Raw genomic sequence first — 576,716 nt, 5'->3', positions numbered from 1 at the left:
GAATTTCTTTATCTGTCATCTCTAAACTGCTATTTTTTCAGTTTTGTCTCCTTGCCCCTTATACAGGTTGTCCTAAAATAGACACTCCCCATCCTTTCAGCATTGTCATTAGAGAGATTTTCAAACACCTAATCACGCTATGACCTTTTCCTGATTGCCCTTTAATTTAACAATATCCTTCCTAAGATAGGATAACAGGCCCCTGTGCAGTAGTTCATGTGGAAATGCTAGTATATATTAATTTCTATTTTCTTCTTTATCCACTTTACTTTCTTGTTTGCTTTTATCACCAGAGCACTGCAAGCACCAGTCCTCATTAGGCTGCCCACAAAGTTATGCAGATACCCCTCTGAGCTCACAAGAACAGTGGTCAGGTACAGTGAGAGGGAGTTTAAGGTGCCTGACTACGATTTCAGAAGCGCTCCTCTGCAGCTGGGCCAAAGACAGCACGGACCTGTCCACTAAAAGGAAGGGGTCAGCGTGGCTGGTCAGATCAGATCTGTACCATCCCTGACCCTTACTGCAGGCCATTACGCTGTTGTCCTTTTTCCCTTCAGTGTATATTATTTAGCATTCGTTGACACGCACTCACGTCACTATATGTTTCATAACTCTGAATTTAACTATTCTAGGTAACTGCCTGCCATCTGCAGATTTGACTAATGACCAGATCTCTTCCCCTTTCTATATATTCCTTATACATAGAACTTAAACAAATGGAGAACTTTGGGGCAGCCAGCTGCTAACCTTGTGTCATGAAAGAAGTGGACAAAAGGCGAGAGGCTAAGATAAATCAGAGTGTCAGATCACACTGAAGAATCTAACCATGCACAGTTTTAGGTATTCTGATGGTAACAGTTAATGACTATTAGGTTCTTTGCCTTTGAAAGATTAACAGCAGAAGGCATGAAATGAGATAAAAAGAGACAGTGGCTGATCAGGGTGGCCTAATTTAGCTGGGGATTTTCCACTGGGCTTTAATGGGTCCTGAATTACATTCAGTCTTAATTAGGGTTTTATCCCAAAAAGCACCCATCCATAGCCATGATATCACAAGCCATACCCAGTCTTGACAATTAGATGTCCTTGGTTAAAATACACATATTCAAATGCAGGATAAGGTTATTAGAAGGAGATTTTTAGTATATGGTTTGCAGGATTAACCCTGAATAATGTCCTTGACTAAGATTGATAATATTCCTTTTGGGGTGAGGAGAGAGAATGCCAGACCGCCCTCACCAAAGAAAGGGATGTCACTGAGACTGATGCAGGAGGAAACCTCCACATAAATGATTTAGCAGGGCCACAACTAAAAGGAATCCAAGAAAAGGTTCTGTAACAATGGGGGAAAAGAAGCCACCACCAAGGGAGAGAGACTATGCCATCTTCTTATCAGGAAAGGAAAAAAAAAAGCAGGCAAATAGGTAACAGGGTTTAAATACATCAGCTGGTGCAAGAGAGCACAAAAAATGACCAGCTGTTTAGGCTATAGAAGTTTGCTGCTGCCAAGGCAAAGGTGAACGCCCCTGCCCTGTCCCTTCTCCCAGAGAGGCATGCAAGGAAAAATTCCTGTGAAAAGGTTAGACAGAGCCATGGTGATGTCTTTCTGCCGTTATATTTAGCTTATTTGAAGTACCACAGATACAGAAACTATTTAGTACAATAAAATGAGTCATGACTGACCGCAACTAAGAGATTGAAGCCTGAGCACAAAAGAGGGAAAATCAGCTTCCTGTTTGTGTGATCTATTTGCCTGTGGGATAAACTCCCAAGAGCAATCGTACCTGCCCAGAGGTACATGGATAACCAGCCTGATTTATGGAAGAGTATGCAGTCAGTCAGTACTGTCACTGTATTGACACAGAGAAGTGCAAAGTGATCTGAAACCCCTCCTCCTGCTCCAAACTCCAAGCTTATACTCCGAGCGCTCCTCTGTGAAACAGGGTGTGAGCAATCATCTCATCCATTCCAAACCTCTGACTATAGGCACAAATTACTAAAAATAGATGAGCTCTGCACTTTTTTTACATGTTCTTTACATGTTCTACAGTTCAGAAGCCATTTCTTACAGATGTTTAATGTCACTATATTCTGGCTAATTCTCAGGAGTAATTAAGATCTAGTTCTCCCTCAACACTGGGCTTCTTGAAGGTAGCGGAATCTTTGGACACAGATGAGTTAAGAAATTAAAGATGGAAAACTAGGTCCATTAAAGAAGTGTTGGGTATTGATTTATAGTCTCAAGCTCCAACTGTATTAGTCCAGCTAAAGTTGTACTATAGGGGGGGTATTATTTATGACTGGCAAAGAGGTATTAAAACAAATATAAACAAGAAACCAACTTCTAAATCCTTCCTTTTCCAAAACCCTTACTAATTTTCAAATAATCCAATTTGATGAGAATAAAATAGCTTACTGAAATTAATACTCAGCATTTTGTTTTGCCTTGCATGTATGAATTGCTTTCATTTACAGTTTAATTTGTTAGGAAAAGAGTCCTGATAGAGCCTTACTACAAGAAAATCCAGTCTGCCACTCACTCATTGCATTATTATAGACCAATGTGAACACAAAATATCTCGAGAATGCTTTAGGGGGATACAAGCTTCATTAGAAAGATAATCCACTGCAATATGATAAAACATAAGGTAGCTATGCACTCTACCATGGCACAGATGAGGACTTTATTTTAAACCCATAGCAGATTGAATTTTTGCATGGTGTTTTCTTTAAACTGCCTTGCTTAATCTAGAAATACATTAAAATACTCATCTGCCAGCTGTGCTGGTTTCAGCTGTAGCAAATTGATGATTAGTATCCTCCTGACATTATTTTCTTCACATGGAATAAAAAATGACTGTCACAGGATTACAGAAGAGAAAAAAACCTTAAAGTTCATTAGTACTTGTCTTTTGGTTTTTTATCTTACCCTTGAATTATTTTTGTAATTAACAGGTCTGCTACAATTTAAGCAGATTTGCAAATATCTCTAATGCAGAAATGTAAAAAGCTATATTTGCCAAGTTAAAAAAAAAAAAGCCACTAACATTTCAATCTCACTAATTTGTAGAAATGCCTTCCACAGCCACCTAAAACGACTGTATTCAGGGTGAAAGCTTGTGATGTTCTGTGATACATTGATGGTCAAATCCAGCCTACTGACTTCAGAAAGTGATGAGCATTTTTGACTATATCTGTTCTTCATTCTCAGCCTCCAAGGTCATTTCAAGAACTCCCTATATCAGCTCAAGAACTAGGCTGGCTATACTTCATATTTAAAGAGACATTTTATCCTGATATACTGTTGACAAGCGCAAAGTATTCAATCCACTAGGATTCTTTCTTTTCCTTTGATATAGATGACAGAGGCACCAAAACCACTGACCTAAGTACAAGTAAAAATGTTATTTTTCCATATCATTTTTAAGCATATACTGCATATAAATTTTGAGCCTAGGTGCAAAATATAAATCCCATATTTATAGGATACCAAAATCCCTTAGTCCAGTTAAGCTACATCTATGTTAGCAAGCAATGCAGACCAGTAGAAGTGGCTCTGTGAAGTGAAATAGCTGGTGAGGACCTGACATCCTCCCTGCTCATATTGCATGGTTTCTTCTACATCAAACTAGCTGTGCTCTGCTCTCACAAACCGACTGCCGACTTGCCACTGGTGAACTCCTGGAGTGAATCTTCCAGTTAAGTTCCACACAAAGAGTTCATGTGCTCTGAGACTGCTCCACCGTGCACACCAAAGCACAGTATGGGAGTACAGTTGAGAAGTTCACTGAATTCAGTGGATGATCCATAGATATCCTGTAAGTCTTGATCCCTCCCTCAAAGCTAGAACCTCCTGAAGTGCTACTCTATACGTATTTCTGAGGCCTGGTCCTCAGCCATAATACATTATATTACATCCCATTTTTCTTCTTATCACATCCAGTGCCATTACAAGAAAACAAGTTATTGTGGCACAGCCCATCAGGATTAGGTGTCTACCAAAACAGACTACAGAACCACTTTTAGCCTGTCAGACACTTTAACCTTTCTTATTGTGGCACAGCCCATCAGGATTAGGTGTCTACCAAAACAGACTACAGAACCACTTTTAGCCTGTCAGACACTTTAACCTTTCACTTCAGAATGGGTGAGTGGGCTTCAGATACGATAAAAATTACTAATCCCAGGTGAGAACTTGAGCACACATGGCCTCCTGATATGACTTCTTTTGTCTGAGAGAAGTTACAGGTTGAAGTCCTTCACTTCCTGCCACCGCTTCCTCCAAAAGCTCAGTACAGGGATAGGGCACATATATGTCCATCATCACTAACTTTTGGCATCTGCCAGCAAGTGAAGTCTCCATGCCTATCTTGTCCTTGGCCATTTTGCTGAGGCATCAGTGACTCTGACAGTAGTTTTGCAATGCGGGCACTTCTCTGTTTGATCATAGTCGATCGGCTCTCTTCACATATACCACCAAAAAGCCATCAGGTAGGGGTTTGGGGATGGTTTTTTTGCTCTTTCACCTAGGGGCAGATTTGAGTCAGTGACCTTGAGATGCAGGGCTGTATATTTCAGTACCATGCTTCCCAAGAGATGCTGTAACTCAGGCTGCTGAAATAGCTAAAGACACAATTTCTCTACAGTCATTGAACAAACTCCATTTTAACAACAACATGGCACTACTCTGGCTTACCCACACAGACCGTCTCTATTTTTAAAGACAGAAATGAGAACTTGACCCAGATCACTGAAAATACTTCTCTTGATGTTAGCCTTTTCCTTCATATGAGAAAAGGTCCACCCCAAAGGTTTCTTAAAAGCAGGTATGTGGATAAAATGGATTTTTCTCCTGTGATTTTAAATAAAAAATGAATAAATAAAAAAGCACAGCTTAGAGTAGGCTGTTATTTTTAATTTTAGATGTGATCACTCCAGCTCTGTGACTAGGGCTAGTTGGTAACTCTCCTTGCTTTACTCCAAAAGAGCAATATCAAACGTAACAGATAGATGCTTTTGAGTTTCATCAGACTGCAAGCTGGCAAATAGATTTAAATCCATTGGCACAGTCCCTACTCTTCTACCACTAATGGGGGGGCAATGTCACTGTCACCTGGAGCAATCAACCACAGATAATCTGCACCAGGCAGTCTGTTTGTGGCACTAAGGACAGGAGTGGGAATGGAGATGCAGTCTGCAGTGCAAGTAAGACAGCATCTCAGTGAATATACATGCTTAGCTTCCAACATCCGTGGAGTGAAAGAGAAAAGCTGTCTTTAGCCATTTTTCCCTCTTAGAGGAGCAATAGAAAATCACCCTTGGTCTGCAAAGTGAGATGAAAAAATGAGAAACTATGAGGCAAGTGAGAGAATGACATCACAACCAACTGAATATCTAAAATACCTGCTAGATATATGGCTGGGACATGAGGAATAAGCAGGAATAACTCAAAGGCTTAACTAATTGGTACAATCGGTATCACAGACTGCTAGTGCAATATAGTTAAGTATACAAGGAAGCACCTTGGAAGAAGTACCTGAGACGCAGTGGTAGAGGGGTTATTTTTCAAGAGTGCTTTCCGAACTTCAGAAAAAATACATCTGATGAAAGATAGTTTTAATAGTTCTGGTTGAGATTAAAAGAACGAAAAGACAGTGTTGTGGCAATGTCTCCCCTGCTAAATCAATGAGAAGCTGTTGGATATGGTTGTTTAGAGACAAATCTGAGGACAACCCAAGAGAGGTAACCTGTTGGTGACTGGTGTCATGACTTTCCTTCCCATATTTTGGAAAAATTACACTGTGGGGCACAAAATGTTTGCTGCATGTGCTGGAGCCAATCTTTTCTTTGGAAGGGGGATTATTAGGACAATAGATATTTTAAATTTGATTCTGACTAAAATGGAAAATAATTTGGGTTGAACAGACGTTGTTGGAAAGAGAAAAAAATGAAGGTAACAAAATAAGGGCAGCACTTTGAGAAAGCAGACATCAATGGAAAGAGTTTATTGACAGTATTTTGCACGGATAACTGTGGCTTTTGAAAAAAACTAGAGATCTGGTGATTACTGGAAACATTATGCCAACTATACAAAAGAAACTATGTCTAAGACAAGAAGTGTAGTAGCAGACATTTTGACTGTATTACTAGCAATTTAGTATCTGAAAATGGAAAAAGGAACTGCACAAAGAATGAAAAACAATGGCACATTCTTAAGGATATAAAAGAATTGCTCAGATATGTAAGTTAAACTCAGCAAGGCTAAGGCTAAAATGAGTTCTAATTAACAAGGGACATAAGCAACAAGAAAAGATTCTACAAATACACTACACATTAGAGAAGTAAAAGGAAGTATTAAGGAGATGAAATAACTCAAGGAAGGCTGAGGTATCTAATGCCTTCTTTCAGTCTTCAAATAAATGTTAACTATGATCCAAAACTTAATTAAATTACATTTTTAAAGAAGATAGGCATGTCTTCCTGAATATGGGAAAGCACCATGAAAAAAAGATAGAGATTTTCAATTTAGCTTAGTCTGATGAAATTCAATTAAGTATACTTAAAAAAGCGACCACAGTAATCTCTGGATCATAGCACTTACCTTGGAGAGTTGATGAAGGATAGTAGAATTCCCTGAAGATAAAAAGAGGGCAATCACAATGTCACACTTCAAAAAGGGGAAAATATCTCTACTTGGGAGGTACAGACCAGTCCCTGGACTGTTCTTCCTTGAAAAATTCTGGGACATTTACTAAAAATCCATTTATAAGGCACAAGAGAATAAGATGGTGATAAAAAAACAGAAAACATGGATTTATCAGGAACAAATCATGTCAAGTCAAACTAATTTTTTTTCTTTGATTACTGGCCTAGCTGGATAAGGGGAAAGTCACAACTGTGATATAATTGGACTTTAGTAAGCCTCTTCTAATACCTGGAATAAATTATAATGTTCTAGTATACAAACCAGAGAATTAACATCTAGATTAAATCACCTTCAGGTGGGCTGAAAAAAAATGTAGAGAACATAAACTATGAGGGAAGATGAAGTAAAACCAAATCAGATTTTTCTAAGAAAGAACTGGGAGAATAACCACAACAGTTAGTCAAAACTAGTACATCAAAAATTGTTATTTTATATATATGGGCATATATATATATATATATATATGAGGGCAGATATGAAAGGTGAAACAAAAAAGCTTGAATTGCAACATAGGAGATTGGGGCTTGATATTGAAACAAATATTTTTCATTTTAAGAGTAGCTGAACCACCATAATGGACTGCCTGCTTCCTTTGGGCATGTAATACTTCTGTCCAGAGAAAAAGTTTTCCTTCATTTATTTTGAATAAGTGATGATAGCAATATTTCAAAATGTCCTGTTGCCTTCAGGCAATGTTTGCTTCTTGGGTCGACCAAAAGCCTGCCGAAAATTGAGAATTATACACCTAACATAGGACTTACAGAGACAACTAATCTTTAAGACCAAAATTTATGAGAAAGAAGCTCCTTGTTCAGCAGCTACCTACCCTTGAGCTCATTTGGAGCTCCCTGTTTAGTCTGAAGATTACATATATACAGACAGTTCTGCTTTTGCGATTGCTTAGATCTGCCCAGCCAGTCTTGCAAGGCATGTAAGTCCCTTTTAAGCACCTATGGGATACAGAATAATGCCCTAAATAACCGGAAGGTACAAACTTCACCACGTACCAAAAACACGATGAAGACATTTCATGCAAAACGAAAGCAAACAAACAAACAAAAAACACCACCACCACAGCCAGACATCCTATGCTCTGTAGCAAAGTACAATGCTTTTGATACTCATCAAGTGTGTCCTTGATGGAGCTCCTGTTACCCACTTCCAGAAGCTGCTTTAACCATCAGATTTGAGACTGACCCTAAGCCAGGTTTGGTGCTCATGAAAGGTGAATATCCATTCACCCTGATAGATCTTACTTCCAGAATAAAGCTGGCGCCTGACTTATTTTGTAGAAAGTCTGTATTGTCCCCTATCTTTCCTAGGAGGCAGAGGTTTACAGTAAGGCTGTAGTATATTTCACTGTGATCTTTTCCTTTAGGTGACAGAGAGTAAAGGTTTGCATGGAGAGCCACTCCCGAGTTCCCAGCAAACTGAATTTTCCCTGTACTCCATCACGCAGCACAACCAGTCCCCAGTGTGTAGGGCATCCTAAGTGTTTTGTTAGACCTTACAAGCATTTCTCAAACTGATGACATTCTTAATGACCAAAAGCAAGGTCTAGCGAGTGGAACTAACAGCATGTCAATACAGCGATTTAGCATATTCACTAAACTGCTCTGCATGCACAGTGTCTCTGGTTTTCTGTTGTGGAAAGAGAAATATCGAATGAAAGAGGATCAAGAAGGTAGTCAGCCAAACAGAAGAGCACATGACCCAAAAATATGATCTATTTCAGTATCAGCAGCTGTTTGCAGTATATAATACAGTCAAAGATAAATATTCTGTTATTTACTATTTCTGAGACTTACTTTAAAATGTTAGGAATTAAATTACTCTAAAACTAAAATTGAATGCATTTATTATCTAACTCCAGAAATAATAATGATAACCTACCATTGAAGCAACCTTGTTCCCTTTATAAACCTCTGCTTTGAAGTGGGTCAATCTCCATTGCTCATTCATTTCAAATAGCAGCCACTTGAACTTTTCTTTCCAGTTTTTGGGGGTTGGGGTGGGGTATTTTCATGCTTTATTTTATGTTTTCCTTAAAATAGAGCTGGGAAGCAGCATTTGCAATTAATATTTTAACATCTTTGTTTCTTCTATTTATAAACACTCCCCACATTTTCCCAAATGCTTTCATTATTCAGAATTTTTTGTTGAATTATTTCTTCAGATAACTCTTTCCTGTAGTTTTCCACTAGGATCTTGATGTTACTGTAAAAAAACTGGAGTTGCTACAACTGGAGACATGAAATATATATCTATTTGTCTGCATACCATCCAGACTGTTATATAAGGTTTCATTTTTGTAGAAACTTTACAAAAATTGCAGATAAACAGTAGAAAAAATACATCTGATCACAACACGCTGGATACTTTTTTCTGATGACAGGTATTTGCCACTCACTTGAATGGTTTGCAAGAGCTTTCTGATTTCTGCATCATTTTCTAAAAGATATCTGAGTTTTTGACTACACTGTCTCATCATTTAAAAAGAGGAAAGAAGGAAAGGAATGAAAATGAGGATAGAAAATATATCCTTTTAACCAGAGTTTTAGTGCCTTTGCAAAATGTTATTATCCAAAAGTGTGTGAAAGGACAAATATATATGTGAAAGCCTGAAGCTATCACAAACAGGAATTGTATTCCTGCAACCAGCTGTGTTAAAGACCTGTTGATGTGTTCTTCTTCACTCCTCTGCTCATCTCCTGGTAAGGAACCAAGACTTATTCTCCTTCTGCTTGTTTTTCTCCCTGCTTCTCCCTGTTTTCAACTTGCCATCTCCTTCCCTCATGCTCCTTCTCTGGCATAGGGCTCCACTGTCTGCGGCAGTAGTGGAAGATGGCAGAGTGTTGGCCATGACCACCGACCTATGGACTGCCCTATGTCAGCAAGACCTTGTGCTCCAGCTTTGAGGTAACGCACATCAGTCTTCCAAAGGTTAAATAAACTAAAGGCACCCCTGTGATACAACTAAATGATTCTTCTCCTAGTGTGGGTTCATTTTCCTTTAAAACACTAAGTAAAAGAGCCTAGTAGCGTCAATTCAGTAGAGTTAAAAGGTTCTGAAGGACTTTTCTTTTGCTACACAATTCCCTTTCTTAAGGACTAACCCAGCTTATTTTATTGAATATATGTGATACATCAACAGTGGAAAAAAGAAAAAAAGCCATCCAACATACTGATACTGAAATGTTCAAATATGTCCCTGCTAGCTATATTTACCAGTTTATCCACTCATTACCACCTCAAGGCAGCATACATTACATGTATAGATGCAAAAGTTCCACTAATACTTTCTCCACTCCAGGAAGTTTCTATTGTAGGTATCTCACATTGGCTTTAGATAATAATAGTATTGTCAACACTAGTGACTTCACTAGCTTGTGACAGGTTATGCCTTTGAAGAGCTTCTATCCAGACTAGCACACAGAATCTTTACGATTTGTCAATGACATAAAACACATGGAATAACAGATGCCATAGCCTGGATGCCAGAGTAATGCTTGTCTTCCTATTTTTCTGTATTTGTGGTGAATCAGTGAAAACATAATGAGGAAGAATGAAAAGCATTTTTTCATTTACTTAAAAGATAATTGAGGTAATTTTATGAAAGTAAAGGAAATAACTTATTTAACAAAACATATCTCACTGTAAAAAAGAAATATAAAAGCAATATTTTCAGTGATACAAGCAATAAAAGCTTAAAAATAACTTAGCCTGAACATGCATTTACATTTTCATTGCTGACATTCTTTCTTTTTATTACTATCTTATTCAAAAGTCCAGCTGTACTCTCATATTCAAAAAAATGTGCTTTTACCCAGCCAGGCTCAGTGTTGAGCCTAAGATGTCTTTACTGAAGTTAATTTTACATTCTTTATAACCTTCCTTCTTTCCTTGTGCTCTGAAACTTGCACTGAAAGTGGTAGAACCAAAGCACTTGTGACTTTTACTCAATGAGTCAACAAGCAAGTACTCAGAACATGTTTAACATGCAATGAATGTTCACCGACCACTGAAAACCACAGTATCAGGTTTGCAGTTTCAGCTCAACTTGGGATCTTGTCCATGAAATAAGTTAATAATGACCTATCTTTTTCACATATCTGACAATGCCTCTTTTTTACAACACCATCTACAGATAAAATGTGGTCAGACAACATGTTCCTAAATTTATAGAGCACTGTCCTGTATTGAACGTTGCAATCTAACCGTCACCACCTATCCACATTAAACATAAAAAGTCTGGAAAAGGAAAACAAGCATGAGTTTGAGGCAACTCAGGTTGTTAATAACCTCCACTTTATTGTACATCACGCAGTATTTCTATTCAAGGACCTCTTTCCGATTTTTAACATTTTAGGGCATCTACCTCACTATAGTAATCTGTATCACTAGATTATATCAGAAAAAAAAAAAAAAAAAAAAAAAAAAAAAAATTAATGTTTTGGCTTAATCATTTTTATTTTCCACTGGTTGGAATGTAATTTTTATGACCCATGGCATCTTCTCCCTTTTATCTCTTTTGGGATGCTTGACACTGCTGATATCCAACATTATAAAATGTGCTGGTGTTACTTGGATCTACAGCCCTTTGATTGAGTCACAGTATTGGCAGAGTACATGCTTAACCATACACACCTACTGTTACTGCCTTACTAAATTAGGCCCTTAAAAATTAACTCACTCCTGGAATTTTTGTTGTCTGCACAAAGAGCTTGGGGTGTTTTGTAGCTGCTGACTGTGGATGCCACACCAAAACCAGGAATGCAAGCCCAGGTTCAGCACACAGTAAAAACTTTCAGTGGGGCAAATTTCGATATTTTTAATCACATTGAGTGGAATCTTAGTCCTCAGATACCACCAGGAATAAAATCAGTGAGCATGGGCATGCATAACATAATATAGATTTCAGAGGTTAGGAATAACCATAGCTATGCGTGGCTGTTGGTATAATTCCAATAACCCATATGCTTGAAAAATGCTGAATGATGGAATTCTTTCTCAGTTTGGAATATAATTTCATTTGGCAGGTATTAAATATACTCTGTGTTTTACTGAGCTTATGAACACTAACATTCCCAAATTTTTCATAGCAAACAAATATGTTTATAAGTTTTATTTATTAGCACAAGTCTTGGGAATGAATTTAACCCAAAATGTCACTTAAAAGAGTGAAATAATATTTGAGGTGATTGTGCCCCAACTGTGGCTACTTCAGTGGTACAAGAAGTATTTGCTTCTTTCAGATTGATTTCCAATATCTTGCAAAATACAGCTTCTAAGTACAAATATGAATTAAGGTGGTAGATGTTGAATATTATGAAAGGTAAGTTTTATTAGACAAAATAATAGAAATAATTTCTGACACTGAAAATTAAGGAGTCCATAGAAGTTTCAGTTTGTGGACAACCAAATTTTTTGGTCCAGAGAACTACTTAAAATATCTGAAATCTACTTCTACGTCTCTTTCAAGAACTGAAAATGTAATAACTCTCTAAGAGCACCCATGTTCAAGCACCACAAGCTTGAAGTAGGATACCAGGACCTATTAAATGAAAGGTACAATTTGGAGAGGTGGAACAGCTCCATAGTAAAAACCTGATCATTTCCTTGTGATTTTGTACATATACGTATAAAAGGGACATAGTTTGCTCCCCACACTGTATCTGAGGACCAATGGCCAGGCTATAATGAACATGTTTATATTTTGAAACAAAACAGGTAGAAAGCTGGGAAAGAACTGTTTGAAATAAAAGATTGGTACTCTTAGCCAGTTGACTCAGGTTTTCTGAACCTAAAGCCATAGAAATGTGTGGGAATATTTCTATTCATTTCAATGGAATTTGATTCTGTCTTGCTTGATGCAAATATTGGAAAATACTAAAAATTTAATCAAAAAAAAAATCCAAATGTGACTGCTCACATAGTTTAGCAGGAGATAATGTGCTTTACAGGTAGCGTGTAACAAGGAAACAGAACATATGGCCACCACTGCCTGTATACAATTCTATCATATCTTATTATATGTTCTTCTGCTTTGCTGAGTTCCAAAATGTCATTATCTCATCATGCTTTGAAGTGGAAAATCCCTGTTCTGCTGATACAACCAGGATATAAATGACTATGTTATGAAACAGAGTGACAACCACTAAGTCAGTGTATACCTTCAGTTATTTATTGTTATATTTGGCCCTGCCTCCCTTTTTTTGCAGGGAGAGAATTATTTAAATCCTTTTTTTAAAAAAAACACAACACTTTCTAGTCTTGCAGAACTCTAATCTTTTTGTTAATGGACTCTGCACGGTGATGTCAGTTTTTGCAATATTAGAAAAGTCATTATGGGTATTTTTTTACAGTAGACTGCAAAGCTTTGGAAATGGCAGATATGTACACAAATAAATCAGTACTAATTGTCATCAGATAGGACATATAATTCCACTGGAGAATTACCCTCCAGACTATTTTGTAGCATCCTTACCTCTTATTGCTGATCCTCCCCAGTTCTAGACATGGGCCGACTGGGAAGTGGGCAATGAGAGAATATCCAAGGATTCTTTTCCCGTATTAAATTAGGCAGGATTGGGGCAGGAGACATTGAAATAATTGAATTCTAGTTTGAAATTCTTCTTAGGAGCTGTTGGAACAAGGCACATATTGATGCCTACATTTAGACCAGATTCAGCCAGTTATTTTAGCACGTGTTCCATTCTAAGCACACAAAGATTCATACTAAAAGAACCTTTCAAACTGAGTATTTTGCAAATGACTCTGCTAAGATTAATAGTCACCAGTATAGTCATATTTTGAATCATGATACTCCCATGCTAACTTTACATCCAAGAAAAGCCATAATGGATCTATGCTGTATTTAAGTCCTGAAGTTACGCAGTAGTAAATCTCACTCTCTGTGAGTTTCAGCATTTCTTGCAAGCCTACACATACATATATACGCGCGCGCGCGCACGTGTGTGTGTGTGTGTGGTCTTAAAGAAGTTTAATAAGAAATAAGATTATATTTCTTACACTATCCCTCACATATTATTGAACAGTCAGGAGAGAAGACCTATGGCTCTGTTGGGAAAGCCTTTAATATTAACATTTTCTCAGAGGAGAGGAGGGTCTTTATACATTGAACACGTTAAAAGTAATATGATACGACTGCATTGTAACCAAACCATATAGCAGCAAGCTTAATTCTGACTGTATTCATGAGCCAGCACTAGGTCCTGTGCTAACCAATGTACAAGATGAAAAAAGTAATTGCTTCAAAAAACTAACAAAAAAAAAATCAAGAAGTATACTTTTAGTAGACTCTAAGATGGAGAAAATGTGATATAATGTGATAAAATGTGATAGAGTATGATCATATACTATAAAAGTGAGATATTATATATGTGTATGGTAGGCTCTATTAAGAAACAGCCTTTGAATGGCTAAAAAGAAAGATTAAAACAAAGCTGTCTGCACTAAAATAGAGAGAGAGGCAGTTTTATGATGTTAATTTCCCAGTGCAACAACACACTTGCAGACTCTTCTTCAAGCTGAATATGTTTTAATGTTGATAATATTTACCCATCAAATGATACAGGGAACACTGACAAAAAAATCAACTGATAATAGTGTGGAAAATTCCAAGAATGGCCTGGACTTGGTCCAGCTGCCTCCCATTATTTTGCTAGCACTTTTCAAATTTCATGTAATAAACTTAATTTTGCAACAGTATTATACAAGTTTATTTGATTTCCTGCACTTGCCTCTTGGCAAAGAAAAAGAAAAATGAACCAATATTGACAAAGATGGCATTTATAGATAGATGATTACAAAGCAGCACATCAATCTCATTCCATCATGACGAAGTAATATGCATGGTGGGCACAACTGCAACCAATGAATAAAATATTTAATTTGAACACCATGAAAAATGAGGCAAAAGTGAAGAAGGCAGCAATTTTGCATAAATGAGTGTACTTCCATAAACATTCTTAAGGGATTTTATTATATAGTGGAAAAAAAAATTATAAGATTTATTATTAAAAGAATCAAATTTTTTTTTATTTGCAGAAGAGAAAGCAAATAGAATGCAGAAGTTATTCAGACCCTGTTCCTGATAGAAAACAAGAAATCCAATCAGTATCTAGGGTGAGATGTTCAGTAGCTGTAAATCAACACAGTTTCCATTGGCATAATAGAAAGACATTGATTTACTCTACCTGAGGATTTGGCCCCTAGCATTTTGCTGTAAGTAGGAATTTCTTAAAAGTTAAGAAATGTTTAAGAGAAAGGTTCATCTTGTAATGTAGCACATATCTACAAACCAGAGATGTCAAGTAGGTAGCAGGTAATTATCCAGTCATGAGGAGTCTTCACTGTGATAGCAATTTACTCCAGGCAAGGTAGTTCGAAAACAAAAGATGAGAATTATCTGATTGGAGAGCTCAAGCAGTCACATAAAAGCATGTGGCCAAAATTAGACAAAAGACCTTTCATGCAGCCAGCACAAAGATACAAACTCAAGTTGATTGATGCCCTCCACTAATAAAAGGTGAGAAAGCTCAGACACTAGTAGGAGAAAAGCAGTTTTACATCTGCATTCCCACTGAACTTTTAACCTAAACTCCCTGCCCTTCCCATTGTCCCAATCTTTTGACTTCATTGCTTCTTCTGACAGCATTCAACATGTATAAGACTGACTATGCAAGTCAGACATAAGGTACATCTAGCACACATCTTCCACAGAAAAAGCACAAGGACTTGGGTTGTGCTGGGAGGCACAAAAAGAAACCTCTCAAAAGGAGACACAGTGTCTGCCCATGTTGATACTTAGGGTCAAGCTTAAGGGAAATCCTTGACTGTTCTGACCACAAAAGCCATCCTGCTACAACACAGCCCACTTAAAGCCTTCAACATTGGCATCTTTGATACCCAAAGTAGAGTTTCTGTCCCATTTAACGTGTAGACTACTTTTTAGGCTAGTCCTTGACAAAGAGAGATAGAGAGATCTGGAAGGATTGTGAAGCAGAAGCAGAGCACTGAGGGGTCACTGCAGGCAGAACTGCTACACTTAAGACCATCAAAACAAAGTGAATTTGAAACATTGCAGAAAGTGTCAAGCTTGTAGAAAAGTAGCAGTAAGATCAGTCTAACCAAGATGGACAGGTAGTGAGAGTTTAACTATGAGATGGACAGCAGCTGGAGTTTGGCTTCAGAATAATATTCAAGCCTACCTTGACTATCAGATTTGAGACATTATCACTGCCACACTAACCAACCAGAATTGTACATTCTAATCTAAATAACTTGTCGCATATCTATCATCCATCTTGTTCGAAGCTTACCTGTAGAAAGTATTTGGAAAATACCACATTTCTGTTTTGTCTGTTTTCCCATCGCCTCAAGGATCGTTGAGCAGCTGGTGGCCATGCAACATGCCTCAAGTATAGCTCACATTGTCCTGTCTATGAGAATGCCAGAGACAGAGGAGGAATAGGAGCTCTAGTGATAAACAGGCAACAGTTAATCCTGATGACTAAGAATAAACAATGAAAAACTGAGATTCTCTTTTTCTCCCCTTCATTTCACCTCCAAAGATAAATTTTATCTTCAATTTTCTCACAAGAGCATCCTCCATGCGAGATGAACTATAAAAATGCAGTTATTTCTGATCACTACTCTGAACTCAAGAATATTTTTCTTCCTTTGCTTTAAAGCATGTTAGTGATGTTGCATTGTCAAAATAAGGTCTTATATCAGTCAATATATAAATATAAAAATATTATTGTTCCTCTGACTTCCAGATAAACCATTAATTATACCATGTAGCAGATCAAATTGGGATTAGGTGCTTAGAAGAAATGCGTTAACAGTGTAAAATATGTATGGAAAAGTTTCAACAAAAAGGACATTAGGCTAACAAGTTGTAAGCTGCTCAGAGATGCAGGTCAGCATTATTTCTGTCTGATTTAAGGGAAGCATTTATTTGGGCAGCTGCTGGTCGTAATCTTAAGTTCTTTTTTAATTGGAGCATTTGTGTTTAATTTCATACTAGCTTTATACGCTGCTTTTTTCACATTCTCTTAGCTGCCTGGCATTCATTGAGTTCATCCAAGGTGCCAGTTAACTTGCCATCTGCACTAGTCACTGCACCATTGAAATGTGCCTTTGCTTTGCTTCAGAAATCAAAGAAAAAATTATAAACAATTGGTAACTCAATCATCAAGCTGCTTTCAGATCAGGATGTGGGTTAAGGAAAGCTAAATAGGGCTTTTAGACCCATTTGCAGTTCCATAATCATGTGCTGTGTCCCACATCTCATCATCTCCAGCTCCTTGGAGTTATTTCCAGCAGTTTCAGGACTGTTCTAAACAATATTCAGAACCCACAGATACTCAAGATGTTTTGAGCATGCACCTTTTTCAGTAACCACACGTGCCTGTCCTAAAAGATCTAATATCAGACATTAACACTGCCATATCATTGAGAAATGCATGTGGGTATCTGTAGCTAGCCTGTTCATCCGTGGTTTATTGTTGTTTAATGCTCTGAGACCGGTGCAAAGCAAAGTTAACATATTAAGAAGCCAGGAGCTATAACATTAGTAGAAAAAAGTCATCATAAAAGTAAACAGTTGTATTCAACTTCCTTCTATGAAACATAGACCATTTTATTTATTCCGTGTGATTATCATCCATTTGTTATTTATCATATGGTTGTAAAAAAGTGAGAAATTATTTTACAGTTGGGTTTCAAACAAAGCTGGATTTCAGGATTCAATGGGCTTTCCAAAACTATGATCTGGTTTCAAATGAGCAGTTTGTAAAGAGGAAAAGGGAAAGCTAAGTTTGAAGCAGGACGCTTGTGGAAGTAGCAGTATTGTTTGTCACCAATGCTAAAGGCAACAAGTACTTCAGATGAAAGAATCTGATTCATTAATGCTTTTAATTAATGCTGTTGCATCTTTAGACATTGTAGTTCCACATCAACCCTTTCTGTACCTTAACAGTGAAACACACATTAGAAAAGAGCCTTGTCCCACTTACTTGCAGCTGCAAAAGCCAACTTTATCCTTAGTAACTTTTCTGCAAGTACTAGGTAAGCATATTTTGACTGATTTTTGGTTTGATCACCGTTCTCTGGCAGGCAGAGCAAGCCTGAAGTCCTATTGCCTCAGAGCGAGTCTCAAGAGGCAGCTTCTCCTAGGGTCATGCAACGATATGAGAATCTTGGGATTAATTTGAAAATCACTCCTATCCAGCTCACCCAGTGGCAAAAAAAAGCTTGAGACCTCCAAAGACTCAAAACCAGGAGGTAAATCAAGAACAGCTTTAAAGCCAACCTTATGATTAATTGTTATTTTTAAAAACCAACACCCTTTCTTTTTGCTATTCACTCAATATAATAAGCAGTACTGTTCAGGTGTGCCCCCCCACAGAGAAACAAGAAAGCAGTCATATGGAGTGTGATGGGGCAGAGGGTCTACCAGCCAAGGCCAGAAGCAAACAGAGCAGAGCTTCACTTCCCTCTTCAGCAGGCTCTCCAACTCAAAGGAGTCAGCGCACAGAGGGCAAGGTCCCGTGCTAGAGGTCTGAAGGAACCTAATTAATTTCCTCCTAGTGAGAAATGTCAGAAGCAAGAGCTACATGGTCACTCACTGAGACATTATCTGATTCCTGATCAGCTTTTGTGCTACTTAGCATGAGGTGCATTACACCCCTTACCTAAGTGTGAGCATTCAGCTGAGGTGCTGTATTTTGGAAGCCGGTTCCCCTTGGCAATCATTTTAGAGAGGCAGGTTCTTGCCAAATATTCCTCAAACCACCTAATGCCCCTTGGGCTGCAATTCTCTTTCCACAGACTACACAGGGAGACTAAGAAGTTCTGTCTCCTTGTTTAGCTACCTGTTTTGCATGCCCACCAGTGTGAATGGCTTTACAGTCACTTACAGTTCATAGGAAAAAATGCATGATTTCCAGCAGGAGGAGGAAAATTCTTCCCAAGACCATGTATTTGGCATCCTGTCACTTATATCACACACTTCTGACAGAGATAGCCTATCATCTGCCTGCTGATAGGCAGACAGAAAGTTGAAGTCAATGAATCTTTCGTACAGGGAACTGTAATTCATCACTCACTAACATAATGGGGAACAGCCTCAACACACTGAAAGTGGAATTTTCTCTCAGGTGAAAGGATGCCTATTTCATCATTGTGTCATGATATTTATTTTTTTAGAGATGGCAATGATATTTTAAAATAAGGAAAGGATTGATTTCAGACTCTAATAAAAATTAATAAGGAAGATCACACTCAATTAACAATCTCTTTCTGTTACTTATTTCTTTATATGTAATGCAACAGGATTCCTTCCAGACCAAAGTCACAAGAGTCACAGAGTCTGCATACAGATGCATTGCCCCAATCCATCCCACCTCACTAAGACACCTCAAAACATTTCACCCAATATCTGATTCTCTCCATGGAGGAACCTGTTTCCCTCCATAAACTATACAGGAGATCAATGAGATATGACATAACGTCAGTAAATATAGTAAGTTAGTTTTTTGACTGGTTAATGGCAGAAGGACCAGATACCTTTATAGATCTAGATCTATTTTACAATTTGAAAGTATTTTTAGATTTTAAAGAAGTTCCACAGTGATTTCAGAAGCTTTCATAAGGAATAACATCTTCGCTTGGCCAGTTGGATATGCTGACATATGGTACATAAATCCCAAATAATCATGTGAACTCTCTTGACTGTAGAGACCGCAAAAGCATAGTAAACCAGTAATAGTAATAACTGAGATCAAAATATGGAAATATTTATGGGGTAGACATACAGGGAAATGTCAAATTACCTTAAGAGTGATAGTGCCAAACAGCTAGCTGTTCCCACTAAACTTAGTAGAAATATTTACAAGAGTAAGGCCCCTAAAAATCAGGCCATTTAGTAATGTATCAAGAATGAATTTAGAAGTCAAGCAGGACTGGTTTTCAAAAGCACAACTTATTCAGGCTTTCTCTCCAAACTTCAAAGCAACTGCTAGAGAGTTTCTGTTGAAAACAAGGCATTTAACTAGAAACCTCAATACGTATTTAAGGCACCAAGTCTCAGACAATCAATTTAGAAAATCTTTGTCCATTTATTTTCTTGTATAAAGCAAATAAAACTAACCTGTTTCAGCTGCCAAATGCACTGAGGGAAAGCGAGCCCCTCTTGAAACCCGAAGTTATCATCAGTAAAAGATGGTTGTATACTTTATGTGCTCTCAAAACAAACCTAATCATTCTATACAAAACCTAGAGAAAACAAGCAAAGCAGTGTGGAATGGTACAGAACATGGGCAAACACAACAATTTTTGAAATGAGACTTGAAGCGCAGACCCAGAGCAGCAGCCTTTGGGCCTCACTGAATTTTTATTTGAGCACAGTAGTGACTTTTATTACTGCTCTAATCCACAGGAATGTGTCCTAGAGAGTGCACTGACTGCTATTATCCTCCTGGGTGTACCAGAATGAGACAACCAAATGGCTTTGCAGGGGGACTTGTTCGAGTGCAGCCAGTGTGTCACAACAGACAACTTGTATGCAGTAAACACCATGACCTGTATATACTGTCCTGATTCTCTCACATACATAAAGGTAGAAAAACGTAGCCCTTATTTTTGCTTTCTACATGTTGGGTTTTTTTATCTGAAAAGACCCTCGTTACAGACTAGTCGTAGCACCGAGTCTGGGGATGTTCATTCCCTCTGAAGTGATAAATGGGCAATTCATAACAGGGCTGGTTTGAGAACCAGCAATCAATACAGGCACTAAAGTGTGGTTTAGACGGCCATTCTGGTTCTTATCGGTGTGCACAGACAACGATAACACAAAAACACTGATATCAGAGTATTATGTGGTTACCTCATCTCTCTTTACTAGGGGACACTGCCCTTCATCAGTGTCACCAACAAATCAATTGGTCACTTAAGAAGATGTCTGTAAGTGCTCATCTTGTCTCTTGCTTGAAATGTATTGCAACCGTTCTTCCGTTAAGTTTCACATAAAAAGGATTTGCTGAAGCTGTGCAACTGGGATAAACCAAAGAACCGATTTACTGAAATAGCTTAAAAATGGTTTAATATTGCAGTGGTGTCAACAAAGCAGATTTTTAAAAATTTCCTCCTGACAACAAAGGAAAAATATCCACTCCAAAGCCACGCATAAAGGGAATTTTTTTTTTTAAGTTTTCCCACCTGTCTAAAGGGGAAAACAACATTCACCTGAAGGGCTTTGAGATCTACAAACGAAGACAGCACTATTAACTGTATTTTTAAAAGTGAAGTGACAACCGATGCTATAAAATAAAAATATCTTCACCTTAGCAAACCTGACAGAAGAGAAAGATGAAAATAAATAGAAAAACAATGAAGCAATGCTTAGTGCTTCCACACAGTCTCAGTTTTCCTGGATTCATAGTCCTTTTGACTCCGTAAGCAAAATTTCCATTCCTACCTTTGCCAATTTATGACCCACCAAAGGTAGCTGAAAGGCCTCGATTATTCGTTTCACAGCTGTAATTACAGAGTGTCATGGGTAAGGCTCACTGCATGTGTGATGGAGAGCGATATTCATGAGAGTGGCTTTCTGAATATCTACCAGCTATACATCAAAGGACTAGAGCAATGGATCACAAAGTCTGAAGGTCCTCAGCAGGAACCACTGAAGCATCCAGCTAAAGTGTCAGGCTACCATGCTGCTACTCAACTGATAGCTTCCCAACTCACCTGGACAGCGAGACTCCAAGAGACTGTCTTTCTTGCACTTCCAGCACTGGCTTACAGACTTGAAGAAGTAAGCTAACATCCTCTGCCTTCCACATGCACAAGGCTGCACCATACCCCAGATGCACACTTCCCAGTCTACAGTTAATAACTAGATAATTTCATAGCAGGCTGTCTTTAAATCTATGTCTTCTCACACATTGTTTGTCAAAGGCACTTTTCTAAACGGAAAAGGGCAGCTTTTGGGCTCTGTACCATTTTACTTGCTGTAAGTGATGTTGTTGAGTAAGAATGTTAGAAAATAAGTTTGGAAACATGTTACTAAAAGAAGCATAGTCAAATAGTAAACCACCTAATTGTCATATATCTATGCAGGATTGCCCACAGAAACCTTTTCAGCACTGCATAACAGTTTTGGTCCAGTACTGGAGACCATGAAGCACAAGCCATAACATGGTAGGTCTATTTGAAGACAACAAAACCAGGCATTGTCAGAGGATGAAATGTCACATCTTGCAAAGGCACAACTGGAGTGCTCAGATTAAACTCAGGCATAGCCAAAAGCTTGAACTATGATACCAGAACCATAAAAATAATGGCTACCAAAGAAATTTTCAGAACTCACCATGTATTTAGCCCATTATATAAGGGATATGTGCTCTTTTAACAGTGCTGTCATTGCATAAGATTTTGCACATGCACATTATGTGAGAGACCCCAAACAACATTTAGCTCTGCAATGCAATATAATCACAGTAATGATAATCCATTCATCTTGATAATTTTTCACAGATGTCTGCTGCATGATGGGCAATGTGAACCTGGGCGTGGGGGATCTGTCTGCTCCATAAGAATGTCTATACCTGCTTCTTCAGTCCCGATCTCATGAGCTCACCAATTATCTGGACTGACACAGAACAACTCTTACTAGGATTCCATGTCTTCGACTGCCAAACCATCTGTGACCGCACTGTCAGAAAAGGTTGTAAAATATTTCAGTACAAGACATGAATTCTATTTTCATAAATGACAAAAAGTGATCTGTATTGGGGCAGCTGAAAAGGTGTGGGTTATATTACATGAACTCTATTGGGTTCAATATAAACTATGAAACTGGTATGGTAGCAGCTGGAAAAATATTTTTAACATCTCAGGAGAGGAATGTAGATTCCTTTGCTGATGGGCAGTCTTTCACACCTGCCCGTATCGACCACTCATTTTTAGAAATATGGTCCCATTTAAGACACTACAATAGGCAGTGAGTATTAAGCAATAATCTCTAAGGGGAAAGCTGTCCAAACTGTAGCTAAAGATCTAGCACTGTTTCTATTTTGACTTGGAGAGATTCTTTGTTTTCAACAACTTTTCTTTTACTTTATTCCACAGATGTTAGCTGAAATTATCTGTGCCCTTGGAGCACTATTTTCCATGGCAGATAACAAGTACTATGCCTTAGCAATGGCCATCAGAATTCCTTGGTTGAGGTGCCATTCAGAGCCCACACATACAATGCAAGGACTGTAAAACAACCCAGGCTAAATCTATCCTGCAAATAGGAAAGGAGAGTCAGTGCTTATATTTCTCTGGACTTCAGAAGTAGATATTTCTTTGGACTTCAGAAGTAATTTCTCCACTTAGTGGTTATCAAATCAACTTGAATAGCAGTGGAAGTAGAATTAAATACACGAGATTCTAACACTCACAATAGTTTATATCATTTTCATATTCGCTCCTAACATAATTTCTCCACAGTTTCCTCACTACCTGATTGGCAACAACAAAACAAATGAATTAAGAAAGTAATTCAATAAAAACTGAATTTACTTTAGAAAAAAGAGAAAGGTTTTAATTTCTTAAATTGGTCCTGTGATATGGATAATTTTCAAGACTGGGACCAATGGTAGACTGAAGGATCATATGAAGTTTTGTCCTTAGAGTAATCAAGCTCCAGTGACTCTTCTAAAGAAAACGAAGTGTTAATAATAGCAGAGAGTGCAAACCTATTATATATCGAGAGCCAAAGTCTCTAGCGTAATGAAATAAGCAGAGCATGTCTGCAAATTCAGGCAAGGTAAAGGCAAACATTTCTATTGCACATTTCTTTAAGAGAAGATAAAGAGCACTGAATCAATAAATCACTGAAAAGATTATTATTTTGTACAAGCTGAAGGTCAGTGCAGGTCATTCCCACTAAAGCAGACAGAGCTTGTTAATTTAACCCAGCAGATTTGGCAGGGAAACCAAACAGGAATTTAATCAGCAGCAGAAGGTGGTGAACATCTCTGAAAATTGAATAATCATTGTGCCAGACAGTAAACATCATTATGGAAGGAAAAAAAGGAAAGAACAAAAGTGTCCCCTTTTCACGCTGTTCATTAACTTCTTCAAACAGGTAATAAATGATTTAAAACAACTGTCACTGGAAAACAAAAACACCACATATAAGAGCAGCCGGTCAATAGTTTAGCACATTTATGATGACATTAAACTTCTCTTAACTATAGCTCTTCCTTCTGTATTGTAACTCTTTCTTTAAAAGCTGCCTTATGAAGTAATATTGCTATTACTCTAATAAAAGAAGTGATTCATTTATTCTTTCAGCTTTTTCCAGTTCACAGAAAGACAATAAATCCAATGCTTTCAAATACCTTTTCCTGTATTTTGCAAGAATTGCCCAAGATGGGATACTGGCATCTGAAGCTCTTCAGCACAGTATATGCTAGTATGTGGTTTGTTTGGGGTTTAGATTATTTTTTTCATTTTCACAATACTGTATTTGCAACAATGCCATCAGCATTTTATTTCAGAGTTGAAGCTATTTCTACCACAAAACACTTCTCTAAATCAGTCTTACTCTTTCTATCTACCTCTAACCAAATGTTTTTCTTCCTCGCGTATTTATTATATACTTATATTGTAAGAGGATAAATTCTGCCCTTAATAAATTCAGGTAGGCTGATGTGGTAAAATAGTTCATGTCTTTCACTGATATGAGACTTAATCCTTGTGGTTTACAAAGGAAATTCATAAAAAGGAAATTTATATTATAAATTAAAATAAATCCTTTGCTGAAGTCACTCAGATGATGCTGTACCCAGTAAAGTTATGTTAATCTGTAGAGACCTCATACTCACAGCACTTAAATTTCAGACTTCTGTAAATATAAAGAGAAAAAAATCTGTGTCTGAAAGTTTTTTGAGACAATCTTCTGTTTATACTGGAAAACTCAATGGTTCAGAATTCCAAACTCATTTATTGATACATTAACATCTATGGAGGAGAGTTAATTATTTCTCATTTTTGCCATGAAATGACATTTCATATTTGCATATTATTCATTACATCCAAATTTCCAGCAATCTTTGATCAAAATCTTAGCCTTCCATTTTTAGGAAAGAGAACATTTTTTTGATGCTAAAAGCAGAAAGGCTGCTTTCCATTCTAATGTGAGATTGACAGACCTTTCCGACCTTGCTACTTATCTTGAAAAAACCTAACATACTCACCAAATAATGTTTTCTGAATCAAGGAGACTCCCAGCCACAAACTAAAATATGCAGGTTTTTCAGCTCACTTAAAATGAATGTGAGACTAGTAAAATAAATAAGAGATTTGTATCAAACATTTTACATTTACATTGGTAGGGTAAGAAAACTTATAAATTGTGAATGCTGCTGGCCTGATCCAACATTTCTTCCATCGGATAAAAGGAAGCCAGGGAAAGCCAATTTGGAGGTTAAAAAATTCCAGCACTTCCTTAATTTAGTGCTTATTTTCATTTGAATAACAAAAATAGTTATGCTGCTAGTGACAAGAAATAAAACATGCTGAAATCATCTTTGATTATGCTCAAGGTCCATCTGAAACCTCTTTCATCTGAAACAATTTAAAATACTGCAAACACCTTGCTACTTCACCCCAGAAATAAGATTTCTGCTCAACCCATTGGCAGTATCCAAACAGCACATAGCACACATGAAATACTATCGACATAGCCCAGGATGTGGAGACAAATTTCAAGGCATTATTAATTCCTGCAAGCACAACCTCCATTTCTTTAATCAACTCACTTGTGGGAACCACACTTAGCATATTGCTGTCATGCGATGTAACTTTATCCAAGGGTGCTGAGACAAACTAGGGGAACTGCAGCGTTTCACAGAGATCAGGAATGTTTCTGAGGTATTGCACTGATAATGCAATGTTTGCTTACATTTTTTCATGCTGTATTCTACAGAGAACCTGAAGCAGATCTGCTGCTGGTGATGCGTGGCGAGAATCATATCAGAGGCAGAACGCATTCCAAAGATGCCATCTGTCAGAGCGGCTATCCCACAAATGATTTGTAGGATATACCTAAACTACTGTTTCAGTTCAGAAACCTACTTTTGAAGTTAATATTCTGGTCATTCCCAGTTACTGCTCTCCCTGTCATATCTGAGTGTGGTTTTGGATCACATCAACTAACGCGCTTGGGCTGTTAATGAGGTCCGGTGCACAGGACCAAGCAAGGCAGCAGCAAAACGCTTAATCTCTGCCCAGTGCAGACGTCAGGTCCTCAGCACCAACTGTTTTGCCCTGCAGATCCACTCCTAACATGTTACAACACTTGCAAACAGAGATACAGCCAGAGTGCCTTAGTCTATCTGGGATGGGATGGACTGGGACAGTAATCAGTGATTTCCTTCACAAATTCTGAAACTAACTTGCAATGATTGTTTTGGGCAGAGAGCATTTCATTCAGTAGGATGGATGTACTTTATTTACCGTAGTAATTTTCCCAGTATAAACATGGTGTTAGAAAACTGTGATTTTCTAAAGAAATGAGATGTCAAAAACGTCATTGGAAACTGGGCATCTAATTCCTGTGGAGAAAATCTTAAGTTTATCATGCAGCAAGTTCACTAAAATGCCTTTTATTACCATCTTTGCTGTAAAAGAGTAATGTATGCAGGCAAAAAAAAATGTTTTACTAGCAAACCAACTGCTTGCTAGAAATTCCTGGTGATTTGATACACCACGCTATTCACAGCTTCCCCTTAATAGTGGTAACTGAGTTGGGCCTTTCTATTGCAAAATGCAAAGGCAGCTGCAAACTTAGCTCCAAGAGTCTCTCCTATTAGTATGAACCGTTTAAGATGTATGGCATTGCAAAAACGGTATCTGTCGGGGCAGACAGCACCCACCAGGCATTTTCAGTTCTATCTCTACATAAAGATTTGTCAATTCAGTGTTGTACTTCACTCTATTAGCTGATAAAACCTTCCAGGTAAAAATAGATACTTCAAATTCTCAATAAAGGTTTTGACTTAGAAAGTCTTAAAAGATGGTGTATAAGATTATTACCTAATCACTCAGAGGTAAAACAGAACAGCAAGACTCAAATTTTGCAGAATTTATAAACGTTTGGTCCTTCAATTACAAATTTTTTTAGATCTGATGGTGCCCTCTTACCTTTGTCATAAGAAGCTCTTTTATAAAGTTCAGTTCATTAGCTGAGTTTCACAAAACTCCAAAGCTACATTTTGTTCCTGAAGTAAAATATTGCAAAAATAAAGCTAACTTTTAAAACTATTTTAGAGATAAATGATTCATATCTGATGAGCTGTGAAAAACTGGAAAGTTACAAAGGAAAGAAGGGGAATGTAATGAATTTAACAGAAATGCCACATGGTTCTTTTTTAATGATGCTGATATTTTAATCCTAGAACACGTGTTTGCAAGGTTGCAAATGTTGGCTTAGAAATAAAAACCTGTGAATTATTTTGCTTTTAAAATAACACCTTTCATCCTTCAATAGATCTTTTTAAAAGAAATCATCTGAATATCAATACATCATAGATTTTTAAAAATACTGTGATCACACAAACATTTCTGAGATGTGGATCGTAGCCAATAAAGTGATCTCTTCATTTTGTTTTGTGGGTTACAGTTCTTTTACAGCATTCTGAACCTTTATGTATTTTCTCCCAGTATGTTTTGCTGAACATTTCTACGGTTTTGCTCATGTAAACGAATTTGAGCACTGGGTCAGCTCTTCATCTAAGAGCGCGCAGCATAGCAAAAGGCTAACATGGTCCATGGGGATTAAAATCTCAATGGACAAAGATCACCTAAGTGGGTTTTAAAATCATATCCCTTAGAAAACAGGTACAATATAAGCAGTGGCTGTGCAAACTCTTACTTGCTTCACCTCTTGGAAAGAATGCCTTCAGAGATACTCTGAATCCATCAGTTCTGAGCCTTTCCTATTTGTTTTTTGGAGAGATAATGATATACTGAATTTTGTACATACTACTTCCAGCTGAGCGAAAAGAAAAATCTATGGAATTGGTTATGTTTCTGTTCTGTGAAACCCAGAAAAAACATAGTGTAAAAATGACTTGATTGCCCTTCCTCCTTCTCTGAAGAAATGATAAGAGGATGCTATCCTGCTTCAACTTCCAGAAATAGAACAAGAGAAATATCCTTCCTCAGACCCAGGATCTTAGGGAAAAATCCAGACAGATTATCTGTAGCTATATTATTTTAAAGCATTGACACATTTGCCACGACATTGTACAGTGCAGACAAATACAGAGATGATGCCCCAGATTTCAGACAAAGGGGAAGAAGGATTTCAAGATGACTTTTCAGTTATCTTTTTGAAGATTATGCATATTCTGTGGAAGAACCTGTTTAAATACATGAAAAGAATTATTTTATATAGGTGACATGGTAGATACGGATTTTGAGAAAGGGTTAACCCTAGGAGAGGACCCTGTAGCACAGGTCCTCCTGCCATTTTAAATCATCTCAGCATAAACAGGGGACGAGTCAAGGAATACCTTCTCTATACACTTTAACTTTTCTCCTAAACTCTTAACTCTGTTCATGGCAGGTGGGCTTTTCCTAAAGGTCTATATAAAAAGGCAGTGAAAGGTGCTCTATATAGCATCTTGCTCCATAGGTGGGAACTTAAAGGAGTTTTCCATGTGGCCAGTAGCTTGTGTCTTTGGAATGGTGCTTCCCTCTTGCTGTCTTCAAGGTCCTTCTGTCCTTCTTGAATAATGTGTAATGAAATTTGCTAATAAAAAGAAAGCAAGAACTTTGAAAAAGCACAGTTAAGCTTACATGTGAAAGCAAATAACGAGAAAGACTCTGCTTCAAATGCACCTGAGAGAACAGAGCACAACAAATGTCTTGTTAATCTCTGGTTATACAACTAAACCTACTGAAAACAGGCAAACGCTTGCAAGGTACTTTTCTCAAGTTGTTATAATGAGCGGTACCACTTCCCACTATTTAGTTGTTTCCAAAAGTTTAGAGACTATCTTCCTAGTAAGGTAAGATAACACAGCCTATGTTGCATAAATGAACTACTGAGTGAGAGCAGTGTCTACCCGCCCTGATCTCATAAGAGTTCCCTACTGATTAATAAAATCAAATCTTTTCTCCATTTCTGTCTAAAGGAAACTATGAAGCACTGAGATCAGTTGGCCTTTCATGGTAGATTGTTCACTCTATAATTTAGTCTATCGGCTTAATCACATCAATGAAAATGCAACCTTAAAAGGTTTTGAAAAAGATTTTACCTTCTCACAGAATGTAATGTTAAAGTACAGATAAGTGTTCTGTGTGGAAGCCCCTTTAAGACAACACATGATTTTGATTTTGCATATATCCTTAGGTGTTCTACAGAACACCGAATTTAATTTAGTCCCAAATGTGAAAAAGCATGAATTAAGTGATATATTATATTAAAACAGATATTTCTGATCCTTTTTCTTAGCTTTTTATGGTGGAATGAGCATTTCCCTGAATTAATGTACATTGTTAATAACAGTATTCAGAAGAAACCTATTTGAAGATGTAACAATTTATTTGAAGCAGCCAGGTAAAATGAACAGCTATTCTAATAATGTCATCTAAAGGTCTGTACTAGTCATATGGATTGTGTCCCCCTGTGGAAGTTTAAGCAAAATACAAGATTGGTTCAGGAACTGGGCAAAATAATTTCCAAGTTGTCAAATACCCTGGTTGATCTCACTTATTTTATCATTTTGAATGAAACATTGACTGAGAACCTGTTCAGGCAAATCCATGTCTGTAAAATAGAGACCTCCCCACAATTACCTTCCGACACTACCAGCAGATTTCACAAATGGTGTAAAGGATTTGTCATTATTATCAGTGTGTGCCTCTAAATGAATTTCTGCTTTCAGTACACAAGAAAGAAGTCTGAATTCAGAAGGTATTACTTTACTCCTAAACATGCCAAGTCCAGTGAAGCTGCAGTTTCAATCTTTTATACAATTTAGCCATGCAGAAACAACTGCTAAAACGGCAGTACTCTGTGATAGAAATTTTACGCTGCACAACTTCTCAAATTTTGGCTCTTTTTACTGGAAGCAAAATGGCTGTAAACTGGATAAAAGGGAAGTGGGATCATAATATATGTTGCAAAAAAATATTCACTCATCATGTTAAATCCAGCTGGGACATATAGCATTCCTTCGGAGAGGTAGGACATACAGCTTTTACCTTCAACACCTCTGCTTTATTAGAAATATTTTCAGTGTTATAGTAAAATGGAAGGAAAGAAAAACTGAATACGTGAACAAAAAGAAATGGAGCCACCAAAGAGATGGAAATTATGAAGGTAGTATGGAAACAAACTGAAGGAGGTCACAAAAGCTCTGGTTATTGCACTTTGTAAGTGAGTACAGTTATGAAAACAGTCTTCACTATGAAAGGCATTTACCTCCCAATCATTCTTCTGAGCTGTGCCTCCATGAAACCAAATCTCTACTGAATGCAATCTTTGGAGCTCAATGTGCACCCACTTCTGCCTGCTTTGCCATTGGGTCCTAGATCCTAAAGGGTCCTTTACTCCAATGTCCTTTATAACACTGTGCCACTGAAAAACTTACCTTTCTTCTCATAACCTTTCTTTGATTTCTGATTGCTTTCCTATGTTATTGCTTTGATTAATCATTTTCAAGGACCAGTCAGCATTTGCTAGTGCAGACAACCAGCTCATTTAACCAACTATTAATGTGCTGATTCCACCTTTCATTTTCTACCCAGTTTACTGTCATATACAATATTTCATGAAGCTCAGCATTCCTTGATAGATAGCTTTTCAATTGCCTTTCAACTTAACAAGCAGCACTTCAAAGCCTTCCTTTGAACCTGGAGAGGTGGCTACACCCAAACCTTTTTGCATACCTTAGGAGAGATCTATAAAATACATTTTCACTGCAGAAGGCTTTCTTCTTTGTTTGTGCTGTGAACAACACTCCTCTACATTTATCACCTGTTTTATTAATTGTGCTCCCTACCTTTGCCTGAAGCGTTGTTTATTTCAGGCTTAATTTATCTACTTACTTAATTTACACCTGTTGTATATGCAATCATGACTATATTCTTGATTTTAGATGCTTTGGTGGCTATTATTATACTTTGTTCAGTTACACTGTGGACATCTGGAAATGCTTGTACGTGGCTTATCTCTTTCTGAAGATTTATTTGCTTCAATCTTCTTGTCTAAAATAAAAGTTATCCCAATAGCAGGAAACTGGGATACAATATGAATATGGCTATGTCTTACAGAGATACTTTGAAATGTTCTGAACAAATCTAGAACATTTTATGGAAGAGGTCAATATGGAAGCACATCCAGTGTCTATTTTAAAGAAAAGAGTGATGCAGTTTTCTGTACCCACCTGCACAGCTCAGGTGTGTCAGCACTGGAAACGATTTCTGGTTTTGAAGAGCAGTTTCACAGAGATACCTAAGAGGGGAGAAAAATCTCAGATGTGGCGTGCTCTCTAGTGTTTTCTACCAGCTGTCTTCAACAACTCCGACAATTGTTGTATTATAAACCCACGGGACATGACAGCCCTCATTCCCTATGGAAGCAACTTAAGGATCTCAAGAGGCTCTTGAATTCCATTCCAGCATCTCACTTTGCAGCCTGGGACCACTGGGTGTCACAACCCACATGTCCCTTCCTGAGGATTTACTTGAATACTAATGGTAGCAGGCTTGAAACTGAAAACCAAAGAGCGGTAGGCATCCCACAGAATTGACATTAGAATTATCTCCACTTACCTAGATGTATCTATCTCAATCCACTTGAATTGTAAGAGGATTTCATTTTAAAAGATAAGATAAAAAACCCACTAATTTTGATCTTTCAAGAGCATACTTCAATCCAATGCCATTTCTTTTAAACTATTTAATGAGTGAATGGAACCTGGTGATTTTCTGAACCTAGCACAAAATTCATGTGTTCAACTTAGCTTTTCCCCTCAAGCTTTTCACACATATGAGTGCTGCCGTGCACCACACCCAAAACCTCATAAGCAAAGACACAGTATGCCTATACAGGAATCAAGCTATTTGTCAGGCAGACCAAAAAGGATTATTTGAAATAATGCAGATTCTGAAAAGTGTTTGTGTGTGTGTGTATGTGTTATTCATGTGCTTATACAGGTATCACCTTGCTCAGTATTCTAAGGGTGCTCACTGGTGTCCATTCTAGGTCTCATAGACTTTGAAAAAGGTTGATTTCCTATGAAAGTAGTGGTTTTATGATATACCCATGATAAGATCACAGTGCACTGTAAATTATCACTCACCAGGTTTCATAACGTCTGTTTCTGCCATAACTGATCACATTTGTGAATATTCTTTTTCATTTCAATTTAAATTTTCTCACCCAATCCCAATATAATCATCCTTTTTCTTTTTTAAAACTCTATTACTTGTTTTCTAGCATAAACTTCATGAATGACAATTGAAGGATATAAATTCCTATAATAATTTTATGCTATTATTTGCTGTGATTTCATTTGGCCTACAGCTTCTCTACAACTTTCTTCTTACTTACAGTCCATACTTCCTGCACACTGCTTAGTACAAGATAATGGAAAATTTTCCTTGGATAATGCCAAATTTTCCTGATGTAAAGGAACTGTTTTACACTCTTCTCTGACCAGCTAGACTCAAATCTACATATATCTCTGGGACCTGATCACATCCTTCATTCTGGACTGACACATTCCCTCTATGACCTCTATTTTCTTTGCTGTATCTTTTAGGAACAGTCCACTTTTATGCAACCATAATTTAACTCTCATCCTCTTTTCAGATATCCTTTGGCAACCTACTTATAATTAGCTACTTTCTCTTCATTAGTTTTTCTCTTTTCTAACTCTCTTTCCGTAGTACTTCCCCTATTCCATTTTCCCTGTTCATCATTTGTTGATGTCTGTCTAATCACTTATTCTCATTAGAAGTATATTCAGTATATTTAGTTTTGGAATGTTGTCCAAGATTCAGTCTCATCTGTCAGTTCCCATCTCTCAAATGAAAATTGAAAGCCTTGTTAAAGGCATGAAGTTTATTATTTGATATAGCATATCTTTTATTTATCCATGAATTAGATTAAAAGTTTGATTCCTGTTTAACTAGAAGTTTTTAAAAGTCATGCTACCAAAGAGTTACAAGGTATATGACAATACTAAGAAGTTGAGGTGAAACTTATAAGGGCATTAAGGCTGAGATATTGAACGGTTTTGCTCTTGATTTCTAAAGGCTACAGACCTTGGATGGTCACCACACAGTCCTGCTCAACAATTCCTTTTCTTGCTGTGGCAGACAGATTTCTTTATTTTCCCAGCAAAATTGGGACCTTCAACATGCAGTGTTGAACACAGAAACTAGCTAAGGACTTGGAAGCCAAATGAGGCAGAGGACACCCCAGATGCAGTGCACAGAGATGACTACCCTGGTATAAATGGGTTCAGTGAGTGTTGAAACAGTACATGAGCAAATCATGTCTCCAATCAGAAAAGAAAATATCTTTGATCTACGAACATGTCAAAGGCTGTCAGGTGGAGCTATATTGCAGGAGGAAAAATAAAACAAAAAGTACATTTTTAACTGTGGGAGAAAGAAGTCCACTGCATCAGAGTTTCCATACTGATGTCAGTTGTTCCACTACACTAATTATCTGTTAGTGTCCTACTGTTGTTAAGTCCTCAGAGAGAAACATGGCACGCAGGAGAGCTGAATGCCATGGGCCTAATTCTGTTCTGTTAAGGGTCTATAATATTACTGTGCCCACCGGGCTCCACATACCTGAGTAAGAGAAGGCCTCATTGGCCTTAAAAGCAAGGTTTTCTTCCAGTTCCATTCCCAGTACTGTACAAAGATAGCAAAAAAGATATGCAGTAGATGGTTGTGGATACGCATAGCTGAAGTATACACACACGAGCCACGTTATCTGATTTTCAGGCTTAAAATGCAGTGTCTGTTGTAACACCCATCTACAAGAACAGATTATATGTAATGGCACAAACTCCACATGATTCTAGAGAGGATGAATTTCTGTTTGTCTAGCAATTCAGTGAGACAAAAACAGTGAGTAATGGTATGCATAGAAGCTTGAGAGCATGTGAAAGAGCACGTAGCAGTTACTATAACACAGTGAATTAGGGCTGCTGGAGCAGTACTTGGTCTTGAAATGAGGAAGGAAGCTGGAAAGACAGTATATTGGAAAGAGCAACCTGAAACGGCCTGGGAACTAAAGATCTCAGAAGACAGCAGATGGCATGAGAGAGACTGAAAGTTACTAACTGACAAATGAGGAGGATATGTTTTCATAACAATATTTAATTGAAAGTCTGTTCAAGCAGAATCCAGAAAGCTTTCAGAGTCATTATCATAGTTTCTCTAGCATTTCTATATCCATTAAGTAAATCTGAACACCTAAATGTTTGGACAGTAGCACTCAAAAAACTAGTAGCTAGCTAGTAAAGAGGGCCTCAGAATCCTTTCTTATCTGGTCCTGCTTACCTCCTTGGGAGAAAAGAACTTTAAAACCAACAACAATAAAACATCAGTAATAAATTTAATGTGAAAAATAAACTAGTTTTGTAGTTAAGCCTCGGGCAGGCTAGCATGACCTTGATTTTGAACAAAATCCTGAGAGCAAGTTGCACTGGCACAGGATCCAAGCTGTATGGTCTCCACGGACCACACTGGGATGAAGACCAGATAGTCCTCTAGATGAGTAGTAATGCCAACCATACTGAAGTTAAGGTGTTTTATGGTTCCGAATCAGAGTGATCCCATCCATATTTACTATATTCCTTCTCAAACATAAAAAAAATGGAATGGGAAGAAACCACAAAAACCTCTCCATTTGAAATAGTGGAGCTATGGTGGCGATAACCAGTGGATGGACTCAAAGAGGAAAAAATAGGAATATAGGAATGCAGCAGACAGAACAATCTGTAGCCTGAGGATAAGATCTGAAAGGAGGAATCTAACTCACTTTGACTTTAACTACAGAAAAAAAAAGCATTCCTGGATTCCCAGTAGGATGGGACAATGATAATTGCACAGTGTGTATATTTAAAAGGAAATTGTGAAATCCAAGGCAAATGTCAAAGAGGTCATTTAATAAATTAAAATGGGGCTGTTCCATACAGCTGCACAATAGCAAACAAAACTTCTAGCTACAGACCATAAAAATGATTGTGTGACAACTGAATATTAGTGACCTTGTAACCTTAAAAAAATAAGACTTGAAGCTAAATGAAAAGTGATGTAAAAATTCTGCATGAATTCACTAAAGATAAATCATGCCAGATCCCTTCTGCAATAAGATAACTGATTTTTAAGACTAAGAACACATGACCAAAGTTGACTCCAACAAATTTTCATGTGCTCACTCTATGAGAAATCACCAGTTAAAATGAAGACAGGGAATTAACTACAAGACTTGAAGGTAGGTAAGAAACTGACTGAAAATAAAATAATGAATTGTTCTGAAAAGAACAGTTGTCAGTGTAGTGCAGTTCTTCAATAAACAGTCACCATTAATGACCACAACATGGTGACATTTTCTGATGGTACAATAATTGAAAACATCATATTGTTGGATGACTGGAAACTTACTCCAGAAGAAATTATGTACTAGGAAATTAATAGAATTTATACAGAACAAGGTGCAAGGACCCACAGTCAGGACATAACAGGTATTTCTGCTATAACCTGGTAGCTCATTGGAAGGGAAATACCTAACAAGGAAGGAAAAGAACAAGGGTGTCTTAAACTGTTGGCCAGTTTTAGACTGAGGATTTGCATCCAGGTGCAATGCCTCCGTGGAAAGCACAGATATGATCCTAGGTTAAATCAGATGGAGTCAGCATTCCTGTGGCAATATGGAAAATTACTGTTATCTTACAGTGTCACTGAGAACTTATCTAGGTGGCCAACTTTCTTTGCAAAAAATATTAAATCAAGCTGGAATGATGCTGAGATGATTAGGATGATTAGGAGGCTAGAGAAACCAGTACTACTAGAGAACACATAGGCAACAAATGCACTGGAATAAAAAGTGGTTATAAATAATTTTAATTAGGATACAATGACCTATCTTTGGACTGCTGCTGCCTACTTCATGTAATCTTGGGGAACATACTGCACCCATCTTATCTAATGGTCACTACATCCACAAATAGGAATTTTGTCTCCATAAGGACAACAGCTTAAGCCCTTAAGATACAGGAAGGAAGTATTTACATTTGAAACATAGTAAGTCTTACACACATGGGGTTTCAAGAAACTCATGTTTCAAAAATTCTGACACTTACTTCAGGCTCCCCTTATTCTTAGACCTAGTTAGAACTCAAGCAAGCCCTCTGCTTTCTTAGTATTTCCACCTCAAAGCTACTACTGCGCTGTGCCAGGAGAATTACTTGCAAACTTTGTGAGACTAAGATTCAATTTCTATTCCATTTACAGAACAGTTTGTAGACCTGCTAGCAAAAAAATACCTTTACCAGCCCTTGGGTGTTAACCAAAGCATTTTTTACCCTAATGGATTAAGTATCTGTCATATATTTCAAAAATATTGTGTTCATGTCCTGCTGGGACTGTATTTTTATCAAAAATTCTTTATGTATTCCTTTCTCTCAGTGTCAAAGGGTTGTCAACTTACCCATTTATTATTTATTAAACATTTTTAGCCTTCCTCTGTTTTTATCTTTTTTTTTAATCAAACCAAAAAAATTGTGTCAACACAAGAAAAAAGTATTAAACATGAGAACAGATGAAAATATTCTCTCAGTGATTGGATGCCCATATATTAAACACAGTAGTCCCTCTGCACTGATTAATATGACACACACTAGAAAAAAACAAAAACATACAGCAATTAAAGTCAGAGAGGAAAATATGCAGAGTGAAGAAGAGGGGAAGAAAATAAAGAAAAGGGAAGGAGACACGTCGATTTAACTCCAGCTGCTTGTCTAAGTCTCCGACAATGAAATCCATTTAACTGATTCAAAGGGACTAAGACTCCTTAGCGATTGCTGTAAATTCAGCATTCTTCTTTGTCAGATCCCACAAGCACCAAAAAGGTAGTAGCTGACTGCTCCACACCGTATGGAGATACTATTCATTAAGGTCAACGAGGTGCATTATAATTACACCAGTATCGCACCAGAACTTTGGAAGACAGGGCATGTACAAAAACCTGCACAAGATTTCTCCCCCTACACCTTCACCATCAGTCAGATGGTTCAGCTTTTATTTCATAAGGCTCCTGAAGTGGCCAATGCATGAAAAGATTATTTCTATTAAAACTGAATGAGATATATATGATGGTCAAAGTTTGCTCCTTTCATCTCATACGTTGCTCTTTTTCATTCTAAGTGAGCAAGATGTTTCTTCCCATTTCTTTCTACATTTTTTAACTTTATGTGTGTCTGTACACACATGTGTGTGTACATGTGTGTGTATAGATAATCCATGTATAAATATATAATTTTATAATACAGAAAATTATTTAGTTATAAATATATTTATATAATTTTATAATACTTGTCTGTGTGAACTTTAGTGTGTCAGTGGAAACTAACACTGTGTAGTTGGCAGTCTCTGTGTATATAGTATCACTTTCAGTAAGGAGAGGATTTGAGTATTTCAATGGCATCAATATTTTGGGGCTTTATTCTGATGTAAGTGATATATCTAAATATATCGCCTTATTTCAGTACATGCTAGACTTCTTGGCAGCTTAAGATAGGTGGAATCCAGGCCTCAGCTACTGAGAGATATTTCTGGAGGTGTATATATACATGTGTGGCAGCCAGTCTTTTCTCAACCTTTCCCTTCAATTTTTAACTTGAAATTTCTCCACATGGGATGAAGCCTGAACTATTGATACACTAATCTGGCCTTTATTTGACAGGCCCAATGAATATTGCAGATTAACTAACATTCAAAGTCCAGAACCACAGGACAAATAATACAACATATAGGCATTGCATTTGTGATAGAAAGTATAAATTGTATGGCCTGGTTTATTATAAATATGATACTGCTACAGCTTTAGAAGCCAAATGCTGTCAGACAAGAAGATGATGGTAAGAAGGCAGCTCCCATTTTTAAGGATGTCCCTGACTTTCTGAAATTACTGTTGAGGTAGGAATCTCCCTGAGCTCTTACTTAATCTTGGCAGAAATTATAATTTACATCTTCCTTTTTTCAGAGTCTGAGAGGAAAGACTTTCATTTAACCAATTCTCAGTTAGGGCTTTGTCTAATAATGGCATTGATTCAGCTATTTACATTTCTTAGTACTGATACCCTAGATATTTCAATGTCATTTGCTAAACCTCAAATTTGTATTTAATCTATCGTATAACAAAGAATTCTATGCAACATTTGTACAAATATTATGTACACAGTTCTCAATGTATTCTCATAATTTGGAAACAAGTCTTCATGGGTTTTAGAACCAGCACATCCTCTGCATAAAACTTTTTGTTCATTTGTTGCATGCGTGATATAACTTATAGAACACAACATCTGCATTGCCCTGGGTTGTCCTCACTAGCACTGCTGGCAGGATCTGGAAGAGTAGCAAGGGTTGTCCCTCTGTAATGGGAAAGATTCTGAAATCTAATTATTATTTGCCTTGATGAGGGGTTAGTATAGAACAATTTAATTGATTCTTAAAGGGGTATTGAATCCCTTTCCTTCAAGGGTTAGGAAAAAAAAATCCCAAGCTACCCGATCTATTTTTCAGTGTCCAGCAGCAACACTACCAAGCATTCCTTCAAGCACAATTACAATTATATTTATGAGTTGTCTGCCTCTTGCCAAGACTGAATAAATTTGACCTGATTTACGTGTCTAATTAGAGTAATAAGAGGTTTGAGGTTTTTTGAGCTCACAAGCCAAGGGCTCTGGCAAGAACCTTTGTGTCACAATAGATCAAGTAAATTGAGCAATAATTTGTGCCATTCACAGCTACCTTCCAAACTTCTGTAATGAAGGTCCTTCAACTTTCTTAATTGTTCCAACTCTGTAGTAAATTCTAGTTTTGCTTACCAAAATGTCTTTGGCTGTGGAGGACTGGCATGTGTAATGACTAATTCTAGCCAATGGATTGATTGTTTGTATTAGCACTCACTCAACATCAGTGTTTTCACCAATACCATCCTTCCTTAATTTAATTTTAACTTTTTTTCTTTTTAAAAAATTCCAGGTTCACAAGAGGAGATTCACAGAATCTGTGCCTATCTACAAAGTAATGCTAAATGTTCTGAATCCATGGGGACCTCCACAAATAATCCAATGCTGCAAAAGTTTGTGTTCTGTGGTTGCAAAGAGACTGAATTAAAGTCTATTGGGTTTGGAGGGGGGACTTACTTACAAAATGACAGTTGAAAGCTACTGTCAAACTGAACTCTCTGACTTAGGCATGGTGACAGGCCAAATCCCCAAATAGTCTTATTTGAGGATAAGAGACAAGTTAGCTAACTGTAGCTTGACTCCACTCCAATCCAATTGATTCTAACTTCAAATAGACCAGATGAAATAGTCTTGAAGGAACTTGTTCCATTCCACACGTTCAGTAGTGAGATATCTCCATGTCCTGCTGCCTTTAGGACGGTTGTTCACTGGACCAACTTCTGTATTTAATAGCCTGCATACTAGCTCTTGCAGCTTACGAGGAAAGCACCCATGCTTCTTAAAAGCATGACTTTGTGTGCAGATTGTCCTGAGGAAGCTGCTTCACATAGATTCTTTTTGTTTTCAAAGAGATTATAAATCCCCAAGTTCTCAGCTTCACCCAGACTCCCCCTATAATACTATGTGAGTATTAAAGGTTATAGCACAATAAAAGCTAGTTTATGAAGATGAAGTTCACACAATTAATTACAAACTTGTAAACTGGATTGCAAATAGAAAATACATTTAAAAATACATACCTAAATTTTAACAGCAAAATGGTTTCTCCTTAGGTGCTCAAGAAATAATATTCACCCAAAACCTCTTGTTGCAAAAGCTAAGAGTGCAGAATTCATCAAATTACTCCATCTGCTGGGTGATTCCCTCCAATCCTGGATGATTTCTCTTAGACTGTGTACTCCTGTCCCTTTTTAATGCAAATGAAACATTCAAAGCTTGATCAGTGTCCTTTCAAAGCAAATGAAATATTCAGGGTTCGTCTTTGATATTCAAATCACTTCCTGGAATCATGACTCCCTCTTTTCTCTCTCCATTTCCAGTTTAAGACGACCTTTACATTGCAATTTTAACATATTCTTTCTTCCACAGGAGGCACAAGACAAATGTTTTAACGCTTTCTTGACTTCACTAGCCTTCCTATGTTGCACCTCATAAACAGTATAAATTATACAACAATTTGGCTAAGCTTATGATTTCTGTTGCTGTTGTTCTATGGAGACCATTCATGACACATTAGAAATATAGATGTTCTACTCTGTAATAGAGTACTCCAACATTGTGGCTGCCTCCCATCGTTCACACATCCTAACCGTCCTACTGAATAGTCTTCCCTGGACCCTAAACTCATCTGTTCTAAACAAGATACTGCAGCAGCTCTACTTCTTCATAAGTCAGTGTCTTACTGTATCTTGTATTCAGTCATGCTCAGCCAGTATTCTTTTAGGGCTGCCTCATACATCCCCTTTTCAGGATTTGTCCACACGTACAAAATTTTCTGTACAGCCTTCTCTCTCTCTCTCTATATATATATATATATGCTTTTCATATCCTTTTCTGAATATCAGCACTGCCACCCATCTGCATCCCTGTTCCTCAGGTTTTGATGTTAGCTCTCAGAGGTGACATTTCATACCCAAATGTCTCCTTCAAGGCCTCCCTTTAGGGATAATTTTGATACTGTGGAATCTTCATCCACTTATCTTCATTGTCTCTCCCCTTCAGTAAGTTGCCTTCAGTTCTTGCCTCTGAAGCATCGTCATCATTCTTTCTGGCCCATGTATTCAAAGAAGGGAGAAATCCTTCCTCCAAAGTCCCCTCCAGCTGGGCCACATTCTGGTTGCTGGGAGCTCATCTATTAAGCCTTTTGCACAGGCTAATTCTGTGCCCCCTTTATCTTTCATAATCATCCGTGTACCGGTAGAAACTGAAAGTAGGAAGCCTGCCTCACATCCTCGGCTACCAAATCACTTTCTCAATCATGACACACAGTACCAAAACACAGAGAGCAAACCAAGCATACAGACACAGATTCATTCTCTTCTTAGGAAGAAAACTCACTGCTTGCATTCCGAGTACATTCCAGGCAAGCAAGCTCTTGATCTTTTTCCTACTCTCTTTTCTGGCTTCTGTGCACAATAAACCATGAGTAGACTTCCAGACAGGTGAACACTGGCCTACTAATAAGCACATGTTTGGAGATATACTTACCTTGTTTAACAGAAGTTACCCTTCAGCAGAGACTCAGCAAACACATTGTGAACTATTTGCATTGGGACCATCTATTATGGCACATCAATATGTCTGTATTTAACCTGATTGCACTTCTGGTTTATTCAGAGTTAGTTGATGATGATGAGCTAGTGTATGAGTACATAAAAATATATCTCTAAATAATCAACTGTGAAAACTGGAAAGTACAATTTCCTGTATTAAATAATCAAAATCTACATATATCCTAGTTTATGTGAAAACTTTGAGGGGATGTAGCTCTAAGCTTTTGTGGTCTCCAGTATGTTTCTCTGGAATTGCAATCCTCGCAGGTCAGTGCATATTCTACTGTAAAAGTAAAATGCGATGAGCAAAAGTATTTGCAGTCTCAGATCAGGATTAGGCAAGCTAACAACCAGAATCTCCATTCTGGAAGTTCTAATTGATCAAGAAAGACAACAACTGCTAAGTGCAGACAGGCTGCTGAAAGTTATCTGCTTCACTAATAAAATAACACAGCATTAAATTAGATGCACTTGGGCTTGACACTGTCTTAGTGAATGCCTAAGTTTCTTTGACATCAAATGAATTACACAAACTACTTTAGTGTTTCCTCCTAACCCCTCCCAGACTTACCAGCCAGCAATGGTGGAATGAGGCATCCTATCATGCTTGGTCTCAGTTCAACTAAGCAAGGTATCAAGCACCTCCTGATCATTCTGAGCTGCTTTCGCTTGCACATATTGAAAAGACCCCCATTTCAGGCCATGCTTGCTATGGCTGTACTAAAGATGGCCCTAGATAAGAGTCACCATATCTTTCTACGGGTTTCATCAGAGGGACCAGGTTCACACCACCACAAAGACAAGTGATCCAGCACACAAATAAAGCCTAGCCCTGAACTTCATAAACATTTTTAATCAGTTTATGTCATTATGAGGCTGAGATCAACATTTACATATGGAAGATCTCGGTCAATGTTTCTCTACAAAAAGAGACCTGTGCAACCCAGGCTGTGGATCACATTAATTCAGGGAGGAAAGAAATGCAGAGCATGGATAAGAAACTGAATCAATATTCCTCCCTACCAACCCACCCAGAGCAAGTTAAAACTGCCCTTCCATTTTGCAAGCCACAGAGAAGAGTGAGACAGAATCATATATGTTGCCTTGAAATTAATCCCCTTAGCACACAACTAGAGCAGCACAACAAAAATGTAATTTATGTCTGTCAGCACAAGCTTGTGTTAGCACAGCTCAAGGATTCAAGCAGATAAAAGGTCCTGACATGACCAATGGGCAGGAGAGGGTCCTTGTTCAGGTAAAGATGTTCCTAAATTTCCATGCACCAAAGGGATAGAAGAAACCTAGTGTGGGAAAAGGAATGTGGGGAAATTAAGACAGAAAAGACACAGGGCAGCTCCAGTGATGGCATTTTTATAGGAATTTGGTACATTGCCTTCTACACTCTAATAAGGATAGCACCTATTCAGTAGTGGTATTTCCTTTATTTACTATAAGCAGTGTATTACTGGAATCATGACTACATTTCAGGCATATATCAACAACTTGCCAAATTCTTACTCTAAGACTCAACATTCTGTGTAGTTCCCCAAGCAAAACTGTGCAGAAATAATCTGTCTGCAAAAAAAGCATCTACCAGACTGAAGAGAGCATACCAAGTTCACTCAATAATACCTTCAGCATTCCTTTGCAAGACTTCTTATGAGACGTAGTAGGTGCAATTACATTCAAAACAAGCTTAGATTTAAAAGCATGTTAAATATGAAGATAATATCATATGGATTCTTCATTGAAATCAATATTATAATAATGTCTAATAAAAGATCCTTGGCAGATCAGTTAAAGAAGATACTGAACTGAGATACTAAAGTGTCTTTACAGTGTCTTTATTTTCATTTTGTCTCAGGAAATTTGCATAATTGATTGAAAATATCATCAATGTGTCAAATTAAAATAATGGCTCTTCTTTGCCTAGGAGCTGTTTTCTCTGTTTAGTTTAGGTGTAGCAAAAAGCTTTCATTTATACTTACTGGCTGCCATGCTTGGGAACTTTAAAGGGCACATGAAACTTAAATGCTTCATGCTTGCATGTGCACAGATATGCCTGTATTTATGGAGTACTCAACTTTCTTACGTTTACATAACTATTTCTGACCCAAACCCGCTGTCATTATTTTGCCCCAGCTGGCAACTGAGCACTGTGGAGCTGCTCGCTCACTCCCCCTATGGCGGGATGGGGGAGAGAATTGGAAGGATAAAAGTGAAAAAACTTGTGGGTTCAGATAAAGACAGTTGAATAGGTAAAGCACAAGCCACACGTGCGATCAAAGCAGAACAAGGAATTCATTCCCCACTTCCCATGGGCAGGCAGGTGTTCAGCCATCCCCAGGAAAGCAGGGCTCCATCACACATAACGGTTACTCAGGAAGACAAATGCCATTGCTCCGAATGTCCCCCTCTTCCATCTTCTTCCCCCAGCTTTATGTGCTGAGCATGACGACATATGGCATGGAATATCCCTGTGGCCAGTTGGGGTCAGCTGTCCCAGCTGTGTCCCCTCCCAACTCCGTGTGCACCCCCAGCCCACTGGCTGGTGGGGTGGTGTGAGAAGCAGCAACGGCCTTGGCTCTGTGTAAGCACTGCTCAGCAATAGCTAAAACATCCCTGTGTTATCAGCACTGTTTCCAGCACGAATCCAAAACATAGCTTCATACCAGCTACTGTGAAGAAAATTAACTCTATCCCAGCCAAAACCAGCACATATACCAATGTTTTGAAAAATATGTCCTGAAAGGATGCATTCCAAACTTTTCCCATCATCAGTATATTTTCTTTACACAGAAGATCAAGTAGATTACATGTGAATGAGACATTTTCTATTTCTGGAAAAGTCTGTATCTCTGGTGTCGTGGGGGGATTGTCTTATGAGTATCGGGCACTGATACATCCATGCATCACCAGTCCATCTGCCGACGGCTGCAGGGAGGATTCAAGCAGTTCTGCCTAAATATAAGAGTCTTATTGTGTCCGTGTGAACTCATTAGTTAACATAATCAAACAAAGTCAGATTAAGTAATGATAGTATCTGAAAAAAAGATCATTGGACATCTTCAGACAGAAGGTAGTTATGGAGGATTGACTAACAAGCTTACAAACTAAAAAATTAACCCACTTTCACACCTTCACCAGACACAGAAGCAGAGGCATCTCACATCCACCTGGAAGCAGGGTAACACTGAATCTGGGCAAAAAGGAGACTCGATGTTGGGTAGAAGATGTGTAGAAGACTGTAAGTTCAGGTTGTTCTAGTCTGTACAATGTGGAGTAGCCCAGTGGCAGCTCTATCTTGTCTGAGTCAGTTTGCCTGCTTAGGCAGCATAAGAAAAAAGAGGGAAATAAAAGAAGCAAAGGGTCACCGTGACCTCAGGATGTCATAAAGGGTGCTCTTTGTACCAATTGCATTTACTCTCCTGGCAAAAAATACCCTTGTCCTTCACTAGAAAAAAAACATTCCTGCAATTAAATAATATGTGAGTGCGTCAAATAAGATTCCTCAAGTATCACTGCTCAGACGTCCTGTGTCTGCTTTTTGCTGTCATTCATGCACACTGACATCCAAATGCTGTCTTATCGCAGACACATCAATCATCTTGCAAATTCCAAAATAATGTAACTTAACTTCTGAAAGTGAATTACCATGTTCTGCAAAAAGCTCTTCCTCAGGTATCGAAGTTCATTGCAGAAATAAAAGCTCTTCACAACTGCCGCATGATAAAGCACTACAATACTCGTATAGTTTTCCATTTCCCTTTTAGGTAGAACCTTTTAACTGCACCTTTCTCTAGCGCAGTCATTTAATTTAAAACTGATTTCCTCATCAAAAAAATGTGGCCTAATTGCATAAAAGGGTCCTTAGTGCAATGAACAATTAGTGGTATTCAGTGTAAGTGTTTCAGTCTCAAAACAGCAGATGTCAACAGTCTCGCAGATTTCAGATATACGAATCAATGACACCATCTGAAAACTAAACAGAGCTTGGTTTATATTAGTCTGACAACTAACAAAAGCTTCGTTTATATTTTGAGCAATATGCATTTGAAAAGAACGCATTACTTCCACTTAGAAGTTGTATGTTCTTTTCATTTTGTCTTCATCTCCCATGATGTAAGAAGCAAAAAGTTTTCAAAAGGAAGGTGAAGCATGCTTTAGGCTCTCAACATGAAGTCTTATATGAAGGGTATAAGAAGGGACATAAGAAATTGTAAAAAAGTGCCTAGTAACTATTTAAAGCAGCATTAAATATTAATAAAATTGGAACAATTGGAAAAAAATGTAGACTATCCTGTTGGCAAGGAGGGATCCAGCTAAGATAAGCTCTGCATAAAAATACTTTCTTATCATTAAATGTTAGTAATTGACAGCTCTAAATTGTTCTTTCTTCACCCCCCTATAACGCTCTTTTCTTGGTTCCAACATTATTGGCTGTTCATTTTTCTTTTGTCCTGCGATAACGTAGAAAAGTTAGTGTGAAACTAATGTGAACATACTGTGAGCTTAATGTGCATCTCTTGCTGTTATTAGCTAGGGCTGCAGGGCAGGACTGCTTGGGTTTACTGCATGGGTATGTTTTATTATGTAACAAACACAGCTGAAGCTGATAACAGCTTTAGATAAATATCTAATTGAAGATATTTTTCTATCTGCAGGGGAAAGTAGAAAACATTCACTATATACCTTGAGAGGGAAATAAACAGCATGAACTAAGGAGGATGACCTCAAAAGAGATGTTTTGTACACTACAGGACAAGCTAAGTCATCAGTCCTTTGCATAACAGGAGTTCTAGACAGAAACAAAATTTATTATTCAAAGACTTGTTCAAATCAAGCACTACCCAAAGATTCTCTGTATCCCAGTTTGAAGCTTTAACAGACACTGATGGCATTACCATCCCCTGACTGGGCTCCAGCTATTTCCTAAAAGCTACGTTTAGTTTGCAGATCCTCTGTTCTTTCAAGTCCCCAGCCCTAGGCACAATTTACAGCACAGTCAAGCTCCTTGTCGTGGCTAGATCCAGGCATGCATCTAGTCGACCCTCAGCACTGCAGTTTCCATGGAGGGTAAATCCAGGCATGCTGGCCAAATAGGCTTTATCAGCTAAGCGTAATGGCAGCCAGTGCTGATTCTTGACATTACTGATGCTGAAAATTTTGTCCTCAGCACAAGTTTTGAGGTATTCTAAGGAAAGCTGTACCTGAAATGATAACCAACTCTTAGTATAAAAGTACAGTATTACTCTAACGTTAATGGGACTTTCCATATTCCATAGCATTTTGAAAATCAGAACATTCACATAGGAGTTAAAGAACTATGCTTTAGATTAATAACTTTGAAATCTTTGTACTGAGATAAATGGAACTAAAAGGCGTGTGCCTCATGAGTAAGATTAAGGGCAATACGTAGTTGAGTGCCCAGTTCCCAAAGGAATTCACTACAGTTTGGGCACCAATGTCTTTTTGACATTTCAACTTATATATATAAATTGTCTTTGAAGTAGCTCTAAAAATATCACAGATTGCTTTCATTTTCCTGAAACAGTCCATATGAATTTTTGTGTTTGATTTATTTTTTTTCACTACAAGGAAGTCCTTCCCTCTCCATTCAAATGTGAAAAATGTATCTGTTTTCATCCACATAAATTTCTTTCCAATTGGTTGAACTTCTTTATCCACTATATATGCCACAAGAAGAATTTCAGATCACCAGTGACCTCATCCAAAAACTTTAAATGAAGGAATTACTTCAAGTTTATGTGAAATAATAGCAATGCAACCAAATGCTGCTTGCCTTTTTTTTTTTTTTTTTTTTTTAATTGAAGGACCATTTAAGATTTCTGGGAAAAAAAACCCAGATACTGCATCTCACTGTTCTTTGGCAGCTGGGAAATGTGGTTGCTTTATTGTTTCCAAATCATCATTTTCCTGTTATAACTATAAAGGATATTTTTTAGAAATACTGCTTATCATCTGCAGCCTACCTTCCAGCAGGCAGCAGGTCCCTGCACCACTAATTGTGACACACAAAAGGAAAGACTTTTTTAAAACACTTCTTGAACTTAGGATAAATGACAGAATATGATATTTTGTCTATTATCCAAAACACAGTATTTTGTCTTTCTTTTTTGTCAGTTCCCAGCACCCAGCTATATTTTCCAATGTTTATCAAAGCCTTCTACATACGCTTTAATTAGATTATAATTTTAGAAGGCAGAAAGGGAATCAGGAGCCAAAATAGGTCCCACTATCTTGATCAGGTAACACAGGAAGATTGTACCCAATCAGCAAACAAACAAAAAGGGACTTACTCTCCTCTAGGCAGGAGTCCCATTTGCTGCAAGGATGCTGTCAGAAACATGGTGGCATTTCCTTAATTCCACGGAGGAATTTGAGCTCATTTCAGCACCGAGTTTCCTCATGACAGGGAGAACCAACCACTTTGTTTCTTTCCAGCCTCAACTCAACATGCTCCCAGCACATCCTTCCTCCATCTCAAGAGCTTTATACATCCAGCAGCGATGACAGCAGTACATGGAAAAGAGTGAAATTAATGCCGTTGAGAGGGGCATAGATTTTCTTAGAGCCACATCTGGCTAGAGAAATCTGCAGTTGCAGGACATCCACACTAAAAAATTCCGTCTCCGGGAACCAACTCGACAGTGCTGCAATTTTCCCCTGCCACACAGCACAGAGGGAGCACCGCACCGATACAAGCAGAGCCCATGGAAGAGCCTGCAGCCAGGGGTAAGTCCACCTCCAGGCACCTCCAGTGCCCATTCCAACGGGGAAGCAGCTCTCCTGACTACGAACCAGCTGGGAGTTTCTCCCATAGCCAGCCCAACACTACCAGGTCAAAGGTAAAAAGTTAGAGCTTTTATCCGGCACCTTTACTCTGACCGATTAACACAAAAGAAAAGACTTACAAGTATATGGCTCAAAAGGTGCCTCACTCAACATGAACTTAACAAAAATAGCAATCTTCATGTGTCAGTCTCTGCAGATATTTAACTATATATTTCTGATTTCTTCATCTCCTTGATTTCATTTCATCTGTTCAGGGTTCATCAATAGTTTGCAAAGAATTTAATTAGGAGAAGTTAACTAGTATTTGCAATTACTATCAAAACTGTACAGACATTCCAAACTGAGCTAATCTAAGAAATCTATAGCTGCATATCCTTAGAAGAATAAGAAACCCAAACCACAGAAGCTCTACAGCATCTTAATTTAATAAAATTAGAAATTTTATACATTCGGAAGGAGATGTGGTTCAAGTAAACACATTTAGTATATCTCCTGTCAGTGGCTTCCCCTGGCTGACTCAATCTGAAGTGAGAAAAAAAAAAATCTTACATAAATGTACTGAAAGCTGGGAAAACAGGAAAAGCATTCTCCAGTTCCCAGTGTGAAATTAAAGGATTGCTCTTAGTAGAGTAAGGATTGATTTTCCCATCCTCAATGTCAAGCTAATTTGTTCCTAATTTTAATGGGATTAACCTACACAAATTATCCAGGCTTCTAAGGATACAGGCTTCTAAGAATACAGCATCTTACAATGTTACAGCGTTTGTTCGTTTAACTTCCAACTTGTTACAGGCTTACAAAATAGTGATTAGTATAAACTATATTAAATATCTTTAGAGGATTTTGCATTTTTGTTTTTGTATCGGGACCTGATGAACATCATGTGATGCCCAGGAAATCTGGGCTGCATGGCATGAAAGTTTCCTTGCAAAGAAATCTATCGCACAGTGGAGCAACTTCCCAGAGGACAGGCTGTCAGTTTTTTAAACTGGATGGATCAAACAGTCAGTAGGATACTGGCTAACAGTGTTGTTTAACCTCTTTTCACATGGAGGGCCATTTACAGCTTTTTTTAAAAAACAAACAAACAAACCAAACCAAAACAAAACCCCAAAACCCACAAAAACTTAAAGACTGTCTTGTCCAGGGTTCTCAAAATATCTTGTTATTTCCAACCAAATAAAAACCAGGTTAAATCTTGAATAGTCATTTTTTTACTCTTATTGCCCATTATTTTATTTGCTACTTTCTTGTTTATATTCCGAGGACATTGTAGCCATTTTTTTACTATTTTTTTCCAAGTTTTTGATGTCTCATAGATCAACAGTGACCCACAGATTACAAGTTGTGAAAAGCAGCCATAAAGCAGCCATACAGATAAATGAAGCTAACTTTCACGATATATATTGCCCCTAGTTTCCATAATATATTTTGCTAACACTCAGGAGGAAATGCATTGAAAAATATGAGGAGTCTCAAAAGACATTTACAGGAATTTGACCTTATCAATGGGCTAGACCCAGAAACAAAATCTGAGTGCTTCAGCATCAATGTTAAAGATGTATGTGTGTGTGTGTGCGCGCACGTGCACGTGTACTTCAAATTGTATGTTTCTGCGCAAACGAGGAACAATTTAAGAACAGAAAAAGAAACTAAGCCCTAGGATGTAACTACTTGAGGGAGAAGCTATCTTTTTAATTAGTCATTTCTACGGAGCACAACTAGACTATTTAGCTACATTCATAACTAATAAGGATAATAAAGGAAAGCACATTTTTAAGACCAAACCAGTTGCTGGGGTAGAAGAGCGCAATGCCGTATGTGTTACCGAACTGGATCGGCGTTTGGCAGTCCCCGCTGAGGACAGGCCACAGGTCTGTACCCACGCACACAGCAGCGACCCAGACGTCCCTACAGACTGCAGCCGGCAGAGCTCGGCAGGCAAAGATCTCACCACGGTCCGGAGAGCTCAAGTGTTGGCTTTACCCTTTGCTTCATCTGTGACGCTCAGATCGAGCTAGAAAAGGAAGAGCAAGGGAAAGGCTGCTCGGACACGTCGCGTGTGCACTGGGAATGATGGATGAGCAGTGCCGTGGGTGTCCCCATCTCCCTAGGAAGAGCCAGCCGAACCCTCCGTGACCTGTTCTCTGAGCAGCTGGAGACTAGATCAAGGCAAAGCCATCTTCTCCTGGCGTACACACAGCTCGTGCACGAGCCAGTAGCAGGCTTTTATCAAGCAATAAGTTACTTCAGTAAGTCAAACTCGTTTTGGAGATTTTACATTAACATGCAGCCTAACTGGTAACTTTTTTAACAAAAATGCTCCTAAAGCTTAGGTGAACTAGATTTTTCTTTTAAACTCTTTACTATTCAAATGTAGGATGGTGTATTTTACGTGCCTTTGCTGCCACCTTTTGGCCAAACCTGTTTCTTATCGCTTTTTTTTTTTTATTTATTTTTTATTTTATTTCTTTTTTAAAGCAATACACAAAGAGCAATGTAACAAAACAGACACAAAAACAAAACCATAAAAGTATATCCAGAGCAAAAGAACGTACAAGATGATACAAATAGAGCTTTTCCCCATCAACACTTTCAAAGCCTAAACCAAGGGGAAAAAAGAAAACAAAAAGAAAAGGGTCAGATGAGAAAAAAACCCAAACCTATTTTACCCTTAATTCAGCTACAGAAAGGCTCGCTGCTGTTGATTCACAGCCCTCCTGAGGTACTGTGATTGAACATAGATTTATAAAGCTGTCTCTGGATATGCTGACTTCAGAGTCAGAGTTTACTTGTTTTCTCTCCATAGCTCAATGCCCAAGTAAATACTTGTTCTCTTTTGATAGTTAGCTGCTCTTTCAGCATTATTAGAATTCACATTTGTTCTGTTAATGCATGTTAATGCACAGCAGAATCCTATTTCACGAGGAAGGCTGCTTTGTGTCACTGAAATACACATGTAACATTTTAATAAGTTATTATTACCACTATATTAATGTAAAGTTTACAGCAACAGGACTTAAAATGCAACTGGCAAAGACTTCACTGTATACAGGCATAAGCAAAGTGATTATTCTTGATCAAAGTATTTACTATTCCAAAGAAAATAAGAATATTATTGCATTTTGTTGATTCTTCAAGTAACCTGCAACGGTCTTCAATGTTGAGGAGCCTCCAAAAGGCACAGAGCAGCCAGCAGCTCCCTCCCCTTGCTTCCTGTAGTTTTAGCAGAGGAAGGCAGGGAAAGGCCGCGAGGAGGAATGGGTATCACTGTCCACTCTGTTATTTCCACCTAATGAATAGTTCTTAAGAGAGCAGCTCTGACGGGTATTAGTTAAAATAATTTTCAGGCTGTTCTATCATGTGCTGCATAGTGGCAGAGCATCAGAAACTACTAATCCCTAACAGTCTTTTCTCACAGCCACCACCCAAGTCATCCGCTATCCTCAGGAGATGTAACACAAAATCTGCTTCCAAGTGAAGCTATTTTGCATTCTAATAAATCAGAAAAAAAGTATGTGCAAGAGAGCTGAACATTATTTTCATTTGTACCTCCACAAAAGAAAGTCATTTACAAGTATCTATCACATGCTGAGACCAACTGGGATCAGGACCTAGAATGTGCCTGCTCATTTATTAAGGGCTTAACTCTTCATTCATTAAAGAAAATGTTACACAGACAGGAAGCAGCATCACTACTTTCTGGCTGCCACAAAGTGTTTGAATGAGTTGAAATTAGTATGAGCCCAGAATACCCTGGGCAGGGATACGCCTTCCCTATGAGTCTGGGTAAGATGAAGGAATACGTGGTAGAGAAGTGTGTCAATCTGTAGAGAAAGTAAATAAGAATAAAACAGATGCATTTGTACACACTTAATATAAGTCTCAGGCTTACAATTTAGCACACCCCAAGCCTAGCAAGTATAAGTATAGCAATTGCTACTACCTTCACTCTGCTCTACTATTTGTCCTTTATGATCTCAAAATATTTTCATAGGCATCAAGACGATGCTGCTTACTTTAAAGAGGGGGAAACAGACACAGGGCAGTGATGAAACTTTTCCAAAGTCACCCAAGAAGCTGTAAGAGCAGCAAAGAAGGAAGTCATCGGAGTCCTACTGTGGGATGTTTTCCTCCAGTCCATCTTGCCTCTCACACCAACCATGCAGCAGCTCCTCTGAGAATGCTCCCTCAGGACACTACTCACCGCAGGTGGTGTGGTGGCTCAGGGGACGGACATTTAGTTGAGAAAAACTGATATTCTGAAGCAGATGGGAAGCACTGTTGTGTTAGGGCTTATGCTGCTGTACATCTTGTCTGGATAAACAAAGGGAGCATCATGGAAGATACCATTCTGAACTCTCCCTCCAGCATTAATAATCACTTTAATACTCAGGGATTTGTCAAAAGTTCTGATGGGCAGAACATGCTGACTCATAGACTGGCACCCTTCTTTTCAGCCCCAGTGATAACTTGATGGACTTCTGTTTATAGTGGATTTATGAAATAAACAGCTATTGTAGAAACAATCAAGGAATAAAAAATAAAATTAAATAACCTCAGTGAAAATATTAGTTTGCTTTACTGCTTATTTCACCTTGTTGCTTTCTTCATGGTAAGTTTAGGCTTCCATTATGAAGTATTTAATTACAGAGATTTCATTGCTTAATTTTAAGTGTTTATTACTTCAGGCAGACATTTCAAATAAGTGTTTAATACTGTTTCACGTCACCCTGTTAATTTATAAGGAAATAGATGTTTTCACTGTGTTTTTATTCCTGTCGGACATGACTTAACCCATTTCTGTAACTAAAACAGATTTACTCCTGCTATAAAAACCATAATTGATACAACACTTTAATTCCTATTTGTTGCTAAGAGTGGTAGTTGTATTAATGCTCAGACTTAGAGTCTCATTACAATTTGACAGCAGCTTAACAAGTTATCGAACATCAACTGAGTTATGGTAACTTTACATGGGCCAGTTCTTAGTGCGCAGCAGATGTGAGATATTGCAGCTTAACAGAAACCACAAACCACACAGGGAGCCAAAAAACCCCAGCATTATATCTCAGGTGCCTTCGTGGAGTGTCAGCACCGTGCACATTTGCCATGGAAATCACAGCTACATTCTTCTCTAGTGTTCAGCTTCAGAGGAAAGCAAGCATCAAGTCTGACACTGACCTCCACTTTGGAGCTTTTGGTGTAAGAACTTCTTACAAAGGAGCACATACAAAGTCTGGGAAGTCAGCGGAAAAACCTACATTTCACCCCTACAAAAAGTATGTGCTATTTCAGTGTAAAACGGATTGGTGAAAGAGTGACACAGCCCCTCCGTTCTATCAGAAGGTGACCCTCTCAAGAAAAGGAGCATGTTCCATCACAGCCAGCCTCTGGGAAGTGGGGACCATTGACTTTTTAAATCACTTTAACTGAAACTTTGGCTGCTGCAAGCTGAAGGGCCTTAGGGCGGTATCGAGATGTGGCGTGTTCTGGCATAGTAGCTAGTTTAGTAATAGCACTGAGGGTGGAGAAAAAGCAACTTGCCAGAGAACTCAAACTAGATGATAGACACAACATTGTGTATTTGTTTGGTTTTTTTCTCACCCAGAGCTTTCCTTTATCTTATTAGATTTGGACTTTATGCAGGGGTTGGGTTTTTTTCAAAATTAAGTCACCCACATCCAACTTTCAGTTTCTCCCAGATAAAACAAAACAGATGAATTGAGACAACGGAAATGAAAAAATGTTCTACTGAAGTTTTACTCTTCAGGCCACAGCAGATGGCCAAGAAGGGGGCAAGAAGAGTAGAAACTGTTTTCCAGAAATAAAGTAAGTCACAGTTTCCAAAGTATGTTCTTCGAAAGAGAGAAGGTTTTCACAGGCAAACAGCTGGCCACATGTGGAAAAGGCAGTAGATAGATAGGATGAGGAGAGAAAATATACAGAAAGCAGTTGGTTTTTTTCACTGAGTCGAAATATAACTGTATGTGTTTCAGACAGATAACTAGATAGACTGGGGGGAGGAGGAAGAGGGCACATGTGTGGCTGCATATGTAAACGTACATACGAGCACACATGCACTGTTTCAACACTGTTATGGCAGCAACAGCCACTAAAATGTTGAGGATTTGTGAATGAAAGTAGAGGTGGCCAGCATTACATTAAGGGGAGAGGCTATTTCGTGGGCGAGTTTTGCCATTTGCCCATGCCATCCAACCTCAAAAGCCTTTCTAGCAGAAAAAGGGGCTTGACAGCATATGGATTAACATTCCTCCTATGAATTACACTATAAAGTGTTACTATTCAAGGGAAAAGTAAAACTAAGAGTATTTTTCTACAAAATTTAAAGGACCACAGCAGCAAAGCTCTTTCAGTATGGAATATTCCATTATCTTACACACGAATGAAATCGTCCCCTAATTTACTGAAGAATTTCCACAGAGGATACTCTATAGGGCTAAGCCATGTTCTGTTGTGATGCTAAATAAGGAACAATTCCAGCAAAAGTAACATAACACTAGAGTCAAGTAGGTATGATGCTGAATCAGTCCACAACAGTAGAATTAGGCATTCCTACCAATCATTTCAAATTACTGATTTGATTTTAAATACAAGCCAACTTCTTCCTCTGATCCAGTGCAGTCCCATTTATTCTAAATCACATGCATTGCTCTTTACTGAACAGCTTCAGAGTTTCATTTAATATTCCTGACTCTACAATATAACCATATTTTAGAGCAGGAAGAAAGACTTGTATGAGGAAACAGTATTTCTTTTTCTCTTATATAATTGCCATCCTTTTTCTTCATTATAATTGTATGTATATATCTATAGTACTGCTACAGTATTTGACTCACTTATGAAAATCCTTGCAATATCTGAATGTTCTGTGTAAACTTGTATTTGAAATTAATATATTACCAAGAGAATTTATTTCATTGCCATTTTACTTTGCTCTACTGATCTGTGAAATGTGTTGCAGTTCTCTTCTTTTCAAAGGCATAAAAAAAGACTGACCTGTCATTTTTTCTAGAATTACAAATAGTTATGTATGTTTTACACAAATTAACTGTGCAAAACACACAAAGGCAGCATTTGGGTTTTTTTCTTCAGCACCAAAGCAGTATAGTAGGGCAGAGCTCAGTATGAATAAAATCAAAATTGGACAAAATTCTACAATTCATTTGTATGACTTTGCCAGAACCTTTATTGAAATTTAAGCAATATCTTCAACTATTTTTATACCAGTGACTTCTGGATAACATAGAAATACATATTTTGAGTTGTTTTTAAACAAGATAGGATAAGTGAAGAAAATAAAGATTTCCAATTTCTGTCAACATAAAATAGTTCTTGTGAGTCCAAAAAGTTAAGTAACACTCTAGACCATAAAACTCTAAGAACACTAAATTGCAGCTTTTGAAATCACTTTGTTCTAACTTTCCCTTCTATGTTGTGTTTTGGGAGTGTACATTAGGATAGATTGTCAGGATTTCTGTTTTGCTGAAAGCTCTAAATTTAGAAGAGGTGACAGTCAGTAGAACTGGGAACCATAGTCATGAGTCAATCAACAGGAGTATCTTTTTAAGGACAAATATAAGAGGTTTATGGTATACCAAACCAGTTTATTAAATAATATTAATTAAATACTTCTATAGCAGTCATTCAGGCAAGTTCCTTAAAGATGCTAAGGCATCCTTAAGCATATCAGCATACTTAGGTTTCTTAGGCGTGCGAAGCACCAAAACACCACAAAGTTAGATAAATACTCTGCAGAATGGAATCCACAAAGCTCCAGACAGTTGTTTCAGGCAATAAGAAGAAAGTGCTTGTAAACATAAGGGGTCTCCTAAGTGAGAGTAAGGGATGAATAACAACACTCAGCCCCTTGTAGATCACCTAATAACATTCAGAAGCATACATCCTGTCTTTGAAGTCTCTATTTTTTTCATGAACTGTTGATTGAGCAAGTCAGGGCAATGTTGTCAGATTAGGAAGGAAAAAAAAAAAAAAAAACCAAAAAAAAATCATGTTACAGTTTATGCCAAAGCCAGGATTGTTACAAATCCATATTGACAACCAGGGAACTATAATAATAAATCAGAAAAACAAGAAAAGCTTGTTTCCTTAGCTTTGCTGCTTTTTATGAATGCTCGAAATGAGTTTCTCTACACTACTTCATCTTCTGATACTGTTTCTGAAAATAGATAGTAGATGAGACACGTGCAATGTTTCTACTAAGTAGTTTAAAGATCTTCTGGCTTGACTCATCTAGTTCTGAAGGTATTGCCAAGCTTTCATTTGGTAGCCTGCAATGATTATGTCCATGTCAATGTCTGTCACTATGCTCTCCCTGCCTCCATTTTCACTGAGATCTCAAGTAGAATTGGCAGAGGCAGAGTTCTCAGAGGGCCATTAATGTTAAGTCATCTTAGGTCAACAGCTCTAGTAAAACAAGTGAGCCAAAGAGAGTAGCAAAACAGCAGAAAACCAGACTTCTACTCTAGACTTCAAGTAAGGGCAATAACCAAACAAAAAATGACCTGAAAGGAGATTTCTGAGTATACTTCCTATGATATGGATTTGAGTTCTCATCGAACTCTTGTGCTCATCATTCAACCTCCACATTCAAGCTAGTGCACCCCCGAGTCCAGTTCCTGAAACCTTCCATAATCATTAGAGTCAAATATTGCTGTGGAGTTTGATTGCAGTCTTTTCACAATCAATGCACCTTCTCAATCACAGCCAATCAGGATTATTTTTGTTATGTATAAATGGCATTTCCTTTATTTCAGTTTGTTATCATTACCTCTTGTGCTGTCACTGAGAAAAGTCTGGCTGTTCTTTACTCCACCTGGTCAGGTATTTATACACATAGATAAGATGTTCCCATGCCTTCACTTCTCCAAGCTAAGCAGTCCATCTTCTCTTAAGTCAGATGCTCCAATCCTTTAATTATGTTTGTCATCCTTTGCTGGACTCATTCAAGTATGCCCACATCTCACTCATACTGGGGACCCCAGAACTGTACACAGCACTCTCGATGTGGAGTGTCTAGTAGAGGAGAAGGGTAACCTCCCTTGACCCACTGGCAATGCTCTGCTGACTGCAGCCCAGGAGACCGTTGGCCTTTTTTGTTGCAGGGGTGCTCATGTTCATTTGGTGTCCACCAGGACCTCCAAGGCCTTTGCTGCCAAGCTTCTTTCCAGCTGGTTGGCCATCAGCCTGTACTGGTGTATGGGTTTATTTCTTCCCAGGTGCGGGATTTTGTTTGAACTTCATGAGGTTCCTGTTGGCCTCTTCCTCCAGCCTGCTGAAGTGGCTCTGAATGGTAGCACAACCATCTGCTGTATCAACCACTCACCCCAGTTTTTGTGTTGCTTGCAAAGTTCATTTCTGACTGGATGGCTCTTAGATGGAAGCTTAGTCTTTCCCTGGAGCCTGCAGCATGGTAGAGCCTGCTGTTCCTGCTCTGCCTGAGCTCCCTGTCTCTGTTCCAGTCCTGACTCATTTCCTGCTCCGGTTCATCCTTCAGTCCCTGCTCTGCTTCTGGAGTAGACCAGTGTCCCAGGCAGCAGCAAAAAGTCCGAACAAAGATTTCAACTCTTGGATTATTTCTGACAATTAACTTCAGCCATCTATTGTTGTTTGTTGTGTGTAGTTAGTCACGTAGTATAACTTGCACTTCTGGATGATGGGAACATTTTAATTTTGACCATGGATAGTATTTTTGAACAGTTGGAATCTTAAGATAGAATTCCAGTATGTAGTTTTGGACAAAAGATCTTTTTTCTTTGTAAGTAATAAAACTATCCGGATTTAAACATGTTACTGCTCTAAGAACTTATAATTGGTATAAAATATCAATATTAGCACTCAAATTGTTGAAAAATAATTCCAAATCTGGCCAAATATCCAACTTAACAAGCTCCAATTAGCACAATTATTTCCATATTGAAGACGTATTTGTAATTGTGTTGTCAGTCTTTGTATGTGAGCAACAATTCCCTTACTAGTCAACCATAATAAATGTATTACTGCAGTAGTTTCAAGTAAAAAAAAATGCCCAAAATATGATGGCAGACAACTTTGAAGCATTTATTGCTTTATTTAAGTTAATTATGGTATTATTTGAATTTTTAATAATGATCAAATTATTTAAGTAATGCCAAATGTATAAGCAGGTTCTGTTCTCCATTTGTTTAGATTGCATCAAATTTATAACAGCTGTCCGATCAACTTGGGGTTTGTTTAAGTATTTCAGTACACTTACCATAGCGTTTTAAGAATTTCTGACATCTGCTCACTTCTCAAAGACATCTTGGTAACCAAGAAATGACTTATAAGTTCTGACAATCTAATTCCTTGCCTTCCTTCAAATCCCTCTTTAAAATTAAGATGCTGTTGTTCTTATTACAGTGGCATCCAGCAGCTGGAACTGCTATTGTCACACTGGAGAGTTTTAACCACAGCCTGACATCCTAACCATCATCGTCTCCTTACCTTCCTAAATCTGTGTTCGGCTCTGCTTCTTGCCTATCTGCTTGTATCACCCCTCTCCTATTGTTTGGAACGTTAAACCTACATTGTAGCCTACAGAGAAAGTGTCAGTATTTGTGGTTTGCATAGCATCTAACACTATGGACTAGGGTTTGTAGGTGCTATGGTAATAGGCAAAAAGCTGATGACATAAATGCAAGGTATAGTGTATTGGAAGCAGAAAGGTTTTCTGAGAAATTCCTGAAGTAGAAGACATGGTTATGGGAGGGATCTTGCGATGTTTTGACAATTTTGTGGTCTCACCACATGCCTTTATAAGTCCTCAGTGGAAAATATAATGACATTAGAATGCCATTCCTAAACCACAAAATCTATCAAAGAGCCATAGCTACAGGCAATAAAACACATTAAATGTTTTTCACGAGATATGTTCCAAAGCAACATTTCAAATTACTCTTGTAGAAATACTGTTAAAAACTATCTTTTTTTAACAATTAGACGTAATGAATACCCATATACACCACAGCAGAAAATATATCACTGCTATTCATTGCTATTATTACATAATCAGACTTAAACAAAATGGTTTCCTGTAGAAAAAAAAGCAGAGGCAGAAATGTAAAAGAACTCTTGAACTGGAGTGGTTCAAATGCCTACCTGCATGCTCAATATTCTGTCTTTGCTTAGTAACCCTTCCCCTGCGGGTCCATTCCTTCCCCTGCATCCTTTACATTTTAGAGTCTTGAAGTGCTGCATCTTTTTTGTTAATCTATATATAAATTACTGTTATTTTTATTATCACTGGTTTCATTATTATTTTAAGGCAGTCACCTCTATACTCCCGTGACACATGTGCAGTAAAATCATGAAATCATCAAAACACCACAATCAGAGAAGTATCATAACTGCTTCAAGGGATAACGGTACAATTTTAGATGTTATATAAGTAAAAGAGACAAACACAATGAAAAAGGCAAGCATTACTTTAAGAGTATGTGATTATACACAAAGAATATCACTATGCCAGATTCAATCAAATTTTGTTCTTAAATATCAAACAAACTCTTCTGTGTTGCTTCCAAGGAACGACATGCAGTATCAGAAAGGAATTCTGTGAAAGGTGTTAGTTCAACAAACTGGGAGTGGAAGTGCTTTCTGTACTTGTTTATAAATTATATACTTGAAATCCAGAATGTAATTTCTTTTACAAGGAATGAGAAAATAAAATACTGCTATTCTCCTCTACTTTGAGCTGTTTTTCAACTCATTTAATTGGACTTTAACCGATGCAGTCATGCGGTCTTTACTTGTACTTTCAACAGTGTCTAAAAGTATCACTGTTAAAAAAATATTTGGGTGTCACGTGGCTCTATTGATTTCTCATAATTCAGAGAAGTAGTACATAATTTTGTTTCTTACACGTGTTGGACTGGATTGAACAGCCCTCTCAATCTTGAGCCTCTGGGTTTTTTCACTGCATTTCTTTTCCTCAGCTTCCTGTTACTTGGCACTGATGACTTAAATCCTCCAGAGGAATTCAAGTATTTCAAGTAGTTTGAGAGCCACTTCTTTGAATCAGAATTTGTGTGATAAATCCAGGCCAAGTAAGAAATCTGTTTGACTTTAACGATGTTACTCACTAAGAACAGCTGGTCCTTTACTTTATGTTCATTCAGCAGGGGATACAGCAGTTGTCTGCTTATCTGATCTCTTTCTGTCATATTCCCTTGGATAAAGGAGCTTATTAAATGACAGTAAACCAAATACGTTGTCTGATGTCCCTGTTCTCAGATGGCCTTAGCCCACAAGGAACAAGCATTCCCTGCCAGGTGCATCTGCAACTCCCATTCACAATATGAACGGAGGGCACTGATCGCTTCCATTCCCAACTCAGCTCCATCCTATTTAAGAGCCGACACTGCAGTTTCTTACGCTGCAGTTTCAAAATCAGGTTAGATTTGATTGCATTTCAAAATTAATTTTCAAATTACTGCATAATTTTCCAAGTTCATGCAAGGTTCTTTGTAGTGTGCAGTTTTTAATATTCCTTTTCACAGACTGCTGGGTTTTGGAATTTTGAGCAAGAGTCTTCTTGTTGGCAGGTCACACATCTTCATGGCCAAAAAAGTTAATGCAGTTAAATTTTGTGTCCACTTTCCCACCCAAAGCAAGAACCCTGCCAATATCAGATCAAGTCCTAGGCTGTATTAGGAAGAACATTGCCAGCTGGTGGAGGCAGGTGAGCCTTCCCCTTTTCTCAGCCCCTTTGAGACCCATCTGCAGTGCTGTGTTTAGTGCTGGGCTTCCCAGCACAAGCAAGACATAGATGTACTGAAGTTACTTCACTGCAGGTCACCACAAGGATGATTAAGGGACCAGAGCATTTCTCCGATAAGGACAGGGTGAGAGAGGTGGGACTATTCAGCCTGGAGATGAGAAGGCTCAGGGAGACTCTTAACAATACATATAAATACCTGAGGGGGGAGGGGAGTAAAGAAGACGGAGCCAGACTCTTCTCAGTGGAACCCAAAGAAAGGACAAGAAGCAATGGGCACAAACTGAAATACAGGAAATTCCATTTAAAAATAAGAAATTTCATTTAAACATAAGAAAAAAGAAAAAGAAATGTTTACTGTGACAGTGATCAAATACTGGAATAAGTTGCCCAGACAGGTTGTTGAGTCTCAGTCCTTGGAGATATTGAAAACCCAACAGGACAATGCCCTGACCATCCTGCTCTGTTAATACTGCTTTGGACCAGGGGAGTAGAGGGGGTGGACTAGACAGTCTCCAGAGTTCCCTTCCAACCTCAACAATTCAGCAAGTCTGTGAAGTCAGCCATAACTCTGTATAGCAAAATTTTGAAAATTTTCATGATTCCACTATCCTTCTGGACTTTCACTATTCTCACAGTGAAGAATTTTTTCCTAATATCCAGAATGAACCTTCGAGCTGCAATTTGTGATCTCTGACTGTTCTTACACCCTCTGGCACTGCCAACAAGAGTTGGGCTTCATCACTTTCGTACCTTCCCTTCCAGTGTTTGAGGGTTCCTACTACGTCACCCCTCAGTTTGCTCTTCACCAGACTAAACAAGCCCAGCTCCTCCACATCTCTCCTCAGGGATCATGTGCTGTAAGCCCTTCCTCACCTTGGTAACCCTCTGCTGAACCTCCTCCAGCGCCTTCCTGGAAACCCAGCGATCATTTCAACAGCTGATCCAAGCCCATTTGCACTTGTTTAAATTACAGGGAATGGTTTCTACCCTTCCCCAGCCCTTCCCCTTATGCAGCATCATTTCTGAGTCACCCAAAGGCATGCTAGAGTCATCTTGCTGACAGTAATAGTTACATTTAGCTTACTCAACAATTTCAGAGTGAGACTAGGTGTCAGTATATGTAGGCCTGTGTCTTACCGGAACACTGCACCACTTTTCTAACCATTTGGCAAGTTGTTCTCAGAGCTCCTAAAGAGCAGTTGCAGAAGCAGATTAATTGCCCTGACCAAAGACTTCTCCCTGTATAAACTGTGGGGAAAATGTTCTCAAGATTAAAGCACTGTCAGACAACCTAGTCAATGATGCGATAATTTTTATTTTCCACCAGAAAATGCAATCTACCATTCCCTCATGTCCTTTGTCAACATCACCCACAAACTCTGTCCAGAATGAAGAAGCACTAAAACACAGACAGGCTGAGACAGAGTCACCAGAGTGTTTTTCATCTCTAGAAAATACCCTGTCACACTTCAGCAACCACAGAAATATTACTCTTTCCCACCCAACTCATGCAATAGTTAAAGAATACTGACACTCTTCTAAATGTTTGGAGCTAGCCAAATCTGCACAGCTTTAAATTTTTTTTCAGTGAGATCATCCCCATTCTGCATGTGCCAAGAGAAATTATCTCATTTTGACTCAACTCCTGATTCCTGTCGTGTTTCCTACCTTAAGTCTCACACTTCTTGCATAACACTTTGCATAAATATCAGTTCAAAGCTGTCAGTACGCAGCGGTATCATCTAGATGTAACAGTCTGCAGGAGGACTTCCATGCGGGTTGCTTTCCAGTAACCACTCTAATACGAGTGGTACTTTGAATGATGTGGAAGTCATGCCTTAGGGTAGCCGTGAAAGGAAAGTTTTCCCTGGCTTTTGAATCTACTTCCACTTTGTCAGCACCCACATCAAATGAGCTTTCCATTTTTATTCCCAGAGTGGCACCTAATAGTACTCAGGATGTAGAGATGAGAGAGAGGATTGCTTGGCCAGAGATACCCAGGAGCATCTGGGCAGAGCAGCTTACCAGGTACTTATTTAATAGCCAGGTTCACTTCGGCTGGCTTTTCGCCTCATCTTCTGAGAACACTTTTATGCAGGAGCTTCGCTCTTGTGTGTTTTGTGAAAAGGCTAAGGATATCTTAAGGACCCTTAAGATCGGATATCCAGATGCTGAAATCTCTCAGCATCTGGAGGTATCTTTTGGTCTATAAATGTAGTTCCCATAACACTAGCTTACACCAGCAACCCCTGAGGAGAGGTTTACCACGGAGTTCACTTGGGGAAAGGCAATGTTTCGGCCCTTTGGACTACAAATTCTCATTGAAAGCCCGGGACGCCTTGTCGCAGGCAGCCTCGTCCCCAGCGCTCCCACTGCCAGGCGTCACCGTTAGTACCGGGAAGGAAGGGGAGAAACCCAAACCGACGGTGCCAAAAAGGGGTGGAAAAGCAAATCAAATGGCACCCTCACGAAGTGAGAGCATCCCTTGCAAAAAAGTAACTAATGGAAAGCACGTGGAAAACAGCCTTCATGCAAAGCACAGACGAATACTCTAATGAAAGCACCTATAAAGAAAAATTGGAAGTTAAAGTTTTATCACAGGAGAATCAATTACTCTTTTATCCCTTTTAAGGCAATCTCTTTTCTGCCAGATGTGGCATTCAGCTGGAGTCTAGGTCCACTTAACATCTGCCAAAAAGGAGAAAAAATACATTCCCAAGACAATAGAAAAAAGGAGATGGAACTTGGCATCATTTCTGTGAAGACATCCTGAGGTAGACGCAATGAGCTCTGCATGAAGTAATGAAAACATTTCTGAGACAGATTGGCCATATTTTCTGCAATGTCAGTAAGCCACTAAATGTTGAAATATCCGCTAAACCAGAGCTTTCAGAAGATAATGATGGTTCACAGTACTGTGTGACTAAACTTTCAGGAGACAACTGCCTTTACAGAATTGCCAGCACAGAAAAAAAAGCACGAGATCATTGGTACTTGGAAAAAAAAAAAATTATAATTTTTGAAGTGAGGATTGCTCCTATTAGAAGCAGGATTTAATACAGCATTTTGTCACGCTGGGAGTGACCGGTTTGGAAGAAGCGGTAGGGAAGGGAGAACAGACTGAAAGGCGAGGAGAAGGTTTCCCGGGTAAGGACTCGAAGGGGTGCAGCTGGTGGGTACGGGGGCAACTCCCCCGGTCCCCCGAAGTGCTGCAGCACCCTCCGGCAAAAGCACGCTGCGGAACTGCTGGCAGGAGCAGGTTCGCGGAGGCGAGGGGCGCCCGGGGAGACCGCGCACCTCGGCGCCTCTTCCTCCTCCTCCCTCCTGCGGGGCGGGGAGGGCGCAGGTGAATGCGCCCTTTGTCCAGCCGAAGCCCCAGCAGACCCACGGCCGGGCGCTTCTTGGGGCGGCCGGGCCGGGCACGGCGGCCGCGGGCGGCGCCGCAGGGGAGACCCCGAGGCCACGCCGCTCCGCCGCTCCCGGTGCCCGCCGCGGCTCGGGACGAGGGACGGGACTCCGGCTTGCCGGCGCGGAGGGGAGCGGGACGGGCGCGGAAGGCGGGGCCGGGAGGGGAGGTGGAGGCTGCGGCCGGGTCCCCCTCCCCGCCGCTCCCCTCCTCAGAGCCCGGCAGGCGCTCCGCGGCTGACCCGAACTCGCCTTCCCCTACAGAGCAGAGCCGCGGCCGCGCACCGGCACCCACATCGGCGGCGCCGGCGAGGGCTGCCCCTCGGCTGACGGAGCCGAGCTGGGGCCCGCCGCTGCCTCCGGCCTGCGGCGGGCAGAAGAGGCTGCGCTGGCGGCGGGCTGAGGTGGGTGAGCCCCGGGGCGGCGGCCGGTGGCGGAGCCGCCGGGGAAGCGTCCACGCGCGCGCCCGCGTGGCCGGGCTGCGGCCGGGTTCCGGCGCGGGGCCCCGCCCACTCCGCGGCCGCTGCCGGGCCGGGCCGGGCCGGGTCGGGTTCCCCGCGGGGTGCGGGCTCGGGCTCCCTGCGAGGCCCGGCCTCCCCCGGGCAGCGGCGCGAAGCGGCCGGGCGTCGGGCTGGCAGCCCACCCGGCCCTGCCCTGTGACCGGCGGGGTCCGGCCCGGGCGCACGCTGACCGAGGAGAGGCGCCGAGCGACGGTCTCTTGTTCCAATCCCCGGGTTTTTGTTAGGTTTTCCACAGAGCTCAGCAGAATTTTTGAAGAGCAGGGAAAGTTACTCACTCGTGCCCCGAGTGCTTACAGCGCCCTGCGCGATGCAGCAGGCGCTTTCAAAGTGAGGCGGTTATCCCTCACACTTCCACGCCGTCGTTTTCCGATGGTGCCAAAGGAGAGAGATGTAGTCACTGTTCCGTGCCTCCTCCATCACCTCATCGTTATTATCATAGCCTGTTTATTTTACCCATTGATCTGTTTTCGTGGAGTCAGCCCTGAAACCCCTTACTCGGGAAAACCTCTCACTGGCTCTGGATGATGTTTTCTCGGGGTAATGTCTGCACAGTGTAGATCCCTGTTGGTTCAGCGTTACAATGAGCCTGTTTTCTCAGTCCGAAATGCAGTAGCGTACTCACGGCATTGGAAACTTGGCTTTCTGCAGCTGAACATCCTCCATCCTCATTCACAGCTGCCTCCCAGAGAAGAAGGGGTGTGCACTGAGGGTGGACATTACTACAACTGTTTTCTTTCATACCAGATGTGACTTGCATAGGGCTATAACTGATTACTGTCTGTCTCTGATGGGACTCCTACATTTTTTTCTTCAGATTTACTCCGAAAAGACGCATGCTGTAGATGACTCCTTTCTGGCAATTCATAAGGCACTGAATAGTTTTTAAGGTTGTATGTCTTGTATTTAAGGTTTTCCAAGAATGTTACTGTAATTTGTTGTTGGGTGTACCCAAGAAATAATTTTGTGTTAACTCTGGTATCAGAAGCCAAATAGGCTATTATGGCTCGGCACCTCTGTTTCCTTGCATGCAGCCGCATGGTGGTAACCCATGTTTCCATGGATAAACACATGCATTCATTCACACACACTTTCTTCTTTCCGTTTTGTCTTCTGCTGCATAAACCATTAACACTGTATTTAACATTTTATTAAACATTGTTTCCCAAAAGAACAAGTAAGTTAGCTTTTAGGATCAGCAGCTGGCATGCTAGCTCATGATTAGGGTGTTTTTTTCACATCATGATATCATTTACTACATCCTCATCAATACAAATGTTTAGCTAGAAGCTATTACTGGAGCCTTCATTTCTAAATTTTCTAAATGAAGAGTGACAGCAGCGCGAGAATCTGGTGAGTCGAGCTCTTCCACACAGAGCTTCCCAATCTCAAACATGCTTTTGGACCTCCAAGGTAGTGTGGTAGTCAGAAGAGGAGAGTTATGAAGTGGCTGGGATCACTGTGTAAGCTCATGTAGAGTGGTGATATTAACAGTTGAAAGCTCAACGGAGATCAGTACAGAAAAAAAAAATTAAAAAGCAGCAAAGATCTGAGCCACAAACTGCTTTAATAATTTGAAGAAGTCAGTCTCATTACCTAAAAGAGTAAAAAGTCAGTCTATAAGTTTATGTCCTCCTTTTTTCTACATCAGACTTTAAAAATCAGAGGGTAGGCCTCAAAACCGGTGTGACTGCCCTCCATATTCTGAGTTCTTTTAAAAATAGATCTGGAGCTCACTGTATTTGTTATTGTTTTTTTCCAGTAAGTACACTATACTGAGTTCTGTTTGTAAACTACTATTTGCCATTGTAACAGCTAGAAATAAAGCATATTAAAACATATAGAAGTAGAAATTCTTAACTAATCATGGGACTGCAAGAGCTGTCCAGATATGAAGACATCTGATACCCCGAAATCTGCGATAAAATCACTGCGACTAGCCCTAGGAATAGGGGAAAAAAATAGAAATGTGCCTTCATCAGCCCATGCTTTCTTGTGTACAGGATATACAAACCACCCATTAGCTGGTGTAGGAAAGGGTTAACAGCCTGACCTTCAGACAGAAGCTCTTGTTGACCCTACTCTGCAACACTTGGCTGAAAGGTTATGCCCAAAGAGAGAGCTTGCTAGCAGGAGGGAAAAATCCAGAGAGAAATACTCAGAAAAAGAATACTTTGGCTTCAGGAGTCTGGTGGCCTGGCAGAAAGCAAACCCTCATAGCAGACAGCGCAAGACTGTAGGACTCATCCACTGACAGAGCCACACACAGTGAAAAAAGGACAGCTGTTAAAGTCTGATTTGTCCATACAATTTTCCAAAAGGTTTATGGATATAAGAGAATCAGTAGTTAGCAAAACAGTTTCATATATAGTAATTCACCTGTTCAGTAGTTAGCAAAACAGTTTCATATATAGTAATTCACCTGTTCAGTAGGAAGGTACATGGAAGAGCTACCTAGTCACTGTCTTAAAGGCAGCCAGAGAAAGTCACACTATGGTATGGCACCCTGAGCTTCCAGTGGTGCGGTGCTAGTGCCTCTCCTCCTGCAGTGTGCGACAGTGTGGCTGATGCACACACGGGAAGTCCTTGTTGCAGGGTCCTTGCAGTCCTGGTAGTTATTTTACAGCCTTCAGGATGCTGTCTTTCCTGCCAGCCTAGGATTTACAGAACCATCTCTTTCAGTTTATCCATTCTCTTCCCCCTTTTTTTTTTTCCCCCCAGCTTCTGATTTCTTGTAGCCCTTAGTAGCTTAGAACCATTTCTGCTGGTACTGGTAGGTGATGAGTATTGCCAGTATACCTTGGAATATGTGAGTGAAGCTCCAGCTGGACTTTCCTGACAATCTTGAAGGGAGAACATGCCTCTAAAGCCATAGAGTGACTGTCAGGTAAACCAATCCTAAAACCTAAACAATATTAGGAACAACATATTTGCATGGGTTTCTTGCATCAGCAAGTCTCATGAACTTAAAAAAATCCATCTTCATATTTTATATGTTACTACTGTAAGCTGTCTCAAACTTATTTGTTGTAATTTAAAAACATTCAGCCTGAATTAATGCATTCATTCCACTGGTGACATGGGCATTTAGCTTAAATACTGTTTGTCATCAGTGATTTTATTCTGTTGATTCATATCCTCTCTTAGTCTCTGCTTTACTTAAAAAACAAGCTGAGCTTTTCTGTTCTCAGAGGAGAGACTTTCCTTTCCCTAGATTATCGTACCTTCTCCAGCAAATGGGTGGAGGAGAGGGAAGAAAACATTTTGAGAGAAAATAGGCCTCAAAGTTCCAGTAGGGCATTTCAAAACCTGTTTTATATCCTGTGTTTGTTTTGCAGGGAGTTTCCGCAATGGAGAAGAGGGAAGGTGATAATCGTGTCATTGATCAGAATGCAGGTCAGAGCATCATGCCGAGAAGAAATACAGGAAACCTTAGCAACTTGGTAAAGTTTCTGTTGAAAAGCAGCTCATTTGTCACACAGAATATTGCAACCTTTCATTCAATTTTGTCCCGAAACAGTGTTCCCATCACACTGGCATATCATCAATATTCTAAAGTCTTGTCACAATATTGACATGAAGAGATAAAAAGGTAAAGAGCATCTCATTCAATTTAATCACAATCCATGACAAAAAATACATAAAGTTTGGGCGAGCTAAAAACTACATGAGGTTGGTTACTAGTTGCATTTTACCAGATGAGCAAAGCTCTGTAGAAAGAATGTGGGATTTTTATACAGGAATATAAAATTTATCTTTGGAGGAGTCTTCATAATTGCATCGTACTCAGTCATTTTTCCACCCCACACAAAAAAAAAATCCAGAAAAAAAAAATCCACTTGAAGAGCATTTGCCTCTGCAACTGCTGATGCAACGGAAGTAGTTCAAGCTACAACTTTCTATTCTAATGTGAACTGTCTCACAGGCTGTGAAATACTGAATTAGGCTTTGCAAACTATATCTTCAAGAAACAAGTATGTCTAGGTAAAACTTGGTTCAGATGTGAACCTTACTTTGTATAATTTATACCAGCTTCCAATTCTGCAATGCATAGACTACACTCTACTTTTCTTCAGACTAGAGAATAAAAGTTACTTAGGCTGCGCCTTCACTGTTACAAAGATATGCTTTTATCATCAGATAAACATGTAGTAGCTCTTCAGCTAAAAACCCTAATGAAGACCATGCCCTTTAATTTTACCGTGAGGCACTACAGGCAAGTCAGACACGTGGTGCGAAACAGGCTACCTTGTCTCCAATTGGGATTTTACAGCAAGATACATTCTTTATCTTTCTATTAAAAAACCCCACCTGTTTCACTGAAGATGAACACAAGACTTGCACCTACTTGCCTTTGCATTATTTACAAGTAGTACCTTGTTTGAATTGAGCCCTTAATCAGCTTCAAGGTAATGTTTGATTCTTAAGAATAAAGCCAGATGATATTGCTGAGATAGGAAGATCTCCTGTATCCTAGCAGAATGCTAACTTACAACTTTCAAACTACTAATATTTGCCTTCCTCAAAAGGGACAGTGCTATTTTGCTTTCTGGAGGTCTGGACATCTGCCACATCAGCCATTCTAAAGCTGAGCCATTGCAGCATTAGTTCAGTTGTACTTTATATTCCACTGGAATATTAAAGGACTTACTTACATGTTTATTACCTAATGTTATCAGTTCTCAGTTCTCCACCCCGGTCAGCTGTCTGCTGCATCGAATACAACGTCCTGCTGTTGGTACACATAGTTTCATTTTGTATGTATACGGATCATATGCTTCTTCCATGAACAATCTTTAAATTCTTTCTATGGGACAATCTTTAAATATATGATCTCAGTGTAAAACAGTTTATAATATTACACTAAATTTTTGTACTAGCTTAGCTTTTTCTAAAGTCTGATATAATTCTGCCAAGATCATCTGGGAGACTAGAATCAAGTCATGCCTACTTGGCACCAGAAAATTCAGTTTTTTAAACTGAAGTGACTCAATTTCTCAACATTTCATAAAAATTAAGAGGACACTATTACAATTGTGAAGGAGAGGAAGATGACCACGGGACTTGATGCTGGAGTTGGCATATGTGCAGCTGGTCTGATATGTCAGATCCCAAACATTTCTACTTACGTCCTTATTCCCCCCAATTAAATGTCATTAAAATAGCAGTGACTGAATGGAATACTTTTTTGGCTTGACTCTGGATTCTGTCATTATGAATATTATTTGGGCTGCATCATCAAGTCTGTAGCTGAAATTTGACATTTGAAATCTGTAGCTCATATCATAAGAAGCTGTAATGATGCTTCACATAACGTAATCCGTCTTCCTGTGCAATGTAGTTAACTTTCTGGAATTAAAATCTATTTTGAAATCATAATGTTAACGAAGAATGAGAAACCTATGCTAAAAATGCCTTGCTCAACTACTGACTATGCTGTTTGAAACGTTATGTTTTCAAGCTATCTTGTCTTTAATAGTGTGTATGTTTTGTATATGGTTTCAGAGCAGTACGGAGTAAAAGCCATGATGGCAAATACTATCATTACTGAAGTTTTTAATCTTCTCTTTAACTCACTTGGTATTTCCTTTCTGTCCTTTCCAGAATGTGGATACACCAGTCACCAATCCACCAGAAGCAGCTGCACTTTTTAATTTACATCAAGCACACCATTTTGGTGAGTTTGAACACTCTTCAGAACAAGACTGCAAGCAGGATCTGTTCCCCAAGTGGCACTTGCCAGTGAAGATAGCATCTGTGATCTCATTATTAACATTTATTTACACTTCTCTGAGAGATGTCATATATCCTTTTATAACCAGAAAGGAAAATGTTTTCTATAAAATTCCAATCCTTGTCATAAACAAAGTTTTACCAGTGGTTTCAATTACTCTTTTAGCACTGGTATATTTACCAGGAATATTAGCTGCTGGTTTCCAGCTGTACTTTGGCACCAAGTATAAACGGTTTCCCCAGTGGCTGGACAGATGGATGTTATCAAGAAAGCAATTTGGACTTCTCAGTTTCTTCTTCGCTGCAATGCACGCCTGCTATAGCCTATGCTATCCAATGAGAAGATCATACAGATACAAGCTGCTGAACTGGGCATTCCAGCAGGTATGATGGGCGCACAAATACCAACCCTTCTGTATTCAGAAAATCCTTCTTTTCATCATTCAAGCAAATCTGGATGGGGGGAAAGCCATTTTCATTGTCTTCGTTGGATTTTGAAGCAGATCCCCACAGAGCACTGTTGAGGGATGGAGCAGGACTTAGTTGTTAAAGCATGTAATAGAGAGTTAAAAGTCATCACAGCTGTGCCAGTGTGTATTAAATAAGCAATTTGCTTCATTTGAGATTTTTTATCTCTCTGTAAAATGCACATAATTATACCTGCCTCACAGGAACATTTAAGTCTTTGGCACACTATCTGTTTAGTGTGGATTAATCTTGTCTGCACCAGTGGAATCTAACTATCTACAAAAACTGAGCACACACTATTTTTAGACATCTTCTTTGTAAAATGAATTAGCCAGCAATGAAGGAGGGCTGAGCGAAATCACAACAACATGTATTTGCCAGAAACTAAATTTTTGAGCACTGATGGCTCCACAATTGGGCTGATGCACACTGACTTGCTGAAAGATAGAATTTCAGTCATGCTTCTGAGTCATGGGCAATAATTGGCTGGCGAAAGCTCTCTAAGATCCTCTGTGACTAGACAGTTCTTAATACTTGCCTATTGCCTTGAGTGCCATGAGTATTGCAGTATAAGGTATAGACTGCACGTGTCCTTTTTTATTACCCTCAAAGTCTAATCTAGAGTTTTATGAAAAGCACAGTATGATGTTAGCAGCTTCTTAAGAATTCTGTAAACAGTCTAACTACCTGTTGAAAACTCTGACATTAGCCTTACTGGTAATCTAACTTCAATGGATTACTAGAAATTTCCTTGAGATTCCAGTCCTCAAGAAGAGGCTGTCAGCTCTGGGGGCCCCAGTACAAGAAAGACATGGAGTTGTTGGAGCGAGTCCAGAGGAGGGCCACAAAGCTGATCAGAGGAGCTGGAGCACCTCTCCTATGAGGACAGGCTGAGAGAGTTGGGATTGTTCAGCCTGGAGAAAAGGCAGCTCCGGGGAGATCTAATTGCGGCTTACCAGTACCTGAAGGGGCCTACAGGAAAGCTGGTGAGGGACTGTTTATCAGGGAGTGTAGTGACAGGACAAGGGGTAATGGGTTTAAGCTGAAGCAGGGTCGATTTAGGTTAGATGTTAGAAAGAAATTCTTTACTGTTAGAGTGGTGAGGGACTGGAACAGGTTGCCCAGAGAGGTTGTGGATGCCCCATCCCTGGAATTGTTCAAGGCCAGGTTGGATGAAGCTTTGGGCAACGTGGTCTAGTGGAAGGTGTCCCTGCCTGCAGCAGGGGGTTTGGAACTAGATGATCTTTAAGGTCCCTTCCAACCCAAACCATTCTATGATTCTATATGATTCTATGAAGAAATTATCATATTTGGGGCATATGACACCATGGTGATCACTAGCAGCATCAAAGGGCTGTTGCAATTACTCATAAATAGGAGAAGCTTTGACATCAGTTTATTAAAACAACCTTTTCATCCATACCAATGATCATATTCAGTGCAGTTGAATGTACCAACTTGTTTTTAAAAAAATAGAGCTAAACAACTCTCCTGGCAGGATACCATCATTAAGAATATCTGCTGAATTAGCTCCCTAAAATAGTGCTGTTAATATATTTCCTGTTGTTATAATCTCCCAGATATGGTATTTAGCCATAGGTGGAATTTTCTTGGCAAAGAATAAGATTTCTCCTGCTGTGAAGGCATGCTAACGTGCCTCAGAACCAGTCTCTCCTGGCCCAAGATGCTGATGAAGTCTAAATTCTTCTCACTTAAAGCCCACCTTTGTTCCACACATACTAGTGGAGACTTTGTTATCAGAACTGAACAGCAGTTACATTCAGAGACATTCAAACAAACAAAAATACTGTGTTTCTTGGCTTATTTCCTGAACATTATGGTGAAAATAGCTGTATTTCAAACAAATGGCTAAGTGTGCCAGTCTGTCATTTTAAATAAGGTGTTCTTTTGGCAGGTCAAACAAAAAAAAGAAAATGCCTGGATCGAACACGATGTTTGGAGAATGGAGATTTATGTCTCTCTAGGAATTCTGGGACTTGCTTTGCTAGCCTTGTTGGCAATAACATCAATCCCATCCGTCAGTCACTCTTTGACCTGGAGAGAGTTCCACTACATTCAGGTACACGTAAATGTCATTATTGCACGTCATTAGTCCGCATTTATAGGACTGTATGTTATCAACTAAGACCATTAGGAGTTAGAAATATCAAACACAGAGCGCTTAGTGAAACCAATCTAAAAGTTTGTTCCGTACTCCTTGTTAATTGCTTTGCAAGAAATGTTAATTTCATTTGTAGTATTTTGTCAGAGGAAAAGGCTGTCAGGTTCAGGGTATGAAGTGGGAAGACAGACAACTCCAAACCACTTTTTTGCTCCTCTGACCTGGTGACCAGCAGCAGTTTTCCCTTCAGGACCTATTTTTAGGTCAAAGACCTCTGGGCTGAAAGCATTTCAGTCATCTGGGCATCTTATGTTTCAGGAACGCCCGGTGTCCTGCTGAATTGGGAGTAGGTGGTATTGAACCAGCCAACCCTGTTCCCATACAACATGGGATTCCACTACACAAGGAGAATTGCTTGTTGCTCTCTTGGAGCTGTTTTGGCAATTCTTTACTGCCTGAGCAGTACCAGGTGGCTGGAAGGTCCAGGAGAAGACTTCTGCCCAATCATACAGGCAAAGGTTTTCCGTCTGCAGCATTATTAGTTTCATAACCCCCTCCAAAAAGGTGTATTCTGAAAAGGAGACATCTTAGAACACATGCATAATCAAATCCAGCCAGGCCTGAGTTTGCTACAGATGTGCTGGTTTCATTCACCTAAGTATCTGTTTGCTCTTAGTTATACAAATTATATGCGGTAATAATCAGAGGTGGTTCTGCTGGCATCAATATGATAACGCTAGAGTTAAGCAAGTGTTGAATTAGATCCCTGAACACCAAAATCTGAAAATTCAATGACCTACTAAGTACCTGGCATTTGAAAATTTGATCTGTATTTGAAAAGTAGATCTGAAATGTATATCTTCCTACAATTAGTGATTTGAGATTCTGCCCACTCTGTGAAATGCATAAGTTGTAAGAAAAGTTTTCAGCTCTGCAGAGAATCTATATGGACACGTCTAGTGTATGATTGTTTTCAGTATTAAATTGGCATGGTGAAGAAACCCAGAAGAGTAATACTAATACAGTAGATAGATAAGTTTTATAAACAAATAACCTTTATATTTGAAAATCAGATTCTGTAGATTTAGCACCTGGAAAGGCAGACTTCACTGATGACAAATTCCTTTTTTTCTAACAATAACAAGATTGTTATGCAACAGGAAACTCAAAATTACTAGTAACTCTAGCATAAAATTTCCTTTACTTCTGTGTTTTGTAGACATCCTAAGCCAAATTTATCACTGTAAGTGGAATGAAAGACTTCAGTTTCCTATAGTTGTGCAATTGCTTTTGTCATAGTACTGGACTTACTAGAGTTTCTGATTTTAATTTGCCTTAAAATTTTTACTTGCAAGCAATCAGGCTATTTATAAATCTGCTTTTGAACTCATAATAATTTATCACAGAAGTAAAGTAATTTAGGATACAGATGACATCTAGAGAATTGACTCTTTTTCAAGAATAGCCTGTGATCTGTGATCTCTTCTGTATGTTAGCTAAGTATCATAGCAGTAGTTAAAAAATGTGCCTCATCTGTTTTCTCTTACGGTGGCATAGAGGTGTACAGTTGGATTCTTGAATTATAGTTCTTAAATTTTAGTTCCAAGCCAATGGTCTCTTTTCTTTGATTTAAGTGTGTTGGTTGAGGCCCTTCCTGATTTCCATATTTGCTTAACAAATGCTTTTTTGCCAAGTTGGAAAAAATAAACAGCTTACTATTTTATTTCTCTTTTCAGAGCAAGATGGGATATTTAGCTCTGCTGCTATGCACTGTTCACGCACTGGTGTTTGCTTGGAATAAGTGGGTTGATGTTAACCAATTTGTCTGGTATACACCACCTTCATTTATGGTAGCAGTTTTTCTTCCTATTGTAGTTCTGATTGGTAAATGCATACTGTTCCTCCCGTGTTTTAGGAAGAGGATAAAAAAGATCAGATGTGGTTGGGAAGCCAACACACAAACCAATCAAATCAGCATGACTTCCAGACTGTAGATCCAGTATGGACATTTCCTGTCTATGTATGTAAATACGCTCAAGGCCATGAAATGTTCACTTGTGAGCTCTGTTTTCATATTTTCCATAGGTGTTTCTTTTTCACTTTTCATTTCGACTTCAGGAGTATGGGATACTTGATACAATTTAGACCTTCTCTAAGACAGAAAGTGGAAACATTCATTTTACACTTTGATCTATTCGGTGTCTATTTGATCATTTCTTTTTTCTGACTCACTGCTTTTAAAATCCAAGGGCTTCATTGCCTCAATAGTAATTCTTTCATAGGCAAAAGCAATCATAAATCATTGCTCCAGATGGCCACAGAAAGTAAATAAATTATTACACCACAGAACCCAGGAATGCTTTCTGCTTCCCACTGCCATGTTTGTTCCTTTGTTAAAACTCAGTATTATAATGGGACAACAACTTGCGTATTTATCATCCCACTCCCCCTTATCGCCTGCATCCTATGTTTCACTCTGCAGAATGGGGACCTTGGCACATGAGCCAGACAGAAACTGTGTATTCCCACCAGGTCGTGAACTTAGACAATTGGACAAGCAGAATTGCAGGGAACTTTACAAGGTAAATCTCTCCTGAGGCTTGGTCACAGTCTAAAAAAAGAGTTTTTAGACTTAGATCTCCATCTTTTAAAGGACTAGGTGTGTCTCTGTTTACTTAAAACGATAAAACATTTCTTATTTTTTATTCCATGAACACGTTCTTTTGTTTCTGATGCTGGAAATTTTCCATGCTTTTGACCTAAGCCTGCTGCCCTTGACATGCGCTAAACTTTATTCACACAAATTATTCCAGTGGGATAGCTCGCATCAGGTAAATGTGTTATACTGTTTACTCTAGGGCCAGCACAATTGTGTGACTGGAAGAAAAACATTAAAAATAGACATTTGAATCTTAATATTGATTTGGTGAGATTTTCATGTAAAATGGCTTCTGAATGCATTTGCTTTTACAAAAATTTTCGTATAAGCTAATTAAGCCTTACTTTCCTTATGTTGCACAGGTCTGGCTGAATGTTTTAAATGAATAATTCATTCGTTAGTATCTATTTTTAAATATGCTATGCAGTAGTTAATATTTTCACCCAGCATCAGGAGCAATTCTGCCAGTCTCCCTGCATGAGTTGACTAGGACGTCATGATGCCACCTATTGCTGGGCTCATCTGAATGAGAATTGTAACTGGTAATGGCTCTGGTATTAAAACAAACAATGTGTGCATAAAAAATATCTAATAGATGGTGCTAATGATTCTGCAGCTAATGATTCTGTTTTACATTTGTGGACTTGGTACACTGAGCATAAATAACAGACAAATTAAATATCTACAGGGATACTACATTTTGTATTTTCCTGGTTATAACTCCATTCAATTATTGCAACTTGAAAGTTGGCCTTGTTATTTGCACTTAATGTAGTACTGTGAAAATAACTGGGGACATGGTGGCCTGTATAATATAGACTGAAGAGAAATGAGTGGCATTGTGTATCAAAGCAGTAACGCATGACAGAGGCAAACACTCTCTAAACCACAGGAAGCTAGTCTACAATGTGAATCTGAGAAATTTTCAACAGAACAGGAAACGTGTGGTTGTCAGTGTATTAGCATTTACATTTCTATAAATGAAATAAAATCTTTTAGAAGTCATATTAGGGATAAAGAATAATATTTGCCAAAGGCTTATGCAGAATATTACCTGCACTTTGTTGTCAGGAGTCATAAAAAATAATAAAATAATTCTACTAATGGAACAGGTTGAGGCAAGTGCAATGATAAAGAAATCCCTTCGTCTTCTGTATTGTCCGCTAGCTACTCGTACTTACTACTCAGGGCAAAGCTGAGACTGTAAGTACTCCAAGCAACTCCTGTATGCATCCACTGAAAAGAATGACATTTGGTTTTATCGAAATATGTTCTAAATTGTGTTAAATTGTGCTCTCCAGAATCAGCCCTGCTACTTAGAAAGTCTGGAGAATTTAATTCAATCTCCAGCTTTGTTAAATTCTGGTCAAATAGTTGGACTAATTGTTTACAGCTGGTCAGAGAAGCCAATGCTTTGGCACAGAGGAATATAAACAGCTTCAGGGGTAACAAAGCATGTGGTGCAGAGAGCAGAACCTCACCCTTGATCACTGAAAACTGAAAAGAGGCGAATAAAGACACTCCCTGAAAGAAGCAGTTCAAAGCTATTCATATGGCATGTATAAAACAAAATCGAGGCAAATTAATATCTGTATGCATTTAGAGAACAAAATAGTTCAGGGGAATGCTAGTGGGCTTCAAGGCTTTTCACCATCACCACCATTACCAACTGAAAGCTTTTTCATAACAGGGCTTTGTTATGGATCAGTTAGATCAGTGAACATTGAGTAGAGGAGTATGGTCAACATGGTTATGAAGTTAATGGAAACTGGAAGTTAAGGTTCTGTGCCTTTGGAGTCTGCATCTTACAGCACAGCAGTAGGATTTAGGTCAATAAGTCACTTTTGAAAATGGGACTTTAATGCCAAAGTTGGTTTGGCCTTTCTGAAATTTTTGTCCAAATTTTTAAAACATTGTCTCTCTGAATCTGTAAGATATTATCTAATTTGGAGACTAACAGACAGATCATTATTGCAGAAAACACTATAGGTACCACTGCTAGAAAACAGACCAAGAACTCCATGAAGATGTAAATATATTAGCTATATTCAACACTTCATAAAGAGTTTTTGAGACGTCTGTTCTAATACATCTTTATCCAAGCAGCAGGAAGGAACTGTTGTTTGTACCATTGTATTTAGTGCATAAAATCAGAACAAGACACACAACAAGCACAGAACTCCTTTAAGGAAGTACTAAAGAACATGTATGTACATGTGTATCTTTACTTATCTTCTATTCATGTTGCAGCAGTGATAAATTTAGATTCATCCCACTTCGAGTGGCTGAGAAATCATGTCCTTATGAAACATTCTATTGTAATACCCTGCTCTATGCACTTTTTTACACAAGGTAGTGCAAACTAGCATAACTTCATTAATTTCGATCTGTTAATATGGGTTGAAATCCTAACATAAATTACAGATGAAAACCAATTTCAAGATCATCATATATTATCCAAACTGACCTTTTACGCTCATCATTCAGCTGAGGACATTAAGCACACTTCAGATTTTTCTCTCCAGCATTGTGCAGGGGCAAACCCAGAAGTGACTTCTGCCAGCTGAAATTTGCATACCATCTATGAAAGCTGTTCCTAAAATCACACATAACATCCAAACAGTCAAGCAGTTTTTCCCTACTGATTGTCTCAAGTAGGACCCAGGTTTTCTGTATCATAGTGTGATGGGTTGACCCTGGCTGAGGGCCAGGTGCCCACCAGAACTGCTCTATCACTCCCCTGTTTCATTAGACAGGGGAGAAAAGGTATAACAAAAAGCTTATGGGGCAAGATAAGGACAGGGAGAAATCACTCACTAATTATCGTCACGAGCAAAACAGACTGAACTTAGGGAATTCATCTAGTTTATTACTAAGCAAAACAGAGTAGAGGAATGAGACATAAAATCAACCCTTAAAACACTTCCCCCCACCCCTCCCATCTTCCCGGGCTCAACTTCACTCCCGGCTTCAACCTCCGCCCCCCCTCAGCGGCACAGGGGGACGGGGAATGGGGGTTACGGTCAGTTCATCACGCGGTGTTTCTGCCGCTTCTTCATCCTCAGGAGGAGGACTCCTCTCATCGTTCCCCTGCTCCAGCGTGAGTCTCCTCCACGGGGTGCAGACCTTCAGGAGCAAACTGCTCCAGCGTGGGTCCCCCACGGGGTCACAAGTCCTGCCAGCAAACCTGCCCTGGCGTGGGCTCCTCTCTCCATGGGTCCACAGGTCCTGCCAGGAGTTTGCTCCAGCGTGGGCTTCCCATGGGCCACAGCCTCCTTCAGGTGTCTCCACCTGCTCCAGAGTGGGGTCCTCCATGGGCTGCAGGTGGAATCTCTACACCCCCTCATCCTTCCTCCATGGGCTGCAGGGGGACAGCCTGCTTCACCATGGTCTTCACCACAGGCTGCAGGGGGATCTCTGCTCCAGCCCCTGGAGCATCTCCTCCCCCTCCTTCTGCACTGACCTTGGTGTCTGCAGATGTTCTTACATCTTCTCACTCCTCTCTCTGGCTGCAAAAGCTCTCTAACTGTTTTTCTCTCTCTTAAATATGTTATCACAGAGGTGCTGATTGGCGTGGCCTTGGCCAGCGGTGGGTCCGTCTTGGAGCCGGCTGGCATTGGCTCTATCAGACACTGGGGAAGCTTCTAGCACCTTCTCACAGAAGGCACCCCTGTAGCCCCCCCGCTACCAAAACCTTGCCACACAAACCCAACACACATAGCTAGCCATTTCTTTAGAAACCACCATTGAATGCTTATAGCCAGAATCTGAGACCTCATATCAAGTCTCTTCCCTGCTTTGCAAGTCTTTAGTAAACTACTTTTGTAAGTAACGCACTTCCCAATCTGCAGAATTGGAGCAGTAACGCCTTACAGGACATTGCAACAGTATTTTCAAGCTTTCAAGGCATTCAGATACCATAGTGAGAGAGGAGGGTCAAGTAAGGGCTATAAAGGGCTACAGAAGAAAATGCTATTGACAGTATTTTGTTTCTCCCTTTATCATAGAAATTATTTAGTTCAACACTAATTAAAATAACTGGATATGTACCTTTTAATTTATGTTTATGTACCTATTTCAAAATGCAGTGTATTAATATGCCTATATACTACTATAATACATAAAATCAATGTATGTGCAAATTTTGGGCACTTATTTGTATAACACTGATGGCTTTTATAAAACTGTGCATCATTAAATGCTTCAATGTATGCTGTATCTGCCATTGTGTCATATACATCCAGGGTATAAAGGTAAAAAGGCACAGTAGACTCCAGAAGAGCTGTTGTCATGATCAATAAAAGTGGCTTCAGTCAAGGGGAACCATTCTGCCTGTGCTGGTGCAGAGCCTGGAGTCTCCAAAGGAGAGAAGACAAAGATGTGAAAAGCAAAATGGACATTTTCATAGGGGGATGTAATGAAAGCACATTTTTCCTGACAGATCTTTTAACTGACAGACTGCATATTCTAGCATTCAGAGGAGGTTTTGTGAGAAGGAAGAAAAAGCTGAGCTAGTTGTGGAGTGCTTTGGCAGGGGACCTATGATCTCTGAAAATACTGATCAAAGACCAGGAAAAACACAAGGATGGTGAGGGCATTGAGGAGAGGAAAGGAATACAGGCATATTTTTGCATAAGAATCGCTGTAGTGTAAGTGGGTTTGCAATGCCTCTAGAAAGGCTACAAAGTATTTGCTTCAGTTGTTGTATGTCCGTGATGTATTTAAGTCAGAGACAGAATTGAAACCCTGGAGATATAAAGTGTTGAAGGGACTTGAGGAATTTTGTGCCAAGTTTACCTGAGGCAGCCAGATCCCAGAACGCTGTTCCCAAGAAGTGGTTCCAACAGTCAGCGCTCGGGAAGCTAGAGCTAGTGCTGTGCTGGCTATAGTTTAATGTAAATTCCTGTTGACAGCAGCATTTACTGTAAGCAGTTCCTCCCTTTGGCCACTCTTCTCTGTTCTCTCAGTTCTGCAAGTGTTTAAAGCTGTGAAGTTAATCAGACCTGGGAAGTGGATCCAGTTGAAAAGTAATGCAGGGAAAATAATGTTTCAGCCAGATCCGTACACTGGTCTGATTCACCTGACAGCCACGCACATATGCCAGCAGCAAGGACAGGAAGAGGAATGGCGTAAAGGGGCAGCTAACTTAAACCAGCTTGAACTGTGTGGTTGCAAGTGCTCCTAAAATTCAAAACTTAAATTGTTTCATCCTACTTCAGTAATAAGAATGTTTCAGTGATTCACTTATTTGTCCTGTTCTTAGTTTTCCATGAATCAGTAGGCAAAAATGTGTTCTCGAAATTCTCACCAAAAAGCATACAAAACTGACTGACCTCTACATGACTATGAACAGCGTGGCTTCATTTGTAAGATGATGATCTCATGTCTTCTTTTCTGCTACATCCACAGTTAGTACCATCCCTTGATAACATGAAATGTTACGTTAACCATTTTTGAAATTCAGACTAATTTCTTTTAAGTTGATTTTCTTAAAATGGCATTAAAAAAATCATTTAAAAGAACACAACAAAACAAAAAGGCAGAGTTTTGAAAACATGCCGAATCCACCCCTGGAGAACGTAGTCTGCTGTAGTCACTGTTAAGTGTCTGGCAATGGCTGATCATTGCCACTGAATTATTTCAGTAGTGCCAGGATTTCTTGATCCCATCAGCGTGCTGTGTTGCTGATGGCAAAATAATCTCTTTTGGTGAGACCTTGGACTCCTTAAAGAAATCTCATTGAATTCAGTTGCATCAGAGTTCAATTTTTACACCATTGTTTGAACTTTTCTGTAGATTGAATGTAACATTTGAATGGGTGTGGTGAGGCTAATTTATTAAGTATGCATAACAAGTTTTCAGAGATTTTCAAATGAAAATATATACAACCAGTCAGTGAACCAAGCTTTATAAACTTACAAAAAAGAAGACCACAGCTACTTCCAATAAAAATGATGCAACAGAAGATACAGTTGTTTTGGGGTTTTTTGTTTATTTCTATTTATGTATATTTCATCTTTGTAGCACCAAAGTATATTACAGACATAAATATGCTATGTCCTTGACTTGGTTAAAGATGTGTAATCCCTGTGGGACTGGGAGAATACTACCACTGCTACTGATGGAAGTATTTGGTCCTTAAATTTCATCTTTTGGGCTCACTATTAAAAAAGAAGGAACGTAAGTGTGGGGTTTTTTGAACTGGACAGTCAATTTTGTAGTTTGCAGTCATGTGCGGTCTTTACAGACATGCTTACACTGTTTTGTTGGATGTGCTCTACTTAAAAAGAATTTTGCATGTCAATGTCTCCATTACTTGAAATGCTGAGAAGTATCTTATTGCTGGACTTGAGGAATGGCCACGTAACTCATCTCTATTTTTTCTCTGCCTTTTTTTCCAGTCCTGTGACTCATAAATACAACTAAATGGCACTTCTGTCTTGCCTGTCCACCTGTACCTGTGCATATACCAGAATAACTGTTGAACAGTGCATCTCATTCATTCAAAAATATTTTAAGTGTCCTACTAGGAAATCCTTAAAAAGGAAAAAAAAAAAAAAAAGCAGCAGCCAGAATGGGAAAAAAATGAGCCACTCGCAGGGCACCTGCAACATCTCTGCAACAGTTTAGCAGTCTAACAATTGTCAATGGCACCCATAATTAAAATAATGATAGCTTTCTCTTGTGCCTTCTAATTTGCAATAGACTTAGTACATTCACAAGGATATGAACATCCTAAATTATTTATTCACAGATAATTAATGACAGACAAAAGGGTATTCTGGGGCAGAGGAAGGCTGGGACTATGAAGCTATGCAAAAAGACATTAACATGGAATGGGAAGGGACAGGACAAATCTGGGAGATCTGGGACAAAGAGGAAAGGTGACATTGCAAGCACACAGGTTTTCTTATGAGAGGAAAGAGTAAAGGAGTCCAAGGGAACTAAAGGGGAAAAATAAGTAGGTGGAGGATACTGAAAGATTAATGCAGCATCATCAAGATAGTAGGGAACAAAAATCCTTAGTCAGGGAGATGGGAAAAATGGAGGACAAGTGAATGACAAATGGGAGACAGTCTAAAAAAACTGAAGTGAATCCTTGAAACAGAGGGGATGGGAGGGTTGGTTATCCACATGGAGCTGGGGAATGGAATGAACAAATACAAAGAGCCCAGGTATGTGCAGAGTTTGGCCTGCAGAACCTATTAAGTTGTAACCACTTCTCCATCCCTGAAATACCATTTGAGGCATTTCTGGGGAAATCTGTTCAAATTCCACTGATATGTATGAACACCAGCAAGGGTACAAGTGGTTCTGTGATGTGGAGGAATTATTCTCTGAGATGTAGCCCTATGATTTTATTATGGATGAAGGACACACTGTTTCTGAAGCTAGGGAGACATGAGTCATAGATATTGCTCCACTTTTCGTAACAATCTAAATAGAAACTGAGTTATCTTTGAATAGATTGTGCTTATAGTGGAGCAGACATGGCTGCTTTACTTCCTGGTAAAGTGTACAGTATGTTGTGCTAAACGAAGGAAAACATTTATATAAGACATAATGAAGCTAAGCTACTCTTAAACATTACTTAAGCAAAATAGCTGAAACCAGAGAATTAGATGGTGCTTTAGACTATATTCAGAAAAGTAATTCCTAATAACTCCAGTTTCATCCCTGTTCTGATATCACTGTTCTATTGCAAATATTTAACCCTCACCATTTAGTTCTTGCAGAGGCAAATATCCCAGTGAAATCAATGGGACTTTTACTTAGCTATTTCGAGTCACAGGTTTGTCCCCTGCAGGCACATAAATACTTCAGGTCTGCCTTCTCCTTGACACAATTACCAACAAATTGTTCACCTTCTCCAGTGTTTGGGATGAACTCTATTCTGCTGTGTACCCTCCATCAAGACAGCTTTATCAAGGGAACAGCACTAAAATTTATTACCATTTCTCCATTACCAGAGCCTGGCCTGGAGCACTCCATATCACAACACAGCAGCTAAGCCACAAAATCTCCTCCTCACCTACTGCCCAGCTTCATTCAGCCCTGTTTTAACATCCATGCTTGCCTAGTTATTTCTAAGTTCCTCCCTGAAAACTATTCCATCTAATTGGGCTCTTACACTTTTTGTACACAAAGGTGCTAAAGGAATAGGGGAAAATTGGTGGTGGGGAAGAGGAAAATGAAGTACATGGGGTAAGTGGGAAGGGGATACACTTAGCTACTAGAATGAGGTGAGGGTGGGTGAATGAAACAGGGGGAAACTTAGACCCCACAAAAAGTTTGGGAGATGGAAGGGAGGGGTATCATGTACTGAACTGGCCCTTTTAATGGCATTTTTCATGTTTTCTCATTCTTTTTCCTCCCTGATCCACCTTGATCCCTTTCTTTCCCCACTTTTGGTCCTTTCCCTAGACATCCCACAGTAAGTCTTGCATATTCTCACAATCCCCTTAAAATAGCCCATAATCATTTTCATACAACTCTCTTCCCCTTGCATACCATAACAAGTCCCACATTCCTTTAGGAAAACACCTCTTTAGTTTGTATTACATTTCAAGGGAAACAGTTTCTTCCCTTGATCACTTTGGTGGGTTTCACCCCCAGGACAATGATCTGGTCATTCCCCTTGGATAGGCTTGGCAGTAGGCAGTTTGGCTTCATTTTCATTGATTCGCTTGCTGAGGTTCCTTTGCCTGTTATTGTTCCTCTGACCCTCATTGGGTCTTTGTGTTCACCATGATCATTCAACCTAACAGTACAGAGAAGACAATCTCAGATGATCAAGGTGTGGAGCAGCTGCTTTACAGGAAGAGACTAACAAGGTGGAGGCTCTTCAAATGAGAGGGGAGAAGGTGGAAGGGGATAAAATCAAGGTTTACAAAATATTTAAGATAGTGGATAAGATAAACACAGAACAGTTTTTCACCAAATCCACATTACCAGGACTAGAGAGGATTCAATGAATCTAGTAGGAGATCAGTTTACAACTGATTAAGAAAGTACATCTTTATGCAGTGGGCAGAGAACCTCTGGAGCTTGCTGCCATGGAGGGCTGTGGAGGCAAACAGCATCAGCAGGTTCAAAAGGGGGTTAGACAAATTCAGAAACAACAGCCCCTAAAGCAACACTAGAAGAACTTTGCAGGCATGTACCCTATTACAGCACTAAGAAAAATACAGTTTTGGGAGGAGAGTACAAAATACAGCGGCCAGGCTTGCCCATTCTCATTAAACAGCATTTTGTTTTGCTGCTCTTGAAGATGTACTAATGGGTTAGATAGGTCTAACCAAGTAGGGTGTTTCTTATGTTCCTATACTTTGAGAGGAAATCTCTCAGACTGATACACTCCTCTACATTTTATGTCTGGAAAACAAACGTGTTGGGAATGACAACTTAAATCCTGAAGAAAAAGCTATTGCCTTGATCTTGAAAAGAACTGCTTAACTCTCAGGCTCTGTAGCAACTCACTGGCCTCAGTTCATTTCTGTGGAATTAACTACATAAATCTTCACAGGAATGGGAACAGAATTAGTATTTCATTCTTCTGTAAATATACAGATTTTCCTCTCGCAGTGCTAAGTTGCTACTGAATTATCATGATTTCATTTTTATTTGTCAGGGAATATTTTACACAGCTGCCATGGTCTCCTTCAGTGAAACAAAATGTTCAGAATAAACTAACTGAAGACCTAACCTATGACAACATACATGTAATAATATAATGAGAAGGTTACAAATATTTTACATGTTGAATGACATATTTCTACATTTTCACAACCATGATGCTACGTACGACACAGTGTAATCTTGATTAATTTTCATTTTGCTTCTGCTCTCAAGAAAAAACTGTGGTCCACAGCTTTGTGAAGGATATTTGAACTTAAAGAGCTAAACTCCTGTTAGTAAAACAAACACACTCGTATTAGGCTGTCAAATGGTGGTCAAGCCACAATCTAGCCTATGCTTCCTCAGCTACTTTAGTATTCAGGCAAGTATTATTGTCTTTTAAATTAGTTTTTCAGTTTTGCAATATCCATGCTTCACTAGGATGTACATCTGTTCTTGGTTAACAAGTCCACTGACTGAAAGTTTTGCTCTAGATTTAATTGTTTGCATTCTAAAAATAATCTTTTTTTCCCCAGGCTTTGGGTCCAACAACTGCTGCAGGCACAAGATCACACCTGCAGAACCTACTGTCTCACTTTGTAGATGCCTTCTAACATGAGCAGCAAGAAGAAAAAATCTGACTTTCTATAACTTACATCACAAAGCAAATGTTGTTTCAGAGTTATAGGGAGAATTGGAAAGGTCATACATGACCTTGTACTCCATACAAAGCTGAAGAACAAAGGTCCTGAAACCCCTTAATTGGGCTTCAACAATAGCTATGGAAAACCAGAGTCAGAGAAAGCCAGGAGAGGTTTCCTTCCTTCAGCTTCTTTCTGATGAATAAAATTAATCTGCTAGATCATAAAAGCAGAAACAATCCTCACTGGTTTTGTACTTGGATTGCCTTAGAAATAGAATTGTAAGCCTGGATTGCTGTACCTTTGGTCGCTTTGGGTTTTGGTGTGGGATTTTTTGTGGGGGTCCTGTTTTGGATGAATCACCCTTAATTTGTAATTCCTCTTGGGAAGAAGGAGATACCTTGTCTTGTTTCACATGACTTGCTAGGATTTCTCAACTATGACTCATTAAATGTGCTCTATGAAGACTTTCCTTCTCTTTCCTTCATTCTGTCTTTCTCTTCCTTCTCTCTTTTTACCTTTCCTTTTTCTTTTTTTCTACTTTCTCTTCTCCTCTTCTCTTCTCTTCTCTTCTCTTCTCTTCTCTTCTCTTCTCTTCTCTTCTCTTCTCTTCTCTTCTCTTCTCTTCTCTTCTCTTCTCTTCTCTTCTCTTCTCTTCTCTTCTCTTCTCTTCTCTTCTCTTTTTTCTTCTCTTCTTTCTCTTCTCTTCTCTTCTCTTCTCTTCTCTTCTCTTCTCTTCTCTTCTCTTCTCTTCTCTTCTCTTCTCTTCTCTTCTCTTCTCTTCTCTTCTCTTCTCTTCTCTTCTCTTCTCTTCTCTTCTCTTCTCTTCTCTTCTCTTCTCTCTTCTCTCTTTTCTCCTCTCCTCTCCTCTCCTCTCCTCTCCTCTCCTTTTCTCTCCTCCTAAAGAATATCTACATGTTTTTATTTATCTGTTTCAGTTTGTCCTTCTTTCCTTGTTTTTCACTACTGAAATTCAGATCTTACAGGGTCTGAAAGAAGTAGTGATACCTGGACAGTTACTGAAAAGGGGGCATCACAACTTGATGAAATCCAAATAGTGAAGGAAGGGAAGAGATTTTAGTTGAGGTATTTACTATTCATTTTTGTTATTTGTTTAGTTAGTGGTTAGGTTTTTTAAAGAGTATCTTTATTAAAAAACAACATATTTTCAAGTAAACAAAGATATCAGATTAATTAAAAAAAAATCAACAAAAAACAACCAAACAGAAAGAAGCAAAGAACAAAACTACAATTTGTTTCTACCAAAAAAAAGTAAAAATAGGTTTCAATTTTCTAAATCTCTCAGATCCATTTTGTCCACATAAAGATTGGGTAAGAGGTATAAGTTTTATTTTTAGAGTAATTACAGACTGCCATAAGAAAAAAGTAGTTGGCCTGAATGTTCCTGGCTGGGAAATACTGTATTTTTCTGTTAAGTTATGAAATTAGCTGTGCTGAGGGTAGTATGCCAGAAACGATTGTATTTGGGTTTGTTGCCCTGATAGGAAGCAAATTTTTGTGTGTTTGTTTTCACTCTCTTTCCACAGGGAAATCCCCAGGGCTTTGCTTTTCCCTTGCCAAGAGGAAGAACCAGAATATCTGTTTCCATTTGCCAGTTGGAAACTCCTTTGTTATGTTCCATCCCTTAAAGGAAGAAATAATAATGTTGCCCTGGACTTCTCTAAAGAAAGAAAAACACCTGCTAGGAGAAAATAATCTCTTTTTTTTTTAACAGATTGTTTAAGACAGCCCGTTAACAGGATATCTGGGAATTATGTTGCCCATAGATCTTTGCGTATAATTTGAGAGAACTGTAACTATCCAATTTCATCATCTCACTAAAGAGACATGGTCCAATTTTGCAGACAGCTTAAGTATATAAAAGGTATGTATACACCTTTGCTCTCATGCTAAACTCCGTGCCAAACAAGGACCTCTTTATGCTCTTCCTGCTTGAATGGATCAGTTCCACAGCAATCGAAGGGAGACTGTAGTTGTTGTAGTCCCGATTTCAAATGAGGCTATTCAAACTGCAAAACCTCAGAAAGGTGCAAGGAAAACATAGGATCAAGTGAAATCCTCCAAACTGCCTGGATTTTAATTCTTTAATGTACTGGATACCAAGTTAGTGGTGTCTGTTCAACAGGCTGGTAAATGACCACGACTCAAAAGTTTCCTCACCTACCCCTGTGTGCAAAGGCTAAAGCTAGGTAGCTTTGCACGTAGTGAGAGGAGAAACAACTGGAGAAGAAATGAACAATGTAGGTGAGAAATGACACTGAATGATATCCATGGGAACCCAGGTGGGTTAGGCATGAAGGACCGGGATCAGAGCTGGCACACCCTACATCACGCAGGCTGGGAAACAGAACCTGTGACACTTTCACATGGAAAACGTAGCCAGTGAGCACTTGCAGGCCAAATGGCTGCACAAGGAACAGGTAACAGAATTCAAGGATCATTAACCATACTATCTGTGTAAGAAAAAAGCCCTCTCCTTGTTACAAATTCAACACAAACCTTCTAATGCACAATCTCCTAAAGGTCTGAGTCTTCTGTTCAAGATTTTATGCTGCAGTAATAATATAAAAAAAATCCCACAGGAAAACAATCACAAACATTCAGATTTACAGCCTTCTTATTAAGGGTATAATTCAAATAAATTAAGAATTATAGGATTGTGACTACTTTTATTATGCATGATGCACTATCATTTTAAGGTGCATGAATTAGTCTCATGACTAAATATGTCTATTTTAATGTAAGTATTTTTTTGGCTACAAAAGTCACATAAAGTAACATATAAGGAGAATCAGCCACAAATAATGCAGAGAAGAATATTCTGCCTTTTTCTTTTGATACATTTGTTGGTTGGACTAAAATTTTTGAACTCATACTACTGTAGTTGTACTGGCTACAGAAAAACAAGCCTAGGATGACAACTTTTGAATCAATAGCAAAGAAAAGAAGAATATTAGAACAAGAAACTGAAGGGCTGAAATGCTAGTTCTTGCCATGGAAAGGGTGTTTCTTAGTAGTCTGTCAATGCACTCACCTTTCCATCGACATTTGTGGAGTATCAACCCAGGCCTCACCATCTGGCAGCTGAAAATGCAGTTTGGAAAATCAGACAATAGGTTTTCTGTGCACTTGTTTACCAAATTAAAAAATACTTTAAAAATACATGTTTTCAACAATAGAAAAATTACTTATTTAATAATTGGGGGGGGGAATGGCTTCTGAACTACAGCAGAAAAGTTTTTCAGCCCTCTTTTCAAATTCTACAGCATGGTTGTTCGTTATTATATATTGAAACAAATGTTTGAATTAATTATATGGTTTGTTCTGCTTAGTCTTCAGTTAATGCACTACAGAAATAAGTCAGCGTGCCCATACAAAGAATGAAAACAGGTATGTTGAGTGTTTCACTGTGATCATATGGCTCCTTTTCAATCATCTGTGCATGTGCTGTTAGTCTTTTGCTGGAACATGAATGACACGTCATTATATGTGTTGGTCAATTTTAAATGTGTTAACATAAAGGTTTGAGGGTTACCTGTTGTTATATATACAGCATTGCTTAATGAAAGATGGAATTTGTTTGGTATATCAGAAAATGTTAAAATCAGAAGCTACACTGTTTCAGGAAAAAGCTCCATTTGTCTTCAACTGGAAATTTCCTTGGCCAAGCAATGTAGAATTCAGATCTTGGGGTTTAGCTTTGATTTTACATGGTTGAAACCTGTATGCCATCTCGTTTTGTGTAACACTGAAATCAGAGCACCACTCCCACCTGCGCAGAGTACACCAGGTACACAGCAAACACAAGGAGCCATCTCCCCACTACCCACGCCTGGGGAAGCCGGCCTGGCCCACAGGGACATCCAACACCCCCATGGAATTAATTTTTTACGATGAGGGTGGTGAAACACTAGAACAGGCTGCCCTGAGATGCTGTAGATGCCCCATCCCTGGAAACATTCACAGGTTGAACGGGACTCTGAGCAACCTGACCTAGTTGAAGATGTCCCTGCTCATTGCAGGAGGGTTACATTGGATGACTTTCAAAGGTCCCTTCGAACCCAAAACCATTCTATGATTCTATGACTCTCATGATTCCTCACCCACGGCCCCGCAGCCGGCACCGGTTGAGGGCCAGCAGCACCCTTCTGCCAGGAGGGTTCCCGCTGAAGAAGGAAGCAGGGCCCGGGAGGAGAGCTGCGTCTTGCCCTCAGGGCCGTGAGCTCGCCTGGGGACCGGGGAGGTCCCCGCGCTGTGTCGGCGGCACCGTGGCTCTGGGCCTGTGTGTGCTGGGGTGTTGCGCGGGCCCGAGGGGTTTGCGACCGGAGCGCAGTGACCGGGGGCCGGCCGGCCGCGCCCCTCTGCTTCCCCACATGCTGTGAACGCCCGGTGCTCTCACCCCCAGCTGAAGCGCGGCGCTGCCAGCCCGGCCGCGGTGCGGGAGCGGCCGCAGGGGGCGGGTCGCAGCGGCGGGAGAGGCACCGCCTTCCCCCCCGCCCGCCCGCCACTGCGGGGCCGGAGGAGGAGAGGAGGAGAGGCGGCGACGCTGGTCCTCCTGGCGGGCGGGAAGAGGTGAGCGGCGCCGGGGCCGGGACGGGAGAACGCTCCATCCCCGCCGGGCGTCTCCTCAGGCCAGCCGTGCCCACCGTCACCCCGCGGGGTTTTCCCCGCTGCCCCTTGCCGTGGCGGCGGGACTCCCGCCACGGTTTCCCCTGTCTTCGAGCAGGCTGTGGCGGGCCTTGCGGTGTCGGGGCTCCCCCTGAGCGGGTCGGGCAGCGGGGCTGGCTGCGGCCCGGCCCCCGGCAGCGCGAAGGGCGACCCGGTGCCTGGAGGTGGCGCGGAGCCGGGGGGACCTCCGCCCTGCGGCGGCCGGGCCTGGCAGCGCTGCCCCAGCTCTACCCGGGGGGACGGAGGCGGCCGAGGCGGCGACAGGCCCGGCAGTGGGGTGGCAGCTCTTGTCAGGGGCGATGTTGTCGTTGCAGTTGGAGATGCCGGGCAGGACCAGGGCCCCGCCGAGCTCTGCTGGGGTAGATACCCGCATCGCGCTGCCGCCCGCTAGCCTGCCGAGGGGGCACCGGCCTGCACCCGGCGTCTGGCCAGCCCCTCGCCTCGGCCCTCACCCCGTAAGTTCCCACCCGAGTGAGTGGTCACAAATTCAGTGACTGCCCGGCTTTCTGGGCTTTCTGTTTGTTCGTGTTTCTCCTCCAGTAGTTATTTTTCCAAGAGCAGTTTTTCACATCTGTGTCACCTTCTGGCTGACATAGCTCTGTAGTGTTTTCTTAGCTTATCTGAGGGCAAATGTCAAATTTATATCGCTCCTACTATTTTTTATGTCAGTGAAGCCAGATATTTTGTAAAAGAAGGTTGGTTTAGTTGCAGTCTGTTCCTGAACAACCCGCCTTATCTACTTCTTATCATCTGCTTCCCATCTATTTACAAATTGATTGCTCAATAACTTGATGTAAAATCTGCCCAGAGGCTGAAGTTAGGCTAACAAGTCTTTGTTTTCCTCAGTCTTCCTCCTCCCCTCTTTTAGAGGTATGTGCTAGTCTGCCCCACTTGTCCTCTCTTGAGTTCTCAAGATGTCACTTCAATCAGCATTTTAAGCATCAAGGGTGGATTTCCTAAGTGTCTGCTGACTTGAAAATCTTTATCGTAACTTCATCCTTTACTCTTAACTTACCTTTTTCCACTTTGACCTTACCTTCTATCTCTCTCTAAAAGGAATTTCATTAAATATCTATTCACAATTAACCTTTCTGCTGAGGGCCGAAATAAAGAAGACATTTAGCACTTTGTCCTAATTTATGTCACCTATAATTTATTCTTTTTCCTCTTAAGTTATAAATCTTACGTCCTGTCTTTTATTGTATTTATGGAACCTTTACTTGTTACCCTTTATGTCCTTCACTACTAAATAATTTCTCTACCATTGCTGTTCTGATTTTATCCCTACATGATAGCACTGTCTCTTCGTACTGTTACTTAGCCATGCACAACCCCCTTTTTTTTTCTACTTTTTGTGTGATTTTTCAGGTCATTAAAGCTCTCCAGTTAAAACAGTCATATACACTCTCTTTCCTCTGAATTGCTGTTGTGCATTTAATATAGTCCCTTTCAGTAACTGACAGCTCTCTGATCTCTTCCACCTCTTAGATTATTTACCCAAGAGTCATGTCTGCCTGTTCCCTGAGGCTTTTTTTATGAAGCCTGTTAGTTTTATTCTGTTCCTTACACTCTACGTTCCTTAGGACAGGCAGTGAGAAACTTTGACCAGTGGGCCAAAGTCAGCTCAACAGAGAAATTCAGTGTGTCCAAATCCTTGATACCCACTCTCCTAAGGAACCTTTAGAAAAAAACTGGAAGTAGGCTGCAGTATGGTTAAATGGTATTGGTAGCTCATTTCCTCATGGTGGTTCCTTTTCTATCCCAAAGTTTGGAACACTTTCATGTCACATAGCATGAACTGAGATGGGCCTCTGTAATCACATGGTGGATGCATACGTGTTCTGTCATATCCAGTTGGTGTATATCTCTTATCTGATCAAAATAGAGCTATTCTCATCATGTTCCTGGATGAGAACCCATCATGGTACAGGAAATACAGGTATTTTGGTCATGTGTTAGATACATTTCAGGTCATGTGGTAAGAAAGAAGTCAATGTTTTTACAGTGCATGCATAAAAATCTAAATGATCTGCCTCTGCCAGAAAGATTCACTGTTAGAATCTTTTCTTAGAATACTGATTTTGCAGTCACTTTGACATATTGCTTTCTGTCTTTAGAGTCTCACTCCAGTTTCAGTGAGTTCTTCCCTTCTAGTCAAAGTCGAAATGAAAAGTGCCCATTCTTCTAGTAGCTTCCTCCTATTTCTGAAACAAAGCTACTTTTAATTGTGGGAGGTTGTTCACCACACCTACTATATTCCTAGCCGATGGCTGGGTGAAGTCCCCACTTGTGATTAGTTACCATCATACCAGCTCTTGGATGGTGGCTCAGATGAGGTTCATTCAGCTCCTCCTTTCTATGGGATCTGTTGTTGATTCTCCCAAGACAGCAGTGGTTTCTTTTTGCTCCTTCTTAGCCTGCCTTTCCTCATTGCTTCCTTCATTTTCAGAACTCATTCCAGTTCTCCAGTGCAGAACCACTTATGTCATAATTGTGGTTGCATGTGAAGACTTCCCTCATGGGGGTTGTTTTGTTCTTTTGTTATGTCTTTTTGTCTTTGTTAGAGCTTTACTGCAGTTCTGTGACCTCTTCTCTCCAAAGCTATAGCAGTATTTCTTTTAATTTTCTTCTTCTTCAAAGCCTCCCTTACGGCACTGAATTTGAGTCCTAAAACTCTCTTCCCTTTTATTATTGCATGAAATCTATGTCTTCCTGCCATTTGCTTTTTGTGGAATGCTGTCACACGTTTGTCTCCAGGAGTTATCTTCTCTGCCTGGTGAGAAAAAAATCTGTTAGGCATATTTGTGCCCCGTGGCCTTGCATCCTTTACCCTTGTACCCACAGTTAATCCTTATACATCCATGGCCAGACCTAGCAGTCTGACAATATGGGACTAATGCAGGACAATAATAACCTGCATAAGCTTTTAATGGAATTCAGCTTCCATGAACTCACTGTTCTTATTCCAGCCACGGGCCAGCTATCTCTGCATTCTAATTTTCCATAATTACCCAGTTTTTCTTACATTTCTTCTCATTATTCTATTGACCATTAGTTTCAGGAGTACAACGTTATCTTCTGGTCCGATATTCCAGGCAGTGGAAGATAGGGAACAGGAGAAGATGGGAAAAATATCATTTACTTCTGTAATTGTATTATTAAAGAGTTTGAATTATTTTATGTTTCTCCTTGTATTAGTGACACATGGCAAGACAAAATGGATTAGCACATACTTTATTAAGGAGAAAATATAACATAAAACTTAGAACCACTATTTTGCTCCCAGAGATGTTTGTGGATTATGATGTCTTGAGAAATGGTATGATGCTGCATTTTCCCTTCTGTTGCTTTCTCTTTTTTCTTTTTTTCCCAGAAGAAATCATTATAGGTTTGGTGTCTTGGAAGTATGGAATCAATCTCTATGATGGGAAGTCCTAAGAACCTCAATGAAACTTTTCTACCAAATGTTGCCAATGGCATCAAGGATGCCAGTAAGATCACAATAGGCATCATTGGAAGTGGAGACTTTGCTAAGTCATTGACAATTAGGCTTATCAGATGTGGGTACCACGTGGTTGTAGGAAGCAGAAACCCTAAACTTGCTGCTGAGGTCTTTCCCCATGTGGTTGATGTCACTCACCATGAAGATGCAGTAGCAAAAACAAACATCATTTTTGTAGCCATACACAGAGAACATTATGCCTCTTTGTGGGACCTCAAGCATTTACTCGCTGGTAAAATTCTGATTGATGTTAGCAATAATACAAGAGTAGACCAATATCCGGACTCCAATGCAGAGTATTTGGCATCACTTTTCCCAGATTCCCTGATTGTCAAAGGATTCAATGTCGTTTCAGCGTGGTCACTGCAGTTAGGACCAAAGGATGCCAGCAGACAGGTAAATGTTATATTTGTATTAATTTAACTTGTTTGTGAGATGAAAATGACAGGAACTGAATGTAAGCAGCCAGAACTCATGGGATTCATTCTGCCTTACTTAACGTATCTAAAATGTTGGGCCTTCAGCAGCCAATAAAACATTCAGAGTCTAGTTCATCCACTGTAAGACATACAGAGTAAGTGGTCCAAATCGTCCCCTGGGATACCTGTTTATCTTTAAGATTGCAGAGAAAATGTGGATTCTGGCTTCAACTAGTATCAGCTGATAGCTGACAGCTTTGACAGCTGACCTTTAGATGACTACAGACAGAGGAGAGGAGTTGGGTCTTAATGTCTTTTGTAGGAAATATGTTAATTTTTATCCTTATGTTCTATACAAGGATAGAGGCAGTCTTTCCCAGTGTATTTGAGTTTTGGTATTGGTTTACATGTGGTGAACTATTGAAAAAGATGCACAGAAATCTGAAGTCCTGATCCCAGGGCTCAGGACTCAGCTGTTCTAAAAGTGCTTGCATTCAACATAACAGCAAAGTGAATGAAAGAAATTATCTAGCTTTTAGAATGCCCCAAGATCATAAATCTGAGGAAACAGTAGGAAGCACATATGTTTTTAAGGGATCGTTCATTTGATCCAGGACTGCTTGGCAACATCATGTTCAAATTTTTTCCCAATACGTTCCCCAAATCCATCCTGCTTATAGAAGAGGCAGCTTTATGTTTTTCATGCTTTGCTGAACTGATACAAAGGATTTAAGCCTATGCAAGAACCCAGTCCTTCACAGCTTTATGGACTCAGAGAAACGCATGAGAAATGACTGGTGTAATGTGACTGCTGGAGACTAAAATGAGTTTTCTGGCAGCACTTCAGGTAGATTTTAAATGAAATGCGATTGATACAGAATTAGCACAATTTTAAAAATAACCTCACCATACTATTTTTATCCCTTTTTAGAATAGCACTGCACTATATGTAATTAAGTTCTGTCAAAACGGATCATGTTTGCTCTAATGCAGATGATCAGCAATGTTGGGCAAACTGTAGCCCACTGTAAATTTTAATGGAACATTAAAGTACTTTGTAGCAGTGTATTTCTTTCACTATGTAATAAACTGGTCTTCAGAAGGAGTTCTTGTTTGGCTGCTAGATTTGTCTTTTCTGTTAAACATTCAATTTTTGTGGAAATCTGGATTGGGAAATTAAGATAAAATTGTTATACATGGAGAGATTGCACAGTTCTCTGCTTTGCATTTTCTTTATGCTACAGCTGGTTTAGGGTCATTATTCAAGATTCCTGTATTTTTGAGAGACCTGTGATTTTCTGAAATTACTTTAGCCATTGTTTCAAGTTCAATTCAGTCCTGTAGACATTTCAGTGGGGGGGGTTTCAGTGTGCAGATTACTAGGGCATCATATTAACTCCAAGAAAAAGTCAATTTTGTTTTGGTTACTCTGTTGCTAAATCAGTGTGGATATTTTTACTTTGTGGATTTGTATATGGTTTCATTCTCATTTTGTTGATACACGCTGGGATAACAGTGTACAGTTTTAGCAATAGTGCTGTGATTTTGTCCTGGAGACCCTTAAGGGTTTTTTGTGGTGGGTTGTTTGGTTTTTTTAACCTTTGAGTCTCTTTCTCTGACTACAAGCAATTCACTTGACTTTCCCAACAGGTCTATATATGCAGTAACAATGTTCAGGCTCGCCATCAAGTTATTGAGCTTGCCCGTCAGCTCAGTTTTATTCCTATTGATTTGGGGGCATTGTCATCTTCAAGGGAGATTGAAAACTTACCTCTGCGACTGTTCACACTGTGGAAGGGGCCTGTAGTGATTGCCATTAGCCTGGCAACGTTTTTCTTCATCTATTCTTTCATCAGAGATGTAATCCATCCATATGTGAGAAATCAGCAGAGTGACTTTTATAAGATCCCCATTGAGATCGTGAACAAGACTCTACCAATTGTCGCTATCACTTTGCTTTCTCTAGTGTATTTGTCAGGACTTATTGCAGCTGCTTATCAGCTTTACTATGGTACCAAGTATAGGCGATTTCCACCTTGGCTGGACAACTGGCTCCAGTGTCGAAAGCAGCTTGGACTGCTCAGTTTTTTCTTTGCAACAGTGCATGTGGCATACAGCCTCTGCTTACCCATGAGGAGATCGGAGCGATACTTGTTCCTCAATATGGCATATCAACAGGTAAGGCAATCTTTAGTTCAGTAAACCAAAAATGCCCTGGCTGTATGCATATGGCTCATGAATAAAATATATACATTTTCTTAATCTGTTCCACTGTTTTCAGTGGAGAATGTTCTGGGTTATCTTATGTATAGCTAGTGCTGAGTAGGAAGGGAGACTAAAAGAAACATCTGGGCATTGTGCTCACGTCATGGGTCAAGCTGCAGTCAAGTTTGTGTGGTAGGGGGAATCCAGGATGTGTCCTCCTTAAATCCCTGACAGTAATATACACAAGGAGAAAGTAGGATAGACAGGATAAGAGCAACAGCAGGAAACTTCTGAGTTTCTGAGATATGTTTCTCTCTACGTATACTTAATATATGGGGGAGGTTTATCATAAGTGCATTTACAAGTGAAAAAAAAAGTATAAGGGTAGATACGGTAATAATGCTTACAGAGTTATCTATGTTTACAAAATGAAAATGCTGTTACTTTGTAACATTTTGGACCAGTGCTGAAAAGATTTTATTCATTAAAAATTCTGTGAACATCATCTATTACAGGCAATAGAAATTGACTCATACTTCCCAGAAGCAGTTGGTCTTGCATAACCCTGAAACAATCTCCGAAAAATCTGTCATCCTTTAGAAGAGGGTCTGATGCCTCTGTCAGTGAGGCAGCTTATTGTCACCTTTAAAGTGGCAGGAAAGCAGCATTGCCGTTAAGCATATAAAATCTGCATGAAAGATGTGATGGAACAGAAAGAAAAGCAAACTAAGGAAATCAAATCAAATGGAACAAATTAACGGGGATTTAGTCCACAAATTCTAAAAGGGCTAGCATGAAAAATTGAACTTCAGAGAAAGGCAGGAAGAGCAAAACTATAAAAGGCAGCAAGAAACTGTAATTGTTCACACTTAGTAAAGGACTAAGAAATTATCTTTGTTTTAGTAATATTGTAAAAACTCTAACTTGCTAATATCCCTAGTGAACCACTTTCAAGACATGCCATATCACAACAGTTCACCTGAAAGTGGAAAAATAATTAAATATCCAGGCCTCTTAATTGTTGAGGACCTGAGTTGTTTCTTTTTTGTGGTAAAGCTCTCCAACGAGAACAATCCTGAATGTATCAGATACCAACAGTGAAAGAGGCAAAATAACTTGGACTCAGCATAGGGAGCTGAAGCAAAACCAGGAAATAATGCTGAACTATTTCTAAATGTAACAAACTAAAAGCAAATTACAATTTTACCCAATTTATGTTATAGAATTTAACTTTCAAGGGTCTGAAGAACACAGCTACTTTTCTACAGTATATAGGAACACTCAGAATTATCTGGTTTTGTAACATAATTGTTATAAATAGTATATAATGTTACATTTTCTTTTAACAACTCCTCTAAGTTTCCATGTTTAACATATTTTAATCTAACAAGAGCCAATACCAGCAGTAAGGAAATAGTTGTTTTTCTCCAAGACATGAGGAAACCTCTGAAATATTTGACCCCATTTTATAGTTGTCCTGTGACTGTAGACTTTTACTCAGCAAAATAACTTCTGTTGATATTTTTGATATTCTGTAGAATAAAGTGCTTCCTTTCTGCTCTTTCATCAGGTTCATGCAAATGTTGAAAATTCTTGGAATGAGGAAGAAGTGTGGCGAATTGAAATGTATATCTCTTTTGGAATAATGAGTCTTGGATTGCTTTCTTTGCTGGCAGTAACTTCCATCCCTTCAGTAAACACTGCCTTAAACTGGAGGGAGTTCAGTTTCATTCAGGTGTGTTACTTTTTAAATAAGGGGGGGTTGTTGTTAATAAGAATTCCTTGATGATGATTATGATGATAATGATCATGACGAAGAAAAGCACTTTGCAACATGATGAGAGCTTTTTTTTTCTTTTTCCCCTGTCTCTAGTAAGTTAATAAAAAGAACATATCCTTACTCAGCAGACATATTACCATGGAGACACATTAAGCATTTCGTGAGCATTAGAATAGTAATTTGCATTTTATACTTCTTGGTCTTAAATAACCAACATAGCTAAGACCAAATAAGCACTAATATATTCCTTTCCATTGTTAGATTTTCTTGCTAAATTGAAATTAGATAAATTTGGACAAACTTGCTAAAGGCAATGATACTGATGAGATATTACTATATGTAGATGCACACAACTGTTAAAATTGAAAACTTAATTTGTTCTGCAGGATTTTTATTGCACAGCCCTCTGACAGCCATGGTGTCATTGATTCAGTTTTGCTTCCCCTCCACTGTGTGAGAATTAATACAGCTCTCAACTGCGTTATTCCCATCAGCTGAAAATACCTATTAGTAAAATATGAAGCTTTGTTTATTAAAAGCAGAGGCTTTTCCAGGTCCTGGCATGCCCTCCTTCCTCAGATAAATATATACTGCAGGCAGACCTAACTAGAATAAAATACTGAGAAATATATGCTTTAATAAACAGCTTAATGTTTGCTTCCAAACAAAATTGCCATCTGTTTTAGGTAGCAGTCAGTGATAAGAAATTTTATTAGGATTTGGTCTTGTGATAAATTTCCTAAGTGTGTACTTGCAGTTTTGGGTTTTGTTGTGTTTTGTTTTGTTCTCTGACTTTGGATTCAGTACTCTAGTCTTAACTCAGTCTTTTCTGATTAACATTTTTTCAACATAGCCACTGTAATAATATTGCCTAATTCTTAGTCCTGTCACTGTTTATAGATTCCTACCTTCAGAACACAGGCACTGACTTTACTGTTCAGGGCTTCAGTTGCACTTCATAATTTACAGACATTTTAAAGGGAGTGATGGGGAACACTTCTTGACTGTAGTTACCAGAGATCTTCTGTCTGTAAAGTAATGTCTTCCCTGCCCCTAGGTTTTCCGTTGGTGGAACACTCCAGGTAGGCCTACAAAAAGTTTGCTGAAGTTTTTTTTAAATTAGAGTTCCCATGACAGAACTGTTTATTCTTGCTCATGGTTTTGAGCCTTCAGAGGGAGTAAATACCCATTTTGTATTGTTACAACATCCTTGCCATCTGTGCGGGGACAATAGCACTGCTGTTGGGTGATGTGAAACATTAGTGCAAAGGGGAATAATATGTATTAACTTGTGAGGGAGGTGATGCCTTTATCCAGTAATGACTTCCAGCTACAAACCCAGCATTTGTGTCTTATTTTTCAAAGTTCCAAATTTCAGGCTTGTGTGACTGAGTCAAAACCCACACAATAATCACATAATGATGTGTCTACAAGGGCATTTTTTATTGTGTCATTTTTACTGCAGTTATTTTCACTGTAAATAAAGTCAAAATAGTTCCAAATTTAAAGAATTATGAACTTTAATGTATCATCTGTTGGTATTTTGAGGAATTTGGGAACAAGTTGATACTGTATTATGTGCTGAAGAGAACTGGTATTGGTAATTAATTATGATCATTTGCAATTTTTAATTACAAAAAATGCTGAACTACTAAAAATTTCCTTAAAGTTTATGATCATTAAGGGTACTTTACTTTTTGTCATTAATTACTTCTCAGGATGTAAGTTGTGCTTCATTTAGTTACTTGTCCTTCAAAAAAGTCCTCTTGCTTTATTCAATCAGAAAACAGACTTTTAGCGATCCCTCACTAAAGTAAAAGGATTCTGCATTTTTGCACAAGCTTCACTGTACCCAGTATGCAAGTAGAACAGATAAAACATCATAATACTTACTGTCTTTTATATTTTTCTTCTACTGAAGTGCAATGTAATGAAGTGAATTTGAACTTAATTTTCTCAATCTCCTCTAAGTCAGGGGGACAAACATTGGAACTATTAGCCCATCATCTCAGTGCTGCTTTTTTTTAACTGGGAAAAGTAGTATGTCTCTAGCTTTAGTCCTGAATCTCAGATAATTTGAGACAATAATTGCTGAACTTGTTTTCCATCTGATAGATGAAGAGTCAATCAGTCAGCACACTCAGCCAGTTTCTTACCTCAGCACTTTCCACTGAGAACAACATACTATTGCTTGCTCATCTTAGTAAATACAGTTTCATCAAAACAAGGGTCTGGCCTCCTTTAAAGAGTTTTACCACTAAAATGTACTCAGTCTTGAGTCCTACTAGGAAAATCTGAGTTTAGGATTAACAAATTATTAACATATACAATATAGACTATTTTCTAGCCTTGCTCCAGTAGTACAAGCCTTTTGCAAGATCTCCCCTACCTACAGTGGTTCAGAGAGACCTCTACCACAGTCTTCCTAATACTGTAAAGAAACCCCAGTTGTGAATGTTTTTTCCCAGAAATCATCCCCAGTTATTTTGAAGATGCCTCCATCTCACTTAGCTTGGTTTCACAACACAGGCATCAGCAGCCCCAAAAATTCCAGCCTGCTTGATCAAGGGAAAAGGACTTTGAGAGAAGCAGTGCAGGCTCCACTCATTCCCTCAGAGTATGACTATGAACAAAGTGAGATCAGAGATGGTTGAATACTGATGTAAAATGAAGTTACTGTGTCAGCTAAGAAACCAGCAGAAAACTTGGGAGTTGCTGCAGTACAGAGTGGACCACTGTACAAAACAAATATCTGATTACTTCATCATGATTCAGAGAGAAACATCCAGATGGAGGAGCCACAGAACCAGACAGTGATGAAGAGTTTCCTCAGTAGGAGATCCTAGATGACAGAAACTTAGCATGAAACTTTGCAGGCGTCTTAACATGAGTTGGAGCTTACTGAAGAAAGAAGCAGCGAAGAAGCTGGGGCTGTTAAATCAATGCATCAGTTTTCTTAAACACCGCTTCAGTACTCTTCTTTTTCTCTTCTAAACATATTTGGATAAGGAATAAAGATAGACATATGCAAGAAATAAAAAAGAATTCATATTTTGTCAGAGCAGGCAGAATAACTAGCCTAAAGCAACACACTGCAAACAGAAAAAGACATTTATTGCAACCAGTCCTTGAGTGTTCACATAAAATACATGGAAATGGAGAATGTTGTCTGCAAGCAGTGCTGCACTGGGTCCTTCAGTCTTCTGAAGGAAGAAGTTAAACTGTAAATACATAATGTAAGCATAAATGACTACTGCTTTTGTTTTCCAGTCTAAGAGTTAAGTCCAAAGCACATCACTCAAATTGGCAATGAATAGAGCAGACTGGCTTTGAAAGCTGAGCTTTATGTTTCTTAGGAAAAATCAGCACAAATCTGCCATTTGCATAGCAGGAAGGTGATCTTTTTGTAAACATTCCTTTTGTCTGCTAGCACAATCCTAATGCTTTTTGGAGACAGCATTACTAAAACTTTTCTTGCACACTCATTTTGAGGAAAGGCTGCCCTGCCTTTGTACTCTGACAAGAATAGGACACTTTTTCCCCAGAGTAAAAAAGAATGAGGCCTGAGTATTTAGCAAGTTTATGGGTAATATTCCAGTCAGAATTGCTACAGCTTGTTTGTAAGTTTAGCAATATCCTGTTACTGGGGAATCTGAAGTATACCTTGCATAAATGTAGGCTTTGGAAAATACCTTTTGTATATATAAATTGCTTGGAACTACTTGACCACTGTGAAGTAAGAAATTCCTGAAGGAGATTTGTCCCACAGCAGATTTGTGTCTCTATACACATCTTCCTGGTAACATTTTAGGGACTTTTCTCCTACATCTTTTCCACTCCTCTAATACTTTTTTTTTTTCACCCCAAACAATGCCAGTTTGTCCAGTTTATCAGTGACCTTGGCTGGGAATCTCCCACATTGGCTAAAAAACTGTCTTTGATCAGGAAGGAAAAGAAACAAAACAGAGAAGACTTAGAGAAAAGCTAAAAGACTGGGGAGTCCATAGGAAATGCGCTATCTATTACTCTGCTTCCGGGAAACACAGTATTATGGAAGATAAGGAAGCAAAGCAACCAAAGATGTTCTTCCCCTTTTCCCAGCAGCCATCCTAGCACCTAGGCAGAGGGTTCCCAAGACTTACCACTGATATTTCTACTCATTCACCAACGTGAATTTACCAGTCAAGGGAAAGTATCCCTTCTTGCTGCTTTCCAAAGTCCTCTGCTCTTAAAGAAGTTACCGTCCTATGCTTCTCCTGACCTCCCTGTAGTAACATCGGTGTAAGTGATCTTCCAGCTCTCATAGACATATTCATCCCTTTCTTTTGGTGTCTTAAGAAGCCAGGAGAAGATGACAGAAATGCAATGTGTATATTCCATCTGAACCACAACTGTATTTCAGGAAATCCATTGCCTTTAATCCCTCTATTCTCTCCTCCATATTGTCCAGTCATAAACTTGTGCAGAAGAAAATAACCTTTCATACCTGAATGATATCAGCTCTCTCACCTTTCTGGTATTAAACAGATTGCTTTCTAGCAATTAATAACTCCCACAGCACAATCATCATTTATTTCTCAATAATTGAAACATCTTTCATGTTAGCATCCATAGGGATGGTCAGCTTTGGAATATAGATTTTGACATTACCACTGGCCAAGATTTGTAGCATGATCCATTACTACCAACTGATGTTATTTTGACTGTTCAGCTGCCCAACAGTGCCTTTTCCTGCACTAGCTGATGTCTTTTTGTCCAAGCCTGCTTTAGTCAGTTCTGAGTTTCCTCATTTTACTACTGTACAGCCATTGCTGTAGTCTTTGAACATTTGGAGATACAGAAAAATTCCAGAATTTTGTAAGAAACACAGAAGTTTTGTAATGACACGGCCTCCTGCAGTGGAGTTTTACTTAAGTAGCAAAGGCAGCCAGTCTTGCTTGTACTTCTGGAAAAGTCATTGTCAGTAGCTGCAAGCTGGGATAAATGCTCTTAATGGAACTTTCTAGTGCAGATCTGCCCTGACTAAACAAACCAAAGACTGCAGAATGCTAAGTTGTGTGGAGGACGTCCTCTTTCTAGCTAAGCGGTGTTATTACTGTCAAAAATACAGCACGGAAATAGGGCAGTTAAGGGCCTGGTAGAAGAAAATACCATCAGTAGCTGACAGAAGCTCCTATAGGAGTGTCTTTGTTGTCAGGTTTTTAGATGAGTGGTTGAAATGGTCCAGTCCATACTAGCATATGCCCTACCAACACTTCAAAGAAGCATATGGCAACTTTCCATAGGGCAACTCCCCCCCAATAGAGGTGCATCAGACATTTTTCTTGTCCTTGTGCTGTTCAAAATGTACTGATAAAGGTACTGATGTAGTTCTTAGCTTCCATTTTGACCATTAGATAGAAAGGCATACATAGATGTGTCAAAACTGTAGTTTGCAGATAGAATTTAAAGAAGCAGTAACTTTTTTTTTTTTTTAAATTTGGGAAGAGTCTGTATAACATTTTCCTCCTGTTTCTTTTTCAAGAATAGTTATAGTTCTCATCAGTAAGCCTGATGAAGAAATGAGGGATATGATTCACTTATGCCCTTTTCCCTGCTGGCAGTGATATAACAGCAATGAATTCAGGACAGTCATACCAGCAAAAATCTGCAATAACATATTCAAACATCAGGTTTGATAGTATTGTTTGCTGTCTAAATTTCTTACCAGAACTTCCATTTAGATACTGCATATGCCATTTTGATATCCACAAGTGGTTGTCTGATTGTTCTGTTTCTTATGGAATATTTTGAGAGCAAATTGTTCTTTTTTAAAAAAGGATAGAGCATATCTAAAATGCACCAACATGGCTCTGAAACCATTGGCAAAAAAATGCATGAATATTGGCAAGTTAAAAAACATGGTACCAATCTGTAGAAATTAACAAAAGTGTTTTCGTTTTTATACCATTGTATCTGTGAATTCTTGCAAATGGTATTAGCTCAGACATTCTCCTTTCCCTAGAAACTGGTTCATCTTGACGTAGAAAGAATTAATTCTTTCACTAACTGTTATAGACCCTTAGGCCACATTTTTCTTTGCCTCTCTTTTTACTGGAATTAAACCAGGCCTTGATAGCCAGTTACCTTTCTTAATATTCATTCTCTGTTTCGATGATTTGCTACAAATGTTTCCCAACCAAGTTAGTCATTACATCAGTTTTGGCCACAAAGACTTTCTTCACTTGATCACCATCAGAATTCAAAGCATAGTAGTCTTTTTCTACCATGGTTTGGGAAAGTCAGGGTTAATATTTTTAACTCAAGTCTGCAGAGCAATACAACTACAGGGTTCCTAAAAGGGCAGATTCATTCAGATGGTGAATGACCCCTATTAGCACTACCTTCTGTGGCATGCTCTACAGTACATGGTAAGAGGTTCTCTGCAGGGTGCTGTGGGAACCTTCTACTTCACGTTTCATCCAGCACTACCTGTTTATGATAAATTGCATCGTTGCTTTGTGCCATTATGCCCAAGTCCTGCAGACCAGATATTCCCTTTAACCAGTAGGCAACAGCTGATGGAGAAAGGTTATGGATGGTTTATGCTAACTTCAGACAAGTGGATGTAGGTTATTGTGAGGAAGAAGCAAACCACACCTCTGAGAGTGATAAACATCTGGAGAGTTAGGCCCAAATCCCTTCCAGCAGAATTGCATTGTTCCATGATCGTGAATCTTGGAAGTGATCTACCTTCATAGTTAGGAACTTGATTTCCAATCACAACTGATGTTGTTCCAGTAACTTCACTGGGATTGTTCCTTATTTGCATGCATGTCTTAAAGTTGACTTCCATTACTTAGAATCTAGGCAAACATCATCTTCATTTCAGCTTTGACTAAGACCTATAGATGCTAGCAGAGATATGTTATAAATCAGTGTGCAGTTCAGTCCGTAGTTTTCAGAACATGTGAACCTAAAACCATATATTGCTAATTTAAAATAGTGTATAGGTAAGAGATTTTAACATGATGTCTAATAAAAATGTTAAAATAATGCGTTAGAGCTGTTGGATGAAGGACCAAGTATTATTATCTCTTCTTTTTTTTGCTGTTTTCTCTTTTTTCACAGTCTACACTTGGATACGTTGCTCTGCTCATAAGTACTTTCCATGTACTGATCTATGGATGGAAAAGAGCTTTTGAAGAAGAGTATTACAGATTTTATACACCACCAAATTTTGTTCTTGCCCTTGTTTTGCCTTCCATTGTAATTCTAGGTAAAATCATTTTACTTTTGCCATGTGTAAGTAGGAAACTGAGGAGAATTCGAAGAGGATGGGAGAAAAGCCATGTTATAGAAGAAGCAAGTGGGTCTGTTCCACACCTCTCCCCAGAAAGGATAACTGTGATGTGATCATAGACTAGTATTTGTTAGCACTGTTGTAGATGTTTGTTTGGGGTTTTTTGTCATAAACTCGTATTTTTAGGAGTTTAGTTAAAGTTTGAGTTAAGTCACTGTGGACTTGCTTGGCATATAGTACAAGCTCTCGACCAAACTATGAGAAATTTATAACTAGTAGACAACTACTTCAGATAACTACAAATATATTTTTGTTTTGAGTTACAGAGGGCAGGTGATTATGAAATAAAAAAATTTTAATGCTCCTTTGCACAACAGTATTTTATTATAACCATGCTCGACCAGCAGGTCGAGGGAGGTGATCCTGCCCCTCTACTCCGCTCTTGTGAGACCCCCACCCGGAGTGCTGTGTCCACCTCTGGGGGCCCCAGTACAGGAGAGACATTGAGCTGTTGGAGAGAGTCCAGAGGAGGGCCACAAAGCTGATCAGAGGAGCTGGAGCACCTCTCCTATGAGGACAGGCTGAGAGAGTTGCGATTGTTCAGCCTGGAGAAAAGGCGGCTCTGGGGAGATCTCATTGCAGCTTACCAGTACCTGAAGGGGCCTACAGGAAAGCTGGTGAGGGACTGTTTATCAGGGAGTGTAGTGACAGGACAAGGGGTAATGGGTTTAAGCTGAAGGAGGGTCGATTTAGATGAGATGTTAGAAATAAATTCTTTACTGTTAGAGTGGTGAGGGACTGGAACAGGTTGCCCAGAGAGGTTGTGGATGCCCCATCCCTGGAAGTGTTCAAGGCCAGGTTGGATGAGGCTTTGGGCAATGTGGTCTAGTGGAGGGTGTCCCTGTCCGTGGCAGGGGGGTTGGAACTAGATGATCTTTAAGGTCCCTTCCAACCCAAACTATTCAATGATTCTATGCTTTCCAGATATTTCTTTGACTTAAAGCATATTTGTCAGAGTGCTATTTATTAATACAACATTTTCTGGGCAGTGTTTCTTTTATTAAAACCACACTTCTGGGTTAGTGAGTTCAGAATATAGACTAACAGAGTTAATAACTTAGGAAATAATCAGGTTTTGAAAAAAATTAATTTGTAATGATGTATTGCACATGTACAGTATATTTATTTGTGGTTATACACTACTCCATGATTTGAATATGCAAAACCAGTTTCAATTATGGTGTTATTGTCCATCTTGTAAGCAAATGGTGTTGTACTAACAGGGTCCTTTTTTTCAAAGTCTCACATAGGATTTTAGACCTTTGGCATCTTTTTATTTCCATATGTCATATAATGAAAATTCAACAGTGTTATACATATGTAGAAAGATTTGCAGATATGTGTGCAAGCAACTATTTTTTGATTTTAGAATGATTTCAAAATATCAGAAAACACTTTAAAAAAAAAAGCTGAGAAATCTACAACAATAAAAATCCATTTTCACTGTGAAACTTCCAATATGTTGGTACAACAGGGAAGCATCACAATACTCATGTTCTGTATGTTTCTACACTGGAGTTTCAGTTATTATATATGAATTTCCCAGAGTCTTTCTCAAATTCTTAGTATCTTCTTGTGCAAATTCAATCTTCTATTTTTATATAAAAGTCTTACTTTTACAAGTGTCTCTGGGATATGGCTGAATTTTTGAGAAATAAAATTATTATTCTTATACTTAAAAATGAATTTATCTCTAAAACTTGACATTTGCATTTCCTTTGGGATTCAAAAGAACTGTCACAGTTACTTATTATTACTGCTTTGTCAGGTTCTACGCTTCTCTAACAAAATAGCCAAACTCACCTCATACCTTCAGGCTACTCCTGCTTAATTAGCAAAACCTGTATTTCAGTTAATCAGAATGTGTATTTGGTCCTAATTTTCTTTACTTGTATGAAATTATATTTTTCTTACCTATATTTTCACTGTTTAGGATCTCTGAACCTTCACTTGTTATTTATTACTTTGCAAGAATTTGTCATCAGTATGATACATCAGAAATATACAGTACTTTAAGCTTGAATTTATCCTTAAATATCACTAGTCCTGTAAATCTCATTATCTCTGTAATGAAACTAAAACAGCTCCACAGAACAAGAAGAATCGAGAAGCAAACTCTGCCCCCAGTTATACCAGCCTAAATCTAAAGAGTTCACGTTAGTTGTTCTTAATTTAATTTCAAATTTAAAAAATCTACAACAATTTTATTTTCATTGTAGTATCCATATTCCCCAGACTTACACATCAAGCCTGGGTTTGTTGCAAATCAAGAGACAGTTGAACTTTCTTTCATTTTAAGCATGTTCAAATCTAGAGATGCAAAATAAAATATTTGCTTTTTTTTTCCAGATTAAAGCCTTTTTATATGTCTTTAAACATGTTTTGTATCGAATGAGAGGTCAGTGAATTATTTTTGAAAATGGAGATTTGTGAAAACATTTTTTGGGAAAAAAATTGAACTATATTTCATGTGTGTTAACAGAAATTTAAAAAGTTTTTTTCAGTTCACAAATTTTAAATTTCAATTAGTTGGAAAACTCAGTTATATTCTCCTTTTAAGCTATGGGGGGGAGCAATTGGAAAGAGAAAATTCATTTCATTTCACCATTTTTTTGAAAAGCAATAACAGCTATAATTGGTCAGACTAAGGTCTTTGAGACTTATCTCCAACATCTGACAAGTGGCAGATGCTTCCAAAAAGAGTGCATACGTCCAATGATTCTTCTCCTGACATAACCTCTCAGCCTCTTGGAAATCAATAATGTAGGTCTTATTTGAGACAGGTGCTGCCTCTGAACTATTGTATTTAATAGCGACTTCCTACAAAAATTTATCTAACTTTTTTAAAAATTTGAAACTTTCCCAGCATTTTACAGGAAAAGAAAAAGAAAAGAAACCAAACCAAACCAAAATTAATAAATCTATCAAATTAATTTTAAAAGTGTGCATTCTTTCTTTTTTCCAAAAACAAATCAGTTTTAGTTTCAAGGTACTAATTTTATTGTCCCTCCTCCAATATGTGTCTATTTCAGGGATACTTGTGGTGATGCACAAGCAAAATACTATTTTATCAAACATTGTACACATTAAGTGAAAAACCTGTCGGAGATTAGACAGGAGCCTAAATTAGTACGAATGAGATTTTTGCATAAAAATGAAGAACAAGTGACAATTACAACTTCTAACTAACTTTGCCTGTCTGTAAAGACATTCCAATACAGAAAGCTGTGTATTTCTTGAAAGGCTTGCAGAATTATATGTAACTGAGTTTCCTATTCCATATTGCAGAGGGAAACCACACAAAGCTTAGGCATTTGTGCTTCAATCCTTTAAATAAAATTAATTTTAAAATCTTAGCATACACAAAGTCTTGGAGAATTTTAATGGGATAAATACCATGATACGTTCTACCCCAGTTCTGTGCATGAAACCCGACTGAAATCACCAGAATGGGATGGTATAACTGGTGGTATAACTGAGAGCAGAATTTCATACCTCTGAACAAATTTAGGGCAGAAACCATTACCATTGACAATCTGATTACATTTCAAAATTAAATATACTGCTATGATTTTATAGTAATCCTACACTTCTGTAGAATAAGTAATTAACATTCATGTTCCCTATGATTATCTAATTTGATGCAATAGCAATAATGTTGCAGAACTAAGATACTGTACTAATCGAAAATTACTGTCAAAGTCTATATATATAGAGTGCTGTAATGCAATCACTGACAGTATATACAGAAATGTATTGGCCCTTTTTCTATGCAAAAAGTTATTTCATCATTAAATTTCTTCAAGAATGTTTAAACTGTTAAATTTTGAACTGCCAAAGGTTTCTGGAGAGAACAATGATGTGTCGTTCCTTTTTTCAGACTGTGCATGTAGGAAATTAAAAATGTGTTTTGATTTTATGAGTTACTTGAAAGGTTGAAATATTGACATATTAATAAATAGATGATATTTTTAGATCAAATATATGAAGACATTTTGTGAAATATTTGTGCTACAGAATGACATATGGTTTCTCGTTAGGCCATGTATTTACTTCTAATTGGAATAACAAGTTGACTTGTGACTTAATAGTTTGTAGTGTTCTTTAAGGACCAATTCACTCTAACAAGACACTGTTAAGTCTGAAATAAAATGACACTCATGCATTTACTACACATTATGTATCATACCATGCATATGTTTAGTCACATAAGGAATGTTTATTCATGTGATCAAACACATTGATTTCTATAGACCAGCTCACATTAGAACTTCTCATTGGAAAAAGACCTGAGGCTAAAAGTTTAGTTTGGATTGCCTAAATATAAACAACTAAATTCATTTAGACATCTTAGTTACTTAGGAGAATAAATACATATTTTGAGGAATAGCCTGCTATAAAAATACTTTTGTGTAGATTTTTTTAAATTGCTTACTGCCTAGTGAAAAACAAATAATGAAATAAACTTCATTTCTTTTCATTACTGTTCAGTAAAATAAAAAAGTGCTTAATACGTAATACAAAACTGCACATCATATTAGAAAATTGAGACCTCTATGTATTTAGCAACAAGTTACTTGTTTTCTATGGATATTAAGGTATTTTTTCTTAACATTGTCTAGAATACAGTTCTATTACAGGTTCCATATGTGTCTTTAATTTTATCTCACAATTCTATTAACTGTGGCAACTATGTGCAAGTTAATTAAGTACTCATGTTCTTGAACTATTTAGAGATTAATTATTTTGTAATTGTTTTGCAAGTTCTTTGCATATCTAGCTTGTGGTAATGGTTACTGTGAATTGGTGCCACGTTTAACTTTTTGTTCCAACATTGTGCATTACATGATGTGCCAACATGAGCAAGTACATGTGTATTTTTATTTGGCATTAATTGCCTATAAAATAGTGTGTCTGTGTGTGTGTGTCTATATGTTATTAGCTATACATGCTGCCCAACTAGCACTAAGGGAAATTATTCATTAATGTAAGGCAATGAGTTCCCAAGTGGCTATGAATTTCACAGGTATTAATATTAGTTAGGAAACAGCTTTCCTCTGAATGTGAAGATTTCCTCTGAAAGTTAGATATATCAGGTGCATAAAAATTAGATAGATTGAGTTTTTCAGTATAATATTCTCATGTATGCAGTGGTAATGGATGCATATGCATAGTTCCTTTTAGACAGTGTGTCTCCTAATACACGAGTTTTTGATTCCTTGGCTGTTCATCCTGTAGTATTTTCTATCAATATAAGGAGTAATGTTGCAGTACTGATATTGTATCATTATATGATACTGCTTGATTGAATTAATTAGATTACAGCCTTTAAAATAAGTGACACATTGAACTGACTTGAACAAAGATCTCTATCGTTATATATTGTTTCTCATGCCTTGCTGGCAATGTCTTGCAGTGAGCATAGTACGTCTCCCATGTGCAATATTCTCTTTGTAGTTGTGTTTGTCAATTTGTTTGTGCTGTCTCTCTGAACAGGGCTATTACAAATTATTAGTAATGCTTTTATCTATTTTTCCATAGACTGTGTTTTACACAAAAATCAATAAAAAATCAATATGTCAGGTATTCGGCTTTTTCTTCTGTGCTTACGCATAATAAATTTTAGCGTGCTTTTCTTTATAATACATTTGTGCTCTGATCAACATTTTCTCTGAGAGGTAGAACTTGAAAGTGAGTTCATTAAAAAAAAAATTCTAAAGGGCAACTTGTTTCTTTTGCAATGGCTGGATAACAGATATTTCACACGCAATGGAAAGCTATATCCCATATCCAACTGTAAGGTATTCTCCAAGTTTTCAGAACACAGAGTGAACACTGCAGTACTATCAGCATATATTCAGTCCACTTTTCATTCAACAAACAAAAAGTTTGGCAAAAGTGAGACTGCTAGGCACAACTAAGTTTGCCAGGTGGAGACACTCTTCCTGTTTGGTTGTGTGTGTGAGAAAGCATTACTGTTTGAATGAGAAAAACAGGTGAAACACTTTGCAATCCTTCTTTTGGAAATACAGAACTTTTTTCCAAAGAGGCTTATGCCAACATAAGAGGAAAAAGGAAAAGAATATATGAAAAGTAAAATCCTACTTAACTAGAGGTCAGCAGCATAAACTGTTCAGAGAAGTGAGGACGCATGAGTCAGTGAAGCTGGCAGCATTCACGTTGCTTTCACATTAAGTTACATAGCCTTCCTAGAGGTATTTTTAAAATTAAAAATATTTAATATCTATTCATGCCATGCCTGACTTAACAGTAACGTTACAGTCCTTGAAGTCTGTCTTGTCTTAGCTTTTTTAAAAAATCTCACCCTGTTTCTCTATATCAGAGTGCTTGTTTTACTGAGTGTTGATACTATGTTGACAGCTGGGGCCCCAAACTTACACCTTTGTCCAGCTGTACCTTGTACAGTAAAGAAGTGGAAGTTCTGTCTTACTGCATTCCATTACAGTAATAAAGATCATTGTGAAAGTCCCCCTCAAATCCATACCACCCAATGACCCCAGCACTGTATCTTAATAGTATTGGCAGGGAAGTCCAGATGCTGGAAGCTCTGTTGACTTTACGGGTTTAAGGTTGAGTCTACTGCCAGGCACTTTACGGGTCTTTTCTTTTTTCTGTGATTATCAAACACAGGAGGTCTGGCAGGACAGTTCTACACTTTCCTGTTCCTGTGCCCCCCCCTCCCTTCTTTTTCCCCTTTGTACTCACCAAAAAAAGAAACAAGAATGAAAAGGAAGACAAGGAGTCCACAGACTGATTCTTATAAAGACTGATTTCTGTATGATAAAAAGCTCAGTGTCATATTTGACAAACAGTGCAGATGGCTTTGGAATAAGTCTACAGTTTCCACGCAGCCAAGGAAAGGGCATCATTTGGCTGGGGCTGAAGCCCCTCATTGCAGCACATGAAAGGTGTGTCCTGTACTGAATAATAGTCCTTCAAAGGCTTGCAGCCTCATCTGTAAGACAGCAAATACAGAGTGGTAGAGGAAATAATTCAGTCAGCAAAGTCATCAGGAGATTAATGGCAGACCTAGATACGGAACCCTGATCTCCTAATGCACCACTATGTCCTACATGTTCGACTACGCAGTCCTGCAGTTTTATGAAATTTAACTTTACCTCAAGAACAGAGTTTGCTGAAATGTCTCTTCACACCAAAAGAGTTTGTCCTCAGTCAAAATAGAAATTGTCTACATCAAGTCTACTTTTTAAACATATTTCTTAGCATTTGCAAGACTTAACATTTAATACTTGTGAATTAATACTCTCAGCCTTGATGTCTCAAATGTTATTTGTTACCAACAGAAGAGGTAGATGTGATAAAAAAACCAATATAAGGCTATTTGGGGCAGAAAACTGGTAAGTAAATATTTTCACAGTTGATTGCAGGTTTTTGAGGATGGCCATTTGCCATTTGCCAAGGGCAGCAGAATCCCTGTAGTCAAACTTGCACAGTGTAGCTTTCATCCCAATTTTTTAAAAGCTTCATTTATGAAGAAGGTGCACAGTGAGCAAATGGAGCTTTGCAATATGATCTTTGGAACAGTCAGCCAACAAATGGCACGTGACCTGAGCTTATAATTTACAGACTAAGTTGCCCACTTTAGCCTGTATGGTATAGTTCTCCATACATTTGTCATTTGAAACACAAGCGATAGAACTTAAAACCACTTAAGCCACAATAAAAGAAAATCTGAGTGGTTTTTTTTTTCATAAGCTTAAAAACTTTGAATACATACAACTTCAGTAAGTATCTGGGCACCAAGCAAAAACCTATATGATGCAGTTTGTTCAGCGCTAACTGCTTGCAGACCTGTAAGCATTGTCATTACAATTCACCTCAAATAGTTCATAAAAAGTCAGTGTAGACCCAGATACAAGACTACTGCTGATAATATGTTCACAGAAACAAATGTTTAAGGGAGAGATGTGTGTAGATGGATGGATGAAAAGCGTTAAACACCAGCTGCAAGACCAGCAGCTGCATCATCACATTAGGTGAATGCACTATAATGTCTTACAGCTCCTGCCGTTGTACAGCCTGTGTTCCTGTGAATGCAAGTCAGGAGGCTAAGGATGTCAAAAGTGGTCATTGCATTTGCCAAACTGGCATCCCATTCTATGCTAGGCTGTATTTTTGCTATCATTGTGGAATTGTATACGGGATGAACTTTTACAAAATGCAGAGCATGGATGGGTATATGCGGTATTGTGTATTTCCCCTTTGATGGAGAACTGTGTGGCATATGAGTACTAAACATGATATACATCTTCCATATTTCTGAAGAAGGCAGGTATGAAATAGGAGGAGTGTAGCATGCAAGCTGGGAAGAGTGTTGGTTATAGTTGGAGCCATAAAGTTTTCTTTCTTGTTTCTGTTATCAATCACTTATTTTCCTATACAAGCTGTCTGGAGATTCAAACAGCTCTCTCAGCATTTAATAAATTTATTCATGTATTAAAATTTTATTTGGAGCCACAGGAGTTAAAAATTACTTGTTAATGAAAACTGAGGTTGGTATCAGCAGTGCCCGCAGTCAAAGACTTGGGATGTGTGCGTGTCCAAAGTTGCATAGGTGCAACTTGTCCAAAGTGTATCCAAATCCTGTGAAGGGCAGGTGGAGTGAGCAGCCATCAGGTGTCACGTCTTGCTGCAGCCACTGCTGGATACCCAGCTCTCTTCCTCCAGGTGTGACCACCTAGCACAGTAAACCCAGCAAAGGGCCTGGTGCTCCTGGACAGTTTGGCGTTGGCAGGCTCAGCCATGCTCCCAGCCTGGAGACAGCGTTTCAGAACACGACTGCACGGCCTTTAGGTGTTCGTGTATCCACACAGGAACAGCTGTGCTCACAGGTGAGAGATGCCGTAGCAAACCTAGGGATGAAAAATGTGAGCAAGTAGAAAATACCCAAATCCTCTTATGCTTCTGTCCCTGCCTTTATTACGTTCTAGGCATTAGTCATCTGTTTTGAATCGGTTTACACAGAGAAAAGGCTCCTTTCCCCTCCTCTCCACAGCCAGGCTACCCCAGACAGGGCAGTCACGTCTGCGCTAGGGTTTATCACGGTGGTCAATCATGGTGGATTTTTTCCATGATCAAAAGTTATGGATCGACCAGCCTCTTTACCTGCTCTAGGTGATCCTGCTTTAGCAGGGGCGTTGGACTAGATGATTTCCAGAGGTCCCTTCCAACCTCTGCCATTCTGTGAATCTGATTCCCTCCAGCTCCCCGGCAAGTGGGAAAAGCCCAGCCTCTGTGCTGCACAGGGGTGGGGAAATGGGTTTCTCACTGAGGAAGCCTTTTGTACCGGGGCATGAAATGGCATTACTGCTAGGGTGGAGGAGGGTATAAAACACGGTTGTCCCGGCAGAGCTGTAGAGACTTAGCACCGGGATGATGCGCGAGGGGCAGGATGGGGCCTGCAGGCCGTGGCGGGTAGGGGAGGGCCCCGGGCGCACTGCGACACCCCGGCGGTCCCGCAGGCCGGTGAAAGCCGAGCTGCCCGCCGCCCCGGGGTGGGTGTGGAGGTGCCGGCAGGCGGGGCCGGCCCAGCTCGGCGGCCAGGGCCTCGGCGCCGGGAGGTGGCGCCTGCCCGCTCCCATGGCAACGGCGCGAGGCCGCACTGGTGCCGCGGGCGGCCGGGCGGGCGGCGGTGGCGGGCCGGCCGGCACCATGTCCTCCCTGGCCGAGCCCCCCGCCTCACGGGCGCCCTCTCGCTCCCCGGCCCGCTCCCCCGCGCTGTCGCCGGCACCCGGCCCCTCTCGCTGCGGCGGGGAGCGGCGCAGGAACGCCTCGGGCGCCGGCGCGGACCTCGGCGCCGTCCAGGTGAGCTCCCCCGCGGGCAGGAGTCACCCGCCAGCCCCGCTGCCTGCAGCTGCTGCCGGCTGGGAGGCCCTGCCCTGGCCTGCCCTGGCCTCCCTGGCCTGGCCTGCCCTGCCCTGGCTTGGCCTGGGTTTGGCATGGTTTGGCTTGGCTTGGCCGCTTCGTCGGGCTGAGAACAAGCCCTGGGTTGTACTCCACACACAGCCTGGATTTACCCATCCGTGGGTAGATTCAGTGTGGTTCAACACGGCACTTTTACATTTTAAGGTTTAAGCACTTTTTAAGGACAGTCTAAAAAAAAAAAAAAAAGTTAAACATGTGACTTTTCCAGGATACACAGTTAAGATCAGTGGATCTGAATCACGTCATCAAACTACTTCAAGATTCAGACTCAGTAAGTAAGCATGATACCTCACTATTTCAGTTACACAGGTAGTAATGGGGCTTAGAAAAATGTTCTATACAGTTACTTTAGTACCCAGATGGCACTGTTAGCTGGGGCTACAGAGCTCAAAGCTGAAGTATTTGTTCTGGTATTTGAATACTTCTTCTAAAGGTGGTCATTGTAATAGAGAACAGTCTCAATGATGTTTTTATATTAAAAAATATATATGACCCAGTATGTCCACACACAGGCACTTTTCAAAAAAAAGACAACAGCGTGTGCATTTATAAACTAGATGTGCAAAATTTCTAGCTCATCTGGGAGTTTTTGAGTGCTGAAACCTACAGCTGAGAAACAAATATGTACAGAGTTACTAGAAGTATGTCAGGAATTTATGTAATTGCCCAAGTTAACTGCTAACATTTCTCCAAGGATGTGATTTTTAAAGGAAGGAGAAATATACAAAGTTCAGTGTTGAGGGACAGATATGACTACCTAGGCACACAGGACAGCATAATCTCATGGACTTCCACAGATTGTTTTTGGTCTCCACAAGAAGATTTGGCAAACTAAATTCACTAAGCCATCAGTTATGTTTGATCTGAAAATCTAATAATTTATATTCTTAAAACAAGTACTTGATTAAACATACCACGTTTTAAATTAATGCCCCACAGAGATGTAGTTCACGTCCTTTTCCCTTTTTGATACAGAGCTGATAGAATTAACTTAATGACTGAAGAAAAATGTGCTGGATTATGTTGTTTGCTGCTTCTCTAGAGAGTATAAAATATACGATAAAATGCCCTTAGGATTCTGGGCTTGTATATTCCTGAAACAACTTTCTGGTCTGCCTCAAGTTGCAGTGCTCTGGCCCAGTGTGGAGGTGCTCAGAAGAGCTGGAATGAACGCTGCGTGTCACCCTGACATAGCCTCACTTCAGTTGTTTGCAACTTTGAATTTGCAGACTGTTTCCTAGTGGTGGCAGAGCTTCACTCTATAAGCCACTTAGATCAACGTTTTTATACGTTTATGTCGCAGGTGATACAGGTTTGGCTTTCTTAGTTGTCTTTCACAGAATCCCAAAGAATTTAAGAAAAAGAACCCAAATGTTTGAACAAAAGATAGAGTTTTTAAAAGCCTCTTCAGTTACAAGAGCACAGACTCCATACTTAGAAATGAGGCTTGATTAAGGAGCTAATCCTGCTGCAAAGCACTTTCAGAAGTTCATTGTGTCTTGTGATTTTTTAGTCTGGTTTCCACTTTCATTTAAACTTAAAAGGAGATAAATATAATCATTTAATGTTCTAAGGCAAACTACAATTAAAACCTGCTTTTCATTCTTTTACTTAAGAAAGATTTGGAAAAAGAGCAGCTGAAAATTCTCAAGAAGGTAATCAAGCGTTTTGAAAATGGGCTTGTATCCTTTTTACTACTGTAGAATTCTAAAATCATGGTGTTTTATGTATGATAATACTCTGACTTTTCAGCAAAGCGTTTTACAATGTGCTGTGCTTCCACATGGAGAGCAGTGATGGTCCACATACATTCTCATCATTGGCCTTGTGCACACATAGCCAAGGTTGGTAGGTTAGCAAGATTCTTGGATGCTAGATTCATTTGCTACAAAATTCAGTAGAGGAATCTTACCTATACAGTGGTTGAAAGTGTTCAAAAGGTAATTGGTATACTTTCAACTCAGAATAGACAAGCATAATAATTGTCACTGCTTAAGAAGCAGCAGATAAAATAGCAGTGACTTCCAGTGAGGAGACATTTTAAAGAATAAAGTCAGACTATCTGAAACTTTTTTTCATATTTACAGTACAAATTTAAAGGCTTCCAATAGTCAGAAGTACTACGGAGGGGATAGGCATATGGAAAAATGTGATTACTTTTGTACAGTTCAGCTAATTGCCACAGTGATTTAAGCTATCACATTACTTCATAACTGAGTTGTGGCTAAGCACTTACAGGCAGTTACCATGAGTCAGTGGATTGGTAGTGACTGCTCAGTCTCAGTAGTCTGTTCAGTTTTGATCTTGTGCCTCTACCCTAAATTAAATAATCTCAATATGTGTTTGGGTCCAGATTTTCAAACTTAGTCACTTGGGAGTAGAGTAGCAAAAAATTTAAATACCTCAAGATTGTCTCAGAATTTAGATGGGTAAATCTGACACTGTGATGTAAAAACTTTTCATCCTGTATTTTTAGATATTCAGTGCTGAACTTCCAGTTAGTTCAGCTGATAAGGAAGCTAAATCAGATTTGCAAGACTTCTGTAAAAGTAAGGCTGCTTCAAAAAGCCTAAGTATTGATACGTGCTTCATTTTAGACGTTTAACTTTGAAAGCATTGGCCTTGTTTTTTCTTAGTCAAGTCTCTGAAGTATGATAAATACAGTTTTCAACTTTTTCTTCAGATTCATAGCAGTACAAACAATCTGATTTCCTTAACTTTAAATTTAAAGCCCCTTAAGGATTTAGCACAAATAATTGAAATTCTTAACCTGTGTGCAGAAAAAATGAATGAACAAGAAGCTTTCACTGAGCCTTTATGTGAACTTATTAAATTATGTGGGTAAGTACTTCAGCCCTTCTTTTAGAGATTTAAACACTGCTTATTAACATGTTCATACATTTTCTAAGGCAACTGACATACCCATAGAGCATCTATCCACAAAGCATCTATATCTGCAAGGCATCTATTATATCACCCTTCCTTTTCATTAACTGTGTTTTCTTTGAGTCCAATTTTTGCTGGCATGAAGGAGGGACCCATTTTAGCAGTGCAGTATCTGTGGAGTTACCTGTTACGTCTTTCAAAACTGTGTTGTAATTGGCCCCAGCTTGCTTGGAAGCAGGATTCCCCAAGGTGTCTTATTGCCCAAGTAAGTTGTTCTGGGACTGCTGGCCTCAGAAGATTCGCCAGCTAAATCCTGCTGAGCTATGTTTTGCTGTTTCAAACAAGTTCTCTAAGTGAGTTTGTAAAACCTGAAGTGACACAAAGAGACTTTAATATCTGAAGGTAAGCTTTACGAAATGACAAGCCATATTGCAGAAGAGAAAGAACCACAACAACTGGAGGATTTGGGATTTATAATTACTTTAAAAACATATTGCATTAACTTTTGGGCATCTTCGTTGCTATACTGTACCTTAAATTATTTTTAGAATAGAATTTAGGTGTTATCCACACTTGTCAGTAGTTTTTCTCCTCAATAATTTAAGTTACTTACGGAATGCTTGTAGCTACAGTTACTCTTGTATTTAATTATAATTGGATACAATAAGGAAGAGAAAAATTATGCCAGACAAAATGAGTCACATAGTAAACCAGATATTCAAATAGGTTTTTACATAGCTTCCTCTCAGTTGTTAGGTTTAATAAACACAGAATTTATCAGCTGAAATCTCTTCGTTTCCTGAGCGCCATCAGTTCTACTGCTTTCCTTTGCTGCCACACAGTGGACAATGAGAAAGTACATCACGAAGTTTCATTTTCTTCAGTGTTTGGCAGAAGGGTTACAAAACTGAGAATGAGTGTATAAAGTTGAGAAAATGTAGTTGTGAGTAAGACTTTTTGTCTCTTACACCGGATCAGCAATAATTGTGGTTTCTACAATGAGTATATTTTGGAAGATTGCACCCTTGGGTTTTGCTTTAATTTCTGTATTATGGAAATTCCCCCACAATTCACTACTACTTCATATGACAAAGAGAAGCCTATACCTAGAGGGAGAGGGTGTTATTTCCTTCTGGATATTAGAACTCTGGTGGTAAAATTTTCCACTGTTTCATAACTGCTTCTGTTTACCTGTCTTCTTCACACTTTTTTTTTTTCAATATCTGTTTCTTTTTCCCCATTTATTCCATTATTTGCTCTCTTGTTTCTTTTTCTCCAGCTATGTTTACAGAGGTAAATCTACCTGGAAGCTGCTTCTACACTATGAACTGCAGAGACCTCAGCATAATATTTTAATGTTTACTGTTAGAGAATTTTTAGCACTTACATGTTTATGTCATACCTGAGTATTTTGCTAATGTTATTGAATATTTCTTAATATCCTGTTTTAAAAATAAATTTGTTGTTGGGCTATTTGGAGTCAGTTTATTGGGTTTATATTTTATCCATTTCAAGAATCTTCCCCAGGGATATGATCCTTTTTTTTCCACCCCTGCACATGTCTATGCATAGTCTAGCTCTGCAATAGCCTGATGGTGCCTAGGTTCTAGGATTTAATCTTCCATGTTTAAATGACATTTGTTTATTCAGTGTTTTGTATTGCACCAAATATGAATTATGAAAATGTTATCTATGAATATGTACCACTAATTGCCAAAATGCAATTGCTAGATTATGGAACTGGAACTTTCAGTGTAGAATCAGCATTGCAAAGAATGTATTTGTCCTGGGAAAAGTGTCCTTATTTGCAAAAAATGCCAAGGAAGGAGAGAAAAGCTAATGAGCTTTTCTGGTGATTTGATTAAATTGTTCTTCTGCAGCATTTTAAGCATAGCTGTAATATTTCATTTTGCAGATTACCATTTCAAAAAAAGAAATTATCTGATGAAGTAAGCTATTCCGTGGCAGTTTCAAAATGTATTGCACAACTGGGTGAGTGTAAACTGATATGCCACAATAAAATTATTATTATGCCATAATAAAATTAACTGTATTATTAGCGCAATTTTAATTGCTTGTTACCTCCTTAGTAAATGAAAGCAATTTCTTTCAATTATTCAGCCAGTCCTCTGTGCTTTTTAGTATTAGAAACTATTCCTGTTTTGCTGTGCAGCTAACCTGCAGATTAGCTAGCAGAATTACCCATTTGCCAATGTCAGAAGCTATGTGAGGTAACCTTATCAGTACAGCTGAAGAACTAAATGTGTCTATAGCCTGTTTCATTTCATTTTGCTCTGAGAAACTGGTGTATTACTATAGATGTTGAAGCGTGGAATAAAAGGAACATGTATCCTTCCTGCTTTTTTGAAATTAAATGGAAGAAACAAGTGAGAAGGAGGAACTCCTGAATCCTAGCTCAAACCTTCAGAACCCAAAAGCCTGAGACCTGTCACCTACAAAGGCAAGATACAAGTCAGTTGAGTGCCGTGCCTTACTAGGAGTAGCACTTTCTGACTTCAGCCTCCTGCTGCATCTGAGGCATGAGCTTCTATCTTTCAGAAATCTGTTTTAACAGAGCTGTTGAGGAAGAGGTGTCAAAGGCATGTCTTAATGTCACTGGACCTCTTAGTACCAAAATATCTTTTTATAACCTTGCATGTCACATTTGTGATTTTCAAAGAAAATACTGCAAGCACTGTAGGTCAAAAAGGTTTCAGAATAAAGCGGGAGTGATATATCAGCTCACTTAATGGTAAAATTTAAATGGTAAAGAGGTAGCACAATCAGCCTGTCACACATGAAAAGATTATCCTTGAAATGGGTGAGAAAAAAATATTTTTAGAAGTCTTTATTTTCACAGATCCAAGTAGATAGCAGAATGGCCTCCTGGTTTCAGATAGTTCCAGACTAGCTTTAGAGTAGCATGTCCAAAAAGACACTAAAATTTAAAAGATTGTTTATATTACCCATGTTAGGCACTGGTAGCTCTCAATGGAATTCTCTTTATCTTGCGGAAAAGGATCTCTTTTTGTGTTCCCTTTATGTCATATCGTGTCTGCTAGAAGAAGAGTTTCTGACATGGTAATCATGATGACAGCCTAGTTTAGTAGCTTTCTTCCAAATCCCACAACTTCTGGAATAACATCCAGTCTCTTACAAGGGTCTGTAGCCATAAAGCAGAGGAGGTCACTTTCTGATAACATTATGCTACTCCTCCAAGACCCCTTTGTCCTTTTCAGTATTTTATAATCAAACTTTGCATGAAATAACAGTTTTGTAGGGGGTATGACCAAAGGAAACACTAAATACTGTAAGTAGAAGTGTTAAGATTACTTTCTAAAAAAAAATATAAACTTTGTAAATTACATTTTTATTCTGTTTCTGACAGGTTATTTGATGAGGGTGCCAAGTTCTCAAGTTAGAATTCAAATCTGTAAGTGTGTTGTTAGCTTTTATAATATGGAACTACCAAGGAAACTACCTTCAGGTAAAGGACAGTATTTTCAAATGTCACAAGAAATCAAGTGTTTATAATCCCAGCTACTTTGAAATGGCTTTTATAATTAGCTCTGGATTAATTTTTCTTTATAGTTACTGTATCTCATATATTAAATATATAACATTGGCAAATGTCCAGTTAACATGTTTTTATGGCAAATGTCCAGTTAACATGTTTTTATAGAAATGCATACTCAAAATCTGAAATTAGTTCATCAATGTACAATGAATTAATTATTACACTTACAGGATTAGGATTAAATACTGTCCAGAAAATGTGAAGTGGTCACGAGTTCTCTGAAACGTGGATAATGGAGGAAGAGTAGTTAGGTTCAGAATTATAAGAAGGAAAATGTAATTTTCAACTTTGTATATGTAGCCTGGAGAGAAGCAGCTCTGGTCTCACTTGTGGTGCTTGTGAGGGATAGATCTGAGCCTATCTAAGTTTGATTGAGTTCATATTATATGGACACGTTTGAGTGTAGGCATAGGCTTTGAATAAATTGTGTGACTTGTCTCTGCAGAAAGAGGCTGATGATGCCTGCATATGAGCTCAGGCATGATACTCTGGTGTTATACATAGGTATGCAAACTGTCATCGGAATCCAAAGTTTGATCCTGCAGAGTTCTCTTCCCTATGAAGTTACACCAATTTAGACCCTATCAGAGTTTATGCTGAACAAGCTAAAACTCTCTTCACTATGTGCAATATCTGCATTTATCAATCCTGCATTTCATGTCATTTGATATATATATATAAGCTATTTAAGATAAACTTTACTTTCATGAGTTAGCATATATAAATATAAATTTCTTTTCTCAGTGCTTTCCCTTCCCCCGTAATTCAGTCATGAAATACAAATTTGCATATGCATGGATGAAAGTAGAAACAGGGACACATTAGGAAGTCAAGTTTATAAATCAAAGGTTGGATTGACATATTTTAAGTAATATAATAATAGAAGGCATTAATTCTGCAGTGAATAGGCTATAGAAGAGAACTGGGTCCTGCACCAACAACTTATTGCATGACCTGAAGGTGGTTTTTCTGCTTGTTCTTTCATTCTGTAAATTCTAGGAAGCAATTAATTTGTTTATATAGCATTTTAGTCTTCTTGAGGGTAAGTCTGTTGGATATGCTTTAGGGACTATTAATACTCAGATATAAGAAAAGCAGCTGTTGTTGTTTATTAGATTTTTTTCTTCACTTGGTTTTAGGACTAAGGAAATATGATACTCAGTTCTCAGTCCTTTAATGAGAAAGGATGAATATTTTATGAAGTAACCAAAATTCTGAATATTTACTGCATTATAACTAAAGCTGTTTATGTGCAGGTTGCCAGCCAACAAGTGCAAACTATAAAATTCAGATGGCTGAATTAGGAGGATTAGCAGAAACTCTTGTTTTGTCACTGGCATTAGTTGAGAATCAACTTACTGAGAAGTTGTGGGTACTTAAAGCTCTCCAGTATCTCTCCAGCTCTGGTTAGTACAAACTGTTCTTTCAACAATCTCATTACCTCTGTTCTTAGATCATTTGTTCTCTGAACATGCCTAAAACAATTATTGACCTACAGGGAATTAATTATTCAGATTTTCATCATTTCAGGAGTAAATTGCAGACTTATGATGAAGGCCCAAGCAGCCAGCAGACTCTGTTTGTATCTAAATGGTGTTGATCCCTCAGGACAGCTGGTGTTCCGCTCCTCAGAAATCCTATGGAACCTGTTAGAAAACACTTCAAAAGAAGAAGTTGTTAATCAGCTCAGTAGCTTGGAATGTGTACAGTAAGTACAGGGGAGCATTTTATGAATTAGTATTGTAATTTTGGAGACATCTAAAGCATTGCTATTGTGTAGCATTTTGTTTGAAATGAATCGAGAGAAAATACGAAAAGGGAATAGAGGTCTCTCATTAAGTCTTCATTAAGTTTTCAGTATTAACACACCTGATTCTCCAGAACGGAAGCACTACCACATCAGACCTCAGAGCCAAGCAGCCCGTGATTTAGACCCCTCAGGCATCTGTTTCTGTTTCAGCAGGTTAGATAGCACTGTGGGCTGTGAGATGCCAGAAAATTATATAGGATACGAGAGGTGCCTGCCAGGTAGCTTACAAACTTGGTGGCCAGGGTTCAGCTAAAAGCACATCCATTCAACTCCAGAACTGTTTCATTGTCAAGCCTCTCTATTTCATGAGCACAGCAGTCCACCACCGGTTGTTTCTGTTACAGGGCAAGATGGAGATCAAGGTGCTCTGCTGCATAGTGCAGGAGGTATAGCTCTAGCTACTGCTTTGTATGATGAAAAAGTTAACGGCACCATTTTCAAGCTCACATGTTAGGCTTGGTAGGGCAGTATTTCTGCACTGTTGAAATGCTTATGCTATAAACTTAGTAGGAAATTCTATGCTATGATATACGAGGCTTAGTTCTAGATCCCCTGCTGGAGTAAATAAGAGGTTCTCCCTTAGTTAGTTAATTGTTTTAACTATTTAGAATTAGATCATTTCTTCTCAATAATCACTCAACAACATCCAATTACATGCTTGAGTAAATACTATATCTTTCTATAAATTAATTATAACACAGTGGAAGATGCAGTTTGTAATAATACCTTGCGTATATGCTTAAATTGGATATGTCTAGTGGTACACATAAGAATCCATTTCATAATGAACTTTTAAGTGATTTCTCTTGCAGTTAAACCCTAAGGCTTTGAAAAGTATGATGCTGAATGAGGAGGATTCGTATACCTAGAGCTATCTAAAATGACAATATGAAAGGAAAAGGTTAAATCCATTTCACTTTCTTTTAAGTGCTTTGAAAGAAGTATTTGTAGACCTTCTCATGCATGGTTTCCGGCATTATGATCGTCAGCTACGGAATGACCTCTTGGTGATTGCCACATTACTAGCTGAAAACCCTGCAGCACCTATGATTGTAAGTATTTATAGTTATATTCCAGAGACTAATAACTTCTCCTTTGCTATTATATACTCAGTATTTTCCCCATTAGGGTTCTAAAATTTGTTCTACTCTGTCTCCAGTGCTTTCCTCTTTCTTAGATTTGCTGAGCAAGAAACCATTTTTCTTTCTGCAATTCCCTTTACATCAAAGAGACTTCAAATCTGTAGGTTGTCAGCCCGGAGTCCTAGCATCAACCTTCTTTGATACTTAGAAAATTGAGCTAATGCTATTCATGTGCAAAAGTTAACATTAACTCCTATGCTCTTGTACAGATTCTCAGATGTGCCATTCTGTTACAGCGAGTTTTGCACTAAATCTCATTGGTTGTTTGAAGATGTAGGAGTACAGGCTATATTCAGGCAGCCCAAATTCAACTGAAGTATCTGTGCCTTATAAGCAGGAACAAGAAGGTTCCTCCAAAAATCAGCTCAGAAGCTCTAAATAAGATGCTGAGAAAATAATTACTTAGATCCAGTTAATAAGAGGCACATACATTGTTTCTAAGACTAGGTCGCCTAAATGTAGACAGCATTATCATGACTTGCCTAAAAATGTAGATGAGTCATTCTTCTGTAATATTCCAGAATTTTTATGAGGAAACTGCATGGAAGTTAACTTTTTGTAGTTGTTAATATTCTTTTACTCTCTTGTTTTACAGTTGAGATTTAGAACTTTAAATTAAGTTGTGACATACATAATGAATAATTAGGCAATCAAATTCCTGCTTATGTAGTCTATCAGCTGTTCAGGAATGAATTACTTTCAGGGAATTAATTTCTCAACTTGAGTAGAAGTTTCCCAATTGACTGTATTACTAAATAGATTTTATAGTCTGTAATGAAGATTACAGATTTTTCATTCAATCTTTCCATTGTGTCACTAACCATTATGAAATGTCTGTTACACTATTGCAGCAACATATTTGATGTCTAAAACATTCAAATTTTTTATCTGGCTGTAGAAACAGGGCAGTTTTTCCTACAAGATAGATAACCAGGACATATTTTAATTCCTTATATTACAAGGAAGAAAAATTGTTTCAATACAAGGAAAAAATGAAAATGGTTTAATTTAGGTTCTCTGATCTCAGCCTCCCTATAGATTTTACTTCACTTGTGGAGATAAGGTACAAAGCTTAAATATCAGGTAGACAAAAACATCAACATTACCATTGAATCCTGTCTTGTAGATAATACCAGAGAAATTTTCATCAGAGTGTTCTCAGTTTTTCTTAATATACTATCCAAGCAACTTCAGAAAACTCAGTCTTGTATTTAATGTAATTCAGAAATCAGCACGGGAATCTGAGCCTTTGAAAAGGAAAATAATTTCTCACCACAAGTAAACTGGAAAATATATGTAAAGTAAAGCTTATAATGATATTAATTATGATTATCTCTGTGTTAGAACAAAACTATCTGTTTGGTAATTGCTTACTGGTTCCCATCAGAATTTAGTACTGCATTCATCAGCAAGGAGAAAACATTAAGAAGTTTGAATGTTGTTTTTTTATTTAACCAGTTTGCCATGGCTTTGTGCAGAGAATATAGATACCATAGAGACAAAAGCTAATAGGCAATACAGTGTGTACTTCAATATTTTCTTTAAAATTACTTTTGCAATATTTTTCTGATTGTTAAAATCATGTGTGTATATGCTAACTTCCAGAACTAGGCTGAACAAATCTGAGCACAGATTTTTGGAGATGCATCTAAAAAGCTGCTGCAAAACTAATAGAACCACTTGATTCTGTGGGGATGTCTGTGTAGTGTTCTGTGAGCTCTGCCCCTCTTGGGAGCTGGTGGAAAGTTCTGTGGTGGCTTTGCTGAGGCTAAGCTAATGTATTTTATTGCTTAAGAAGAGCAATGTCCTGGTAACCATGGCTTCTAATCATCTCAGAAACAAAGCTCTTTTGCCTCTAATACACACCTCCTGCTGCATACACACCTCCTGGCCTTGGTCCTATCCGTAGTTATGTTAGACATAATTGTCCATTAGCTCTCTAGGAGCTGTGAATTAAAAGATTTTATTTTCTGAGGTTTTAATATGTAATATTTGTACATGCATGTTGCCTATGCATGCAGTTTTCATGTGCTTACTTGTAAATGCACTGAAGTTGAATATATTCAAGTGTATCAGTAGGCACAACTGAAAGCACAAAATTGTATGTACTGATGACCCTGATGTATAAACTTACACGTGTAAAAATGCATTTTAAAAACCCCAACTTTAACAGTACTGAGAATATAGTTTTCTTGTGTGGTCGATTACAGCAGTGAATACATGTGTTTGGGACTTCCCCATACAAATTCAGTCTTGTACTGAATGAGACATGGGTTTAACTAATTGTACCCTTAGGACTGTAGTTAGTTATTATTGTACAATGTCCAAATGGTTGATCTCTTCTTTGATAAAATTCTGTTTATTCTGCCGTAGCATACATAAAACTCTGTGTTCTGAAGAAAAAAGCAAAACTAAAATTAAATCGTAAGTCTTAATTTCACTGCAATTTAATTTATGTATGTTTTTTGAACTCCTATTAGGAAAGTGGATTTACAAAGCTGTTAATAGTACTTGCAACATTATATGAAGGTAAGAGATTTCATACTGCATAATTATACTATTTTTACTTTTAATGATGATTTTTTGGTAACTTATCTACAATTTCCTTCATAGTTAAAATTCCCAATCCCTTGGTAAAAGGTCTTAAACTTACCTACTCTTATGAGGACTTCGAGATGAAGAAGTTACTATTTAATTTAATAGGAGTCTTATCTAAAGACCCATGTGCTGTACAGGTACGTTGTAACAGAACAGAAGATACAGTAAGCCAAAAAAAAAAAAATCACAGAAATATTATTTAGCTGTCCATCTGGCATAGTCCAGTAGACTGAAATCAGCTGTTCTCCAAATCAAGAATTCATACATAACTTCAGACCAAGTCCTGCTGTTTGAAAGCAACATATAGTTTCTATTTTAGGAGAGTTACAAACTTAGACCATGCTAGGAAAATTAGCTGACAAGTGACTGCAAAGCATTATTGAAATACATGTGAAGAACATAATAAAGTTTAACAAACCACAGTCTGTGGGAATGCTACAGAATATAAACCGAGTTTGTACTTGTAGCGTTCATGACATACTTTCTCAATAAAAAATAATTTTGTTAGTGTAGGACAGATAAAGTTGACTCATTGCTTTAGATTTTTCTTATTTGCATGTGAAACCTGTAAGCTCTCTCTCTCCCTCTTTGTCTTGTCTCTGCAGCTTCTCAGTGAAAATGATGTGATGCCAGCTTTGCTTTGTTATGTAAAACCCAGTCAAAAGCCTGGATTTCATGACTGGTCTGCTGCCCAATATGAAGAATTACAGCTTCATGCAATTGCTATTTTAGCTTCAGTGGCTCCCTTGTTAGTAGATAAATATTTGTCCTGCCAAGCAAATACTCTTCTCCTTGTGTTTCTAGAATGGTGTATAGGCCAAGGTCAGTAGATGCTCATGGCTTTCAGAGAGAGTAACCTCAAAACACAACTCAGATGGGCTTACTTTCCTTGACAGGAAGCAAAAATGTAAAACACTTGAAGTCAGAATGATTCTTTTTCAATAGGTCACTTAGGAAACTAATCTTTCTAAAAAAACAGCCTTTTTTTTTTTTTTTTTTTTTCTACAAGATAAGCTGGTGCCCCATTCCCTGTTTACCACTATCTTGGTATTCCTTCAGTTGTGTGGGCAGCCGCACATCTCTTCTGCCTGTGTTTTAAGCTAGTCAGATACACTTATTGTGGCAACAAGTCCAACCAGTAATTCCCGCCATGAGGCAGAACATGTTAACTCTGTCATAGAGCTGAACACAGTAAGACAGCTTCCAGACTACAGCTAGCTTGTGGCCATCAGCTAAGAGTATGGGCTAAGCAAAAAGATAACTAACTCTACCCAATTTCATGGACTGGTTTTCTGGGGATGGATAGTTTTCATCATAAAATTGGTAAGTTTTCCTAGGAAGAATTTTTCGTTTTGGTCTAATGGACATCTAAAGGTTGATATTACATGTCATGTTAGAGAATATACTTTGAGTTTTGCAGACTGCTTATTAACCTAGTAAGGTTAAAAAAAAATCGTTGTAGTAATTTTAAATGTTCACCAAAATCACACCTTTCTTATGAATGTAAAAAGTATAGCCCTACACAGAAAGGCTTATTACTAGACGGTTTTAAACATGAAGCCTTTCTAGCAGTAAGGGGGGGGGTTGTTTGTTTTTAGCTTACACTGACAAGCCTATACTTTTTTCCTGAGCACATTATTATTGTGAACATACACTGTCTGCCAAAAAAAAGTATTCACTGTGATTGCTCCACAGATCCTTTCTTTGGTCAAGGTAACAGTTTCCATGGAACAGGTGGTCGTGGCAACAAACTTGCACAAATGCGCTACAGCCTGAGAGTGCTGAGATCTGTTGTGTCCCTTTATGATGATGCTGTGAACCTTAATTTGTGTGACCAAGGAGCAATTAGCCAGCTATTGGGTAAAGCACAATTTGTATTCCTGTACTTAAATTAGTACATTTTTGCTGACACTAAGAATGTTCGTGCTTTTTTTGTCCGCTCTGGTTTTAGTGTGTTAGTCCTTTGCTGAAAACCTAAAAAACCTCAAACAATCCAAGGTGTAATTGATTTGATTTTGATTTTTGTTACACTTTAACACACAGACTTGAACAAATAAGCAAAACAGCTGTAAAAGCCTAGGTGTTTAGTTTCAGAGTGAAAGCTGCCCTTTCTCCCTTTTTTATACTGCATTTGTTACATCGTATTTTCATTGTGGTAGCCCCTAGGAACTCTAGCCTTGTGTCTTGTTCTACCTAAGTCTATAATGGTATTGCTTTCCACAACTACTCTTTAGAGTAGAAGAAAATTAATAACAATGTACTTTTAGATGAATAACATAATGAAGAATAAAAGCACAATAACTGTTTAACCATTGCTCCTGCAATTTTAGAGCATTTTCTTGTTCAGTAACACATACCTACTGTTACATTTGGGTTTAAATTCCAATACACACTGGTTTAAGTTCTTTTCTTACAGTAATAAAAAGTTTCCAGTATTCTGAAAGAGTCATACTGGCAAAAATAAAATAGGTAAGATCCTTTGGAATTCAAAGAGTATGTTCTAATAGAAAGCCTAGAAGGTTGAACTCCAGTGGAAACTTACAGATTTTAGTGAAAGCAAAATTAACACTCTACCTTACATAACAGATTCAAGTAAATTTTCTTTGGGGGAGTTCTGTGTCTGAATGTCCCCTTTCACCTAGTGGTTCCAAGGCTGATTTTTGCAGCAGTGGTGGTATTTTTCTGTCTCTCCCACATTTCCACTGTCAGTACAAATGTTTGTGAGGCTGTACAGTAGAGCAAATCAGTAAGTACTTTTTTTCTAAGAGTTCCTTAATTCAGATCAGTTCCCTGAATTCATTATACCGGCACAATACAAGGAGCAGCACAGAGCCTGAACAAGGAAGAAGTCAGTGCAAGCTGCTCTCATTAACTCTGTCACCAAGAGTAAAGTCCATGAAACTACAGCATCAGAGTGCTGCATTTCTGTAAACTATTATAAAACACAGGAGATAGATAAAACTGAACAGCATAAGTAGATTCCTTTAAAAATTCCTTGATGTAGATTTGATTTTTTTTTTAAATCAGCAGCTGTAATAGAATTCTGATTTGTGTATAGGACATTAACATGTATAAACTATATTCATTTATAGACATCCTAAAGTATGCAGCAAACAAATCTAAAGAGAAAGAAGATGCCATTCTACTGGAAATCCAAGCTGATATATTATTTCTTTTGTCTGCTCTCTGTGAAAATGATGTCCACAGAAAGGTATGTATCTTTCTACCTCGTACTGTGAAGAAAATGTCAAAACATGGTATATTTCCACTTAAAGGATGCCACTTTTTTTTTTAAATGCAAAAGCAGATGTCAGCTCTAGTTCATCACTAACAAGACAGGTCTGATAACTGGTTTCTGTGACAGTGACAGTTAAAATGAAAAATCAATCAGAAATCCACTAGGAAGTGTCTCACCTATTTAACTGCTAATTTACATGATTTTTACTTGAATATATGAAAGTGTGTTAATGAATGAGCAGTTTGGAAAAACTGAAAATCTTTTTTTCTTACGTATATCTTAAGGAATATATTCTGCTTCAACAAGTAGGCCAAATTTATTACAATATAAGAAGTAGTTAGTTTTTTCAATTTCCTTTGTATTTTCTGATATGTAGCTATTTAGTAAGTATTATTTAAGAAACATATTGCTTTAATTAACGTTTCAACAGGAACTCTTCAGCTATGAAGGAGTGGATATACTTATCCCATTCATTCAGATGGATCCAAAGAAGTTATATAGTGGATTAGGCCACAACTGTCTCCTCTTCAGTGCACTCGACTGCTTGTGGTTAGTAAAGTATTTTAACAGCAGTAACTCTTAAAACTTGTCAAGTCTTGTATTTTTTAGGTCTGCAATACTATCTGCCTTTCTCTGCACATAGAGGCCTTCTATTTAAAATGTATAAAAATCTTTCATACAATCTGACTAATTAAAAATCATACAAAATAAATGGAATATTCTTCATGTATTCTCTTCTAAATAGGGGTTCAGTATAACAGCCTAACTCCCCACACAGAGTGACCTCCTGACATGCAGAGTTACTTAAGACTTTCTGAGATGTGTATGGTTAGAATCTGTAAATAACTTCAGAGAAGTAAGCAGAAGGCAAGAATAGACCAATCTTAGCTAAAAACTGTGTAAGCATAAGAAGAAATATTTGTAAACTGGCTATATTGGGCTAGAAATATTTTAAAGATTGCCATCAGAGAATGCTGTTACATGGGAGGATAACCAAAAGTTAATTTGTTTGAAGGCAGGGGTTGATAAATACATTGAAAGCCAAATGATATGTTTCTCTTGGAGAAAAGACTAATGTGGGAGATGCCTTCAGTTTCTATGTTAATGACCGTAAGTGAGGAAATAAGGAAGCAATAGCAACATGAATGCTGGTTTTATGATCATTTTAAGCTGGGAGAAGCAAACACTGTTGCCAAAAACCCAGTCTTGCTTGTCTCACCCCTTTGATTCTGCTGGCAGTAATAGTCACACAGCCCTGCAATAAACCAGATCAGGGACATGGTCTAGCTAAATTTTAGCCTCTTTTACTGAGCTAGTTTTAGTTCAAATCCATATTCTAATCCAATTCATTGTGAACCTGCCAAATTTCTTGGGCTGCTACAAGGAAGGTGTGCCATCTGCAAGAGAAGAAAGAGCAGTCAGGTACGGTGTGTTTAGTTATACAGTGTCAATGAAAAGGCATGTGAAACATGATTTTTCTAGTCCCTGAAGGTATGAAGCGTATTGCATACCAAATATATTTATGCAATTCAGTAAAATAAATAAAATGCTTGTAGAATGTTCTAAAGCATAAAAATGTTTCTACACAGTGAAATTATTTCTGTTTAAGGTCCTGTGTCATTGGATGTTACACTGCAGAGGATTATTTTCTTGAAAAACAGGGCATTTTTCTCCTTCTGGATTTGTTGGCAGTAGGTATTTTTATTATTGTTACAGAATGAGAGAGTAGTAAAACAACGTGGAAAATTGCATTATTTTTGTTACAGTATCTCCTAAGACTATTATAATACTAACAAAAAGGCCAATCTATGTAATTCCCTGAGTTAGGGAGGTAGTCACACACCAGGATATCTGCTCAGAACTGATTGTATCTTTTTTAAAAATCAGTATTTAACAGAGGGAGTTTTAAATTTACCAAAACCACTCTTCTTAAAAAGAAAACTCAGATTCTGCTCTTATTTTCAATGACATCTCTGTTTAGAAAAGCACCTCAATTCTTACTTCATATTGAAGTTAGTAAGAGCAGAGTTAGTATATGCTTTAAGGCCTTAAAAGTTTTGATGTTTAAAGTTACTTTGTATATGTATGTACAGCTGCTTTTATGGGTCTTGGACATAGAGCTGGCACAGGCATTTCACCTCTCACAAAATAAGGATGCACCTTCGTTGTTTCATTCCCTCTCATTCTCGCCAGTCTTATTGCCAGCCTTTGATGCCCTTGCTGTGCAAGGCTGCAGACCCTTCCCTACTCTCAGCTGCTGCTAAAAGATCTGGCCACAAAATAGAACGGGTGCTGTATGGTACCGCTCAGCCGCTGCCTTCAGAGCCTGTTTCTTACAAAAATAAATCTTAGTTGTAGTACATTCTCCCACATGGGAGCATGGAGGCATGTATACAAAACCTAATAGGTAATTGTACACACAGGTATGCGCATCTTACATGATCCTACACTCATTCCCCTCATGTTCCTTGATTTATGGAACTTTGCATGGCAGGATTCCAGAAACTTGAAAGATTTACAAGTTTATACAACAGTTTTGTGCAAATAGTTGTGATGTGCAGTTACTTGATAGCATATTATACAATTTCTCTGTTTTTTTGAAGGTAGACATCACTGTGTTTTGAACAGTTTAAAATTTTTTTTCCTTTTCCTTTCACCAAGTTAAAGCAAAAGAACCTGTACAATATAATTCTTGGAATCTTGGTTGAATTTTGTGACAACCCTAAAACCACTTCACACATCAGTACCTGGCGAGGGGAGAAAGATCAAACAGCAGCTAACCTTCTAATACAGCTATGGAGACAGGAGGAGTTGGAGCTAGGAGTCAAACGTGATCGATATGGAAGGATTGTTGGTAAGTTTGATGATGCATGTGAAACTGTGAGCAGTTCCACTGAATAAAGTAAACCAAAGACAGTGTTTGCTTTTGCAGTCTGAATCCTGATGAAAGTAAATAACAATATTTATAGCTTTATGCTGTAGTTCTTACCAAACCCCAAATACCTTTTATCTATTTCGTTTCGAGTCTGGCCACTAGATGGCATTTTCTACATCAGCTGGGAATGACCCAGGTAATGAACAGAGCCATGACTAGTATCCTGAACAGCTTTTCTAATGCTGAACAGTTAAACTACTTAATTTCTTCCACAAAGGGCATTGTGTTTTGTTATATGTTGTAAAAAAAAGTAAGGAGAGTGGTATGTTCTCACAAATATTTAGTCGTGCTAATTAATGTTTCCTGGCCCACATTATATTCACATTCCTGGCCAAACTATCCAAATTATGTACGTAGTGTCTGCAAAGTAAGATGGAACTGTTGTCTTTTGGAGGAGGCATCACAGAAACGAATATGTTTGTCTGCTAAAGATCCTCATACTTCATTACATAGATAGAATTTCCTCTCAGTTTAGTAGCTTTGGGAACATACTACCTCTTCATTCTTTTACCCTGGTTTTGTGTTTTGAAATTATTAGACATGAAGAGACCTATTGCTAGCAGCTTCCAGAAACAGCAGGAGGTCATCCCCATGCCTGCCAACTGTCCCAGCTTTGCCATCGTGGAAATTTCAGAAAACATACGGGCAAAACTTTATTCATTATTGTGCAAGCTAGGTAAGACAAGTCAATTGCCTTGTCAGTGTCATATTCGTCATAAAACTGAACTTCTTCACTGGCAATCAATAAAGTCACTATAAAAAAAAAAGTCAAAGGAAACTTTGTGATGCATCATCAACACTTAATAGATGCTTGCTCATCCTGTTCTTAAAAGTCCCTGTTGATAGGGGATCTCAGAACTTCCCCAGTACTTTGCTGCCCCTACCATTAGGAAGAGTTTTCCTAGAATTAAACCTAAGATTTGCTTGAAATTTTCTGTAATTTGTTTTGCCACGCACAGTATCTCTTTCACATATTTTAACACTTTTATATTTAATTTTATTTCCCTAGATTAAGAAGTACTACTTTCTGCAGATGTTTCTCATTTTCTAGCATAACCTCTAATTATTCTCATTGTTTTTTTTCCTTGGGTCTTTCCAATTGGTTCACATTCTTCTTGATCTGTAGCATCCCAAAACTGAACACAGTACTGAACTGAACTAGTATTCTCTGGCTTGTCCTTTTCCCCTTTTAAAAATAGGCATTATGTTTGGTTTTTCACATCCATCCTCCACAGGTTCAAAGAGGATCAGTAATTGTTCTGAGATTGCTTCCACCACTTCCCTGGGTAACCTAGAGAATCAACGTCTTTGAAAACATCCTTAGTTTCTCCAGTAAACTGTAGCTGGTTCTTCCTCTGTTGTAACCCAGGTTCTTACTAATTTTTGTTAGTGTTAATTATGTTAAACGTTGGATCACAGCGAAATTCTTTATTAAAGCAAAAAGGCATGAGATTTTGTTTCAGCTTTCTCCTATATTCAGACATACCTCTTATGTTAGTTATGTACATTGTGATGTCTTTTGTGAAGTACTGAAATGACATGAAAGATAATAAAAAAAGGGAAGAATTTTACAGTCTTTTCTCAGCATCTTCCTCTTACTGTAGTCATGCTTCATAACAGCCTGTAACACAGTGATCTAGAAAACCAGTGTTAATTGATCTTTATGGTATTTCTTAACTTCAAAGCATGATGCAATTATACTCTAATAGATAGATGCTACATTCCCAGTTACCACACAGATGGTATCATGAAGTCAAGAATGAGATTTGATAGACTATATAGATACAGGATGGTTTTTTTGAAAAATCAAGTATAATTAACATTCAGCATGCAAAAAGTGAGGCATAATCTCGGCAACCATACTTCTCTACCTTATTGTTTTACACATAGTGTAAACATATTTTTGAAAATATGGAATCATTATGCTCAAGGTGTTATGCTCAAGGCTCAAGTCTATGAGAGAGAGGACACCCTCATTACACGTCTTTGAAACAAAGTACTGGACACCCTGTTATATGATTCTTCTGTTGGCTACTTCACAGCTATTTGTGCTGAATTGCTTCTTTAGAAACTGTGACCTGTGGACTCAACTGTTTGTCTGCTCTAAGGGAAGATCAAACCCTTACCACAAAAGTGTAGCTAATGCAGTACTATCCTGGCTTTCCAAGTGATTGGAAGGTCACTGGAGCCACTTATAAGTAAAGAGTTAGTATAGAGTGAATTTATTATGGCGAAAACAGGTTTTTTATCACCAAAAGCCTGCTCAGGATTAGAAGAGTGACTGAAGATTTTGCATGTGATTATATGACAAATAAGATGGTGTCTTTTTTTAGAATGTTATTTTAAAGATAAATTCATCATGCTGTTTATACTGACATGATTCATATTCTTTTAGGTTTTGAAACCTTACCTGGCTTATCTGCTAAGGATTTTGTCACACTTGCTATCATACAGCATTATATTGACTTTAAAGTGAGTATTGGGGAAGAAAATATTATTATTCTGTCTGTGCTTGCAAAAATAGCAAGTATATCTCAGGATACAACAAATAACCCTTCAAAAGCTATCACCTATGTTACAAGTCACCTATAGTTTCACAGAGAGTGTAAGCCAGTATTTACCATCAAAAGAAACAATCCCACCTCCATCATTGCAGCACAGCCCAGACTCTTCCTTTGTACTGTTACAAACGTTTGTGACTGCATAGAAAATAAGACTAGAAACCAATGCTAGTTAAAAATAACTCAGAAAAAAGTAGTTTTAACTGTTTGCCAGCTCAAGAAACAGGAATGCACCAGGATAGGAGTAAGAAATTGGGGAACATCTGGAGAGTAGGACTGCTTCTTTATGCAGTAAGGTCCGTATAGGGGCAGGGAGCGGTTTGCTATTAAAAATTACATTAAATACACCTTCTGATAAAGGTTTTTCTGTGCTTTCCCATCTTTGTCCCCACATGCAGTATACATCCATACTGTCAAAAGTTAAGAATGATGTGCCTATAGGAAAAAAGAACAGGATAACAAGCTTTGTGGGAGCCATCCTGCTCAAAAGATGCTTCAGTTTATGCCAATTTTCTGCTTAGGAAAAAAGTCTGTGAGAGCTTGAAGTGTTCAGGAACTAGCAAGACTTGATCTTTAGTTGATAATTCCAGCTTTGTTTATGTCTCATTTCATAATTTGCTCTGATAATGTGCGCAATTTGAGATTTTAAGAAGCAGCCAATAGGACACAAAACTTCAGTCTTCTAATTTGGTATCCTGTAGTTGTCTGTATTTCTTCTGAGTTTCTGTTGTTACCAGCATTCCTGTTACTGCTCTGTGGAGTCAAGCTTGGGCTTGGGAGGGCTTAGGGAGGATTATCATGAATGAATTTGGCATGTCATTACTGAAGTCTAACCTTGCATTAAAATTCTGGGAAGTGAAACAACAACAAGGAGAGAGATTGTGGCTCTGATATATTTTGAATAATTGGAACTGAAAAAAAAAAGATACAAATATCAAATAGTATGGCGTGTGTTCTACATGCAGGTTGGAGAAGTTTGGAGTGAACTGTGTGCAGAACTAAAAGAAGAATTCAAGCCCGTTGGGTCGGATGAGGAAGCCTTGAAAGTTATTTCAGAGATATCAGAAGATACTGGAAGAATGGTTGCTGCTCTGCAGACTGAAGTGCTTGAAAGTCAACATCACAAAGAAATCCAAGAGGAGGAAAAAACATACACAAAGGTAAGACAAGGAGTATTTAAACAAGTATAGCCCATGTAAAGCTTTTTTGTCAACTTACGTGAAGATTTTCCTATTTTATAATGTTGAGAATTCTGTAAGCATACAGTGCTTGAAGATATTTTAATCTCAGTAGAAAAATTTTAACTTTAAATTAAATCAGGTTAACCTCAGTTCTTCCAATTTGTATAATTTTGCCAGTAATATGAAAAAATGAAGTATTGTCAGTGATGCATCAGCAACGATGTAATGAGAAATGATCATTATGTTACTATAAGAGTTGCACCTGTGTTAATCTGTAGCAAATAACAATTTAAAGTACCTATTACAACTACATCTGCTTCTTAAAATGAAACATAAGCCTCTGTTATAAGCTCCCTTGGCTGAATATTCACAAAGCTTCATTACTTCACAAAGTAGGGCTTGTGCTTCCCAGCATGCTGAGAATGAGCAAGTGTAGACATTTTCCAGCTTTGGTTATAAGGCAAGCATTTGGCATTTTTGCTCACCTACTGTCTTATTCTCTCCTGCTTTCTGAGAAGTAAAATCAATTGGTCCAGTCTAAAATCTCATGCTAGTGTTACTGAGGGATTGTAATGCATTATGGTGTCTGCACTTTTGTCACCAGAACTGATTCCATCTCTGTTATTCAGCATTTGAGAGTGAGAATATACGGAAGGTATTCCTGAAAGAGTTGGGGCTCTTCTAAAATCTCTGTTGGAAGAGGGAAAAATGTGTTTGCAACAGAGAAGATAAGCCTATTTTTTTAAAGGCAGTGCATAAGTGAAATCTTTAAAGGACAAGTACATTGCTACAACATTATCATCCACTCTCAAGTGAGAGGGATGAGCTAAGGTAACAAAAGATGGGCATAGGTGAACATACTATCCAAAACCACAAGCAAAGAATTCAGGAAAGCTCATGAGAATAGGATTCTGTTGCATCTTGTAAATCTCATTTATATTACAGATTCAAGCTATCCATAAGCAGAGAGAAATGGTAAATAAATCTTGGGAAAATTTCTTGACTCGAACATCAAACTACGAGGCATTGAAGGTAACAAATCTGAGTGATGCAGCAAAACTTACGTTCACAGTGTAGTTATAATAATTGGGAAGTTCCCAAAATACATTTCTTAATGAATTATGAGGATATTCAAGTAGAAGTTACAGTAAATTTTATATTTGCACAGACATCGAAGAATGAACCAGAAGATGTATTGACAAAGCTACGCAATTTTTGATTCTTCTGCTCTTCTGTGATGCTATGATTTGCTGTTCTGATTACAGTCACAAATTAGGGATCCACATTGTTTATGCACTTGTAATTGGGGGGGGGGGGGGGGGGGATATGGATATGTGTATTTGTCCTGAAATTGTTGAAACTAAAAGTCTGGTCATTCTTTTCTTTATTTTTTCAATACTAAATTCCCTATTTTTAATACAGCAGACATCTTTCAAGATGGGAAATACTTTATGATTAAAGGAGTTTTTTTTAGCAGTATTTGTGCTTTTCCAAAAGAACATAAAAAAGAGTCCTGGTTAGGTTGCTATTCAGCAGGACCTTGACAAGCTGGAGGGACAGGCTGCCCAAAAGCTCATGCAGTTCAGGAAAAGAAAATGTGAAGTCTGGGATGTATTAAGGTCATTCATCAGTACAGCCTGGGGACTGACTGGTTGTGTAGATGTGTGCTATATATGAAGCAACGAGCTGAACATGAGGCAGCAGTGTGCTCTTGTGGTGATGAAGGCTAACAGCACATATGGTTTCTACATTAGGAAGAATATAGCCTGCAGGTCATAGCAAGGGATTATTCCCTCCTCGGCTATGTGAAGCTATGTCCATTTATTCTGTTCTCAGGCCCCCAATATAAAAGAGAGTCACAAACCAGAGGGAGTGTACTTACCATTAAAGGCCAACAGAATTATCACCTCATTTATTTTGTCATTTTGTTTTATATTTTATAACAAGTGCAAATGATACCATTCATTCTGATGAAAACAATTTTGCCTTTTTTTCTAACGATCTTTAGAAAGCGAAAAGGCTTCAGGAAAAGTCAATAGAGGCTTCCAGATCTAAATCAAAGACTCAAAATGGAGCAGTCCATTCTACTGATATTAAAGGCCTCGGTACAACAGTAAGTAATTCCCAATGACACTGGTTTATTGTCATTAATGTGTAAGTGGTTTGCCATTTATTCTGGCTCTATATGTACTGCTGCTTACTCTTTCTTTAATAATGTTTATGTTGGCAAGATCCAAGTATGTAAGAAAGAATCTGTTACTCCTGCAAAGTACCACTTCCCCTTCTGACATATCCTCAGACAACACATAGGTGGTCAGAATGAGATTCAGATCTGAAAATTACTCGTAAAAAGTGTGGGCAAGATGGTCCCTATGCTACTTGACATGTACCTCTTGTGGGACAGCCTTTCATGAACACCTTGCTGAGGTCAAGACCTTCTTTATTTATTGTTGAGTAAATCTGTGCAATCTCTAACACATCACTAGAGATGTCCTTTGTCAGTAAATGTGTTCCTGACTATCTGCAGATAAGCCACTCATTGCATCTGCAGAAAAGATTTATTTTTTTTCTCATTTCTGTCAGTTAATTGCAGTGTGAGAAAATAAAAGCCATTGCTAAGATCTTATTTGGGTGAAACAGCATATTTAAGTGTTGAATGTTGACAAACAAGTAAGATGTGGGAGAATCTCCACTCCAGCCAGTAACTGCTTTTGAGCTAGCTGGATGATTTCTGTGTAAGTATCACAGCTCAGGAGTATTTTAGGGGAGGGATAGCTTCTTGGTTGCTTATAAGTTACTCCTAATGTAAGGAGAAACAAGGATGAAAAAACATGAGGTGCTGTTTTCAAACTTGCACAAAGACAAAAGATATTGTATTATCATGGGCTGTCTGATGTGAATGAGTAATGACAACTAAGGTGGCTGCATCCTGAAAAAGAAAAGAGGCAGTTCACGTTTGATGTGAGGAAGAAAGGAAGAGCTTAACAGGAAGCAAGGGGATGGTCTCAGAGTGCTGGACTAGGATTTTTATCAAATTATCTTTGCCCTAAACTTCTGAAAGATATGGAGGGACACATCTGTGAAGGCAGGATGAAGTGTGCTGGAAAAATTATTTAGTTACCTGCATATATCAGTGAGACTGTTAATCAGCAATACTTTGCAGAAAGTATCTGAAAAATTTAGATATGAATATGAGTATTCTGGAAATTGTTAGTAGAGAGAAATACATTGTTAGATTTTATTTTAAAGACTTGGACCTCAAGCCAAGATTATTAATTTCTTTGGAGGGAGAGGATTTAAGAAGAAAATACCTTCATGGTTCTGTAATCAATATTTCAACAACTGTAGACAAAACCAAGGAAAATGTTAGTCCATTTTACAGAATAAGTGTATTAAGAAAACAAACACATCAACAACATTGGATAAAATTCCTTGGGTACATTGGTTAGAAGAATTACAAATTACAGATATGGCTGGCAATTTTTTTCACAGAAAAATCTTCCCTCCTGACTGCCAAACACCCTTAGTAGAGAGAGATGAAAATTAAGCTAAGATGGTTGTTGCAGACCAGTCAAGGTCAAGTAATCAAACATGTGAGCCATGTGCACTCAAAGAGTCACATATTGTTTGTTTTAGTAGGTCATGGTTGGAAGATAGAGGTGTCACTCAGGGATTTTTATTCAAAGACGTTAACTTATTCAGTGTAAAGAGTAGTGATGAGACCAGAAAGTGTATGTTTCTCTCAGTCTTGGAGTTTTCCTGGAGCAGTAGTTATAGACAATTGCATTCTGAGAGAAACAGGGTCTGTTCCCTTTTTTTTCTTTGAAGCGTTAATGTATAGTGAAATTCTGAAGACAAAAACTGTGGCTGATATTATATACAAATCCAAATAACATTGCACAAACTTGTATGGTAATAAAGGCTTGATTTTCTTTTCCTCTATTCATAAGATCAGACATGAAGGCAGAAAAGCAGAGTACATAAAGGTACCTGCTGAAAAAACACTCTGTCTTTTCCTGTGTATTGATGGGAACAATTTGTGAATTCAGTATAAAGGATAGTTTGAGTGGACTGCGGAAACCTCAGCATGCATCTCGACCAGTGAATAATATTTTTGAAAGACAGTTCATGATTTAACTCTCATTTCAAATGCTAACATGAATGTCAAGCAATGCATTTATTTTGTTTTCCAGATTGGATCTGGTCGCTTAGTAACTGTTGAAAGTACACCTCCTCAGTTAATTGGAGGGCCACTGGCTGTTACAGACCTTGCTGTTAGAAAGCCCTCTGTTTGTGAAGGAGCCTTAAAAAAGATCAAAAGAGTTAAAACGTTGGACTCAGTCAAGAAAGATTTGGTGCAAGTAGAATAGATAGTGTTCTGAACAGTGCTTCTAATATTTTAGTTAACTGTATGTATATTTTAGATACAAGATAAAATCTGTTTGTAATGCTTTGATGAATTGCATAGAATATGTTGAGAGTAAAGTTATATTTTGTCTTAACTAATATAAACATGGGGATGATTTATTAATAAAGTACCCTGTACCATATGGTACAAAGGTATGTTGAGTTTAATAATTTTGTGTGCTAGTGTCAGGTTACCCTGATCTACTATCAGTAGGTCCACTATTTAGGTTTTTATCTCTTGTTGACACATTCCGCACGTTGCAGTTAAAGTATCTCCTTTTTTTGAGCAGGGTGATGAACCTTCACATAAACAAATTCAGTTCTTCGTTTTCCTGGATACTGTACCAACGTGGGTTTTGTCTAAGTCCATTTTGTTTCTTGAATTGTCACCATTAGCATCAAGACTTCTGACTTCTCTCAGTTTTCCTCTAAAGACTCACTGAGAAGTTTGTGCCAACAGTTTCTCTGAGCCTGTTGGAAAGACATGCTGGAATGTCTGCTCTTCGTGGGTTTCTCACGGCTCTTTAACTGATCTTACTATTCTAAATATTTCTTGGGTTATTGCCCATATTGTTTCTAATAAGAACTCATGCTCTTCCACCCTAGCGCCTCAATACTGACACAAACTTAATGAGCAGCAGACCTTTTTGTAGATGACTGAGTTTCTAAGCTATTGTCTCCTTTCCTAACTTGGGCAAAGCCAGAATTTGCTATATTACAATAGAGTAAGATTCCCTGAGGCTGTTACTTCATTTTAAAACTAGTTGCTACCCATTGCGATGCACAAATTGCTGTGACATTGCAAGGGGTCCTGTGACATACAAGCTCTGGCACGTAGTCTGTCATTTTTGCCTCTAAGTAACGTTTTGAGAAAAGTACAAGCTTTCACTTTGTTAAATGCCAACTTGAAAAATGGAAATAAATTTGAGCTAAACAGGTAGAACTTAGTTTCCAACTCCCTTTTTTACTTCCTGAAAGAGGGATGGGGGAGGGGGGGTGTATAAGTGTTTCTTCAAAATGTGTTTGTCCCTGTAACAAGACATAGCAGTGCTGGCATTAAAAATTAAGGCAGAGATTTTTGTTTAAAAATTGTCTACTTAAATTCTATAAAAAGGAGAACCTGAAGAAAATAATGAAATAAAACAAACCAGCTATATGAAACGGTACTAAACTTTAGAGAAATCTCCACATGTTTAGTTTCCAAAGATCAGAAGCATTTTCTTATGGGCAGGTCTGTTAAACATTACATTGTGGAGTAAGACAGTCATCTAGTACTTCAAGCTAGAGAAATCGAGCTGTGCTAACTTCATTTAATTTTTATGCTAGCCCTTTGCTAATTGATAATTTTTAAGTATAATCTCATTTCATTATCACATTTTTTTTCCCAAAATTATCTGCATAAAATTTGTTTTCTCAAACAAGCCTGCATGTGTATTCCTTGCCGGCCAGCAAAAAAGGTAAGCTAGGGTATATAGAGATTATCTAACCAAAGTCCTCTGTGTCAAGTAAAGTCTTGCTCAGTTGTTTATGTTTATATTTCTCTGACAACTCTTCAGCAGCTGTACTGCTTTACTACTCTTTTAGAGAATGTGAAAATATATATACAGACTGGAGCCACACAAAGTACTCTCCATTGTCTTTTCACAATTAAAACCAAACAATAAATATTTGACTAGGAGAACCAAGACTGTGACAATTAGAGGGTTTTTTTATGTGCTTGCATATATGTGAATGTGTGGGTGACTCATTACTACTGGCAGCAAGGCACTGGCCCATTTTTTCCAAAAAAACATACAGCACTCCAATGTAGCAAAAGCTACAGCCGTACAGCGTAGCCAAGGTATGGATATAAAAGATCTTTTAACTGGAAATCAGTTTATGCTTATGTAAAAACTTTACATCAGGCACAAAGTGCCCCACAGCATTCCTCCCCCAACTGCATTGTGCTGCTGCTACAGGCACCCTGACCTTGCGGGCAAGTAGCTGCAAATGCTCTTGTTAGTTGTAATAAAGACTGGAGAAGAAAGGGGACAGAATTTCTCGAAATGCTTACATTTATACTTCATAAATGAATATGAACACAAGGCTTCACTGCAGCACAGACAGAATTTGATTTTGCCAGCCAGCCATGGACCACGGTCTGGCTGTCAGGGGGAACCCAAGAAAACTGGGCTTCCTCTTCCTGCTGTCCCCCGGGGATGGAGAGAGGGAGTGCTGCATACTGCTGGAGGAAAAAGTAATCCCATTCACTGCTAATCCCTCCTGGAGACACCCCAGGAGAAGCCAGTTGGCTTTCCTGGCTCTGTCAATGTCCACCTGGAATTTGTTTTGCTGCTGCTGCTTATGGTGCTGTGTTCATGTTGGTCACAATCACCTGCTCCTTGGCAGACACTGCAGGGTGACCGTAGCAGAAACTTCAAGCATTCGGGAGCCAATTATGGTAGATGCTAAGCACCTTTGTCTCCTATAAATTAAAACAAAGACTTACAGTCTGAGGAAAGAGGGAACTTTTAAAACTGCATAAAATCATAGAATCATGGAATGGTTTGGATTGGAAGGGACCTTAAAGATCATCTAGTTCCAAACTGCCATGGGCAGGGACACCCTCCACTAGACCACGTTGCCCAAAGCCTCATCCAACCTGGCCTTGAACGCTTCCAGGGAGGGGGCATCTACAACCTCTCTGGGCAACTTGTTCCAGAGCCTCAACACTCTAACAGTAAAGAATTTCTTCCTAACATCTCATCTAAATCGACCCTCCTTCAGCTTAAACCCATTACCCCTTGTCCTGTCACTACACTTCCACTACACTGGAAGGCTGCTATAAGGTCTCCCGGAGCCTTTTCTCCAGGCGAAAACAACCCCAACTCTCTCAGCCTGTCTTCATAGGAGAGGTGCTCCAGCCCTCTGATCAGCTTCATGGTCCTCCTCTGAACTTGCTCCAACAGCTCCACGTCTCTCCTGTACTGGGGCCCCCTGAGCTGGACGCAGTACTCCAGGTGGGGTCTCACCAGAGCGGAGTAGAGGGGCAGGATCACCTCCCTCGACCTGCTGGTCACGCCTCTTTTGATGCAGCCCAGGACACAGTTGGCTTTCTGGGCTGCAAGCACACACTGCCGGCTCATGTTGAGCTTCTCATCAATCAATACCCCCAAGTCCTTCTCCTCAGGGCTGCTTTCAATCCATTCCTCGCCCAGCCTGTAGCTGTGCTTGGGATTGTGCCGACCCATGTGCAGGACCTTGCACTTGGCCTTGTTGAACTTCATGCAGTTTGCACAGGCCGACCTCTCCAGCCTGTCAAGGTCCATCTGGATGGCATCCCTTCCCTCCAGTGTGTCGACCACACCACACAGCTTGCTGTCGTCTGCAAACTTGCTGAGGGTGCACTCGATCCCACTGTCCATGTCACCAACAAAGACATAAAACAGTGCCAGTCCCAGTACCAGCCCCTGAGGAACACCACTCATCACTGTTCGCCACTTGGACATTGAGCTGTTGACCACAACTCTTTGAGTGTGACCATGCAGCAAATTCCTTATCCATCAACTGGTCCATCCATCAAATCCATGTCTCTCCAATTTAGAGACAAGGATGTCATGCGGGACAGTGTCAAATGCTTTGCACAAGTCCAGGTAGATGACGTCTGTCGCTCTTCCCTTGTCCACCAATGCTGTAACCCCATCATAGAAGGCCACCAGATTTGTCAGGCACGATTTGCCCTTAGTGAAGCCATGTTGGCTGTCACTGGTGAGACTGACCAGCCTGTAGTTCCCTGGGTCTTCCTTTTTACCCTTCTTAAAAATGGGGGTTATGTTTCCCCTTTTCCAGTCAGTGGGAACTTCACCAGACTGCCAGGACTTCTCAAATATGATGGAGAGTGGCCTGGCCACTTCATCTGCCAGTTCCCTCAGGACCCGCAGATGCATCTCACCAGGTCCCATGGACTTGTGCACCTTCAGGTTCCTTAGATATTCTCGAACCTGATCTTCTCTTACAGTGGGTGGTTCTGCATTCTCCCAGTCCCTGCCTTCTGTGACCTGGGCAGTGCGGCTCAAGGATTTGCCAGTGAAGACTGAGGCAAAGAAGTCGTTGAGTACCTCAGCCTTCTCCGTATCCTGGGTAACCAGATTGCCTGTTTCATTCCAGAGGGGACCCACATTTTGCCTTGTCTTCCTTTTATCACTAACATACCTATAGATGCTTTTCTTGTTGTCCTTAACATCAAAATACCTTGCTCTGGCATTCAATTAAAAGATCACTAATACAGGAAACATTACCTTTAACATGTTATTACAGTTTTACACTTCTGTAGGTGATGAATAAATTTATTTGTAGGTGTGAACAAGGGGAATTTATTTATGACAGTTTATGACAGTTAAAACACTTTATTTGTTGCAAATCATAGAATCTTTAAGGTTGGAAAAGACCTCTAGGATCATCAAGTCCAACTGTCAACCCAACACCACCATGTCTACACGCTTTTTGAGTACCTCCAGGGACGGTGACTCCACCACCTCTCTGGGGAGCCTGTTCCAATGCAATACAATACACAGCTTTACAAACTGGCTATTGCTGGAACAGATTAGATGATGGCTCTCAAATAGCTGCTCACCATGACATACCAATTCCTGAAACTGCTGGCTTTGGGTGTGTCATGACTCCCTCTATTTGCTCAAAAGAAAAGGTGCATTTAAAATATTTTTTGTATCGGGAGCTTACAGTGATGTTCACAGGTAAGAGACATTTCCCACTGCTTTTGTACTCTCTCCAGAATACTGCAGGAGAAATATTTTACAAGATGCAGTTCAGTATTATTTATCTAAATGAACATTTGCAAACCTATGAAAATTGTTGGATATTTTACGAACTATATATGAGGTAGGCATTATGTGGGATGGATTTCTTGTTGCCGATGAAGGTTTATATCCTGTTAGTGTGTAAGTACTGTTTCCTACCATAATTAAACCCAGTTGGGGTCCCATAAAAGGCTAGAACACAACAGGGACTGAACAAGTTGTGTCACCCAAGGAGTAAAGCAGAGAACTAGTCAGCATCTCTGAGTGTTCCCATTTGTTTTGAGGGGCCCTGTGCCCAGAAGAAATGGATTAACTAGACAGGTAATCTCCCTGAACTAGCTTACCCATGCTGGATGGTTTCTTATAATGCTTGAGCAGTACTCAAGCCAGTCTCTCACTCTTTCAAACCACTTGATGCACGGGTCTCTTCTCAACTGTGATGTTGCCTGCTATGACAGGGATGATTGTATCACCTTATTTACCTGTATGATTGTGTAAATAAAGAGCAGTCTTGTGTAAAGTACTGTTCTTAATGTAATGTGGTAGTGGTTTTGCAAATAACATGTCAATAGGCAAGAAAATTACTACTAGACAGACCTTGCTGCATAGAAAAATACTTTAATTAATCCATAGCCTAGACTAAGCAGTGATAAAATACAAAGTTTAGACTGCACAGGACATTACAATGAGCATAATCCTTCCCTTTAGCTTGATGTCACGCTTTTTTGCAATTCTTAAAAGTAAAGTTGATTGTATGTGCAAGACACTGTATAAAATGTTTGTTGGCATTTTCTCCATTGCTTAACGTATAAAAATATATTGGGTTTCCATCAAAATTAACTTTTAAAAAAGATAATTGTTGGAAAAGATGAGCCTCTACAAAAATACGACACTGGTTCAGACTTACAAGCTTACCTGAGAGAACAAAAGTGCTGACTGAAAACACAAAAGCATTCACACATGCAATGGGAAAAAGGCGACCTTGGTAGATTGCAAGACAGGAAAGCAAAAGTGACAATGTGGGAGCTCGCATATTTCTGAGTTTAGCAGTGATTAAGTACTTCATACAGAGGGGAAAAACCCCCATTGAACCATGCCAATGGATTTGTCTAAACATCTCCAGTATATATCTGCTGTGCTTTTGTGCTCCTTCATTTTGATGTCGCCTTGCTGAGGTATCTTCATTTTCTCCCCTTGTGGCCTAAAATGGGTTGGTGAAAGCGGACCCTGCAAGATTATGAAAGAAAGATAGTTATTTTCCAAGCAATGTGGTCAGGAATGCTAGGATGAAAAGATCTCCGTGTTCAGTCTGGAAACCTAAAACATCTGACTGGGTAGGTCAGAAAAAAGTCTATTGCTGAGGAGGAAGGAAGCACGCAGATCCAGGATTTGTTGGTAAGATATAAAGCCAATCACCTATATGATCTCAGTTCAGACTCATCCCAGACCACTATGACCAGAGTTTGTCACTGTTCAATGATTCACAGTGGCCATGAGATCGCGTTATGTGTCAGTAGTTTTAATGGGAAGAACAGGGTTCAAGCCGTCAGGGATTTGAGCTTCCCTTCGCACAGAGGGTCAATTCCCCAAAGTTGAGACTGAAGTCTAAATACCGGTTTGAAGTACAAACTTTTAGTATCATAAAACGTGCATTTATATGCACACAGTGATAAACAGAGAATGCAGCATCCTTTTCCACACACGCCCACATGCATACTTGACTTTTTTTTACACTTTGTTATGTATAGAAATGTAGTACTCTTACTACTGTTGACTCGTGTTGTGAAAGCAGCTACCATTCAAGGATGCAAATACTTTTGACAAGTGGAGACAGAAAACTGGAAATGACTATACTGAGTTGTCTAAACAATCAGGGATGAGAATGGAACAGTGGTTCAGTTTAATGTTAGTACATAACAGACTAACACTGTATCCTATAGTTACCTTCTAAAGTTCTGTGTGAGTATGTGGAAGAGTATTTGGGAGACATTAATTGTCTTCTGCCCATTCCATGGGATCTTGAGAGCACACAGTCTACATACATATCCCAGAAGTTCTGGGCTAAATCATTGAAGAGTTCGTTGTGCTTGGGCTTAGGGGATTCCTTTAGGAACATCATGAAATCCCAGAGAGCAATAACCGTATCTGCTACCTTGAGTTTCTTCATTTCCACCAGCCCATGGGATGACACCTCCCAGCACTGATGGTCAATCTGACCCAGGCTTGGAGGAGTTTCTTTTGGATAGTCTAGATTGGCATAAACCACATTCAGTGTCAAAATACAGCCCAGCTGAAGATACCACCTTCTTTTCCATACAAATTCCATATTCCAAGAAGATACCTGAAAGAAAGTGTATAAAAATCACAGTGATTCTGCCATTATGTAGTTCATTCTCACATAACTTTCAAGGATACCTCAAGAGATGATTTATGCTTTGTGGTTCTGCATAATACTTTATTCTTACAGAACAATATTTCTTATCAAACCATGGAATGAATACCAGTCAATAAATCCTAACGCTGGAGCTAGGTTTGCACCTAGAAATTATTAATGTTGTTTAGAACATGAAAACCTGAAGCAGAAAGTCTGATGTGATCGTAGCCTATGTCAGAACTGCTCCTTGAGCTCCTTTAAATTCCTGCGCTTAGATTATCAGTAAAATCAGATTAATAGCAGATGCTGAAAGAATCCTAGTGGTATTCCATTTTAAATGATTGCAAACAAGTAACAGAGTTATAAATAGCCAGTCTTTCATGCACCAGTCCAACTCAGAGAGGTGGTAAGGAAGGAACAGTAAACCAGACCCCTACACTGTATTGGGTGAGCATAGGCAGGTTATGAACTCATTCAGTAGCTGTTGCAAGACCAGAAAAAGGTATATTGCTTTCTCGCTTATGTTAGAAAAATAACAAAACTTTTGGCACAATTATTTCTAGCATATATGGAAAACACAGAAACTATCTGGAGAACAGGAGATGGAAAGAGTAATAACACTGGAGGCATAACAAGGACTTCAAATACTACAGAATATAAAGTCATTATTATGCATGTATTACTTCTGGGAAAGCTGCAGGTTTCCTGTGATGCATATTCCGTATACTTGAAGCAGGTTTAGACAGAACATGACTAAAACACCTGATTTTTTTTTTTTCTCAGTCCTTTCAACCGAGATAAAGTGCAGAGGAAGAGAAAACATTAAGGGAAAACTAACCAAAAAAACTCAGACAAGTTAACACAGGATGAAGTCTGAAGATGACAGTCAAGACTCTCAGATAGTACCCCTTATTTTGGTGCCCTAAATCAATTCTGTGTCAAATTGCTGGTGCCATGCTCATTCCCACTGCTTCCAATCCCCTTGCCAATTCAGAATGTAAAATAAAATTACAAAATTATGTGAGGTTTTGTGCAGATACAAGGCAAGGTTTTGGGCAAATTTTACTGGGAACTTGGCCAGAATTGCAAGTGCGCTCTCCCACTCAAAATATCTTTGGGTACTGGCAATATGAAAAGTTAGTCTATGATGTCTTCAAAGTGTTAACTTTGAAGTGTTAACTTCTAGTGATGCAATTAAAGAGAGGATAATCCACAGATAATACAACATATATATATATGAACTGTCTATAAGAAGACAGAGTTGAGGTGACCCCGTGGAGTTCACACCAAGCTGGGTCAGTACACAGGACAGCTTGAAATAGGCCCTTTAGCTGTGGCTTCAGGGTTCTGGGATGATTTCTAGTTTGAATGTGCCATTACGTTGCTGCAGCCACCTGAGGTTCCTAAACTCATGTATTCCTTACCTCACCTTCAGGACTGAAGGGTTGAGACAGACAGATACCCCCCAACCTAAATCCTTTCCGAAGTTCCCCTTGCTAGCTATATTTCAGCAGGCAGCAGAATTACCTGCCTCAGGATCCTGAGAGCTTATGAATATGCATTACAGTTTCTCTGCCTTGGGCTGTTAGAAAACTGGCTCCAGCAAACAAGCAGGGATAGAAATGCTTCTCTTCTCACTTCCACTGCACTATGCACCAGCATTTAGAGGAAGGACACGCTAGCAATTCAGCTACAAAGCAGGAAAACAGCAGCCAGGAAGCCACCAACATTTTGAGTTGTTTTGATTTCATGTTTTAATCCAGCTAAAACCTAAAATGCTAAGAGTCCACTTAAGCACCTCAAACAGGAGCAGAGACCACGACAAGCCTCACAGAGACTTTGAACTAGTAATCCCTACTAGTCAGTACAAGACAGACGAGTTTCACAAAGGCAGTAACTAAAGAGCCACAGTAGAAGTTATACTTACAGTGTTTCTGCGAGGAGATGGAAAACAGTAGCCTTGAAACAACAGTAATCAGCCACTTGGAGAAAAAGAAAGAAATTCCTGAGAGGGCTGCAAGTGCCTGGCAGCTGCGGGATGCTCCGGGGATGGGGGGATCACACTGCACAGGGACGACTCTGCCACTGGCACGGCAGCAGCAGCAGCAGCAGCATGAACTCAGGTGGGTGGGCAGGGCGGGAGGGAGCTGTGGCTGTGGCAGCACCACCTCTTTCTGCAGCAGGCACGGTCAGCCCAGCCCAGGCTGGGGTCTCACCTGGAGAGACTGCGTTTGTACGTGTGGGCGGGTGTGTTTGGCAGAGGGCTCTCAGAGGGACAAAAGTACAACGGATAGCAAATCTTCCTCCAAATCAGTAACGTGAATGTTCTCCCCTTTTTATAAATCCAGGTTTCCATCCGCAATCCTGTCTGCCCACCAGAACATGCACCCATCAAAGACAACATTTCAAAATAATGGAAACTGGACATACAGCCTAGAATTTATAGGCACAATGTGCATCCAATATTCCAGTCGCCTTCTTGACTCCCTGACTTGAGCTTGATGTTACACTACTTTTTAAAATCTCCCATAACTTAGTTGCTGGGGAGGTTTGTGATGCCATTTTATTTGTACTTGACCACATCCCCTCCAGAGGCTGGCACCAGCGCCCATGCTGCTCGCTGGAGTTCACGTCCCACCTCCACCAGCCAGCGGCAGCCCAGCTGCGCCAGTGGCTAAAGACTTCTTTTCTGGTGTTTTGTTTCTGGCCAGTTATTTTCTGTGCTAAGGAACTAGGCTCGTGTTTAGAAGAGCTCTGACTCTTACTTAGATTTCTAGTTATTTCTTCCATACATGTTCTTATGATACATCAGTTGTGATGTCTCAACAGATACGGAAGTGTAAGACCAAAAATAAAGAGATATTCTTGTTCCAGCTGCAGTGGATTTTCCATGCATCTATATGTTGTGGGTTAACGAAGCCAGACCCAGTACACTATACAAAATAACTTCTATATCCTGCTAGTAAAATGAAGTTAAGAACAGTTTTAATTGACAAGGATGTCAGGGAGCCCAGAAAATTAAAATTTGTGAAAAGCCTTGAAATCCTTTGACGGAAGATGATCTATGAGTGCAAAGTCTGCTCCTAAGTGCAAGCTTCTTTCCATAAATGTGCAATTCCGTTTCTCCCTCAGCCCTCGCAACTCCACACTCATCGAGCTGGATTTCTGGACCCCGTTGTAGGTATCTGTTGTGCCTAATTCTGGACAGGCTGCCCAAATTGAATTCTACAAGGCTGAGGGTTATTACAGCTATCTTGTCTCACATAATTAAAAAATAAAGCTTAGATTTCTCAACATGTACACTCAAATCACCTCTTAGATCACCAAGAAAAATGGATTGGGTCATACTCTGAAATGCAGAGTATTTTTGAGAGAACTCCTCATATGTTGCATACATACTTTTTAAACTCTCCAAGCAGACTTTTGCTTTCAAGGAAGGTCATCGGTCTCTCACCTTCAAAGGCACAAGAGTGTATTCAAAGTCTGTCAAAGTAAAACCATCAGCAGCCAACATCATTAAACTCAAAGCATTTTTGCAAATACACTGAATTTCTGTGCTGCTTTCTAACCTGCTGCGGTTCGATGTCATTCTAACTCCAGCTGCTTCTCTTTATATCACAAATTCCTACAGCTGGGGATATGCAACAAAATCAGTTATGAACAATGGCAATGCTATCGATCATGCCTCAGAAAATGTTTCGGGATTCCTGTGCCCACTTGTGCGCTAAAGGTGTGGATTTGCAACACTGAAGCCCCCCACTTCACGGGTGTCTCAGTGCAGCTCATCACTGTGCAAGGGAAGAGGAGTTTGTAACCTAAGAACTACTGCTTAAGGGATGTCCCAGCCCTTTTCCTATTGCTTATAATGGAAAGAGGTTGTTTTACTTTCCCCTTACCCACTGAAGGCTGGAAATGGCTCTCACCAAGAGAAAAAGGCTGGAGGTTCCTGTGGTCCAATGCCAGCGGTACCACAGTGGTAATTAAAACTTAGGTGCTGTCATTGGTCTGGTGACTGCCTCACAGAAATTACAACTTTGTAAAGGCTGCTTGAAGGTTCAGAGCACATGTTGGGTACCTGAGGCACTGGCACAGCTTAGCTCCCCCACAGCTTCCCTCCTCTTTAAAGACATAAAGGCCACTGATCAAAGTGTAATTAAAATGCTGCAGCTGGCACGCAGCAGAAAATCAGTTCACTCTGCAACTCTGGGTCCACGTAGGAATCGAACCCCGCTGAACCTATGCACAAAACCAACAGCTCTCTTCAAGGTTATGTGTGTAGTTCGACATCGGTAACTCTTCTGTGCGAGACGTTGCCTGAAGGAACAGTCTGCTTTGCAGCAGGAGAGGGCTGATGGAACTAAATTGCAGCTGCTCCTTTCTTGAATTCGAGTGTCACCCAACAGCTCAGGACTGTAATTTAAACTTTGTTTTTCTGTGCAGTACATTACCACGTATGAAAAGTAACGTACTCAGAATCGTGACGTCTGAGGCGCTTAAGTGTATAAAACTGGTAACAGTCCCCGTTCCAGAGGGCTTCCCCTCTCTAAAGGAAGGCACAGCTGATGAGAACGTTGGACAAATACATAGCAAAATTGGGTGTGCTGGGGTTTCACAACATGCTTTGGTGGAGTACAACATGACAGGAACAGCCTGTTCTTTCAAGTAGAAATGTAATAATTTCTGTCATAAAAAAATATATACAGTACTTGGCAAATACAAACCCGCTCTGTAATGACAACATTCAGAATAACCAAGCTATCTTCTGGAAGCCTTTCCAGCTAAGCAATGTAAACACTGGTTCAAAATCTTGTTTCAAAAAAATAAGCCGTGTTTGAACCTACACAGCTATATAAAAGAAAACATCTGGAAGACTGGATAGTTAGTTTATCCCTGAACTCCTTGTATCACTGAAAGGAGCTAAAGCTGTATTAGATGTAATTACCCCTTGAAATTCTAAAGCAGCATTCATGACCAATGAGATAAAAGCATTAGGAAGGCTGGACAAGGAGCCTACCTTTAAGAAAGCTCCTTCATATCATTAACTGAAACAGCTTTTAGGAAGTTTTCAAGTTAAGAAAAGCTTTTCCTCTTTTTGTTTGCTTTATGCACTATCAAATTTATTAGCGTGATTAATTTCACAGTGGAACAGCCAAAATTTCAAAGGCATTTGCAGGCACGTAACCAAGTGGGCAGTCGCACAGCTGCCTGGCCGCTGCATCAACTCCTTCTTGTCATTTCATTCCCGCTTAAAACATCTTGGTGCAGTAGCACAGGACACTGGTGCAAACACAGCGATGTCCTTCTATTCCAACAGCCACTGACGGCAGCCCTCAATCCCTGTTCTTCATCCTACAGATGTTTTTTATCACGCTCCTCTTGCTTTTCCTAATCTAGTTAATAAATTCACCATGTTTAACCTTAAAATGAGGTATTCCCAGAACACAACTATAGCAATCAAAATGCTAAGGAATAGATTTTTTCTCAGAAAATCCTTTCAAATAAAAAATTCTCTTTTTAAAGTGCCACCTCATCAACAACATTCTCCTAAAAATCTATTTATGTGAAAATTCTTCAATAACATCTAAAAATTCACCTCCCCAAGCTAAAAAGGTTCTGAAGGCTAACTTTCATATTTCATTTTCCTTTATGGTGTTATGCATCTTTGTCAGTCAAGCACCAAGGGATCATCACCAATGGGAGAATGCCACCTGCAACAAGGATGAACCCATGAATTTAAATTGTCAGAAATCAAAATTATTGACAAGTAATAATCCTGCAGGATCTTACATGAAGTTTGTAGGATGGAAGCACCAAGAACAAAGACACTGAGCATGTTTGTTTATTCAGTAAGTATTATTACAATTTCTATTTCACAACAGGTAAGGTCAAAGAAAGTCAATCTGTTACCATCTTCATAAAATCTAATTTGCCTGAAAGCTACGTGCTTCACTGTGAGGGTGGTGAGGCACTGGAACAGGTTGCCCAGAGAAGCTGTGGATGCCCCATCCCTGGAAGTGTTCAAGGCCAGGCTGGATGGGCCTTTGGGCAACGTGGTCTAGTGGAGGGTGTCCCTGCCCATGGCAAGGAGGCTGGAACTAGATGATCTTTGAGGTCCCTTCCAACCCAAACCATTCTATGATTCTGTGATTCTACATGAAAGCTTGGCTTGTAGGTGAAAGCCCTTAAAACCAGAGACCCTGTCCATGTACTCGGGAAAGCAGATTTTTTTCAGCTAGTGACTAAATATAAATGGGATTTGGAGAAAACTTGTGTTGTGTTCTCCACTTTGCAGGCATTCAGGAAGAGTTCCAAAGATGCAGCATATGCCATGTGTACACCCACGGACTCCAGCACATCCATTTCACAGTAAGCTTTATGAGATGGGATTAAAGACAAAAGTGGCTATTTCTGTGATTTTGTGGTTTTTAATTGATAACCAAACCTAGGCAAAAGAAAGTGTTTCCCTCAAAATTCTTCCAACATCGATAGTTCTTCTATAGCATGAGTTTTGAACTGTTGGTACTTCGGCTTATTCATTATTGCAATTGAGGTGCCTCCATCTAGTGGCACTTCATTACACTGAAGAGCATGTCCTTGGCATTGGTTAAATCTCTTTTTTTTTTTTTTTAAATAAAATTGTAAAAGTAATACATAAATTTTTTAGAACATCTGGACCTCGGATATGTTGGTATAGTTTTTCTTTCAACTAGAAAGACTTTTATGCCAGCTTCACAGCATTGCAATGAACCGTTGTGTGCGTGTTCAGAAAGACAAGGAAAGAAAATTGACTTGCATTTTTTAATTATTTCAACTGTACTTTAAAATAAAGCTATGTTGCTGAAATAGTTCAGCTTAATTTTTAAATATTTCTATCGAAGTTACTTCAAAGTACAAATTTCAAAAAACTGCTGCCAGAAGCTTTAAAATTGTTGTGGAAAGAGATTTTATGGCTGCTTCTTGTTAGAGCTGATGACAGCAACACTACCTAGTGATTTATATCATGAGAGAAAAGAAACAGAGTGGTAAACCCGTGATTTGGTGTAGCAGCACCCTTGTGATTTTCAGGTGATCACATACAAGTATGTGAGGTATGAAATAAGAACAGGAAGAGTAGGAACTGAAGCATTATTTAGCATGAAACTCAGAATATACATTGACTACGTATAAATCAGTTTGGAGAGCTTTAAAACACTATCAGCCTTTTGTATGACTGAATTATAGCTATCTCTGTGACTACACATCTGCACGCTCTTACGTAAACAGGATTCACTGAAGATAAAGAATTGAATCACCCTCTGCATCACTGATTAGCAGTGTCTGAAGTAAAGAAATAACAGAGTGCTGTTCTACGACCAGGCTTGACAGCGAAGTGCTCACAGCCCTGCTACTGAAGTTCAAGTATGGCACACCCACTAGTGATTAAACAGCCAACGCAAAGCAAAAGATGACAGAATAAGTGCTGCCTGGCAAAATGGCATGTCTCTTCAAGTGACCAGATATATTTTTGAAGCAAAGCATTTAGAAAATAAACCATCTAAACATCCTCGGAGTTTTAAATGGTTCCGTTTCAGTATTTTTTAGCATCGTGTATGGGTGATCATGTACTCACAGGGACAAAAGGTTCTAGAAAATGCACAATGGCACATTTCATATGAAATGTTACTTAATTCCCTGCTGGTATGAGCTTGGTGGCATGAACTTGCTCAGTGCTGAAATAAATCTGGTGTTATATCAACGGACTTAATACCTTCAACTCACAACATACACAGGAGACCAGTTTTTCTTTATTTCTCCTTTTTGAGGTTGAGTTGTGGATTGATTGCATGAGTTGAATTAACATCACTTAGTAGCTCTGCTGGCATCTCTGGACCAGTCTATACATTAACCTGTTGTTGGATTCGACCTCCTGCTGTGTGTTAAGGAAGTTCAGCACACTGAACATAAGGCTCTGCTAAGCCGGCAAGCTACAGACCCTGTTGCTCTCAACAGTACTAAATTCAAACAGCATGCACCACAAAAGCAGAGCAAAGCATGAAAACACATGGTAATTTGATATATACTTGTACTGGTATCCAGGGAGAGCTCAGGGCCCATGATTGATCCTTGAAGACCTTCATTGATAACCTTCTTGCCATCTGCAACTTCCCCGTGCTTTCTTCACCTCACTTAAAAGCTCTTTAGCTTATCTCCTTTTCTCTATTATTTTCTATACAATGCCAGCATTGCTTTACTGAAGCAACAGTAGCACAATCTAACTTTTGCATCAGTAAGGACCTCTGAACCTCGTCTGCTACTCAGATCGGACTGACAAGTCTTTCTCATACTATGAACCATGAATCTAGACATAATGTTCTGCTATTTGTACCACAAATTGGCATGGTAACACAGAACAGAAAGGTCCTCCTGAATGATAGGGCCTAGTTCCCTGCCACTACAGAAAGCTCTGTTGTACAATCGCCTCATAAATTTATCAAGCGCCATATTAAAAACAGATATATTTTTGTTCCCACTAATTCCACAGAAGAGCTGTTTCAGAATTTGATTGCTGTAATGACTAGAAACATTCTTCTAATTTCCTGATATAATTATTAATGAATAGTACATATCTGTCTGGTCTTGTGTCAACACTGCCCTGCAAATTAAATGGTTTTCATCCTTCATGTGTACTTTCCTGATATATTTATAGACAGCACTCATATCTCCTCTTTGGTTTTGTTTTATTGAAGTAAACAAGCTAAGCCATCCTAAAATCTGTTTGTACAAAAGGATCTCAAGCTCTCTGGTGATGGACCTAACCTCCTTCTACCCCTCTTTCAGTTCAACCTTAGCTTATAGAACAATTGATTAGAAGTTTTCACAGTACCCCAAACGAGATTTCACCAGGGCCTTCAGCAATGACATTAATACCTCCCTACTTTAAAAGGAAATACATCTCCTGAGATACTCTCTGTACTTATGATGATTTTTAAGTATCTATCATTACCAGATTTCATTGGTATGCTCTTAATGATTTTATCAGGGCTACTACAAAAAATATCAAATCAGACCACCCTAAAACCAACCCTTCAAGCCTGACATCTTCCTTTTCAACCTTACTTGTGGCTACCTCCCATCACAATTTCTCTCCTAATGCCCATATTCTCCTTCCTTCCCAACTGATACCATATCAAATGTTTTATCAATAGGGCATTATTATGGCAAATTTGGATTTTTCCAAAGCTTTGCATGAGACTGAGACCAGGCTTTGGGGTTTGTAGCTGGCCAGGTCACTTTTCTTATTTTCAAAGATAAGTAATTACAGACTGGGTTGGCACTGAGGAAATGCATACTTTGAATTTGGAGAATTTAACTTAAGCTCACTAGATGATGGTCACATTTATATCACTGAAAAATCTTCTACTCTAAAAATTCCATCAGAGTATGATACAAGCATGTCCAGTTGGTAGAAATTTTACATATTTTTAGCTGAAAGAGAATACGTAGTTGATTGATTGGTAAAAATAACACGGAACAGCAGAAAAAGCAGGTCAGTAATAGTCAACAGAGTGAGCTTTTTAATGTTTTGTTTCCATGCATGTAGGTGGAAAGAAAAGGCTCACAAAAGGGACTAAGGCCTTCTAAAAATACTACTAAAAACTCCCATGGAATACGTCACTTCAAGACAAAAAAAACATTTTGTACTGTAGTATCTTGCAAAATTGCATTCAATTGAACTATGTTGTTATTTTATTCATTCATCATCAAAAGCCATCAGGAATAATCATTCTGAATGACAGCCACGCTTCTTCTGTACCCGCTTCTGAATAACCCAACTGCAAAATAAACAGTTTGCTTTTTTAAGTAAGCAAGAGAAGTGTGGGTCAGCTGAAAAGCACAGGATTAGGAATCTGGATTTATTCTTACCTGATTTTAAAAAAAATAATTCCTCATTTATGTCTAAAATTTTAGCAAATTGAAGGTTCCTTTACTCTAATTAACCAATGACTATTTAGAACTATATATAGGTAGGGTTTTTTAAACATAGGTATTGGCCTAACTTTTATAGTGTACAAAACAAAGCAAAATTACAGCAAACATAAAGACCAAACAATAATACGCAGAAGAATCTAACTACGTAACTACTATTTTGCATATATTTTGTAAATACAGTTTCCAAATCTGGTGTCTGAGGCCACGAAGCAACTAAGAAACAAAACTAACCAACAACTAACAAAAGCAAATTTACATTCTTAAAATGGCACTGGACAACACATGTTGTGATAAATCCTGGATACTGCTTAAACATTCTGTTGGGCCATTTAGCACAACACTCTTTTCTAAATTGGTTTATTATTATTTAAAAGATAAAATCCATTGTTGAACTTATTTTTAGTATTAAATTACTCTAAATGGTAATGATTCTCCTCAGGTAGTTAACAATAGCAACTGAGAATGTATGATTGTGTGGAAAGGCTGTAAGAAGGCACAGAACAGTATTTAATTTTTCATGAAGATTTGTGCTTTAAAAAAAAACCACTGAAAATACGCTCATACTATCTGAAAAATACTTCTCTACAAAATAAAGACTTATGAAAGAACTAACTTGGGGGCATTTTTTCACCAATTTTACCCTTCTGACCTTACCGATGTCATGATTTATACAAAAAATTCTCATTTGTGACCATTTAAGAAACAGAAAGCACTGTAAACCTTATTAAAGCCATATACTTTCAAGATGGTCATCCTTATCCTGAAAATCAGCCTCGTAGAAAGGTCAGGTCCCAATTTCTTGAGGGAGAGCACATTAGCAATATGATCAAGAGGCTTTAAAGGGTCCAACTCCATGGGCAAAGCCAACAGTCGATGCTGTATCTAATCAGCATACAACTTCCAGGGAGAACACGCTGCTGGAGATTGCAGATCTTGCCCGACACCTCGCAGCTCCGACAGCCTGGGCTTTGCTCTCCCCTCAGGCTTCCCTGCCCGCACCTCGGCGCGAAACGCCCCTGCGCCTCTCGGTGCTTTGCGGGTTTGGGAGGACTGGAGCGAGGGGCTGACACAGTGCGGCAAACCAGTCCTGTCCCTTGCCGTGCCGGTGGCTCCGGGAGAACCGCCCCTGCCGGCACGGCCTCGCCAGGCCGCAGCGGGACGACGGCGAAGGGCCAGCACAGCCCCGCGCTGCCGAGGGCGGGAAGGGGCGCGCATGCGTACCTGCGCGGGGCACCGTCCCGCCTCCACTGTCATGGCGGCCGCCAGCAGGACGCGAGTTGGGGTGGTGGTTTGTTTCCCTCTGTGTTTCCCCGCCAGGCAAGCAGGCGGACCGACCGACCGACCCTTGAGCCCTGGGCGCTGAGCCCGACCGTCCTCTTGCCCTGTTCTCCCCTGGGGGCTGGGCCCGTCCACCCCGCGCCTCAGGGGCCACTGCTGCCGCCGTCCCGCTCCGCCCCTCCCCTCTCGCCGCCGCCGCAGGCCGGGCCCGGGCGGAGGCGGCTGCCAGCATGGTGCGGTGCGGCAGGGCCGTGCTGCGGAAGGTCAGTGCGCCCGGCCAGGGAGCGGTGGGGACGGGCCCTGCGTCCGTGCAGGCCCGCGCAGGCAAGGCTCGGGCGGCGGGAAGGGACGGGCTGGCGGGTCGCTCTGCGGGCACGTCCCAGGCGGACGGCCGCTTCCCCTTCTCCGGGCTCACCCGCGGCCCCCAGCGCTTTGCAGGCACGTCCCCCTCCGCTGCCCAGGCGCCGTCTCTGCGAAGCGGCCTCCTGGCAGGAGGCCTGTACGTGCCGGGCGGGGGCACGGTGCCGGGCAGGGTGCGCGGTGAGGCGCCGCGGCCGTGGCATGCGTGTCTCCGTGGGCGGCGGGGCCCGGCGCAGAGGCAGGGCCGCGCTCCGTCCCTCTGCTCGGGGCTCTGCAGGCCGGGCGTGCGTACCGTGAGGTATCGCTGCCGGGGAAGATACGTCAAACATCTCTCTTACTAAAAAATATTTTGGAGGGTTACAGGTCTGTTTTCTGATCTTTCATTATTGCGATCAGAGGAAAGTTCTATCCACGCAGTTTTACTCACATTTGTGCAAAACGAAATATAAACAGAACATAATGCTGACATGAAACTCTTGTTTTGTTAGTATGGCAACTTCATAGACGATTTGCGGCTCTATGTCAGAGGAGGAACTGGTGGAATGGGTTATCCTCGTCTAGGTGGGGAAGGAGGAAGAGGTGGTGATGTCTGGTTCGTCGCCCGAGAAAGAACTACCTTAAAGAGCATTAAGGACAGATATCCCCAGAAGCGATTTGTAGCTGGAGCAGGAGCCAACAGCAGGTGAGAGTCTGTTTGATGAAAGTTGTTATATACATTTTTTCCAGAAAGCAAACTGTCAGCATAAGTTACTAAGCCTGATTTACTTTCTCCCAGTGTTAAAGCACTAAAAGGTAAAAAAGGAAAAGATTGTGAAGTTCATGTGCCTCCAGGAATTTCAGTTCTTTGTGATGATGGCAAGCAGATTGGTAAGAACTTTTGCTTTGTTTTAATGTATCTAGTAGATATTCTGATATTGTATGGATAGCCTCTAGCAGACTTCTAACACTAGGATGTTTACATGTACACATCTCCCAAAATATGTGTGTGTGTTTTCCTTTGGACAAAGAGTTGACAAAAAATACACTGTAGAAATTGTGGGGAAAGCAAGGACCCCCTCCAGAAATTAGCAGTAGTTAGTTTGTATCACTATATGCAACAGAAAGAAAATTGCCCTTGCAAACAAGTGTTAAAGGCTGGAAGCCTTACTGATCCTCCACAGAATCGTTAATGACCTTACATAAATGATGTCTCCATAAACTCAGGTAACTGTCCCTATAACTTTACTGAATTATGACATTGCTTAAAAGATCAAGATCCTTGCTGAGTGTCAACATTTAAAAAGTGGTACTTGGTAGTAACCAGGAAGATCTCTTTTAATACAGTGCTCTTAGAATAGCTTTCAGTTGTTTCTTTGCAGTTTTTCAGAGTTTTACTTCTCATACTGTTCAGAGTTCAAACTAAATTCACAAATGACTCTGAACTGGATGTTTAACAAAACTGGATGTATGGCAAGAACTGTGTATGATGTAGGCATGTCAGTCCCTAAAGGTATCCTTGAATTATATACTGAGATGTTGCATTGTTGGGTTTTTTAACTATTCTAACCCTAAGGGGGATATTATAGCCTGCATCTTAATGAAAAAATATGGAACATCTGAAGAGTTTGCTGTAGCCATGTCTCTTATGAGTGCAGATTTTTCCTTGCATTCTTGAATTCAAGTATTGGAGGCTTTAGAACTGCCATCTTGGCCATACTTTGCCTGCCTGTACTTAGCGCTTTTCTTGAACTGACTATGTGACAGAGGGGAATATTGGGGTGTGATTCTTTCATTTGTTTCCAAAGAAGAAAAAATACCATGACCCTGAGTGCATAGCTCTTGCGAGGAAACATACAGAAAATGGTCTCCTCATTGAAGATAGATTTAAGTGGAAAAACACAACTGAACTACTGCAGGGGATTGTGCTTTTTCACTAGAGAATTTATTTTCAGGAGAGCTTAATGCAGCAGGAGAGAGATTCCTAGCAGCTCGCGGAGGTCTTGGAGGCTCTTTGGCCACAAACTTCGTGCCTTGCAAAGGTCAGAGGCGAATTGTTCATCTTGATTTGAAGCTTATAGCAGATGTTGGTTTAGTTGGGTAAGTACTTTAGTTTGAGAACTGATACTAGAAAACAAAGTAGTAAATTCCATATGGGATTTCAAAGAAATTTGAGAGTTTGGAGGATGAGCGTTACTGTACATTTGCATTGCCACTTAAATTACTTGCAGTTTGCAAAAATCAGATAGCGTTTAAACCTATTAAAATTCATTTTAAAATTTGGAAAATATGGATTCTGCTTTTGTGGGTGAAGGGCTTCATGGATCGGGGTAATATATAATTATTAATATAATTTAATTTAGCTATTCCAGTGATTATAAAAATTCTATTACCTAATATTTATCAGGTAAGTAGGAAGTGCAAAACAGAGCCAAGAATGCTATCCATATTGCATCTTCAACTTTATGGTACTGGCACAGGTAGATCCTTTCATAGTTTTAAACAGAGTTTCAAAGGGTATGTAGACTACTCTCCCAAAAAAACCCAACTTGGAACACCGGAAGGAAGTAATTACAAACTAGAACAGTAGGACTTGCATTTCAATGTTGCTGCTTTATAACAATGCAGATAAATATATGTTTATTTGGAAGAAGCTTTCAACAAATACAGTTGTAAAAGTATTGGTCTAATCAGCATCTACTACCCTCTTTCCCTGTGGTCCTTATTAATAAAAACCATAGGAAATGTAAAATGGCAAGGAGTTCGAGGTGGAAATAGTCTAATTGGTATTTACCATTAAAGAATGGAAACTTGAAGACAACATGGTTTTCTACCTACATTTTTCTTTTTTTGCTTATTAGAAATAATAGTAATAGATTTATCTAAACTTATGTAATTTTCAAGTGGTCTTCAGTACCTTTTTTCTTGTTTTACAGTGCGTGAAAATATAGGAGTTTTATGACACCGGTACTTCTTTAATCTTGCATTTTGGCTTGTATTTTAGCTGGCAGTTTGCCTTTAAAACGGATAAAAAGAATCATTATCAATTAATTAGAGGGACATGGTATTTTCTTGTTGAGAGTATGAATCAGCCTCTGATTGTTCGTGGTTGTACTTTGATCTCTTTGTTATTTTTACTTCAGTAGATGCACAAGTGGTTTGCTATTAGATCAGGTAAAAAACATAGACTTGAGAAAGGCCCATCAGATTTGGGTACAGGTTGTGATGTGTAGTGTAAGTTGCAATTTAAACTTCAAAGAGCATATTGTACCTCAGTGGAAACAAAATACTCACTCGAGGAGATGACCAGAGTAACCTTCCGGAACGTCTTTAAGGCACCCTTCAACATCAGAGTGCATTAAAACTACCCTCAATAGTTTTTCTCTTACAACAAGAGTCATTATATCTCTTTCTGTTTTAAGAAAGCCCTGTATACACCCCCTTTATAAAGCCTCTTAATGTAATGCTTGTTTTCCATTAGCTCATGTTCTTACTCGTTGTCCCTGTTAAGAGGTCATGATTCTGCATGTATTCAAGAGGATAGTATATGGTTTTCTGTGTGACATGTGCCTTTGTATCTTGTGACCAGTGTTCAGTTGCCTGTAGACACAGTTTTCTTGATCACTGTTGCACCAAAATGTTGAGCTGAATAACTTTGAATTTAACTGGAACACAAGTCTTGTGTGGTCTCCTGTATGGAGCAGGTGCTATGAATAAGGACTATAGTCTATCTTCTGATGTCTGCATTAGCTTCAAGTTTGACATGGATCAAGGCTATTGTGTCTCTTGCAGCTCAGATTAATCTTTAAAATAACTATGTGTTATAGTTTCAGTTTTAACTTATGTTTCCATTTCAATGGGTAGTGTGAAGAAGCTTTTATAAAAGCTACCATATCCCTTAAGGAATGTTTTTGTTGTAGTATGCAGGTATAGCTATCCCTTGTAAAGGGAAAAGATTACAACAGTAACCTGGTCTGCGCAGACCAGCTCCGAGGGCTTCACTGGTATTCTTCTTGGTTTACTTGGTAACTGCTGTGATTTAACCCCAGCCGGCAACTGAGCACCGTGCAGCCGCTTGCTCGCTCTCCCCCATGGCGGGATGGAAGAGAGAATTAGAAGGGTAAAAGTGAGAAAACTGTGGATTGAGATAAAGACAGTTTAATAGGTAAAGGAAAAGCTGCGCGTGCAAGCAAAGTGAAACAAGGAATTCATTCCCCACTTCCCCTCGGCAGGCAGGTGTTCAGCCATCTCCAGGAAAGCAGGGCTCCATCACACATAATGGTTACTCAGGAAGACAAACGCCATTGCTCCGAACATCTTCCCCTTCAGCTTTATATGCTGAGCATGATGTCGTGTGGTATGGAATATCCCTGTGGTCAGTTGAGGGTCAGCTGTCCCAGCTGTGTCCCCTCCCAACTCCGTGTGTAGCCCCAGCCCACTGGCTGGTGGGGTGGTGTGAGAAGCAGCAAAGGCCTTGGCTCTGTGTAAGCACTGCTCAGCAATAGCTAAAACATCCCTGTGTTATCAACAGTTTTCAGCATAAATCCAAAACATAGCCTTATACCAGCTACTATGAAGAAGATTAACTTTACCCCAGCCAAAACCAGCACAGCAGCAAAGGAGGTTAGTCCTAATTTCAGGATCCCTCATAGAACGTACACTATGTGCCTTAAGAACATACACAAACTGTATATGTTTGTGCCTATATACACAAAGTCTCTCTCTGACTCTTCCTTCCTCCCCCCCATATTCTTGCTTTGCTACGTTAGCTAAACTGTAGCATAAATAATATTGGTACTTAAATTGTAGAATGTTTCATTACCCATGATTTGTATGCCAAAAGACTGTAAATCCAACTGATAAGATGCATTTGCATGACAGGTGTTCAGAATGTAAGCATAATTTACAAAAATACCTATAGCATGTGAAGACTGAATTCAAGTAGACCTGGATGCTTATGCTGTATTTCCATCCAAGTGACTTTGAAAGATTTCCTTTAAATCTATTACGCATGTATTTATATATCTCCCCTGCCCACATTCTTGGGAAGCATTGTTGGATTTAGAAAAATTACTCAGATTTTATTAAAAAAAAATCATAATGATCTGGGTTTTGTTGTTTTCGTTTTCGTTTTTTTTTTTTTTAAAAAAAGTCTGAGCAAATGAATCTGCAAAAATTGGTTGATAGCATTGAGTTTGACTAAGGTAATGTAGTGTATTTGGTAATAAAATACATAGGAATCACATATGTGTTTATTCAGTGTATAAACCCTGATTTTCCTTCTAGGTTTCCAAATGCAGGAAAATCATCGTTGTTAAGCAAGATTTCTCATGCCAAACCTGAGATTGCAAATTATGCATGTAAGTTCATACTCTTATTTTTAGAGCAGTAATATGTCATGAGAACAAGAAGTCTTTCTCTGACTTGGTTTGCAGGTTTATAATAAAGAATAGAGGATAACCATATTGCCGGCTAAATATGCTACACAGATTTTTAATTATAAGAAATACTTCAGAGAGCGGCTTGTTTCAGTGTCCAGTTCCTTTAACCACCTCAGATTTTCATGTGTACATCCTCATAGTTCTTCAGCCTGTTGGTTCAGGGTCTATTTAACATTTATTTTAGTCTCAACCCATTTTATTGCATCTAAGACTCTCTGTAGTGTGTAATATCTTCAGCCTACTGAATATGCACCATCAAGTTCCTTTGCATAAACATCTTGTATACTTTGGAAATAGCTACCACCTGTTCTTGCAACAGAGTAAGATTTTGGGTTTTAATCTGTCCACTGAAAAATGGACAGAAAATTTTTATAATTTTTCTATCAGTAAGTTAGGATTAGTTATATGATCATTCTTTAAAAAGCGAGAGTACAAGTAGTGATAATTCTTACTGACCTTCTTGTACCACTCCTGATTCTCTACAGTATTTTTATATTTTTCCTCAGTTTGAAGAGTCCTATCTCACTTTACCTTTCATTATTTTTCCCTGTTTGGAAGCTATTCCATAGTTTGCATAATTATTTTTATTTCTGAGACTTCTCTAGCTCTTCTAGTCCCTTTTTGGGTTGACAAGAACAGAATTTCAGACAGTGCCAAGATTTGGTGAAACACAGGGTTTTTTGGGTGGTCTAATTTTGTTCTCTCTTGTTTTGCTTTTTCTTTATTCCTTTTCCAGTAATTATGAACATCCCATTTGCCTTATTTTTTTCTGCTACTGAACATTTGTTTCATTTAAATATGAAGAAAGTCCTACAACATTTAAATGTTTTGTAACATTAACATTCTTTTAAATGTTAAAACCAGTTTTGTTTTCTTCCCCTCCTCTTTTTTTCCCTTGTCATAGTTACAACAATACAGCCTGAACTAGGAAAGATCATGTATGCAGATTATAAGCAGGTTGGTATGAAAGTTCATTCTGATTATTAAAGTTGTATATAATGATTAGTTATGTTGCTTAACGTAATTTCAGAAAGAAAAAGGAAACTTGTAGGCTTTCTCATATGTGTATGTATAATGTATATATATAAAATGCAATTACATAGACTTAATGAGAGTTGTAGAGAAAGTGTTATTTTTATGAAGTAGTAAGAAGAGATCTCTATAGCCAAATGCAGTAATATGACATTGAGCTGATTTCAAGTCACTTTAATAAATGGCTTCTCATTTTCCTTTGTCTCCTTTCTGTGGTTCTAATCCTGCTTTATAATCTGAGAGTTGAGAGTTTTTGTACTGAATTGAGATTGCTGTGTTATAGTACACTCTTGTTAAGTTTAGGACTTTAAAGAATCATTGTTTCAGAGACTAACCTGTTATTTTTATTTAGAAGAGGCAAATTTTCTGCAAGTTGCCTATACAGAGAGCTCTGGAATGAACGAGTCATTTTCAGAATGGATTTTAAACAGTGCCAAATTTGTTTCATAGCTGCAGATCTGCAGTAGGGAATGACAGGGAATTTAGTGAATATGACCCATTTACTATAACTTACTGTTCTGGCTTTCTGTCTTGGCTGCTCTAACTGCCTTTTGTGGTTTGTTTTTTGTGGTTTTATTTTGGTTTTTTTTCATAAAAAACTAAAATAATATGAAGTGATAGTGTTTGCCTAAACAACCCAGCTAGTGCACTACCCGGAGGTGAGGTACCTGGCTCCAGTGCTTTTTGTGGTAGGCTGTAGCTCTGGAGGACTGACAGAGCTATTGCCCTACCACCTTAATTTTTGTGAACACAATTCCACCCAGCTTCTTCAGGTAGAGTTGTCAGGTAATTGTGTAGTGCCTGGGATCCTTTCTACGGTAGCCACTGGGGGGGAAGCCAACACTAAATGAGACTCTTACTAATAGATTTTGGACCCCAAGTTCATGTAAAGTTACAGCAAACATTTGGATTCCTCAAGCTTGAATCTTCTTTGATGTGCTTTTATTTTGTTTTTTAAGTGTACGATACATGCAGTACTGGACTCATCACTTCCAAGATAAAAGGCAAATGCATAAAAGGGTTTCAGATGAGTTAACCAGAAAAGCATACCTCTCATGTGAAAAGACAGAAAACTCCTCTTTTCACTTTCAGAAGGAATAATCTTATGAGGGTTCAGTAGCTGATGCTTGAAACCTTCATTTAACAACCTTTAACAAAACTGTGTATTAAAGGAAGTAAGTCTAGTTTGTCAGGTTCCCTCTAGAGGAGCACACATCTAAGGGGAATTTTTTGTATATTCATTTCATCTGTTAGTTTAGGGTAGCTTATCCTAGAAAACTGTGCTGCAAATAACAGGATTGTTTATAACCTTTTAAAAAAACTAAGGACCTGCCATGAATCAGGACCTCCTGCTCTTCCTGATGCATCTTTCTCCAGCAGGAGAACTACTTGCACTCCTGGCTCTCTTTTCTGCAGTCTGTTTCACATCACAGCCAATGACCCTTCTTGTTGGCTGTTCCTGCAGTTCATGGTTTTTATACTACAGTGTTGGATGCTATATAGGAACTATATGGACAAAATACCTCTTTTCTAAAATCAAGGCAACTCATGATTGTGATCAAAGGGAGCATGTGTGAGCAAGAGGAAGTACTTCAGCTCTCAGTATTGCAACTGCTGAAAACAAAACAACATAAGCAATTAAGAGCAATAATTGAGATGGCTGTCCTGTATCATTCAAGATAGTCTGGCTCATTATATCTTTTTTTCTACAGAACACTGACATTTTTAAGGAAATACATAGCAATTTGCTTATTTTATCTTAGTACATTTTAAAGAAGAAAAAACATGCAAGTTACCTGGTGCTGTCTGTCAGTACTACTTGGAAAAGAAAACACACAAAAGTAGAGGATCTGAATATGAGTCTGGGTTCAGATCTTAGTACCAAATCATGGAAACTAGCAGAAGCATTTACATTTTCTACCAGAATATTTGAACCAAGGACTGTTTGGAGGGAATATGAGTTTCTTTATGAACTCCATAAAAAATACTCTTTGAAAGAGAACTAAAGTTGCTGAAAAAGGTGGGGAGGATGGTACTACAGCACCCAAACACATCACACCAGGAAGTGGATGTTTCTATTCTAACTAGTTATTCTCTCCCTGTTTCTAGTTGCAAGTCTGTGGCTTATCCAGCTGTATCTCATGTCTCTGTAGATGGAAAATTCTGAAGCAAGGCTTCAAATATTTAGGAAATGCATAATGGTTAAAAGTTAGTGTGACACGAGTGGGAGTGTAACTCACTTGGAGCAGAAGGCCCCCTTCAGCATTAGGTAGCACACTGGAAATTTTATTGTGTACTGGCTTTGGGCATTGTTCAATTGAATCCACTTGCTGTCTGAAGGGGTATTAGATAGATTTGAAGACCCTGCTTTTGTTCTTTGCTTCACTGTCTGTCTTCGCATTCTGTGAATTAATGAGTAGACATTTGGGGGTTTTAGTATTCTGCTCTTTTTTGGTCTGTCTCAGTGCTCCTTTACAACTGTGTACAACCCTCTCAACCAGCAGAGAAAATGACAAGATCCCTGTCCGTTGTGGCAGCCTTTGCTGGGCTCTTGTTGGAAGCTGATATACTAATCAAAATCTCATTTCAGTTGAAGAGCAGAAGACAAATTCTTGGACCTTTTCATGCTCAGGGGAATGATGTTAAGTGGGTTTGCATTTGGAATAATGATCCTCTGTAGCGACAAGGAACAGACTTTATTTTCTTTTCCAGTGGCAGTTTGAATTCTATACAACTGTGATAGCTTAATCTTCTTGCCTTTTAGAGTCTGTTTTATTCTCAGGTAATAGGTAAATTTTGCAAGATCTCTGCCAAGGTATTATTACTCTCTATTTTCTACTTTGCAGACAGCTATAAATAAATAGACAGGGAAACATGGGGAGCGGACTGTCTGTGTAACAGTAGCATTTTGTTTAAATCTACTTCTGACAATAAATTCTAAATGTATTGAAACAGCCAGTGCATACTGCTGGAGAGCTGATCCCCAGCACAATTCCAAGGAATACACATAGTTGTAAAAGGAATCTCTCAAAGTAGATATATCTGAGATTTCTTTGTCTGGGTTCTTTTGTTTATATAAAATGATAATAGGTGTTGATAGTTTAAAAATCACTATTTTTGCTTGTTGGAAATGTTTTGTTTGGAACTTTTGTTTTCCTAGATTTTAGTAGCTGATCTCCCAGGACTGATTGAAGGTGCACATGCAAACAAAGGGATGGGCCACAAATTTCTCAAACATGTAGAAAGAACCAAACAGCTTCTCTTAGTTGTAAGTTAAATAAAATTTACAACTTATTGAAATCAAAGGCAAGGCAGTAAATAAAATGTGTCTTAATTGCAGTGTAGTTGGAATTTAGGAAATAATTTGTAATTTGCATGTTTTATGATAAATAGAGCTGTAACACTGTTTTCAGAATGGAATGCTCAAATGACTGATGATAAATCCCTAAATAGAATTTATCATTAAAATTTGCCAATTAATTTAGAGCAGTGAAGTGTTCCAAGCATAATTAAAGCAGGGGGTGATTATTTTTGTTTTCTTTCATTTTTCTGTAAGATCTCTTTAAAAGAGAGGTTTAAAACCCGACTTTGGAGAAACGCTGTATCAGAATCAACAGTTTGTGCTTCCAGTGTCTATGGTATTACTTTGGTGTATAGTTGCCCCCTGTTACTTGCCTAGGAATGAGGGCATGTATGCGGACGTTTTACTGCAAAGTAGTTAATAGAGAGTACCTAGATACTGTAACATAATTTAGTAACACAAAGCTTGGTTATGTGTAACTTTTTCAGGTTGATATTTCTGGGTTTCAGCTGTCTGTTAAGACTCAGTTCAGAACAGCCTTTGAAACAATATTACTTCTAACAAAGGTAAGTTCTCATCTTCCTAATTGACACTTGTATTTATGTGTTGAGCCAAGAAAGAGGCTCAGTTTTGATCAAGAACTTTCAAATGTTAGTGTGTCTTCTGGATTTATAATATAAGCCCAGCTAACAAGCTTAGGATTCTCTGAAATGATGAAATCTCTATTTTTAACTGTCCAGGTGAGACTGCTCTATTTTATGTTGGGCACAGCTGTTTCTTCTTTAATCTGTGTAGCATATTTCTAACAGTCAAAGGTGAAAAGACATGGTTTTTGGTTCCCCAGACTGGTAGCATTTTAGGAAGTAAAAATACATGAGTATAGTTAAATCCCTGCCTTGATGCCCTTGCTGCGTAGCCTAATGGAGATGAGACATCAGGCCCCAGCTTTGCAGACATGCAGTGTTTCCATCTCTTATCGTTGTTTCTGATTAAAATAATATATTGTATGTAATTTCAAGTTTAGCAGCTGCTCTCTCTCTAGCTATACAACTTAAGATGATGAATCTTCTGAATTTCAGCTATTGCTGTTTATTTGTGATTTTAATTCTGATATTAACTATAGTCCATTAAAATGCTTAAGAATCAGAAAACTCTCCAAAGAATTTTCTTACGTGTTTTATAGATCTTGAACTTTTTCTGAAATTGCTTTTGTGTTTGTGGATATCAGAAAACCAAACCCAAACCTGTCATTCTTTTTATAGGAGGCTGTTTCAGAATCGGCCAGCCTGTTTACCTGAAATATCTATGTTTGAGCAAAATATCACTGAACATTATTTCCTTCTGTCACACTTCTTTAATACATCAACCTTGAGCACCTGAGTAAATCTCACAGCTGCGTAGACATGAAAGACCATTTATTTAGCCAATTAAGCAAATGAGAGAGATGTAAAATTGAAGTAATGCTTGTTAAACTACAAATACTTACTAAGGCAAATTTACTTGTGTTTTAAGGAACTGGAGCTGTACAAAGAGGAACTTCTAACAAAGCCTGCAGTTCTTGCCATTAATAAAATGGATCTGCCTTGTGCAAAGGACAATTTGAATGAACTTATGAAACAACTGCAAAATCCTCAAGGTAAATGAACTTCCAACAATTACCTTTGATAAAAATAGTAGTAAGATTTCATCAGGGGTAACTCTGCATTGGCAAGGAGTTGTTTGAAACTGAAATCAGCTATTAAACGTATTATTTGAACATAGGTTTTAAAATCACTTCCTGCATTTAGAGATCTGTTTATATGCATTTGTAGTGCTGGCTTCACTTTTGGGGAGGTAGGTTAATAAAATAAAGATATCCGAGAAGATCTTTCCCAACTATGATATGGGAGAGTAAATTTCCAGTCTAGGTATCTCAGAGAACAGTAAGCTCTGAGGTGGTTTAGCCCCAGCCGCTCGCTCACCCCTCCCCCGGCGGGATGGGGAGGAGAACGGAAAAACAACGGCAAAGCCTGGAGGGTTGGGATAAGGGCAGTTTACTGGGACAGCAAGGGAGAGGGAGAACAATCAACAACAGTGCTGATAACAGATAGTAACAATGGTGATAACAGAGAACGATTTTACCGATCCGACGACCGACCGACCGGACGCTCGACCCGTCCCGGAGCCACGCCGACACGCCGAACCCGCCCCTCCCCGCCTGGCCCCCTTTTATGGGGAGCATGATGTCACATGGTATGGAATAGCCCCCGGCCAGCTTGGCTCACCTGTCCTGGCTCCTTGGGAAATTAACTCTATCCTTGCCAGAACCAGGACATTATCCACCCCTTATTCCATACCATCTACGTCATGCCCAGATTATTTTACAGAACTCATTGCCTTACTCTATGGGCTATTGCTCTAAAATGTCTGTCGAGTTCATTTAGTCCAGGGTTCTGGGTTCCATCTGCCATTACAGTCTCTCAGGGCAGGAGCAATGGTGCGTGCAGCTGGATTGTTGCACGCTGCATCCGGAGTCTTCACAGCCGGTGTACAGTTGTAGTAGCAATCGGCACCTGTTGCTCTTCAACCTTCAGCAACCCTACAACAGAAGGGTCCTCCGAGAGACCAGGCAAACTAGACAATGGTTCAATTTCCTCTGCTTCTAAGGCAGCTATTCCAAAAGCCCACCTGTAACCTTTTGGGTCTTTGAAATACCCTTTCCGGAGGTAGTCTATGCCCAGGATGCATGGAGCCTCTGGCCCAGTCACAATGGGGTGCTTTTGCCACTCATTCCCAGTTAGACTTACTTCAGCCTCCAACAGAGTCAACTGTTGGGATCCCCCCGTCACACCAGAAATAGATATTGGTTCCACCCCTTCATAGTTCGATGGCATTAGGGTACACTGTGCACCCGTGTCCACTAGGGCCTTGTACTCTTGTGGGTTCGATGTGCCAGGCCATCGGATCCACACAGTCCAATAAACCCTATTGTCCCTTTCCTCCACCTGGCTGGAGGCAGGGCCCCTCTAGTCCTGCTCGTCATAGTCACTACTCACGTCTTGCAAAAAGGACTTAGAGGTCCCTTCAAGAGGATCAGAAGTGCGATCTGGCCTTTCACTTGGTCTGGGGGGCTGCCCGGTGGAAACTGGAGCAGCATTCTTTCTGGAAGAGTCCCTTCTTACAGCTGTCTTGCCTTGTAGCTCATGTACGCGTGCCCGCAGGGTTGAGGTGGGCTTCCCATCCCATTTCCTCATGTCTTCTCCGTGGTCACGCAGGAAAAACCACAGGATACCTCGTGGTGTGTATGCTCTATATCCCCTCTCTGGAGCAGAAAAACGCTTACTCCTAACAGCTGAAATGCAGGTCTGTACAGGTGGGGAGTAAGATATATCCTCTTTGAGTTGCCGGACATCCTGAGACAGTTTCTCCACAGCCGAGACTAGGGAGGAGGAAAGGCTCTCTTCATACTGCCGGAGCCGGCCAGCCACTTCGTCCACCGTGGGTGCCTCTTCACTTTTCCAGTCGATTACTGCCAGTGAGTTGGCATACGAAGATGGTGCACTTCGCACAAATTTTCGCCACATGGGTCGGGTACAGTGGACTTCATCAGGGTCTGTGGGCAACTGTGCATTGTCCGGATCATAATAAACCATCTCCCGCACAGCTAATTCCCTCAGATATTGAATACCTCTCTCCATAGTGGTCCACTTGCCTGGCCGACATACGACATCTTCACTGAAAGGATACCTTTCCCTCACACTTGACAGGAGGCGCCTCCAGAGGCTAAGGGCCTGTGCCTTCTTCCCAATTGCTTTGTCAATGCCCCCTTCCCTAGACAAGGATCCTAGCTGCTTGGCCTCCCTGCCCTCCAGTTCCAGGCTACTGGCCCCATTATCCCAGCAGCGGAGCAGCCAGGTAATAATATGCTCCCCTGGAAGGCGGCTGAAATCTTTCCGCATATCTCGCAGCTCACTCAGGGACAGGGATCGAGTAATCACTTCTGGTTCTGGCTCTTCTTCTTGTTCTCGTGATGGCCCTGGTTCATCATCATCTTTCACTAAGCGAACTGATTTCCTTGTGTATTTCTTTTTGTGTATAGGGGCAACTGATACTGGTGTGGGTTGATCTTTTGGCTCGACTACAGTGCCTGTTGCGGGGGTTTGGGTAGCTGCAGTGCCTGTCGCAGGGGCCTGGGCAGCTGCAGTGCCTGTCGCAGGGGCCTGGGCAGCTGCAGTGCCTGTCGCAGGGGCCTGGGCAGCTGCAGTGCCTGTGGGTCCGCTCTCTCCCTCTGGATGGTGCTGTCTACTATCCAGCAGTGTTTGATAGATTGTGGCCAGGGCCCAGCACAGCGCAGTAAGTTGTGTCTCCTTAGAATCCCCACAGCATTTTCCTTTCAAATATTCTACCATTTTATCAGGGTCTTGCAATTGTTCAGGAGTGAAGCTCCAAACCATTGGGGGTGAAAAGGTCTCTAGATACCCACCCATACTCTCCCACATGCCATGCCAGCCCTGACCATTCAGCCTTGGGGAAGATCCCTGGGTGGTACTCTTGAAAAGATTTTTGCTAACCCTGAACAGGAGTGGGAAAGCATTCAGGAGACCTAGCAATAGGAATATAATGGCCTGAACATTCCAAGGGTATTCAAAATACTCAAAAATTGTTGTAACCAACCAAAAGGGAAAAGAGGAGGTGAAAGAGTGGGAGAAGGTATCCCCCCCTGTCTTCCCCATAGATTGGGTCCAATTATTAATCAATTCTGAAAGATACTGACCAAGGTACGGGCCTGACCTAAATGCTACATACACATACCAGCTCAGACCCATGACTGTCAATGATATCTTATCATAAGTCATTATCACACAATATAACAACATGAGAACACGAACCCCTCTTCCAGAGGTGATAAACAGCACCGCAGGGATTGCATAGAGTAAACACGGGTTTACAAAACAAAGCCATGTGAGCAAACAGAACATCATTATGACCAGTGACTGTTTCAATAACATCATAAATGCTTTTAACAACTTTGTTTTAACACACTTGGGTCAGACTTGCCGTTATCACAACCCCTCGAGCCCCACGTTGGGCGCCAAAAAGGACTGAGGTGGTTTAGCCCCAGCCGCTCGCTCACCCCTCCCCCGGCGGGATGGGGAGGAGAACGGAAAAACAACGGCAAAGCCTGGAGGGTTGGGATAAGGGCAGTTTACTGGGACAGCAAGGGAGAGGGAGAACAATCAACAACAGTGCTGATAACAGATAGTAACAATGGTGATAACAGAGAACGATTTTACCGATCCGACGACCGACCGACCGGACGCTCGACCGGTCCCGGAGCCACGCCGACACGCCGAACCCGCCCCTCCCCGCCTGGCCCCCTTTTATGGGGAGCATGATGTCACATGGTATGGAATAGCCCCCGGCCAGCTTGGCTCACCTGTCCTGGCTCCTTGGGAAATTAACTCTATCCTTGCCAGAACCAGGACAGCTCCTTTGAATGTCCCCTTACAGACACTGATGTATATACAATTTATTGTGTGACTTTGGCCAAAACACATGAAAATTCTGGACAGGCCTATGTAGGGGTTTGCTTTAGTTTGTGATGACATTGGGGTGAATTTCTTCCTGTTTCCTGGCGTGTGTAAGAACCAGGAAGGCTTAAAACCATCCATGTCATGTTCTACAACTTGGGCTTTCTTTGTACTCAAAGGAAGGGTATAGAATCTTCTCGGGAGGGTGTAAGTATGGTATAACAGCTGTGTTAGTGCTTGTCTTCTGAGACGTTTTATTTTAAAGATTAATAAAGCAAATAACTGCAATTAATATAGAACTATTATGTTTATTACTGTAATTTATTAAAGTTTATTTTCTAAATGTGATGGGATTTTGTGGGCTTTGTAGTGATACACTATTTGAGGGTTGTACTAACTCTTTCAATATGATTTTTCAGACTTCTTACACTTACTACAGGAAGAAATTATTCCTGAAAATACACTTGAATTCAAAGATTTAATTCCTATATCTACATACACTGGAGAAGGAATTGAGGAACTGAAGGCATGTATAAGAAAATCCATAGATGAGGAAGCAGAGCGGGAGAATGAAGAATATCGGAAAAAGAAACTACTACTTTTACAAACTTCAGAAGAACAAATGACTAGAAGCTAGCATTCTTGGCTGGATCCAACACATTTCAACAGTCTTAGTACGTGCATAAACCCATTGCTATGCAGACCTTCTATTTAATTTTTGTTCCCTCTACCACCACTGCCCAGTTTTCTGCTCCCCCCATTACCTCAATTTCTTTTTGGCACAGTGGGGAAAAGAAGAGTTTTTTCTGATTTACGTTGGCTGCTGACTCAACAGAGTAAAGACCAAAGTATGTGCAGCTCAGAGCACTGCTTAACAGTTGATGATCCCTGGAGTATTTTTTGCCAGAGAGGATGAATAGAAGGAATGTAACCTGCAGAGGTAGCAAAGGAGCAAATTCAACCACTCTACATCTTTTGCCATAGACATCAGAAGTACCCTGGGACATTTCTGGTGGAGCAGTTTTCCAGGGTCTAGTGCTTCCAAGGTGAACCAGTTCTGCCATTTTGACAGGCACCAAATTGGGGGTGGGGGCTTATTTTTAAAGATCTAAGGGAAAACAAATAAATGGCTGCAAGGAAGTGACTTGTAGGAGCATGAAAAAGCAAGGCTGATATGTACTGTTGTGTGGTTTTTTCACACCTGCTGGTGCCTACTGTAGCATTCTTGGTCATATAAATCCTGATTCCAAATTCCCAGACTTAATTTGGGAGTCCCTCCTTTTACGGAGTGGGAGATATATGTTGCTTTTTGGTGAAGAAAAAGATGACTGCTTTTCAATGGAGCTATACATTTTAGGGAATAGTTAATGTTCCATTTTTTTGTATTACAACCAGGCACGCTTACATTTTACTTAAAAAAATAACTAGAAATCCTTTGTTGTACAGAGTGTTTTCTACTTCAAAGCTATTAAATTGATTGCAAAATAAAATAAGACTGAATACATCAAAGGCTTCTCAACTTGATTTTTTTTTTTTAAGTATACTTATCAAACCCTGCTTCTCTAAACTTTGTTAAAGCAGTCACTGGGAAGAAAGGTATGATTTCTCATAATGCAATTTTTTTATCATTAATATTGGTTCTGATTTTCTTCTAATTTTATTGTGTTTGTGGCTAACATGTTTTCACCAAAGCCCTGGAAGTGTTCAAGGCCAGGTTGGATGGGGCTTTGGGCAGCCTGGTCTAGTGGAGGGTGTCCCTGCCCATGGCAGGGGGGTTGGAACTAGATGATCTTTGAGGTCCCTTCCAACCCAAACCATTCTGTGATTCTATGATAAGTATGGGCTGTCAACAATTTTTTTATACTCCATGTATTTCATAGTTGAAAATAACTTCTTTTGTCAGACTTGTTGAACACTGGTCTTAATCTCACACACACATGAAGGGAAAAATAGTTTGAAAGAAGAGCCAGCTTGGCTTGCTTTCAGCTGTGTATGAGGAGTTACACGAGCTTCAGCAATGAATGAATAACGAGTAAGTGTAACACTGAGCCAGTCTTAAGAGCTGTAGCTTGCAGGACTAGCGCAGGCCTTTGCACTTTTGCACTTCTTACAGGGCTGGCCCAGGCCAGCAGCAAAGCACCCACACAGCCAGTCGCTCACCGCAACAGGAGAATCTAATGAGAAAATGCAAGGTGACTTGCAGGTTAAACAAAAGTTGTAAGTAAGTGAATGAATGAGTGCAAAAGCAATCAGATTGCTAACCGAGTCAGCAGCCAGGCTGAGTGCTGAGTTTAGGCGAGAGCAGCGAGGCAAAGCGTGGGGGAAGCAGGTCCTCCTGAGGTGAGTTAAACACAGCAAGTGGCTGTGTGGTGCTTTAGGGCCTGTAACTAAACTGCTCCCGAGGCCCATCACAAGCTCACGCAGAATTACAAAGAGTATCTTTCGTTCCATGCCTCATGATGTGCTGAGTAGCGGTGCCGGTTCCTCTAACTTTACGGACGTATGCGAGGAATGTATTTTAAAGCACCGTTGCCTCCAGCCGCGGGGCTGGTGCGACTCGCAGTCCTCCAAACAAACAAACACACGGAGCCGCCGGTTTCTCCCCGCGGGAGGGCGGCCCGGGATGAGCCGGCTCGGCCCGGCCCCGCCTTGCGATCGCCCTGCGGGGAACGCCGGGAGTTGTAGTGCGGGCGGGGCGCTCGGGGCTGGCACTGCTGCGGCGCCGGACTACAACCCCACAACCCTCCGGGCGTCCCGCGACCTCCCAAGAGCCTGAGAGGAGAGAAGCCGGATAGGCAGGCGGAGGTCGGGGAGTGCAGCGGCGATGGTGCGTTTTCCCCGCGCCCTGACAGGAAGGTGAGCGCCGAGAGCGGGCGTGGGGGTAGATGCGGTCCCGGCGGGAGCTGCCCGCGGCCCTGGTGAGGGGGCTGTGTGTGCGGGGGCTGCCCGCCCGCGCTCCGCCCGCAGCCGTCAGACCGGGGAGGGGGGATGGATGGTTCCTGCGGCCCTTCTCGGCTTCTGCCGGCTTCCCCCTGTTCCCCGCAAGCCTCGCTTGGCAGTGCGGCAGCTTTCGTGCGCTTCGCTTGGGAGTACGCGCCCTGTGAGCGGGTTCCGGCGGTGCTTGGCGGCTGCCCGGGCCCGCACGGCGGCTGCCGAGCACCTCAGGGCGGAGCGTGTGTCTTCTGCCTCGGCCTCCGCCGTGCGTCATCTGGTTTTTCCAAATCGGTTGGTAAAATAATTACCCGTGGTGCAAGTTTTTATTGGAACTCCTAATGTATTAGCTACGAATAATAATGCTAATCGTTTACATCTGGATTTAATTTTTAATGGAAGTTTTGTAGAACTTGGAACTGTGATTTATAGAAAAAAAAATTGACTGGTGGCACTGGTTTTGTATCAGTTACTTCCAGTTATCTTGAGACGGGACAGGTGTTGGTCTCCTCTTTCTGGTGGTCAGTTCTCCAAAACTCATATTATTTGTTTAAGCTGATTATGCTGGTGTAGATAGTGTCAGAGTGCATTTGTTCATCACTTGTGTTTACCGTGACCTCCCTCCTGCAGAGCTTTAAAGAACAGCAGTGTTTCCCAGACAATGGTCTTCTCAAGGCCATGCAAGAGACCAGAGCTGGCTTTGCTCATCCTTGAATTGTGTTTCTAGTAAAAGCCTTTGTTGTGGTTTAACCCCACTGTAGCTAAAATAACCACACAGCTTTTTGCTCACTTTCCCCTTCCACCAGTGGGATGAGGGAGATAGTCGAAAAAGGTAAAACTCATGGGTTGAGAATTTAAGAGGACCAAAAAGTAAGAGAATAATAATAATGATAAAAGAATATACAAAGCAAGTGATGCACGGCACAGTTCATCACCACCTGGAACCAATGTGCAGCTAGTTCCTGAGTTGCACCATCTCCCAGCCAACTCCCCCAGTTATATATGGAGCATGATGTCATATGGTATGAAATGTCCCTTTGGCCAGTTGGAGTCAGCTGTCCTGGCCCTGTCCCCTCCCAGCTTCTTGGGCACCCCCTGCCTTCTTGTTGGCAGGCCAGTATGAGAAGCTGAAAAGTCCTGAACTGCTTGGCAATGACTAAAATGTTAGTGTTCTCAACATTATTCTCATCCTAAATCCAAAGCACAGCACTATACCCACTACTGGGAAGAAAATTAACTCTATCCTAGCTGAAACTAGGACAGCCTTTTTTTAATTTGCTGCTTTTTTTTTTTTAGCTTGTGGGCAGTTAATGATCTACCGGTTTGTAACCAGCTTCAGCCAGCATCTCTTGCTAGAGCAATGCAGATCTTTAGAATAGGAGCTGTGATAAAATCTGTCCTTGAAGTGCTATTAGGACTGGTAACTTTCATGGATCAGATATAAGAGCCTTGAGTATTGCAGCTGTAAAATGCTTGGGGTGTGAGAAGTTAGTCTAGAATCTAAGGCAAGAAAGGGTTTCAGCTATGCTGGCCAAAGTGCGCTTTCTTCCCTTGGACAGCTAGTGCAGAAGTGGCTGGGGTCCTTAGTTATTCAACACCACCAGTGATAGAGTGTAAAATCAGATGGACTAAACAGCTAGAGGAAGAGAAAAGAAACTCCATGTCTGCAGAAATGGAGGTCTTTCTGAGTTGGATATTGTGGAATATTTCATACTTGCTCTGTATCTGTGTATTACAACAGCTGGTGGCCACAGGTTTTCATCATTTAATGGGAGTGACTATTGGGCTGGACACAGCTCTGTTTCTGACAGGTTTGTTTGCCAGTACTAATTTTCTACTTAATTATGGTTGTTACTGAGCACTGGCTGGTATTTTGGGGTGTGAACCTGCAGAGGGAGATCTGTGTGTTTATCTTGGCTTCAGTTGCTGCTAAATGCACAGAAAGCTTGAAAATTGCTCTGAAATATTAGCGAATAAAACCAGCTGCTCCAAGCTGTGCAGTAATTATTTTTTTTTTTTGAGATCCAAACTCAAAAAAAAAACCCCAAAACCAAAAACCTGCTGCGACTTCTCCAAATGCAATTGAAGGTGTTGATGCTGACCTCTGTAGCCCTGTACTAAGTTTGCCCAAATCGGTGCATTCACTCATAGCAGTCTTGGTCGATTAACTTGGCAGTGAAAATCCAGTGGGATGCTTGATTCAATTGTGTTTGCATTTCTGTGTCTTATATGCAATAGCATTCATATTGGAGGACTCCAGACTTGGAAATTCACTTACTCATGAGTGAAAAACTTGGGTTGCGTGAGTGTGTGCTGTAAGGTGTCTCTCTTGCCTAGATGGTTTGATAGAAAAATTTTCTTTGATGTTGTACCCCAGGAGACTACAGGTAGATGTTACCATGTTTCAAGTGTTGATATAGGTCACTTAGAATAAACTCTTTGTCCTTGTACATGTTAGTACAGCAAACTCACCTTTAGGCTGTAGCTCTTGCAGTCACATAGTGACGTGGTTTAGGTCTGATACTGTCCAGTAGAAAAGCGATTTTCTTATTATGATCTGCAGAACTGCTCTTGGGACTCTGTGGTGTGGATCCTGGATGTGTGTGTAAAGACAGTCCACAAGAGGATCCTTTCTCTTCCTCTGGAAGAGCTGGACAGCCATTGAAAAGGCATCACCAGTACTTCCTGCCTTTCTCCCTTTTCCTTCAAACCTTTGTGTAGAAGCCAGGAAGGAATAGAGAGCCACAAGTATATAAACAGTTCAGAGTCTGTGTCTTGTTCTCTGACATCAAAAAAATCACTGCACTCCCTTCCTCCCTGCTGTTTAAGTGCAGCCTGGCCAGGAATCTAACATCTGAAATAATAAATTTATATGACTTCATATGGATTTTTTTCCTAGAAACATAAAATACAGGATGTGTGAACATCTCCATGTCTTGGAACACCCATAAGAAAAGGAGTTTTTTGCACCCTTCTTATCTGTTGCGTGGAGACAGAGATGAGTAGATAGCAAGAGAAAGTACTTTTGGGGAAAATTCCTGGTGGAAGAAAAAGAGTAGTTTGAGTTTTGTTTTTTTAAATAAGAGGAAACTGTAGAAGGCGGCTGGAGTTGGTCTGATCTAAACATATCTGAGATTCCTTACTTCTGAGTTATAATGTAAACACTGTTGCTGGAATTGCATGAAACAAATGTGATGTTGACTCTCTCCTTGTTCTGTTTCCTAGATCCACTTTTTTTCCTACTTCTGAAAGTTGCTAACGCTTCTCTTGATTTGAACGCACCGCTGGTGAGTACACTGGATCCATCTTAGTTAAGACAACATCTGTTTTGTTACTGTCTTAATCAGGGATTTGTAACTGAAGCTATAATTACAGCTATAAAACTAGCAGTATTTGCAAGATGGGACGTTTCCCCTGATGGGGGGGATCATGGATAACTTACCTACAAATTCATTTTTCCTTGATAGCCTCTAATGGGAAAATGAGCTGTTTTCTATGTCTTCCCCTTCCTGCCCCAAGAGAAGCACTAAGGACTCTTTCATTTTTATTTAAAAAAAAAAAAAGCACAAACAAACAAACCTTCCAAAAACCAAATACCAGCAACAACAAAAAAAACCCACCCTTGGTGCATGTACCAGAGATGGCCAGCAAAAACAAGGTATGCAGGGTAGCCTGAACACACCTGGCAACCACAGGAGGAAATAGAGATGGAAGTTTTCTGTCCATGTAACTGGTACAGCAGAGGTAGTACAAAAATACAGGTTTTTGCATGTTGTCCTAAGTCCTGGCTGCGTAGTCCTTGCAGTAACTATAGTTTGATAATGTAAAAAGAAAGAAAGAAAATATCCCCCGCTTTTTTTTTCCTTCCATCCTCTTGTATTAGGTAATATGGGTGAACCTCACATTGCTTTTTGCCCACACTGCATTAACTCTGCCCAGATTTTCATCATCTACTATTGCAAATGAATTTGCAGAAACAAATGTGGGTTTCTGAAAACGGTCAGTCTTGTGCTTATTCCAGCAGCTCCTGGTAGAGCTCTGTCTCAGAGTATGCCCTGCCTGCACGGAAGCTTTATCCAGGCAAAGGCAAGCTCCTTATGGAAAAGCAAAAGTACCAAGCTTGAGGAGAACAAAATTTGATGCTTTATTAGATTTACCCCTCAAGTTCGTTTGTTATAGTTCTGTTTCCTTGCAAGTTGGTTGCGTTGACCTTACTGAAGCGGAGGTTAAGCATAATATTAAATCAATTATGGTGGAAATAGGTCTTGGGTCCCCCTGCTTGGGAGGTATCCTATTAATGACCCGCTATCTGAAAAGTTCACTGCCATGAGAACAGTAGCTTGCCCACACTCAGCTATTCTTCGCAAAAATTTTCGATGAATAAGGTGCATTTTTAGCATAGACGTGGTTGTCATTATTTCTTTTCAGTAGCGCCTCTTCAAAAAACCTCGTGGGTTGAGGTAAAGACAGTTTAATAAGACAGAAAAGGAAGTGAGTAATAATAATGATAAAAGAATATACAAACCAAGTGATGCACAGCACAATTGATCACCACCCACAGACCACTGATGCCCAGCTGGTTCCCGAGCTGCAGTCTAAACCCCTGGCCAGCTTTCCCCCTAGTTTATATACCGAGCATGATGTCATATGGTATGGAATATCCCTTTGGTCAGTTGGGGTCAGCTGTCCTGGCCGTGTCCCCTCCCAGTTTCTTGTGCACCCTCAGCCTCCTCACTGGCAGAACAGCGTGAGAAGCTGAAAAGTCCCTGACTTGGTGTAAGCATTGCCTAGCAACAACCAAAACATCAGTGTGTTATCAACATTGTTCTCATCCTAAGTCCAAAACATGGAACTATACCCACTACTGGGAAGAAAATTAACTCTATGCCAGCCAAAACCAGGATAGTACCAGAGAGTTACTGCCTACCAGCTACCGCACAAGTTTATTAACCTGGCACAATTCAACTGTAGTTAGTCCTGTGTCTAACTTGCACCTACTGATTTTTAATTTTTCTTTTTTTTAATTGCAGGAAACAACTTCTGTGGGCAAGAATGGGCTGCCGGGATGTTCATGCAGCAACAGTACTGGCCTTCCTCAGTGGAACAGCCTCCGTAGCTGGACTCCTTGCAGCGGTTCTGCTTCCAAACTGGAGGCAAATGAGACTGTACACGTTCAACAAGAATGAAAGAAATGTGACCGTTTACACTGGACTCTGGATTAAGTGTGCTCGCTTTGACGGGAGCAGAGACTGTGTGATTTATGACCCGCAGTGGTACACTGCTGTTGATCAACTGGATTTGCGTGTTCTTCAGTTTGCTCTTCCACTGAGTATGTTAACTGCTGTCTCAGCTCTGTTTCTGTGCTTGATTGGCATGTGTAACACAGCCTTTGTATCCAGCGTCCCAAACATCAAATTGGCCAAATGCCTTGTAAACAGTGCGGGCTGCCATCTCGTGGCCGGCCTCTTGTTCCTGCTTGCGTGTGCCATTTGTCTCACTCCGTCAATCTGGGTCATTTTCTATAACAATTATCTGAACAGAAAATATGAGCCTGTCTTTAGCTTTGACATCTCTGTATTTATTGCCATTGCCAGTGCTGGCGGTCTGTTTTTCACTTCCATTCTGCTGTTTCTGTGGTACTGCGCGTGTAAAAGCCTACCTTCTCCTTTCTGGCAGCCGCTCTATTCCCACGCCCCTAGCATGCACAGCTATGCCTCTCAGCCGTATTCTGCACGCTCTCGCCTCTCTGCCATAGAAATTGACATTCCTGTTGTGACACATGCATCTTAAGAAGACAAAGTCTTGGAAGTCAAGTTCTTGTGCTCATTCAAACCGTGAAAATTGCGGGCTTGATTCTCTCTGCTGCCTTGCACTGAACTTAATCATTTGTAAGGTCAAGTTTCCCAAGGTGCAAAGCGATGGAGACCTGAGTTCAGTAAGTCCATTGCTGTTCTCATGTGTTACTTCCTGACCAACTTTTTTTTTTTTTTTTAACTCTGAGCTCACTACAGACAAAATTGCTGCTAATGCTGGGACAGTACACTAATAGTAGTATCCGTTCATCCTCCTGCTTATTGAGATCAAAGCAGTTTGAACCTCTTTGCTATTTGATAAGCTATTACTAAATTCTGATCCCATTGCAAGAGCTACATAGGTGGACCCTTGCACCCATGCGTTATCCAAATGCAGGCAGTGGAACTGGGTGCAGGGGGCTCACTGAGTTTCTTGTTCATTTAGACACATGTATTTTAAGATGTGATTTCTGAAAAGGGTATTTGGCGGACTAATTCAGTTCTGTAGCGCTGCTTTTTTTTTCCCCCACTGCACACACAAAAAGCTACCTGCTTATGAACTTCTGCAATAGAATTAGCGTCAAATTACCCTTTATTTTCAAAGTAGCTATCGGAAGAAATAAAACTGATTTAACTAATAATGTTCTTCTGTACTGTAATAGCATTTTTTGAATTACTGGAGGCTAGAAACTTTTTTGTGAATTTTATTTCTAGTCTGTTTTTTAATAAGTTAGCAAATTCTCTAGATTTATTTTGTGATTAAAACAAAACCACTAGTATTTAAAAATTCTGTTTAGAAGCTTGAATATTTTATTTGAAGGCCATCTTAAAGATAGGTCTTCAAGTGGGCTTTAGAGTATTATTCAGTTCTGGAGGGAAATGTCACTCACTCCAAAATGGATTAAGACAACCATGAAGAATTCTGAAGGCTATGAAAGATTCTTTTGGAACACTGTACACAAGCTATAACAACATGTCTCTAGGAAGGGGATTATAACCCTGGGGAGAGATTTTTAAATTTAGTTGGGTTTTCTTTAAATGTATATACAAGTAACAATGAGCTTGTGTATTTTTCAGAGTTGATCTTTATGGTTGTTGGACTTTTCATGCTGTAGCTTATTTAATTACTGATTAAGAGTTAACCTTTTAAGCCTTGTTCTTCAACACCTTTCAAGTTAAACTATTTTAAAATCCAGTTATTTCCTGTGCTGCCACCTCACAACTGGAGAAAGTTTCCCTTTCCTATTTTCTGTAAGATGAGGTTTTGGACAACTTGTGAGCTTTACCTTGCAGCTCTACAAGGATGAGGAGGGATTATTAAATTCCCAACCTGGGATGTCTTTAAATCTTTTTTTTTTTTCTCCATCTAAAATGCAGAGCAGCTCAGCCCTAAGGATCAAAGCTTTATCAATATAGGCTTTAAAATTACTTGGAAATTTGGTGACTGTGAGTTGGAGATTGTTATAATTAATGCAAGTATTTGATTTGCTCAAATTTTGGCAAATTGAGATCTTGTATTTAAGATGTCATTCCATTAAGGAAAGTTATTTTGATTGATGGCGTTCTGGAGCTTAGTGGATATTTGTATTTCATTAATCCCAGAACAAATTTGCTTTGCTTAAAAAAATCTAACAGAGTTTTTTAATTCCAGTTCTGCAGATGCGTCCAACATCCTGAAAATCAGTTCATTTCCTTTCCCGTGCATTAGAAATAGGATCAAATGCTGTGCTGGAAAAATCATGTTTTGTTACAATCTGTGCCATAACAGTATATTAAGCGGAATCATTTTGTCTTTACTGGTAGGCCTTGGACTTTAGTGGACTGAGTGAGGAAACTGATCTCGGTCAGAAATTCCCAGGATAGTCAGTAAAGCAACAGGCCTTTCAAGCAGAGTGCTTGATTAAATTGTAGTCTAAGGAATTAACACTGTAGGTAATAAAGAATTACTGGAGCCTAAGGAGATAGGCCTCTAAAGTTCTATGAATGTGATATCCTCTTAGGTTTACAAAGTATGTTAGATGAAGTATCTTTTTTTTTTTTCTTTTAATCAGACCATGACTTGTATGGGATTAGAATGTGTATAATAACATGCAAGCCTGCTTTTGGGTTTTTTTGCTTCATAATTGAACTTAACTTTGCAGTTACTCTGGTTGTCCAACCTCAGATACTGTTGCTGTTTCAGCTGCCCGTACCCTTAGACGCTTTGTCAGGTCAAAGCAAAGGGACCACTGGTTTGTGATGTCATGTCAGCTTGCTTCCCCATCACTCCAGTGTCTTTTCTTCTTTGTGCCTAAGTTATGAGTTGGCCTGTAAATGTTAGTTCACAGTCGGTGTCTGGTATGCCTTTTGAGCCTGAATTTACAAAGAATTTTGGTAATTTTGGAGGGATGACGAATGCATCTCTCAGTGACAAAAGGAGCTGAATCTTCATCTCCAGAGCAAGAAAGGCAGCCTGGCAAACTGATGTTTTCTATGGAGAGTAAACGCAGCCAGTGTTTTGTTCTGTATACTTTGAATAGCAGATGTCTCTGACAGCTCTCTTGTATTCTGACTTTGATTTTTATGCACTAAACTTTCAATCAGTATTTGCTGCTGCTGAAGCTTGTTGCTTTGAAAATTGTCTTTTCAAAAGTCTGAGATGGATCCGAGTTATGAAAAGCAGGGATCCAAAAGCTAGTGGATTCCAGCATAGGTTTCAGTTGTCATCTTTATCAGAAAGACTGTTGCTTTGTGTTGTGTAACTGAAGCACGGCTGAACAGCGCTGTTAATGTGAGTTTCTGCTGGATCCTAAGTCAAGTTAACTGGAAGTGCTGTGCTGTATTTCTCCTTCTTTACAGAAGAGGTGGCCAACCTGTGACACTTGAGCCGAGTGCCACTCCAGCATTTCTCTTGGTAAGCTGACCATCGTGCACAGCGGTGGGGCTGGGAGGTGACAGGCTTCCCTGGATTTGGGGAGAAGCAGGCATGTATCCTGCGTGTATCTGTGGAGCAGTTAGCACCCTGCCTCTGACCAGCTGCTCCTTCCTCAGCACTTTGCTGCGTGCAGGACAGGCACTCTGGGTCTTGAACATGAAGATTTTCATTTGTGGCTCATGCAGTCAAAGGTTGGGCGCTCTGGGGTTGTGGGAATCTATTTTTTTCAAGTAATTCCTGTCCAACTTCTTAAGTTGTGTTTAATTTCAGTGTTGGTTATTTTTATGTGAAACAGAAGATATGTATTTTTAATAAAACATTCTCATACAGATGCAGTTTATGGTGATTAATTTTGTGGAAGACACTAACTGTGAGGATATGAAAGACTTACCTATTTTGATCTTGATCACCAGACGTGCCAAACTGTTTCAGATGCCTTAACAGGCTTAAAATGTTGTCTGTACTGCATTTTAACCCCCTAATTTTATAGGACTGCTGCTTTAAACAAAACAAAAAACCCAAACCAACCCTTCTGCCACCTTCTGAAAGCTTGACTATTTATAATTTCCCTTTGTTTTTATTGTAAGATAAGAAGTACTAGGACTTCTTTTTCCTTTAAAAGGAGGAGCATGATTTCCCTTAATCTAGATGATTCCCTTTGCCTGCCTGTGGCCAGGATGCGGGCTGGGGGCCAGGCTCAGCCCCACAGCAGGACCAAAGTATTGGCGTGACATGGAGGAGTGCAGTCCTTGCCCTGCAGCCAGAGCCCCATCTCGTTCCCAGTGTTGGTTCTGCCGCTCGCTCGGCCATCGCTCACCCAGCACAACTTGCTAACCCAGCTGAAAACTTCTGTGTTGGGTTGTTTTTCTCCTAGTTGGTTTTCTCCTGCGTTTAGTGTTAGTGTCACAAAAAAAAAAAAAAGAGGGTGGTGGTGTTAGCCATCCTCCTTCCCTCTCCCCTGTTTTGTGCTGGCCGTGCTGTCAGCTGGAGAACATGCTACTGCCTTACGTGTGAAAGTTGTTTGGGAGTCCCAGGGACTTGTGGCAGTCTGGAATGATGGTGATGGTGAGTGATGCTTCGCTTCTGCTGTGTGCTGCTCCCGGCAGCTTGTGGTAACTCGGTACTGAGCCTTCCCTCGTTGTTATGGGGCAAAATACAAACTCTTTGAGTGTTAGAAATGCTCATGCCATGGTGCAAGTTCACACAACAGTCTGGATTATTTATGCAGAATATAATGAGACTCGCTGGTAATTCTTTTGTAGGTTTCTAGTATTCTAAACTGGCAATCTAGTAAGCTGGGGTGTTATCTGTTTGGGGTAGTAGTGTCTATATGAGAACAATCCTCATGGAGTAGGCACAGTATAAAGCTGTTTTTGCCAGTACTACAGCTCACTTGAGGGAGTGGAAAAATGATTTTATATTCTCTGTTTCTGTCGGTTCATTTCTTCCTTTGTTGTCACTTTCAGACAGACCTGTCTGCAAGAGCTGCTGTAAACCTCGGGACTTGTTGGGTATTGACATAAATAATGTGATGCAGAGAAACCTGTTTCTCCCAAAATATGGGAGTGCCTCATTTTTTTTCATGTTAAAGTTCCTAAAAAACCTCCCATGTGTATTTGTGCTCATTGAAAACAAATCCGTTGGCAGATTTCCCCATTTTATTTCACAGGAATTGAGTTCACATATGTGCTTCAGCAGGTGTGTCATGTTACTTATCCCTTCCTGTATCTGCTAAGCGGGCAGGTAACATGCCTTAGAGGCAGCATAAGCTTTTTTGTACATTTTTGGTTCCATTGCTGCATCAGTGTTCATCAAGCTGGACACACAGAGGCCTCGTGAAGGGGTAAGAGGGTGGTTTCTGATTTCAAAACTGCTTTTTATCTGTGTTCCAAACAGTCAATTTGCTGATTGAGTTATTGGGCTGCTGGGGATGGGGGCTTTGTCTTTTGGGTGTAGCAGCTTCAAGGAGATGTAAAGACTAGGCATAGGGCAGTAGAAATTGTGGTGAGCTGGAGGGTGTCAGTGGTTAAGACTGCTTTGAGGAGAGAGACTAGAAAGCTGGACTGCAAGGGCAGGGTTGTTGTCCTAGTTTCTATTCTAACAGAGAGAAAAATATGTAATTAAAGCTCCAAGTGTTTGAATAAGCTTTGCTCAGCACCAAAGACTCCCAGAATACGATAAGCAAACTTTGAGAACGCAGCGTACAAGTACTGCCCAAGCAGTACGTGTCCTTGGGAACCACAGATGTTGACCCAAGTGCTGAGCACAGCTTCCTAGGTATGTGCCATACCAGAAGCTTCTGTGGAGCCACCAGTGCCAAGGGTGGCATTGAGCACCAAAACTGGGCACCCTCCAGTCTCTCTGTAGTGGTATTACAGTGCTTCAACCGGTTAGAGCATCTGTGGCCATTGATACTGCAATAGTTTTCTTCCCAAAGCCAAAATATATTAATAAACAAATGCATAAGATCATTTACAAATTCATATTGGAGTTTACATAAATACTACCTGTTAGGTCAAAACTAAATCATTGCCTAAAACAGGTCCTGGATTATCTGAATTTACTGGAGACGCTTTTTGACGTACCATTCTAAAGGCTTCAGCACGTGATTTCTTGACAAGCTTAAGCAGATATAAACCTAGTCTGGTACCAGAAGGTAAGATCCCATCTTCTTGCTCCTGTTGGTATTTATCTTCTCCTCTGCTTATTTAGTTTTCAGTCTCCCAGGCGGCTTATCTGGTCTGCCTCCTGCCACGAGCTCTGCTGCCAACACAAAGGAGCTAGCAGGTATATGTGAGCGGAAGTAGAAGGGCAAGACGGCAACCTCAGGTTGATTCTTCATGAAACCTTAGTTTGAGACCTTTGTTTTCTTATTTAATGAGCATTTTACATATGAAGGACTGTGTTAATTCTGATTTTTTTTTAAGGCAGATTGCATTTATTAATTGTAGAGGTTGTTGAAAAATGCTGCATTTTGAGAAAAGCATTGAATGGTTATTAGCAAGACAAAAAATCATGTTTGAAAAGTTTGTTCCCTTTTCCTTCATGCCATCCTCGCTCTGAAAATGAAGGTATGGCAAGGAAAAAAATGTAATGAAGCAAAAAAAAAAAAAATTCTTTATTATATTTGAAGATTACACTGCGTTAAACTATTTATGTCTTAAGAAATCTCAATCTCTCTTAGTAAGGAAATCACTATTAGTAGGGGAAAGAGCTAATTTTTGAATAGGTCAATGGTGCTAAATACCAACATTTGCATTAGCTTTATAGGTTAGATCAGAACGGTTTAGTGTTATCTCTGAAGACTTAGCATCATGGATGACTACTATTGCACTGTTTTGACTCTTTAATCAAGTCAGCTACAAGAAAATGCCCAGGTTCTTCCTACTTCTGTGCTAAAGTGTTCTATAGACAGGTTCAATTTCCTGGCAAAAGTACTATCTCAGGAAGCAGCTGACAAGGAATTCCATTCTCAAGAACAGGCTCAGTGGGAGGGCTTTTTTTTTTTTAAACAGTACAGCTGCAGATAAATCAGATTGCACAAATTTGGCAGCCTTCTGTGGCTGCCTGTTCTGCTTGATGCAATTATACATCTCCCAGAGAAGACCTTGAGCATACCAGCCCAGTCATCAAAAAAACCATATTCACACCTCTTTTCCTTCTTAGGCTTGTGGGACAGGCACCTTCAGATCTGACCTGCCATCTGCAACCCTGACCAAGTGCGGCTGACCTCCACAACTGCAGAGGTGAGGACGTGCCCTTTGCCAGTAACTGGGAGGGTCAGCCTAACGACTGGGAAAGAGCTGGCTCGGCAAGCTTGGTGGCACACAGGCAGCCACAACACACGAGGTTTCTGGCATTGCCGCTCAGCAAATACCGAGGTGCCGGTGGAGCTTTCAGCAGTTCTTTTGTCAGCTGCTGCTGGGTTATGGAGTTCATCGTTCATTATGGCACATCAGTTCCAGTTAGTTTGCATGTTCACTTTCAAACGCCATGTGGCTGCACCTTAATTAGCCAAGGAGTTACGAGAACCTTGAGAACCACTAATCTTAGCGGCTGATGCTGATGTGCCTCACTTGAGAAGTCATCTGAGAGCCATAATTCTCTCAGGCGCTCAGCACTAATCTGCTTAGAGCTCCTGTAGAAGATCTGGAACGCTGGGCAGAAAAGAATTTGCCTGGACTAGATTTCACTACTAAGTAAGTAGTAATAAGATTCAAACACATTGCAGAGACTTTTTGGTTTAAAATACAGGAAAAGAACTCCAAAAGGTCTTATTAGATAATATGAAAACAACATAATTTGATGAAATATTCCTCTGAGCTGCTCGTGTATGCATACTGAAGTACAAAAAACCCTGTAGCTTTTGAGTTTGACACACGAGTCAGCTAAGTAAATTACCATTTCTTGAAAAGAAAGGTTGCCTTTGACAGTTTCTGTCCCTAGAAAATTGTCCTTTTCTTCCAAGATCCTTTCTATTCATTAGAGCTGTCTTTGTTTCATGGGCAGCCCCATTCCTGGAAGAATTCCAGGCTCTTCTCCCTGCTTTCCTAGCCTGGGCAAGTCAGTTCTCTGGGTCCAGAATTCCACAGCAGCCCTCCAGTAGGCATCTCTCACAAGTCAATGTCTCGGGTGACACCTCCTTTATTTTTGCAGGGCACCAGAGATGACACGAGGGTCTGTAAAAGCTTCTGTATACTCTACCATAGATAACCCAGCCTATGACTGGATTTGCTTCAATACTATTGTAAATTAGCGAACTAAAATTGATCACGCATCCTGGGTTGGTCCTGGAAATTATTTTTTCTCACAGCTATTTTTACAATGCTTTGCATTTTGTTTTGTTATTCATAATCCTCTATTGTAGTAATTTAACAGACTTCCCTTGGTTTATTTCTGTGCCCAGCTGTCACATCTTTCTCGTAACAACAATAACACAAGTCCCTAATGACTGAAAGCTATTCATTTGTTTTCTTGAGCTCTCAAACTTTCCGATATGGCTTGAAGTGATTATTATATTTCCTGAAAATATTGCCTGTGTAAACCACCATGTGTTTTGTGTCTCTTGCTGGGTAAGTGCATAACTGTGACTGAACATAAGAGAGGAGGATGCAGCAGAAGGCAGGACTTCCTTTTCCATTGGCACATGCATGGGGGAAAACACCAGAAATTTGGACATCAGGTTTGAACTGAAAATCCCCATTTGGTATATGATCCAGCAGTAAACAAACCTGTCACCCACTGTTTAGAAAGAAATGGTCTGTAAATCAAAACAAGGATTTGATTGGAGTTGTTTTGAAAATGTCCGGTGTGTAAAGGCAGGCAGCTGTAAAGTCCCGAATCTGTAGATCCCGTAGATCCACACCACAAGCAAGGAGATGTGGGCAGGATGCTGTGTCTGTCCACTGGGGCACCTGTCTGAAACAGCAGCTCTTTGCTTTGGATAATGCAGGTGAGTCTATATTGTGAAACTTATGTGGTAATCAATGCTAACTTCTCTGTAGCTTAACTTCTTCAAAGGAGCAAGATATAAGTAATTGGTACGGTCAGGGTTCCAGGTCAGGTAATTTTGGGATGTGTGCTGGAATGATATATTCCTATTTTTAAATATGGGAATTTTATACTGCATATGAAAGAACAGAAACGATTCCTTTTCTGCGACGGTATACAACTGGTATTGCACAAAGCTCCCAGAAAATAACTAGATACAGATACAATTTCTTCTCAATTAGCCTGAAGTAAGGTGATGGAGAGGGGATGATAGATCAAAGCTACAGCAAGATGTTTCGGTATTAGGATTCTTGAATTACTTCAGTTGATTCAAGGAGCAAATTATATTAGCACTTTATATTGAAAATAATCAGAAGAGAGTTATGTGAGATACCAGTATTATGGTCTTTTCAACGCTATACAGCATTCTGAACCAAATCCCAGTCTGCAGCAGGGGGAAGAAAAGCTGAAGTGCTGACAAGCCAGGAAATACACAGTATCAAGAAAAATATCCAGTGTCCAACTGAAACAGTATGTTAACTCATATGATATAGATTGTGAAATGCCAAGAGAAAATGTAGTCCCCTCACAGTTTAGAAAGTGGACTAAATAAGAGCAGCTGTGTGGGTAAATATTTCTCCCATACTTTGGCATTAAATTGTTAGCTGATCTTTATTGGTTTTAACAAAAGAAATCTTTCAGAAGTTAGATAAGGCCTGGGAAATAGCAGCTGAGGGATATGTTCTGTCAGTTTGTTAAGCCAATAGCTTCAATCAAGTGGAGTTATTCACTGCTGGAATGCAACAGGACCCTTCTTTTGTTGTGCTGTTCCGTTTTGTGACTCCCCCCCCATTGACTGGAACTGTACAATGTCTTTCTTGCCCCACTATGACTGAGGGATTTAATAATGCAAAGCCAATGATAAATACAAAACATGCAATTAAGTCTCATTATGTTAATTCGTTGAGGGGAAAAAAAGCAGAATCTTGGAAACGGATTTCTCTAGGGAGTAACGGCAATTTTAAACAGCAGAAAGCAAACCAGCGTGATCTGTGTGGCATTCTAGCCATGTTCCCAGGGAAAGCCTGTGCCCGGTTAAACCACAAGACAGACGGCAACCCACAGGAAATCCCGAGTTGCCTATCTTATTTCACAGCTGGACGAGGGCTGTTCAGCACAGTTTTCAATTACAGAGGTGCTGTGGCAAGAGTTGTGGAATTTAAGTTTTATGAGACATGGATGAAAGTCAAGTTGTCCTTTAGTTCTAATTGTGGTGTAGCTGGGTCTTAGAGATGTCCCTGTGTGCACACTTGGTGCGCTAAACTCATTAACTCCCTGGGTGGTCCAGGAACTCCTCAGCTAGTCCCTGCACAGAAGAGAGACTCAACTGAGCAAAGACAAGGTGACAGACCCCTCAACACCTCCACAACAAAAGATTTACGAACTTGTGCAGGAGATCTTCAGGTGGGGATTTCAGACAGCCCTGAGTATTTCTCCAAGGCAGCTCCTACTGTGCCACCACAAATTTCTATGCCTAAATAGAATCATAGAAAGGTTAGCATTGGAAGGGACCTTTAAGGTCATCTAGTTCCAACCCCCCTGCCACAGGCAGGGACACCCTCCACTAGACCACGTTGCCCAAAGGCCCATCCAGCCTGGCCTTGAACACTTCCAGGGATGGGGCATCCACAGCTTCTCTGGGCAACCTGTTCCAGTGCCTCACCACCCTCACAGTCAAGAATTTCTTTCTAACATCTAACCTAAATCGACCCTCCTTCAGCTTAAACCCATTACCCCTTGTCCTGTCACTACACTCCCTGATAAACAGTCCCTCACCAGCCTTCCTGTAGGCCCTTTCAGGTACTGGAAGGCTGCTGTAAGGTCTCCCTGGAGCCTTCTCTTCTCCAGGCTGAACAATCCCAACTGTCTCAGCCTGTCTTCATAGGAGAGGTGCTCCAGCCCTCTGATCAGCTTCATGGCCTCTGGATTCGCTGCAATAGGTTCATGTCCTTGTACTGGGGCCCCCAGAGCTGGATGCAGTACTCCAGGTGGGGTCTCGTGAGAGCAGAGTAGAGGGGCAGAATCACCTCCCTCAACCTGCTGGTCATGCTTCTTTCGATGCAGCCCAGGACACAATTGGCTTTCTGGGATGTATGTTAAATGTGTCATTTAACATCCTGGGTGAAGAATCTGGCCTTTCCAGAGACTCCTGGTGATTCCTGCAGTCACACAGGACAGTCTTTTTGTACATAGTTAATACAGTAAGATGTTTTAGTTTAAAATAATCTATAGCAATGGATAATGCATGTGCTGAAGTAGTTGCACAGGGTCAGGGGCCAGCTGGGATGTCAGAACTGAGCAGAGAAGCGGTAAGGGGAGTCTCATCTGATCCAGTGACCTCACTGCAACCAACTGGACAGTTTGGGAGATCTGAATGTGCCAACATCCCAATCTTTATATTTCTTAAGCAAATACTCTGGGTTTTGTGCAACACCGCTCACCCTAAAAACAAATCGGCCCTTCCATCCCAGAATTGCTGCATTTAACCATTAGTCTTTGTCTAGATAAATCCAATGGTTTTCAGAATAAATTAGTTAGCCCTGCTAGAAGTGATCACTTCAGTACATGTTATGTTAGAAAATTCATTGCTCCCCTTTGTGTGAAATATTAGAGAGGACTAAACGTTAACAGCTCTTTATGCATTGCCAGGTTTTACCGAAATCCAAGTTTTGAAGCACTTGGCTTGTCATTTTGGTCACAGTAGTATTACAATAAATCTAACAACAGACTATAACTCAATTAGACTGCAATTCGGAATTATTAACCATTCTGCAGAACAGTGCACATAGCAGTGCTATTCGCAACTATTCCTTTAAAAAAAACCCTCACATGTAACATGAGCTGTGAGAGTAAGAAGGTAAAAGTTTTCACTATATACCTTTTTGACAAGACTAACATTTTTATCTCTCAATATAGTCACAAGATAATTGAGTAATTATGTAGATACTCCTTGAACAGTACGTTTGCTCCCTAAATATTTAAGTGTGTGGTCACCTGAGCATTGTGCAATGAAAACCAAAGAAAATCAGCTGCTACTTACCCTTAGCAGAGACACTGAACTGATCCTGTATATTCCCCCAGGCTCTCTCTTTGCAAGCCAAAAATCACCATGGGTGCAAATCTTATTTCCATGACAGCAAGGGCCCACATCAATTGAGAAGACTGACTGACTTTAACTGTCCCAGTAGTATTCAAGCTGATCATGCCTGAATTTATTAAGACCATTTAACAGCAAATTTAATCTCTAGTTTAATCTCAGGGTTTGCCTGAAGGATGAAATTGGGTCATCATATTTAGAGCAAATTGCAAAACCTTCAATAAAGTATATCACTTCCCCTCTATTCTGCATTGTTCTAATCCCTGCAAATATTTGCTATCTGTGTATTTGCAGGACTGGCGCTAATCTGTTTATGATACTTACCACTTCTAATTATTAGGATCTCTAGGAGTTCTGTTTCAGTGAAGATTATTTATGGAAGGGTGGTTATTATAAGACAGAAGGTGGATATTGACCTGGAAGATCTAATTTTCTTTATTTGACATTGAGAAATAGCCTGAACTCATGGCTGCACCTTTTCCTCTATAAAATGGCATTATTAATACTTTGAATTTTAAGAAGATAGTTGTAAGAGCCAATTTATTAAAATTTGAATACACTTTTAAGGGAGACTATATAAAGTTGCACATTTTTACTCAGCAGATCCGCTCCCTGTAGGTATTTAATCACAGTTAGTACTCCACTTTAACAAAGCACTAGACCTCACATGTACCCTCTTGTATGATTCCAACGAAGCCTTAATATGAAGCCAACAGGCATTTAAGCAGGTTCTGCAACTGGGGGGGAAGTCGTCCTCCTTCCCTGGGATATTAGTTGTGTCCTCACAATTCATTCTCTGCTGTGCCAGCACAAGAATTTGGTCCCCTGCTCAGTGACCCTGACAGGGTATCACTGATCTAGCTCAAAAACAAACTTTCAGCTGCATCAGTCCACTATAGGACTGCAGAAATGTTTTTGTTCATATACCACAGTGTTTGTTGGATGCAGGATCAAGCATTCAGGAAGAAAGAAGCGCAGACTGCTTTCTGTGGGAGCACAGATCTAAGAACACATCAAGTTGCAACCTGAAGATATGTTCATGCTCCAGCAAGCCACAAACTAAAACCACGTTTTTAAACAATGTATTGCTGGGGTAAAATGCTCTGTACCAGGGCCTATGTCCATAAGCCCAACACAGCAAAGAAAAAAAAAAAAAGACATTCTAATCACTTACGTGACTTATCAGCTGAATTATTTATGCATATTGTAATCAGGTAAGCTGGGTAAACTCATTCATGGTGATGAAGTAATAGAGTCATTAAGGGAATCACCTGAACACACACAGACTTTGTAACCCATATGTCAACTCTGAGATTGTTAGTGCTGCTAATAATGAGAAATAAACCAGCTAAAATAAGAAGACAAAACTCTGTCAGCCAAACCAGTTCTTTGTTCAGCTACCCAGTGAGTGGCCCATTCAGCTGTTCTATCACAAGGGAGGAGCTGGAGCAGAGGTGAGGAAAAGGGACCCTGGTCAGAGCTGCTGCTGAAAATGCATGAGTAGAAATGCTGTTCAAAACCCCAGGCACAATCTACAGAACTGGAGAAAAATCCTTGTTATCATTTGAAATTAATATGCAATTATGATACAAAAAAAGGAGAATTTGTTAAAGTTCTGAGATTTTCTTTTTGTTTGTAATCTTAATACATACTGCTTGATCCAAACCCATTTTTGCATGTCGTCTACACTCCATTTTCTGGGAATTTATGTCTGCTGAGGGAGTGGTTACCTAATCAAGAAAAAAATATTCATTACTGTAGGTATAGCTAGTGTGAGAGAATTACCGTAGCTGTTCATAAATTATATTAATGTTTTTGTCTCCCAAAGGAATAACAAAGCTAGATCAGAGAAGATGGATGTAACCATACTTCTGAAGAGCTCTCAGCAAATTCTTTTTTCCCCCACCTCTCCCATAACTCTTTGTTCCAGTTAAAGATACTTCCTTGAGAATAACCATGCTAGAAGCAACTCAAGGAAAAATCACAAACTCTGGCTTGGAATTTGAGCTGTTTTAAAAGAAGTCATTCTTCACTGAATACATAAAACTATCCAAAACTAAGATATAAAAAATTAGCTAGAGGGGAAGCCTTCTGACTCAAACCTAATTCAGTACTTTTAATCAAAATCATGTATAATACAACATAGGCTTTTGAGAAAAAGAAAATTAATGAGAACAGCTCTATAAAGTCATTTCAAGGACACTTCTAGCTCACTATCTCACCTAAAATGGCAGTCAACAACAGATGCCTAAGGAACGATGTCAGAATAAAGCAATCATATAATGTATCTTCCTTGGCAATTGCACACAGCTTCTGGCAGTGTGGTTCAGGGACTTTACGAACCAGAGGTGATATCTTGGTATTTAATAACTGTTAACAGACATATTCATGGGCAAAAAAAAAAAATCTAATTTTTTTGGATTAATCTAAACTTTTAGTGTCCTTAATAGCCAAAGACAGAGAGTTTCACAACTTAGCTGTACTTTAAGCACTTTATTTTCTTCTAAGTATTTTTGTTTTCAATCTTCTACTTGATTATTGTGTTCAGTGCTCTCTAGGTCTTGTATTACAAAAGACAGTCATTCTGCATTCACTTTTTCTGTGCCTCTCATTACTTTATACATCTCTGTCGTACGCCTCCTTAGCTATAGTCTATTGAATTATTACTATCTATGTAAACACTTATTTATCTTTGCTAGTCTTTGTCACCCATCTATGTATCTCTATCTGCTCTCTTCCAAGAGCACATTCCAAGTGACTGAAGAATATGGCAACAAGAAAAAAAGAAGTGTTTCAGAGCATAAAGATTTATAGACTTGAACATGTGGCAAAACCTGGTCTTCAGATGTCCCTGCTCATTGCAGGAGGGTTGGACTAGATGACCTTTAAAGGTCCCTTCCAACCCAAACCATTCTGTGATTCTATGATTCAGCCAGCTGAAGAAGGCTGAAGTCACAAGTCGGTATTGTCCTACATTAAGCTCAGGTAAAACCATCTTGGTTTCCATATGCCCACAGTTTGACTTTATTTTTCTAATATTCCCTGAAAACTGAGAGGCAGGGACTCTACTGCTGCTGGCAAAAATCCAAAGATGATATAGGCAAAATGAAATGTAATTAACTTTTTAATGCACAGGTTGAAACTTCGTTTAAGGTAAGGGCAATCAGCCCGTGCTCTCTCACAAAGCCATCCTGGTGCTGTATAGCACTCTGTCAGCTTTGGAGGCAAACAGCCTGAGAACCAAGCAACAAAACTCAGGTTTGTTACCTTTGATTTTATGCACTGGCCTAAGTCACTGGAGTTACTAGCACTTATCCTAATTCCCTCTGAACTGTTTCCTGCAGCTACTCTTCTCTTATTGTGCGGGAAGGGATATTAATCTCTGCCGTAAGGTGAATCAGGTGTCTAAAGTTAGCTAGGATGGCAAGATCAAGCACTGCGAAGAACATTCATCTTATTCCTCATTAAAGGCTCAAGTGCATTTGCAAAAGCATCTCAAACAGCAAAGAGCTGCTCTCCCTATGCCCGCAAACCAACTTCAGTACTTTCAACAATAACAATGCTACTGTTAAATAAGACTAATAAAAGTGTTCTAAATGCTGTTGTGTTTGAGAAGGAAGGTCACAAGCAACTGGAGTCACCGCTGACCAAACCAGTGCCACGTTTGGAGGGAGTGTTTGCTTCCTAGTTGAAGCAGAGTCATTCAGCACTACACCAGTACTTTGGCTATTCATTGCCCAATGTCAAACTTCTCATTCCTGAACACGACCACAGAGAAGCTAACAAAATTCAGCTATAGGATCATTTAATTACAGCAAGGTTGGCTGTCAAAGCATGGAAGGTATCTCACTTCATTGGCCACTAAGGACTCGATTCAGTGCTTAACCACAGCTGTCTAGGGCCACTGAGATGCTCACAGTTTCCTCTGTCCTTACCCTGCCATCTCAGAGGGCTTGGGGTCTGTTTCTTTCATTGCTGTGTTGTACCTTGCAGCCCTATCTGGGTGTTTTATATACCCCTGGGGAATTCAAAGAACAGTGTGCCTCGCTAAGGCCCTAAGGCTTGGGTCACCATGGAAAACCAACAACTCATTAATCTTTTAAAACGGAAAGGTCATGGCAAATTTTCACATTTGACTCCATCTCTTTATTCCCTTTTCTGGCCAGCCCTGACTTGGGGATACCTTTGTGGGCTCCGTGGGCTTGGGCAGCCTGCTGGCCATCCTCATGGAAAACCGGCCCCAGCAAGGAGACAGGGTGAGGGATCCCCAGCCCCCCTGCCCTCACGGGACCGCAACAGTCCACACAGCAAAGGAAGTAAAAAAGAGGCTCGAACCAAAAGAACAGTAAGCATCGAGGGAGGGGGGAAAGGCCTGCTCTATCACAGAACTCAGCACACAAATGACTGTGAGCGACTTGCAGCCGCAGCTCGGCCGCTCGCACGGCTGTGCCAAAGGGACGCGGACACCAGAGGCACGGCCAGCGTATGCCGCCCGCACCGCAACCTCACGAAAGGTGAAACACCCGTTCCAAGCACCAGCGGAACCGAAACCCCGGCTTATAAAGCCGACTCCTCCGCTTCCTGCCCCACTGCCGGCCCGCCGGGAAACGCGGTGCCTGCGCCCGCCCCGAGCCCCACCCCCCCGCTGCGGGCCTTTGGCGCCTGCGCACGGTCGGTTCGTGCGGGGCGATGGAGGCGCTGCGGCTGTGGCCGCTCTGGCTGCAGGGCTTGGCGCTGCTGTGGGGCTGCGCCGGGATGGGGCTGGCGCACCTCACCGCCACGGCCCCGCCAGCACCGGCGCAGGGTAAGGAGGGGCGGGGAGCCGCGAGGCAGCGCGTTGCCGTGCGTTGCCGTTCCCTTCCCCTTCCTCCCCGCGGAGAGGCTCGCCTGTGGGTGCGGGCCGTGGGGCTTTCCCCGGGTGTTTGCGGAGGGCCGCGCCCGCTCCTGAGCCGGGCTGCGGGAGGGGCGGGCAGAGGCCTCGCTCGCCCCTAGGCCTGCAGGCGCCGAGCGCCTTCCGGAGCGTTGGTGGAGCTCGGGGGGGTTGCCTCAGTGCCGTCCCCTGCCTCGGAGCAGGCTGACTCCGTGCGGCGGGAGGCGGCGGTGTGTGCGGCTTCCGGCTCGGCTGCCCGGGCAGGCAGCCTGCTCCCGAGGGGCTGGCTCCAAGCGTCCGACCGAAGGAAGGAGCGATGGCACTAGGGCTTGTACTGCTGGCCGGCCAGTGGGGCCCTGCGGTTATCGGGAATTTTCCTGCAAGGAGACAGCAATCGCCTAGGTTTTATCTTAGAACTTCAGCAGAGATACAGGGAGGCTCCTGGGTTTCTTCTCCCAGGTTGTCCTTCTGAAAGCAAGTGGAAGTTACCAGTAAGCTTAAATTGTTTCTCTATGTCAGAGGTCGAACTTAAATGCTTTGTATCTCAGTCTGCTATGGGTCTCCTGGAATGGAAATACTGAGTTTTCATTGCTTCAATCAAAATTATTGCTTGTATCTAGAAGTAGAAAAAAGAAAAAGCTAAATATTGTGTTAAGTGCTTGATGTTACTGAGGGGAAAATATCATCTGTATGTGTTTTGGTTTTTTCTAGCATGCTCAGAGTTTTCCCAGAGGTCCTGTGAAGAATGTCTAAAAAATGTTTCGGTAAGATTTTTAACATCCTTTTTGACTGAAAGTTTGGTGGGGGTTTTTTCCTCCCTTGATATGAAGTCAGATTGTTGGGGTTGGTTTGACTGTTTGGTGGGCGTTTTGATTTTAATAGTGAATCTAGTCAAACTACCCTTGATAAGAGGTAGTCTGTTATTTAAATGGTAGTCGGCTGATTTGCTTGCTTCCCCTCTGTCACACTTGATGCCGTGTCCTTTCACTTTACTAGGGTTACTCCATGATTTGGTCACTCAGGGTATTTCTCTGCTTTGTCTGGAGAGGATGGACACTGTAGAATCTAGGCTTCCAGTTTCAGTGTGGGCTTAGTGCTTTCTCAGCGCAGCAGAGCAAGTTGATGTTGCTGCTGGTTTAAACTCATCGTCATTTTGCAAGCAGCACTTAGTTAAATTGCCATCTTTTACAAGGGCTAGATAAACTGACTCTTCTGTGGCTGAAATGCCTTGCATTTCTTGTATGCTGAATGGGACAACTGGGAAATAAACTAGAAATGCTTTTTTTCCAGAGATGCCCCAAGTTAAATGCAGGTATTTAACTGAGGCAGACTGGATCAGTACTTTGTAGGTGTTCAGACTTACTGGCCTCTCCACTGACTACATCAGACCGTGTGTGCTTAACACTGCCAGGCTAGGTCACTGTTCTGGTAGCAGAGTGTTTAGATTTCCAATGAGATTGCAATAAGGCAGAGACTTAAACCAGTAGAATTTGTTTCACTGTTCTCAGCTCAAAACCTTTTTAGCCCCACAAAAGCGTCATAAATACTGAAAAGGTGTCTGGCCCTGTGAAATAGAAGAAACTCCCATATTTAAAGTGAGAGATTGTTTTGAATTCTGACTTCAAGTGTCACTGAAAAGAAATACTTCCTCAGTGTTTAAGTTACTGCAAAACTTTTTCAGTAGGGGAAATTGAGAAATATTTAAACTTACCTGGTTTATGCTTGTCTTAAGCATCATTTGTCTTTTTTAAAGGAAAGAATATTAATTGCCTTGTATTGGTGTGGTTATTGTGTGTTGTCAAACTTATATGTTGTTGTCATAATCATGACATCATGTAAAGAACTCTTTGTCTTCAAAAGTATAAAGTAGGAAGTGGAAGATATGGATCATTAAAGATTAAATGTTCAGCACTACCACTGGTGTAACTGTCACTTCAAATAAGTGCTGCTGCAGATACATGAGCTCAGCTTTTATTAACCTGAGAGCTATGTGCTCACCTTGTGAGAGAAAGAAATCCTTTAGCTGTGTTTGTGCACTGAAGACGCTAACAGAGTTATAGATACATTATTTTCAGAATCTGTCAAACCAGATCCAGGCTTGTTCTAGTGACAGAATGATGGGTGATTCAGGGCAACTGCTTCAATAGCATCAGTGTTAACCGTGAAGAAAGGAGTTTAGATTCGATTCAGACCATTCATGCATACATTAAAAAATTACAGAACAAAGCCATTAGTTTTTATATGAGTAATACAAAAACAAAGGATTGCTGAAATAATTTTGTTTGCTTCAGTTGAAAAATCAGATTTTCATATTGGTGATAATATAGATAGCAGCAGCAGATAAAAATGAAAAATAATGTTTGGTGAATAGAGAAAAACAATTCCAAACAAATCCTTAAATGTAGTAATTTAGTTCAGTTAAATAGAATTATGATTAAAAATGCTCAAATTTGGTTTATCATAATTATTATTTGGTTGGTCTTTAGAGTTGATGAATACCTATTTTCTTGTGTTTTTATCAATAACTTCTGAGTGGTGATTTGATAGATATGTTATTGCATTTCATCTTACTCATTACACCAAAAAATAATGCAGAAGGGTTTTGATTAGAGCTGTTGAATCTTGAAACTGAATTTATTTACTTGAAAGAAATATTTACTGCTAGGACTAGCAGATTACCAGATGTATTAAAACTTGAACTTTATCTGTTACCAGACGGCGCGTAAATATCTATTGATTAACGTCCTGAGAGAGTACTCTCTCCATGTTCTAACTCCATATGACTGTGTAAGGCAAAATATGTAACCCAAATGCTAGATAAAGACAGATTTTAAATAGATACATTTTAAAATCTGTGTGCATGTGTAGAGCCTCAGCATTCTAGAGAATTTTCCAAAGTCTCATTTTTAACTTCTGAGTAGTCTACCAAACGCTTTTCCCCTTAGCTATTTATTTTTGTCATTCTTATCTTTGTCCTAATAACAAATGTATGGAGTCTTAAGTTCTTGTGGCAAATGGATTTTAGGCAAGCTAGGCCTTAAAAAAAGGAGCTAACAACAGCTATAGGAAATTATATGGTCAATAAATGTAGCCAATTTTTTTTTTTTGAAGGAAAGGTGGTGATAATCAGTTGCATACATCTATCTAATTACAGAGGAAGAAGCATTCATTTTGTGTTTGTAGTTACTGTCTGATCTCATAACAGTGAGAACACATCCTTAAAGTGCATGTGGACTGAATTAATGATGTTGCACTTTATTTTAGTAGAGTTTCACACAGGTAATGAAGTCAGTGATGTCCATCAGAGTGTGAACGTGGTTCCTAGCATACTCTGCAACAGATGTATGATTTACCTCTAAATAAAATAATCTTTTCAGTCTTCATTCCTAGGTTTTGTAGATGAGGACCAAAGTTAAGGAAATGCTTCAGCCTTGAGTGATTTTTGACAATTAGCTCAATTTTTACCATTGGGAATGAGTCACTTGAAATATTTTATTTTACTTCAGCCTCTGCAGCAATCAGTAGCTGTATCAGGTATTGCCTTTTGGGCTACCCATGTTTTTAGTAGTTACATGCAGTAGTCTCCATCAGAGTCATAGAGTTGACCTTCCAGTGCTCCTAGTTGTCACCAACAGTATAGAGTTGTTCAGGCTAGCAGAGACTTTGAGTCATCTAGTCCAGCCCCCTACTCAGAACAGGGTCAATGTTACATTCAAACAGGTTTGACTTTTAGTCTGCCCTACTTTTGAACTGTCTATTCTTATTAAATAATTGATCCAGCAAAAATAAGGATGTTCTCATCTAACATCCTTAATTGAAATTTAAACTTAGGAGGGCAGGATTTCTTACAAACATTTTTTTGCCTTAATTATTTTTGTTGATATGTGTTTATGAGTATATTTGACTTGTACAGTCTACCAACTACAAAATATGAATAAATTTTTCTTGTCTTAACTTTTTTCAAGAGAGCAGAATCTACTGCCAGTGGTTTCCTTTCTATTTAATGTTTTCTAACCCTTTAGAGCAAGATAACAGACTTTGTGCAATTGAGGATGTATGACAGAAATGTTCTTGATGGTATTGTTAGATAGAGCATAGTTTCTCAATAAGCTCTTTCTAGAATGAGTCTTAAAAACACCCTGTTCTCAAGGATTCCTTTTACTGTCATCCAAAACTTCCTCACTGGTTGAGTTGCATGGTAAAGGAATTTTGAATGACTATCTAGTTTAACAGATGAAAAACAACGCTTAAGCTTGATACTTAGTGGTGACATAAAAAGCAGAAATGTTGTGCTGATATTATAACTATAATACATGTAAGAAATATCAAATTTTAAAAATATCCAGATATGTAAGTGTGCACAACTATGGTACCTAATGTACTTGGCAACACAGATTGGATAAGGCTGTATCTCTTATAATCTTGTAGCAAAACCTCCTGTAGAGTTGTAGGGGTTCTTTATTTTTTTTCTTTCTGTTGATAGTCAAATATAGGGCTGAAGTAAGATTATAAGGGTATCTTTAATCATCAAAGATACCAAGTGTTTTAAAATTCTGGACAGTTGGCTTTCTGGTCTTGGTTTTTTTGGTTAATTTCAGTAACTTTAGACCCAAAGCCATTTTATCTTCAAGTATACAGAGTACCTCAATATGTTCCCAAATATTGTCAGACTAGTGTAAATATTTATTACCTTTGTTACCTATAAGTACAAAATGCACTTACTTGGTTTAGGCTTATTTAGGAATTGTACCAGAACTTCTGTAGGTCTTGTACTACAGAGCACTTTCAATGTGTCTGTACAGTACTGTATGTGCTTAAGAATTCTGTCGGTGGAGAGGAGCATGAAATTGTAAATGGTTTTTGAAGATCGATAATGTGTTTTTTGTTTCTTTTGCACAGTGCCTTTGGTGTTACACCAACAACACTTGTATTGATTACCCTGTAAGAAGCATTCTTCCACCGTCTTCATTATGTTCGCTCTCAAATGCTCGATGGGGAGTTTGCTGGAGTAGGTACTAATTTTACTTTTGCTGTAGAGAATTATTTACAAGCATGATTAGATTAAAGTAAGACTACCCCTTGCTAGAGCTGTTTCCAGATGACTTATTTGGAGGGGTGTGGGGAGGAGGCAGTGGTTATAATTTGGAACCATGACCCCTAATCTTCAGCACTTACAAAACAGTCACTGATAACGGTTCTTTGTGAACAGCCAGTACAGTTATTCTGTACTGATTCAATGGCTTTAAAACATTTACTATGTAGTGAAATTCTCTTGACACTGAAGTCAAGACTGGGAACTAGTCATATTGGAATGTTCTGAGTATTTTGTGTATGTAGTCAAGATTCGCCTGTTTCTTAAACAGTAGTTTTGAGGTACAAAGAAATAAAGTCATTCCCTGTTGACAAAGGGCGACCATTCTTACCTTTTCAAAATATCTTAAAATGTTGGATGCTATGCCTAGATTCACGATTTTTATAATATATTCCAGAGGCAGCAGTGAACCAATACCACAGGAATGGAGCCAACCAAAAATTCTTGAATGCTGTTTTTGCTTAAACAACTGAAAAAAATGTAGTCGGTTGGTGCTGAAGGTGATGCAGTTAAGGTTAAAAAAAAAAGCTGCAGAGTGCCACTGTAGATTGTAGTGCTGCATCATTTCATTGTTCTTGGATTTCCTTTTGCTTTGCATTACAAAATACAGTGCAGTGCATGTGCTGCCGTTGGGGTGAAATCTTCAGAGCTGTTTTTGCAATACTGCAAATACAGATCTAAATTCAGAATAGACTGGAACAGAAAACAATAAGACATTGGAAAGCTTGTCATGTGAGATAAGAGTACATCTTCAGTCCAGCAAAACAAAGGTGTGCTGCTTTCTGTGTATTTGCTCATGGACACCAGAAGGTTAAATGACAAAAACAAGCGGGGATGAATGATCAGTAACTGTGTTAGCTGTAAATTAGAAGAAAGTTATCACACTTAGAGCAGTGAGATTATGGAATACTCTTTAAATTAGAGTAGCAGAGGTAGAAGATTGCTCTTAAAGTGGAGCATGCAAGTTTCTGAACACTACCACTTCATATAATCCCTGAAAACTGAGGGACTAGATTGGACAGTACATGAGAACTTTACCAGTTCTTCGTTCTTAGCAGAAGGGCTCTGTGTTGTGAGAGAAAGGATTTATGCTTAGTCTTCTTGAGTTTTTTAGAGCTACAGAAGGTATATAATTTCACTGATAAGGCTTTCAATATTACAGTAAATGCTGTTGCTATGAACTGTTAAGCAGACTTTTTTTCTGGAAGTGTGGTGGGTTGATTCCTGCCAACAGCTAAGTACCCACACAGCTGCTTGCTTGCTCCCTCCTTCCTCTGGCCCCAGTGGCTTGGTGGGAAGAAACTAGGAAGAACAAAAGCAGGAAACTCATGAATTGAGATGAATGCAGTTTAATAGGGCAAGAAAAAATGGGGAGTGGAAAAAAAAAAAACCCACCAACAAACCACCAAGCAAAGGAAATCACTTGCCACCTCCCACAGGCAGACTGATGGTCAGCCACTCCCCAAACACTAGTCACCTTGGAAGCCAAATACACCCTCCACTTTACCTTTATCTCAGGTTTCATTGCTGATCCTGGCGTTGTGTGGTGTAGAATATCCCTTTGGCCAGTTTGGGTCAGGTGTTCTGGCACTGGCCCCTCCTGGCCCCTCCAATTTCTTACTTGCCTCCAGCTCTACTCACTAGGGAGAACAAAGTTGGGGGAAGAAGAAAATCGTGATGTTCAAGCTTATTCAGCAACAGCCAAAACATTGGTGTGTTATCAGCACTGTTTTAGCCAGAAATCCAAAACATGGCATCATATTAGCTGCTGTGAAGAAAGTTAACTGTCCCAGCCACACCCAGTACAGAAATGCATTTACGCTGTGTCCCATTGCAAAGCAGTGATTGCTGGTGTCTGCTGACACTAAGGGTGTTCTTGGCAGTTTACTCTTGCTATAGAAATTGCTTCGAGCTTGGCCATTTGTGTTTCTAGATTGAATGCAGCTTAAACAGAGAATGGAGCATATTCTCAGCAAAAAAGGTAAAAGCGTAAAAAGAAAAAAGGAAAAAAAACAAACCAACAACAGAAAAAAACAGATATGCATTTCCTTAATAGATTTTTTTTTTTATAAATTAGATGTAGCAACATGCCATGGGGATATAGGGTCTTACTGAGACGTCCCCTTTGGACACAGGAGGAAAACTAATTACCTTTTGAGCATGGTGGTGTTTTGCAAATAAAATGAAGATATGAATGTTGGCCATAATGAAGCTGAATATTGCACCTCTCAAAGTCAAAAACAAATGACTGCCTTCCAGTTAAAATTTTTATGGAATAAGACATGTTGACAGCTTATTAACCAGCAGTGAAGAAAAAAGAACAGTATAGAAGCAAGGTAATACAAAGTAGCTTAATTGTATTGTTTTTCAGGAATAAGCAAATGAAGTAGATAGTGGAGACAGGAATGCAGACCAAAAACTGACAATCTTTTTCTGCATTTTGTTAATAGGTTCAAAATATATTTTTTGCTTCTATTAAATGCCATTTAATAAGTAAATAGAATGGCATTTAAAAAAGTAAATAGGATACTTTAAGGAAAATTAAATGGAGATTAAAACCATTTTTTTTCTACTTCAGTGAAAGAAGTGTATTTAGTTGTCTGTAATTTGTAAAGGAGTAACAGAATGAGAAATGTGATATGGTGAAATGTTACTTTCAAAATTTACAGGTTCAAGATTTGCTTGTGGATTGTAACGAGAAACTGTGTATTAATCTGTATTATAACCTGTAACACACAAGCAAAAATGTTTACTGGGATCTAATCTTTGGCAGGATCTGTGAAGGGTATTCCTTGGCCAGATGTGAGTTGGTGAGATCTGTAGAGAAGTAAGACTTTTGGCTTGTGCATGTGACCAGAGAGGATAGACCCTCTGAACTTCACTTGCTAAATTTGACTGTCTTATCACTAGTACCCTGAAGCAGTAAAAAGTGCATGTGCAGCTACTCTGTATTACTGCAGCAGTGTGAAGCTGCTGAACGTGGCAGAGTTCAGAGGGATTTATGTGGGAGAGAGGAGATGGACAGCTTCCCTCATCAGGCTTTAAAATAGACAATGTGGCATGTGTGTGGGGAGAGGTGTTCAGTGGTTATCTCTGATACAGCTTCCCTAACTGATTTCATTTTGTCCTTTGTTAGGTCCTTTAAATAACTCCTCAGAGTTGTGTCTATAGCATTACTGTCATCCCTGTCTGCTTTCTTCTTGGGCTTCATTCTTTTCCAGGATAACAGGTTTCAGATTCAGCTACAATTGTTACAGTCTATGCAGTTAAAATAATGCACCATGACCACCCCATTTGTTAATTACTCTTTGGATGCAGAAGATGTCTTCACAAGTTTTATGGAGAGTTTTATATTGGCTTCTTCAGATCCTCTGACATAGTCTTATTACATTTTACTCTTTCTCGAACTGCTGCGTGTAATGTGTGTACACTGACGCTGCATTTATATGGCTCTTCTTGTTCATGCTGTACACTGGCTAAGATTGTGATTGGGAGGATAGAACTGTGGAATGTATCATAAAGTATTACAGGATGACTTTTAATAATTTGCTATATGTAGAGAGCAATTTTACTTAATGTCTGTTCAGTGTAGATATGCAAAATTCTAATGTGATATGCTGAGTTTTAATGGGGGTATTTGCAGAGAATTGTGGTTTTGATTATTTTTGGTTTTGTACAGAGGTAAAAAAAATGCTTGGGGGGGGAGAATTATCAGAAAGACAAATGTTAATGCTGGAGTCTAACAAATTGAACATATTCATATTTTTCAGTAAACTTTGAGGCTTTAATTATTGCCATAGCTGTAATAGCTGGACTCATTCTGGTGTCCATAACAGTCTGTTGCTGTTACTGCTGTTACTGCAGAAGGTGTTCCAGGAGGTAAATACACATATTTGTTTCCTTTACTAACTTTGGGTCCTGGTCTTCCCTTCCTACAATTTTTACTTTCCAGTATATTAAGAATCTTTTCATTTGGAAGCAATTTTAGTCAATTTTGAGACAACCAAAAAAGAGACACTAGAAATTATGCTAGAATGATGCTGAAGTGATGTTACTAGTGGTAGCATTACAGATACATTAAGTAAGATACTGCTTTACCTTTCCACATTTTACACTTCCTTATTAAGATTGGACAAGAAGTATTTCAGTGGCCAAATAAGTACTTGCTTCTTGTGATAACAGAACAATCTCTTTCAAGGCAAGCTTATGGTACAGCAAAAATGGACCAGGTGGGTAACAAGTAAGTGAGCAACAATGTCATACAGCACTTGGTATCTGTGCTTCAGAGTTTTCTCTAGAATCTGTCAGCAGACAGGCAGCATCTAAGTGATTAGCTGTCTGTGCCAATTCAACAAAATACTCTATATGTAAGATGATACTTTTTTGCTCTAAGATACTAAGTGACTGACATTTTCAAGTAAAGTAATACTTGAATAATGTAATAATTAATGTAGTAATAATGCAAAGATGAAGTGGTTTTTGGATCTTGGAGAACTTGTAAAAATTCTTTTCCTACTTGCTTCTTTAATTGGCTAATATCCTTCAACAGGAGGGAAGTAGTTAATGAGTGGGAAGTGATCAGTGATTATTCCCTTTTGAAACACCTGGAAAGCCTTGTTTATAGGGACAGCATAATATGTTTCCTTGTGTCACTGAAGTTTTAGAGCTCAGGTTTCTGGGCAGTGTAGTTCCAGCTAGCTCTGTTCCTTTTGTTGTCACTCATGTGAACAAAATGGGGACCTTATTTCTTGATCTGAAATAATTTCTATGCTCAAGTGCCTGTAATTCATGGCTCTTGTTTGGTGTTTTTTTTAAAGAATTTATGCAGTTGTACAGTGTTCAGTGCTGACCTTCAAGCCAGAGAAATACGGTACATCTGTGGCTTTCAAAAAAGGAGAAAACAATTGTAAATGACATGTCATTCCCTCTTCTCCCTGAGGAAGATGCATGCACCTGTTCTGCTGGTAGATTGGTCTACCAAATCTGTCCTAGTGCAAAAATTGATAACTCCTTAGCTCTATGCTGATAAGCCCTGAAGATGTATAGAACTGTTTTAGATTTTATGTAAGATCTGCCGACTTCCTCTGTAGAAGAACTGAGTAGGCCCTGTGGCTGACATGCCAACAAATAAAGCTTGATTCCTGTGAAGAGAGAGATTTGTGCCAGACTTCAGTTTTAGTAGCTAAGTCGTCAATCAGTACTGTAACATCTAATTCCAAAAATAGAGGGTTAGTTGAGAGTCATCTTATGCCAGAACTCCAGAGGTGTCAAGCTTAATCTTCTGACACTCAGAGGATTTAAAGGTCTTGTCAGAGTGGGGTCCAGCTTATTTCAGGAGGATTCAGAATGTATTATTACACTGGAGCCTGATACATTACTGGCTTTAAACCCACTGATTCTCAGCAGGAATTCTTTTGCTGTCTGCTTTCTTAGTTTGAGGACTCCTTTTTCCATAGAGGGACCTTTTTTAAATGAATTGGAAGAAGGAAAACTTGTAGAAATGTAGTATTAGATCTGTTTTACTGACTTCTTACATGTATTGTCTCAAGTGTAACCTTGTTTTGCAGAAGCGTCAGTATTCCTTCTGGGAATCTTCAAGCTGTGAGGTCTCAATGTTGACGAAGCCAACTTGTATCTTTTCCCTGAACCCAGAGAGTACCTGGGTGCCTTAATTCCCACATCAGTAACGTAGCAGGCTTACCCAAGTCCATCCCTACTGCAGGAATCCTAGGACTGTTAGTGCATTGTTTCAGTTCATTATTTTTATCCTATGTTTGGACTTTCAGAGTCTGGTTCCATGCACTTGAAAGAACTTTTCATGAAACTGTACTAAATAGACTTTCTTGAACTTCTACAGTTTAACAACTGATTTTTAATTTTTATAATTTCAGACTTTCTGAGTTTTGAAGAAAAACTAAATTCCTTCAAAGTCCCTAGAAATCAGAAAATATTTAATGCTTCTTTGAATTATAGGGAAGAAATATATTTTCTGAATACTATACCAGCATTTTATTGATGTGGGTTTCTATTTTGCAACATGAGTGTGAAATGAGACTATGACATAGTTATAAGACACTGAGGTCCCTAATAAAGTAGTTTTACAGAAGGATGCCCAAGAATTGGAGCTTCTAGTCTTCCTGGACATGATAATATTGATAATTGTTTAGTTTTACAAAGGAGTCTAGCATAACCTTCCAGTAAAGATGACCTGTTGCATGTGTTTTCTGCTGCTAAATTCCCCTAAGATTTTTCTAACTCCTTAAGTAGAAACACAAATTTTCTAGTTCCTTCTTTTTTATGTGAAGCATCACATGGATTCCCAATTACTAGATTATATTTAAATGACTAAGATGTTCAAAGACATGTATGGACTGATTGAGCAGGTAGAAAAATTGAATTCAGATTTCCAGTTCTGGTGTCTGTTAAAACATATGACATGCTATAAATAACCACTGGATGTCACTCTTGCTTAACTTGTATGTTGGTTGCTGCAGATGTGTGATACTATAACTCTTTTTCTCTGTTAGCAGTTGTGTTAATATTGTAAATATTCATATCAAACATCTTCAGATAGTGCATTCAATTTTGAAAAAATAGTACCTGGAAAAGCATGACAGGTGTCCATTCACTAATCCTGAAGAATTGTCATTAATTGTCAAGAAAAAATAACAGACAAATAACTATTGTTTGGTGTTTGCTTTACAGTTCTACAGTTCTTATGTGTATCTAATGGTTAAGTGAAGCTGAGCTTTCTTCAATGCAGGTCACAAAGCTTAAGTACATGCATTCAGTAGAGCATATCTGCACATCCATAGCTCAGATGTACTGTGTAGGCGTAGCGTTTCCCAGAATCACACAGCTGATGCACTCAGGTAAATCCTTGTTCATTCCAGAACAGGGAAGGCAGCTGCCAAGACAGTTCATGCAGACTGCTTTCCTAGGGGCAGCTTGAGATTGGTTAGTGGTATTTGTTGGAAAGATAAATTGTTCTGGCATCAAAGACTTCTTCCGGGGGGCAATGATGGACTTAACTATGCATGTGCAGTACGCTTGCTCTAAAATGGGGTGTGGCACATGGGGGAAAATGGCAAGTAGGACAGTCTGCAACCTGTTCCTAAAAGTCTTTAAATTGTCCTGTGGAGTCTGACGTGCACATTGGGCGCTACAGTGGGTGAAGCGCTTGGGTTTTATAAAACGTGAGAGGGTAATTCTACAAATCTGTCAATTATACTTACTTGGCAATGAAGTTTTACATGGCTGTGAAGAAGTATCTCAGGTCAGATTATAAATACTTTCTGAAAATAAGTCAGATGACTAAACAGTGATTGCCTAGCACTGAAACTGCTTTTTTCCTCTTATGCTTTCCTTCCCTCATTTTTTAGTAGACCAGATGAAGAAGAAGAACGGTTAGCTAGAAAGAGAGAGGAACGAAGACTACAGTCTCTTCAGAGGTAAGTCTTGACAGCTTGATATATAGCTATATACTTCATGGTGATATAGGAGTATTCTGCCCTTTTAAGAAATACAGAGGGCACTAAACAGAGGCATTATGGAGTTAGGCATGACAATGTCAGGTTTTTACAAAACAGGGCCTATTGTGAGCTTTGTGAACCTCATTAGGAGCCTGTATTTCTGTAGGTGAACAGGGAGGGAGTAGGTTGATCCTCACTGTGGCAGGTACAAGTGCTCTGTGCCAGCCAAGAGCAAAGAGGAGAGATGTCTGAGATCTTGCCTAGTCTCTCCTGTACTGATGCCTATCTGTGGCATGCATTAATACCAAAGTGAAACTGGGATTCAAAGGTGAAAACTACTTTTTGGATTCATTTGGCAACTGGTTCTTTTTCTTTTAAAATCTGGCTGGGAAATGTAGACAACTTGATAGATACTTATTAGAAATTTTGCTCAGGAAATAGAAAACTTTGGCTTAGATTTCACTTTAGACTTAATCCCTTGTTTCCATCCTTTATATTAAAGCTGTAGCACAGTGTATAAAGAAGTGCAAGAGTGAGCAGTGATACATTCCTCCTCGGTGAGAACGCCGTTCCTTCAGATGTAGTTTCTTATAGCTTAGTACTCCAGTGACTCTTCATGTTTTTTTACATTATTCTTTAGATAAACAGTTTTTATAGGTAGGACCATGATACTTGGTACAAACCAGTGTACCTTTTGAATCGTACTTCCTTTCATAGTTTTTATTTTGGAGATTCATTTGGTTAGGACTCTGTCTTGCTAAAGCTAACCCACTAGGCTTGGAACTGTCAGATGTGGGTTTGAATCCCCACAGACTGCCAAGGAAATTGATCCTGAGCTTGCCACTTCGTGGTTATGTTCTGCAAGTACTTGGCTGCCAAGTAACAGGTGGGCACCTTGACTGCCTTGCTGCTGCCTGCTGTTTTCTCCTGAACTGAAGCTCATAGTTAATAACAAGCAGGGATTGCAGGGAGCAAGGCATACTTGCAGATGAGACCCCTCAGGGAGCTTTTTGCATGAAGATATTAAGTTTCTCTATTACAAATGTGCATAAGAAAACAAGGTAGGTAGGTAAACATGCTTGGTTTGCTCAAACATATTACGTTTCTGAGGGGGCACAGAAGTGGAGCCAGTAAGGTTTCCTTATGGATGTACCTACTGTTGCTCCTGCCTCTAACTGGCAAGAGCTGGGAGTGTCTTACTTGAATGTGCACAGAAGGTTAAGAAATAGGTGGCCAGTTTAGAAAGTATGCTCATCTGCAGTTGTATTGCACAGTTTCTGAGATAAGTGATGTTAAGACTTGCAATGGATCAAAAAAGAGAAATTTTCCTACTTGTTAATCCAGTTCCTTTGTCATGGCACAACAGGCAGAGTGCTAGTGCAAAGGTGATGGTTTTCCTGTAAAGCTTTTGTCTGAGATCACATAGTATCACATGGAAACTATACAGAAATAAGGACTGTCTTTATACAGAAGGCTGCTTTAAGCAGAATCTTTCTATTCTCTTCCTGAGATCCCTTGCCTCATACAACATCTTCCTCTTATGAACACAGACAGCAGGTATCCTGTGGTCAGGTTACACTCAGTAGGTAAACTTGACTCTTCCTGTTCTCTTCAACCTCTCCTCTTCTACATGAATTTCACTTCATCACCCTGATTCCCCAGTTCCTCCTCCTGCAGTTTGGCCAGGTTGCTTTGTTTCCTACACTGCCTGGGCTGAATAGTGGAAAGGGATGTAAGGGAGATGAGTATCTCAGGGAAATAGTAGTGGAAGGTTTTGAGTCAGTCTTTCTTGTTTGGTTTTCTCATCATGCTTTATCTACATGCTTTCCAAAGTGCAGTTGCAGGGAAAGACCAGTTCAGCCCTTCAGCTCCATAGGAAGCAAGATAATTGCTTCTGAGGACATACAGGATCTGATGTAGCAGTAGGAATTGTTTGGAGGTGGAATATGCATAGGGCAGATGGGATCTTTGGTGAATTGAGCTGTCAGTGCTTAACAGTTTTCTGCTGAATATGTGCAAATTGGAATCAGGGGAAAGTCACAACTTGTCTAACTAGGTTGAATTTTGATAGGGGCAACAAACAGTGTATTTTTTTGTTAGAGGAACATTGTTTTGCCAGATAGTATATCGTTTCCTCAAAATATATAGATCCTGGATCATCCTAGTGAAACAATTGGTTTTTTTAACTAACCAAAATAGATATTCTCTTTGAAATATAGGAAAACTATTTGAGGAATGATGGAATGATTTCCATTTAAACTTCCTTTGTGTTTTTCCCCCTTCACAAAGGGGAGAGGAGGAAGGGGAAGAATGAATTGATTCATCAGACACCTGGTTTGTGTGAATAATTAAGCAGAATCTCTCTATTCTTTTCCTGAGATCCCTTGCCTCATGTAATCTCTTCCTCTTATGCAGCACAGACAGCAGGAATCCTGTGGTCGGGTTACCCTCATAACTATTAGATACATTAGCTATGGTCTTGAAAACTGTCTTATGATTAGACAACATCGTTAAAGGCATCCAATTTTTATATAGCACAATAATTTATTCTCTGCATAGATGCCATGCTGGATTTTAGAAACTAGTAGTTTTAACTTTTACTTGCTGTACTACTTAAAACAGTAATACACCTTATATCTTTTTAGAATTATTATATTGAATTAGGATTCTGAAACACACTGTATTCAGAGATAAATTTTACCATTATACTCCCAACTGGAAAGCATTAGGGAATCTTCCAATATTGTGTCTTGCTTCTTATATATAGACGAATACCTCAGTGTGTACACATTACTTCTATGTAGAAAAAAAACAATGTTTTTCTTTATACTTGCACATATCTTATTTTGACGTTGATTAGTGAGAAGTTATAGGGAATCTTATAGCAACAGAAAGATAAGGTATATAACTGATAAATGTGATTTTTTAAAAAAAATTTGTAATTGCTTACTAATTTAAAAATGCTGTCGTCTTTCAGATGTAATTATATTTTGCTTACGGCTCAAAACAGTGAATGTTCTTCTGATACCTTTATTTGTTGCAGGAAACATGAAAGAAAACTGAAGCACGATGAAATACGTAAGAAGTATGGTATGTGGTAATCTTTTGATACTCAGTATCTAAATTGATTCCTTCTTGCTAATTATTATTAAAATTCACAGCAGAAACAAGCTGCTTTATGAGCAGCAGAAGTAATCAAGCCCAGTTTCCTACTGATGCATGTTTTCCGTCACCTTAACACCTGATCTCATTGCTGTTATACTCCTGTTCTTCCTGCACTGACTCTCCTGCAGGGCAAGAGACGATGGGGTGCGTGCTTGGGGTGGGCATTTAAATATATTGATTACAATAAGTAGTTCTTTTTGTCTCTTCCTAAGTAAGAGTACTGATTTTTTTTTTTTTGAGGGGGTGGTGGGGAGGTGTTCTTGAACTTGATAAACCAATCTAGTTGAAATTGGCTAGCAGACTCACGGTCATTGAAGGAAGATAGACTAGCAGATAGCTTGATTATTTTTTTTTTTTAAGCTTGCTTAAAAAAAGATGGAGGATGCAGCCAAACATAGGGATTAAAATTGTAGTGTTTTCCTTGTTTTTAAGTGGAGCTGTGGTCCAGTAGGAGAAGCATATTGCAAGACTGTAGGGGCTGCTGTGTTGTATGGGAGGCTCTTATTATCTAGGCTTGTCAGTGCTTGCACTCTTCATTTGATTTGTTCATAGGGTTAATGGTACTGTGTATGCAGAGACAGATATGCTAAAACTGTGCTGCACTTTTTATTATGCAAATGGCACTCATGTCAGAGAAGGTGATTCTAGGGGTCTGAACAGTCACTCAAAACTGTTAATTTTCATCTTGTTAAACTGATTGGCAGAGTCTGGGAATACCGTCATGAATCTGCAGCCTGCCCTTTGGCTGATGCAGAAGTGATACAGACAATCTCTTTAGGGAATTCTCTGTCTGGGGAACACTTGGAAAAGTATGCTCCTTTGCTGGAATGGAGGAAGAATTCACTGGAGCTTGAGCTGCAGGAGGAAGAATGTTGTAGAAACTAGAAGTAATTTTTGTTAAACATCAGTCATGAACTTCAGTCCTGTGGGGTTTTTTTAGGATAATTGACCTGGTATCCCAACCACAACTCAGTTTCAAGAGGTTTAAGTGGTTGACAACAATAGTCCAAATTTAAAGAACCAAAACCCAAACAACATAAACTAACACACACTTTTTGTGGTGGCTTCTCCTTAGAAGATACCTTAGAGTCAATCTCAACAAGTTTGAATCATTGGGCTAGATCTAATGAAGAACTTAAGACAATGGCTATGTATCCAAAATAACACACCCTCTGTACAGATATGCATATAACTTTGCATCTCCTTGAGGCAGTGCAGCTAAGAGGAGTGAACAAGGTCCTGAATTCAGGATAGCAGTTAGTGTACCAAAGCGCTGCACTGGGGTTAAGTGATGTTTCATAAGGCTGTGTTCGGTTATATTCTGCTTGTGAAACTAGTTCGCTTGTCTCTGGATGGCCCTGCATTTTAGTGAGGACAATTCTCTCTTCAGAGCTTAACCTTCAGACCTTTGTGGGATGCTTTTTTGGGTCTTGTTGGAGCACTTGAGTTTCCAGAGGAATATAACTGTATAATTCTGTGTCTCGAACGCATACACAAAATTCAACAAATCTTTTAGCTATACTGTGCATGCAGTTGTATGAGAGCTAGTGTCATTTTTGCCTCCACTTGAAGCATGTTAATCTATCAATGACTTAATTAGAAACAAGTTCATGCATTCATTGTGTTAATGGTAGGTGTGCCTTCTGATAAGGAGTCAGGCATATTCACTTCATGCAGTTTTGCAGTGCAGTTTATCTGTAAAAGATCATAATTCCAATAAAAAATTTCAATAGCGAACTTCTAATGAAGTTTATTGACAAGTTTGCTTTATTGCACATTCGAAGATTAATTTATATTATCAGATATTTCAATTTGATTCTCATAATTTTATTTTTGTCCTAAAGAAAGACCTGATTCTTAAATGAATAGCTGGCACATTCTGAAAGGACGTATGTAACTGAGGGAAAATGAAAGACAAAATATGTATAAATTCTGAAATCCCTCAATATTATTGCTGATGTGTATAGTTCATATTCTGATAATCTACAGACAAATGGTTGTCAAAATAATTGAGACACATAATAGAGTAAGTTTTGCTATAGCCTTGGATCTTCTGTCTTCATTTTTCACTGTCTAGTAAATACATATGTTAGCATATTAAACATAATCTAATAAAAATTACTGCAAGTAATTATGGAGACGCCAGATTATTCTACACTCTTATGCACTGCAGAGAGGATTCTCAGTTAAGTAGGCATGGATGAGTGGCAGAATGACAATGACTTTGTTAACCTGACTCTTAAGATTAAGATGATCATGCCTGAAATTTGAGTATTTGGTTGGCTTTAAGGGAATGCCTTTTCCCATTTCATCCACCAGCTTTCCTTATTCCATTTAAATGGTAATTACACATTTATAATGCATTGCAGGTGTCACTCTAGCCACAGTCCTTTGGGAGCATTGGAAGCAATAGAGAGCTTTAGCAACCAGGAATACATAATTTGAATTGTTTCTTTGTTGCACAATTTGATAGTATTTTTCATTTGCTCACATATATGAATGCAATATGATTACACAAATTATATGTTGACTGTTAGAAAATTTTAAAGTAGAATTCAGAGTACTTTGCAGCTTGTGTAGTATACAAAGGAACTACAATTTAATTGCTGGTGCATTTGCTGCTATTGTATGTTCAGTGTAGCAGTAGTGAGAAGCTGCTTTGTTATTTATTTATTTTAGTATTCTGCCTGGTATTACTGGAAGGATTCTCCCTCTTCACTTTTGCAAAATTATTGCCTCTCATGATTTTGGGTTTCCACACCACTTGCTGCAGTTCTGCAAAGGTTTTGATCAGCTAATTTAATGATATGTAATCCTATCTCCTGTATTTTATGTGAGATGTTGATTTTTATATTCAGCAGTTTGTCACAGTAAATGTTCCTTCTGTTAAAGATAGATGCTTTATCTTGACCTTCTTTTGTGTTCTGAATGCAAAGCAGGGAAACCTTATATTGCTATACACCTAAAGTTATTTAGTTTGTATGTTAAGAATAGAGTTGTTAAATTGGGGGTTAAAAATAAAGAGGAAAAGTATAAAAACGGGTGAAGATACACAGCATATCACAAACTAGTTAACTTTTTTCAGCCTATACAGTCTCTTGTAAGTATTTCACTAGTTAATTCTATTTTTGGGCAGTGCTGATATGTGATGAGGGTCAGATCTCAGTGACTGAGAAGCTGCATAGTTAGCATAGTATATAAATGAATATGCAGGAAAGAGGTGGTAATTTTTTAGAATTGCTGTGTCATTTTGTACATATTAGGAGGCCTCATTATCTTTCATTAGCTTGTATGAAATACTTGACTACTATACCTTTCAAATTTTTGAGTGTTTCTTAAATACTGTGAAATAGGTCAAATACTAACCTCAAAATAAAGGTAAATAGAAATAAGATGTTTTAAGTTCTTGGGAGTGTCCATGTGTCAATGTTTCAAGTTCAGCAGTAACATGTAATGGACTCTATTGCAAACAAGACTCCTGAACCTGCAAACATCTAGCTTCTCTGAGCCTGTAAGTGTAAATTACCGGTTGAGTAGACAGTCTCATGTCAGATGGGAAACAGTTGAGAGAGACAACTCATGTCTGGTTCAGCGCAGCACATGAGCTTTAGTTGAACTAGACATGCTATCCAATTAGCATAGGCTTGCAGCTCCTCTTTGAGTGTCACAGCTAAGAGCAGCTGTGGCAGCTGACAGGAGCTTTTTGTCATGCTCCTTTTTTGTCTCTCTGGATTGCTTTTGTCCACTTACTGGAGCCTGATACAGCTTCTTCAGTAAGAATTGGTGCAAGTGATGAGCTGCCGTCTCCTTCCTCTTAATGTAATCTTATGATGTACTTAGAATGCTGAGGATAAAAGAAATTTAAGTGCTGGATGCAGATTTGAGAGCAAGAGTGAGAGCAAGGTCTATCAGGTGTTGTAACCTCTATGGTTATCCTCATTTGGAAAGAGGGCTTGCTGTTTCTCTTGAAGTACCTTCTTTCCTGGGAGGTGAATTTCTGAAGTCATGACCGATAATACTCATGCTGGATTGACCCAGGTTCTTATGAGCTGTTTAGTTCAAGTATTGTACCATAAAACAGATCAGAGAACTTTAAGTTAAACTTACTAATGCTTTATTGGTAGTAACTATATTCATTCCTAAAACATAATTCAGTAAAATTAAAGCAAGTACTACAGGGAATGACACTTGCAATAATGAGTAAAAATGACACATTAACTTGAAAATCGAGGACTAGTTATCTGAAATGGCTTTTGGCTGAGTGTTTTGAGGTAGGAGCAGAAAAAAGTATATTTGGCCCTCAGAATGGTATAGGAAAAGTTTATCAGGAGTCTTACAGTGTCCTCTGATTAATTTGAAATTGGCACTACTGGATGTAGAACATGGTTTCCATTGGATTTCAGCTGTTTAAGCTGTAAGAGAACAATTGTCTAGTGTTTTACTGTGCCACTTTCAGACCTATGAAGTGTCAAGTATGTATCTTGAAAGAAATATAAGAAATACATAATAAGCACTTGCCAGGAAGTATATACAAAGAAACATGCAACCTAAGTTAATTTTGTCAGGGAAACTGGTACCGCTTCTTGCCACTTTGTAGAAAATTTATTTGAAGTGTGGTGCCTTGATTTCTAAGTGGAACTTAATGAGTGCAGGGAGTTTATGCAATGCCAATTGTAATACGTTAATTTCTAGTGCTGTTGTTAATTTTCTGCAAATGTTGTGTAGATGTGTTTTGGAAGAGGTAAAATATAGGAATACTGCAAAAAATTTTGAAAATTTCACTACTTGTTGTCTTTCAGGTAACTAAATATATTTATATATATATAAACTAATATATATATTAGTTAATAATATTAAATATATATATATAATATTTAGATCCTAGCTGCCAAAGTATTAACATGTCTGGAGGAAGGTGGGGGTCTGGAAATAAAGTAAATGTTTCTTCTTTCTATTTGGATTGGGGTTGTATTCATGCAGGAATGTTACCTGAAGGCACTAAAGGTTGAATGGTAGGTCAAGGATAAGAGCTTTTTTATTGTGTGTGAGCTTACTTGTCAGCTAGAGTAGACATAACAGACATTAGAACTTCTTGTTTAAACGCATGAAAGGTAAGATTAAATTTTGAGAAGTAACTGCTTTCTAAAAGTTTAAAAACATAAAAATTTCAACATCTCAAATATTTTAGGTAGAAAATTCTTGACAATGCTGTTATCTAACCACATTCTTATTGCACAAATGCTTAAAAGATTATTTTAAAGCAATTGCAGAAAGGGGTAGTACCTTTGCAAGATACCGTGTCAGGTAAATGGACTGTATTTCATATTACCTGGCTGAAGCTTTATAAATGTGACTGGCTTACCCCATTTTTCACAAGGGCGGGCCATTACGTATGAAAGCTGGTTTTGATTTTAACTCTTTACAAATTGACTGCTTGTAATCTTGTCAGTTTGAGTAATTACAGGATTTTTCATACTTATTCCTTAACATTTGCTATTCCCTATCAGGTAGTTACAGTTACTGATACAATAATCAGCACTAAGCAGTTGTGTTTCTTGACTGACATCTTAGAATTACCTGGCAGTTCAAAAGTGCAACAACTGCAACAAGGTAGACAAGTATAGTCTGCCTTCAGTGCCATTAGCTTTTGACTTTCAAATAGAACAGTGAATGTTCAATATCTGTGTGCAGGTGCACATGGAAAAGAGGTATGATATGAAAAGGTCTGAGAGGAGTTCTTAGAAGACTTGGCAGTGACTAGTGTGATCTTTGTATTCCACTGTTGTGAATCTGATCTTTGTGAATTGGGGTTGTTTAGCTTAGCTGTCTGTCTCCATGCCTTAAATGAGCTAGAGGAGTCCAGACTTGCCAGACATCAGTATGAAAGTCTTGGTAGAAAAGGTAGTGGTAGTGTTCCTGTTCTTTCACAGCAAAAGGTCAGCTTCTGGACTCTTGCGGTATTCCTTTATTTTCAGTACGTGCTGCTGCCTAGCCCAAGTCTGGTGTGTGGTTCAAAGGCTCTTTTGAAATAGTTTCTGTGTGGTTGAGCAATTGCTGTTCTAACCCTTATAGAAAGTTGGTATGCATATCCAGACACTCAGCATAATAGGATGGCTTTGCAATGCTTTCTGTGACAGTATTCTGGTGAAGTCATTAAGGATTTTCATGATGGAAACATACTGCAACCTGGATGAAGTGATGCTCTTGTTCTGGTCCCTGGAGGTTTCAATGCATGTAGAAGTGATCTTCATTTGTTCTTAGAGATTATTGTCCTGTTGCAGAAATGCTGTAAGTGGCTGAATGTGACAGATAGTTGTATATAATCAAAGTAGAACTAAGGGGTGGAGAAAGAATTGAGAGCAGCCCTGAGGAGAAGGACTTGGGGGTGTTGGTGGACAAGAAGCTCAACATGACCTGGCAATGTTCACTTGCAGCCCAGAAACCACATCATGGGCTGCATCAAAAGAAGCATGACTAGCAGATCAAGGGAGGTGATTCTGCCCCTCTACCTCCTGTGAGACTCCACCTGGAGTACTCTGTCCAGCTGTGGGGTCCCCAGTAAAAGAAGGACATGGAGCTGTTGGAGCAAGTCCAGAGGAGGGCCACAAAGATGGTCAGAGGGCTGGAGCACCTCTCCTGTGAGGAGAGAATTGGGGTTGTTCAGCCTGGAGAAGAGAAGGCTCTGGGGAGACCTTATTGCAACCTTCTGGTACCTGAAGGGGCCTACAGGAGATCTGGAGAGGGACTGTTTATCAGGGAGTGTAGTGATAGGACAAGGGATAATGGTTTTAAGCTGAAGGAGGGTGGATTCTGATTAGATATTGGGAAAAAAATCTTCTCTGAGGGTGATGAGGCACTGGAACAAGTTGCCCAGAGAAGCCATGGATGCCCCTTCCCTGGAAGTGTTCAAGATCAGGCTGGATGGGGCTTTGGGCAATGTGGTCTAGTGGAGGATGTCCCTGCCCATGGCAGGGGGGCTTGGATGGGACCTCAAAGATCATCTAGTTCCAATGCAGGCCTTTCTATGATTCTATGATAATTGAAATAAAACTAAGTCAAAGTAGCAGCATCTTACATTTTTAAAAGGATGGTGATCTTACAATAACTTGAATTTATAAACTGACCAGTCTGAATCTGTTCTTGAGCAATTTCTATGCTTAAATTTTTGTAGACTTGACTCTATCACAAATGTATTTTGTAGGGAATACCTCACAAATGAGAAATGAGTTTTCTGTAAGAATTTTCATGGAGAAATGTTCTCTCCCTGCTAAATCATGAAATACCTATTCATGATTGTAGTCTGAGAAATAAAGAGTGCTTAAGAACACTTTCAATTTATTATACTTGGGGATTTGGGTAATAGAGTAACTATTACAAGTCAAGAATTGCCTTCTGGTATTGTTATATAGAGTGCCTATTGCAGTGAGGTCAGTAACTCACAGTTTTGATGCAATACTGGGAAGAAAATAAATGCAGTCCTGTTCTGTTTTACAGGTCTTCTCCAGGATTCTGATAATCCATACAGCAGATTTGAGAATGAATAAAGCTGAGCACCTTCCACTAGAGCTGTAACTCCAGAATAAAGGAAGATAATTTGTTTTCATTTGTCCTTTGGGCCCTTTTTTCCCAAAGGTGTTTTCTTCCTGGTTGTAAAACTAGGAGTGGATAAAGACTTCATGAAGTACATGTTTCTATCTGCTACCTGACTAGAACTAATTTTTTATAAATGCTTTTGGTTGTTGAAGTGTTCGCTGATTATTTTTATGGTGATACTGAAGTGTGAAATACTATGTTTCCTTCTCTTAAAACTGTATTTTATTACTTGATGTAGATGGCTAATAGTTACAATCACATGTTTGAATTCAGTCTTAACTGCTACTTAAACAGATATTCCCATGTTCCTAAATAAAGATATTTTTTTTTCCCCTACTGTATCATGTTTATAAAACTAAAGGCAACATGGAAGCATAGCTTAACACAGCAGAAATAGCTATTATGTACTACCATAATGTGAGAAGTGAGTGGAGTTTTTTCCCCCCCTGGAAAAAATCTTCAAGACTGTAATGTCTAAGGGTTGAGAGGGGACCATATTTGTGTCTCTCACGGAAATGTTAATAGCTACTTTGCATATATCACTGATGTGAAAAAGTTACTTCAGTTAGCAACATTTGAGGAAGGTCATTCTTGAAATAAACATGATTATGGGCTTATGTGTGTCAAAATGTAAGAAGAAACAACAGTCTGTGACCACTTTCTTCTGTAAGATCAATCTATAATTAACAAAAAGTTGCCAAGATTCTGCAGCTGACCCTGGTCAGCAGCTAAGCATGACCTAGCTGTTTGCTCTGTCCCTCCCTGCAGTGGGATTAAGGAGAGATTTGGAACAGAAAAAGCAAGGAAACTCTTGAGATAAAAGACAGGTTAGTAAGTGAAGCAAAGGAGGGTAGAGGTATGCAAAGGCAGTCACTGCATCCCAGAAGCAGACCTCTGCCTGCCCTCCCCTCAGGTTTTTGTTGCTGAGCATGATGTATGGCCTGGAATATCCCTCGGGTCAATTCTGGCCAGCTGTCCCAACTGTGTCCCCTCCCAGCTTCTTGCCCACCCCTGGCCTACTTGCTGGAGCAGGCAGAGTGGGGAAAATTAAATCATTGATGCTGTGCAAGTAATGCTCAGCAAAAGCCAAAGCACTGGGGTGTTACCAGCACTTTTCTAGCCACAAATCCAAAGCAAAGCACTGTACAGGCTGCTTATGAAGAGTTACCTCCATCCCAGCCAAAACCAGTACAGTAAGAAAGCAGTATTTTTTATCTTTTTATTGTTCTTTTGATATTTCCATAATGTGATTTACTTCCACTTTTTTTTCTTAGAGGTGGTTTATTGAGCATTTTTACTAGCTTACCAGTATGATGCAACAAGCAAAGAGCTCTCCCCCCTGACTAATGCAATTATAAATAACCTCCTTTGCTGTAAATTATCCATTAAACAAATGTATAGTATTGAAGATGTTTGTGCTATTTTTATCAATGTTCTTAAAATAAACACTTTAACATCTTTAATTTGGTTCTGTTTAATTCTGTTGTTCCATACAATTTTAAATTAACTTGATTTAAAAGAAGTGATCAAGTATGAGTTTGGCAGAAAAGAAAGGATGTGTTTTTGCTTTTGCTGTTTTTCTGACAGAAGAATAAAATCTTAACAGCACATAGATATGGTGGGAGTTAAATTTTGTCTGTGGGTGATGCAGTGAATTGTCATTTCTTCAGTGCCTAAGAACCTGCCTCTACTTAGGCTTTAGTGACTATCGCTTATCACTGATTTTGGTACAGTGTTTGCTTCCATTCTTTATCTCTCTAACAGTCTCTCTGTATACAGTTTCTCAAGAATTTATATAAAAATGTTTCCCAGTTCCTGAATCTGTCTTGTAATTAGTGTTAAAAGGAAAACTTGATCATTATTCCATTTTCTTAACTCATGTTTAGCACTTTATTAGAGGCAGTGTGTTTAATTTTGTATGTTTCTTCATCTATCAGCTATTGTCAAGTCTGAAGTATTATTCAAATGGCTGTCTTTGAAGAATGATGGTCTGTGATAAGAGTGAGTTGATAGTGTGGAAATAAAACATGCTGATGGTTTTCCCTCGAGGTAACTTTTGCAAAAATGATGAAGCTCTGCCTGCTGTCTCACGACCCAAGTAGTGATGTTCCTGACTTAATAGAAAAGCATTTTTCTTCAGCACCTGCTACAGTATATGAAGGGCTGTCACATATTCTAAGAAAAGGAGGAGAGATGACCTTTCTTACAATTTCAAAGATAGCAAAGCACTTGGAGAACCAACATTTTTAGAGAATATGGGATGGGTGCTGCATTGCTGGAGAACAGTTGTGTTACATTGAAAGAGAAGGTTGAGAGAAATCGGTGCAGTGTCTCACACACCATGTTAGCTTGTCGTTCCTAAGCCATGGCTGTGGGCATCAAGGGATAACAACTGTGGTCATATTTATCTTAACCAAACTTGCCATATACTAAGCCTTAACCTTATAGTGTAGTCTATAATTTATGCAAAAGGTCAAGCTGGACATCTAATATTGTATAATTTTGCTTAAACAGTTAAAGACAAGACTGCTGATTTAATGACACTATTGTGGACAGCTGCCTTAAAGCTTAATAGCAAATGCAAAAATCCCCAAACAATCCTCAGACTTTGCAGATTATTTGACTTTTTTTTTTTTTTTTCTTTCTGTGTTCATTGGAGCAATTAATTGGATGGAAAATATCCTCATTGCAATATATTAATTGCAGCCTTCCTTGCTTTCCTGTATGTCAGTATTTCTTTCTTTTACAGAAATACTGGCTTTGGCTTATCAGTAGAAAGTATTTCAGTGTAGCCACAAGTAATTGGGAAAACAGCTGTGGAAAGAGGTAGCATTGTATCTTTGGTTCTCAGGTGTGTGAACAAAAGCATTTATCACTTTCAGTGTGAGTTTCCCCTCCTCCACACTTTTTCAACAAAAGAGATAGAAGGGATGCAGCACACAAAATGAAAGTAGGGAAACAGCATAACCTAAGCCTGAGAGCAATAATATCTGTGCTAATCATCTGTTTTTCTCAGACTTCCTTTTCATTCAAACTCTATTCTCTTTCCTCTGTCTCTACACTTTTTATTTTAGTGGGTTTTGCTTGTTAATTTTAGTAGTGAAGGCATTACTGTCTGAAAAGAAGAGCAATCTTGGAAATGCTAAAGTTAAAATGTGTGTTTATCTCTCCACAGAACTTCAAGTACTGAAAATTCAAGTGGGTCAGCTTTAAGAGTAATGTTGCTGGCTGTAATTTATTTATTTAAGGAGAATTTTAGTTGATTGAAGCATGCTATTTTAACTTACCTTAATGCAGGAACATACTTTTTGCCACTTCTGAAATCTTGGATTTGACGATGAGTCCATTAAGTTGTCTGCACCATGTCTTGCTTAATTGTTATTTGATGATTAAGTAGGCAGATGGAAATAATTTTGAAAAATAGTCAATTTTCTATTTGGTTTTGTTTTTCTTACAGTATCTTTGTTTCCGACTCCCACACATAGTTTTCATCATCCATCCTTTCAAAAAATGAGTGGGCCACACTGCAGTTTCCCACCCAGTAGGTGCCTGAGCAGTGGCTCTGGACTGCATGCCAGTGTCTCGCAACCCTACGGTGTCCCCAACTGACTGCTGAACTGTTCCACCCAAAACTTAAAAGGGTCACGATTCTGATACCTTCGACCAAAATCCAAACCCTATAGATCCTTCATTTATTTTAATGGCTTCACGTGGTTTATACTCAATCTCTGGCTGAGCAAACACGTTTAGTCTTTGCTGTGGCATCATTAAGGCTTTGAACTTGAGAGGATCAAATGTTTAAACGTTTAGAAGTGTGCATTGGCTTTCAAGCCCAGAGCTCTATTTTGTCAAGTCCATGCCATCTTCAGGTCTTCTTGTCATGTATCTCTGGTTATGTCTGAGCTCAAGTGCATTTGTCCTCAACAGCACACTTCAGTCATCAAAAAAAACCCCCAATCTCTTTTCTGATGCTGAGTTCTTACAACAAATAGTAAATGTCAGAGATGAGAACAAAATTCTTTGTTCCACTCAGACTCTTTATTGCTGCTTTAGGCCATGGTAAAGTGGTGAAGGCTGAGCAATGTGTGAGCAGTGAATGAACCAAACCATCCATGAATGGGAAAAGTTGTGAAGGGAGGCAAAAGGGAGTAGATAGTGGGGAAACAATAGAGCAGTGGTCAAAAAAAAGTGTTTTCTTTTGCACATCCGTCATGAGATTTGCTTTTGTGTTTTGTTACGTCCTGTCATCTTAAATTGAAATCAAAATATGCAGCTACATTATATTGCCATATCAAACATTCCCAGGCAGATTCACTTGCTGTATCAATAACCAGGCTTACTGTTCATAGGAAGACTGGCTGAAAACCTTCCTGACCTATCTTACACAGTTCACAAAGAAACCATTTAGTGGTGTCTTCCACAAAGCAGGAAGGGCAGAAGGTAAGTCTAACCTACAGAAAACTGCCAGTGGATTTCAGCAGCTTAACAAGTTTATCAGTCTTCTGACTGACTGTCTCGACCATCAGTATGTATTATTAATCAAATGGAGTGACTTTCTCTTGCTGATAGAGCAATTGCTTCTAAACAAGAAAAAGTAATAGAGGGCAGAGTTTCTGAGCTGTCACTTTGAGTCAAGTGCTTGTGCGGCAGACAAATGGGTAATAGAGTAAGCAAAGTCACTTTGAGAGCCATGTAAGCTTGAATCTGTTTGTGTATTAACATGATGAAGTAAGATGCAGGATGAAGATAAAGTTATTTGCAGTCGATCCAGAGACATGGTTTTTTGTGGGTTTTTTTTTTTTAACTTTGACCTTCAGTCCAGTCTGCGAGGAGCTGTTAAGTAGCAAGCAGCACAGCAAAAAGGATTAGGAAATGCTTAATTACCCCTAGTTGAGGTGGATTTTCATAGCTCTGTTTCTGTCACGGTTCCTGAGCTCACTACATCTCTGACCTGCATCTCAAGGGCAACCTTTCTTACACCCCTACTTGTCACCTGGCTTGAAATAGAACCAGGCACTTGGTGTTCTCAGACCAGCCCTAGTTACTTATTTCCCATGCATCAGTTCCAGAATTGCACACACACACCCCAATCTTGCCCTCAGGGAGAGTCCTTCAAGCTCCCATTACTTCTTTTCATTACTTCTTTTCCCTTTGTATGAACTTGGCACTTCCTATAACCAGATGACCTCTTAAGTCCTCAGCCCTGGTGAAACAGGGTTTGCAACTTTTGAAGGTGGTAATCTCCATGGTGATGGGTTTGCCTACTGTATTGCAGAAGTACCAAAGTATTCTTTAACGCTGCAGTCTTCTTCCCGTATGTTTGTGAAGTTCCACTAACCTTGATCACTACAGAGTGAATTCTGATCAGTTAAGCACCGGACAAATGAAGTTGGTATGGCAAAGAGTCAGCATGGCATCGGCAAAGGGAAATCCTGCCTCCCTGGCCTCCTGGGTTCTAGGAAGGTGCTGGTGAGCACACAGATAAAATCCATAGTATGATACAGTTGGATTTTCAAAAAGTCTTTTCACAATATTGCACGCTAGAGGTTACTGAAGAACCAAATTTGTCTGAAAGCTTGTTAATGGATAGAGAGCAAATAATTTTTCAGAATGGAAAAGATGGTGTGCTCCAGGGACAGGTGCTAGGACTCAGCTTAGTCAGCATGGCAGCGACCTAGAGAAGGGGATGTGCAATGAGACCTCCAAGTCTGCTGATGGTAATGCAGGGCCAGTTGTGAAGAAGTCTGTGGCAAGACCTCGCCGGAGTAGGTGAGCACATGAGCCTCAGTGCAGACAAATGGGAAGTAATGCAGCTAAGGAAAAATACCATCCCTAGGTGATGCTGAACTTGGAACAGGCCAAAAAGAACTTAAGAGAATACTGAGTGTCAGGAAGGGGATAAAGGGGTGACAGTTTGTTGCTACATGAAACTTTTGCTTTATGAGGACTGCCTAAAGGGCTGGAACTCTCCAGACTTGAGACTGAGGAGAAAGAGATGAGTGCGGTTTACAGAAATCAAGGCGGTGGATAAGGTGAGCACAGAACTGTAATCCTCCACTACCAGAATGAAACACTCAATGAAATGAGATCAGTTTAAAACAGGTAAATCCTTCTGGAGCTAGCTGCTGTGCGGCTATGGAGACAGACAGTATCAGAAGGTTCAAAAATCAATTATACAAACTTCTGGACAGCTAGTAGCCTTTAGTGAAAGAGCTGCCAAAAGGACTTTGCAGACTCTGTGACATCATTAATAAAATTGTGGATCAGGGACAGTACGAGAGCAATAGACTGCAGAGTTTGCATTTTCTCCCTAAAAAGCAGTTCCTTTTGCCATTGACTTTAATTAATTTTCTTTACAAGCACTGAGTAGCTTATTTTAAAAAGCGTGTTTTGCGGCAGACCTGACACTGTTGCAACAGACCAGTGAAGTTCTTTGATGCTTTATTTGAACAGCACGCGGCCAGAGCCAGCAGGACAAAGGCTGCCCTCTGCCTCAGCTCATTTTCGGGATGCGGGTTGCTGGTACAGCAACGCTTCTTTCATTGCACTTATAAAGCAAGAGGAAGCACATGGGCATCTGCATGGCACCGTTTTGTCATAGTTGCATTTCTGGGCAAGCTGGTGAAGAGATGGCTCACTCAGGTCTCCACACCATGCAATACCATGTGCAGAGTGGGCTCCTGCTGGAGCTTGTGGTCTGGCAAAGTATTTCCATCCTTCAGTGCTCTCCAGCAGAGATCAGGTGCTGTAGATTAGGAGGGACAACTTCCTTCTGAGTTTTCCTTCCTTCTGAGTGACTTCACGGTCTCAGTTATGTCACTTAAGCTTTCCCTCAAGGGTGATCGTCTGCCTGACGGAGTTTTTGCAAAGATCCAAATGTCAGCACGGCAGTGTCAGCCTCCTGAATGTCCCCAGGCCAGGGGAATACTGGCCAAAGGGACCTTTGATCTGAGCCAGGAGAGAATTTCTTGTATTTTCAGGGCTGCTTCCCATTCCTCTTGTCTGAAGCCATTTGTGTTAGAGTTACAGATGATCTGTTCCGCTGTGCAGACAACCAGAGCTAATCTTAGCAACGCATGTCAGAATAACACTAACTGGTGAGAAACTCTTCAGAGAGCAGAAGCCAGTGCCTAAGATCAGGGAGCGTTCTGCAAAACATAGACAACTTCATCATCTGCTGTAACTTCTACTTTTTTTCCTGCATCATCTTTCCCTTTCCCTTTTTGTCACTGACTGCATCTATTTATTTGCTTGCTTGCTTGAAGTCCTTGCTGCTGCTGCAAGGACCTCTTACCTCCCATTTATTCTGAAAGTTTGCTTCTGATCTTTACAAATCTCCCCTGTCATGATGTACTGTGATATCTTCACAGCTTTTACTTTCTAAGCCATCAGTAATCTTTTCAGTTGTGCTGAAGTTGAATTTTCTGACACGTGTTCAAGAATTTAATACCTGTTTATGCATATGCCACTAATTTCTACAAGCTGTGACCTTCCATCTCTTCTGCTTTCCCATGGTGTTTCACAGCTGAATGTCTTAGAGATGAGAGACCTCTGTTAAGACTAAGCCATGTTTACATGGTCTCATGAGTATTTCTGGACTCTTGTCATATATAACATGGCATGCAGCTCGTAGGAGCTGAGCTGATGGAGACCAGGGCCAGAAGAGCTAATGTGTGTGAGGAGCCCTCCCAGCACAGTGGCAAAGGAGTCTAGCAGACACTGTCATCAAAATAAATATCTCACTGTTTTCAGAGATTTCAGTTTCACTTTGCACTTTTCTCTTTATTCATTAAGAGCATTGGAGGTACTTTCAGAAATCCCCTATCAGGACTCATTTCTTACTTCTTAATGTGCTGTTACACATATGGTAATGGCAGCTTTATACCTGAGTAACACAGAATAAAAACATTGAGGAAGATATTTAAAAAAAAAAAAAAAGATTAAACATCTACGGTGGGGTACGAAAGTCATGACTAGCTGCGTGCTCTGATTAGGTCCTGCTTCTGCTGCAACACACACCTTCATTTCAGTGCTCAGCTCTGTGCTTGAGATTAAGTTGACTCACAGGAGACTAAAACTGGGTGTAGGTTGATATGGTGAATTTGAGTCAGTCGGATCAGCTGGACTATGACTTCCAAGGGGGAAATACATCCTGTATATCGAAATTATGCTGAGGTAGTCAGGATCCAACCTCACTTCCAATTTCCCTGTTATCAGAATTCTTTGTTACTGCCATTCCCATCTGTGAGGAAAATCATATATGAAAAAAAAAGGTCATGTTTGTAAAACCAAATAGATCAACATAGGAATATCTGCATAAGGCAGAACCCCTCAGTCATGATCACTTTTGTCTTTATTAAACACCCTTGCTCTAGGAATATCAGAAGTACCAGCTTCATCAGACTGTAACGTGTTTGACATCATTGCCAAAATATGTTAATAAATTGTCCCCTACAGCCTATCATGCGTACATATGGGCACCTGTGTCATTTTAAGAGGGTGTTTAAGGCTCAAACATGGGGCCACGAAACTGAAGAAGGAGAGTATTCGAGGCTGTCCCAGTGCTGAGCTAGTCCCCTCACCAAATGCAGAATATGATGGTTAGCCAAAGCTGCCCAGGCTGATGATATTCCAAAACTGGCAGTAAAATGGCTGGATGCAGAAAATCCTCTAGCACAAGGGGGTTTTGACTCTAAAAATTGAAATAAGAGCAAGGGATGGTACAAACCCCTGTTTCTAGAGAAATGCGGAGAATCCTTTTTTTCGGTGGGTTGATTTTTGACCAGCTCGACTTTTTTCAGGGACTTTGCTCTGGGCTGCAGCGCACCGCACCAGCCGTGCCTAATTCTTAACTCTGGATTTCATCACTCTGTGTGTGGGGTGGGGTAAAAATGTTACTGGCCTTTTCGCTCATTTCTTTTTACACAACTTGCAATAGTTTCAGTTACTCACCCTGTATTTCTGTAAGTGGCATGAAACCCCTAATGGCCCAATTAGAATGTGTAATGATATTGTAAAAATCCCTATTACTGAGCAAAGGAATATTTAAAAAAGCTTTTAATAGTTGTCACTAGATATGATAGTAGAAGAGGGAGGATAGATACATGAGGTTTATTACACGCAGATAACATGGTACATTCTAAATTGAACTTCAAAGGACTATGCCCAGTTTGTTAATATAATTACTTATATGAAAAATTATCAGAATATAATGAATAAATTAAAAATGTTATCTGTACAGTATGTTATCGGTTTAGTTCTCAGACTGGAATTAAGACGAACACAAAGAATTACAAGAATTTAGGCTCTCACTAATTTTCACATTCAGGTGGTCTTTAAAATACTTCTACATCCTTTGTCAAAGTGTATTATAAATCAGATTTAGATAGAGGAAGATGGAAATCTCTTTGCTTTCATTTGGAAGAATACACAAGTTCAGTAATGTTTTCAGACATATGAAAGTAGTGACAGGACCAGGGGCAATAGCTTTAAGCTGAAGGAGAGTACACGTATGTTAAATGTTAGGAAGAAATTCTTCACTGTGAGGTGGTGAACCTGTTGCCCAGAGAAGTTGTGGATGCCCCATCCCTGGAAGTGTTCAAGGCCAGGTTGGATGAGGCTTTGGGCAACGTGGTCTAGTGGAGGGTGTCCCTGCCCATGGCAGGGGGGTTGGAACTAGATGATCTTTGAGGTCCCTTCCAACCCAAACCATTCTGTGATTCTAGGACCCTATATTGCTGGATTTGGCAACTTAAGCACTAGATTCCTCTCCCTCAGAGAATAAATCAAGAGTTTAGAAACTGTTTGGGAGACAGAAGGTAAATAACTGAAACCCTTCGACTCCTTTTGCTTGCTTACACTTCAAGGTAAGTTTCACCACGTATTAACCTTGAGACTGTGTTCTCCTTTTGCCACTTTCTATATTGCTTTGCCTTAAACTATTCCAGGTTCATTAGCATGCCTATTAGTAACAAGCATGCCCTGGCTGGACCTTCCTCCCTCTTCCCTACATCAGCAGCAGAAGAGGGGAAGGGCATGCGGTACGTGAGTGCAGAGCCTTCAGCTGGCTGAAAATTAATCACTTTTGGGGGGGGTGTTATTAATTTCCCACAGAATCAGTTCCCCGAACTGGCTCGTTGAGCAGGCACAGCAGCCTCAGCGCCAGTTTGCGGGGCGAGGACCGGAGCATCCAGCTGTGCGGGGTGGAGCTGCAGCTGCCTGCACGTGGCTGGGCTTCGCTACCTGGGGAGCTAGGCTAGTTGAAGAAAAACACGGTGCCAGTTTAATTTTAATTCATGAGGAAAGATTTCTTTTACAAAAGATAAGATTTTTTTGAACTTTGGACAACATGAATACATAAACTCTGGAAATATATATATAAAAATATATGTAAGAGAAGGTATTTAATGCCCCCATGCTAGGCACCACCAAATCTGGTGCTCAGACAGTCCTATGATGGTCTTGGATCCTGAAAATGATGGAATTGTTCTACAATGTTGGTTTTATTCATTGCATTGGTTATTATTTTTCTTAAATGAATATCACAAGGAAACTGTCATTTGAAGGAGTACATAATTAGATTAGGATGTGAAGCAAAGAAAAGGAGTCACAAACCTATGTCTTTTATTGCAAATTTCCTTCCTAACATTCTTTTCAGTGCACTACATACATAGATTAAAAAGATTTTAATTTTTTCCTTTTAGCTCCTAGATGCATCACCTGATGAACTCCTATTCTAAAATACAGATACATGACTTCAGCCAAAGAAAGAAGACAGACAAAAATATACTTAATGAAGGAGCATACTGAAGCATCAAGGAGCATAACTTGGGAATTGGGACTTGCGACAAGAAACAGAGTATTTGGTATCTTTTCAATTCATTTTGAACACAGTAAAGGAGGTCTTCTCTTCAAGTTATTCTCAGAAGATCTATGATACAAAATGGTGCTCATTTACTTAATATGAAAGCTGCTCAGCTGGACAGAAGGCTAGATGCAGCTTGAGCTGTTTATCATTACCTGGACCAATGTTCTTGTTGACATCAAACACAGACCATGAATCACAACAGCTGAATTCTCTCTGTTTGAAAAGACAAATGATCTTTGGACAACATTGCACCACAAAGCCCTGCTAGGTCACTGGCTATCGCTTTCCAAGGCCAACCTCTAATCCTCCCTGTAAAAGGTGAAAAAAAACCCAGAGTGATGCTGTGGAATCATCCTGTTTCTAGTAAACAATGAAAAAAAGCACATTTAGACACCACCACCCAAAACTGAACTTGGTTAAATGAGAGAAAATGTCCATCCCTGTACAATATCTGGAGCTGCAGCATTCGATGAACCCTCTGAGAGCAGCAGGAGGTCTGCATGGTTGTCATGCCTTGGAGCACACCGGAGAAGGGTCTGGCTTGTAGCGATGGTTGAGCACTACAACGCTGCTGGTTTGAGAGCCCAAAACAATCAACAATCTAGGGAGCCAGCACCAGGAGTATCTCTGTCATGCAGTAAATAAATAGCAAGAAGTTACCGAGATGTATACATCACTGCTGAGGAGTTCTTTTCTTCACACCGATGCAGCTGACTGTTTGCAGCTGAGGCTATCTTCCTGTCCCTTGAAGGACCATGTCCTTCGTCTCCTAATCTGTTTTATCCTGAAGAATGTCCAGACTATACTCCCTTCTCTTCTGCTTGATAGTCTTTTTTCTCTGCTGTTGCTCTAGTACCAAGGAGCTTTTTATGAAGACACAGGTTATTCTGATTTACTGGCTTTCCAGGTTTCCTCTTCTTGTTCCCACTAGCAATCGAGAAATAGTGTCAAATTTTCATACAATATAAGGTTCTTCTATGGCAAAGTAGCTATCTATGAACCGGAGGCACTAGGTGAAAAGGTAGGTCTAAGGCAATAGAGATTTTGTTTCATTTAATTGGGGTGGAGGAACGAGGGCTTAGTGTCACCTCCTTTGGGATGCCTGGAGCATGGCATGCAATTGTGAGCGCTTTGTTTTGTGAACTCAGGAAGCTGGAATTATCAGGGGCTCTCCTTAGGACTGTATAACCCACAAACTTTTTTTCTGAAAGACATTTTCCTTGGCAGGGACCCTGTCAAGCGATGTTTGCCAGAAAAAATTACCTTGCAGGGAATTTGTCTTGTGAATCACTCCTCAGGGACCTTTTTCCCTGGGAATACACACTTATTTGCATTGTGTATCACTTTTTATAAATCGTAGAAATACATCCATTCTGGATGATTGTAACTGCAAGAGGAATTTCACAAATATTGTAAATACTTTAGCAAGTAATGTGAGATTACTTACTGTCTAAACTCTCACTATATTAAACTGAATCACATTGAAAGTCCTGTCCATTTTATCACATTTTGTAGGTGTCTCTTTATAAAGGAGAAACGTAAAATACAAATTCTGGAAAATTCTATACAAGTAAATGACGTCCTGCTAGAGTACCTTGTGACTGGTGAATTTTTCTTATATAAACTCAGAAATAAAAATGGGAATTGGTCCTGAATCGCTGACTTATTTTCATCAATTAGATAAAGAGTTTAGGTACTTAATTTCAAGCTTGCGGTTAGCTGACATGAATCTATGCTAGGCTTGAAATCTGTGGGTTTTAAATTTGATCTTTAAATTCTCAGTAAGATAAATAATCAAAAGTTACAAACTTTGAATAAAGCAATATTGCCTGTTTCGATTCATTACTGATGCAAGCAGGCATATCTTGCAATAATCCGTTTACATATAGACCAACAACAATAATGAATTTGATCTGTCAACAAGGTACTAGGACCTCTTAATATCCTTAAATTCTGAAGCCGCTGTGGAATTCTGGCTAGTGGCTTTGCAGGGATGACTCATAGGTCTTCCTTTCTGTGCCAGACTGACTTCCTTCTGCTCAGATCTTGACCTGCTTCTCTCTTAACTCCTCTTGGCATGTCCAGCCTAATGCTCCCAGTCCACTGCCTTCCTCTTCATGTCATCTTCTCTCCCACCCCTCTCTGACTTGCCTCCTCGCCTCCAGCTCTGCTACCTCAAAAACGCATGTATTGAACAGTCTGCTTGGACCTTTGAGAGCACTCCCTCCACCCAGTACTTCTCCGCAATGTTGTTCACAATCCTATCCTTTCATCACCCATGGAGAGCTCTATGTTTTAAGAGCTTTTTCCAAGAGGCAGCAGGATCCCAGTGGGGACTGGTCATCCGGTGCTCAGGCAATGGATAAAATGGACCCCGGGTAGCACAGGCTTTCAGGAGTGAAACGAACTAAGACGCTATTAAATCTAATGCAGATGCTCTCTGCTGTGACTTGTTTCTTGCTAGTTTGTATGAAAGACGCTTCATTAAAATAACTTGTGTTGTCACCTGACTTACAGGTCAGCCACCTCGAGTTTTCACAGCACTGTCCTGACAAGACTGTCACAAGTGCCATAATTAGTTGGTATGCCTGGAGTCCATCACAAATTTACTACAGTAACCTGGACTTTTCTTCTCCTAATTTTGCAGGAGGTCTCACCTTTTAGCATTTTCTTCATGCATTATTTAAAAAAATACTGAGGGAATTGTCACCTCTTATTTTCACAAAGGTCCAGGCTCCTTAAATCTGGCAGCTCCTTCTTGTCCAGTGTGGCTTTTCCTCTTCCTCCATGCAGCTAATCCCCTCTTCATCTCACAGGTTGGCTGCCACAAGCTCTGAGCTGCAGTTTTGACAAAGGTTCTTTATCCTGCTTCCAAAACCTGTTTTATAGGCCACCTTTCCAGCTTATCATCCTGATTATTTCTTTCCCACTTTGTTTCTTTCTGCTGCCTCTCCATCTTCTGCTGCATTAAACACCCCCCTCTTTTCTTTCCTTTTAAAACTCTTAATTACATAAATCCTTGCACTTCTTAAGTTCTGCTGTGGCACCAATCCTTGCCTCTAATTAGTGTCACCAGCTCCTCTTCAGTCAAATTTTCCTTAGAATGTCTTCATACTTTCTCCCTAACTCCTGGAAGCAGGCCTTCAAACGAGCACAAAGCCTCTCTTTCATCTTCCTCAAAACCTCATCTTTCCTGGGAAATACACTCCATAGCGGCCAATTTGCTGTTCCTTGTGCTTCTGACTCATTTTGCAGATGATGGGTACTACCATTCTCCAACTATCACGTCTACTGTGACAGTCCTCCATTGTAAATTTTGACTGCAGCACTTTTGCGACGGAGACCCTGTCTTGCATTACCTGCATGGATATCACTTCTATAAGTGATCACCATCTATATCTTAACACTATATAAGGCCCCTAAACAGCAACCAGAGCCTATACTGCTGCTGCATTGTAAGAAAGACCTGGATCGAGAGATCTGGAGCGCTGATTTGTGCCGACTCTATGAAGACCTGCTAGTAGTGCAGGAGAGTACTCAGTTGTGATTTTGTGGTACTTAATTTTGTGCAGTCCTTCGTTACCACAGTGATAGGAACTAAATAAAACTGCAGGATACAGTTTCCAAAATCTTCCCTCAGTGGAGAGTGGCATGTGGGCTGAACTGTTTTTAACTGGCTTAGGTGCTGATTTTGGGGTAGAGCTGAGTGGAAAGAACAAGCGATGTTTGAATACGTGCCTGACGTCCATCTAGATTTTCATATTAAGAGGGCAGATCTCCATTTTGACAAAGCAGCCTTTCGTGTATAACACTTGCAAATTTTTTGTCTTATTTTTGAGGGAGAGTTTCTCTCTCCATGAGGAGGTAACATTCCCATTATGCTCTGTCCTACAGATTCGAACAATCCAAAAAGGAACAGGGAGAGCTGAATAAATGGAGTCCATCCAATATGCTGCTTCTCCAACACGCTTCTCTAATATGTCTGGTGTAAATGATAGTCATTGCAAATGACTGAACTAGATGATAAGAAATGGGGAAAAAATCCAAAACCAAACTGACAAAAAGTTGGAGAGATCTTAGAAATAAAGTAGGGTTAATATTTCAAGCTTGTTTTCATGAGATATCATCAGCATACGGGTTTATAATTTTACATGTAGCGCTTAAATATCACACTTATAATCAACAGGGTTTGTGTCCCTTTGTGTTTTCAAAATCATGGGTTACCAATGAGAGGACCCTTGCCCATGAGAAATTTCCCCTGGCTGTGTATGCCAAGTATTGTATTTTCCCAGCTTGAGTCAGCTGGGCTTTGTATGCACAGAGGCAACAGACCTTCGAGTTGTACAACTAGTGCTACAGTTCTGGTGATAGGCAGGGATTTTGCTGCAAGGAAAAGTCCTGATGTTACAGTAAACACCCTTCATTCAATATTTATGATAAAATGACATGATTCACACATGCTTTTTGAGTGCATCTAAATGGATCAGCCTCAGCCCTCCTGCTGTTTCATTTTGCATCATTTTCATCATGAGAGTATTTGTTGAACGTTTCAGTGACTTCAAAACATTGGGATCTGATATCACAATGGTTGAGGCCATTACATTTTAAATCCCATTTTCCCGTTTACTAGACTTTTATCAAGATGGCACAAGAAAATGAACTCGTTAAAAGGTTTTTCCACTTATTTCACAGGAACAACATTCAGCATCAATGCTATGTTGCTAGGTAGCCTGGTAATCTTAAACTGGAAAGCATCTCAGCTCATAAATTCCTGCAAATCTAACGTATGTACACTTGCCCAGCAGGATCTCTGAGATTACACAATTTATACGGCAGCATATATTGTAAAAGCTTTAGGTTTATAATCAATACTTACGTTACTTTGTTAGTTTGAAGTATGTAGGTTTCTAATACATTGTCATTCATGATTTTTTTCTCTCCACTCTGTATCCTCAGTGTGTTTTCCATCCAGCTGTGTGTACTAAGTCTAGCTGGGATGGAGTTAATTCTCTTCATGGCAGCTCATATGGTGCTGCGGTTTAGATTTGTGACCAAAATAATGCTGATAACATGCTAATGTTTTAGCTATTGCTGGGCAGTGTTTGTACAGCATCAAGGCCGCCTCTGTTTCTGATGCTGCCCAACCAGTGAGTAGAATCCTAGAATCCTAGAATGGTTTGGGTTGGAAGGGACTTTAAGGATCATCTAGTTTCACCCTCCCTGCCATGGGCAGGGACAGTCTCCACTAGACCACGTTGCCCAAAGCCCCATCCAACCCGGTCTTAAACGCTTCCAGGGATGGGGCATCCACAACCTCTCTGGGCAACCTGTTCCAGTGCCTCACCACCCTCACAGTAAAGAATTTCTTCCTAACATCTAGTCTAAATGTACCTTCCTTCAGCTTAAACCCATTACCCCTTGTCCTGTCACTCCATGCTCTTGTAAACTGTGTCTCTCCAGCTTTCCCACAGACCCCTTCAGGTACTGGAAGGCTGCAATTAGATCTCCCCAGAGCCGCCTTTTCTCCATGCTGAACAATCCCAACTCTCTCAGCCTGTCCTCACAGGAGAGGTGCTCCAGCCCTCTGATCAGCTTCGTGGCCCTCCTCTGGACTCGCTCTAACAGCTCCATGTCTCTCCTGTACTGGGGCCCCCAGAGCTGGACTCATTACTCCAGGTGGGGTCTCACAAGAGCGGAGTAGAGGGGGAGAATCACCTCCCTCGATCTGCTGGTCACATACATTGGGGGTGCTCAAGAGGCTGGGAGAGGACACAACCAGACAGATGACTCAAACTGTCCAAAGGATATTCCATGTCATATAACGGCATGCTCAGCAATGCAATGGAGAAGAGTGGAGCTTAGGTAAGTTAGCAATTTTTTGCTCAGGAATAGGCTGGGCATCATTCTACTTGTGGGAAGTGGTGGGTGATTGCCTTTGCATCACTTGTTTATTGTTTTCTTTCTTCTTCCACTTCTCATTTACTTATAAAATTATCAACCCATGAGTTTTCTTGTGTTCGCTCTTCCTTTTCTCTTCTGTTCTGGTGGTGGGGGACATGAGCAAGCAGCTGTGCAGTGCTCAGCTGCCTACTAGGGTTTACCCACAGCTCCGTGTCATGGCCAAACCAGAAAGAGCTCATACTTCCTTAGAAATGAAAGACCACTCATGTATGCCAAGAGGAAGCTGCCTAACGGGGACGGGAACTACAAGCATCAAAACTAAAGATGCTGTGTTCCACCTGCAGCCATTTCACCCCTGATGTGATGGTATAAAGAATGAAACAGATAACAAGTGACCCCACATGTTCGTACATGAAATAAAATGACCACAAGAGGGTACTGGAGATGTAAAACCATGGATGGTTAAGCCGGTCACCTCTAACAAGCGGCCAGCCGCAAGGCACCAGGAAAACCACGCTTTTCCCATCACGCCTTTGGAACCACGTGTGTGAGCCCTAACTCATCCCTTCCTACCCCATGGGGCAGGGTCTGGCAATGGCAGCCAGGCTGGAGAGACAACATCTGAGCCTGTTTGCCCTCCATTCATCAGCAGGGATGCACGGAATATCAACAGGGGAAAAAAATAAATAAAAGGTTAATAAAAACTGGGATTTAATAACAATCACCAATAAGGCAATACACAATACATCAGCTCTGAGACCTTTTTGGGGGAACAAGTTATGATGTGGACATAGATTACACAGGTACTATTCTGTTATTGCCGAAGTTTAATTTTTGTCACTAATGCATTTTGCTACTAGAGCTTAAAGGTCATGTCCCTAAGGATACGGCACCGTTTGTGTTAGCAGAGTCTGGCTTTCTCTTCGGATAACAGTCATCTTGGATTGACTATTACTAGAGGACAAGTGAAAGTGAGATTGCGGGGGGGAGACAGAAGAGGGGGGGGTGTTACGTGGCTTTACATCCATCTTCATCACCAGAGGGTCAGGAAAAGATTGCTGTGTTAACAAGCAACACAGCTCCTAGCACTTGGGTCCCAGACTCTGCAGCAGAGAGAGATCTTTTCAAGGTGAGCAGACCGGCCTAACGGAGAACATCTCCAGCCACGGAGATTTATGAAGATTTACTTTATACTGGCAGCAGAAGGCCTGGCAAGACTGCTCTCCCCGGAGGAGTTAGGCTCTTTCGTCCCCCCAGAGAGCCTTGCTGCTCTCCTTGGGCAAGCCACTTGAGGCGAGGGTTTACTCTGCCCACATAACGCTCCAAACCAGCGGCATTCACTACCTCTTCCGCAAACACACACTGCTTGTTTATGTGCTCCTAAGGTTTCTGAAATTCAAACACTTGGCCCAGGTATGTAACTGAAGTACGCTGCCTTTCAAGAGCCCCTAAGGAGAAATGTTGGGAGGGGACAAACACTGGGGTTTAGAAAGAGCTCAGACCACATAAAATCACACTGTAAAATCAACAGCAAATGCCCTGAGATACGGAAAGTGCACGGCTCGGCATTACACCCTGAGCCACCATCTGCACCATGCGTCGCGGATTTATTTTTTGTCGTCTCATCTTACCCTGCAAGTAATGAATAGGGCAACCGTGGCTGCTCCATCTGCAGCAAGGAGACTGCTGGCATACCCCGTGCTCCAGGCCCATGACCGCATTGCTTGTAGCCTCAAACAATATGTTATTTTACACAATAATGAACAAACTGCCAGCCCTGCTGTCTCCCCTTCTTCTGAAATAACAAACCTGATCCATACCTTAGTGCGAAACATTTAAATGATGAGGCTCGCTGGCTCGTGTGATGCACGGAGGCAAATGTTTCCTGTTGTCCAACTTGCAAATGATATCTTGGCAAATATTTTTCCTGCACTTGATAATCCTTACATTTGCAGAGTGATTCAGCATGACTCAGTGGCAGCGGCAGAGGTCAGGATTTGTAGTGAATTCTTACCAAAGCCAGGCAAGGAGATGCTGGGGTCGTAAAGTAACTGCAGGCAGGCTTTTATTTAGGGTGTATCTTTGGGGAGTTGATGTGAGAAAGGATGCTGTAAATAAAGTGCCTGGCTTTTTATAATCCAGATACCCCATTAAATGCAAACATGCTTTAACTTGGTAGAGGCTTGTGGAAGAAGGCAGCAAACAGCAATATCATTTAGCATTTTTTTTATGTTACTTTTTTATGCCACAAATTGCAAGACTTAAACATAAAAACAGAGCTGAAAGCCTGCCCCTACAAGGAAGCAAAACGTCATCATTAGAATAGTTGCTATCTCTGTGGTTTGCTAATTGCATGTTTCTGCTTTACTGGTTTCCTGAGATGGGTGATGGAAATACAGAGAAGAAAAATAAGAACCACCAGCTTATGAGCTTCATCAAAGCTGCAAAAGTGATTCCACATTCCTGAATTCAATGAATTTTCAACACTAGTGTCCTTGGAAACAGAAGAGGTTTGGGTGGGGGAGAGAACAAAGAAGGACTTTAACAGAAATATTTCTATCAAGTAAAGACCACCAAGGGAAGAATAAAACAAATCGCAGTGTGCAGTTTGAGGATCTGTGCGCAGCTTCAAGCTCGTCCTTCCTCTGATGGAGAAAGTCTGTGGAAGATCTCTGTGGACTGAGGTTGTGTAATTTTCAGAAGATAAGGCCTAGGTTTTTCTCACTGGCACCACACTGATGTCTAATTTAGGCAAAATTTTCATTGATTTAAAAGACCCTGACATATTCTTGTAGATCCCTCTCAAGCAGCTGCAAAGCCAGATGCTTGTCAGAAATTCTAGGTTGCCTGTGCTTCTGTCAAAGAAAGCTGAACTCAGTGCAGTAGCCTGGCAAAGGCTTGCCCTCCGCAAGTGATCAAGTCATAGTTTACCTAGAAATAGGGGGAAAAATGGGACTGATGTTCCAAATTCACTATGCTAATACACTAGGTAAGACAGCATCTATCAGTTAAGCACAGGTTCCTCAGAAGCGCTCAGAAATGATATCCCTAATTGCTGAAAGCAAGTCGCAGACTGAATTATAGCGCTGTTGGTACAAGTCTCAGCTGGGGCTGCCCAGCATGAATGGCATGCACGGAAAGTGCAAAGGGCTCAGATGCTGAACTCAGTTTCAGCTCCTGGACCAGAATATTTTATTTATGATGATGGCATTTTCTTCTCCACTCAGAGCAGGGATATTCACCAATAGTAACATCAGATTTAAGCAAAGATGAAACTATCAAATATTATTAAGGACTTAAATGTCATTTTTTGCAGTGACTAAATAAAATATCCTTAAGTGCTTGTGCCCTCCCTCCCTTTCTCCTTCTAGCCCCCTTGTCTGTTTCTTCCTAATTTTATTTCTCCTCTTTTTCCCTGCACTGCTCTCTGCAACGTTTTAGTTTCCACCCTTTCTCAATTTCCTTCCATAACATGACATAGCCAACATTTTAGCTCCTATTTCAAAGATGCTAACAGGGTCAACAGGATTCACGCTTCTGAAAGCCTTTTTATCAAACTGTCTGTAGATTCAGGGGTTGAGCATAAGACATTTTACCAGCGTTATTGTACTGCTATATAGCAGGACAATTGCCCATTATCTTGTATGCCACAAGAGACAGATGCATAAGCACATAGACTATAGTAGATAATAGATAGATTTCCACCTAGAGATGCTATGTGCTTGCCACACCTGCTGCATTGTAATAGACAGGTCCGATCCCAAAGCTTAGAGTTGCAGATGGCTTGAACCCAACTCACCTAACACTTGTCTAGACAAATGTGCTTCTAAAATTGCTCTTAGCTTGGACACCGTCTAATCCCGGTAAATTGTGTTAGCTAGCCTCATTAAAACCCAAGTTCATTTTAACCAGATAACATGCATTAAAATACAATCTGAACCACACAAGCCTGGGCTTTAAAATGTGTTACCTAACATGTATTGTTCTCGCAAAGTACCTACTTTATATTTTAGATTGGACACGGCCATCCATCTTGATGGGTTAAACTGATTTATTTTTCAATAATGTTGGTTCAATTGAGTTAACAAGATCAAAAGCTCCCAACACTCATTAAGTTGCAGGCTAACGCACTTGAAGGCATATAATCTGGCTGTGCTTTGCGTTCCAAGTGGAGAGCAGCCCAAGTTTCAACTTGAAGGGCTGGGTGCGTACTTACGGCAGGGTGCCCTTTTCCTACCAGCCTCACCACAGCCACTGGGGCAGCATCCCACCCAGCACCCGCCCAGAAATTAGGCCGGGAGGGCATCTCCTTCCATCGTAAAAGCTACACAACGAGCACCGGCCTTTGAAAGCCGCGGTCCGAGGGAGAGCAGAGGGTTCCCTCGGCCAGGAGCAGACCTTCACGGGCCCTCGGCGTGCCCCACGCCGGCAGAGACGGTGACTTCTACCGGTTCGGGTGATAACGAAGCGCATCCCCAGAAGACCGCAACGCAATAGCCTGGGGCGCCCACACCCCTGGCTGGACGCGGTGTATTCGGTCCCCCCTCCACAGCCAACAAGCCTCTTCTGTGCTGCCCCCGTCCTAACGGCTCCCGGCGGGGACTGCCACATCGCTGCCTCCGCTCGGGACGCGCCCGGAGACAGCCCGCGTCCCTCGGCCCGGCCCCAGCTCTCCCCGCCTTCCCCCCTCACGCCCCCGCCGCCGCTTCCTCTCCCGCCCGCCTCACCCCGGCAACCGCCCGTCCCGCCGCCCGGGGAAGGGCGGGGGCGGCTGCGGCGCGGGGCGGGCGGGGGCGCCGCTGGTGCTGCGGGGCTGGCGGGGGCCCGACTCTGCCGCCTGCCAGCGCGGGCAGGGCCGGCCGCCTCCCCCCGGCCGCGGCGCGGGGCTCCCCTGCCCTGCCAGGCTCCTCCTCCTCCTTTCTCTCAGCGCACCCTCCTTCCCTCCCTCCCTCCCTCCCTCCTTCCCTCCCTCCGCCGGTGTCCGCAGCCCCTCGCCGGACTTTCCTTTCACTCCTCCATCTCCTCGGCGCTGCTCTGCCCCACTCGCCGTCCCCGCCGCGTCTGGCTCTGCCGGGGCAGCCCGTGGAAGGGGGGGCGGGACGGGGCTATGAGCCGGGCGGCGGCGGGGAGCCGAGCAGCAGCTGCCGCGGCGTAGAGCTCCTTCTCCGGGCGGGGCCGGGGCTGTCCCGCTGCGTCCGGCGGCTCCGAGGGGCGAGGGGGTTGCCCCGGGGCCGGGGCGAGGGGTCTGTCCCCGGAAGCCAGGGGGAGCGGGGGTGGCGGCTGGCGAGCGCCGGGGGGTCGCCCCCCCATGTGTGACATGATCGACTCGCAGTCCGCCGAGAAGATCAGCAGGATGAAAAAGTTGCGGAGAACTTTATCGGAGAGCTTCGGCCGAATAGGTGAGTTCCGCACCCGGACCCCGACGGCGCTGCCCGGCGCCCCGGGCGGGGTGGGGGGTCCCGGCGGCGGAGGGTCGGGAGGTGGCTTCGTTTTCGGGCTGCCCCGTGCCCGCCGCCGCCGAGCAGCCGGGCAGGGGCAGGGGCAGGGGCGAGGGTGCCCGGCGGTGGCGGGTGAGGCGGCCGCTGGGTCCCCTGTGCAGCGGCGGGGCGGTAGGTTGAGCGCTGCGAGGCTGGAAACACCCGCGCCGTCGCCGTGCCCGAAAAACGTTTCTTTGGGAAGAAAGCTGAGGAAAGTAACAGCGCTTTCCCGGCAGTGCGTGTGCAGCCCGGGCAGTGCTGCGTGGGTCTGTAATGGAGTTAGCCCAAAATAGGGTAGAAAAAACAAACTATAAATCAGAGTTGGCTGGCGTGCCTCCATTGCCAAAGAGAAACCTTGGCAAAAAGCAAATGGTTATTTTCGCTTTGCTGCAGGTCTGGTAATTTATTTTTTGTTCAGGCTGCACGTTATTTTAAGTTGAGGCATGAGATGCTGAAGCAGATAACGGCTGCCCAGTGATTTAGGAGGCCAGACAAAAGAAGTCTGTCTGTCATCTGCTGCGAAGTCTTGGCGTTCTTTCACTGACATAAAGCATCCTGAGGTAGCGTTATCTGAATGCTGCTGCCGAGTGTGTTATCTCCCAGTATCACCACATCGCGTTTGGTTTTGACACCAGTTTATTTTGCAGTTGTATTTGTTACTGAGAACAATGCTGAAGAGTTCTTGTCTGCTCGGACTGGTGTTTCTCTTGGTCTTTGGCGCAGTACTTTGCTTAATTCACTGTTTAGAGTGTTAGTTCCCACTGACGGCATCACCATGCAGCTGAGTAGGGAGAGAAGGTAACTCGGAGGAGGTGGTTGGTACCCCCGAGCTGGCTGGGCAGAGCAGCTGGAGGTAGTGCCGGAAGGCCGGGCAGCGGCCGGGATGGGTGAGTGGTTGCAGCAGCCCCCATCCTTGCAGACCTTCTGTAGCACCTACCCGGTAAGGGCCCTTCCACAGCCCTCGCCCATCGATCGTCCCATCGGGGCATTTTCCTTTACGGTTGGTCTGGCTGGCGTACATGGGTCAACTTTCAGAGCTGCTTTGTCCCAGTGAGAGGACACAAAGTGCCTGCGCTGCAGCCGTGAGCTGTGACATTTGGTTCTCCCTCCATATCCTTACCAATGAGGTGCATTACAGTACATGGGCATTATCATTTTTCACGTGTTTTGCATGCATTCAAAGTATTACTTTTAGGTAACTTTTATTGTCCTACTGCAAGATGGAAAAGATTGAGAAGAGCTCATTTATATTTGTAAACTAGAGAAAGAGTTTCAAGGGTAAATGCCAAGTTTCAACTGTGAAACGAATGTCAAGTCACGCTTATAAATCTCTCTGTCCCCTTCTGAAAATAGCTTTTACCTATCATCAGTCTTAAGCTTCTAAAATGCATTTAACTTTTTTTGATTAGAAAAGAAAAAAAGCAGTCAGGTGCTTGGTCTGTCACGTTTGTGTTCTGTATACAGACACAGAGAGATACTCGTACAGAACTGTGGAAAGGTTTTACTAATGGTGGAAGTCATTAACAAAGAAAATATTTTGAATGAAGATGCTGCTTTGTTTAACAGTGACAGTCCCATTAATGCCTTTTAGGGAGCAAGGCCCCTCTGGCTGGTAATTTCTGCACGTTTTAGTTGGCTTTGTTGGATGATCCTATCTTTTTGTTACTTTTCACAAATTAACTAACCTTTTAATTTCCTTGGGAGCTTTGGTCTCATTTTAGGTACATAGATTGTTATGTCTTCCAGCTCCTCCAGTTCTTTGTGCCTGTGCACAGCTGTGTAGGAGTGTGGTCAGTGCCTGCCTGGTTGGTTGGTTCGTTTGTGGTGATTGTTTTGTGATTAAAACTCAGCTGCTACCAGCACGACTGTTCAATCTTCAGATGCTCTAATATTTTAACCGTCATTCTGCTAATTGCACTTTGAGCAGAAAACCTCAAATTTATCAGTATGAGGTTTGAACGTAGGCCACTCCCTGATACCTAGAACCACAGATAAGCCCAAGCAAAGTAAGCCTATGTTTAAAAGACTCTTAACTTGCATACCAGGAAATCCTCAGTTAAACTACGTGCTGTACTTTAACTCTTATATTGAAATGAAGGAGAGAAAACCAAAACCTCATTAGAAAAAGTCTTTCTGGGTATTTGTCACTCTGGTTTTACATCTCTTTTTCGGAAGAGCTGGTTCCTTGGTGAGATTAGCAAATTACTAATTTACTGTGTATCTAATCTGGAATTTTGTCAGTCATCTGTTCAGTTGTGATTTATTATAAATAATAATGATGATCTTTAAACTTTTCCTCTTCTGCTGGAATTTATCTTATTTCATAGGTTTAACTACACAGTATAGCACCATGAGCATAACCATATAAATGATACAAAAGTAACATGGTTTTTGAGTCAAATAATTAGCGAGTCAAACTTTTGCATGCCACCGCAGGGAACACCTGATGGCCATCCTTGGAACAGCAAGGCACTCCTAGGCATCCCCTCAGCGTTGGCGCTATCCCAGCTGCCAAATACAGTTCTTCCAATTCTGCAAGACCCCTTCATTTTGATACTAAAGTTTACGTTAGCCTGTTGGATAAGAGTATAAGTTGGAAATGTATCCTAATTGTCTTTGGCTATGTTTTGGGATTTTATTTTTTTTTGCCAGGCCTTGCAGGTTAATACTCACTAAACTACTTTCAAAATCACATTCTTCCCACAAAGTAATCCTTTGTATTTGAGAGGCTATATCAGCAATGAATTTATAAGGTGATTTATTTTTTACAGTGTGCCACAGTATGTGAAGTAATGTTTGAAGCTATTTCCTCAGCATCTTTAGAGGAGGAGGTACCCTTAAAACCATCTTAGTTATCCCTGGGGCACAGCAGAGGACCAAAGGGTACCAACAGCAGCTTCAAGTAGACTTGGCCCATTTTCTTAACTGTGAACAGATGCTTTCCAGTGACTGGCAGAGGGTGATGAAGATCTGGCTCATCCTGCAAAGTCGTGATCTGTCCCAGAACTGTTAGAGTACCTAGTACTGAGAATGTCTATTTTGCTGAGCTGATAGATGTGACGTGTGAAATTGTCCATCTCTGAGCCTCCATCCTGAGCATTTGCCTCATCCTATGTGCAAGGCTGGTGAAGGACGACACAGCACTGTGGTGTGTTGGAGGAAATACATATGGCCTATGGTGGTAAACTGAAGTTTATATTCTTAAATAGACAGGGTGGGTTTTAACTGCAGAAATTACATGCTCACGTTATAGAAAAATGAACTATCTTTGCAGCTAAGGCACCCTTTCTCCTGGCAGAAGTTTTCTGGTGTTTCAAAGAGTGTCCCTCTTAAAATTCAGCTCAATGTAAAGAACTTACCATTACTAAGAATCTGAAAAATTTCATAATTCTTTTTATCGATAGGTTTCTGGCAGCCTGTCCATTTTTATACAAACATCCAAATTACTTTAAAAACTCTGATTTCCTTGCTTACATACTGCGTTGCCTATATAAATGAACACATACTGTATGTTAACGAACTTTTAGAGATTCAGTTGACTCACTGTTTATTTTAGCATTTAAACCTTTACTAGATTTGGTTCTTCATTTCATGCTTTGATGATTATGTAATTATAATTAATAATGAGTAATTTTATAAAATTATCATCCTCTTTTAGTTATGTAAAGAGTTCTTGGCTATGCATTTGTTGAAGTTCATATAGTACCGAAATCATATTTGAGATCTCTTCAGCTCATGCCATTTAACGTCTGTTTTCTTATGCGATCTCTTTAGTCAAAACCTAACACTGGGGTAGAAAGAAAGGAAGGAAGGAGGAAAGAAAGAGAGAAAACATTGCTGAGATGGCTCACAGAGCAGGGAAAGCAGTCTGCGGCCCTTGTGAGCATCCCTGGGCTTTGTTGCTAGCTCCTCACTATTGCAAAGGTTATCTCCACTAATCTCCTCTAATGTACACTCACATAGCTCACATACCTGAGATAATGAGAAGTTCATTTGTAAACAGTTTATTTTGTGTTTTTTAAGTTCACCAAAGCTTTTTTTAACAGTTTAAAAAGAAAAGGATTGCATTGATGAGGAAAAAAAAAAATCTATTATAATTTGTTGTATAAAATATGCTGGTTCGATGATTTTTTTTGAAGATGCTATGTGGTGAATTGGTTGAGAGTGAAATTATTATTAAACAGAGTCTGATTAAATGAGTGGCCAGAACTCTCGTATTCTTATTTTTGGAGATTCTTAAAAAACCTCCTTCAGTCAAAGGTAGAAGTTAAAGTAAAGACAAGCCAAAAATATGCAGTGGATCACATATTGAAACATTTCTTGTTGTTCTGTTACATTGTGAATTTTGTTTGGTTATCTGTTGTTTGGCTATTCCTGGAATGTTTTGGTCATGTGAAAATCTTGTGTTTTGGTAAGGGAGAAAGGTTTGTCAGCATGACCTAGGCATGTCATATATTAATTTATAGCTTGTATGTTGTTGTGACCTGAAAGGCAAATGAAAAGATTAAACGTGTTTTCTGAAAAGGTGTTCCACAGGTTGGGTTTTTTTCTTTCTTTCTTTTTTAATCTTTTCTTTTTTTTTTTTTTTTAATGTCCTGACTCATAGTTCTGAGTACTCAAGATTGGCAGTCTGAAAGCGTTTTGTTCAGCCTTCAAAACCATAAAAATGCATTTAATGGTAAAAATGTAAAATGTGTGCCTCAAATCTCCTCAGCAAAATCCCAGGGTTTGTTGTTTTGGGGTTTTTGTTTTGTTTTGTTACTGAGCATGAAATCTAGATGAGTAATGGTAAAACAGTAATCTTCGAAGATTTGAGGGCAGACGTGTTTCATGTCCCAAAGAAATGGGAATTTGAAAGCAAAGGAGGGCCGGACCATCCCTGCTTTTGTGTACAAGGAGAACTGGGATCTGTGCCTTGCTGCCCGTGGCAGAGGCGGTGGAGCTGCAGCACCCTTTGCAGAGGTGTCCTGCCTCTGTTATGCTTCTACGGTTTTGGTTTTTGTTCTTTTTTAAGCTGATAACGCTGTTGCTTCTGAAGACAGGGTTTGGAAGAGGTGGTGGTTTAGGAACTACTAGCAATTTGAAGGCAGAAGGAGCATCTAAAAGAGCAAAGATACTACAGGAGTATAGATCCTCAGCCACGCTAGGCGCTTAAGTATTTTTCTCTTTCAGAAATAAATGTGTTTTAAGTGTAAGAAGCATGCTGCTTAAGTGATGAAGAAGGAGTCTTCTGGGGCAGCACTGCACAAACTACGGTCATTCAGATGACCTCCCTCAAATTGCAAACCTTTGTGATTTAAACTGAAAAGAAATAGTGCAATCATCAATGCAGTGGTTTGTCTTATTTTAGCTCCTCAAGAGAAGTAAACGAAGAGCACTTGCAGGTCTCAGCAAGGGTACCCAGTCCCTGCTTGGTCTGGTTGTGGTGTACAGAGAAGAGGAACCAGTCTCGTACCTTCAGACTGACACAGTTCAATGGAGACTTGGAGAAATTAATTTTCTTTATGTTTCAATAAAGATATCCAGTATGCTAAAGGAAAAAAATTTCATCAGCTTAATCTTTGCTACATCTTCAGAACTATTCATGTCTATTTTCTTGCTTTACCAGTTCACATGATTTCTGCATGGTTTTCGTCTTGTTTGTTGATGAATTACTAGTTAACAGTGTAAGAAAGACAGAAATCTCTTCTGCTTTAGTGTAAGTCATATTGTAAAAAGAAAAAAAAAAAAAAAAGGATGCTACAATGCACACTATTTCACAAAGGTTTAGTACTTGACAAACTGAATACATGGTTAGGTGTTTATTATACTTTTTGAAGTTCAGTCAGGCTCTCCATAAAGTGTTTTCACGCTCACTAAGAATTAAAATAAAAAAACCCCTTGTGAACTCTTATTTTCTTTAACCTGAGAGGATAATATTTTTCATAAATATGTAAATTTGCTTTCTTGGAAACACACTGTGCAGTCCTACATTCCACTTACAGATTCAGATTTTGAATATAAAATTGTTATTCATGCCAGCCTGTTCTTTCCTATTATAACAGGAAAATGCTGCTCTCTTTTTCTCTTTTCTGGTGTTAGTTACTTTGTGGTTATTGAAATGCAGTACAGGTAACTATTTCTTTTTTCCTTTTATTTTAAAGCCTTGAAGAAAGAAGATAGCAGCTTTGATGAGGTAGGTTAAATATCTTTGTACCTTATGTAGTCCAGGTATGCCTTAGTGTTTCTCAGTAGTGCTAAAAGAAACCCATAGATAGTAGTGTTGGGACGTGCATATGTGTTAATACATGCATATTGCTCGAACATATTTTTATTTTCCAAATAACTAGCAGATGAATTTGTTGGTCGAAGGCTCTGAATGATACTCCTGGAGTTTTTTGGAATATAATAAAATTGTGTGAGAAGTGGTCATTTAAAAGTGTTCCATGTAGAGGAATGTTGCATGTGGAGAAAATATTTATACAACTTTACCCATGGTAGTTCTCATAATTGTAGGCCTGTACTGTAACAGACAATGAAAAAACATTACTCTTGAGAGAACACCTTATGTAAAGTGCTGCTGCATTGGCTTCTTGCTAATATGTCAATTGAGATACATGCTTCTTATGAAATAAAAAAACCCAAACCAAACACCGCCACAAAACCAGCAGCCAGCTGTATTGGTAAAACTGAATCTTGATTATTCAGTGTAATCAGTTTGGGGTCCTGACTTATCTGCGATACACGTGTGTTAATTCGTAAAATACGCTGCTCACGATTTGTACTTGCTTTTACTTATGATCCGCTTTGAGAGGACCAGGTCAGTGTGAGTTGTCCTGCAGAGCAAGTTTATGCAGGAAGAGGTGCAGGTCTTGGTGTGATGACTTGTTATACTGTAGTCAGTGCTTGCCTTGTACTTCCCTCTGCCACCAGAGCTGGAAGGAAATGGTAGTATTTTGATGTGTTGATGTTACGCTTCTGGCATTTCTGTGTTTTCTTCTTCATTGCATGCTGTAAGATGAAATTCTTGGCTGATTACAGCGAGATAGCTGCTGTGTAATGCCAGATTCTAGAATAAATAAATGATGATGTAATGTCCTTGATACTGGATCAAATCAGGCTTCATCTCTAAACAGATCACACTGAATTTTACACCCCTCTGCACAAATTCAGTAACAGCAATATAAACGTTTTGTGCTTTTCTGACGTGTCGCAGAGAGCTGTAACTTGATTCAACCCCTCTCAGGTCTGCAGTGAAGGTCCTGGAGTTGGACTCTGTTTTCAGGAACTCTTGTCGGATCATGCGGTGGTCCTGACTATGGTATTTCTCTTTTAACACTGGTAGAACTTGATTCCTTCCTAAAAGTTACACCTGTGCAGATACGTGGTTGGTAGACTTTGAATCCTTGTTTAACAAATCTGGTCTGGTTTTATCCAGTACTTTCTTCTGAAGGCTCCAGTGGTATATCTGTGCTATAACCTACCCAGTGTTAAATTTGATACAGAATTTGAAAGGATCTATTAAAAATGCTGTCTTATGAAGATGGCAATTTTTCTGTCCCCTCCCCTTCCCCAGGACTGTTTATCTACGGGTTGTATGTATATTCTTTAAACCTGGCTTTCTGTTTGACAAGGAGACAACTTGAACAAATTTTTATTTAAATTCAGGGGGGTTGGGAAAAAAAATCTTTCAAATATGTTTTTAATGGAATCTGACAGATTGTTGATATAAGCTACTGCAGAGGCAGTAAGAGAAGGCTAGTGGGAAGAGTACACAAAAGAATTTTCTTCCATCCCCTGTAAATAGGGAAGAGCTTGATATGACATTAGCATCAATCAGTTCCATAGTTTTAGGTGATGCTTCTTAGAAGAAAGAAAAGTGTGCTGAGATTTTTTGTTCTCCTTCTTAATGTCTTCAAACTCAATGCAATGGTTCTTGGTGATTATCTAGCCTAAAGTGTCAATCAGAGAATGGGCTGTACCATATATCACTTAAGTTCTTTCTTTTCAAACATCCTTCAAATCAGTAGATAAACCAGTCTTTACTAACAATAGTGTACCTGATTGTAATGACACATACTTCTAGGGGAGATGATATCTGTGAGGAGAGGAGCGGGTGCATTTGTTGGTCTCAGAAGGTTATCCTGAAAAACACTACCAAGAGCATACCGTGATATAAAAGGAAAGCAATCTAATCTTCTGGCTAGTATACGTAGTGTTGATACACCAGGGATGCAGTTATGAAGAGAGTTATGATGACAGTAAGTGGAAATATCATATGAGAAGGAGAGAGAGGAGGTAGTTGTCCAAGCACAGTTTTACTTCAACTGTGTGGGTCTCCTGCTACAAAAAAAAATGATATAGTCAACTATTGAAACATAAATTGCGTTTAACAAGCAGTATGTTCTCCCTGTACAGTTAGTGAAATGATACTCTTTCTCCTTTCATGGTGCTGATAGGTGCTGTGTATGTCTTCCCAAAGTGTGTTTCCCCTCTCCTGGAGGGGGGTTGGCCTGTGAAACGGAGCTTGACCAAGCAGCAATGAACTTGCAGGGGAGGACTCTGCGCTGAGATATCAGTAGAGGGGGGTGGCTTGTGCTTTGGCATTTCAAGTTGTGACCAGTAGCAGAAGCTGGCCAGCAGGGACCTGAAATCTCCAAGGGTGGAGGGAAAGTGGGGTGAAGAAGAAGACAACCTTTCTAAAGCCACAAGGTTTGGGTCGGCAGCTGAGTTAGTTGTCAGGTTATTCTGCATATTGTAGGCGCTACATCAGGACCTTACTTGTTTGTCCTTCAGGAATTAAGGAGAGGGTGGGGGGAAATGAGTTGCGTAGTGAATGTTACTCTACCTGCTTTACATTTGCACACAGTAGTTCAGAAATGTACAGCACTGAAGGAAGGTGTCTTTCTTGAAGAGAAATAACTAAAAATTAAGTTATCAAACCTGACAGGCAAGTGCATCACCTAATTGTTTTCTGTGGGTTATGAAAATAATCCCTCTAGTAAATTAGGACCAAAAGAATCATGAACAGCAATGCTCATGAATAAGTTGCTTGTCAGAAAATATTTGTAATTGTTCCAGAAGTGTTTTAGGGATTTTTGTGGTGCATTTAGTCCTGCCCATGAGCTCAGAGCACAACAGTAGCATGAAGGAGTAGTGTGGGATTTGTCACCTTTTTGGTATCTGCTGTTGTGTTGCTTTGATTAAAATTTTGAATGAAAAAACTCTTTTCTGTAAATGCTGCTGGGCTTTACTTCAGTCCATGAGAACATTTGAATTAATCCATTTAAAACCAATGATAGCCTATTCTTCTTCATAAGTTCTTACAACATATTCCAGAGACTTGGGTGAATAAATGAGTAGGATACAGACCACTTTTTGTATAGTCTTTCATTCAAAGCAGAAAAGTAGTACTGTCCTTTTTTTTTTTTTTTTTTTTTTAACTTTAGCCTTTTCCTTTTTGTCATACCAATGTTTACTGGTCACATTGTGGGAACTGGAACATGGTAGTACCAGTTCCAGTACCTACAGAAATCAGCAGGAAGATTCTCAGTATTTTCGATAGTTTGTGGATTGGTTTCTTCTATCATGAAATATCGTTGTTTGGGGGTGGGGTGCAGGCTGTTCTTGCCTGTTTTCAAAGTTTATTTATTTGAGTGGGAGAGAGTAAGGTATCTTCTCTGTGTCGTCTGATATGTTACCTGCTCTCTGAAGAGAGCAAACTTCAAAAAAAAAAAAAAAAAGAGTTGCCCTCCTTTTCAAAGCAACCTAAATTTCACTCTCTGAGAGTAGTTTCTGGCACAGAAAGCACCTGTTTCATTCATTTAGGCAAAGCACTGATTATCTACTCTGGATACCAAGACAGAAGATAAACACCTCTGAGGAGCAGCGCTAGATGCAAAGAGTGGTCTATAAACAAATGTTTGGTCCTTGAATGAACATTTTATTTGTGCTCCAGTAGTTTGTCAAAGTTTAGAGTAATAACTTCCAACTATGCAGGATTGCTTTGGTGTCTTTGGACTGTTAGTGTACCAAGACATATAGAACTTGTCCATTCTGTCTTACAATGTTGAAACTATTTTCTTTTTCACTCAAATGGGATCAAGATCAATAACATGGCTGAACTGCAGCTTATTTATTGGAACGACAGCCGGTGTTGATGTTAGGACTCATTGCAAGGCTGGTAACCTGTTCCTTTGGGTAGCTGCTTGCTGTTAGGATTTCTTTCTAAACTGTTGTCAGTCAGTCTCAAGCTGTTGGTACTTGTCCTTCTGCTGTTAGTGGTTTCTCTAAGCACTTAAATCATGGTATAAGAGCTTCAGTTATATGTATGCACACTAGATAATGTCAATGTCATGAAGAAATCAAAGCAAAATAATCTTAAGACACAAAATAAATATGAATTGCTGTAATTATTGCTTCGTATGTGGTGAGTTGTATTGCTGATGTATAGCTATGTTTTAGTGTTAATTTTGCCCAATATAAAGAGCACCTTTTTTTTTTTTCTTAAGGCCACCTTCCTTAGGAAATGAAGATATTGTGATTGTGCCTCCTGCATACATAATACTTTCTGACTCCACCCGGTAACTTTGAAGCTGGCCGATACTAGATGCCTAGATGCTTGGTGAGAAAGCATGTGAGCTGGCTGAGGGATAGAGATAAGAATCTCCTCTGATGGAAAAGCTGGAATGCAAGTTCTTGTGATTATAGGAGAATCTGGTTGGAGGTGTTATGAATACTCTGACCTAAGCAAAATCCTTAATACTCATTTACTCCTTACTACGTTTGGAGTCTCCGACTCTGAGGAAGCCAAATTTCATTTATTTCACTCATGGAACAACTTCTGTGTGTTTGAAGTGGAAGTGCATGAAAGGGGAGGGAGTTTTGCCAAGTTACTTCTTGATTCTGTAATGTACTTTCTCTCACAATCTCTCTCTTTCTCTCTCTAAAAAACCCCCCCCAAAAACCAAAAAAGCTACTCCCTCTGTGGGATGTTGCCATGAAAAATGGCTTGGTTTAAAGGACATATGTCTCTGGACCAGAACACTTGTGTAGAGAATATTTTGAATTTGGAGAGTTAAAGGAAAGCGTATAGTTGGAAAAAAGCAGAGCTCTGTAAAGAATGAAAAAGAGGAATTTGAATGCCATAATACACGAGGCACATAATACACTAAATAACATTTGTGTGTTTTTTAAAAAATTTTAGTTATAGTAAGTAGCTTGAGAGACAAGTGCATGTAGGAAGTATAAATATGGAACTCCATCTTTACCTTCTCCTCCGGCAGGAGAGGATCTGGATTGTGGGAGATGGAGGAGAGAGAAATCTAGCCCTCTTGAGACTCAGTGTTACTTTTTGTAGGACCTTTGAATAAACATTAATTATTTTGCTCCTGGGAGACTTAAAAGGATGGGGTTGGTGTGTGACAGGCTTAGGGAAGAGCCTGTGATACAAAGGATTTTGGAAGCCTGCTCATTGTCCTCCTCCTTGGGTGCGGTAATTCTTTATTGATCTAGGTACAGTAAAACTATTGCAAGCCATGGCTGAGCTGTCTGCTTCTTGATGACTTTGTTTATATTTGGGAAGCCGGAGACTGGTGACTGCTTTATGTTGTGACATGTGGTATGTTGTGATAGAGAATTTCCAGAGAAGTGGTCAGAGTAAGTGTCGTATGGATAATGTTTATAAATGGCCTGAATACCTTTGGGCTGGGGTGTAACCAGTGCTGAGAACTTGGGTTTGACTTAAGGTGTATGATGACTTAGATGCAGTTCTCATCTGCTTAATGCTGGGACAAGCACGGAGTGTGTGGTTATCAGTTGTGACGCATGACTGAAGGTGGATGGGAAAGAAATACAGGAAGTAATGCCAGAAAAATAAAACCCCCTAAAACTGAATTTGGAAAACAAATCTAGAAGTATAGATGTCAAAGCAGTTTCTAAATAGTTCCAGGGAACTGGGTCAGAAAATCTTCATCTGGTGGTTTAAGTTACTTTGCCAAATGTGTACAGAGGTGGTTCAAGTATCTTGAGAAATGATCTCTTCAGACTTATGTCATAAAGCAAATGAGAGGAAACATAATTCCAGGCAGAAGATAACAACTCCGCATTGGAAGTTGCTGCTTGTGAAGTGTTACTTGAGACGTGACACTGGCAAATGTTTTTTTTGGGGGGAAAGAGGGAGGTAAAAGCTCAGTAATGTAATCTGATGCCTCCTGCAGGAGGCCCATCTTCATTTATGCAATTCTTGGATTCCCAAGGTCTTTGTGTTGGACAGAGATTTTTCCAGTCTGCCACCTTGGGGAGGGAAGTGGCGATGGTGTTGTCTCATGACCCTTTCCATTACAGAGAAGATTTCCCAGGAGATGGTTCGGTGGGTTTGTGTTCCTACCTCTCCTAACCCCACTTCTTCGTCCCTCCAGTACTGTTCACTTACATGGCTGAGGGTTTGGTGTCAGTCTGGTGGCTCCCTAACAGCAGATGGCTTAGACATCAGCTTGCCCAACAGATTTACTGGTCTCTGCTGCCGTGTGCCATGTCTTTGAGGCCGTTCCAACAAACTATGAATCTGAAATGTGTCGCTAGTTCTCAGGTCTGGCGTGTGATGCTAGTGCATGTGCATTTGTAGCAGAATAGCATCAGCAGCACTTCAGGTCTTACAAAGCCATTCTCAGCTGCTTAAAAGGAATAATTGTTTCCTCTAGATGAGGAAAGGTGAGCCTGGGAATGAAGAGCATAGCTGGAAGAGAGCAAAACCTGCCATTCTGCTGGGGACTGGCAGCTTTTTATTGGATAGCTGTGGGACAGATGTGCCTTTCATCACTCTGTAAAAATGCTGGTTTGTCAACCTTCCAGTGGCTTAAAAAGACTCAACCCTTGGACAGCCTTGGTTAATTTCTTAGAGAATTACCAATATTTCTATGATGACCAGGGATTCATTCTATGATTCCTGTCACTTCCCTGTGCTGCGTTGTGCGTGGAAGAAAGTTGGGTTCTTGAAGACGTGAGACACTTCAGAACCAAGTCTAGGTGACCACAATGCAAGCTAGTAAGTAATTGAGAAGTGGCAGGAAAACCACCAAGAAAAACTGACTGTGGAATGGCTGCTCTGTTGTGTCCAGTTTTCAAGGCTTTGAAGCAAAATCTGAGACCACGTGGAAGGTTTTGAGATTCACTTGGCAGTGACTTTTTAGTCATTCAGAACAGGAATTGTTCTGAATGTTGGGGGATAAACCTGGGCTTTAGGAAACCAAGCTTTGAGAACCTTTCTGTTGTGGTTGGGCAAGAATTTAAATCTCTGAGCATCCCTTAAATTGTTGAGTGGCAGTGGTTTGACTTTTTGCCCCAGCCATCGATGTGAATCGAGGCATTCTTCTGCCTGGTGTGTTTGGTGACAATGCATCCATTTACCTTTCAGAAAGTGTATGTTATTTTCATGGGGTAAGAAAAATGGCTAAGCCAACTGTAAAACTGCTTACTCCCCTTCTCTGCCTTCTCTTCTCCCATATACACTGGATGGAAAAGGGTTCATGTTACTAGTTAATACGTATGTGTCCTTTGCTTAATTTTTCTTCAAAAGTGGATGGAGCAAAGGAGCAGAACTCTGTCTGAATCCATGTCCACAGCAGTGACTTGTGAGGACATAAAAAGCTCCGTTCTGATCTGCAGGCAAGAGTTTTAGGTATCAGAGAAGCATTGCAAAATGAAGGTGAATTTCCAAGCCTAATTCTCTCACTTGTGCATGTGTATTTTTGTGTTGGACATTTCTGTTGATCAGATGAGAGGATATATGCATTCCAGAGATGTGGAGCCTGAATGCAGGCTATTATTGTTTTGATGAAGTATGCTTAAGTGTAAATCCTGCTGTTTATTTTCTTGGGATATATGAGATATAGTAATTTATTGGTAGATTAAATAGAGTAAAAAAAAACCCCACAGTATGTTATGCATGGGATCAGTTGCTTCTTGTTCTTGGCCTTGCTGGGCAATCTCCCTGTTGTGAGGCAAGAAATAATCATGTGACTTCTTTGATAGGTCTGTCTCTTCCATCTTCTTTGTACTTAGACTTTACTGTTTGAGGTTTTTTTTTTCTTTCTTCCAAGTCACACTACTAATCATAGAATCATAGAATGTATTGGGTTGGAAGGGACCTCAAAGATCATCTAGTTCCAACCCCCCTGCCGTGGGCAGGGACACCCTCCACTAGACCACGTTGCCCAAAGCCTCATCCAACCTGGCCTTGAACACTTCCAGGGAGGGGGCATCCACAACCTCTCTGGGCAACCTGTTCCAGTGCCTCACCACTCTAACAGTAAAGAATTTCTTTCTAACATCTCATCTAAATCAACCCTCCTTCAGCTTAAACCCATTACCCCTTGTCCTGTCACTACACTCCCTGATAAACAGTCCCTCACCAGCTTTCCTGTAGGCCCCTTCAGATACTGGTAAGCTGCAATGAGATCTCCCCAGAGCCGCCTTTTCTCCAGGCTGAACAATCCCAACTCTCTCAGCTTGTCCTCATAGGAGAGGTGCTCCATCCCTCCGATCAGCTTCGTGGCCCTCCTCTGGACTCGCTCCAACAGCTCAGTGTCTCTCCTGTACTGGGGCCCCCAGAGCTGGACGCAGTACTCCAGGTGGGGTCTCACCAGAGCGCAGTAGAGGAGCAGGATCACCTCCCTCGACCTGCTGGTCACACCTCTTTTGATGCAGCCCAGGACACGGTTGGCTTTCTGGGCTGCAAGTGCACACTGCCGGCTCATGTTGAGCTTCTCATCAATCAAAACCCCCAAGTCCTTCTCCTTGGGGCTGCTTTCAATCCATTCCTCACCCAGCCTGTAGCTGTGCTTGGGATTGTGCCGACCCACGTGCAGGACCTTGCACTTGGCCTTGTTGAACTTCATGCAGTTTGCACGGGCCCACCTCTCCAGCCTGTCAAGGTCCCTCTGGATGGCATCCCTTCCCTCCAGCATGTTGACCACACCACACAGCTTGGTGTCGTTGGCAAACTTGCTGAGGGTGCACTCGATCCCACTGTCCATGTCGCTGACAAAGATGTTGAACAGTGCTGGTCCCAGTACCCACCCCTGAGGAATGCCACTCATCACCATTCTCCACTTGGACATTGAGCCGTTGACCACAACTCTTTGAGTGTGACCATCCAGCCAATTCCTTATCCACCGAGTGGTCCATCCATCAAATCCATGTCTCTCCAATTTAGAGACAAGGATGTCATGCGGGACAGTGTCAAATGCCTTGCACAAGTCCAGGCAGATGACGTCAGCTGCCCTTCCCTTATCCAACGATGCTGTAACCTCATCATAGAAGATCACCAGATTTGTCAGGCACGATTTGCCCTTAGTGAAGCTGTGTTGGCTGTCACCAGTCACCTCCTTATTTTCCATGTGCCTGAGCATAGTCTCCAGGAGGGTCTGCTCCATAATCTTGTCAGGCACGGAGGTGAGACTGACCGGCCTGTAGTTCCCTGGGTCTTCCTTTTTACCCTTCTTAAAAATGGGGGTTATGTTTCCCCTTTCCAGTCAGCGGGAACTTCACCAGACTGCCAGGACTTCTCAAATATGATGGAGAGTGGCCTGGCCACTTCATCTGCCAGTTCCCTCAGGACCCGCAGATGCATCTCACCAGGTCCCATGGACTTGTGCACCTTCAGGTTCCTTAGATATTCTCGAACCTGATCTTGTCCTACAGTGGGTGGTTCTGCATTCTCCCAGTCCCTGCCTTCTGCGACCTGGGCAGTGTGGCTCAAGGATTTGCCAGTGAAGACTGAGGCAAAGAAGTTGTTGAGTACCTCAGCCTTCTCCATATCCTGGGTAACCAGGTCACCCGTTTCATTCTGGAGGGGACCCACATTTTGCCTTGTCTTCCTTTTATCACTAACATACCTGTAGAAGCTTTTCTTGTTGTCCTTGACATCCCTGGCCAGATTAATTTCTATCAGGGCTTTTAATAGACATATAACTGTATTTAAATCTTCTTCTCATGAAAGGATCTAAATGAAAATGATTTCTGTCTACTTTTTAGCTTTCCTGGGAAATTCTGCATATATGATGCCTCATCTGCTGCGTGTCACAATATAACTGACAACCATATATTTGCAGGATCCCATCCACAGTAATCAAGACTCTGAGTCAATTGACATCTCTTGCTATTTATTTGGAAGGGATAAGAAAAGGAGATTGCAGGCTATGACTAGTTTATTTAAACAAAATGGATTTTTTGTGCACAAAACAGTGTCATTTTGATGATATTAAGGCCTAAATAAACTGTCATTGCCTTAGACCTCTTACTCTATATATTCTGGAATTTGTGTATCCCTTTTCCCCTACAGCAAAGCTTTCTGCTTTGATGCCAGTTGAATCACAGTCCTGCTCGTACTTCTTTTGTTCTTTTCAGGTGTGGCAATTCTCCTTACGAAGTTTGAAGATTCAGACTTGAGTATTAGAGGTTATTTAAATGTGAAATGTTGGCAGTGATTTAATAACTAAAAATAAGAGTGAAAACGTAAAGATAAATGATGCAGCAAGACCACTGAGAGAGCACGTAGTGCATTATCAACAATTCCAAGTTACAACTAGAATTATTTGTGTTTGGGCTCTCCTGAGGTAGTTACTTAACCTGAATTAAGTTTCTCGGTAGGATCCAGGTGTTCACCTTTCTCAATGTTGAGAAATAGAAGCAACGTTACTAGCTTCAGAAGCTGTTCACTGCCATGCCAGCCCAGGATAACCAATGGCTTACCATATTTTTCCTGCTGCCACGTGCTCAGCAGGGCTTTTCTTTGTATGTGAACTTCTTAGTCTGATAGCTCACTCATACAAAAAGGTGTTTTTCCATAGATACATGTTTGAGGAGCCTTCCTGTTTCTTTTAGTGAGAGTAAAGTTAATTTCATGTTACCAGTGGACTCTTTATTTGTATGCAAGCACACTCAGTGCTTTTTTTTTCTTTTTTTTTAATGGATTTTTGTCTTCCTTTTCCTCCACTGAAACTGCATATTCAGACTCAGGCACGGGTTATGGCCACGCAGTGATCTTGACACTGTACCTGAGGCTGTTCATGCTGTTCTTGAACTTGTTTTTTTGACTTCCACCTTGAAAATTCAGCACTTTGAAGGAATTTGTTTGAGGTCACTTGCTGTAATTAGTTAGGTCAGATATGCCCTTCAGCTTTGAAATCTGGAAGACTTTCTGTTATCCCAAGTATGTTGCAAGAAGTAGTGCAGAGGCTAGGATGGATATTTTGGTTCATATTATTTTTCTTAAGTTAATACCCTCTCAGCTGAAGCAGTTTCCCTCACTGTATTGTTAGGCAGTTACGGAAAGCAGTTAGTTAGGAGAACATACTGAAATTCATGTGAAGCTTAATCAGCGTCCTCTTGTTTTTATCTCCATCTCTCCATTAACATACAGTGACTGTTGCTTTCTGACAGAGAAACAAGATTTTCCCTTGTTATTTTTTGGGAAGTCCTTTTATTAAATTTGGTTTTGGTGTTGTTTTGTTTTGTTCTGGGTTTTTGTTTTGTTTTGTTTTGTTTTTGGAAACCAGCCACACACACATCCCCCTACCCCCCGTGGGACTGGTTTGTCCAACCTTTTCTCTATCTTTTGGAATTAGTCCTCTTATTACAGCAGTTTCTGGTTTGATTTTAGTTATTTCCTTTTATCCAGTACGGTGACAAAAACTGCATCATAGTCCAAATATGGTGTGAGTAGCTGTCTTTTAACTCTTAGACACAGATCTAGTTCTTTGATTTCTTTTTTTGTCCTGTTTTGTGCCTTGTTTTGTTTATAGTTTAGTGTCAGTGTAATTATCTGTTGTTTCCTTGTCCATGGTGACAAGGGTGCTAGTGAAGTCCTTGCCAGTTGTTGAGGCAGCTGCAGTGGGCATGGGAGCGCAGCCGGGGTGGGAGCTCATGTCCTGAGTGGAGTGGGCAGGGAGAGAAGGGAGCACCTGGGGGCTGGCTGGGGCTGGCAGACACTGGCAGAAGCGATGGAAAGTGTGCTTTGGTGGCTTTTATATATTTATTGGCCTTCTAAACAGCCAGACTTATTAAATGATCTCCAACGTGTTCTGCTTTGCTGATGCCAATTACTGATGCAGTTTTACGGTTAAAATAGCAATCTACGCTTGCTCAGAAAAAGTTAGGTTTTTAGCTTCTCCATGCAAAGAATGATGCCGGTTCCATTTTTACCATTCTTTGGCTTTTTTAGATGTGGGAAGTCTCTCATGACTGCAGGTTCGCTCAGTTTGGAGGGGAAAAGTTGTTTTTGTTTTTGTTTTTTTTTTTAAAAAGACCAAAAAAAAAGCGCTTTGATTTATGTTGGCTCCTCATGCAGAGAGGGGAACCAGATAGAAACAGGATGTTTGTTGCAGGCATCTCCTGCTGACCTTGGAGATGCACAGAATTCCAGAAACTAGAGGACAGCATCTGGAGAAATACTTGAGGTTTTTTATTTAGTTAGTTAGTTATTAGTGTGGTATGGCTCAGTTAAATGTGATGTGTCTGGCCATCATCAAATCGTGACAGAAGCTTAGAGTAGGTGAAGGGGTATGCTTAATTTGCTTCCCCTTCAAAAAGGCATGTTGTAGCACTTTAAGACTTTTTCTGTTAAAATCAGTAAGAAAATGGTATTTTTAGCTTTAAAAGTAAGTTTGCAGTAACTAAGCAGTTATGAGTTAGACTAAGTACAAATGTCTTTTATATCTCAAGAACAGGTCTTTTCAGTGGTGCGGAGAGAATGCTTAATCATGCATTTTATATGCACGTTAAGACAATGTTAAAGCTCATGGTTTGAACCCAAAGTGAGGATATTCAGCAATGCAAAAAAGTTCTAACATATTTGAACAAAGCTGGGACTCTTTTCCTAAAAGTTCTGTCTTCTGCATTCACTGAGGTACTCTGGTAGGTTTATTGCCAGTGCTGATTATTTCATTCTTTCAGAAGTGGGGTGGAAATGGTGTAAATTTTTACAGTCAAAGTGATGTTTAATTTTGGTGTCACCGGCTAAGCTTCAGAGAGAACACCTATGTGAGTGTGTGCCCATAGGACCTAGCAGAGCTCCTGACTGTATTTAATACTCACTGATGAGGAGATGAGCCCCAGAGGTGATTTCAAGAGGCTGCTGGGGTTCAGTGGTAATGCAAGAATTTGGAGCAGGTGTTCTACTGTGAGTGGATCCTCATCTTGGAAAACTGTGTGAATTTGATTTATTTTATTGTTATGGTTTGGAAGAATGCCATGGCTATTTTCCTTGCTCAGTTTCTATCTCTTGTGATCCTTCCTCTCTACTCAGCACTGTTGAGGCCACGCTTGTAGTACTGTGTTCAGTTCTGGGCTCCCCAGCAGAAGAGAGATACGGACATACTGGAGAGAGTCCAGAGAAGAATCACTAAGGTCATTAAGGGACTGGAGCATCTCTCCCATGAGGAAAGGCTGTTTAGCCTGGGACTGTTTAGCCTGGAGAAGAGAAGGCTCAGGGGGGTCTTATCAATGTCCATAAATGCCTGAAGGGAGAGTGTACAGAAGATGGAGCCAGGCTCTTCTCAGTGGTGCGCAAGGACAGGATAAGAGGCAATGGCCACAAACTGAAACACAGGAGGTTCTCTCTGAACATCAGGGAACATGTTTTTACTGTGGAGATGACCAAGCATGGGCACAAGTTGCCCAATAAAGTTGTGGAGTCACCGTCCATGGAAATATTTAAAAGCCATCTGGACACTTACCCATCCTGTGCAATGTGGTCTAGGTGGCCCTGCTTGGGCAGGGAGGTTGGACTAGATGACCTCCAGAGGTGCCTTCCAACCTCCACCGTTCTGTGAATCATGCACTTTATTACAGGCTGCTTTCTTTCCGCAATCTGTTTGAAGCTTTTTGTGTCACTTGTGTCACAAACAATTGATTTATTGTTAGTTATGTCATATAGGAACACTGATAATATTTTAAATGTATTTGTAAGGAGAGGTGATTTGCTTCATATGTAATTCCATACAGTACATTGCAAATAATTCTGGTCCAAGTTCTATAAAGACTGTAAGAGGTACTGTTTCAAACCACTTGTTTATAAAAGCTTAGAAGAAGTCCAAACATGAAGATTCGCTAGAAACGCGTAATAAAAAGCTTATCTGTGGATGGTTATTCCTATCCGCCCCTCATCTGCAAAAGACACCTCTGGAGAAGTCCTGTTTCTTTCCCTCTTGAACCCAACACTTGGTACTCCAGAGCAAGCAACACAGAGCTTATTGCTGGCAGTAAGTATAAAATATAAAGGGACTATTCATTATTATTTGCAGGCAGGCAATTTTGGAGAAGATCTAGGGGCTGCCAGTGCAAAAAGGCACAGCTGGCTGCTGCAGCTCAGTCAACAGCCAGCGCTGCTTGCTGGCTTCAGTGCCTTCTGTCGCGTCGCTTGGTGTGGGTGTCTGTACCTGCCAACCCAACAACGCGTGAAGCCCTGTGCCACCAAACCTGGGCACCGCCGGTGTGTCCCCCAATACAGCAACACAGGCTGGCACTCGTGCTGTTCTGCCCCGGTGATCCTTTCCCCGTGCAGGTGGTCCCAAGCCGATGAAACGTTATGGTGCATCACTTGGAGAGCTCCCTCTACATCTCCATGAACATCCCTGCAATGGATCCTGCTTGGCTGACAACACTAACTGAATTCTGAGCCATTATGAAGTCAATTTTTTCATCTTATAAATATCTGTAACTTTGCCTCTTATCTCCTGTTCCCATGAGGAATTAAAAAAAAGAGTCTCTTGTGCTGTTTATTTTTATTAATATGCGTAATATGTGTGTTTAAGCTTCTCCCCTCCCTGCTCTTCCACAAGGTTAGTTTCAAAAGCAAGAGGCTCTGAGGGAGTAATGTATAGATGGAAACCACCTGTATTTATGAATCTCTAAAAGAACTACATGCTTCCAACAGAAATAAAGCTTCTTTTGCCTGGAATGATGCCTTTGTAGCAAACTTGTGCAGACATTTTGGGGCTCCTGATTGATTTATCCGGAAAGAGGAAACGATTTGCTGCCAAAAGCATGAGAGCAAAAGCAAGCTTTGTCAAATGAAGGAAATTCTGCACCGTGTCTTGAGTTTTCCCTTTTTAAAGGACACTAGTAAAGTTGGGGGAAGGACAGCTTTATAGAAAAGTGAAGAACTTTCTTCTTTTTTATGTGTCTTGGTTAGTGTTTTTAGGCAGTAGGGTAGGAGGGGAGATACTGATTTTCACATGTAAAATGTGAAATATTTTTCTCCATAAACCTAGGGGAAGGAGGAATATCCCATCACACTACCTGCTGTTTCCATTTGTTTTCCTTGGTTTTCTCCTTTAGTTGTTCTTTAGATATGTTTCAACCTCTTCTTAAATACACATCATGTGGAGTCGTGTGGAGCCAGTCCAGGCTAGTTAAAAGCTCTCGATTCTTGATCTAAAGCGTGCCCTTTAAGTGATTCTTATGGTGAGTTGTTCTGCTTATGGGCATGTTCCTGAAACATTTCCAGTCCTGGAACTGGCATTAGCGTTAAGAAATATCATGTGGAAAAAATAGTTGGGGAACCACAGTCTAACCAGAATTACTCATTTCATCTTACTGTCTGTCAGCAGGACTCCTGGTTGTAATTCTGGCGTTAACACTTTGAGGTCTAACCCTTGGTTTTTAGGAAAGAGTCAGTGAGCTGATGATGATAGTAGGGCAGTATTCTTAATTTGAAAAGACTGTGGTGTACCTCTAACTTTTTTTGCTTATGCTCAAAGCTGCTGTCAATGTCAACAAAGTGCATCTATTTTTGAGAGTGTGGCATACCTTTATTTCAGTTTTCTGCTTAAGATTGGCACATGATCATGTATTTACCCCTTATTTTACCCCTTTTTTTACGCAAAGTTTACCCTTTACTTTAAGGGGTAAGCTGCCTTATATTAACTTGTATTTGTGTGGAATTGCCCCTTACGTGCTGTTATAGTGAAGTAGCTGCCATTTTGTACTAGCAGGATGGCGTGCATCCTGCAAGCTCTGTCCTGAGCACCAAACGTCTTCAATAGAAGAGTTCAAAAGATTGTGCTCATTGTGCTAAAAAATGGTACCCTTAGGCTCCTGCTTGATCAAACTTGGGGATGCTTTAAAACTGGGACATAATTAATTGTGCAGTAAAACTATTATTAATTTATGTTTTTAAGAGAAAGGGCTAAATTATATTCACTCTCACCGTACAGTTTTGGAAAAGAAAAATATGCAGTAATAAACATCATGTCTGTAATTAATTATGATCCCCTGAAGAGGGTTTGCTCCCAAACTAGCCAATTACTGTGTAAAATACTAAAAAAATTAAACCCAAAACACATAACGAAAAATCAGCTATGAGTTAGTGAATTGTGGTGATTGAAACAGATTTTTTTGGTTTTGGCTTGGTTTTTGGTTTTTTTTTTTGGTCTTAATGGCTAAAGTTAACAACCAAGACAAATGATAAAATGCAAAACAAAACTCCAGTGCTGAGGTGCATTTTGGCATTTCTAATTAATGAGCTCTGTGCTGTGCTGCTAAAAATATCATAAAGCTCTCACTAGGATTAGTGTGAGCTATAAAACCATTGTTTACTCTGGATTGATTTGAAAAAGAGTATTGATTACTGATTTTTTTTTTTTTTATTACTTAGGAATATCAGGGCAGGGCTTAAATATTAGGGAATGCTGAATTTGAGGGCCCTACCTTTTCTGTTATCCCTCTTTAATCTTCTGCTGTGTCTGTTTTCAGAGAGACTTCTAGATCTTTTGAATTTGATCACAAAAATACATTACAGAAATTTACTGTTCTGTTAACCTAGATGGGGTCAAGAGTTTAAGTACCTTTTAATAAACAGATCACCATGTATTTTTTAGTTGGATTCACGTTATTGGTTACTGAAGTAGATTTTAGTATTTGGTTCCTAAATTCTTAGTAAAGTTTTTGCAAAGCATGGAGTGCACTGTGCTTTGTGCACCAGGAGCCTCGCTGGCTTCCAGGAAAATACATGAATGTGTCAAAAATTTGAGTACTTGTAGAATCAAAGCCTTGATTTGTAAAATGATACTTAATAAGAAAAATGGGCACAAGCTAGTAATTTTCTTGTTGAAAACAATGGTTATTTCTCAGGTAAATGTTAGCAGCATTGATTGATTGCTGACAAGAGGTATAGAAGTGATTAAGATGACAGTGTACAAATCATGTGACAATTGGGGAGGTGACAGCAGAGGCAGTCAAGGATGTTTCTTCCTTTGCATGCCTTTACAGAAGGGGTCACCATTTTCTTCTTGGCTCGCTCTCTCTGGTAATCTCTCGAGGTGCTTTCCGGAGTCCCTGTTGGAAAGGCTTTGCTAGAACGGGAGAACCCAAGTAGGGCAGTTACGGGGATATGGAACAGCTGTGTTGTGAGGAGAAATCCAGTAAACTAGGATTGTTAAGCCTGGAAAAGACCACTGAGGAGGAATATGACCCATATGCAAAACTATGAATGATGTGGATGAGGTGAGTTAAAAAAAAATAATAAAAATTAATCAGACAGAAGGAAGTTTTCTGTAGAGGGCTTGATTGAATTGATCTCATTGCCTTATGTTGCCATCTCTGCCTTCCTGCAGTAAAGGTGTTCCAGGGCTGGTTCCAAAGGTAAAAGCCTGTGCAGGACTTGTGGTAGGGGCGATTTGTTCCCAAGATTTGGGAGAGCGAAGCATGTCTGGGCAACAGAGCAGATGTTGGTGGAGGGGACAAATGAAATACCCTTTCAGTCAGAGTCACCTCCAGATGAATGTGCACTCTCTCAACAGAAACAACGGAGCTTATCTACTGAGCATCAGAGGAGGCGTACCAGGCCGAGTGGTTTCATCCAATATTGGTGTTCTTATGTTTGAGGTTTATTGCTCAGAGCTAGGGACACGTAAAAATACCAATGGCATGGTAGCATTTCTTAGGGATAATTTTGTAAAAAATACTACTGCTGGAAGAGCTCCAGGTGTAGTCATAACGTTGCATTGGTTCATCTTTTGCAGTTCAAGATTTATCTTACTCAGATGCCTGGCATAAATGAAGAGAAGAAAATAATTCTTTTTGCTGAAATGAGTTGTCTCTTAGAAGTCCACCTAATCTCTAGAGCTGCTGGCAAATCTATTGTAGAATAGCCTGGAGCCAAGAAACTAGAATAAAGAGAAAAACAGTGAAGAAAAACTGGAGTGTAGTGAAGGCATCTGGGGTGTTTTCAAGGGAGGGGAAGATGTCTTATTACTTACATAGGATTCAACTTCATTCTCTAGAGATTTTACGAACTTCACAAAAATGCTGGTGAAAAGCAAGTGTTGTATTATGAAGTTGTCTTCTTTCTGCCTTCTTAATAATTCTTAAATACTTTAAAATAACTTACAACTAAACTGTTTTCCTCCTGCTCCTGTTAACATCCAGTTTCTATTTCCATTCCTAGTCAGAATAGTTTCACCTTACAACTTGGGTTTCCTGTGCAGTGTTTTCAAATGGGACCGCAGGGACTTGTTGCTTTAATTTGTTTGTATTCTGTTTCTTTCAAGCTTGGATATCTCTGTGGGCATTTTTCTTGTGTATGAGCGCACATGCTTTTTCGTTTAACACCAGGGAAGAGTTGTGAGTAAAGGCTCCTTTGCTGTAGAAGTGTGGTAAGCCTTCCTCTTTGAGCTGGGAAATAAACATTTTATCTATCCTTCAAAGTACTGAGATTTCAGATGGGTTTTTTGTCTGTAACAGGATCAAAAACCTCCTCTATCCTTTTCCTAAAGAAGATCCAGCCCGCTGTAGAAAAGCTGATAGTGTTTCAGCACGCATATCTTACAGCCCAGCTGAGTTTTGTGATCACCAGATAATGTTCTGTCTTATGGAGATGAGGAGGCAGATCTAGCTCTGATTTTGGTCGTGAAAAATCCTTTCTTAATGGCAACTTTCCTGAAACAATTGTGCTTCTTCAAAAAAGTGGAAAATTTTTGTCCAGCATCATTTTCTGTATTTTTCTATTTCTTGACTCGAGACATAATAATGCTTTATATTTAATAAAGATTATGTATAAGTTTTGACCTCTTTCTTACTGTTCTGCTTGTCATCTATATTTGAAAATCTTTTGTGTAGAAGAGTTCAGTTATCTTGCTTGTAGCTCTCATAGTAATATACCACAATTGTCAATTTAGGTTTTGTACTATGTATGTCTAATTTTGTAGAATCGCTTTTATTTCCTCTTCTCTTTACGTTTATTCTTATGCTTCAGAGTGCTACTTGTATCAAATTAGCATTTTTTTTTTCAAATGGGAATATTAGTTTTTATTTTCACTCTGTAATGTTAGAGTTTTTGCAGTGATGGTGCTTTTTGCACTGCTTTGTCCTGCAGCCCTGCCATTAATTTCAGCATTTGCATGAATTCATAAGTATGCAATAAAATAAATCAGTGTAGGAAAGTGGCATACAAAAATTTCATCTGAACAGAAATAATAGAATAATTTAGGTTGTAAGGGACGTCAGTAGGTAGTCTCCCAATTGATTAATTTAGAAAAAATCCTGTAGAAAATAGTTAGAAAACAAGGGAGGCTGGAGGGATTGTAGTTCTGCTCTGAATTTAAATAAATACAAAAGCCCAAAATACAGGCAAAGATTCACTTTATAAGCACTCTTCCTTCCTTCCTTCCTTCCTTCCTTCCTTCCTTCCTTCCTTCCTTCCTTCCTTCCTTCCTTCCTTTCTTTCTTTCTTTCTTTCTTTCTTTCTTTCTTTCTTTCTTTCTTTCTTTCTTTCTTTCTTTCTTTCTTTCTTTCTTTCTTTCTTTCTTTCTTTCTTTCTTTCTTTCTTTCTTTCTTTCTTTCTTCCACAAAAAAGAGGGGGAGAGGGAAAGAATAGGATGTGCATTTCTGTTGGCATGCAGCCTCCTTCCACAAAAATGTTATAATTTACAGTAGTTACCCATATTTACATAACACTGGAGCAGAGCTATAGTTACAGTATTATTGGGAAGAAGTACTAGACTTGCTCTGTTTTGTCTCTGGTTGTTTAATTACTAAATTTTATTTGAAGTACTTGCAGCACTTCCGAAAGTGCTCTGCACAACAGCTTTCATTCACAGAGACGTTTCTTAGTAAACAGGGGATCTGAACCCAAAAAGATGGGGATCCTGAAAGTACTTGACCATACAGAATCTCTTTTTATTCTTAAGTATGCCTGCAGTACCTTACAGTTATGGATTAAACACTTCATTTTCATGTTTGGATTTTGAGAATATAGTACATCTGCTATTTGCTTTCAGCAAATTATGAGTGTTTAGTGGAGAATATGAACCGTTGTCTGTAATGGACATGTATTTTCAACAGCATAATAACTTCACATTACAAATGTATTTACATTATAGCTTTTTAGAGGAGACCTTATGTGGTGGGTTTACTCCAGCCAGCAGCTAAGCACCAACCAACCGCTCGCTCCCCCCCTCTTGTAGTGTGTTAGGGAAGAGAATTGGAAAAACAAAAGTGAGAAAATCATGGGTTGAGGTAAAGACAGTTTAATAAGTGAAGGGAAGAAAAAAACCCCAAAACCCAAGTGATGCAGAGACAGTCGCTCCCCACCTCCCACAGGCAGAGTGATGCCCAGCCAGTTTCCAAGCAACGGCTACCTTGGAAAGACCAAACCCCTGGGTGTTATTGCTAAGCGTGATGATATATGTCCCAGAATATCCCTTTGACCAGTGCAGGTCAGCTCTCCTGGCTGTGTTCCCTCCCAGCCTCTTGCCCACCCTCAGCCTGCTCATGGTGGGAGCAGCATGAGAAGCAGAGAAGGTCTTGAGGCCGTGCAAGTACCGCTCAGCAGCGGCTGAAACATTGGTGTGTTACCAACACTGGTTTGGTCACAGATGCAAACAGCAGCGCCATATGGACTGCTATAAAGAAAATTAACTCCAGCTAGCCATCGGCAGCACGCCTTACCTTGTTTTCCAGTTTATGTTGCTACAAACAGCAGCACTTAAATGCTTTGGAAGAGCATTAACCTTGACTGTGCAGGACTCCGGAGGCTGGAACCCCTGCTCTGACAGCTCGAAGGGCACCACATTTCCCAGAACAGCTGAGTTTTATGAAGGAAATGTTTTCTGCTGCTAATGTCAAGTGAATAGTGATATCAAATGGTGTTAACTGTCTGGTGGCACCTGAAAACTTCTGCTAATAACTGCTGTTTCTCAATATATTTTAGATTAAAGTTAAAAGGAAAAGGGTATAACTTTACTAATGTCATGATCACACTTCTCTAGTGAGTTTTGTTGTGTGACTTGGAAGTTTGTTGCACATCATTTCTGTGTACCTTTCTTTGTTGGCATCAGTGCTATGTGGTAACTTACTCTAAATCTTCATGGGAGGAAAGGTCTCAGGACACTGAAAACATTGGGAAACAGCATCATAGTTCCCTCTCATTTGTCTAGCAAAGCCACATTGTCCAGGACCTCTGTAGTTGTTTACAGATCAAAAGAGAAACAGTTGACCCATTCATGCCTTCTGGCATAATGATATCTCATGTCTGTATTCTGGTATCTGCCTGTTTTTCCAGTAGATTTTAATGTGCTGAATGACTTGCATTCAAGAGAGAATAATTAGAGAACATGGAATGTTGCACACAGCCATTGGTATGGAGACTGCGGTAAAGGGGAAAAGAAAGTATATTGTGTAGAAACTTGTGTCAGAGGCATAGAAGAAAGAAAGAAGGGAAACTGGAAGTGAGTACACCCCATCTTTTATCAGTGTAAGTGTAGGGAAGAGAATGGGGAAGGCCACAGATGTCTTCAGATACCTGCTGAAGGATCAGGATCCTCCCAAGCTGGATTAGGGGAGTTAGTGATGGTCAAGACGGCAAATGGAAACTTGAAGAGTCATTTGGAGAGACGGACTGCCTCCACTTCAGACAATGAACTGAAGTACAAGGAGATGAAGTAATTTAAATGGAACCTAGGTTTGATCTAGTCTACTGAAATATCATCTGTTTCTTGAAAATAAGTCCTTCAGATGACGTGAACCAGAATTTTATTACCCCCAAGGTAAAAAGTGGGAAAAGGAGAGGAAGTTAGGAATGGTTCTGTGAGTGCACATGAAAAAAAAAAATCTTGAAAAGTGATTAAGTACTTCAGAAATGTCATTTGATTGAGGAATGGTGTTTTTGACATGAAGCTCTGAATGTGGTATAACATCATCAACACTCTAGCTGCTAGGATGAATAACTCCTTCAATTGTTTTAACTTTGGGAGTCTTGTCATTTGGGACTGGCAGTTGACAAGAGACAAATTTCTGTTCAAGGCACTAGGAGGGAGAGCGGGAGTTCTTGCATCTTTATATAGCATGTAATTTCACATGCATTTCAACATTTACTATTCAAATAATAGTGAAGTAAAAAATAGCTCCCATTAATTAGTGAGAAAGAAACGTTGACTGTATTTGAAGAACCTTTGCCCAGAAGAGAATTTAAACAAATTTTAAAACATGCATGAATAATCAGAAGCCCATGTGTTAAAGCTGCACGTAAGCCATCGTAGCTGGCTTCATGCAGAAGGATATAATTTTCTATTTTACTCTCATTACTTTTCGTACGCAGAAAGCAAGCAATGAGAAGGAAAGGAACTAAATAGATATAAAATGTGCATTTTTAAAGTGATACTTAAAATTCTTCTTGAAATATTATGCTGTTTCTTTTCTCATAGTTTTTAGGTAGCAGTCTTACTGATAAACACTGCTGCTTTAACATTTTTGCGAATGTGTTACCATGTTTTTTCTGGTTGTGTTTTAAGGTTGATTACTCTTTTCAAGCTCCTATCGTTCATCAAAAAGCATGAATTTTCTTGTCCAACACTTTTCATGTACTAATGTTTCCCTGGTGTTTTTTTTGTTTTGTTGTTGTTCTTTAATGAAAGGATACAAGTGATTTTGTGAATTGTCATACTTTAAAAATACAAGATGAAACCAAAGCTTGCTAAGATTTTGTGGATATGCCAGTGAAATGGATGGATAGTCTGCTTGTTCTCACTCTTTCTTCCCCTTTAAGCACAAATACCCATCTTTTTTTAAACTGGGGAGGCAGATTAGAGCACTTTTCTGTCACTGGAAAGTACAGAGAATATAGTGGTTATGTATTTTTGAGGGACAGTAGGGGTGGGACGAAGCCTTGCAGAGTGGAAGTGGGAGTCTCAAGATGTTTGTTTCTTTTTCTTTCTTCCCCCAGCTCTTCTTCTGGGGAATGTCAGCCATCTGAAGGGAACTCTGCATGCTCAGAAAGTAAAACATTTGCCAAAGTAGTTCTGCAAACTACACAAATAAACTGTACTTGGCAGAAGAATGCCAGAGAAAATGTATGATTTGGGATATTTACTGTCACTTCTTACAGTTTTGTAGCATTAGCAAGACCCCTCTAGGATGTATGAATGCTTTATTTTTCTATGTAAAGATTCTGTTTTGCGTCACTAAGCAATAACGCATGGGAAAGAGAATGAGTAAGACACTATCACTTATTTCTCCCATCAGTGAGCAATACTTTGAAGCATTAACAAGAGTCTCCTGTAGCTGCGCTCAGCATGTTGGAAAACAAATAGGAAAAAGCTGCCTTTCCAGCACAGAAGGCAGAAAGTAGAGTGAGAGGAATGAAAAAAGAAAAGGTGTCCAGTCTGGCAATGTTGCCAGTGTAAGAGAATCAGCAGGGAATAATGGACAATGTAGGGAAAAACTTGGAAGCTGAATGGGAATGTGTAGAGAGGCTTTTACTAGCGTGTCTCTTAGGGTTTTTCCCTTCTGAATCATGTCATATAATTCATGGTAGAAATCTGTGAGGAAAAATATCCTCCAACCTTTTGTGGTTTACATGTGAATGGAGGCAGCTGGTGGGAGTGATGCCAGAGGTTGCTGTTCTGCTGTCCAAAGCAATTGCCTCTGAATTGCTTGCAAGGATTGAGCAAAATGGAGCTGGTATTGCTTTATGAAATGAAGTTGCTCTGCAAAAGGCGTTCTTGTGATTCTGTTGTGGTGAGTCTCGCAAGCAAATGATATATCAAATCGGTGCCTTCTTTTGAAGACTGAAAAAAAAAGATTGATACTATGTTACTAAGGGAAGTAGAATCAAAACAGGTGTCTTTCCTAATAAAACAATAGTTGATGTGTCGCATTCATGATATGTGTGAGTTGTTCTGAAGGCTGTCCAAGTCTGTGGTGTGGGTTGTAGGTTGTGGGGTTGTGTGCAGTATTCCCCCCCCTCCGTCCCACCCAGATCAAGCTAATCAAATGATCTGCCTCTCGTTCCAATTTGGAGTAATGCATTCAAGCAGTATTGAGATGCAGACTGTGTTTTGGCAAGGCTGCTTATTGTCTCTACCAGTCATCACTAGGAAAAGTAGTTTATGTTGATGCTAGATTTCCAGTCCCGTGCCCCCTGAGCTCTCTCCAGTTGGTAAGCTAGCTAATTGGTACAGAAAAATGGTGCTGAGGCCCCTGCCGCACAGCACCGTGAGCATCTTTCGAAGCAGAGGTGAATCCAGTACGTAATCCTAAACAAACCGCTCGTTGTTGGATTTGTGTCAACCCATAGCAGCTGCTGGTTTTGAACTCGGAAACATTTAGACTTGATTGATTAACTAATAAAATGGCCATTGGGATGTGTATTAAGCACCTGATAGGAGCACATTACAAATGTACGCAGCTGCAAACTAGTGTCTGATCTAAGCAGGGTTGAGATGACCAGGATATACTCCAAATGAGATTAAGTGAAGCATCCCTTTTCTAATAACTGCACAGATGAGTCATATTCATGGGTATTTGATAAACGTGGTTAGAGCTGCAAAATATAAGACCCTCTAAGATAACTGTTTGGCAGAATCTAAATGTCAGTGTGGAAATGTGATGGGTTACAGTCCATGCACGTGTATACCTTTGCGTCCTTAATTTATGTGCATCTATGCAGTGTCGGTTGTTGCCACGGCTTCAGAAGCATTTGACTAATTATAAGTCCCGATAATTCTTTGTTCTTGTATTTCACTTCCACAGTATTCATACACTGTTAGAAGGTACTTTCTCCCCTTGAGAAGTCTGTAATAGCAGCCAGCTAAATAAATTACTTCTTTGGCTGAAGAGGTAAAGGCTTTTGAACAGAAGTCCTGCCTTCAAACCTGGGCAACAAATGCTCCATACATGCCAAATGCATGTTGTTTGTGCATTCTTTCTCAGATGTGGTAATTTAAAACTTAATCATGTGAAGGATTGTATTTATTTTACTCATGTGTTACTAATCTGTGTAATTTAACAGCAAGTAGGGACATAAACTTCATTAAGATCCAGATGATTAAAAAAATATTTGGCTGAGGTCCATCCTTTCGTTCTAATGATACTGAAAGCGAGACATGGCACTGGGAAACACAAAACTACGATTACAAAAGCTATTATTTTTTGCTGATTACTGCGTTATAACCTGGGGTGATCATGCAGCGGTGTCTTCCATTTCTGCAGTTTGTATCCCTTAGTGCTTGTCTACTATGTATTTAGTTTGATTTATTTGGGTTGTTTGTTCGTACTGGCACTTAAGATAAAAATTAGTCCCTAGGATGGCCGTGTGCCTTTTGCCCACCGGTCGGAGCAGAGCAGCCTGCCGGGGCTGCGGTAGGTGAGTACCTCTCCTGCAGCAGGGGCAGGAGGTTGGAGAAGCTGGTTGCATTCTTTAAATCTTTGTAGAAATGAGAAGACCCTGTTTTTTATGTATACTCTTGTACTTTCTGTTCCTGCCAGGTGTAATCCATTCAGAGAATTCCCCAAAACTGTGGTGTTTGGATTTGGTGGTATTTATTTGAATGTTTTGGTACTTTTATACTTGTTAAAATATATTTAATATAGTGTTAGTTTGAATGCATCAATAAAATTTAATTCCAGCTGCTTTTATCAGATGATTGGGGAGGAGGATTGAAAGAGACCGTGACCTGCCCATTTCAACATTATGTATTTTTAAGTTGACTTTTTGCAAAATACTTTGGTACCTTAGACCATCTCTGCACAACAGTAGTTCGATGTACAATATTTCTTACTGCAAAGTTTATGCTATAATGGTGTAGAAGTTCAAAATGTATTTACAGCTGATAAATATTTCATGTATATCTATCTTTTAACTTTATCCTTTAAGATTGGTCTCAGGTACTGTAACTACATGATATTAAAGTGATACTGATTATTCTTGGACATGGTGGTTCAGTGGGCTATTTTTCTTATGCTGCTGTTAAATTTGAGGATATGATTTCTCATCAAAAGGTACAATCAAAATTCGTTTCTCATTTTTATTTATCCCAGACTTATTTCTGCCAAATTTGTGCCTAGCATGTATAATAGATGTAACTTTGTTTTTATTCTTCAGTGTGTTATACATTTTGACTATTTAGATAGGAGATCTAGGTGAGACTAAATATATACATATACACACCTGTAATGAAGCTTATTATGGTGTAGACATACAACACCTGTGAATATCTAAGATACCACCACTGGCACAGAAAACTTTTTTAAAAAAAGTTACCATAATTTAGTGTAAAAAGCAGGTTCTCATGCTTTTTTAAGTTGCAGTTATAGAAATGTGTAGCTGTCAGTGTTCTGTACAAACGAATGCATTAATTTTGGGGAACAGGCTACACAGCCTCTAAGGAGAAAATGTGCTAATCTGTTTTGAAGAAATTATTCTGCTTCTTATTTTTAATAAGCAGTACCTGATACATATAAAGCATTGTATTTTGCTTGTCATAATGAAACACTTCATTTTTTTTTAAATAGGGATAAAAGGTATGTGAAAATGCAAATAAAAGGAGTGGAAGTCAGTACGAAAATGAGGACACTTTAATTTGTTTTATGTTTATAAGTAGAGGAAACTACCTCAGCAGCAGGAAAAGAATAAAAGGCAAAGGAGTGAAGAGGCCTGGAAAGTTTTTGACATAAGGGCAATTTGTGGAAATAATTGTTTATGCACTGAACAGGTTCCTGTTTGTGTAAGTTCATACTCCTTTTTTTCTAAGCTTCATTTTGTATAATTTTATGCCCTCTGATACTCATTTTGAAATCAGACTTGAAAAAAACCTGCACCCCCATGGATCAGCACCACCACCCCGGGGCAAAACTCACCCCAAAGCATGAAGTAGGTGAAGCCTGGGGCTGCGAGCTTTAGTTGCTGCCATCCGACGGAAGGAACCAAAACCAGCAACGGTGCCTGGAAGTGTTTGACACAATTTCTCTCGGTGTTTCCAACTTCTTGAAAGTGGGTTTCTCACTCTTGCGGGAGGTCTCCTAGGCTGAGGAGTTTATGCTTGGATATCCTTGGGTGTCAAACCACCTGAATACATCTGGTTCCACGTTTGGATAATGGCTTTTGAAAGCATGAAATGTATTAACTACAAGCACATATTTAAAGCCCCAGGGAGATGAGATAAAAGCGAAACCCCTCCAGTATGCATGCATCTGTATTTTTTTTCTTTTCTTTTCTGTACAGATAGGTGAGGCTGAAGTTGGTTAGGTTGGAACTGAGGTGTAAAAGCTAAGCAACAACAATATGACAGTGGTCGTATGTCACACATTATTTGAGGAAATTTTTTAGCCCAACCAGTAAAAAGTTTTGAGCTCTTTCATCCAGTTTAAGTAACTGATATTTTTTCTTTGTCTGGGCAAGAATGTTTGATTTGTTTTCTCTTTTACCGCAGCAGTTTTTTCACTCTATAAATCCCTTTAAAAATAACTATGCAAGGGAGGTCGCTTTTCTGGCAGTTGCTTTTTTGGGGAAGGATGAATGAATTTATATCAAGTCCACAATTTAATAAATTAGTATACTTTAAAAGTTTTAGTATGGAAAACAGATATTAAGTTGTCTGTATTTGTTGTCAGTAAAGGCTTTTCAAATGAACTGGGATGGTATTTGATGTATACCAGCTATTGCGATTTGTTATTCAACACATCATTGCTATAGGGTGGTAAGATGGATTTTGTATGTGACATATTTTCTTTATTATAAAATTATTTTTCATATTGACATAGGTGAAAATAGGTGTCATGCATGTATTTGGTTGACTAGGTGTGAGTTTAACGTGAGTTAAAACTTAAGCTGTGACTGAGAAGGCTGGGAAATTCCTAGTTGTGTCCAGTGTACATAGATTTAATCAGTTAAGTATGGCCTTTTGACGTTTGAAAGTCTTATATGCAGTGGGTGTATTGTACTGTGGGAACTGCCTTTAAAACCAAAAGAATTAGCAGTAGAAATCTCTTGTTGAAAATGAATGCTTTTGTTTCTGCTTTGTAAAATAGTTGTTGTCTCTGGGGCAGTTCTTTCTTCCTGCTTATATCCCCTTTGGATTTAAAATGTTGTCATGCCAGTAATTTGTAGGCAAAAGGGTAATTTGGTTTCTGTAGGTATTTTATTGTACATTCTGTTCCTGATTGTGCAAGTCTCTTAAAAAAACAAACAACCAAACAAAAAAGACAATTAATTTGTGGAGATTGTGAGACACAGCACGGGTGGGTTAAAGCATTTGACAACCTATTTGATGAAGCTGGTTTTGGCAGGATTAGTCATATGACACTTGATGACCAGACTAGATTTTTGCTTCTGATTAGTAGATGTGTTTCAGCAAAGCTTGTTTGAGAAGATCATCAACATTGTATGGCTTTGATCTCTGCAGACTTCCTAGTGGTCAAGCTCTCTGGGGTTATGTACATATCCTGAATTTTGTGCTGAAGATTTAGCGAAGTTTACTCAGTTTTATTACTGGGCAGTTCAATGTTGAGTGTCCCCTCTTTTGAAAGGCCTACTTTACATTAAATGTCATGGTTGCAACCTCCATTCATGGTTTGTTACATTAGGTGTTTTAAATTATTAAACTTCACAAAGAAAGCTGGGTAATAAAAATAGAGTAAATAAGTCAGAAGAAAATATGAAAAGCTGTTTAAGTCCTAATCTGATTTAAAACAAACTGAAACAGTTCTTCTGATGAATCAAATTTCACTTCTACTGGCCTTCTTTAGGGCAGTGGGATAAACTGTCCCATGTGAGAAGTTAAGTGACTCCAAGTTGGAGGATATTAAATTATAATGTGGACAAGCAAATGAGTTCTCTTTGAATTTTGTTTTTGATATTGAAGGCTGTGGCTCCTGTTACAAAATATAGGCCTTCATTGCTTTACTTCTAAGGGAATTGCTGCTTAAAGTCAATCCTTCTGTTAACTCTGTTGTCCAAAGAGAACATTATCTTCTGTTTTACAAATGGCCCTAAAGTCTTAATTTTCATTTATAAAGCTGTTCCTTCTGTGTTTAGTACCAGCAAGAGGCTGAAGGAAAATATGATTCTGTTGGTGTTCAATATAGGAGAGTCAAGCTCAGCAATTAATATTTGAAGACCATTGTATATGGTGCGTGAAGGCAGAAGAGGTAGATCAATACTGAGCAAGCTATTTCCTACAAAGTATTTTTACAAATCTAGTTCAAGTAGATTTGGAATACATCATTCTCTGCTCCCATACAGGAGCCGGGAGAATTGCTGCCTACACAGTAGTTCTGAGAACCAGTTGTGTCATGATCATCAGCATCATATTCCTGTAATATATATATACATGGATAGCTTATCTACCAGATCACTCTTAAAACTTGAAAGTACTGCAGCTGGATAAAGAATTTTCAAAATTGTAAAGCAAACTGGGACCCTCTGAAATACTGTTTTTCTCTCCATAGTTTAGTGGAAAGTATAAAGATGTCCTATTCCTAAGTGTTATGTTGACATTTGAGAATTAGCAGATGACAGTAACCCATCATGATCAACAAACCTCCCCTTGCCTCCAGCCACTTGGCGCTGGTAGGAAGCAACAGCAGTATTCTAAAGATTTTTATAATTTTAATTGGAAAGCCAGAAAAGCTTAATTTCCCCTAATGGTCCCTCTGGATATGAGGGTGATGCTGTAAAATTGTGATTAGTGGGCATGCAAAGGGCTCTGCTGGTCCTTCTTCAGGCAGGCCCCTCGTTCAGCTGTTGAGGCATGACTCCTACTCTGGTGAGAAATCTTGCTCTCAATTTTTTATATTTTTGGTCCAAAATATTTTAATGTGGCAAAACTTAATATGCTTGATACTGCCAGTTATTATTTTTGCAAGGATAATTTAGGAGTACAGTGAGCCTAAATGCTTTTGGAAAAACTCTTAGTTTCCAATAGTTGAGTCCCACACAAAACTGATTCCAGAACTGGGAGTCCATACTGCATGAAGATGTGGCTGAAGTTGTAAGAGAAGATACAGGAGTCACTATTTCATTCATTATCTTCACTTGATTATGTATGCAAAATAAATTTTAGTGGTATACTTCATAAAGAAAGAAAGTTTAGATAAAATGGCTGTGTGAAAAACTGTCTTGGTTACAGTGACTGAATTAAGTATTGGTGCAGCAGTTCTTCATAATATCTAAATTAATTAACGCAAGTAAAGTATACCTTCCAACACAAGATTTGCCAATATATTTTCAGCTGCCTTGTGTTTTTCTCTGTTTTTCCAAAATAACGCAGCATTCTTTCTCTGCCAGCAGGAAGTGTTGTATCTATTGCATCATGAAATGGGAGCCGGTTGAGATCTCATAATAAACAGCTCCAAGTATTTATTAAATCATGTTAGATAACTGCAGGATGCATTATTTAATACCACATATAATTTTATATATATTGAAGTGACTTAAGCAATATGTCTTATGTGCATCTCCTTGTTCCGTTTTGTGTCTCTCCATCCTTTCATACCCACACATACCCTAATCCTCTCCCCTTTCAAACTGCCCTTTGTTTTCCCCTCTCTCTCTGCACATCTGGTTGTCCTGCTCTCCCCCTTCCCCCCTCCAGCTCGCTAGTCTCATTTTTAAAGCTTTGTTCCACAAAGTACATAATTAAGCAGTAAGACACGACACGGCATGAATATTGTTGTATTAATTGAGGGGGGAGAGAGCGGGGAACCAAAGGAAAACTACAGAGAAACAATACCAGCTGGCACTCCATGGGTATATAATTTGCAATTCATTTAGGAGAATGCTTGTCCGTGGGGTGGAATTTTCATCGGAAAGTGATGGCCAAGCCCGTGCACCAACTGGATGCTTCTCAGACAGCAAGCTTTGCTTTGCACTGGGCAGCGTTACTGCTGCAGCTCTTGTTAGACCTGCTCTGATCTCTACTGCTGGCCTGTCGTGACCGGAGGGGCTCTACAGCCAAAAATCTATTAACTACTGTATGGAGATAGATGGCTTTTGAAGGAAGGGCTACTGCAGTGCAAGTGACATCTCTCTGCTGAGAAGTAGGTGTTAATAACATTGTTCTGTAGTTTGCCAAAGTGAGTGTAACATCTGTCTGGGTGCTAGTAATTGTAACAGCCATTTCCACTTGCAAATGAGCAAAGAAAATACTAATGAGTGGCTGGCAAGGGCCTGCCAGTGTGAAGTCTCTGCTGCCCGTTAATCCAAGCGGCGTACAGTAAAACTGCATCTCTGAGGGGGGGGAAGGAGGGCAGATAAAAACTCTCTCTTGGTAAAAGAGCAAGTAGGTAGCAGTCACCATGTAAGAGCTGGGAGAAGTAACTGCTTGCACAGGGCAACCAGCTCCACTGCTCTAACATGGGAACTGCTCTTTATTTTTCTGTAAATGTAATGGTATTCCACTAATTTATACACTCCTTCCAAAGCTTTTGTGCAATTGAGTTGGATCAGACTGGAAATTTTTAAAAGAAAAACTCTGAATTAATCCTAGTCCCATCCCTAGTTTCACAGACTTGCTGTGCTTTGCGTTTCAAATGCAATCCTGAGCTGAAGCGAAGCTGTGGAACATGCCTACAGATACTTGAAGCAACAAGGCTTCTGTATGTCAGTGCCATTGAGAATTAAACATGCAGTTTCACTTTATCCTCTGTGTGTGTGTGAGCATAATAATACATCGCTGTCGTAGCCTGTAGTGGTGCAAAATGGTTAAGGACCAGAGATGCACTTCATGGCAGCTAATAAACTACAGAACTTTTTGTCTGTTTTCTCAGGCTTTCATTCTCCTCAGCTGGTTACTAGCTTCCAAAAAATGTCCTAGTGTTGGTCTTGAGTGGTTTGAGAACTACAGAGATGTTACTCCAGAAATCACTGATTTATGGCATGAAAAACTGCTTCCTCTTCTTCTGTACATTTGTAAGTCTGCTGTAACACATGAAAATATGCAGGTGATCTTGGCTGTTTTCTTGGGGGTACCTTGTTCCCATTTATAGATGAAGTGGCAGGCAAATATTTGGCACTAAATGTAGTTTAATTACATGGATGCTGTGCTGCACGTTTATGTATATATGACTTTTGCATCATGTATGAAATTAATGTATTTGCATATGGCTGCTAATTTTAATGCTGAACAGCTTTTTCACTTGAGAAAGTCATTTTTAATATGTGGGATTTTTTAAAACAAGTTATGATACTGGAGCATCAGAACCATAGTAGGACCAAAATTCTTGTGGGCAGTTGTGCTGTTCAGAAGAAATTCCAGATAAAACATTCCAGCGTCTTCTTAGTAATTATCCTGGGCCAGAATAGGAACTGGGACCCACTGCGCTTTCATGCCTTTTCTTCTGGCTGCTGGAAAAGACAGCCTTGTTCTAATTTTGTATTTAAAACAAACATAATCCTCTTAACTCCAGATTCCCCCTATAGACCACCTGGCTTCAAGTAGTGATTTTGACCTTCCAGAATTCCCTACATGACACTGATTTATTTTGCCTTCTCTCTTGTGGGGGGGGGTGGTGGTAATACATTCCTCTCTTGTACCAATGTCTGGGGGCTGCAGCTCATGTGCTTTAAGGTGTATGCGCTCACACTTAATGTGTTTGTTCTTGTTCCTCATGAGCTGGGCTTCATTCACTTGTCGGGTTTGTAGAGGCTAGTGATTGGCGTATGTGGGCAGCGCCTACTGATGTTACTGAGAATTGAACACGAATGTACGTGGGCAGAACGTGGATCTGCTTTGAAAACTGTCGGAGTGAATTTGTTAATTTATTCATCCTGTATTATACTAGAGCAGCTTTGAGAGGGTTGTCTTGGTCTATTGGGAGAAATTCCCTCATAAAGATAAATGAATAAATAATGAAAACTCATTGAGTCATCTTTTCAGTTACAGCAAAATAAGAACGTAGGGTATTTCTTTTATCCTATTCTCCTTAAAAATGTTAAAATGTAGCAAACGAGGAGGAGGAAGAACATTTTTCTCTTAATTTTATGGTGTTTATTCTGTCTAGATTCTGTCACCAGTGCTTTATGAAGTATCTCGCTTCCACATTTGCATCCAAATTGGCCTAGACCTTTCTGAATTGTTTTTTTTCTAATTTTAATATTTATATTTTTCCCCCAAAGGTTTAACTATGCCCATGGCACCATCAAGGGAATGGATACTATGGGGTTTAACTGAAATTTTCATAGAAATAGAGAGGGAAGAAGATGCATTCAGCTGGTTTTGTGGCTTCTGCTGCACAATGAAGTTGCAGAGCCCTGTGTATCAATCCAATTCCAATTAAGTGTACTTAAACCTTGTGAGGCTCTTGCTGCAGCTCTTGTTTTTTGTCACAATAGTTCCAGTTTCCCGCTTAAGACTTTGTTTTTCACCACATTTAGGTGAGGATACTTTATGTTCCTCACTTGTATAAAGGAGAGTGTAGCAGGCATCTTAGGAGACTGCATGACTCATTATTCGTGTAAGTAACTGAAAATCAAATTGTTAGATATTTGTCCTTCAACTTCTGGTAACTCCTTCTCATGTCCTCCTTTCCTTCCAGTGCTCTGCCACACGGTAACAGATGCCAGTTTGATTTCTGCCATGTTTTCCATGTTTTGGCACACCTTGTTCTGAATATGTATAGGAATTCAATAATTCTACTGTATTCTCCCTTTACAGTTTTAAACGCTATATCGTAGGCTTCAGGCTTTGCGGCTTCTCCTTTATAATGGAGTATTAAAATATATTTTCACTTTAATATAGTCTTGGCTTGGATCAAGAAGGTCCCTGTCCAGATTTCCCAGCGGAGACTAACAGATAGCTTGCCCTCGTCTCTAACTACAGGAAAAAACCCAACATTCTTGCTCTGCTTTTGTTGTTTCTTCCTTATTGCTGTAAGAATAATTTCTTAAGTTTGTTATATGGTGGCACTTCATTTTTTCAGATGGTAATGACAATGGAAGCTCTTTCTGCCCACTTTTCTCTTGTGATTCATTTCATTCTAGTTTTCACCTCATGATTTTCATATATTTAGTATGTTTTGTGTATGTTTTTTTATTTATTACCCAATAGGAGAACATTTCTTGTTTGAGAACATGATCTTCATTGAAATCATAAAGTGAAGAAACCCAAACCCCAATTATTTATGCTAGTAGTAAAATGGCTAGAATTGGTCATTCTGCTGCAGTATCCTTTAGTGTGTGAAAGATTTTGGTAGGCAAGAAGGATTTCAGAGACCGGTAGTATATAATGAAATACTACTGGGACTGCAAAAACGTATGGCAAGCTATGACAAATTTGACTGCATTGGGCTGGATATGGAAGAATAACTCTTCAAAATAGTAATAAATATTTAAATGTTTGAAGATAAAGATGGAAAGAACCATAGAGTCAATATAAATGCTACAACTAGAGAGAATTCTTACCTGACTAGACAATCTGAATTAAACCAATAGTTTCCCAAATTATTGGGTTTGGAGGTACCAGTGCAGCATTAACCCCGAGTTAACGGGCAATTGCTGTATGGGGATTAGATCTCAGGTGTGCTTTGCATCTCTTTTCTGGGCTGCCAAGTCTGTATCTAACTCCAACATGATGCAGTACAATAGGAAAATATATTGTGGGAATGCCATATGCAGTGGTAGCAGAAAGAAATTCATATAAGAAATCTAGGCCATGGAAGGATGGTGGGGGAAAGAAAAAGTAGAGCAAGTGGAGCACAATGTTGTCCTATTTAAACGTAAATATTTTTGGAATGAAAACTAGAGAAGCCTTAATGTTCTTGATTTTTTTTCTACTGCAAAATCAGCCTCTTTTTCATAAGAACAGAACAGTTTAGAAAAAAATCTGCAACCAGTTTTCATGTAAAAAAGGATTTGACTGGAATTGTTTTCTTCTTTTGTGTGTGTGTGTGTGTGTGTGTGTGTGTCGAGGTTGGCTGTGGTATATTTGGATTTTGTTGGGTTTTTTCCAAACGACAAAGGGAGAATAGTGAAGTTCTGGAGTTGGTTTTCTAACAATACTGTAGAACATTCACTATTTTTACAAAGTTTAAAAACTAGTTGAGATGAACAGTTCTCAGAAATAGTTTGTATTTAGGCAGTTCTTCCCTAGGAATGTCCTGCTTTCTGAGATGTTTAAGGACCAATGTAGAGGCTTTCCAACCAGTGGAAAAAAAATGAAGGTCCTGCAAGTCTCCAAAGCTGTAAACTATTCCCAGTGCACGTAACTTCACAGTAATGTAGTGGGCAGAAATTTATTCCTGATCTCAGCTGGTTATAAGCCTGTGCCCTGGAGCATGAAGATTGAGGTTCTCGCAATTTTTAGTCTACTTACAGAGGCTATTAATCATTATGTTCAATCCCTTCTTGAATATTGCTAAGCTCTTTGTTCAATATGTTCTGAGCTATTGAACCTCACAGGTCAATTACACAGTGTTTATAAAGCTAAATCTAGATTTTGACCAAGAGTGAAAACATAACCCTCAGTGGGACCAGGTATTGCTTTTAAGTCAACTGTTGTTTCTAATGTTACGTTGGTGAGGGAGAAAAACCAAAACCAAACTGGTTAGATATTCAGACTTCACAGAGAATGAAAGGTGGTTAAATGCAGATGAGCTTTTGAAATTTCTGGAGTCTTATCTTTGGTTCTGTTCAGGTTTCTCAATAGTAATTTTCGGGTTAATGCTAACTTTTAACAGATTGTTGACCTTCCTTGTCTCAATGGGTGGTTTACTCCAGCGGATGGATGTCTGCTACTGCTGCAGTGCTGGGATTTGAATCCCACCATCTGGAATAGAGTGATGGTCAGCATGTTTAGGTGGTGTGAAATTTCATTCCTCCCTCCCCAAAAAGCGAGGCATCTGAACATGATGGGCCCAGATAGAGACCTGGGGCATGATTCCTCTGGGTTTTTTTATTTTTTTCCCTGCAAATAAGTGGTAATTTCACTAGCCTAATTCTTGTGATGTAATTATAAAAAAATCCTAAAAAAACCCTACCCCCCCCCCCAAAAAAAACCCCAAAACCAAAACAAAGCAAAAAACCTGCCAAAATACCCACAAATGAAAACAATTGGCTCCCAGTATTTTGTGATATATTCTGAAAATGTCAGGAAATCATGGTTACTGTTAGGATAGCTGTCAATTTATAAAAGGACATCAGCTTCCTGGCCAATTTTGCAGACTTGGGAGAAGACCATCTGGAGGAGAAACAGAGCATATCCAACAACTGCTGAAGAGAATCATCACCGGTATCACACTCAATTAATGCAAATGCTCAGCTGCCGAATTGCTGCATAAAAAGCTGACACGACAGCACCTTGATTTTTCCTTGGGGAAAATTTTAATAAAACATCACCCTATTCTGGGAATGAAAATTGCCTGGCATTAAGAGCATAAACCAAAAGTTATATGTTTCTTTCTCTTCTGGGAGGTGTAGTAGCTGGCTAATTTGTATGCCATAAAATGAAAACTTTCTCGTGAGCCTGCCAGTAGTGTAACGTGCAGTTCATCATAGTGGGATGAATAAAGTCTGGGAAATTTTCTCCCAAAATTAAATATGCTTCTTTTACAAGATATTTTTCCAACTTGAACAGGCAAATATTACATTCCTTCTTTTGAAATGCTGGATGTCAAGCATCTCTGAATCAGTACTTCCAAGTATGGGAAGGGATGTATGCATTCATTTCCCCTGACTGGCCTCTGCAGTGAGGCTGTTTGGGAACTGGCCAGTTTCTGTTCGTTATATAGGAAAGATACCAGACTCACACATGCTTTTGTTTGTAGATGCTAAAACATTTTACAAATTCAACAGTAAGTTGTACATCGCATTTTAACTAAATAGGGAATACTTAAGTTGCTTTATGATTTTCTAAGCAAGATAAATGTATTCATTCAAGTGACTAAGAAATAATGTGTTGGGTTTTTTTTTCCTGCTAGACTCCAAACCTCATTTAGAAGTCTTTCAAGTCTGAGCAAACGAGTTGGACTGAGTAGTACAGTTAGTATCATCGCCTTACTCAATATTGTGTCCTTTCAGCTTCTCAGTCAGTGAGTTACCAGGAAGCACTTTACTGCAGAGATGGTCTTTTCAGTAGTAGAAGGAATCCTGTGGAACTGTGGAATAGTTCAGGTCAGAAGGGACCTGAGGAAGTCTCTTGTCTAACTACCTGCTCAAGGCCGGGTCAGCTATGAAACTGGACCAGGCTACTCAGAGATTTATCCAGCGATATCTTGAAAACCTCCAAGGATGGAGGCTGCACAATATCTCTGGATAACCTGTTCCACTCCTTGACTGTCAATGGAGTGGAAAAGTTTCTCCTTATGTCCTGTCTGAATCTCCTCTTTCAATTTTTGCTTGTTGTTTCTTTTCCTCCCACCATACACTATCATAAAGAGCTTGTTTGTTTTCTCATAACCTCCTGTGCTCCTGTTCTTCCCTACCCCATCAACTGCAAACTTGGTAAGAGTACACTGCATCATCTCCTCCAGGTTGTTGATAAGGATATTAAGCAGGACGTGTCCCCTGGTAGACCCCTGCAGTACTTCATTTGTTACCAGCCTCCAGGTAGAGTACAACGCATTAACCACTACCCTCTGGCACAATTAGCTGAACTTTTTTTTAATCCTAACTAGTTGTCCACCCATCCAGAGTGTAACATCTTAACTTGAATACAGGGGAGCTGTGGGAGGCTGTCAAAAGCCTTGTTAAAGCCAGCAATGTTCACCACTCTCATGCTGTCCAGAAATCCAGTCATTGTATCGGAGAAGGCAATTCGGTTGGTCAGGCGAGATCTGTCCCCGCTTAATCCATGCAGACTGTTGCCACATACCACCACTTTCATATGTCTGGAAATGTGCTCCAAGAGGATTTGCTCCATGGTTTTCCCAAGGACCTAAGTGAGGGTGACCAGTCTGTAGTTCCCTGGTTGTCCTTTTGGTCTTTTTCTAGAGATGGATGCAACATTTGCCTTTCTCTGGTCATCATGGACCTTTCGCTATCTCTGTTCCTAAGGGATTGTTACATCGCCTGAAGTCTAGTACAGGCAGATTTCAGTATTTAGTGGTCTACTTTTCAAGCCTGAATTCTGACTTCAGGCTGTCTGGAAATAGTTGAAAGAGAAAAAATGTCCTCTCACTGTTCTAGAATGTAAAAAATTTTAAATTTGTCAGGTGTCATGTCACCCCACCCCAATACTCCATTCCCTGTACAAAATGAAGTTTACAGTTATTATGGGTGGTTTCAAATACAGTGAGGGCATTTCCAAGTTTGTAATATGGCTGATGGTCTGTTTATGCATCTAACCACTTCACTACCTGGAAACTTCAGAAATTATTGTGCAGCACTCCTCAGTCTTTTTTTTTTTCTATAGCCAGAGTTTGTCAGAGGCGCTGTGGTTGCCATGACCTGTTTAGATGAGGATGCCAAGTGCTAATGCAGGATCACAATGCCAAGGAAAATTGTGGGGTTCAGTGTTTGGCAGCATGCCCTGTTCTCATCCTTGGAGGGGAGGTTGGCTGAGATTCTGGGAAGAATGGTGGCTGTCTGATATCTCTCTAGCATCACCTGGATCTTGAGTGCCAGTAGCTAGTGTTCTGACAGAGCTTATTGTGAAGCATGAATCAGAGCACTTCATGTTTTGTTTGTGTGAAAGAGCAACCTAGATAGCATCTACATCTGCCCAGCTGTTTTCTTGACTCCAAGCATTACTCATTTGGCTGAACACATGTTTCACTGACCCTTTTGCTCATATTAGACTCTGGGCAGGATCCTGGAATGCCTGAGCAAATGCTGTGGAGATCTTAATCTGTGTTTTGACTAATACAAGCAGTGGCCTTCAGGTATCCCAGAAAAGGCCGTCTGAATATTGTACAAAAACTGAACCATTGGCATTTTAGGTAAGGAGTATGTGAGACACAAGGATTTGTCATTACACAGATCATTAACATCTCTGTTTTGCCTGGGAAGGGTGGTTCTGTCACCGTTTGCCCACGGCTGGTTTGATCTGATGATCGATCTGATGATCAGTTGCACTGGCAATGCGGGTGGGTGTCGTGGTGGTGCGGAGAAGCAGTGCCGCTCAAGGAGATGTGGGCTGCCTCCGTGCACGCCTGCTCACCCCAAGCCACCCTTGGGTGCTTTGTGCTTAGAACCACCTTTTCATGCCTCTGATAGGTACCACTAATGGTTGTGTATGTGTGGAATAAAAGATAAAAATCATATCTGGACTGTCTTGCTTGCCCCACTGTTATAAATGGCTGGAAATACACTGTACACTGTACTATTCCAGGTTTATTAGCTCATAAAATGAGGTGGTGGGACTTCAACAATAGTGTTTTCACTATTCTGAGAAGCAGACATTTAGCCATAAATCATGCTTGCGTGTGCAGGCTGTTAAATATGTGGCCTTATTTTGTGGTGTGCATGCATACTGCATCCTTACATCTACCAACTAATGTTGTATTGCAACCAGAGAAATGCCGTGATTAGCGTGTGATACAAACACTGACACCCATAGTGGTGGGTAGTGTGCTGTCTGTAATAGGGCCTTATACCCAGCTAATAATACATTGAATTAATAATTTGTTTTCCCATGCTTATTTAGAGAATAAGAGAATTACTATAGAGTATTCAGTGATAATGATTTGCACTGGGATAAATGTTGTATTATAGAAGTGCAATTGCAAATTAGGTCATTAACTAAGCATTTTATTGGACAGTCTTCTTAAAATATTGCCTGCAGTGTGGTTGATGCAAAAATGAAAGTTGTTTCATAATTATATATCCTACAAAAACTATTTCAAGAAAGGTCTGTGGAAAAAATTGTATACATTTTAAAAAATGTATCTTTTTCTCTATTATGTAAAAGAACTTTTAGATTGAATTAATCCTAATCAATCAAATATTTTGCCCTGCGGACAGTATTTTATTTGCTAAAATTTATTTAGCAAAAGGCTAATTTATTTTTTAAAGGCTATATGTCAGTAAAAAGCATATTTTTCTTCTTCAATTCTCAATTACGTGATAGAAACTATTAAAATGTTTAGAATGCCTTTCGTTTAAAAGTTTGCAGTGTGTCATCCTCACACATACGTGAAGGAATGAAGTTTAATGTTTCTGCTTTTCCCTCCTCTTCCCCCCGAAAAGTCATGGAAAACCAGATGTCCACAATTTCTGACCTGACGGTGAAGTTTCATTACAGGGTGGTTTTCTGTGCCAGGTGCCAGGTTTCTGTACCAGTCTGCATGCGTTAGCCCCAGCTGGCTTTTGTCTGATGGCTGGTAACGTCACCTGTATGTGAGTTACGCCGTTCTGAAGCCTCGTCTTGCAGATAGAGAGGGGTTCGTACATACGGTGCTGAGCTTTGATTTCTCTGATGCTGCGACATCTTTCTCCAAAACAAACAAGGAAATTTGTGTCAGATTTGTTTTAGGATAAAGTGTTTTTATGCCTGGTTTACTTTAAACCCCGAAGTCTTAGCTTCAGAGGTCTCCAGAACCTGATTGCATCCATCTGTCTTTGTTATCTTGTTAAAAGTGTTCTTTGCCTTTCTTTTTGATTTTTGGCATTTTTACCTTCTCTGCTGGTGTCCCTTGAGCTTTCCCTCAGTAAACATCTGCTAAAATTGCTTCAACCCTTTTTAATCTCTCCTGCCTTTTTAGCTAGATTTACTGCCATCCACCTCCCTGTGTTGATACAGAGTAATGCAGACGGCTCTTGTCGTGTGTTGGTCCATTTAAGTAAATAAAAGTTCCCGGTTTGTTTTGGTTTTTCTATGGCATGCTGTATCAAATGGTGGGTGTCTGTGATGTGTTGCTGAGCAGGAGACTAGATTACCTACTTGAATCAGTGATTTGGGAGGTGAGTGTCAGGTCTTTGTAAAATTGATATCTGCTCTGCGCACAGGAGCGGCTTAATCCACTGGGGTGCCAGCCGTTGGAGTGGGTGAAGTGTAAGCAGAGGGTTTCGGCTGCACCAGCTGTGCGACAGCAGCTGGAGTGCTGCCGGAGAGCAGTTGGCAGCGCTGAGCAGTGGCAGGGGGGCTTTGGAATATAGGATAGGAATATAAACACTTGTCTTGCTGAAACGATTAGAGGAAGTATTGCTATACCTCCATTATTAAATGATTATGAAAAATGGAGCCAATGTTTTAACCGTAAGCCCTGATAGGACAAATAAACTCATGAAGAATGTAGCTTATTTGGGACTGCAGTGAAGTCAGTGGGGTGGAAGCAGATTTTCTCTGTATGTTTGGGGAAAGGAGGTGGGAATGTCATCGAAACATGCCATGGAAAAGTATTTTGCATATGGTCTTACACAACTGTACTAATGTAAGCATTATGCAAATAAATAGGGGGGTGGAAAAGCATTTTAAAGACAAGTGAGAAAAAAAAATTGTGTATTTTACTTTTTTACAATATTATGACAACATTTAAAGCACTATGATTTCAAATGGTCTTAACTGGAGAAAAATTTTCAAAGTTTAACGAGGTGGAGGAGGTGAGGAAGAAATACCTTTCTGCTGAAGTTTCAAGTCAAACTGCTAACCTCTCAAATGCTGAATCAGCTTTTGATAGTAATAGTTATTTCTGCAGAAATAAAATTTTCAGCAAATACTTTCTTAATTCAATAACGAGTTTATTCAGAGACTGGAAGCTAGTTGGAAGCTGAAAATCGGGATGTTTTGTTCTCATCTTCAGTGTATCTGCAAAATGAGCCCAAAGCGATGATACATACCAGTTCTCCAGTCACAAAAAGATATATCAAGGAGAAACCTTCCTGACTTACCCTAACTGCAGACAATAATGTTGTGATATTGTTGTTAAATGATAAAACTTACTTGTGTTTTTTCTTGTCTACCATTTAAAATGGTTTTATTTACTCAAAAATTTTAAATCGTGGTGTTAATGTATTTTTGTTCCAGTTTCCTTTTAAATGCTGCTCAAGACAAATTATATGGAAATAATTCTTATTTTGTATTTACTAGACCTCAATTACATGTTTGTTAATAGTAAAATGTAAATTGAAAGTTTGAATACATATGTAATTTCTGAAGCTCATCGTATATTTCTTGTTTGGAAGAAACTGCAAATGTAGTATAACAATTCTGTTTGTTAGTTGAAAACAGATCTTTTAATGATTACCATCTGATAAGATGTAACTATTTAAGGAAAATAATTTTGTACAAACTTACAACAAATTCTAAAATAAGTTTTTCAACTTGATTAAAATGGATGATTAAAGTTTATTTTCAATGGAAATAATAAGTATGGCAAACTTCTGTATCTGTCAGTGGCTTTTATTGTTGAAGGCAAAAAATCCTGTCATTAGTGACCCATAAAAGATCCAGACATAGAGATCATGGATTAAATCTTAAATCTAGCAATGTGCTGTAAATAAAGGCATAGTTGGGGAATCACAGCTCATCTAAGGAGCCAACAGCTGATGTCTAAGAACAGGTCACTGGACTTTTGTTTGGGGGGTAATTTTGTTTTTATAGCACACAGTAAAGGAAACAGTTTTAATTATATTCATTCAATGCTGCCATTTCTCAAGAAAGTCATGTTCTTATTGCAAAATGTTTTCCTGTGATGACCTTTTTTCTTCTTATATAACTGTGTCTTATGTTTCTGTTTGTGTAAAAACAAGAGACCCTACATAAATCAAAGCAGTTAAAAAAAACCCACCCCAAAACAAAACAGAAAATCCCTAAGAACCAAGTCTATTGTGCAGGTTATATAAAATGTACTGATAAGTGAAGTCATGACTTTTGCAGTTGTGAGGGAGGTGAAACAAAGCCTGGAGTCATGTGCAATGACTTTCCTATTTGTCTTCTGAAACCTCATTGCACTTTGCAAATCTATTGCCTATATTAATGCTGATCCACTAATGCAAATTCTTGGGAACAAAGTGCAATGTATTTCTGCTGTTTTCTGACTGTCATCAGTAACCATGAAGATATTTCTTATATCCCCATTTGTTAATGCGTTGTTTGAGACCTCTTATTTGCAGTTGCTACTCATCGAGGCTAATTTAAAGTTTTGGTGACTTAAATCCAAGCAATGTTGATGTTCGAGTGAAAGTTTTGGGAGAAAGGGCAGTGTTAGTTCCTCTGAGAGCAGATAGAAAAAAGCTTTTCTTTTCGTAGTATGTTTAACATGAAATATGATAGAGGCTAGGAATTAAGGTTGAATTATTTAAATCTGTTTGGTGGAGGTTTCTAATGTTTAAGCATACTACCCATACTTTAGCACTGCCAACCCTAAAACTGCTTCAGAAGTGTTTAGGTAATACACTGTCAGTGCAAAATGTGCTCAAATATTGTTGAGCGATCCGCAGTTAGGTCAATAAGCCCAGATGACATGGAGTGCCAGGTTGTGTGGAACAGGAGTAATGCCTCTGGGCTGGCTGGGTGCATGGTGGTTTGCAAACCATGTAGGTACGTATGTGTTTGTAGGTATGTACGTTTGACAGGCTGAGAGAGTTGGGCTTGTTCAGCCTGGAGAGAAGGCAGCTCCGGGGAGATCTAATTGCGGCTTACCAGTACCTGAAGGGGCCTACAGGAAAGATGGTGAGGGACTGTTTATCAGGGAGTGTAGTGACAGGACAAGGGGTAATGGGTTCAAGCTGAAGGAGGGTTGATTTAGATGAGATGTTAGGAAGAAATTCTTTACTGTTAGAGTGGTGAGGCACTGGAACAGGTTGCCCAGAGAGGTTGTGGATGCCCCCTCCCTGGAAGTGTTCAAGGCCAGGCTGGATGGGGCTTTGGGCAACGTGGTCTAGTGGAGGGTGTCCCTGCCCACAGCAGGGGGGTTGGAACTAGATGATCTTTAAGGTCCCTTCCAACCTATTCTATGATTCTATGTACAGTTGTGCATGCACATGGGTAGTGATCCAGTAAAGCTCACAGACTGAGTGAAATTTGAGAAACTGCCTTCAATTATTTTGTTCAAAATCATAACTATAAAATTTTCTGGTTGAAAACAAAAAAAAAAAATCCACTTTATATAAAATGTGTTTTAAAAATGCCTACAAAGGAGTCAAGAGATGATGAAGATGAAGCAGTGCTGACCCTGCACTACCTACAGTGCAATGACCAAGCATTTCCATAATGTGATTACTTTTCACATTAATCTGAGTGAATTACAGCACATTTTCTCTGAAGTGCACGCTGTAGTTGTGGCATGAGTGAATTCTAGGGCTTTTAAAGTATTGCAAGTGTTCTGTAGTCATGCCTGCTTTGCAGTCAGTTGCAGTTCAGCACTTCTTAAGAAATATAATTTCTTTTTTAAAGGAAATGTTATGATAGAGGCACATCTTAATAGATTACAGTGAGTGAAGGAAGTGATGATTTTGGAAGGAAGAAGTGAACAGAGGAAGTAAAGATGGCATGTTGATGGTATTGTGCATAATACCTTTAATCTAATATTATTTCACATCTTTAATACTAATCGTTGATGCTAATGTTAAGCCAAGGTAATAGTTTAATAGCAAACTTTAAAACCCTAAGGTTGCTCTGTTGAATGGAAGGCATTAAAGCGACATTGAAGGAAATGCTGTCATTGGAGTTTGCCAACCTGATAGCAGATTAAAATTTGTATAAAAGGCCAGGACTAAATGAATACATTAGATTTTGCAGTACTTCTAACCTCAGAATCAAGCTCCATTCAAATATTGTTCCTTTTCTTCTGGTGGAGAAAGTGCTGTGATGCTTTTGGCAAGTTATTAAACATCTGAGTCTTAATTTTCCATCTGAGGGAGAAGGAAATTATTATCTTTCTCAGTGGATATTGAAGATACATTTCTTAATACATCTTGAAGATATTCAGATATTACAGTACTAGGGAGGGAGGATGGCCTTGAAAATACAAAGATGAAGTCAGAAAATAGTTATTCAGTATTGCTTCCCTTTGCCCCTGTAACACAAAGAAGTTTTATTCTTTCTAATATAATTTTTGGATTGGTTTGGGGTTTTTTAGGTTTTTGGTCAAAAACAATGAAATGAACCTCTGCTAAGACTGAAGTTTGGCACCTTCTTGTGAAAGAGCACTTTATTTCTGATGTTTTAAATGTAAGGGCCTTTGTGCGACAGTCTGAGGAAAATCTGTTTCTACTAGGAAACAGCTAACTTAGTTCTGCTATTAAGAGATTTTACTATGGTAAAACCACATTTTGCAGTGCAAATTAACAGGTAACTGTACTGTCCTACCATTTCCCTATCTTCTATGATAAAAGAAACAAGAGGAATCTGTTCTAATTGTTTACTTTAAGAACAAGGGGTCTAGTCATAATATTTTCATAATAATATGTTAGTTGGACTGATGCCAAGCTTATGTTAACATCTTGGTTTGGATTTACATGTATTCAAGTATGCCAGTTGTATTTAACATGTGATTCAAGGAATGCTTGTGCACTTTGGATTTAAATTTTGGTGTGTGGTGGGTTTTTTTACACTGTGTACATGTATTAATGGTTCTGTTAGGTGTGTGTTTTTCATTCATGCATTGGCCTTTGCTAAAGGAAGACCCAGGTTTGTGGGGTTTTAACTTTATGCTTGCATAATAAAATTTATTTTTATTTTATTTTGTGGCTTTCTTTTCTTGCATGTGTTTTTAAAAACCTGCTGCTAGGTTTTTTGTTCTAGTACTAATGTACAGGTTTCACAGTGCATCATATGGAAATGGGTTCATGCCTTTAATTGGTATTCATTTTTATTACTTTGACTTGAGATTTTGGTTAAAGAACAGCTGTTGGATAAGGGCAGGCTTAATGTTGTTTATATTACCTGGGTTTGAAATGAAAAGCAGCAATTAAAAAATGTAAATGAATATTTCTGGAAAGTGACCCCAGGGATGCACTTGATGTATGTTGTTTGCTACAGTTGATGTGATGGAGGCGTATTATGCAGTTTAATATTCAATGATATCTTGCCCCCTGCCTTCTCAAAAGTTGAGCTTTAGGGGAATACAGTTGGCAGAGTAAGAATAGAGACTGAAGTATTAATTTAGTGCAGCCAAATCTCAAACCCCTTGAAATTTGAGATCATATCAAACAATGCACCAACTTTAAAACCTGCATTGTCTTTCCCTGAGTTGCACAAAGACTGGTACATGCTCTCACCTAGTAACCTCTTGTACTCCGTCTTGTGAAAGAGCCTCAGTAACTTCTTCGTTTGCATTGAAATGGCTTGGGAAATAGCAGTGCTCAGGCCTTGCATAATCCTTGGAATTAGGTGGCTGCAAAGGCTGTTTAATTTGTTTTATGATAGACACCTGCTAGGAGCAGGGAAGAATAAGGATAAGATAATGATAGTCTAACTATTCAGGTACGGGACAAGAATTTATTTCTGATCTCTGTAAATACTACTGGCAGCCTTTGCTGGTAATCATCATATTAAGCAGTCCTCAATGAGCCAGCATTATTAAGCTACACTTTTCAAAGATAGATTTGAATTGCCTGACTGGCGATTGCCAACTGTTTTTTTAAAAATACACGGTCTTGATAGTAGGCCTATCGAAAAATCATTGCACGAGTCATTTCAGTTTCAGTGCTTGTTTGAAGCAAAAGTACACCAGTCTAGAAATGAGTGTGGACTTTGAGGGAGGAGATGGAGGGCATCCTTTATTCTGAATAAAAATCCAAATTATCCTGCTTGCTCTCCCTCCACGTTCATGGAGGGGTACAAGTGCAGCCCAGAGTCACCGTGACTCCGTGACGAGGCAGGAAGAGCTGGTCTTCTCACTTGACAGCACATGTGATCCACAGGGTCAGGCTGTTTGCTGCACTGCTTTGTGGATGAAAGTTTTCCGTAAAGTTCAGCAGGGGTAAGAATGATCAGTAATTTTAGAAATTACACAACCTTATTACCTCAATAAATTACCTCAAAGTTCAGCAAGGGGCAATCTTCATTCCAAAAAGGATTTTTCTTCTGCTTTTGCCATTTTATCCAAGTTTTCCCAAACTTGGTACCCTGAGAAAACTCTTAATGAATGCATATTAGAGATTTGTTAAAGCATAGCTAAAACTTTCTAGGATTTCATATTGTAGAAGTGCAACTCCTTATAGGATCTGTGCTAACTTGCCTGTGCATGTGCTACAGCATGAGAAGGGACTTCCATCTGAAAAGGGCCAAAGTTAGATTGCTGCTGTAACATACCCTTCAGGTTTCAGGTGATGGTGATTCGAGGCACATGACAACAAGGATGCTATGTTTTCCCTGAGTATATTCAGTGCTTGTATCATATGCAGAAAAAGGAGCCTGACAAGGAATTTGGAGTGTTCAGGAAGGCGTTGGATAAGGACATTGGTGTGTATGGGCATATATGGAGGGTAGAGGCGTAGGAGTGGTTATGGAGGGCTAGGAGCGAAGGCCGTATCAGCAGTATTAGGGAGAATGGGCAAAAGTTTAGGAGTGCAGGACATGATCTCTAATATTTGGAGCACAAGGTCCTTTTGGGAATTCAAATCTTTCTGTGGAGTCCTCCCCATCCTATTTCAGCAGGTAGGTGTGAAACTCACAGATACCCATGCCCTACACACAGCTGATCCGTTTTGGCATGGAAGCTATTACTGTTGTTACTGTTTAAACTGACTTACAGAAGTCTGTTATCTAGTCTACCTATTAACAGTATAGCTACAGATGAATCTGTATGAGAAACATCTGTATCATTAGGTGTTTTAGAGGAAGAAGCAATATTATATACAATGAATTTGAACCAAGGTGTCCTGTTAAAATTTAGCTTTAGCTGCAAAGACTGCTTCTTGCACTTCTTTTACTCTTTTTTTTTATGGGGGTGTTTAGTGTTGCCAGTCCTGACAACTTACTTGCGAGTCTCATAACCTTTGTTCTTGTCCTGAAATGGTTAGAATTTGGCATTTATATGACAATTATCTTAGCCTTTCAAAATCAAAGTATATAGTGAAGACCTACTTAAACTTGTGTTGAGGATATTGAGTGTGTCTTGTAAAGTACTATAAAACTTTTTTCTTTTGACCAAGTAGGGCAACCGGACCCTAGGGGGCTTGACACATGAATTCATCTTGTGCTGCTGGTACTGGCCTTCACAGAAATTGAAAAGGTGGTGTCCCCCTTCCCAGAGCTGTGAAAACTGTGATAAAACCAATTAGCCATCTGTGCATGTATTGTAATTGGTAGTTCGTGCTGTCATGGGCAATTAAAGAACAACCGGCCTTTTGTGTGTTTATCTCTCAACGTACTGGTTGCACTGAGGTTAATGAGACTCCCCAGGAATATAAACACCTCAGATATAAGTGTGGAGTACGAGGTATATATTTTTATTGTAACATTTCAAATAGAGACTGTTTATTTGGAAAGTGTCAAATCTGTGGCTGGCATATGAAATTCAAAGGGAGCCATAAGACGTTTTAAAGTGACCTTATGCTTGGGTTTTTTATATCACTGTGGTTTCAGTGGAATCTTAGATGGAATTCTTCTTGTATGAATTTTTATTGCCTTAGTAATTGTATCTGTTAGTACTCATTCTTTTTTACATTTTAAATTATTTCCACAGCCATTTCCGAGGACAGGCAGATATCCTATTAGACATACGAGACCTCAGTATTATCAGCTCTAAAAGCGTTGCAGGATTTTTGTCAGTAATTTTTGTCAAAATTGTGTCAGGCAGCAGCCATAATGTTATGCTGGAGTACCTCACACGTATACGTTCTCTCAAAGACATCTAATTCTGTTGGGAATCGTACCTCAAAAGAATTGTTCTGCAGCATTTACATTTCTGAGGCCTTCAAACCTTTCCTCAGTGAAACTTTTGAGTTGCAGTTTGTCCTTGAAACGCTCTAGGGGAAACATAATTTATATGTTTTGATGCTTCTCCTGTTCTAGACTTCTTTTTCTACTTACCATTCTTAATTAAATGCAGTATTATTTTTTATGGTAAAACTTTTGTTTTGCTCCTGATCCTGTAAAAGGTTTTGTAAACAGTGGGTTTTATCCAATAAAATGGGGATCTACACATAAAGTCATAGAGTATCTCAAGCTGGAAGGGACCCATAAGGATCATAGAGTCCAACTCCTTGCTCTTCACAGGACTACCTGAAACTAAACCACCTGAGTAAGAGCATCATCCAGACCACCTTGAAGTCTGACAGGCTTGGTGCTGTGACCACTTCCCTGGGGAGCCTGTTCCAGTGACCGACCATCCTCTCAGTGAAGAACCTTTACGTAATGTCCAATCTGAACTTCCCCTGATACAGCTTCATCTCATTTCCTCGGGTCCTGCCACTGGTCATGTACATCTATTTGTAGTCTGGATTGTTTTTCCTTTGGGTGACAGCTTAAAAGCTGAGTAAAGATTGCCTAATGTTACGCAGGAGACATATGGTTACTCGGCATTATGTGAGGCAGGCACACCCTGGTTGAAGAGGGAATGCTTTATTTGAATATCAGACACTAGATAGCATGAGAGAAACGATTATATAAAGTTACAGCAATTACATAGTTCAGATTTCAAACTAAAACTATGTTTTAGAGAAAGAAAAGATATGTTATGGGTGAGAGCACATAACTAAAATGACAAGTCCGTGTCTTGCTACAAGTTTCCTTCTTGGCTTTGTCTTTTTAATAGTTAGATTCACTACAGTTTTCTTAATCAGTTCTCCTCTTACCTCTCAACTGTTCTGCTTCCCAATCCCTGCACTGAGACAGAAGGCAAGGAAGGGTGGGGTTACCTCCCTCTCACTTAACTAGGTGACCAACTTGGCCATGGCTGCTCATCTGTCTTCTCAATAAAGAATCTAGTAGAATGGAGTCCTATTTTAATGACTAGGCTGCTAGGGTAATACTAATTTTATTTTTAAGTTTCAATTAAGAAGACATCTTATTAATTGGAAGAGGAACAGAACAATCAATCAAGTATCAGTGATTCTACTTCATAAGAGAAGTTTCTTAACATCCAGAATATAAACAAATTGTGTTCAGTGCTGCATAATTTTGTCCATCAACCACATAGCTCGTGCTGCCTCATTTTTTTGATAGTTTATTGTTCCTTTCTAGAAAAGAATGTAAGATTTCTCTAAAGAAAATATCTGAAACAATACGTTATTATCATTTTAACTGCATGTAGATAGTCACGGGACCTCTTAGATTATGAGGATGACTGATGTAAGGGGGTTTGGTTTTGTTTTATGGTACAGTAAGAATTCTTTTCATAGTAATCTGCTAAATCAGTCAGACATTAATATAGTACGAGGTTTGCTTTTTCCCCCAGAAGATTTTGCAAGTGGGTTTAGTCTTGTGTGAGTTCTGAATAAGGAAGTAGGTGTCTGAGCACCAAGGCAACCATGCTTCAGGAGACATGCATGGCTGCATCATTCTTCTCCTGCAAAATAGTTTGATATGTGCAGGCTTTCGATACCTTCTGGAATGGCCAAAACAAAAATAGTGAAGTATAAAAGCAATGATGTATGGTGTTTTTGATATATGATATATGATATATGACTAACTTATACAAGTGTATTTTTTCTTGGTGTTTGGAACCAAACAGCCCCCTACCCCCAATACTACAGAGGGCTCTCATGCAAAACTGTAAATGTTCAGTATTTTATAGACTGTCTCTCTTGAAACATTGTGCTGTAAATCGTGGAGTGGTGATTTAAGTGGAAGAATATATCCATTCTCTACGTTCAACCTGTCAGTTCTATATAATCATTCACCTGTTTTGTCTTAATTTCTTCTCTTTTCTCATGTGGTAGGGAGTCTTCAACTTGATAAAAGAGAGATAGATATAAGCTAGATAATCAATGTATTTTTTCCATGTCATTTAACCAAGAGAAGCTTCATTTACATTTGAATTTGTTAGACTGAAAAAGTATGTTTCCTTTAAAACTTCTTACCAAATTCAAAAAATTACTGAATACCTGAAACAAGGTAATGGAAATTCTTTTTCCCCTCTGAAATTAATATTTTGCTCCTTTTTTAATTATTAAAACCTTTTGAGACTTCTTGAATTTTCTTAATAGGCCATATATATGCTCTTGAGATGAGTAGAACAAATCTGTTGATGTATAAATCCATTCCAGCCCTCTGTGTAGCCACTGTGTGCTCCATCACATGAAAATCCATGTTCTTCTACTTCACAAGAAGATGGTAGGGCAGAGTTATCTCCAGGGGGTCTATTTAAGAACATAGTCTAATGGGGTCCAGCTCCAGAGATGCTGAAAGATGTGGTCTGAGGAGGAAAAGAACATTTAGGTGGAATTTTCTGTGAGAATGGGTGCTCTGTGAACATGTAAGCTGCAGCAGCTGTGCTACCACTAACTGTATTTTTTAGAGACAGTTTTTATAGTACAAGGAAGAGACTTTTTTTCTCTTGTCCTTTCTGAAGTTTTCTGTCTTCAGCAGCTCACCCCTCCTGAGATGCTTTCTATTTCTCTCCTGAGATGTCCTGGGAAAATAGATAAGCTGCTCAACATGCATTAAAGCTTTATCAACTTCTGGACTGAAGTGCCCTTCAGTGAGAATGCCCAGGTGAATGCAACCCTCTTGTCTGAATTACTGAGATAAAACAGGACAAGAAAAGCAGTCTGCAAGAGGCTAGTGACCCAACTGGTAAAGAGTTTTATAGGTCAAACCCAACACTTTGTATTTAACCAAAGAACAGATTAACTATTAGTGCAATACCTGAGTTCTGCTGTTTGTTTCCTGTGAGCACTTGACTCAGCATTACATCAAGTAGAGGTTTGACATGCCTTTTTGATGTACATCATTCTGTGCCAAGTTAATTAGTAAAGAACAAGGGTATGGTTGACTGCAATGAAACCCTTGTCCATTAGGTAGTGCAGCATTCTAGACAAATATAGCTGGAAGGAGGGGAGATGTTCCTCACAGCTGCTTCTCATATTTGATCATGAGAACAAACAGTATTCCTAAATCAGGTTTTACTTGAATGTTTCTATTTAATTTTTTCTCAGCAACTTCTTTAATGATAGCACACTATCATCTAACCTAGTGTTTTGCTATCTTCAGATTTGACAAGCGTTGTGATTTGCATGATGCCTAGACGTTTGTCACATCTAGCCTCATACTAGCTACTATGAAGAAAATTAACTCTATCCCAGCCAAAACCAGCATAACTTGTGAGGAGCCTGGAATAACTGCTGAAATTATCTCATACCACATAACACCATATTTAGGATTAAATGTCATTGTTGTGAAGTTCTTTTATTAACAGTTGCAGTTATCTCTGAATAATCTCAGAACCAACTGCCTGGAGAAGGTATTTTGTGAGATTCCCTCCCCGCTTCAGGTTGGGTATTTGGATACCAAATTTCAGGAAGGTCAGAACTTAGGGAAATTGTTCTGCCAGGATTCTGCTGGAGGTGTATGTGGGCAAACCTCAACTAAATGCAGTCATTTAAATCTCTTGAGTTCACTCATTTGGGGTACTTCAGAGTCCTACATGAGAGAATGAAGACAAGAAGAACTGTCACCATGCCTCAATTCCCTCTTACTGTGAATGCCAGTGAAAGAAGATCTATTTCTCATGTGGTTTCTAGGTCAGTACTTTATTAGATTTTTTTTAAAGAACAGTCCTCACTCTTCTGCAGGTAGTCCATCAACCTCTTTCAATGCCAAAAGAATCATCCTTACTTAATGGAACAGTTGTATTCACCTCAAGACTCCTTGTCTTTCATTGAGAAAATACATACTAAATTAAATTTTGAAGTAGCTTAAATTTTGGGCAAGGCAATCCAAGAGCCACCTTCTCAAGCTGTCTGACATTCTGTAAAAGTAGTTTCTGTGTGTATTGTAGAGGCCACAGAGGAAGCTCTTGAGAGTTCTAATTAATTTTCTGACAATAATCTAGATGAGGCCTGAGGTAGTTGGCCATATCTCACGTTTGGAGTGCCTTCAAAGTTTCATCATTTCATAGTCTAGATTGGCTTAAGGCTATCAAGTTGTTGGCTGCTTATTTCCATATAACTTCTACCCTTTCCACAGGAGACACCAGGGCTTTGGCCTGTGGAACTTGAATTTGTAGATCACATGATCTTTTACTATGATCCTCAGTGATTTTTCACCTTAAAGATTTTTCACCTTGAATTTTGATTATCCTTGTTAATGAAGCCTGTAAGGGAGGATTAGAGACAGCTGAACAGTGCTGGTGAAGTTAAGTCTTTCACTTGCATGTTGGTAGTTCAGTTCCAGTGCAAGAGTTGTCAACAGCTACTCTCATCTGAAGATGATTGCATTACTGTTCTCATAACAGGAACTCACCATCTGATTGCGTGGCAAGCTTAGCAGATAGAAAAAGCCTTCAGGACTGAAATTGTGGCTCAAAGGAACAACACTTAGTCAAGAAGAGTAGCATAGATACAGATTTTTCAAAGTGGGCAGTGTAAGCATGTAACTTATTCTAGCTTCTACATCATAGGAATGTGGAGGTTGATTTGGCTTTGTGGGGTTTTTTAACTGCAATGGCCTACATTTTGTGCATGAATCTTGTTTTCTAACTAAAAAATGAGTTGGTGTTTTTCCATTGCATTGTAGAAAGATATCGGGTGAAATAAAAAAAACCCCACACAACAAACCCACAAAGCCTTTCATGTGAGTATCTCAAAGGGAAAACGAAGGGAAGCTAAATTCCATTGCTTTCAAATAAGACAAGAATTTCAGTGCATGACTTATTTAAGCTTGAGAAAGATGAAGGTGAACTCATCTTTTTGTGTTAAGTTTTAATTCATTTATAGAAAGCTTTCTTCTTCTAGCTATAATTCTATGGATGACTTTGAAATGGGAGATCACTGAGTTTCATCCTTGTATGAGATCAGCTGTAGCAATATATGTAACTTGAAAAGGAAATATTTTCAGGGATTCTTCCCTGGGGATTATACTGGTACATATTAAAAAGCTATTGGTAATTCTTTATAACTCTCCAAAGAAATACTTCGTAAACTGTGTCTCTACTATTCATCATTAAAATTGGTGTCATCGAAATATTACTACCCTTTCCTGATTAGCTAGATTTTTATTATTTTTTTTCTGTATTGCATATATGAATATTGTCAGCTATGTGGTTTTAGGAATTGTCTGTCATAGTAGATGGGTTAGTTTAAAGCTACTCCACTAAGCTACCTTACTGATTGTTATCACCTTCCAGACAGAGTGCATGCATTTGAATTTTATACCACTTGAGTTTTTTGTGGTGTTTTGAAAAATGATTGACTGAGATGTTGATTTAAATGTCTTTTTTCCTTTTTCCTTTTTCCTTTTTTTCTTTTCCTTTTTTCTTTTTTCTTTTTTTTTCCTTTTTTTTCTTTTTCTTTTTCCTGGGTAGTCTAGGTTGTGGTGCTTTGTATGCAATATGTTAGTAACATTAAGACTTAGCACCTGAACGTGAGGTTATGTGTAAATACGGGTACATCAGGCACTATGGTGCATTTTTTTGTCTAGAATTTTATTCATGTATTTCAAAGATACCTCCATTTCTGTAGTGAAATGTTGCTACTGTTGACAGCACACGTAGCTCTATGATGCTGAATATGAATGGCTCTGCTATCACTTACTGTCTTTCAGTTGGGGATGAGGAATTTAGGCAGACAAGATGCAGATTGTTTTACCTGACACTTGGTATAGGCTTCATACGCTTTCCAGATAGGCCTTTTTTTACAGCGTAATTTTAATATATTATAAAGGCATGAAAACAGTACTAGCTGAGATAGCATTCTGTCTATGTGTAATAGCTGAGTTTGGTTTTTGCAAGTATGAATGAGATGGGGCTGGGAGAAGACTGTTTATTTTTGTATAGCAAGGCATGCATTGTTATTGCAGGGTAGGGTGTATTGGAGTGCTGTTTTGCATCCATGCTAGATGCCCACCCCCAGTGGAAAAGCCTATAGATCTGCTCTCATCTTTAAAGTAGACTAATTATGAAATTCCATCCCTTGTCTGAGCTCTGCATCTGGTATCTGTGTGTATCAGCTGCTGATCACACTGCAGATCTGACTGCCTCGGGCCTTTGCATTTCTTCACTTTAAGTACTTTGGGCTAATAATTAGGGCTAACAGAATTCTTTAGAATAGTCCTTATATACTAGCGTTAACTAAGAGCTGAAAAAAAAAAGTGAGGCTTGGAAAATAGTATTCAGCTTCCCTAAGAGGAAATCCTAAATCAAGTTAAGACACCAAATTCAAATTCTTATCATAGATTCACTGCACCAATGTGTTTCATTCATCTGGATTATTTTATTTATATGAGGTCTTTGCCAGCATAGCAAGGAACACAGAAGTATCAATAAGAAATAAAACAATCTCAGTGTAACTGTATTAGTGTTCACAGGAAGATGTGGCTTTGCTTGGAATGTTGGAGTTAGATTTTCCTATTACACAGAAAGAGCATAGTTGTCCAAAGTCATTGCATTAACCTTTTATATGCAAAGAATGCTTACACTGAGTTGAAAAAGTATTTAGACTGATTTGAAGTATTTTTTAAATGTGTAAAATCATTACGCAATGTTCTCCATGTTGTTGTTCCCTTTGAACTGGCACTTTAAACATTCTTAATAATGCAAAGCATACTTGACTTGAATCTATAAACCCATAAAATCTCTTTTTTTGGTCTTAAAAGTTGCAAAAATAATTGGCACTGTGTTACGTTGCATTTTATTTCAGATAGTGACTTTTTAAGGGAAGTCCCACCATAGCAGATAATACAGATGGTATAGTTCAAATATTGGTTTTGTGAAGCAAGTTTAACAGCATGTTGTACTTGGAATAACTTGTCACGCATTCCACTCTGCAATATTATCCACTGCTTCACTTGCCATCTTAAGATAAAAATGATTTTCTTTGCATTCAGCATATTTTTGTCACTGCTGGGTTGTTTTTTTAAGGTCATGTCTTGTGTACTCTATGTATTCTGACTTCAAACTAAACCCAAACTTACTAATTTAGGAAAGGGGTCATATCTTGTGATCGCCTGTGATAGCAGGGAACTCAACTGGACTTGGACAGGTGTTGTCCCACTCAGTCCTCTGTTTCTGAGTACAACTTGTTAAGCATCTTGTCAAATCAATTTTTATGAAATATTATATGAATATTATATATTCAATCTGCAGTTCTCAAAATGGCAAGGTATATGTCGAGAAGTGGCTCTCCTTAGTCATGCAGTTTCTTCTATAAGGAGAAAATAGGCTTATGCAGGCATGTAATACTTGTACAAATTACTGCATGTGGTTATCACTTCTTGGAGAGGGGGGGACAGCTGGCCTTCTTTCTCCCTTGCTTCTGCTTTCCCCTGCTCTCCTTTAGATGATTTAATGTAGACTAATGGAAATAGGGCATTACTCACAAGTTATAATTGAACAGTACGTAGTATGACCACACAGAGCACAAGGTAACTACTGGCACTCTTTTCACTATGCAGTATTAATAAATGATGGTTTGCATGTTTAGTTAATTGACCATCATCAGAGCTGTGGCATTGTGTAATCAGTCTGTTTTAAGGATAGCAATTTGCAGATGACGGTGTATCTATTATCTTGAAAAGCTCCAAAGATGCCTCTTTATATGTGAGAAATTGTTCTCAAGCGCCACAGAGCATTTTAGAGTCTGCCCTGGCACAAAAGCAGTGGCATGATTTAGAGTACTGATAATCTGGAGCTTTTACTTGCAGCTGGTTTCTGTGCAGAGTTTTAAATCTCAAACTCATGGGTATTTGACTTCTTTTTTTCCTCTTTTTTCCTCTTTTTTCCTCTTTCCTTTTTTTTCCCCCCTTTTTTAGTTTTTTCTTTTTTTCTTTTTGTATTTTATTGAAACTTTTTTTTAGCTCAGTGACTCTCCCACCCCCTTGGAAAACAAACCAGTCCCATGGTACAGGAGGCTCTGTGTGGTCCATCAATTCCAGGTGTAATTCTCGACTGACTTTGCCTGCCAGCCAGGTTTCCCAATCTGGTTTGAGGTACCATGGGCAGCAGCAGAACACATGTTTGTGTTCCAGCCAAGTTGTGTTCAACCACAGTCAGCAAATGGGCTTGGGAGCAGGGGAAGCGATGGGGCTAGCACAGGGGAAGGAGGGGGAGAGAATAGTAGGGAGTCAGGCAAAAATGCTAGGAGGCCTGCATGGATGAACAAGGAGTTCCTAAGAATTCTCAAACATAGAAGTACACAGAAGGTGGAAGTGGGAACAAGTAACTGGGGAGGAATACAGAGACATTGTCTGAGCACACAGGGGTGTAGTTTGGAAAGCCAAAGCCCAACTGGAACTGCATCTGGAGAGGGATGTCAAAGGCAACAAGAAGGACTTTGATGCAATAAATGCAGATTTTTTTTTAATGCAGTAAAAATAATTAACTTTAAAATGTGGGAGGGTTTGGCTTCTTTGAGTTAGATCCCATTACTTTGTGGACAGTTTGGCTTGCTTTCTGTCTCTGTGCCCAGGCCCAACACCTTGCTTGCTTCTGGAATGCAATTCCCTGTTTCTCTGCCTTCTGTGTTCCCTTTCCCCGTGGCTGTCCACCACTTCTTCCTTAATGTAGTGCCTCGCTTTTGGTACATATTGATCTCTGCAGGTGCTTACTCACTAGCTATTTTGTATCTGAGGATCCTACTGTCTTGTTCACCCTTACCCTCAGACCAATTTGATGTTGACAGAATAAGGACAAGAAATGTAAATGTTTTGAATGTATTTTCTCATCATTTCACGTGGAAGCTTTTTTTCATGTTTGAGACACCTGAGAATAAAATTTTTGCCTACAAAGTGAAAGTAATCTTTTTGTTTTTTTCAGGCGAAATGAAACCTTTCTATCTATCTGCTTAAAAACCAAGCTAAGAAACTGAATAGTTTTCTGGAATATGCCCCTGTGACTAAGGTTGGGAAGTAGATGAGGGGAAAAAAATAACAAGTGCTGCTTAATTTTGGGGACATCTTGTGGAATTTGCTCATGCCATTCAATTTTTATCATCACTGAAGCCATTTGTGCTGGATTTGGCCGTGAGCCTTGAATCAAGAACTATTTAAGCATGTGGTTAAGCCTTGGTGACTCTGGTGGGACTCAAGCAAATGTGTGGGGTTCAAGCATGCCATGCTTTCTTCTAAGTGGGACTCTACAGAGGAGTCTGTTTATGATGGTCTCGTGATGTGGGTCACTGGGGCTACCCAGGCTGTGAACCAGGGCTGTGTTTCACATGCTAGTTCCACCGCACCTCCTCGTTACATAAAGAAGAAAAATATTTCTATGTGTTCAAGATGTCATCTCAGTTGAGCTGTGTTCTTTCTCTCCTGAAGGTTTCACTTCTGCACACCACTGTTCTCTGTCCTAGCCATAGTCTGTCCAGCGCTCCCCCAACCCCCGGAGGTTTCTGGGGAGCCAGGAGCCATCTGAAGCACAGGCCAGCAGGGGCTGCTGTAGGAGTAGGAGATGGAGGAGATTCGCTGCCTCCCTTTTGGAGAAGCCCTCCTTGAGGGTTTGCTCCTGCTGCCCTCTTTTCCCTCCTACCACACCCAAGCTCACTTGGGCTCAGCAACGCCTTCCCAGCACGGAGCAGGTGTCTGTCACTTACTCACAGCTTTGCGTATTTTGTATGTTCATAAATTAAATACTACGTTTCATTCTTACAATGCTAGAATTAACTTCACAGTTCATATTTTGGCTCAATACATTTTTAAATGCTTTTTCATGTTGTTTCTGTAAAAGTGGACAGTGGCATTTGTAGTGCTTATTTCCAGATGCCCTTACATTATGGCTTTAATGTCATTTGTCACTCAAGAACTTGCTGGTTTCCTTCAGTTCTGGGACATAATTGAATTGAGGATGATTTGTTACATCCTTTTGATTGAATGTTGATTTTTTTTTCCTTAATTCCTATGAAATCACCATTAGGTATTTTGGCTGCAGTTCTGTATTGGGTTGAGGCAGTGCTACATTGTAAATCAATATCTTTTCAAAAAGACTGCTGTAAATTGCCTAGATAGCATATGCATGGTTACTTTGGCTGCAATGCTGCTGCAGAGCCTGGATACTCTGCCTTTCTGGGAACTCCACAGGCAAGTCCATCATATATTTAAAAAAAAAAAAAAAAATCTTTTTAGGAAGAGCATGGCATTGCTGGTGAAATTTAGACAGAGAAATATTGTACCCTCGGTGCTCATCTGTACCTTTTATATTTTATTCCACTGGGATTACCCTGTCTTGAGGGATTTCTTTGTTTTCTGCTTTAGATTTCCCCCTTTCTTAGCTGTAGTACAGCCGTACCATTTCAGCTTGCTAGTGCAGAAAGATGTTGTGAATTCAGTTGCTGAATGAGCCCGGCCTGACTGCAAACACTAACATTGCTAGAGAGATGCCAAAGAGTTGCAGGTGAATCGAACCTGATCTGGGCAACAGCAAAACGGTAAGATGGGGCTTGTTTAAATCTCTGGGATTAATTGGGGGCTGGGGTTTCCCGTTTCAACCTGAAGCCTAGTTATCACATGCTTCCAACTTGAGCAGGGTTCATTCTGTGCATGTCAGGATGGGTTTTCTCGGGAATGCTTAAAATCCAGGCAGAGGGAGGCGGTGGGAAGCTGGGAACGCCACATGAGACCTCTCGGCAGCCACCCTGGTGAGACTCCCCGGCAGCACTGCCTGCGGTTTGTAAATATCAGGGAAAAGGTAGGGGAAGGCTTAAAAGCGATGCTTTTCTCGGTACAGCTTTGTATTTCTCTCTCCGGAAACCTTATTTATTATTGTATTAAGAGGATAGTATGGGCAATTTTTTCCGATATATGCTTGGCTGAACGCCCTCTGGGACGAGTGAGTGAAGGACGTGATCAGCCACTTTTTCATCTCTGCTAACAAGTCTGTGCATCTTGCTAGATCTGAATAAATGTCTTTATCAGTTACAGACTTGCTTGGTGGCAGAAGATAAAATTAAAATGATCCTTTATAAATGCATGCTATGTCATGGATGTCAGAGTATCTTTTTGCCTTGTTAACCTCTGTGATTATTTTATTTCTCTTGCATTCTGTCTTTATTTAATAAAACAAAAAGTGAGGTAGTCATTTTAAATAGTCATTCCTGAATGCTTATGTAGGAGTGTGTTGGCAGCGGTTTGGATCTTAGTGGAATATTTCAATGTATGAAAGCTTAGAGCAGCAGCAGCGTGTTCAGGGAAAGAGAGGAGGAAAAAAGCAGCAGTTATCATTAGTGCAAGACAGAAAGATTAAAACGTGGCCATTCTATGGAATAATTTGAAGTCTTTTTGATGACTTAACTAACAGCTAGTGTGTTTCAGTTGTAGATCAAGCCATAGATTAATCTCAACACAAACCCAGTGGAACTGAACGAAAAAAAATTTCACCATGTGTTCTAGCGTTTAAAGTAAACCAACTGTGGTAGTAATGGTAGACTGATGAAATATGGGTTTTGCTATTACTAGTTAAGGGTAAAAGCAGAGGGTTTTATTTCTAGAGGAGCATGTTTATACTTTATGCAGTATGCGAATTATACTCCAAGCAAAGATCAGTTATATATCAATGTTGGATCAAATGGCTAGTCTAACAGCGGTTCATGTTTGCTTTTTCTGTATTTGCCAGTTAAGGAGGTTTTCTTCTCAGTCACTGAATATGATTAAAGGGGAAGGTTCAGTCCTATCTATCTCATTTATTTTCTGAAGGTGTCATTGTTATTTTGCTGGTGTTCCTTATGTAAAAAATATTTTCTAAATGTGTGACACTACATTGCAATGTAAGTGATGTGAAGTGGGCTGTTTCATACTTTATACAAACTTGATTTGCATAGTTTTGTCTCAGAAAGAAGAGATGCTTTTTTTTGGTCAAGAACAACCTTGAATGTTTCTCTTACAATAATTATTTCAGCTGCAAGCATTTTTTATGGAAGTTTTTCTTTGCTTATACTGTCATACCTATTAATAAATTGCAAACCTTCAGTGCATTTGCCATTGTTTAATGCATAGAAGTAATCCAAACATTTGTCTTTGCTCTCATGTTATATAAAGAATGAAAGTCCAGAAACTCTTAGGGATGTGTGATTTTTTTAAAGTATATTTTAAATTAGGATATTAGTGATATTTTTCAGTGATATTTCCTCATCTACATACATAGGTGAAAGTTGTTGCTTCCACCAGCTTTCTTCCTCCAAGTGTTTTTTCTCCCCAAATGTAAAACCAGCAGCAATGTTTGTTGTGTTACTACTGTCTCTGGAGTTCTCCCATTTTAGTTAGACCTTAAGAAATCAGGAACGTTTTGGACATTTTTATGGATAAATAATGTTCCCTATGGTAATATTTAGTTAAACGCAGATCCCAAATCAACTGGGCGTGTGGGGGGGGAATAACATATAATGTGGACAATGTGCCCAAAAGTTAAGAATGCAGATGGGAAATGTAAGAAGTACAGAGTTTCATAGGCAGTTAGTGCCGAGTGCTCTATAAAGATTACAATCTTCTCTGTGTGGATCAGTTTTGCAGTGAGGCTGAGGTCTGTCACAGCAGGAGATAAGGGCTTACCTGAGGAGTGAATGTTTGCCGTAGTCTCCTTCATGTCTCCGACTCTAGATAGAAAGACACTTCAAAAAGTTGGAGTTGAGCAGGCTAAAAATCATCAATATGTTACATTTAGTGTAAGGAGGTTAGCCAGCCTTTGAAGTCCTATAGCAAAAATGGTCACCTAACTATCTCTTTTTAGCTATTTTCCTGCATAAATCTTAAACAAAACCAAACAAAAAAAAATCCCTAAACCCAAACGCACACACAGTTTTTAATGTTTTTTCCCCTCACACTGTAAGCTCAGGTGGGCTATTTAAAAAGCCAACCTGTGAGTAGGTACTCAGTCTGAGGCAGGCAGTTCTTATTTCTCCCAGAGACCCCACAGAGGAGCAAATGGAGACTGCTATTACAAGGGTCTGCGACTAGGCTGCGGTACAAAGACATTAAGATGCCCACTCCATCCCAAGGAGTAGCTGCCGTGGGCACCGCAGAGTGAGTCGCGCAGCTCCGCTGGGCTCTCCACCTGCTGAGGTAAGGGATTAATTCGTGCTTTAAGGGAAATCCTGGCACGGTGCTGGCCACCACTGAGGTGGCTGTCCCATGCAGGTTTTGGTATGCTGGCCTGGCATGACCTGCCTGGTTAGTAGGAATTTGCTGGGGTGAGAGCTTGTGCGAACGCTCAGCCTGGGTGAGGTGAGCCTTCAGAGGGAAATATTTGGTGACTTCTGCATGAACGTGAGACTAGATGTGCCACTTAAAGCTCACCGGAGCTGTCAAGGAGATCCAGACAGCTTTGTTGAGGTTATTTCCCTTTGAACTCCTGGCAAGGCAAAAATATTCAGCTGTCAGGCGGTGCTATACATGATTTGTAATTCAGGTTTGATAATACTAGGGTTAAAATTTTCCTCAATGTTTCAGGTACTGATACAATGATAATTACAGCTTACAAACCATGTTGAAATGAAGGAGAGTATCCTAGCAAATATTAATTGAAACAACAGAGAGACTGTGATACGAGTGCTCCAAAGGTTGTTTCTGAATGAAAGAAAAATGTAGCTGGTGTTCTTAATTTGGAAAGAACAGGTTAAATATTGTGTTTTCTGAGCTTGAGTTCCCTTAGATAGGTCTGTACTGGCTTCCAACATCTTTGATTAGGTTTTTCTTTCGGTACCATGGCAGGAAGGTACGTGAATGGAAAGTTGGGTAGTTAAGGAACAGACTCTTAATGTCTTCATTGTTTTTAATCCTGCTATCACAACGTTGATGTCAGGACAACTTCTCCCAGCAGCAGCTCCATCAGTCATGAAGTGCTTCTTCCATGTACATGATGACTTCTGGGTTTTGGTATAGTTTAGTAAATACCTTTCCATGACTACTTTTTGCTTTTGAGATAAGTTTATTGTATATTGTCAGAATAATTGATTATGTGCATCTTTTTTCACGCATGGCATATTTTTCACTGATATCTTCCCTTCCACTCCCTGATATAAGCCTATGTATAATACTGGATGTAACAATTTAGCAAGAAGCAAGTGGTGAAATAGCAGTTTAGCATAGTGTTGGATGTTGAATTCAGGGGGGGTGCTTTTGTATTATAATATTTTTGAATCAACAGCATAAACAGAGCATTTTACCTTTGTAAAAGTAAATTTTGGGCTTTTCCCTCTATTGCTGGTGAACTGAAGTAGTATTGTGATCTTACTCTTTTGTTTATCATATTTCTGAGTGGATGGGCTTTCTCTGAAGTTCCTATATCAGTTCTGGACTGGCCCACAGAGAATGTAGAAGCAGGCAGTTTTATCTGTCAATTGTCATACTTTATGATGGTGTGCTAGTCAGAAATGGTGTAAAAAAATGTGGGTGGGGATTTTTGTTATGTTTTGCAAAAAAATTTAGAATTTATTATTAGAATTTACAGTAGAACTTGCTTTCTCATCCTGCTGACTAGATCTGTTGCAGCTTCTGATTGAAAAAGATCTGTGATAAAGTTCAGCTAGACTTTATAGAAATGTAAAGTAATCTAAGCTAGTAGCAAACATTGTATCAGCAAGCTTTTGACCCAGCCTGTATCATTCTATCCTGGAAATTGTATAGGACTCATGTTAGTTGTGTTTCAGTTTTGCTGTGTAGGATGCTTGTAATTTAATACTAAATTGTATACAGTTTGTCTGAAGAGGAAAATACCAAATGTTGCTGAGTGAGCAGTGAGGAAATAAAACCACTAGAAAAAAGCATAATGCCTGTTTATATATTGTGAAAGCTCAGCTTCATTTAATTCATTTCTGATGCTTTTCAGTCTACAGGCTTAGTATGTTTGAATATGTCCTCTCCAGTTTATTAAATCTTTGTGTAAGTGCAAAGAAAATATTTTTAAACCTGTAGTGAATATGTGTAAATTATGCTTGCCCAGACTTCCCTGTAAATAGTGGGGGGGTTTTTAATGAACAAATGGGTTCCGTTGTTAAATATAGGCTGTAGAAATGTTATTTTAATGTCATGCTGAAGAGTTGTCTTGGAAAGTTCTACAGCTTAGTGATGGGGGTGGTTGGTTTTTCTGCTGCCCAGGAAAGCGGTGAAACCACCAGTCGTAACTTTCAAGTTGGCAAGGAATTCCCTGTAATTGGCAAAGTAGTTCAGATATACATAAAATTATATAATTATAAAATGTGATTATACTGCTGGTAGGCAGCCGTGCAGGAAAAGCCGTGCAAAATACCTGCAGTCAGTCACAGTTTTGTGAAATATTTTCATAAGAAACTTAATGTGTTGTAAGGATGGAGGACTCACTGATGTTCTAACTTTAACAATAGCTGTGATTTTTGACCAATTTGATTCTTGGGATTTGTCGTTCATTGAAAGTGATTCAAGATGAACTCACAGCTTTGGAGGTGCAAATTGCCACCAACTGCAGAAGGCTTGGCTGTTTTGTACTGTTATAGCTTTTTCTTTAGAATTGATTTGAGCACAGTCATAAATCTACTGCAGCACATGTTTTTGCTGGAACACATCAAAGCAGCAACAGTGATTTTCACTTCTCTGTTGAAATACCTAGTTTTTTTGAAAATTGAGCATTATCTCTATGCTCTTCAGAGAATTCTTCTTGTAAAATTATAGTTGTCCTTTGTATGATGAGCTCTTCTCCTATCAGTTTGAAACCTCTCCATTTTAAGTTTTATGCATCTTTGCAAGAAAAGATATACTGGAATGTTCTTCATATTCTGAATAATTTTGGTTACTACAATTTTTATTATGCCCCCTGACAAAATTCTGAATTATGGGACATGGTATGTTTGTAGAGGTTCTGCCACTTTCTTCCAGCGTAGCACATTATGTACTGAGAAGCAAGTTCCATTATGCTTCCTTACACCTTTTTGCCTTGAAAGCTATTGTGCTACTGCATGTCTGACAAACCTGCAGTAGCTGCTAGAAAATTCCTTTAAGACTTTTCTTTCCAGTTTTGTAGAATTCTGTAATGATGTCATTTATCTGAGGAAAAAAAAAAAAAAAAGGAAAGAAAAAAGAACAAGTTAAAAAAAAAAAATTCAGGTGTATATGAGATCCAAACACAGGTGAGGACTCTTTTCATTTAATTGTCTGTGAAGCTGGACTTGTCATCCTCGTCTGAACTCTCAAACTTCTGTGAAAGAAAACAATGGCAGAAAGGTCATGGATGGCCGTTACTAAGATTTCTTGGAGTCTGAGTTGGAATATAGGTGATTCAAATCTCTGAAGAATACTTGCACAATAATGACAAAGTTGAAGCTCTTTTTCTGTCTATACCTTTATACTGTGCTGATTTGATAGAGGATACCTTGTCAAATTCAGTGGTTTGGAAGATAATATGTAAGGGAGCAGATCTAGAATCGCTCAGAGAGTTTGTCTTTGCTTGTGACATTGATCTGCCTTGGAAGATGCATTTCTCAAGCTGTAGGGTTGTTGACCTCAGGTATGAAGCACCTAAGAGCAGGAGAGATTCCTCTCTTGGTACTAGAATGAAACTTTGAAGTGCATTAGCAGAATGAGATAAAGTACTCTCATTACCTAGTTTTTTCTCTAGCTTTTGTTAAAGATAGTAAGAAAGAAACTTTGGAAGAGGAGGAAGGAAAGGAAAGAAGAACAAATGCAGAACAGAGGGAAGGGAATGAAGTAAGTAAATTTTTGTGGGTTTGTTTTGGTTTTTTTTTTCCTTAATGAAAGAATTGGTCTGAATGAAAGAAGAAGTGCCAAACTAATTTACCATTCTAGTCTTGAATTATTTCTTGGGAAGCATTTTTTAAGAGTCTGCTGAAGATAGTGTGAGACTCCCATTGATTTGTAAAGATGGTACAGCATGCTGCTTCAGTGCAATGAAGGTTGTTGTCATACCTGACAGGAAATGGTTGTAAAACCTTTCCATCTGAAAATGCATATATTTTACACAGATGATTGTGTAACCTGTCCCCTTCCTCTTTCCATTTTATAAGTGCTCTTCAGCGTACACGTGCAGGTTGGTCTTGAGTTCTTAAAGTATCATTGTCTGATTTTTCTGTCTGAAACAAACTCACTGGTTCATTGTAATTAGAAATGAAGCTTTTATCATATCTCACTGCTTTCATCTGACTTCAGGCTCACCAGATAGAAGAATTTAGTCAACTTCTTAACTGAGTAGTTGGGGTTAAGTCTTAAACTATCAGTTGCAGTTGACCAGATCTGACCAATAGCAGTATTTCTGTTGCAGTCTCTGCAAGAACAATTCTTGGTTTTGTTTTGCAACAGAATTACTTGATGATACCTGTAAAAGGATCAAGAGACTTGTTAAGATAGGCAGCAGAGCCTAAAGGAACTAGGTAGAACCTATTTTCAAGTCATGGAGTTGTTTACCATTTATTTTCTTAAAAACCTTACTGACAGCCTCAGAATTTAGCAGGAATAGGCATTTTGCTGTCAAGTCACTCAAGATTTCTCACACTTGAACATGGCAGGGGGAAGACATACTGCATTTATGGATACGCCTTTGATAACTTCATGATTGAGGGGAGTGTTGGAGGATAGCATAAAATTATAAACCTGTAAACTCAGAAAGACTTAATATAATGTTCGTACAAAACAGCTAATAATGCACTTATGGAAAGAAAACTGCATAAACTTGCACTGGCACATGTAGCCATCTGTTGGAGCAGGAGGCTGATATGGGAAAGGCATTGAAAATATTTTTTAAATCTTTATTTTTAAATGTTGTTCATATGGTTACAGAGGAGGATAGACAACAGATACAAATGGGTAACTAAGTAAAAGAGTATAGAAACCACCTGTCACAATTTCATGGGAGAGTGTTTATGTTCAGACACTTTCTCCACCACTCTGCTGGTTACCAAGGAGTCGCTGGCTCGTGCCCGGCGCTGGAAGCTGCCTCTCCCACGCCGACCCCTCTGCTGATCCGCTCCGCTGTCCTCCTGCTTGGTTTGCTGGAGGAATGACCCTCCCGCTTCTGGATGCAGCAAGTCTGGAACCAGGTTAATGGAAGCAGCAGCCTGGTTGTAATTGCAGGAAAAGCTTGAATGCCATATTGTACACCACTTTGTGGCAAACCTGAGCATCGCGCAAGTAAAAGGAGAAATTTATTTGCTAGCCTTTAATACTAGCACAGTTGTATTTTGTGGCATAAGTACAGAAATAGAGCTCCTTTGAGTTTCTGTCTCTTTTCATGTACGTTACAGGCTGTCAGGACTTCTGCACGACCTTCAGCCGAGACCCTGTCCTTAGGTGACTCCTCCTGAGGACTGTTGTCGCAGAACAGGATTTTGTTTTGAGGATATATTGTAGGCTTTTATATACCTAAAGTCTATGCAAGTTCTCCACAAAATCAGACCATTTTTCCCTGCGAGGAGAGGAACACCACTTTTAATGGACTGAAAACTCACTTTTCTGAAGTTAAACTGTGCTATAAACAGAAAAAAATATTAATTTTAGAAGTGCTCAGCTCCATCTTGCCATGTCCAAGGGACATACAATCATGTGCAGTAATTCCTGACTCCCAGGATTGTGCTTGATTCAGTAATTATGCTAATTTTAGATATTAATTTACCAGAATATATATGTGCTATATTGTAGGTTTGGTGGGACAGCGGGGAGGAAAGAGTTGTGTAAGCACTTCCCATAATAACTTTCAGCATAAAGCTTTATTTTTCTTTGATTCAGATGTTTAAACTTCTTTTCAGATTTGTATGATCTTGGGTTTCCTACTCCAGGTCTGATCAGTTGGCCTCTCTGTGAGAGTGACTTGTTTCTCACTTGGCAATTCAGCACAGGCATTTAATCTGCTCATTGAGTTCAGTGTTTCAGACAAACACAGAGAATTAATGTCAGAGCTTCCAGTTCAAAAATTCTTCCATCTGGCACTTCAGTGACCTTTTTATATTTGCTTTCTTCCATATGACAAAGACAGTTGGTTTAACATCAGCTTCGACTTCAGAAATAAAACAGCCATTTTTGGAGAGTGCCTTTGAGATGGGCTGTGGGAGATATGTGAGTAAGTTTATGCTAGGTACAGCAAGGAGCATACCGTATCCTCAGGTACCATTTTCAGTCTCCGAGCTCTGTTTTCAGTTGCATTTGCTAGTCCATAGCTGGTAATCTCTGTGTCCATATAAAGTTAAACAAATACTACCTGAGAATATGAGTTACGGTTCCGGGACAGAGTTGAGCCTGTTACCCCCAGAGGTTACTAAAGAGAAACAATAGGCCATCAGGGCAGGAAATGAAATGCCTATGCTACAGTCATTTTTTCCTCCCATCTTCCTTCCTTCCTTGTGTGACCATTACTCCATTTCTTGTCCTTTGTTTTTTCCCTCCCTTTATTTTTCTATCTCATACAAGTTCTTATGCTGCTCTTTTTAGCTGTGCCCATCAAATGTTCAAACCGAAGAGCTGGTGCCAATGATTACGGGGAAAGGCGAGTGTTGAAGGACCTCTTTCAAATTTGGGTCTGATTGCGCTGGTAGTTCCAGTATGAATTCGCTGGTGATGTGCAGCATTACATGGTCTACTTTCCCTTTCACAATTTTATTCACTCCCCTATCTCATTACTTGTTCTTCCTTGATCTTTTCCCATATCTTAGCTTTCTCAATAATTGAAGTCTTTTCTAGACCTGTTCGTGTTTCTGCTTGTGAGTGCAACAGTGTTTGCCGAACCTCTCTTCTCAGGGGCGATGGAGAGTCCTACCAGCTGTGCCGAGACGTGGACAAGACCTGTGGTTATAACGGGAGCCATCCTACTGCTTTGCTCTCCAACGAGAATGATTCTCCAGATAGTTGCATTTTTTATTTTAAACAAAGCTGCTTATAATACTCCAGAACATTCCCAAATTGTGTTTTATAAGTAGCAAATGTCAAATTCCAGTGCTGCCAGAATCTGCAGATGACTTGTGTAGTTCTCAATTGCCATGGTATCGAAACACGATAGAAAATAACACGCTTATAAAAGATAATGAAAACTTGTATCCAGATAGGATTTTTTCAGTGAAAATTAATGCTGGCCTTATGCTCTCAGCAATTCAGCTGTTGGGTTAGTAGTCACTTGGCTATTTATGTTTTTTTCTTGATACATGTCAGCTAAATGCAAATGCTGAGTCTTGTTCTCTGTAATAATGAGATTGTTGTGCTACCTTCCAGAGGGCTTTGGCTCTCCAAATGATAATCTATATCTTTATAACATTTCACTTAAAAAAGACCAAGTGCTTTACAAAATTAATTAGTGCTCCCAGTTTCTCCTTGTGATAGGGGCAGGATTGTATTATGAACAGACAAATGGAATTGTGGAGAGGTTAAGTGACTTCCTTGCCTCAAGTCACTCAGTAATTTATTTATTTTTGCTTCACGAGTGTTAGATCTCAGGTTTCCCTGTATTGGATCCTTTCATACTACTTCTCTTGGAATGGTACAGATAGGAGAATTCAGATGTTTTCTTGTGATTTTTTCAGTAAGAATTTTGGATGTTTGCTCTGGAATTTACCCAACCAACCACTTTTTCCCGGGAGGCAATGACAATAGAGAATAGGAAGTGGATGGCAGTTTTTTAGCATTTTACATAAGTCCACAGGTAGTAGATGACCATAGTAAACATTTGTAGAATGTTACCTGTAGGAATTAAAAAACAGGTATAATGCATCTTCCTTAAAGATGTGATGAGCTTCAGAGTAGTATGTCTTTACACTATACAAACATTTTTAGATTTTTTTTTTCTTCTCTGTGGTAGGATGTCTGAAGTGTCATGCCAAAGTTGATTGTTCTTTGTTACTGAGGATATCTTTATTCATATGAATAAATTCCACTGATATGGGACAGCCTATCTTTTACTAAGTACCCTAACAGGTGATTAATTCAGGGGACATTCATGAGTGTTTTAAAATTCATGAACCATAAGGACTATAAATTACTTACATGTTTTAACTGATCACTCTCACTCTTTAAATGCTACATTACTTTGTGAAGTAATGTAAATGAATTAAGCAATACTAAATGAATGAATCCACCAACCTTTAATTCTAAGAATCCTGTTTGTTTGGGACCTCTTAATTCAGCTGACAGCAATGAAGTGAAAAAAATCTTGCATTGAAACTCTATCACAATAACTAAATCTGATAAATAATATTTTTTTCTCAATAATTGCAAACACAGATTAAGCAATATTGCTTGAAAGGATACAAGGTAATTAAAATAGACATATTTATTTAGAAATGGTTCCATGAATGGTTATATTGATTTTTATTTATTTAATGGGGCTTGTTACGGACTTTATGCATGGAACAAAAATACACTTCTTGTGATATCAGTCTCTTAACTTCAGCATTATTTTTTTATATGAAAAATTTGGCTATTTGCAGACTTATATCTTGAGATATGATAAATATTGTGATGTTAGGGTGGGGGCTGTAGGAAACTGTAGCCCAGTGATCCCTACTGATGTAATGATGACTAAGTCTGTTTATCCTGGAGCAGCCTGGGGATCTTCTCAAATTGATTGTGATTTCCTTTCACAGGAAAGCTGGTGAGGGACTGTTTATCAGGGAGTGTAGTGACAGGACAAGGGGTAATGGGTTTAAGCTGAAGGAGGGTCGATTTAGATGAGATGTTAGAAAGAAATTCTTTACTGTTAGAGTGGTGAGGCACTGGAACAGGTTGCCCAGAGAGGTTGTGGATGCCCCATCCCTGGAAATGTTTAAGACCAGGTTGGATGAGGCTTTGGGCAACGTGGTCTAGTGGAGGGTGTCCCTGCCCATGGCAGGGGGGTTGGAACTAGATGGTCTTTGAGGTCCCTTCCAACCCAAACCATTCTATGATTCTATGATTCTATGAGTAAGATGAGAGGGGAAAAAAGACTGTCCAAGCTGTTTTGTTGTCTGTCATGCATTGTCTTCTGATTCTGATCAGCAGCTAAGAAAGTGGCAAAGTAGAATCTATGCTATGCTTTTCTGTGGTTCTAAAATTAGGAAATTTGAAATGCCCTTTCTTTAATGCTCTGGGGGTGTGATCATGGTTCTTTTTTACTTTAAATAAATAAAAACACACAGAGAAACACTAACTTTTAATACCAGACTGCACTAACTTTTGTGGGGCTGCTTTTTCTTTTGCTTTACATTGCCAGAATTTGTTATAGCTCAAGTAATACTGGAATTGACATGAATGTTCTTACCTGCTAGATAAATCTTCCTTTCGCTATTTCTTTCAGAAGTAGGGAAGACCTCTTTGGGCAACTGCAAGGTGGGTCTTTGTGCTACAGGTTTTAAGTGGCAAAATTACTTTTGCCTCATCATCTCTCTTTTTGTCTTACCTTTTTAGTTGATACCATGTAGATAATTGTGGACAAATTAAAAAGTGGATGTATTTCAGTCATCAGGGTGTGGAGAATGTATGAGATACTAGCGGCTGGTCTGCTGACTACTTGGGGTGTTGACTTACTGTTTGGCAGCAGAGTGAGAAACAACTTAGGGAAATGCAGTTGTGTAGTTAATGTTAGTGATCCTTACATGAGAAGTGTAATGGGCAGGATGCTCATGGAGAGGTGCTTCTGTTTAACCACACCTGGGCTGAGAGGCATCTTTTCTCGAAGGCTGGGGTCAGGGGCTCTCAACTATTAATGCCTCTACCTGACTGGGTAGGAACAGTTGTTGCTATCTTCAGACTAAATCTTTTCCCACAAAGACGCTGAGTCCCTGGACAGTTTCCAAGTGCTGCTTTGGAAGTGCTTTTCCAAACAGTAACTTCAAACACAAAGAAAGAGTTTCTGTAGGACCACTCTGTTCTCTGTGGAGAAGAACAAGACTCCTTCCACAGGGAGATTGAATGTTGGAGTCTAGTTTAGGTTTTCTAGGACTTCTGTCGTGGAACCAAAGCAGAGACTTAGTGGATGAATGTCCTGCATGTAAAGTTGATTGGTGTGAATACCATATATACCATTAACTTGGGTTTTTTTTTTTACCTTTTTTCCATGTAGGGAAAATAATATTTTTTTTTTTTTATTGTCTGCCCCTTGTCCCTGCCCCTATGTCTCTGTTTTTGCCAACATCTATTTTTCAGCATGCTTCTCTGAGATACTGCAGTTTGGATTCCTCCCGGGTGGGAACTTAAGTGGCAGAAGGCAGCCATACCCTCTCTTACATTTCATTCTGGGGCCACCTAATGTGCCCAAAGTCAGAGGCGGTGAGTCAGCCAGTGACTTTCTTGAGCCTTTATTGTTTGATGGAAGGTTGGGAAGGAAGGGAGTATCTGCTCTAAGAATCCTTATGTGACAGAGTTTTTTGGTGCATTGCCTGTTACGTTTGTAATAATCTGTAGTTGTTAAACGTGGTAAGTTGATTGGCCTATTTTTAAATCCTGTTTCCTATAAAAAAGAGAGAAAGCATCAACGAAGATCCCATTCCTCTGCTCCCCATAGTTATGAGATCTGCTGGCAGAAATACCTCTTCTGAAAGTGATAAATGTGATTTCATCTCACCACTTTTAAAAGCCAAATAGTTTCTGAAGTAGTTTATACTCTTAAAAGCTATGCTTTCAATGTAGTTTGTGGTGGGAAAAGTACCAAATCATGTTAGTAACCTCTGAAGAGGAAAGAATCACTGAAAGTGTTGACATACCTTAGTGTTTACTTGTATGATGACTTAAGGTAAAGAGGCAGTGATTAAAACTGCTTAATGGCTCATGCTAGGTAGAAGTTTCTTTAAATGGGTATCACATTCATACTGAAAAGTTCTTGCCTCCTCTTTATTTTGATTGCATTTTATAAAGCATAATTGTCATCTCATGTGAGAAACCCCAGGATATCACCTGTACTGTTTCTACATACACTTGGGATAAGTACTTGTTAAGGTGCCATTGATCACATCTTCATGTAGCACCGATTTTAGATTGTGGTGGCATGTACAGCATATCAATGAGTGTCTGGACTCCACTGTTTTAAGTACAGCATTGACATAGATTTATGGAGCAAGGGCAAGAAGGGGTGATGAATCATATAGATTGACTTCCTATATGTCATGAGCTCTTACATTTGTTTAACTTTGTTTTTGATTCTGGTAACTGTAGCTAAAGCAGATACTCAACAAAATCATCCAGTCTCGGGGCTGCACTGGCAAGAGGTAGTTTCCACTACTTTCTGGATGACTTTTTCATCTTTACTGGAGTGCACGAGGGTTGTTCTGCATGTAGGATTACTAAAAGACTAGTCCCCGTGCTGAAGAACCTATGGCTTACATAGATAAAACAGGTAAAATGCGGTGAAAAGAAAGGTCCTGCCTTACAGATGGCAAAATGGACTCGGAAGGAAATTCCGATTAGCCCAGAGGATCACATGGGAGCATCCAAAAGAGCCTGAAAATGAGCTTGTGTCCTTTGTGACAAATACTCTGGTTTAACTGGAAAATGGTCCTTACTCTCTTATGCAAAAGGAAAGCTAGAAATAAGAGAGCGGGTTAGGTTTCTCCTGACTGCCAGCAAGGAACTACCAAGTGGTAGACAGTGGTTTACAGGTCTAAGAGCTTCTGGTGCTAAGTATTTGTATATATCATTTTAGAGGCTGAAATTTATAAGAATCACTTCTGTTATGCAATACAAGGGGAAAATGATACTTAAAAGGCTGAATTAGTGTAATAGAAAAATTCAGACCTGTGCTGTTCCTAAAATCGATCTGGTCATGCTGGTGAAATCTAAGATCATTTGTATGTGCAGAAGATCTCCAAAATATGTTATGCATCAGTCTTGCTCAGTGCACTGTTGCTTTTTTTGCATGGTAAGTCACTATGGAATAAATTCTACCATTAGCTGGAGCACAGGAGTGGGAGGTCAGCGCACATGCTGCCCAGGGGCAAAAGCAAGGTTATTGTGGTAGCGTAGCTCTTGGTGATGGAGGGAAACCTGAAATTATGAGTGAGTTTACTGCAACCTTAAGCTGTGTAATTTTGAAGTTATAGCCAGTGCTCAGTACTGACGTTTTAGACCTGCTCCTTTCAGATTTCACAGAGCAGAGTTTCAGTGCAAAGTTGGACTTGACCTACCAATGACAGAGTGTGGAACAACTGTTTAAATATCGTTTCTCTTCAGAGCAGGGTAGACGGATTGGAAATGTGTACTCTTCAACAACGGTGTAAGCTGAGCTCTGCTGGCTTCACAGTGCGCTGCGGTCAGCAATCACTCGGAGACAATGTTTTATTACTGCTAGGGAACTATTGATATAGGTGAGAGAGAAGTGATGAATGAAACCCCTTGCCAGTGCTGGCAGGAGAAGCGCTGCAGTTGCAGAGCAGGCAGAGCAGCGTGGGGAGAGGTCTCTGGTTTTGCGTTTCTCTGTAGCTATCAGTCTTTTCCACTGGTGATGCTCGTGTTCAGCCTGTGCATTCACTGAGGTGTTTGACTTGTGAGCCGGGGTCTGGTTGGTGTACATCTTGGTTTTAGTCATTTGCAAGTTTGAAGTTGGCTATTAGAAGATGATTGTAGGGATTTTGATCCTACTCCAGATTCAGTCAAGTGACCTGAAGGTGAAAGTGTCTCCTTTCAATATCTAATTCCAAACTATTACTGCTTCCAGTAGAGACGGTCAATAGTAACAGATGTCTTGCATTTGTCTCTTTTTTAATGCAATGCTCGCTTAGAGCTAGACATGGAGATTTTCCAGTGGAAAAAGAAACTAGATGTAGCACTCATGGCATTATTATCTGTAGTGTGTTTATAGCTGTGGATTCCAAACATTTTAACCGGCTACAGGTTGCCTTTGGTAATTTGAAAGGAAGACAAGTACAGCTTTTGAACCTTTCCTCCCTATCTCCTGCCCCTGTTTTCTAGATCATAGGATTTCATAAGCTGCGAAATACTGATTTATTTGCATCCATGTTGATTAAGCAAAATGGAAGCGCTGCTATTTTAATAGTAATTTCAGTTTACATTATGTTAAGACATCTTGGTTGGTAACAAGCATTGCAAGAACACAGATCTGGAGAGGATAGTGGGAAGTATGTGGGCGCATGTCTGTGCATATAAGTTGTTATAGGGAAAAGAAGCCAATTAATTTTACAAGAAGGCTAATTAAAAATTCTTTGTGCAGCAGCTCTTTATCTTTTCTCTCTGAAGTAATATATCTTTTCTCTCTGAAGTAATAGACCAAAATTACATAATTGCCTTAATTTTGGCCTGAGAGGGAATTATCATTCAGAATGAAGGGGGGCTGTTCCTTTTCTCAGTTAAAACTTGGTTAAGTTTTAGTCTTGGAGAAACAGCTTTAATGAGAAGAAATGTGAACCCTTGTAAAGCCTGGTTTGTAATGCTAGTAATGTCCTTCATTAGAGTTGACCTGGTGTATGATCGTTTGACCAGATGGCACTGTGCAGGAAATGTACTTTAAATTTTTAATGAACAAAAGAAATCTTTGATCTACTGTTACAGTGGATCATCAAAACCACAAAACACAAAACCCACAAACTATAGTCACCCAGTATTTCTATAAACAATTAAAATAAGTTGGATTTCAAGGCACAGAATTCCTCTGGGGAAATGGCAAAGAATAATTTGTTGGAGAAGTTTGTACTGGAGATACTTTGGGTTATGGGGGAAGAGTCCTGATTAAATGGTAATGGTAAATATTTATTTTTTTTTCTTATTATTTCACATTCACGTTTTTTTAATTTTATGACAGCAGGTTTTCAAAAATGTTTAGATTCTAGGTGCTTGAATGGAACATTATGCTTCTTTGATTGTATGTATGCGAACAGTATGGTTGACAGCAAATTAGCACTGTTTATCCTTAAATACTTGCAAATATCATGGAAAAAGTACATTGTAGATTCTTTTGATTCATGTTATGTCTTAAGGAGCCTCTTGGGTCTGCTTGCATCACACTTCATAGCTTTTCCCTGAAGCCTGAAAGCTAAAATAACTTCTTTGCTTCCCAAGTAAAAGTTGAGTCTCTTATGGGTGAAAACAGAAGCCGAGGCCTCAAATACAACCCCCCACCAACTGTGTGATTTAAAAAAATGTCTTACTTGTTAGAATGTATTGAAATTAAAAACATAAACGTACATGACTGGAGTATCTAAACTCGCTGTTCTGCTCATGTAGTTCTTTTGAACTAGCAATAGCATATTTTGGTAGTTCAAGCAGCAAGTTGCAGTCCTGGGAGCTTGGCAGAGTCATACTTCATAGTAACAAAGAATGGAACTTCTGCGCTTTAGTGTGCCATTAAGCTGCAGTCTCACATTGCAGTGCCTGGGAATTGATGCACGGATTTGATTTTCTGAAACATATGGTGATAATAATAATAACAACAACACTGTATAAGCATTATTTAAAAATACAATAATATACAGGTATTGGATCTTTGGCAGGCCAGCACCAAAGGGCACATACAAACTACCATCATTTATTTAAGTTTAGTCTCATCCAATTTTAAACAAATGGAAATCAATACTGTTCACAGATATCGGTGGCTAGATTGAAGAAAGACGTGAAGTGGGATTGTTGCTAAGAAGATATTGTACAAGAGAATGCAAATATATGAATTTTATATATCTTCCTCTTCTTTGTCTTTCCTTGCCAGGATCTTTTAGTACACTGTGCAAAGACAGGCTTTTTATCATTATGACCATGGTGTGTGTGCCCTATGTAAAATGCATGTATTGTTTGCAATTTTAATGTAGAATTAGAAGATGAATACTTATGAAGTCCACTGCCTTTTTTTGGTGCTGGATGGATGGATTGACATGGACTTTAAGCCTGTTAGAATCAACAAATGCTTTTTTTTTTCCTTTCAGATATGTGTCACAAAGATGTCTACACGGAACTGCCAGGGAATGGATTCAGTGATCAAACCTCTGGATACAATTCCTGAGGATAAAAAAGTCCGGGTTCAGAGGACACAGAGTAGTTTTGATCCATTTGAGAAACCAACTAATCAAGTGAAGAGGGTTCATTCAGAGAACAACGCTTGCATTAACTTCAAAACTTCATCTGCAGGGAAGGAATCACCTAAAGTCAGGCGGCACTCCAGCCCCAGCTCTGTAAGTCCAGTCCTGACACCTGTGCGCGTACCAAATGGTGACATTAATAACACCAAATAAATGCTTTCTTGCTTAAGAAGGAATGGATTACTTGGAAACAAAACAAAAAACTCATGGCTGCTATTAAAGATGTTACCCACATGTATTTGTAGTGTTATGTATAAAATAGAGTAAGAAAACAGAACTTGAAAAATAACATATTTTGAAATTCCTCTCAGATACTAGCTAGGATATCTTACGGGATTTCTAATCATTTTCCTCTCGTGATCCTGGTATGGCATTACAGCTGCTATAATGTTTATGTTGCAAATTTTGCAGAGAGTTGCTCGTTTGTGAAGAGGAATTCTTGCCTGTGAAGTTTAGGAAACCACATGAATTGCCTTTTTTATTTTCAGATTTAGGTTTTAAAGAAACAAATCCAATTTGACAGATTTTGGTTACATTTTAAAATTCTCTTTTTAAAATCAAGTAGTAAAAAAAACATTTATTTCCATGTCAGAAACTGTGTGTGTGAGAGGGAGAGAAACAACTGAGAAGTGTTTGGCGATACATCATCGTTGTTGTTTTATTCTCAAGTATTTTGAAAGAAACTAGATAAATAAAATGTCATATCATTCATGAATAATGCCCAGAACAGATTTTCCCCCAAAGACCTTCAAAATTATTGAAAAACTATTTCCGTTATGCTTTGGTGAGAAAAATCCATAATAATGTGACCTTTGAGTTGAAGACTACAGATCAAAGCAGAATGGATGTAACACTTCAAATCTTAGTTGGCATGAATTAATTTAAAAAGTTGATTGCCTTTTTCTTTTCTTTTCTTTTTTCTTTTCTTTCTTTTTTGTTTTGCTCTATCTTCTGGACATACTCTGTCCTCCCTACAGAAGTCTGACTGAATTCTGTCAGACTTCTAAGAAGAAATGACAGAGACTCATTTTCTGTAGATGAGCTTTGTTTAACCCATGTGAATTTAACGGGTAAGATGTCATGCCTCCAGGGGACTGTCCTTTTTAGAAAAGGTTACATTTTAAAATGTAACCATCTGTAGCAAAAAGAAATTTGCTTTTTCATCATCGCTTGGCATTATGTAGCTGCTGCCAAAGATGTCTCCAAGGTGTTCCACATGAGTCCATAACAAGGAGTTCTTACCATAAAACTTTTATAATCATTAAGGATGGATGGAGCAGCTTGCACCGTGTTTACTTGTGCGTGATGCCTAATTATTATTTGGCACCACAACTGTCAATTTAAATGACTTTTTTTTGAAAGTCTTTCCTCAAGTTTTTTTTGGTAGTATTAACTCACTCCCCATCTCTGCTGTTCTTATCTTGTTCCTCTTAGAAACTATTACTATTACTAAACAGACTTTTTTTGAAACTATGTTATTGGCATCTTGTTCTTTTCCAGAGGGCTGGTACTCTACTGCATCCATGCAACCTCAGATGATCCCAGTATTTTCTTCTGTGAATTATCTTAACGCTTTCTCTTCTAGTATGCTGCTGGTTAGAGCCCTAGCTAAACACACGCTTTTGGTAATCTCCTATGCTGACTCACGCAGACTTGCTGGGGACATCTCATGTGTTAAAGTAGGTGCACAGGAATTTCCTGAAATACAATTCTCATTTTTCAGCTTCCCGTAATTCTCCCTGATTTTTATAGCTCTGTTCAGTGAACTCAGCTATTCCTTGGAGGCATCGTTAGTCATTTTTGACTCTTCCTCACAAGGAGTGATCCGAAGAGCACCTGGCAAGGAATAACTTGTGGAATAACATCAGCGTTCAATGTCAATGAAGAGGAGAACTTCACAGCAAAAGGTGGTGTTAGCCCTTTGCTCATCACAGGTCACACCTGGTCCTACCCGGCAGACCTAAGTTCAGACATCCAAGGCAGAGATACGATCAGGCCTCCCCCTGCTTCGCCCACAGCCTGAATACATTTCCTCAGGCAGGAGATATTCTGAAGCACATTTTGTTGAGCATATGTCTGTGTGGTTAGTTGCAGGAATTTGTCATTCTCTGGTTTTGAATTACACTTGAACTGATGAAGGGTTTTGGGTTTCATTTTTTTCTAGTCCTGATGTTGTACAGCAGATGCCCTTGCTACTTCCTCTTCTGATCATTACTACTTTTTCTTCCATGTCAGGGCACTGCTACATATTCTCCCTTATTGAATTATAACTTGATTCTCTGGAAATTCGTCAGCTGTATAGATTATACCAGTCTGAACAGGCATTTCAGTTTCTGTAAATGTTCTTGAGCACACTGTGCCCTCTGGGTCACACTGCCTACAGTGGTGTAGTTCTGTTTCAGTTTTGGCTCTACTTTCTGTAAGGTTTATTTATTTTAAGGTACTCTGATAGATGTGTGCTTCAATTTGCATTTTCTACGCTTGATTAGTAGAAGGACTGAATTGGACATAGGCTTCCATTTGGTCTCTTCCCTTTCATGCTCTTGAACATGATGTAATTTTCTGCAGTTAATGTCATACCTCCTGCAACCCAGTAGAAATCTTGTGTTGTTAATTAATAGGGTAGCGTATAGACAGAAGTTAGCACGTTATTTTTTTGTTCTTATAAGACAAACTTAATTTTTATACTTTAGAGTCTTTCCACCTGATATTTACATACTCGTTATGTAAAACAGTTATATTGCATTGCATTTTCTTCCCCCCTTCTTTTATACATAAGAAAACATCTATGAGTGTGATTTCCAAACTGTTTAAGCTGATTGAAATTGGATGTTATTATGAAATGAAATTTCCAGCAGAACAGGCTTACCCTTTTATCACATCAGAATAATGGATAATATTCACCTTGGAGGTGGTGAAGTAGGTGTTTGCCTACCTGTGCGTCACCTGTTGGCCACTGTTAGAAGAAGGGAACTTGGCTTGACAAGCCTTTGCTCTGATCCAGCCCAACACAATATACATGTGTATATATACATGCATATATATTATATACATGTAGCTATAGTTGTGTGTATTTGTCTCTATTTATCTTTCTAAAAATCTTTTGCTGAGTCTTTTGCCTACCAAGGGAAGAAACTTCCTTTTCTTTTCTCCCTAACTGAAGAAACAGTAAAACTACAAAATAAACTGGGCAAAACAAAAAAACACAACTCAAAACCAAACAGATGCCACTCTTCCCAAAATAACACTGGCTTTGGAGAGTAGTTTTACTCTAATTCTCTGAAAGTTTTATTTGAGATCCATGCTCTTTAGGCATGTGGCCTTATTTATTTTTCTCCAGTGCAAGGTGAAGTTTTGTTGTATTAAGTATACACATTTTATACACTAAAGTAATACTTTTGCACAGTATGCAAATAGAATATTGCAAGTTTTATAAGCTAGCCATCTGGTCAAGATTTGGTTACGCAGTGATATGCATCAGTTTGTTCTCTTTGAACGGCTTAAGATCCATGGCAATTAATTCAGACATCATGCTAAGGTGTATGTACTACCTTTCATTTACTTTTTGAAAATTAAATGCAGCAAAACACTAATCTTCTACTAACTCACATAAATGTAAAAAATTCATTAAAATAAAAATAATTGGATAAGCAATGCTTTACTGCATTGATTCTGCACTCTTTTTTGGAGAGCAGCCTCTCTTCTGTTTCTGTAACTTCTATTAATTTTCAGTGCTATTATATGCAACTTTCCTGCAAAAAAAGCGCAAGCAAAAAGCATAAACTGGTACTATTAACACGTTGTAAAGCAGTTGCATAAGAAATCTTGTGTCTAAGCAGACACTGAAGCCAGAATTTTGTCTAAAAGTTAGGCATCATTTCTGTCTGCCTAAACCACTTGGTGTGCCATTCTCGCCTGTCTTCCTCTTCAGGTGTGTGCATTCTTCTCCAGTTTTGGGAACCTATTAATTACCAGGATAACTGGATAGCTGCATCCTTCCTGGTTGATGCTTTTTATTGAGGCAAGATTATTTCGGAGTTCAGCGTAGAGAGTGGATTTTTCTTTTCTGGCACAAGGGAAGCTTTAATCGCTAACCAGGGGGATACTCTCCAGATAATAAGGCAGATAAAATGTGGCAGTTGGTCCAGCTCCTGTGCTTTAATAGCCTGGAGGACAAGTAAATAGTTGCTCTTAATTTATGGCTGTGTGTTAAAGGGTTAGAAAGATGAGATGGGATGGGATCGGACAGTGGGAGAGCTGAGATTAAGGCTTGGTTTGGATTCTTGAACATCTTTGTATTCCTTGAACATTGTCCTAGAAAACAGCCCAACCTGCAAGGTTTGAAAAAAAAAAAAAGAAAAAAGTGTGATCAAATTGACCTGTTATTGTAGGTTGAATACCACCTGAAATTAGCGTGAAACTTGCATATGGTTTTGTGAAAGAAGCTTTACTGTTGTGTTAAAGAAGACAAAATATAAAATGGTTAAAAAAAAATGATTCTTGTGATTTAATCTTAACCCTCTTGGCCTACCTTTTACTTTCAGGTTTTGCTAGCAATGAATTTACTTCTTTTGTGGCACATAACAAAACAGATCTTTAGTTTTGATTTTCAATAATCTACAGTGGTACTGTGAACATAATATTTTTCCCTTGAGGATAGTTTTATATTGAAGTTGAATATCCTGCAGTTTACAAAAAAAAAAAAAAAAAGTCTATTTAAAACTTAGACTCGGGAGTGTGACGGTTAAGTGTGACATTCACAAGCTGTTTTACAGTTATGAAAAATGCATGAGAACATAACCCACACAGCTTCTATAAGAATAGTCAGGTGATTTTCAGTGTAATTTTCCATTAAAGCTTTCTTTACTACATAGATCTTGAAAATTTCCAAAAAAGAGGGGTATTCACATGGCAATGTAGTACAAGGACTCATACTGCAAGATCTTGGCTTAAATCTCTGATCCCTCCTACAGTCTATATCAATGAAATGGCTATTTGAAATGACCTGGTCAGAAAAGACAGTTTCCTCTCATTTCTTTTTCTCTCTGTTATTTTTAATACTCTCACGTCAGTTTGAAATACTAGCTTCTTCTATTTCTGTATTCAACATTTTGGCATATTCTTTCTGTCCTTGTTGCTAGGATCTGTATTTCCTTAACCAGAGGGGAAAAAAATATCTAATCTTGGTTACTGTAAGCCATGTTTCTAAAGATGCTTACTCCCCATGCTCAGTTGTGCTCTTAGACTAATCTTGCACTGGGAAAAAAATATAGGCTAATAATGAGAAAGCTACCTTAATGGAAACTATTTTCAAGGAAAGCGAAGCATAATGGCGAACAAGTAAAACTCCCAGTGGGTTTCCTGAAGGGAAAGGCGTGTGCCATTCTGCGCTCCAGTTGCCAATGTCCTCTTGGGGATACATGATCCACCACAACCTGTGCTGACTTGCACAGTGACTTCGGACTGTGTTCAATTCTTCAGAGACAGGAGGAACTTTGCTCCCTTCTGTCTCAGTAATTCATCTATGTTTCCCGTTTGAGTTCTCTGGAATATTTTCCCCTAGCATGAAAATTCACTTTTCAGTGATTTTTCCAGTGGTATCAATTTCTTGCTGACTGGGTGTTTACTGCTTATTTAATTTTTTACCCATTAAATAGTTCAATTTTGATCACACATGCACCCGTGTTTTATTTTTTTCTTAGTTTTGAAAGTTCTTTTTTTATAGCAAATACAAAGCTCTAACACTGAACAACAGGCTGCTTTACACCTAAGTAGTCCCACTGATGTTCAGTATATACAAGTCGGTGTGGCCATAGGGAGGAGATCTCCCTTTGGCTTATATCCAACAAATCATGATAAAATTTTCATGGAAAAGATTTGAAGGCTTTCATTAACTAAACAAAAAAAATTACACATTCGGTAAATAACCTGTTTTCAAACATGGCAAAGATTGTCCTTTTATCACAGTCATGTTGTCGTGACATATTTTGGTTGACAGCCAGCTCAATATGAGCCAGCAGTGTGCCCAGGTGGTCAGGGCGGCCAACAGCATCCTGGCTTGTATCAGAAATCCTGTGGCCAGCAGGAGTAGGGAAGGGATCGTGCCCCTGTACTCGTGTGTACAGGTGTGTGAGGCCTCGAGTGCTGTGTTTAGTTTTGGACCCCTCACTATAAGAAAGACATTGAGGTGCTGGAGTGTGTCCAGAGAAGGGCAACGAAGCTGGTGAAGGGTCTAGAGCACAAGTCTTATGAGGAGCGGCTGGGGGAACTCAGGTTGTTTCGTCTGGAGAAAAGGAGGCTGAGAGGAGACCTTATCGCTCTCTACAACTACCTCAAAAGAGGTTGTGGTGACTGTGTTGGTCTCTCCTCCCAAGTAACAAGCGATAGGACAAGAGGAAATGGCCTCAAGTTGCTCCAGGAGAGGTTTAGATTGGATATTAGGAAACATTTCTTCACTGACAGGGTTGTCAATCATTGGAACAGGCTGCGCAGGGAAGTGGTTGAGTCCTTATCCCTGGAGGTGCTTAGAAGATGTGTAGATGTGGTGCTTAGGGACATGGTTTAGTGGTGGACTTGGCAGTGTTAAGTTTGTAGTTGGAGATGTTCTTAAAGGTCTTTTCCAACCTAAACGATTCTGTGATTCTATGTCAGTATTTTGAGGGTTAAAAAGCAGTAAGGAGGAGTAAGAAGAAATGAAAATTAATAGTGGTGGAAGTATTGTAATGGTAGATCTTCAAAAAAGTAGCTTTGAAGACACATTTGTCAAAATATGTGCGTTCAGCTAAAATTAGCTCAAATTTGGTTCAAATTAGTACTCTTTTCTGTTGAGAAATCTTGTCTGGGTCAAAGTGGAGGATTGCACCAGCTTTCTAAAATACAGGGGAACTTCTTGCAAGTCTGCTGCTTGTGAGATATATCAGTGGCTGATGCAAGCACTCTACATCTGACGTGCTCTGGATATGTCTCACTCGCTATGTGTATTTCAGTCAACCACATCCTAGGCAGAATATGGGACTCTTGTGACTCAACAAGCACAAATCCCTGTGTATATGCATTCCCATATATTTTACCAGAAGGAATAAAATACTTTAAAAGAAGAAATTATACTTAACATTGAATTTTCTATATCTGATTTTAATATTAGCATTTGCTTTAAAAAAAAAAAAAAGTTACCATAATCTTGCTGTATAAAGGTATTTTTAATAGAAGTGGTTGAAAAAGATAAACTTAATATGGAGAGATCTGAATATGAAAATCCATGGCCATGAGGCTGAAAAAATAACTGTATGAAAGGGGGAGTGCAATAACAAAGTAAAGTTGGCTGAAATGGTTATAATTTTCAGCATTCACGTGGTACTTCGCATTATTTAGATCCCTACCATAGCCCTTTATATAGATCACTTTAAGCTTAAACCTCAAGTTTTGGAAAGTTTTGTAGTCTTGCATTATCTCAGTCTTCGCCTCCTTTATAATCCAGAAATAACAGGAAAGGTAAGAAGCGTCTGAACGTCTAAGCAATTTGTAATTGTAAGTTTGAAATAATGTGTGAGGCTTCATTTAAAAAAAAAAAAGAGAAAATGTTGGGGAAATGGTAAATTTTTTCCCTTCATTTTCTAAAGTAAGTGCATGTGCTGAGTGAGATCTGTCTTGGTGTTTCATTAAGAAATATCATGCAAATTAGTTTGCAAAGTCTGCTGCCTTAGAATTTTTTATTTTTTATTTTTTGTAAAATCCTCTGAAGTGCTTTTCTACACCAGATACCTTAAAAAAAATGGTAAAACTTTTAAGATTACAAATGCAAGGAAAATAAAGTCCATTTTCCCAAAGGGAGATCTAACAGTGTGAGAAGATGGACAATCAATCCCATCTAGGGATTTGGAATAGAGCTGAGCTCCACTGCGGAGGTGCTGTAACCTGGACAGAGGAGGGTATCAGCCACGTGGTTTCACGGCATACGGGACAGGCGGTGACTAATGGGTTGGGTTTCTGGTTGTTTTCTGGTTGTTTCTGGTCTGCTCTTACCCAGCGTGAGCAGGCACTGGACAAGTGATTCAGACTGTTTGGGGAGGGGGCAGCAGGTCAGCCTTGCTGCTGCAGAGCTGAGCCCTGGGGCGCTGCGTGGGGTTGCCCCTGAGGACATGGCAGTCGAAACCAGCACCTCCTCACGACCGTCGGGAGCAAACTCTCCTCCTGGTCCCGCCAACACGAGCTTTTAGCGTTTTGCCCGTTCTCAGTAAGGTTGCAGCAGATACCAGGAGGAGAATGAGTCAAAACGGATGACCTTAAATCTGTGCTTCTGGCAGCTGGAGTGCAGAGAAATGAGCTTGAGGTGGTAGGAATAATTACTGTTGATGATTTACCATGTGGTAATGGATTAAAGGCATCTTGTTTCCTATCAAGATCTTAAGGCATTGTACAAGTTGTTGTGACCTTTATAATATGGTTTCCAGTGGTATAAAATAAAAGTAAATCTCAGTGTGAAAATAAGAATGGATGTGAAACACATGTATAAACCCTGTCCTTTTTCTTCCTTGCTATGAGGAAACCAACAGTGAACTATTCACTGTTAACTAGGGCAGCATTTCCACTCCAAACAAAGCTACTCACTGTGTGTTCACTGCAGCCTGCAATTTGGGAAATACTTTGCTATCCCTCTTCATTATATGGGAGACACTTGCAACATCTAAACATTTTTTCTATAGTTTTGTAATTGGATACTTAAATTGGATACTTAAATGAGAAGGCTACTTGAATAAATATTTTAGTCATCTCTATTAGTGACATCTGTAATAAAACCGTGATTAAAAAAAAATAAAAAATTCATTTCTAACCAGGCAGAATGCATTTTTAAGCACATATTGGGAACCGAGAATATTATTGCCTTATCTATAATGAAGTACTCCAAGTAATGTAAGAGGAACAAGATCTGAGATTCCCCATGTGACAAATTTTCATCAGCCTATTAATATTTAGGAATTGAATAGCAAAATAATAGGTTGTTCTGTGCATTGGATGGAGATAAAAGGGCTCAATTTTGCAAACCTACATGTGCATATCCTGATACCATGCAATGAAAAGCTGGGATGTTAGTCTCAGAAAAGGTATATATATGCCAAAGTGCCGGAATTTGTGGTCGGGACAAATGTAGAATAGTTGAGTAAAGAGAGTTTTTTGCATTTTCTGGCTAATGGTTAATTGGGTGTAGTAGAGAGGTATGAGGTACCAAGTCATCTTACCTGGGATGCTCTTGTCTGTTTAAATAGGAGTAATTTTTAGGCCCAGTTGATTTAAAACTTTCAACCATGGTTTTAAAGGAATTTACACACAGATGTGTCCTGTAATGTTTGTTTCCTTTCAAAAAACTGAAACTTGAATACCTTTTGTAAATCAAGCGTAAGATTCTAAATGTGGGTGTACACTGCGTGCAGCTGCACATGGCTTAGAGTCTCCCAGTTGCATTCAACCCTGAACATGCTGGATTTGCTTGGCTGCTTTTCTTTGTGGTGTTATAACCAGAGCACTAACAAATCAGTCCCTGTATGTAATTTGAGCATCAGGGCTGACCCTCCAAAGTTTCTGCTCTATACTCTTTTGGTTGGTTTAGGTGCAGGACATCTGAGCACTGCAGTCTAAAATATATGTAGATAATTCTGAGGGCAGCTGCCGGTGAGTTTTTTGCACTGTCATTCTGGTTTGGGGGAAAAATAAAAAGCCCTTTCCTTCCAGAAAACTGGAAAATGGGAAAATTTGGGAAAACGAGATGCACTTCAAAAAACTCAAACTTTTTCCAAGAACTTCATCGACAAGTTGTTCTGTCAGGTGAATTTCTGTTTTTGCAGTGTTGTGGTGTTCTCTGTTAGGACTGTGTAAAAGTGGGGTGAGTACCAGTCTGTCGCCAAGGCCAGCTGAGCTATCTGGCCCGTGGAGTAAGAATCATTGCTCAGCTTGGTTCACTTCTAGACCCCTCAGGCTGCAGATATTAAGGCTACAGAACTTTATTCAATTATGCTGCATATACATGCCATTAAAAGTAAGGTATGATTATAGCCACAATCTGAAGACTGTAAATATAACTGAGAATCAAGATACTCTTATTAAAGACGCTTTCTGTAGTATTTTGATCAGTATCTGAACAATGGTTGATGTACTGGAACATTGACTCCTCAGAGCAATGTTTTTTGGGTGGGCTTTAGTCTAAAAATAATAATTAAAAAAAATTAAGCAGCTCTTTTAATCTGATCGTGTAGGGCAGATTAAGACTGTTGCTTAGATCTCTTCACAAAGATAAGATGGCTTAGTTGTTAATGATCTTTTTCCCTGTATGAAGTGATATATGCGAAAAATAAAACAGAAACGTCTCTTTGATAAAGAACAAAATCCTTTTGATAGCTCCAGTGATGTAAGTGTATGGTTGATATCGGCAACCACCATCTGGGGTGTTGAATGATGTTTTATTTGAGTAGCCTGTTATATTGTTTCATTAGCTCTGCTATTAATTATTCTTTTTTATTGTTGGCTGCTGGAAACATGCAGGTCTATGAGTTTTGATAATGACGTTTGGTTTCTAAAGGCTGAATCAAAGCAGTTAATATTGTGGGTGCAATACATGCTGAAAGGTCATCTTTTTTTTGTTCTGTTTAGCCTACAAGCCCCAAGTTTGGAAAAGCAGACTCATATGAAAAACTGGAAAAACTAGGGGAAGGGTCCTATGCTACAGTATACAAAGGGAAAAGCAAGTAAGTGGTGGTTTTGTTTTTTTTTTTTTCTTTTAATTTTGTGTTTAATGAAGATAAGCAGAAAGTATTAATTGACATTGCTGCACATGTACATAGATCCCTATGAATGAATGCAAAGTGCTACTGGCTGCCGTGTGCTCTAGTGAAAGAGGCTGCGACCATATTGTGTAGGTAACATATTACCTTCGCATCAGAACAAGATGAGGTCCCATCTTGTTAATCTCATGTTTTGTTTGTACTTTAATGTTGTACTACTTTCTCAATTTCCATACCAAATTAATTTTTAGGGACAAAAGCACAATAGTCAGGTAGACTTTTCTGATGTTCTGAGAGCAATGCTGAATATATGCAATAATTTATTAGCTTTTTTGTCATTATTACAAAACTTGAATAAAATAACATGAAGGGAATTAATGGAATTTTGGACTACTGTAAGTTTAGTTTGTTTACAAGAGTTTATTTACAATTGTTGCAACTACTCCACCTCAAAATAATCTACTACATAGTGTCAAATATTTGTTTTCAGCCACTTTAATGCTATTAATTTGTTGCAACTTTTTTGTCCCCAGTGCCCTAAGTGCTTCTATATTTTATAAAATAAGTCAGTGAACACACTTAAAATATACTACTTCAGCTAGTGCTTCAGTTGAGTTATCTTTTGTCAAGCAGAGTGTCTTGTGCAAGTTCATATATTTAATCAAGTTTTCATAATCAAATTTGTAATAATAATACAGCAGTTCTGAGAGAGGGATTTGATACGTGCGGTATCTTTATTTAAAAACTTTGTCTAGTGAATGATAGATGAGGCAACTCTACCATTCTCAGCAGAGAGAATATCATGACAGTCATGGGACAGAATAACTACTGAAACAAGGAAATACGTGTTAACATTTCCAGGGTCATTAAGTTACATAGGTACTGAAATACTGAATATTTGTAATAAATCAGAATGAGGGGTGCCTTCATCTCTCAGTAGCTTTGCGATTGATGAGCATAATGACAGATGATATGAATAAAAACATGTTCTAAATGTAGAAGTATTTACACTTCTGCCGTGCCAGTGCATGCGTTGTCTTTCACTGTCAGCTTTCTTCAAGAAAATGCAGTTACGTTGCATTGTTAATGGTTCAGTTACGCATCACCGTAAGTTCCAGACGTTATACACATGTAAGCTTTTTATTGGGGTCTGTGTAATATGAGACAATGGTACAGATTTCAGCTTGCACCTTATTGCTAAGACCCTTGAGTAAAATCATAGTGTGTGTCTGGTGATAGTTATCCCATATGCCTTGGCTTTCAATAAGATTGAACTAAGGCAGCAGGGTTTCTAGATGTCCCGTCAATCAGTGGAGCAGTCTGAAAGTTAAAAACAAAGCAAAGCGCTTCCCTGAAGCTATTTCGTTCAGTGGTGATTTGTGAACTTGTTACAAAACATACATTGGTTAAAAATATTCATTTATTTTAGTAGAGCTGACTGCAGATCTGTAAGAAAAACTTCAATGATTTTAATGGTAGTTGAATAATAAATTGAAATTACTGGGCTCTCTGCATTCTCCATTATAAATAGCAAGCTCTGGATAAGTAGTAGGAATTATAACAATTATATCTAACTTTAATCTGCTGCTTTGTTACATCTTTTGCAAGGTCTTTAAAATGTATTCTGAAAAAAAGTGTGCGTAGCTAGAGTGTGGATAAGAATGTATACGCAGAGAATATTCCTAATGTTATAGTAATATTCCTTCACCTGCTTAATTTTGTTTGAGTTACTTTTTTTTCCCCACCAAATAATTCCCATATTACACAGCACCATCCAGGTTCAACACCTCTAGTCCAGACCTCTGTTTTTACTTCACAGCAGGAGGAGGTTTTATTTTAAGAACAGGGGAAACACTGCAGGGGCTATCTGCTCTTTCAAAAGGAGTTGTTGGTTGAGGTAATGTAGCCCCGTTATGTTTTCTGTCCCCATAAGAAATTGAGGAATCTCTGGCCTAGGTGGTATCCCCAAAGAAGAAAGAGCATCACTGCTATGACGTATTCATAGAATCATAGAATGGTTTGGGTTGGAAAGGACCTTAAAGATCATCTAGTTCCAAACCCCCTGCTGTGGGCAGGGACACCCTCCACTAGACCACGTTGCCCAAAGCCTCATCCAACCTGGTCTTAAACACTTCCAGGGATGGGGCATCCACAGCTTCTCTGGGCAACCTGTTCCAGTGCCTCACCACTCTAACAGTAAAGAATTTCTTTCTAACATCTCATCTAAATCGACCCTCCTTCAGCTTAAACCCATTACCCCTTGTCCTGTCACTACACTCCCTGATAAACAGTCCCTCACCAGCTTTCCTGTAGGCCCCTTCAGATACTGGTAAGCCGCAATTAGGTCTCCCTGGAGCTGCCTTTTCTCCAGGCTGAACAATCCCAACTCTGTCAGCCTGTCCTCATAGGAGAGGTGCTCCATCCCTCCGATCAGCTTTGTGGCCCTCCTCTGGACTCGCTCCAACAGCTCCATGTCTCTCCTGTACTGGGGCCCCCAGAGGTGGACACAGTACTCCGGGTGGAGTCTCACAAGAGTGGAGTAGAGGGGCAGGATCACCTCCCTCGACCTGCTGGTCACGCCTCTTTTGATGCAGCCCAGGACATGGTTGGCTTTCTGGGCTGCAAGCGCACACTGCCGGCTCATGTTGAGCTTCTCATCAATCAAAACCCCCAAGTCCTTCTCCTTGGGGCTGCTTTCAATCCATTCCTCGCCCAGCCTATAGCTGTGCTTGGGATTGTGCCGACCCACGTGCAGGACCTTGCACTTGGCCTCTTTGAACTTCATGCAGTTTGCACGGGCCCACCTCTCCAGCCTGTCAAGGTCCCTCTGGATGGCATCCCTTCCTTCCAGCGTGTCGACCACACTGCACAGCTTGGTGTCGTTGGCAAACTTGCTGAGGGTGCACTCGATCCCATTGTCCATGTCGCTGACAAAGATGCTAAACAGTGCCGGTCCCAGTACCCACCCCTGAGGAATGCCACTCGTCACTGTTCTCCACTTGGACATTGAGCTGTTGACCACAACTCTTTGAGTGTGACCATCCAGCCAATTCCTTATCCACCGAGTGGTCCATCCATCAAATCCATGTCTCTCCAATTTAGAGACAAGGATGTCATGCGGGACAGTGTCAAATGCCTTGCACAAGTCCAGGTAGATGATGTCAGCTGCCCTTCCCTTATCCATTGACGCTGTAACCCCGTCAGAGAAGGCCACCAAGTTTGTCAGGCACGATTTGCCCTTAGTGAAGCTGTGTTGGCTGTCACCAGTCACCTCCTTATTTTCCATGTGCCTGAGCATAGTCTCCAGGAGGGTCTGCTCCATGATCTTGCCAGGCACGGAGGTGAGACTGACCGGCCTGTTCTCTTGTATTCTTGAGGTTGATAAAGGGACGGGGGAGGTGAACGGATGGGCTGACATTGGCTCTGGCCATTCCACAAGAGCCTAACTTTGCTGCTGCTTTTCTGGCAGATTGGCTCTGACTCTTTATAGCTTTATCTAAAATGATAAAGGAATGGATACAGAATTTTTTATTCTAGCACCTGATGTAAGTATGTACGGTGAGACTGATGTGCATCACTGTGTTCCCCTGGCTACAGGCTCAGTGGGAAGAAAAATGAGCAAAATGGGTCAAAAGAGGGCTGTTTGTTTTGGCACGTGCCCAGTTTGACTGCTGAAGGATTAAGCCCTCATGGCACACCGCAGAATGCAGACGTGACGTGTGTTTGGAAAAGCTGGTAATACTTGCACCAGAAGTGCATTTTGGTTAAAATGTTTGAGAGTCCCTAATTCTCAACAAACTCTAATGCTTACCTTTCTCATTTTGCCAAAATGTTTCTGAGATGTGTCCTTAACTGTACTTGAAGATGGAGAATTTAAGATTAGATTGAGCTGTTTTGAATGACGCTTTATGCTCAGAATTATTTTGGTTAACATTTATCACCAGCTTCATATGGCAAGTAGTGGGGTTTGGGTTTTTTTAATGCGTTTCCTGAGATATATTTCAGCTTTTTAAATTATTTCCCCTGCTGATCATAATGATGGAATAAAAAAATTGTGATCTTAGCTTACTATTTGGAATGACTAAAAGATACATACGTGCCTCCAAAGACACAAAGTAAGCCATTCCTTTCTTAAAATTTAAAGTAATGTGTGTAGTAACTTGCTTTCAGGGCAAGCCTGGCTTTTTACAACTCGGAGCAGGATCAGTGGTACCAAGCCCTTATCGTCCTGTCAAACCCAATACTTTTCTGTCTATTTGAGTATTTGTGGTAGTATCCCAGGAAAGTGAAATGAAGTGGGCAAATTCCTCATGATGGTTTTCTCTTTTTGTGGTCAGATAAAAATGATTCCCTCAGATGAGGAAGCGGCAGAGTGAACGGAACTGTGTTATTGAGGAATGTGAAGCGGTATTCTCTTACCCTGGGCTTTTGTTGTTTATTGGAGAAATTGCCAAGCAGCTGTTTGTTTCTGGCTGACGGTTGCATCAATAGGCAAATCTGTTTGATTTCACGTGTTGCACATCAGTGTGCGTGATGAAACTCATCTTGGCATGTTCATTTTCTACTTTAATTCAGGTTAGATTCTCACATGTTACTTTGGTGTATAAAATCCCAAGAGGCTGCTTACTGCATGAAATTCGCATCACTTTGAAGTGATTTCTGCTTTTTTTTTTTTAAATGTAAAGTTTTGGAGAAATAGGCCTAGTAATAACACTGTAAAAAAATGATGCAAGTTCCATTGACCCTGTGTTTGGCTAACACCTTGAACATTTGCCATACAATAGGTGCAAAGCAACAGGTGCCTTTTGACTTCTGTACCATTTCATTGTGCGGTTGAGCTGAAGAAGTCCTGTCTGTGTATCGACACATATATCTTCCTGCTGCCATTGACCTTCTTCCCTCTTCAGCTTGATTATAAATTTACCTGAATGTACAGCAAGGGGATCTGGCTTGATCTGTGGCACATAAATGTTGATGTGAGTTATGAGAGTCTGGAGACGAAGCTGGTGATAGCACAGGGGAGCTGCTGCCAACCGCAGCGCCTTAAAGAGCACCATGGAGCCCTTGTGTGCTCTCACTGGGAGCTCTACATATTGCACTTAAGGGAAAAACCTGTGCTTTTGGCAATATTATGAGTTGGCATGGTTTCCGTCCTCTCCTCCCACTGCATTCAATTGCCCTTCAAAGCAAAGAATTGAAAAAGATTACTTTGGTTGAAGTGATGTGATCTGTGACTGCTGGTTGCACAGCATGCATCTGTGTTTTGGGAGGCAAGCCAATGATATCTCCACTGCTTCTGCACCACTGTGATCTTGATCTGCTTCTTGCTTGTCCATGTGATTTTCAGTGTACCTTTACTTTTTTTGGCACCTTTACTAAGTTACATGTGCTCAAAGTATTGCAAAAATCTGTAGAATCTGTACGAGAGCTCAAACAGCACATTTTTGCCTATTTTTCCTACCACAGAATTACATAATTTAAATTTATCCCTAATAAAATGCTTGTCCTAATAAATTCTGGTCCCTATCCCTTTTAACTATTACAATGAGAAACTGGCAGAGTACCGAGCAGAGCACAGTAGAAGCTAATGCTGTCAACGAGAGCTCAAAGGCTGCAGAGGTGTAGAGCAGTCTTTCCGTCGAGATCTCTCTCCTGTTTCTGCTTGAAATCTGAATTTTTTCTGTTCAAGGTGATTCTGACGTGTACCCAAAGATGAAAGGTATTTTTTCAGGTAGCCAGGGCATTTTACGTTTATCTCCATCAAAGGCAATACCTTTTACTATTCACCTGAAGATCAAGAGGGAGTTTGTGGTATAAAGAGCGGATCTTAGATAGAAATCGTGCCCAGGAGGGCAGGCACCGTGCTCTGCACCGCCTGTGGTTTCCATGCCGTGTTATTCTTGGGGCAGCAGGGAATATTTGAATGATCAGTGGGAACTCCCTGTATTTGTTGTTGGCATGATGTATTGTAGTATGCGGTATGCATATATAGCCGGCCATCATATTTCATATATGGATGGCTGCTCACAAGAAAAAGGATGACTTAAGTATTTTGATTTTTATATTTATGATGCTGAAACCTTCACTGAGGATGACGGACAGGACTAATTGCTGTTGTGACTTTTTTTTTTTTTAAGTTGCAGAATTTGTTTTACTTGTCATGAAACCTCCATGACTCTTCCATTGTCTTTTCTTTTGTTTTATGTGCAATCTATTGCAAGCACCATAGGCTTCGGATGGCCTGAAGAACTTGCCATGGTTTTATCTGTCAAGCTGTCCCTTTTTAGTCTTTCTCCTAGCTTTATTCCATGCCCATGTGAGGTGCTGCGTTCACATGCTCCCTGACGTTTCATGTGCAACAGTCCAGTTCACAGATAATATTTTCTTCATGTTTTGGCCAATTTATTTGCACTGGATATTTCAGAATTGCTCTGGTTCATGTTGCTTCAGTGACCTAAACTTTCTGAACCTTTTATTTCTTGCAAATTGTGTGAAATCAGTATTCATCTACAAATTAAAGTCTCTTGATCTGAAGGTACCAGATGACTGGAAAAGGAATGGATTCATGGATTATTAAAAGGCACTTTATGGTTACCTACTAGAACTTCCCAATTTTTTTTCTTCTTCCCCCCTCCCCCCTTGTTTTTTTAAACTGGTGTGCTTAACTGATTTTTGTAGGCTGCTTTTTACTATACCTTTTAAAGTCATCACATGGGTTTGTAAACTATGTACACAAATGATTTTAAAAAAACCTCTATCATTGTAAATCATAAATAAAACCAATAACTTCAAGTTGAGCTAGCTGCAAAACTAATAACTAGATGTTGAACTAAAATGTCAAATAGTGGAAAAAATTATTAAAGTAGTGTAAGTACTAAAGTTACTAGAAGACGAATCATTGACTATATTGATGACTCAATGAGTTAATTTCTCAGTGTTTAAAAGAAATATTGAGAGATTTTTCCTCTATAGTTGTATATATAAAGAGAACATTACACTATATATGCTGTGTTTCAACCTGCAAAACAGTTTACAGAGGTGACTTCGCATTATTATGTCTCATGGCAGGGGATGAAACTGAGGAAAGAAAATCTATTATATTACTTACCCAGGACTGCACAGAAAAATGTGGTAGAAAAGCTAGGATAGAACATAGTTATATTGGATACAAGTGCTAAAAGTTATTGGATAGTAATTTATTGTCACTGACACATACAGGAATGATTGGAGTGGTAGAGCAAACACTGAAGTAATTTGCCAACTAAATGCCATTACGCACCAATGTATTTTCCAGTCAGCTGTGGAATGGCATCTCTCAGAAGATCCCCTGTGACTGTTGGTGTGCAGAATTGTAAGAGGCCACTTTACTTATAAGCAATACCACTACGTTTGTCTTCACATTCTCTTTATATGAAAATGCGCGGGGCCCAAAGAGGTGCGAGGTGTATGGAGGAGGACCGGTGCTGCACATTGCTCTCCCTGCTGCCAGTCCCAGGTGATTTCCTTCCATCAGGTGTAAGTCAAGTGCAGCCCCTGCGCTTTGATGAGCGCATTAGATAGAACTGAATGACGTAAGCTGGGAGGTAGGGATGAGGGACCTGGAGGTGGATGCTCTGATGCTGTTCACGTGCTCCTGTTCAAGCGAGGGCTGCCACATTGTTTGTATGCAACTGCCTGGAGTCTGTGAAGAACAGGATCCCTGAGTTCCAGTGACAACACTAATTAATAATTTAAATCCTTCATCTCTCTCGGAACTCTCTGATGTTCTGTTTTTCAGCCCTAACGAATGTCAACATTATGAAGTATCTTTAATCCACTGGCTTCTTCTAAAACAAGGTAACTTTTTGTTTAGGATGGAGGTTAAAAGATGATGGGAGTCAAAAAGAGAAATTGAAGGGCCACGTTAGTCCCTTGAGTATTTGCACCATAGAGTTTTAGCAGGATTGTAAGTGGTTTTAGTAAACTACAAATGTAAGTCTTTTTCAATAAGAGAAATAAAATATAAACCGTGTTTACACTGAACTGTCTTTTATGACAATGATTAAAAGAAGTGTTTCCCTCTATGTGGAATTAGTTACTTGTTGGTAGAATAATCAGAGGTGACTAAAGCTACAGCGAATTTGCTGCTATCAGGTTTCTTCAAAGGAAAATTCTGGCAGAGCCTGGTTTACTTAGGCCACCGTGGTCTGTTTGGGGTTTTAGATGTCTGTGACATTAATATCACTACAGAGTAGATCTAATCAGATATTCTCAGGGTTTGGTCATCAAACTTTGAGCTTTTTCTGTAGCTGAATATTTAACCATTGAGAGTTACTTTTCTTCTTGAAATGTGTATTACAAACAAAAGCATCATCCCAATACCATCTACTGGTTTTTCTTTGCAGAAATGTTCCCAAGCTTAGTACTTGCTCGAGTTATGAACTCAGCCTCAACTCCAACCAGTGGTAAAACTTTGTGTTAAATGAACAGACTGAAATCAGACTGGAAGATTTTATGTTAATTGACTCTTTTAAATGTGTCCCATTTAGAACATATATTGCATCTAAATATAACTGAAGAACTTGAGAAAATAGTCTTATTGTACTCCTCTCATGTGGCATCGTCAGCGTTATCCCCACTGTAGCCAATTAAGTCATCAGTTACTTGATATTCATCAGTATTGTATGTTCTTAATGATGCATTAAAGCATTAAATAATTTCTAATCTTCTCTACTTTCTCATAAATGGTCATTGTTATAAATGTATTTATTTTGGTAATGCTGATATGTGCTGTTTTAGAAAAGGCAGAATGACACATTATATTAGCATTTTTTGTAGTATCTGTCTCATTTGTATTTTTTATAATATACAGACTTTTACTATATGCCACATAAACCAATTTGGACTCCTTTTTCTTTTGCATACATTGCATATAAAATCAGAAATTTATTAGAAAAGATTAATATTAAAATGATGAATTTCCATAAATTGGAAAACTGTCCATCAGCTGCTGGTGATTTGCCTAGAGTAAGGTAGCTTTGTGTGATAGTTAGAGAGGCTTCAGGATTTCTGTCCTTTCTCTGAAGATTTTTGGATCGGAAAGAGCGAGTTAGTTTAGGAAAGAGGAAGGCTTGTAGGTTTGAAAATTAGAAATTTATAATCAATACTGTTCTTAACAGAAACTAATGAGGCAGTTGACAGGATGGACATAAGATGATAAGTGAAATCCTTGACCCAGTTAAGTGCATTTGTTTGAGAAGCTGTGAAATTGTTTACTTTGGACAGTGAGCAAGAGAGGTGGTTTAATGAATCCTAGATGTTGAAAGTGGCAACAGCGTTGCCTTTTCTAAAAGCCTGTCTGCCTGTCAGTTTTTCTACTTGTGTTTGAAAATAATGAAAATACTGAACATGCTTTGAAAGTTGTGGAAGACAAATGTGAAGTAATATCTGGGAGGAATTCTGCTAACCTTATCTGATGACTACTGAAGACTGTTCTGATAGGTTGCAGAGGTAATTTTCTCCAGGTCTCTCTTTTTCAATACTGTTTCTAAGGAAATTGCCACATTATTTTGGCATGTCATCACAAGATTCAGGGCATAATGAAATGACATAGCAGGCTTGATCCCATGGCTTGCTGCTTCTCAAGAGGTGGTCCCAGTTCTTCTCATACCTTTTCTAGTTGTTTTAGCTTTTAAAATGTGAAAAATGCCTTTATCATTTTTTAAAATATGATTCAGTTCTTTTGGAAGAGCCAGTCTTCTCCTATTTAAGTTCCCTAGGCAGTCTCACTGTAGGATGTAGCAGGAATGAGAGCTGATTCAAGGCAGTGGCAGGAGTGTGTGGCAGGGATTTAGCAGAAGCAAGGCTATAGCCTAAGGTAGCCCTTAGCTCATCTCTGCAGCATCATCTAACTGCATCCTTGGATTGCATCAGTGGGAAAATAGTTAAAGGATGTGAATATACACACCTCTCTCTCTTAATTGATGATATTTCATCATTTCTCACATTTCCAGATTTATACACTCCTATTTGTAGAAAATGAACTAAAAAAAAAGTTTTAATGATTCGGTAGGAAAGGAAAATAAGGAGGCTGTTTTATTCTGGAAGCTACAGATTGATATATTGGAGATAAATAATACTAAAGGGGAGAATGAAATCCCCAAGGAACACTACTTGAGATTAGTTTGATCGTTTTGTTAGTATTAAGAGTTGCCACGATGTCTATCAAGATGATGACAGGTACCAATGACAAAGTGGCAATGATAACTAAATAGCACAGCCCACCTACTGTGTTTAATTGTGAATTCTTCAAAATGAGGTCCATACTATTGCTGTTTGTGTTAGTTATTACTCTTAATGAATCAATGGAATGTAAAACTTCAGATTAAAAAGAACGTAATCTACACAATGCTGTGTGCTATTGGCCTGTCTCTCTGGCAAGAGACTCCACATCCCCGTTTCCTCAGTACCTCCTCAATCTGTTTTTTTCCCATTGTATTCTGCATTGCCTTCTCTGAACACACATCTGTCCTGTTCTTGGTCTGCAAAATGATCTTGTTTTTCTTCTTTAAATTCCTCCTGCACAGTTATTTCATCTGTTGTAAAATATTGAAGTTATCCAGGTGTCTAACTTATTCATGGCTACGTGGTAGGTAGGGTGGTATATTGACGGAAGAATTGAAAACTACACATGTATATGAGCCAACTGTCTGTTATCAGTCTTTCTACTTCTGCTTTTATTATGGTTTATTGTCCAGTCTTTGCATGACACATGAAGTTACTTGAGGCAAGGCTTATGTGTTTCTGATGCCAGAAGTCCTGTTTAAATCTAAACAAAAATATACATAAGGAAATTGTAAGGAGAAATCCAGATAATCCAGTAGGGTTAAGCTGATAATGATCTTTCAGCAGTGACTAGCAGCCTGAGACTTGAACTGGTGCCAGTCTGAAGTATTACGAATAGTTGGAAGGTGATGAGTTATCTTTTGATAACCAGGGTTTCTTAAGTTGCTCAGAGTCATTATGCAATGCTGTGTATAGGGCTAATGAGATTCTAGCAATTGTAAAAGAATAATCAGAAGAAACAAGATGGTAGCCATCCTGTCACTGAAGTCATCTAGCTACAAAAATTAAAAGCCTGAGAGAGAAGATGAATTCAGGTTTGGTAGGTGCCTGTATCATCTTGCTTAGAAAAATGAATACATCTTCTAGGGCCCAGTACAATAGGGAATTGCCTCCATGACTACAGGAGTGTAAAAGCTCCGATGCTTCCTTGGGCTTTGTGGCTGTAAAGGCTAATTTTGCTTTTACAGAAAGAAAGTGCAATAATATTTATTGATTGATTGATTGATTGATTGCAACTGTGTTATGCCTTTCGGTAATCTATTCTCAGTATTCTTTGTCATACCTGGGAGGTCTGTTACAGTTTCAGAGCATGCGTTTGTTCTTGAGGAGGGTAATCAATACCAGTTTTTATCTTTCTTTCATTCGGTTTTTATGAGTTTTAATTTGGATAAACTTGAACCAACTGGATTTTTTTTGCAAGGCCTTGAATGTGATTCATGTGTGGTCAGAATGGCCAGAATGACCTAAAAACATTTCCCATCTTAAACTTCCATAGCTTTTTGAGGGCCATAATAATTATGGGTGTGATGCAGTGAGAAGGAGGCATCAGTATAAATATGGATATACTGCAAGTGGGGTGATTGATGAAAATCATATGCCTTCTTCTTTGAACAATTTGATCAAATAAAGGACAGATACTTCAAAACCATATTTTACAATGTGATACTTCTTAACAAAGCTTCAGTTTAGTGCTGTGATAGAAAGGAAACAGACTGACTCACAGAAAACTGAGATCATTTCTTGGATTGCATCTGAGTGTGAAAATATAAAGTTGACATTATGGAAGCTATGAAGTGTTTCTTACAGTGCTATAAATGAATCACTGGCATTGACAGGAAGAAATTGAATAAGTACATGATGGGAAACAAGTTCTATTATGAGAAATACTGTTTCTGTATTAATTTTGGTTTTTATTTCTCCTTCCCCTCCCCTCTTTCCCTTTCAGGGTGAATGGAAAGCTGGTGGCATTGAAAGTGATTAGATTACAAGAAGAGGAAGGAACCCCATTTACCGCTATCAGGGAAGGTATGCATTCACATTTAATGATTATACATGGCCTTTTTTTGTAATTACATTGCACTTCTTGTTTCTGTGCCATGCTATAGTGAATAGCTTGAGAATTCCAATTATATAATTATGTTCTCAGTAGGAAGAAACTTTGGTGCTTCAAAAACAAATCCTCTGGTGTGGGACTTCTTGTTAAAGAATGCAACTCTGCCTCTGCTTTGGCGCCTGTTCGATTTACTATATAAATGAGTACTTAAGAGTACTTTTAAGGTGGGTGCGAGAAGTCACACTGGAAGATGAGGGAACTAAGTCGTGCTTCTTGCCTGCAGGCAGCACCTAAGATGAAAGGAATTGTAACTTTTCGTATACCAACAGCATGAAGTGAAGAAAAGCGTTTCTTGGTGAAGGCAATCAGATCAGGGAGCAAAAATACAGGCGTCTTGGAAGCTGTGTGCAGTTTGGGACTAGCTTTTGTTTGTTTTTCCTTCCCCGTGGACTCTAACTTGCGTGGCTTGGGAAATGACTCTTACCTCACGTGCTCGGAGGTGCCTGTCGTGCTTTCTGCTCTGCTCCTTTATCCTTCCTTGTCAGCCTCTTGTGGTCCCTAGTGACGGCTGCTTTAGCTGAGCCTGCCGCTGTCGAGCTCCTTTGCAGAAATTGCTGGATGTGCCTTCTCTCCATGGGCCTCCTCTGGTTGAAGGTACTGAAAATGAGCCTTGGTAGACAAATAATAAACAACTTACCATCACACCACTGATTCAGACTCAGCTGAAGTCGGTAGTGAACTAATGAGACGAGACTGTTGCGGCTTTTGAGGGACCTTTTAAAATTGTGCTGAGTATCTCGGCACAATTCCCGAGGTGGGATGAGCCAGGGAGGTACCAGAACATCGGTCCTCACGGGGTCCGCAGCGTGGGAGGCACGCGGCTTCGTGGCCATCGCAGCCGCAGTCCTGGCAGCTGCAGCTCCTCCGTCCCTTGCTCCTGCCTAAGTTCCTGCAGCATCTGTACACCATATGTCCGTCTGTAAAATGAGCCTGTTTTGGGGTGGACTGGGCAAAAAAAAAATCCATGTTTCATGTGATTGACACCCTGAAGTTAGAAGCCTTTAAAGTACTGTGGGTTTCCATCCCAAGGTTGCATATTTTGAAGGGGGCTCTTTCACAAAAGAGGGAAAACTGTGGGTGGCCAATTTATAAAGGAATTTCAGCAGTTCTTCTGTACTGCTTTGTTTGAGTAATAATTATTGAATGATCTGATACATATATTCATAACGATATATATTTTATCTGTGAGCTGTCTGTCCCCGCAGCTGTGCCGCGATAACGAGGTGTGCAGAGGGTTACAAGCGCAGCTTTCAATATTTGTAATGCCGAGTTCGAGGCTAACAGCCTGTATTTCAAATATATTTATTGTTCTCCAGGTTTTTAGTTGATATGGTACCAACTTAATAAGAAAATAGTAGATACGGCTTTCTTGAGCCTTTTTAGTGACACTTAAAAGGTTTTTTAATGTAAGCTTGGCCTAGATGAAAGTTTATAGTGTTACAACTGTCAAATACAGTATAATGTGTTTTCCTTCATAAATAGTTTGTTGTGTGAGCTCAGTATAAATAAGTATTCATTAGGAGCAAGAACAGAGATTTTTCCACTTGATTTTTTTTTTTTTTTTTAAAAATTATAAAGGCACACTTGCATGAAAATACTTTTCACACTGTCATTGGAAAAATTTTCCTTTTAGCCGTGACTACAGCACTGTGGTTGAAGCCGGTTAAAATTCTGGTACTTTAATATTATTAGAACAAAACTCTTGTCTAGAAAAGCTCTTAAAGTTATTAATTAGTATATATTTTCTTAAGTATGTGGTATCTCACTGCTTTTGATGGGACTATATACAGCTGTTGTATTTCTAAGGACTCATCTAGGCTGGGACTAGATCCAAAGAGTATTAGGCTAATAAGAGGGTTGTTTCCTGACTTTTGTAGACTCTTGGTTAGGTGAGGTCAAACTCAGGTTATAGGTTGGTTGTTTGTGGGGTTTTTTTGGTAAATGTAATGCTGTCCACTGGGTAGTGGAACTTCATTCAGATCTGTGGGGGCTATCAGTAGAAATACAGTCCTGTATGTTTTACATCATGTGGAAGTTTACTTGATGTATAAGATATGAAGGGAACAAATCTGTATCTACTTTGGCTTTGGCTTTTCTGCTGTTTGTTTTTATTTTGTCAGAAACTTACCAGAGAAGTAAGAAAGACTGTATTACAAATGTAACTTTCAGAAGGTAATCTCAGTGATGTTGTGCCAGACCCTTATTATTTGACAATAACACTACAGCTGTGGACTTCACTAGCAGGACCTGAGGAAGCTGTTGCTCTCATCTTAGGAGCACCTAATCCATCTTGGACATGCTGGGTTCTGTAATGCAGCCGTGGCTGATCTTGGCTACATGGGCGGAAAGAAAAATTAATAAATGCTTGTATAAGCTCTTGAAGTTATCTGATAAGCTTGAGATGGAAAAGCATTAAGAATGGGACACTGTGTTAAGCAGATTTTTTTCTTGATCTCTGTTGGCAGGCTGAAGGCTCTAGCCCTATAATTTAGACTGGGACAATTAGAACAAGGACAAATACCACTGAAGATGAGATCAACTTCTAATTTCAGTTATCTGAGGAGTAGTGTTGCCCTAATCAAAAAATGCATGTATGGTATCATGAGCCAGAGGTCTGCTGGAGGGCGTTTCTTTCCAAAGTCTTTCATAATGGAGAAATGAGGCAGGTTTTGACCTTGACTTACTCCTTATTTTCTAATTTTCCATCAATACAAGGCAAATTCAGTTCTTTCAACTTGGTCCGAGTCAGTTGTACCAACTTACGCTTTCATTTAGTGGCATGCAGTTTACAGGATGTTTCGGTCTGATTTTAACTCACTTAGTCTGGGCTAATCTAATTTACCTTTGAAGAGCCTGAGAAAAAGAGGGGGAAAAAAAAGGAAAAAAGAGAAAAAAGCTTAACTGATTGGATGCGTATACCTGAGTGGGTTAAACCTATGTGATTTTCTAATAACGTATATATGAGTGGTGCAGGCCACCACATTGCTGTTGTATTCTACATGTGCCTGCAACTGTGATATCTGAGACAGTACGGACTCTGAAAGTCATTTACACACTATTTGCTCATTTAAACTGAATTTGGTGGAATACAAATTAGCAAATTATTTGTTTTCTGTGTTAGTGTAGTTGTGGGTTATTCTTTTACTGCAACTCTCATTATCAGCTGTTCAGAGATGTTTTGGCATCAGACTTGAAGTGTTATTAAATCTACTGCAGCCAGTGGAAAAGTTCACTGACCTTAACTTTTATCACAGATATTTCATTCCTTTAATTTCCTGTAATATCATATGTTCATTTGGGCTAAATACTGAACTGTGCAGTAGATCCTAATTCTGGAAACAGCTTGATTTACGATGATGTAGTTATCTATCTTGTTTGATTTCTGAGTAATAATATTCCTTATGTACAGCATGACAAAGATTTTGCTTTTTGGGTATGTATGTAGACAAACATCCCTTGGTTTTATCACTACCTTGCTTGTGAGGTTAATTTGCTTACTACGTTCCTTTCTTGGGCAGTAAAATTATTTCTTCCCCATCCTAATTGTGAAAACTGTTTTGTATTTGGTTTTCATTTTCCACCCTTGGAGATATTGCTGCTCCTTTGCTCTGCTTAATTTGATTTACTATTAGCCATAAAACTATTCTAGTGCTTTAGTACATGGTAATGTTTCATTTCCCATAGGCCTAAATGATGTTTCAAAGTATAATCTAAAACAGGCACATTTCGTAGGTTGTTTTTGTACTTTGCTATTTAAATGCCATGATTAGGCAACTTTTAGTTTAGTTTTCTCTTTTTATTACATTTGTATTTACATCTTGTAATTAATAAATACTTGTACCTATTTGTGTTTCATATTTAAAAAAGTGTTCAGGTTTCTACATCTTTGGTTTAACAGTTGCCCAGATAATAATTTTCCATTTACTCCAGTGTCAAAGGCTGTTACCTTAATGCCCAGTATGGATAGCAGTGTGCAAAAATAGCACATAAATGCTTTGGAAACAGCCAGCTGTCTTGTATTACAAAATTAGAAAGACCAGAGGATTTGCTTAATGAATTTATTTAACTTAAATTTGTAAAGAGGAGTTCAGCATACATACTGAATAAGTTTGTTTTGTGACTTGTGGGAGAAAACTTCATGCATTTGAGTGCCAGTATAGAGCCTGGAGGAGAGATGCTTAATTCTTGGCCACAGAGCATCTCCAAAGGTCTTCAAAGTTCCAGGCCTCTTCCATCCATGTCTCACTGTGTGGTAGGAGGGAAGAAGAGAAACAAAACATGAAAACCTTAAAGGGTCTTTAAGAAAGAAATGTGAGTCTGCCTTTATGCCCCAGACTGGACAGAATTTCTAAGGTTGGGAGGTTTTCTGAGATGTCCCCTTCTGAAGTTGTCAGGCTGGAGGAGATAAATCTTCACAAAACTTTTATCTGTGGAAAATCGAAGCGGAGTAACTGCTAAGAAAAAAATACAGGGAACATCAGCAGTTTGGCAAGAGAGAGCTCTTACCTAAGTGAATGTGTAATTTATTGCATGGTGTTCCTAATGGGTGCACAATGGAAAATACTGCTTTGCAGTAACAATACTGCAAGTGATGTAAAGCAGCTGTGCTTCTGTATTATCCAAGAGAAATAGTGTGGTCTGTACTCGTACCATCTAAGGAAGGCCTACAGAAAATTATATTCTTACTCAGTAGATGTAATTTTTGTGACCTCATATTGAATTATTACCTGAGTTATTGCACACACTTTCCAGCTCAGTGATTTTTGACTGATATATAGCATAATGATCTTTACAACTTTTAAGTCAACAAATGACCTCATGAGGCACCAGTTAGATGACTCACAGTGATAAGCCTCCTATTTGTTGTATTAGAGTAGGTCTGGAAGGTTGTATGCTGTAGGTCAAGGACACAGGGAAACAATATCTGCATATTTTTTAAAGAGTCATTGTTGGTTGATCTAGTGGTAGAAGATAAACATGAAAATTGAAATGGGAATCCCATCTTCGTCTGCCAGTAAAGAGTAAATTATTCTTTTTTTTTGGAAGCTAAGTCATCCTCTTAGAAAAAATAAACCTACTCACCTATTCTTCCTTTTATGCGGCATGTTTTAATTATTGTTATTTTAATTAAGGAAGCTTGACAGCTGCTTTCTTTTGAGTAATAGGAGTTTGGAGGACTTTCACATTTTCTTCACGAAGTTCTGTCAAGAAATTTAAATTTCCATAACTGAAATGCCTAAAAGCTGTGTCTGGCTCCACAAGCCTTGGGGAACTTCAAGAGATTACGTTTAAGATTATGGAGATGTAATTATTCTGAGCGTGCATGTCACATGAGTTACTATAGGGAGTTTGTGTCTTCGTGTTTTTAGAGTCTGAGGATAAGTCCACTCTCCTCAAAAGCCACATTGCTTTGAAGCATTTAAGTAAAAAAAAAGAGGAGGACAGTAGCTTGCGGAACTTTTTCATTGCTTACAGAGCTGGCAAAGCTGGTGCCTACTGCAGGCTAAATAGCTACAGCTCAATTAACTGTAAAGTCCCTGCAAAGCCAATGCAGCTTGTAGTCATAACAGCTTTGTTTTTCAATGTTGTTAAAAATAAAACGCACAAGCCAAGAAGCTCTGGGACACTTTGTCACTGGATATTTAAGGTCAAGAAGTATTCAAAAGTAAAGAATCTCCAGAAACTTTAATTTCTCTGTTTGGGCTCTTTCTGTTATGGGCATCCTGCAGCCTTATCCAAACTGTATGCTTCCTCAAGATAAAAGGGGAATACAAGGTCTCCAAATTAAGACAGGTTGTGCTTCAAAAACCACAGGACATTGGGAAAAGGATGTTCCTTTCTTACGAAATTGTCAGCTTTTAAAATTTCCAAGACCTTTGGATGTTACTTATTATTAAATATGCTGTCATGTTGTAGCAAAATGTATATTCATTCTTAATGAACATTAATAATAGAAAAATTACCTTTAATTTTTGGAGGGTTTATGACTGAACATTTTTTTTATATCTGAGATTTTCAGCCATATTTCATTTCTGCTTTCTCCTGTATGTATGTTTGCGTGCATTTGCATATGTCTGAGGGAAGCACGTTAGATCTTTGGCGATGTGGAGCTTCAAAGCAGCAGGAGCTTTTGTCTTTATTCTGCTTTCCCTCCTGCGGTTCTCCCCAGCCCTGACTGGCAGCTAATTTTTTTTCCTGCCAGTATTCATTTGCCTTTCTCTGAAAGCAGTGGGACTGACTAGCTGAAACAGGTGAACTGAATTTCTGGTCATCTCAGATGAACATGGGTGAGCTGATAGTTTTCCAATCTCAGATACAGTGCGAGAGTTTACTGTGATGTTATTTTATCTTGCTTTTCAGTGTGTCCAAATTGCGCTGTGCTCCTTCCTCGCTCCTTTATGGTGGACCAAACAAAGGCTGCTGTCCATGTCAGGTGCTCAGAAATGGCAGAGATTGATAAATCTGTCCTGCTTCTTTCTTTGTTCGTTGCTATTTATAGGCTGAGCATAGCCTTTCCTCCCACCCTTCTTTTTTTCTTTTTTTTTTTCTTTCTTTTTACCCTCTAACAAATTAGTGGTTCTCACAATTATTAAACCTTCAGGAGAGCTAGGATTACATAAATGTAACATAAATGATGGTGTTTCCCTTTAAAAATCGTGATATAAATTTTAAACTCTATAATGAACTCCCATCATGTGGGAAAAGCGTCATGCTTTTCTAAAAAGTACAACTGAAAATTCCAAATTATCCAGCTTCATAGAGCTAAATCTGTTCCGCAGAATATTCCATCCCCTCTGTCCTCCTCTCATTCACCCTCCAATATTTTATCTGTAGCCTGCTGAGACAGAACACGGCTGTATCAATTGAATCTTTGTTCAGTACTTTTGATGTGCGAGCTGTGACCTCCTTCTGGCTTTTGTTCTTGGGCACAGTTCAGGCAAGAAAAGAATGGGGTGATGCTTTGAGGATTTTTTTGATTTTATTTTTTTTAAATGTCATCATTGCACCATCAGGAATCCTTTCTTCATCCTTGTTATCAGTTAGTTTAATGGCAGACCTTTCAGACTCTGCCCTACTTCCACTGAAAAAGTTGTCTGTGCATCTTCAGTATTCACATGGAAGGTGTCGGGTAAGGGATCTTGTGCTAGTTCCAGCGCGAGAAGGTTACAAATCCAGTAGTTCAGGGGCACCACTGAACCCTTCTCAGCAAGGCATTTGCCTACAGTTTCTTCTGACCTGAGTTTCAGGGCGCTCTGACTTGGCTTTTGGCCCTGCTGTGGCCTTCTGCTCTGAGCAGTTTTCTACTTCAAAAAATGTTTTGTCTCTTCCCTATTTAATGCAGGAGTCAGAACTGTTGCCTTACAGATTTGTCCGGTCTGCTGCTCTTGCTGTCCCTCATGGTATGATGGGAAGGGTAGAAAAAAAGATGGCAATTACAGAATATGGAGGATAAAGGAGGGTGGCAATCCTTGCTTCATATATAACTGTAATGCATAACTGCAAGTTATACAGGACTCTTATGCAGCCCTCATGGCTCTCTTGTTTGAGTGGAAGTTGGTGAGGATCAGTCCTTTTATGCTGTATGCAAATTTTACCTCCTCTTATAGCATATGCTACCACCATAAAATGTAGAGACCTAAGTTAATCCTGCTCCACGTAACATTAGTTTTTACCCTGTGACCATATCCCAGTTGGAGTGGATTGAACTGGTGATTCAGACACTAGCTGGCTGTTAATATGAATGGAGATACTAGCAAGTGATGGCATCTCAGCTTGAATTCCTTAGAGACCCTAAGGTACCCTTCCAAGTGCCAACACCTTCTGTGGCCACCTGGTGAAATAAAACTTTGATTTCATCTGGTGTTGAGGCAAAGAAACATCTCCCGAACCTAGCTAGTTCTTCACATTGTTTTTTCTTTGTTATATGTCCTGTTGGTGAAAGGATAATCTTAGCAACAGTACCATTTAGCTTCGTGATTCAAGTGGGGACTTTAAATCTGCACAAAGACATTTGTCTTTGTCAGGACTTCCGAGCACTTTGTGTGTGTTTTTCCACTGCTGTGTCCTGGGTTTTGAAAGTACCAGAGCAAGGTGGCAACTCAGTGTTTGAACCGGTTCAGTTAGCTTGAGTTTTCTCCTTAGTCTTTTGTGCATGTTAAACTAGCAGGTCACTGTTGTGTCTCAGCAGAACTGGTTTCAACTTTGGGTAAATGCAAGATAAGGATGTGAGAAGGTTGTCTGTTTTCCTGGTGTTAAATCTTTCCCCCTTGAAGGAAATACATCACTACATGTATGAAAAGGAGTGTGTGGGTGCATATGTATATTGTGGGTGCATGTGTCTATTGAGTGTCTTAAAGACTTGACACGGAAAGCTGATTAACTCTGTCCCCCAAACAACCAAATCCTTTGTGAAGAGTCGTATACTGGCTTTGATCAACCCAGAGAACGTCTAATGTGAGTTGGATGTATACCAACATCTAGATAAAGATAAAATGCTTCCAGTTTCATCACAAGTGTGAGACACACGTGGCAAACTTCTTGCTACTGACTACAGTCATCATTCATAAACACATCATCAGAACTGTTTTGTGTGTTTTTTAACACAGAAGGTTCATGAATGTGTTACCCTAATTCTTCTGATGTGTGTAATTTATTTAGAAATGTGTTATTAAACAGTCTTGGTTCTTCAGGCACAAGTATAACAATGAAGATGTGCACGTGCTACTGCTGGATCCACAATAGTACCTTTGTTTTGAGTGCTTTTATCTCCATCCACAGCACAATAACTACTTTTTTTTTTTTCCCCCTTTGAAAGAAATCCAACTAGTTTATTGCAAATTTGTAACTTCTTTATAGACAGGTCCTAAAATTAAGCACCGTTAGTCCATTTCCAGACACAATATACTATTCTGTCTTAACATCCATATATGTCACTCTTATATGAAAGAGGGAAAGATTCTTATTTGCAGATGATGGTGCCATGCCTTCAGAAGAGGCTTGCTAGTTAAGAAGACAGACAGCCTGAAAGAGGATGAGACCACTGCAGTATTTTGCTCTGCTGCCTTTTATTCCCATCTTTTGTGGTAATGATTCAATTCTTCCTTAAATATGTCGTCTATTCAGGGAGGTAAAAAATCCCAGTATGCTAGAAGACTATGTTTAGATCACCCTACTTTGCTTAAGATTTTAAACATGAATTGTTTTTAGACTTCAGAATACTTGGGAGATATTTTCAGTAGCCTACGTCTTTGTACAGGCATGAAATATGACAGCAGCCACTGTAGTCAATAAGAAGCATGCACTAATATCTTCCTCACAGGAAGAAAAGGATCAGTTATAACCAAAACAGTGGAAAAAGTGTTAGCAAATAGATCTTATACTGAAATTATGTATGTGAGGAAAAAAAAGACATTCTTTCTTTTCCTCCCTTGTTTTTTGTTTTCTTTTTCTTCACAGGCTGCTATATTCTTTGGTGTAGGTGCTGCTGGATGCTTTAGGCATGGTGGTCTGGGTTAGGCTGTTCCTTCCGGAGGAGCATGGCTCCTTTACATCTCATATTTTACCATAGGCTGTTTGTGTTGCAAACATTTTAGTTAAATTTTTCAATTTTAGCTGGGAGAGGTGAGAGATTTATCATTCAGGAATTATATAGAGCTGAAATACGTGCTTCATAATGGGATCTCTTCTTGCAGCATGGGCGGAGTTGCTGCTTTCAGGTTTTATAATCAATATGAAGAGAGTAGCATTTCAAAATTAGAAATTGACCTTTACTGTCTTCTTCAAAGCAGTGAAAATGAATTTCCACATTATTTTACTTTGGAATGTTCCTCTCCAGTAAGCAATATAAAAAAAGAAGCTGATAACGTATCACATTTTTCTGCTGAGATGAAGGGGAGCTGGATGGTTCAGAGACTGGTAATGGGATATCATGACCTTCCACCTCTGATCCATTTATTAAAATACAAGCCATGACAGTGGTGTCTAAAAGTCATTACTATGGGATATACAGCTGTAGAATCTGGAACTGTATATTTCTGAATTTTTAAGGTCTGGGCCACTTGTCACAAACTTCCACAGCTTCTCAGCTGGCAGCAGATATAGCTGGAGTTGAGTGAAAAGTGAACCAAGAACAAAATGAATGGAGGAAGCCTTGTAAATAAAGATTTATTAGCTGCGCTAAACTTGGTGATTTGTATCTGTTCTGATCTGATATGGCTTGTTTGTCCTCCTCGTTTTGTGATGCTTCATTCAGTTCCCTTAATCAATGCACAAGTGGTACCAACCAGTTTTCTTTGACTGTTATTTTTGGATGTTAGGAGGGGGTTAATGCGAATAAAGATGCTGTGGATTTTGCCTTAAGAAGATGCTCAAAGCTTGCACTGTCAATGAAAGCTAATTTTAAGCATTTAATGTTTTGCTGTGGATTGGCGCAATCCCAAGCACAACTACACGCTGGGTGGGGAATGGACTGAAAGCAGCCCTGAGGAGAAGGACCTGGGGGTATTGATTGATGAGAAGCTCAACATGAGCCGGCAGTGTGCGCTTGCAGGCCAGAAAGCCAACCATGTCCTGGGCTGCATCAAAAGAGGCGTGACCAGCAGGTCGAGGGAGGTGATCCTATCCCTCTACTCCGCTCTTGTGAGACCCCACCTGGAGTACTGCGTCCAGCTCTGGGGGCCCCAGTACAGGAGAGCGAGTCCAGAGGAGGGCCACGAAGCTGATCAGAGGGCTGGAGCACCTCTCCTATGAGGACAGGCTGAGAGAGTTGGGGTTGTTCAGCCTGGAGAAAAGGCAGCTCCAGGGAGATCTAATTGCGGCTTACCAGTATCTGAAGGGGCCTACAGGAAAGCTGGTGGGGGACTGTTTATCAGGGAGTGTAGTAACAGGACAAGGGGTAATGGGTTTAAGCTGAAGGAGGGTCGATTTAGATGAGATGTTAGAAAGAAATTCTTTACTGTTAGAGTGGTGAGGCACTGGAACAGGTTGCCCAGAGAGGTTGTGGATGCCCCCTCCCTGGAAGTGTTCAAGGCCAGGCTAGATGGGGCTTTGGGCAACGTGGTCTAGTGGAGGGTGTCCCTGCCCATGGCAGGGGGGTTGGAACTAGATGATCTTTAAGGTCCCTTCCAACCCAAACCATTCTATGATTCTATGATTCCCTGTGGAAGTTTCCTAACACCCTTTTGGTGTCTATGGATACTTTAAGCTGAGACTTGGCTATGTGAAGCCCATCTAGTTGTACAGCTCAGGTAATTATATAACAGATATCCTTGGGTTTTATTTCATCTTAATTATCACCTGTTTTTCCCTGAGCAGAAGCAATCAAGAAAGTCAAGAAGGTAGAAGGAACCTTGGTGTACCACTGTGCTAGCTTTGCAGACAGGGTGATTGCAGTGGTAGTGTGTCTGGCTTCCATCTGAAAACATCTTCCCTTCCCTCATATCTCCTAAAACCTGAGAGGACAAAATAATTCAAGTTACTCTAATAGGTTGAAAAAAAAAAATCAAAACTCTACTTGCAAAGCGAAAAGAAAAGCTGTTAAGTCAATGTATTTTGAAGTTCTAGTATAGAAGCAGTCAAAATTGACCTACTTTTATGTGGTCCAAATATTCCCAAAATTTTATAACTGGAAAAAAAATATAATCTAATCTACTTTTTACACATTTCACCCTCAAAGTGCAGGATAGTACACACACACGCATGCACACGCACGCTCACTTCCTTTCCCTGTATTCCTTTGAAATGCAGGGTGCATGCTTGCTCTTTTGTGTGCTGTGAGGGCTTGAAGAATGTGTTTAATACTGTTGAGAACATTTTCGTACAAACATTCACTAGATTGTGTGAGGGTTTTATTAAGAAAACGAGAAGACACAACCCCCAAACATTTAGCACGTTAAACTCTGGACAAGATAAAAATTTGCTTTTGATGTTTCATTTCTGGTTTTCTGAGCGTAGCAGTGCCCACATTGCTGCTGGGAGGAATCTGCCAGTTCCTGAAGGGGCATCTAGATCAAAACAAAGCCCAGCAGGTTGTAGGCCCATTGACAAAAAGCTGTAAAGAACTTTCACACTTTTCCAGGTTACTTTATCCCAATGTATTTGCGGTCCTAAAAGATGTTTTTCAATTTGCGATTACGTGTTTCTCAGAAAGTCTTGGTTATAAAGCTGACATGGTTGAAATACTGGCTTTGCATCAAGATTTCTAACAGAATTAACATTTGAATCACTTGAGGCCCTATTCATAAAGCAGAGGACTATTTGCATAATCAAAAATGCTTTATTTAGCATGCCAGTGGAGAAGCGAAGGATTGTAGCTGCAGCTCACAAACAAAATTCAAGTGATAGGTATTGATGTGTGTCTGTATGCTGCTGTCTCTCAGCCTTGCTTGCACAAATAAGCACAAATCTTTATAAAGGTAAAAGAAAAGATTTTTGAGCGAGGTATAGTCTCCATCCAAAGCCTGATTAAACAGGCTTTGCTTAAGTTATCAGTGTAAGGATTAGATGGACTTCCCACTCTTCCAAATGTGGATAAGGGTTGCGGGCACTTTTATGGCTGGGTTGTTGCGAGAGGATGGATGTCTTTCTAAAAATATGCTCAGTAAAAATTTATGAGCTATAAAATTGTTCCTTCTATTGAGGAGGTCAAACTAAATAACCTATAAGAGTATATATCTGTGGATAATGGGTTCAAGACTTTCTTCACACCTCTCTGTCGCATTTCTGCCAGTAGTCCAGAGGGCTTATGAATTGCATTAATAACCTTCCCATCCTGCCATCAGCCCACGCATTCATGTTTTTCATCCATTTTTATGGCTGTGGACAAGAAGGTAGAATGTCACATTCAAAGAATTTGTTTCTTTGCCCGTGAATCAGAGTTCAAGAGCATGAGGCAACTTCTAACCTCTCTGAGGCAACAGGAAACCTCTGGTCCTTAAAAAACCTCTTAGGTGTCAGGGGATTTTATTCCATTCCTTTTTTCTAACATGAACTTTTGTAATGTTGTTACTGTTGAATCAAGTTCTTTAGTGGAGTTTAGATGATGAAAGTTTTAGTTCCACAAAGAAATTTGGGTTATAATTATTGCAACTTCAGTTTATTTGACCTTAAAAAGGCATATGATGTGATCCAGCCTTTTACTCACTAATGTATGTCAACTAATTGAATAAAAAAAATGTTGAGGCATAATACAAAATTTTTAAACAAATTTTGTGACATTTTCAAGTCTTAATTGACTTCCTTTTAGATGGATTTTTTTTTTTTTTACTAAGGGACTGGGAGCTTTTGTTATCAGTATTATTTAGTTCTAATTAAATTCCTTTATTTAAAAATATACTAATTAAAAGCTTAAGGTTTCAATAAAAAAATAAAAGAAAATGGGGTTTAAATTAGATGAAAAATATCTTGGATAACAGATATGCTTCTGAAAAGAGAATCGTTTTTGAGCCTTCAGTATCACAGTATGAGCTTTTGTTCTGGTGTGTGTGTGTTTGTTTACTTTAAATTATCTGTCTTGAGTAAAAGTATTTCTTGGATGCATCTAGGTCTGGAAATTAGAATAGAGATTGCATTAATCTCTATTCTTAGGATTTTAGGTTTTAAAATACTTAAGAGTCTAAGGATGCCGTTAAGAGGAGTATGTCCTTTTCTGTACATTGCTTTGGAGCTGTCAGCAAAAAGGTGAGTTTTACTCTGTTTCATACATCCACGTTCTTTGCAGAGTATGCTGTTTTTATGGTTGACTGAAGTGCATAAATTTAAAGTAGTTCAGTTTCTCATTCATTTGTTGTAATTAAAGAGGCCATTAACCTTGTAAAATCATTGACAGAATTATAAATCTACATCTCTGAGACTTATGTAAACAAGTTTATAAAAGTTTCTCAAGTGAAATGAAAGCCAAACTGTACAAAAGGACCAGATTTTATTAACAGCACTTGTTAAAGCCGAACAAACTGTTGGAAAAACACCTGCAGTTAATGACACGCTCCTTCACGGCAGTGACACCGCCACAGTTCCTATGATGTGTGGCACTCATTGTGTAGTTAAGGTTAAAGATCCTTTCAAGATACGGATACCCAACCATAGTTTCTTCTCAAATAAATGGTAGTTTTTAATATTTTACGTGGAGCTTATCGTGGTCCCAGAGAACTTTAGGAGAGGGGTGTGTTTTACTGCCTCAGACCAGGTTTGTTTATCTGTGGAGATCTTGTCTGTTTGTTTGGAATGTTAGCAGGTTGTCATATGCAAGCGTCCCAACCAGCTGGGGGAGAGGTGTTTTGATGGGCCTGTTGAAGTCTGTGATCTGTCATCACTGGGATGCTGAGCCCTAATTAGAAATGAGAGAGTAGTGTTCCTGTGCCTTTTTCATGTACTGATCTTTCCTTTTTCTGTTTGGGAACATTTCTGTTCTGCTTTCATAGGGCTGGTGCTATTTGAAAGATTGAACTGAGGTGGGAATTCAGGGGGGATGTTTAGCCTTGTGAGTGTTAGCACTTTGGCTGCCGCTATTCTAATATGCATATCTGAACTGGAACGTGCTCTTAGACTTTCAGATGTAATCAGTTCTTGATTTTTAGCCAAAAAAATGGTTCCATGTGTTGGAACCAGGACTCAGTGTTCCTCATTTAGTAAGTTCCTTCAGAGGTGCAGTTTACTGTTGCAAAATGTCTGATGTAGCTTACACACTAACTTACATCAGCCATGCTGATGGCAGAAAGAAATTCATTAGCATCATGGGTACTTGCTTCTGTCCTAATTCCTGTGACCTCTTTCAGGTCAGACTGTGTTCCCTTGGCAGAAAAACTCAGCCCACAGAATTTGGTGGCTTTGTTGAAGTCATTCTTTGATTTACTTGGGATGAGGTGATGATGAGCAGCAAATCACTAGTAAGAAGCTCCAAGGACTTTGTAGTGGTTGAGCTGTGTCTTCCTGCACGTTAAGATGCGCAGTTGTAGAGACTTCAGTTGTAGAGACTAAAAAATGTGTTAGACCTTTTGCAGTCAAAATAGTTGCAGATGAACTTACTTCAAGAGTTCCTTGGAAAAGGCTTATGTAGAGCAACATGTGTTCTGAAAACTTTTGGAGGTTCAGAAACTTCTTTAAAGCAACGAGGTTTTGTTACATTCCCAAACCTTGGTCTTATGAGCATACCATTGTTACTTACACTGGAAGCATTCAACTCCTGTAGTTGCACAGCACTGAGGAGTCTTGTGTTGGTGTTGGGCAGATTTTTTTGGATTCAGTTGGTGAGATGAGAGAGTCTCATCTTTGATCATGCTATACTGGTACATTTATAAAGAGATTATATGCAATAGCTCTGTGATGTTCAGGTCCCATATTGGCAATATACTGATACGCTGAGTGGTCTAGTCCAATCTGTGCTTGGTCAAATCAAATTAACAGCTGAAGTTTGATTTCTTCCTTACTTGATTTTTGTAAATACAAAGGAGCTCATCAGTTAGAGTTACTGCTACACATTGATTCAGCCACACCACCTATTAGTATTTTATTTGCTTTAGTCTTTCTGATTGAAAATGGAAGTTACAGAGAAATACAGTGGTCTAGGAATGTTGTAGTTCTCTTTCTAGATCCTGCTGCTCGCTAAGGTACCCTACTTGTTTTCTGTTCCATTTCTCCTCAAGGACAAAAACCTTCATGCCTCATGTGTTTGGTTAGCAAGTCACTTTTGTGTTCAGCCATAATAATAAACAAGAAATATTTAAAGAGACCCACTGAAGAATTGACTTTATCTCAGGGGTTATATACTCTCTGGGATGATGAACCTGGGTCTAAGCTCTGGGGTTTTGGTTTGTTGGCTTGTCCTGAGCTTGTGAATGGCATTCAAGTTTCCTTGTGAAACGCTTTTCACATGGCAAATTTCATTGCAAAAGTGTCAAACACCCCACCTCCCCTATCCCCCTCAGCCTCCCCCCATGTTTAGTTGTGGGTTTGGGGGTTTTTTTGGGGTTTTTTTTTTGTTTGTTTGGTTTTTGTTTGTTTGTTTTTTCTGATGTTGACAGAGTTAAAAACTTTGCATGTGTTATCCATGTGGTTTTGTTCCTTCCTGTTTTCCCTCTAGCCTCTTTTCTCCCCTTTCTACTGTGCTCTTGCAGCCTGGCAGCTCCACTGACAGACTTAGCAGCGTCCATGCCTGGGCAGTGGTAGAGAGGAGAACTAGGAGAGAAGTGATGTCAAAGGCTAAGAAAAAGTTAAGTTAGGAATAGATGTTGGTGTGAAGATCTTGGGAAGAGGATTACCACTACAACAGTAGATCCGGAAGAATGTGAATTACAGGGGCCATTCAAAGCCGCACAAGGTGGAGAAAGCAGTAACAGGAAGATGGGAAGGGTTGGTGACTTTGACTCGCCTGAGCCAGGAACCTGTGGGATGGAGATGGAGAGTCTACTTGGGCAGGGCTAGAGATTTCCCACCCTTTTTGTCATTTGTGGGGTTGAAGAGAGAGGGGAGCGGGATTGGAGCAAGGGACTTGGAGATATGTTCAGCCAAGAACAGGTTTGGGGCTGTGATTTTGGGGAAACTGTCAGAGAGTTGTCCCATCTATAACTGATGTTGGATTCCAGATTTCTTGGCTCAGACTTCTTCTGCTTCTGCCAAATATCTGAATGTTTAAGAGTGCTCAGGGAGGATGGATTCTCTGGGAGATTTTAGCTGCTAAAGTGCAGCTTTAAAGTACAATTTTCCACTGACTAGATGTAAACTTTGACAAATTGGACAGATTTTCACAGAAATGGGGAAAAGTATGTCCTTGACCTGAAGTGTAACTTTTGAAGGCCGCCTTTCAATGCATGAGATCTGAGAGCTGTTTGAAGAAAAGGTCACCAACATTAAAGAGCATATTTGTTCTCTAGTCCTCTCTTGGAAAAGGCTGACCTGTTTTGACTGGAACAAACACTGTTAGACACAAACTGTAAAAGATGAGGACATTTGTCTAAAGTTTGGCAAGGCAATAGTGTCCTCTTACAGGAACTGGTACTTTAAGAGGCAGTGACTATGAATTTTGCTATTGTCATTGTTAATTACTATGATTCTATAAAAAGAATTTTATCTGGAAAATAAACAGTAAATTGCCATAATTATAATTGATGCATGACACAACAGGATGGAAGAACTGACTATATTTTCAAGGGAGCTGGGAAGTGATGTTTTATATCTGTATGTAGTAGACAGACAAGCTGTTGGCTGTTGAGTTGGCCTTTTAAAAAAAAAAAAATATATCTTACCACCTGTGGTGTTAATGGGCTATGCTGGCAGATCCCTTTAATGTATTTTCTCACATTTCTTGGGTGTGTTTTAATTATATTGTTGCTCAAAATGCCTTCCAATGTGGATTTAGATCCATAGTTTGGTTGGCGTCATGCATCTACACAGGTTATTGTGAATCTGTACTTGAAAATTATGGGGATGTTTTCAGCAAAAGTAGGAGGGTAGAAATGACTAGCTTACCTCAACTAGGTCTCTTCTAAGCATCACTTAACTTTTGCATCACCCTGTCACTATCAGCTGTGGCTGTCAGCTCTGTGAAGCAGAGACATTCTTTCAGCCCATCTTTTCTGTTCTAGCACCTCTCCTGCTTTCTCTGCGGGCCAGATGCTTTTTTAAAAAATATACAGGGCTTGCTTACCATCTTTTGATTAAAGGAAGAGTTTTGTCCTTTAAAATGCAAATTTTAAAGTTGAACAATATCCACAAGGTTTAAATAAGCACACGCTGCTTTAGACAATGACATGGTAATACAGATCTCCACTGTCATTTAAAAGTAAATTTGTAAAGTTTGCAGTCATCCTGATTTAGATTCAGTTGTATTCCAGGGTGAACAAAGCACAAATCCTGTGCGTCTGTTGTTTGGTTTTCTGTTTCCTCCTGATTGCTTGCACCTTAAATTCAATTAACATTGTTGATGAGTGCTGCAAGAGTAAATGACAATTAAATGACAGGGTGAGAACCGATACAATACCCAGAGACCACAGAGCAAAGGCAGGAGGAGGACAGCATATCTGTTCCTTGGGAGCTGACAGGGCCTTTAGATGTGAAAAGAATGCTCAAACCGTATTTTCAGATTATGTGATGGCAAAGCAGATGACCAGCAGTGTTAGCACCAAAGTGCTTTGCTGTTGGTGGTACAGCATTGTTAGCAGTTTCTGATTCAATCTATTTCACCTGATTTAGTCTGGAAAAAAATTTAACCTTCACTTGAGTTATCACTGCGTTTTGCTGCTGTAGTGTCTGCCAGCTTGCTGCATCCCTTTATTGCTTTTTTTTTTTTTTAATGTTGGAAATTAGTTTACAAGTTACTTGAGGGACTCTTGCCATTTTGTAGTTTGCGTGCTTAGCATATTTTTGGATGGGGAAGAAAAATCTAATACAAGTCTTATAATAGGCATCAAAGAGATCTAGACAGAATTAAGGCTATTTCCTGTCCTTAAAAATGTTTTGTTCTAGATATTATTCATATTCTAATTATGTTTAAAAGTCTAGTATAGTAGTTAATTATTTTGACTTGCTTTTTATCGCGAATTATGCTATGACTGGATTTCATTCACTTTATTATGAAATCCTTCTTCTTTTCTCATACCCACTCCACATCATTCTCTTTTCAGTTGCAGAACAGTATGCCTTATTTTCACTGTGATTGATTTTGTTTACTAAAATATTTGTAAAAATAGGTATTTGCTAGCTTTCTACTGAGGCTGCCTTTCTTTAACTTCTAAATCATTCCACAAGAGACAAAGCGATGCCATGTTCATTCCAGTGTTATTTTCCAGCTGTGGGTGAAGAGGCATGTTGAGCCTCATCCACCTCGAAAAAGAAAATTGTCATGATCCTTTAAAGGCTCCTGTCTCACTCCCTCTTTGAAAAATAGCAAGACATATGCCACGAGCCTTTTTTTTTCCTGCCGCCTAAAGTGTATGCTGACAAATCTGTCTGTTTTTCATGCAGCGTTTTTGCTGGAGGAAATGGCCCACTGAGAAATATAGCAAAAGTGATTTTTTTAAAATATAGCTTTTCTATAGAATTCCTCACTTGTAAGTAGTGGTTGAAGTATGCTGGTAGGTAACTGGGTTTCATGTTAATGCAATTAAATTATTTCCTAGGGTAGCTTTCTGTCTTTTATGTACAAAAAAAATATTCATTGCAGGTACATAACGGTTAAGTGATTTCTTGTTGTCTTGATGCATTGTGAAAAGCGAGTAACAAAACTCACACTGACTTCAGCAGGGCACGAGTTTCAGTACTGGTACTCAGTTATGTAGTCCCTCATTTAGATAGATAGTGTAATTCTAATATTGCAGGTATACTGTTTACAGCAAAGGATCTTTATTAGAGTTGCAAAGTCAATCATTCAGAAGTAGTCAGAATTAAGTTTACCTGTGAAAACTTAATTTGGTCCCTCTACTTGTACCGTTCATTCCTTAATTACACAACAGCACCATGTTTGTTCCCGCTGTGTGATCTCTGCCTGTGTCGGATGATGAACGATTAATTTAATTCTGCGTTCTTGATGGGTGGCTCTAGCTTATATGCACCTACTGTGTGCTATTAAAACACAGATGGCTTTGAGATTTTCTAGAACACTCGTCACTGTACTCTGACTACTTAAATATTTGTTCATCTTCTCAGCACCCCACTTGCTGAGAGGCCTTTTATATGATGATTTTGAGATGACTCTCAAAGTACTTGCATAGCATTGGGTAATATCACTGTACAGTGTTGCTTCAGGTTGTGTAATAATTGCATACAGTCTGCGGTTCTGATAAGCGTCAATGATGATCAGAAGTTGAAATGTCCAGAAAATGAGGAACATGGTGATGATATCAGCTTGAGTGACTTAACGTGATGCTCAGCCAATGGTAGAGGTAAAGGTAAAGATCAGGTTGATTTTCTTCTGACTTGATCCTGATGGACTTTTCAGCTTCTCTGGGCAAGGTCCTTCCACTGAAGCTGGATCAAGTTCGTATTTGGGTCTGTATAAAAATAAAGTTTAAGCAACCACTTTTTCCATCTGTGAAAAAAAAAAGAGCTGGGAACAGTTAATGGTTACAAGCACACAAGTTGGTCACCGCAGGTTAAGTTAGGCTGTCAATTTACAGGTTGTCAAAGTGCAAGATAAATGCAAGATAGATATGAAGCAGCTGTGTGCTGAAAGCTTGTACCCTGGCTTATCTCACAGTAGTGACTTCAGGAATGTGTATCTTGGAGAAGCTGAGTTAGTGTTGCAGAAGTCCCTGTAATTGCAGTCTGTCTTTGCTTTGAGCACTTGGCATGGCAGTCTTTATTTTAAGTTATGCCCTGAGTCCTCTCCCTTCCCTGTCTTGTCTACATGCTCTCACTTTCCACTTCCTGCGTTTTTCCATCTGTGGAGGCTGTTCGGTTGTCCTCTGGCTTTTCCTTCTCCTTACCCAGCTCTCCTAGCTTCCACTGTGAATCTCAGCCCCTCGTGCCATCTCCCCTTTTCTGTATTCCTCCTTCCTTTCTCACTGCTGGTACTCAGTCTGACCCAAAGAGGCTATTTCAAAAGCTTCTAACTTGACCATATTTAGAGGATTTTAATGGAGATGGCAAAATGTGTTTTCCTATTTTAAAGGCCTCTCTATTTCCAGATTTTGAGTCTCCACTCCAACACATGTGGTTTAGAGGTGCGTTTTTTTCAAGAGGAAAATTACTCAGTGGGTTACAGAAGTTGTTACTAAAGCCTGTTTTTTGGGACATGGGAGAAACTGCTTAGACAAAAAACTTCCACAGAACTCATCCTAAGGTAGATAGGTATTTATATGATAACTGTGTCTGAAAGTCAGCAAGATAACAAGACTAATAACAATCAGTGACACTTTTATTATTAGATTGTGCTACTAGTCCGAGTCATGCTATGTGTGCATAAAAAAGTAGTAGAAAGACTCCTGCTTTCACATGCTACCTGCATCGTAGAGTTGTTTTCTGTACACACTGACATGTTTTTGGTTTACACAATTTCCTCCTCTTGAATACTGAAATGGACAGTGAAGGCAAGATATGACTGGCTGCTACAAGATATGAGTAGCATATTACAGTCTTTTTCCATGAGAGTCTGGCTTTAATAGGATGATGTCTCATTATTTTTAACCTCTGTCTGTACTTGTGTCTGAAGAGCATTGGGAACAATACACAATGCATAAATTTATATCTAGAACATAATGAAAGAGACATTCATTCCGTATGGCAGCAGTCTTCTGTATATCTTAGAATAATATACTGTAATGCTTTTTTGGAGCTTATTTGTTCCAGTTCAATAGGCAAAGAGGTTTCAACAGGTTTGTGACTTGCCTTTTGCTTAGGGGATGACAGCTGTAGCGAGAAGGACCTCTGAAGGTGCTGTGTGTTGTCACACACGCTCTTTTTGTGTATTTCTTCTTTAATACATACTACACTTTCAAGTAGGAGCAGCAAGCAGAAATTTCACAAATAAAAAAAGTACGTAGTTAAAAGTTCAACCCACTCGTGTCAGCCTGAATTTCGGCCTGAGGAGGTAGATGCAGCTAATGTGATCCATGTAGTCCCTCCAGCAAAGCAGCCTACAGTTGAAGGGCTAGCAAATCGTTTCTTGCAAGGATATGAGGCACTGTGCGCTTCCTTATGCCACACTTTTTTCTTTTTTTTTTGACTTAATGAAAACTAGAATAAGGGCCATTTGTTAAATCTATAAGAGATTGTCATGAGGTTGGAATTGGCTGTAAAGAAGGTAATTCAGCTAAGCCTACGTAATAGCACATTCAGATGATTTGATGCTTTTTCTGTTCTTCCTGTAGCTCAAAGATTCTTTTGAAATTTGTGAAGAAACTTCCTCCTAGAAATCTTTCAAAGCTGACCAGTGACCTATATGTCTTTATTGCATTGTGTCCACTAAGATCAGAGTGGAAGCTGACCAATTCTGTGTATTTATACATGTGCAGCTCTAACATCAGTTACTTGGGAGTACAAATAATGATCACTCTGCAGAACGTATTCTAGGGTGAGAAGATGGAAGTTTGTGGTCAGTGCGGTCTTACCTAGGATGTATGGTTTTCAGTGAATTGAATTTTGTCATAGTAGGGTTGTAGGAAAGCAAAGCTATTTGCTCTTAGTAAATTATTTCAGATGGGTGAACTGGAAAATAGCAAAGTGTAGCTTTGGGGACTGCATTTCTGAGGAGATTTCTGTGCATTTATTACTGCAAAACAGAGTGCTGAATTCCTGGCCCTGTGCTAGAATTTAAGTAACATTTTGCACACAGTAAGTCCTGCTGTGTGGGAAGTGGATGAGAACCAAAAGGGACATTGTTCTCTGAGGCCAAATTTTAAAACTTGCTATGGAAGATGTGTAGATGGAAACATAAGTTCCTGGGAAGGGAAGCAGAACTACTGTAGTTTTTGTAGGCAATAGGACACATTTGAGTATGTTTCTTCAGAAGACATAATGAGGGGAAAAAAACCATCAATGTTTTCTCACTAAAGATGCCTTTCCAGGAGAGCTCAGAGCGAAGAGACTGAACTCAACTGTTTATGAGAGGAAGTTGGCACATTGTCAGAGAGCACCATTGAGTCTGAGTGACAAGCTGCAGAATTTTACAGATACGTTTTTCGGCTCTGAAGCACAACAAATTACTTGCTTTCACAAATTTGTGTTACTGACTAGAATGTGCGTGCTTTGGTGTCTGAGAAATTAAACAAGGCAGCAAAGGTGCACAGTTACATTAATAATATTAGATGGGTGCAAACTGCCATGACGTGCTGTCTTCAAGAGTAAAACTCTCCCAACGAGAGATGTCCTCCTAGAGTGACAGTGAGAAAGGGTGAACACTGCATGTGAGGACTAGCATGGGAAATGGTGAGCACTGGTGCATGATAGCCCCAGAGAACACCTCAACTACTATATCCTGAGCAAAGCAGGCATTTTCATAGCTATACTTTTTAGAAAAATGACAGTAATATCACAGCCTTTTCATATAGTAGGAAATCCGAGAGAGTATCAGCAGCAGTTGTATATTATGGTGAATATGAGCAGTATGAGGTTGAGTGTGTCTGCTACTGCTGACAAAAGGTTCCAGGTCACTGAAATGTCAGACAATTTGGAAATCATGGGTGATTCTTCTATATAGGGCCACAGTGGAGATTTCTGATTTTTCACAAAATGAGAACAAGATGACAGACAGGAATTGCAAGAACTAATTAATTGTGGTAGGATGATCACAACGACTTAATTATGGTAGGACCATAATTAATCATAGAATCACAGAATACCAGGTTGGAAGGGACCTCAAGGGTCATCTGGTCCAACCTTCCTTGGCAAAAACACTCTCTACACAAAAGCACCATCTAGACAAGATGTCCCAGCACTCCGTCCAGCTGAATCTTAAGTGCCCAATGTTGGGGAATCGACCACTTCCTTGGGGAGATTATTCCAGTGGCTGATTATTCTCGTGAAAAATTTTCCTCTTGTGTCCAATCAGAATCTCCCCAGGAGTAACTTGCACCCATTACCCCTTGTCTTTTCCATGTGACCCCTTGTAAAAAGGGAGTCTCCATCTTCTTTGTAGCCACCCTTTAAGTACGGGAACATGGTGATGAGGTCTCCCCTAAGCCTTCTTTTCTCAAAGCTAAACAAACCCAGTTCTGTCAGCGTTTCCTCATGTGGCAGGCTTCACAGTCCTTGGATTATCTTTGTGGCCCTTCTCTGGACCCTCTCCAGCCTGTCCACATCTGTTTTGTATAGTGGGGACCAAAACTGAACACAGTATTCCATGTGTGGCCTGACAAGTGCTGAGCAGAGTGGGATAATGACTTCTTTATCTCTGCTGGTGATGCCCTTGTTGATACAACCCAGCATCCTGTTGGCTTTCTTTGCCACTGCAGCACACTGTTCACTCATATTGAGCTTGTTGTCCACCAGGACCCCTAGGTCCCTTTCCACAGACCTGCTCTCCAGCCAGGGGGATCCCAGTCTGTGCTGCGCTCCTGGATCATGTTTTCCCAGGTGCAAGACCTTACGCTTGTCCTTGTTGAACTTCATAAGGTTCTCGTTAGCCCACTCTTCCAGCCTATTCAGGTCTTCCTGCAGGGTGGCTCTCCCTTCCAAAGTGTCTGCTTCCCCACTGAGTTTGATATCATCCACAAACTTCATCAGTGTGCATTTGATCTCATCTTTCTTCTGGAAGTCTCCACAACTTCTCAAAGATTATGGAGAGCGGCCTTGCAATGACATCAGCCAGCTCTCTTGACACCCTCAGGTGGATATTGTCAAGGCCCATCGATTTGTAAGGGTCAAGCTCCTGTAATAGTTTGCATACCAACTCTTCCTTTACTGATGACGGGTCTGTGTTTGCATCGACCTGGATTTTTGTTCCCAAGGCCTGGGGCCCAACAGTGCTGGTAAAGACAGAGGTGAAGGAAGTGTTGAGAACCTCTGCCTTTCCAGCATTGTGGGTGACTAATTCACCTCTCCTGTTTAACAGTGGGCCAATATTATCTTTCTGCTTGTTGTTTATGTACCTGAAGAACCCTTTCTTGTAGTTTTTGACATCTCTGACCAATTTCAATTCGAGCTGAGCTTTTGCTTTTCTAACTGCATCTCTGCATGCCCCGGCAATGCCCTTATAGTTCTCAATGGGTATTTGTCCGCTTTTCCATTTCTGGTACACTCCCCTTTTAGTTTTAAGCATTCAGAAGCTCGCAGTTAAGCCAATGTTCAAGCTTAATGTACTTGGCATGTCTGAAAGTACCATCTTTGCTAATGCTGCTAGTGAAAGTTCTTCTTCCTGCATGTGGCCTGGTAGTCGACAGTAATAGTTACTTTTGTTGATTTTGACGTACAGCTGTGAAATGTTACTTTATGGACATGCCTGAATAACCTATTTCAAACCACTCCAAGTCATCTAGGGGTAAGTCAGAGCTGATCTAACAGTCACAAGGCTTTGTTAATAGAGTGTCAGTCTTGAGCTGATGCTGTAAACCCTTCAGGGAGCAAAGCACTGATTTACTGATGCTACTCAGGTTTTGGGTAAGAGTTGGCTGCAGTCCATCTGGCTTGGCTTGCTCGTGGAGTGAGCATACTTTCGAACCCTGCTCATCTGGGAACAGCAAAAAGCTCCTTGACCAACACAAGCAATAAGGCAGCTTGCCAGGAGCTTGTAATAGATGAGAGCATCCCCTTGCTGGAGAAGTCTGTGATGGTTATTCAAGCAAATACAATGTGTTTCCTTTAGGTATGCAAATATGGTTATTAGCCCTTGATGCAGAAGTGCTAAGTGTTGGTACTTTTAGTGGCTCAGGTCATGAACTTATGTACAAGTCAAAGAAATTATCATCTTAGATATCATTAATTATTGAAGTATGTCACTGATTCCTCTGCCCTGTTTTTTACTGCTAGAATTTGCTGTAAGAGAATATGCAAACGCAGGTGACAGAACAAGCACCTGCCCATTCAAATGCATATAATATTTTGTCCAGTGTTTTAAAAGAGCATTTTAGCATTATTTGCTGCTGTGCCTCCTTGAAACTCTTTGGGGAAATGAATTAAAAGTGCTGCCATCTGTTTATCTTACATTTAATATGAAGGGTAAAAAAAGAATGCCAGCAGTTTTGAAGCAGCATTATATAATTTTGTTTTTAAAAATACATGGTAAGGATACAGTGAGTACTAGCACATTGGTCCCACTTTCGTGAGTTGTTGCAGTGCTTTTTCAACAATATTTTAGTCTTTTTATCTCAAAAGAAAACAACTCTGTGTGAGATCTGTGGGTGATAATCACTGGATGGAGATGTCATTCTGTGGGAGAACTATTTTGTTCTAGAAGTAACACCAGGCACAGCAGCACCTGACTTCTCACTGAGCTCCAGTAGCAGCTGCATTGGCAGCTTCAAAGGTGAAGTCAGGCTTGTCTCGGGCTGATGCTGATAGATTCCCTGTACTCTTTTTCTTTCTCTTGGATGTGAATTTCTGGATTTTGTCTTTGAATTAGTGGAGTTCATCCAAAGTTCTGTCCCCTTCAAGCAAAAAGTTGCCCAAAAGAGGAGGTGTATTGCTCGTTTGTTCTGAAAGGGGATGTTTCTGGAACAAAAACCACACCAAGCACCATCAGTTCATATTTCATTTTGTTTTTAAAGTACTCTGTGGAGGAAGAAACAGCTATAGTATTTCAGACAACTTTTTTTTTTCCTTTTTATTTCCTTTTTCCCCCCTTTTTTAAGCAACAAAGCAGTGTTTTCACAAGCCAGGCAATCTTACTGGTAGGAGTCCTGATAGAAGAGCACACAGAGTAGTTCTCTTACTTTCACCAGTTTTGCTTGGTTTCTCACAATATAAATTGTTAGTGGAATTGTTTCTTATTTCTGCAGTGTAAAATTAGTGCAATTGAAATGATTTTGCTCTCTGCGCTATATTATTTACTGTATTTCACTTGGACTAGTGGAGAAGACAGAAATCTCACCCTGCAGGTGATGTTTTGTAGTTCCTGTAATATATGGCAGATATTGACTTTCGAGGCTGTAAAAGGGGAGAGTTGGATATTAGAGAAGATAAATAAGAGTGGGGGAGGGAACTGAAAGGAAAGACAGTATTTGCAGACCTCGGGGTAAGCTGCTTTCAATGTACTGTTTAAGCTTTAATGACCCATATACAGATTTTAGCAACAAAGTAATGGCCAGCTAGAGGAATTAAAGGCCTCAGGTGATGATTGAACAGCAAAAACTGACAGAGGTCATAAATACTGCTACAGTTCGACACAGGCTCTGCTAGGAGGCAGTTTTTATGTTCCCAGTCTCTCTATGTGTATGGTCATTTGACAAGATTTGAGGCAACAGCTAATAAAAGCTCAGTTACTGCAGGTGAACTCTTCTTGGGGTTCCCCCAGGTTAAATGTTGTTGTTTCTGGAAGAAGGTACCTTTGAGAACATTATTCTGATTATCTGTTGTTTGTATCCATACCTTTTTCAGTAGCAATTTTTCATTGTTGTCCTTTAAAAAACCCCAACATCTAAAACTCTCTGATCTTTTACTCCAAGATGTTCTCCAAATTCTAAGATGAGGATCCTGTGAAAATTGTGCATTGCTCTTCCTTTGAGAAGAAAGCTTCTACTTAATTTGTGGAATGTTAAAAGTCACTAGAGATGGACTGATCAAATGTTTAAAAAGAATAATTGTAATTGCAATAGCTGATTTACAGCTCAGTGGTAACGTATTCAGAGCACAGGAAAGATTCCTCTGTGCTGATTCTCTGAATAGCATGAATTGTGGAGTGCAGGCCAAAGCAAGCTCTTCTGGAACATTTCTTCTTACTTCTTCAGCCAGGTTCTGAAACTAGGACTTGTACACATGAGATGACAAGGTACCAACAACAGAATGACACTGGTAATAACACATGGCTTGTCAGCATATATTGCTAAAATATGGCATATCTCGTGGAAAATTAAATATGTAATATGGTATGAGCATTAAATATGTATGATGGTATAGAAGAAATTTATGAAGGAGATCACCTGGAAGTTCACTAGATAAGTCTTTGTCAACACGATCTAGTGACATTTAAGAAAAAAATATAGTGAGAAAATACCATGGTTTTATTCTCATGAGCTAATACAAATAATTCCATCAAACCTGTGTTATGTTTGAGAGAAAGGCGAATTATTGCTTCAAACACTACTCTTAGGATAGATTTTGCACTTTTTTTAGAAAACAGCTCTGTTGTGTTGGATAGGAAAGATGATGTTTTGAAAAGACACGCTTGACTTTTATCTGAGACAAAAAATTATCTTTGAGTGTAGAAGTGAACTTGGTGTCTGGTTGATGAGATGTGAGTGACTGGTTCACTTGGAGGAGGCTGCGTAAGGAAAGCATCTCCAGCCGCAGCTCATTTTTGCCTCAAAGTGAGGTTGACTTTGGCCAACAAGGTGGAGAAAATAGCACTGAATGGGAAGGCGTGATCTTCAAACGCAGTGAGCTTGTGGAACTCATGGACATAGAAGATACTGAAGTACAACTATTGGTTGTTAGGTTATGAAACTCAGATGTCAAAAAAATCTTCCAAGTCACTAAAAAAAAGCCAATAAATGTAAAATATTTGGAACCTTTTTAAGATAACATGTACGTTTTGCTTTTCAGCTTCTCTTTTGAAAGGACTGAAACATGCTAACATTGTGCTGCTTCATGACATCATTCACACCAAGGAGACCTTGACACTTGTGTTTGAATATGTGGTGAGTAAAGTAACTAATGTTTTGGATATAGTCCAGAGTGTATTGAATTTTATGGAAAAGCTCTCTTTACCATTGGTGTTCTATGGATCAGGCCAAAATAACCCTTTACTTTCTTCAGGAGAGTGGAGGTGATGCTTTGTAGTGGCGTGTGCTAAAAGTGGAAGGCTGGGTTAGACCAGATTCAGAGATGGAGAAGTGACTACTAGGGCTCTTGAAGGACCTTATACTGTTCAGTTGACTTTGCAAACTGGTTTCTTACTCTGCTTCCTAGTTATAGTTTGTTTATTAGAGCTTTTTATTTACTCCTGTAATTGGGTAACTTGAAAATAGGTGAGGATAATGTAGGTAAGAAGCAGCACAGGACTGAAATGCTTTAACAGGTAGTTCCTTCATCAAAAGCATGTAACAAGTTTAAATGGCTTTTGTTGTGGCTGGCTTGTGCACAGTGTCTTTTTATAAGCAATGTCAGTAAAAAAGAAGTCTGGCGCACGCAAGTTTGAGTTTTGGATTATTTTTTTTTTTTGCCATGACTGGTGTTTTACCTACTAATTAAACCTTCCATTTACATAATACACAGTGTAATGATCTAATTGTGTTCAGAGTATTACTTTCCAAAGTCTTGGGCTTGGCCTCCTAATTAATCTTTTCAGTTTTTCTAAGACAAACATATGGCATTTATGTAGAACTACTTCAGCATTTAGCTGTGGAATTATGCAATGTACTATCATAATTAACCTCCTAGTTTTCACAGATGGGTCCAAGAACATGTAATTTAAAAGAAACAAATGAGTTTAGAGAAGGTTAGATTTTCAGTATAATATCTGTTATTGTGTTGCAGTCAGTAAGACACTGCATTTATAAAGTACAGTGATTACTGGTTTTACTCTTACTCACCCCTACTCAAGACAGATGGAATTGTTTTGTGTGTTTCTTGGGAGCATGCCTTAATTTTTACATAATAGTGCACACAGCATCTTGTCTGGAGAAGCCATTCACCTTGTCTATTTACGTAGAAATGCTACGGTGTAATGATGCGGGTATTCAGCTACAGCAGCCTGCGGGGCGGTTGCATGCAGTACATATATTTTTTTTTTAGCTCCGATATAGGAACATTAATGAAAATTTAATTCCTTTTCTTAAAATCACTGATTCTTCTGCTCCTTACTTATACACTGAATTGGCATAGGAAAAGCCTTGATATTTAATTTTATGTAACGGTCAGTGTAGACTTATTTGCATAACTTTACATGAATCCATTTTGCAGTCCCTTTTATCAGCAGCTGTATTTAGCGGTATTCATCAGAACTGGTTGAGAAATGAGATATATAGAATATGTTTCTCCCTAAAATAGATGTTGTTGCCTATTATATGAACATCAAATTTCTGGATTTTACATCCACTAGTAGTGTTTACAGACTCTGACTCCCAGCCATGATAAGCATGGACACAGACTAAGCTTCATGCAGCAGCTAGTTCTTCTGGGTTCACGTAGCTGTTTGTTTTTCAACAGGGTGCTCTTGGGATCAGTCCTGTTGGTGGTTGCACCTTTTTATTCCCATGGTGTTTGGTAGCTATTGAAACTGTTTCAGCATCTCATTTAGTAATGGTTTCTAGCAACTGATCCAAGCAGTATTTTAGCATTTTGCCTGGTGGGCAGAGTCTCTCAAGGTGATGTTCAGAAAGGAGGGGGAGGATGCTTTGTTCTCTCCAGGCAGCCTAAGGACTGTATCATAACGACGTTGTAACTTGCTCCTGTGCCTTGAGATGACAGAATTGCTTAACAGCTTAACAGTTGTTAGGTAATGTAACGTTCTAGTCTGATCAAATAGCTAATGCTATCTGATACTACTTACTGCCTGAGAATGCACATATAACCTGAATTCAATTCTTGTGGGTGTGCATTATACAGATTTTAGTTGCATGATCGCAATGACCTTTTTTGTTCCTTTTGTCAAAGAGCTCTCATTCAGTGCATAATATGAATGTTCAGAGGCAAAAATTACAGTTGCCCATTTAAATCTACAAATTTTGGCTGGTTGACTATACAGTCTAGCTGTGCAATTGGTGTTACGGAGCTCTATTTCTGTAATGTCTGGGGTTTTTTTGTTTGTGGTGTGGTGGTTTTTTCTTTTAATACCTGTACCAGGTTTAGCTCAATAGTATGAGTGGTTTGTAGTGAAATCAGTAGAAATATTCATGCAATTAAAATTACATGGTGGCATACATTTTTGAATGACCAAGGCCTAACAAACCTAAAAGGGGTTGAATTTGATTTACTTCATAAAGTGATGTTATGGAATTGATACATTATTGCCATTAATCACTATTGGCCATTTCAAACATACTAAAAACCATTTGAGTGAGATGTCATGATTAAATTAGGGATAAACAGTTAGTGATCCAAGAATTCTCAGAAAATGGAAACTTTGGGTCACTAGCTCGATGATGATTCCATTGGGAAATTAATACTGATGAAATGTCTAAGATTAGCAGAGGTGTTTGGTTTCAGTGTTGACCCTGAAAGAATAGAATGAAATTTAATTTCATGTAGCACCTTTCGTTGCAAAATGCATTGCAGCAATAAGTTAAAAGCTGAAAGCAGAATAGCCTCTGAAAGGAAACATGGCAGTGATTAAATTCTCTGCGTACCTCAAATTAGAATTTTTTTTTTACATGGAAGACTGTCAGATGAAAACAGCTTTTTAACTTTAACCTTGGTGGTCGCCAGAAGCAAGAAAAGTCAATCTTTAAAAATTCTATGTGACAGTTGAAGATCAGGAGAAGTTCATTCTCCATATAAACATTTTGGTGGTGAATGTGAATCTGTACATTTCTGTGGAAGAAGAGAAGGGGGGCTTGTTCCTTTTAAATGAAAGAACTTAACTGAAAATAATTTAGTATATACAGTACCTTGTTAGTAGGGCACAATTTCTTCGTACGCTTTGGTAACTCTTACATCGGCTGTGATTATTGTTGGTCATTTAAGCGTACTGAAAGGGGACCTGAGAGCTCCATTTTGTCACGGGATGACTGAGAGCCGTTGCTCATTACCTGAGGAGTTTTGAGGATGAGCTGCTTGGAATCACCTCTACAAAACCTGAAGGGCTGATAGTCTTTCATGTATGAATGGTAGAGAAAATGATTTCTTTATAATTAACTGGGATGTGCTAAACAAGACCTGAAGTCAAAATGTGAGATTTTGACCCATTTTGCATATGGTATCTGAGACTGCAGTGACTTCCATGGAAAAAGGTCAGTTCAGCTTTACAGTTCAATGCAGGAGTATGACTGTTCGCGTAAGTTTTGTTCCCCTCCTCTCCAGGCTCTGTTTAGTTGTTAGTTTATGCAACCTTGTGGGTATGCCAGCTGTAGTGCAAGTGTCACTGATATAGTCAGCTTTGCCCAAGGAAATGATGAATTTTGCAGGTGAAATCTTAGACATATTGAGAGATCTTTGAAGATGGGTTCACATGTTTGTTCTAAAATTATCGTCAGCTGCTACCATTTCTTTTTTCACTTGTTTATTTAAAAGGAAGATGATTGTATTTAGAAACGCTTAATTGCTGAAAGGCAATCCTAACCAACACATATTGCTACAGGCTTGGTAGAATGATAATGAGTTTTTTAGTATTATGCATAACTATGTAAGTATATTATTATCAATAAATGAACCAGCAACTTGTCCTATTCCTGGCATATAAAAGTGAGCTTGTATAGCAGTACTCTGCATTACACTTTCAATATTTATGAACTAGATTTGAAACAAGAACAGATACATTTATAATTGGAAGTATGAGTAATGAGTAATATTATTTCTGCCTCAACAGTGAAAAAGGTCCAGACTAATCTAATAGTGTAATTTAAAACTAAGCATTTTCAATTACCTCGCCTGTTTTAATTTTTGTGTATGTTTTTCTTTCTTGAAAATTACTTTCCATTAAAGAAGAAAGTTTAATTCTCATTGCTTCATTACAGCAGCTAAAATAGGTTGTTATACAATGAGTTGGCTTAATAAAGTTCATTAGACACGTTTTTCTCCCATTTCCTGTTAGAAAAAAATAGGTGTGAGTTTCTCATTTCAATGCTGATTGGAAATTGAGATATATACTGTTTATTGGAATTAAAAGTCACAGAGCTGAAGTTTCAAAACCTGAGATTTTGAGTTTGTCGTGGGAAATCCCCTACTATTGAGAAGAGGCGCTAAGGGAATACTGCTTTTGGGAAAGCCTTCTTTTTCAAGTTTTAATGAGCAGATCAGAGACAGGAGCTGCTGGTGTCCAAGTATAGGTTGGAAATGAGAACAAAGTCTGCTTTGGGAGGTAGAGATTCAGAAGGGATTTCAGAAGGAAATTGCTTGGTGCTTTGCTGAGAGGTAAAGACTGTGCCAGACATGGGAATCAGCAGGAAAGAAGGAATGGAAAAATTATATTTAAATGTAAATAAAAATACTCCTGCCAGCCTAAGAAGTTTACACAGGTCTAGCAGGACGAGGAAGGATGCTATGCAGTTTGCCTCATCATCCTGACTTTGCAGGATCTCACAAAGGTTGTATAGACTTCATATGGAGGGTGCATACTGATGAATAGATGTGTTAATAAGATTAATCAAGATTTACAATCCAACAGATTGGGAGGCTGTCTTTATCTGAATGTCTATTCTTTGTACAATTTACTAATGTTTTTTTAGAACTTTATCAAATATTGGTTAGATTTGCAGTCTGCTTTGCACCATTTAATAATTAGCATTTACTATTTATTCTTCTTTTTATTAAGTATCAATAAGTGTATTCAGAGTAAACATTAAAAAAACTCCAACAACAACAAAATCAAAGTATAGAAAACATCCAGAGTTGAGCTGACAGATGGAACACTGGAAATCACCTGAGGTATTCTATCTACTGACAGATCGCAATTAGTTTTTCCCTAAGTTACAGATAAAAGTTTCAAACGTCATTGTAGTCCTTCAAAAACACATACATGTAGTAAGATGCATTTGCCAGTGATAACACTCTACTCAGTATAGGTAAGGCCACCACCCAAAATAGTAAATTTGTACACTCATGGAAAACATGAATCAACTGGAGACCTGAGGGGGGGAAAAACAAGAATGAGCAAACGTCTAGGATAAAGGCTTCTGAGGAAACATCAAAGTAAGTAGGGCAGTTTAGAGTTGGGGGAAAAAGAGGATGAGATGGTTACAAACCTTTAAATACACCACAGAGAAAGATGGTGACCCATTTCTGTGTCAATGGTGAAGAAGACAAAAAAATCTGAAATTGCCGAAAGGAAGAGAAAGATTAAACTACAGGAATGCTTCTTCAGTGGTAACGATAGTAAAGCACTGAAGAAGCCACTACGGGCTGATGGTTTCTCTAATACTGGCAGTCTTTAAAAACAGTTTAGACAAATAATCATCAGAATGACATGTTGTTGATAGTAGGTGTAGGTAAGTTGATTTTCTTTTTGAGATCCTTTCTATGTGTATCTTTCTGCATCTTAATTTTTATCAGTTAAATATGAATATTTGTAGTCTTTGAGTGAAGTTAATACACTGTTACTTTCCTGTATCAGGAACTGAAGAAAAAATGTCAGTTTATTTTACTACTTTAAACAAAATTTTTTTAAAAATCCTTCTAGTTTTAGTATTATTATTTTATATTTTTTTTAGTAATTGTTTATTTCTGTGTTGTAGATTTCTGAACACGTCTACCATCAGTAATGTTCTGGTGGCATCCCACGCTTTCCTTATCTTTTAATTTCAGTAATAATCCAGCATTGTCCAAGTCCCTCTGAGGTGAAACCTGACGGTATCTCAACTTGCACTAGAGCTTATCCAGTCGAATTAATTTTTTTTCTTGGGCTCTTTAATAATGTGGGTTGTAACTGCAGTTTAATTCCTCTTAAAATGAGAAGCTCTGATTTATTCAGTGCAGATTGGGAAGAAACCAACCAAACAGCAAACAAAACACCAACCCAAAAATGGGCTGTTTGGAGGGTGATGATAGCCGTAATTCTAAATCTTAAAAATAGATTTTTCATTCCTGAACTAGCAGTATGCAGCTTTGTACTAATTTAATCATAATTATAAAAAAATACATCTATGAAATCTTTAAAAACATAAACTTGGGGTGAGTAATTCTGGCAAAATAATAATAATAAAAATCCTGGAGTCAGAATGAAGAGATCAGTAATTGCAGATATCTTTATAATATGTTTATAGTTTTATCGTAAATAATTAAGGAATGGTGAATAAGAGGAATCAAGAATCAAGCTTGATTAATAAACAGAGCCAACACTTGAAAGTTAAAAAGGCCTATTCATTTTTTTCTTGTTTTTGCTACTTTGAGTAAAGAGGATATAATCCATGGAAGCATCATTTTTTCTTTTGAGCGCCTTGCAGTCTGAACTGTAATTTTCCTTATAAAATTTTTATTAATCTTACAATCATGCATGGACAGTTAGGATGAGGAGGCATGGCAGAAAACAGTCACTCAGCCAGTGTGAAGGGAGGTCTACCATAGGATGCTGAAGCTTTTAGAGAAAGTGTGCTGGTTTTTTCCTGCCCTGAAGATGGTGGGGTTTTGTAGCCCAGCACACCACCATAGCAAAGGCTCTTGTGTCAGCTCAGCTTGTGTAGATACGTCTATACCATCCGCGGCCAGTACTGTGCCAGTTTAAGTGAGGATACTTGATGTCGTGTGGCTGTATGTGGATTGTCAGCCTCCCTGCTGTGTGTGTGTTCCACTCACATGGTCCTGGAGTGAGTACTCTCACCGGGAGTTCATGGTGGATCTGCCATGCTCTAACGAGAAACTTTTTGTATCTTCAAATATATATATATATATTTTTTTTTTGTATATTTGGATATAGTGGATATAATGGTCAATGCTGTGGAAACCTAATGACTTAGCAAATCAAAAAGTGCACATGCATCTCTGTGGGCACATGTATTACAACGTGCTCAGCTTGTAAAAATTGTACCAACACTGTTGACTTTGGGGACTGTAAGTTCATCACAGTTTACACAAGCTGATGATCTGCTGCTACTAAACAGGAATTCCTACTGATTTTTGAGATGTCATTCTTTTGTTAATAATAATAATAACAACACATAATAATCTCACTAAATTCAGTGTTTACTGTCTCTTTAACCTGATTTACTAAGAAAACAAGGCTGATGATACAATTATTGAGGTGGCCAGAGAATAAGGAAGAGGATAAACCAGCATCTTTGGGAACCTGGATTTTGTTGAATATCTCTTTGTTCATTGAGCAATTCTTTCCGCAGTAGTGTGTGTCTCACTCATCAGCATCATAGACCAGATTGTTCTCTGTGCAATGAACAGAGACTTTGAATCAATAAATAAATACATATTTTCTAATAGCAACCGAAAATCAGACAACTGTGCCTTCCTTTTTCTCTCTGGGATTTTCAGGTAGGTTTGTATATGTATTATGTACACCCCCACCACCCAACCTCCTTTTCTATATAATATTGTTCATGTGTTTTGAAGTATATTTATCATTGTTGACAGTGTGAGAGAAATCCAAGGCACTAGAAACATCTGTTAGCAAAGTTGTTTTCATTAAAGGTGTCTTGTGGGGTGGTTTTTTTCTTTCTTGAATCCCTAATATATGTCTTTCCCCTGCTGCTCAGCCCAGCTGGTGCTGTTGCCTTCTGTTGTTTTTCTGGAAGTTGCTAGGTATCACCCAGAGGTAGCTTGTAAGGTATTTTTTGTTAGCATTGCTAACACTGCATTGTCCTGTAGGGGGAAAAGATTGAATTATGGAAAGCCACAGAAATACTTGAAAATGAGAGTCTATGACACTTTTGAAAATACCAGCAACATCAAATTAGTTTAAACCGTGGTGCAGTAATCTGCAGAGCGCTTAGGTTGGAGAATACATGCCATTTAAATAGAATTAACTTGTCTTTGTTCTCCTGTCACTTCAGCTATTCCTACTGCCTGTGCTTTTATTGGTAAATTATATTATCGGTTTAAGAATTTGTTAGTGACAAAAGGGAAAGTATTTTAGCCAGTGAAACTGCTAGGGCATAAATAATGCCTGCTCTCCTTTGAACAGAGAAGAATGGCTTGCAACAGCCTCGCTGCCTCAGTGGAGCAGCACAATCTGTCTGCTGCATGATGGCATCGCCGGCAGCCAAATACTCCCGTTTTTGTTTTAATGGAAGGGTTCTTTCACATTGCTGGTTTTACATGATGGGAATGCGGTTGGAAATGCTTCCTGTTCCATTCACAAGCCCCGGGCTCTCTGTGCATTTCAGCTTCAAAAATGACAGCTGAAACCAATTAGGCAGAATTATGGGACAGCTAAGTCACATGGAGATTTATCATGACCGAGGAAGAGGAGGGAAAGAGAATGTATTGCATGGGAAGTAGAAGTGACTAATTTAATTAGAAGAGAATGACAGTCACGTTATTATTATGGAAAAGGGCTGGCAAAGTAGAGCTCATTTCATGTCACCGGCCGTGCCTTTGAAAGGAGACGTCCTGCCCTTTGTCTGAACACGTTTGTGTTCGGTAGCAGAGTCTCTGATTTCTGAGCAAGATAGTTGAACAGAATAGTTGATGTTAAAGCGAAGCACTGAGAGAATGTCTGAGGACATTCGTAGCTTGTGGTTTACTCATCTATTCATAATGAGAATTCCTTCTTCAAGGGGAGAAGGGAGGAGTCTGAACCATCAGCATTTGTCTCTTTTTTTTTTTTTTTGTCTTTCTCCCCTTCCCCCCGCCCCGTTTGCATACTCTGTCTCTTCCAGAAATATGATGCAGCGTATATAAACCTTGCTTCAGCTGTATAAATATCAGCCTGGATTCTTCTCCGTTCAGCAGATGCTTATACACAGTATGCTCACAAACACACATGTGTCTACTAACATAAACCAGAGTCTTGCTGAGTAGAAGTGACCTTCGTTCATTTATACACTGCCACAAGTTTAAAGTAAAACCCCAATTCATTTCTTCATGTGAGTCTGGAGGGGGGTTTTTTCATACTATGGTTTGTTTTTTTTTCTTGTTCCTTCACCCAAGCTTGATTTTGCTTAATCCTTGTACAACTTTGTTGATTTTTATTTAGACTCTGAACAGTTAGATGGATAAGTAACTTAATCTCTCCCTCATTTTCATGTACCTGTAGGAGTTGTGATAGTTGTCTCCATGATGGGGAGGAAAATACTTGAAATTCATTGAAGTTTGGGTCAAAAATGAGCATTGTCTGATGTGCTTCTACGTACAGTTTGGAAACAAGGGAATGGTTGAACTAGCGTAGCTAAGGATGAGTTTTTTATTCCCTGTCCTAGGAGGCATTGTGCAGTCTCTGGTCTAACCAGAACTCGTGCCATTGGCCCCAGGAAGGGTCAGGGGTGGAGGTCTAGTTACTTGAGATGTGCACTGAGGAAAGGGTTTATGTTTTGACATGCCGAGAGAAGGTAGCACAAAGACTTGACAGAGCCTTCTCAAGGACGTGTAGCTGTGTGTGCCAGAACCCTGAAGTCAAGTCACAGCCCTGGAGCAGTGATCTTCTTGCACGATTTGGTAAAATACAATTATTTGAAGAAATAAGATGCCAAAGTGTGCCTCAGATTGCCTATATTTATTTTTTACTTTCAGCCAAAATGGCCAAGATATCTTAAACTTGTAGCTGGAGGACCCTTGTTGTAAATATTCCAGCCTTACAGCATGGGCTTGGAATTTGGAGAATGGGTAGCCTTTGTACTGTGGGTAGCATTGAGCTATATTTTGACAATTGCCCCAAATTTGGTCAAGTGATAGGCTTCAGAAAAATTGTCATTAGTACTTAAGCACTATGTCTTTGAAGGTTCCCCCTCTTGTCTTGGAGACTTGACTTTAGTCTTTCACTTCAAATATTATAGACTGCGTCCCCGGAGGAAGGGAAATTGTTTCTGGGGGTGGCAGTAGTGGGAGGAGAGATCAAATTGTTCACTTAAAGCATAACAGATTTTGCAGAAAATGTTGTGTTAGTGAGGTGGCAAAGTCAAGTTCTTAAAATTAGAGGACGCCAAGATCAAGATGGCCTACGCAATTTCCTCTTCCATCCTTGTGGAAGAGCCCATTTGCAGCTCTGCAGAGGACTGGGTGGTGAAGGCGTGTGGGGGTTGTTGAACTTTTCTCATTTCTTATGGATGTTGGAACTAGGGTGTCTTCTAGGGTTCCTGCCTCATTCTAAGTATTGTTTCAAGATAAGGCAGGTAATACTGCTCTAGACAACTGGGTTCCATCACTGCTATATTGGGAATTGTCATCACCATCGCAATTTGCTGTCATCGCAATTCAGATATGACTGACTTCTGCTATTCAGCATGAGATTCTCAGTCTCCCTTGCAAAAGCATTATACGCTCACAGCTGTAACTGAAGTCAGTCAAATCACAGAAGGCGAAATACTGAGAAATAGTCTGAAAAATCAAAACTAAATTCCTTTAAATGGAGTTGCCCAAACCAGTGATACTTAAAGATTTTTTTCTCTTTGCTTCAGTTCCCTGCCTGATAAAAGGGAATAATGCCACATCTCCCCTGGATTGCTATGACATTATTTTATGTTTGTGAAGCGTGTGAATAGCGTAGCAATAAGCAGGGTAGGAAAGCCTGTGAGATTAATATTTCTGCCTTCAAAGTAGTAAATAAGCCAGAGACTGCAAGCTGTGTGAGAATGGCAAAAATACCCCAACATAAAAAACACCACAGCTGTTCTGTAATCAGGTACCTTCTATTCTGTTCAGTAAGTATGTCTAATCCTGTGAGGGGAAAAAAAGTATGTGGTCACACTATGCATTAAAAAGTTATCATAATGTACATTTATTGGGCAAACAAAAAAAAGATTGGATAAACCCCGATAATTCTAGACTTTTCTAGCTTTTGAGTTCTTCACTATGGAAACTTGATTTATCTCTATTTATTGTTTTTGTGTAGCTGTTATGAACAAACGAGTGCTAATAGATGATTTGTTCATATATGTGTGCGTAAACTGATGGAGTGTTAAGAGCAGGAATTAATGGGATTTTGAACTTAAGCTAAAATATCATATGTTCTGTCAGCATGGGATTGCTTGTTGTGATTTATGTGTGTTGGGGGTTAACAGTATGCCTGATGGAGTTGTTCAAAGCTAGCTCAACACAGAATTGGTCTAGCCAGGTCCACCTGGGATCAGGATGTGTGTGACGGTATTTGCAATTACTTGGAAGTCCCTGTACTGCATTCCCAGCGTATCCTTCTTCCCTGTGAGGTGTCCTCACTCTCTGAGATGGTGGAGAAAAGATCAAGAGATGTGTTGGTTGGTTGGTTTGTTTCTTGCCTTCCTAGCTTGTTTCAGGATAGTTTCACGTTATTGCCAATATGTAACTTTATCTTGAATTTTCCTTTAGGGTATATATTTTATAAGATCAAGGTGGTAACCACAGCAAAGACCCTAGTGTCGGAGTATGGCATGCTGTAGCTGCAGCCAGCATTCCACTTGGGAAGGCATGTTGCCTTCTACCTCGAAATACAGCATGAAGAAAAAGACTCTGTTCATGTATATGGTACCAATTTCATGAAATGCTGTTAAAAACATGCTGGTTTGCTCTCTGTTTTCTTTTTTTAATGCTTTCCTGAAATTTGCATTCATGTTGTCGTCTTCAGTGTCAGTTGAGCACACAAGCACTGGAGCAGACACTTGCCTGCCAAAAGGGAAAACAGGTTTAGAAATAGCTGTCCCAGCAGCGCTGTCAGCTTTCCTGGCTATACTAATATTTAATTCAATGTGCATTGAGTCCCTGCCTTGGGAAAAGAAGAGCAGCTGATGTTGCCTTTACTTTACCGCTACCACCTTCTTCTTTTTTTTTTTTTTTTTCAAAGTGAGGAATAATGTGCTGCAACTTTCTAAGTTGGTTTCCCAGTTGGTACCATAGTGTTTAGTTGCTTTTATAAGAAGGGCTCTAACTTAGTTTTATGAGGGCCAATTCTTGAAAGATTTGAACAGAAAAGACTTTCCATTTCTGTTCACTGTCTGAATGAAGATTTGGTAGAGGTTTCTCTGTGTCTATAATGTGTGTGTGTGTGTAAATAGATGCCGGAAGACTGCTGCACAATTGACTCTTTAAGGTTTCCAGGATTCTGTAGAAATTGCTGCTTTCATTGAATTTTAGGTAGATGTGACCAGAAGTTTTTTTGAAGGACAGAACTGCTGATGCAGAAGGTTATATCAGGCTACCAGTTGCCCTGGTCCTTGAGGTAGGAAAAAGAGGCAAATGATGCATAACACACACAGGATCATCGTTGATGATCATGTGTGGAGGAAATGCTTCCAAATAATAACTGAAATATACATGGAAGAAATTGGGGTTATCCTCACAATTCATTACAAGTATATTGAAAATAAAAAGATGACTTGTTGCTGTTCTTAGTGATGTGACTCTGAAGAGGATGTTCTTAGAAAGCTTTTGGTGAATAGAAGGGTGCAGCTAGCGGGCAGTTGGGTTGCTGGGGCTTCAGGGATGGGACCTTCAGAAGTGGCATTGTGTTTGTCTTCCTCTGGTCTGGTTTCTGTCAGCCGACTAGTTGCAAATCACAGAAATCAGTAGAAGGTGAAGGAGGCAGTAAGTTTCCTACCTAGCAGGTTATCTGTCACCCACAAAGGCTGGCAGACTGAACTGCAGGGAAATAATAATCCTCCTCCTTCAGCCAGTCCTCACGAGGGAGGTGACCTGCTCGGGGGCCGTGATGGCTGCGTCGGAGGCACCGCAGTAGCGATGGGACAGCACTGCCCTGTTCACCCTGCCGGGCTTTCTAAAGCAGAACTTCAGGCTTTTCTTTAAACTTCTCCCAGGCACTGCAGATGCTATCACTATTCAAAGGTTTGTATTTTAGTTAAAAAGAATATGTTAATCCACCAGGCTGACATTTCTCTTCAGTAATATAACCCATTAAAATGGGGGCAATCCCCCAAACTTCTTATCTGACACCAGCCATCACCTGTAGTAATGGTATTTCAGGTGATGTTTTGCCAGAAGCAGACTCTTGTGCTGGGGTCAGTACTCAAAAGCTGTCAGCTTTTCCAAATGAATGACAAGGCTAGCAGATGGCTTTCTTCAAGTGTGTTTCCTTGGTGTTGGTACAGTAAAACAAGACAAAACTAGGTAATGTGATGATGCATACTGAAGGATGACCGGTCCACTTTTGGCATGGCTTATTGATACAGTTCCAGAAAACTTAACTGGAGGAATAGAAGTGGAATACATACCTGAAGTGGCTGAAGATTTTACAGAAACTAGGAATAAGTCTTTAAGCTAAACATAGACTTTATGCAGAATAAACTTCACTGACAGTAACTATTCACCAGTAGAGATGTATTTTTCAATTTTCTTTGTAAATGCATTCACTGATGTTTAACTATTAATTGAAGTATTGCTTGGTGTAGCTTGTGTTTTGGAAGAAGCTCTGTTGCATGGTATTTAGTGTACTTTGCCTGTTTGAGCATGCCCTCTGCCCTTGTGATACTCACATTGTTCCTTTTGGGACTCAAGCGATTTCCTGCAGTCAGGGCACTCGCTCTCTTGAAAGCGGGTAAGAATTCCTGAAAAAAAAAGGTGTGCTAGTGCACAACCTAATCAAACAGTGCATCTTACGGCATTGCGATGTTAATTCTACATGCACAGTGTGTTTTTATAGTTTATGACTTCAGAAGAGAAGATTATACAGAATAGTTGTGGCTCACACAAATTTTGAGTCTTAGAAGATGTGAACCTTCCTATGTATCCATGTAACTCTGCAAAAGAGCACTAGAGAATGGCTCCTGGACTCAGAAATGCTGCACAGAGAAACCATCCTGCTATGTTGAAGGCAACTTTTGTCCAAAACTCTCACCTTGAAAACTGCCTATATTTAGTTGGGCTGTATGTGAGGCAGGTATTGCCAAGTAGCTTTTCAAGGAATGCTGCATGATTTTTGCCAGATGTGTTCAGAAACCAGATGTGGAAGGCAGAGTCAGTCTCTGAGTTTTTGGTGGTTAATCTAGTGCATATTTTTGCTTTGTTTATTCTGAACATAATTCCAGAAGCTGAGTTGTGCAAGCAAATTGGAGAAGCAACGTGCCACTTCACTGAAAGCGTGCTGCTGACTGGTAGGAAAGTGAAGAAATGCAAGAGAAAAAAATCAGAGAAAACAGTGTTTCCATAGTAAAAGCAATAAATACTTACTAATTAAAAATAACTTTAATCTATACACTGCAAGCCTGCTTATTTTCTGAAGACATTTTATGGTATATTTGCAGGGAATATAAAAGTTTTGAGTTTTCAGTGAAGCTGTTTTCTAGAGTAGCTGTAATTAATAGCTGTACATGTGCATAATATATGCTTCGTTTTGAGCTGGAAAGTATCATTCAGTGCTCTGATATGCAATGCCTTTCAGATTTATTTTCTAAACCATCAAGCCATCTTAATCTAGAATCACCATAAATTATATTTAAAAGGCAATGTTTTAATGTGAATAATGAGAGTAGCATTTGAGGGTTCTCCCTTTAGGTTCTTACTCTTCCTTCCTGATATTACCTTTATACTGGTGATGGTGATATTGTCTTTACAAGGTATAAAAAGATACTAAAATTTAAGTAATTAATTTACCATATACAGGATGTTAGGGAAAAAAAATTACATTTGGTGACTACTGATATCAGTCAAGTTACCAAGGTTGTTAAATAAAATTGAGTGTAAAGGTACAAGACCATGTGTGTGCATGTATGGCTGAAAAAATCTCCTTATTTTCCATTTGTTCTGTCCACTCCGAAGTAGAAGGATATTTATGGCTGCAGTCATAGAGATATTAATACACTTTTTTCCATCTGACTTTCTTTTAGCACACTGATTTATGTCAGTACATGGACAAACACCCTGGAGGGCTTCATCCAGAAAATGTGAAGGTAAGAATCAAAAAGAGCACGCATTCAAGGCAGTAACAGTAACTTTGTGTAAAATGTCATGTCAGTTGTTTCACAGAATCTGCTAAAGGGAAAATGATTGCCATATGAACTATACTTTAAAATATTTTTTTTTAAAATAATTAAAAATGCAAATATTTGAATGTTCCCACAAAAGAACTTGTGAAGTCTGTAGAATTGATTCAGAGCCAGGATATATAAGAAGTAAATAGCATTACAGTGTTGGTAACCCCTCCCCTCCATTCAAACATCTTAAGACAATACTGCCCTAAAACCCCTCAGGAAACTTGCTTTAGGCTGTCAGTGCTAGATCTTCAGTGAGGTAAGTCATTGTAGGGTCACTGAGTTTGAGGGAACTGCAATGAATTATATTAGCTGAATATACTGCTTTTTATATGACCATATAAGATCTTCCTCAATCTCTTTGCTCACTTATTTTAATGAAGCATTTTCATAGCTGATCTCACTTCTTAATTTTTTTTTCCTTCTAAGGTAGATACTGAGAATCATCACACAGGAAGGAGGGACTTTATTAGCAGGATTTAATGGGAAGATAGATGGGTAGAGACTTGATCCAGTTACTTTCTGGGAAGTCAGCCAAATTATTTTAACATCAAATGAAAGCCAATCAGACATGCAGAATGTGTCGTGTGTGTATAGATCACCCAGATGATATTTGTTACACTTGTCTTGCACTTTGACATCAGTCCCATTGTTGTCCTACTTTGGAAGTGTTTAAATCGTCACTTGTCATACTGAGAGCTTTATTCCAGTATTTAGTTTCTTGAAATTGAGAAGTTCATGGAAAAAAATATATCTTTCTTTGCTGGAAAACTCAGAAGACCAGTTTGGTTATACATCAACTAGTTTTATAATGTAGATGATTGATTAATTTTCTGTGTTCTTTCACTGAAAAGTGGCATATACAATATATGAAGTTAGTTGAGAATGGCTACCATCTAAAAAAAAAATGAGAAAAATTCTTCCTTACTGCATATATTTGGCCAAACTAAAAAAGAAAAAAAATAAAAATACATGATGTATATGCAGCAAGATAGCATCCTTGTAATGTATGACTTACTGGGACATTTTGCTAGTGTGGACAGAGGAGGTCCCCGGGTCTCCCTCCAGTGCCAGCTCCCCAGTGCCTCTGTGAGTGCGGCACTCACAGAGTGCTCAGTGAGGGCTGAAGGTGGGTAACGTGGGACCTGCTTTTCGAACACTAAAATTTCTGAGCTTTCTTCACTGCTCAGTTTCCTAAGCAGAGCTTCATGTGCTGAATGTGCTTGTTAAAACAATGGGTTTGTGTTTCATTTCCCTGGGTGGATATTTTTACATTTGGCTCTCTGAGGTTTGGGATAAGCTAAGACTGGCTTTTGAAGTTCTTTGTGCTGCTTTAGATTTGTAAGACTACTCCAAGGCTGCAGCGCTGTATAGCTCAAGATCTAATACGCTGTAGTCATTGTAGCTGTAATTGTTCCCTGCTGAGAAGACTTCATAATTCACACAACTGCACTTTTTCTTGATCGTATCAAGGCCCAGTGAGCTTGTCTTTGAGGAGGATAGGTGTACACGCATAATTGGGCTTGCTAATGCGTCGCTCCTCTAAATCCTGTGATACCTGTCTTTTAAAACAGGAGCTGTGGAGGGAACTGCAGCAGCAGCATTTCCCTTTCAAATTTTGCTGCATGTATTCCTGTGGCTATCTTTACCATCTAACAGCAGTGTTCAGCAACACTTCCGAAACTTAAGGGCACATTAGAAATATTTCTTTGAGTAGCTGGGTGTGGGGTCCTGATGTACTGCTAGTTCAAGCTTTTTGAAGTCCAGATGGATTATTAATAAAAAGGAACCTGGAAAAAAAGACAGAAAACATCGGGAAGCTGGAGGAAAACAACCCTTCTACCATAACCAACCCACTGGACAATTAAAATTCTTTTTTTCCCTGTTCAATAATATTAATGAAAATTGATTGTATGTATTTAGTAGACTCTCTTGCCAGGCCAGCAGCAAAGGCTAGCCTTAATTCATAGCAGTAATTATTAAAACCTAGCATGATGATTTGAGTTCCTACCAGTTTAAAACTGAATCAGCCTGCCTGGGGCTTTCAGTGAAATACCTGCTCTCAAACTATGAGTGAAAAGTACCTGTTCAGCCCAAGAGAGTGATTTCTTCAGCTGGGAGGACAGAAATTGCAGAGAGAAGGGAACTGAATCACGTATTGCTAACAACTCCCCGACCTTCACCAGCGTGCAAAACTGAGAGCTTGTGCTCCTCTCTTCTTACAGAGGAGATAAGATGCGTTACTACACAATATCTTCATGCTTTGTTGCACTATACTGGGTTTGTTGACTTCTTATGTAATTGTGGTTTGTCACCTATTTTGGTTTTTGCTTCTGGACAGAGTTGTCTATGTGGAGCTACAGCTGATTTTTAAGGGTTGATCTGAGCCGTGTTAATGAGCCTTCTTGCCCTGCCAGCCCCTTCTTGCTAGAGGCCCTTCAGGAATTTCACTTTTAGTCAGACTTTTAGACAGTGTTTGTTCAGAATCACTGGTTATGTGATCCCTAAATCCATTTAAAAAACCTTACAGTTGAGCAATTATATTCCAGTAGCAATAAATTAGTCTCGGCTCTCTGGGGCTAACCTGTGGGATTAAGCCATTGATGCTCTCCCAGTATGACAAAAGGCCCCCTGCCTTTTAATTTTGTTCTTGAGGAAATTATTGCCTGCTGATGGATATTCCTTTCTGGCTTGTTGCCAGTTATTCTAAACACAAAACCACATAATCACACATCTTTCTTTTTCCAAAGAATGTTATACGGTAGTTCCTGTAAAACAGTACTTTATAGGAATGCAGAATCAAAGCCATTATTTACTTATGTTTTGGTTCCTATAAGACATCTTCAGCCTAATTATATTTCTGAATTTTCTCCGTATCTACAAGCTAAAGACAATGCTTGTTCCCTCAGGCTTAGTTTTAGATGAAGAGTCGTAAATAGAATAAAATCCAAATTACTTTGATGGACACCCATATTGCTGTCCCCTTGGGTGTTGTGCTTGACATTGCCTTTCTTTGTGGTTTCAAATAGGCTATTTGCTGTCACTTAAATATTTAAAATAAAGAGTAAGCAGAATATTATAAGTGTGTGGAAATATAAAGAATGTCTCACTTGGCAGATGTAGGAGTCTTGGGACAGTATGTTTAAGCAAACAAAAAATATTGCTTCCTAAAGTATTAGGTTTAGCATTTTAGTGGTATGTATGTATTCACACATAATGATTTCAGACTTTTTTAATTCATGTGTGGAGGACCAAGTCTTACTAATAACATCAGGTTTTAAACCCTTCAGAGAATTTGTGTGTGAGGCTAAGATGTTATTATCTAAAGTTGTTTTTAAAATATCCATTCCTGAGAATCTTAGACCCAGTATCCTGGTGACATAAACATGGTTAGACACCTGCAACACCTTTATCAGCTAGAAGGGAAATTAGCAGAAAGCAGTTGTTTTGATCCATAGATTCTCCAAACTCCGTTAGCTCCAAATACACAATTGTATATGTCTTTGGTAACTAACAAGCCTGCATATCTGCCATTTATTTATAACTATATATTAATATACTGTATATGGTATTATAGTTAGAGATGAGGAGAGAAAAGGTAATCAGTAAGTCCCTGTTTAGTAGACACAGCCTCATCTTCTCTTCTCTAGTTTTGAAGACATCTTTCTCAGTTTTTCCAAAACTGAAGGCAAGCAATAAATCTTAAGTACGTGGCCCCACATATAATTTTGTTTCTGTTGGAAGCTACTGCTGCAGCCTTGTGCATGATTGGAGCTAAGAGCTGATTTATAGGTGTATACCCTGTGGCACTTGCCAAACTCCAAAATGCAGCTGTGGCAAACTGAGGTACAAGTCTTGCTCCTGACTCGCCCTATGCTGTTCCTCCTGGCCAGGACTACTGAAATCTCTACTCCTGGCTTTCTTGCCTACAGTTGTTGCTGCCTTTAGAGGTAGTTCATGCTTCTTGGACTCTCAGTTGAAACATCTGGATTGGTTCCTACATCAGGGACTCTAACGGTCACAGCAGCTAACTGACCCTGCCAGTGATTTTTTTCTATTACAATCTTCATTCTGATTTGTGCTTCTTTCTGTCTGGTACAGGGCCATCTCCACAAGCCTTTTGACTTATCTTCTTGGTTCTCCTGAGCCTTTGTTTGTGGCTGTCCATACATGGTTCTTGTTTAGTAAATTCATAATTTAATTTTTAAGTATCTTTTTTTGTACATGTCAGCAAGTCCTGTGACAATGTAACTGTTCTTAACTTATTTTAACCTTTGAAATATCATCTTTATTTTAACTGCATCTTTTACTCCATATTATCACATTCCCAGTAATGCAAGTAAGTTAATTTTTATGTTTTGATGCATTTATTTTATAGGTAAGTCCATTTTCTGTAACTCCTATTACTGGTGGAACAAGTGGAGCTCAAGCTTGCATCTGTCATGCCTGCATTGCTTGTTTGTGCTCCTGCCTTAAAAATAAATCTATTAATGAAAGCTGATTTGCTTTTTAATTAGTGATGCTGCATTGAAATAGCTGTAGTCTTTTGGGAAAAGCATCCTCATATTTTTCTCTCTGCCTTTTTTCCTCTACTTGCAATGTTAGAGGTAATAATTGATTTGCGTGAGCATTTGACTTTGAAAAACCATCTTTGACAAAATAAAAAGATACTTGCGTCTGACCCACTATTCCTCAATCCACGCAACACCAGCCTGCATGACAACAAGGTTGTCAAACAGACAAAAACTGTCTCTGTCTCTTAATCACTCTCAAAATCTTTTACTTCAGGCAACTTGGAAGCCTCCTATTGTCTACTGTGACCAGAGGGAGAAGGATTTTCCAGTTTGTTCTTACTCTAATATTGCTGCTCTGATTCCTTCTTATCCCTGTGCACCTTTTCTCTTCCCAGGGCCAAAAAGTGTTAAGAAGAAATAGACCCTTTTGTTGAACTTTGCATGCAGGGAACAGGAATATTCAGCCTTCTCCCAGGGAACAGGAATATTCAGCCTTCTCCCAGGAGCCTCCAAGACTTCAGTTCTTACCCATCTCAAATTTGAGCCTTCCTTGCTCCTAGGAAGCAGGGCACAGCAGTGCTCTATGCATAATTGACAGATATTTTTGAAGCAAAACCTCAATCAACTAAGCCCTACCCCCACTACAACCTTTAAAAATGTCTTTTATCACTGTAGTACTGAGTCAGAGAAAATAGTTGACTGTCAAGGTCACATGTAAGGTATGTGGCAAAGTGTGGAGTGGAATTTGGGTATTAAGTGTCCTAGGACGGCCCAATGATCTCTGTAAAAACTATGCTTAAGTTTCAGTGAAAAAAGGTAACTAGTTTCAGTCTTAAAACTTCTACAAAAATAGTTTAAAAGAAATGTAATTAATAGGAATTATTGAAACATAATGAGATGCTGCAACATTTTTCTGTGCTAAAGGCTCAAGAAGAGATCAGTCAACTTTATAGCACTCTAAGTTAAAAAAAAATTTAAGAAAAATCCAAAATCAGATATGATAAAATTATTTGATTTATTAAACTAAGCTTTTAATACTAGCCTCCTAAATGAGATGAAGTACCCGTTGAATTGAAAATGTTGAAATACAGTGGATGTTATCTGATGTTATCAGAAATCTCTGGCACTTAATGACTTGCGGTATTCATTTATTCCTCTCCATACTGCAGCATTGTGAATATTGTCCATAACTAATGGTTGTAGTTTTTAAAGTTGAGTCTGGTTTTATCAGATTAATAATTTTTGACAATTAACGACTAACGTGAAAATTATCTGAGTCAAAGCCATAGGGTAGTTGTCATCTGATGTCTTTTATAAACACAAATATTTATCATTGAACTGATTACAGCTTTAGACTAATCTTCCCTACCCTTTGTGCTTCAGCATCCAGAACATGGAAGGATTAGGCAACTCCTGTATCCCATCCACGTGAGGCTTTTACTGCATTTGAAGTGCAGCTGCTTGAACTTCAGCAGTAGCAGAGCATTGCATACTGGCTCTTGCTAAGCATTAGCTCCATTCAGTATTAGTAAGATATAAAAACATATGCTTGTTAGTAAAGCATAGTATCTGAAAAGTATGCTAAAAATGCTTTGTTTTTTAGGTTACAGTTGTGTTATTGATGTAGGCCTCCCTGGTGTGCTTCTGTTTTCTTTCCATTGTGTGATTGTGTAAACCTCTGTGGCGTTGCAAAGAAGTCTGTGGTCCCCCTTTTTGTGGGAGACGTGTTGAATTACATGGCCAGTCCTGCGTCCGTATGTGACAAATGTGTGATTACACGTGATGTAGGGGAAGCTGTGGCACGTGAGCACCTGTGTGTAACTAGAGGTGTCCAACCAAAAGGTTGACTGCTATAGACTTAGGTGCACAGGAATTAGGCAATTAAACCATGATAATACATCCAGCTGTGATGAATTTTCATGTCTTGTTTCACCTGTCATATTGACTCACTGGAGTTTGGAGAAAACACTTTTACTCCAAGGTGAATACATGCTGTGGTGGTCCTTTTAATTTTATCAGTTGTTACTAGAAGCAAATCAAACTAGTTGTCACGCTTTTGAATTCTCTCTCCTACTCACTGAAATTAGTGATGCTGCTGATGTAGAGTTGAATTAAAATATATTTCAACAGATATGCTAAGTAGGAAGTAATGCTGTTTAATGTGGTTGAGAAGCTGCTATTTTTCATTCCTCATTTAGCGAACAAGCAGGTGTACAGCAGACAGAATAACGTTATACTACCAAATTAAGGTTGTCTTTTACACATGGCATTGAGAATTGATTATTTAAATTAGACTTTTTAGTTATCAGACATTAAATATGGCATCAGCATTTCACTCTACTGTGTCAGTCATGTCACTTAAAGTAATGATTTGATAATATGCACAACTGTGAACAGTAAATGCAGAATCTTTATCAATGTGTTAAAATTCATGCTAGAAGAATGTCACTTTTATATTTACTGCAGTGAGAAATACATGCAAACTCTAAACTGAAAGGAGTGTGTGCATGTGTAATTTATTGTCTGTATGATCCACATGGTTCACATAGGGCAAAAAACACGAAGATATTGTAGGGATGAAGAAAACACTTTTTCCAGTGTCTTTAAAATTGGTGAGGCACAAATTGCCACCCTGACCTAGTTCAGCATGGGCATGAATTGATGAAAGTTAGAAAAGGAGATTTAATTTAATTGAATTTATTTTTACTTCTGCCATTCAGAAGAAAAAATCTGAAAGAGTTTTGCACTTATTGAACATTAGCAGATGACTGTAACTGATCATAAGGGAGTGTCTTTATACTCAGTTAATTAAGCACACCTTCCTCATTGCAAATGACTGTAGTAGTACCCAGAGGGGACAAAAAATGATTAAAAGAACATCAAAGAGAATAGAAGTTACGAAATTAACACTGTCCAATCTCTTTCCTTTGCAGTTCTGCTGCAAATAAGTGGAAAAATTTGTAGGTTTAGTATATTTTTTTTAAAGTAATGATACGATGCACATTCCCAGCGGCTGTACTGTATGCATTTCTGTGTGACATCATTGTCTTTGGTAAGACTCTCATGTAAGGAATGCAGGAGCAAGTTAGAAGCCATTATAAATGTATTTTGGAGAGAATTATTTTAGAATTCTTTGAGAAAGAACTTGGTTGTTTCCAGGGAGGTCAGATAGGAGAACCTTTTCTTGAGATAAAGCTTATTTTGATCATGAAAAACACGCTGATTCAAATGGCTAACAATTTTTTATTCAGATAGGATCCTTTATTCCTAGGGATGCAGATTCATCTCAAGTCAACACCTTGTTCCTGGAATTTCTTCTTCTGACAATTTAAGCAAGAGAGTCTGCAAAGCTTTGACCTAAAAAGTTCAGTATTTCACCAGGACATTGTTAGAAGTGAAAAGTTGGATTTTATCTTGTGGGTGTTATCCTGGTTGCAAGGAGGGAGAAGAATAGCAAACCAACAGTGATAAAAACGATTGTGCTTGATGAGCTTTTGACATGCTAGTAGAACTCGCACAGAGACATTTCTCATTGCTTCTTTGATAATACATATTACCAGGGTTTTTTTTCTCATGTTAATGGTTTACAGCCAGTAGGTCTAAAACTCCCAAACAATCTAGTAAACCCAAACGTAACTGAGCATTGTGTTCGGTTGTGTTTATTTCCAAGGCTGTGAGATAGTACTGTGGGGATTTATTACCTCCTTTTCCCTTTGTAAATAGCCAATAATTCACAGAAGCCTGTAATATCCTCTAGATGACAGGGAGACGTACGCTGGTTGCAAGCATGAGGTGAGGTGTCCTGGGTTGGGTTTCTTTTACTGGTATTTTTAGATTTGATGGCCTATTAAGACTGAATATGATATCGATTGATGCTGAATGGACACAAGAGAATTCAGATGATTGCGTGATACCCAGCTGGTGTGCTTTGGTACATACAGCAAGCAGGAGCATTGGTGTTATCAGTGATGAGCGATAATAAAGCTTATGCAGTATTGTGTATTACTTTTTGAAAGTAACTATGCTAATACAGCAATATGAGCTTGCTAAAGGACCAGCACATTAATCCAGTCATGCTTTCAGCTTTCTTCTGAACGGATGTGAACTCCTGGTCCAGGTTAGCTCAGCTCCATTTGCAGTCTCTTGCTGCAGAGAGATCAGAGCCAAGAGTTTTGTGCATCTTCTATAGACTGAAAGGTTCCATGTAGCTTTCTACACGTATCTAGGGCCAGGCCCTTTATTCCCAGAATACAACATGTGGTGAGGGAGCTCAAATGCAGGAAATCATTCAGAAATCCCTCAGTGCCATCAGGGAAAGACAGTTCCTGACTTAAAAAAGCCCCCACAGGCCTCATTAGTCTGTTCTGTTGGGCAGCATCCTTCTTGTCATTGGGGTCCTTGATGTCTCAGCAGACGCTGTGTGGAAACGGTACATTTTCTGGAGAATCTCTCTGGGCAAGTTGTGAATTTCTTTCTGCTTTTCATTTACCTCAGTATCCTTTTCCAGAGACTCTCTACCATCTCTGGGAATGGAGAGCAACTATGTGGAGTCATCTGAGCACTTTTATATAGATCCCCTGTGCATGAGCATCCCCCTTTATCACTAGACTCGTCAGAGCTTTCTGAACCTAAAGTTAACCCCCGTTAGATGTCTTTTCATGGCCTGTGTCAGTGTTTAGCTTATAAGCTCATTTGGATGAGAAAAGCTCAAGATCCTACACGGCATTCAGAGGATGACAAGATAGTAAAGCGTTCTACTGCACATGAGCCATCTTGCAGCTGTCAGATGTGTGCATGTAATGGTCTCGGCTGTGCACTCACCCAGGCTCATGAAAAACACCATGAAAGCAGGGCTGTTCGTCCAGGCAGCTGGCAAGTCTCTCAGAAAATGTAATTGGTTTAAACGGGCATTTGGTCAAATCTTTCACGTAGCTCAAGTGGCTATCCAGGCCTTATACTTGAAAGATTATGTGGGTGCTAACCTTATTGTGGAGCTGAGGGCTTTCTCTTGTAAGTTTTAAGAACTGCTAATATTCTTTTAATATCACAGTCCATAAACCCCAAATTAGCTTTGACCTGCATGCATTTTTCTCACTGACAATGAAAATTCTTCATTAAAATATGTTTCTCATTAAAGTGAGAGCTGCATAACTGTTAGGGGAAAAAATGTATTGTTTTTTCATGGTATAATAAATAAGCAAGGCCTGAAGCACAAGTATTAAAATTTTATTTGGTCTGAATGTAAAGTATTGAGCCTCCTAATGTTAAAACTTGCTGAAAACCTGACTTCTAGAGACAAATCCCATTCCTGTTTTCTGTCTTTTCCAACTCTCATCGCGATGACCCCTGTCATTTTGTGTTTCATTTTATCACCAAAACCTCTGTTCTTACTAATAAGCTATAAACTGTACACAAGTGATGTCCTAGTTTGTTTATTAGAGCTTATTTAACACTTATATAGCCTTGTGTATGACCATGCAAAAATTAAAATTACTAACATAAAAACTCAAGAACTACAAATCTGTATTCTTTCTATCCTCACAACCACCTCATTGAAATGCATATGGAATTTGCCATTGACTCCTTTTGGAGTTATCCTCTGGTCATCCTGTGGCCTTGGAGAAATGGCAGTTTGGTTGCTTGTTCAAAACCCCCTGCAGAAGCCCCAGGCTGAGGTTTCATAGTCGTCAGAAAGTGGAGGAGGGAGCAAGATCAGAGTACAGCCATGAGAGGTGGTACGCCGATTTCAGATCGGGAATAGGGGTAAGAGGTGATGGTACCTCATGTAGCATTTATTTCTGTCCTTGTGAAGGTAATGCAAATAGTCTTGAGGTGGAGCACGTTGTTGGAGAGGGCTTTCCTCAAAGACAAGGGTCGAATTTGACTGTGAGAAGGTGGAAGTGTTTCCTGAGGTGTCAGAAACGGTTCTTTCCAACTCATCTTTTCTTTTTATGGAGTGGAGAACGATTGGGAATGGAGAGCCTTTTTTACTGTTCTTTCTTCCCAAGCAATCCCAAAGGGCCTATGGTTTGCAGAATGCTCTGCTGCCAAGCATTAGGCTTGTGTTTTCACTTAAATCTTTTCACGTTTAATATTACCAAATAAAAACAAAAGGTGAAGAGGAAAAGAGAAAGCACCAAAACAATGGCTGAGTTCACCCTCTAACCAATTCAGGGAGATTTTTTTTTCCCCTTCTCTTTCATGATCTTCCTCCAAGGAGGAAACAGTTGATACAGTGTATGTGAGTGAATTAATTGACTTTTGTGGAAGTGCTTGATGAGTACAGCATGTCTACAAGTTTGGAATAAAACTACATTCCAAAGTTGTCCTCAAGAACAGATGTTTATTCTGTTTAGTTGTGAAATTGTTGGGTTTTTTTCTTAGCATGTTGTGTCAAATCACTTGATTCTTTGCATTAAAGCCAAATGAAAGCCAGCATTAATAAACATATTTTGAGTTATAAAGATTATAATGCTGTAAGATAACATGATAATTGAAATTTCTTTGCATATTTAAAAGTCATGTTTGAAGTTAAATATAACTGATTTAGCCTAGCAAAGTGGATATTTTCCCTATCTTTTTATTTTAAAAAATACTATTTTAAGTCATTTAGTAGAATTTAATTTTTATTCTAAGGCTGTAATGAAAGCCGTTTCTACTTCCTGCCCTTATTGAAATAGTTTTTGTGTACCATGAGCTCCATTTTAACCACAATTCAAAAAGGAATGTGCATGTTACTTATGACTTTCCTGCTATTCTTTCTTTTGTTTCTGTATTTTGCTCTTAAGTTTCCTCAGCACATTGTTAGACCCAACCCTGGCAAGAAGGTGATTGATATGGCTCTTTGTGCCCTGGCTAAATAGCTAAACATACAGTGTATTGTGTCTGTACTCAGGGAAAAAATGAAATGCAATTAAATTCATTTCAACTTCAGTAACATGACATTTCTGTTTCTTTCATGTCAGCCTTTATTCTCTTCTATAATCAGATTTTGTAACCTTTTTTTTATAATGTCTCCTCACTTCAGCAGTCACTAAATAGGATGCTTGTGTTGCAAGTTAATTAGAAATTCTCATGTGCCTGGGTTGATTTTCCCAAATCTTTGGTGTGGTTTCCACATCTTCTGAGAGAACACATTTCACCGGCCGCTGAGCCGTGAGGCACGAGGTCCATGTCCACTCTTGAATCCTCTATGTTTGCCTTTGTAAAGGATCGTTGTGTTCCCATATAAAAACTGTAGTATTTCTTAAAATATTTCAAGCAATAGGAAGGGCCTGTATATTAGGAGAGATTTTTCAAAACTGTGTAGAAAACTCCTGGGAAACGATTGTTCGCCCTTTGTATTGACAAAATCCATGAGGGTAACACTTACAGCCTTTCACAGCAGGTGCCAATAAGAATGCAGGAGAATGATGAGAGAGGAGATGAAAAGGAGAGGACAAAAGATCTCCATTATCCAGCTCTTTGTTCATAATTGTGAATTACCAAAATACACAGTACCAATGCTTAGCTCTAGGGAAAGCATTTGTAGAGTCCAGTGAAGGGTTAAAAGAAACATGGAGGATGAGTTAGGTTCCTATCTAAATTAACCTTAAAGGCTATTATAAGTAGGTTTCAAAAGTCATCTTTAGGTTCAGTGAGAATTACTGTTTCCTAATGAAAAATACATAGGCAACTCCCATTAAAAAAAAAACTTCGAAGGAGAAAACCTGTCATACTTGCAGATTTCCTTGAGTATGTAGGCATTATTGTTATACTATTAATTTCTTCTTTGTTTTAGCTCCAGTGTCCCATCCCCCAGCCTTATCTCCCCATCCCTATCCACCCTGTACTGTTGTTTCCTATAATTAGTGAAGATACACATCTGTCTTCAGGCTACTACCTAATCTCTAAGGCCATATGGGCAAATGGAATATAATTATAATCTGGTAGAAATTGAGCCTTCTGCACATGGTTGTATTGCTCTTGTTCTTTTTTTAAAGCAGGCAAATTGAATCTATGATATAGTAAGGCTTGGAGGCTGGGGTTAGTCCTTGCAAAGTACGTCTTTTTTAGATGGAAATTTTGTTGTGTTAATTTGGGTGGGAATTACGCCAATTTGGGAGGAATTCTGACACAATGTTACCACAATATGCAAGCACCCTGCATATTGTGAAGAAATCACCTGTGGTTGTATGCAAAATATTAACAGAGGTCATTTTTTGTCCCCCTCTTTTTCAGTTATTTTTATTTCAGTTGCTGCGAGGACTGTCTTACATCCACCAGCGTTACATTTTGCACAGGGACCTGAAACCACAGAATCTTCTGATCAGTGACACGGGGGAGTTAAAGCTGGCAGACTTTGGTAGGCAAGCAGTTAATTACAAGTCTCTTATAATGTTGTAGGAATGTCAGACAGATGGTTCCATTGATTTCTCTCCCCCCCACCCTATTCCTTAGACACACCTTCTTCATTGTAGATAATTGCACATTTTTCTCCTGAGCGAAGAAATTGATTATGGTCAACAAAATGCTTGATTAAAAGGGAGCAAGTGAAAACCAAATATATACTCCAGTTCTCACAAGGAAGATAATGCTGAAAGTATTTCCATTTTATTTACCATGAGACCTCTGAATTAGAATTCAAAACCTTTAAAAAGAAAAAAAAAATAAAGACCTGAGGAAATGCAGACTATATGAGAGCATAATTACTTAATGGAAGCAGCTCTAGGGTTGTGGAGATCTGGATTAACTTTCATAAAATGGTCATTGAAGGAGACTGAAAGACACATATATTGCTTCTAAAGAATAAAGGAAACTAGGATCACCTGGACTGCTTTCAGTATCCATTAGTCCCTTATGGGAAAGCCTTATGTGGAGTATAAAGTCAGGGAAAACTGTCTACTGAAATGTTAGCCTTTTTGCCTTTTTTAATTTATTTTTTTAATACTTTCTAGTGGCTACACTGGGGCAAGTACTGTTTCCTCTGAAAACCATTGTGAATGCAGATGTGGAAAATGGCACTATTTTTCTGCAGTGGTTTTTACAAAATGTTGTAGGAATTTCTTTCTTTCCTGTAGGTCAACTTCTCAGCTACTGATTCCAGTAGAACTTCTGAAGTAAGCTGAAAATGTGACCTATTGGCTTTTTTAAAATATCTTTTATTTTTATGACTGTTATCCACATCGGGCTTCACATTTCATGCAGCAGCAGTAATGAGGGAACCTTATGTGCTAATTGGCAATTTCACTGCTAATGTAGTCATGGTTTTTTTGTCTTTTAATTAGCATTACTGCAATTAACAGCTCAGTGTATATTTGCTATGCTGGAGAAGGGAACAGGACTTCAGGTGGACACAGTCCACAAGAACTTCATTGGCCTTTGGACTGTAAGGCAATTAGAGAAGTAGTATTAGAAACAATTATTATCTGGGTTTACATACCGTTTTCTGTTGCTGCTTTTCAAAACTTGGAAGATGCCAGAAGTTCTTTAAAGATACACTTAAAAAAACATTCTTGGACGTTGCATTGTATTAGGAGATGTCATCTCTTAAATACATGAAACAGGTGAATCATTAAGTGGTTTTGTAGTGAAATATGAGTTAGTCCTCTGTTGAAGGTGCTCTGCTGTTCGAGATGACTAGTTTTGTTGAATCATTTATGTGTATAAAACACTATGAACTTACCTGACTTCCAAGTATCCCCATATTATAAGTAAGTCCTTTAAGAGACTGCGATGATGATGCTCTATCTTTGATGAATACTAAATACTCTATAGATGATCTTACAAATATTTCATATGGTGTGGGGGGGTTTTGTGGGCCAGGGGAGTGGAATTGCTAAAGCACTATGGCTTTTGTGGCTGGGGAGAGGGAGGCTGCAAACTTTTCAGCTGTGCTTTTAAGAAAACCCACCTTTCACCAGCACTGTTAAATGCTTTGCTGGAGGTGTGAACCAATCAATGAAGAGTCCACCTCAGACTTAGGTTGACCTCTCTGGTTGTATTGCCTAATGTTGCCATAGGACAGAGGAAAAGGTGAGACATTCGTTTTCACCCTGCTGTAGTAGGAAATGTAACCATCATTTCTAATGATATTATTGCTTCATTGTGGCACTAAGGCTAAATATCTCAATGATGACATCAAAGGCAGGATTTTCCCAGCTTTGTGTTGGCAGGAATTTAAGGTTGACCATTGTGTATTATTTTGAGAGACTAGAGATGTATAAGTACAACCAAAAAGAAATACCCAGTAGTAGACATGAATGTGTAATACTGTGGAGAGCGTTTTTTTCCTCTTGTAAGTTTGTCCTGATCTAACAGAAACATCTGCATAATCTACTCTTATACGCTAAGAGAAGATTATATATCTCCATTTTTTTTTTAAAGCTAGTTTTCTTTCATGGCTCATGACCTCGTAAAATTGAAAACCAGATGGGTTAAATTTCTCTTCTGAGAACCAAGATGAAAAATTAGAAGTGATGAAGTTAAAGTCTAAAGGGTCATGACCTCATTCACTGGAGGCATGAGAAACGAGAGCTCATCTGTGTGCTCTTTGTGTGCACCCCTGTGCATATTTACTTATTTAAACGCTGTATTATCATAGCCCACCTTCCCAGTACGAAAGACTCTTCTTAAACAAGATGTAAAATACAGTCCTGTTTCTCTTTATGTTTTTCTCCCATGAATGACTAATTTGCAATAATGCGCTTGGAAAGGAAGTCAGTTTAGATTGTATATTTGATTAATTACATGAGGAGCAGTATGGAAATTAGAGAGATGGGTGTTTTGCTTTCAAATGCACTCAAGGCAGGAGAGAACCTATCAAGAAATCAGTTTCTGCCAGAGACAGGATTGACTTTGCTAGCATAATAAATATAAAATCCTAGAGCAAAGGCCTTTTAGTCTCTAAGGACAAGACCTTCAGATTTTGGTTTCATAAGTTTACAAAAAATCAACAGTGTGGCCAAAGTTTTTGATTTGGTGTCAGACTTATTTAATCTCCTCTGTGTAGGATATCAAATACTTAAAAGCAGGCTGTAGTAAATCATAGTTCTTGAATAAACAAGGTAAAAGAAAGGCTATTCATGCCTGCCAGTGCATTGCACTGCGGCTGAAGTGGAATCTTTGAATAACCGTGGGCATGTGTTTTTCTACAGCAGGGCTCCCAGACATAGATACTCCACTGTGTGGGAGTGTCTTTGTTCAGATGAATGGTGGTTTGCTTTTCTGTTCGTTGTGCTCTAGCTGCTAGGAAATGAACATTTATGAGAAGACTCAGCAGTCAAATGAAAAGGGAGAACAGAACATAGAGGCTTTGTCAAATTAAAAATGGATGAGCTATAAAATATGGCTTTCTTGAGAAGATACAATAGGGGAGACTACACCTTGAATAATTGTTGCTATGAAAAATAGTCCTTGAACTCCATTCCTGCATTCTTTTTTTTCAATCTAATTAAAATTACAGAGGAAATTAAAGTATATTAGGAATTCTCCTTATGAAATGAAGTGCAAGAATTATTTTTGTTCCTGTGGTGTGAATTTGGCTATGGGTTTGTTTATTTTCGCCTGCACATATGTCTGTCTTGAATAGAAATAAAGTATTATAAACCTTTAATGAGTAACACCATAAGCAATTACAGACTTAAATGGATAGAGCCTTGTGCTTAATGCTAGTTATCACACAGACTTTAACTTTGCACTGTATACAGATGCATTTATTTGGCCTTTGGATGTTCTAGACTAAATGCATTTATCTGAACTATAAACAATGATGTCAAACGGCTGTATGGCAGTGGATAGGAGCATGAACTCAAAGACTGAACACTAAGAATATCTTTTTTTTTTCAAGAGTTAGTTCCGATCAGGTGATTAGTTATCTAAAGAAATATGTGATCTGTATTCATACTGAACATATTATAACCAGTGCCATATGTCATTTCAGTGATCCCTTATTTTCAAAATGTCACTTTGAACCTCTAAGAAATACATACCAAAGACTATAGGAGCAAATATAGGTGAAAACAGCAGAGGAACAGACAAGCTCTGGCAGGCGTGTATCTTTGACTCTGCTTGAGGGTGCTTCTGAGTGACCACAGGCAGAAGGGTCTCGGGTGTTGGAATGGTTTAGATAGTAGCAACCGAAACTCTACAAGGAAATTAAGGCATCTGGGAGGAAAATGTGTTGAGGTGAAGGAGGACATCGGCAACAGCAGGATGGTGAGAAGGCGAAGGTAAGATGCGGGAAGAGTGTGAGGGAGAGAAGCAAAAAGTGGTTGTGGAAAATGTAGGCCCAGTGCTAAGGGGAGCAGGTGATTAGTCACAGCAGACTCTAATAAGGCTGAGGTGCTCCATGACTTCTTTGTCTTGATCTTCATGAATAAGATCTCACAGGCCTTTGTTCTCAGAGATGGGATTCAGGGAGGAAAGAGATGAGTGGAAGAGAATTGTGTTAGGGATCTTCTGAGAAATCTTGACCCATGCAAGTTCATGGGTCCAGGCAAGAGGCCTCCCTTTGCTTCACTGACTGGACAAAGCCTTGAGCAATCTGGCAGGTTGGACCAGGCGAATGCTCCTTTTTGTCTGGTTCTGTGACTCAGTATATACCATGCTTGTTTTGTTTTGTTTTGTTGTGATTGAGTACTGGCATTTAGCTATTGTCTGTGCTGATATAAATCAAGATTGGCTAATCAGTTATGTTTGCATCCAGATTATCATACTTAATAAAATCAAGGACAAAGTCCCTAAATAGCTGATAAAAGTCAAGTAGGTGGTGAGTCCCACCTTCCATGTGGGACTTCCCAGAACAGATTTACTCTTTTTATGCCTTGTTTCTTATTCTCTGTCCCAAAACATCCACTAACAGCCTAATATTCTGACTCTTCCAGGGACAACAGGGACTTCTAATCTGATTGTAGTATGGTTACTTGTACGTATCTTTTAGTTAGAATAATTTTGTTCTTTCTGAGTTGAAAACTACATAGTTGTTATTAGAAATTTTCAGATAAAACACTTAGATAGCTTTTGAGGGTAGGCACATTGACATCACCTTTCAATGCACTGAGAAAATCCTCAAGGCACAGGTGTAGAGAACAAAACATTTAAACGTGACTAGCATGTGAGGCAGCGGTAGCGCTTCTGAGGCTGTGAGAGAAACTGGCCAAATTACTAGTAGGGCCCTTGTCCTGCTTTATCTGTGAGCTGATCAACCTGCTCCTGGGGATTGTATTTCAGGGGTTTGCTTGTTTGTGAAATTTCCCTGCAGCTGCCTTTCCCATTTGTCTTTTCTGTCTGTGACCTGCACAAAGTGGGTGGATGAGAAGTTGGAGAACCTGTTTGGTCTTTATCTTGGGTTGTGCAATTACTGTAGGTGCAAGGATCTCTGATGTAGTCACATCTTTTAACTGGGATGCCATTCTTTTTAGTATGTACACTGACCTTCTCACTATGCCATGGTCCCAAGACAAATTACTATGACTGTGCAGATACCTGAGAGGCAGAAGTGCAAAACATGATTTCAAAGTATGAAACAGCAGGTCTAGAAGGTATTGTTAGCTTGACTATAATTTGCAAGAATAGGAAAACTTGTTGCTGCTGGTGATGATAATTATATTTATTATTTATTATTATTAAGACTTGAATAGACATTTCCACTTCCCTCCTGTTCTCTGCCCTCATTTTTGTTAGTTTTGGTCCTTTAAAAAAAAATCTTGAAACTGCCGTAACACCACAACAAATTCTAGTGTTACAAGGTGAGCGAGAAAGAGCACCTCTCTGATGGCAGGAACAAGCGCGAAAGCACCAAGTAGTTCCTGATGCCCTTTCTTGTCTGTAGGAGTGGACTTTGGAGAGAAAAACAGCATGAGAATCTTCATGGCAATGTCTTTGCTTTACTCTCCCAAATAACACTGACCCTGAAGCTTTTTGTGTCAGCTTTTTGTTGTCTTTGGGGATCTCCTTGCATGCGTAAGGAGCTGCAGAAGGTCTGCATTGTGGTGGAAGTCCTGCCTTAAGCTTTCAGAGTTTTGTTCCTATAAAGCCCTGTGATGTAGTAAAAGAGAAAATTAAGTAAGTAAGTGTGATTGAACCATGCATCCTTCTAGATACATAGGATGATTAATAATAGATAGCAGGAGCAAAGAGGCTTGAGGTTTGTAATAAAGAGAATTATACTCAACGGACTTGCAGTTTAAAACTGCAGCTGAGTATTAAAGAGGATGTTTCCATGAATTTCCATATAGATTTTTCTGTGGGGAGCATGTCAGGGATATGTCACAAGGGACAAGACTATTGCTGTATAGTTTACTGTTAAAATGATTAAAGCTATGTTGACAGCTTGAAAACAAACTAGTTCTTTTTTCACAGTAAGAATCCTGTAAGGAATTTCTTTATAATGTACCATATAAGATTCATATGAAAGGTTGGATAGCATAAAAGATGGCTTGCATGGATAACTGCTATGTTTTTCTGTGTAAATGCTCCACAGAGTATCAATTCTTGAAGATGCTGGTATAAGGAGTTGTCACGGTGCCTGAAGAGCTGGTACTTTATATTGTCAGCGATGCTTGATGACATCGTTTGCAAAACTCCTCCGAGAGTGTCTCCAGTTACGTAGGCTGGCTACCTCTCATCTTCCTGGCTTCAAGGGAGCTTGAGCTGCCTGGCATTCGGGATGGGCTGTAGGAGCAGCCTGGGTCACTTCTGAGGCAGCTGACCCGCAGCAGGCTCCTGCTGTCGGGGCTGTAGAAATGCTGGAAGCTGTCTGGGTTTTTGTTATCAGAGGCTGCTATGGTAAAGGGAACCAGGTTACCCCAAATATAGGTCCACAGACCTCTCTGACACCCTATCTGAATTGAACAGAGAAGGAAAAAGGCATTTCTTTCCCATATTCCTATGGGAGGTTGCTGTTACCACGGGTGCAGCCTGTTCCCCTCTGATAGCAGTCTTTGAAAACGGAAGAATTTGTTCTTGTCCCCCCTCTGGAAGATCAGTAATGGGTTTCTTTGAGGGCTCTGTTTGTATTAAATACCAAGAAATGAAGATGACTTCAGTGACAATGTTGTGAGTAACTTGAGAAAAAAGGAAGTGGGAACCTGGAAAGTGAAACGTGAACTGCTCAAACTTGAGTTAGCTTGCAGGTCTTTGTAAAAGACAGTTATTTCTGTAATTAAACGGTAAATACAGGATTTTCTGTTGAGAGCAGAAGTTGATGATGCCAGTCATGGTGGCAGCTGGGCTGGAGGCCTGGAGCAGCAGAGCAGACTGTGTGCATTTGTCCTGGCATAACCTCGAACGCACACTACGGACTCAGTGAAACAAGCCCTTGCTGCCCCCATCGCTTTCTAGATCCAGGGGAAGGGAGGCCAAAGCTCAGGACTGGAGTTGACAGGTAGCTAGGGGACCTGCAAATCTTTTCTCTTGGAAAAAGGATCAAAGTTGTGGGCTGCGAATGCTGTGGGTACTGTGGTCCCAGAGACCCATGGCAGGCTGCTGTTAGTCGTTTGCTTTTGCCAGGATGACAGGCTTTCCTTCCACCCCCAGATGTTCCTTCTCAGTTTCTAACAGTATAAGTGGCTGCTGTCAGGGAGCAGCCAAAGCTGCCTCCTTCCTCTCCCCTCAAGGAGCAAGGGCTTCACGTGCTGTGCTCGTGACCTTCTCTCATGGAGAGGGAGAAGAGATGTGTAGGTGGCAGGAAATCTCAAGTGACAGCAGTGCAAAGGGGTGGATTTGACTTCTGGCATTTGGGCTGAAGAATTCCTCTGTGCATTGTTTTAGCAGGAGACTCTGTGGTCTGGTGCCGTTGCAGATGCTTCTTGCTTCTCATGTCTGTCTGGTCTGTCGTTCCCATTGTGGACCTCAGTCTAATTTGCTTCATAGATCTGATGGTTTTATTAAGGTATGAGGTAAATCTAAATAAAAAATTGCCATAGTGAGAGTCAATGCAGGAAAAATACCTGGAGCAGAAAATAGGTTTGATAGCGTATGGGGAAGGAATAGATTTGATACAGGTTTACTGTCTGCACTTACAGCGCTTCAGAAAACCTATGACATTCAGTTTTGTTCAACTAAGACTTTAACGTCTCTCTACTAATAATAAATACAAAGTAGTGCCACACATTGAATTTTTGGCCGTGTCAGTCCTCACGGATTGCTTTTTAACAGTTGAAATTAAAATTCTTTAAATATACCAGCCTTTTCTGCTATTACTAAAGTAGATGCTGTAAATTAAGCCCTTCCCACTGAGAAGCACTGGGTAGGATTATTGGCTGATAAGGAAAATCTTTTTAATTTTTTTTTTTTTAAACAATTAAGGAGCTGGAGATTGGTGTGACTCACTAGATGGGTCCCCTGTTAAACACATCTCAGATTACTTAGGGTTCAATCCAGTTTCCCATTGTTACGAGTTATATCAAGCTTTTAAATAGGAAGAAAGCATCTTAATTATCCATTAAGGGCAATAAAGGAAGTTGGTTATGGCACCATTAAAACAACTGTGATGAAAAATCTGTTTCAGTGTTTCTTACTTAAGAACAACATGGGATTTGAATGTCATCTGTACTGCAGCTAGCTCAATGCTGACTGTGATCTTCATTATTCCCACAATCATGGTTTTTTTCATTGTCTTTTATTCCCCACCTAAGTGTCAACCAAGCTGTTATGTGATAATAGTGCAAAAACCATGGAGAACGGTGATCTGCTGTCTGTATAAGAGAGATCCATGCATCTGAATGAATCTGTAAACATATATAAAATCTGGGCAGTAATGAAAAGGGGGTTTTAATTGGGGGAGGGGGGGCTTATTCAGTCACCTGACAATGTTCTCCCGTCACTTTTATATGAGAACATTTTCTCTACCTACACATCTTGCTTCTTTTATAGCCTTAGCCTTTTGACTGCTGTGGCTACAAGCCCCTATACTTAAAATATTGAACTTTCTTTAAACTTTATTGTTCTGAAGCTTCTTTACTTGTTTCTGATATGGCAGTTACGGGCGAAAACAACGACTATGGTCATGGCAAAGTTTTCAAATATGGCCATCCTGTCTTTGCTTTTTTGCTCCGATTTTTATGGTTTTGTTTAATGTTGCCTTATGTAAGAGAACATACTGTATTATAAAGTGAGAAAATTATGCCAAATTTTAAAATATTATTCATTTAATTAATGTGTTAATAGTTATGCAGATTTATTCTGCACAGGAAATAATCAGCTATGTGGAAGTTAAAGGATAACTGGAAAATGGTGTGGATTAAAGGAGAAAGAATTCATCATAAGTCAGAACAAAAATATTGATGTGCAAAGAAAAAAATTAACTTGAACAGAGACTGACAGTTCATTAAGAGAAATGTGCCGTTTAACACAATATGAAATAATTCCATAATTGAGATAGCAATTTAAAGAGGTGATGGCTCTGTAATTTATAACATTGTTTGTTTTGCCCTAGACAGTTTAAAACCTTACCTTACTGCAATACAGTCATTTTGTCTAGGTAATTGTGAATAATTTATGCAGGGTTTTTTTCATTCCTTCTGAAGGACACAGTGCTGGATATATTAATATATTTATAGATGCACAGTTCATACTGATGTAAATGAAAATCACGCTTGCAGGTCTACCTGCATTAAGATGAGAATTTCCCCTGCAGCAGTTGGCCTTCATGGTCGCCAGAAGAGGACAGGCAATGCTTGTCTTAGTAATACTTAACACTTCTCCAGTGATTTGCATTTCCAAAGAGCTGTACAGATCTTAACTCCACATAGCCACTCTTAGATATGTTACAGATAATCAAACTATAAGACCGAGAGGTCAAGTGAAATGTTGAAAAAGACACAAAGGTACCAATATTAAAAGTGGGAGATGAGGAATCAGCAACTTTTTATCTGGGTGATGTGGGAACATTAAGAACCTCTTGGCATGGGGTGGAAATGCCGCTGCATGCCTTCTGTGTTACGTGGTACGGAGAATGGCTGGTTAAATCTTCACCTTGGTAAAGGTGCCCAAATTGTCCTCCAAGGTCAGTTCAACTTTTCCCACCTTTGGCTTTTGTGGCTTATAATATGTCGGATATTACAGCAATTTTTCTCTATGGTCATTGGAAATAAGGGAGAAGGAGATTTTCAGATGTCATCTCTTTTATTCCCACCCACAGCCATGAACATACTGATATCCTTCTTATTGCAGCAATTTTTAAGTCACTCAGACGTCAAATTTTTCAGTTATATTTGCTCTTGTGGCAATACTTGCTTTTAAGGATATTTCATTGCAATGGTTTTAAAGTTAGATAGTAACTGCAGTGGGTTGATTTGATTGTAAAAGCAGATATTGAGTACGAGGCACTAGAAGGGAAAAGCTTTTTATGTCAATATTGTCATCACTGATGTTAAGTTTTGGCTTCTTTAAGCAGGCTGAAAATTTAATTCACCTTTGAAGTGTCTGTAGACCTTAGGAAAAAACTACATAACTTTAAGAGAAAAAAAGAAAAAGGCAGTGGCTTACTGAAATGTACTTTATAAACACAAATGCCTAATGTTAGCTTCTTGAAATTGTGGCAATTCTTTGCCCATTCTATCTTAGAGTGCTCAGGATTACCACCAGCTTTGCTACACAGGTTGCAGGATGTGATACTAAATGAGATGTGCTCACCTGTACTTACAATTTGCTCGTACACACCAGCTTGAAATAGTAAGTGGTTTAAATAAAACGTGAAATGTTTCCAAGCTACTGATAATACGACAGTAGTATTTTGTCTGTGGTCAAAATACTGTCAGGGATCCTTTGCTTGCAATCTACAGGTACTTTTTATCAAGCATTGCATGGAGAAGTACATCCATAGTCCTTAAGTTAAATGAAAGAATAGATAGAAGAATGGCTTGGTTTCAGTACTAACTGATTTTCACTTGTTTTATTCAGTCACGATATAGGGTTCTGCAGTTCTACTGACTTGGCTTACATATGTACATAATCGACTGGATTTAGTTGTATAGCTCCAATTTTGCTGTCCTGGCAGTGGCATTTCAGTATCACTGTAGCGAAAGATGTTGCAGGAGGAACACTTGCTTTTTAACTACATGTTTCCACAATCATACTGTTAAGGCCCAGCCTTAATGCTCTTCTACTGTAACTTTTTTAAAAATGAAATTGTCTGTTCTCATTTCTTCTTGTTCTGTGACAAAATTGTATTAAGAACTGATGAGGTAGCTCTGCAGGAACACACATGCCTGATTACTGATGCAAAGTCAAATAATAATTTAGACCTAAGCATATTGGAATGTCTCTCACATAAAACTTTTCTTCTAAGATTTGTGATTCAGCTAATTTAAGATGACAGACATTAAATGAATTTTGACGAGCAATTCAATTGAACAGGTGAATGAGACTCCAGAGATTTCTGTTGTAAAATGTTGCTTTATAATATTGCTTTACAGAAGTAACAGTACTTACGCAGGTTTTCTTAATGGTTTCACACTTGAAAGCAAAGTGAAAATAATTTTAAAATTTAATGAAATCTTTAAATGTCCTATAGTTATTTTGTTCTTTGAAGTATTTCAAAAAGCATTGAAATAACTGAGATATTGTTTTGTTTTGTTTTGTTAGTTTTGCACCAGTGCCTGTACTGTACTGTACTGACGTTTTCAGGTCACTTTTCTCTGACTTAAACCAGAACGTATGTACTAATGTGATAGCACATGCAAAATGTACTGGAGTTCTCCAGAACAGAACAGCCAAGACAGTGTTTTTACCTGCTAAGGAAATATGTAAGCTGCGGAGTAGAACATATTTGTAGCAATGACAAAAATCAGCTGAGTATTTGATCTATAAATAGTCTGTCTTGGGTACTGGAAGCAGCCTGGATTAAACTCCATGATCACTAGAGAACCATTTGTGCCAGGCAGAGCAGCCGTGGTTCAAAAGACGAGGCTGGATAATGGAACAAATGCAGCTGCGTCCTGCAGCATGGAGATGTATGCTCGGGTGACATCTTTGCTGGAAAAGCAGGCACATCAAACTTAATTGCCTTGGCTGTGCAGTACAGGGGCCAGGAGTCGGTGGCTGGTAGCTGCAGAATTGTGCTGTTCATACGTAAGTCAGATCTTGTACTGTAAGAATCGATGGTTTCAGTACCCATGTGGTGACGGTTTTTCTAATTCACAAATTCCACTCCTGCAGGGTAATGTCAAATGGCAGTGTTGTTTGATTTGTAAATAAAATAGTTGCCAGACCTGCTTTCCCAAAGTACTGTTTATAGATGTTAATGTTGTTCAAATATGTGCTTCTCCATGTAGCCCTGTTCTTGTTAAATTAACTATCCTAGATGAGGTCCTGGGATCCGATCTGTTTGTAAATAAACTTACAGGTGCTTGATTAGGCTTTTAGTAGCTGACTGTGACTTGAGGTGTTGTCTTCATCAAAGTTCTCCAGCTATTTTACCTCTAGATGAGAAATGATGCATCAGGAAAATTGTAGCATCCCACTGGAATAAATCACTCCATAGAGTAACATCCCAGCGGTCATTCGACTACCATTGCCTTTCGTCAGTGTTCCAGTGCTCCACAGATTGACTGCGCTGAGTTCTTGACCCCATTAATAGATGGAGAGAGTGGTATGTGTTCGCTGTGACATCACCTTGTCATTGCCAGTGTTGAATGGTCAGTTATGAAACAAAATTACCTGAGTGTAAACAACTGGGATTAGATGTTTGAATATAAAACTCTCGGTGAAACTTAGCTTTTAGGTTTCTGTTTGGATGACTGTGAATCACTACAGTAGCACCAAATTGTGCTTATTTAACAGTTCTTCAGCTGTCAGATTTAATACAACATTAGATAGAAGGATTTAAATTGTACTGCTGCCCTGTATACAATGGGCTTGAATCTGGTATGTGTTGAGTCCTCTTAGTGCCTGAATGAAGCGGGAGGCAGTTTGTCTCCATGATGATTTTCTAAAAAAGATAAGTCTTGCACAGCACAGAGCAAGCGTATTTATTTCTCTACTGGTATGTCATCTTTAGCCTGTCTCATGCAATATGTCAAGTACCTACTGCACTTTCATCAAGTGATAAGTTATCACGGTACCAGTTGATAGGCTTGGTTCATTTTTACTTGAACCCCTGATGGAGTCATCCAAAAATGGCTCTTGCAGTCCTGCTTTTAGTTGTACAGATAGGGATCATGGTAAATTGTTAACTCTATACACAGTAGCCTGCGGTAGGTTGTTAACTTCTGTGGTCAGTGCTTAATGGACTATTATACTTCACCAAACTGGACATCCATAGCTCTCAGTTTGTCTCCATACAACACTTTTTCCTTGGATCATTTTATTTTTTCTTTTCTGAATTCCTTTGATTCGTTAGGGGGAAAAAAACCTAACAACAGTGAAGCATTTATACCTCAAAACTGTAGGAAAGTGGTCTATTAGCTTTCTTGTCTTCAACAAGTTCATTGCTCATGTGTCTTAAAAATCCACATATAATTTTTTTATTATTATTATTATTCTCCTCTAAACTCAAATCATTGTCCACTACTGGGCTCATTCATTCATAGCTGCTTCCCAGTTTTCTCACTTTTCTCAGGGAACATTAAAATATCCTGAGATGCATTACCTCTCATTTTCAGTGAAGAATTATTTTCTGCCTGTTTGTCCTTTCTAAAACTTCCTCCCCACGCTCTGCAGATCTTCCCAATTTAAAACCATCTGTTCAGCCATTGTTAACTCTTTGCTTCAAACCTAACAACTTCACTGTGGAATGAGTAATTCTGACACTTTCACTTACAGCCTTATTAGCAAAGTTCATGTTGGGACGTTGTTAGGAGGAGGGGGCATTATTTTTGTATAGATTTTTTTGTGAGACAACAAACTGGGGATCATTAAGTAAAAATCCAGAATCTGGAAAGCACGATTTAAATCAGTCAACTGTTAAGGTATTGTGAGCATGTATTTCATAACCATAATGAAGCCAGGTCTTTTCAGTAATGCAGGAGTTATCTTTGATGTGAAGTCACTTGCTGTCCTTGAGTTCTCTTAGCTTTCGCATTTGTGTGAATGGTTACGGTGTTAGTGCAGGTTGTTTCTTTTTTTTTTTCTTTTTTCCTGCCCACACTGTTATTTATCTGCTTCCAGACTAGCAGAGGCAGTTTGAACATATTCATGCTGACCCAGAAGGTCATGGGAATAGATATGCTTTCCTGGTGTTGAAAATGGAACATATATTTCTTTTGCAATTCCATACCACTTTTTGACTGAAACTGAATTTTTAGTGTGTTTCTCTCTGCTAATAGACAATGAATGAATTTGGCAGTCATGGTACATGTTCAGCATCAGTGGGCTTTTTCAAAATGTGTCAAAAAATATTTATAAGGATTTTAAAGCAGGGAAATAAACAGCTTTATAGCTAGGATGGCTGTCAGTCAAATTAATCAAAGGGAGCTTTTAATCTACAACCAACGGCTGAGCTCTTTCTCATATCCCACTTTTCCACTGCCTATGACCCTTCGAGTGGCTCAGGAGGCCGAGGAAAAAGGTGATGATGGAAGAGATGATGCTGGCGTTGTTGAAAAAGGAAAAACACTTTTCACGAGGGCTGGAGTCATTCTTTCTGGTAGCAGAAAAAGTATTTCTGCATCTCCCCTTTCTGTAACTTGTGTTGGTGAAACTGACAGTTGAGTCCCATTCACAGACCAGAATAATTATCATCTGCCTTACTGTAAGTGGTTGTCTGAAGACATACATGAGATAAGATTTGCGGGGAAAAATAATCTTTTATTAGAACAAGCGATACGGCTGGAAAAACCAGACAGGCTGGGAGGCATACGTGCCTTTTGCCTTACTTTCTGCTCTCTGTCTCTTGAAGGCTGACTCCTGCGCTCCAGTTTGGAAGACCAGTCATTGCTCAAGAGCATTGTGGGAATACTAATTTGGGAACCTAATTAGGCTCTCCCTGATAGCGGATAACTTTTATAAATGGACAGCACTACCATAATCTAGTGGCTATATTAGGACTCGGACATAGGATATTGTAGGTAATTTATCTTATTTGAAAGGAATTTAACTCGGATGCTCTGGTAAAGGCACATCTCGGAGACAGATGCGCTTAGGTAAACAGCAGAGGCACCTAAAGGCTGCAGGATGCTCTTCATTGCCAAGAACTGACTTCTGGGTTAGAGAGCTGACTGCTTCATTGAAGCAGTGTCAGTGTTTCCACCATTTTACTTCTGGTTTGTTGTCACTCAGGTATTCACTGAATAAATATGCTTCTGTTGGAAAATGAATAGCTGTGTAAATAGCTTAAGTGAAGCTGACAGTTCATGATCTACAATAGAATACATTAACAATATTTTAATATTGTTACTGAGTCATAGTTATGATTTTATAAGCTGTTTACCTCAAACTCTAGGTAATTGTTAAAATAAACAAAACAGGAGGCTAAAAAAGGAAGCATGAAAAGAATCTGAATCAAAGAAAAACTGCAACAGAAAAAAATTTTTTGCAGTATGCCTTGCTAGAGCCCTTTTTGATATATCTAAATCAAAACAGTAAACAGCTCAACACATTTAAGGTGTAATGGAAAGGGAAACCATGAACCTGGTTGGCAAGCCTTTGTTTTTGCAGACGTGACTGGTTTCCTCATTTGCAGAATCATATTTGCTGTGAACAAAGGCTTCCTGATTGTTGTATGAACTTGACTAGAAAGCTATCCTGCAGCTAAAGAGATATCAAATATTAATATTTGTGCTCATGTAGCCAAAGGTGTATGCATTGAATAGGTCTTGAGTGTGGATATAGCTACGGCCTCTTGTAAAAGCCAAATGCAATTTAAAAATTGCAGTGATAAATCAGTGCAATGTGTTGTGTCAATAACTGATGCTAGCTGAAATCACATGCAACCTCTGACGTTGAGATAAAAGATAAAGCAAGACGAATCAGAGAAAATTGTATTTACCAAGGCAGGAAATATCTTCTTACTTTTTTATTTTTTTAAAATTCAGCATAGGAAGCAGGGTATCCTGAGCTGTTGTTTAACGAATGACTTACTTAAAGTTGTGGTTTGTGTCACAGCGCAGGCAGATGCTGATGTGCAAGCCTTGCAGTATGTAATGCATCACAAGACGCAGTTTCTTCTTTCAGTTTGGATAAATAATGGCCATGGAAGTGAGTGCCTGGAGAACATTAAACAGTGTCTGTTCTTCCCACAATGACACACAAGTTCTCCAGTGGGTCTGACGCAACCTGACTTTTAATAACTGGGCCTTATGCTTGGCTTCCTTCTCTCAGAATAAGGCTGCAACAGCAGGACATGTGTTGACCTGTTCTCTTTCGGAAGACACAGGAACCAGAGGGGAGCTCACTGCTTGTCAGGAGGTCCTCCCTCCACCTTCCCAGGCAAAAAAGTGCTCAAGCAGCAATATGTAAATGTTGGGTACTCACCTGGTGATCTCTCCATTTACCTTCTGGCTTTTATGCACACTGGCCATTAAGGATTGAAGTTTTGATGATCCCCCATAAGCTCTGTCTTTTTAAAACGAGATTGTTGCTCTTCCTGTAGTGTAGCCATGGAAACAGACAGGGAACCCTTAAAGAAAGTGATCGAACATGCTGTGCTAATTAATCCTACCCTTCAGTTTTCTTTCAGTTGAAGGATGTGGTTAAATAAATTTTGCATGAGTAAGCATATTTGGATGTGCAAATGGATATAAAATATGTAGCAAATTTTCTTGCAGAAGGGTATCTCAAAAAAAATCAACTGGTAACTGTCATCTGTTTGCATCTGGAGCATCAAAACAAGAAATGCAGAATCTTGTTAAGTGTTTCTCACATATATATATATATTTTGATACTGTTCTTTTGAAACTGTAAATATGTCTGAAAGCTGAGGTTATTTTTCGTGCCTTAAGTGTGATGAGAGACATTTACATTAATTTTGAGTCTTCCAGTGAAAGTGTTCATAATTACAAATGCTTTATTTATGCAGAGCATTATTCAGAAAAAGCAAACTTTGCTCCCTCCCTGAGACAAAGCAGCTCCTCTGAGGCGTTAGTCCTTTCAGTTCTGCACAGGGGGAGCAACTGACTGAACAGAGGGACTGTGCCAAATTTTCCTCTGCCAAATTTTAACCTTTGTGAGTATTTCCCTGGGTTGTTCGCTCCTGCTTTCTCCAGTCTCCAAAGTAGTGTATGTGCCCAACTAGGAAACCAGTTGGCCACACCTTCAGACATATGGCCTGTACCCTTAAACCTCTTAAACCCGGTGATGCTGTGTGATGCCAGTTTATGGCTTCACCTTGCTCTTACAAATTTGTTTATGACTTTCTCCATGCCAGTAATGATCATCATCTAACTGAGAAACCAGATGTAGCAGCTAACCTCAAAGGAGGCTTTCATGGTGTTTTGGGCGTGAAGAGCAGATTAAAGAAAGACATTTAGTTGTCCAGCAGGCTGAGATTAGCCAAAAAGGGCCATCCTTTGAAAATCTGATGGATTTAGGTTAACCTGGAATGGATTAGAGATGGAGGAGATCTAGAAGCAGTGGGCTGAGGAAACAAGGTGGGCAGCAGTCCCAGCAGGATGGGAGGGCTGGTTCTATGCTGAACGGTCGCACAGGAGGAGGAAAGGTGTACTTGGGCTGGTTATAGCACTTGCAAAGTTCCATCCTGGCCAATAAAGTGGCAGAAACTGGCAGGCAAGCATGGATGTTGTATTATTTGGAGTATGATTTCTGGTATGGCAAGTTGGGTATTTCTTCCTCCCTGCATGGGAGATTTCTTGAGTGTTTGGATCAAAGCCTTTGTGTCATGGAGACTCAAGTTCATTTTTCACTCCATGAGCTCTAAAGTTTTTTGACAGTTTTTCCCAAATCACATGATGTTGCTAGCTTCATGAAAATGCCTTTTCCCTGCCAGCCTGTGCCTTTTCTGCTGTCAAAGCTAGGTAGAAGATTGGAGAGGAAATCATTTGCAACCAAATTCAGTCTAACTCAGGCAAGGCTAAAGGGAGGCTCAGACAGGCAAAGAAGGATGGGGGCATTCACCATCCAGGCTTCTCAAATCCTTTCATAATTTTTATTTAGCTTAATAATAGTAGGTCTGTACCCACAATTTCAGGGACTACTGTTTCAGGTTAGTCACGTGGGATATAGGTGCTCAGAAACTTGGACTTGTTAGTATTTCTCTGGGCTAGGACTAAGAGTTATTCACCAGTTAGAGCATTTGGTGGTTTCTCATCTCCTGGAAGGAAAACATTAATCTGGAGGCTGAGGCACTGCAGAGTGTGTGATGTGACCTCTCCTCTGACTTCTTTGGGGCTGTACTGCATTGGCCCACCCTGAGTTGTCTGTGTAAGCCAAGTTATTTGTCAACCTGGTGGCCAGATGAACCAATGTAAAAGAGACGGAAGTCTGAAAACTAAAAATAAATGGTTATTCATATTTGAAATATAATTTATTTTAGAAGAAATTCCGGCATACGAGTCAAATTATTCCCCTACACTGGTCTAATTGCTATAATCAGCTGATAATGCAATCTGCTGGCAAGATTTGCCATCATTACTATGGAGATGTATTCACTGAGATTAACTGTTCTTAAATAGCTCCTCCACTGTATTAAGAATAAAGGTGCAAAGGACTCTCTTCTGCACTCTTATGTGAATTCTCATGTTGCATATTTCTTTCCTAGTGTATGACTTCGCTTTCTGGTTTCTGTAAGGTGTAAGACATGACCTTCTGTTATAGTAATTTCTCCTCTTTTATAGTAATTTGTTTTGTGAAAGGGAAACCGGTAGTTCTTTGTTTAGGAAGACACAAAATACCCCAGTAGCGTATTCTCCTGATTTCCGTTACTTGTGCACGTCCAGTGTTCCCAGTGAGGGAGTGGATGGTCTTAAGGCAGTAACTAGGAGCACATTATTTGGAAAAGGTGTTTGCCAGCATGTGATGGGAACAGTCACCATAGCCCTGAAAATCTTTTTCCATGGAGGAGAGAGGCTTCTGTAGGAGAACTGTTAGAAAAGTATGCTCTTTACTGCTGTTTTTAGCATAGGAGAGTCTCTCCTAAAATCTTTCCAATGTTACATGAGATAGATTATGGTTGTGTAGTAATGTGAATTATTTTAAATGACTGACAAGCTTAAAAGACAATTATTGTAAATAGGATATCTTTAGTAGGCCACAGATTTCATTGAAATGATTTCTGCATCTGAGATTGGTACACTGCCAATGTAAGTTTGTTGAGAGAGAATTTTGCACATACCATTTTCTGATGTATTACTGCAATATTAATATTTATTTGAATGGTAATGTGTAAGTGTGTCTGCTGCTTTTAAATATAAACTTGAATAAGCAGGCTGAGCTTTGCAGTGTAAACTGTGGAAGGTTTCCTTAGGCTCCTCAAAAAAACCAAATCTGATCTGTGGCACTGTCTGGGAGTTTTCATTTCCTTCTTCTAAATAACACTGAAATGAAAGACTATCTATGCCTAAGGATGAGCAGTTAATGGAAATGGAAATCTTTGTTTATTTGTCTTTCATTTAGGTATGCCACAATGTATCTTTGCATCTCTCCTGGGCCTGTGGTTGTCATTATGAAAAGCGTATTTTATTATTCCTTCATAATATTCAGAGCTCTGTTAAGCCAGGTACTAAATGATAGATGCTACCATGTTCTTTCATTAATTATTCCAATACTAGAAGAAAAAAAACGCTTGCAACATGCCGTCATGTTATGTGATGTGTGTTTATATATCCTTTTAGGATTGTAACTATACAACAAACTGTTTCTTTGTTTTGTTTGCATTAATTTATTTGTGTTTACCCCACAGGTCTTGCAAGAGCTAAATCAGTTCCCAGCCATACGTACTCCAATGAAGTGGTAACCCTATGGTACAGGCCTCCAGATGTCCTCCTGGGATCAACAGAATATTCCACCTGCCTTGACATGTGGTAAGTATCACAAAACTCTACATAGATTTAGCTCTGATTTTCTTTAGACGTGTAAAACAAATACATAGCGAGGTTAGTGGTACAGGTTAAAAAACTTGCGTGTAGTAATCTGTGGTTCACTCAGTATCTCCCTAAGGGGATCCCCTCCTGGCACCCCACCGGTTGGCAGCTGGTTCCTGCTGTTGACACACCACTAGAAGAGCCATTGGTGCTTTGCAAGAGACTGAGTAGTTGTTGCTTGACTTTCATAGTCTTAATGGGGTACTTGGATATGATATGATTCTTGTTTTGCAGAAGATACAGACTTTTACTATGCACATCTGTAACAAGGACAAAACCAGGATTCTCTGGGTGTGAGGATACAGCCTCAGTGCTTAATCTATTGTACTTAGAAGTAAATCAATGTGTGACCCATTATAGTAGGTTTTTTTTCAAATTCACAGGTTTTATTTTGACCTGCAGGTTTGAGAGGGCAGTTTGATGTATACAATATATAGCACCTTGCTCCTTGTTGATAACATTTCGTCCTCTGTTGAACAAAGGTGGTGTTTGGTTTTCTGACTGTTAGAAATCAAGATGGAGGTTCTTCATTTATCCCTGTAGGTTTAAAGGTCACAGGATCTCTGTAATCTGTACAAATTCTGTAGTTAGTAAGAGCTTCAACTGTGTTAGTAGAAGCAATGCATGTTGATTCAAGAAACAGAAATGTGGAAAATATATTTTTCCTTACAAAGAAAGTCTCATGCTGTAGAAGATACTGATTTTTTTTTGAATGTGTATTTGACTTTTTAAATCTATACAACTCATTTCATTTAGGAAGAAAAAAATACTGAGCAGGTTTCAGAAAAATATAAAAATTTGTTTATTAGTTTGCTGAAACATCTTTCTTTAATACAGGCAACCTAAAATTAGAATTATGATTATGTTAAAGTCTAGAGGCACTGTAAGGTAAGGTAAAAAGGACCATATGTTTTCATACGGTGGGTGAACAATATTTGTCAAGGTAATCTTGCAGCTTAGTACTGAAACTGATGACCTAGCAGGAATATTTTGTCGCTGAGGAAAGGAACTAAGCATGACTAGGTTGGATTGAGTCCTGTAGCCAAGATCAGAGAATGTGGGATGAAAAGCTACATTTTCCTGAAAATCGCATCTAGTTTGTCCCCGCAGTGCTGTTAAGCCTTGACTCCTGGGGGCAGGAGTTAGATGCTGCACGATTGTTTCATTTGAAGGGTTACAGAGTATAAATACTAGAATATCTAATACTGAAGAGAGCGTTTAATATAACTGGGCCTCTGGCTGCTGTAGTTCCTTGACCTGTAATGGTAGGTGAACCAGGAGCCAGGAAAAGGGAGGGTGAACAAACATCTCCAAGTGTGAACGTTGTGATAGTGCAGCTACACCAGACAGGGAAAGGCAGCATCTTCCGTATCAGCTGTCTGCTTTTCTTCAAACCATTCTCCACCTCACAGATCTAAAATAATTTCTCCTTGCATCTTAGCTTCTCAGCTGTCCTAAAACTGTCCTGTTTTCCCAAAGATTGGGTTCAACCTGACTGGTGTCTTCACGAACTGTATGCAATCTCCACATCCCATCTGCTTCTCACGGTTTGCAGTCACCTCTTTTCCCAGATACACCTCTGACACTCTCAGCAAGAAGCTGAGGCAGGACAACTGCATCAAAGGGTGGAAATAGCTGGGAGACATAAATAGTTCTTTCTGCTCATCATCTTAGATATATAGTTCAGTCTACATGTGTTCAGTTTTTGAGAGTCCCACATCTTTCTGCACGTGTGTACATACGTGTCTCAATTTGTGAAGTACAGAGAATGAGAGAATATATAGAAACTGCTAAAGAAAATTTTTGCTGTTTTAGTAGAGCAAACCGCTCAAGAAATCCTCTGAAATGCTTTTTTTTAGTCTGAAGAGACATTGGATTTTTTAATATTTTTTTAACATTTATTAATTACAAAAATTATTGCACTTTGAAATTAAGGGGGTTTTTGTTTGGGTTTTTTTAAAACTGAACAAAGGATTTTGAAACATTTTTGATTCTCACGGAAACTTTTTCCACAAAGAAAAATGGTTCACTCTATAGTTTTATAGCTTCTATAAACAGATATTGTAACGTTCCTCCCAATAAAGATTTTATTAAAAAGTATAGTCAAACTGTATGATGTTACTGTGATAGAGATCGAATTAAGCTGTGCAGCTAATAGAAGCATGTTAAATCTATTGTAATTGCAGACTGAGCATTCGCTTCATAATCATGTTTATATTCAAATTACATGAACAGCAGGGAAGAGCAAGGAAGGACTCGAAATGCCATTTCAGCAATCCAGGTCATGTTTTTGTCTGAATTTCTATAATGATGTAAGAGTATTGAGGAGGAACACAGTAATTACATCTTCAATGGTAACAATAAATGAGGTCCTTTTGTACAGAGCATTTCATATAGATCTAAAAAATATCCAGTTGCCGCTCAGGGACATAGGTGGTAAGTTTTATTTCAAATGAAAAATTATGTCATACTGCTCTTGTACTAGATTTATAGCACTCACAAATTTTTGCTGTCCTGTACGAATTGGAGAACTATGAAAAGCTTAGAAAAAAGCCCCAGTAATACAGTTTCTTTCACATCGCAGGAATTTACGTAGAGGCTCAGCTAGTTCCATATCAGAAATCAGATTAGAGCAAATGTAGATTGTATGTGACAGAAGAGCTTTAGGTTTTCATTGCTCCGCTTTGCCGGGTTGTCTGAGATAGCGCTTCCCGTTTGATTGTGAGAGGTGTAGTTGCATGTTAAGGTCACTTGTGCTTATTTGGCACATCTAACGGTGAGCTCTGCTGGAGCACAGGCAGGCTTGGAGCTTTATTTATACAACTGTTGTACATAGCTGGGCCATAATTACATTAAAACCACTTAGTGACTTCCCAGAGTGGGAGGAAGGGAGACGTGGAGAAACCCATCTACCATCAGATTCCAAGGTAATTTGGTAATTTGTTATCAAAAGTGTGTTTGTTGCATTAGCATTTTTATGCAATTACTGGCATTATGTCCTTATGGCAGAGAGTGCGTGCTCTCCTGTGTCCTTATTGATGATCTACATGATGACAAAACTAGGCAGCCACTTCACTAAATATTTAAACAATGTTGAGGTAGAAAGCACAGCTGTTTCTTCTGTTTAGGAAAAAAAAAAAAAAAGACAGAGGGCTTTTGCTGTAGCCATGATAAATGACATTTCATGCTGGTTCCCAAGGAACAGAAAGTGGGGCTCCTACTGAGTAGAAGACCAGCTGCATGAAAAAGGAGTCCAAATATTAACCACTGGACAGTGGCTGGGAAGCAGGTGGTAGAGGCTGCGAGCTATTTTTACACTTCATTTGCTGGTGTAGGGCATTAGGATAGTAACTAAAAGCTAATGATCCACGTGCAGTTTTACATTCTCCTGCATTCTTTTTTTAAATAGCCACTGGCAATAAAATAATATTAATGAAGACGTACATGCATTAGTGGTGTCAGGCTGGTGATGGAAATCAATGCGGTGGGCTTTGTGATTTACTGCTGACAGCATTTGGTACAGCGGCATTGTGTGAATGTATTATACTACCCACAACTGCTTCAAAGAGTTGTGATAACCTTTGATATACCTTTTTTTTTTTTTTTTCCTCCTCTTGATGAGGACTTACTAGTAGCTAGGAAAATGGCTTTGCATTGCCTCTGGTGTAGCTTGTCCTAATCCTTGAATTTTACAGTCCTTTGAAAGTCAACACAAAGAAAAAAAAGCTTCAATACATAAAGGGTTTATGAGTTATTAAAACCCATATATAAGTAATAGAGAAACCTAGGGAAAAATAATCCCCAAATGAACCTATTGTATTTGTTCCTTACAGGAAGAATATAGTATTAGTAAATGAAGCAATTTAAACAGGTTATTAAATCCTTTTTGATTCTGGTAGTGCATGTTCTGTTACATCTGGGTTGCTTACATCAGGAAGTCACTAGGGATATTTTATTCTGAAGTGCAGCTGGCTTTAAACTGTGTTTGCTAGCAGCTGGCGATTTTTTGCATATCTTGTTGTTTTGCTTTTGAAAAAATACACTCTTTTTCACAGTTCAGGTAACCTAAGTAGTTATGGGCCGTGATGTATGTTAAATTCACTTTTATTAACTAACATCAGTTATGGTTAGTGCTGTGGAAGAAATCACTTAAAACTAGGCCAGTCAAATGTTACGAAATTGCTTATTAAATCACTGTTATTTAACTTTGTAACATCTGGATTGATATACATGATTTCAATTCTGATCTTAATTTAGAGAAAGCTCTTCAAATAGAGTTTTTCTGTCTATCCTATCCTTAGAAAAATAAATGGTATTTTCAGGAACACACCACTTCCCACACATGGCCTGCTCCAAGTGCAGATTTGAGTGCTCACTGTAATTCCATGCATGCTTTCATGAATATTTGACCAATGAAGACCTATGACAGTAACTAAGATACTTATTAAGTAAAAATGGATCTTGTCTTAGACACAGATGCACCAAATTATGGTTTTACACATGGGACATTACAAAGGCATCTTTATCCTGTATCTGTGGTAAACAGTTTGCAGTGAAAGAAATCCGAGAGCAGGAGTCCCAGTACGCCCTGAAGAAATACTGCTTGGGGCCCAAGAGAGAAAACAGCGTAGGGTAAATTAGTTCTTTTGCCCTTGATGTTCTTCATGATTATGACTTCCACTCCAAAGAAATGCTAATCTGCAGGAGAATATTGCGATAACTGTTGAAGTATTGTTAACTAAACTTCTCTCGTTGTCAGCGAGTTCTTCAAAAGTTTTGCCAGCTGAATTAGCTTTTGCTTGGAAAGTTCTCATGGGGTTGAATTCACAGAAACACTATGTGTGAGGAAACCATCTTGGTCTGTAGTTATTGGAAGGGCATTTCAGTTCTTTTCTAAAAACTACTTTTATCCATTTGGAACATCAGATTTACTATCACCTTTCCACCACTATACATATGTTTCATGTGTGTCAGGAAAGTACCTCATAAAGGCATCTGGATCCGGAAAAGAAAACCAGGAAGAACACGTTCAATAGGACAGTACCTCATGGCAAAATGCTGCTCAAGTTTGAATATTATTTTCTTGAGCTTTTTTTGCATTCTGTTGTTACAAAACAAGTGAGTCAAATAGGTTCTTGCAAAAAGGGTTCATGTACATTTTAATCCTTCATGAATATAATATTTCTTAATGTAGGAACTGAGCATTGCTACAGAGGGTTGGGTTGCAAAACAAATTTCTGGAGCTTTTGTTCCTAGGTAGTTTAATGACACAGGTAAGAACGTGAGCACTCCCTTTGCTTGTAATTGCAATTGCTTTAAGACTGACTGTAAATACTTTGAACTATCATACTTTCAAGTGAATTATTTTTCATTTATTGCATCTGCTTTCTGCAGAAATTTTAATGTTGTTCTTTGTCATCACGGAGAAGAAATTTTGCTTCGCTCATTACTTCTCATGTGAGAACTGTAATCTGTTTGCCTTATTGCCCCTGTTCTTTGATCGGACTGTATCTCCCATCGTATGTTATTTTTCACATATCCAGGTGGAGTGGTCATGAAAGACAAATTCCAACCAAGTTCAGCATCTGCAGTTATTCTAGCAGTGTGCCACTTCGGAATTGAATAAGGGGACAAAAGTCCCTTGCTTTTCATTCCTTTCCCCCAAAATTTGTTTTTGTAGTTCTGTTCATAAGCAAGATCATAAAGGAATGTTACCTTTTTTCTCAATAATTCAGACAAGATAAAAATCTCTGTGCCCTTCCAACATATTGCATATTACTAGTGGATTTTATGGACGAGGTTCCAATATTACCTCTTGGTGACAAATCCATAAAAAACCAAGTAGTTGGGTTTTGAGGGGCATGTGTGTGTTTTGTTTTTGTTTAAATTCTGATATATTTTACAGCATAAACTGCATGTACTTTGGGAAACTAGAATAAAAACTCTACTGTTCCTCTGAATTTCAGAATTCTCAGCAGAATTGCTGGAAGCAATTCCTTGGTTTTCATAAAAGCCTTCCCCCTCTGAAGCCAAATCCTGCGTGCTGAAAACAGGCTTCATGACCAGATAGCAACCTTACGCGGAGATCCAGCATAGGTCTTCACTGTGAAGAACATGCTGAATGTTACCATCTCCACTGAGCCTGCTAGAAAGCAGATCTGTTCAGGGCATGAAGTTCAATGGTTGAAAACATATATAGTAAGCATATAGGCTTTCTATAATCTTGATCTAAGTATAAACTAAAGCTTGGTTTGGAAACAACTCATTTCAGAGTGTGTCTGTAGTTTCTTTTACGGGCCCATCAAGAAAAGCTGGAATATTAACTGATGGAAGCAACCCTAATAATCTTTCTTAGATTATGTCTCACCAAAGCTTTTATGTTTTGTGGTGGTTTTTTTTTTTTACCATATTGAAGTACAAATAGGCTGGAGATTCTTCTGGTCACGATAATGATCTTTGTTACACTGAGGCAGGAATGTGTATTCTTAAACCAAAAATGTAAACCCAATCCACTAGTAAGCAAGTTAATGTTAAGGGAATACCCTCTTGAATTATAAAAGCTGTGCAGAAAAAAAAATGCAGTTTCCTGAGGCATCCAACTTCCTTTTTACAGGCTCATTTACTATGTCAATTCAAATGCAAGAGTACCTCATTTAGCTGTGCTATTAACTGTTACTCTGTATAAGGTTGTGTGGTGACAGCCAGAGTCCCAGGAAATTAAGCAGGACAATAGAAGAGCAATAGTAGATGGTATGGCCACATATGGTCTCATCAATACATCAATAGGTTTAGTCATGCTTTTTGTCATCAGAGGGTAAGCCACCCATTTCAACATTAAATAGCTGTCACTTTTACTTTGCAAGGTTATCCCATGCTGTTCCATTGGACAGATCTCCGAATGAAGTCGCAGCATTTGGCTTGCTTATTTAAAATCAGAAGTCCTATAAAGAGTGTAGGCAAATCTGAATCAAATACACTGAAATATATTTGGCTAATGTTCTTTTGTCACAAATTATTTCTCAAGTGCTGCCTGAAAATGGCATTGTACGCTGAGTGGTGCACAAATGATACATAAGTAACGTACCCTTAGAGATGCATGCACATTAAAGCCATGTTAATTGGTTGTATTCCATATTTCAAGAAGTAATCTTTGCATCATATAAACTAGGGACGGGAGTGATCTGTGACATCATCTTATCCACCCTACCATTAATGCAAGTCTGTTCCCTGAAGAATATTCTTAAGTGTTTCAGCTCGTCTAGTTTTACACGACTGTAACTGTGGAGCTTCAAGTCCCGTGGGAGGCTGGGCTATAACACAATTGTCCAGTGTCTTTCTCTGACACTCACCCTAAAATTGTTATTTCCCAAAGGCATTCTGCTATTTCTAGTTATACTATCTTGGATTTACCTACATTTCTGGGAACCATTAAAATCCTAATCAGTTCTACTTTGTCCTTTGTTTGGCATAATTTTAAATACAGAGTCATCACATTCTCCTTGTCTCTTGTGTTTCCTTGTAGCCAAGAATGACATCGTTCTCTTAATTTTTCCTTACAAACTAGTTCGTCTGGCATGAAAATAATTTTTGCTTTGCTCAAAAATCTCTCTAACGTTTTTAATAGTTTGTGAGGTCTACAAAAACAAGACTAAATTTCAAGGCCTTGTAGAGGCTTTGTTTCTTTTCGTGTTCAGTGGCTGTGCACTTACAGTTTGTGATTCAGGGATCCTATTATATACTCAGTTTGCTGTGAGCCTAAAATTCACTGATACCCCTAAGACATCTAAAATACCATCCAGCCATCTTGAAGCCTTTATGTGCTATTATGGCTTTCTGAGTATTTTCTATCAGTTCAATGTCATACTTTTTTTTTTTCTTACTGTATGTTTTTCTTTTAGTATTAATTTAATCTTCTCTTTCTATGGACTTATTCTTCAATGTGCTGAACACTATAAGCTTTGAAGCCATGCAAAAGCTTAATTTTCAAGTGGGGCAAAGGGAACAGCAGTCCTCCAGCTCAAACCTTGAAGGTTGTTTATGTTTCTCTCCTAAGTGATTTTAAGAACCTTTTGACTTTTCTGTTCGTTGTTTATTTAACTCCAGTACTCTTTCACTCTCATTTCAGCTTGAGACTAGATGGAGTACTAGGTTACATGAGAGTCTGAGACATGTAATAGGATTCTTCTTTCCAAGCAGGAAATCTTTCTTCAGTAGTATTGTTTGCAGTTCTTACTCCATTTTTGGCTCATACTTGTGTCAGACCCTCTAAAACTGGAAAATTTTGTAAATAGCTTATGTGAAACATTATTAAAATTTGGCAAAATCTTCTTGTTGCCTTTACAGCATTTCTGTTCAAACAGCTAGCTGAAGTTTCTCTGCAGATAGCAGTACATGCCCTCAAATGATACACTGGTTTAATCAAATGCCTGTTTTCTGGTTGCAAGAATAGAACTCTAATCCTGTTTTCTTTAGACTAAATTAAATTGTTTTATTTCTCATCTCAAATAAATGGCTTCTGACTGAAATCTTGAATTTTTCCTTGCCTGAGATCCTGATACTGTTTATAAGTATTTGACTAAGATATATTGTGCCTATCTGTGCCTAATGAAGCACTAACCAGGCTAAATGATGAATGGCAGTTTAATCAATTCAGTTCATTTGGTAACCAGCAGAAGCATATGGAACATAAATTTTAACCTCTCTTTTATAAACACCTGAATTATTCTCAAATTTGACCAGAACTGTGCTTTCCAAAGTTTTCCTCCACTTTTTCAATGCCTGAAGAGAAACTTTGCTTAATTTATCTATGCTTTGGGACACAGAATTAGAAAATAGTGATGTATGTTTAATTTTCTTCTTCAAGAAATTTGACTATCAATTCTCATTGTCCTGGAACGTAAAAATATTTCATTATTCAGTAGTGGTCAAAACCTTCAGAAATGAGTAAAGCATGGGTTGTGTGCCAATAACCTTAGTTAAGTGGTGTCTATAAATACTCAGCCCCAGGTTTAACGAAAATATACAATCTATTTTCATTAAGTTGTTTTATTCTGGAACCACTTCCTCACACATATATGTACACATATCCCTAAAATTAAGTGCTACTTTCTGAACGCATCATCACGATGCATAAGCAATGAAAAGGTAGGTAATTACTACATTCCAAATAATTTACTTCTAAAACCAAAGTTAAATTAGAGGTTATTGCTCAGATTTTCTGACACAGAAACACAACTCAGTTTCAGGGAGAGGTGGTACCATAGTTAGTTTTGCAAATTCTTGATTCATTTTGATAGATATTTTGGGTTATTGAATAGGTATTTGTTTTGAGTGAAGGTTTTTTTTTGGGTAGTTACTTACACAGACATGGTTATCGAGCATATGTAGGTGTTTGCATGCGGAAGTTGTAGAAACATGTAATTGAACAAGTTAAAATATATAATCAAATACAGATTTTGCATCCTGTTGGTAGCCAAGGGGGATGTTTTCTCTTAAAATTATTTTTTCTGAGGGAACAAGCAACTCTTGAGCTCTCTTCATTCAGAAAAAGATTCAAATGCAAGTTTGTAATTTCTCTTGCTTTTCAGATGCAGGAAGTCCACAGATTTTCTGAAATTTGAGTTAAAGAGTCACAGAAACTTTCCTCAACTTTTGAGAATCCATTCTTTGAGTCGTAGTTAGTATGTCTCAGATTTATTTTCTTCCCCTCTGATTACCCAATACTTCTGCTTAACTGAGTGGATGAGGAGGACTCATGTGAAGTACCTTTTGTAAGAGACCAGAAACAGGAGCTATAATGAGGCGGCTGTTGCGGCGGGGAGAGGAGGGAGCCCGTGGCTGCTCAGCTCATGGCAGCACCTCTCAGCCAGAGCTCCTGGAGGATGGGGTCAGCAGCCCCCCAGAGCTGTGGGCTTCAAACTTCCTTCTTTTATGCTGGAAGAGGGGAGAAGAAAGCCCAAGCAAGCCCATCCCAGAAGTCATCTGCATTTGGGCAGTAGCTTAGTTCAGTGGCTGTGGGCAGCCACGTGCCCTTTTCCTTTTTACTTGTTTTTTCCGGATTCTCCTCCCATGCCAAACCCTTCCAGTGTGCCTCCATGCCACAGTCCTTTTCCCCATTCAGCTTCTCCCAAGGGTGCTTTCTCACTGCCGTTCCCACACCCCAGAATTTATTTGGGAGCATGAGTATGCTGCTTGGGAAGCACTTGTACAAACAGAGAGCAACTGCTGCGCTTTTATTGGTCTCACCAGCTACCATCCATATTCCTGCTACTTCTACGCTTGCCTTCAATATGTATACGTTGGTTTTAGTAAATGCACATGCTTGTCCTTTGGCCTGTTGTTGATTTTAATAGATAAATAAATTCTATTCAAATACTGGTGATGGATACAAAAGCACTGTTGCTGGCCATTTAATCTATAAGAAATCTTTCTAACATTGCACACTTTCTTTTTCTCTTTTTTTTCCCTCTGTAGGGGCGTGGGTTGTATCTTTGTAGAAATGATTCAAGGGGTTGCTGCTTTTCCAGGAATGAAAGACATTCAAGATCAACTTGAAAGGATATTTCTGGTGAGTTATTTATTGCTGAAGTAATGAGCCTAAGACAGCAAAGGATTGATACATTCACAAATGTCTTTGTGTCAGGAATTAAATTACTGATAGACCCAAGGATCAGAAGCCTAGTCCTCAAGCTAGATGCAGTTTACTCGATATATTCTTGAAGACTATGTAATAAGTTCAGATGCAAATTTTTTCAATTAATATTTTTCAAATAATCTACAGAAAGGTTTTTGTACAATTGTGGAAAAAAGCATTCCAAATGTAAGGCAATGGAACTCCAGCCAATTTGTCATCCTGACTTTGCAAGCAATCAAAACCGATGACTCTGGCTGGTGCTCTATTATGCAAATATTGTAATGACAATTGCAAGTATTTTTTTGTGAGACAGACATATAAAGGAAAAGTAAGATAGGAAATGAGGTGAGAAACAGAATGGGAAATGAGAAATCCTGCTTATACTCAGATTCATCAGGAGTCCTTGAGTACTGCCTCTGCAGCCTGGTTGGGCCCTTCATAAGGTATATGGGTAGCTCATAGGCACTGATGACATATCCACGTTGGGAGTGAAAGAAGAGGTAATTTATACCGAGCATAAACCATCATTTACACATTTTTTCTTTCCAGGGTTGTGTGCGGGTTTTTGTGATTTTTTTTTTTTTTCTTTTAAACTTGCTCTTTCTCCCATTTTGCTCTGGGTTTGACAATTTCCTTTCAAAAGGCTCAGCAACAACTTATCTTGACTCCCCGATAAGGGGTTTCATTTACTCTGATGCCTGCTGGGAGCTGTGCTGTGGTGGAGTGGGTTTGTTCAGGGAAGCCACTGCTCACCCAGGTACTAGCCAAAGTGGCTCCTGGTACAGTGGGGTGGCCATCGGGGAAAGTATTGCAAGAGCAGCTGCTTCCCTCAACCTGGCAATTTCTGTTTTCCTTCTGACCACAATTTCAGAAGGGAAGCATGAGCATACCCTTGCTTTTAAAGCTTATTTTGTTAGTAACCATTTATTTCAAATGCAGAAGATTTATTTGGGATTCATTTTTGGCCCACGGGGAGGGAAAGAAAGTCTTTCATAATGTGTTTATAAAATATACATTCTTCATTTTACTCAGACTTGCTCGTACTATATCTCTTTTGTTGAGACATCAGGGAATTTAGCAACTGCTTTTAGGAGTGGCTCAGAAAAAATATCTCTCTAAAACAAGACCTTATTTGATTGTGAGATAAAAATATCTCATTTTCTGTAAAGTATTTTGTTATTCTGCCCACTTGGCTAATACCCTGAAAAATTCTGTATTGTGGAAAAATAGCTGTGCTGCAATGTACACAAGGAGCAGCAGTTCTGAGCAGTTCCTGTGATGTGTCTAATTGCTTCGCTTATTCGCCAGCTTATGTATTTTAAGCTAGCAACTTCTGAGCCAATTCTAGGGTTTTGCTTTCTTAAATTATTATGCTTCTTATTTATTGGGATGAAATTTCCTCCTTATTTATAGAATGTGAAATTTTGAAAACAATTAATTTCTCTTTGGGCCTTCATCTCATTTATTGTGGTAGAATTTTAGTGAGTATTTTTGCTGTGGAAATTAAATAGACTTCTAACACCAGAGATCAGTGCTCCCTTTAATGGAACCTTTTTGCACTATGTCGTATGAAATTGTATGAGATGATAGTGCAAAAGGTGATAGGGGTAGGTATTTTATATAAACCTGGGTTTGTATGCCTTTTGTAACCCTTTTGTATATTCCTATTTTCTTTTCTCTTCCTTATCCTCACAATTTTTTGTGTGTTAAAATGCCAAGATAAATACAGCCCGGGATGAGTTTTGAGGCCTGCCAAATGTTTTTTTAAATTCTGTTTTAAAACTGCAGCTGCAAATAATGAGAATAACATTGAAATAACAAGGAGTAATTCGTTGATACTGTTTCTTTAATTTAATCTTTTACAGACCTTCAAATAAAAATATAAAATTTTGGACTGGATAGTTTTATGGTCTGTTGTAAATCAAAGTTAATTTTTAAATCCCAATTAATTAGGCTTTCTAATGGAAGTGTTTAGTTACCCTTAGCTAAATAATTTCAGTGAGTGCCTTCCTAATGTACTCTAAGCATCATTAAGAATTTAAGTTATCTATTTAAAAGTTATAAAACAAAGGATTATTCCTGTTTGATTTTGTATTTGACCAGAAGGATTTAATTCATTCATTCTCCAGTGAATCATGGATAGTGTGGTACTTAATAGCGCCACAGTACAAAATTAATCAGGTGGTTATACCAGATAACTAAGACAATTAACTCCCACGCACTGAGCACTTACGCAGCTGTGAAAGAAACAGATCACCCAATAAAAGACTTTTCCACAAAGTCTTCCCGTAATTCACATTGTCAACATCCAACAGTGATGGTTTTCTTGTAAGAAAGGGTAGTCTTCTGAAAACGGTGTAAAGTACAGTCCACCTTCACACTAATCCTTTTGTTCTATAGTCCTCTTCTAAAATACACAACTTGCAACGAAAGGTATATCAATCTGTGTCGTGTCTGTTGCCATTGTTATGAGTCATAGCGACACATCCATAGCACAGCAGAGTCCAGGTTGCACCTTGAGGCTTTTAGGGAATCAGTTACATTGTAGTAAGAAAGTCACAAAATGCTAAAAAATAGTAGTCAGGAAAAGTGAACAAAATTTAATGTGAATAACAGTTTAAAATTCTTAAATAGCTGTTTGATTTCCTAGTGTATAATTTCTCATTATTATGTAAATGAAATTTAAAATAAGTTGTAAGTGTGCTGTTTCAGCGATTATTAAGTGGAAGTAAAAGAGGGATTCTCCAAATGCTTTTGCATATCTCTACCATTGGCATTCTTCACATATCTATGTAGCAGAAGTAGATGCAACCCAGCACACCACATATGTTTCTTCCTCGTTATGACTGACATTTATTTATGTTTACTAACGGCTTAAGTGATTGTATATAATAGATTAGGAACAGAGATTGATCTTTCAGTTTTGTTTAAAATTTTTTTTCAGTTTTGTTTTAACTTTTTAAGCTTGTGTTTCCTGACTTGTATTGTTTTAAACATTTGAACACTGAATCTCTATTTCTGTTACAGCAGCTGTTTATAATAAGCGTTCTCAGGTGCCATTACTGCGATAGGCCTCTATAAAATAGCCAGGGCTTATAAATCAGAATCTGTTCTAAGAATTGGTCCGGCACTTAGAGATGTTGATGAACAAGCAAGCTGCAAGTTGTTATTGTCGCACTTTGGATCTGATAATATGAATTCTTTTTCCCACCTTTACTTAAAAGTGTGAATAATCACTTTTAAAAAAACTATACTTACTAAATAAAATGGAAATCACATATATAAGTAAGTAGGTTAACAGTGAATAAAATGTCTTAATGCGGAGGTGATTTGGTTAAATCAGTATATTATTGCATCTTTATTCCTACTTTTTTTCCTACATATTGGAAGTGAGGTTATTTTCTGGATAGAACTGCATCATAGAAAATAAGAGAGAAAAGTGTAATTACAGCCTTTAAGAGCTAACAAGTCTTTTGCCTCGAAGTATCAGATTAGTGATGTGTCATCATCATTTCCAGCACAACTGAGAAGACCCAGCAAAAACTACTTTGCCATCCTTTGCGACAAGCAGCTTCAGGTTGTGTTGCAAGGTGCTAGGTCTGATGGACCAACAATCTGATACAGTAATCTCAGCACTTTTGTTTAGTCTTGTAATATATGTGCAAGATAGGATGAAGCTTCGATCAAGTACGCATTGAACGGTAAAACCATGGGAATAGGAAAACATATGCGAGGCAATCTGTTGAATCAAAATAAAACTACACAAAATTAGGAAATATTGTTTGGCTTCTGATATGGAGTAGCTAAGATCTTTATGAGTAGTTTATTCCTCTTGATAATTTGTGAGTATACATTTCTTTAGATGCAAACTTTGAGATTTTCTGCATCAAGGAGAACCTGCCATTGTAAATAAGCTTTAATTAGGTCTAGAAGTAAAAAACTGCACCAAATGCTTTCAAGCCAGCCCTGTACTGGGGAGAATTGACAGCTCCTTGGATCTGGTGATGATCAGCGTGAATTAATTGAGTGTTAAAGTTGATTACGCTGAGAAGCCTGCACTACTCCTGTGCATTCCGTACCCTGAGCCACACTGGAGGAACCAACTTGGTTACAGCTCTGATTTTGATATAAGGATATGCTTTTATACTTGCTGTTCTTAACAGATTCAAAACAGATCAGAGGTATTTCTGTCTTTTCCACTTTACGTGAGGTTTCCAAGAGCCACTATAGATCAAAGTGAATTTTCCTCCCAGGCTCCAAAGCCTTCCCGATACGGGAATAATCAGTGCGTTGGCTGAACTTTAGTCTTGGTGCCAACTAGACTGAAAATTTCATTTCACTGCAAGAATAATGTACAAAAAGTTCTCCTGATACTTTGTAGATCTCTGCACAGGCAGGACAACGGCATTTAAATGCTATTTTATCTGTAAATGGGCATTCGCTGTGGTTGTGGGATGCATGCATGCTGCAGGAGCCTCACGCTGCAGGTAACGTGGCACAGTGGGAGTTTGCAGCCGGAAGCTTCTGTCTTTCCTGACATGCATATTGCAGAAAGCTGAGGACTCCTCTCTGATATTGGATGCTATTGCTCTGTTGGGTGCCATAATGCACAATATCAAAAAGTAATTAAAAGAGAACAGTAACCATTTGCTGAGCCCAGCAGCCTGATATGCCAAAGGGTGACTCCAGAAACACTAGCTTTCTTCATGGAGAGGTACAGCAAAGACTCGCAAGAGTTTGCCATTTCAGATAGATATGAAAAATGGCATTTTCCTTTTAAATGGGAATGGAAGCGTTACTTCTGTTATTGGAGATTTAAAAGGCTAGCAATATTTTTTCTTTTATATGCATATACATACATATATATGTGACTGCATGCCTGAAGTGTGTTGTATCATGTAACACAAGCTAGTAGCGTTTCCTCCGCAACTCTAGTGTTAACAGGCATTTGTGAAGCTGTGGAGCTTTCTCCCTGTGGTTCTGTATCTGAAGGTTTGCTTCATGTCACTGACATCTTCTAAACCCTAAAATAATACATTTTATCATAGAATCACAGAGAGGTTTGGGTTGGAAGGGACCTTAAAGATCATCTAGCTCCAACCCCCCTGCTACAGGCAGGGACACCCTCCACTAGACCAGGTTACCCAAAGCCCCATCCAACCTGGTCTTAAACACTTCCAGGGATAGGGCATCCAGAGCTTCTCTGGGCAAACAGGCCTCACTTTCATTTAAGCTTATGACATACCCGAAGGAACCACACTTTCTGGTATGTTGTGTTAACAACATCTTTTGTTACTTAGCAATGCTAAACCCAAGGGCAGAGTACTTTTAACTATTGGGTTTTGAAGTTCACATGAATCTGGTTGGAGAAAAAGTCTTCATCTTTGTAAAATAGATAGTTCTTGCTTAGAGGGAGAAAGTTTTCTATAAACAGCTTGTGTTTTCCTCCCATCTCTCTCCATTTTCCTCCCACCAATGACTTCATGAGGAAAATGAGGGGGTTTTTTGAAACTCTGATTAAGTAGAAGCCTGACTGCTGAGTTCTGTCTTCTATAACACAGCATGTAAGTAGAATGACAGAAGTGCAGTGTATTATATCCTGCTAATGAATTTACCTCTGCTTTGCTTTTTTATAGCAATATGCAAAATATTTTACTTCTCTTGCGTACCACTGAAATTAATTAAATAAATAGCAGGCTTCTCTACCTGTGGGTCTTGTCTTTGAAGTTGTTAGCATTTATTCAGTATTTTACAGCAGTTGCCTGAAGGTTTTGCATTGATATCACTTCTACAAGGTTCCTTTCTGGGTTTTATGTCTTATGCCAAACTTTAAATAAAAGTAATTCTAAACTAGGCAAGTATGAGGTGAATTAACCTTTAAAATGATCTTTAAAAAAGATATCTTCTATGTATTCATGCTTTGTAAAGGATTTTGGATTTTTTTTAAGAGTTCTTTTTAAGGAGTTTCAGCGCAGTTTTAGCTCTCAGACTGCACTGTATTGTCTTCTGTATCACTGCATGTGTAGTCTTTTTCCCTTATAAGAGGGTACAAGGTATTTGATGCTAATTTGCATTTACCTCTTATAAAGAACTCCTGTCCTCACCATGGCTGGGTAGCCATAGTCTGTGCTGTTCTTTGCCTTATATCATTAAACCCATATAGTATTGGGCAAACAAACTAGGCCTAGTATTTAAATATAGCAATCTTGTAAAAATGTAGGAAATTTTCTTGAGGAATATTGCCTATGTATGTCTGGAAAGGAGGCTTTAAAAAATATTGAAGTTATATCTTGCACTATATTAGCATTTCTTTTAGAAAAGGGGACATGTAACCTCCCATTGATCCATGTTTAAAGTCATAAAAATACCCAGCAGTATATGATGGACACTTGCCAGGGGACCTACTAGCTGGTAGCAGGGACGGAAGAGGAGAGGAAATAATAATGAAGTGTAACCCCATCCTTGACTTTCAATGTCAGGCCAGCCAGTCACACAACCTGATGCACATCGGTGTCATCTTCTGCTTGCGAGAAGATGTTCCCATCCAGCTGGCTAATTCTGAGGAAAACTCCAAGCGTGCCTGGGATTGCAAGAGCTTGGCTTATTATCAGCTTGGTAGTGCAAAATGTGAAGAGTAATTGGCTATCAGAAAAAGAAAACAAATTAAGATATGGTTCAGTGGAAAACAATGGCTTTGTGGTTTTCTTTGGAATCAGAATGTTTCTTTAGTATCTGCCATATTTCAGTTGCTGAATGAGAAATGGGCTATAATTATAAAGAAGCATTGTTTCTTTTCCAGGCTCACCTCTGGCCTTCGAGAGGGTGGTTACAGGCAATAGATTGAAAAAAATGTGCTGAGACTCAGCTGGTGTAAGTCAGTGCAGCTCTGTTTACTTACACTGCTGTACACCTTTGCAGGCACCTTCCTTGTTGGCCCCAAAGACCATAGAAATAGGTATTGTTTTTCCCACATAAAATCTCTCTCTGGACAGTTTGTGTTCATGTGTGTTATGGAGCTGTAATTGCAAACATTTTTGCATGCAGGTGACACTGAACAGAAATGCAGTTGCAAGCAATTTGTGCATACAACAAATGGAGCCAAAGCCCGTTCTGAACAAAAGCATTGGTCTGTTATCCAACAACTTATGCTGCAAGATAATATTGTGCTGTATAAAAGCACAGGCCCATTCATAAACCTGCTCTGATATGCTGCCTTTATTTACTAGGGAAGATAATAAATGATGAGACATCAAACAGTCACAGTGCTTTCTCTTTCCATTTTGTAAATAAAGGAACACTGTTTAATACACTTGAATCTTCTCTTTTCCCTTTCCTCTTTTACTTGTGTCTGAATTGCACATCACATGCCAAAAGCGGGTTTTCTGAAGAGCATCTTGATTGCCAAAATTGTTGTTTATAATCTGTAGCTCAAGTTCAAACATCCTTAAAGTTGAAAATGTCTAAAAATCAATGTGCGGCAGTTTTAGATGCTGATTTTAGAGACAGGTTATGAGAATCTAAGATTGATATGCCTTACTTGTCTGCACATGTTTCTTGAAAGACTTCAAGAATAATAGCTGATTTCTTCTGCCCTCCTAAGAACTCGTAAAAGTATATAGCTTTTTTTATCATGGTGCCTGGGGGAAACATCCCTTTCAGCCCACGCACATGACAGAGGTACCATTTGCAGCAGGCCTAATTTGAATAAATGTAGACTTTAATACCTGTTTTAGTGTTTGCTGAATCAGTGCCCTAGACCAGGTATTTAGCAAGATGCTGAGCACTTGCCATAAGATTGAGTCTCTTCAACTATCACTGCCATTTAGACAAGCTGCTGATCCTCAGTATCTTCCTGTAAGCTAAATGGAAATTTTCAGATAAGCTTAGTGATTTCAAGAGGTTTGAAGTTTTCAAGGGCTAACATTAATCCACCTTGATTAGGAGAGCTGCTTTTCTAGTTCATTAAATATCTATGGTGAAATAATTTAGGCATTTAATTTCACGTATGTTAAAAACTTTGTGTAATGTCATCTGAGTTTTAAATATGCATATAAAAATGCTGTCGTGCGATTTCTATGTGTCCACTGTTTGTGTGTTGCCATTACTTATGTGACTTGCACAAAGAAAATCAGAAGGAACGCATCTCCCCTGATTTTTTTTTAATTCTAATTGTTTTATTATTATTACTGTCTTTTTATAATCAGAGAACAGTAACCAACAGGAAAAAAGCTGCATTAGTTTGAAACTGCCTTGAAAAGTACCGGACAGTATCAATATTAATAAGTAGGAAAAGGAAAGAAAAAAAGCTACAGAAATGGAATATATTCTGTTTCATAAGAAGGTTTCCAAAAAAAAAGAGGTCTCATACAGGAATCAAGAGTAGGAGCATCACCTGACTAGGATCTTAATGCAGTAGGTATTCTCAACCATTTGAGTGTGAGATAAATAGAGCAGGTTTTGAAGTATACAATGTTATGTTTCATTCTTCTTGTTTTGGTTTTTCCTTCCCCATTCATCTGAGTGCTCCATTTAAAATAACTTGGGGGCCATAGGAAAACTGGATTCTCTAGCTGTCAGTTACAGGAAGGAAAATGTCCCATGTTCACTATTTGTCTTTAGAGTGCACATGTCTATCACTGCGTAGCAGTATTTCTGGCAATTGAGGTCTATTTCCGAGTACATCAGAGAGAGCTAATAATATGTTTTGTGAGAACATAATGAGAATTCTTCATGGTGCTTTTTCAGGGCACAACATGATCCAAATGGCCATGGTGTAACCTCTGAAACCTGTCAGTGATGGAGCAGAACAGTAAAATCAGAGGGAATGCAGCCAGGGATTTTGTAAATCCTTTAGTTATCCTTCATGTCTCATTTTGGTGTGCTTCTGTACAACACATTGCCCTAATTACTTAAAAAGCCGCCTTAATATTTGGTTGTTGGAGATCACGGGCATTTTGGTATAGTCTGCTTTGGTCTGATGACTGAGCTATTTGGTTAATACCGTTGCTATGCTGCTGGACCGGCGGGTTAGTGTGTGCTGGTGTTGCTCCTTTCTTTTGGAAAGGGAGGGGTAGAGATGAGGTCCTGCTGACCTAGCTGCATCATATCACTTTATCAGCTGCTCAGCAGTTCAAAGCAGGGTAATAACTGTAGCCACGACAAATCCTCTTTTGTTTGTTTTATGGTGCTTTTCATGAAATCCCTGCAATACCCTATTCTGTAAAAAAAATAATTTATCACACCAGTGAATGTAGCTGAAAACTAAGGATAGTGAAACACCTGTTTCTTACTAGAGTCATTGCTTCTTTGGGCTTCATTCACTTTCAGTAAAACATACTTTCAGTGCAGCTTCCCACCACTTTTGCTTCATATTATCTTATTCTTGCTAATGCTTTCATGGTTTTGTTGCTTTTGCAGCCTTTTAACTAGCTTAACGATAACATCGTGCTGCTCATCTGCATTCCTCACACAGGCCAAGAGATCAGCTGTGCCTATGCTTTTGAGAGGTTGTTTTTTCTCTCTGATAACTTGTGTAGTTAGTTACTCTTGTTTCATTGGTGTAACACCTCCCTTTCTACTAATTCAGTGAGATCTTTAAAGTTTACTTCTGAAATGTTATGATTTGCCTTTTAATAGCAACATTGCTCATGTCAAAGAATTCATGTAGTCATTTTACTGTTCTTGTACCTGATCCCCCATCATTTTTCAGCCTTTGTGTCACCAGTATTTCACGCCATGCATTTTTGTGGACCTTAATGTATTGGGGGTGGGGGATAAGAAACTGTAACTCCATTCTTTCTCTTCCTTTCCATCGTTATTGACTACTAGTGGTACTGAAGCTCTTTGTTGTATGTCTGTGCCAATTTTCATTTCTGTATTTGCATATCCTATTTATTTATCCTTTTCTCCCTCTGGTTTGGTTGGTTGGTTTTTCTGAAAAAGAGTGGACCGTGATATGCAGGTGTTAAGCAGCTCCAATCTTTTGAGGATTTGCCTTCATTCATTCACACTTCATCACTGATTGTTGTAGTGTGAGCCCCCTCACTTCCTTTTGGAGCTGTAGGCAGTGTGTTCTCCAAATCCTGCCCAGTCCTCGCAGCTCCCTCCTCCAGTGAGTACAGAGGAACAGTTCCAGCAGCTCCAGGGAAGTAGTTCCCTTTTGCCCAAAAATGAGGCAGCTAAGAGCAAGGATTGCCGCTGCAGCTGCCCTGCACGTGGCTTAGAGCAAGTTTAAGTGGAGACAGGGGATGACTATGCCCTAATCCCTCCAGCCTGGTGTTTTGGAGAGCTCAGAAGTCATGGGCAAAGTTACTGAGTGTACTAATGTCAAAGCAAACAAACGAGTTCACTGAAGCTGGGAGTGCAGCTGCCTCTTCCAGTTAAGCAACACCTGCTTTCACCTTCATTTAAATAAGCAAAATGAAAAGTCTCAGGCCACCTGCCAGCTGATTGTTAAAGCCACAGCTGCTAAACGAGCAATAAATGGTTAAATCGCACAGTTTCCAATTTTCAGAAAATTTGAGCGTCTCAAAATTTGGCATTCTTTCAAAACCCACTTCTGACGTCTACATTTTGGCACGTACCTCGTGGTGTCAGGAAAATGAACCCATCCCTCTTACTGGACTTGCAAGGAAATGGGTAAAGAAGATGTCAGAAAAATGGGTAGATGCTATAGTGAAGTCTTCACTGGAAACCTCCAAAGTGCTCTGGAGCGAGGTGTGCTAGCTCGCTACGCTGCCGTGGAGCATATGGGTTCTGTTCAGCCAAACCCTCCCCATTGATCTTACTGTCTTCTGGCTGAGAATGAGTATCTCTCTGGGATTCTGCCCCAATCCCACTTAAAATGTCTGAGCTGCTTTTATAGCCAGTGTCTCTCCATCAGAAGTAGGGTGACATTTCCCCTGTTTTTAGGAGGAGGAAAAAAAAAATCTATACTACTTAGAGACTTCCATTTTTCATTTGGCTTGCTTGCCCTGTTCCTATGATTCAGAAGGGTAGTCAGTAGTATAAAACTCTTGCTTTTTAGCAGCAAAATACTGCTGTTTGGAATGAATACACCAAGCATCATGCTGTGGTTTGTTGTAGGAGGCACACTTGAAACTGAATCACTTGAAATGGATTTTTAGTGATAAGGTTAGGCATTTTTAAAAGCGATTTGATTTGGGAATTCTGCTAAGATTCAGTGTAGGAATCAGCAGGATATTTAGACATATAAGAGTGCTCTTATATCTACCACATATACCCAACACAATTGGAGCTCATTATTAATGCACTCACTGTTTCAGAAATATTGTAACACCTGGACCTGCACATTCTTCAAATGGCAGCATGACTGGCTGCCTTCATTTACTGCAGACTGAACAAATGGTTGCTAAAAAAAACTTGACAAAATACCCTCTGCTTCACTGGGCTCCATGTGGCTGCACGAATCTATTCAAAATTGAGATTATTACAAGATCAAGACCTTAGTTGGCAAAATAAGGAGTTGGCCAACTTCTGGATAATCTGATCTGATTCTACTATCATGCTGTTCTGTGATGCTGAGCACCAGGACTAATATATAGGTCTCAGTATATGTTACTTCCCCAGGATTTTTAGGTGAGAAAAAGAATTTTCATGATAGTACTTTTGGTTTTTTTCAGTGAGCTCAGCAGCTCACTTAGCCCAGCTATAATACTCCACCTGCCTTAGTACAACCTCTTTCCTCACCACTGCAAATATATTTCTGTCACGTAGGCGGCACATGTCATGAGCTTCTATTGTGCTGTGTGTATGTTATTCCTTGTGCGTAAGGAGTGGCGAGTCCTGGTGCGATGTCATAAGGAGGCACACTCATTCCTCCGACGTGTTGTGACTGGGCACCAGGCCAGAGACAAAAGGTTTCCAGTATCCCAGAAGTACAGTGTGCTTCACCGCTTCGGAGTGGGGTTTTGCTCTGGGAAAACCGTTGGGTCAGCTCCTGGTGCGGTGATGATCCTTATCAGGAATGGATGTGATCCCAAACGTGCTGGTTTGTTCAAGTAGTTGTAGTTAAATGATGGTATAGTGAAGAAACATAATTTTATTTTAAATAAAAATGTTTTCCTTGCTATTTTTATGATGATTCATAGGAAGGTGCATAAACCTGGTCTGTTAATTATTTAAATAAGCTCTTCAGCTGAATGGCAGCTTGAAGCAATATCCTGATGCAATGGTGTAGCTTTGCCCGTGCCAATGAGATTGGACACTGCAACACTCGGTAGGAATTCGTGGGTGTTAACCGAGCCAGTTTTACGGTCTTCAAAAAGACCATAAAGCCAGCTTTATGATCCAAAAGCAGCATTGCTTTTCCGATAAGCCAGCGTGTCCAAAAAATCCCTGTGTGGTGCATACCTGGAATTCAAATGAGCCAGCTGCTGAGCCAGCACAGCAGGGCTTGTGGAAGTACATTTCATAAAAACGTCTCACAAGCTTTTGGTCCCCCCCCCCCCCCCCCCCCCCCCCGCCTTTTTCAGTTTAAAGAAAAAAGTCAGAAAAAAAGCTTGAAATAAATCTTTAAAGAGAGTATTTAGGAGGGGACTGTCTGTTTGGGTGGGTTATTCCAAAGGCTTTACAGCACAAACAGGATAGGAAATCTGAAATGTAGAGTATATACCTTTCTGTATAGAGTAAATCAGAGCAGATTTTAAAGGATATGTAAACAAGCATGACTTGTGAGCCAGGGGGTCCTTCTGACAGAAAACTGCTGTCCTCCTTCGCAGTGAAGAAAACTGCTCTGTTTGTTCCCAAATGGTACGGAAGAGGCCTTCCAGCTGCTTCGTCGCATGCAAGATCTTCCATTCCCACCCTGTAACCTTATGTGAGAGCTCACAAGGTCTGGCAAAAAAGAGCAAACTTGCCTTCTTGGAGAAAGGGGAAAGAAATCTCTTGAGGTCAGCTGTAGTCTTCTGCATGAGTTTTCTTCCGAGTCTTTTCCCGATCCACAGTTTCGAGCTCTACAAAAGCTTTCAAATTCTCTTCTTACTCAGGATCAGTTTCATCCTGTTGAGGTGTTTTATAGTTTCTGCAGCTCCAAAGCAGATATCAGAGACACTTAAGTCTAGTTTAACATCAGGATTTTTTTATTCTGATGATGGGATAGTTTGCTGATGGAAGGCGACTCCTCATCACAGGTGGCTGGGAAAGCTGGAGGGACAGGTTCTCAGTTCTGCTGCCTCAGCCACTTCGTCATGGAGCATCCCTCACAGAGGAGCCCTCTTGTCACTTTGGAGCTAAACAGTGTCTCCTTTTAGCATGTACTAACTACACTTTTTAATTAACTTCTAATTTGACTAAATTGCTGCATGGTTGCACTGGTTTGAGGGAAAGTGGAGTCTCCGTCAGGAGTTCGTCTGCTAATTTCAGATTCTCTCTCTACAACATAGGCCCCTCTGTTTTCAAAATAAGTTTGCCAAATCCTGTTTTCTTAGTGTTTTTATCATTCGTCTCATTCACAGACATGTTTTAGTAAGAATCAGCTAAATAAAAAACCAGTTTCTTCCACCATGTGGACCTTTATGAAAGCCGTAAGTTGTTAAAATAGGGCATTACAATGAGATGTGCCAACTACCTGTAGGAAGAGGATGCTACAGCCCAGCACCAGTTGTTTCACATTTGCTTTTTTCTCATTGTGAAATTTAGATTAAATGACTCTGGTGTTGCTGTCTCTTAGATTGGATTATGGACAGAATTAGTTTCTAAAAGTCATCTCATTGACAGAGCAGTTTCTGTGATTCAACGTGTAGTATGTATTTAGTAGGTCCTTTTCGGAACAAAGAAAACTCTCCCCTGACCGAGCAGTTAAGGAACCTGACATCTCAAACCTCGGTAGTGCTTTGCTGTAAGGCTAGCGATTTCATTTAATCCTGTCCTGATGGTCTGCAGTGCTGGGTCTGTGTGATACCTTCTCTGTTCCTCCTCCTTCTCCTCCTCCTCCTCCCAGCTGTCGCACCCAGCTCCTGCAGAGAGAGTAGGCAGAGCCCGGCTCTGCGAAGGCAGCCAAGCGTGCTTATGAAGTCACCAGTCCCCATCGTTTTCATGGTAGCACAGTTGCAGTGGTGTCTCTCTCTGCCAGGGTCCCTCAAAAAGGCAGCTGTGGTTACCGTGGGTATGAAGGGAATGATGAGTTTGTTTTCTTGTGCTGCAAACAGCGTGGAAACAGTGTTGGGATAAATTTAACTTTTCAATGCAGGCAGCTACGAAAATGTCATTTATATACACAAAGTAAAATTGGAAAAATCACATATTAAAAAGGTTTCCTAGCAAGACGACTTTGTATTTTTGCTCTATGGGGAAAGGAAGTTAAAAGCAGTTGGGTTCTTTACTGTTTCAAGTACCTTGTTTTTCATCCTTGACAGAACTAAAACGCAAATATTAGTGGAACTTGATTTCTTTTAATTAATGTGTGTTGTTAAAATTTTGTGGGAATGTTGATAGTAATTTCATGTTTTGCTTCCCTCATCCACACTGGCACATTACCTAAATGTTTTTCAAGCCAGCTTCATCATAAACCACTCCTTATGCTCAAAGCAAGTGGTTTTATTACCCACGTGTAATGGAATGACGATATTCCACTTGATGGCTGAGAGCGTCAGCCTTTTGCTGTAGGTGAACCTCATTCTTGTCTTACTGGTTCTTTTTTCGCCTTAGTGAATAAGCCTCAGTAACTTCTGGTTTTTTCACAAAACAGCATCACTTTACGCACAGCAGAAACAAGGTTATGGGTTTGGTGAGGGGGGGATACCTCTCTTTTTTGTTGCTGTTGTGTCCTGTACTCATTGTCCGTGTAGCAGGTACTTCTTAGAGCTCTTGAAAGAACTTAATACCTTGCTGCTTTTTTTTTGTTTGGTTGGTGGTTTTTTTTTTTTGTTAAGACAAAGCTTATATCATTCACAAAATAACTTACAAAAGAAATACTCTAATCAGCTTGTTTTCTAACCAGCCTTATTTTCTCTTACATCTGTAATTCTGATGTAATGTCCTGAGTGAATGCAGCTCACGTTAAACATATTCTACTACGCATTACTGTTGTGCAATAAAATGGTGGTGCTGAATTTCTTTTTCCTTCTACCACAGATCATCACTGCAAGTTTTGTTGGGTTTTTTTAATGACTTTGACAGCATTTACAGAGACATAAGAAAGCAAAAAATACAACCTGTTCTATATGTTAAATTAAAAATAAGAATTTGGATGTCTGATTTGTGTCTGTAAAGAGTTATGGGCTGTAAAGACTTATTTAACACTTTTGTGTTAAAGGAATCATACGAGTTACCTTACTTTGTTTTCTGTGTCCTTAATATGTCGCATCTCTATTTGGCTGGTATTTTCTTTCTTACCTGTAAGAATAAAGAAGGGATGTTTTGATGACAGTTGACTGAAAAAAAATACAGAAAGAGTTGTCTGTGTAAGAAAAAACATTTTTACTAAAATACAGTTTTCAGGCTCTGAACAAGGCCTTGAATGTTTTCTACATGGGATGAGACTGCCTTGATCACACAGTCTCACTTCAGTTGTTTTAACTTCGATTTGATGCAAAATCCTGGTTTAAGAACTATACATAATTCTTGCCATTCATTTAATGAAGTAACGCTTCAATATTCTAAATCTCATATGCCTATGAAAAGGCATATGGTCTTTATTTTTCCTGAATCCAAATAAATATATTGTTGCCATCTAGCTGATAGACATTTCTGTAGCAAGAAATGAAGTGACTTTTTCAATGCAGGTGCAAACCGTGAAACACCCACAACCTTCACAAAGTTAAAATGTATTTGACCTTTATCTAACAAAGATGTAAGTATATTACACAAACTGATAGATTTATTGTCCCTTATGGAAACTGAACTTGCTAAGCTCCTGATGTGAAGAAACAACTGGCATTGAGGCGATTCCATTTCCATCTCTATCTTTTGAATATTAAACTTGACACTCAGCTGTCATCCATCGTGCCCAGCAGAGTCGAAGGAAGCCTCGCTGCAGTTGTCAGTCAGCAGACTCTGAGTCAGCATGCATAATACACAAATAGTTGCTGACTTTTTTTTCAACTTGTTATACTAAGACCAAATGCGAAGCTGAAGGACAAAGTTCCTCCTTTGGTCTTCACTCCTATACATACTTTGTGCTCACTGACATTATCAGCTGATATGTCTGATTTCCCTGATTGCGGAAGATCTGGTTAAGATCTACTGAACAGTGAATCCTCAGGAGGGGAATGCAACAATAGCTGGATCATCTGGGCAAATGGATTAGCACCAAAACAGACTGCAAGAGAGAATGATTACATAAACTTCTCTTCAGACCAGATGGGACATTCCATGTTCAGAGGTGGCTCTGGGAGTGATGGAGCTGCCGTAGCGAAACCCCGGAACTCTCCTCAAGAGCCAAAGCTAAAGCAGTAACATAATTCCTCTAACAAAAAGGAAAAGGACACCTAGGTTTTTGACTAAGTTGAAAGCTTCATTATAAATGTATGTTTTAGGAGACTATAGCAAATTTTTGTTGAAAAACAACATCTGAAACTTCCAAATCTTACTCAAAAGAGAGAGATTACTGATTTGGAAATGGCTCTGCAGTACTTAGTCTCTTCCTCTTTTTATTAAGTTCAGTTCCTCAGACAGCTGTAATCTCCCTTGGTACATCACAGCCAAGAACTCACTGAATGCAGTATGTTTACACAGCAAGTAGGAAAACCAAAACAGAAATCCTGATGATCCTTAAAAGGAAAATTAAAATAAGAAAACATTTTTACATGCAGCTTGTAACTTTTCCTAGTTAAAATTCTAGGGCATTTTTCAACAAAAACCTCTTTTTATTAAAGGAAGAAGAAAAAAAAAAGATTCACTCTCCTGACATTTGTTTGACTAAACTTTGTTTATTCATCAAGTTGACCTAATGTCAAAAAACTTGAAAATTCAGCAAATTGCTTAGCCTGATTTCCATAAATGTTGTCTAAGGAAAGGCAGCTCATTTGCATGCTGATCTTGTTTTTCATTCTGCTCTGTTGCTACGAACCCCTGAATTATACCACAGGCTGCGTGTTCTTTGTCTTGTTGAAGTCCAGACCATCACCTTTCTTGAAGATCATCAGATCTAACAAGGGTTAAAGCATCATTTCAGTAATATGCAGCTTTGTATATTCAAAAGTTGTAGTGCAAATGAAAATGCTTGCTCTTTATTAGTTATGCCAACACTTGGGAAAGAGCTGGTGGCAAAGATTTGCACTGCTGCTCATCTTGCAAGAGATTCAGATGACTTCTCCAGATAAATTGTTACCCAGAATGACCTTATTACATGGCTGGACAAATTGTTACCCAGAATGACCTTATTACATGGCAGTCATAGGGAATGTTTTTGCATTCAAAACAGAATACAGGACAACATGACTGATTGTGTTGATAGAGTGGCATAATGCTCACTGTAAAATAATGACTCCCTTGGATACCAGGAAGCACGTTAATTAGGGGAATGATGAGTCCTTGTAAAATCAGATGCAAAAAACCAAACATTTTTTTTCTTAAATTAAAAAATTAAGGCAATGCAATAGACCTTAAGGCATTTTTGTTGCATTTGCTGGGAAATCTTTCTATATGATGCTGTTATATGGAGATTTGAACAGCAGGTTCTGTTTTCATAACTTTCTGCCAAACCATAACAATGTCAATTGGCAGTAACGGTATTTGGCCCTCTGTACCCTGATGTATTGTAAATCTGTTATTTTCATATAAATAGATTTCTTGCCCTACAAATTAGATTAGAATCTGATCCTGAATTTGAAGGTCATTTTCTCATTTGTTAGGGAATAAAAGAGCCCAGAGTGGTTTATGTTACAGTTGTATGTAGTGTGGAAGAGCAAAACCCGAGTAGGTTTTGGCCTTTTCTTTACAGAAACCATACCCATCCTGGTCCCTGGAAAATATTAAATCCAAATTTGAGAACTGTAGATTATTCTTGTGTTAGTAATTCCATGAAAAAAATAGGATATCAAACCATGCAAGTTGAATGTTTACCTCACTGAGAAGCAAATTATCAGTAAAGAAAGCAAACAAGTTAGTCTTGTTTCAAATAATTCTCAATGGTAAATAAAAACTTATTTCCAATATTGAAGCTTGATTGCTATGACAGAGGTAGTTATTTTCATGGTTTTGGGACACAAAAAGAGACACATGGAAAGAGAAAGTGTTAAAATGTAGAAGAGACAGAACTCTTGGTGGCATGCTTGGGATCAGAAGTGGTGGACCATGAAAGGATAGTCTGGACTAGGAGGTCACCCATAAAATAACAGCTCCTGGTGTTCAGTTGTTGTCCCAGGCTGCTGTGTCTCCTGTATCTTCCGCTGGTTGCTGTAAGGTTAGCCTTGCTCCCCAGCACTCGCTGGGTAAACAGTGGTTTGCTACAGCTGAGTCTCTCATAAATGAGGTAGATGGTAAGATGTTGTCAGTGGTTTGGTCTGGATAATCAGTCTTAGCTGCTAAGGGACACTGTTTGGGAATAAAACTAGAAGACTGTTGGGTTCTCCCTTCCTCCTTTGCTTTCCTTTTCCATGCTGGTCCATTAATTCTCTTTTCTAAGACACAAAACAAGGCAGATCCTTCTCCACCGTGGTGCTGCAGGTGAACTCCACTTCGCTTTGTTTATAGCAGGTGTCAAAACTCATTGCTTTGGCTTGCCCAGTCCCACCTCATCAAAATAAGAAGACTGATTGCTGCTTAGCAGCATCACTTTGCAAGTGATGCTTACAAATCTCTTTATGCTGACATACCTGTGGGCAGTGACTCTTTTCGTCTTGTCCAAACCCACAGTTGTTTTACTGCTGCCTTCTCCTCCTTGTTTGTTGATTGATAGCCACATATTGTGAATTTCTGTATTGTGTGTGTTCAAAATTGTGTGGAAGAAGGATGATCTTTATAGTGTTTGTAAAATGCATTAAAATACACTATTCTGGATCCTCGCCTGAACTACCAAGTGCCCCTACCTTAAAAATGGCAGGCATTTAGTTGATAGAAAACCCTGGTTGCTTTTAGCCTGACTACTACCCTTGACAGCAGGTATAAATATTGTAAGTGGTTTGAGTACTCCAATGCACAGAACTTGTTTGTAGCTGGCTCTTAAACGCTGTAGCAGCAGATGTGCTGGAATATTATTAAAGAAATGATTGGGAAACTAGTGAAAAAAATAGTGAGTCACGTTAGATTCATTACAAAGGTGATGTCGCATCAGGCCCTCTGTTACTGGACCTGATGTTACTTTGAAAGTCAGAATAATCCATTTCTTAGCTCCAATTTCTACGTTAAATTGGTCTGATAAATAATCTACCTTGCATTGGAAGTTTCAGATTTTGCTAGCTGGTTTTAATATTCATCCGTACAGTCCCTTAGCTGCCTATGTCTCACCTAAAATAAGAGATGATTAAGAACAGACATTTAGAAGGATGTGGCTAATTTTCTTATATTCATAACGTTTCATGAGAGAATATTCCTTTGATTTTGTAAGAGGGCTTGCAAAGTTGAGGATCATATTTCTTAAACTGAGGATGCAAGAATCTCTGTTTTCTATCCGCGGGCTCCCTCTCCTGGTCTGGAAAGTGCTTGGCGCCAGGAGCTTGATTAATACAGAAGGCAGGTGAAAGTTATTTGCAAATTGATTTAATCATGACATAGTGCCAACGGCGTCTCCTAACTTCTTCTTCTATGTTTAATCAGAGAATTGTGCTCTCCCTAATAGCAATAATGAAATGAATATGGGTGTTGTGATGAATCAGGGTTGCAGGGCCAGGTTTATCTTATTCAAATGCCGATTAAGATGTGTTTCACAAGCACTGAAAGCAATGCCCTACAAACAGTATTTCCAAATAAAATCAGTGAACTTGCATATCCAAATAACCGCATGAACATGTACAGTCTAATTGAACTGATACTGTCATCTTTGTTTCTCTGACACCTTGGTGCTCTGCTTTCACCTCCTACTGATCATACTAAATCTAAATTGGTCTGTTTGCTTATTGTATTCAATGGTGGGGAAAGATCATCTTTGCATTAATGTTCTTAGATTAGAAACACATTAGTATTGTAAATTGCTTAACAAATTTGAGGCCCTAGAGTCATAAAGCACACTTTGTAATTAAGAATTCTATCTATTTAAGAGATCACTTACTTTTGCCTCAAGTTTTTAAGCTAATTTCTAAATTTTATGAAATAAATTCCTGGCAGAGCAGAAGAGAAATTTTTTTGGTGTTTTAGCTTCCCAGCCTTGCTTCTAAGACTTTTTTTAAGCTTGAATTTATTGACATGAACAAATGTTTACATAGATTAAGAAGTGCAACAAATATTCTAGAGTGGTCCTTCCTTTAATGCTCTTAATCCATATGTATATTGCAGCAGACAGAACAAAAAAATCTCTTCAGCTCCAGATGATTGGGAACAGATGTCTTGTAGCCTGCCCTGAAGTGTCATATACCTTCACATACTTGGACCAAAGTTTTTTCACACTAACTTTGTGCTTGTTTTGTGCTGATGTAAGTGACCACAGAATATCACAGTGACTCAAGGTATGCAGGTCCAAAAGATTTATTCAGGAGATCTGCAGTGCAGGTAGGGGCAGGGCTGGCAGGGGGTTTTGTACATTTATGACAATGCAAAACAAGCACCAGACTGGTGTGAAATGCTTTCACTTTAGAATATCAGTCTTTTATTCCAGGGCCTGCGTTTATAACAAATATTGAAAACACTCCCTAGCATTTTCATTCATGTTAGAAATTGGGTGTAAATTTGTAACAAGAAAGATCCCGCTAGTGAAATATCAAATTCCACAACTCATTCAGAAATGCATTTCTAGAGCTGCTAATTTAGGTGTTCCTCTCAGCTCCACTTAAAGCAATCATTGACAGTTATGTCTTAAGAAGCAAAACCAGGTTTCGGAGAACTCATTATAGCAGTTCTCTCAATTTACTTATTATTTGTGCCAAAGACACAGGCGGTGAACTTTTCGTGTGAGCAGAGGGTATAAGATGCACGTGAGAAGTGTTAAAAATTTTACTGCTGAAGGTTGGTCTGGTTTACACTCCAAGGAGGAGGACAGTTGAAGCGAACAGAAACAAAGCATAATGCTTGAGTCAATAAAGTCCATATTTCCTAAAAATATACTCTTTTTAATGTGTACTACATCCACATAAAATGACAACTGTTCGCTGTGCATTCTTGTTCATGCCATGCTCTTGGTCATCTGCTTCAATATCTATGCAAATTTTCTATCATAGCATCTATTGGGTACCTGTTCATCTTATTTAAGTTTACAGGGATTTAAATTATTTCTAAGCTAAAATATCTAGTCTCTGTAAAACTAGCACTCTGAGATTTAGCTTGACACTTGTCATTGGAAAGTAGCTTTAACATATATTGGTTAAATAGGCATTTGGACAGGAACAGAGTACCGTTATGTGCTTTACTGACTCCACTGGTACCTTGAAACCACAGTAATCATTAAACTTTTTGTACCCCCTTTCTGCCCTGCTTCCCCCAATCATTAAGCCTATTAAAGTTTAGATTGTAAGGTACATTGAGCTCTTTGGAGGAGTGGCTTTATGCAATGCCGTGACTTGTTATGTCTTTTCCATTAAAGCAATGTGTGGTTTTTTTCTTTTCTTTTTTTTTTCTCTCTCTTTTTGTGCACAGGTACTTGGAACACCAAACGAAGATACGTGGCCTGGAGTCCACTCTTTACCACATTTCAAACCAGGTAGGTTCAAGTGCCAAGTTCATCCAAATTCTCCTCCTGGAAGAACAGGACACAGAAAATTACATCCCGCCCACAAGCTTCAAAATGACCTGGTATGCAGTGCACGAACCATAATGCACTTTTTCTAGCTTCTTACTTTTTATTGTGCTCAGGGTGGGTTTTTTTGTTTTGTTTAATTTCTTTGCTTTCTTTTGCATTTTTCCTGTTTATGTACAGTATGAGCCCTGAGCTGCTAACATTCCTCAGCCACTGAGTATCGTACCTTTCCAATTGCTGGTAGGCTGATTCCCAGTCAGCATTACTTTTCTGCAGACCACCCTGAACTTGGAGGAATACTAGAGGAAACTAAAGAGTACAGAAAATACTTTGTGAAAGCTGAAGTTACTGCCAGATCATCTGTTAGTACCTTTCTACAGAGGCTCAATTTTTTAATGTGCATTGTACTTGAAGTTGTCATATTCTACAACCATTCTTGAAAAGCTGTTTCACCATCTGATACCTTTGTGTAAGAGGGAGCAGTTTGTTCCCCAGAGACTAGAAGTACATGGTCAGCTTCGTTATGCTATATATATGTTTATGCGTATATATGTACTATATGTAGTCTTGTGAACTTTTGAGTGGGGATCTTAGAAATACTGGTTTTTAAACATGCCAGGCAGGCAAATGAGTAGGAGATGTGATGTCTGGTGGGGGTGATGAAATACTAGAACTGGTTTTCTAGAGAGGTTTGACATCTCCATCCTGTTAAGAATTGATATGACAGGGCCTGAGCAGCCTGAACTCACTGGACCTGCTGTGAGTCGGTTTGGTCGAGATGGTAAAGAGGTTACTACATGCTTTAAGCTGAAGCACTTAATTGGCTCCCAGTATATTTTACTAGGATGAGCCTTCAGTTTATAACCATATGGCTAAAGGCTGGAAGTGAGTGACAGAATTGACCTGGGAATCCAGTTTCAGGTGTTTTCCTCCTTGCAGGCCTAAGGTCTCTCAGTAAGCTCCCGGTTCTGCTTTAGTGCAGATGATAGTCCCTTCAGCTTTAGTCATAAACTGTGACAACCTGGCATCCTATGTCATTTAAATCTAATTTCCAAGTCATCTTATAGGTTGGACTTGAAGATTCCCTTGTCATTCCAGCCTGCCTTATTGGTCAGATCTGCAGGATCATAGTGGCTGCTTTGGGGCAGCAAAGAGGCAGGAGATGGGGCAGAGGAGTTGAAAAGAACAAGGAGATCTAGGCAGCTCTCAAAATAAGAGAAATAAACAAATATATCATAAGGCTAATCCTGACAGTAACACAAAGCCTCGAGAAAAAGGAAGACAGACAGCTTTCTTGCACATTGCTTTTCAGTCTCAGTCCTAGTGCTGTCTTATTGCTGTATAGTGAAATGACTCTCTAGTGAATTAGTAGAGAGAACCGTTTTAACAAGTATAGTTTTTCACTGAAATACTAAGAATACAACGGTATTCTTCCCCAAATTGATGTGTCGTTAAGTTTGCAAGCTTCTGTGTTTCTCATTCTTGGTACTGATTAAAAGGTGAGCATATACACAGAATCCTTACAAAAAGATAGTGGTTTTTAACAGCATTGTTATTATGCAAGAATAGTAAAGGGCAGGAGAAAACCTGGAGATGTTAGTGAGTGCTCTTTGGGTTTGTTCTTGTTTTTATTCTTCTGTGTGACAAAGAAAAGTTTTGAACAGTAGATGGCAGCCAAGAAATTTCCTGGTTTGTTTTTTCTGTTTGGCTTCTGAGTGTGTTAAGGGACGTGGGTTTATTACCGCAGAAGAACATCAGCAAATAAATCCACAGTAGGCACTTCATTAAATCTAATTTTTATACAGGCATTGTGTTAGACTTGCTTTTATTTTCTCCATCCCAGAGTATGGATTTTGTTAGTTGTGAATACATGATAGTTATACAAATGCAGAATGGGGAGAGGAGAAAAGATGCCTCCAAGACATCTTGGTCACTCAGTATTTTCACCATTTCTGTGTGGTGTGCTCTTTGCTCTCTCGGATCCTTTCCACCTCTGTGAAGTATGTAGATTTGCAAGTCAGAGTAATTATTATCCTAGCTGGCAATTATTTAATCTTTCTAGGGCCTGTTAATGCAAAGCTCTGAGCTCCTGAATTCCCATACGCTGTGGAGGTCTGAGAGCACTCCAAAGGAAAAAGCCCTCTTCTGTACACATACTATGCTCTGCACTCCCTTTGTACCACCCCATATCCTTCATGGCCTTGGTAAAAGGAATTTTTTTTGTCTTATGGTACTTTATTTGCTGATTTTAGAAATTAATTGAGTAATTGGACTTTATGCTGGTAAAGTGTGGAATGATTAAAGCAGCAAAACATGCAGCCTCAGGGATCATACTGGGATACCAGCATCTAAAGCAGGCTCTGCACAAAGTGCTGTGACCTGCAGGCTAGGCTGGACTTACACAATTTGCTTGTGTCATTAAGGTCATTGGAGCTGTTCAGTCATGGATCTCTGTCGCTTCCTAAAGAAATACTTTCCTTCATGCCATTCTGTGCACAGAAGTTTTCTAGCTGTGGCAGGGCTGCATTGTCCTCTTCTGCAGATGCTCAGCCAGCCATGCTCCCCTCCCCTGACGTTGTTACACCCTAAAGAAAATTTCCTCAGTGTATGAGACTGAAAGACTCTTTTTTCCTAATGTTTTGGAGCAAAAATGGAGATTAATGCTTAGGGGTTTTCTTAGATTAGATTAATACATTTAGGATGACTTAAACTTTTCCTTTCCTTAGCAGGAGAATGTAGGAGAGAACCTGAAGTGTCTTGCCAAATCTGAACCAATTCCATTATTCTTTAAGATATGTGAAATTACTGCATTTAAATACAGATGATATGGGGTTAAGTAACTCCTGTGCTTTGCGTGTCTTTAAGACCAATAGCTGCAAACAGTAAGTATGATAAATTGAGAAGTGCAGAGAGCACTGGTGATGAGGCTATCAACATCCATTCAGGCAAGGTTTTGATGCTGTAGACTTGAGTTGTGTAAACATGAAACAATGGGATTTGAACAGAAAGTCTCAGTAATAAATAGTTACTATAGTTAAAAAATTGCTGGGCACAGTAAATGACTGTGGACTTGGGAAGGCTATTGGGAGTAGAAACAAAATTTCATTGTATTTCTTGTTTGCATACAGACTTAAATGACTAATTTTCATGCTGTGATTTCATAGGGCATGGTCCTGTGCTGCAGAGAGCTAATCACAGTTTACTAGGACAAACATGGCTGAAAAACATGGCATTAGTCTCCTCTCCACTGGAGTGACCAAGGGTCTGATTATTATGGAAAGTAGCCAGTGCATAAACAACGATGATCTCTGACTTCTTAATATGCGGGAACATTTCTGCAGCTGAATAAGAAATGTGTTCCTAAGGCTAGCTGTGGGTGGCTCTACATCTTCTAAACCCCTAACCTTACTGATTTTAACAGCCTGTGATTGTGAAAATAAAACAATTGTAATTTGCTTTCCCATTAAAAAAGTGAGAAAGCAACTTGTATTTTATCTGCCTGCTTTGAGATCTTTGGTTACTCTCCATCTTACAAATACTCTAAGTAATATGTGAGATATTTGAAGCTAAAAGTTGGCCTGTTCTTTGAGCTTTCTCAGTGCCTCAGCCTCAGTGCTCTCAGTTTGCGTTTGCAGATGTATAAACATGTACAGACTCACATGGGCACACATCTTGCGAAGTAAATTACTTAAGGATGATCTAAAAACTGCATTTGAAAATCCTGAAATACTTCAGAAGTATTTTGGTAACTTCAGGTTACCTCCGTGATTCACTTTGAAGCTGTTATGATTGCTATAGTCTTGGGTGGGTCTTCCTGTACCCACATATCACCAAAGCAAGCCAGCCATTCAGGATCACTGTGAAAGTAAATTGTCTGCCCTCAAATAAGAAGGCAGTTTGAGGAAATTGAATAGAGGTTGTTGTTGTTTCAATAAAATCTTGAGATTTCATGCAGCTTAGAAGCCCCATGTCACAGGTTATTGGACAGAGACACTGTACATTATGACCATGACCCTCTGACACATGGCTTGGCGAACGTGTTTTCACTATTTATTCTTTTGTTTCAATACTTTAAGAAACGAGGATTTGCTGCACTAAAACAGGTCCAACCACTGATTCTATCGCTGGACCAATATCTCTGAGAAAGAAATGAAAGCAGGCATCTGCTATGTCTCATCTCCATGAGTGGAGATGGAGCAGTATTCCAAAACAAGCTGCTTCCTTACCAATCTCAACTCCTCCTGATTTTTGTGTATTATTCTCTCCATTGTCATTAAATCTCCCATTTTTCTTAGTCTGGAGTCTTACTGTCCTTTCTCCTCCAGCCATTTCTCCTGGGATCAGAGCCCTGTCCAAATAATTGAGCAAGATAAGCCTTTCATATCAACACCTACACTTAAGTTTTCACTTTTCCTACATTCTCAATTATTTTTTGGGACTGATGCTACATAAACTCCATCCTAAGAAGTTAATTAGAGATTTATCAGAAGGTACTGTCAGTCAGCAATGTGGGAGAAGGTAAGAAATGGTCACGACAGCAGATAAATAAGGCAATGGTGTCCATGAAGAGATGGTAATAGTCAAGAAGAAATAACTTGTAAGGAAGGTGGAGAAAACATGAGAATGCTTTGTAACGTTCACTGTGCCTCAGTTTCTTTACAATACTATTTCTAGGTGATAGATAGTTAAGTATTTAATCTTGGGCTGATGGTGTGGGAGCCTGAACCTCACTATGTTCAACAGACAATCAGATATAATATAAAGTAATACACCTGAAAAGGTGCCTTTATGAGACAATGGAAACATCTGCTGAGCACAGATTTTTAAAAGAGAATCCCTAAAGTCAGGATGAAGAGAGTTAAGAGAAAGTGACTCTCCTTAAGGAGAAAGCAGAAGACAAAACAGAAACTAGAGCAAGAAAACAGCATTTGTAGGAAATACTGCATAACACAGAGTTTGCCAGAGATTGACAGATACTTCATGGATTTATTAAAAAATCCCGAGTTTGTGACTGACAAAACCACTGCAGAGCTGGTGTTCTGACTTGGGAATTCTGTTTTGCTTCCCAGGTGATCAACAAATACAGATTTGGTTTAGAAATGCATCTTAACAGCTGATTGATAGCCAAGTTTTTTCAAAGGATTAAGTCTTCATTTAGAGTAGGGCTGGGCTGAGAGAATAAACTCCTTTGGCAGAAACCTGTGGAAATACTGTATATGAGGACACACAGCTCTTCAGACTTTCACGACAGTTTTTCCTATAGAGTTTCACCAAAGCCTGTCAACAGTTTGTTACACACTGAATCGATATCTTGTTTGTTACAGCTACACCAGCAAATGTTCCCAGACGATGTGGAAGTCTCTGCTGTTAAAACTGTTAGAGCAGCCTCTGGCAGGCCTTTAGCTCGTGGCAACTAGCACTTCCAAACAATTAATTCCTGGGAATGGTTTGGGAGTTCATGTGGGCTGGGGACCACCCCCAGTAAGAAGAAGGAATTTCCCACCTCCTATATTGGAGTTTGGAGGTGGAAGTAGCCTGGAGAATAGAAGGCTCCGGGGAGACCTAATTGTGGCCTTCCAGTTCCTGAAGGAGCCTACAGGAAAGCTGGTGAGGGACTGTTTATCAGGGAGTGTAGTGACAGGACAAGGGGTAATGGGTTTAAGCTAAAAGAGGGTAGGTTTAGATTAGATGTTAGGAAGAAATTCTTCACTGTGAGGGTGGGGAGGCACTGGAACAGGTTGCCCAGAGAAGCTCTGGATTCCCCTTCCCTGGAAGTGTTCAAGGCCAGGTTGGATGAGGCTTTGGGCAATCTGGTCTAGTGGAGGGTGTCCCTGCCTGTAGCAGGGGGGTTGGAATAGATGGTCTTTGAGGTCCCTTCCAACCCTAACCATTCTATGATTCTAAGAGTGCAGCAGTGGTGGACACAGGACAGTGATGGTGTCTCAGCCAGACAACAGTCCCAAGTACACTCAGCTGACTGGTAGAGTTGTAGTCTTCAGGAATTTGAATACTTGAAGAAAGGAGAGAGGGAGGTTTGTAAAGAAGAATTAATTTCAAACTTTTCTCCCTCTTTTTTAGTTTGGGGAACATTGTAATATTCAGTGGTTCCTCAAGTTTCTGGTATCCACAACCCAAGGGAACATAGTTGTCAGTGTTTTCACCATCCTTTGAACAAAATTGACTGAATCTGAAGTAACTGTTGTATATGCCAGGGAGCCAGGTGAGCACTGCTAAAAGGCAGAACCATTTAATATGAAAGTCCAGTGCTTTAAATGATGCTGACTATTAAAACTACATTTTCAATTCATGCTCAGTAGAGAGTCTAGTAAACAGCATCTGTCCTTCCTCTTTGCACAGCCTGTGCTCTCTAAAGCAAGTGCTTTTGGACAGGAGGGGAGGGGATGGGGATGGAGTGTGGGGAATTGAAGTCATTTTTCTCAAGACATTTGACATACAAAAAAGCAAAGTTTAACTCATGATTATGGTAAAACTCCAATTGTGATTGGACTTCAGTAAAAACTCTAATTGCACATTAGTGCTGCAAACAGTGCTTGAAAATTTTGCTTGTCAGTGTGGATGCTTGTCTTTATATCTTTAGTTAATATAATTTAAATATTTTTAGGATTGAATCTTTAATAAGAATAGCATATGAGTCTTACATATCACAATACAGCATTAGTCACTTTAGACTTTTAATTTAAATGTAAAGAAAACCCAATTAAAGAAATCATGCCTTAGACTTTTCAAAATATTAATTATGATGATGTTTAAATATTTGCATTTAAGCTAATCACATTTGGTTTTAAATAGAGAAGAACATTAATCAAGGAATGCATATTAGCTGGCATGTTTTGATTAACAACATAAAAAAATGCCTTGAAGTCAAACTGCATTTTAAGTTCTTTGGTTTAGACTAGAAGCCGATTATCAACAGTGCTAAAAAGGAGCTAAAAAATCAAAATGTAGTCTGCTTCTAATTCCTTGTGTAGCTTTTCTTGCCTATTCTAGGTCCTTTCAAGACAAACGTGGCAAAGGTGTAATAGTTCATGTGTTTTTCTGACTGATAAAAGAGAAAAAACCCTCATCTTGTTTTATGTTACTTAAAATGCAAGTGCTTATTTTTTCAGTTCTCACAGCAGACCAGTAGTTCCTTCAGTGGTCTGCTAATAAGCTCACTAGTGACTTCTGCTGAAATTCGCTCCTGTTTGAACCTGCCCTTGATGCAGGGCTGTCAGATGGAGCGTGTTTATCAGGGAGATAATGATGTTTGCAGTGGAGAGCATGTAGGTATAATATGTGGGCACACAAGTGTGTATGCATATGTAAGTGTAGAATGGTTGTCTAAAGAAAATAAGAAATAGAAATACTGTCTATTTCTATAAGAAATACTGTCATTTCTAAGACCACTTAATACAACTGGGTGTAATGGATGAGCTTTCTGGCACGGGCTTTTTTTTCCCCGCTAAGTCTTCAAGCTGAGTACAGTTTGGGAGCAGTTGTTCTAAGAACATAATTTTTTTGATGCATCAGGTTTGTCAAATCAACCAGCTCAAGAAATTTCCTCCCTCTCTTCCCTCTGGTTGCTCATGTCTGCTTCCATTTTGCAGTTGTTATTCCAATATTCGTGGATGCTACTGTTTGTGGAACACAGTCATAGAAACTTCCTTGGCACACAAGACATTAAGTTGTGTTGCAAGGTCTCAAGCAAAGAGTAACTCAAATCCATTTACTGCTGCAGGAATGTTTGTGTAACTGCGTCACTCAGCATATGAGTGGGTCATGTTTAGCACCCACAGAACAGCAAATCGTGGCTCTGAGGCTGGGCTTCTGAAGGTGTGGATGTAATATATTAGCCTACTCCTGTTCTATACTCTTTTGAAATCTTAACAGTAAATGGTATGCTACGGGAAGATCACGCACTTGGTATTTCTTTCCAGTAAGGAATATGAGTACTGTATGTTTGCTCTCATTTATGTGGTTCTATGTAGGGATCTCTTTACACAGCACTTAAGATTTGGCTAACTTGGCCTTCTAAGAAGCAAATGGTAAACACTTGGAAGTGGTGTAGGATTTAAACAAAACCAAAAATCTCTTCTTTTGTTTCACATAAGCACAAATCACCTTTGATTAAAAGGTGAAACACAGCACCCACATGAAAAGCCAGGTCTTAACAGTGAGACCTGGTTGCTAGTGAGGATGATGACTGTATATTTGAGATAAAAATGCAGAGGATCAAATTTTGTTTCCCGAATTTGTTCCTGAAAGATTTGCAAATATTTAAGTGTTTGCATAAAGGAAATTAAAATCACACTTTTTACTTTAAATTTCAGATGAGCTTAGTGTGTCGATCTAGCAGTGTTTTTATTCAAAATAAGCAATTTAATAATAATAATCTGAAAAGATTTGAACTCTAGTATATATACTCACAATTTGAAGTATAAAAATTCAAAATGTATCTGAGATCAAATCTTGATCTGTAAATGTACAGTTTTTCAGGTTCCTTTAATCTCAGCATTGATGAGAGTGAGCAGTTGCCTCAGCAAGACGGTGTGCCTCACGTTGCTGGCAGTGGCTTGCGTGCGCTGGAGGATGGTTGTGTGGCTGGCTGATGTCAGCGTCTGCATGAAATTCTTGCTTGTGCCTGTTGGCCTTTCAGTTCTGAGGGAAGGGTAGTAGCTTTCACTACACAGGGTTTCTTCCACAAGGTTGGACTGAGATTTGGATCACCTGTGCTGCTGCCTTTTGTAATGTATTTCAGGCAAAGATTTCTTTTTTGGGGGAAGCCTTCATGGTAATTCTGCAGTATTCCCAGGATCTCCCAGACTGTCAAGATCTACTGACTGATATTACTATTTTTTATGATCAAATCAGTGGGAGCATCTGAAAAACAAATACTAAAGCTATATGCTTGAAAGTATCATAAAATGTAATTCCATGTAGTTGGTCAGTCAGATATGTACAGCTTTAGATTTGGTGGTATTAAATCCATCTAGCAATAAAGGACAGAGGCATTCATACAGGGGTGTGAGAGTCATTCACTCCAAAAATTAACTCCAAAGCAAACTTGGGGATGTAATTGTGAGACTGAATTCCAGTTCTGTCATTAATCAGACACAAGCAGGAGACCATGAGATAAAAGTTGGGAGGTTAAGTTACCTCTTTTTTTTTGCCTGTGTTGTGCCTGCAAGATTGGTGTTTGCAGGTATGTGATATTGTGGTTTCTCAGTTCAGGACTTAAAAAACTGGATCATGATGGAGAAGCTCAAGGACAAGATTATTGTTACTTCTCTGTTCTGGCAACTCTGAAATCAAAATCAGCTGGTTTTGTTATTCTGTTTTTTATTCTCTAAAGGATTAATTCAGGAAAGTTTTAGGACCTGGCATGTACACAAAGCTGGGCTTAATTCCCACGGTAGTCCCATCTAGTTGTACTGGCAATGAAAGTTAACAAGACTCTGTTTGGAGGCATGACCACAAAACTGTGTAGAAAAATGTGAGCTCTATTTTATTGATAGGTGGTTTCTTTCCTTAAAAATAATTTAAAGCAAGAAGCCTCTAATCTACTTGGAGTAGAGAGGAAGGAGTTGATACCAATAGTTAGGAGAACCATGATCTGCAGTCACACAGCATATAAATGGAGTTTGAAATAAAGGAGTTGGGACTAACATTTGCCTCTCTATAGACAGGGTTTCACCCTATACATGTTTTCCCCTTAGTTTTCCCTCTGCCTGCCCGGTAAATATGGTGTATAAGGTACTTATTTAATATGAAGTTTAGAGTAGAGCAGTAGAGTGAGTGAAGAAGGAAGATCCCTTTGAGAAGTCTGTTCATTTTGCTTATGCATGTCCCTTATAACAGCATTTATGTAACTGGTTCCAGTGTATCACTTTTTCAGTAAAAACCTCATCTGGCATAGCAATAGTTTTTCAGTTTCTTGCAGAACTGAAACAGATCTTTGGACATTAAGGCCTTCAGGCAATTTGGCCAAGTGGTTGACTCTGTGTTTTCCTCCCACAGTGAAAATACCTTAAATTGCTTAAAATAAACCTCTGACAGTCCAGTCAAGAAAATATGTTGTATATGATACTTCTTGACTGTTTTAAGTGGATGTAGCTCTGCTGAAGTCAGTGTGGCTGTGCCAGTTTGAACCAGCTCAGTATCTGACCAAAACATATTGCAGAATGACAGATAAAATCAAAATCTGTCTTTCTCCGGGTCTAGGTTAGCTTTTCAGCAATGCTTCAAGTCAGTTCAGTTCTCTTTCCACCCAGCACTTTTCTGCACCAAAATAGATTAATATGCAAATCTGCACTTTATTAGCTGGACTCCCATGTGTATCTCAGACTTGTTGCGCAGCACTGTCTAGCTGCATCTTATTTTTCAGTCATTTGTCATAAATGAATGGACAGTGTTATGGTTGGACTATTTACTTATAAAGTATAGGAAGTCTTTACTTTCTTCCAGTTTTTATGGCTAAGTATCTGCTTTCATATATGTTTTTAATTCACATTGGTAAATTGAAATTTAAGGGTGCGCTCAGGTCCTGCTGAGGCCAATGCAACTTGGCTATTAACCTTACTGGAGCTCATGCTTTTCCTCTGGAGAGCAGAAGCTGAATTAGTAAACAACAGGTAGAATTTTAATTGTAATGTTCCTCTCCCTTGTAAGTTTGAGTCATACTCTTAATGCCAATTCGATGTTTGAACTACTTAACTACAGAACATGTACTTCAGGACTGAGTTTTTATTTGTGCTATTGGATATTAAGACATAATCACAGGCACTGACCCAGTGCCACGTTACTGGTACTGAACCATGGCTGCATCTAATAATGATCCTGACTACTTTGCCCATTTGATTTAAAGACCTGCCCCAAGGCATTGGCACATCTGTAGTGAATGCATTGCATGCAATGTATAATAGAGATAAAAAGAAACTGGCACTTCCTATAGTTTTAATCTGGATGCCTCAGGTGTGGTAAGTCATTTTGTTGTAATATGTGCACACAGGAATTGTAAAGAAATCTCTTCACTTGCTGCTCTCAGTGTGAACGTACCCGGCAACTTCTTTTCCCCATCTTTAACCCTCGCATTCTGCACTCATTGCAGTATCAAAACTTAACAGAAAATAGAGAAAAAAACTACTACAATGGCTTAAATTGCTTTTCATTTTTATAGTATCCAAGCTACTAAGTGCCTGGGATAACTGACTTTATCAGTATTTGGAAAGCACTTTAGAGCTTCTAATTTACAAAATTTAGGATAATGTCAGTAGTGTGATATTCAATCTAAATGCTTCTCAAGTTCACACTAAGCAATGTGGTAGTATTTTCAACAATGAGGCATATCAGAAATGAGTTCAAATATGTTAAGAAATGTGCACATAATTGACAATAAGAATATTCTCTTTGGGGGCATATATTTACAGAGCAATATATTTTCTGTTAGTAAAATGTACCTATAATTTATTTCTTACCATATCCTAATCCTAACAACAAAGTAAGGTTTATAACACACTCTAATGCAGTTAATAAAAGTTCAACCTAATAATTTTAGTTTATTGAGAACTGTGTAATGATAGCACATCTGAGAGTTGTCTCTTTTCTTAGCTAAACATCTTCATTCTGACAGAGAAGTCAGCTAGGTGCTACTCTAATGGTCATCTACAGTAGTCAAATATTTTCCAAGTGCGGAAACGTTTTGTTGGTAACACACAAAAAAACCCTGAACAAAAAAACCCACAAAAAAACCTTTCAAACTTTTGTTTCATATGTTCATCTACATCTAAAAGTCTTTAACAGTATGACTATGCAGTTAGCATTTGGTAGTTTTTGCCAAGTTATTTGAGTAAATTTAGATACAATATTACATAAGTGATAATTTGTATTGGTGCTAAAACTAGTTAGAGTCATGTAGCTTCCAGTTTCCAATACACCTGTCATACGTATCTAAGAGGGAGTGATTCCATTGCTTTAACTGCATCACTATAGTTAAAGCAACAAAATTTGTACCTGTGAAGTGGCCCTCAGACACACTTTGCAGGTCTACCACTGACTGAAAACTTCCGATAGTGACGTCAATGAGAGTTGAACTTTCTGCATATGTCTTTTTAGGTAAAGAAAAAAAAAAAAGAAAATAGTTCTAAGAAGCAAAGTCATCCACAGTGATGCTAGGATTTCGTATATACTGTATCATTGGCATCTTTAGACCGGACTATGAATGAAGTATGTATGACTTTAGAACTGAAATAAGCAAAGTATACAAATACAGGAATTTGAACACAACCCCTCGCAAGTTACATTTACAGTTGTTTTGCACAGTAAGATGCATGCATGTGTGTGCATATATACATAAAATACTGTTGTAACTGTACAGTGTGCCTATTAAATGTCATGCTTATGGGTGGAGAGGAAGCAAAATTAATTTTTGAGGTTTTATGGAGTATTTTGTTAGGACTTCTTCACATTACACGAGGATAGCTGGCCAGGGCCAGTACCAGTCTACATAGTAGGATTTTAGTGCGATGAGGCTTCATGGAAAATGTTATTCTGTTCTCCAGCTGGATTGCATTTGTTTCTTCCTGAGAGGCACTTAGCTCCTGTTCAAAGAGAGCTCATCACTTCTGCAGCAGCTTTCATAGCATCTTCCGCCGCCAACTAGAGTCCTACTGCACAGCAAGCATCTTCTTGGATATGAGAGGGAAAGTACTTATATCTGAACTTAAGAATTTAATGTTTGAGTAAATAAACTGTCATTGTACTTGTTACTTCTGCTCATTAGTTATATGTGTTCTTTAAAAAATGGATTCTTATGTGGCCATCATGTTTTGTGTGTCCCTGTGTGTCACTCAGACCCACACTTACTCTTATGCCTCCTGAGAAGCATAAAACCATGACGGTGAGGTCACAGATAATTGTATTTGTGATGAAGAAAAAAAAAAATACTGCATTTCAGGCTTCTTTTTTTTCCCTAGCAGTCAAAAACCACTTTAGAAATAATTGTAAAAATTTCCATTTCTGGTGATGCTGCAGTAAATGAGATTTAGGTCATGATGGTTTGCTTTGTTTCATTTGTTTGTTCTAACAAGTTGGGGTCTTTTGGGGGGTTTTGGTGTTTTGGAGGGTTTTTTCTCCCTGTTTGTATGGCAATTTGCTCCTATGCTGGTTTTCTTTCCCTGTCTTGGGACTTGAGCTGCAGTAGTTACATAGAAGTGATGAAATGACGAAAATTGACAGTAGGTAAATATGTTTGGAAAAAAATCCTGGTTTGAGCATAAATAATTGAATGTGCCTCTTCTTTTTCTTACAGAACGGTTTACACAGTACAGCCCTAAAAACCTTAGACAAGCATGGAATAAGTAAGTGTTTTTTTTTTTTAATGTAATTACTCTTTTGACTCTTCAAGGATATGATTAATGTCAAGCTGAAGTTATCATAGTTAACTTAAAATGGCTCTATCCTTTTTAATTACAGTACAAATGTGGAATTACTGAAGCATTATTCTTTCCTGCTTCTGTCAGTTTTGAATGTTTTTGAATTGCCAATTGCCTGTAAATAGGGAGAAACTGTATAGCATCATATTTTCTTCTTGGGGATGTCAGTTGGCAAGTGTATTGAGCTCCTTGAGAGATGCTGTGTTACTGCTTTGGGCCATCAGTTTTGAATCTTGTTTTCTCTGTTCCACTATAACAAATAAGAGACTTTTAAATAATATGTTTCTAATCAACTTTTGAGTGTTGTTTCCACATAATCGTCCCCTGTTGCCATCTGGCCATAGCTGTGAGCTGATGACCATAGTGTTGTATATTTTAATTATCATGACTGAAAAAAGTCAATGATGTGAATTACGTGAATTTGCCGCCTTTTTTTTTCCTTTTAATATTTCCTGAATTTTGTCACATTTACATCATATGGACACTGATCTAAAGGTATTGTGCTCAAAATCCAGAAGGGCTGCCTCGTCAACCAGGCATGCCTAACCAATCATCTGTGTAAAATTTACTAGAAGATTTCTCAGCATATGAAGAATCTTTGTAGACAGGATATTTGGGCAGCACTGTGTTCAGTGATTAACATCTTTTATATTTTGAAGAAAGCATACACAGTTTGAGTTGGATGAGCAGGATAACAGCTATGTCAACAACTTGTCTTACCAGAAAAATTGTTAGAATTTTTCTCCACTCTCTTTTGACCAAAATTTTTTTGCAACAAGGCTAAGCCTTTGCTACACCAGCATTGCTGTTTTCTCTCTGATACTAATTCCAAATTTTATTGTTGGCACCAACCGGCTGTCTTGTTGGTAGATTGCCAAGGAGTTCAAGAGATAAATCAGCAGGGGACTGAAGCATCTCCTCCTCTAAGTTCACACTGAAGTTGAAGATACAAAATGTTTTGGTGAAGGAACTTCCTTGTTATAAGGAAAAAAGTTACCAATAGAGCAGAAGTCCAAATCCTTTTTCAATATCCTAATTTATTAGCAGTGGAGTGTGTCCACAGCTCTAAAACTCATAGCATGGTCACTTGCCCAAGATGTGATGAGGTTTATGCTCACTTTGCCATTCTATTATTTCTTCTCTATCTGCTCCTCTCCAAATCAATTTAATCCAGTGTTTTGGACTGAAGCACAAAGGCATTTTTCATTTAAAAACAACCAACCTACTTTTGAAATTGTGGTTAACTGAGGGAGGAGAAATCTCTTAATCTAACAGGATTGTAGTTAAAATTAGGTGTTAGTTGTTGGATGCAATACATCAATGTTCATCCTTTGATACAGAAATACAGGTTCTGACATGCCAGGCATCTTTCATGACCCTGTAGCTCACTCCACATTACTGCTGGATCCTCCATGGCTAGGAGTAACTTTCTGATTCCTGCAATGAGACGCATAAAGCTGGCACTGAAGCCAGTGCAGGCCTTCACAAGGGTCAAGTGTCACCTGCCTGAGTTAATTGACTTTCAACAGTCTATTGAAAAGTTCCTGGCTTGTCCAGTTCAGACTGGGAGCCTAATTTGGTGGCTTTCATGGAAGAGTCCATCTCCTGTTAATTCTAGAGGGAGGAACAGGAAGATTAGCTTCACTTATAGCTGGGTTTTGTGAATATCTCAAACAGTTTTGCTAGTTCTGGTGATCCTTGCAGGCATCTTGCAATGTTTGACTCTACCTCAGTCTTACTGCTTGGAGTAACATAACTCCCTGCAAGTCACAGCTTTCATTTTAAAAAGTAAGTCACTAGAATTGTCTATATTCTGTCATTTAACAATGAATTAAACTTGCTAGTTCATTTTTTTCTTTGAAAGTACTTAATGAAATCCAAAAGCTTGGAAGAAGCAATTATATTGCAACTTAGGCAATTAGATCTGGATTGGGAAAGAGGGACAAGGAAACTAATACTGATGTGAATGTGTTTGCTTAGGGGCATATATATATATATGCGTAAGTAATGTGAATAGATACTGGCACGCTATTCCATCCATTCTGTAGGCATGGACTGAGTGTTCTGTATTTTAACAGCAGTTAAACCCTGTAGTATCTCCTATGTATGAATAAGTACAATAACAGATTTGAATTTAAAAAGTTGCTATCATCTCATATTTCCTTCAAGAACATTGCATGAAATTTGTTTTCCTAAAATACAAAAAAAAAAGAACAAGACCCAGTTTGCTTAAAACAAACCCTCAATCTCTAAGACTTCATAGTTCACACAAGTTATGATCACATCACAGGCTGACTCAAATAAGACCAGAGCTTTTTAATTTATAAGAAACCTCTTCAAAAATATTTATACATTTTCAATGGTCCGTGCATAAAGGATCTGTAATTTTTTAGCATAAATGAAGGGATTGAAAGACCAAAAGCAATGACAATATATAGAGTTCAGCGCTTCACATGTGCTTCAGCGCTTCACATGTGCGGTTCTACTATAATAGGTAATAGTACCTCAAATTTATGTATCATTTACATTTGAAATGTAAAGGATTTTCTTTTTTTCTAGTGTAAATCTGTGTGCTGTATTGGAGCACTGTTGCTTGCACAGCTGTAGTTAAGGGTGTATAAACATTTCTGTTATAGACATCATATTCCCAAGGGTTTATAATTCAGCTATAAAACTGAACACATGGACAGACTGATTCATTCTAGAAATTTTCTTTATTATCATGTTTCAAAAAGCAGCAATCTCTAATCTTAAAAAAAAAAACCAACCCTTTTTAACTTCCTGATTTAATTTGTTGAAGACTGGTGATGACACAAAAATGTCCCATTTGAAATAAAATTGTTTTAAGGGTAGTTGGGATAAACATGACACCTAAGACCTGGAGAAAAACATACAGCCTTTTGGTTTTGAATAGATAATGGTTTTGTTACAGAGGTTCTTCCTCTGGACATCTTAGTACCTTTGAAAAATACTCCTTAAAGAACAATGTTTATGGTCTTGGAAGGATTTAGGTGTGTGCTTAAGCTTCGCTGAGGTGAAGTTCTGTTACTGCACTTTATAAAGAGGCCATTGAGCTACAAAGAAATTAAGGAATTTGTCACACAGAAACTGCCCTAGAAACTGTAAAACAGTGCATGAACTGTATAACAGACCATGACATTGAACTCTGTGCTCCCAAATTGGAAGAGAACACCTTTGGTTTTCTGAACACAATGAAGCTTTCACCATCTACTGTTCCATCTTTCAGGCACAGTCTGGCCCTTTATCTTGTCCGCATACACGTTTTGAGGTCCTGCCTTGGAAGAGTGAGAATATGGGTTTAGAAGTCTTCAAAGCGGCTCACCTCAAAACATACATTATAATTCAATTTATGTAAGGAGAGATTACTAGAAGGAAGAATAACACTCTTCCACCATCTACAGAGCCAGCTTCATGTCTGTAAGGCAGAAGGAACAGAGGCAAAATACTCCAAACCCAAACCCCCCAAAAAGCCACAGATGGTAGACTGGGGGCAAAATAATTGCACCTGACTGACTACACCAGCTTCCAAGAGATGGAAATTTTAAAGGCAGAGCCAGACAATGGAACAATGATGGACACAAGCCAGTGGCTCTTTAATTCCGAGTCTAACTGGAAATTAGCTAAAAGTATGGAATGTAACAGCAATGACAAAATGAAACCCAGCAGGCTCATTATATAAGAAGTCAGATCCCTAAAATTCTTAAAATAGAATTGGTCAATATTAGAGGCTACTTTTGGGAAGTGCTTGAGGGAAATAATCTAACTATCACTTATAGTTAATTAAGTTCTTTGGAGACTTTAACACTGAATTTATTCACTGGTTGTCAAACTACGTAAATATTATAAAGAGAATATTTACTAAATAAGGTGATATTTATAAATTTAGTAGAAATGCTTATAAAGTTAGGAAACAAAACTTGCATTGACATTTGTTTCTATCTAATATGAAGCTTCACCTACATTGCATGACCTGACATATTGTGGACTGCGATTATAAAACGCTGGTCTAAAAAAGAATTAAGATGTGGTAATCTGATCTTCCTATAGAGTTCATAATGAATTATATTTTCACTTTTTCTCCTGAACTTTTCTGTTCAATTATGTCTACACAATAAAAAGCAAGAACAGCTCTGCCTTCAGAATGCAATGCAACCTCTTTCAATTTGCAAAAGCTTCTCCACAATAATAAACCCTTACAGAAGAATAACAAAAGAGAACTAATTATCCTTGTGTATATTAGGAAGGACATAAAAAGCTTTTTCAGATCATTGTGTCATAATGGGTTGCATTGTGAGAAATTGGGTTGGAAAGAAAAGGTGCAGTTGAAAACAAATTCTGCTCTGCATAAATAGGACTACTACTTCGTAATTCCCCAACATGGCAGTATTTATTCTATAAATAACACTTTATTCTCACAGCTAGTCCCACTGCTGGGGATTTCTTCCTTTAACAAGATGGCCTCTGTACTTGAGACCTCCCTTCCTGAGGCCAGAGTGTTTAAAAGTTGCATTCCAGGACAGACTGGCCTATTTTGGGACCGTTATTCAGTGAAAACTTCCTGAAGAAAGCAAAGTGAGTGAATAGAGATAAGTCCATGTATTTTGAGTCTGTGTTTCATTTCAAGCATGTCACAGACTATGGAACTGTTTAGAGCAGAGACTCAGGAAGGGGTTTTGGTTTGGGGTTCTGTTGTCTGTTTTAAGAAAATCTTTGCCTTAGTGGGGTTTTGACTAAAGACAAAACTCTTTCCTAATTGTCACTTTTATCCCCTCCACCTCCTGTCCCTTCACCAGCGTTGTTTATTGCAATGTAGTCTGTAGTGCCACTGAAAGAATATTCAAGGTTTCAAGCACAGTAGGAACAAAAAGCTTTAATGTTGTCACTAAAACCTTTCTGATGGATAAAACTATGCAATAAGGATTTAAAACTATACCTGTGCAAAAAAAAGATGGATTATCAGTGTACGACCATGTGCAGTTTGAGTACAGGGAGGTCGCACCAGGGCTGTCCCCTCGCTCGCATTTGAGGAACAGTAAGGAATCATGCTGGGGGGAGCAAGGATGGAAACTGGACACAAAATGAAAAGATTTAGAATCATAGAATGGTTTGGGTTGGAAGGGACCTTAAAGATCATCTAGTTCCAACCCCCCTGCCATGGGCAGGGACACCCTCCACTAGACCATGGTGCCCAAAGCCCCATCCAACCTGGCCTTGAACACTTCCAGGGATGGAGCATCCACAACCTCTCTGGGCAACCTGTTCCAGTGCCTCACCACTCTAACAGTAAAGAGTTTCTTCCTAACATCTCATCTAAATCGACCCTCTTTTAGTTTAAAGAAGTATTTAGAAGTATTTGTGATTTAGAGGCACGTAAACCTGCCTCTGTCTCCTGAAGATTTGCAGTGATACCGCTGTACTGAAAAAAACCCATTTCTAATTTCCCATCTTGTTTCATATTTCCCACAAATACCCCTTTATCTGTCGTTACCTTTTACCTGAGGGACTTCAGGAATCACATCATGACGAAACCCGGGTTAACCTGCGACACAAACACCGAGTCACTCACCAGATAGCAAATTTATTACGCTATCTTTATAAAAACAAAACAGCTTGACCCCTCCCGCGCAGTAGCTGTGGGTCGTGAACACACACCCTGGGGGGGCGGGAGCGCGAGGGCGGCGGCGCGTGGGCGTCCGCGGCGGTACGTCAGCGCTGCGTGCGCTAGGGGGAGCGCTCGAGCTGCCGGAGCGTGGCTGGGTGTTTGGCGGGAGGCGGGCAGGGGCTCGCGGCCTGTGAGGCGGGGGCTTTCCTCGCGCTGCTCTTTGTTCATTTCGCTACTTCACGGGGTTTATTAAATTACTTTGAGGGTGGTGGGAGCGGCTTGTTTACACGTCAAGTGCCTTTTTGTGTGTGTGTGTCTGCTACTGTACGTTGCACCTACTCGGTACCGTGTTACACGTTTCTGGCACCGCGAAGGGGCTCAGCTGCGCGAGTGGGAGAGGCAAAGTTCTCAGCCCGGCTCTGGGGCGGTCGGTGCTGAGCGGAGATGCACTGCGGGGTCTGTCAGCTTTGTGGTAATTAATTATATGATGCTGATTGAAGGCAGTGACCAAGATCTCTGGAGTTTCTCTATTTATCTTTTTGCCAAGATGAAGAAATCTTTACAGTTTAGGTTTGACTGTTTCCTTCAAATTGGAACAATTGTAAATTGCTCAAATGTTGCAACTTCTAAAAATATTCCTAACAGACTTCCTTGTTAGAACGTTTATCCCGACGTTCACTTTCTTTTTGCTTTATTCTAAATTCCCCCTCTTTATAATTATATTGTTAAGCTTTATGTATTGTGTTACATCTTGGTCCAGATAAAATATTAATAAACCTAAACAGCACCACAAAAGCCTTTGTCCTCTTTTTCAGAGTACTAATAACTCTGTGTTAGTGAAATTACATTGTTACCCTCCTGCACCTTTCCCATTGGTGACAGCTGTGAAAATACAGTCCCACCGTACATGGATGTTCTTTGTTGTCTTCTGCAACATCTAATTCAGTTTCTGGCATTGGACTAGAGTTTGGCATTATTATCTCTGAATCTATCCATATTTTCAGTTATTTTTTCCCTGGAAATAATTGTTTGTAGTTCTCTCTCCTCTATCTTGTTTGTAGATTTTCTGCCCACATATCTCACTTCTGTTAGCCTCTTTGTACAAATTTTTTGTCTTCTATGGTGTTTTCAACATTGAGTTTCATCTAAGAATTGATTCAGTATGCAGTGTATCCCTTAGTCCAGTTCATTAATAAAGATGTTAAATAAAACTGTGACTAACACTAATCCCTCTGGCACACAGCTGGACACTTCCCTTCCAACTCAGTACATTGCCACTCATCATTACCCTTTGCTTATGGTCTGGCAGCCAGGTTTCAGTCTACGCAATAGTGTATCACATCCCAGCTCTTTGGAGTTTGTCCACAGAGCAAGATTATTTAGAGAAATCGCATCAAACATTGTCTCTTATCACTCTTTTCCACCAATTATTAAGTACACTTTTAAAAATAATCAATTTATCTGATGTCTTGTTCATTAATCATCTCTTCTTTTGACTGCCATTTTGTCTCATTTTTTTCCTAAAACTAATAGACTATGCTGTCTATGTTTTACTTCTCTTATCTATATTTTGCTTCTATATTGTGTGTTGACATCCAGCAAATATTTGCCAAGATTCTCTTCCTTATTTGAAAACCAGAAAGGAAGTAGGTGTATTTTAATTTTTTTTTTTATAAGTCTAGTACAATACTTGAGAATGCAGAGCAAAATTAGCTAATGTTATAGTAACTTATCTATAGTAATAAGCCTGTAAAGACAAATGAGGAAAGAGAACTAGCTCTTCTTGTGTAGATTTCCTGGAAAGACTTTTAAAGGTGCCTTACATTTGTTCTCTATCCTCACTAATTCCTTAAGAATTCCTTGAGATATTGAGACGTATATCAGATAGACATGTTTATTTGGTGTTTCCAGGTATGCTTCCCCCCCCCCCCGCCAAGTATGTTCTTCATTAACCTTTTTGAGTACTTACTGATCAACTCTTTTCAGATGTTTCCAGTTGTTCTTTTTCCTTATGCATTTCTACATGCCAACGTTTTATTAATTTCTCAGAATTATGTTTTTGGTAGTCTGTTACTCATATGTTGCCGTAGTGTCTGCGTTCATTTTTTGGTTTGAAGTCTAATACTTTCTGATCAGAGGCACCAGGCATCATTATATCCTCACATTCCTAATTCTGCGCTCTTGCTGGAGTTCTGTACTGTTGGCCTCTCTGCTGAAAACTTTTTTCTCCAGATAATGACATTGCTGACAAAATGGACTCTCTGAGATGTGTTTTTAAAATATTTGTCTGAGGAATTGAAGACATACTGTGAAGGCAGTAATGTAAGTGAAGTAGACCTTACTGCTGGGTCTCTCATTATTTGTGTGTAGCCATTAAAGGCAAGATTTTTCCAAAATGATAGGCACCTTAAGAACTGGGCTGACATTCAGAAGTGCTTAGTGCTAAGCAACTGCTATTGGCTTAAGTGGCTTGATATTTCCCACTGCTTTTTGTCATGTATTACAGATAATTTTTCTTTAACTCAGCAGTTCCTTTGATTCTCATCTTAGGGTCTCAGAAATGTATATAATTTTGGGAGATGGTGCAGACAGGTAATAAGTGTAATAATATGACTAATTCTACTGCGTTTTGTCACCTCTGCAGCTCGTTTAAGCCAATCTCAAAACCCATGCCGTTTGGCTCTGTTGCCAGCCAAAGACTTACAGACAGCAGTTAAGGTTTCTGCAGTGGTAAAAACATCACAAAGTATCTTTACCTTAGGCAAGTACTTATTGTACTGAATTTTATGATGATTTGATGTGAGTTTTCAGTGTAATTTTGATCACCGCCTTTTCTGCGGTAAGATGGCAGTCATAGGTATTCAGATACTGCCATTCCTGAGAATCTCCTGTGACCGTCTCCCAGAATTCATTCCAATTTTGCCAAGAAAATCTTAATTGCTTCCTTTCCTGCGTTTCTGGCTGTGGTGCTTCATGTATCTGCCTTCAGGTTTCTGACTTCTTTCCTGCAATATAGGACAGAGAAACAAGAATTTTTGCTTTTTCATGCAGTTGTTTTGCAACAGTGATGCAGAAACACACGGCATTATAGGAGACTAGTGAAAACAATGATTTGTTTCAAAATGTGAAGTTATTTGCTAGCCAAACAGTTTTCGTAATTCAATTTAGTGATTTCTTTAAATAACTTCTTCGCTCAGAAAATGTGAAGCTATTGTTTGAGAATTTGTGAAAGATGCTGGCTGCAGGCAGATCATCATGCACATATGCTCATTGCCTGCTTGACCTGAGTGTCAAAATGGGAAGCCAGGAGACAATAATCCTTGCTGATGCATTAAAATGGAGAGGTTAGATTATATATCTTCAGCAATAGACTGCGAGTAACAAGCGTCGGCACAGGGCTGGTGCACCTGTCATTGCTGGAGGGCAAAGAGGCAAGTGGTTCCAAAGGGAGCTGACCTTTTTCTTTTAGGCATCGAGTCAATCCCGTATCCTAAGGCACACATTCTGCGTTAAAATTATAACTCTCCTGGTATTATGCTGAACAACAGACACTGGTGAGAATCTATGGGAAAAAAACCCATAAAATGATGGTGATGGTAGTCTGTGTATTGTTTTTAATTAAGCCTTTATAGAAGATATATTCTGTGATTTTGAAAGACATCACTAAAACAGTTAAGTTCTTTCCTGATTAAGATAAATTTAACTGAAGTTTTAAATACAGTTTTGAAATGTTGTTTGTCTGAATTAGCTGGATACCAAAATATAAATGACAATATTTATCATTAAATGTGATTCACAAAAAATCTGCATCCTTTTAAATAATGTAAAGAATACTACAGTGTATATCCACTGTCTGCCACCTCAGCTGAATTTATATCCGTAAGATCTGATTTACAAATAGACAACTTGCTGTTAAATTATTCACATCTCATAATAATTGATCTTACAGAGTTGATCTTATGCTGGAGCATATTTGATCATAAATTCAATGAAAGCAGCCACCATCTTTGTGATGTTTGTCCAGCTAAATCCTTCAGTGAATAAAATAATAAAGATGCCAGCTGTGTTTGTTTTATGATTGCTGCTGCAATAGGAGACTGAAAATACAAATGAATAAAACCTCTAATTTTTCGTGTTGGATTTATGAACTCAGAATCTTACTGCAAAGAATTTAAATGGAAAAATAAAATTTTTACTTCTGTCACATTCTCATAAATATATTGTTTGGGTTTTTTTGTTCCTATTGTTTAGGAATCCAGAATAATTTTAAAATATTACTATTGTTTGGACCCAAACTTACAAAATCCAAGGAAATCTAGTGAAAATAGATGGAATTTATGCTTTTCTCTCTGACACCATTGCGAGTTAAGAATGGACCATCATTTTTGCATTGCCTTCTTTGGTTAGATTCTGTAGCAATCTTACTGGTCTGTTTACTACTGTGTAGTGTTAGTGTGCCTCAAACTAATTTCACCACCCTGACATAAAAAATCACACTTCATATTATTATTTGCCTTCCTTCAGCATTATGACTTTTGTAGAATAGTGTCATGCTCTTTTTATTTCTTTCATATTTGATCCTTAAAGTGCCCTTGAGTCAAGCTTTATTCTGCAACCACAAGGGCATGAATCTTTCCTGAGATGTTGACAGATAGTCTTTGGTGAATATCATTTTTCTGTCAGATACAGCCTACGTATATACTGCTGGCTAAAGCAGAGCCAGGGACTGTCTTCTGGCCCCCAGGCCATGTGGCAGACCTTAGCTACAGCTGTACTGAGTAACACTTGGGCATGCATCTCCTGTGCACTTTGTGTGGTCCCATTGCAGCTGCAGGTGCAATTATTCCTTTTGGGGTGTTCAGTATTAAATAGGTTTTTAATCCAAAATTTCCAAAATAGCGTAAGACCAATGCTGCACACCATGAGAATTGTATTTTCTGGCATAAGATTGAAAGTAATATATTGCACACCCTGCTTGTAGGAGGCTGGTGCATGCTGCCTTTTGGCAATGGTTCCTGGCATGGATTGTTCCCTGAACTGTGTCTAGGAGTGGTTTTGGAGAATGCTAGTTGGCATGGGCCAAAATAATCCAGGGGGCAATGTGGCCACTCGGTAGTTGAGTGGTCAGGCTCTCTCCCTAGCCCTTCTTAATTTGGTGATACAGGCTTCAACAGAGAGATTCTTACTGTTCCCTGCCCCATGCACACTTGAGCATGTTCCCAGTGAAGTTTCTCCTCTCACTGTCATGCTAGCATTCTTTGTCACCTAGGCCTGAAGCCTTAGGGATGTTTTTGATCTTTCCTTTCCTATCTCGTGCATCCAGACAGACTGCTATATACATTTTACAATTATTTTTTCTTTCCAGCTTTTCCAAGAACCATTTTTTCCATCCCCAAACAACTTTGTCACTCAGATCTTGATTATTGTAATAAATTTCTCATGTCCCCTCCTGACCAACACCCTTCTTCAGATCGTATAAAAAGCAACCAGTACATTCAGGGGGGTTTTGTGGGTTGTTTAGCTCCCCTCCTAACACTCGCTGTTTCACTCCATCATTTTTGACCTCCTTCTTGTCCTTTTCAAATCCTCCATAATTATGCCTGTTCCTCTCTTCCTTCACAAGACTCTATATTTACTGCTGTTACCTATTCTTATGTCAGTGATCTCTTACATCTAGACCTTCTCCTGTCCCCTAGATACTTCAGGCAGACTCCCATCTGCTGTCTCCCTTTCTGGGAATCAGCTTGTGCCCAGATAGTGCATTTACCACTTATTTGTGGTCCTTTTTTCCAGGCTTCTTGTTCTCAGTTTGGAAGCTGCTAGGACTAGTCCTTGTCTGCCTCAAATGCCTGCTTTTACAGCAGCTTAATATCCTTAGGACCTGAAAAATGGGACCCAGATGTTTCTTTACCTGCCCATCCTGCTTCGGTGGTAGCGAACATGACCAGTTATGTCGCAGAGCTCCATGGATTCCACGATTCCACATGTACAAAATCTTTTGAAAATCCACCTGCTTATTTTGGGTTATTAGAAGTGGCCTGAGCTCTACTGGCAGTCAGGTTTTAGTGATAGTTGGCTCTTTGGGAAATCTGACCTTTAATGGTCACTATTATACATAACAATTTTGATTTTTAGTTCTTAAATGGCCTATGCTGATTTATGTTTAAATAGCAGTAACTCCCTGCTTAGCTGTCTCTTTCATGCTACTTTGACAGGTTAGGATTTGCAAAAATAGTTCATGATTGAGACCTTCCCTACTGCAAGCCAATTTCTGAGTGTCAGATAGCACTGCATCCTCACACATATGTGAATGCAAGCACTTAAAATCCACATATTTCAGTAATTGATAGCTAGAATATATGGAATTTGTGGTTTGGTCATTCATCTGCGACCTGTTTACAGCATAAAAGGCATGAACTATTGTGTTAACTCCAAGCAACTTTTTAAAAAGACACTTCAATACAGGTGCGTATGGATAGGCAGTGTTTCACTTTTTAAAAAACCCCTCAATTCGAAATCATGTTACTTTTTCCCCAAATTGCATACTAGAGAGAGATCACTGTTTTTTCCTTCTGCAATGGTCTCTGTGCCTAAGAAACCCTTGAATGCTTACCCTTGTTTTTATCCCTGTTTAAGTTCAAAGTCAAATTCAGATTTCTTTTAACAGATTGGCACAAGCATATTTGTCTCTTAACAAGTATTACTGCTGTTGGTATCAGGCTCTGGATTTTCGGTCTGCCAGCTTCTCCCTACTGGAAGATGGCCTAACGTTCCCTTTAGAAAATATCTATCTATCTCATCTCCACTAATGTAAACAGAAAGAGTGGTGTGCTAAATCGGGAGAGTGAATCTGGAGAACTACAGTGCTGGTATGAATGTGGCTTCCTGTCCTGTGATCTCTTCTAATGTCACCTGAACCAAGTACCTCAGTGTCAGGGAGTAGTTCTGTAGTCTGTCTAAATATATAGATATAATAAAACATAATAAAGTATTTTTGACTGCATAGCTTTGAATATATTGCCTGTATGCTGTCATTATAACGATCTTGGTCTCCTCCTCTCAGTGTTGACTAGCTCTGCATCGTTTCCCTTCCACATCTTAGCATAGGACCATAGTTGCAAAAAGACCAGGATGCCTACTTGTATGTAATTGCTTAGTCTCATTGGGTTCAGCCAGGCAACTCATATACATAAAGTTAAATACATGAATATGCCTGGGGTCTGTCTTCCTGAGCTTTCTAGGCTTGGGGCATTCTCTCTGCCTCCAAATCTCTATCCACCTTTAATGAGCTGTATAAATAAATACAAAGTACTCCTGTTCATTCCATATCCATAAAAATGTATTTTATTAGCTGAGAGGTATACAGTAATAGAAAAGATCGGACCCATCCGATATTTTAGGGAGCTGTGGGAGGACAGGACAAGTAGCTGCTTCCATGTGGCTGATGGATCTGAGGCCCTAGCGAGACAGATGATTTGTAGGTTAACTGTGATAAATGATCTTTGGCTTCACTGACTAAAGCGAGGTCACCCTTCTTGGGGCACTAGCTGCATGCTGCAACCTTGCAGCAAATTCTTGTTTAAGTACTGTGCAAACAGACCAGTTCTTATTTACATTAGAATGAAATTAAGACTTCTCAAACCCAAGATGATAAAATATCGGACAAGAACGCAGAGATTGATAAGGCAGTGCTAATATTTGTTTACTAGAACTTAGTTCTGGGTTGTTTTTTTTCTTTAGTTTGCAGAAGGTGATAGATCCAGAACAAGCATCTGTTTTTTCTTTCTGTAGTCATTTAATAAGGGACAACAGGAAACTTTATTTACTGCCCTAGTGGCTGCACCCACTGAAAAATTTTAAATTCAGAGTTTGGTTGTTTTTTCTTTGGAGTATTTTTTTGCTTGGATTTCTTTGGAGAGAAACAATCCAGGTTGTCAAGAGTGGGAGGAGGAAAAGCAGAAAGCTTTGACTGTGTTGTGTGCCAAAGGTTTATTTCAGCTATTTCTATGGGTTGGTTTTGGGTTTTTTTTTGGGGGGGTGGGGGTGGGGGTGGTTTATTCCCTCCTTTTTTTATTTTTTTGGCTTATGTCCAGCCAGTGAGGAAATAAATATGTGAAGAAAGAATGCTATGGAATGTTAACTCCGCTGCTGTATTTTCTTCCTTTTATCATGCCCCAAGATTCAGTGAAGTTGATATAAATTCACCATGCCTTCTTTTAAAAAGCATAACAGAAAGGCATTCTTCCTTTAAGAGTCAGACTGTAAAAGGTGATTTTCTTTCACTCAGTTTGGTTTAAGCCTGTAAAAAGCATTAAGTGAAAAATCTGATATATTTGTTAGGGCATTTATTGCATTACTAACTTATATTTTCAGTTCTCAGTGAAAGGTTTATAGAGAACATAAACCTTGAAGAGTTTTTGTTCAGGATTAAAGATATATTTTCTCCATTTTCTGGTGAAATAATAGCTCATAAAATGATTGGGGTGTTAGTAATTATTTTTAGCTCTATTTATTTTCCGAAGATACTCTGTTCGACTTGCTGAGATGCACGAAGAAGGCCTTTAAAAACACTGTCCTCCATCAGAAGATTCATGCCCTTTAAAGAATTTCAAAATAATCAAAAGCTTCTGATTAGATGTTGCCACCATGTTGTTGTTCTTCATTAATTACACTTACAGCAAGCAAAGATCTTCCAGTAAACTATAAATCTAGCATATTCAGTATTAGTCTGCTGTGGTGTAAGTAATACACTGTCTTCCATAATTAATATTTTTAATACTGGGCTAATTGAGATGCTGAAAGAATTAAAATAGCTTATTGGTGGTGGCATATAAAATAAAAAAGAAGTAATTGCTAAATTCTTTCTGGGGCAAAATGATAACGCATTTTCTGATTAAAATTTCTTAGGAAATACTTTTTTCTGGGAAATACCTGTATCTGACAGAAACTGCTGAAAACTGAGTGAAATAATGTGAAATACTTCAGATATTCTTCTTTTAGTTTAAAGAATTAGCTGTCATTTTAAACAGTAGCAGAACACTGTACCCAGCAGTCATGTTACCTGGAATATCACAACCTCAGAATTCCTAGGAATTGAGGAAGTTACATTATCATATCACAGAAAGCCACATTCTCAATAGATTAGAGTATGTTATCACTGGACATATATTGTATGTTTGCTGTTTAAATAAGCTTATTTTCCTTCTCTTTAATGTCTGCCATGCAGACTCCATAGTTCTTGCTTCATTTGACACTCCAGCATACATTATCCTGGCAAGAAGATACCTAGCATCAAATGTAAACCTTGTTCTGTATCAAAATGGTATAGAACAAGTGGGGGAAATATGTGCAATATTGTCAATGAACAGTATTGGCTATCTCCATGCTCTAAGCTCTTCTTAGTTGGCACCAGTTTTCTTTGGAAGGTTTCATAGCCCAGCATATTTATTCTGAGGCATCAGAGCAAGAGCCAGCCCAGGTGCATGTCAGGCTATAGAGGGACTGTTAAGTCTGTAGTATATTGGCTGATTCTCTTTAACATTTAAAGCTCAAATCAACCAAATTCAATTTTTAAAGGTGTGTTCTGTAAGGGTGTTAATGTTCTGCTTCCTATATGAAGCAAACCTTTCAAGCTGGATATCGCAAGCAGTGTTGTGTTGTAGAAATACAGTAATCCATCTGAGACGGGCACTAAAACTCAGCAAATCTAGCGCTGAAAGTGTCAGGGAGAAATGGACTCATATCTAAGTTTTTATCTTGAGTTACATTCAGTGATGACACATACAAATGATTTTATGATCTAGTCATGACTGAACTTAATGGCCATTGTCAAATGGGAATTGCCGCGAGAGGTTGGATCACTTCATTGTCTAGCTTAGGTGTAACCAAACTGAGTCTCTGAAGCCTCACGTGACTCATGAGCAGTTTAAGTAAGCGTCTTAATTCTCCATTCTGAGGAGTTCAGGAGCTGCAAATATAATTACAGTTTACCTACTGGGTCAGTAGATTCTTTTAAAAATTTACCAAGTGTATGAAAGTTACTTAGAGATAAATCTATATTAATTAAAATAGAAAAAAACCCAAACCCTAGTTGCCTGTATCATTAGAACCTTCATTTGTTACATTCACTTTTTTTCATGAAATGCTATTCATGTTGGCTGCTTTCCAGCTAATGGTGTCTGTGCAACTGTCAAGTGAGAATTAGTTTGGATGGGTCAGGCTTGTTATTACCTGCTGGAATGCACTGAATGAACTTACCTCCACAGCTTTCCAAATGGGGCTCTGACCTCTTTTACATCTATGTTAACAGCAATACCAAAGAGTCAAACACTGATACTTTTATCTCTGTTCCATATCAGTGAATACTTATCACTTGGTTGTCATGGCTTTTATTTTAATAATAAACATTTTTACCACCTTTTCAGTGCTTGAACAGATAAGATTGCTGATGCTGTGATATGGTAATATAATTAAAAGGGATCAGACTAATTTCTGAATTTCCAAAGAGATCATTTCATACACCCTTACGGGAATCGTGAAGGTCTGAAGACTGTGGAGTGCAGTGTCAGGCAGGAGCACAGAGCAAGGACAGATGCTGGGAGTGGTATAGCTACATGAGTGTGGGACTTGCCTCAGCCTAGCTCATCTAAGAAGCCTCAGTGGGATGTTGCACTAATGTGGCAATCTTACTTCTAGTGGGGTACTGAGCTAGAAGACTACAATTAAACTGGTGGCCTAGGGAGCCTGGAGACCATACTTTCAGGCCCTGCACCTACAGAGAGCTCAGTGTTTCTGAATCTAAACTGCTGCCAGCACCTCAGTTTGGGAAGAGCAAGAGGGGTGTCAGGTGTTTGGAGACATGCCTCTCCTAAAGAACGTGCACACCCCAGCACAACGTTAGGAGTGCTGTTGGCAGCCCCATGCAGGTGTGGGGGACAATCCTAACACTGAAATGTGGTTTCTGTGGCTGTGACTGTAATGTTTACTGTATAGTTTGGCTTGAAGTACCTCCACACTGTGCTGTGGAGAAAATTTTGTATTTTGTGATTGATCAGCAACAAGTAAAACCCTGCTTCAGTGAGCCTTCAAAAGCTTTTATCTCTCTTTGTTCATCAGTCTTAGTCCTCAGTACCCTCTGTGTAAAACACTGAGAAAAATGGTAACGTCTTTACTCGGTTAGATTCTCATCTTGAGGTGCCGCTTTATGCCTTCATCTGTATCAAAAGCTAAAAGCATCGCATCAAAACTTCCGTTCACTTGTTGAGGTGGTTTCATGATGGCTAAATAATCTCTGCAACAGCTCCATGGAGGCACACCAGGCGTTAGGGAAGCAGCTCCTGCACACTGGAGCTGGCACATCAGGTCTTTGAAGACAGTAGGTGTTCTCAGCATGGCTGTAACAACAGAAAAGGCTGTTGATAGTTAGTAAAAAGGAAATGTTACTTAAGGTAGGCCCTGCTCCGATTTGTGTGCCGCGTAGCTGCTGCTAGTAGGGTTGTGTGCGTATTCAGAGGTGCAAAAGTATCAAGGCACATTAAGGGCATGTCTGTATCAGCTGGTTGGAAGATAATGCGTTTGCAAAGAAATCGTTAACTAATATATGGTATTGGCACGGGTTTGTGTCAGGAGAGGCCTAAAGCCTGCGATATGGGAGGGAAGACTAGCAGCCTCGAGCAGACTTGGGTGAAAATGGGGAATATGGCCCTCGTGGCAGTGCAATGGTAGTGAGACACTGTAGGGACTGTACAGGGGCCTTGTTGGTGATGGGACCATGGTGTCCTCTGTGAAACGAGCCACGAGGGTTACCATATGGCCTGTCTGATTTGCACCAAGATCTGAATTTTTTTGTTTATTCTCTTCTTGCCATTAAACTTTAAACTCTGCTAAATGGTGTGATTGTTTGGGTTCGCTGTGGCTTTGTCTTTCAGCACATCAGGTTGCAAGGGATTACTTAGAATAAAGAAGCACAGAGATGAGCTTTCCAAAGGGAATTAGGTGCCTCACTCCTCTAGGCCATGGTGCAAACACCAGGCGAGAAATGAATTAATGATACTCTGTGAGAGTTGTATCTTCACATGGAAAATATGCGCAGTAAATGATGTTTGCTTTGGGAATTATTTACCTCGTGCTGTTAGGAGTATATAGACAGCATATTATCTCCATTTGTTTTAATGCCCATTTGTCTTAATCATTAATGTGAATTTGAGCTGCCTTCTTCATTGCATTTAAAAGCAAATCACCCCAAGTTCAGAAGTTCACTGCACATGCCCAAAACTTTTTTTTTCTCAAGAGCTTAAACCAAACTTCAGTGATCTTAGTCATGTTCTGCTTGACCAAATACTGACCTTCCTCTGCAGTAGAAAGACATTTAAGCCTGTTTTCTGAAATTAAATCAAATTCTTGTAATCCAATGAGATTTACAACTGCTCAAGTCTAGTCAGATTCATATATGTTTAAACTGAGACAGGTTCATACGGTGTTTGTTCTTCTTGAGCTAAGGCCGTATATAGTGTTTGGGATTAAGTTGAAAATCAATGTGTTTCACAAATGTCATCAGAGTAGGTGTGTAAAAATATTCCCAATATTTCTCAAAACAATATCTACATATTATTTAGTACTCATTGCCAAAAGTTTCTCTGTATTCTGCTGTACACCACATTTTCTGAAAGTATGTATGCTGTCATGGCTAGTAACTATTCCTCAGTGATTAGTGTAACAGTAAGTGAAGCGTGAATATTGAGACTTGCCATATCATGCATGCCAAGTTCCTATATGGCCCAACTGCTGTGAGACAAAACATGCTATTATGTTTTAGACACAAAGCCATATTGTATGAAATTCCATCCTGTCACATACTGAAGGAGGTGTATTTAAAAATCAAATCTTTTTTTTTTCTTTAGTTCTTTTTGTTAACTTTTCTGTATTAGATACTCAACTACTGAACCCCATCAGAAAATTCAGCCTTTGTCCCTATTGAGGAATCGTGTTTCAAACTTACATCAGACAAATTGTTGGTGTTTAACGGAGGAGATTTTAAAGAGACTATTGGCAAATAAAAAAAAAGAAAGAAACAAACCCAAATGTTCCGACGTTCCAAACCACTGAGGTTATGCACTAAATGGGTTTCTCCAGACAATTCTGATGTAGTAGATGTAATTCAAATACATGATCATACAGTGCATTTTTCATAAGTAAAAGAATAGCTTGTCTTTAAACAAAGCAGCAAAATTAGTCATGCATTCCACTAAGGCATTGGCTTTAAGACTAACCACCTTAGGAGCCCACATACATATGCCTTTTGCAGTGTCCACTGATTTCCAGAAGTGACCTTTGCAGAAGACATGGGTTTTGGAGAAGAATTTTTTTCATTGCTGTGCAAAGCTCCATAAACAAAGCTGGAACTTTGATATGGAACTTTAAAGATACAGCTGAGCCTAGCTAAAAGTGATGATTTTATCTGTGAGTTACTTGGATGATCTTCTTTGGCCTGTATTACGCAGGAGGTGAGATTTGATCATTATGATCCCTTCTGAGTTTAAAATCTATAAATGCTTGGGATCATAATACTACTAATGTATCAACCGGAATCTTCAAAGCACTGTAGAAACAACTAACACACACACACACACCCCCCAGCACTACTTGGAGTATTATCAGGGCAGGTAAATGTAATAATTATAGCAGATTGAACTGTTTTTGCAGACTGTGCAATGAATTTAGCCTTTATTTATTAATTATAAAACTGGTCCTAATTTTGACTGATTTATTCACAATTATTTCATTAGTTGATGTGATTATGTTGCAGCCCTAGATATTTTTGTTGGATTTATATTGTATTAATGTATAATCTGCCGATTATTTGATACTTATCTTTGGCTTCTTGATTGATCTCAGTAAACAGGTATCTTTTTTGTTTCTAAACTGGGAAGGTGACTTTGGCTTCCTAAACTATTTCTACTCAAAATATTTTCAATTTATATTAGTTAATCTGATTTTCTTGCTAAAAAAAAGTCTTAGCAGTATGCCAGGTATGTTGGTGACCAGTAATACAGTCCAAATGTCAGCAGTACTCTGTTCAAGAGCATGGAGGAGCTAGGGTGTCATCATCCATAATTTCACCTGCAATTCAGAATTCATTAATGTTTGAATGTTCTTTTCTTTTGCTTTGCCTTACTTAATTAGCGTCTTCACTATACCTATGGATCAGCTAAGGAATGGTACAATTCTTATATTGGAGGGTAATATTTCACTACTTATGCGAGCTCATTTTTCTGACTTAACAGTAGCTTTCACTCAAGACAGAACAAGTTTACTATGGGTCCTAAAAAGGGTGCAGCTGCCTCTGTGGGGAAAAAAACATGTTGGTGAAAGATTTGCCAGGACCTCTGAACAAATTATTGGTGCAGGTGGGATTAGGACACAAGACAGGCCTCACAGACTCAATGTAATCACCAGTCCATGGAAATTTTGGATGTGTAGGAGAATTAAAACCAATTCTTCCTGAACGTTTACCCTCCCTTTTCCTTTTCTTTGTTAAGTGTAGCCTTTTTTCCTGGTATTTTGTTGTCATCTGTAATGAACTTTGCTGTAATTTTCACAAAAGTTTAATGGAACAGTTTCTACAATCTGGTAGTTTAAGGAGTTAATCCTAATTTATAATCTAATTTATAGGCAATGACTGTTTCATTCAAGATGCCTTTATTTTGTCATGAACTGAAAATGAAAACAGAAAAAATTATGCCCATCAGCAACACTGGAGTTCAGCATCTGTTTAACCTGTAATAGCAATTCCAAATCCTAATCCTGGGAATTCTGTAAGACTATGGCTGATGAGAAATAATGTCCTAAAGTGGTTAGCACTTCTGGGCAATTCATCCCTGGGTAATTTCTGGACAAATATCCTGCCAGTTGTCACGAAAAGATCAGATAGGCACAGTATTCAAAAATTCCTATCTAGCGTACAATTGCTAGAAATTAAAAAGACAGCCAGTGGCATATTTTTTGAATCATTACAAATACCAACATGCCATACATATGCCAGCACATAATTTAGTAGAGATGCTTTTGACTTTTTTTTTTTCCCCACAATGGGTATGTATGGGCATGGGCAAAGTGTTGAGTCTATGACATTTGTGACTTAAAGTTCTCACTGTAGTAACAATTTTTTTTTCATTTCCTGTTTTCAGTGTTGTCTGTTCTTTGTTGCAGAGATAGTTTTCACCTGTGCATACACTGATCTGTACAAATTATGCTATGTCAGCCCAATGAAAGAGTAACTGTAATCCATCTTCCTTGAATAGCATTCCAGACAGTCAGCTTGAGCTGAACAAAAATGAACATTTGCATGAAACATGCTGTAGGATTATTGATTTTGGAGGATAACATCATCTTTTTTCAAATACTGCGGTATTTTGGACTGCAGTCTACTCTGTGTTTTGGGAAATCAGTGCATTGAAAAATAGGAGACCTTTTATACACTTTGGCATTTTTACCTGACGAGAAATCTTTACTGAGCAAAGGCATGGTTGAATTTACAGTGTTACCTTCTAATAATAGCAATATGATGTCGACAAGATTCAGCACCTCTTTTCTGACTGCATATTACAATAACTTTAGTGGCTTTGGAAATTTAAGAGGCAGTTTTATGTTACTAGACCCAAGCCACATCTCGCTGATTACCATTTTACTCTCTTCCCTCCAAATCTATTATTTTTAGTTTGTATTTTCTTATAATATTCCCAAGCATATAGCTCCCAGTAAAATAATGAGTTTTCTCAGACTTCCTTAGGTAGCTTAGAAAAGATAATTCACTTTTACAATTTAATGTTTGTGATGCATTAACACTCTAATGAAGAGTCAGCCCCCTGCCGTGTGAATATATGAAAAAATAAGAAGTCAGTACTTCCCGAAAGACAAATGTCTTTATGAAACATGATGCATATGTTGCATGTTAAGCATCATTGGATTTTAAAATTTGATACTTCACAGAGTTGTATGAATACTGCTGTTATTTTAAGCTTGGATTTCATGGGTTTAGATAGTAATAACCATTTGTTTCCAGCGCTGTACATTTTCAGTCTATGAGTATGCTCAATAAAATCTAAATGGAAGAATCAAAACAGTTGCTTTCAAGATGCCGTTGCTGATGATCCTTTAGCGTACTAAGCAGGGCATATGTGATATGGTGTGTTATATGCTCAATATTTGTAACAAAGGTATAAATTTTGAGCTATCAATCCAGAAATAATTGACTCCCTAACCTGAAGAATGTCTTTCCTGGTAGTGCTCCCAAACAGACTTTGTCTTTATCCTGGCTCGCAAGACTTGGTGTTTCAGCTGTGCTGACTGCAGATGGAATTAGTAAACAGAATAATGAGATTGTTTTTCAGAGAAACCTTCTTGTTTGTATTTCAGGCTCAGCTATGTGAATCACGCGGAAGATCTAGCCTCCAAACTTCTCCAGTGTTTCCCAAAGAACAGATTGTCAGCACAGGCAGCCCTGAGCCATGAGTATTTCAGTGATCTGCCCCCACGGCTATGGGAGTTAACCGACAGTGAGTATAACCACCTCCGAATTGATTAAAAACAAAGGTGCTAGTTCCTACAGATGCATGTGTGTGTGTTAACCCTCACATGCAGACAGCTTCATGTACATACTCAGCCACACACAAAATACGTGGGCAATTGTGTAGCTTGAAATAACATAGTTAGCTTGACACAGGAAAAAAATGGATTTTTTTTTTTTTGCTATCTCTGCTCTGCAGTCTGCAGCCAGCTATCTTTGTATTTGATTATGTGTGCAGCCAAGAGAATTATCTGAATTGTCATAAAGCAAAGGGAAAAATACAATTTACATATTTAGTGCTTTTCACTTTATAACATACAGTACTTCTTAACTAGCTGCAGCATACAGGATAAAAATCCAGCCGTGTTTGATTCACAGAATCTCTATCTGTTATAACAGTAACCTTTAAGAAAGGACTCGGCATTCGGAAGTCTGAGAAGCACAAAGCAGACAATCAATTAATTTGCTGAATTAGACTGTGGAAGAAGAGGATGGCAGATGATATTATTAACTAAGAATACTTTCAGTATTTACATACATCTTTTTATTTCTTTTACTAAACAAAATGCATTCTAGTTGTCTTGACAAAAATGTTCCTATCATCATGTATGCTGTCAATTATCTCTTTAATAGTTGTAAATCATTTATCATATGTGTCCATGTCTTTTCCAGTGTAAAAGCACACTACTATTTATTCTGGGGAAAAGTATTATCATGCATGATATTTTTGATTCAGAGAATGCTCTGTTATTAAAAATAGGTTTCACAGGCGAATAACAATCAGCATTTTGCTTTAACTCAATGTGGTCAAGAGAAGCATGCTTGCATTAGAACAGTGTGTGTTATTTTCTGCTTTCAAACATACATACATTAGCAAAAGATCTAAACCCAGTAGTCTGAGGCAAAAAGATCAGAGATGCAGCAGTGGTCCACGTGTGTGTAACTGTGGCTGATTTAAAAAATTACTTGTAAAAACTGAGCTCCCTTTCTGAATATTAATCCACAATAGATTCTGTTTACATCCGTGTCAGTATGAAAACTTTTGTCTTCCAAAAGTTCATCTTTTCCATCCTCAATAGCTGTAGTAGTCACATTTTGAGCTGCTTCTGTGGCCTGGCTGTCCAAGTACCCTACTCCCAACTCTGCTCTGAAGAGCACTCTCCCATTTGTAGAATATGAACATTAAAATCAAACTAACACCATTAATTTTTGTCCATCGCCAGCTCTGTCGTAGACCGTGTCCTTGCTCTGCAAAAAGATTCCCAGTTTCCTCCTCTGCCATGCTAACCCACCACTCAGTTTGCTGACTGCGTTACTTTATAAGCTGAAAATGGGAAGGATGCAATGTAAATTAAGGCTGCTGTTGAAAGTCTGCCTTTGCTGAAACTGATGCAAAGAGATTCATTTCTTCAAGACTAATGAAACATCAAGAATGCCAGTTCATTTATCCTTTTTCCACTAAATGGAAAACAAAAATCACTCTGCAGTGGTGACATCTCAATCCTTCTGACTGTGTGATTTAGTCTAGCCAGGATTTTGAATTCTGAATTCTGCAGTAGTACTTTTCTGTTAATATGGACTTATTACCCACTTGCCACTTAGTTTATCAGTCAGTGGTTAAATCCAGTTCTATCAGTGAAGTAAATGCCTACACATTATCACTCTGCAGCAGGCTGCCAACAGAGACAGTCTTGTCCTAGTCATTAACAAGCACAATGTATGCAGAACACCAGAGGGGAATTAAAACCACAAAAAATACCTCAGGGTGGTATTTTTAATATGAGAATTTAATTTGTAATTTCACAGATTAAGAATTTTGGCTGCATTAATCCTTTTATCAGCTCACAGCAGGTTATTTGCAGAAGCATAACCATAAGGCGATATTCATTGGCAGAAACACGTCTTTGCATAACGTTAAACATCAGGAGCAGTGAAACCTTTTGAAGGGGGGAGAATAAAGATGAAAAATCATTATATTTTAAAGCAAGGTTCTTCTAAATGCCTACAGTAAAATTTTGAGTTACAGAAAGACTATTTCTGTGTCTAGTAGATAATCATTATGAAGCATAAATCCAGATGCAAGAAAGGACAATCCCAGTATCAAATACTACAATCGTTTCTATTTAGTATGACTTGGATATACTTGTAAACATATTTACAAAACAAAGAAGTCATATATTTTGGAGAGCTGAGAAAGTGTTTACTGTGTAGTGAAATTACCAGTTTTTGTGATTCTAGTTCTCCGTGTTAATATTTTACATTGGGAAACACTTGCTATTGATAGTTAATTAAATGTAGGTATAAACACATTGAATCTTTATGCACAACAGAAGTGTGTGTACACACAAAATCTACTGCTTCCTAATCAAGACACCACTGCAATTTTGCAAATCTCTGTAGTGCATTGTATTCATCACGGAATGTATTTTGTCTAATTTGGTCCTAATGCTGAATTGCAAATTTGGGGATTTAGCACTAATAACCAAGGAAAAACTCACAGATGAGGAGAAAGAGAGGGATGAAAAAAATCAGTCAAATGATTTTCCATCAGAAAATATTGTTTCTTTGGAATCACAGTATTTCACAAAAGTGTGGTGAAAAAGTAAAAAAAGAAGTGGTTAGTTTTCTGTTCTCATTTTGACTTTAGTACTGAGTATTTATATTCTATGTAATATTTTACAGGATAAAATTTTGATCTTGTGTTTTATTTTAAAAATGTGTGCAAAATGAGTTTATGTGAAAAACAAAATTTTGATTTTTTTTGTTTGGTTTGGTTTCAAGTCAAGGCATCATTTCAGTCAGTTGGGTTGGAAGTTCAGTTTCCAGATAAGCTCTGTCTAACATCTAGCCACTTTCAGGTTTTAAAAATAGTACATTAAAAAGGTGAGAGTTGTACAGTTCTGCTAAACACATCTTGTCTGGGAATCCCATACAATTTTTGAAGCAACATAGTCTTCATTCATCTCAGACCTGAGCAGTAATCTATTAATTAACCCCTTTTACTAAATATGTGTACTTGTTATTTTCTATTAAAAAAAAAAAAATCAGTCCTCCCCCTTTCCTGCTTTCATATTTGAGAGCTTATACTGATTTATGTGCACAGAATATATGCCATTCATAATGTACATTACCAAGGATAGCAGAATAACAAATGTGAGTTGAGACGTCAAAAATACAGTGGGAAGATCTTGTGCGTAAAACAATAGCCAAATCTTTTAAAGACGTAAAGATGAAAGAGTAGCTCCAAAAACTTGCTAGCTCCAAAAGAAAGAGTAGCTCCAAAAGCTTGCTAGTTGTTAGTGAAAAAAACAAAGAAAACCATTACGGACCTGATCAGTTCTTTAAACAGTCTATTAACATTTCCTCATGCAATCATGCAGTGGCAGCTCTCTGAGGATATTTTTATATGGAGATTTGTTCTCAGAAGGTATAAAAGTCAGTGATTTTTCCCCACCAGTTTGAGGCATCCTAAGTAAAAATGAGTTTTCATATCATCAATGTGTGAGTCCTTACCCATTTGAAGTTTGATCCCTGTGTTTAATATCATCATGTCAACTAATAATTAGTTGCCTGGTGTTACATGGAAATCGTTAAGATTTGTCTAGCTCATGCAGAAGGGCGTTGCTTTATATAAAAGCTTTTTGAGTTGTTGGGTTATTTTTAACAAGCCTAGTTGTCTTTAACAGTTAAGAAAATGAAGTCAAACAAAATAGCTTAGTTCTACTGGCATCAAGATTCTGAAGATGTAATAGGTGATGGCAAATTATTGAAAAACCTTGTAGCATTTTTTCACGTTCTTGTTTATTTCTAAATGGTCTCAGAACAGACATTTTAAAATGGAAAATATGAATTATACAGCAGTGTACAGGACAAGTAAACACACAACCTGGCAACACTTTTTTTTAGAAGATACATGCAGCTAAGAATGTTTGCATCATACAGCTTCCATCATAATACATGCAGCTTCTTTCCATAAATTCCAGAATTCTTACAGTGCTTACTTGCATAAATAGGTGGTATATGTAAAAGCTGTATATGTTTACTCAGTGTTGTGTTTGTCATATATATTTCCTAATTATTTTTAAATTACTTCTTTTGTGGGGAAAAAAAATCAAAGTTTCTGAACTGACACTCTTTCTTGCAGTGTCTTCTATTTTTACTGTACCGAATGTAAGATTACAGCCAGAGACTGGAGAAAGCATGAGAGTCTTTGGAAAAAACAGTAGTTATGGCAAAGGTGTATCAAACAGCAAACATTGAAGAATACCTATGTTCACAACTGATAATGCAGGTAAGAAAGACATGATTATTGGAAGGTATATCTTTGAAAATACTCTTACCTTTAGTTCTCTTTAGAGAAACAAAATATAAAATTCAACAGCACATTTCTTAAATTGCTCCTGTTCAGGCAGATAATCTGTTTTTTCAGTATATATGGTCAATATGAGGAGTTCCTGGCCTTGTGGGCAGGATCAGTGTCACTGCCAGGTTGAAAATATTGCAGAAGTTGGTGCCAGCAGATTAAACTCTAGGTTACCTTTAGTTTGGACTGTTATTTTTTCCCCTGATGAGATAACGGAGAGAAAAAATACTTCTTGCCAGTTTTGTTGTTAAACTTTGGGGTAAGGACAAAAAATGATTCATTTAGTAGGTTTGGTAGCCTTGATAGCAGATGGCTGTTCTTGATGGAGACAGAGGTGCTGTTGTATTGATGAATTTGGTCTCTATCACTGGATCTACTAGAACTGGTTTTGTTCTTGGATGGCTTTCATTCAATACCCCATCGTTTTAACCATAGTTATTCAGCAGTGAAATAGTGTGCAATATGGCTTCAGGTATTCTAAGAGTAGAACAGAACCTGGGAAGGGCAGGTGAGTAGAGAGGCTACTTACCAAATTACAGTAGGGGAATGGTGGTTGTTATATCACAGCATTAATCCTCTTCTGCCCATATGCATCACTGCAGTGTTTGTTCAGTGGGATTTAGCAATTGACAGACTGTTCCATATTAGCAGTATTCCCTTATATAGCTGCTTTGCTTATTATGCTTCTCTAAATAGTTTCATACTCACACTGTTTCACAAAATAACCAAAGTGCAGATTCATTTCATTCAAAAACCTAGGCCTGCCTTTTTTTTTTTTTTTAAAGTCACAATTGCTTTTGCATGTTGAGTCCATTATAACAGCTTGTTAGGGAAGTTCTAGGAGCTGTGCATGCTGCTTATGTACCTATTAGAAGGTATAGTCTCATATAAATGTAGTTGATATTCTCATGAAGTCTATCTTTAGGTAAGTAAGTCTGCTTGTTACAGTATTAGATATAACTTTAATTAATTATATTCAGTTTTACTGTTGTATGTTTACGTGCATTTTTTTTAACCCTGTAGTGTTATGGAGGCTGTTTGCCTAACAGGCACCAACTACTGAAAAACTGAAGCGAATAGATTTTGGGCTTGACAGCCTGCCCCAATTTTTGCACATGCTCTTTGCCAGCAAACCATTTAAGATTTTCTAATGTCAGAAATGAGGCTACCTCACAGCAGTCTGTTTACATCTTTATTGACAAGCTAATCCCTACTTTTTCCTGGGGCTGTGTCCCTGCAGACGTCTCTTCAACCTTGCCTGTTCTAACGTGACGTATCATCCATCTAAAGTAAATTTAGAATGTGCCCATCTGTGCTAAAGACCTTTTGTGTGGAAGCTTACATACGGAATCTCATTTCTCATGTACAGAATCTCATTTCTGTTGCTTCCAAACAAATGTAATTTTTCATTTATACAATATGCAATAGAAAGTTTGTATTTGCAAACGAGCATGTAAAATAGCACAGAAGAGAACCGTTTGATTATTCTTACCGAATAGATATTTAAGCAGATACAGATGACTTTTTAAAATTTTATATGTAAGCAGAAAGAGAGAGCCGTGTGTACCTTTGGCATACATTGCTGTACTGTTATGGCTGCTCAACCACAGCTTTAATACAGAATAGCACCTTTCATTGTGTAAGATCTGGAGCCACTTAACAAATGTTAAGTCGTGACATGTATACATTATTGATTACGGTTTTCCATCATGGCTTAGGAGTTTGTTGTGTTAGGTGCTTACAGTGCAATAAAATATCAGTTCCTCATGGTGGTATTTGACTTGGTATATAAGGTGAGGAGCAGTAGATAATACTGGAAAAGTATTAGTACCAAACAGAAGTCCTCTTACTTGTACAGTGAAGAGAATAGAGAGCTGGGGATTAATGAGATGAAACTAGAATAGCAGGGGAGGCAGAAGACGTGGTAATGGAACCTGGACCTGGATGAGGAATTGTTAGGATGGGTGGAAACCTTTAAAGGGATGAGGCCACCAAGCAAGAGGAAATAAGAGTCAGTGTGGAGAGTGAAAGGAGTTGGGAAAAAGACTGCAATTTTGATAATGTGAAAAGGAGGTCCGGTGAAGGCTTAATCTGTATAGCAGGTGGCTATGGTTTTAAGCAGCAGAGCAGTGACTGGCAAATAGGATGGATGTTCAGTCGGTGAAATGGATGAGTTAGGAGCAGAGTCAGTTATTCTAGCAGAAGATTAGAGTTGCAGTAAGCAGGATAGTAGTGTTGAGGAAGGGGTATTTATTATGAGATACTCAGTTAAAGTTTCCATTCACAAGGCTTGGTGAAGCAAAAAGGTGCATTAAAAGCAAAAAGAAAGATGACAATAGCTCTCCGGGGCCATGAAGTTAACAGGTAAGCGAGACAAGTAGAGTTAGAGGGATGGAGGCAAACAGTAGAAGCTGTTAAAATGTCAACGAACACAATCAGATAACATCACAGCTAGTGGGGATAAAGGAAAATTAAAAGGTGCCAATATTGCAATGAAATACATCAGATTATGAAAAAAACAGAGGCAGACAAATACTTAGAGCTTGTCTCCTGGACAAGGCAGGTACATACGTGTTTTACCCATCTTCTTGAATTGACTTTATGCATATATAGAGGTGGTAAGGAAGTTAGGAAGGGCTGGAATTTTGAAATATTCCAATATCCATCAGGAAGCTGTGAAAGAGAAAAATTTGTAGATAGTTGCTCTCTAAATCCTGTGACATGTGTGTGGAGGGGAATGGTTCTTTTTTATATATATTTTATACATTTATACATTGTGAAATAATTTATTAGAAGACATGCACAAAAAAACCCAAACAAGGAACCATCTTCAACCACCTCCACAACCTCAGTGGTGTTGAAGGAATTCTAGTCTTATGTCTTGTGTCTGGTCCTTCCTTCCAAGTGTTCCTAATTTCCTTTTTTCAGAGTAGAATTCAGGAAATAAAACTGAGAGTGCCAACAAAGAAGCTGTGCCAAATCTTGCTGTGATAATTTAAGGAATTATTGCCTCCTGCTGTTCTCTCCACACACTTGCCAGATATTACTGCCCTAATAGTGCACCTACTGAATTAAATCCACCTTTCTTTAGGGTTTGGAAAGCAAAGAGACTGGGCTCTGCCCAGGAATGGCTGAGACATGGGCAAACATCATCATCTGCCAACTTTGGAAGCAGCAAGTTCTGGCAGATTGGTGAATCAGTCATAGAATCATAGAATTGTAAAAGGCTCCATCATCATTTGTTAGAGCTCGTTTGCTGCCCTCAGAAATAGCTGCAAGGAGCAGCTTAAGAAATTGGTGTATCTCTGAGAATTTCTACTATCTTTAAAATATTGTGGTGCTTCAGCTGCCGGTCTGCAGCATAGCCGCTTACAAATCTAAAAAACTCCTTGAAATAGCAGTAACCTAGGACATGTTTCTGAAAACCTAGATAATCCCTGTCAGGCTTGGACTACTAATAGGGTCTTTGCGGACTACACTGTGTCATTGTCTTGGGCTCCAAGAGAGAGAGAACACATTATTTCAGTGCCCATGAGGAAAGAGCTGACATTTGAAGTTACCAAGGTCAATGTTGAGACTGCTCCCTACTGGAGAAAATTAGCAAGTATGTGGTAATGAGCTCCATTTCACACAGAAGAATCTGTCAGCAGAGAATTAGACGGGCCCTTTGGGGGAAAAAGGAAAAATCTTTTGGCCATATCCAAGTATCTTTAAAGCTTTGTGATAAAGCAAAACATTTTTATTTTGTGCCTGGTGGTTTTCACTGATACTTTTTTTCCCCATGGGCAGGAAGCATCTCGGTGGAAGCATTCCCCATCTCTACATATATTGCTGACGTGCATTATTTACTGTATTCACCCATCTCTTCAGATACTGTTTTATCAAGACAAGAATGGACCATAAGAAACTCTAGAGCTGTGTTTTCCTTTGGCCAGTGGAATACATGGCTAGAGCTTGTTCCTCTCTGGAGAAGGATGAGTCAAATTGTAATTGAAAAGACAAGGCATTACCTGATACCAGATAGCACGCGATGTTTTCTCGTGGTGATTTATAATCCCTGGTTCCCATTGGTGGACCAGAGACACGAGATGTGTTTCTGGCCTATTGTCTGCTTCCTGGAGCCGGCAGGGACAGCTTCATTCAGGATGGTAACACCATATGCTTTTAAAGTATTTAACCTGTATTACCATAATGAGATCCCCTGGCTTTATAAATCTCTTTGACAATTCACTGGAGCAAAACAAAAAGTGGTCTTTATTTGTATTGCTTCACCACACGCACATGCATCCGAGCAATCCTGAATTTCAATCACAGGATGAAATTCATGCTGAATTCTTTCTTCTGTGTCCATTTAAGCCAGCAACTGACACCAGCCCAGCCAGTCGAAGTGACGATGGCGTCATTTGGGTCAGCTCAGCAGTGTAAAACAGAATAAAGCTGAAGAGGTGACAGTTACCACTATAATAGCAAAAAGTGCTAGTTACTGATTTCATTGCTTCTGAGCCCGGATGCTCAGCAACACAGAATCATTATGTAAAATTACCTTTTTCTCTTTGCTAGCTAGAGAGGTGACTGTTCTTGCATCCCCATCCAAATGGTTTCATTTTTTTTGATCATCTTCAGTTTTACATTTACAAATTGTGTAAGAGTGCCTCTTCAGCACTGCTGTGTGGGAACATAATTTTTGCCTGCTTTTCCCTAGTCGAGCCCCAGGGAAGCTATCATCCAGCAGTGTACGTGTCCAGCAGTCAGTACTGAGAAGTCAGTCCCATTCACTACTCCCCTGCATTTACTCTGTCCTGCATATCCCAGTGTTGCTGAATCACTGTGGAAAACCATATACTGTACTTCTAAGTCTTCATCTCTCCGGCTTCAGGGGATAAAACTGTAGTAATTACAGTGAGGAAGGTCTGCATAAAGGAGAAATTCTGGACTGAGTTACTGTTGTCAGTCAGATTCTGTCATTGTTGATTTAATCAAAAGCTGAATGTAGCCAGTAGTGCTTTATAGGTGCGAGATCTTGAAATTCAGTGTAAGCCCAGCTTGGGAGAGAAAAGCAGAGTTATAAAAGCACAGCAGTTAACAGTGTCATTTTATAAATGCACTTCTTTTTTTTAATAGATGTATTCAAATAGATGTGTACAAACAGTCATTGTGCTGCTGCAGTTGAAAAGATGGAGGCCTAAGCACTGAAGATGGGAGGGTTAAATTTCTCTTGCATCTTTTAGTGCCAGACAATGTCTATACATGAATGTTGAGGGTCAGTTTAATTATTTAACTAATACTGGATTTGCATAAATTGGCTTTCCTGAAAAGGCTAATAAGATGCAGTTGTGGTGGGCAGCTGAAAGCAATTTGGGTTTGAGTCCAGTAATGACACTACTAAACAGAGCTGAAATTGTAACATCAATTTTCTAAAATGTTAAATTAGTATTAAGCTGTGAAAGATGACTGCAAGATATTTTTTGGCTAATATTTTTAGTGCCATTATTTTCATATGTTAACAACATAATGGTTTTATGAGTCTGTTCCAGCTGTGCTTTACTTCTTAATATCAAAGAATAAGATCACCACACTGATAGAATATGCCCTAAATGTAACACACAAGGGAAAAACTCCAGGCATTCTCCTCTTGATATCTAAGAATTTATTATCTTGTTCCTATTAGTCTAAAATGAGAGTTATAGACTGAATTTTGCCTTCTATTCAGCCATAAAGAAAAGCCCACTGTATTCAGTAGACGCTGCGCAGAGGGTGAAATGGACTGAGCAAATAGCTGGCCAGTGCAAGGCTGTCTTTATATAAACCCCCATCTCCCTCAGTGACACGTGGTGACTCAGGATGGCGCAACCGTCCCTACAGAAATTCATCAGGTCCCTCAGTATGCCACAGTAAAGGGAACCCACCGCATGAGTTGGTGGGACTTGAAGATATGTTCAGCGGTGTTCCTGCGTCAGTACCGCAACAGCTCGCCTTGTCTGTTGTTGTGTGAAATGCACTCTCACTTAATTGCACTCAGTATAAGTCGTGGAATATGCAGTCTCGTGCCTTTCATGATAAAATCCTTATTCAAAGTTGGCAACCTAATGTGTAGAGGTGTGGAAAGTGAATCGGTGAAGGCCTTCTCATGGTCTTGCTAAGCCAGCTGAACAGTGGTGCTGAGGGCCTGTCCGATCTGTAGACCAGGACAGCATCTGTGCCTGGAAATGAGTAGGTGGAGATAAGTAAGCATGAACAGGATTTCTAAAATCATGGATGGGATTCTGGGAGGAGAGGTAGTTTGGGAGTTTCTTTAGGGATGAAGGAAGAAGAGGAAAAGAAAGGAAGTAGGGCAGAGAGAGAGAGAGAGCGAGAGGAGGACTTCACATTTATTATTACCTACCGTGCTTGGTAGGACAAGTATTTCAAACCTCCGTGGCTAGGAGAGATTGATGTCTTCCTTGCAATTATATACTCCACGTTATTCTGTGTGAAATTAGTAGCTACGTACTTACTGACATGATTTGGTTTTTTGAGTTGCAGCGTTTCATGGCCAAATCACTGCAGAGCTGGCAGAAGAAAAAGGAAGCATTACCAGTATTATGGATGAACTTTTGTCAAGGGACAATATCGTATTTTCTTGTACCATTGCATAGTCTGGAGCCTATTTTCTGTTAATTTCTAATGCATGATAACTTGCCTTCAGCACTGTGAAGATTCATTTTCAAATAATTTTTAGTGTAGAGGTTTTTAATTTAACAGTCACTTATGCTGTAGGAAAGATATTCGTGATATTTGCATGAATGCGTGTGCTCAGGTTCAGCGCTGTTTATCTGTCTTTCCAGTTTGTTTGTTATTAAATTTAGGAGACAGAAGGTGGAATCGTCTGTGCCATAAGTGCACTGTATTGTATTATTAATATTAGGATAGCAAGCGATTCCCCCTAGACAGTCTCTGTGGTCCGTTGATGCTTTAAGAAGTGTTTAGGCATGAAAGGCCGTTTGAGTTGCAGTGGGCTGATAGTCTGGGGTGACATTTGAATGCAGAGGGGACAATGTATAAATGACAATGACTGGGAGGGAGGGAGGCAGAAACGGGTCTAAACTCTCCCTATTCTCCCATGGACAGTCACCTCTCCTTTAGGATTATTTCCTCACGTGACTCCTCAGTTAGGCTTTGTCTAAGAGGAAAAGTGGAACCACTGGAGGGGAGAAACTGAGGTTTCCAGACAAAGCAGAGGCTTCCAGTGCTGACACATGGCCCGTAACCCAGAGAGACGGCCAAGCTAATGAGAGGCATCGCCTCTCAGGCATCATTTGCAGCATTCAGAATTTTACTTTCAGCCAAATCATAAACAAAAAATGAATTTTTGTAATGCCATATACTAAAATTGTTTCTGTGGAGAGTGAGCTTTGTGTTGCTATTTTGAGCCTGTGGTTTACATTGCCTGATTCTCTACGAAACAAAGAAACTAAACCAACCACTGCGAAATTGGCTCTGAAGGCAACAGCCATTAAAGTAAATGTGCACTGAATACTCCTAGTTATGGGGAGTTTTGCCTAAAAATGCAGCAAGAGTTTACATCTCAGTTTATAAAAATACATTAATTTATTCTGCCCCATAAGCCGGGGTGAGTGTGGATGGGTTTCCCACATGCTCTTATTGATAAATTGCTATGAAAAGTCTTGAGGAGGAAAACTCAAAAAAATCAGGAAAAAAACCTGAATTTTCCAATAAAAATATATAATAGAGAAGAACAACATTGAAACCATATCTTCAGATATTTTAAAAAGCGGAAACAGAACTGGGTATTTCCATAATTTTGTGGTCTTGTTATAAATTATTAGTGTTGTTTGGGAGCATATATGTATTTTGAATTAGTAATTATGGGTGATCATTCTCTACCATTAGTACCTAGCTATTAATTCTGTACAGCCATTTCTGTAACCATCTTTTGATGTTAATATAAAGACTGATTGTGCATTATTTTCTGGCACATGTGTTGCAACAATACAGTCCCAGCATGTAATATCATGGTATAAGCCTTTTTATTTAAGTTTTCTCCCTGAAATTTTTATTGTACAATTGCTTTTAATACCTCTTGTTCAGTATGTACATTGCATGTGTATTAAAGTCAAGTTAGCGTACAGTCCACCTGCTAAGTTTGATTAAGAACAAAACTAGTTATCTGAAGGCAAAGAAAATTGCACAATTAAATCTGTCCTTGTGTGCTTGGAAGATGGAGCAGTAAGTAATCTGTCACATCATAAAGCGAACAAAATCAAAACAACTGAGTCATTATCATGACTCTGGTTTCAGCCCACAAAGTCACATCTAGATTATGTAGATACTGTATTTGTTGTTTTATGTATCTGTGTGCAGACACTTGTAAATACAGAGGTGTAAATGTTGCCAGCATTTAAATTAGGTTAAAAATGCTATTTATGGCTTGCATCAGCAACAAAAAAAAATTCATAATCATCCCTAGGTGAAGACACTCATTTAACAAGCTTACAGCTCCTAATTAATTCTGTAAAGAACGCCATTTGGCAGAGCAGAATTATGAGGTTTGCATATTGATGGTGGCAGGGAAAAATATATCTGTTTTCTATTTCTATGGTAAAATTAACTTGTGTTCTTCAGAAAATGGCACATCTCGGAGGTATTGCTCTCAAAATGATCTCAGGGTGAAAAGAAATCAGTAATTACAGCACCAGGCATTCAGTTCTGTCCTAATTTTCCCACCAGTTTTTCAATGTTTCAGCTGCCTCAGAGACTTAAAGTACTCTCATTAGGTAGCTGCAGAGGCTGCCTGCGTGCCTACTCCATCACTCTCTCGCTAGCTTTCTCTCTCGCTCCCCCTCTCTTGCTCTCCCTCTTTTTTCCCCCTCCTGCCTTGGGAGTGACTGTGAAGATCATTTGCTGGCATGATTGGCAGGTTAGAGGATTCGATCAGATGAGTTCCTCTTAGTGCAGGTCAAAAAGGCTAGTTAGCAGGAGCTGTCGAAAAATGCCAGCAGCATTCGAAATGGGAAATGTCATGACTTCGAGGCAGGGGGTGCCACCTGGAACAGAAAGCCCCCAGCTCATTAGCAAGTTACAGGATGCAAGCTTAACTGGAGGGACCAGAGGAGGAAAGATAATACCCAATAGGGAAAATTATTGTGAAGTGGAATTGATTTCATGTATAATTTGTTTATCACTAGAGGGGACAAATGCTGTCCTCCTGACATGTGCGGAGGAGTGTGGACTATGAATGAAGCAACTTAGCATAATCTCCAGGTTGAGCTCTGGATTTAAAGAATGCCAACTTCTTTCTTCCCAACTGTGGAAATGATCAGGTCATGTTGTATTAATTAAACCTGACATATTCTCAAATGGTTTATCTGGGCAATTTTAGCAATTTAACAGAACCTGGTAGATATGAGCTGCATTCATTATTAACACAGGGCAGTGTTTTGTTTTCTCGAAGCAGTGGAGTTGGGGTTTTTTTGCGAGCTGCTGTGGTAAAAAGACATGTTTCTGTTGCAAGTTGAATTATAACATAGCTCATTTGTAATGCTTAGTCAGACTGTGTAAAATCAGAATGCAATTCCAGTTGCATGGTATAAGTTCATTTCCAGGAAAAGGCTGCATACCCTTAGAAAGTATGGATTTAAAAACAAATAAAGCATTTAGGTTTAGTGTATAAAATTTAATCTGAAATGAAGACTACAGGGTCTGGTGCCTGTCATGGGCTTAAAGAATGCTCATATAAAATATCAGCATTACAAAATGCTTCGTCTTCTCCGAGACATTCTGTACTGATAAAATTGCAGGCAAACTCTTCATCCCAGGCAGTGTAGCTAGCCCCTGGCTGTTAATGTTGCTAACCATTCATTTGCTTCACTGGTCTGTATTTTCATATAAAAGGCATATTGCATATCAGTAGAAATAAACTGCATAGATTTTTTTTTCCCCCTGTAGTGGTTTTTTTTTTTTCCTTTCTTTCCAGAAATGTTAAGAAAATAAGATGGGTTCATGGTACCTTCTGGAGTCTTTTATCGTGGTATCTTTGTGAGGCTTTGAGTCTAGCTCTGCTCCTCCCGAATGGGAGAATGCCATAGACTTCAATGGGAGTAGGGCTGACTCCCTTATCAAAACTAACGTAGACACAACAATACCATCTCAGGCTGAGTAAATGAGATTTAAAGGCTGCAAGCTGTTCCCGAAGAACTATTCTGCAAACTATATCTCTTCTTGTTAAGGAATTTTGTCTTTTATATATTAAACATGTACTTCTCTCAGAAGTTTGCAGCTCATGCTTAAGCAGTCTCTTGGTTGAATGCTGAGGAATGTTTGCTTAGTGTTCAGATCTTTGACGATTTTTTTCAGCTTTCATTTTCTTCCGTCCATCAAAGTTTTAAAGTTGGTAATGGAGTAGCCAGGATTTGCTTTATTGAGTAACCACAGGCTGTTGAATTTCCCTTTCTCCACCTAATGTGAATCAGAATCAGATTTTTTTAAAGGACTTTCTTAATCAAAATATTTGTACAGAGACTTACAGATGGAGTGTTTTCTGTTTTGTATTTCATATAAAAAGCTTGGCATTAACAGTCTGCTAGTTTGCCAAAAAGAAGCCTTACTAAAGCACTGTAAACACAGGCATTCTTTACCTTTCAGATAACTTTTTAGTGCAAAGTTCTTTCAGATGGGCACTGTGAATATTGGCTGCCGTGGTCTGCACTAATGAATGCACGGGCTCAGTCCTTTGCAAAGTTCAATAAAGAAAGCAGAATATCAGAATAAAAATATCCTCTATGCAGATCCCATGGGAGAATTTTTCCCATGTTGGGTAGCTCTCCAGATGCCCAGCTACTATTTAAATAAAAAAATTGGAAATTAATTTGAAAAGTTCAGAAGGTATTCACTACTCGGTGTCTGCTCTGGTGCTTTGCTTGGGGAAGTGATATACATTTAAATTATTTGAATGGAGTTTGAAAATTAGACTTCCATTGGGAAAAGAGAGCAAGCTCTCTGGGAAATGTCCAAGTCCATTAGCTCGGCAGAGTAAAGACAAGGATGAGTAAGCACTGGACAGACCTGCTAGACTTTAAACCTGAGATATGTTTGAGGAACGTATGGTGGTTATCATGTCTATCTGCATCTGGCAGCTGCTGTTCGATATGAGCAGAAGGATGTTTTGGCTACGAAGCCAGGCAAGTGCAGAAAAGTCTTTCCTAGGACTGTGTGTGACACAGGTTAGTGACCTGTGCATGTCCTTGCTTCATGACCAAAGAAGTTCTCACTCAGAATTAGAAGAAAATAGTTAACAACTAATATTTCCCACATATCTACATTTTCTGGCAAGTAAAAGAAGTGTAGCCTGAAACAGAGAAGGAATTTAACCATTACTCCTCATTTCTTTTTTTAACCAACTTCTGGTTTTTCAAAATTGACTCAGCATTTTCTTAACTCCTAGGAACTTCATAATCCAAATGAAGAATAGTAGCCACGAAGGAATTAGTAAATGCCTTACTATCCCTCGAACTTAGGATTCCTGCAGTTTGTCATTCACTCAAATCCTGACTTTTCTATTCTAAATGGATCCTGTTTTGTTCCTTGACTCTGTAGGGAAGATCAGGCAGGAGCAGTGAGTGGGAGAATCACGTATTCATCATCTGATTCGTACATCTTTTGTTTTCTCCCTCAAATTTCTGAGAAATCACTGGAACTTGCTAGTATGCATTCTGCCAAGTTACCCATCTTTGTGAATCACTTTTCAGCTGGGAAGAAGCTCTAACACATGGTCCATATTCCATGTCAGTGACTCCTTTTATCAGTACTTGTGTGTAAAAACACTTGCTCTATGAATTGCCTGTGCCTCTTTTTGAGGGGGGTGGATGTGTAGAGAGTGTTGGGAAAATCCAGTGAGGCCTGAGGTCATCTAAACAGCTCTATGTAACTTGAGCAGCTGTTGATGAAACGTGGTTCAATCAGTAACATTTCAACCTTTTTTAATGTATTATATTTCAAATTAAATAGGGCAGTATAAAACAATCCACAAGTTGAACCTAGGATCGGGCCACGTCACTTTTTTAGTGTCTGTTTGTAGTCTTTGACTTCGATATCACTCACTTCTTAATCTTCTTTTCCATCTGTGTTGTTAACCGTGGGTTTCAGTAAACTGATCTCTCTCTCTCAAAATCCTTTTATAAGACTTTGCCTCATCACTTTTTTTTTTAAAAAACTAAATCCTACCCCTACATTAAATATCCCATAAGCTATTTACATATATTACTAAATCTTTAAGGAGATATGTTTAGATAGAGTGAGGCACATATTGAAGATTTCATGACCTGACCCTGTCAAAATCCTTGACCAGGAACTTTATGCATAAGTCTTGATTTTGATTTCCTTAGCAGATGGAACATTGCTTTTGGATTGTTAACCCTTGCCATATTTCCTCAGAGAACTTAAAAGCTGAGATTTACTGAATTTTCAAGTCCTGGACTTGCTCTCTTGTGTAGGCTGTACTCCTCAACCTGCAAAATCATGTCCAAACTGCACAGTTTTCTGGGAAACTACTGTAACAGCTTGTGTGATATTGAAAGTAGGAAAGTTGGGCTCCCCAGTTCAAGAAAGATGGAGAACTACTGGAGAGAGTCCAGCAAAGGGCTACAAAGATGATTGGGGGACTGGAGCATCTCTCGTACGAGGAAAGGCTGAGAGAGCTGGGGCTGTTTAGCCTGGAGAAGACTGAGAGGGGATCTCATCAATACTTACAAATATCTAAAGGGCGGGTGTCAAGAGGATGGGGCCAGACTCTTTTCAGTGGTGCCCAGTGACAGGACAAGGGGCAATGGGCACAAACTTAAACACAGGAAGTTCCATCTGAATATGGGGAAAGACTTCATTTTGAGGGTGACTGAGCACTGGGACAGGCTGCCCAGAGAGGTTGTGGAGTCTCCTTCTCTGGAGATATTCAAAACCCTCCTGAACGTGATCCTGTGCAACCTGCTCTATGTGATCCTGCTTTAGCAGGGGGGTTGGACTAGATGATCTCCAGAGGTCCCCTCCAACCCCTACCATTCTGTGATTCTGTGTGATGTCACTAATATGTCGCAGCATTGCTTATGTCACCAGATGGCAGGACGTAGTCATCTATCCTTCTGCCAGACTCGTAAATGCAGGGCAGAGAAACTGCAGCACACCTGGGGAATTAGAAAGATGTTTGAAAGGTGCCTCAGCAGAGCAGAGTGATTTAGAAATCTGATTCTCTTTCTGTGAGTTACTGTTGAAGGCAGAGAGTAAATGCAACTCAGTCTGAATGCATGGGTCCTTATAGAAGCATAAGAGGTAGAAAATCATGTCCAGCTGCAGGACTGGAAAAAGCAATGCTGCTTGAGAGCAGCAAGAACACTGCGGGAAGAAAAGGAGGAGCTCCACCAGGTGAAATCTGCAAAGCTTCTTATGTGGTGTTTCTCACCTATTTTATATGCATGAAAACAAGCATAGTTTCTTGCTAACATTGTGGAAGTATCAAAATTTTTACCTTATGTCTATTGAGAGAAGCTTTTACTGGATGTTCTGAATTTCTGTTGTTAATCCACTGTGTGTTGTGATCACGATAATGCACAGAAGTGAAACAAACAACCTCCTCCAAGTCTCCCCCCACTAAGAAAATAAAAATCCCAGACCATGATGATAAAATAGTTGATCATCTTGATTTGAATACCATATTCAATTACTCTCCATGAAAATTTCCAGCAACAGCTTTTCAGCTTGACTCTTAGTGTCTTTTTGCCTGCCACTACAGACCACATGGATCCACAAATTTGGTATAGTCTCGAAATAAAGGGAGGGGAAGAGGATTTTGGAAACATTCTACCCAGCTTACTCTTTAACATTCAGAGTCATTCTTCAAAAGGTGATTGTACTCTGGTGTTTGAAGAAAAAAAAAATTCAAAGTCTTTTTATTCTAAAATATTCTACAAGTTTAAAGCAAATGTAGTGTAAGGGTATGTGCTAAAGGTAGGTAGATGCTACTAAAAAGTGAAACCAGAGTCAGTAGTGTGTGAACATAAGTAAAATGAGTTGTTCCATGGCCTTATTGTCTGAAGCTTTGCCCTCTCTCTCCCTTATTTCTTTCTTTGTTTATTAACTTTATTTCTTACATTATGCCTGAAACCTAGAATGCCAATTCTGTAGATCATAGATTTTACTCACCTTGTTCTTGGAAGGTCCTACCACATGTTGTGGTACTGGAAAAATGCTGTATAATACTAAGGAAGCTCAGTGCTGTGTTTGGCCCTTGTGGGGGCCATGCAATGTTAACACCCCCCTCGCAACCCCCCAGCCCTGTTATGGATTCTTTGCAAAAGCTGGTGATTTCTTTGCTCACAACCACGAGGACAGGAGATTGGAATGTGAAGAGTTTTAGCTTTGTCGTCACTTGCTTTTGTACACGGACAACGCACATATATGATGGATAGGTATCCTCTAAGTCCCAAACTTTGTGAAAGGCAACAGAATTCCAGCAGACGCAAAGTTAGTAAGTAAATGGAGAGTGCTGTCAGCCCTTCCTTCATTTAACCTAAACCAGAAAACAGATAAGGGCAGACATGAGGTCACATTTTGCCTTTTAAGGTAAATAATCCATGTCAGCCTCCCAAGGCTTTCCATCTCAACGACGATAAACATGGTCTGTATATAGGGCTGGATCCATCACACCTTATTCCTGTGAGAACCACCACTGCGCACGGTGGGACTCAGTCTGTGTGTTGTGGGCAGGGAGGACGAGTAGTGTGTAAAGTGCATTACATCTATATAACTTCTGAAAATTTTAGATTGGTCAACTACCTATACTCTGGTGCTAATGGAAACAGAGATCACTTATCAGCATATCTAAGGAATTAGAAATGTATATTCATGACTCCCTGTTACCCAAATAGCATGTCCATCATTCTGCATTAATGACATAGCTTTATTCTACTCGTTTCATTTTTCTTTATGTTTTACCCAGCTGAATAGCTCAGTGCTGCCATGGGGTCCTGTATCGTATGGCAGACTTTGCCTTTTGAACTGCCTACATCACAGTTTTCTGCAGCTCCCTATCTCCACCGTCATTCCTTTTCTTTACTCTAAATGTTTCCAGGGAGGAGGAAAAGAAAGAAAGAAAAGATTTAAAAAAAAAAAAAAAAAAGAGGGGGTAGAAAGAGACTGCTGTGGAAAAATAAAAGTTTAAAAGAAAACCAGAATGAATGCTTCACTTGTTGGCTTTTAGCACAATTACCATACCTTAGGAAATATGCAGGGAATAGTTAATTATGACTAAATGAGCTCCTTTTAGAGATCATGGCAGGCCCCAGCATCCAACTGTCAGTGCTGTGAAAGATATTGAATTGGAAGGCTGGTCTCCCTGTCAGCCGGTAGGATGGTCTGCCGGAGTAAAATAGACAGTGAAAAGATAGCTGGGTTAGAGTAGCCTCAGCAAGGGAAACACGTATAGCATTTGCATACTTCTCCTGCAAAGGGGGTTTAATCCGAAGAAAGGAGGAGATTTCGGTATTGTCAGCCAAGGCTTTGTTCAGGGTGAAGAGCAGAAGGAAATCTGATGAAGGGGCCTTTCTGAAGCCCTTGCTCACAGACTGGAGGTTGTTCTAGTAAAGTTATGTACTTTGGGATTGTTTACACACTATTGTCTGTTTGAAGATCTTCTAAACCGAAAGACTCAAAGTATTCCTCTTTGCTAACACAAAAGCAGGGAATTTGTGTGGTAAAAAAGACTTACACTGCAAAACTGAACAAGTTCTTTTCATTATCTGCAAAAATACCCTAAAGTTCCTTTTTTGGTGTAGTCAAAGTTCCCTGGTACTTCTCAGCCAAACTCATATATCACAAAATGTTTTCAGACTAGGAGAAAAACAGGAGAATTATGTTCTCAAAGTGGAGAGAGCAGAAAAATCAGAAACCCTTCAGGCTTAAGGCAGCCAAATTCTTGCTGCCTCCTCCAAAACAGTTCTTTGTTAAGCAAATAGACAGTTTCCTGCCAACTAAAAACAGTGTTTTAAAATTTAGTTGGGGTAAAGGATTGTGCCTCTACTAAGATCTCTTCTGCACTTTATGATTTTTTTTCTCACCTGAGACATGAGCCAGAAGCCCCAAACTAAACCTCTTTTGTAGATAATCGATAGCAGACCCAGTCCATTCCTTAGAACTTTTCCAGATAAGTGATTTGTGTTTCAAAACCAAGACCTATTTAAAAGTGTTGGCAAGCAAATTACTCCTCCTTGGGATGACAATCCACTTACAGTGTATACACTACCACCTGCCGGGGTTTTCACCTGGGAGAAATTGCATCATCGCAGGGATATGATTAATATTTAGGAACCGAATAGACCGTCTAACAGTATAGCACCTGAAATAGATGGCTTTTGCTTTTTGTTGCTGTAATTTTTGTGTGATTGCCATAGTCTTAATGATTTTAGATAGTATTTGATTATTTATATAGATTACAATAAAGATCTCATTACTTGTGGAAATAGTTTATATAATATTATAAAATTTGTTCTATACATATATCTGTACATACTTAGCTCATTTTCTTATCAGCTTTGTAGTTTATAGTCGTTGTAAAGCAACATATGTTTCCCTGTCATGCTTTGTGAGTGTGAGGGTCAGCAAAATCCTTGCTTGAATATGGCTTGAGTTTTCTATAATGGAAATGAGTACTATCTTTAAGGTTTGGTCCAATTCTGGGAAAGAAGATGAAGCAATTTGTGAGATACCAAAGAATATGAGCTTGGGTATATCTGTATGGATATATTTGTATTCAGTCTGTCGTTGTTTAATAGTTATAATTAAGGAAAAAAATTACAATCCTCTTAATAGATTACTACACATACGATGAAATTTGGCTCTTGGTTGTACATGCTGTGACTTGTTTGGGTGGGTTTTTTTTAACTTCAGATGCTTCCTCATGCTCATTTAGAGACAGACATTGGTGTTTCAGCTCGGTTTTTGTTCAGCTGTGATAAATGTGAATCATTAAATACTTAATCATCTCTTAGCCGTGTTTGCTCCCACGTTGTTGTCATAAAACCTCACAGAAACACAGGCAGAAGTAAGTCTGTGAGGGATGGGCTATAGGGCACCAGGACACCTCCGCTCATCCGAGTGTTGATGCAACTTAAAAATCAAGTTCCAGAAAGGGGAGGTGGTTGATGGAAAACGTGCTGTATCCAGTTGCTTGCTGAGCATTATCTGCCATCTGGACTCAAGAAAAGCCTGAATGAATTTCAGCATCTCCCTTTCTCTTCCACTCTAGAGAAAACTGGGAGATCAAATTTTGGCCAAAACGGGAGCTGAATTCAGGCATCAGCTGGCACTCCTGTGCAGTTCACACCTTCTCTTATTAGTTTAATTTATTCCTTAAAATATTTACATTTTTCCAGCTGATGTAAGTAGTAGAAAATAAGGTATGGTGTGTTACGAGAGTTATTTACCAAATGGTATTTACTGCTGGGAAGCTTAGCAGTGCTATCCATAAGGTAGTTTGTGACTGCCTATGGAGACAAACAGACAGCTTGAATCTAGCCTGGGTATAATGCAATATGCAATTTCAGAACAGTTACTTTTATATTAACTCATAAGTTTTTATTGCTTCATAAGAAAAATGATATCATCCTCCTACGGTTCGTAGCTCCTCAAGGAAATAAACTCGTGACTTTCTCACATGCTGGCCGTCTTTGTGCAGCCTTCACTGGTTATAAAGAACTCATACTCCAAAACACAGTGTTGGGAAAACAAAGGACGGATCATGGCAGTAATAAACATGTCATTTAAACCTTACAGGAAAATGAATGTGGTTTATTCAAACATTCCTTCTAAAGAATAGCTAATGATAATATTTTAGTAACGCAAAGAGGGAGATCTCCTAATGCTCCCATTCCTGGGCTCTGTTCCCATTGAAGGCAGCAGGAGCTGCACGTACAGATCCAGAGGGCTCGCATCTCAAATAGCATCTAATATGGAGTTGAACGGTTTTAAAAAATAGGAACCAGGTCCAGCGCTTACAGTCTGCGTGCAGTGAAGTAATGTTTTCACTTTTCATCTCCTCCTTTTTGTTTCGCGGTAACGGTGCAATCTCCAATCAGAAATTACCCTTTGTTAGCAGTAGTCGACGACGCCTCATCCCGGTTTGCGTTTTTCCTGTGAGAAGCGTGTCAGAATTTGGGGGAACTAAATATACTCCTTTGTTGGCGAGCTTGTCAAGCACCGCGCCGTGTTCGCTTTCCCACCAGGAAGGTCAGGCCGCTGGGGGGCCGCTCTATTTTCTGAAATGATCCCTACTGTCTGTCCATGCTGTCTGACAGATTGAAACAGTTGTCTGTGTCACTGCTTTCAATGCTTTTTAAATGCCTCACTTTCCATGAAAGACGTAAAATATGTAGGCGATGGAAGCGGGGGGGGGAATGTAAAAGGAACTATACTTTTTTTCCTGTGTAAAGAAGTATTGGGTTTTCTTTTCTAAAGTAAACTTAATTTTGTTTAAAATATGTTTATAAGCTGACTTAGGGGAAAAAAAAAGTTGATCTGGAAGAATGGGTAAGTCACAGCTTACATATTCTATTTCTGAAACCTCATTTTAAAATGAGGGTAATAAAATTATTAAACACAGACTCATTCTGTAGCTGAAGTGAAATAGTAAGTTTTCTTTGTTCACTTATATTTCAGTTTAATATATTTTGATCTGAGGTATGTATAAAGCCTGAAGAAATTGGTACTGTGCTGAGCCTTCAATACTCTCCAGATAATTGAACTAATTAAATCTTTACCAACATTAACACAACTCCAGCATTCCTTGGACAGTGGTTAATTATTGCATGAACATGGCAAGCTTAAACTAAACAGATGAAAATAGAGTCCTGTGGAATGGGTATTGAGTTTATTCTTTATTCATCTTTTGATAAGGTTTAATTAAAACTGCCTCTCTCCATTGTGGTGAGAATGAATGTGCTTGTTTTCTTAGTGAAAGCCAAATTATTCACTTCAGCCATGGTTCAATAATCAAAGCCTTTGCAAAGTTTTGGGTTATATTGTAGCTGTGGAGATATAATTGCTGCAATTCTCTATGAAGGCTTTATCTTTTTTATTACATTTTCTTTTATTTTTTTAATTTATTTAGAAAGAAAATCAGAGCATCCATTTTCTGATTCACTATTTTAATGTGCTTTAAGCAGGGAATTTTTGTAAACAGGGAGTGAGCAGTTGAAAATGAAATTTAAAATAAAAGATTTTTTTATAATCGGAATGCAAATTTTTTTAAGAAAACAGATTTAAATTCCAGTCTTTTAGATTAATACACAAAGTAAAAAGCATATATCAAAAGCTATCCTTATCAACTGTTGAATATTAATAAAGGAGCAGTCATTTCTTTTTATGGCAGTAACAGGAGGGCAGTTACAGTGACTCACCATGCTTGTACAGTGGCTAATTATTCACTGGGCAAAAATTGTTGAAAGAAGCGGTGCCGGCTCATAATGTTAGAAGAAGCAACTTTGTAAAGTTGTTAGAGCTACCTAACTGTGTGTACGAAATGCACCAGTGATACGATGGAGAAAAATCCTTGGAAATCATGTGAAATTTTGAGCAAGAGCAATGGGGTACAACTGAAGGGAAATGAGAAGAGCTTGTGACCAGGTATCCATGCATGCAGACTGGTAATCATGTGTCTTGCCATGGACTTGCCTTTCCACTTGGAAGACTGTAAGCTGTAGAATTGGGCTTCAACTTTTCAGTATAAGCTCCTCTGACAAATCCACATACATCCATTGAGAAATGACACAGCAGGTAGGAAATGGATCAGTGTTCATTCAAAGAAAAGTTTACCACTCTCCTTTCATACGATTCTGCAGGTGACTTAGATGGGCCATTGTAAGAGTTGCACAATTTTGTTTGTATTCTGGTTGCTCGTTCTGGTTTGTTTTGGAATGATGTCCTGGCAGAACATTGGTTTCCTGTCAGACTTCTGCTTTCCCATTTATGAAATATTAATATCACATTCTGTGGTTTATCATAAGCAACTATGACATTGTTCTGTCTTGGGCTCGCATTGTCATGAGGGGATTCCAGGCTGACACAGTGGTTTTGATTTAAGGGAGGAAAAAGTGTTTTCTTCAGGATTTTTTTTTTTATTTCATGAGTTCACTCTTACAGTGAATTTCACTGGGTAAAAAAACCTTAAGACTATGAGTCAAATCCTGTGCCAGAGGAGAAACTAATCTGAGCAGGGAGTCTCTTGAACCATGGAGCTGGACTTAACTGGTAGCTCTTCCTCCTTTTGAGTGATAGTAGCATGCTGGGTGCATGTCGAGTGAATCCAGAGCTATTTGGAGTCACCAGCCATCCACTGGAAAGTTGTAGTCAGACCTACAGAAATGCGTCACCCATGCTCTTTGTCATGAAGCAATAGCATTTGTGTCCTGGCTGACCGCTGTAAAGATTCTGCCAGTGCAGCCATTTAGGTTTTAGGCTGAAGTCAAGATTTACTCTATTCTGTTTCTTGAGGTATGGGAGTGTATCTCGGCCTGGAAGAGGGGAACACTGTGTGGTAGCCTTGCCTTGAGTGCGTGCATATGGTCAGTCCTATTCTAATGGCAAAAATTGTATTCTACTTTCCTGCTGACAGAATAACAAAGTCATTACAAATCCCTCCAAAATATGTTTAAATTAGGTCATCTCTGAGACCAGACATTCCCCTTCATTTTTTTTCTGAATAGACCTTTCCTATTTTGTCAAATTTATTATTTGGCATAAAGAAAATAGATATGGCAGAGCTGTTATTTTATCTGAGTTCCTTTCTGCTATGTTTTGTCTTTCAAAGCACTGGAAGTCTGTTGTTCAAGAAAATAGATTTCTTATATTATTTTAAGGGACTTCTGTTAGAAGTTCTGTATGTTTATTTTCCAGCATTTACTACAATTAGGCTGTGGTTCCACAGTCATTGAGATGGGGTCTGTGCACTCCTGCTTTCCCAACAGCAGGAATTTGATCTGGATCAAGAACAGACACCTGATCTCATTTATGGGGAGTACAGTGGCTCCATGCTGGTTACTGGGGAATCACCATAAAGCCTACTGGTTCAAGGTTAACCCATCAGACTTTTTTGCTCAGAAACAACAGAGTTAGATTGTACCAGGTCAGCATGATTTTCACTCGGTCATAGGAATTTAAAGCTGGATTTATAGCCTTGTCACACATACTTCTGTCAATTAGATTTTTCTGAACTCTTAACTGAAAAATTTTCTTCTAATACTTAGTTACATTAAAATAATTTTGCTTGATAATTTATTTTTAAATGGTGATAATAATCTTGACTCTGATAGGAACAACCTGATGTCCTGGAAATAAGACGAGTTTCTGGCTTGCGTTGCTGAAAATGCTTGCTCAAGAGATTGTAATCTAATCTGAGTGGACTGAAAGATTTGAAAATGTCTTCTTTAAGTGTGAAGAGATTGTTGCATGTTAATTATTTATTAATTCATGTGGGTTAACCCCAGTAGCATTTTTGAATATGAGCTATACTGCACTCTGACAGCTTTGCATATCATCCCTACAGATGTTTTAATTTAGTGAGATCTTAAGCACTTGGCTAACACCAGGCATACACCAAAATGTGTGTAAATGTGTTTAATAAGGAGCTTCCTAGCCCTTCCCCAGTAGCCATTAGGTAAAGTGTGCCTTCTGAGGCACAAGAGGACAGACTGGAGTATCATGACTTTTGACTGCATTAATTCATTTTGACATAATGTGATTTTTTTTTTTCCAAATGATGAGACTCCTTCATGTTTCTTAAAATGTCTATGTAAGCAAGAATAATTCTGCTTGCTTCCTTGCTTTTTTATGCGGCATATTATCTACAGGAGTGCAAAAAGGTGATTTCCCTAAAAGCAGGCCATGTATAATTTACAGGGCTACCACAAAGAAATTCTAATGACTTACACATACATGACTATTATTAACTTGCCTTCAGCCACAACATTTACATGGTAATAAGTTGTCATCTTTATGCTATCAACTACTACTTGATCCAATTCAATCTCGTGTTTTCTTTTCTTTATAGTTACTATGTCATGATGAGCAGTCCTTCTATTTACTGTCAACTGTTACTCGTTCTTCTTAGGAAGTTCTTCACAATCTGCAGAATGTGGCTGGTCACTTGCCTGAAGTGGAGAATAAGGCTTTGACATTGCAGTATTTAAAAATTTGCCACATTTTTGCCTCTAGAGCTGTTGGGCTTTCTTTAGGAATGTGTTCTCTGTATTATGGAAGAGCAATCTCATTATTTTACATTTATCTTAAGATGTCGCTCCCCTAGCTCAGAACAAGGCTAAGTTCACTTATGCTAAGTACCATTCAATTGTATATTAAATAATATTCTTTCATGCAAAGATCTCAGGCCATGTGTTCAGCTTTGCAGATTGCTACCCTCTTCTGCATAAAATCTGCTTTTATTCAGGTAACTGGCTGGCCTCTCCAGTCGGGATTCATTCTTGCCTACTCATTGATACTTAAATGCTCCAATCATACTAATTTGTAGATGGGAGTCTTGAGTAATTATTGAATTGCTATATCTTATAAGAAATTCTAGGTGCCTTATTCAGACAGATAAGAAAATAGCGTGTAGATAAAAAGAATATTGCTTTAGGAGAAATGCTAATTAATGCACAGTTGCAGACAGCCCTATGAATGCATATTATTAATAGAATTCACATTATTATGAAGAACTAAAAACTTGAGACAGAAGTAAATAACTAGCATTTATTGAACTGTCTTTAATTATTTGAACAGTGCAACAAAAATATAACCAAATGAAGCATTTTTTTTGGCTAGAAAATACTGCTGCTAGGTCCCCAAGGTAAAGACTTTACTCACTTCCTCATCTCCCTCAATGAAAGGTCCAGGCCGCCACACTGGTGCAAAGAAGAACTGCTGTGATGAGCCGGAGAGGTGACCGAGAGGAAGAATTCAGTCCATTTCTTGAGAACGCTGTCAGAAATATCCTTGTATCTCTAGAAGACACAGTAGCCCAGACTGTTTTAACTGCTATATTAAATGGGCTGAATTCACTGTTTTATCTATATTGGACTTGATTCTCTGAACCAGGAGTGAGTGAGGCCATTTTAGAAAGGCTCAAGAACCATAAGCCAGTAACAAAGGAAGACGTGCACAAAGCTTGAGTAAAAACAGAATACACAAGCATGGCTCTGATTAACTCATTATGAAGGGTCACAATTAGAAAGATATCCACTCCATTGCCTCAAGACTTTATTATTGCACATATTCCGGTCTTTACCTCTGAGTGTATCTGATGGGCAGTTGACCAGTAACATAATCCTAAAAAGCTTTCAAATTCAAGATGATTTGGGGTTTTTCCCCAGAAAATACCCAGAATTCTTGGTACTCAGACTGAGGAGTAGCCTTGACAGAGCATTGCTGGGGGAAAAAAACCAAAAACAACCCCCCCCAAAAAATAACCAAACCCAAAACAAACCAACCAAACCAAAACAACAAAAACCCCACCAACCCAACAAGTAAAAGAAAGATCCCATTCAGGTGAAGATGCATTCATTCATGGAAGAGATGGGTAGTTCAAAATGAGCTGGCATGTGGGAACTAGCATGATACCATGCAGCTATCTCTGATTACCATCACAAAGGAGCAGAATCTATTAGAAATAAGCAAATATAATGAGAGAAAAAGGCATAAAAAGGGAAATGACCTTGTGATACACTTGGATGCAGAGTAGGCCTTACCAAAGGAACAGGGCAAAACAGCCTCTCAAATTCAGAAGCTGAGAAGACATATATCTGACATACTGTGGAGGGTGCTTGATAGAGGTGACATGGTTTACTGTCACAGGAAACTTACTGTACAGTTTTGTCTGAGTGGTTTGGCATTAAAGGGGTTCGAAAGATTTTTCTCTGGTATAGATAAACTATGTTCTTGAACACATCTTGAAATGTTTCACTAGTTTTTCACTGGTCCTCAAGCCAAGAACTGACACCCCCATCCCCCACCAAATCTGCAGATATCATTTTATTACTGAAAGGAAGCCAGAAGTGGGAGTTAAACCTTTCCATGTTCCTTTGGGTTTTATACAATCTTTCATCATCCCAAGGAAATCAAGTACTCTAAGTGAAGAATCAAATCTCAAAGCACTGCACGAGTAAATGAAATCTCTTTTGCACACTAGGGACCTTTTCATCATAGTTTTGTGTTTCAGGGGGATTTCACAACCTTTACTTGAGGGAAACAAATATTCAAATCCCAGTTAGACCAGAATAGAGGAAATATGCCAGGTTCAATTACCACTGGAGTTATCAGCATATGAGATTTTTTCCATTTGTATCTTCACCATCTTTTTCATGAAGTTCTGCATAAGCTGTTCCTGGGATGTGGGAGAACAGAAAGAGAGTGACCGCTTTGAAATTAATCAGAAGAAATGATCTGCTAGAAGTCTCAGAAAGTGCTAGAGTCCTGAGCAGCGCGTTTCAGGTGAAGTCTAACACTGACAGCTTTTAAAATCTTCATTCCTATGAATTTTATGGATGTGAAAATCCACCTGCATGTACATATATATATATATAGTCAATCTTTTTTTGAAGACAGTGAATTTGCAAGGACCATTTCTCTAGTCTTTTATTATTATTTTGGATTAGATGAAATATATGAAAAGCATAGTTTACTACTTGGTGTTGAATGTCATTCTGTCCTGGTTTTTGGCTGGGATAGAGTTAATTTTCACAAGAAGCTGGGAGGGGACATAGCCAGGACAGCTGACCCAAACTAGCCAAAGGGGTATTTGATACCATATGACGTCATGCCCAATCTATAAGGGGAGGGGGCTGGCCAGGTGGGAGGGATTGCTGCTTGGAGACAGGTATCAGGTTCCAGGTGGTGAGCAAATTGCATTGTGTATCACCCATTTTGTATATTCTTTTATTAGCGGTGGTGGTGTTATTTTCCTCTTCCTTTGCTGTCCTGGTGAACTGTCCTTACCCCAACCCACGCATTTTACCTTTTTCTTCCGATTCTCCTCCCCATCCCAGCAGGGACAAAGCAGTGAGCGAGCGGCCACGTGGTTCTTAGTTGCCAGCTGTGGCTAAACCACAACACATTCACATTCAAAGAATAAAAGCAGAGAATTTATTATCTATTAAAAAGAAAATCAAATGAGCAGAAAATACTTTTGAGATCTTTTATATATATAGAAATGCCACAAGAGAAGTAGTGATGTCCCTGCATATGTAACATCTATGGATGATGATGATGATAGCCAAAGAACAAATTAGGCAGTATGGACTGTATTTTCTGTGGTTCCTCTATTGTTTGGAGCTGGTGCGATGTAACAGTATTTCACTCACTGTGGCACAGACTATGCATTTTCTGGCCATTTGCAGCTCTGTGTACTCTGCTGACTACATGTGGTATGTGGATAGCTTTGACATTTTCAAATAAGTAGTATTCTAGATTCTGTGTAGCTTCGGGGGCTTCTGACATATTTTATCTATTTCTTTGTCCTTGGAGATTGATAGATGGGAATGTGATTAGCTCCCATGCTTACTAGCTCTCATGCTAAACCCGCCCCCAGACTCTAACATTTTTGGAATACCCTGTCTACAAGATGTTGCAGCCAACTGTAACTTATCGTGTCCTTGTTTCCGAGGTATACTGTGTCCTTGTTTCCGAGGTACTGCTAAGTACTGTAGTATTGGTTATCCTGTTTCCTTTCCTCCTCTTTGCTATCTACTGTGGCTTCTTCTGGTAGGGGAGGTGGACTTTTTCTCTGTCTCAAGCTCTATTTCTGTACACAAAGAGAAACACATTGGGACAAATAATTGACAGTTGCTGAAAATTGCAAATAATGTTTCTACTCACATTTTTTTTTGCCTTTGCTGCATAGAATGAGACTCAGATTTTTGCTAAAATAATACAAGGGTTGAATTAAATCACTGATATTGCCTGCTTTAAAGAGGTAAAAAAAGTCATCACAGTTAATTAGCTGTGCAGCACAGTGGGAGGGTAGAGCCCATCTCCATTTGTGTAAGAAATGCAAGTTCTGATTCTTATCACACTTACTGCAGGACAGGGAGGAAAAGCTCTGCTGAAGTCAGTGAAGTTGCACCAGTTTAAAAATAACATGAGGTGAGAAAAGAATCAAGCCCCAGGGTGTTTCAAAGCTATGTGCTGAATCACCAAATCATAGAAAATAGGGCAGGAAGAGCCTCGAGAGGTCATCTAGCCTATCCTGCCTTCCCCAAGGCAGGATCAGCTGTATCTGTGTCATTCTGACTGATGTTTGACTAACCTGTTTTTAAAAACATCCAATAATAGCGATTCCACCACCTCCCCGGGGCAGCCTGTTCCAGAGCTTTGCCATCCTTACTGTTAGACATCCAGACATTCCAAGCTTGGCTGCTCCTGCTGCAGTTCAAGTCCATAGTTACTTCTCCTATTTACCACAGCCATGGCAAACCGTTGGGTTTGCAAAAGCAATTTTAAATATATAAACACTTCAGTCCTCTGTAGATTATGAAACAACATTATTATTATTATTTTTTTCAGTCTTGGTAAAGTCTTTTGGCTTTTTGCACTCTGTAGGACAGAGGGTTTGTTTGGGATTTAGGAGAGAAAGATAGACTGAGAATTGAAGTTAGAAATATGTAGAGGCAAATTCCCACCCAGCAGTGAGATGGGTGACTTTCGTTGGTCAAGTGAGTGGATGGTCTTCCAGTCAAAGAAATAGTTTAACAATACAGACCTATAGTAAAGTCACCGTTTTCAAGGGTCTTTGTATCAGGAGAGAATTTGACCTTAGGGTTTTCAGCAAACAACTTGAATAGGGTAAAATGGTCTATAGGATTGTATTCAACACCGCTCTAAATCGCTCTGTGATGGCTGTCCTCCAGATCAAGGCCATTATTTCATATTAGTATTATTAAGTGACAGTGATTCTCCATCAAGAGTGTACAGGCATATGAGGTTCAACTCACATTGTAACGTAGCTGCTCTGAAATAGGTTCACATCTGACAGTATTTGGCTTATTGCAAGAATAATTCCTGGGAGTAAGAGTCTTGGATGGTACATAGTGATGGTTCTTTTCAAATACAGGAGAAAAATATTATTTCAGACAAATGTTTGATTATGCAAAAATAAGGTTTTTAAAATGTAGGTATGGGCTTTATTTCTATTATCAAATTATCCTGATTTATCATCCGACTTCGTGTTAGGGATTATTCCCTGCCATCAAAAAAGTGTACGGGGTAAAGCTTGCCTAGTAAAACTGGTAGCAATCTGTAGTGACCACCTTTGCATTACCAATAACTTCAGGTGTGTTTGGATCTATCTTCAGGCTTTTCAGCATGGTTCAGGAAAATGGGTAGTCTAGGGTATACTACTAAGCTAAAAACTTGTTGGAAATGGGTCAGAGTGACAACTGTGTTGTGGAGCAGATTGGCCCTGATTCTCAAGCTACAATATACCAGCTTAGCCCTGTGTCTTTATCTAATCCTCCTTCCTGCTAATTAATGCAATGAAAATATCATCCAGAAAATTTAGCAGTTTAAACCTGTCACTTACGTTTACTCTCTGCTTAATGTAAAATGATGTCATTTTTTTAAAAGGAATAGTAAATCATTTGAATGTCAAATGGATTGTACTACCAAGATACATCAGTGCAGGCTGTACAGATCACTTTGTTGTGTCTGGTCTAATATGAGCTAGCATTCAAAGGACAATATTAACTGCTAAGTTTTCTTCATTTTTATTAAAAAACTATATCAAAAGCATATTTTTTTACAAACTGCACACTATTATAATGAAAATAAGCTTACAGCATGGAAGAGATTTTGTAATTCTCTGCTGTTACATCCATTTTGCTCCATATGTCTTTTTTCTTCTTGTTGACCCTAGCGTACAAATCTGTAATGAAAAAAATTGATTGACTCTTAGAGTAGGGGATTGCAATGTCGTGATTTCACGCTCAGTTGTTGGCTAACAAGGCTCTGTAGTTTTTATTTAGAGAGGCCCGGTTGCAAAAAAAATGAAGAATTGTGTTAGTCCCAGCTGCCAAGGTTACAAAGCAAACAACGGCTTAGAGGGCTCCAGGCTTCCAGGCAAGAGAGGGATTGTCTCTGCCCAGCAGGTAAGAGATAGAGCTAGACAGAAGCTGTTGTGCACAAGATGCTGACTGACCCCAGCAATTCATAAATCCAAAAAATTACGACATTCTCTGCTTATCAGTAAATGGAGCAGACACTCAGCTGTGTAATTAACCCTTTGAATGTTATAGCCATGGTGCAGCCAGCTCGTTTGAAAGATGTATACCCTTTCTAAATGCCTCCCTTGTAACATCCTGGGGATATCTTGGGTACTCAAGGTACTCACGCACTGCTGGCAGTCTGTTATATAGTGTATGTAAATACTTAAAGTATTTCATATGTCCATTCTAAGGATTGCTTTCTCCTATTCTTACATTTCATGCTTAATTGTTTATAATATATCTTTCCATGTGTCACCTAAAACATTATACTAAATTCTTTGAGCTGGTTTAGCTGCTTCAGGTAGAGATGATGGAATATATGAAAGTAGCCCAGATGCCCAGCCCTTACATGCCTCAGTTTCAGGCAGATCTCTGATTTTAATTGATGGAAATCTGCCCTAAAAAGTCAGCTGTCACAGTTGCCCAGCAATTCTGAGTTTTCATTTTATCTACTCATAAGTTTTGCACAAGGCATCAAGTTATAAGTTGCAGATAGTTTTATATACTTATCCTATTTATCTTACATTGTTTTATTAGTGCTCTGTTTTAATAATTTGCTTTTTAATAAAGCCCTGTGTGACTGATCCTCAAATTGTAAATACAAATTTGGAAGGCCGTTAAGCTCTGCCTCTGCACACCACCACAAAAATCATTGCAGCTTTAAAAAACAGTAGGAAAACAGCAGACAGCTACTGCAATGATGCCAAGCCAAGACAGAATAAGCAGACCCATATAAAATGGTTCAAATTTTTCCTTTTTTGTTTTTGGTTTTTTTTTTAATTGAGCTATCTTCTGACTTTACCTTTTTTTTTTTTTTTTTTTTTTAATCTCTGTAAGACAATGTCCTGGTTTCAGCTGGGATAGAGTTAATGTTCTTCCTAGTAGTAGGTATAGTGCTGTGTTTGGGATTTAGCATGAGAATAATGTTGATGATAACACACTGATGTTTTGGTTGTTGCTAGGCAATGTTAACACCAAGCCAGGGACTTTTCAGCTTCTCACACTGTCCTGCCAGTGAGGAGGCTGAGGGTGCACAGGAAGCTGGGAGGGGACACGGCCAGGACAGCTGACCCCAACTGACCAAAGGGATATTCCATACCATATGACGTCATGCTCAGTATATAAACTAGGGGGAAAGCTGGCCAGGGGTTTAGACGGCAGCTCGGGAACCAGCTGGGCATCAGTGGTCTGTGGGTGGTGATCAATTGTGCTGTGCATCACTTGGTTTGTATGTTCTATTATTATTTATTATCCTTTTCTGTCATATTAAACTGTCTTTATCTCAACCCACGAGTTTTACCTTTTTTCCTGATTCTCTCCCCCATGCCACTGGGGGATGGGGGGACTGAGCAAATGGCTGTGTGGTTGTTTTAGCTGCCAACCGGGTTAAACCACAACAGACAGCAACCTTATCAAGGTACGCCCCTTACTGTCTATCATCAGGCAAATTTGTATACAGTGAGTGCATTTTTCCTTTGACCTGAGTTCATCCCTGAAAAGAATTCCACAGAATTCTTCAAAAGACGCTCTCAAGGTTTCTTTGTGCAAAATCCTTCAGTCTAAGCAACAGCTAAACTGTTAACTATGGAGCCAGTGGGAATATAGGAAAGTATGGATTTGCTCCTTCAGTCCGTCATTGCTGCATGGAAGGAAATCTGCAGGCACCTGGGCTATGTGTCCAAAGACACTTTTGAGTGAAAAAGCCCCTTTTGGTGTTTGCTTTGCCCCAGCTCCCCAGGAGGAGTTACTGTCCTCTGATTCTGCACGCCCTGTGCATCTCCTGTGTGTAGCTGTATATTACTAATCATGGCAAACCAAGAATATCCATTAACTGAAGCCAATATTCATACACATATTCATACACATACATTGTCTCTTTTCGTGGATGTTGTGAGGTTTGGTACTCTTGGCTAAATTTAGTGGCCAATATAACCAGTATTCTCTCTTTCAGACTTCAGGTTAATGTCTCTATTTTTGATACACCTTAGTACTGTATTGTCTCTCACAACTGCTAACACTCCCTCTGCCTTTACCTTCCCAGTCTCATTGGGTGTTACCCAGATGCTATTTTCCTGTAATTCCACTCTATCAAGATGCTGTTTTCTCCTGCTATTTTGGTCCAATTCTGACATTTGAAAAAGTACGTTTAGTGCAGCACGCTTCCCCCACATCCCCGGGGTATCTGATCTATCATGTGTACTTACTTGCTTGTATTTCATTATCACCTACGATTCACATTTGCATTTATAAATCATGTGTGAAACTCATTTGCAAATCTGCAGGCCTTTTTCTTCTGCAATATCCTGTACTGTAGTTAATATCCTTTAGCATAAACTAAGCTACCCTTTTATTGCACTGCTTAATATCACAGTTATAGGAGATTTCTAGGCTGTGATTTTTTTTTTCTTTTGAAAGCCTGCAAAATTGGGAATATTTTTAAGACCATTCTTAGAAATCTGGGGAAAAAATGGCTGTATTTTAAAATACTGTATTTTATTACAGTAAATGCTTGCCATATTCTGCTTTTGAAAGTAAAGCTACTTTTTAAAAGTATACATGCATAGCAGAAGTTCTTATGACCACAGACATTTCCACTTGTTTTATGCTTGTGTCACTTAAAGTCAGCTGAAAGAATTCTTAAAAAATACTTACTTGGAAAGATTTGCATCATTACTGATATTTTTCAGGTCAAGTTCAAACCTTTATGCAAAATTTTTCAAGCACTAGAATGTATTGCTTACCCTATCGGATAAATACCTATCTAGTTAGCTGAACAGAAACATCAGGCAGTATGTTATTTCTGATCCTGTGTTGCACAGCATATTGTTTTCCTTTTAATTAAATTGTTCCGTGGTGTTCTACCCTTAAGATTGTGTGCTTGCATTTCATTATCTGTTGTTATTCAAACTTGCATCTCATTTGAAATTTGCAAACCTGGCAGGTTTTTTCCTATCTTTGTTATAAATTATTACTTCATTTCCCATATCATCTGTTAAGAGTGCAGCCTATTTTTAATGGTGTGTTCTCATGTGTAATGTTTCTCCAGCTCTGGATTCAGTCAACTTCGACTTCATTTCCCCCTACAAAGCTTGCTGGATCTCTATGATTTTATTACTTTTGATTTACTTTCCTTATGCAGCTTCCACCCTGATTTGCTGTTTTCCTCCTGCTTTTAACAGCACTTCTGTTAAAAACTCCTCCTTCTGGTTCAAAATAAATGAAAAGGAAGGAAGTAATATGAGATTTATGGAGTGAAAAGTACACTGGTTTGTTTAAGAGGGGGCAAAAGTGTAGTTGGTTCCTGTCAGCAAAGAAAGAAACTTCTAGCACATAGTAAGTTTTTATTTTATCCACTCTAAAAAGGCTAAGAAATCTGAACAGCTTGTAGCAATCTGTACAGCTTATAACCAAACTAGGTATAATGTATTCAGCTTCTATTAAATAATAATAATTAATCTGCTTACAGAATGTTTAGGAAACTATCAGCCTCTGCTATTCCACCATTAAGCTACACGGTAAATTATTTTACTATTTGGATTGCTTGGTTCCTTCCTCAGTTGCCTGGGATGAGAGTGAAAGTTGGTCCTCTTTTTTCCCTCAGTCCTGCCCTCCGTTCCCACCACATGTGTTTATGGATACTTAAAATTACCCATTGAGAGATGGAGAGAACAGCTGAAACCAAGACTCTGGATAGAAGCTCCAGGAATTTCAAAAGGAGACCCTGAGAGCTATTTCACCCTTCAAATACTGTTTCTTTGTACAAGATAAAAACTGTCTTGTGTGAAGCGATCCTCAATCCATTTTGCATTCTGACTTTGCCAGTTTTTAAATCCAGCTGTGAAGTGTACATCTTGAATGCATGCCCGTGTACACACAGCCTTAAATATTCATTCTGAATTTACCATGCTGTGTTTTTACAGCCCCACTGCAGGCCCCTGGACCACCATAGGAGCTAGCTGCGAGGGAGAGGGCTGCGGGGGCTGCGTATGCCGATTTAGCCCTCTTTCGGCATTGCTCCTGGAGGCTTGGGCTGCCCTGGAGCCCCTGACAGAGCCTAAAGCTCTCCTCCCATTACCCTTTCAGAGGGAAACCCACGGGGGTAACAACAGGCAGATCCACTCTCTTCTGCTAAGCAGAAAGTGCATTTTACATCTCCCGAGGCCAGCTTTGCTGAACCTGGTGTTGTGAGTAGAGCACGGAGGCAGGCATCTTTGCAGAGAAAGCCTTTACCAACCAGCTAAGAAGTGTACGGTAGAGAGAGTTGTCCTTCTCCCGTTGAACTCGGAGGAGGAGTAAAATCCACAGTGTAGGAGTTCATGCCAAACGTCATCTGCCCGTGTACCAAGGAGCTGTGCTCCATGGAATCATCTTTTGCAGAGCCTTGGAGGCAGATTGGGTGATAGGTAGGAGGTGAGGAGAAATAATGGACTTGCAGCTATGTGGACCAACCAGCCATTCTTCATTTCCTGCAGGGTGGAAAGCAGAAGGAGGAGACTCTCGTCTCCAGAACGATGTGGTCTTTAGCTGTGCCAGTTTCTATGCGTAAGCCTGGCACAAGGAGTGAGAGTGGACTTGTATCTTTTCTGGTTATATCCTCTTTCATTTGGCTTACAATTTAGTTATTAGAGGTTTTCCTGTTAAAAAAAATATTTTGGGAGAAGTATTCTTCATTAGGTCTTTAAGTGGCACAGAAACTCAAGATGAAAAGAAAGATTTAATAAATTCTCATTTTTAGGAGAGGATAAATCTTTAACCTCAATACAGAAAAAGGCACATGGTAGAAATATTTATTATAGCAAATACATCTACTTTTAAAATGACAAAGTAGATGGATAAAACCTCTCTCTGTAGAACCAGCTTGGAAAGATTAAGTATTTAAACTCATATCTTAGGACTGCCAATAAAAATGGCAGTCACATTGCTTATCAGTGTCCTTATCCGTTTAAGGAAAATGCTTGTATATATAGTGTTAAAAATCTGTGAACACTTTATTTAATATTCAGCAAACATTGTATGTTGGCAGTAGAAACAACATACTATAGGCTTGTGGTTTGAATTATGGTTACAGTGCAACACTGATCTTGCAGTCATTTGGTGATGGAGATAGCTCTCAAATGAAAAACAGCACCGTTTTTTGACAAATATTATCTGGCACCTTTACATTGCTGTTAACTGAAAACATAAAATACTTGCTCAGGTGTCAGGTTCACTGAAAAATGTAGACTAGCATTATGGATGGTATCACGAGAGGAAATAGATGGGAATTTAGGGGTCTTTCTCAGTTTCTCAAGTATTTTTTTCCTATCGGGAAGCCCCTGGAATTAAATAGTGGGGTTTTCCTTCATCACTTAATCTCTGCTACTGTAAATGTGAGGAGCCCGGGCATGATGAGAATTTAACATGATCTGTCATCCAGAGCTATCTTTAACTCAGAGGCTCTTCCATATATAGGAACATTTGCCTCAACGGTTCTCATCCTACTGTCCTCATAAGTGAGAGTATGTTTTGGGGCGGGAGGAGAGGAGGTATAATGGGAGAAAATATTTATAAAAAGCTTCTTTCCCAGCTTTGCCATATAAGTAAAAGAATTGACTTAATCTTTGTATGCTACTTCTAAGGCTTGATTCCATCTCCAGCTTTCAATGTTTCATGTTCTTGAGAGTATGGTGGGCACCTCTGCGTGGTGGTACTCTTCCAGCATCCCTGGCCGGGGAGATGCTGTGGGTGCAGTCTGGGTCTCCTACCTACACTGGAAAGCATCAGCCAGTTAGATGAATACTGAAAGGCTGCATTGCATTAATAGCTGGACATCTACGGAGATTAATGACACGCTAGTGGGCAATGCTTAATTACTATTGACAGATTTTCTTTGCTGATGAACTTAGAGGCTGTCACAGATGATCAGAACAGTTTTAATTGTTTGTATAGTGCTGCAAGATGAGTATTTTTATCTACTGTGGTAAATGCACATTCTTTTAATAAAATACTGTGTTTCACTGCAGAAGGATGCAATTTGTAGAACATGTATTGATATTGAATCAAATCCCAGGATTAGTTATTTCCTAGTCATTATTATCAAGGAGTTAATGAGCTGCAGCTCAAAAAGCATTGAAGTTAAGGATTAGCATCAAAATATATACAATTAAACATGAAATTTCATGTAAGAATACCTGTAGATAACTACGCTACAAATTGAAAATAAAGTTCTAGGCTTAAGAACTACGTTTGTCAAAAAGTTACTGAGTGAGCTCACCGGGCAGGTGGATTACCCGAGCACTTGCATACTCTCAGGGTTAACTGCCCCCCAAACTAGAGTTTTCAAGGCTCCTACAAACTTGAAAACATCCATATTGAGCCAGACTGAAAGTCCGTCAAGATGAATATTTTGTCCCTGATGGTTCCCACTGGCAAGCGGTAGGGAGGAGAGCAGAAGATGACACAAATATATAACACTGTGTTCCCAGTCTGCTCCCAGAAATCTTTGGTGTAGAAACTACCAAAGATTGAATCTGGAGTTTTCTAGCAGATTACATAACCATCCCACATCCTCTTCCAAACCAACCTGTTTCTATTTCTCGTCATCTTCTGACCCACTTAACACTCTGGGCTTTTCCCCAGTACTTCCAATTCTGTAGGGAAGAAATGCATTTCTTTGAGAATAAAACTGTTTGTGGATAATTATTTTCCCCTGAAAATACTTAGGATAGCATAAAATGAAACAAGCCAACAGTACTGAGTGTTCATACCTATCATAGGTATAGGGCACGTCCCTGAAAACACCTCCTGAACTTTCATGCCAAATAGTTGATACGCTTTCACTGCTTTTCTGTAGGATCGGTATAGTTACTGTTTTCCGATGCTTTTTGTCTTTGTTAAACAAGAGAAAAGAAGTTCCTCTGAGCACACGTTCTCCTGTACCAAAAAAAAAAAAAGCAAATTTTGTAAAACACGCCAAAACCTTTCCTGCCGCTGTCCTGGCTGGTGATCCACAGCTGGGGGAGTGAAAAATAAAACAGAGGCGAAACGCACTCCAGCCTGCCACTGGTACATGTACAATGAAGAAAATATTTTTACTTAACAGACAGACAGCTGAGCAGCAGTTATTTGATCCATGCTGCTTGAGGGACAATGGGGAAAAGGGTATTTTTGTGATCGCTCTTCAATGATTCCCGTGCAGCTTCGTGGCTGCGGCTTCAGCAGAAACTGGAACTGTAATAACAACACTGCAATAGGCCAGAGTTATGTTGCAAGCATTTTTGGAGTTGTACTTCACATTCACATCTAGTTTGATTGCTTCCAGACCTAAGACATTTAGTTTGTTTTAAAATAATAACAGTAAAAAAGAAATAACCAAAAAGCTTTATCTAGCTGAAAAGAACTTGCACGCTCAATAGCATGTATTTATAAATGTGAACTTGCATCCAGTGGACTTAAATGAAAAGTTCCTTTGCTTTGGGAGTATTAGTCCCATTGCTGTCACCAGCATTTGTGTTGTAACAGCACAAAAGGGACAGTGAACTGTGCTAAGAAATCCTCTTCTCTCCAGGGGCTGAGAGTAGGTACCTTGGTGTAAAACTTGCGTGCAGAGACGCACAAACGCACGCGCTGAGAGGGGTGGACAGAGCTTGCGGATGTATTCAGCTTTCAGAGAATCCATTGCATTTATAGGATTTCCTCTGCCTAAAGTGTATGGGTGAAAATGGCAATGTGCTTGTGTTTGTATACTTAAGAAAAAAAGCTAATTATATGTGTATGTGATGTATAAATATGAAATATTTGATCACATGGAATTTCAGTGCTCTCTTTGCATAACCTACCTTTTTTGGTAGCCATGCCATTTCTGAATTACAGTACTAGCCCTATTCCTGTCAATAACACCTCTAGCTCTCACCCTGCCACTATCTTGACCAGGCAATGTGAACTCAAATGTATATAAAAAAATGAAATAACTCCCAAATAATCTAAAGTAGCAACTGTTGAGGGTGGGGATTTTTTAAGAATGGTTACTTTAGCTCTATACATACTAGTATTTCCTACCCATACAGTTGAAAGCAAATGATGAGCCCGTTTCCAAATGTGGAAATTCCACTTACCAGTTCTTGAGAACATGAAGTGTTTGACCTCAAATCTGAGATATTTCTGCATACATAGAATTGCCATTTCTGGTCCCAGACTGAATTATTTAGAAGCCATGTCTCGCACTGTCAGCCTGCAGAGCAGCTCTGTCACTGCAAGACTTTCTTTTCCTTACTGCCTCCCCCAGATGTGCCGCAGTATTTCTTACCAAAGTGGAAGAGCAGATAGGGAAACCAGTGGGAAGCAGAAGATGACATTACAAAGGGAAATAAAAAAAGGAAGGGAAACATGAAGTATGTGGTTCTTTGTTATTGTTTAGTAACGTTTAAAGATTTTCCCCAAAAACTTCTACATGCGTGCAAATATTATCAACATCTTTAGAAAGAATATAAAATAAAAGGTTTATCTTTTCTCCTCGTGTAACCAACACATGTAGAATTTTTTGCCAAATCCACATCTATTCATTTTGTAAAAAAAATGTAAGAAACATAAAGAACTTTTCAACTCTATTAGAAACATTAAGATTGCTGTGAAAATATTCTGCTACATGCCTAAATTATTGCATATATTGTAAAGGGAAGGAAAGACTGGTTTGCAGCTAGAGATTATTTTGTTAATGGCTGTATCTCTGTTTTGAAAGCCTGAATATGTTCGTCCTGAAGATCTCAGTGGGCCTGGCCTATATGTACATAAGTACACAATTTAGTTTTATTTATTTTGAAATTAAACAAGTGCATAAATTCCAGGCTCACGTGGAGATTTCTAATCAGCAATTCTCTCTGTAATTTTAGAAAAGAAATCATGAGAGCTTTGTGTAAGAATACAATGTGCCAAGTAATGAAATCATTATGAGCTAATTGCGAGCTAACTACTTTAAGCCAGCTACTGTTTAACCTACTCCGCTAATATGGATTAATAATTATATATGAAATTACTTTACCAGCATAACATAATAATTATAACCAGGATGTTTTTAACATAGAATTATTGAAGAGTTCTGAATCTTCCAGCTCTGTAGCCTAAAATGGGAGCCTTGCACAGGGCTGTGCTCTGAATCATCACTTTGGTTGCTTGTGAAGTGGAGCTTGTAGTGGTGCGTGTTGTTAATGACAGTGTTTCGGGTGTAATTATCATGCTTACGGAATGACTCTTGGGGCCTGCTGGTCTGCATGTATTGATTATCTAGTTGGCTGACCTATCCAGTGGAAAAATTGCTACACCCCACAGAAGAAAAAAAAAAAAAAAAAAGGGAAATAGTCGTCTGTTGTGTGCAATAAAGTTGCAGAAGGAACTGTGGAAGTTGGGAATTCAGGTACGCAGACACGGGGCTGTCTCCGTGTATCACTTCTCCTCGGCTCCTGCTGGGCCGTACAAGCTGTAGGAAACCAATCTCTAGCTGGAGAATAATGCGAGAAGAAGGAACTGATGGGAGAAAAATATGCACTGCACTATGGCTTTCCAACAGAGGATGTGGGAGAGAGGATTTCAAAGTGAAATGGATGACAGAATTTCTCATAATTCGGGAGAAAACCTTTTTTTCAGATATGTTTGTCTTATGACTCTTTACCCCTTCCACTTTCTCTGCAACTGTTTTTTCCCAGGGAAGATCAGTCCTTAAGATAGATTGAAATTTATAAAAAATCAAAAACCTGAAAACCTATTCTTATGTGAAAATAAGGTAGCATTTGCAGATTTTATTTTGTTTTTCAAGACTATGGCTTAGAAGAGCAGTCACAGGGCTGAAAGCCATGGGAAACTTTCCACTTTCTCTTATTTCTGCCACCAACTGTCCTTAATCCTTTTCATTTATTCAGACATTTACAAAGATAATTCACTGAAGATTGAGAAACCATTTGTAAAGCAAGTGAACTATTACTCAATGGGCAGACTAAGACAGGCAGCACTTGTGTGATCCTTTCTGATCCTAAAAGTGCATCGCTTCAGGTAGTGGATGGTGCATTGGTGTTCCCACTTGCGGGAGGGGAGCATCGGTGCCTGGGCAGCAATGATGGCTGTAAAAAGCTGCAGAGGCAGGGGGTCGGACCTGGGTCAGCGGTGGTGAAGCTGTGGAGAGACCTTGGCACTGCCAGGACTATTTGTCTGCATTTATTCTTCAGTTCAATCTTGCCAACTCTTGCTCATCCAGTGTAAAGGGAAGCCTTTCCCAGGAAAGCAGGATGAAACAGTCTAGCATCAAAGCTTTCTGCTTAAAATAAAACAAAACTGGAGAAACCCAAAGACACAAAACCTCTTCATGCTGAGCTCTGGTGGCTCAGAAACCTTTCAGCACCTCAAGTGTATTTGGGCCAGTGGTTAAGAAGACAGGGCTTCAGTGTGGGAAGAGGTGAAGTGGAGGATGCCTGCAAGTGAATGGAGGATGTGTGTGTCCAGGAAGGTTGGGAAACGACTGGGCGAGGGCAGGATGGTAATCTGCTGTGAAAAATAACTGCAGATGCATGTGTAAGTGAATGCCAAGCATGAAGGGGTTTGTGACAAAGAGATGAGAGGGCTTACTGCGCAAGTGGGTGTTGGTATTTATGGTAAGGAGAAAGGGAGGTTTGTAATTTACTTCTGCTTAAGGTGATGAGTTTTTTTTTTTGACAACTTTGCAATCTTTGCCAGGGTCAGCAATTCTTAAAGTGGTCCCCACGCCTGCAGTGGATGCTCCACAGAACCGGATTAAACAGTAAAACTTCAGAACTTTTCAGAGGAAGATTGAAGGTCGCAGAGTCCTGTTGGTTCAGATATTTGGGAGGTTTTAGTCTAAATCATACCATTTGGATTGTTTCAGCAGTTCATATTTCACAACTGAGCAGTTTTATAATCAAGATACTTTCTTGGTGTTTTATTCTTTGCACCTATATTTCGTATTTCTATTGCTGAAAGTGATTACCAGTAATTGTTAAATTGTGGAAACTTTTTTGAAACAATGTAAAATTGTTACAGTATCATCAACTTTTTAACTTTGCAGACAGATGTGGTTTGATAAAACCTTCTTGTCTGAATACCTCTACCAGCTTTCAGCTTGTACAAGATTGCCAGAAGTACAAGACATCATTTACTGTCTAGTCATCTCATTTGTTCCATATTTCAGCCAAAATAAATTCTGTGTTGCCCTACCCATTTCCGTCTTTCCTGATGCAAGATGTCAGCTTTGTAGCTTTTTTTTTTTTTTTTTTCCTGTCAGGGAACATATTTTTGTTCATCTGGTTGAAGCACCCTAACAATGAGAATTGCAAACATCCAGATTCTCTGGATTGCCAACAACATGACAGATACCGCGTTCGATATCCTGTAACTGTCCTCTGAAACAGGCAGGTTTGGAGGTGATTTGTATCTACCCACAAATCAGAACTATGTGTTTGCTACCTCTCTATCCTAATTTTAGGGTTATCTTAAGATGATAAAGCTACTGATTTATAAAGGTGAAGTTTCATGAGGATCTGGCATTTTATATAATAATAATACTAATAAGCATCTTATGGGAAACTATTGAGATACATATACAAGGACAGACATTTATATTAGTGTGTAGGATTCAGGAAATGTGGGCGTCTGGTTTCTTTTAATAGTCTCTTCTACTATTTAATTAATCAGAATTATTTTGATCTCATTCGCCTGAAGAATTCATGAAACGTAGCTCTTTCTCAGTCAACACATCTCCACTGTGTATACATATTCAACACGTCTTTGTGAACTTAGTAAATCCATCTGTTTGAAAGGACAATGTGAAATTCTGTGTTAAACTGTGGTCTGCTACACACATGTCCATTCTCCTATTATTTTCTTTGAACACAGAACACAGTAAAATGTATTGTACGGCGTACCAGTTTGATATCACTTTGATAGACATGATGTGACCTTATATACACACTCCAATGTACTCTAATCCATGGTCTCCCAGCTCCCACTCTGCAGGATTTCTGCGATGTTGATGGAACCCTGTGATTTTGCAGAGCAGCTGCGGTGACCTCTCGCCCTGCTCACTGCTGCTGACAGCTGCCTACCATGTGTAGAGGAAACCTCGCAGACTAAAATCTCCCTCATAAAGCAAAGATCTTTAGATAAACATGCGGGTCTGATCATGCTACTACTTTAAAAATAAATAGTTTAAACTCAGAACTTTTGTGTGGCGCTAAAAGAGCGGTAGCTAAATATTCAAGGCATTCTGCCTGGTAAAAATAATAGATATGTGACACAGTGTCTCCCTTTAAAAAAAGAAAGAAGAAAAGTTCAGTGTAAACAATGAAAGGCATCCTAAGCATAAATAATCTGCATAAGAAATTAGTCAATCTGACTGTTAGGACAGGTTTGACTCGTTAAGCAAGGCTGATCAGGTTCTTCTGGTTTGTGTTGAAGAGTAGTGTCATAACTACCTGAAGTCAGAAAAACTTAGCCATCCAATACTTCATGTATTGAATGAGAAAGGCTGATTTCATCTAATTGTAACTTTTACCCACATGGTAGATTTACTTTTATCAGGATTTTTATTTGGGAAAAAAATGAAATGGAACTGAAGGGAGGGGTATAAAATGCAACTGAAGAACGAAGCTGAGGTTTTTGGGTTTCTTTAAATACCAAAACTTTTAATCATTATTAGGTAAAAAAAAAAGTTGGCATTGTACTTCTTAAGGCATTTCATTCACATAAAGTACCAAGAGTTATATCATTGCTAATGTTTTCCTGCTGAGCTCTCATCATCTTTTGTCTTGCTGTCATAGTATTACATTGATGTACCTTCCCCATTTGGGTAGAGGTTATTATCCTGGTGCCCGGTTGCGTTGTCTCTGCTGAGCAGGTTAACTGCTTGAGGTCTTTTATCTAGACAAATGTTTTACCAGCACTTTTGCTCCACAATGACACAAACTGTTCCTCGGAGGTCAGATCCAAACGAATTAGCAATGCTGTGATAGCATGGTCCCTGTACGTTCACACACTCATTCAGACCCATGGGAGTAAAGGTATCAGCTTTGTGAAATGAATAAAAACAGTGATTAAAGTGTCCTTTTTTTTCAAGATTTGCTTCTCCCAAGTAAGTACTTGTCTGTTGTCTTCATTCAGTCTTTTTAAATAACACTGTAAAACTGGGTTGTCAAAAGAAAGCCATTTTATAATGAATTTTGACAACTGTATGGTAATTGTAATAGCCAATTCTCACAAATAAAATGTGTGCATAATGAGCATGATTCACAATTTACAGTTCACACATTTTTGATATGTTAGCTAATTCTGTCATTATCTTCTCTTAAAATAGTAGCTTTGAGACTATTAACCATTCCCTGGGCATTTTTTTGTAGTTTCTTTCTGTGCATGAGTGATAATCAAGAGGCCAAAGAACAAGTCAGAAAATGCCTTAAAGCTTGCTCAGCTGGACTAAGATTCGACAACACCTGGGTAATATGGGTACTCCACAGACAGATAACAACATTAAAACAAGATGTAAAAGCCTGTTAAAATGCATTTTTAGGGTACTGAAGCTTTCAAAAGATAAAGTTCATTTTAATGTTCATTTACACGACTTCATGTTGAGTGTAATATAAATGTGTATGTTTAACAGTAAAAAACAAAGAGGTGGGAAAAGGAAGAAAACTTTGCTGTTCGGAACTAACTTTTATACTATCAATTCTAGGTAAAAAGGTCTAACAAGTACATATTACCCATGTTCAGGGTTTTAGTAGATTGTCAGCCTTGTCCCAATCAGAAAAAGATGTGTACAAGAGCTAAGCCTCTTCATCTCTTCATAGGAATTTGAGAGTATTCCTTGATTTGTGAAACAGTGTTTGATATGACCTTGCCAAACGAAAGTGATGAGCACTGTAATTTGTCATACAAAGAAAAGTCTTTTTTCATCTTCTATTCATACAAACCTCAGTTTAGGAATGTAGCTGAACAAATATTTAGCTTTATGGACATGATTGAGACCTACTGAAGCAAATGAAGTTTCTGGAGGTGCCAGTGTGGGGAGTAGGAACTCTTCTCTCAATCTGGACTAAATTTCCTTTAAAATTTAAAACTTTTCAGCTTAGAACGACAGAGGCAGGATCAAGGTCACTTGCCTTCCCAAAGATCTAAAAGGTATCAATGTGTAGTAGGATTTCAGTATTTATTGCTTTAGCTGCAAGTATTTAATTTATGTTGAAAATTCTAATACGCAAATTTAACTCAGTAATTCCCGTCTCTTCCTGTCTCCCACTGGGAAAACCACATTGACTTCAAATAAGCTCGGTGTGGGTACCCATCTCTTTGCATGGAGTCCCTTAAAGGGTCAGGGCTACAGTCTATGCATGGTAGTAAAAAAATGAAGTTCAGTTTTATCCATGCGTGTGCGCAAAATCAGAAACATATATATTTGTATATAATGGTATGTCTTGTTGCCTCAGAACTTACAACAAAGTGCACCTCTGAGCTTTGGAGCCAGCTCTGACTGGTCATGGGTGATGGCTGCAGTGGTGGTAGGAACGCTTCTGATGCACAGGGAACGTGCTCTTTGTATGAGCAATATTTTCATTTTTTGTTGGTTAGGGTGGTTGGGTGTTTTGGCTTTTTTTTTTTAAGTAGATCATCTTTAGTACCGCATACAAACAAGATTTTGGAAGGCTTCTTGTGTATGAAAGCATTGGGAGCCAGAGTGAAAGAGAATTGTTCTTCAGTCTGAGTTACGATTTAGGCCTGGCAAATACTCAGTTCTCTGGACTGGTTTCACTCTGGAGTGGAGAGAGATTTTCAGGTGAATAGGAACTGATTCAATTAGTGTTTAAATTAATGAGTGATGCTGTCTGGTCTCTCCACTGGGGCTTAGGCTCAGTCTCCCAGAAAGGATACGGGGCTCATCTGAAGAACTAAGGCTGTAAGGACGCAGCGAGGATATAGACAACTGGCATTTTTATTTTTCAGTTAGGGCAATTAGTTGCGTTAGCTTAATCATGTCCACGTAGCTTGGTTCTCGCAAGGAAATTTTCTGCTTTGGTACTAAAAAAATGATCAAAGACTGTCACTAGAATTTGATTTTTGTTTGTTGTATGAGTTCATTTAGAGTATGCCAGCGGCTGCTGCAGCCAGTGAACCTAAATAAATGTCTGTTGGATATCTGTTTAGCAGCAGGCTCCAGTTTTTTCAGCACCGTCTCCGTGTAACCTTTTAATCTACTTCTTGTCTTTGACTTTTCATATTTTATATATTTAACCCCTTGATGCAGATATTTTGCATTAAGTACTTTAGAAATCCTGATTTACTGCCTCAAGGGATTAACCAGAATTCCAGTATTCTTGCTTTATCTACATTCATTTATACAGCCCATTTATTTCTAATAAATACGTTGGCCAGATCATATTTCTCTGCAAACTCTAAGCCCTGAAAATAAATTTATGCAGTGACATAATGAAAATAATAAAAACTGTCTTGCATATTGCTCTTATTCTTGCTTTAAATATCAGCTTCCAAAGGCACAGTGGGTTTATATTCTCCAAGTAAACACCACCTTTGAGGTTCACGCTGCAAAGCTCTGATTTTCAGTTGACTTCTAAGAGGATTTAATCAAACTACAGGATATATGATTCAAAGCAAAAAATGTAATTAAGAAAAATCTTTTTCTGTAGGCAAAGAGCAGCTTGTTTTCATTAATTTTATGAAGAATGTTGTTTTTCTTGGCTGAAAACTTAAACTCTTGGGACAAAGGAAGATTTATGGGGTGATCCACAAAATCACACAGGTTTTGTGTTGCAATGCTGTTTTTGCAGTGACCACTAGAGTCCCTGTAGCTGAAGGTTTATCAGTGTTTCTTTTTATAAATCTCTATTTTCAGAAAGGGCTTTTACTCGGAGATTAGCTTTGAGCTAAATATATGCACACAAAGTCTCAGTGTATATGTACTGTGGTAAGCATGTATATTTTAATGTAAACAATTTATAATACTTTAAGAGCTCTTACATTGCAAGGGAAAATGAAACTGAAGTAAGGATGGATATTTAGACCTCCCACCCATATACTGCGTGCGCTTCTTTGTCGTTACGCTTTATTTATATGTATGGCAAACTCTCCAACAGTTGCTGAAAGCCACTAGAATAGAAGATCAGAGACATCATGTCTCTTGCCCTAATCCTTCAATGTGTCAACACCACTTGTGAGATGCTTGGGCCCAAGATCTGCGAGTTGTATAAAATTTTCACTTTCATGATCATTAGAGCGGAGGTATGGAGCCTGAGATGAGGCTGGGTTATTGGGAGGCTCTTTCACTTCTTTCTCCCTTCTGAGTTTTGACCCCTTAGATCTGAAGTTCAAATTCAGCTTTAACTTTGACACACGTATTTTTAAACCAAATAATGAGTTTATTTAGTTAACTGTATCAAATGAAATACCTTTTGTATCTTTAAAAATCTCTCTCTAAGAAGATCAGTAGTTCACAAACAGTAATGAAACAAATATCTTAACAGAATACTCTTTCATTCCCCATAATGTCAGCAAGGGTGTCTACTTGTTTAATATTGTAGTAAACAGAAAAGTTCATGGTTCAGTGCTTAAGCCTCTGAGCAGTCTCCCCAACTGTTCCTGGCTGCCAGTATTTTACTTACTCAACAGGAAACTAATTTAATTAGTACAAAGAACAGGCCAGTACAGATGCCTGTATGAAATTCTTTCAGTTTTTAGAAGGCATATGCTAAAGTCCTTACATTAGATGGAAAAACAGAGATCATAAAATTTACACAATGGAATATCTGTTATCCTGTATTATCAAAGGTTGCTGTCTCAAATTATGTTACTGTGGTCTTGCAGCCAAACCAGACAAAGTATTTCAGTTGAAAGACATAGAAGCTGATAGTAAATTTGAGCCAGGCTTATGTTTCATATTACAAATCTCTTCATCCTGTTTGTGACTAACTGGGAAGATGTACCATTAGTTCTTAGCAACACTATCTTCTCCTAGTCTGCTTCAAGAACTTTATTAAAGTGGTAAATTCAAACAGTAGTTAGGAAATACAAAAATTAAGGTTTCAAATGTAATTTCCTCCACCTGTGGTTTATGCATTCATCTGCAGTCTTCAATTGCAGGATCATATACTATTATTTCTTTGGGACTTCAAATCGCTTTTTCACAGGATAATGGATTGTGAACACAGATGGATAGTTAATGTTTCTTTTCATCTTCATCATTCAGTGTTTGATCCTATGCATTATGGCTACAGCATCCATAGCCTGCACCAGATACGGAATCATTCATTTCTATGGAGGCTTTCTGTGATGGATTGTACCTTAGTTCCTTGCCAGCATTGGGGAGCCACCTTCATAGTACCTCCATGAGCTGAGATGGTACAGAGGTGTCCATTTTACACACTAGGAGCTGAAGCACAGGTATTAAAATGGCAATTGTTAAAAATAAATCAATTTTTCTTGCCTGATTTCTCAGAGCTTCTGGCATCTTTTAGCACTTAATATGTTCAGATTGGATTTCATTTTGCATTGACCTCAGTTGGAGCAGTGAATGCTCAGTGTATCAGCAGCCCAAGCCAGGAGCCATCTTGGATTATACAGAAAATGAGTTGCTGAGTGAATTTCTCTTAGGAAAAAAAAAAAAAAAGGTTAGTATAACTTCTCTAGCATCACATAGGAGCTCTGATAAAACTTTCTAGCATCATGTAGGAGCTGTGGCAGAAGCGGGACTCAAATGCAACTTTACAGCCATACAGCTACTGAAACTTTCTTAATTTTTCTCATCTTCTGCTCGACTTACTTGAGACCTTCCAACGTCCACAATAAAGGAGTCAAGGGTCTTATTTTCAATAAAACTTTTTGTCTTGCAAAAGTAGCATAGAGTCTGAGTAGTGAATGTGGCAAGGGTTTCATGTGGGGCAAGAAAATGATCACATGTTAAAGACTATTACAGATGTAGAAGGGATTAGATGCAATATTGCACAAGCATTTTTAACTCCTTTCAAGAGCTGTAATTTCCCAAATTTTCAGAAACTGAGGAAGTGAAAGAAAAAAAGTTTCAGTGTGTGGAATCATACTGATGCTTTCTTTCACCTTCATCAAGATGTGTTGTCAGTGGAGTTCATACCTTTCAGCCCACAGTGTGAGGCCAGTAGGCAGCAGTAGGAGGTGATTATCCTCTGTGTCAGGCTCACACAAGAGAAAACACGGTGTGCTGTGCAAACAAGCTTACCTGCTGTTTATTGGACTGGAGATAATGTTGTGTGACCCAGGAATAATAGGTCCTCCTGCCACTGCTGAAAAGACGTGTAGCCTCCTGGCTGTATGTTCTTTGCTGTCTGCCCTCTGCCTCTCCGTGTCTCTTCTGCCCCTTTTCCTGACAGTCACGTCCCTATTCCCTAACCTGGTGCTTCAGCCTGTTTCCATTCTCTTTGTTAAAAAGGAGTCAGCCATCGGATTATACTCAATAGTGCCTGTTCTGATTACTGGGTGTTTGACTTGAAAGGAATTTTTAGTATTGCTTTGGTGCTTAACCTCCCCTTTTTTTCCATCCCCCCTAAAAAAAAATAATTAAAAAAAAAATGGCATTTGCAAGGACAGGAAGAGGAGTCCATCCCTCTCCTTATCAAAGTTAAATGTTACAAAAGTTGGTTCTTTTTCTTTCAACATGTTATCCTTCCATCTGTTTTGTTTGTCTGCCTGTCCTGGTCAAAGATTGAGCAACTGAGAACATGGCAAATCCTAGCTTTCTCATTTAACCACTATTAATCACTTGACATCATTGCATTTAGAGCTAGTTTGCACAAGATACGTGAAAAGCAAAGAGCCTCACTTGCATGCTGGCTTAACTGCGGGGAACACTTTCCCCTCCCATCTGCTGCGTTCATTATTATTTAAAAGAAATCAGGAGGCAGAATTGGATTAGCAGAGTGGGTGGTACCAGTGGAAGACAAGCTCTGTGTTGGCAGTCACCCTGCCAAGTTCATGTGAAATTGCCCATTTTAGCTGGCAGCTTCAGCTTAGCTTGGTGTGATGACATATGGGCCTGGAGGGTAAGAATCTATTTCCATATTATAGCAGCTTCTGCTGTGAAACCTCATAGTTTGTAGCTGTGTGGTTGCCTGGCTTCAGCTGCAGACAGCCCTCCTGGTCTGCTCTGCCACGCTGGGCTCCTGGACTGTTGGTTTGGCTTGGCTTTTTCCCTGAGGTCCCCTTGGCACCTCTACCTACATGGTGATACCCTGTTTGCCCCCAGCTACTCCTTTGGTCCCAAGCCATAAGCGTGTTGAACGTCAAGAAGCAAAATAGGGAAGCTCGTAACATCCTCGTCTGTGAGGCCCGCAGAATCCAAGGAGAGAAATCAAGCCCTTGCTTTGACTCTTACGGGTCAGTAGTTTCTCAAGACAGCAGGGATATGTATTTTATGTTTGAAAAATAAATAACTGAGTGTATATGTTATACGTCAACTCTAAACTCAATCACCTCATAAATAGGCATTTACAAATGAAAAATTAACTTCTTTAAATTAATAAAAATCCCCTGTTTCAAATATTAGTGTTCTAAAATTTTCCAGGATATGATTTCAGTGGCCAGTATTGGCTATTGTACTTCTGCATAAAGGAAGTTTTGGTGCCTTGCATTGAAATCCATGTGACGGGGATACCACCAACTTAGTCAATTCTGTAAAATAAGCTCAAAGATATTTGAGAAACCAGACTGCCCCTAAGTCCCTCAGGTGTGATTAGTGAGTTAACAATAACATTTCTCATTTCAGAAATCTCTTTTTCATCCTCCACTTACTATATAAGGAAAATAATTAAAATAACTCTATGCAAAGCCCTTTCAAAGCACAAAGTATGTATCTCTCTGCATTTACAGTACCGTTATTGTTGGTTATTACTTGTAGGGATAAAAATGTTCTGAGGAGGGAGAGTTACAGGCTGTTGACATGCCTTTAAACTATTTATTATAATTTCCAGAATGTCCAGTGCCTTTTTTGATCACCTTCTTTTTTTTTTACTTTGGGCACATTCTACTGCTAGACCTTACTTTAGAAACCTTTGTTTTGGGGATAGCGAAGGGGGGGCAGAGAAACCTCGCTGGCGAGAGGATGTGATCCACTTCCATGCAATGTGAAAAATGGAAGAGTTTATTCCTGTTAGTCTTTGTTATCACAGCCTGTGCGTGGTAACAACCCTGGTCTAACCTAGTTTGACAAAGGTGGACCAAACATGATGCACGATGCCATTAAAAAATGCCAAGCCCTTGTAATGAGATCAATTGCACCTCTGAAGGTGGGAGTCGGTGCATGGGTCTGCCTCCCCGCCTGTGCCCTACCTCTCTGCTCACACTGCCGTAGGGAGCTTCTTATTCACAACATGACTGTTGTTGTCATCTTCCTGCTGTTAGTTCAGCAGTGATGGGTTGAGAGAAGTGTCAGGAAATAGGCAAATATGTCCCAGTGAATGATCAAAATCTAACGCTCTTGAATATGCGTGTATTTATCACAAAATGGTTGCAAAATCAGAACACAATGAACCAGTAATGTGATTAGATAGCATCACTATTAATATATCAAACCAAAGGCCTTACATTCTGGAAGGATTTCATCATGTGATGAATTTAATTTATGAAGTCCCTGCTGGGGGTGAGAGATGTGGTCAGTGCTCGGGCTCTGGTGGCAGCGTCTGTCACTGCCTACGCAGAGACCTGAGCACATCACTTAGGCACAAAGAGGCAGCTTAATTCTTTGTTCGTTCTTTATAAGTGAGCTAGTTACTCATTTCTTCATACATAACTGTTATCATCCTTCATACTTAAACTATATTTTGTTTCTGGATGATATTAAAAGGCGCTGTCGTTTTTTGGGAGGATCTAATAATCTGAGATAATAGGCAGTGTTTATATTCAAAAGCCTGTATTTTGAGGTGAAAAGGGCTAATGTTATACAGAAAGTCACACTATCTGTTTGTAGAGAGCAACGTGGTGTCCTGGAGCATCTATTTCACCTTCTTTTGATAATTAGACCCAGAGCATGCCTGTTATAGAAATGCTGGGTATTGTTCTGTATTGTTATTATCTGCCCATCTGTTCTGCTCTTTCTTTCTCTACTTTCCTGTAACAGTTTTCAGCCTCATATCTTTGATATTTGTCATAGAGACTAGCTACACTTTACATGACTCATAAATCGAATACAAGCTAATCAGGTGGATTGAACTTCAGTTGCCACGAACAAACGAGGACTTTCTGTACTGCAGTGCTGTTCAGTAATGCTAGAGAAGTTTCCGTTTGAGAAAAGCCATCGTAAATGAATTTATGTGCCCACCCAGATTTATTTTAATTAAAATCATCCACGAGTCTTGGCTGTGGCTTTGACTACTAAGTACTTACAAATAAGCTTAATAGACATGTTTGTTTTTTCCGCGGCTGTAAAAATACATATTCTGCTACATGATTGGGTTTTTATCTGATTTATTTAAATAGAGTTAGGTAAAGATGCAGTTTATAGGGAAGGTTAAAGGGTCAAAATCCTATTTAATTAACTTATGCCCACTTGGGAAGCAGCCAAGGTAAAAGAATGCAGTGAAAGTAAGCTTCAAATAATATGAAATCTTTGAAAAGGACTAACCACCTTTGGTGAAAGGCTTTCCTGTTCTTAACCTTGTGTCATTTAAACTATTTAAATGAGCTATGCAAAACCTTACATTTATAATGGAGCTTCAAAAAAAAAAGAGTAAGTATTTCTTGCAGTTACAAGAAAACTGATGCTTGTGGCACTGAAAGAAAAGCCTTTAGTACTCCATCTTACCATGATCCCTGTCTTTGCATACCACAAAATGCACGGTATGTTGCACCTGATTTGACGTCTACTATTTCTGCCACACGTATGAAGCCTCTCGAGTGTGTGAGACTGCTTTTTAAAAGCATACAAGTCTTTCAAAAAACAATTAGGAGGAGAGGGGGAAGCCTCTGTAATATCCTGAGGAGGCCTGATTTTCAAAGGGTGTGGATGCTGCATAGTTTCTAAAAGTTGTGTCTATGAGAAGTACCTCATGTTGCATTTCCCAAACCATGCATTATATTTGAACGTCTTAGTCATACATGTGGAAAAGGTTCTTACCGCAGCCAGAGTGGGAACTCTGAGAAATTAAATCACTGAGCTGCTTTGTGATCTCTTTATATACTAGATAGGATGGCCTCATTGCTGTAGTGATGCTCAGTAGAGGTGCCAATTCTGGAACATTTTTTCCATTTAATGCCACAGAGAGACCGCACTGGGGAAATATTTCTGTTTCAGTGCTCCATATGGTTTTGTATGTAAAAATGGAACTGGCAGGGAAAAAAAGCAGCTGGCCTGAAGCTGCCAGTAACTATTTCTAATGTCATAGATTTTCAGCAAGAATCCCAAGTGGGAGCTGTATAGGTAAAAGGACTGCATAGCAGTATACCATAAGGACCAGCAGAGCCTATAGGGAATGACCACGGAGGCAAGCCATATCCCATATAGACACCATTGCATTTCCTAAACTGGGATTTTTTTCTCCCCTGCCCCATTCTAGTCTTAAGAACTGCTGTTGGGATGGGAAACAATTCAGGCTTGAAAAGGTCAACTCCAAAGACTTCCCAATCTCTCTGCCAATACCATTGTATGGCATTCATGGTGTGGGCGGACACATAGCCTAAGAGCTTTGGACATAATGGTATTTGGAAATATATCTAAAATTTAAATATGTCTATTACTTAAACTTTCCATTAATTTAACATACCATAATTGTGGGAAAGATCCATCTGATTCAGCATGTGAGGTCTGCTTTCTGTCTAATTTTATGTGGGTTTAAGGGTTGCAGTGCTGTCCTGAAAAATGTATTTTAATTGACATGACCGCTTTGGTGTGATGCTCAGTCTCTGGAAAGCCACAGCAGCAAATAGAATGTTTAACCAGATGGTGCTTAGCTAGAAGGATCTTTGCTGTACAGAACACAACTGCAATGATGTCTGTTCTGTCAGGCTAAAGCAAAGGCATTTGTAACTCCACATCCCAGGTTAATTAAGAATTCCTTGCTGGTTTGAAAAGAACTCTGTAGGAGAAACACTAATAAAAATGCAGGTGAGAAATGGATTATTTTTTTCTTAGATTACCCATCCCTCTTTCTTCGTCCTTCTCCATCTGAACATTCATTCTGTCTTCTACAAAGAAGAACTAACAAACACATCTTAATTCCAAGCTGCTTGTAGGTACTGTCAGGCTACTACAATGAGTTTGACAATGATAAACATTCACACTTTGTTTTCTTGGTGTTTCTCTGTGGGGTCTAAGATAGCTTAGAGTGTTGTGATCCCTTGCAGAGGTGTCTTTAAATTCCAAGGAACCTTTGTTTCTATAAGCCAAAGAGCAAAATGGTCCACACCCATCTCAAGATTATCCCATAGCTACTTTGCACTGATTACAGTAGAGGCATTAAATTTGTTCCAAGAGCACTTATCTTTCAAGAAGTAACTTGGCTAATATTAACAACCACATATATACAAAATGCCCTGCTGTTAAGTACCTGGGAGTACTTCAGTCTTTGCATGAGGCAGTGCTTAATTTTCGGGAGGAGGTGAATGCTAATGAGTCATCTGGCAGGCGTTTAGTCTATCATATGTCATTTTCTCCAGCAAATTTTGCTTTGGGGATAAAAGCCATGACAGGGAAAACCAGGAATAAATTTCCAAATTACCAGAAGTTATTTACTACTTATTATGTTAGATGGGGGGGAGAGGAGGGAGATGGCCAAGCTTGTCATCTCATTTGGCTTTTGAGTTGGTCAGCTGTTGGGCTTCAGACAGAAGAAATATGGTTAGGTTCAAGTTGATAAATAGCACTGTTCAATAACAGTGACCATCAGTCCGGAGACTGGCAGTCAATGAGTTTCATTTATGGTATTTGGGCATAGTTGATCCCTGAACTCTAGGGTTGTATTCTTCATTCAAAGCTAGATATGGACCTATAAAGAATCTGATCCTTTTCTATCCCTTCTGAAGTCTCTGAACTCTGGTTAAATATGACTGGAAGCTTCACAAAGTGTTAAACATCTCCTTGATATGTTGGCAGGCCAACATATTTTTATTGCTAAAAAAAATGAAAACCAACCAAAAGAATTCAAGGAACTTTCAGTTAGAGGCATGGGCTCTCAGCCATCTCGTTTGCTGCTCCCTTGAAACATGTAAAGGAGATTATCCTTATTAGGCAATCTTACGGGTATTCCCAGATCTTTTGAGTATGGTTTTCTTCCTTACTAATTAGTAGGTCATTATGCGACAACTTCTGTCTGCTCCCCTAAGTGGCCAGCTAAGACAGATTTCACTGTGTTTCCGGATACCTGAAAATAATTAGCCATTTGTGAGTTGGGAGGTAGCTTCAGACTTTGGAAAGTGAAGCTTTGTTATGAGTAATGCACTGGGGAACTGCTGCTGCTGAAAAATAAGGATGTAATTTCATGATTTTGTCTTTGCACACAAAAACAGCGTGATAAATTTCTGCCTAGTTTTATTCAGGCAGCTCCTTCTTGCTCCCTCACCAGTGTCCAATCCTGTTAGTTGTGTGATGCATCTATAAGTTTGGTATAAACTGGATGACTGAAAAGATCTATGTTAAAAATAATCCCACTTCTGATAGTTTTCGTGATCCAGTGTGCAGGGAGTCCCACAGACAGTTTTATCAGGGCAAGTGACAAGGGCAGAAGTTGCAGACAGGAATAAGCAGTGAGGTTCATGGGCAGTGGGAATTTCTGAAGCAAAGCAATTTCTGGCCCTGCCGCAAAGGTGAGACATGGCACAAGGGTACCACAGCTCAGCAAACCTGCACCCAGTTGCTTGTAGTAGAATCTCCAGTCCCTGGGCTGTTTGGTTTAGCAAGAGAGTGCAATGAGGAAATCTCTCAGCAGCTCTTCCTGGTGCTCCTTTTCTCCAGAGAGGAGTTCAAACCACTAACAAACCTGTTAACCAGAGCATTAATGGCTGTGTATCATCTTCCCACAGGTACTTCCTTTTCTGAGTTCTGTTATATGCAACCAGAACTGATAGGCTTTTTTTTTTTTTTTTCCTTTCAGACGTTTTAGTTAAGCTATCTACAAATTTGGTTCAGGCATAGCATTTACTTATCTGTTTGAGAGTAGAGAGCTGGTGCTACAGCTGAGATAAGGATCCCATTGTGTCAACCACTGGCAAAAACTGTAGGTTTTGGTTCTCTCATAGATCCAGGGAGGCAGCATTTCTCCAGTTCATGTTCAGTCAGTTCCTCTTTGGCAGGCTTTTTTGCTCGTTTTCAGGATGAGAAACATAGCAATTTAGACACATCACATTAATCAGAAAAAAAAAAAGAAAGAAAGAAGGGGAGGGGGCTTGTTTGGGTTTCTTGTGTATTGGAATCTTGAAAATCTTTGAGTTACATCCTTCAGGTTTTCTACTGATAGAATCATGAGTGAAAAATTACACCTTTATAGGGATTCCATTTCAGAGGAGATAAATCTTTAAGCCATTAAAAATATAAATAACATACTGAATCCTGAAGCCTTTGGAAAAAGAAAAACAAACAGGAGGGTATAAGAAGTTGTAAGGATTTGGCTGTTTGTCAGGTTTGAGAAGTATGTTCTTGCAAACAAGTAGCACTAATATTTTTCTGGTCTTGATGTGTACCAAAATCCTCAGCTTGCTTTTTTTGTTTTTAATAAGGTTTCTAAGGCTTTGCTTGCAAACTATATTGAGCTCAATAACACCGCTATTTTTGTAGTATCTTCGTCTGAAGTATTAGTTTTCCCAGACCTCACTCACAGAGGGCTGTGCTTTATTCTCGAAAACTAGAAGACATGTAGTAGATTCAGTCCTGGCCATTTTTCATGTGAAGCCTTATTCAAATGGTAATTGTAAAAGGCTTTGTGGACTTTGTTCTCAACTCAAAGAAAAAACTTCAGCTGTGGGCAGCCAGGGTAGGAAAGAATTTTTGCTGAAAGACTCGGAGAAAACTAATTTGGAAGTTACCACAGCCACTCAAAAGTTAAAGGTATACCTATAAATCAACGGTGAAACCAATCATGTTAGCAAATATCACTGGAAGTGAATATTGTAAATAAAACATTTTACAGTGAAGATCAGGACTTGTACTCCTTTTTTTTCCTAGCAAGACATACTATGAAGGAATTCATTATAATGTTTTGAAGAGACCTGTGTGCAGAGTCCACATGGTTAGTTTGCAGTTGTAGACATGCATGTATACTACTTAGCACTGGTGTACAATTTACAGGTTTTTTGCTCTTCAGAATCAGCCTCCCACATTAGACTGTTGGATGCACATTCACAAAGTCCTAGGTGATGTAGGACTTTCATTTTGGACACTTATTGTACATAAAGGTACAATTTAGAAAACTCACAGTCCAGGTAAGGATTTCAACAACCTCCAAAGTTTGCAGCTGTTCTAATAGTGCGTTTTGGTTAAATTCAGCTGTATTTCTGTAATGTGAACTATTGGTGGCCCCACCTAAAACTGGTCACTCATTTTGGGAGACACTCTGAAGCCAGAGGCTGGGATATAAAACAGAGCCCCTGTTACAAAACAGAGGTTACAGGGGGATAAAGTGACTTGCCTATGGTCACATTCAGCAGCAAAGCCAAAATCTTGATTTCTACTTTCCAGCCCCATATCCGCAGTGCCACAGACCTCTCACCTTTAATAAGACCTCTCACCTTATTTGCTGTACATTTACTCATAAAATAGTTTTGTTTATAATTGTGTTACTATTCTAACTTTTTATTTTCTGACTAGTTTACAGTCCTTGTCTAGCACTTACTTCTTTCAGTGTCATCCCCTCGCACCGCCCTGAAACTGCAGGCACTTCCCATACACAAATCGCTTTATTTGGAGTTGCGATGCTCTGCTCAGAGGCAAAGTCCATCCGTGAAACATTCTTTGTGGGAAAAGGAATTCTGAAAACAGGAACATGGCTATATATAATCTGTATTATGATTCATAGGTTAGCACTGCGGAGTAGAATATACAGTAATATTCATCCCTGAAGATAGTCTGGAAGATCAGTGTGCATAAGAATAGCAATGCAGTAACTAAAACACAGCAGAAAAGAGCAGGAAAAATTCATCAGTAAATGCTTGGTTACTTATTTGTCAAATGTGGTTACCTTCTAATGACTCATAGTAGTTACTATTCTAATGTATGAGCATCCCGTACAGTACTGCGTCTGCGAAAGGTGCAGCCAACAGTTGCAAAGATAATCCAAATGTGTCATTTAAAGCTTAAATGAAATTAAATATTGCTAAAGAAATGTAAAGTGAATTGGAAAAGATGTGGCCTGTGTGAGGGGAGGACAATGAGGATGTTCTCTCTCTATTAAGTTATGGCCCATCCTAAGAAGAAGATTGGAAGTCACTTTCATAGTGTACTTGGCAAAGGAGGTTACCTCTGAGGTTTTGGCCATATCTGATGTATTTAGCTAAGGCTTCTTTAATTCTTTAGTTACGACGGTGCAGGATCCTGACTTGACACTGTAAACTGACCACTATTTTAGAAGTGATGCAAATCCACCATTTGCCTGTTTATTACAAGGTATTTGAGTTCAGGAATCACATACCAACCTATAGCAGAAAACATTTTCTTCAAGCCCTTCTCAGTTTGTAAAAAAATCATAGTTTTTTCTAGTGTCAATTTTTTTTTCCAAATAAATTTTTAATGACAGCCTTAAGTCTTGCCTCTCCTGTGTATTTTGGGGTATGGATAACTAGATAAAACTAAAGCCCAGCAGAAAGCAATTTTAGTAATCTTATATTTAGCCTTGGTGAACAGTATTCCTCGGGAAACCACAAACAAGGTATAGTCGGTTGAAGAGAAGCTTTCAACAAAGCTAGGCTGTATACTGAAATAATCTTTGAACTAACACCTCTGAAGATACGCAGAGCAACTCTATAGGCAGCAGTCCACGGAGCCTTGTCCATGGGGTAATTCAGAGCCTGAGCTAACAATACTGCAGATCATTTCTTTTTCATATATTGGAACAAATGCATTTCTTTTAAATCTTACGGAAGTAAAACTTCCCTGCGAAACAGAGTACTCCATACAGTGTGACAATGCCATATTTTAAAGCATGTTTATAGAAATGTGTTTACGTACCCGTGCTTTCCACACACAGACTCATACATACACACTATTTGTATGTTTGCATTTGTGCACACACATTATAGACACAGATACAAAATAAGATGTGTATTCATGTATATGTGTGTGTGTGTATATATATATGTTTGAAGGGAAAAAGAATTTATGGGAGGCTCACCAGATTTAATTTGTCTGCTTGTATTTAGCACTTAAGGGCTTATATACTCAGTTTGCTCAAAAGAGTGAAGAAGTACTCCTTGCTTATGCCTCAAATCAGAAATGCATGAAGTGCAGCTGCAGAGATAATACATTCTCCCCAAAGGCTTTGGCTGAGCAAATTAGGTGTCAATGGGGTGCCTGCGCAGGCAGTACTCTCTCTAATTAGTCTCTTGAGCCTAGTTGGTGGCGGGTATAAGATGATCTAATCAATTGGTCTGTGTCTGATGGTACGTGTAAAAATCCTAGCAGGCAGAGCTGTCTCCCACAGGTCACTCACCTGCACAGCGGGAACGCTCATTTTCATTTTTCATCTCTTCCATCATATGATGCTGACAGTTGGTTTTAAGAAAATTGAATCCAAAAAATATCTAGTTCATAGGGCATGTAGGTCAAAATAAAGTTGCATTATGGGTATTGGTGATCCAATTAATTAATATTTATAGCAACGAGTTGCATGTAGATATTATCTGAGTGCAAATAGTATTGATAATGTTTGGTTGGCTTTTTAAAATGACTTCTCTAACAAAGGTAGGAATAAAAGGTGTGGGGAAAAATCACCTGTTAATAGTACGCTTTTTTTTGAGATGAGTGGTATCTGTGGTGTGTGGTGGAGGGAGAAGCAGAGAGAATATACTGTTGATGATCTTAAATACCCTCACGTTTCAGCTCATACAGAATACAGTATCTCCAGTTATCAGCTCACATTTTTATTTTAAGTCTGGCATTGTAGAATGAGTACTCTTATAATAATGCTAAATCTGCTGCAACATAAATAGACCTGCACGCTGAGTGTGCTTTGCATGCTAAGGACTCTGTGGGAGCACAGCTCCACCCTATCTGATAATATATGCAAAAACTAAAAGCACCTGGAGAAGGATGCTGATGCTGCCAAAAGGAGCATGTAGTGAATTGGTGATTTGCATTTTTACAGGAAAGGACATTCTTTTACTAATTACAATAAATAAAAATATTTGGGATTTAGTCACCCTCCTCTGTCTCTTGTCTTGAGAGCATGATTAACATTTAAATTACAAGCTTTAGTAACCCTTCCTAAAACCACTATACATCAACACTTACTGCATTCTGAAGTTGGTGTCTGCCATTTTTAAGATGGCTTAACACCTTATTTTATCCCATTCGGGATCTGGGACAAACAGGATGTATGCAGCAGATGATTTCTCTAGATAACAAACATACAATTGAGTTACTTGATTTAGGTCTCTTGATATTTCAAACACATCCTTTAACTTGCTTGTAATTTTTTATTAGGGTTAGTAGAGATGTCATGAAAACCAAAAGTACCTGGACCTGTGGTGAAAAAGTACAAGTTCATTTTTAAGGCAGTCTGAAATGTATTTCATGTTTTGTTGTTGTTGTTTTGGTTGGGTTTTTTTAAGGAGATCTGAAAGAACCCTATGTTGCTCTTGGGAAATCACAAGTTGTAAATATTCCATTTAACAATTTATGCTTTTATAAGCAAAGCTGTGACCAGAGGCCATAAACACAATCTGCCAAGTTACCAGGCAAAATTTTGATTTGTATGATCAGGAAAATATATTCAATTCTAAGCAAGGATATTGCTGAAATATATCTTTAAAAATGCAAACGTGGAATACTAAGCCATCTGGGAACTGAACGGCAGCACTGTGTGGAGGGCCCCGCCTCGGGTCTTGGTTGTGTGAACAACTGATGTTTCAGTTCAAGAGCCCCACTGAAGAAACAACTTTTTTTTAATAAAAAGATTGGTTCCCACTAATCTAAAATTTCATGTTTGTTTTATTGCGGAGTTTCTGCTGTGGACAGACACCCTTCTCTTCCTCCAGTTTAGGGGAGGTATCTATTTGAAGTGAGTCTCATCTTAAAAAAGCGAAGAGAAGGAGGTCTCCTGTCCCGCAGCACAGGGATTACAGTGCTCCTCTGAGAAGTGGCATATCCATGTTTGGTTTCTTCCTCTGTTCCCCACTGCCCAGGAGAAGGCTGGCACTCCACGAGGGCACTCTGAGGCCAAGGGATTTCATCTGTTGACTCCGCTTTGAATCGACAATAAACATTCCATGAATCAGGGATTCAGAGGCAAATGTTATATTTTCCAGTGTATATATTCCTAACCACCACTTGTTTGCTGTGGCAAAGATCATGTAAGGATTTTATACACAGGCGAATTGTCTCGGCAGCCAAAGCCAAGAGTTCAGCTTCAGAGCAGCCTGGTGTTAGGATGCTGGTGTGTCTGTCACATAGGCCGGCTTCCCAAACTGGGCAGGTGGTGGGTGCATTTCAACATGTCTTCAGAGAGACCGTGACCACCAGCCGTTCCCTGGTTCCAGTTGCACTATGTCTTCTGGCTTTCCCCAGCTAGAACCATTGGGGAAATGTGGCGTCAAGTCACATTCTTTTCCAGTGAGTTGACTGTTTGATCTAGTCTAAATCTGGAGCCTATGCAGAAAGTGGGAGGTGGCATTGCCCACCATACCATTACACAGGCTCTCGGCTTCACAGGAAACCAGTTACTGCAGTTGCAGCACTGGCATAGCAAAGCTGGAACTGGTGGAGTTGTGGTCATAAAACTGTCAACTGCCTTATGCTGAGCCAGAGCAGGAAAACAAGTGGGGTTCAGCAAAAAACTTTACAATCACCCATGCTACCCTTTCTTAATCCTCTGTGCTCTGCCCTTGGTCTGTGTTGGTGCTAGCAGCAGTTGCCAGTATGCAAAGGTTTTTTTCCTCTGTGTTAAACGGTAGCAGCTGTCAGCCTGATCGTTTCTAAGGAAGCTTTTAATGTTCTAGGGCTTGATTCTGGCAGTGCTAACCTTCTGATGAAGGTGTTCCCCATTTCACAGGCTCAAGCCCTGCCCTGGAGAACATATCATCAGCTTTGCCTGCAGAGCCAAACTTGAAGCCAGAAAATGTAGTATTGTCACTGGGAAATGGTAGCACAACCCTGGGAGAAGTGTGATTCTCACCTCCTTTAGAAATTGCCCTGAGCTCCACTGATAGAAAGGAAAAGTGCTGTGTGATTCATGTAATTCCAGCTATTCTCAAATCTGCGTAATTTGGTAACTCCTGGAAAAGCCTCCATCCAGAGGCTTTTCTACCCACATCATTTTGTTACCTGTCCTAGGTGTCCCTGCTGCTAATGCCAGGGACATAGCCAGGTTCCAGCCTCTGGAACTCCAGCAACTGGGGCTTAGCCTGAAACCAGCCCAGCTGTTCTGGATCTGGGCAGATATGGCTTCCAAACTGCAAGCCCACCTTCCACAGCTGTAGTGTCGGTGGCGGTGGGGGGAAATGTGCGCTCAGTGTTGGAAGGAGCTTTGGGAGTTTAGTTGCTTCTTTGTAAGGAGAGGCTCTAAAAAGATCATCTCTAAAAAGTGCTTTTGAAGGAAAGCAAGTGTGGAATTGGGGGAATATTGTCAACAGTGCTTCGCCACAGAGCAGTTGTGAATCTCTGCATGTTCCAAACACTGCTTTTCATTTTAAGCTTATGAAGGGTAAATTAAATGGATCAACTCTAATGTATTCCTTGAAACAAGATTTATTGGTACTTCAGCCAAGCTCCTGGACCCTGGGGAAAGTGGGACTTTCATGTGGAACAGACATTCCACACAAACTCCAGAGGCATTTAGGAAACAACCCAAGCAGGATTCAAGAGGTGGTAGACCGAGGTCCAAGAGGGCCCAGGATGCTGCCACGCATCATTAAGAATAGGCTTTTGTTAATCCAATTCAGGTATTTTGGTGCTTAAAGGGCAGAAGAAGAGCTCTCAAGAACCATGACAGGAACCCTGGAAATTATGAAAGTTAGATGTTGTGTAGAGATTAGGCTGTGCTGATGAAAGGCGCAATTAAAATTTTGTGCTTGAAACTGCAGTTCAAAACTGATGCCTTGTTTTTCTCTTGCTTTTGAAATGAGGGCTAGACAAGATTCACTGGCATCTGCATCCAGTTTGATTTAAATAGGTTTAGGACATGCTAATTCAAACCAGTTCCACGCTCAATGAATTTTTCAACATTCTTAAGTGCTAAAATTCCTCCATACCCGACTGTCTTCCTGCAACCACATTTTAAAAATGTAGCAGGTCTCTAGTTACAATCCTTGGTCTTGAAAAACCTTGTAAAACAAATATTTTTTTAACTTTAGAAACTACAGAATTTCTCAAGAAGTCTCACTTTATTACTTGGCATAGAATTCTACTTGGACATTTATTAAGAGTTAAATATGTTAATTATAAAATCCTCCCAGTGGCTCCAGTCCATCTAGCCTTCGTTCAGCCTTCACCTGGCTCTTCTTGCAGTTGTTGGATGCTTTGTTTTAAAGTAATGCTTCCCACATTCTCAACCTGCCTCCTCCTGCTTTGTGTAAATCTCAAAAACATCATGGTACCTTCCTGCAATTCCAATCACTGCTTTGAGCCTAGGCAAAATGGAATCATTGGCTGAGTGAAAGACAATGTAAGCGAAGTTACTGATACAGTGATTACTTCTGGTATGTGAAAGGAGAGGGTTTAGTTATCTGCCTATTAATAGAAAAACACCCAAATAAAGGTGATTATGTTTAAACGCAGCACACCAAGGAGCTCCATAACCTGTCTGTGTTTGCAGAAATGTTCGTGGTGTGCCCCAAGGTACCTCAAATAACTCTTGGGAAGCAAACCTGAGGAGACTTTTTCATAAACAAGGTGCAAGCGTTGCTGTGAAGGTGATCACTAGGGACTCCGTGAGGAAGGGGCAAAAAGAGCTTGTAAACTCCTGGAGCTGTGCCAGCATTTAGCAACCTTCCTTTGCACTCGTGGGGTGTTACCACCTTTAGCAGAGCCAACCGTCTATTTATGGCTGTCTGTAATTTCTGTGGGGAATGTGAGCGCTGATGGCACCACTGAAGATTAGCACTCGAGGCAGAGATACATGAATATGGATTAATATATCTCACTTAGGCAACCACCCTGAAAACATCGGCGGTTTAAGTTCATTTTCTTGAGATAGCAGCTCTGAAAGTTCTTTGGAAGTCTGTCCTCTGCTCTGAGCTGGTGTCTTCATAACTGGCTTTGGACTAACCTAATTTTTATCCAGTAAAAAATCATTAAAAAATGCAATTTGTGAGGCTTATTATAATTTATATTGTTTCCTTACAGGATTAAATTTACCAGTTTGGAGGAGGGAAACAAAAACCTAATGAGGAGGCTGACACCAGGAAGGAACCACGGCCTGTTTCCTTTCTTTCTCTATGGTGGATTTCATTCAAAAGAAAATCGAAGCTGGCAAGACCCTGGTTTTTCCCTGCAATTTATTTAAAACCTTGCACGCATTTGGATACCTTGTGATTTCAGAGAACTATGTGAAGATTAAGCTTTTGCTTACTGATACATGGCATGTACTCTTTCAGTCTTTTGTGTTTGATTTTGTTTGATTTTCCACTGCAGCGCTGCATCTTTGTAAGGATTTTTATGCTTTCACCAGCAATGTCTTAAATACATTAAGACAACACATTTGGTTATAAAACACACTTCTTCAGTAACGACTGTACAAAAAAAGCCAATGGTGGCATAAAGGACTGTGTGTTTTCTTTGAGAGTTGTGCATATTTTGCAACCAATGGGAAGACTATTTCTACTAGAGCAAGCCCAACTTGTCTGATCGGCTGACAATTACGGCACCTTGCCACTATTCCTGAAGTTTTGTTGGGTTATTTCTTTTTTCATTATCTCCTCAGACCGTTCATATCCATTTTAAAAACATGGCAATAATTGCATGTTTACTTCAGTACTCTGAATTTGGTTACTCTGCTTAGGCTATGTAGCATGCCAGTTTTCAAAATAGGCCTGTGAGAAAGACAAAGCAAAAACAATGAGATGTACACAGCTGACAGATACACAATGAATTCTTTATGTTTTTCTTCCCTTTAAGAATATTTCTTTCTTTTATGGGTCTTGGCTAACATCTCTATGTTGTTCCTCACACTATTAACCTTTTGGAATGTTTTCTTGAAAACAGAGACGATGAAACGGTTCTGTTTAATTCAAGGCAGATACTAAGGTACAGAAAAACTTTTGTCGAATGAGCCATTAAATTTAGCTGTGTTACTTTGCCGCATACAAAGCAAAGTAGAGAATTTTCCTTATCCCAAACTGTTGGCTGTTCCACACCAAAGCACCTTTCAGGTTATTTTCCGTAGGTATTCTGAGCTGATTGGGGGGCACTACCAGATACTGTGTCTTTAGATAGCTTTTCTGAATGAATCATTCAAATGCAAGCTTTGCAAGAAATGAAGTTGTGTGATTTTAGAAAAGGAAGCCTCTGCTACATTTTGGTTGGGGAGAACATTGTGTTCAGGGGTGTGATAATACTGCCCTGATCACATACAATGCTTTGCATTCAGAGAGGGCAGAATATGGTGCAAAACCCACTGCTGAGTTACAATCCTTCTCGGACAGAAACGCTTGCTAGGCAATATTATTCTTCATATAAATTTGACATCCTTTGCTTGCTGGATGCATTGAATTACATTTTTAAGAAGTGTGGTAACACTTTGGTTAGCTTCCAGTGTTTAAAAGGAGGGAGAAAGGATTTGTGCTACTGCCATCTTATTAAACTCCAGCAGTGTTTAATAAGAAAAAAAACACCCAATAAGGCAAATCCTTGAATGAGCAAGTAGCTACGAAAGGCGTCTTAATGAATTAGGATGTGAGTCTACACTTTCAAAGAGCTGAACCGTGGAAATATTCTCAATATTTGCACAGCCATTAAAAGACAATTTTCCCCAATGACATCTCTGTTTCAGGATCTGGTAAAAGCCATCTGAAAGCCACTTTCAGTCACAATCCTATTTAGAACTTACTAGTTTTTCCCCTGTGTTTATGAGGGGGGGAAAAAGTGACCACTGAACTTTTGAATTTATCACACACTGAAACTGCCTTAGACGTGGTTTGTTTGGGTTTCATGTTTCTTTTTTTTGTAAGAGAAAAGTCTTTTATACATTATCTTTGCTACTTAAATCGTGTGCAGTTTGATGATTAAAATTAGCTATTTTTAGAAAAAAAAACTTGCTGCAAAAATCTGAAGAATTTTTGAAAATGTAACAAAGATTTCAATTAGGAATATAAGGGTAGTTTCATAGACGCATCTACTTGGCAGCTTAAATTGGGAGGCAAGCAATTTTGCTGCTCAACTAAACACCTGAAGGTTTAATATAGAAAGTAATTCCCCAACTGTTCCCACAAACCTAGCACATTACTATCCATACTGACTCATGTACAGTGTTTGCTTAAGGTACATATGTGTGTGTACACACACGTGCACGTGAGATTATCTTCTCAGCCCCATTCCTGCTTTTAAGCAACCACTGGAATAATGGTGGTCCAAAAATCTTCAAACAACTCAGTTGCCCAAAGGAAAGTGCATAAATATCTAGGTTCCTAAATAGTGACTTGATTTTCAGCAGTAGTGATGTTATCTCAGCTACCAATCAATTAAGGAGTGACCAGGATCTCTTACTTATGCACCTACTTCTCGGGCACCCCGATTGCCTGCGGTGACTTGGGCTTGCTTGCTCTCCTGTGGAGGCTCTGGGCCCTGGGGATGTTCTCCTGGCACTGAGGGGACCCGATCTCGGCAAGCTGGTGCCATTGGCATGAGCGTTGCAAATTATTCTTCTAGAACATCAAATCTGCTGGGAAGCGTCAAGTTTTTTTGAGAAAGTAGAAACTCCTTTGTCCAGGGAACTGACGGTACAGCCTTATTTCCCTCTTCCTCCTTCCAGCAGAGCCCTTACCTGCATGGTCAGCCCGATTGACACCCATCAGTTAGGATCCCCTGACAGCTAGCCCACATCTCCAGCATCTTGCAGAAGGGGGGTTTTCCCCACAGCTCTTCTCAGTGTTGCAGAATGGACTGTTTAAACCCCATCAGTGCTCTTGAGACAGCTTCAGTGAAGATCAGTTGTGTTACTCTCTTTTTCTCTCATCCTTCCCAAATTGGTTCCCCGCAGAATCTTCAAAGGGACAAGAAGAAGTAACCTGGCCTTCCAGAAGTGCTGCAGGTGCCGGGAATGTGGCGTTTCATGCTGTCAGTAGTAAAAAATGGGCTTCAGTGACCAGTAGTCCTTGGGGCATGGTCCTTGAGAAACTGTGGGACTCGCTGAGAGCGGATAGCTGGCAGCGGTCTGACTTTCACTTTCCTCCTGCTTGGCTGAGCCCCTGTAGATCTTTCCTGGTGATAGAGAGGATGTGGCTTGCTGCAAGAGGGGAGAGCAGCCACAGGGCAGCAGGTGTAGTAGGCAGATAAAGTGGGCGGGCACGTTCTAACTCTGTATGAGATCTAATATTAAGTGCATGGGGAAGGGAAGATGGTGATAGAGATGGTCTGCATGGTACGGAGATCCTTACAAGTTCAAGTTCACAGAACTTGACTTTATAAGCCAACCAACTGGAGATGGCTTAGTCCTCTCCCCTGCTGGGTTCAGATCAGCTCTAGTCCACACCCAGCAGACACCGCACCAGTCAGGACACTCCAATAGTGCCAACATTGCGTTACTGTACGGTGTCCCGGATCAGTTAGGTCCTTTTAATTCTCACTATTGTTTTTAATCAGAACCATGGTTTAGGATAAGTTGTCAGTACATGCAACACTGAAAATTCTGTCTGCAGTAGACAGAGGCACTGGAGTTCTCACCTTCTCTTTGGTGCGCAGGGGTTCTGCACTTCAGACTCCTGGGGAAAGAAGGTAGGATAATAAATTCCCTGTGGGCTGGGGGGTGACGTACACCTCTGTGTGCTCTGTGTCAGTGCACGCAACCGAATGTGTAGTCAATGCTCTGGTATGCTCATATACAAAATGTTAATCTGTGAATATTACTGGGTTTGTAATCTTTGTTATATAAAATGTTTAGGCTGTACAGACTGGGGAGCAAAATGCAGACACCCCATATAAAGAGAATTATGTTGCATTACTGAGCGTAATGATACTCTCCCCTACCAGCATTTAGGTGGAGTGACCGTATGTTACTGCCTTGCATTTTTCACATAAGCAAAAAATCTAAAAGTAAAGGATGCACTAATAATTCCCACCCCCCAAAATGCATTTCAATGGTGCTGCATACAAAATCCCTGCTTGCCAGCTTCCATGTGGATTTTTGTATGGTGCACAAAGAGGTGTTCTTTTTTTAACAAATAAAAAGGGGAGGGCTGGTACATGAAAACAATGTTAATGTAATTAAATATATATATACACACTTCAGAAGAACAGCATAGTAAGCAGTACAGTAAAATAAATGTCGCATTATTTGTTACACCTTGTAATTTGTCTGTATTATGAAAGATGTAATGGTTTGTCAGCTGTAACTGTTGTTTTCTTGTAACATCATATTGAATAAAGTGTAGCAGAATCTCTCTTCTCCTTCCTATATGTGATCTAGACCTAACCCAGGGAATAAAGCCTTTCTGTTACTTTTTGTTCTCGAAAAAAGGAACAAGAAAATGGTTGTAAACAACAGATTTTAAGGAATGAAAAGTACTTTAGCAGGCAGGCACTAGACAGTAATTGGTTGAAAAGATTAGGCACTGATTCAGTCAAACACATGAGCTTAATCAAAAACTACAAGGCAGCACTAGCTACACAGGGCAACGTTTTTTGCACTTCTGTCTGTACTAGTTAGCAAGTTAATTATTTGTTGTCTTTTTCCATTTTGTTCTATGTGTGACAAGGGACCTATTTACACTACACTGGGATTTAACTGAAGTAGCAGAAGGGCCAGTTTTCTGGGGAAAAAACCAAACAGGTCTGATTTAAATATATCATTGTATGGAGAATAAACTCTGGCTTATTGCAACTTCTCTTGAAATAAAAACCTGATAATTCTGGTGGAAAATCACCATTTTCACAACTTTGATATGGAAGTGTGATTTACACCTGTTCATACTTGGTTATTTATCTCAGTCAGTGAGTATGTGCTGCTTGGACAGCAACACCTGTTTATTCATTTGTGCATTATAGCATTAGATAGGCAAGTGCTCACTCACACTGAATATAATCAATATGTCCCTTCAGTATTTTCTACTCCTTTCCATTGCTTCTAGCTTTTTTTGGTACCAGCATCTTGCTAGGACCTATTTTTAGACAACGAAAGTTAAATCGATGAAGCTTGCACAGACTTGGTTAGAATATTTGACTGTTTCAGCAAATGCAGGGGTCTGCAGGAATCTGTTGGGTTTAACATCATTTTGGTGTGGGATGGGGGATGGCTGGAGAGCAAGTGCTTGCACAGTAGGCTGATGGGGAAGCCAGTAGCCTAGAATATGGATAATGGAGGACCTGGATTCTGGTCTTGGCTCCAGCTGATTAGGAGTTATTGAAGATAAAATGGTCTTCCTTTGAGCTAGCACAATATTGGCTTGATTGTGGGTCTTCAGTGTCCCGGGTTTTATCTGGTAGAATCATGTTCTGGCCCAGTTCTGATTGCAAAACTCTGATATGAATCTCCACTTTTAAATCTAGAAAGTTGCTGCAGAATGACATCAGCTGCACCTAGAGGGCATTGCACAAAACCAAACCAAGGAAATGTGCTTGTTCATCTATTTCTATTTCAATCCCAATTCTCACTGGCTATGGCAAATTTAGGAAGGTGTTGCCTTCTCATAGTCTAGAAGAATAATTTGTGCTTTCAGCTGAGTATCTGATTTGTTTGGTGTTCCTGACTCACTACCTGTGTGGCAACTTTAACCTACGAATCTCTCAGATACAAATAAGGACCAAGAATTACTACCTAAAAAGGTTTGTATGTTTGGGGACCAGGAAGCATATTCAGAGTGAGCTTTTAATTATGTAGTATAATCCTTACAGCCGTCTCCTGACCCTCTTGGCTGCACTCCTAGCCCATTTAGCCCCAAGGTTTTCTTCCTAAACTACCCTGGCTGCTACAGCAAAGCCAGAGATGCACTTAACTAGAATAGCTGCCACCCCTCCCCCGAGAAAAGAAAAACCAAAGGGAAGGTGTTGGAGCAACCTTGTGCCACCAGGTTAACACATACAGTTTCTAAATAATGCCTCTCCTTGTAAACCTCTGCAAAGTAAACCCTACAGCAGTGGAAGGGCTTGCTGCTACCAGTGGGGGGTGGTGTTATGGACATTAGATTTGAGAAGCTTATATAGCACATGGGGATAAAGGGATACAAATCAGAGAAAAAAACCTGAAGAGATTAAAAAAAAAAATCCAGGGCCAAGTATTTACTGTTCATTCCCCTTGCGAGTAATGTTATATATTGTCTGCAGCGAGTCATGCTGAGAGTGAGCCAGGCACAATAATAGCTGAGAGCAGTCCTGCAGCCCCTTCGTTATTGCCTGTGCTGGCTGATACAGAGTTGGGCGAGAAAAAGTGATTCCAAAAATGCTTTTTTTTTTTTTTTTTTTTTTCTTTTCTCCTGTTTCCCAAAGGGCCTGGTAGTGATTGTTAGGGCTGTACCACCTTGAAAGAACAGCTAAACTAAAATCAAACATATTTTTAAATTAATTTTCTAAGGACTGCTGTGGTGATTCACATAAAAGATGTAACAGCTTTATGTGCTATACAACAAGATACTGGAATGCTATATACCCTTGCAAAGTCTTGAAGCCTAAGGAGATTTATGATATCATAGAAACATTTCAACCTCACCTTTCCACTGGAATTAGGACTACAGTGTAGGTTTCAAAAGGGTATGTGTTCATCTTACAATCCAGCTAATTATAATAGCTTGCCCCCAGCTTCCACCTGAGGAGCTCAGAGATATTCATGCATTAATGAAATGAGCTGTACACACAGCCTGGGGATATACCATAGAGATGTAAAGATCCATATGTTGTAGAAGGAAAAATAAAAAACAACCCACCCCAAAAACCAAGGCACAGATTCAGTTCCCTATTTTCAAAGCTTTGCATGGGCTCAAGTACCCAAGACAGTATTTCACTTGGTGTTTGGTGAAGACTGAGCATTCAAGATACTTTTTTAGAATAGTTTATCACAACAAACAAACTTGTTCAAAACAAGTCATGTTTCACTGTACAGAAAGATCAAAAGATACCGATATATTACATGACAAAATGTTGTGGACTGCGAAGAGTTGTTCGTTGACCAAACGTTAAGCATCATGTCAGCATGGAGCAGGAGAAATTGCGTGTACCATTATGTCAGCTTTCCTGGGAAATACTGTAAACATGAACTGCCACTTGGCTGCACCAGGAGACATAGACAAACTCTGCAGAGAGTGTCTCAGGTGTTCTATATCTCAAATTTTTTTTCATAACACACAATACAGACAGCAGAAGTGATTTTCTGCTTGGGAGGTACTGCTCTACAGAAATAGCCCCTTTCATATAGGTGGTTAACATTTTATAGATACTTCTCTCCCAGCATGCTGTTCTGGCCCATTACATGTAATAAATGCAAATCACTACAGCCCTAACATGCCCTTTTTGTATACATTGCTGGCTGCTACGAGTGCTCATCTATCTGCTGAGCACTCAAAAAGCAGCCCAGCACAGGGTATTTTGGAACACAACTGCCTCTTTGGTGGGGACATGAATCACGGAAGAGCTGCACTTCTGGTCTCCCACATCCAATAGGTCCTTTCCAGAAATGCCTGTTTACATCTGGGCAACATCCCTGTTTTCACTGCCGGCTGTTTAGCTTGCACTCGTGCATGCAGAGTGACTAATCTGGAACAGCAGGAATTTTGGGAGCAGCTCCATTAGTGGTCAGAGGTACCCCGTTCTTCTGCCAGTCCAGAGACAGCAGTGAGTGAGCTCTGTTTGGCAGAGCGAGGTTTCGCTGCTCCAGCCGCATTTCTGAGCTCTGCTCAAACACATCTGTCCGTGCAGCGGGACTGGAGGTGGAGGGAGCAGGAGAGGTCATGAGACAGAGATGTGTGTACAGTCTGGGGCAAGGCCATGAACCTGGCTGTGGTTAGGAAATGGTCACGGGCAAGTTCCCTTGTTTTAGAAATCTCCTGAATGTTCACCCTACCACTAGCTGGGCCCTTCTTTCATAACCCCCACATGAGAAAGGGACATTTGGATAACCTCCCAAACCCTTTCCCCAAGAAACTGTAATTTAGATTTAGGACAATTGATTGATCAAAGGAAAGTGGAGAGTCTCAGAGGGTTTCAGATGAGCCCTTACAAGTCCCTAAATATGAGGAAGTGTGCTATACACTCACCGCCTGTAATAACACGGAGCTTTGAACACCCCAGTGTGTTTCTGCACTGCTAGCCAGCGGGGTTTCCTATGCCAGTGCTGCTGAAGTAAAAACCCATTTTTGGGGAGCAGAGGCTTGTGACAAACCCCGGTTTGGCAGCAGTGCCAGGTGGGCTGGAGGAAATGCACCTAACCAGGGAAAGAAAGGAGTGGGGGCCTGGAAATGACACCAGTTCTTACTGGAGGCCTGATGACAAACTGGACCTAAAGCGGCTTTGCCCTCTGCCATCAGGACTCTGGGCTACTCCTTATTAGTGCTGCATCAGTCACTGTGAATCAATAAAAACATTGGTGGCTCACTGGGTATTGTCTCATCTCCTCTGACACAACTGTGCCAGGTATACGGTAACTTTATGGTGAGAAACCCACAGTGCCCTTCAAAATGCTGAGCCTGGTGAATTCCTACACCTGCGACTGGGGCTGCTGAGCTCTCTTCATACCAAAATATTTTGACTGCAGGAATCTGTCTGGTAGGAGAACGTGCCAGGAACGAACAAGGAGCACATTTACATTTGCTGGCCTTGCTGAACACCACTTCAGATGCCCCGTTTTGCACAACCACACGTTTCTCAGCAGCTCTGCTGGCGCAGGCCCAGAGGCGCAGGCGCCTCGGCACCACGGAGGGGCCATGGACACGGTGGTTCATGCAGCCTTACACTGAAGCACCCCTCAAGGGCTGTCCCACAGAAAACGGTAGCTCTGCCGTGCCAGAGGACGGCCTTACCAGGACCACCGGGGCCCTACGAGCGTGCCTGCCGACAGGGCGGCGCCGCCACCGCTCGCCAGGGGGCGCCACGGGCCGGGGCCGCAGCCGCTGGGGGCGGGAACGGGCCGGGCCGGGTCTGTCCTCGGCGTGAAAGGGGAACTCTGGCGCCAACGTGAGGGAAAAACAACACCGGGGCACCCGGCCTGGAGCGGGAGGAGCAGCTTTAAGTGCAGAGTTGGCGAGGGTGCAGAGGAATCGTGTTGCTGTGAAACTGGGGATTTGGGAAAATTCAAGCGTTTCACTGAAATTTTTCGAATGTTTTATGAAATGCCGCAGTGAATGGGGGTCCTTTTTCCCTCAGCCGTGGCTCCGGGCTGGCATCGGACGGCACAGCAGTGTCGGGAAGGGTGGGTGCTGGGTGCTGGTTGCCGGGACAAGCCAGGCGCCTCGCTCCCCGCATGGCGTCATCTTCCCCAGAGTGCGTCTTTGAGGTGTCCCGACCTGCGAGTGCAGCCTGGCCCGCCATCAACGCCCGCAACTGCCAGCTGGCATCCCGCCGTTCAGCTGGCAGGGGACCCCCAGCCCCTCCTCTTTTCCACATCCATCCAAATACTGTCACCCGCCAGGGTATCCACCAGCTCAACGCTTTTGAAGGCACTTTGCTACAACCCAGCAGCTCACGTGCGGTACTTTCCGTCCTGTTGGCTGTATTGCCTTAGATCCATGCTCTGCCCTCAGAGGCATCCGTGCAGCAGCCAGTGCAGTAACGGGTTTGTGCTGGTGTGTGAACACCTAAAGATGGAGTTGGACTTCATGCCATCTGTAAAACACAGCGTCAAACTCACACTTGCCCCAGACCCTGATCTTTTATTAATTTATTCCGTATAGAGAAGAAAAAATTGCAACCAAGTTCTTTTAAGGATATCTCTGGAGCCTGAGTTAGAGAAATGGCCTTAGGTGGATTTTTTTTTTTTTTTTTTTTTTAACTTGGACATTTACTACAAAGAGAGGAAGAAAAGGTGCTGTTTAATCTCTCCTCTCATGTGATCCTCAGTCTCTACCTGGTTTATTTTCCCCACATACGATCTCCTTTGTTCTCTGGTAGTAGTCACCTAAACAAGTGATTAACAGGCAAAGGATCAGCCTGCAATGCTCCTAGCTGCAGGACGCCATACAGGGAAAAAAAGAAGAAATCCACGCTGGTTGTTTTTCTGACATACCTCCCAGTACTGCATTGTCCCAACAGAGAAATCACTGTTGTAGCAGCGCAGATCCTTTTTTCTTTTGAGGAATTCCTCAGTACTTCCCCAAATCTCCCAGACCTCCTTGCACCTTCTTTCAATTAAATTGCTTTTTTTTAGCTTAATTTAGACTGTTTAATTAGACCTAGTTGGAAGGTTTTTCCCAACAAAGCAAGGTTATTCAGCAGCTTTGAAAACCACTGATTTATCAGGAGACAAAGACTTATCTTTCAATTAACTTTCTTCACCTGTGGGTTGCCAAGAGCTCAGGTTTCTCAGCTCAGTGGCAGGTTTCCATGCAAATGACCATGGGGCTGGAGACCTCTGGGACTCTTGTCTCTTGGCTACGGAGTTGGGAGCCAATGCCATCTTCTGGTGCGTGTGGCTATGGGGCAGTGCAGATCCCAGAAAATTGGTATGATTTCTTTGGTTTCAGGACATCACGAGCTTATGTCATGAAACTGGCCAAACTGTTATATCCAGATGTTTCGGTATTTCACAGTTTTGACACAGTATTTCAACTCCATGAACATGTTCATGGGTTTGCTTTTAGTTTGGAATGAAGCATTTCTAGAAAGCATTTCTCCGTGAAAGAAGGAATAACCAATCATCATTAGGAATGAAACCTATCAAAAGGGGATAACAAGCTTCACCAGCTAGAGGAGACAATAGATAAATTCAGACTACAGCTAAGATGTATTTTTCTAAAGAAAATAAATGACTTAATAGATCATCTTACCACTCATGCAGGAGAGGTCTGGTTTTAATCCAGTTTGAAATCAATTGGAATCCTGGCAATCCTGAAGTAAATTAATTTTTTTTTTGCATTGATTTCAGTAGCAATAGGTTAGGACTTTATCTGGGATAACTTGCTAATAGACACTTCAGTTCAAACACAAATTGGAGCTTGAGGCTAGATTCCACTTTGTGAATGTCGATGGCTTATGCAAGTAGGAAGTCAACCTTGATAGCCTTATAATTTGTTAATTATATAAGAGGTTGCAGCAGCTACATGGTTTACCGGTGGAGAAATTTAGATTTTGTCCTATTTTAACATATTTGCAAATGTTACTGGTACCGTTGCTTCATGGTCCTCTTTTTTTATCTTTACGTGATGACCAGTTTGGGGTTTTTTTCTACTACATATATATATTTCTGAGAAAAATGTGATTGTCTAAGTGATGCAGTTCAGAAAAAGGAAGCCAACCTCTTTCCTATGCCCAGTATTACATCATTTGAAACAGCACACCATCTCAAGATCTTCTAAGGACAGAAACTGCATCATAGTGGAAAGACTGAAATCTTAATTTTCAATAGCATAAAGGTCCCATTCGTAATCTTGGAAAAAATCAGCTGTTATTAGGCTTAAAACCTATTCTTGTTACAGCAGTAAATGCTATCTGTTGTAGCCTCAGTGCACAAGGAAAAAATGCCATCTGCAGAAGGACATTATTTAATAAATATATATATCTACTACTATTAATTGTTCCTCTAAGAAAGCTTTACTTGAAAAGACACTGAAGTAGGATGTAGCTGACTGGGGATAGAGGCTAAAATGAGGCAATTCACATTTTATTTTGTTTGGACTCAAAATTGGTTGCAACCTTTGCTTTCTGCTGTGATTTCTCTCTAATCAGTGTTCCCACTGTTCTAAAAAAATTGATTTGAATTCCAAGTTGATACAGGAGATGCATATAAACAGATCTCACCTCCCCTCCTGTGAGGGCAATTTATGCAAAATAAGTTTAGGGGCTCTGGGATTTAAAGTACTGACTTTTGTCTGTGGGAACTGGAGTGCCACTTTGCACATCATGAACATTGTCTGTGAATTACCTGCCTTCAGGGGGATTGTTAGCACATGAATCAAAAGTGGCTGACTAATGTAGAACATCTCAAACAAAAGGATTAGACAATAGCTCAGATGCACCAAGATGCATTTTAAATCAGGTGAAGTGAAATTAGATGCTTTTTAGTCTAAAACTGTTCTTAAGTATAATGTTGAACAATGGCTGTGAAAGCAGGAAGATCTGGGTACCCTCATTTAGCTACAGAGAAGATGCCATCTATTTATTTTCTCTTTAAAAGCAGACTACTTCCTTTACCCGTGCTGATGGTGCTTGCTCAGTCTTATGTGCTTCATTCATAAATAAGAGCACTGTATTCCTCCTTGCCACAAAGTCCATAGTGATTCTCATTTGATTATGTGGGCAAGGCTCTGGGGAATCAGATGATTATGCACACATATTTTCCAATATTTTTCTATTCAAAAAGAAGGCTTTTTTTCCCAGTTGCTCCGGAGTTACTTTCTGCTCCCGCCGAGGAGCCTCTGGAGCGGTAGCCTCAGTGTGATGTTCGTCCTTGAGAATCCTGCTACAAAAGACACCCATGCCTGAGCTGAGCTCTGGCACATGGGATCTCACAAACACTGCATCTCGTCACTTCCAAACTTTCAGGGGAAGGTTTAAGCATCAGTGGGCTAAACGCTATTCAGCTTGGTGACAAATGGAGAAGACCGATTTCATCAGGTGTAAGGAAAAAACCAGGCAGGTCTGCAGGGTGCCTCCTGCTGTGGCCTCAGCGGGCACGCTGATCTGCTGGGTTGGCTGAATTCTCCCTTTGGGTGTAAAGATGATGCATGGTCTAATATGCTGTCTCCTTCCATCTTCAAACCAGGCACCATGGGAGTCTGAGGCAGATGAAATTCATTGGTTTTGGCCAATTCTGATCCTGCTGAAATGGGAGCTGAATTCAGCGGGATCAGAATTTGGCCCTTAGGCAGTAAAGGTGCAGTGTTTACTGCAAAGAGGGTTTCTTTGATAACTTTCTAAAGAGCATGGAGAAAGTAAACTACTGCTGGACAGAGTAGGTACGGCCATTTACTCTGGGCAACGGCTTTTGGAACTAGATAGTTGAGCAACCAGTTCTCAGCAAACGACTAGTAATATTTATTTTAACGAGAGCTGCATCAATGACTGGTCCTATCTGGAGGAAAGCTGTGCTGGCAATGTAAAAAAAAAAAAAGGAAATATTTTTTGGATTGACATGAAACCAGAATTTTTCAGACTGTACGGCAAATGGGGAAGGTTGAATATTCAGGTTGAATAAAGTGTTTCAGACTGATTTGGGACATTTCTAAAGAGCATGGAAGCAATGTGAAAATAAACTTATGCAGGCTGACTGCAGCAATGTTCACAAAACTGGGGAGAGGAGATCACCTTTTGCACCCAGTGGTGCAAACTTTCGCTCTTTAGGTGGGAGACTCCAACTGCTTCGTAATCCCCAGGTTTTCCTCTCAGAAAAATGTTCTAAATGCCAGGCCATAAGGCTGGTTGCCCAAACTGTGCCTCACAGGCAGGTCAAATGAAACTCCTTCAATGGATGTTGCCTGAGAAAGTAGCTCTACTGGATCCAAGGCTGCTGGGCAATTGGTATGCGGTGGGGTGGGACAGGTAAAACAGCAGAAGCTGTGGTGATGAGCACTGCCACCATCCCAGCCCTGCTCCCTGTTTTCTGAGAGATGCACACCACCCCAGCCCTGCTCCTGACCACTTGAAGGTGTTGGTACTTGGGGTGAAGAAAATTCACTGTGGCAGCTATAGAGGATACAGAGGAGCCTCTCTCTTGAATGCTGACATGTCCAACCTCATATAACTCATGA

General features: G+C 39.4%; 8 protein-coding genes and 1 long non-coding RNA gene across 24 annotated transcripts; 7 read left to right on the top strand and 2 right to left on the bottom strand.

Moving 5' to 3' along the window:
- Positions 1–63,868: 63,868 nt before the first annotated feature.
- On the top strand, positions 63,869–78,467 carry STEAP1 (STEAP family member 1). 3 transcript variants are annotated; one of them, XM_075746235.1, is made up of 6 exons: positions 63,869–64,038; positions 64,561–64,700; positions 68,153–68,257; positions 70,419–70,931; positions 72,931–73,095; positions 74,874–78,467. In XM_075746235.1, exons 3-6 carry the CDS (start codon positions 68,165–68,167, stop codon positions 75,129–75,131), a joined length of 1,029 nt encoding a protein of 342 aa, XP_075602350.1. In that variant the 5' UTR covers positions 63,869–64,038; positions 64,561–64,700; positions 68,153–68,164; the 3' UTR covers positions 75,132–78,467. The 3 variants fall into 3 exon arrangements, with proteins under 3 accessions (XP_075602350.1, XP_075602351.1, XP_075602349.1); XM_075746236.1 differs by lacking the exon at positions 64,561–64,700; XM_075746234.1 differs by lacking the exon at positions 63,869–64,038 and having other exon boundaries at positions 64,127–64,700.
- A 12,049-nt stretch (positions 78,468–90,516) lies between these two features.
- STEAP2 (STEAP2 metalloreductase) lies at positions 90,517–111,637 on the top strand. Of its 5 annotated transcripts, none has more exons than XR_012834152.1 (7): positions 90,517–90,648; positions 91,059–91,199; positions 94,118–94,642; positions 96,316–96,843; positions 98,441–98,605; positions 105,761–106,394; positions 106,493–111,637. XR_012834152.1 is itself a non-coding variant. In XM_075746232.1 (7 exons), exons 3-7 carry the CDS (start codon positions 94,151–94,153, stop codon positions 106,043–106,045), a joined length of 1,104 nt encoding a protein of 367 aa, XP_075602347.1. In that variant the 5' UTR covers positions 90,517–90,648; positions 91,059–91,199; positions 94,118–94,150; the 3' UTR covers positions 106,046–106,478. The 5 variants fall into 5 exon arrangements, 4 of the variants coding, with proteins under 4 accessions (XP_075602347.1, XP_075602346.1, XP_075602345.1 ...); XM_075746232.1 differs by lacking the exon at positions 106,493–111,637 and having other exon boundaries at positions 94,118–94,235; positions 94,602–94,642; positions 105,761–106,478; XM_075746231.1 differs by lacking the exon at positions 106,493–111,637 and having other exon boundaries at positions 94,118–94,235; positions 94,566–94,642; positions 105,761–106,478.
- Positions 111,638–115,494: 3,857 nt separating this feature from the next.
- On the top strand, positions 115,495–158,123 carry CFAP69 (cilia and flagella associated protein 69). Of its 4 annotated transcripts, XM_075746224.1 has the most exons (24): positions 115,495–115,838; positions 116,167–116,229; positions 117,575–117,640; positions 118,690–118,799; positions 120,760–120,836; positions 122,233–122,331; positions 123,678–123,827; positions 123,952–124,129; positions 125,160–125,283; positions 127,854–127,902; positions 127,987–128,108; positions 128,577–128,793; positions 129,667–129,831; positions 131,064–131,182; positions 131,640–131,758; positions 132,819–132,900; positions 133,871–134,063; positions 134,683–134,820; positions 136,540–136,616; positions 137,671–137,865; positions 138,832–138,918; positions 139,895–139,999; positions 155,756–155,829; positions 156,727–158,123. In XM_075746224.1, the coding sequence occupies exons 1-24, from the start codon at positions 115,614–115,616 to the stop codon at positions 156,734–156,736; spliced, it is 2,844 nt and encodes a 947-aa protein (XP_075602339.1). In that variant the 5' UTR covers positions 115,495–115,613; the 3' UTR covers positions 156,737–158,123. The 4 variants fall into 4 exon arrangements, with proteins under 4 accessions (XP_075602339.1, XP_075602337.1, XP_075602341.1 ...); XM_075746222.1 differs by lacking the exons at positions 155,756–155,829; positions 156,727–158,123 and adding an exon at positions 142,080–143,233 and having other exon boundaries at positions 115,496–115,838; XM_075746226.1 differs by lacking the exons at positions 115,495–115,838; positions 155,756–155,829; positions 156,727–158,123 and adding an exon at positions 142,080–143,233 and having other exon boundaries at positions 116,162–116,229; positions 118,739–118,799.
- Positions 149,011–149,424, bottom strand: FAM237B (family with sequence similarity 237 member B). The gene has a single exon (XM_075747200.1). It carries the CDS (start codon positions 149,413–149,415, stop codon positions 149,011–149,013), a length of 405 nt encoding a protein of 134 aa, XP_075603315.1. The 5' UTR covers positions 149,416–149,424.
- A 2,528-nt stretch (positions 158,124–160,651) lies between the features above and the next one.
- Positions 160,652–177,834, top strand: GTPBP10 (GTP binding protein 10). Of its 2 annotated transcripts, none has more exons than XM_075746227.1 (10): positions 160,652–160,973; positions 161,559–161,752; positions 161,846–161,937; positions 163,002–163,146; positions 166,333–166,406; positions 167,392–167,444; positions 170,680–170,787; positions 171,309–171,386; positions 172,333–172,456; positions 176,750–177,834. In XM_075746227.1, exons 1-10 carry the CDS (start codon positions 160,941–160,943, stop codon positions 176,965–176,967), a joined length of 1,119 nt encoding a protein of 372 aa, XP_075602342.1. In that variant the 5' UTR covers positions 160,652–160,940; the 3' UTR covers positions 176,968–177,834. The 2 variants fall into 2 exon arrangements, with proteins under 2 accessions (XP_075602342.1, XP_075602343.1); XM_075746228.1 differs by having other exon boundaries at positions 160,653–160,973; positions 172,333–172,465; positions 176,765–176,885.
- Positions 177,835–179,050: 1,216 nt separating this feature from the next.
- Positions 179,051–188,296, top strand: CLDN12 (claudin 12). Its single transcript, XM_075746217.1, has 3 exons — positions 179,051–179,186; positions 182,487–182,548; positions 184,292–188,296. The coding sequence occupies exon 3, from the start codon at positions 184,314–184,316 to the stop codon at positions 185,049–185,051; it is 738 nt and encodes a 245-aa protein (XP_075602332.1). The 5' UTR covers positions 179,051–179,186; positions 182,487–182,548; positions 184,292–184,313; the 3' UTR covers positions 185,052–188,296.
- Positions 188,297–201,262: 12,966 nt separating this feature from the next.
- On the top strand, positions 201,263–226,269 carry PTTG1IP2 (PTTG1IP family member 2). Of its 2 annotated transcripts, none has more exons than XM_075746216.1 (7): positions 201,263–201,418; positions 202,196–202,248; positions 206,384–206,492; positions 210,347–210,455; positions 213,962–214,027; positions 217,092–217,138; positions 224,708–226,269. In XM_075746216.1, the coding sequence occupies exons 1-7, from the start codon at positions 201,304–201,306 to the stop codon at positions 224,755–224,757; spliced, it is 549 nt and encodes a 182-aa protein (XP_075602331.1). In that variant the 5' UTR covers positions 201,263–201,303; the 3' UTR covers positions 224,758–226,269. The 2 variants fall into 2 exon arrangements, with proteins under 2 accessions (XP_075602331.1, XP_075602330.1); XM_075746215.1 differs by having other exon boundaries at positions 213,959–214,027.
- A 20,047-nt stretch (positions 226,270–246,316) lies between these two features.
- CDK14 (cyclin dependent kinase 14) lies at positions 246,317–567,272 on the top strand. Of its 5 annotated transcripts, XR_012834151.1 has the most exons (16): positions 246,317–246,973; positions 253,195–253,226; positions 330,012–330,257; positions 340,806–340,900; positions 352,986–353,065; positions 381,276–381,370; positions 396,239–396,301; positions 409,117–409,240; positions 428,672–428,792; positions 439,326–439,419; positions 461,170–461,233; positions 474,576–474,624; positions 496,736–496,875; positions 501,031–501,177; positions 542,909–543,005; positions 563,023–567,272. XR_012834151.1 is itself a non-coding variant. In XM_075746218.1 (15 exons), exons 1-14 carry the CDS (start codon positions 246,883–246,885, stop codon positions 501,144–501,146), a joined length of 1,410 nt encoding a protein of 469 aa, XP_075602333.1. In that variant the 5' UTR covers positions 246,319–246,882; the 3' UTR covers positions 501,147–501,177; positions 563,023–567,272. The 5 variants fall into 5 exon arrangements, 4 of the variants coding, with proteins under 4 accessions (XP_075602333.1, XP_075602336.1, XP_075602335.1 ...); XM_075746218.1 differs by lacking the exon at positions 542,909–543,005 and having other exon boundaries at positions 246,319–246,973; XM_075746221.1 differs by lacking the exons at positions 253,195–253,226; positions 542,909–543,005 and having other exon boundaries at positions 246,319–246,973.
- A 4,595-nt stretch (positions 567,273–571,867) lies between these two features.
- On the bottom strand, positions 571,868–573,855 carry LOC142600587 (uncharacterized). Its single transcript, XR_012834150.1, has 3 exons — positions 573,781–573,855; positions 573,307–573,443; positions 571,868–572,637 (listed from the first exon to the last, which is right to left on the bottom strand). It is a non-coding gene; the product is annotated as an uncharacterized LOC142600587 (long non-coding RNA).
- Between the last annotated feature and the right edge of the window lie 2,861 nt (positions 573,856–576,716).

The sequence above is a fragment of the Balearica regulorum genome, chromosome 2 (assembly GCF_011004875.1).
Source record: "Balearica regulorum gibbericeps isolate bBalReg1 chromosome 2, bBalReg1.pri, whole genome shotgun sequence".
In the NCBI taxonomy this organism is placed as follows: domain Eukaryota; kingdom Metazoa; phylum Chordata; class Aves; order Gruiformes; family Gruidae; genus Balearica; species Balearica regulorum.
The sequence above is the reverse complement of the archived record's forward strand: the minus strand, read 5'-3'. Positions and strand labels throughout refer to the sequence as shown.

What these genes read in the sequence shown, in the direction of transcription:
- CDK14 (XM_075746218.1), top strand. Translation starts at nt 246,883, where the DNA reads ATGTGTGACATGATCGACTCGCAGTCCGCCGAGAAGATCAGCAGGATG. An exon ending in GGCACTCCAGCCCCAGCTCT is followed by an intron (nt 330,258 to 340,805) that starts GTAAGTCCAGTC and finishes TGTTCTGTTTAG; the next exon opens with CCTACAAGCCCCAAGTTTGG. An exon ending in TTTACCACATTTCAAACCAG is followed by an intron (nt 461,234 to 474,575) that starts GTAGGTTCAAGT and finishes TTTTTCTTACAG; the next exon opens with AACGGTTTACACAGTACAGC.
- PTTG1IP2 (XM_075746215.1), top strand. Translation starts at nt 201,304, where the DNA reads ATGGAGGCGCTGCGGCTGTGGCCGCTCTGGCTGCAGGGCTTGGCGCTG. An exon ending in AATGTCTAAAAAATGTTTCG is followed by an intron (nt 202,249 to 206,383) that starts GTAAGATTTTTA and finishes TCTTTTGCACAG; the next exon opens with TGCCTTTGGTGTTACACCAA. An exon ending in TGCAGAAGGTGTTCCAGGAG is followed by an intron (nt 210,456 to 213,958) that starts GTAAATACACAT and finishes CTCATTTTTTAG; the next exon opens with TAGACCAGATGAAGAAGAAG.
- STEAP1 (XM_075746234.1), top strand. Translation starts at nt 64,242, where the DNA reads ATGCGCCCTTTGTCCAGCCGAAGCCCCAGCAGACCCACGGCCGGGCGC. An exon ending in TGCGCTGGCGGCGGGCTGAG is followed by an intron (nt 64,701 to 68,152) that starts GTGGGTGAGCCC and finishes TTTGTTTTGCAG; the next exon opens with GGAGTTTCCGCAATGGAGAA. An exon ending in GAGAGTTCCACTACATTCAG is followed by an intron (nt 73,096 to 74,873) that starts GTACACGTAAAT and finishes TTCTCTTTTCAG; the next exon opens with AGCAAGATGGGATATTTAGC.
- GTPBP10 (XM_075746227.1), top strand. Translation starts at nt 160,941, where the DNA reads ATGGTGCGGTGCGGCAGGGCCGTGCTGCGGAAG. An exon ending in TGAGATTGCAAATTATGCAT is followed by an intron (nt 166,407 to 167,391) that starts GTAAGTTCATAC and finishes CCCTTGTCATAG; the next exon opens with TTACAACAATACAGCCTGAA. An exon ending in CCAAACAGCTTCTCTTAGTT is followed by an intron (nt 170,788 to 171,308) that starts GTAAGTTAAATA and finishes TAACTTTTTCAG; the next exon opens with GTTGATATTTCTGGGTTTCA.
- FAM237B (XM_075747200.1), bottom strand. Translation starts at nt 149,415, where the DNA reads ATGGAATTTGTATGGAAAAGAAGGTGGTATCTTCAGCTGGGCTGTATT.
- STEAP2 (XM_075746230.1), top strand. Translation starts at nt 94,151, where the DNA reads ATGGAATCAATCTCTATGATGGGAAGTCCTAAGAACCTCAATGAAACT. An exon ending in TCAATATGGCATATCAACAG is followed by an intron (nt 96,844 to 98,440) that starts GTAAGGCAATCT and finishes CTCTTTCATCAG; the next exon opens with GTTCATGCAAATGTTGAAAA. An exon ending in GGGAGTTCAGTTTCATTCAG is followed by an intron (nt 98,606 to 105,760) that starts GTGTGTTACTTT and finishes CTTTTTTCACAG; the next exon opens with TCTACACTTGGATACGTTGC.
- CFAP69 (XM_075746222.1), top strand. Translation starts at nt 115,614, where the DNA reads ATGGCAACGGCGCGAGGCCGCACTGGTGCCGCGGGCGGCCGGGCGGGC. An exon ending in AGCGTTTTGAAAATGGGCTT is followed by an intron (nt 117,641 to 118,689) that starts GTATCCTTTTTA and finishes TTAAATTTAAAG; the next exon opens with CCCCTTAAGGATTTAGCACA. An exon ending in AGCAATTAGCCAGCTATTGG is followed by an intron (nt 129,832 to 131,063) that starts GTAAAGCACAAT and finishes ATTCATTTATAG; the next exon opens with ACATCCTAAAGTATGCAGCA.
- CLDN12 (XM_075746217.1), top strand. Translation starts at nt 184,314, where the DNA reads ATGGGCTGCCGGGATGTTCATGCAGCAACAGTACTGGCCTTCCTCAGT.